Source organism: Pseudopipra pipra, chromosome 1 (genome assembly GCF_036250125.1).
Source record: "Pseudopipra pipra isolate bDixPip1 chromosome 1, bDixPip1.hap1, whole genome shotgun sequence".
NCBI classification, from domain to species: Eukaryota; Metazoa; Chordata; class Aves; order Passeriformes; family Pipridae; genus Pseudopipra; species Pseudopipra pipra.
Window position 1 is genome coordinate 117,359,271 of NC_087549.1, and position 576,716 is coordinate 117,935,986.

At 36.4% G+C, this 576,716-nt stretch overlaps 1 protein-coding gene and 1 long non-coding RNA gene across 5 annotated transcripts; one reads left to right on the top strand and one right to left on the bottom strand.

Moving 5' to 3' along the window:
- The first annotated feature begins 31,780 nt into the window (after positions 1-31,780).
- On the top strand, positions 31,781-436,239 carry ZNF385D (zinc finger protein 385D). Of its 4 annotated transcripts, none has more exons than XM_064673182.1 (9): positions 31,781-31,937; positions 116,070-116,348; positions 307,550-307,692; positions 345,221-345,331; positions 373,771-373,933; positions 425,192-425,425; positions 427,343-427,521; positions 428,873-428,974; positions 432,960-436,239. In XM_064673182.1, the coding sequence occupies exons 1-9, from the start codon at positions 31,796-31,798 to the stop codon at positions 433,191-433,193; spliced, it is 1,587 nt and encodes a 528-aa protein (XP_064529252.1). In that variant the 5' UTR covers positions 31,781-31,795; the 3' UTR covers positions 433,194-436,239. The 4 variants fall into 4 exon arrangements, with proteins under 4 accessions (XP_064529252.1, XP_064529260.1, XP_064529278.1 ...); XM_064673190.1 differs by lacking the exon at positions 31,781-31,937 and adding an exon at positions 32,175-32,317; XM_064673208.1 differs by lacking the exons at positions 31,781-31,937; positions 116,070-116,348 and adding an exon at positions 190,043-190,265.
- Positions 436,240-467,845: 31,606 nt separating this feature from the next.
- LOC135420239 (uncharacterized) lies at positions 467,846-470,612 on the bottom strand. The gene is made up of 2 exons (XR_010433432.1): positions 470,254-470,612; positions 467,846-467,967 (listed from the first exon to the last, which is right to left on the bottom strand). It is a non-coding gene; the product is annotated as an uncharacterized LOC135420239 (long non-coding RNA).
- Positions 470,613-576,716: the final 106,104 nt, after the last annotated feature.

Here is a 576,716-nt window from a genome sequence, read left to right on the forward strand (position 1 = left end):
CTTGTAGTTCCCTTCCAACTCAGCATATTCTGTGATTCTGTGACATAAACCCCAAAAATAACTCCATTTGTGTTTGCTTTTGGAAATGATAGCTTGATCAGAACTAGCTGCTGAGAGGTGGTGGTGTTAACAGGCCTGTGAAAAGACTCGAGTGGAAAGAATTGCAGCTGGAGTGCAGCAGTTATGTGCAATGCAGGCCTGGAAATTGTGCTGGTGTGCACTGGGCTATTTTGGAAGAAATCACAAGACTTAGGTCTGACATGGATGGATGAGTCCAGATATTATTCATAGATCCTGTTTAAAATAGGATTGAAATGTGCACACTATTTTTTTTTCCCTGTGACATATCACAAAGTGTGAAGGCAATCTGCATTTTCAGAGCAACTAAACCAAAATCCTACTTGATCTACCTCTTGGTTATGCAGATGAGGTTGAATATTGAAGCATTTTTGCATTTAATGTTATTTCACTTTCTTCACAGTTGTTAAATAAATATTGGGGGTTTTTTTGTTTAGAAATAATCATAACAGTATCATAATTGTAGGGTTTTTTCAATTCTTTTTAATGTTTTCCATTTACTTGCATATGAAGAACTAGATCTTTCTGCAGATGCTCTGTTTATACAGATGTATTTTTTTTAATTGTTTATTCACCAAATTTTGACATACATGTCATTATTTGACAATTATTTGTAATGTCTTGTATGAATATACATTTTCTAAGTTACCTGAATCATCTCACCTTACAAATAAAATAGCAAGTAGGCATTAAATTACAGTGCAGTCATGTAGATAAAACAAGTTCACACTTTAGCATAACAGAAAATCTTCAATCCCCTTCTGAAAGCTCCAGCTATAACTGAATAAACTTTTTGTTAAACTTTTATCATTTTCAGACAGTTTTTAATTCATTTTTAAAATTCTTTTTCAATTAAACACACACATGTATTTCTGTTTAATAAATAAAATAGCGTGGAGAGCATGTAAATGAGATACTTCTGTTTTTTTACCACGATCTTTACTTAAACCTTCTTCTCCAAAGATAACTACTAAAATAGGTCACAGTATAAAAATAGCATAGTAAGCAACTTAAGGACTGGATTCGTTTTGCAAACTGAGTGATCTAAATCTACCCTAAGTTCATTGATTTTGGTGGTTTAACTTAGATTAAATTGTGTTGTTGCAAATGAACATGCATCTGCTGCAGATGAAATACTAATTCCTCCAAAACCCTAACAGCAAGGAGCATGATTTGGCAGGCAAAAAAATAAGATAGTTGAAGGAAATGCCTACCTTCTTTCCTTCCATCTGCAAGTTTCACTTTAAATCCTGTACTGCAGGAGTATCTGACCTTTCAAACAGATGGATGCCTCATGGAGGTGCACAGGAGACATACTCAGCCTTCCTCTGCCAGATAACAAAAAGAGTGCCCATCATGGAGCTGCAGCCACACTCTTCGCCATGACTATCATACAACCTCCATATTCTGTTTAAATATACATATTCTTTAAGTTGTGTGGTGGATGAGCACTTATGCTGGGGATGCCCAGATTTCTGCAGCTGTATTGCATAGAGGTCTGGATATGTGCTGCGGGGAAAGGGGTTGATGAACCCTTGGGAAAATCAATGAGTGCTAGAGCAGTTGGAATTACTTATGCCTTGCTTTTTGATTGTGTCTCAGGTGTTCCTGAGGAGTAAATCACACAGTATATGAAATAATTTACAGAATGGATCAAACAAAAAGGCCATTACAGAAGGCAACATTCTTGGACTGCACTAAGCATAATTCTGCTGGAGCTCTTATTTGTTAATCAAACACTACTTCTTCCCTAGTAAGTCAGTAATGTAATACAAAATGACTTTTAAGGTTTTTTATTATTTGCAACTCACATCTTTTTCCAGGTTCAGTGCAAGTTTGATTACTACTGTAGCAGTAATAATTTTTTGTATTTATTAAATATAAAGAGCAAAAACTAAGCCAAAGGTTTCCATTTTAGTGATACTTTACAGCTGGAGAAAACCAGGGATAGTAACAGCCAAGCAGAGGCAGTTCTGAATAGAAGTTTAAAACAAAAAATAATTGATCTTTATCAACAAATCTTTCATAAATTATTTGGTTTGGGGCAGCTGAAGCAAAATATTTATTTCCATCAATTTTGCCAAAATATAGTCTATTATTTAGAATTGCTTCCTCCTTAGAAAATTAGAATTCTTAAGACTTATTACGTCTAGTTGGCCAAGAAATTAGAAAAAGAGGCCCAGTAGCTAATTAATCTAATTTTTGCAAAAACCTACCTCACTACAGAGCCTTATGAGTGACTTTAGAGAGAGCATAGGGCTTTCCCCAACCAAGGATGCATCCTGCTGCAGAGTGTAATTATTGAACTTCATCCTCATTGCATAGGTATTCATAGTGTTACAGTTTTCTATCACAGTTTTATGCAACATCACAGAATTCAATGTAGATGCAATACAGAACAATTAAGAAATAAGTCCACTGTGTACCTCTTATGTCCTTTAAGTACTACTGAAGAATCCCTCATAGAGTTTGTCATCAGCAGAAGCATTAATGCAAGTGGGCAAGTTTGAATGAATAGTCAAACCTTCTTGATACTAGTTCCAAAGTTCATGTGGAGGCAGCCAAAGCAGTAACAGGATGCATGCCAGACTAAGCAGAGCATTCAGAATATGTGTAGGCAGAAAAGCAAAATGATCATTACACAAGAAATGGCCAAAATATTTGAAAGGTTTTTGTAACAAGAAGGAGTGCTGAAGTATGTGATAACTCAGATAAGATTTTTCTTTTTTTTCCCCTGATAAAAAGAATCTTCCTGGTGCCTGCTTTCATTTATCCTTGTATTCTACCATTGTGTGTTTTTTACAATCTCTTTGTTGCTGTAATGCTGGTTGATTGAAATTCTCAATTTGTAGGTCTCCTTGAACATGTTTATTCAGGGGATGGGACTTGCACAAAACAATACACTTGTGTGAGGCAATCTCATCACATCACCCTTCATTATCATTTTTAGATTGTCTAACTGGAGTACTTGTCAGTGCTGTAGATCCTGTGCTCCAACAAAATGGCCTCAATTGTTGTGTGCTGATCTTTGATACCACATCGGCCTTAGCTTTACTGCGATGAAGCATCTGATGTGCTACAACTGCAACTTTGCTGTGCTAATACGATGGGATGTTTTGAGCACAGGGCTGAGGTCTTTCTTGATATGCGTTGTGGGCTTTTTTTCCCTCCATATATGCTTTGGTTTTTAAAATTAAAATACCGCCATTATTACCCTGCAAGGGCCATTCACTTAAGAGCTGGACTCGATAATCCTTCCAACTAAGAATATTATGTTACTCTGTGATTCTAAGTTTATGCATATGATGCAACTTACTGCATTGCTCTTCTTCTAGCAAGGATGAAGAGTGTCTGAGTTAGTTTCATATTTTCCACAGCTGGATGATGTGTCTATCCATTCACTTCACTGCCACATTGCATGCCTTTAAATCCATCATGAGACATTTTTCATATGCGGAAACTATTTAACATCTTGGGAACAAATTCCTTGCATTGTCTTGATATTTTTTGAAGTAACCAGATGCTGTAATTACTATGTATACTGTTCTTTTTGCCTGTTGGTTGTCGGATAGCACTCCCTATCACTTTAATTAACAGCATAAAGTTCATTTAAATAGTAAAAGATAAGTTTGTTTAAAAGTACTCGCATGTAATAGGAAGAAAGATTGGTCCTAGAGGTAAAAGCAAAATAAACTTAATTCAAATAATTCGTGCTAGAATACTTAATTCCTTTCCTTTTTAGTACTACTAATCTTTATTTGAAATTCTCCTACTTTTAATTATATTCCTTTTGTTTAATTATTAGCAGGTACATACCAGTGCTCTATGTTTATTTCTGTAAAACAGACCTAGTTCTTCAATAATTACATTCTTGGTGAAACTTGTATTTATTGGCTCTTCTTCTCTATCTTAGTGTCTACTTTGATTAGCTCATTACTAGTGCTTCATTGCTTCTTACTTTTCTCCAAAAGCTGAAAAAACTGGATTGCTATTAAGAAAAAAGATAGCTCATTGCTAATTACTTTTTAGGTGACAAGAGGCAATAAGTGTTCTGTGAGAGCTTGTTTAAAAGGGTCCATATAAAGAAGCAAAGAAAAGGAGAGACAAGGCATAGAAACATGGCATTTGTGAGGGATAAGTCAAATCAAATCACTCTCCTCCTAGCCACTATTAGTTGGTTTTTTATAGGCAGATTTACTTATGAACAGTGTCAGCTTGACTGCATTTTAATTGGTCCTGTATACAATGTCCTCTATAGTGTAACACAGAACCCTTTGGATGAGGAGTGACTGGTTATATCAAATTTTCATCAGAGGTTTTTTGAGATCCAAACACATTGTGTTATGTTTTAATCATCAGTCTTGACAATAGCATGTTCCAAACAGCTAAAACAGATTTTGTCATGAAAGGTATTAAAGAAAGATAAGGAAGAGAGAATTCAATGGAATGTGTCATCAGTTGAAATGCCAGACACATGCACAATGAAAGGGCTTGATTTGAGGATGGTACTTACATCAATTCCAAAAATAAGATTGTGATCTTCCTTCATGTTAATCCAATGCTTAACTCACGACATTTGTATGCAATTTGTAAGTTTTTATAAATTATATGATGATAAATATCATAATCTTCTGTCTTAACTTTCAGCTCAATATGTTGTGTGTTGCACAAATGTGACTGAAACTATAAAGTAATAGAAAAATATTACATCTGTAATATATATCTTGTTTGCTTATTGGTTTTTTTCATGCATTTTTACTAGTTGTGGTGGACCACTGAAAAATTAGAAGAGAATATCAATGAACTTTGAAGTTTAGGTGTACTGTTTATTAGTGTCAGGGGAACATAATAAAAAGGATATTTCCAGTAGGAAATCATGTTTTACACCCTGCTCTCCAAAATCAGGAGGAAGTGTAACATTAATGCCACACAGGAAATAAATGAAAAAATGGAATAGAAAGTGGAACCAACTTTGGGAACCATTGGAAATCCAGGTGTTATTAATAAGACTGGGTATGCAAGTGGGCTAGGAAATAAAATGGAATAAAAGAGAAGACAAGACAAGACCTGTGTCTTGTTTTGTGTATCTGGTTAGTTATTTTTCTGTATTTCAGGGTCCTTTTAAATGAAGAAGTTAAAACCATATTTTTTCCTCTTAAATATTTTCCCTTTATGGATGAACTTGTTTTTTAATGAGTAAAGTCAGTCCCTGCAATGTACTGTTAATGGAGTGATGAGCTGTGGAAAAGGATGCAGTTCCAAAAGCAGTCTCCACCTTTGGGATCAGTCAAACCGAAGACAGTTAAAGGTTTTCATTATTTTTTGAGATTGCTGATGAACTTGGTTAATTGTCAACACCAGAAGTTCCCAAACTGTGGTTGCCAGACCATATTAGTAGTCTGTGGATTAAACCACTAGACCATACAATTCTTAGGATGTCAGTTGCTAAGTTAGATGAGTTGGTGGTGTGAGGATTGAGACACGTGTACAAAACAATCTTTTTATTGTTGTGTATGGGAAAAAGGAGTAGGCCCCACTCAAAAGGGCAATCATGCAGTAGGAAATCATACTTAAAAACAGAGCAGCTTGAGGAAGCACCTGGAACAAAGAATCAAGAGGGAAATATGAGAGAGGACCACAAACCAGGTCTAAAGGCTGAGGAGATGGGAAACAAGTCCAGAATAGGTGCAGATTTTTCTGGCAAAGGAATAAATCCACTTAATATAGGAATGATTAAAGGAAATGGACACAAAGATCATAAACAGTTGAAGTGAGCTGTGTTGCCAAGGTGCTTGGCAAAGCGAGAACTACAGAGAAAAGGACCTTCATCCCATCTACAACCTCATTTGTTGTCTACTCGTGCTGAGTCATCACCTAGCTAGTTTTACCTCCTAAACTGACAGCCTTAATGGTAACTGAAATGCTGAATGGTTTTAATTTTACAATATCTCGAGATATCAGTAAGCAGAAACACAACTCACTCCACAGAACATTTTTATGAGGTTCAGTTTCATTAAAATTTTTATTTTTTTCCATAAAAGAGGTGGGAGATTTATCTGAAGGATATGCTAGATGGAAAGCAGCCAGCTGGAGACCTTGAGTTTTGCCAAATTCCAGGCACTCTGACTTTCTGCAAAGGAGCTGAGCAGGGACCATAAACAGCAAACCAAAGCTGTTTGAAATCTACCTCAGCTCTGAACAATCTTCATAGGAATCTCTCTAACTTTGTAGAACAATTTTGACAAATTAGCAATTTCCTAACAGTAATAAGCAGCCTTTCATCTCCTCAAGTCACACATCATGTTTAAAAGCAATTCTACATCCATGCAGCTTCTACTAGGCTGAAGTTGGTATCAGTCAAAAGGCTGTTGGACTTAAATTCAATAGTGCCACTGCTGGCAGCCATTACTGACTCAAGTGAAAATCCAAACTACTGTAAGGTATTGCTGGAGCGTGTTCTAAAGATGATAGGATTATTTCTCTTCTGCTAAACTCTACCAATTTAGCTGAGTGCAGTTTGATCGATTTGGATGGTGCATCCCTCACAAACAAAACCCAATACTTGTTATAAAACTGTTGTGTTCTGGGTGATGGCAGCCCTGTGTCTTGTTCCCTATATGGTATCACTCCAGAAGTTGAGATTACTGTTTTGGACAAACAGAATAGAGATGTTGTTATCTAATATTTGTATTCTGAAGGGCAGAGGGATGAATGAATGTCAGTCTAGGAGCACACCTTATTTCTCCGCTGCGAAGCAGACCAGTATGGAAAAGCTCATACTGCATTTCTTTTTTCCTATATGTCTGTCCTGAGTTGTAGCCTTATTTTTTACTGTCAGATTATTTTCTTCAATACTGACTTCAATTCAGTGATTATACACATATATATGTACATAAAAGTGAATTACGTGGAAATATTTTATAAATTAATAAGTATTTTACTGGTTTAGAAATTGAAAAATAAGAAGTCATTTGGAAAAGTAGACAGAACATAGCTCTTTATTACTCCATTATTCTTCTAAGAAAACAGTAGCTAGAAATATTATTTTGCTGGGTTTTACACATTTTAAATAACAGTAAAAGAAATGCCATATTTTTTTAATTTCATGAATGAGTGAATAAAATTGCTGTGTGTGGTACTCAGTCACAAGAACTAATTGATACAAACTGCAACAGGAAAAGCAAGGTCAGTCATTCTGCTTTTTCTCAAAATTATTCTGCTCTATCCTATGAATGGGCCACATCTAATATTCATATTCATAAAGATTTTATATATGTTTTCAACAGGTCTTAGGAAACAAAATATGGGAATGAAAAAAATCCCTGTGAGATTCTTGACATGCCCCATCCACTTGGTATTATCTCTGTGACACCTGCCCGTGAGTTGCCCCACTGCATCTCAGTTGAGTGCAAGATACATTCCTCCTTTTCCCAGTCTGAAATTATTGGTGGTGCTGCACAGTCATAAGCAACTGGTTTTGGTCCAGCTGAGAGGCAGCTGCTTTGAATGGTGGGTAAAGTTTTTGCTGTACTAAGTTTGATTGCTCAGTGTCTAGTGGGTTTGGGACAGAAGTCTCAAAAGCGAGAAGAAATGCCATGTGCTGTATTGAAAGAGTGCAGGCTTCCCTTTGGTTAACTGTATCCTGCCACTGACCCAGTGGGCTCCACTGGGCTGTAGGACTGGAGTGCACATTACCAGGTGTCATGTATGTTAAATGGGTGACCTTTAAGCTTATGGACCTCTGCCATCTGACTCTATGCTCTGCTGGACCTTTTCTGGATTTTAAAGCAGTCTGCAGATAAGTTAATGTACCCGTCATCTTGCCCCCAGTGAGATTTGTGCCTAGTCTTTCAGCAATCTCTCCAGTAATGCTGCTCACATTTTATAGTTTTGATTCCCTCATATTGTAGATTTAGTTTTATTTTTCTGTAGATGTTCCCTGGAGCCAAAACAGAAGGAAGGGGAAATCTTTGCTGTAAAAGTCTTATATTTATGAGGCTTATGATGATAGGAGGGGGAAGATCCTTAAAAAAAAAAAATAACTCAAGTTGGTTTTAAACCTCTGTTCACATTTTAAAATGATCTGTGGAACACAGTTTTGTGTCTATAAAACAACCCCAAAAAATCTTCTGATGTTGTTATTAATAAAGCAGGTGGCTCATCTTTCAAAATCCCATTTTAGCCAGGCAATGATTTTCAATGAAACCTGACATGTTCATTTTTGCGAGACTTAGCAGCCCCCAAGGCCTGTTGAAAGTCATCTGAAAAAAGCTTTCTTAATAGATCAGTTTTCTTTGCTGAAGCTATAGCATCTCCTGTATTTACAAAGACTTGGTTCTTTTACATCTGTATTAGTTGAGCAGCAAGCTATCTCTGGTGACACAGATTAACAAAGTAGGCTAGTTATACAACATTGAAGAAGAGTTTATTCTGGAAAACATTTAGTTGACACCTTTATATATTGGCAACTATATTTTCATTTTTCCATTTATTGTAGAGAATTAATTCTTAGGAATCTATTGGCATAATTGATGACAGCTGGGGAATTGGAGCCAGCCTGGCAAATATGTTAATTATTATAGCAAATGATAGAGAGCACTTGGACAAATCCAGATCCAGTTTGAATCCGTTGACTTCTCCATGAGCTCATAGAGAATTTCCCATGTTAATCACTTGATTTTGTTCAAAAGTGCCTCCCAGACACCTGGTTCACATTTTATTAATAAAGATGGTCTGCTAGCTGCCCATTAAGGTACTCTGCTTGACAGAGTGGATAAACAATCATACTTTCTGACCAAATGTGGCTATTTACTTACAACTATGTGAGCAGAATAATAATGAGTTAAAACATTTTGATGAAAGGCATTGTTCTTGTGATCTTGCTTCTAGCACAGAATGAGAAAAGGATGTTTTCATCTGAGCTCAGCTATGGTTTTTATCTCCAAAAAATAAACATGTATCTTTCTTTTCTCCTATATCTCTACAGCCTCATTTTAGTGAATTAACTTTTCAAGAACTGTACCAGCTCGCATCTTCTCCATCTCCCTCTAGATTTTGAAACTTGCAGTGGCATTAAGCTTTACCCATCACCGAGTTTCAACTATTCATCAGCATTCCTAGCTAACTGGAGAGCTCCCAATTGACTGGAGGTTAGCCAATGTGACACCCATCTACAAGTAGCACTGGAAGGAGGATCTGGGGAACTACATGCCTGTCAGCCTGACCTCAGTGCCAGGGAAGGTCATGGAGCAGATCCTCTTCAGTGCCATCATGCAACACATGCAGGGCAACCAGGGGATCAGGCCCAGCCAGCATGTCCTATTTGACTAACCTGACCTCCTTCTGTGGCAAAGTGAGCCATTTAATGGAAAAGACTGTGGATGTTGTTTACCTGGACTTTGGTAATGCCTTGGACACTGTGGAAATTGCATCTTTCCCCTGTGTGCTGCTCAAGCAGAAGCTGTGTGGAATGACTACAGTGCTGTTGTCAGCAGGAGGGCCAGAACTCTTCCCCTGCATCTTTCCAGGTCTGCAGATGTGGGCATGGTTTGAAGAGCTCAGAAAAGAGTCATCATACACCTCCTTAGATCTGTAGAGCATGACAGCTCTGACTTTTATGTTAAATGTTGGCATCTGGATTTCTCCTCAAACTCCTGGTAGTGCCAAAGGGAGTCTTTTTATGTATCCTAGATGGTGAGTGGGAGCTGACAATTTGCAAAAGCTCGTCTCATCAACCTTTTACTTGTAAGAGATGCTTAGTAAGCCATAGGATGAATATTGACTGAACTTGTGACAAGTTTCCTCAGTAGGAATTGGTCTCTACAAAAGCTGGTCAGGTGTTTGAAACGTTATGTATTTTCCACAGACAGCAAATAATTTTCCTTTTTCAGCTGTAAAATCAATGTCTCTGAGCTTTGCATAGTAGGAGAGGACTGAAATAAACTCCTGAGGGGTCACGTCTAGGACTTTCCACTTAACGTGTCTCACTCTTGATGTTGCTTCATCAAGAATAAATCTAGAAAATTACATAGGGACCTACTGTCTGAATTAAACATCCTAAATGGATCAAATAACACTTAAAGAGGTGGCATCTTCAGATAAGAATGGAGTGCAACATGAGGAACTGGAAACTAGAAAAAGTCTGGCAAGCTGTATTCTGAAGGAGAAATGAGTCATGGTGTCTCTTAGAACCTGCTTGAATTCACAAGTCACTTCTGTATCAAATATACAAAAAAACCCCAAAATTCAAAGTGACACTGTTTCTGCATCTGGCTTCTGAAATTCCTCATTTTGTGTCTAAACTTGGATGCTGAGTGCAGTGTGCATTGAGAATTTTCCTGCATATTTTTTAGAATAATTATCATAATGAATTCAGTAACTCTCTCTTAATGTGGCTATCATTCTTCCCTGGTTTCAACAGGAAATTGTAAGTTAATTTGAGCAGAACTTTTTTTTGTATGTTAACATTGTATGAGAGGGTCCATCTAAGGCTCATTACTTGAGCAGTTTTGCCATGATGTGATAATAAATGACAGAGCTATCATACCCATGTTGAGGAAGGAAATACTTCAATTCCACAACATAGCAATAATTTGCTTCTGCATGAATTAGGATGAATTCTCTTTTATAATGTTATTTAGCTTGTACCATGTCTGTTGGTTTCTCTGCAGATAAGTGTTCACATTCCTCTCCAATGTACAGAGGCCTTTTAGTTTGAAGTATCAATTTGTTGGGTTATTTTGTTTGGGTTTTGTTTTGTTTTGTTTTGGTTGGTTTGTTTTTTTGTTTTGTTTCTGATGGTATTTTCTTTAAAGTTATTATTACATGTCAGCAATTTTTATAACATGACAGACTGTCCCCTTTCCTGTTAATTAATATATAGCACTGAAAATTTTTCCATCTACAGATCTGTAAATTGTGAAAAATAGCCCCTTTCTACCAGGTATATATTTTAAAGTATTATTAAGTACAGTAAAGGTACCCTTTTTTCAGCACTTCTGAAGCCAGATCCGCAGTGCTGGATCCAGTTCCAATACAAGAGAGAGCTAGAATTTCTGGAGAAAATCTATCAAAGCATCACTAAGATGATGAAGGGATTGGAGTTTCTCTCCTATGAGGAAAGGGTAAGACACTGTGGCTGTTCAGACTGGAGAAGATAAGGCATAAGGGCATCTTATAAATGTGAAGGGAGAATACAAAGACAACAGAGCCAAGTTCTTTTCAGATGTGCCCATGATAGCACAAGAGGCAGTGGTCACAAACTGAAATATGAAGAGATTCCCTTTAAACATTAGATAAAACTTTTTCACTCTGAGGATGATGGAGCACAGCACAGACTGTCCAGGGAGTTTTTGGAGTCCCTGTTCTTGGAGATATTTAAAAGCAGTCCGGAGAGGGTCTTGGACTGCTCTGCTCTTGGTGGCCCTGCTTGATCGAGGGTTTTGAGCAAGATGACCTCCAGAGTCCCTTCCAACCTCAATCATTTTGTGGTTCTGTGATTCTGTGAAATGTCAGACTTCATGATTTTGGGTTGAAGTCATGAGGATATAAATTGCTTTGCATTTCCACTCAAAGTCCTGAGCAGGTGCTAGCTGGAACTTACTGAAGAGTAGGGGCAGATACTGCAGCAAACACAACAGCTTCTATGTATGTCTTTTGAAAAAGGAATTAACACCAACCACCTGTATACCAAGCTGTCAGTGTACTTGCATTCGGGCACAGGAAACAAAACCTACTCTTGTCCACTTCATTCAAGTCTTCTACCAGTGTCTCTCTGTTTAATTCTAAACAAGGCCGTGAATGGGCAGCTTCATGCTTGACCTTCCCAATTCACAGGGTTTGATCTGTAGTACTTGTCTTTGCTGGAGGGATTTAGTATGTCAGGCAGCTGCTATGGAATAACTTCAAGTTATAGATGTCTTGATTCAGTCTCCTAAGTCTAGACAGCTGGTGCCATTTGATATGCTTTACAGTGTCCCTTGTCTTCCAGCTGCGTGTCCTGCGAGTGTGGATTCCCATTGGCCTTGGCTCTTCCATGACTGTGCAGATATCTTTGGTAACAGAAATCTCAAAGGGTGCTAGACACTTGTGTAGGCAACCGAATTTGAGCAATAATCTCAGAAATACAGCCATGCTGGCCTTCTAATAAATTTAGCTTCACTGGAATGTTATGGTCCTTTGTTGTTCTGTTACCTGCTGGTTTCTCAGGGCACATATGTATCTATTGTAGTAAATTCTGGATTTTCCAATAGCTGCCTTTATATTCTTGATGATCGAACCAGAAGGATATTTTCTCCTTATTATTCTTTTCATCCAAATCAGTTTTGAGCATGATAAAGACACTTATCAGATTCTTGGAGGCAGATGTGAATTTATTGGAAGATGTGAAAGCTACAGCCTTCCCTCTCTTGAGGTGCCACTTGTTACAGCACACCTTAGCCTTTATGTGGAGGCTTTTTGCACCTCTCAAGTCCAAAACAGTTGAATCCATTACTTTACTGATCTCCAAAGTGCTGTCAGACACCTACAGCTTGCTATTTATTTATTTAGAGTTATAGTAGCTGCACAAGCAAATGTAGTTCTCGTCTAAGAGCCTTTGCTCATTACAAGTCCTGCTTACTCACAGAAAGGTAATTTACTGCCTGCAGGGCAGGACTTGGGTATACCTAGGCTTCCTGGACAGCTAAAGGGATCATTCCATTCCAGTGCTCATTCACTTGCTGGCCTCTCTTAGATTGCTTGCAAAAGCACTTATCCTGCAAATGCTTACTCATGTAAGCAATAATACTCTAATCAGAAAGTAAGTGGAGCTTGGAAACATTAAGTTTTTTTAAGTGAGTAAGCACTTGCAGGGCAAAACCCAAGGGCATCAGAAATGACGATAATTTTCTGCTTAGTACATTGTCTATTTTTATCTTGAAGTCTGGATCTTTACATAACTTTCTATTAAACTGTTTGAGATGTTCCCTTCCTAGACTAGTCAGGAAGCCCAATGGGTGGATATTCTTATGCTTCAGAGCGTTTTCTAATGACTCCCTTTAAAATGAAATGAAACATTAGCCTGAATTATAGCTGTGATCCGCTTCTAAGTTCCTTTTTAAGCACTAAATTATATCTGTGCAGTGACTGTGTCCTTTCTTCTGTCCCTCTGAATCTCACTTCAAGCTTATCAAATAACTGCTTTACCAGAAGTTGGCAATGAGGTTCATGACTTGTCCTTTTAAAATGAGATTGTTTACAAATGTCTTCCCAACACCTAACAACTTACATGAAAGTGCACTTTTTCATCTGCAAGGATGAATAAAACAATGAAGATGTGTCCATGAAGGAGCAGCTTTGCCACAAAGACTGAAAAATAGTCATCAAAGCAAAAAATTCACTAATTTGATGAATGGAGAACTGTGAGTTACCCAGGCAGACATTAACTGGTATGTGTATGCTTGACTTGCTGCTGCTGCTGCTGTTATTACCACACTTTTTAATAGTACTCTGACTGCCTTTAAAAACAATTCCCTTGTAAGAATGCTTTCATATCTCAAACAGTTCTGGTGATTTTACTCCTCAGCTATTTTCTTCCTTCAACGGTTTATAAAACTGTTTAACTCAAACTCCAGAAACATTAAAGCAAAGGGTGATGTTTTGCCAAGCCATATGTTCTTAAATGGTGTGTTTTATGAAATGGATAATAAATACTTTAAGGCATAGTAGCTAAAAAAATTTCCAACCTAATGTAAGAAGGCACAGTTCCAGTGATTTCAGCATTAACATTAGGGATGAATTTAACTGTCTGTCTTCACTCAGGAGTGGGTATAGTGTTCAAGCTGCATAGATTTCATTGACATTAGATGTTGGGCTGGAATCTAGAATAAAATTGCGTTTTTTCTCCTCTACTCATATTAAGAATAACTTCACTCAATTTCTAGCTTATTGCTTTGCAAGAGTATTAAAAAGCTCTAGTAAAATGTTCACTAGGTATAAAATCTTGCTTGGTATTTGATCATTTTCCTATCTCAACAGCTTTTTGAAGACATTGTTCAACTGCAAATATTTTAATCCTCTTTTAGATGAATAATAAAGGTAAACCTCTAATATATGCACTATTCTACATAAAAACACTAACTGTAGGCCATAAAATGTCTGTTCTATTGAATCATAAATTGCTGTGCTAGTTAATCTATTTAGTCTTGCCTACTTGGTATGTCAGGAAAACATAGATAATCTCATGATTGAAGTAGTGATGTTACCTTTATATCTGTAGAAACACACTGCCCAGAAGTTGCTTATCTAAGGTTTGGTGAAGAGAGAACAGATAGTTTGGACTGCCAGGCTGAGGGTTGGTCTTAGTGTGCAGTCATCACTTATTCTCCATCTAGAAAATTGGGGTTTTTTTTGGGGAGGCTTTCTTCTGCTTTCTCTTTTCTCAGATGTGAAACAAAAAGGTTTTGAATATTGGTGGATGGTAAGTTATTCAAAACTTCTTTTTGTTCTCATTTCTTCACTGGACATCTCTAATTCCTCTCTCCTAACCAGATTATATTCTATCCTGCACTCTGTTGCTTTAAATAGATATGTGAGGTGTGAGGCAATGACATGAGTGTAAAGCTCATCCTCAGAGCTTAAATACTCTTTTCACATAATTTGAAATTTTTTATTTGGAATTATAATAAAAAAATCTACTCATGTCATGAAACTATAATTCCATCATAGCCAGAATTGACTTTGCTTTTTGGTCTTCAGATGATGAGAAATTTCTGCGCAAATGGTAACCTTTAAGAAAAAATTTTAAAATCCTGGTAAAACTTTAGATTTTTATTTTCCATTCTTCCTGACAATGCCAACATGAATGAAGATGGAAGGAAATGGACCTTACTGGCATTTTGCTCTTTAAAATAATGCTGTATTAAACGGAGCAATGTGTTAAAATGCTGTAAACACACAAACTTAACTCACTGATCAAAGGACACATATTAATGAGTGGAGGGGAATTTACAGCATACTTGTCATTTTAACAGTATAAAAGAACTTACAGGAGCACGAAATCCTTAAGTAATTTGTCTTTAAAATAAAGTCTATTTTTTCCCCCTCAGATTCTTAAAAAATGAGACAGATTATAAGCATGTTACAGAATTAATAATGAATCATTAAATGTTAAGCTTTGATCAATCTCCTATGACTATATAATATTTTGTTTTCTTGTCTTATTATTGAATGTACTTCCTTGTGTTCACCTATGCCAAGTCATTTCATGATACCATGGATTCTGATAGGGAAAAACCGATAAGTTTTTGGGAAACAGAGTTTGGCTTCAATATTACAACTGTGTCTTTATTCTTCTCTTAAACCTATTGATGGATCCTTAGAAAATAGTTTTGGTCTAATTTTATCACTGGTGCAGAAATGAACAAGATATTAAGGAAGTAGACTACTGATACCTATGGACAGAAAGGACCAACAGGGCAGAAGAACATTATAAGTATTGCTTATAGGCAGCAGTTAATGATTACCTCCTTAACTAATCAAAACCATTATTTTGACATTTTTAAATATTGTCCTAATTTGATGTTATCCTCTGAATAATGAAACACAGAGTTTTTCCCAATGTCATTCAGTTTCTTAAATCCCCTGAACTATTAAACTATCCATACTCCTTTATGACTTCAAAATCCATTTGGAGTCAGAGAGGTTGAGAAAAGTTGTGTTATAAGAGATCAGAAAAGGTTTAGAGAGAAAAATAAATACAGAAAAACTAAGTAAAAATTAGTTGAAGTAACACTTACAGATAGCAAAATTTTTAAGAGTAAGAAAATAATTCTGAAACATGTCAGTTGCACTCAATGCCAGCAAAATCCACCCAGGAAGAAAGGAAGACAGCAATTACTTGGCTCTAGTCTTGCCCATGTAATGAATACAGTCTTGGTCCTCACTTGGCAGATGGTAAAAATCCCACTAACACTGATAGAGCTGATATTTTGCTCAATGTCTTTCTGATGAAAGCCTGATACAATAACCAACCAACTCACGTTGCACCCAGTAGGACTTTTGCCACTGATTTCATTGGCAACAGTGTTGAAACTTTTGCCTTTGGGCCATGAGGCTGAAATCAATGAGCTTTCTGCTTTAAATTAGGTCATGTATTGCAATGTTTGTTTTTTTTCCTTATGACTACCTCAGGGTCAGATCCATAATCTGGCACAGAAGTGGAACAATCAGCTTTCAGTGTACACATTAAGATATGCATAGATGTTATGTTGTGTTACAGATTCAATAAATCTGAGCTCAGTTCAGCTATGATGTAATTTCCGTTGGTCTCAGTGAAGCAAAAGTAGAAATAAATCTGGCCTATCTTTTCTATATCAGAGCAAAAGTAAGATTTTGTAGATTAAAAAATTAAAGAGGAACAATCACTTGATTTTGCTTTTCAAATTAACTTTGAAGTAGTTCAACTAATGCAGATTAGTAATCTGTAGTCAAAATTGGTTTAACAAAGCTAAACATTGTTTGCTATCTTAAATATTGAAATAAAAATGCTACAAGTTTAAGACCATCTAGTAATAGCATGTAATTTACATGAGCATATCTGTCTTGTTTAGAAGCAAAAACTTTGATGTAATAGAACTTCTTTTCAGAGGAGAATATAAATATATATATAGCCTAAAGAGTATGGACTACATTTCATTTTAAAAGCCTACGAGAACATTTCACTGAGATTCTTACAAATTATGTTCATTTTTTAGAATGCATCAATGGATAATGTGGTAAAATGTGGTAATATAAGAAAAATGTCAACATTTCTAATTATTATTCTTCTGTGCATGTGTGTGTACACACAGACTGTATGAATTCCAACAGCACATTTTTGAATAATGATAATTCTATATTAATTTGTGCAGTTGCAAGTGGAGCATATTTTATAGAAATAAGTAACATTCTAGTATTACTACTTTACTTTCAGTGCTATAATTGTCATTGCCATGTTATTTGAAGATCCATAGCATGCATTACCAAGTACTTAAGTGATGTATTTTGATATTGTATGTTAAGAAGAGAATATGTAGTCCAGTATGATAATTATGGGGTAAAAAACCAACCTAACTAAAGTAAACATCTGACTTGTAAATAAAGACCCACTGGGAAAAGATAGACTAAATTTGGATTTTCATAGAAAACTTTATAAAAATTGCTTTTTACATTTATTTCATTTGATTAATTTCTTTATTTTGATTAAACAGTCAGTGCTTGCAGATTGTTCTCCATTAGCACATATAATTTTCATTTTTCTCTCTCTACTCAACCATTGTGCTTTGGTCCTATGTGTTGTACTGGATGTAGATGACCTCTTCCACTTTATTTTTCAAGCAGTGAGAGAACAGATGAAATTATCTCTATTTTCCCCAGTAAGGATGTGACAACCCTGAGCACTGGAGCCTGGTGCAGATCTCCTTGAGCTGATGTAGGTTTGAACAGATAAAGATGTACAGCGTGGCATTTTACCATTGTACTTACTGGTACAAAATCTACTTGCACAGCACTGCTGCACCTCTTCCAGCCTTGATACAGCTTTATGTGCTGCTAGGCTGGGTCACACATTCCTTACTGCTCCTGGCTAGTGTATGTGACACCAGCTTAGCTCATCTGTAGCTCCTCTATCTGCACAGAATACGTGTAAAAAGTAGGAAGCTACCAAACCTATATAAAATCTTGTTTTCCATTGAATGAAGCCATGTCCAATATATGTCTTCCATATCCTACAGCAAAATTATCTTTGCAGAACACCACCTGTACTACACTGTGCAGTATAATATATTCTAAAACACATTCATGTCATACAGGCCTCATGTAAACCTATAAATACTTGAAATGAGAGGAATTCCTCCAAATCTATTAATAAAAAAATTCTCTGTCTCTGCCAGTGCATCCTAGAGGAGGTTTCTCTTTGTTGAAAAGCATGCTTTGGCTTGAAGAAATTGGGAAAGAGTGAAGGTAGGTGAGTTGAGGCTCATTGAAAATACCTTGTAAACAGAAAGATTAATGTATAGCCTTATTTAAGCCAAGGCTGGTTACCCATTTTAGGAATATCCCAAAAGAGCTGAGCAAGTTGTTATTCAGATGAAAGTGTCGGTACTTGCTGCTCAACTACACAAATGTTTTTGACGTGGTACCCACGGAAGATTTTGGATGGAAATCTCTCAACTTTTAGACCAGGGATGCCTGATAAAGAAAATACATTCCCTGGAATCTTACACTACACACAGTCCTAGGTGACTCAGTATTAAGCCAATGCAGAAATTACTGGATGCAAAAGGGAACACCAATTACTAGGCAAAAAGCATACAGAGCTCCAGTCTGGGTCACAGAAGAGTGCATTAAGCTGTGGAAAACTGTACAAGGTAAGATAAAGGCTAGCATAAGGAAAAGGGTAGAGGTATTGCAATGGATAACATTGTGGTGCAGGAATTTTAAAGATTTGATTGACACACATCATGAACAATGGCAGTATCCCTAGCTCTGGGGCATAATCCCCAGGAAGAATGGCTAATATTGAAATATATGTTTGGCTTAAACCCCTGAAGGCAAAAGATGCACGAAGGCAAAAGGTGCACGAAGGCAAAAGTCAGCTTTGCAATGAAAAATTATGTAATGAAAAAAGTAGCCTCAGTTCCTCTTTGCAATGAATATGTGTGCTTCAGTGGAATAAAAGGATACGTGATTTCTGAAAATGAAGAACAGTAGAGGGGAATTTATAAATTATTAATTTTATCTAGATTTTATCACCAACTCTCAAAGGATGCTACCACAGGAATCCCAAGTGACATGGCATGCAAAGTAGAGAAAGACTGGGAACTGAAAGGCCTGGTAAAACTCCACAGTTTTGAGGTACCGTGACAATGCAGAAAATTTGCACTCCTCAGTGTCTTTTGCATATTGCACATGAATGTATATATTATAAGGACACTACTTTATATAGGTTTTCATTGTTCATGAACATGGCAGAAAGCACAAGCAGAGTATATTTGTACCACACAACTGAAAAGATGAAGCACTTGTTTGTTTGGCCAAGAAGGGAGTTGGTTCCTTCCACAGGGATGTCCAAGGATAACAGTTTTTGCAATGACATTAGGGCATCCTATCAACAGATGTGAGAAGATGAGGGAAGATTTTTTTTTTTTCTTGGTGTAAGAAAATTTTCTTACAGCTTCTTCTGTAGGAATTCCTATTTCTACAGCTGGAAATGTCACAGTTACTGGCAGGTTGGATCTAAGACAACAAGTGCAGTAAAAAAAGCCTTATGTGCTCAAGGGAAATTTATGGGGAAACGTGTTAATGTAGTAATGAGATTCATCTGTAGTTGACATACCAAAGATAAATGTCAACTTATCTATTTGTTAATGGGTCTATTAAAAGCTGTGTTTATACTTTCTGTCTTTTTTTTTTCTTCTCTCAAGCACTTACACAGTTGGATTGTGCAAACAAATACTTCATTAAAAGCAGGACTAGGAGCCAAGTGAACACTTCTGAGTCCAGAATCATGTCAATTAACTCAGTTTAATTGCTTTCTTGATCCACCCCCACTTTTTAAACAGTTCTTTTTATTTTTTTGTATAAGACCAGAGGGACACTGATTCTATATGACTGAATGACTCTATACATCCCATTTTATTAATGAAAATACCATCTGTGCTCTCAAAATGACACAGCACCATGGAACATAAAAACAACACAAACACCAAATTCAAAAGCTTAGTTAGAATGAGTCACTGAGGCAAAGTTGGCATGAACAGCCTAAGACTCCTAAGCTCAAGTGAGATGGTGGGGGGAGAAGAATCCTGTATAAATATGACAACCATTTTGTTTAAAATTATTTCTAAGACACTTTTTTCCTACTACTAAACAGCTGCTTTTGTCAATATCAATAATTCAAATAAATTTGTCTTTAAGTTGAAATACTGATTCATTCTATGTGTAGTTACAGCATATACCCATAGGTTTGCCACTTAGACAGAAGAAAAATGTTTTGATTGGAGAGAGTTCTGGAGTTACATAATACAAAGCAGAATTTTTTCTAGACCTAGTTGTATAACATAGAAAGAACTATTTTGCTATTAAATATAACATGTGCAGTGCAAATGACCAACTTTATTTTTTTGCAGAGGAAACCAAAAATTTGCTTCCTTAGACAAGAAGCTAAATCTGAAAACAAACAGCAACAGAATCTTGTTATTTCCTAATGACTAAGAATAACAGTGTGAATTTTCAATTTGATCTTGTATGGTCTTTTCAATAAGTGAAAAACCAAAGGGTTTAAGAAGAAGCATTTAATCTTACATTTTTGAGAGCTGTATTGCTAGCATATGGTCAAATGTAGGACTTCTGAATGAAATTCTGTACAATAATTTCACAAATTGAAAACCAGTAAATTGTCACCTAACAAAACATAACTATGTAATATTTTCTATTATCTCACTGGTATAAGTCTCACTAGTTTTTTGCAGGTATATATAACATTTATTAATAATTAAATGAAAAGGTTTTGTTATACATGTGTTTCTGAGATGGTGTAGAGGATTGATCATGTGATGCCATATGACTTTGCAAACTGATAATTGATTTTCTTTTTCCCTAGAATGAAAAAAGAAGCCACACTTTAAATAATGTTTACTGGGTATTACTTATCGAATCTATGAAAAATTTAAGGCTACAAGGATTTTTATCCATCCTCTTAATTGTTCAAATGCTCCTACATAACAATGACGATTTTTAATAATAAAAACTTAAATGTGATGTTCATACATCAATAAGGTTTTTTTTTAATTTCAACTTTCTCGGGCCCTCAACAACTTCCTATAAATCTGTGTCATTTGAGCAATTCTAATATCTGTGAAAACCCCCAATTCGCCATCAATTAGATAGAATTCTCCTCTGCTGAAAAAAATATGTGATGGAAAACGTCTTCAATGTATCTCCAAAGAAATATTTAATAGTTCAGTCCTTCTGAACAATGTTAAAATAATAACTTAAGCCTAAACTCTCATTTGGTTTTCTCATTATGCTCACTGAAGGTAATGGGACTAAATGCATGCTTAAGCATATACTCTAGGGCTTCCTTTATAGGTTGTAGTTCAGAATGGCAAGGGGATAATATTTAATCAAGGAAGCAAGTTTTAGTTCAAACTTCCACCGCACTGTTATGTCTAATAGTGAAGGAAATTATTTAAAAACTTCTGGCACTAAGACCGTATTCAGCATGATTTCAAAACCACAGAATGGTCTATTACATTCTTCTGGCATGTGAATCTTGGAACAGGGAAAGTTGAGGGACTGTTCCCTTGCTTACAAGGCTGAGTTGAAAATTCTGAAGTTCTTTCTGAGTTTTCACTGGAAACCAGGCAAAATCAGGGACTTATGGTGCAGGCACGCAGCTTGGCACCTGGCTTGTATCTAAGCTCAGTCAGAATTCAGATCCAGTCAGTATGTCTGCTTAAAAAGCCTTGAGAAAAACAATTTACCATGATCTCTTGGGACCATGTCTAACAAGTAATAAAGAGGTGTCTGCCTCTCAAATGTAGCTTGGCCCACTATTTTAAATTTAATTTCAAATTAAAATATGTCTAAAAAATGGAATCTCCCTTTTAGTTGATAGCCTATTGCCTAAAATACTTATGTAGAAAATGACAAATTCTGGTTCAAATCCCTTTTCTACCATTTCACAATGAAATCTATGTCTGGTTTAGAAGTAGATATTAGACATTGGCTCTAAAGACTTTTCCAAGGAAGGAGCATGTTTTCAGTGTTTCAGCTGATTGTAGATCATAATTATTATAAGATATATAAATTCTTACATGATAAACACTTGACATATTTGTGTCATAGGAAAAAAAAGTCAGCATCACTTCATTAGGAAGACCTGTGGCAATCTTTTCTTCTGCTCCCTGCAGTATTTATGTATTTTACTTTTAGCAGTCTCTAAATAGCTTTGTGAACTGCCAGTTTTCTAATTCTCCATAGAGTTCCCTTTTAATCCACCCCTGAGAAGGTCTTCCCATAGACACCTAGCACAACATCACTAATTCTCTTTTGGGAGTGAAATGTTCATAATTTAGACATTGCATTCCCTAGTTTTAGGTAATTGTGCTTTATGTTAGATATGCTGTGTATGAATATTGCCTCCTTTGCCTTTTACTGAGGCAAGTTTCCTGTTGACAGACCCAAGAATAGAAATTAAATAAAGTAAATTGAGCTTTGATTGAGATTGAGCTTTTCTATATTTGATATTTAGATATAGAAAATATTAACCTGATCCAGAGAATGGGAACAGTACCTAATATTTCATGTGCCTTGGGTTTATCATATTCTTACTAGACCCCTTACATTTATTGTACCTAAAATTTCAGCCCTGTGTGATTTAGAAAATATAATTATGATATTCATTGTGGGAAAGTTCTATTCTCTGAAACATCATTAAATTTGATTCCGGAGTTTGTAGATCAATTTGGTGACCTTCCATCTTATCAGAACAAGTAGTTCTTCTAGCGCTGTGCTATTCAATCTCTGCATATGCTCAGTACTTCAGTTCACAGAGGAAGATGTATTAAAATCAGTATAATCTTTTAAGACAAAAATTTTACAGAATCAGGACAGTATTTTTGAAACTTTCATCTAAAGTTGATCTAACCTCAATATTATACTGTCCAAAATACTTTTGAAATATTCCCAAGTCCTTTGAAGTTGTTTGACTTTATCAGGTGCAGTGTTTCACATATCTTCTTTTTTCTTTTCTTTTCTATTGCAAGTTACATAAATGTAGATGGAAACATAATATGTTTTAGGAAACGTTTCCTTCTGTGTGAATGAGTACTTAATATAAGTATGAGTGAAAGAATGAACTGTAGTGCCAGATACACCTAAGTCTCAGAGGGTGTTACATTGTTCTCTTGAACTGCTGCAGCTTTTGATATTCAGGCTTTTTGTCTCAGGTCTCTTAGATCACTCCTGTACAGAGTTCTTCTAGAAGTGAAGAGGGTTTCTAGGTATGTAGACTTGAATTATCAATATTTTTGTTTGTTTGTTTTTGTAAGTGTGCAACTGTGCTGAAATGCATATTGAGTTTAAGTTCTGAAAACAAACATATAGTCTTGTATTCAGAAATAAAGCCTAGAGTATATGCTTTACATCTTTGGTTTTGGCAAAGCTAGCTTTTTATTCCTGTGCTGTATTTTGATGCTTAGAGTGACCTAGAATGACATCTTCTGCCATTACACCAAACTCATGCCACAGTATCCCATGGGATTAAAAAAACATGTTAGAACAAATATCTTAACAAATTTTAGCATTCTGGTTACTGATAGGAGTCATTGCTTGGTTTATTAGCATGAGCCAATGAATGACTAAAATGGAGATGAACTACCAACTATTTAAGAAACAAGTAACTTGTACATGATGAATATAACCCCGTATCTATACAGGGAATGCCTCTGAGAGATACAAGGTTATGAAATCCTGAAAGATCCAATGCATTCATCTTGAAAATTATGAGACAGAAATAAAAAAAGCAGAGGCAGATTTGAAGCATGTGTCTGTGTGTAGTGTTTTTTAATTTTACTGTAGCTAGACAGAAAAAAATAGGAAGACAGGCATCATTATTAACAAGTCTATTTGTGGTTTGTTGGTTTTTAAAAATCAAGTGGTTCCATGGTGTGTGTCTGACACGTCATGTATTTCCATATCCTGTAGTCCTGTGGCTATTAAAGCTGAACTAGAAAAAATGTATTGGGAACTCTAGAGGTGTCAAACATTAAATTATATTTTTATCTCTAGTCTGCAGGAAAGGCAGAATCTGGGTGTGACAGACTGAAGCAACCCTGGAGAGTAATGCTGCTTTCCTGTGGTCTGCAAGAGGGCGCTGGCTTCTGGGAGCAGTGTGTTATACAGCTCAGCTGTGCATTGGGTAAAATAGAAGCTGCTTCATGTCTCCTGTCCCCACTTCCTACATAGGACACAAATGCTGTTTTTCTTTTCTCTATTTATGCAGTATTGTAGAAATATTTATTTTGATCATGAAAGATTAAACAGGTAAGACAAAACGTGTATCCATCAGAACTGTGCCTAGTAGTAAAGCGCCTGCTGCTGCAGGTGCAGCAGTGAAGAAGTGCTGATGACAACTCCCATCTCGATTTCACACAGCTGTGAGATGTGCCAATCAACTAGACAGTACATGACCTGACAGGCATCGTAATTGTGATCATTACCAGTGTCTGCTTCTGACTCCAGGATGAGATTATTTTTTTGGTATGCATTTGAAGATAAAAGCCTTCACAGGGAAAAGGAACACATTGGTTAGCCCTCTGAGATTGGAAGTCATCCTTCCACCTCTGAACCCTTTCTTCTGCAGGCCAAAAGAGCAAAATTGCAAAAATTCTATTATTCAGAGCAAATAGGTTTTTTAAGAGACTAAATATTGTATCGTATTGTGATAGTTCTCTTTGTAGCTCATGAAAGAAGAAGGAAGCAGAGGTGTAATGCAGTAATATTGCAATAACCTAAGAACCTGTCAGCATGTTATGTTAGATGGTCAGGTCACCAGTGTTAATGTCCTGGAATTCAGCTACTGGATGTGACAGAGTTATGCCCATCCCTTTAACTCTGAATGATCCCTGAACACTGCATGGGCTAAAAATTAAAAGGAATAGAGAATAAGCTCTGAACAGTAATGGTTCTGTTAGGGCCCAATGAAAGTCCAAAAAAACCTTGAGAAATGATGAAGACAATTGAAAATTTAAAAAAATGTTTTATGGTGACTAGTGGGGAACCAGCCAAAGGAAATGAACTCGTGCTAGTGATCAGGGACCTCCTGTACACCTAATTCAAAAGAAATGTCCTTATTTTCATTCCATATTCTTCATTGCTGTTACATAAAAGCAGTGCACAGAATGTTTTCTTAAAGTGCTTGTTAGATATATATTTACACTCACTTTAAATATTAATGTAGCATTTCTTTCAGTCATTGGGTGGTTCTGGAAGTAGAGGAGGAAACATAGACCAAATTATGTAATTTTGAGACACATCTTTAAAAGTTACAAATCTGTCTTATATGTTCTCTTTACCCAAGGTAAAAGTTTTTGACTAAAAGCCAGGGAAATGCCATATAATGCAGTTATAGTGAATTTAATGGGTGATTAGACCTCTATAACTGTATGAGTTTAGTTACATTAATGTGCTACTCAGTGTAGGCTGTGTTTGATGTGCTTTTGGCCAGTGCAGTCAGGGCTCAATCCCAGACATCATGTTCAAGCTTAGCTCCCTTGGAATAGAGAGTGAAACTGGGAATTATGGTCACAGAAACAAAGAACACACGAACCATTTACAGTTGCTAGTATCATAAAACCTACATGAGTTTTTCTGCAAGCTCCTGCAACCTATGGTATGCCGGAGGGACACAACAGATATTGTGGCTGTTGGCAGGGAGATGCACAGCCAGGAGAGGTAATGCTTCGTTCAGCATGCTCCTCTTGCAGCCTCTGGCAATAGGTTTTCTGTAGTTTCCTACAGAGCTGCAAATAGAAACTAATGGTGTGTCTGACTCACCGAACCTTTAAGAAGAAGACAGGTGAAAAAGAGCTTGCCTTTTCTCTCCCCCTTCCATTGCCCACCCCCCCCCCCATCTCCCCCACCACCCTCGGGTGAGTTCCCACTGCAGGGCAAAGGTTTTATTCCAGTTAGGATAGGAAATGTACCTTTCTGCTCACATCTGTAAGGACTAAATTCTTAGTCCAGATTCTATTGTCAGTTATATTAAACTGACTTCAATTTCATTTTGGAAAGAAGTAGAAAGGAAGATCTCTTTAAACTTTCTTAGCATAGCTATTTCTTTCTTAAATTCTATGACTGTAGTAATTATAAGCTGAATTTAGCCTTTATGACTGACCTTCTAATTCTTCTCTCAAAGATCCCTGGGCATAATCTTGCTCTATATTTATCTAAAACCCTGTTCTTCAAAGCAAGACTGAAAGCACTAGTAAATACCTGAGACTAGTAAATACTTGAGAATAGTGTGACCTCTTGGGATTGTGTCTCTTGTGCATCTGAAAGGTTATCTGTCTTTTGCTCCAGCTCTTTAGTAGCATGTCTTTTTCATTAGCTAACCAAGGAAACAAGAGGCACCCCTACAAAAATTCCATAGCTTTGAGAACAGAATTTCTTATACATAACCTTTTATTGTCAGTCACTGAAACTTGACTGACTGGAAAGGGCAGCAAATGTTCAGCTTTTCTTAATGCTTTACATTTAATACTTTATACTCTCACAACTATTATTTCCTTCAGAAACCTCCTGGTTTATTTGTGAGCCACTAAGTGGTGGTGGCCGGAAATACTTATTTATATCTCTCTAAATGTTTGTTCATTGTATTAGTGATGTATTTGTACATGCAGTTTCCTCACCCTGCTCTAAGTTACATAGTGAAATATTGAAACACCTTAAGCATTAGTACTGCAATAAAGGAACTTGAGATTACAAGTCTTGTAGTTCTTCTGTATATTGGGCAAAAAACCAAAACTCTGTCCCACAACAACATTTCAGAGACAAGACTGTGATTCAAGTAGCCCCCTCTGATCAGATTTGAATAAAAATTTGAAAAAAATGGACTTTTGCAGGACATTTAACATGTAATAGGATCGTTTAAAATTTGAGCTTCTAGAATAATAACTGAAATGCTCTAAGGTCAAAGCTGTATTCTGTGGGCTTTCTAAATTTCCACATTTATCCCCCTGGTGCATCCACCCAGCACCCCTGATGCTTTGGGCAGGTGCTTGATTGCTTTTTGCAGTTACCTGGATCAAGCTCTGTGTGACATGAAAAGGGTATGTGCAGTTTATGAACTGTACCTTTTGTACTGCCCATTGGAAATGTATGCCTTCACTTCCTCTTGCTGGAAAACAAGTTTTCTGCTGTTAAGAGTAATAGAAGGAACAGAGGAGGGTTGAAGGAAGCACAGGCAAGGGCACAGAGAACAAAAAAGTTGCTTTCCAGTGTGACATTGTTTCAAAGTTACCCACTTTTCCCCCTAGTTTCTAGGAGTAGGAGAAACAATATTACACTTAAAAGAATGATTCTGGGACTTCAAATGTATGTTAATTTTGTGCATACATAACCTGAACATTAACATTTGTAGATAAAAGCTAAGTCACTATTTCTGCTTCATTCAATGTAAGATTATAGCAGCTGTCTTTTTTTTTTTTGGTCAGACTTCTAGTACTAAGACCTGTATCTGTACCTAGTCCTTTAAACCTACCCTCAACTCTGTAAAACAGTTACGGGCCCAAGAAGCAAAAAATGTGACTCTTTTAAGATTAGCTCTGAAGTTTGCCCCAAATAGCCCTGTCCAGCAGCAGTCTTATGGTTTTGGGCTGGTGGGGATCTCTGCTGCCCTTTGCGCAAGCAGCACAGTATCTTTGCTGGACTTGTGTGTGGATTGTGTGTGCATAGCTGCCCCTAGCACATGAAAGAAATACGACAGATTATACTGAGGATTATGAAGTTGTAGTAGGGGTGGACACTGCTATTGTCAAGGCAAGAGCCACCACAGCCTAACTCCTGCTCTATGCCATGTATTGTAACTGCAGCCAAAGACACACTGCTGTGCACCAGAAAGTACAAGAGGAGCCTACACTGGCTGACCCAAAACAACGCATGAAAACAGCTGAGGTTGCTGTGAAAGAGCAAGCTGGAGTACAAGTGCCAGTTCAGCTGCTTTATTGCAGCCTTGCACTTGCACAAAGCAGAGGAGGGCAGTTGCAAGCAGGTAAGTTAGCATGGAAAAAAACCCACAAAACAAATACTGCTTGTTGTTCTCCTTTATCTAGTTTGTACAAAATCTCTTGTAATGTGTTATAACCTGGAGGCATCTTCTGGAGAGGCACAGATTCCCATGCGGAATGTGAAGTGGTGCTCTGCAAGGAATCAGTGTAAATTTGTGAACTGTGTTTCTACTCAAATAGCTTTTCTCTCTTTGGCCAGGTGTGGCAGGAAAGCCTACCCCTGGTAAGACCTAAAATCCAACACAATGCAAGCTATCAAACTGCTGGTGCCAAGGGAGCTCTCTTGGTATTAAAATATGCTAAAACCATCCTGGTTCACCAGACCTTGAACACACATCTTGCTATTGAAACAGTATTTGACAGATAAGCTAGTCTGCTGGCTAGTAGATCTGTGAGTAGTAGTCAGTGACTTTATACCATTAAAGTCCAGCCCCCTTGCATACAATTAGGTTCTTCTAATACAACCCTTCTTGGGGTGTATGTGTGGAGATTCCTCCCTTGGCTGGGCACATCCTCCAATGTTACTCCTAGAGGTTGAGAGAAAAAGATCTCCCCATGAGCATTGGTATGGGCTAGTTACATCAGATCTCTACTTAATAATTCTTTCTTTCTGCTTGTTTTAATATAACTGCTTCAATAATTGCTTTGTTACAGTGCACTATACTCCTTTATGCTATTTTATACTCCACTAGTAGATTTTTAGTGTTTATATTGTGTAGTAAATAGTTCTGATTAAGATCTTTTGTCTGATTATTTGCATAAAATGAATTATTCATTTTATATAAATATTTTCATTTTGCCAATCTATAAATATTCTAATTTTGCCAAAATTAAAAATGCGGGACAAAACTTCTTCAATCATACCTCTATAATTCCTTAAGTTTAAACCATTAACATAATCTGAGGTTAAGACTGGGTTTAGCTGCACCTGGACTCCTCTCTGAGACGGGGTTTAGAAAGCAAGGAAGTCCTTTCTGTACCTCAAAACTCATTGGCAAGACTTTACTTTTTAATAACTTTGTGTAAGACTTCCACTCCCACCCATGACACCAGGCTAGGAGAAGGTAGATGTCTTCAGTACTAAAACACACTAAGAGAAAATTCATATTAATAGCAAATTGTCAGGATGTTGCCACCAAGTTTTGGACTGGAAGGTGAGAAGGGGCAGAACTGTCCAGGGCTTCTGGATTAGAGATGAACTACTGCCATGGTCTGAGCTGAAGCCTTACCAATTTGAGGTCATATCCTCAGATAGACCGACAAGGCAGCAGCTACTGTGTATTTCCCTTTCCAAAGGAAGAAAGTATAATAATTTCATCCCTAAGAACTGGTACTATTGGAAATGCTTCCATAATATTCTTAGGTAAAACAACAGATGCCTAAGTAAATAAGAAAGTATGGCAATGCTCCTGCTTGTGAGGGTCTGAATAAGTCAGTTCAGCATAAGCAAAATTTAGAACATGTATTCAAATCACCAGTCTGTTTAATGTTTATGTGCAAAGAACATGCTAAACAGAGAGATATGACATCCAAATACTCATTTGCCAGTGGAAAAATAGCCCCAAGTTAATACATGAAAACGATTGCACATCTTCAACGTTAAATGAGCAGGAAACATAAACAAGACTAAATAAAAATTAGCCTGAAACCTATGATGCCACACCAAAGGAATGACAGTATGATAGAAAGAGGTAACTTTTCAGTATTATCATTTTATATCTATACCTTGTCTTTTCAACAGAGGCTGCTCAGATTCTCAGTTACACCTGGCAAGTGATGAAGTGTGATGATCCTTTGAATCACAGGTAGTACACAGCACAATAATATTTAAGAAGACTCTTGTGTCTTTCACTCCTTTAAAAAAAAGAAAAGGAAAATTATTATATGTTGGTAATGGAAAAATCAGTCCTTTGAGAAGGGGTTTTTGCAGCTGTGGAAATTTCTGCAAAGTTGCCTCTTTGCACAAAGACAAATTAAGTATGTAAGGTTGGTACAAGTCTTTTTCTTTTTTTCCTCTTATTTATTAAACCTGTTCTGGAATAATAATTCTACATACAACTATTGCAGATTTTCCTCCTTACTAATACCTTCTTTTCTATGCAATATGTTTTTATATAACTTAAAAATTTATACAATTTATATAATTTAAAAATATTTAAAAACTTTTTTATGTCTTATTTTTGATTTGCATTCCAACTTATTGCTGAAGGATTTTCAGATTCGCAGCAAAAGGAGATATATCCCCAGATGTAGTATGTTTTTTTTTCTTTCTTTCTTCTCCCCTGTGTACATACTCTTCTAGAAGAACATTTAACAAAAAGACTATTCAGTATAAAAAACTTCCTCATGTAGAACTGCAGTAACATGATACACCACACACCCACTTGTGTAGTCTTTATCAATAACAACAGAAACAGCATCGTGATAAAAATGTATGTGATTTAACTCAGTCATTTGGGGAGTATATTTATTCAAGATCCTTCAAGCGGAGATGAATAGAAGGTTTCTAAATGTGATATTATGAGGGTAAGCAAATGAGTCATTGTTTGTATTCTAGTGAAATAGAGTTGGGCAAGAACAACACTAGGAGAGGGAATAAGCAGTCATATCTAACTGTTTATTCTATTACATTCATCACCACGGGGTGTATCTGTGCATGTCAGGTCAAGGTCAGTGATCCTTGTTCACATGAATCATTCTCAGTGCTAATGAAAAACACCCCTGATGCAGTGTGTTCAAACACCATCAGCTTCAGCAGACCACACTTCTGACTCACTTCTGCAAGTCGGAATTCACAGGTGAGGCAGAACGGCTGGAGCTTGGGGGTTCAGGGCTTAGGATGGATAAGAGTTCAAAAGGGGCTGTTGGAGGAGATTGGCATTGGAAAGAAAAAGGATAATTTGTAACTAGAGGACAAAACAGTGCCATTATGTGGCAGGCTAAGGCTCCTTTACACCTTGACTGTTTGAGTTTCAAAGCCAAAGAGTCTTTCAAAATGAAAAATTAATTAAAAAAGTGCAGCTTGGTTCTGAGTCAGTTTCCAAACAATAAGTTTTAAAGTTATGATAACAATAAACCCTAATTATCTTTCTCCACAAGTTTCTTGAAGTCAAGGAAAGAGAGATGGAATATAGTGGCACAGAGAGAAGGGCTTATTAGTTGACAAGGTGGTTAGGTCATAGATTGGACTTGATGATCTCAACGGTCTTTTCCAACCTACCTGATCCTGTGATTCTTCCCCCCCTGCCTACCTGCCCTTCCAATCAGTACAAGTTCTGCAAAATTTTCTTTGTATTTCAATGTCCAGACAGAAAGAAGGATACACCTTGTGAAAGTGTTGATTTCACATAGATATATATGTGTATGAAAAATTAAAAATTGACCATGGAAAAACTTTTTAGGGCTGTTGCAGTGACTACTATAGTTTGATATGCAAGTGGGTTTATTACTAAGATTGCTAACAAAAGCTATGTGCATTATTTGTACTTAGGAAACACCCTGTTCTGCCAAATCCTTACGACTAAAAATGCATTTCAAACTACGTTTTCTTGTCTGAAACTTGCTAAAATTGCATCTCTCTGCGCCTGTAACTTTTTAATCATTACATCTGATGTTAAGACAACAAATTTCAGAGAACATTCTGTATCTTGCATTGCAGTAATCGTTTTACAGAAATTTTGGCGGCCCCATACCGAAGCAAGGGGAGGAACTCGGCGGCGGGGGGAGTCCCCGGGACTCTAGCGAGGAAGAAGAGGGTACTCCGCGGAGGTAAAGGAGGGAGGCAGGCAGGCTTCTGTCTCACCACACATGGGCTTGTGGGAAGTGGGAATCTCAGGTTGAGTTACTCATCGGTATGGAGTCAGGAGTGTGCACAACCAATGATTTTGATGGCAGGAGGTAACGTACACATGTTTTTCAGAGAAGGTGCTGCAGGAGGACTAGCCAGCGGGCAGGAGGAGGTTTGTGCCGAGGGCTGTCATTTGCTAAGCGTGGAAGCCTTCTGGTCCCGGGAGCCCATCGCCGCCGCCTCTGATGCTCTCCCCCCAAACGGTACGAAGCGAGGGGGCGGCGCACGGACCCGGCGGGGCAGGGGGCCGGGGGCCGGGCGCCGTCCCCGGGGAGCGGGGCGGGGGGCGCGGGGCGGTGCTGCCCGGAGCTTGGTGCTGCCCGCCCGCCCGCGCTGATTGACACCGGCCCGGGCGGAGGCGGGTCCGCCGGGACAGCGCTGCTCCCGCCGCCCTTCGCCGCCGCCGGGCAGCGGGTCCCGCGCTCCAGCGCCGCCCCCGCGCTCTCCCGCTGGGAATCGCGGAGCGCGGCCGCCCGCGGCATGGCCGGCTGGCTGGGCAGGGGGGCGGCGTGCTGGCGGATGCGGAGCGCGGCGGGAGGCAGGAAGGAGAAGCCGGCGGGCGGCAAGCCCCAGCCCCGGCACGGTAAGCGGGCGGCCGCGGCGGGGCTCGGCAGGGCGCCCACCGGGGCGGGACGGGCAGTCCCGAGGTCCGCGCGGGGCAGCCCCGGGGCCAACTTGCCTGTGACTTGTTTTACCCTCTCGGCTCCTGTGGGGCAGGGGAATCCTTTTCTCCTTTCCCCTCCAGCGGGCGCGGACGGAGAGGAGCTCCCTGCTTCCAAATTCCGCGGACCTACGCCTCATGTCTTTTATTTGCCGAGGACAGGAGAGAGGAACAGTGTTCGCGTGCGTTTTGGCATCTTGCTTTGATAGCGGCTCTTTGATTGTTTTTGTAGAAAGCATTTGCAACCTGGCAAACGCCAGTGAACCTGGGAAGAGTCCCCGAAACCTCTTTTGGCTTTCATGCCCGGAAAGCACTGTTGAAAATATTGCCCTGTGTGGTCTTGTCTCCTCCTCCCTTCGGGGAGATAGATGCTCCCTTCCAAGGCTAGGCAGCACACAAACAGTTCTTCCAAAATCAGATCTTCACTTTGAAGACATAGAAGGGAGTGGTGTTGCACAAACTATTGAAAACAAGTGTTGAGGTTCATGACCCTTGTGTTCTGAACACTGAATGCAGTTTATCCAGAGCCAAATCTGCCATGTACGGTTTCCTTTCTGTAGTGCTTGGCTGTCACCGTTGTCTGCTTTGAGGAACAAACCCAACTGTTTGTGGATCTGATTGCAATATCTGGAAATCTCACTAGAATTTGTTCTAGCTGTGTGTTCCCCTTGGGTTTTAAGTCCTCTGTTCGGGTAAGTGGGTTTGCAGAAGCCTCTGACCTAACCCCTAAAGGGTAAAGTAACAGTTTAAGTTGTGCTTGAGTTCTGCGTTAATTTGTGTTGGTTTGTTGTTGGATATGTTAGTCCCCAAAGTAACTTTATGTCTTTTCCTGAGAAAATAATTAAAGGAGTAATTTGTACTCTTCACAAGTCCACAGGGCACTGTAGCTCATGCAGTAATCCTGATGAAAAAGATGTTGGGACGATGGGGAGCCTGGCATCTCAGGCGATGGCGTTTTGAGAAGATGCTTGTTATGAAAGTAATACCCCCAGTGCAGGTCTAAAATGAAAGAAAATTCAGCGTTTCTCTCACTGCCTGTCACCTGGATATTTCTGAGCCAGAGTGCTTTTACAGCAACACCTCCTTTTCTGTTTTGCTTCTTTGTAACTGCTTCACAAGCCAGAGGAAGCAGACTAAAAGTCTGAATAAAGATTATCTAGTTAAAGAATAAAAGTGGCTGTTTAAAAATAGTTGTAAATATTTATCCTATTAATTCTGAGTGTAATGCTGCTTGTGGGGGAATAACTCACATGAGAAAAATAGTTGATGGAATTCCTTTAAACTGTATACCTGTTATATGTGGGTATTATACAGTAGCTAGGCACACAGACCAAAACTGTGGATGTAGTGAAGGTGGTGGGATTTTGCCACTGACCTGAGCCAGAACTGAACCCACAGACGGTGTGGTGTAATGTGTTGGACCAAACTGTAAACATTTGACTGATTCAGCTATGCAATTGTGGCAAAGTTTATAATCCTGCATATGTTGCTGTGATTTATATATTATCAAAGTAGGTCTACCATAAATTAATTAAATTAGGGAGTAATTTTATAACTTAGTTCTAATTCACCTTAAGAAAAAAGGTGTGGTGTGTTTCAGTCTATCAGGGTTGTTTCTTATAAATGTTTTCTAAAGTATTATATGACACTAAATTCTCATTTAAGTAATTGCTGCAACAATGTGGAACACTAAATTACACTGCAGCCCATACAGTTTGCATTCCAATTAGTTTTCAACTGTGATTTAAAAATAAGCACTCTTTCTGCTATATTGTCTTTGCAGGGTGTCCTAGATTTAGTTACCTGATTATTTACTAACCTTTAACAACTCCAAATGTAAGGTAAAAAAGTGAAATTAGACCTCATTTGCATGTCCCTGATACTGCTTGTGTGCTATAAGGAAATTTTTGGGTAGAAAACCAAAAATCACTATTACTTTAGTATGCATCCAAAAATTTCGAAGTTACAGAAACAATCTGTTTTCCAAGAAGGGACTTTTAAGTAAATTTCAGCTTTTGTAAGCAGTATTCATCAATTCATGCAGGAATGGAAAATTTACTTCAAATGTTTAAGCCAAAGCATTAGAGTGGCTATAAGTAAGATATATGTAAAAGTAAAATTGTAGTATATGAGCTGTCAACACTTTTTAACTGGCAAACAGACTTACAGGTTTGAGTCATTCGTGTGTGCATGCACGCAATTATCAAAGTGAAGTGAGAACTATTCACAAGAGAACTGGCATGTATCAGAACTATGAATTACTTTCTATATTGGACAGTAATATTCTTTCCTACTCTCTGATTTTGCTGCAAAACCATTTCAATGGGCTACCAGCCTGTGTTGGTAAAAAGTGTCGTAGCTCTATGGATCTCAATGGCACTGTTATGATTGACACAAGCACAATATTTCTGTGTATATTTGGATTAAGATATGTTTATTTGGGCATCACTTAAGGGTCTAAATTGGTAGGGTGCATATTGGGTTGCACCTGAGCAAACCTGCCATTTAACTGAGCCAAGTTACAAATATTTTTCAGCTTTGACATTCTTCTCACTTGTTAGGTGAGGAATTATGGAGACTTTTTTATACTTTTCAAATACTTTAAAACACAAATATGAAAATTGCCCTGTGATCTCATGTGCAGAAGTTCTTGTTTTACACTTCTTGTAGTTTCATACCATGTAAAGCAATATAAAGTAGAACTAGCATTTCCACCCATTGTGGTCTAGACAGTAAATTAAGTTTTTGTCAAGACTCCAGCAAAAAGTTCAAGATCCTGTTAAAATTATTAAAATTAATGGTCTTGTAAAAAGCCTATTTTTAAATGATTTAATGTTGGGTTTGCATTGGCACCTTATCTGTAAAACTTCCCTAGAGCTTGAAAACTGAGCTGGACAGCTATAGCCAGAATTCTATTACAGACACTCTCTAAGCAGAAGATGTTAAGGAGTAGCATAATGAAAACCACAGTGCAAATCAAGTAATATTTTACTGTACTGCTTAAGAAAACTTTGAAATTCTTTTATGAAAAAATCTCCTCCCTTGAGGAGTAGATATGGAAAGTTTGTGACTAGAAGTTGTGAATCAGAAATATGTTTTAAATTACTTGATACCACCAGAAATAACTTATGGAGAAAAAGCAAGCCTTAAAAGGGATATAAAATATATGTGAAAGTATTAAAACAATTACCAGGGAAAACCAGCACAAGTAAATAGTGCTGGAGGAAGGTATAGGAGTGTGTTTGTGCACATAGGTGTAGTTTTGGGCAGAAAACGACTTCTTAATTTATTTGATTTTTTAAAAATCGCTCACAAAATGTGCCAAATTTAGACTGGGAAGTGGAAGTCCTCTGTGCTTCAACCAGCACAGTGAAATCAGTTTTCAATGCCAATATGCTGGATCATGCCAAGGTAGGATGGATGAATGAACATGAGATATAGCAACACAAACCTCTTTTTTACCTGGACCCACTGACTAATTTTAGTTTTCACCTCTTGAGCTGTCACAGAACAAGACAAAAACTGTTGTTACCTTTTTTGTTTGGTGTAATGGAAAGGTTGTGGTATGGCAAGGGTAGAAGTCAATATATTATCACTGCAGAGAAGTGGGCTCTTCTAAAGGTGTTGAACTGATGAGAGAATGGAGAGAGGGGGGAAAAAACCCCTACAAACCTGTCCATTGTTTTCTCCTTCTATAAACCCTGTTTTATGAACATATGCTAACAACTCCTGGACTGGACTAATTCCATGCTTGACACTAGGGTAATGAAGTTGTACTTGAGCTTTCCAGTTTCAGATGTTCTCATCTTTGCACATTTCTTCTTGAAATATTCAGCAGTGTGTTTCACTATTCTCTGTTGGCTTCTTCCTTTTTTTCCTTCTCTTTCTCCTGGGAAATAATGTTCTTTGTCATATTGAGGCAGTCATAACCAAATCTGCTTTGGTGGAGGTGTAGTTCTCCCTGCCTCACTTTTTACACGTGCCTTATTGTAGTAATTGTAAAAATAAATGTCTAAAATTCATATATATGTTTACATGTATACACTTAATATAAAGGAATAGAAATTTTCTTCTTGAAGCAAGTAAACAAATTCTTTGTGATCAGCGGGAATATTCTGCAGGTAGATTTTAAATATTAAAGTATTTTTCTAGCCTATATGTTGAAGAAGTGTGAATATTGATGTTATTTCTGTTTAGATCTACTGACGCTTTGATTCCTGAGACACTTTTGGGGTCTCACTAGTCAGTGTGTGTGTTTGCTGTGTGTAATGCAGACCTTGCTGTGAAGGTCAAATGGATGGATAAAGGGTTTGACCTTGAGAATAAGAAGGGTTGGTTTACCAAACATATTTTGACTTGCTTAGTCCTTCCCTCTTTTCCTTGATGTAAGTGCTAGCTGTTACCTCTTTCTGTTTTTTTTTTTTAAATTTTTATTTTTTATTTGCTTCTTTTGTTTTATTATGTTTTCAAATTAATTCACTGTAAAAAGGGGAATACCCTAGTGAGTGCCTAGTTCATAAAGGAGGATATTTATGATGCTGATAAAACTTAGCATTACAACTTGTATAATTAGATGTAGTCAGAGCTACACATCCATGTAATATTCTAAATTTGAATTTACAACAGAATGACAAACTCACCATCTAGATCTTAGAAGCAGACTCAGAATACAGTTCTATGATATTCATTTAGATCTTATTTTGGCACAAAAATGTAATTTAGAAACCAAAGATTTCCCCTTCATTCCATAACCAGATATATTTTTCTGACTTTTTTTTTTTTAGAGAGTATTTGAACAGACAGAGGTCAGAAATCACCTTGCTAGGAAATACAAGGTGTGATCTAAAAGGGGAAAAAAGGATCACTTTCCTTAATAATTTGGGTCTTGCTGTTTGAAATTCTGAAGCTAGGTGAAATGATGACTCTGATAGAACTATAGAAACTGTCTAATTTAGTACATTCTGAAGTACTTTATATTTTGAGTAACCCTGGTTCAGAGGCATTTTACACTTGCATCTGGAAGTTCCAATCCTAGTATTCAGTTTAGTGTCTCTGCCTTTGTCTTTCCATTTAGCCTTGCCATGTTAAAACAATGAATCATCTTGTCCATCAGCTATCGTTGGAATGTCTGTTTATGCACTGAATTCGTTTGGTCACATCGCCATAATAATTGATTGGAACCGTGGCCACACTTGACTGCTTTCCCATATGTATTTGGTCTGGACTTCAATCAGTGCTGTTCTGAGCAGTAGAAGCATAAGCCATCCCCAAACCTGGAATATCTTTATCCTTTCAGGTTTCAACTTCTCTTTCTCATGAAACTGTAAGGTAGCATTTTGATTTTTCTGTTTTCATATATATGACATTGTGTAGAGGCTGTAATATTTCCAGTCAAACAAAATCACAGCAGAATTGCAGTACACATATGTGTATAGCAGTTGAACCAGGAATGTTGTTATTGTAGGTTCACTTTGATATATTCTGTTTTGTTGATGGATTTTAAATTGGTGCTGATTAAAATTGGAAGCATTAAGTAACAAGTGAGACAAAATTATAATGGCATTCTTTGATTAATTTAGAGAAGTGACATGGTGAAAATGAAGGGGCCACGTGGCAGGGAGGCTGTGCCAGCAAATGAAAATTCACACCTCTTGCCATGTGAGTGGGCTTGAAGATAGCACTCTCGTTGCTATTTAAACAGAATGTTTTGAAAATAAATGTCCTTTTGTTAAAAAGGTACTACACTGGCAGTTCCTTGACTTGTTAAGTAGCATTTAGCCTTAACTTTATAGTAGTATCATTGAGATTATGTTCTTTATTTCCATTTGGAAGGTAAATACTGAAGGATCTACTTAATAAATAACCCCAAAATATTGTGCAAAACATGTTATTTTTAAGATGGATTTGTGATCCTGTGCACTGTAATGACTAAGAATATTTTTCATGTGCTCTCCATGACCAATTTTCATTGAGTTGTTGATCCCATATTCCCATGGAAAGTATCGAAAAGTAGAAATGAGGTGTAGGAATTAGTGGGTAGAACATTGTCCTGAAGGCAGATTGAAGTAGAACTGTTAGTTTGTGATAAGGAGCCCAGGAGCCTGTGGAAAGAAGTAAGAAAAAAGGCTTGTTACTGTCAATGACTGCATTGCGCTTTGCTGTACAAACCATTCTGGTATTTTGTTCAATACTTATCGCTCTGAAGCTCTGAAACTACAGAGCTGTCTAAACTGCTGGCACTTGTAGTGAGGGGGAGGAATGGGAGGTTGAGAAGATATACTCTTTCTCCAGAAGTTGGATTGAGTAAATTTGTGTAGTATAAACCAGATGTCCTCACCAGTTTCATCTTTTGGGCTGGTAGTCACTGTGGTTTCATGTGGGAGGTCATGGTTTCTGCTAGACAAGAAGTGGGTGTGAGTAAAACTTTTTAGGAGGTAAGTGAGAGGAGGTTCTGTAATGAGAAACTGTACACAGAAAGATCAAGGGGCCCCTGCAATGCATTCACATCAGCCAGGACCTCAAAGCAGATGAGAAGGTGTCTTCTGTGCTGGGCAGAATGTCTCAAGACTTCTGCATAATTTTTAAATATAAGACATCTTGATAATCAAGTCTTGACACCATTAATGTGTGGCTTATAATGTTCAAGCCTGAATTAAGAGGGAATGGGAACACAATCTTCAATTTTTATTTAACCTAGAGGTGTGAATTTTGACTTTCTAGCTATTTGGAGTTCTGAGAGATATTCAGATTTGTAAATCCATTTAAAAACTGGAGGGAAGTGCTCTTTAGAACATAACATATGCATTAGGGAAACACGGTCTATTCCAGTCTGGATGACATTGGAGTTCTGTAGATTCTCTACGGTAGGCTGCTCCCAGTCCAGGTATTGATTTCAGATATCATTGAAATAGCCTGAGGATTGGTCAGTTGTTTGTATTAATGGTAATGCTGGGTGCAGCCTAAATTGCTTCAAGCATTTGGCCTACAAAGGCAAGTTCTAATGAAGCAAAAAAGAATTTACCATTGGTTTTATTCATTGTGCAACAGGAGGATGTCCTATTATTTTTCACTGAGAAGTGGTAGTGACCTGATTAGAATAGGATCATTTTTGGGGTATTGTTTTTTGGTGTGTGAAATTTTTGTTTTCTTAGTGTCCAGGCTGGAAAGCTAGTCCCAGCTCAACTACCTTAATTTTTGGGAGGGGACTATGTTTCAAATGGGCAGGTGGGAAAAGAATCACCTTGCAGAAACTGTAGTGATTGGAGATTCTGATCTTGGAACGGTTTGACCTTGTGGACTGCAGCTCCTTGCTGTATGCATCAGATCAGTCAGTGAGCTTATTTTTTAGGCTTTCAGAATTCTTCCATTTTAGCATTTGTTCCAGGGAATCAACACACAAATGATCTCACAGAAATCATGATTAAGTGTCACCTGGGAGTTTTTCAGAGTTCTTAATACCTTTGAGCAGTTGCTCCATTGCAGCAAGGGTAAACTTGAAGGTGTATTCAGGGCTATTTTTTTTTCCTTCTTATTCCTGTACCACAATGATGCCAGTTTGATGGCAGATGGACATTTTTAGCTGAAAGCTTTTGTGTTCTGCAAACTCAAATAGCTTTTTATGACTTTCTCAGTGTAAAAAGAGGAAAGTGACAAAATTATATATGTTTTGACAATAGTATATGACTCTTTGGGGGGTTTGTGTTTTTTTTTTTTTTTTTAAGATCTCGTGAAAATATTTATATTCATTAAGTCTTGATTGTATTCAGTATATCTAGTGGAAACCTGAGGAATGCATAGGACAGTTCAGGTTGGAAGAATCCTAATAAAGATCTCTAGTCCAGTTTCTTGCCCTATGTCAGCTGTGAGATCAGATCAGGTTGCTCAAGGCTTTCTTCAGTCCAATCTGGAAAACATCAAGGAAGAAGAATGCACAAAATCTAGTTACTTTTTCGAAAGCTGGAACTCAAAATAGACCCTGATAACTTTGGAAAAGAGGGAATTTTAGAAAATTAACATCTTCCTAGAAATCAGTCCAAGAGTAAGTAGTGCAAAAATGATTCCACTGATGATCTGAGTACCACTTGCAAAACATAGTGCAAGATGCCTTATTTAAAAATGTTCCAGAAAAGATACCATGGAAAGCTAATCATTTGCTAAAATGCATGGCAATTTAGCAACTCCTCTGAATAAGAGGAGTGATAACTATTCCTAGGCTTGTAGTCCTTTATCTGAGTACATCTAGAAACTTAGTTAACTTTTTGAGAAATACAGAAGAGTATGCCAGTTATCTGGCCCTTCAATTATCTGTTGCATAAATCATAACTACATATAAGATTTTGTGATAAGAAGGGTCTTGGCAACCTGAGTAATTGAACTGTTCCAGTGTAGTTATAGCACAGAGGTCTCTGGTCACTGTGGAGTCTGAAAGATAATGCTTTGCTGTGTTGTTTTTGTTTACTTTTTTGGGGTAGGGGAAAGAGAGTGGGTGTATTTTTCTTGTTTTGTTTGGGTTTGTTTTGATTGGGGGTTTTTTTGGATCTCTCATAGGACTGAAGGATTAGTCTTCAAACCCCTCTGTATTGCTTTGTCTCTTCCTTAATCATGCTGCCTCTGTATCCTACATGCATTGGACTTAGAGGTGAAGACTCAATATTTATTTTTACCTTTCACTCTCTTCTAGAGTAAGACCACCAGTCTCTGGTGCGTACCTTTTCAAAAATGTTAAATGAAGACAGCTTATGTTGGATCTATTTCAGTGTTGTCTGCATGGATCCCGGCATTTGGTTCTGCTAGAGAAAGCTTGTGTGCCTCCTGTCCCTGTTCTTGCTGGGTGGACTTGCCTACAAATCTGTGGAAGTAAATACAAGGTCAGGGTATTCCTATGAATCACCCACTCCTCTAGTCCACATTAGATTTAAAAATAAATTTAAAAGAAAAAAGGGGATGAAAATGGTCCATGAACCAAATATTTTGCATTTCAGTGAACTCTAACTGCACCCCTTGAACTCTGCAGCCAAGAGCAAGGAAGTCGTAACCACACGGCAGCTCTGTAGCTACAGGCCCGATGTTCATTGAACGTATTTCTGAACACCAGGAGCCCTTCACAAACTTTCTGGGATCTCTGTCTGGCTTCTTTGGTGAGGACTCTGGAACTCTGCAGGTCCTGTTGGATTTGGGCTCTCAGTGCTCTCTTGGTCCCAGCCTTGAGGCAGTAGCATGGCAACCTGTTCTGATGTTCCACATGTCACCCGGCCCACAGGGTGAGTGGGTTTCTCTGGGTGTCCCCTGTGTCTGGCTTAAGGAATCTGATGAAGAAGCTGCAGCTCCATTGCATCTTTATGTCCTGGTATCTTCTTGTGCACAAGCCTAGTAGTGAATTTCACTATTTTCCAACAATATTCCTATGTAAAAATTGCCATGCAGCATAGCCTGCATGCTATAGTGCAACCTTGATAGTAACATATTTTCCTGGTATAAAAGAATACTGTTTTTCTTTACAAGAAAACACTTTAAAATTTTTGTTATTAAGTGCCATTGTCCAACATATCCTAATAAATTCAGCTATTTGGTATAGTATTTTGTTAATGCTTCTGCAAACATGCAATAAGATACATTGGGCCACCAGCACTTTCAAGGCAGTCATGTTAAAAGATTGTTGAGAGACTCACTTTCTTTGCTTAATAACATCTTGATAAGATCTTTCATTGAGCCCTGTGGCCATTAAAGTCTCAGTTTTGAAACTTTTCTCTTACTTGTGTTGTTCTCAACTGTTTGGGTTTTTCTTCTTTAAATCTGACATCTGATTTTATCTTTGTCCCACTGCCCTTTGCAGGTTTTGTTCTTAACAAATAGGTGGGTAAGCATTTTCTGTCAGTACAGATCTGATTCAGAAATCTTTGTTCAGTGGTTTTCCTTGGACCCTACACTCTCAGTAATACTTCAGGTGTCAAAGTTAGGGGCAAAAGGTGCTTGAGAAACTAATTCAGTAAATAGAACTAATTTATGATTTTCCTAATGCAGAGAAACAAATATGGACTGTATCTGCTACCAAAGTTGTGAAAATTTGGCAGTGGCTGACTTTGTGATGCAAATGGCAAGACAGATGTCTCCCATTCGTAATATTTAACATGTTTCTTGAGAATTAGCACTGTTACTTCAACAGCTGTTCTGTAAAATGTGTCTATGTTTGAGAAGGGGAGTATGAAGCCAATCCATGCAGTAGAAGGAATTGCAATGAACCAACAGCTTTTTCAAGAATGTTTTCTCTGCTCATAACTTACTGAGTCTTGAATCTAGTGTAGAGGAATGTGCTGTATGAAGGTCGACATGAAGTACTTTCACCGTCAGAGCAGCACTGCATAGTGCATGTCTGTGTTACCATGCTTTGTTGTTTGTATGTTTTTGCTACAGAAGACGACAGCAATCACAGCAGGCACTACTGAGCAGCGTGGCTGGGAACTCTGCTGCCTTCTGTGTTAGCACTGTCTGTTCATGTGCATGCTTGCTTCCATATGTACAGTTTAGCACTTAGTCTCAACAACCATTGGAGTAATATATCTGAAAGCAGTTGTGGTAATTAAAGTTAATGGAAAACAGTCATTTAAGAAGTTAATTAACTTGTTTACAATATATGTGTCCTTTTTTTTTTTTCCCTTTAATATCTCCTATTCCTTTAGACACATTTCATGAGATACTACTGCTTGTTCCAAATTTGAACTCATCATTTTTGGCTTTGTACATTGTAATAACCTCCACAGCAACCACTGTGATGCCGTAAACAGAGGGTTTGACTTCAGGTGAAGAATGTAGGCAGTAAAAGCAGAAAAACCCATAAAGGAAAATGTGGGAGGATGGGGAGGACAGGGAAAGTGATTACTCTGGCTTTCTGTGTAGTGATACACCATCTACCCCTCTGAACTTTTTTTGTTTTTAATCTTTACTGATAGCTGAAAGAAAATAAATTATTTTAGAATGTCAGAGTGGAACTTTCATTTTAGACAGTATAATTGAAAATATATACAAGCAATGGAGTTTTATTCTGTATAGGGTTTCCTTTTCTCTCTTTCCATTCATTTTTAAAAAATCACTTTAGTAAATCCACCGTGGGAGGATAGTTTTGCTGCTGTACTTTTCCCAGGATGCAGCAAAAGAAATTGCATTTGCAGTTCACAGAGAATGAAATTAGACTTGCTCTGTCCTGATGATCCACTACTCCTACACCCAGCACATTTCTGGGTGAGACTCTTGCATGCTATGGGAGACAGTGCCCTGAATGTGCTTGCACCTGCTCTTCTGCATGAAGGAACAGGCATGGATTGGGGCCCACGTAGCTCCCAAATTAGAATTAGGTACAGTGTGGAGTGCCTGTGTATGTGTCTGCCTCCTCTTTGTGGCGTCCTTCTTGAAAGGGGAGACTTCAAACATGTCACATTGTTTGCTTATAGAGGTTGAGACCACTTCCTGTTTTGTAATAAAATTACACATGTTAAAAAAGATCATGGTTTCAGAAAGCATCAAGCAGCTGAAGGATACCCATTTTCAACTTGCACCTTCTGATGTTCAAAACATTTGGGTTCTAAACTGTAAAATCAGTAAAAAGTAATTGGCAAAGGCAAGTCACATTGTGATAACTGTTATGCGTCAGTGAGAAACGCAGCTTAAACCCCACACATTCCTTTTTCTTTTTGAGTAATAAAATCTTATTCTTTAACCCTTCAACCATCCACCCAATAAAGATTATGTACATAGACCTCCATATCTAAGCTTTTGTAGCTGGCCAGAGACGTCTATTTCTAAGATTTCGTAGCTGGCTGTGGCTCCTCTAAAGTGGCTTCACTTAGACAAATACCCAAATGACCTTAGTGCTCATGTAGCACCTTAAGTACCTGTCTGCAAGACTGTACCACAATAAGTACTTCCTTTTCTTACAAAACAGAAAGTGAATGTGTATAGTGGCTATGGAGAAAAAATTCTCCAGTTAGAGCAGAGAAAACCCAAGGATTAACAAGGATCTCCATTTAATATAACACTGATCCGGTGCTCCACAAAGCTAGTTAACGTGAGGTTACTCCCACAGTATATATAACTCTAAAAAAAGTGGACACTTTCTGTTTGATGATTCCAGCAGTTTTCATTTACATTTCAAAGCCAGAGAGAGACTGAGAGTACTCATATCTGTAATTCCAATAGCCCCTCTGTCTGGATGGCTGTTCCTGTGAAGCTGACACAGTCTGAACAGTTTTCATCAATTTCATTTGTTCCATCTTCTCAGATGAGCCTTTAATCTCCTGCTTGCTGATCCCTGGTTTATAATCACATTTGACAGCAATAGGGTGGCAGTAAATATCTTGATGTGAAAGTCTATATCAAAGCAGAATTGTCGTTTCTCTCCTTACTTCTCAGTGAGGTAAAATTTTATTTGATAAGTATGAATAACTTTGAAGCATAAAGCTGCCCAGTTTCAGGCCATTTTTAGGTGCATCTGTTTACAAGTGAAATGGATATTTTTTCCCTCTGGAAAAGACCAGAAAAAGGCTTATTACTTCTTAATGTTTTGGATATCAATTTTATGTCAACTTGACTAATTATTCTATTTTTCCAGTAAGGTTTGAAATAAGAGATATTTGACATGTAGATAATAATTTTCATTCCTGAATAAAGCCATTCCTGAATGGTTTTAATGCTGTCAACAAAAACCTTACAGTTACGTGAATGAAAATGTGTTTAATACCTGGATTTAGCAAAGGCTGTTCATGGTTTGTTTGCATCTATTTTGCTTCCCATCAAAATGGAAAAATCCTTTCTCTTTTCTTTTCAAGCCATCATCTGCATAATCTTACAGCTCAAATTAATGGTAAGAATATTCAGAATAGAAGGCTGGAGATACACGCAGAATGAACCACATACCCAGGTTATGTTTTGTAACCTGTGCCTATGGAATAAAGCTATTTTATCCAAACTATGTTATTACTCATGTTTAATTGTAATTAAATTTTTTTCCTTGAATAATTTTATCTGGTTGTGTCTCTCCTTTACTTTTTATATTCTTATTTATAATCCTGGCATACAGTTGTAGCCTGCCTGCACAAATCTTTCTGTTACCAATCTTGTGAGAAAAAAGACTCTAAATACGCCACCATATTTTCTTTCTTTCTCTCACTCTTCTTTCCATGATACACTAATTTCCATGTCTTTACTGTTCCAGAAATTCTTCTCCCTTTATTCAGTTCCCATAACCTCGGTTAAATCTGAGTTTCACTGTCAAAATCAAGAATTTGAATATGGTTTCTCTTCTTGCTTAAGCCCTTCCCTTTCCTCTTTAGGATTTTGTGTTCTTGCCACCTGTGTATTCAAATTTCCATCTGGCACACTAAAGACTCTTTTATTTTATATCTATCTATCTATCTATCTATCTATCTATCTATCTATCTATCTATCTATCTATCTATCTATCTAATCTGCTGCTAAGATGTAGACCTTAATTTGCTTTTCATGTGTGTGAAATTCATGTTTTTTCTTCACAGTTGTAACAAGAGTCCAAATTGTCAGCTCAATGATCCCCGAGTTCCACACACATGCTTATATCACAACACTGTAATTTTCATTTATGCTTTCTCTGCTTTCTGTTGTTTTTATGCCAATAACTTCAGGAAGGTCAAAGATAGTAAACTTTCTTGGTATACCATTACAGATAGAACATAAGATTCTGAGGAAACTATACTCCTAAATATATACTTCAAAACCAAACTCAAATCATGAGAAGTACAGAGAAGTGCTAATGTTGATTGTCCTTTCTTCAAGCTGCTGTCTTCTCTGATGTTGCTGTAGGAAAATGTTGTTTTGGGTACATATGACTTAGAGAACTTTATGGAAATTTTGGATAGATAGGAAGAATCTGATTTGGGGGATTCCCATAGATTGTGTCGGGATAGGGAAGGACTGCAATAGTACTCATCACTGGCAAATGGTAAAAACCCTTTTTTGTTGTGTCATTGTTTCTGATAGTTTCATCCACCTGCCTTTTCAGTTCTGTCTGGATATGTTATTACAGAACTTAGAGAAAGATATTGAAAAGTTGAATGCAATAAATGAGCAATATCCTTATTAATGCTACTTTTCCCTTTGGCAAGCTTTTCAACTTCAGACGGTGTATTTCTTCCCCTGCACTTAGAATTAATTTTGTATGCCTTGACAGCCAAATTATTTGAAGTAGGAGTAAAATACCACATATGGCCCTCACTGAATGCTTGCACTGAGCTGGTCCTACCAGCATACAAATGGTCCATGAGCCAGAAGAGAACCTTTTGGTAGGAGGAAATTGTGGCGTGTATGTGGAAAGCAAAAGGTGACGTGGAGTTCAACAAATAGGGACAAGTTGCAAATAATTCAACTTTCAGGCAAAAGCAATAACCATCGTTGTTTGTACCAGCATGTAAGTTGACTTTTAATTAGCTTAGAGTTATACTTTTTGCATGTTTAGTGGAAAGATGGTAAAGACTGTATCAGTTGAAACTAAATTGTCTGAGATTTCTGGAGAGATTATTACTGAAAGAAATACAATTCCTATAAAAACTTGAATTCTATATAATACATAATTTATTTATTTTTAATATGTGTTATATCCATATATAAATATTGTTGTATAAGAATAGGGTGCCTCTCATGGAAAAGAATGTGCTCAACTCCATATGAGAGGGGTCACAGCATTGCCTGACTCAGCCAATTATAAGTGGATTTGTGGCATTCGTGGATAAGTGAAGAGCTGAATTTAATAACAAACATTAGGGCCGTATAGGCAATGTCTGCACAGTGGCTGTTTGCATTTGGGAAATGGGAACAGGTATCCAAGGAATTTACTGAGGTAAGTTAGCAGGTTTTTGAGTGCGGAAAAAGATGCATGTACTGGGGAAAGGTAGCATGGCCAAATCTGTATACATAGAGCTCGAACATTGTTGACACTTTTCAGAGTTGCTCATCAATAGCTTTTGAGTAAACAATTTCATTTCACAAGTGTGGAATAGTTTTAAATGATGAAATAAGAACTATTACAGCCATGATAAGGAGGGCAATAGCAAAGAGTATGATTAACAAGGAGACAAAACAGTAGAAGTAGGACAGCAAAGCCTCACACAGAAGGTTTCATTTCCACTTAAAGAACATTCTACAACTGAGCCGGCACAAGGGTGAGTGTAGAATATTTAAGAGATGTGGAGAAGATGAAATATTTAACTGGTCAAAGAAAGCAAAGAGTAGTATAATATACAGTGGTCAGCAATAATGATCATTCCAGTTCAGTAGTTGAAAAAGGCATTTGACAAATTTCCTAATCAAAGAATACAACAGCAGAGAGAAACTGTTCTAGTTTTCTTTTAATCAAAGCCAGGAAAAAAATGAGAGTCTTGAACTGAATGTTTTCTCGTACTTATGCACTGCCTATGGAAACTGACAGGTCTCCAAGAAGATTTGTGAAATACGTAATTCATACAGCGAAACTGTTGCAGGTTTGCATGTCTCTGCAATTTATCTGATTTGTGTTTACTTTGAGGAAAACTTGCCACATAAAGTTCAAATCACTATTAGAATGTCTAAATGAACTACTTATTTTAGTAATATCTGTAAGAGGATAGAAAACCATAGAAGACCTGCACCTTTCAATAAATCATTTAACATAGGGTGGGTAATGAATGGTGACTGCCAGTTCTCATGAAAGATGTAGCTACTAATCAGTCCAGGCTGAAAGGGAGGTGTGTGGATTTGGTATTTTTTAATTTTTTTTTCTCTTTTTCCCTTGTAAGTCTCGAAATATGATTCCAATACAGAGATGGTTGGGCTGCACCTAGAACTCTTTGTATCTATCAGAAGATATCACTAAATTAGATTGTCTTTGGAATTAGCCTGGCATTTGGGATGTTGCAGAGGAAATTGAACCAGGCACTAGGGGAACTCTTAGACGTTGAAATTGTTGCTGGTAATGTTCTTGTTTCATGGAAACGAAAAGTCAGGGAAGAGGCAGTAGAATATTTTGATGTTGGATTGTAGCAATTCTTTGGGGTGTGCCAGGCAGTGCTTGTGTCTAAATCAAAGGATGAAAGGGAAGGTAGCACCTGTGGGAAACCAAAGGAAGATCAAAGGAAATCGCAAGGGTGTCAGTGGTTCTAAAACTTGTGGAAACAGAGCAATGTTTGGTGTGCCGTGATACTTCTGGAAATTCCCCAAAACAGGCACTGGTGTAAATACTGTTTGCTAGCAGAGTCTTTAGAGATACAGGAAGCTGCTGCACAGTAATATTGGTAGCAGAGCTACCTAAGAGACCCATGTTCAAGCTTAAAATGGCAGATCTCTAGCTGACAGTGTGTGACTACTCACATTGCTTGAGAGCCAGATAGTAGTACAGCATAGGGACCTGCAGTGGGTTAGAGGTACTGGACCCTTTATTGCCTCTTGCAGTTTATAGCACTACCATACAACTGGCAACACCTGGAAGCAATTAATTCAAATATTTTATGCCTATGTCTCAGCCTCTTATTTCTGCTTTTCCTGATTCCCTGACAAAATTTCCTTCTCCAGGTAGTCCCAGGCTCATTAACACTTTCGGTTCCCCCCTGTATTTTCTTATCCCCCTCGCTGTCTTCTAAGCCCTTCACATCCAGTAATCTTTTCCAGATTTGTGGGCAAACAATATGTCTTCCTAGCCTAATTTTCCCAAAAAGTCTTTAGCCATATTTCCCCAAAAATTCCACCTGCTGCAGACATCGAACAGTAAGAAATGTCCTTGCAGTCAAAGTTTGGCAAAGTTCTAAGGTGATAATGGGGTTTTCCTCATAGGTAATGATGGCAGCCTTAACATGCAGTGCTATCAGTTCTCCCTGTAATTACATCTTTTCACATATATATTGACCTCAAAAAATGTCAAAAGCTTGAAGGATCAAAATATGCCAACCACTCAGAGTAATAGGAGGCATTTAAAGGAAAGGGATTTATGAAGATAGATGGAAATTAAACATATGTTTCTGCCTGACACTTGCCTAATGTTCTTAGATATGGAATTCAAAAAGGATGCAGATACAACACATGAACATGCATAGAATTTCCTTTTTGACCCTGACTATATTTAATTGCAGAATGATTCAGCATGTACTTGAAGATGCCCTATTTTTTAGCTTTTTTTGAACCTTTGTCTTTAACTGAAGGAACTAAATTTTCTTAAATTTCTTTGAAGAACAGTTTTTTTTTTCTGAATAATATTTTTTCTCATGGGTAAGGTATTTCAATTTCATACACATTGGACTCCTAATATATGTATATATTTATTACATTAGCTTTTTTTATTTCAAAACAATCCAACTCGAAGTTCCTACTTTGAGTAGAAAGTTTGTATCCAGATTAACTCTCCAATTTTAGGCTAAGTTGTGCTCTTAACCTGGACAAGATAACTTTATACCTGAATTAGTTTTTTTGTGCGCCCTCTATTTCTCCTGATGTCATCCACTATTTCAATGCGGGTAAGCAGCCACGTTTGCGCCCTTACTGTTGTAATTCATGTGACATTGTTGCACCTGGAGACACACAATTCTAGAATTGCCACGCTTTTTTACTTCTGAGTTCATATCTATAGTAGTCTTGGGGTCTAGACTCTCTTCAAAGTGAGGAAATGTGTCCTGGCAATGTTAACACTAAAATGCAAAATTATTGTCGTATCTGGAAGCATGAATGGAAAAATGCAGAAAAGGACCAGGGCTACTTCAAAACAAACAAGCAAGCAAGGGAGCAAGCAAAGAAAGGGTCGTGGGAGGACTGTCAGAATACAGCCTGCCTTGGTGCCTAAGTGTTTGATCAAGTTGAAGTCTAAAAGCAGGCTCCTATGATGTAAGCAGCATGCTCCCTGAAACATCTAGTCTCAGATGCATTGAGTTCATGGTGTCCTAAAGGAAGATTTAGGTCAAGCATCTTTCCATTGCCTGATGCTAGATATGCCACTATAAGGATCTCAGGCATGCCAGTTATGCATAGTTTCTGGCACTACTGTACGGCATTCCTGTAAAGATAGTAGGATGAATGGGCATCTGTAGTATCTATATGCAGAGGAGAGCAAGCTAAGAATTTGTTCCCTATTATTTTGTTCCCTGCACTTGCATTAAAAACTGAAGATTTCTGGGGAGGACTGAAACAATAACGTGGACTTGTTTGTGTGTCAGGGTTTTGTTAGCAGGAGTACTACAGGGGTGGATTCTGTGAGAAGCTGCTAGAATCTTCTCGTATGTCCATCAGAGCCAATTCCAGCTGGCTCCAAGAGGGACCTGCCGCTGGCCAAGGCCAAGTCAATCAGAGACAGGAGTGATGCCTCTGGAATAACAGATTTAACAAGGGGAAAAAAACTTGCTGTGCAATGGCAACAGCAGCCAAAGAGAGATGTGAGAATACGTGATAGAAACAACTCTGCAGACACCAAGGTCAGGGAAGAAGGAGGAGGAGGAGATGCTCCAGGCATCAAAAAAGAGATTCCCCTGCATCCCTTGGTGAAGACTATGGTGAGACAGGCTGTCCCTCTGCAGCCTGAGGAGGTCCACAAGGGAGAAGTTATCCACCTGCAGCCCGTGGTGGACTTCACACCAGAGCAGGGTCTGGATTTGGCTGTGGCTGTGTGGGAAACCCTCATTGGAGCACGCTCCTAGCAGGACCTGTGGACCCATGGAGAGAGAAGCCCACACTGGAGCCCACACTTGTGATCCACTCTGAAGCAGTTAGTAAAGAACTGCAGGTTGTGGGATGGACTCATGTTGGAGAAGTTAATGGAGGACTATCTCTCATGGGAGGGACCCTGTGCTGGAGTAGGGGAAGATTGTGAGAGGTCATCTCCTGTGGAGGAAGGAGCAGCAGAGAGCATGTGATGAACTGACCACAGCCCTCATTCCCCATCCTCCTGTGGTAAAGAAAATCTGGGGTGAAATTGAGCCTTGGAAGATGGGAAGGCTGGGGGGAAGGTGTTTTAAGACTTGGTTAATTTCTCTTTATCCTACTCTGATCAGATTGGTAATAAATTAGGTAATTTCCCTCAGATGATTCTGTTTTGACCATGACAGTAATCGTGAGTGATTTCTCGCTGTTCTTGTCTCAACCCACAATCCTTTTGACCTACTTTTTCTTCCATGTCCAGCTGAGGAGGGGAGTAACAGAGTAGCTTTGGTGGGTATCTGGCATCCAGCCAGCATCAGCCCATATCAGCTGAGATAATTTACAAAGTTTGAAGCTGGTGGGAACAAAACTGAAAATAGCCACAGTTAGACTCACTTGTACTGCTTCAGATGTACAACAGCAGGCAACAAATCACTGCCCTGTAGCAATGGCAATGGCACTAGGCAGTGTTTATGCCATGTTTTCCTTTTCCCATTGCCTTATCACCTTTTTCACTCCTTTGCAGTTCAAGTCTTTTGAAGGCATGCCTCAGGGCAATGTGCTGATTGTCTGTGGAGTTGTGTTTTATATTACGGACACTATTACCCGCTCTTCCTATCCAGAGCATGTCAGTTATTGTACCAGGGCTCTGTATGAAAATGCTTTATGACCACCCAGGTGCTCCTAAGATGAGATAGGAATGTCATCTGATACCAAAAGGGAGGATAAATACATGGACCATTTATTGATACTGGTATGAAGACTTGAATTGAAAAAATAATTTTGTGTAGAGTGTCTTTAGAGAGTTCATGATAGAACAGCCATTAAAGAGAAAAGTCTTAAATAGCTGCCAAGGATCTGAGAAACCTCTAAGAAGTGAAAAAGGGTAAAGAAGATGTGGTTTTGATTTCTAAAGTAAATTCCAGGAGAAGGTCAAGAAAGTGCATTAGCTGAGGGAAGTACCTTGAGAAGGAAGGGTTGTGCAGGAAGGACATTTGGGCAAACATAGAAATAACTCTTCAGGAGGCTGTAATGATGATGAACACTCCTAGAAAACTAAGCACTGTGGGCTGTAATGAGGACAGAAGGCCAAATAGAGACCACTGAAGTATCACATTTGTGATACTGCAGCATTTTAACACCTAGGAAAGGGAGACTCGACCTTTGTGATTTATAACCTATTGACATTAACATATGAACAGTTAGAAATTCAAGCATGTTTGGCTATAGCTCTATTGTAATTTTGTGTTTTGTTGTTTATATTCAATTAATAACTATCTTTGTTGTTAAAAACATGGTGAAGGTATCTCTCTGAAATGCAGCCTCCTCCTAATGACATCAATTTCTACTAATTTGTTTATGAAAAGACAGTGCATTAATTTTCTTACTGACAGTAAGGAATACTTTTTCCTGCCTTCTACACTCTAGATTCTGGCTGGGAACGTATGATACAGCTCTGACCCAGATTCACCTGCCATTTGGACTACTTTTTAGAAACACCCTCTTTCATTGTTTGTAGTGTCAACAAAATCTCTTTATCTTTGCCCCCCCCAGTCCATTAAAGGGGATCTCAGACATAACTGCACAGATTAAAGCAAAACACAGCAGACAGGTATGACAGAAACAGCTGTTGCTTGCATGCATCCAGCCTTGTCACCTTTAGTTTTTGTACAACCTTACAAGTAACTAATTCTCTTTCATAGGAGTAAGTGGAGCTGAGTTTCGAAAAAGCCTGGCCCAAGTGACCTCACTGCTCTCTTCCTTCATGTTAATACATGCTATTTAGCCAGGCCGTGAATGCCTTGGGGAAGACCAAGACCTCATTTCTGTTGTTGACCTCAGAAGTTCCATGGAGCAGGCTAATGAAAGCTGTTAGTGTTCAAGCAAATCTGGAAATCTCAAGTGGCTATATGGAACTTGGTGTATCAGAACAAAACTAGTTAACTGCGTATCAACAGGAAATGAAATAGTGAATTTTCAGATGACATTGACTACATTAAGCACAAAGTTAAGGAACAGCTCTCATGTTGATGGAGTATTTCAAATAAAGGCATTTTCTCTAGCAAGGTTTGTTTTTAAGTTGTGTTGCCATGGATGATCAAAGATCTAGGATGTTAATTTGACCAACAAACCCTTTCTAGTTTATCAAGCCTCAAACTGTTGATGACTGATGAAGTTTGTTTGCAAAAATTTGGAAAATACACTTTTTGATTTTTACCTCTTGTAGAGTTCCTTGTTGTTCTCATAACCATTTTCTAGGTCATGAAACACAATGCAACTGCGCTACAGTGAGGAGCAGAAACTAATTTACATCTTAATGATGGTCAGCATTGGGATGGACATTGAAAAGCTGGTGTATGTAGTAGTCTGCTGGTTTTGAAGAAGTCTGTGTTGTAAGAAAAAACAAAGTCTTTTACAAATATTTGATATATAACCCATGTCACTAAATGTCTTAGCATAAATTATTTAACTTCTACTGCTTTTGGATATTTTGCAATGCCTCTGAGACACATATGAATTTATGTGACTTTTTAAGTAAAATTATCCTTCTAAATTTTAAATGAACATGTGGTAATTTTCTGTCTGCTTTTTAGAAAAAATAGTGTATAGGTTTACTGTCATAAGTTGTCAGCAAGCTAACACCTTTGAGTTAACCTAGATAAAATTTTGAATTCAAGAGAAAATGTTTTCTTTACAGAGTCCATAATTCAAGAATTACTTGCTTTTAAATTTTTTTTCTTTTCCCACAGTCCTTCAAAATAATAACGTTAAAGACTATAATAATATCCCTGTGGAAAAACTTGAAAAAATAAAAGGCACTATACTAAATAAAAAAAAAAGCACTACACTAATAATAAGAATGCACTACACTATTTTACACTGTTTGACCTATTTTAGAGAACTAAGAACTTCAACAATTTGGACTAAATTCAATCAGGATTTGATGTCTATCAAGGAGTGTGCCAATTGTTACCAGTAAATATGGAACACCTAAGAGGTAGAGTGAAGTCGTTGAAGAGAAACCAAAGAATTACAGGTTCAGTTTGCTCACAATTAAAATGTGATTGTAGACATAAAATAAATCTCCTGTCATTAGTAATTGCCAGGGCTTTTCACGATCACGAGGCAGAAATCACTATTGTATGTTTTCCTGCTGTAAATTACATGATTAACATGTTCATGACAGTCTAACTGAGAGGAAAACAAAGTTAATGTCTGAGACCATCAGAAAAGAAATCATGTTGTGATTTGTGCCAGATGGGGGCTTGAAGTAATTACAATGTCAGTGCTTCCCAAGCAGGGTAACGATACGGACTTAATTCTGGTCTGTCCGGAGAAGTCTGTTTTGATGAATTTTCAACTCTATTTAGCTCAGACATATGTTGGAAGATAACCTAATGGGATGTTACTGCAATTGTTTGTATTTACCCAAGATATTGAATACACTACTGCCATAATTACACCAATGATGGTTTGTACAAGTACTGAGACAAAAGTCCTAAGGCCTATTATTTTTATACCTAGTATCAAATCTAAAGAAATAATCTTTGTCACTTTGGTGTTGTGGTTTATCATGAGCAAAACAGTCTTGATTTGGGAATATTCGTTGAATTTAATTTTTTACCAATTAGAAGAAACTTCTGATTATGGATTTGGGTCTTAAGGGGGAAGCAAAAGAAGAGCATAAACAGTTAAAAAAGTCACTGCTTTCCTTCCCCAGGCTCAGCTTAACTGAAACACCTATTGTAACCCCTCCCTAGTCTTGGCTTCCCGTCTTTTCACTTCAGATTAAATGTACTGTTCCTCACCTCCTTTGGGGAGCAGAAGTGTGGGAGGTGGTGTCATGTGCCACAATGGTATATTTTTGTTCTTCTTCATTTTACTGTTTTTCCTGCCATTCTCTTTCTTAATGTCCTGCTCTAGAGGGGCATCCAACAGGCCAAAGTTCCCTTGTGAGTGCCCGTGCCCTGGCATGGGTTCCTCACAGATGCAGTCCCTTGGTGGTGTTACTGCCTCAGCATGAGTCACCCGTGGTTGCAGTCCCTCAGGGTGCCTGCATTTAGCATGGAACACCTCCTCCCACAGTGTGTTCCCAGCCACATTTCCAGTGCCGCTTGTCCCACCTCTTGTGTCTGGCACAGGCACTCAAACCTCTTTTAAACCTGCCTGAGGGTTTTGGAGGTGATGGGCTGTTTATGCTTGTTTCAGAGGCATCTGTGACCATCTCAGGACCTTCCACACAGGACACCACTGCAACCCTCTGCTACTGAATCCCTGCCTTAATGCTCAGTGTGGAGTTGTGGTGCAGATTTTTCCAATCTTAAAATTTTACTCTGCAAAAGACAGTGCACAGACAGACTTGAAGGTGCAGCACTGCATTTTGTAAAGGTTTGGAGGAATTGGTTAACTTCAAGGAAGGGCTGTTTGATGAACAGCAGATAAAGAAACAGGACTTGCTGAGGAATTGCTTCTTAAATCTTAGTTGAGTGTCTTAGTCCTGGTGTTTCATTAACATTAGAGTTGTCTTTCACCTTAAAGAATATGACAGTTGTGTTTCCTCATGGACTCCTTTAAGATTACTTCTGGGAAGTAAGCAGAATGCTCAGTTACCTTAAGCCTCAGCATACTTCATGCCCTTATTCTTCCTTCGCTGTATTTTAATATATTATTTGTCATATTGCTGAAACAGTAATTTAGCTCATGGGGATGAAAGAATTTTTCGGTGAGCTGAGGCAACAGAAAGCCTAGGTGCTGGCTCAGGTGCTCTCTTGTGTGTGCTCTCACACCCCTGGTAGCTGACAGTCATCTCCCAGTCTCTGTAACCTGGGATTTCAGCAAGGGTATATGTCCAGTTTGCTGACTCGGGATACATGGCTCATTCGGTTTTTTTCCCGCTTCAGTCTCTACGGAAGTGTGTCACAGCTGTGTCATCTAAAGAGCTCTAGACTCAACCAGCTGATGATGGGCTTTTTAGTGTGTCTATGTGAGCTCAGTAGTGTTGGTTCAAGTTGCTGTTTGACAGCTCAGAAGTGGAATGCCTCTTGGTTAACGCTTCAAGCACTTTTGAAATGCTTTTATAGTTTGTTTTCTAGTCAGTCATCTTCTGAAACTTATCTTCACTTAAAAAGAGGAAAACTGGGATTTGTTGGAATTTGAATGTCTGTTTGGATCCCACGCACCAAGTTGAATTCTTCTAGACAGCAGATCTTCTGACCAACATATCCTATTCATTTGAACAGAGCAGTTCATTATAGAAATTGTCCAAGGCCTATTTTATACAAAATGATCTGTCACTCTGGCTTTACATAAGCTGAAGAAAATATCTTTTGCAAAACTGACTGAAAGTCAGTAGACCAATTTGTGTAAAAGAGTTTGCTATTTCAGTTTAAAATTATATTGAGTATGGAGAAGAAAAGGAGAAACCTTTTTGTGCTGAAAATTAAGATTAGGACAAAAATAATTCTAGCACAATGGTCTCACCCTGGAAAATGGTATTTCATTAAAATCAGCCTTCAGCTGAGTCTATCAGAACTGTCAGTCAAAAGAAGAGGCTGTTAGGCATGCAATTCTACAGAAAGATCGTAGGTGCACAAGCTGTCTGTTTATATCTTTCATTCAATAAATACCACAATGTTTTTTGATTTGAGAAATATGAGAAAAGTTTATTTAGTCAAAAAAATGAAACAATGAAATTCTGAATTTAGATTTCTTGTGGAGGGGAGTGTGCAACCTTATTCTGAATTCTGTGAGGACTTTAGATGTTATTTTTTTTTCTGCCTTGTAACTCATTTCTAGTGTTGTTGAGTTTTATTTTGGATGTGATATATATGTGTGATGTTGAATATTGCATAGTATTTAAGTGGTTTTGGAGGATCTGTGACTTGGCAAGACATTTGTTCTGATGAGGTTAGGAGGTTAGCTGCATGTGTTATCCCAAGAGTTTCTCAGGACTGAAATAGTAGGGTAAAACCTGACATCCAGAAGTCCATGGGCACTGGTGGGAACTGGTGGACACGGACATCATTGCTAGCCACTCTCAATCACTTAGAAAGGTCATGGCAGTCAGGAAAGGTGCTGGAGGACTGGAAGAAAGCAAATGTCACTCCAGTCTTCAAAAGGTGCAAGAGGGAGGACCCAGGCCTCCCTTCCATCCTTGGAGAAGGGATGGGATGGCTTATCCTGGAAGTGATCCCTAAGTATGTGGAAGACAAGAAGGTGCTTATGAGTTGTCAGCATGGATTCCCCAGAGGGAAATCATGCTTTACCGATCTGATTGCCTTCTACAATGGGACAGCTCTCTGGCTGTATGACGGGCGAGCGTGGATGTTTTCTACCTGGACATCAGCAAGGCTTTTGACACTTGCTTCCCATGATATCCTTAAAGGCAAACTCAGGAAGCGCACACTGGATGAGTGGACAGTGAGGTGCATTAAAAACTGGCTGAATGGCAGATCTCAGAGGGTCATAATCAGGGTTTAGTTGTCACTAGTGGTGTTCCCCAGGGTTCAGTACTGGGTCTAATATTGTCACCAATGACTTGGATGAAGGAGTGGAGTACCTCCTCAGGAAGCTTGCTGATGACACAAAACTGGGAGTGGCCCATACACCAGAGTGCTGTGCAGCCCTTCGGAAGGATGTCGACAGGCTGGAGAGATGGGCAGAGCAAAACCTTTTGAAATTCAACAAAGGCAAATGCAGGGTCCTGCACCTGGAGAGGAATAATTCCATGCACCAGTACAGGCTGGGGGACAACCTGCTGGGTTGAGAAGGACCTGGGGTTCCTGGGGGACAACAAACTGTCCATGAGCCAGCAGTGAACCCTTGTGGCCAAAAATACCAATGGTATCCTGGGGTGCATAAGGAAGAGCATTGCCAGCACGGTGAGGAATGTGATCCTGTCCCTCTACTTAGCTCTAATGAGGCCACGTCTGGAGTACTGTGTCCAGTTCTGGGTTCCTCAGTACAAGAGAGACACGGAGCTCCTGGAGCAGGTTCAGTGGAGGGCTATAATGTTTAGGGGACTGAAACATTTCTCTTACTGCCTCAGGCTGAGGCAGGTGGGCCTGTTTAAACTGGAGAAGACTGAGAGGGAACCTCATCAATGTGTGTAAGTGTCTGAAGGGAGAATGTCAAGAGGATGAAGCCAGGCTCTCCTTGATGGTACTGAGCAGACAGAAACTGAAACACAGAAATTTTACTTCAGCATAAGGAAGAACTTCTTTGTTGTGAGAGTGATGGAGCACTGGAACAGATTACCTAGAGAGGTTGTGGAGTCTCCCTCGCTGGAGATATTTGAGAACTGTCTGGGCACAATCCTGTGCAATGTGCTCTAGGATGACCCTGCTTGAGGATGGAGGTTAGACCAGATGACCCACTGTGGTCCCTTCCAACCTGACCCATTCTGTGATTCTGTGATCTTCATGAAAATAATTACAAATAATTGCCAAAACACTCATATCTATTATTGAAATAGTATATATCCTAAAATGATATTTTAAAAAGATAAATATCTCTCATATTTGTGATTTTTTTACATTAATTGAATCAAAGGACATTATGGCACTAATTGAAAAGAGCACAAACCTAAATGATAATATTAAAGAAATGTAAAATAACTCTTTTTGCTCTTTTACTACTGTTTCTAAATTGCTGGCTATGGTAATACTATATTTCTGAACTAAGTGTTAATGAAATTATGATTCCTATATAGAGGGAGAAAAAATACAAACTCAGAATACTTTTGTTGTCCATGATGAATACTTGACATGCAGTGATATATAGGAATAGATGGCAATTGCCACTTAGCCAGTTGATTTTATATGACATGCTATCAAACTTGATCTGGCTGCATGTAGCAAAATTTCCACAGAATGCAGTGACACCTTTTGGATTTAGCTTTTAGGTCTTTGGTATCAATAGCATTTTCTGATTTATTTTAGTACACATATTAAAGCCATTAGAAAGCTAAGGCTCTCAAAGTTTTCTCTGTATGATCTGAGGAGGCATAACACCTCATCAATCTAAGGATCGCCCTCAGCAAACAAAGGCTCTTTCTTCAAAAGAGGAGCATAAAGAGTATATGTACTCTGGTTACTAGGAAGAAGCAACTTCCTAGTAGTTGGTTTCTATTTGTTATTTTTTTTTCTTTCCCCAGATATGGAGATCTAGATGATCTTTAAGGTCCCTTCCAATGCAATTTTTTTTGTAATTCTATGATATTGCTATATGCTGTATTGCACACACAATATACAGGCTACTTCGTCTTCAACTAAGACAGATAATTTCTTCAAAGAAATTTTTCATCTGTTCCCTAACATGTGCAAAAACTGTTAGTTTCCTAACTGTTCTTCCTGTACCCTAACATCTGCAAACTTATCCTAAGATGAAAACCTACTTTGGACTAACAATCATAAGATGTCTCTCCATCTTCGATCTTGCATGGACTCTTTTGACAATCTATGTGCAAATTTCGACAGATGTTATGCTTTATCCCAGGCATTGAGTGCTATTGGAGTAGGCAAAATCTATATACACGAGGATAAACTTACACATGCAATGAGCAATGGACAAAATAACTGAGAAGAGGAACATTTTCCTCAAGAAAAAAAAAAACAACTCTCTGGTTTCATAGTCTTGGCTTTTAAGAGAAACTGCAAAAAACCCTTTAAAAATGAACATCAGTGCTAAAAGTAAAATGTCATTAGATACTAAGTGCAATGGAGACATTGGTGTTATGGTAGAATATTATTTTCCCTGAGCAACACCTCCTAACTCTCAGCTGTTTTCTAGGTGCTAAGTATTTATTCCTCATGCTTGGGAAACTTGTTATGTGTTATTGCTTCTAGCCCTGCCAAAACTTTTTTCTGCTCTATATATGTCTAGCTCCCCTTTTCTAAAATTTGTCTTAATTGTTCTGGAACAAAGCCAGAGTGTTTTCAATTTTGTACTTAGCTTGATGTTTGCCCTAGTTTTTCAAGTCCGATAAAGTCTTTCAGTGTCAAAAAGCTTTTGTTTCCTCCTTGATCTGCTGATGTAAGAAAGAAGATACTATCTCTGCAAATGCTACTTCAGCTGTTCTTAACACACTCTTATTTCTTGTCCTTGTCTTGCCTGGTCAGTAGTTGGAGGTTGTAAAGTTTTTTGAAGGTTGTAAAGACAGATGATTTGGGGAGCGATTGATTTCATCCACTCCTGATGCAGTTAAAACTTCTGCATGTGGGTCAAAGTAGCCCACTAGGCTCCTTCTGTAGAGGAAAACAGGCACAAGCAATAGACAGTGATGTTCTTTTATTGCTTATTCTGTTAAAGGAAAACAGGAACAAGATATGGGAAGAAAAACAAAACTTTAACCCTGTCAAAATCCATCTAGTTTCTGTTCCACTTTTTCCCTTCAGAAATGACGAATTCTGCATCAGGGTTTATGCCCAGATCTCCAGAATACAGTCAGGACCTGATGTCTTGCCAAAACCAAAATGCGGGGAAGGCCTGCTGACTTCTAAGATATAGTTCAGATGAGTAAATTTAAGTATAGGAAAGAGGGGAGTACGGAACTAAGTACTTTTAGGCATTTAGGATTAGGATGCTGGTATTTGGTAATCTGTATGCAGAATAAAATGTCATTAAAATAACAATTTTAGTGTCTGAATTAGTTGCACTTTGTATCTGACTTTAATACTCTATTACAGTGGATTTCACATAACAATATTGTTTGCTTTATGTAGCTGCTGACATACAATTTTGAATGAAAAATGCTGCACTTAACCTCCCATTATTAATCTTTTGAGACTTTTGCCTTCTTTTCAAAACTGAATTGCATTTGAGTTTCTGTACTGGAGTGTTTTAACTAACCTCTTCTTGGTCTGACATTTAAATGTGATAGTTCTTGGTTTTTTCTCTCTCTTAAAAACCAAACCAAACCAAAAACAAAAAATCCAAACTTTTGACACTAATATTAAAATATAGTTCAGAGAGCTTTTACAGAGTTCGTAATATATTTTGTAGTTATTGTGGCAGACAGAATTTTTTCTAATGCAGTAGTCTGGGGTATGTCGAGTTTCTAAACTCAATTAAATGAATTACAGTTCTGTTTTCATAGGTTTCAAAGAGAGACCTGTTCACTTTTCCCTGCATATGATATTTTTCCCGGAGTCTCAAGAAGACACTTGAGGAGATTAAAACTTGGATAAATTTATTTTGAAAGGGAAAGAAAAACTATACTAAAATAAATGTGTTGAAATTTACTACAACTGGTTATTGAAATTTCTGTACTGTGCATTAACATCTGTTTGCAAATGCTGTGCGTTTAAGCTGTGTGTTCTTCTGGAAAAAATGTGCCCATTTTCCTGGTTATTGTTGGAATGCACTTTCTTGTAATAACAAAACCAAGAGTAAAGATGTGGTAGGTAAGTGCCACCACAGAAGGAAAGACAGGCAAGCACTTAATCAAACTAAAGATGGTGTACTTTTGGAAATGCTGCAAAGATTTGAGATATTTTAGTTATAAGTTACTCAATTTCTAGACTTGCTTTCTTACTAATGCACGTTCACTCATATAGTAATAGTAAGAGGTCATAGCAATTTTAAGTATTTTTAGCGCATAAGTGCCATAAAACTATTATATCTTTTCTAAACATTATATCTGAGCTACATATAATTTTGAAATTGTTTTGTATACTTCTAAGTTCGTGAGGTTTTCAAGTATAGAAATTAAATGTTTTGACCTCCAAACCCACATCCTATCTCTGTATGCCTTGTGCAATTTGTACATAGTATGGACTTGATTAATGGTAAAATTTGAACTGCAAATTTAGTCACAAACAGAAATCTGTACAATTTAGAGACAGAGCTGCACATTTTCTTCTGTCTTGGTAAGAGGTAGAAAAGATTTAACTGATAAATTTGTGTATATGCTTAGCTGGTAAACTTTTAGAAACTGTAGAGATTTTATTCTCCAGAGCTATTGTATTTGGAAATAGACAGAATGCAAGACCAAATATTCTATTTCTTGTGACTCTACGATTCAATATAGGTTTATTTACATTGTCTGTTCAGCATATTTTTTCTCTGATTTACAGTAATGTATTATTTTGGTTTTGTGTATTTCTTTTGAAAAACTGTTGGTTTTTTGTTTCATATCTGATTTAAGACAGAAGAATCTTGTCACAAAAATGGTTGTTTTACCCACTTTTCTTATTTGCCAGTGTAATAGGTGTTACAGTTTGAATTACTCTTATTTTATAGAAATCCTTGGAAGGCAGGGTTTCAAATCTTACGGTCTCATATTTACTCTTTCATTGAAGCAAAAAGTGAATGATATAGGTCGCCTATTACTAGTGTTAACATTTGGAGTAAATGATCTAGAAAATGATTGTGCTAGAGATACAGTGTCCATAGGCAGTACAGCATGTGATTCTTTAAAATTGTCCATCTGTTTTTGTTTGTTATTTATTCACCTCCCCCAGGAAGGTCAAGCAAGACGAACTATCTTTGAGTCAGGAAATGCACTGGAAAGGGCAATGACAGTGTCTCTGTTAAACATAACTGGGTTTAAATTTATTGGAATTCCACACCCTACATAAAAGCATTTCATGGTAAACTGGGCTGTTGGTCATGGGTGTTTTGGAACTGTGAGCTTTGCAGTGCTGAAGGAAGCACTCAAAGATCCATAGCTAAAATTTTGCATATGCATTTCTTGGCAATTGTTTAGCAAAGTGAAGATAACCTGGTCCATTGGGACAATGTGAAGGCCCATGAAACTTTGGGTTAAAGGTCAAGTATTTTTTGGGCTGCACAAATTTTTGCTTTCATTACTCATTTGTGAGCACGGATTTTGTTCATTGCATATATGCCAGATTTCTGCTGTAGGTAATAGTGGACCAAATGTTTACAAACAGTGTTGTCCCTCTGGCATATTGCCCATTGCGAGTGTGTGATGTGAACTTCTCACACTGTTTATTTTCTCTTGGCAGAGCACTACTCTGATATCATCACATCCCATGATATTTCAAATGGAGAAAGAGGTTTACCTGAGTTTTTTTCATTTATCATAAATTGTTATTTATTATTATCATTATTATATTTATTCATTTTCTCTTGGAACAGTGAACATTTCCCCCAATTTTATTTTTATATACAAAGAGTTCAGAATCCGTTCTTCTTTATCTTCTGTGGTTTGTTCTTATTCTGTCTCTCTCATCTCAGACCGGCTTTGCTGGCAGCCTGCTACAGGACAGTGAGGCTGCAGCTGGTGCTAGCTGAAATCTTTGGGAAGTTGCAGCTCACTGAGGCTGTCACATAGTTATTCATGCTGCTGTGGCCTGTAGGCTTTCTCTTCTGGATGAGATCTCTGTGTGTGCTGCTGCCAGTGGGCACATGGACGTTCCCTGCTACTTGGTGTCTGTCTGTGTGTGTGAGAGCTTACTCCACCAGGAAGTTTTGGTGGTACTGTCGCTTGTCAGATTGCATGAATCTGTCAGTGACATTTGGACATGACAGTGGCTCAGGAAAGAAGGAAATAATCGTATCTTTCCTTCTTTACTTTTTAAAATTTATAATATCTTAGTAGACTTCATTTTATTTATTAACTTGAAACAGATAAACAATAAAACTTAACCATTTGATTTGGTAATACAAGATGAGGTCTTCACTCTTCAATTCAAACTTCAAGTTCTGTGAACAAAGCTGCCCTTGCAATCCTGCTCGGGTGATGTGGGAATCTTTAATTTACCCAAGAGCTGCAGATTTCAGCGATCTTTAGAAAGCATGATGAAAAATAGATTTTAAGTGAATATGAAATACTGCAGAACTTGTGATGGAGTCAGAATTTTCATAATGCATGGCAGTTCCAGTTCCCTGGAGTGGACAGACTGATATCTATTGTAGCTTTATTGTAGTGGGGTTTTGTTTGTTTGTTTGTTTTTAGTTTTTTTTTGAGAGTAAGTTGCTGATTGTTTGGTTTGGTTTTAGTTTTAATTAATTGATTACAATAAAATGAACTGGGGGTCTTCATTGTTTATTTTTAGGCAAATACTGTTGATTTAATTCGTGCCCAATTTGATGTTTTCCTTTTCTCTTAGAACTGTTCAAGCTCATTAATAAATGGTCATATTCAAACCTGAAAGTTGAACAAGGGATAACCAGAGCTTATTCTCCCAGTGAAGTCACTTAAGCCTTTCCTCTTACTTACTGTCTTTCCACTGAACTTTGGGATGAATTATTACTTCACTGGGTGACAGACAGGGGATAATCACATGAAGAGACTATTTGAGCTTTCTCTGTCATGAGCATTATAGTTTCAAGCTGAGTGACACTTGAGACATAATCTGAAGTTTTTTCCAGCGCCAGAAAATAGTAGCTACATATATTTATAATTATGCTGGTGATAAACAGGGATATACGGACATTAAGAAGTACTACTGTAACTTCTGTTGGGAGGCTTAACAGATAGAGGCTTAGACAGATTTTCAGAATGAGGAAATACTAATGAAATCTTAATTAGGTGTGGACTTGGCTGCTACTCCTGTAAACACACAAATAAAACCATATTTCTGTTCTGTAGTGTAGCTGTGATGATAACATATGGCCTCCAAGCTTTTAAGATTTTTTTTTCTGGAAACATTTATGCATCATTAATACTTAGCCCTTCTGGTAGGGAATAAAACTGCGTTCAGGAGCATTCCCTTTTCTCTCTGCCTCAGCACATAGGCATGTTGTTGGTTGGGGTGGGATGAAAAGCAAGCCAGAGCTATTTAGAACATCTGTTTCAAATACTGGACAATCACTATATTTTTCCTGGTATAAAGTGTCACTTTCAATCAGGGGGTTTTATGATATTCTAATACACAGTAAATGTATGAGTTTGCAAATTACCTAGGTTTTTTGCAGTGATCTTGATGCACAAATATGATTCTTTAGTATTAAATAGAGTTTGCATTTGGAATCCTGATACAGCAAAATCCTGATACAAATACCTGTGTGTATTTGTACCTAAAGGAAAAGATAATTTGTAGATGTATGGAAAAAAAGTGATAGCATTTGAATGAATGTAAATTTATACCTTGCACTATATGCTTTATAAGAAATACTTTTCCTTGAAAATTCTTTGCTTCCACAGATAATGAAGAATGAAAAAGCATTATTGTTTTCTATGTATGTTTTCTTTTTGTCTAAACAAAGGCTTCTTTAATCTTTGGATTCATGATTTGGTTTCATGATTGCAGAAACTGTGGAAGAGCTTATATTTTTTCTTAGGCCTTCCTTTGTATTTGAGAGCCTTATTTTCTAGGCTTATCTTCATTCTGGGGAAGGAGTGTTTGTGGAGGGTAAGTGGGATCCCAAATGAGGCTGTTCAGGGAAATTGCTGCCTATGCAGATGTACTTGGGGTCCTGGCAGTCACAGCAGTAAGAGCAGACCGTAACTGACATCAGTCTGCAACCTTTCATTCAGTGGACACTCCAATTAGATCTCTCTCTTCTATCCAGGTATTAATTTCCTTGTTAAAGCAATTAAAAATAGAACAATTTTTTTTTATATAATTGGACATTTCAGTTCTGATATTTCAGTTCTCTTGGTGTAGCTGAAATTCGATGGTTTTGATGATTTAACCAGCTTTGGGGTTTTTTTTTGGGTTGGGTTGAGTGGTGTTTTTTTGTTTAGTTCATTAGTTGTGGGGTTTTTTTTGGTTTGGTTTGGGTTTGGTTTTGTGTGTGTGTGTGTTTGTTTTTTTTTTCCCTTTATATCACCTGCAACTCTCCAGTAAATATTTGAGATGATTTGAAGTTGTGTGGCCCAGCAGAAATGTACTCTGGGGCTTGTAAGTTCCTGTAAGTTCCAGCAGGTATCCAGACTGGCTGTAACTGCTCTAAGTTTAACAATTTTGCTTATTAAGGGAGTGAAATGAGGCAGTAGGAGGTGCAGCTTCTCCCCACAGTGTGTTACTCTTTCCATTGGCAAGGAGGGAGTGGGGAAAAAATTGCCTTATCCAAAAAAGGTGATGTTCAAATCTACCAGGCAGAAGCTTCACAAAATTAAAACTGCTTTCAGAACGCATGCTAATTGTCTTCTAGTGCCCTATTGAAACGTTCTTACAGTAGCTTAAAATAACATAAACCAAGGCCCCTCAAAGACTTTTAAATGTGCAGTAGTAATTGTTTGAACTCCAAAAAACAGGAGAGAGCATAGCAAAAGCCAGCTTTATGTAGCACAGTTGGTTACCAAGGCTTTTCTCTTAGTCTTTTCTGGTCTTTCAGTCTGTTCAGAGAGTTAAGGTACTTGCACAACTGTGAAATAATTTCGAAGTGTACTTATTTAAAATCTTCTCTAAGGAGTAGCTTTCGGAGGTGAGAAATTTGTTTTCTTGAGACACCCAATGGGATACCAGTCATCCAGTGTTCCTTAAGCATCCTTTATCTCAATAGAGTGCAGTCTGTATAATATGCTGAAGTCTGTTCAACAGCAAAAAAGAACTCAGTTTTGAATTGAAACCACATCTGGCCTAGTTTACACGGCAGGGGCAGCTGATTTAAGAATGCTGAAGTTCACAGTTTTTAACAGAACACTTGGGAGGCACTGCATCAAATCCAGGCCAAGTACATTAAGTGTTTGGGAAGTATCAGTAAGTGTCTAACCTGCTGTGGACCTTCCTAGAGAGTGCAACATGTTTTCTGCTCTGCTACACTAAGTGAGGATGTCCTTGTGTTTTATGAGTGCAGATACTGAAATTCTATTTGATGGTTGTGTAATAGCACAAGATAGCAGAGAAATCTTGCATTTGCTGCTTCCCATAAACTTTTTTAATGTGTTCAGTCAATTTGAGTTGCAGTATCTTGCCAACTGTTCCAGTTTGCTTCAGTATTGTTATGTGCAGCACTTCAACAGCATTTTGTTTTAAGAGTGAAACTAATCCAGGCAAATTTTGTAAGGCACAAACGAGAAGGCTGTTACAGCTTTGTTAAATACCTTAGGAAAATCTGAAGAATTCCAGATTTGTGTCTCTGTGTAGCAGTGCATTTTTTTATGACAAACACATTAATTACATGTATGCCTTCTTGTTCTTCACTAGTGGATGATGAGACATTTATTCTGTCATAGTAGTAAGGACCTCTCTAATTTGGTGCTGAAAATTGTGGATTATTTTCCTTGAGTCACTGCTCAGGCTATATACAGTTTGTTATAGAGGTTTATATCACATACGTAACGTATTTGGCTGACAGACACCATTTGGATGCCACTGTGTCCTTTTTTCCCCCACTCTCTCCCTTTTTTATTTTTTGCTTTCAAAAGCAAAATGAAATAAGTCAGTGCCCAGAAAACCACCAAAATAATACATAGATGTTTGCGGTTCTGATAATTTAAGTGATTTTGACTAAAATTGTTCATTTTCCTCATGTATAAAATTGCATATGAGACACAATTCCCAACCCTGTATATTGTATCACTTGCAGGTCAATAGATTTGTGTTCAATTATTCATGTTATTGTCACAGTTGAATACAAATAAGGTGATTTTGTTATGGTAGCAGGTGAACATATTCTAGTCAATCTGTTGTTGTTTTTTTTTTTTTTTTTTTTTTTTTTTTTTTTTAATTCAAGATGGAAAGAACTGTACCACTCAATTTAGTACAGTCTACTCAAGATGTATTTTATTAAACCTATCACAGCAATGCATTGAGCCATTCAGAAACAAATGCATTTATGACAGCATGGGAAAATTTATGAGTGATCACATTTTAGCGGGTGAGGGTTTTCCTAGCAGAAAAAGGAAAGAAAATATAGAGAAAAACTGGAAAACAAAATGGTGTAATGGCACAGTTTTTAATACTGATGGTAACTGAAAGCAATTTTGAGGACTAACATTTGTTTTCTTAGATAATTCAGCTCATTAAAGGGGAGCTAAATGGAATCTTTCTCTCTCTTGGGCAGGTGAGATACATCAGCTGGGCAATGGCTAATGTGTTTTATCCAGTAGCTGATGCAGTGGATTATAAAACTGGTTGAAATATATTTGCTGTAGGCAAAGAAGAACTAATTAAGATTTTTAATTCTTATCTGAGTAAGAATTTATACCTCAGAATTTATTGCAGCTTAAAGTTAACTACAATTTTTTTGTAAGAAGCATATGGCAAGCAGGAAACTATTAGATTATGCTTACTTGGAAGCATTTAAGAAACAAATAGCCAAATTTCTTTGTTTATAGTTATCATAACATTAATAGAATGTTGCGATACTGCAGGAATAAGAAGATTTAATACAGGCAGGTACCAATTGCTCAAGATTAAATTAAAAAAACAACCAACCAACCAAACTCAAAACAATTAGACATACCCAACCTAGCCTTGCATTGGGATCAGTCTGGGCAGAATGTATTTTAAGTTTGTTTTTTATAAATCTAACTTGGAAACTAGCTTGAAGTAACTCCCAGTGACTATGATGACTCTTTAATTATGAGGGCACAGCTAATCAGCTGAACGTTGTTCTCTTGCTGAGTTCTGCCAAGAAATTGTCTTGACACCAACATATCCTTTTATGTTTTCTTTTTCATTTCCTTTTTTTCCTTTTTTTTTTTTTAATACATATTGTAAGCCACTGAAAACCTTATGAACTGTCATCTGTGGAACAAGCTCAGTGTTTGTACATGTCGTGAGTAATATATCAGTAAAGCAGTTGGCAGTTGTTGGAATAGAGTTTTGTAGTAGTAGGTCATCTTGCCAAAGTGGATATTAGGGAGCGAGAGGAGCAGTGAGGGAAGAGCGTTTATTGAGCACAAAAGTACCAGACCTGCTTTGTTGAATGCAGCATATATTTTCAAAGATTTATTGTATAATTATCTTGATTAGATGAGGAAAAAGTGCCTGGAACTAATCAAAGAACTACAATTCATTGGTTTTATTAATCATTATTTCCTCCTTCTGAATTGCAGGTGCTTGGTTTGAGTGTAAGGATGGTAGTGCTTATCTTCATGAGCTTTGATTAATATCTAATTCTTTGCATCATAGAAGGAGCTAATCAGATATTAAATTTGCTAATCAGATTCTCAATTTGATTAGTAATATACTAATCACTTAAGAAAATCAAATGTGACACGTTTAGGGTTTTTGACTTAAAGTTACAAGCATCTTCGAGGAGAGGGAGGTAGGATGGTCTGCTTGATACTACCAATCTAATGTAGTGTTAAGTATGAGGCAGCTGCAGACTCTCCAGGAGTACCAGGGAGGGAAAAAAGCTCAGAAACAGATGCCATAGGACTTGCTGTTACAGATTACACTTGAAGTGGTGTCCCTGGTGCCAGCTGCTTTACCTAGTCAAGAGTGAAAGTGAGAAAGCAATGTCCTTGCTGCTCAGCTGATTATTTCCATTTTCACTCTTATTATTTCAGTGGGATTTCCCTTTTGTAGGATTTTTCTTTTTTTAATGTGTCCTGACAGCAGAAAAATCTTATTGTTAGTGTTTAATTTTGCTTCGTGATAAGAGCCTCCGAGAAGGTGGTGACATGTAAAATATTGGGGGACTGTTTCTCTTTTCTTCACAGGAGAAGCCTTTTCTGGCCATTTTGTGTTTCCTTTTCCCGTTGATTGTAAAATGTTGTCTCCTAATGAATTTGTCAAAACTTGCTTCCTTTGTTGTAGTTTTCTCTTCATGTTTGTCTTTTTCCTGATCAGAAGTGGACAGTGCTTTGCCTCTGCTTTCATTGTACATATGTTGTTTCATTTATGTTTGCTTATTTGCTGTGTTCAAGGTGCATTGCTGAGCCTGGACTATATTAACAAAAGGAAATGGCTCTTGTAAACATATTAGAAGTTAGAATTATTTTCTTATCTGATGCTTTATTAATTAATAATGCTTTCTCCGTATTACAAATCTGTAGGGATATCTGCTAGGATGCAATGGTTGTGTTTAAATCCATATAGGGAAACAAACTAAGGAGTAAGCTAGGCTTTCTTTATGCTCCACATTTATAATGTATACATTAATGAAACCAAAGTCAGATGAGGCATCCACTGAGGACATAAGAGATCAAACCGTGCTTTTGTCAGAGAACTTGTTAAAATAGAGAATTCAATGGGCTTTATTACATTGAATGGTCTTTGGTACACCTCTAAAAGCATAAAGTAGCATTTTAATTATTGTTTAATCAATATTTAATTTCCACTTAAACAATTTTGTGCCTTCAGCTCTTAGGTGGTTCCATCTCTTCACTTGTCTGTTGCTTGGCAATATTTGCAGTGGTAACTGGCTGAATACTGGTCCAAGTAAAAATAAGGTGTTTCTAGTTGGAGTCTGAAGGCATAATTAGGATGGCAGTGATATCTAACCATGAATGTGTTCCCTTTGTTTATCTAATGAGTAGGGAAGTGGATGCATTCCCATCTGCTTCAAGTAGGTTTAATATCAGGTGTAGCAGAAAATGTGCTTTGAATTTGTATTTGACTAAAAAACCAACATTTGCTGACCATATATTTATCAAAATAATAAAAACCCTAGGACCTGAATGCTAAATATTGTGGTTATTGCTTTTTGAATGCCATCCTCTAAAAACCAGTATGAGTTTGGCCTGTGGATGATGGAAAACCATAATTTTAAAAGGTAAGAACTTCAGTTCTGAAGTAGTGGTAGTCTTCACCTGCCTCTGCCTGAAGTAGTTCAGGTTAAATATTATAGTGCTTGCAGACCTTCTCTAGGGAATGAGCATGCAAAATACAAGGACACATTTTAATATTTGATGATTGCTGAACAGCCCTAATTTTTTCTCCCACTTTTTGGTGGTGTGTGTCTAGAGAGAAAGGTGAGCTTAAATTTAACCTTGAACTCAGATTCAAAAAGTCTGGGAGTATTTTTATTTTGTTCTTTAATTTAGAGTCAGTTGAATCTCCTAAGTTGAATAGGACAGAGATAGAAATGCATTACAAAGCTATTAATGGAATTTCAGAAGGAAAATAATCTTGTTCTGCTCTCTGACTGAGGAAGACTTTGCTAAATATGTTGTTCAGATTTATGAACTTCGATTATTTTTTGCCTCAATGTCCAAAAAGGATTACATTTTATGTTAGAACAAAGTTTGGATGCTTTAGTTTTATGACAGAGTTAGGCCAAAGGGTTTTTGAGTTCAGTCTGTGTCAAGACAAACCTAGGGAGAGAGTGGAGAACGACTGCTGCGAAGCCAAGGCTGCGTCAAGGACAGGTTGAGTGCTTTTTTGCTTGCAGAAAAAGTATATTGCCAAGCAGTGAAAACAAATCCCCCTTTGCTATGAATCCATAAGAGGATATTTCTCTAGAAGTATTTGTTTCCCTTCATGAATATTTAGTTTGCAATGTGTTTTGAATGCATTGGTGCAATATTTCCATCATAAATATCACCACTAACAAAGACACAGAAAAGAGGATGGCACTAGTTAAGACAGAGACAGGGGAGTGCATGTCTTTATATATGCTCAATTAAGCTCTAGAAACTAGTAATTTATGTCCACATTGTGACACTAATACTCAGATGGAGCAGGATATTCTGGAAAGATTCTGCCCAAATGGCTGAGGCTGCAAGCACTTGCTCCTTGGAAGGAAAGACACGGAGGGGATATATCCAGTGGGATTTGTTAGTGCCTGCAGTGTGGCAAGTCCGTACCTTTTAACTCCAGCATCACTAACCATGAAAAACAATCAATCCTGTGGTTCAGTCCACATATTTCTTTAGCCTATTCTGCCTGTCAGTGGGAGTGTAGAGTGCTGATGCTTCTGGTATCTGTCCAAAGAGCAGAACAGCTGGGATTCAGACTTGTGTAGTGTCTTGTGACTCTCTTCATTGGTATTTCTTAAAAAAAAAAAAAAAAAAAAAAAAAAGGGAATTAAAACCCCCACCACCCTTAATACCAGATCTGGGCATGTGTCACATGGCTCTTTGGCAAACACTCAAAACTGTATTCTGCTTTCTGGCACTACCCTCACAGTAAATAAGCACACTTGCCTACTGGTGCTCAAACAGTATGTGGTAATGAATTTTCCCATAGACATGGGAATGTTATAGCAACCTTCTTAATAAAAGGATACCTTTTAATAATACTAATATACTCCTGGTAATATAGAATAAGAAGGAGATTTTCTGTGGTGTCATGCTCAAAGAAATGTGAGACACTGGGTTGTAAATAAATCTGCCTGCTCCTTCTAAAAAGCCAGAGAATGTGATAATGGCATTCAAAATGATGCTGACATCAGCCCAGTAGCTCTTGCCATGAGTGAAAGAGCAAATAGTTGCCATTTAATTCTAATGCAGCGAGATAGCCTGGAGCTAAATAATACATTTTTGTTAGTAATTATTTAGCACAATCCCAAGCTGCAAAATAAATTTGCATATGACTTGTCCCTTGTGGAGTATCTTGCTTAGAGGTTATATGGGAACACAGGAAGGCAAATGACTCCAAGATGATGGTTTGTTTGCATTATTTCAACTGTTAACATTATCAGAAGCCTTTAAATAAAAATGAAATCTAAATAAGTTACTGGTTTTAAACATTAAGAACTCCTGTATGCAATATTTAACAATATTCCATCAAAGATATTACCTTTTTATGTGAAAAGGAACGTATGAATACAAAACACTTTCCTGGGTCCTTAGGTATGGAACCCCTGTGGTTGTTTTTATTAACATTCAAGTACTTGAACATATACAATAGAGGCTGTATGAAATTCCTCCTCACCTCATTCAGTAAATGGAAAAAAATCGATTAATTACTTACAAATCTTTGTGGATTGATTTTGACATAGCTTTAAAACGCAGCATTGGTTATGTTGACCTTGAGATCTCAGGCGGTCAGAGCATCGTTCTAATAACACCAAGGTCGAGGGTGTGACCCCCGTACGGGCCATTCACTTAAGAGTTGAACTTGGTGATCCTTGTGTGTCCCTTCCCACTCAGAATATTCTGTGATTTTGTGTTGAACTTCACTGTATTCAGTGAAGGTTCGTTCATAGGCAGTGATGTGAGCCTTGGTTTTTGTGCTTAGTTGTGATCTTTAAACCTCTGTAGTCTGAATGAGCTGAGTGTGACCAGCGGGACTGCGATGGGCTGTGAGAAACCTGGCTCTGTTGGAACACTCTCCCTCCTTACCTGTCCCTTGCTGGGCTATTGAAAACACTCCTGCCACATTACCATTTCCAGTGGAAACAAGCTGAAGATCAGTATGCAGTGTGGCTCCAGCAAATCCTTAAAATGACTGTACGGATGACTAAAGAATAACATTTACCTTCAGCAAACTCCCTCAGTGGAAAGGGCTGTTCCAAATTTACACAGTATTGCTCTTTTTTATTTTACTTTTACATCTCTGTGGTTTGGTTCCTCAAAGGCAGCATTGGTTGCACCAGAATTGCAATGCTTCTCCTATTGTCCAAGTATCATGGTCCTGCATTGTCAAATGTTGATGCCACAGTATACATTAAACAGGATAGTACAAGGTCACTTTGTTTGGGCACCCTTCTTGGACATGGGGCATTTTACTGGCTGACAAGTATCTCTCCTATGAGGAAAGGCTAGGAGAACTGGAACTGTTCAGCATGAAGAAGAGCAAGCTCAGGGGTATCTTACCAATGCGTAAATACACAGAAGGTGTAAAGAAGGCGAAGCCATGCTCTTTTCAGATGTGCCCAGCGGTAGGATGAGAGACAGTGGGCACAAACTGATACACAGGAGACTATGTCTGAACATCAGAAAACACTTCACTATGAGAGTGATAAGCTCCAGAAAAGGTTGCTCAGGGAGGCTGTGGATTCTCCATCCTTGGAGATATTCAGAAGTTATCCGGACAGGGGCCTGGGCAACTTGCTGTAAGTGTTCTTGCTTGAGAAGGAATTTGTACTAGATGACCTCCAGAGGACCTTTCCAACCTCAGCCATTCTGAGATTCTATGAAATCCTTGATCTGCCGTGTTATGAACTTTGATTTATAGTAATTTTTCATTGACATGTGACTTTCAGGCAAAAAACCAAGAATTAAAAAACCCCCAGCATTAAAACAAATCTAGCAGGCCTTGTTTAAACAGATGAGTTGAAAAAGGAGGGAAACACAGTCCTCTGGGTTAGGTGGAGCTGTAGATCTGATTCCTGTGAGGGTGGTGATAAATCTGGGGCTGCCAAATCAGCTCATGGCCTAGTTTGTTGGGTCTAGGCATAACTAGCGGTCACTTCATGGTACTGGAGAGGCTGCACAGGGTTCTTGGATTGGGATTACACACTGCCTGATCAGGACTGAGAGCTGCTGAAGCTGCTTCGGTCACCTGCAGTCCTTCCTCAGCAAGTAGACTAACTGCAGTTAAATGGGTGGACTAATTGTGCTTTTTTAGAGAGAAGGAAAAGAATTTTAAAAAAAGGCTGAGATGGTTCATCAGCCAAGAAAGATGAATGTGGAAATATCTGCCCCTCTCTTTCTGATACTTCAGGTTTCAGTGATTACTGGTGTTCACAGATTGGGATAGAAGAAGCAGGATGCTACATGGTCAGATAGGTCTTCTCAGACTAATAGGTAGGGGCTCATGAATTTATAAAGTGCATCTTGACAGAGCTGCTGGAAATCTGGGAGTTTCTTATCCACCCCTGCCTAAAGCTAGAGGAGTTTGTGCCTGAAGCTGCTGCCGGTGATAATTTCTCTCCAAATCAAGTGTATTTTATTTAAACAGGAATAAGACTAATAGTGGCTTTTCTGAGATGAATTAACCTTCATGGTAGTGTTGTGTAGGCTATGCTGTATCTAATCAGGGTGTAAGCTATAGATTCCACCATTTCCTCTGTCACCTGAAGCAAGACTGCCTGTTGTGGTTGAGTTATAGCCCTTGAATTTGAAACAAGGCCTACAAGAATGTTTTGTAGGCTGCTTAGTTCTAGTGTAAGTGACCTTTTTTTTGAAGAGACCTGTTTTTGTTCTTGGGTGCCTTAGTATGCAGCTTTGGTTGCTGCATTTTCCATTGGGAGAGGTGATGGCGATGCTTTTATCTTGCTGGGGCATTCTAATATAAAACAGATGAGAAGAAAGGCAGCAGTTATAAATGCTTCCTTTGATTAGCATTATTTTTATTGGTGATGCTTAAAATTTACAAGTGGAATAATGTTTCTGTGATTTGTGTGTTAAGACTTTTAAGCTGAGTTTCATTAATAGAAATTTTATATCTGGGAGAAGAGCTTTAATATGCATTTGCTGATTTTTAACAAGCTTAACTGTAGCATTAAAATATTCTGTTTACAGTGACAAGTGAATGCAAATCAGGTTTTAAAGGTTGCCAAGCTGAAAATTTTGATTTTAAATATTAACTCAGAGACTTTCATTCTGAGGGAAGTGTATACGAGTGAGATGTTGGATTCGACCACAATTTGAATCTATTCCTGAGCTGGGATTCACAGTAATTAGATTATTAACATTTGCTATTAAAATATGTACAATTGTATGCAGCTGCTTTCACTCTTAATATGGCCCACTAGCAAGCAGGCTGATCTCAGGAAGCTCCTGGCGGTTTCAGAAAAGAGAAGGACTTTTATTGTAGCACAGAGAAAAGGGGAAGCACAGCATGCTTCAGGTGCCTGTATCATCATGGCAGTGGAAACTTTCTTTTAATTGGGTAACCTGGAATTCAAGTGTTTTTCAAGAGAGTCACATTTGGGTAATAAGGGATCTAGATCATCCTCATATTGTGACCCTAAGCATAGAGTGAACACCTGGAGCTGTTCTCCACTTTGTGGGGACAAGGCAACCATGTGGAGAAAAGTTGGGAGACCTTTAGGGCTGTCTTGCAGTTGCTTTACCAGTCAGCCACAGTACTTGCCAGATGTAGGGCAAGGGAATTATTTTTTTTCAACTGAAAAACCTAGACAACTCATCTTTCCATAGAATAAAGACAAGAAACAATTTACTCTGCTTTGGTCTTCTATAGTGTGACTGCATGTTATTGCTGACTCAAAGTATATTCTTGTTGATGGTGTGCAATCATAAGATTGAGATATTTTGGCCTCGCTTTTAGCAAAAGCCAGAAAGATCTGAAAATGGTTGTTCTTTATGATGGGTTAATTATACATTGATAAATGTTTTTTTTTGCACAGAATTCTTGGAGTTTATTGCTATAGATATTTTGCCTTCTTGAGTTGTAACCATTTAAAACCTGTTTTTTTTTTCTGAGATAGGCTTACAATTCATGGATTAATAAGCTTTTTTTAAATGCCATGCTACTAGGTCACCATCTAAGGCATGCTTCCTAAGTACATTATTTATGGAGAAGTATGTTGTTTCTATTCGATTACATGCCTTTGTGCATGCTAGTAATGACCTCATAATTAGAGCAAAGTGCATTAAATTTCAACATGCAGTGAATAGTGCTATAGCATTAATGTTGACTTACATCAAAGGTGTTAAACCTCTCTAAGGAGTGGAACGAGGAGCTAAATTACTGAGATCTTTAGTGACATGCAGTAACCTGAGAAACTGAAATCTGAAAATAGACCCAAGTGACGAACACAATTATGATTTTTACCCATGATACTCTGCTAAAAGTCAAGGAGCTATCAGAAAAAAAATTAACTTCTGTAGGGCGGCCTTCTTTCAAACTTTTCAATACCTTTGGTGAGCTCTCTGTGTCTAGGCTGAGGTGGAGACTAACTGTATGAAAGCACTCAGTGGCCAGCCTCTAGAGGTACAGAAAGATGGCATCATTTATCACAGTCTGTACCATAGGTCATAGTTATGCTGTATAAAGTGGTGACCAGTTGCCTCCTCTGGCTGAAGAGTATAATCTCTTAAATGTCTCTGCACTGCACAGGGCAGGGATCACCAAGCTGTATGCAGTTGGATTGATTATTCAGTTCATTGGCTACTAGGAAAAAAAATGAAGCACTGGAATTGAGTTAAATGACAAAAAGAAAATGTTATTACTAATATTATAAACAACCTTGCTTTTTTTATAGATGCCACCAATAGAATCGTGTGGAAATAGAAATATGAATGTTAATGGCTCTTCTACGCTTCTGCTATTCAGCATTTCTGTGCTGTTGTCATTTGAAGACTGATGCTGAAATATGGGGGAAAGAAAAATATTTCTTAGGCTAATTTTCTTCTTTTTTTTAATCCTCCCTCTGCCTGCCAAATCTACCCAAAATTTTAGCAGTTGGTGTTTTAGGATAGTGCAACCGGAATCAGATCAAGACAGCATTCTTTAAGTGCATGATATATCTCTCAACCTACCAAAACAAGAGGAATTCTTCAAACTTCTAATTTCAGAGTTTGGTTTCAGGAGATGTTAATTAGAGATATCTACATGAATTTGTATCACTGATAAATTCAGCAGATATATTTACAACATATTTCCAAGTAACTGCTTTGGAAAATTCTGTCACTTCCAGCTATTTGTCTGCCCTCTTTTCTTGCCTGAGCCTGTGGGAAAATACAATCATGGTTACATGGTAGTTTTACTTTGTTTATTTAGTTCTAACTGAAAAAAAAAAAAAGTGTAGGTCTCCTGCAGGCCTTTCTCCCTGTAGAATGTTGGTTTCTGGCCATGCAGCTTGATCATGCAAGGGATTCAGAGGTGTCCAGGGTAGCCCACAGGATGATCTTGCCAATGCAGCATAACTCCTGTTTTACTTGGGCTCTCTTGGCTTGTTTCAGGCTGGGTGTTTCCTTTTTCCAGTTGAGAAAAGAGCTTGGAAATACAGCAATAGGCCTGTCAAGTTATGTCCATATAATTGAATGGCTCTTCTCTCTTGATGGGCAATCCAGTGACCCCTCTGGAAGCCCATGCCAACCTGTATAGGGACTGAGGGACCTGGGTGCTGCTGGAGGTTTTACACTGAGCTGCTGCCCACTTTTATGGCCATTTCGCTCCCCAGTACCCTCTCGTATCTGTCTTCTGCCTATTGCCTACTCTGCTCCACTGTGGTACATTGGTGCAGGAGGTAAATTTAAGAAGTCTGATGAAAACTGGAGCCTGAAGATGAAAGCAACAGATGACATCTTCCAGAGCACTCTTTCCAGTTGTTGCTTGGGAATGGGAGAGTGTTGCTTAAATAATGTGCTACCTCTTTTCTGTTCAAGGGCCCCCCAAGAAAAGAAGGTTGTGAGTGTTCTTGAACTATGGTTTGAAGCAGGATTATTGTGTTAAAGATTTACTTTCTTTCAATATCTCAGCTGTTTCCTGCTCCAACACTCTCTCTGGGCAGCTTTCAGTAATTTTTAAACACATTTCATCAAGATGCCTTTAGGATGCTTTCTGAGGTTCCCTGGGAATTTCATTAAATAACTCTGCTATTAGTTATCCCCAAATTTAATTTTGATTGACTTTATGAAATGGGCTTTGACTTTCTTGATATTTGAGTAAAAAAACTTCTCCTGGCCTTTGTAAATGTTCAGGGTTTGTCGATTTTTTGGTTTTTTTGTTTGTTTGTTTATTTTTCCCTTTTCTATAATTAAATTTTATGACAACACTTGGAATTGTTTCCCTGCTTATTTGAGTATGTGTGCCTGGACCTCCTACCCCTGTTTCCTTTTTTATCTCCATTGTGTTTTTTTCTGTACTTAAAAGTCTTTGAAAGTTTTCTCAGACATCCTGAATATAGCTGTTTTAAGAGGCTTTGGTAAAACTGAATTATTTTTGAAGGGCGTGTATGGATTTGCATGATCAAATCTCTGCATCGTGTCTAACCTTTTGCGTTGTTTGTGAACAGCACCTCATTCAATTTCGCCTTCTATTCTGACTTGGAAAGTTTAGACAAATAATTTAAATGTCAGACTTGCAATTATTAATTGTATAAGTTAAAAAAAAAAGTAAGCTTTGTGTGCCTGATGATAAACCTGACAGTTTTGAACTGTGTTCTCAACAAATCCCAAATTTAGTGAGCAGCCATGGTGAAAGTGGCAAGCCATTTCTAATAAAATTAAGAAAAAGTTAGCCTGCTTCAGGAAGCTGATTATGTGGGCTATTTTAATGGCTATTTTAGGGTAGGGATGTATTTCATTTTCCTGGCAAAATGTTGCAGGTAGTAATAGAACCTGGAGTGCCTTGATTTTTAGTGCCAAAAATTAACTTATGTAGAAAGAAATGAAACGAAGGTAGGTAAATAGAAATAAAGAAATAAATCTTTAAAGGAAAAAAGATGATGTAATGATTAAAATGTTCTTAATAGTGGTGAACTGTTGTAGAAGGAAACTGGAGAACAGTAGATATGAATAGTAGTGACAAACAGTGACTTCTTTTTCCCCTCAGTGCTAGATGGAATAACCTTATGCATCACAGCAGGATGGGAAATGCATATAGGGAAAAAAAGCATCTGACTACAGTAGGAGCTGAGTCTGGGAAAATTAGGAGAAACTAAGGACTATGTCATAGTTGCAGTTAGTGTGAAGATAAGAGTTGTAGGCTACATCTATTTTAGAAAAATAAGGGAAATCAAATACCTTCCTGCATTTTGTAAATCCAGTCTTGCAAATGTCCATACAAGACTTTTGAGGTTTCCTAGGTTTTCAGAAGGAAAATAGATTTTATTTACTTATGGCTTTACATTTTTTTTTCTCAGCTGCTCTGGTCTTATTCCTGTAGAATAGTTGTTCCCAAAGACAGACCTTTGGTTGGCCTTATGTATACATATGTCTACCTTTTGAGAGCAATTCCAGAATTTTCTTATCTTTCTCTCCATGTATATCTTGCATCTAAAAAATTTTCTAAAATTTATTTATATGATAAATACTTAAGAATTCTTTACCTAAAATTCAAGGTAGACTTCTAATTGCTTTCAACATTTTATCAAATAACAGAGGAATGCTTTTGAAATTAATGATTGTTTACTATTCAGGCCTTTTTATCTTGAGACATGCAATTTGTTTGGACAGCAAGCAGAATGATATATCTATTTTTTTTTCCCCTTTTCTCTTAGTTATAACAATATAACCTGCTTTCCCCAGGACTACCCCTATTCAATATATTTTTTATTATCTTTTTCAGTGCTACATTCAGGAAAAATGTTAGATTTTAAATCAGTTGAAAAGCAAGACAGTATTTTTTTCTCTTTGTGTTTATTTGTTAAATATAAATATTTTAATTCCACTAATAAAGGCTAGAATTAAGAAGGATGCTGGAAATTTGGAGAAGGATAGCAATGACAAGAACTGTAGTTTAGTAATAAAATTTATTTTAAGAAATAGGTTTGACTGTCTATAACATGTAACTGAGTGTATATTGATTATAGGAACTTAGTACTTTTGGATTCCTATGTGGCATGGTACCATCTTGGAGTCTCTTGGTTGCCTATCCATTGTTTTGAAGTACTGTTTTTCTATTAAAACCTTGCTCTGCCATTGTCCTTACCCCATTTTTCTTTGTTCACACTTCTGCTGAAAACATCTCACTGTGTAGTACTAACTTAACTGTTGACAATGCACAGATACAGTAAGCTGCAGTGCAATATTTTAGTATTTCAGTAATATATTATTTATACATCACTGACAAAAATAGTGCATGGAAATTCCTTACTGGCAGCTATGCAGCAACACCCTTTCACTCTTTTTACATTAATGCTGTTGGGTTATTGCATATTTACATAGTGTCATTGTGATGTGAGTCAGAGATACTTTATGTTGCAGTGCATTGTCCCTGTATAGTTAAACTGCTTGTATTTTTTGAGTCTTTCTCTGCATATGTCCACCACTTCCCTCTAATTTTTGCAGAAAAATTTCTTCTTGTAGAATAATTACATTTTTCAAGAAAGCATCTTGGGATATTCTTGTATTATCTTTGTACAAATCATCTCTTCCAACTTATTAATTACTGGTATTTACTACATTATTCCATGAAACTCTGCCAATAAAAAGAAATTATGCATGTCTTGATAACCAATATCATAATGAATTAAATCAAGATTTTTCACATGAATGAGAAAAGGCAATATTTGGCCTGTGTTACTCCATAAGAAAATGACAATCAGCTGTCAAATTTTCCTCCAGAAGCATGAAGGTTCATTCTTGGGGTATTCTCTAGAGCTTACCAAGTATCTCATCCTTTTGCAGCTGAATGCCCAGTATTGGTATTTTTTTTAAATCCAATGCAATGTTAGGATATTTTTAGGAAGAAGTAGAAAATAGAGCATCATCACGACACTGAATGATTCTACGGTGTGTCTGTGTGTTCAGAATTTGCGGCAATTCTGGTCTCCATCTTTCAAAAAACATGAAGTAAAAATGGAGTAGATTCTATAAAGGGCAGAAAGTATGATCAAGGGTATGCAATGACTTCTGTGCAAGGAAGGACTAAATTGCCTGGGACTCTTTATCCCGAAAAAAGGGGAGCTTATTTTAGAAAGCTATAAAATCATAAGTGGCATGGAGAAAATTAATAGGGAAGAAATGTTCACTTTCTCATCTGAGAAGAGAACAAGAGTTCAGTGCATAAACTGAACTCCTGCAGGAAGTTGCAGATAATAAAAGTTGACACGGGCTTAAGGTATGTTTGGAGAATTTCAAAGAAAAGAAATTTGTGAAGCGCTATTTTAAAAGAAAAATAAAACCCACAAAAACAAACAAACAAAAAAACAAACAAAAAAACCCCACAAAAAACCTCAACAAAACTAAAAAAAAGCCCAAAAAATGAAGCAAACTAAAAACTAGTCTCCAAAGAAAACCTCAGTGCTCTGGTCTTGGAAACCCACAAACTGCTGGAGACAGAGGATATTATAGGCGTTCATGCTATATATTTGTTCTATTTTGAAACCCTTCCACACCTCCAAATGACCATTGTTGTAGACATCCTAAGTGGACTTGTGTTGTCTCCTCTACTCTTGCGGTCTACCAGTAGATTAGGAGGTAGAAAAGAGTGATTTTTAAATATGTTTTATTTTACAAAAATACTTTGTGAAGTGTTTCTGTATGTACCTATCTAAAGATACCTAAAGATATGTTCATCACAACCAAATTTTCTTCACCGTAGTTCAGTTTAAAGTAGTATGCTGGGATAGGGAGCTGGTTTCCCCCAGGTGCAATTCTGCACTTTTAGCAGTGATAAAATTCCTGCTACTCATACGAAAATATCCAGAAATCTGTTTGGGGCTTTATGGCATTTGTTTTAAGGCTTTATGGTTTTATTTCCTGTATATATATTTGGAAGTAAAACCTATGAATTTAGTGGTGCAAAGCAAGTATATTACAAAGAGTACATGTTTTTTTGAGAACACAAGTGGTTCCATATACTCCATTTGTATAACCCTTGCTTTTAAATAACGCTTGGTGGAGGAGTTTAATAGTGCCATTTTTCTTCCCCTTTTTCTAGCATGCTCTGTCACTATGTACTAATCTCTTTAGTAGCACTTACATTTTTACTGGGAAAAAGAAAGCCTTGTCTTTCAGTTTCCCCCAGCAAAGTCATACAGGCATGTAGCAAGGAAGCCCTAAAGATCTCAAGGATGTTTTGTTAAGCGAGATGCTTAGAAAATCATTTTGACAATGTTGCAAATATCCAGGTGTGACCAACACAATTCATGGCATTGTTGAAACTGGCCTCCTTGCAAAGCTCCGGAGCAAGGACCATTTATCAGGGAGGCAGCCCAGCACATTGTGCTAAAGAGACAGTCTCACGGTCACCTTCTAGTGATAATAAAAGGACATAAAGGTATTCTGTACTTTGCCCAGGAAAAGCATTAGGATCCTGCAAGATTTATTGAAACAGTTTACTTAGATCAGCATTGCAAGTTTTAAAAAAACAACGGTAGTTATATTTTAAGATAAAAATTCGACAGTGGGTCCTGTTTTGTGTTTTAGTTATTTATAGTTTCCTACTGAGTGCCTTGAGCTATGCATATAGAAATCATCTTTGCTATAAAAAGGACCAACTGGTTCCTTCCCAAGAGGCTTTTGCACAGTACAAAGCAAAATAAAAAATTGCTTATAGAGCACATCTGTGATATTTTGTAACTTAAACTTCTCCTACCTCTTGACATTTACTTACCCAGAGTGTAGCTCAGAGAATGGTTTGTCATTGTGGTGACTTTTTTTTCTTTAATAAACATGAGTGTGTTAAATTCGAATAACTACATTACTGTGACATTATTGCTGGAATTTACACACGTAAAGTGAAGAAATTCCGAATAATTATTCCCACAACTCTCATATCTTGTCCCCTTTCTCATATGAGGTGTACCGTAATCCATTACTCTCAGTAAGCTGTTGTGTCTTGTTAAAGACAGAATGTTACTTCTCTGGTTGAATCAGTGCCTTTCTCATATACAATTTTGGATTTTATTAAGTTTGTAATCGTGTTATAATTTCCTCAGCAGTAGTTTAATGTCAGTGAAATATATATGGTGAGAAGCCAATACCTTTTAGTCTGAAATCTCTCTCTTCCCTCAAAGATTATTTTAATTCAAATGAGGACAGTGGCAGGGACTGAATCGTGCAGTTCTGGCCAAGGGAAGGTCAGTCATCAGACCTTCATGCAAGCCAAGCAGAATGAAGCAATTTTGGTTTTTTACCTCCAGGGCATGTTTTGACTTGACATAGTTCACCTTAATATAACTATAAAATATCTCTGCTATAGGTATTTTGCATCTCCACAGTGTTAGGCTGTTGCAACATATTCAAGTAATGGCTTATAGCTGGCACAGCGACATTATTTTCTTAGGTGAGACTATTTTCCACAACATGCAAATTCTCTGGATTTAATTTAGTTGAATCTAAATGAACAGTTATGCCAGATTATCTGTTTTGGCAGGAGGGTATGAATCTTTTCTTGAGAAAAGCTGTATCAAAAATCTTTTCAGCCAGAGTTATCTATAAAATTTTGGAAATAACAGTTTAAGTCTATACTTAGCTTGCTTGAGAGAGAACTGCAGGTTTGGGAAGACAGGTGTTGGCATATTCAAAACTTATTCTCAGAACAATGTGAACTCTTTGGAAATAGGATTTAGTCAGCACAAAGCGAGTGACTGAAGGAACAGCAGCTTCTTTTGTTTATGTGTGCGATATGTGTTTTTACTTACTTGGATAAAATAAAGCAAAAAATGCATTACATGCAAGAAACATGGTCTGTTTTCACTGTTGAAAGCTTTGCTTGCTCTATTTCATAAATAAACATCCTTCTAACTGACAAAGGACACAGTGGGGCTCGGTAGTAAGAACGTAATTTCAAGGGCAGATCCTACAAGACAAAAAATCCTTAATTCTATTATCAGTAAGTCTTTTAGCCAGTAGCAAAGGGCACGACTGTCAGGCAGTCAGCAAGTGTCCACAGGTGAATCGTTACAGTGTATACCCACAGACCCAGCATTAACTGTGTGTGGTTTAGCCCTACACCCTGCAGCATTTAAGCTGGCCTTCCCCCTTAAGGTGACATCTCCACAGGATTCTTTGCAGATCAGCAAGCAAAGAAATATTTTGTTTTCCTGCTTGAAACAAGGCATTTTTCATTGTTCCAGTTTTTCTATTTTTTTTCTTTTTTATTATCTATAGATACTGTACATTTATGTTTATGGCCTTGAAGTCAAAGTTTGTTCAATTAATCAAATGTTTTGCTAATTGCTTGGTGTTCAGTTTGGCTGAGATTTGGCAAAACCCACTGTGATGCTTCTGGTTTCACAGTGTGTATTTGGAGCTATCTGTGTACATAGATTCCTGAAAAATAATCCACTGCATGGTGAAAAATGCTTTATGATGTATTTCACATATGTCAAAAACAAACAGAAGGGTGCTTTGTCAGGCATCCTCCAAGTAATTCTTGAGCTAAGATGTTTTATCCTAAGAGTAATTTCTTTTAACAATTTAAGGAAGAGACTCATTTGAAAGTTCTTTCACCTTAATGACTTCTGTTGGTAGCACAAAACTCTAGTGTTATCAGCATTCTGCACCTAAACCTGCTATTTACTGAGGAGCTGCCAGGTACATTAACTCTTATCAACTTAACAGAGATTTGTTTTAAGAGAAGCTGCCTTCTTCATAAGAAGTTCAGATTGAGCTTTGGCACTTAATCTAAGTACTGCAGCTACAGGGATTTTCCTGGAGGTAATTTTGAGTGATTATTAGTTGATTAAAGTAGTTCTCTGTGTCAGTTTCAATCACAAATTGGTCTTATATGTGTCAGAGTCAGGACTTTGTCATGCTGATGGATATTGGTGTGCAACTGAGAGTTTTTCACATAAATTGGAAAGAACAGTTTGGTAATCCCCTTTTGCAAGCTGTAACAGATCCCTCAGAGTAGCTCTGCATACATGTCCATATAATGCAGTAGCACAAAGCAGCTAAAAGTTAAATACCCTTTTCACCTCCTGTTTTTATACAGTAGATTTTTTATGTGTGTCAAATCTGTTGTGTGTGACACCAGCCTATGTAAAAATAAATAGGTATTTGCAGATAATGAAATTTTAAATATGTTAAAAATGTAATATAACTGAATTGGATATTCATCTTATTGACTATAAACAGGAGAGGTGATTGGTGCAAATACTAAGTTATTTTGAATTTTTTTGGATTGAAATGAGAGGTATATTTCATTTTAAACTCTATAATTACAGCAATAATGAGTTCCTATGCCATGCTCCAAGTACACTGTGCTTGTTTTTGTAGCAAAAGACAGGTCTGACTGTGGCTTTCTGCCAGCTTTGCAAGAAGGTGCACTCAGTTCAGAGGTAAATAAAACTTTTTTTGTTCTCACTCCACTTTTGTAAAATTAGTAACATTATGATGAAATAACTAATTTAAATAAAAGAATAATCTCATTTGCAAATCGTGTGAAAATTTTTTTTTAAATTTCAGGCTTAACATTAATTAGGAATTCTAATTTCCAGCAGTTTTTCTACAGGTTTCTTTTATGAGCAGTTGCCATTAAATTACAACCTGGAAAAGTGACCGCGTAGTTATCACAATTCCATCTGTATTAATTTCATCAGCAGGCTTACCTGACAGTTCTTGTTTAGTTAGTTTTATTGAGGTTTGCATATATTTTGGTATGGCTAATTTGGATAATTTACGAGTTTTCCTCCTTTTAGTCTTGGGAAGCTGGCATTTGGAAGGGCATGTCAGAAAATATTTCTTCAGTATATAGCTGCGTGGGTCTACAAGTTGCGAAACCAGTAAGTGAGGAGGCTGCTGGGGTTGTCACATCATTATGAAGAGATCTGGCATAGGAAGGAGTCTTGTCTGTGAGTCCCTGCATGAGGGAGAAGAGCCAGCAGGCCTTCCTGGGCCAGCCATCTGGCACGTTGACTTGGACTTGAGTGCATAGCCTGTCCCATGATATAAAGAGGGAGGTTTCTGGAAAATCACTGCTGGCTACTGCATCTCTCTGGAATTTCCCATTTTCTGGCTCACCTGGGGTTGCAGTGTATGTTTTGTGGTTTCACAGTTGTGTGCAAGTTCTGATGTACAGTGTATAGAATCAGGAGAGGTGGTCATCCATGATGAAGAAGGCATACAGGTCTTCTTCAGGGAAGCCTTGAATTTATATTTTTTTAAATAAGTGAACATTATTGCAGCATTTCTATGCTCTTACTTTTCCCAATTTCTTGGTTTTAACTTCCTTCAAATTTCTCTCTGGCATTGTTTCTCCAGGGTTCTGTGAATTCCAGATAACTTCATTGATAGCTCCAGAGATACATGATAAAGATTCTGCTTATCATATAAGGATGGAAAAGAAAACAATTTAGTTCTTCCATTGTTCTTGTTGACTAACAGAGATTTAATTATTTTTACACTGTGTTAAAGGTTGTATTAATTCTTTTTTTAAAATGTCTCTTTTCTCTTTATGTTTTGTCATTTGTAGTGTCTGTAGCTCTTTAGATTTTTTTTTTTGCCCTGCAGTTTCTTTGGAATTGAGTAGCAGGATTGTGATCCAGGTTTTACACTAGTGAGTTGGGCATCTGCACTCTCTTTTTTTTGTACACTTCTGTTATTAATGTTACTTTTCTTCTTTTTATGTCACTGCTCTTTCCAGTAAATTGTTCTTATCTCAACCTGCAATCCTCAACTTCACCCCAGGAGCAAGTGAGTGGCATCTAGTTTGGGAGAGTCTTGGTATGGGGACACTAAACCGGGGAATTGTCATTCCTAAACCATGACAATTGCTTGGTAAAAACTGACAAACCGGATTCATGGTGTTTATGAAGCTTCTTTATATTTCTGTGATGAATTGCCCTCCAGCTCATATTGTAGATCTGAATCTTCTACTGACTAAAACTTTCACCAGCTGTATCTTGTTCATTGAATATTTGGGAATAGATATCCGTTCAGTGAAGTTCCAAAGATTAATTTCATTTAAAGAGAGTTAAGTATTGCATTCTTTCTGAAATTAATGTTGTCTTGAACAACAGAAGAAAATGTGGGGTACATTTATGGGTTAAAACATAAATTTTTATGTATCTGCACTCACACTGTTATTTTTGTCTCCTTAGCCTTCTATCCCCTGCATAATCCCTGCACTAATGTGTTCAATTGCAGTGCTGTGGAAGAATACTGTTGTGTGGCTATAGTTTACTTATTTTTGTTCTTTTATTTAAATGAATGGTGTCTATATATGAAGAAAGCAATTATTCTTTTGCAAGTATTGGGTTTCTTTATTGTCAAATGGTGATGGAGACATATAGAGAGATATATTTTGAAGGACACTGATCCAGGGAGGTGCCTTTGAAGCAGCTGTGCTGGTTCTGTTTCGTGGCAGCTTTGGGGTTGCTGACCACCGAAGGATGCCACAGTTCTTCTGAATCCTTGAATTAATGATTATTTGAAATAGGACTAGGAAGAGGAAGGAAAGGGTCAAATTGAAAACTACATCAATTTATGTAACTTCATTCTTAAAATAAGACGAAGCATAAGGTCATGTTGTGTGTGAGGCTAATGTTTATCTGTTTCTGCTCTTCCATTCTGGCGGTGTTGCGTTCCCCTCAGAATGGTAATTTGTGGCCATTGCATGACCACACTTGGCAGTTTCATGTGGAGTGGAGAACTGTATACAGCATTCTGCTCAGGCATAAAAGGGATTTCAAAATTGCCTTGAAAATTCAACCAAATTGAATAAGTGATTGTATTGGTTAGACAAATAACAGTGAAGTCACTTTAATAAATCAGCTCTTTTTTATCTTCCCCACATGGCCCTGATACTTTTTAGGATAAAGAGAGGATATGCCATTCAGTCAATCTGGAACACTTTCAGTTGTGAGATAATACAGTGGGATCTTCAGTTTTTTCTTTTAGTCAGTATTGTACTTGGAGATGTGATTTTCCTGCTTGTATCACTCAAGTGGTATGTGAGTGAAGAGGGATGTAATTAATTTAGCAGTGATGCCCTTTCAAATACAGATATATATTTTTCATTAACAATAACTAAGTAGAAAAGGAAATTACTTTTATTTTGTAATGTATCATTCTCTTTAGCATTATAAGATTACTTTCAGGTATTTATTTCTGAGTGTGTACATTTTTTCAGCAAAATAACCTGTTGGGAAGTTACTCAATTTGAATGTACCTCTAGGAAACAGGTCTTTAAGAGTTTATTTAAAATAAAATTAATGAACTTTTGCCATGATTTTAAAAGGTTTGATGTAATTCACTTTTATTTACTAGACTTATATTTAGATGTTCCCAGTGATTGCATTCTGAAACTATAGTAGTTTATCACAAAAATCTGTCTTGCTCTCAACACAAGGTTGTTCCAAATTGCTTTTCTGACTTGCCAATATGTGAGCAGTTTGAAAATGTTTTCATACAGCATATCTGCTGCTATTGATGTTGTAAGACAGAAATCTTGAGCTGTTGACCAGAGAAACAGTAAATGCTTAACACATGCTAGTCTTGCAAGCTGTTGTTGTGACCACCTTGCTGTACTCCTCCCCACATCCGCCCAGGCCCTGAAGAAATGTGTAGAAATAATTACAGAGATTAATCCTTCAAAGACTGGGCCTGCTTCTTGGACATATTAATTGCACTAATTCGTTAGAATTTAGTTGGTTTATTTTTTCATGAATGTAATATTGGAGCAGCGTACCATGAACGTGGTATTGGACAAATCTCTTGCATAGATTGTGACATTTGTCTGCCAAACTGAAGGGATTTGCTTATTCTCCTTTTTAAAGAAAAAAAACCCAGAAACTTGCAACTGATCCAAACTCCAAATACAATGATTTTTCTTGTATCTTTGTGTGTAATACTTAGACTTGTAGATCTCATGGAATTCATAAATAATTTAGCCTTTCTTCTTTAATTGTTTCAATTGGGGATACATAAAAGAAGGATAATACTACAGATATGAATTTGTTTTTAGGACATGAGGAAATGGAATGAAGTAATTCTAGAGGAAGTTCATCCTGGACGTTAGGAAAAAGCTCTTTACCCAGAGAGTGGTTTGTCACTGGAACAGACTCCCCAGGGAAGTGGTCATGCCATCAAACCTATCAGTTCAAGGAGGGTGTTGATGATTCACTTAGTCACACGGTTTAAGTAGTTCTGTGAGGAACAAGAAGTCAGACTTGATGATCCTTATGGGTCACTTTCAACTTGAAATACACTATGATTCTAGATAGCAAAGAAATGTAGAGTGACAGCAGTCATTAATATTCTTCTAATAAGAAAATGTCAAGACTCAGCATAGTCTAATATAACATTTGCAAACTGAGAATCTAAATACATTTGAAACATATTTTTGAGCAAAAAGGTTCATAACAAAAAAAAGTACATTTGATATAATAGCTTTTTTAGCTGTAAACTAACATTTAAGTCAACAAAAACTGTTCAATATTAGCTTTTCTGTAAGAAGACAAGTATAAAGCACAAATGTAAAATAACTAAATTAAATATTTTCAGTGAGTGCTTCTTACCTTGTTCATTTAATCTGAAGAGAATATTTATGCATTTTAATTTAAATGATCTAGCTACTCGGAGACATATTTTGACAGGAATTCTACTCCATGGTTGTTTATCATTTTCACTGCAGAACTTCTGTTTGTCTTGAATCTACTGAATTTGATGTGGGAAATGTCATTGCAGATGAATCCTTGTAAATGGCTAGAATACCTGTAATTACTGTATCCAGCTTTAATATAAATGGTTTGCATATTCCATGTGTCTTCTGCAAAGTAACGTGATTCATTAAAATTAACCAGTGTCTAAATACAGGATTGAAAGTACATTTTACTCCATTTTCAAATTATCTTATTTCCTAGTTGTCCTTAATTACACTAATTTTTCTGTGATAAGTCCTTCATAAAACCAGTGTAGGAGCAGAATAAAATAATTTTGAAACACTGAAAATTATTCAGTTATAGTGATTTAAATTCTGCTAACCAAACATACTACTATGTATCTGCAAAGTGTTCTGCAGCTTACAGAATCACAGGATGTCTGAGGCTGGAAGGCTGCCCCAACCCCACTCCAGTCAGGTGTTTATACAGATTGATGAGATCTCTTCTGAGCCTTCTCTTCTCAATTTCCTTTGTTCCTCTGTGGCCACTTTTCCTACAGTTACATTTTGGTACCTTGTGACACTATATCTTGGGCATGTGGAGATCTCAAGGGATAGTTCTGGAAAATTTCTTATGGGATATGTCATGTAAATTTAAATCCTGAATTACAAGTGACAACATGTCCAGGTTCCTTTATGCATAGATCAATGAATAATAACAACATGGGTAAAAATACTGAAATTGTTCTAACTGAAAAAAAATTTGAAGGAGATGTCTATTTGTCAGAGTTTGATCTTTAATCCTGTAAGTCACTTCAAAACCACTATGTTTTTGTTGTATTTGTATGAATGATGCTGCATAAACCATATGATGGGCTCCCTCTAAATTACCAGGTCAGTGCTAGCCTTGTCCATTTCCCATTGGATCACTCTCTTATTTGAGCTACAAAGATTTGAAGTGAAACATTTTGATCAATGCCTAGGAAAAAGATTTCTTAACAGTTATTTTTGAAATGATCAAATGCAATTCAAGTTTGTACTACCTCTTCATCAGAATCCCATTCTCCCAAACTTAGAACTTTTCCATACAGAAGGCAAAAGTAATAATAAAGTGGATGTTTGTTTCTTGCATGAAAAGGATGTTTATCTGCTTGCATTGCCAAGAGCACCAGGAGTAGTTTCAAGGTCCCACCTTTAAAAATACTGGCAAATGTTGGACAGTAAGAGGTGAAAAATAAAATCATAATACATGATGTTGTTAAAAAAATCCATGAAAAAGGAATTGCAAAGGCTAAGGAGTATGAACTCTTTAGAATCCAAGAGTCATTATTGTTGCTTCTGCTTTGGATTCACTGGAGCTTCATTGGAAGAGACTTAAACCTCCAACTAGTGCACTAACGCATAATGACTCCTTAGCCTTTTTGCAGGCATTTTAATTAGTCCTGCAGAAATGTATGAATATAGTTCTTGCCTTAGAGAATTTGTCAGCAAGCAAAATTGTTATTATAACTGCGTACTATAGCAAGTACATTATGAATCTCCAGCTAAAACAAAATACGTGTTTTAACTTGATGCACTGCTTCAGTGCTGCTTCCTTATGGAGGTTGATAAGATATGTATACCTGCTAGCTATAACATTTTTTTTCAGTAGTCTGGTTTTGCTGTTTGTCTCATGGGTTTTTTTTGTTGGTTGTTTGTTTGTTTGTTTGTTTTAGCTTTGTTTTTTTTTATTTTCCCAAATAAATTTTCACTCCATCCGTTGATCATTTTTCTAGGGATGTTTGTACATCACAAAACTGATCAGAGTTGTTGCTTTCTGCAGAAAATCATGATCAGTTTCTACAGAAAATCATGACCCGTGAGACTTGGCTTTACATGACATCCAAGCTCAGCCTCAGTTGTATTGGATTCACTACCCTGATGAGGAGTAGCTGATTTATTCATATGCTGCAGAATGCTTCTGTCAGATTTCCTCTGCACTCACTGTTTGGGTGTGCAGCATCTGTAAGTTAAGACCAGTGCAGCTTCAGTTCATAGAATTTAAAGCATAGGTGCTTCATGGCTGATGCATTAATGGATTTATATAATCCAGTGTGTATGTGTATTGTACTCCACACTTTTATTAATTAGTTTATGTGAAAATGCATTTCATTTATTTTTTGCTTAGCTCTCTTCATATTCAGAATGTGAAGTAGTTTGAAATCTCTTTTTTTCATGGGTTGGAAATTACATTGAAAGTTTGGTCTTGAGTAACACAAACCAAACCACCTTTAGTTTCTAAATTTTTTATCTTTGGTGTTAATTATATTTACAACATTAAAACTTCTGGGCAAGTATACCAGTAGTCAACAAAGATATGACCCAGAAAATCTACAAGAAAGTACCACCCCCCCTCCAAAGTGTTATGTTTTAAAACAATTAACCACTAACTCAGCTGTCAATTTAAATTTAAACATAATCCCTGGTTCTTACTATAATGTCCTTTTGTGTAGTTCAAACATGGTGCTCCATGCACAGAGTACTGTAACACACAGGGAAGAAAAGGGAATTCTCCATGCCTGGTGTGCAGTGGCCCACAGTACCTGTCACTCTCGTGTCTCGTATTGATTTTTTTCTTTTTTTTTTTCTTATTCTTTTCTCCTCTGTTTTTCATCCCATCCTGCTGCTGAAGTTGTCATGCTGAGACTTTGTGCTTTCCAACGCCTTTATCACTGCTGAATGCCTGCATAATTTTTGTATCCAACTGTGGTGAAAGCATGCGCTATTAAGATACAGAAGAAAGGTGAGACTTCCTTGCTGGGGCAAGCCCTTGAAAAAACAGAAACATTATATAAAAAGAAATACCTTTTTGCAGTTATTAACAACATTTTAGATGGGTGGAGGGTTTTGGTTTTTGTTGTGGTTTTGGTGGGTTTTTTTTGCGTTTTTTTGTGTTCTTTTTAATTTTATTTTCTTATTTTTATTTTATTTGACCCTCATTGTCAAATTTATCTTCCTTCACAAATCTGTTTCAGTTTCACAGTCCCAAGTTGGATATAGGTGTTGGGAGAGATTTTACTTCCATGCATTCTGTGAATGAGCTCTTGTTTTCCAAATCCTGTCTGTTTTCAGTGCAAGGCTAAGCTCATTTTTCAAAAAGCATAGCAAGGAAATATGAAAGATTTTTTGACTGATGCTGTATATTTTTTGAGTGACTGATGACAAAAGAGAAAAGGGACGTGAAACTATTCTGGAGGTATCAAAAATGAATGCATAGTTCTAATAGTATGGTAGGAAGCATTTATAAAACTGTATGTATTCAGATATAGCCCATAATACAGGCCAGTTTTAGTGATCTCTGACAGAAATTTGTGGAAAGGGGACTTAAGTGACCCTGAGCTGGAACAGAAATAGAAGAAAAAGTGCTTGCACTGTGATGTGAGGTAGTCCTACAAATATAGTCTCTGTTCCTAAAGAAAGACAAAATACTCTTTCTTAGCAGATGGAAAAAAAAAAGTTTTCTACTTGACTATGGTTTTCAGACTTTGGTACAGTCTGAAATACTATTGTTCTTTCATTTAGTGAGCTAATTACATGCTCAACTTGTGATCTATTTCAGCATTTCTATTCTTTACTATAAAACTTCAGCCTAACCAGTTTTTCCCCATCTTGTATTTGTATGGGTGATGATTTCTAATACTGTCTTATGGAATTTCTTAACAGGACTTTTCTCCAATTTAAGAGAAGAAATTATCAATTTAATTTTGAATTTAATCTTTACCTCTAATGTGCTTTCCATCCCTTCATTCTTGATGTAATCAGCCATTTTATACTGCATTATATCATATATATTTGCCTTTTTCTAAGTTTCTGACAATTTATCTGTCCCTTAGAATTCTCCAAGAAGACTAACACAACTCAGACTGTTGGGTTTTTTTGGGTTATTTGTTTTCATTTTGTTGTTGTTGGTTTTGTTTTTCGGTTTTTATTTGTTGTTGTTGTGGGGGGTTGTTTGTTTGGCTTTTTTAACCATTGCAGAGCTTTGTTGTCAACAGACAAGTCTTGTGGCATTTTTACCCTAACAAATTCTTATTGGTCAAATTCATTCTGGACACAATATTTTTTTTCCTGCTGCTACTTATGGTCATAATAGTGAAGAGTCGAAATGAAAGTGCAGAAATGTATTTCCTTCTAATTGTTAGAGGAACAAGTGCTGTGATAAGTAGAGCTAATGGGGTTTAGACAAGTTTGTTTAGTGGAAGAGCTCAGCCTCTGACAATCCTTTCATAGTTGTTCAGCAACTGAAGGAGGATTCTGTTGTGCTCTTGCTAACAAGGAGTTCTCAGATCAAGTCAGAGACACTAGATTGTTGTGGTGTTATGAACATTATTAATTATATTTTCACTGTACAAATATTCTCCATATAGACTGAGGCTGATTAAAGCTTATTTGTGCCTCCTATGTGATAGCAATGCAAATCACTATAGAGAACTCCCCACAGGTCTATTTATTTCCTTTCAAGTCTGCTTTGATTTTTAGTGCAGGGACGTGCTGGAGATCCTGCAGGGCCAAGGAAGGGTTGGCTGGGCTCAGACCCACAACACTTTCCATACATTGAGGGCTCAGAGCAAGTGAATATGTGTCTTATAAACTAAGTAGTATCAGTATGTAAACTGCTCTAAGCACCTCTGCAGTTCATACTTGTAAGTTTTTGCTGTGCTTGGACTGTCTGTTCTAGCTGAAAATGATTCCTTGCTTCAGGCAAGGACCTGTTTCAAAAACCCCTGTCCTATCATAGGCTTTCAGACTGCACTAAGTACTCTGGGAGCAAGCTCTGGTGTTTTCGAAGTCCTCATTAGAATGTTCCACTGTGAAAAGGACACTTGAAATTCAGCTTGCAAAGCACATTAGGTTATTCCTTTCTCTCCAGCTGTTAATTTTTCCCATGTGAAGTAGGTCAATTATTAATGCAAATAAGCAGACTGTTTGTTGAACTGGGGAGATTCATGCAGTGTCTAGTTCCACAATTCTTTGAATTTTTTCTGTCTATTTCCCCTTTTTGGGACTGTTTTTATTAGTTTCTGTAAAAAATAAGTATATATTTATGCTCAGTATTTAAATTTTTCTTGCCAAGTAAGTTCACAAGAAGCAGTTCAGTTTCTTGCAAGGTAAAGGTGAGGTACTAAGGTGAGTCAAATCTCCATGATTGGTGTAATTTTTTTGGTAAACTGCCCAAATTGCATGAACACAGGAACGTACCATTGCGTAAGGCCATGAAGAATGTGGGCAACTTCAACAAGCATCTGAGTGTTCTCTGCTCCAAATATGAGCTGAATTTATGAATACTCTGCTGAAACAGATGTGCTACACTATTCCCTATACATAGTGACAAGTTGAACATTGTCTATGCCATTAAAAATCACCTTTGGACACCTCACTTCTGTTCAAGACTTACATGAATGAATGCAGAAGATATGGAAATTACTAAAAAATCCTTCATAAGGATGAAAAAGAAAAAAGAAGTAATATATTAAAATGTTAGAAGTTTTGTACAAAATTTTGGATTTGTATGTTGTTCCTTCAAATAAAACAATAGACATTGAAACCACCATTATTTAATATAAATATCCAGTTCTTCTATTAGATATAATCTTTGTGATCCGTTGCTCAACAGCACAAAATAATAAAAACCTTGATTATGAATATGCCTTTGATTGGCATACATGAGAATGTGTATATGAGCAATAATTGTTTTGTGCAAAAACGTGGACATAATTTTTCTTTCTCTTCATGTCTTAAACCATTTACTGTGCTAAGGTTGAAAAAGGATTGAGATACTGCACGAAATCTGATGAATAAGCTGATTTAGAATGGAATAGAACATATTATAAAGTTTAAAAAGCTACTCCCAGACACCTACCTGTATTTTATTACAGGCAACTCCATTTTGCCAATGTATCTTCCTCTTGCAGTTCTGTTTAGAGAATTTCCACTTTCTTATTTGCTTATGTATGTTCTTGGCTTTTCTTTCTACATCTTAATGAATGTGAACATTTCTCAGTGAGCTGCTCTCCTTAGGACTATGACAGTACTTCATGCTGCCCATTGAGAAATCCCTCTCCAAAAATTGAAATGAAGGAAACTAGGAAATTGTGGTAAATTATAATCACATTGTAATTAAGAATAGGGCTGAAAAAAAAGCTGCTTTTTCTGATGGAGGACGAACTCAATATTCCTTAGAGGCACCAAGTTATTAATATGCTAATGATTTTTTTTTTTTTTAATTCTGACCAAGTTGTAGCCAGCACAAAAATTACCAGCATTGACATTCAAAAGAGTTTTTGAATTACTAAGTGGAAAATTGAAGAGAAATTGATGTTTTACAGTAGAGTGAATCTTTGATTAAATGTTACATGCAATCACCAGTTTTCCCAAAAAAGTGTGGAGTGCAACACATTTTAGAAAGTATTGTGTTAGTACAAACTTTATACTCCTTACGTGAATGTGTTTTATGGGAACATGGCTCTGGGTCACTATTCCCACTTTAATATCACTTCATGTTCTCTCAAAAAAGGAAGAATTGTGAATAATTGCCAGAAAGAGGAACAATGCAACCTAGACCTATGTTTCAAGTGACTCTATTATTTTCAGTAAAATAGTAGGGAACTTGAGTAATGAAACAACCAAACAAACTCTTGGTTGCAGGAGAACTCATGTTGCATCTGCAGCTACAAGATTATATTGTGACATACAGGTAAATACTCCCAAAGTTTAATAATTTTCTCTATTTTTATAGCTTACTTTTGTCACAGATTTAACATGATTTGAGAGAAGAGCTGTTTTTTTGATTGGTTAGTAAATAATTAATGGAAATGCATTCTAAAAAGGCAGAAGGGGGCCCCTTGCTTTTCGCTATCCTTCAATCTACAATGCCAAGGCAGAGGGTGAAAGTCCTGTCCTTGATACTACCTGCTGGAATACTCTTTGTCTTCAATGAAGATGCATAAAATGAGTGTTATTATTGTTGTTAAGTGCTGACACAGAAGAATTGATGTGTACTGAGGCATGGTGGATGTCTCTAGTATCTGAACAATACAAATTAAATTTCTTTTCTTCCTTTTTGAGAGCCTCTAGCATGGATTTAATGTTTTAAATCAAGTTGCTGGATTCCGAGCAAGTTCATTAAAGACTTTTATAATGAAATATTAGAGCAAGTGAATTGTGTTTCGACACATAACAAAGCAAGCCCAAGTTTAACAAGGTTGGTGAACTGGACAGAATTTAATATGCTCTCCTTATCTTCTCTGTTATGTTTTTGATTTGGAAAGAATTTGTAAATCAAACAAAAACTCTGAATATGTGAACCCATAGAAATTAAAGATAAATGTATGCTGGACCCCAAAGTCCTGAGTTTTGATTTCTAAAGAGGGTTGATATTCATCATTTCTGGGCTTTTCCCCAGTGATTTGGTTGGAGATTTTAACATATCCAATAACATTTGGTTACTGAATTCTAAGTGAAGGATTAAATAGACTTTTGGTGTTAGAAAAGTGTCTTTACTCCTCAGTCCTTGTCTCTGACCTGTACTTCTGTTATAAAAAAGCAAGAGTTAGGAATAGGAAGTTGGCATGTCAGACTATTGACTTTCTGATGTAAATCCTCTTCTTGCCCTTTCCCAGTAGATTTGGACTTGGTGCTTGTGTTGGGAAACATGCATGTCATCCTCTTCTGTTAAGTACCCATACTTGAGACCATCTCTCTAGAAGTGAGCAGAGTTGTTGTTTTTTTTGTAGAAGATGATGTTAAGCGCAATGGGAGTATTGATTTATGCAAAGTTCAGGCAACACACAATGGAAATACTGCATACAAATACAATTAAGATAAGCCTAATTTAACTTCTTTACTAGAGTACAAACAATAAGCAATCATTTATAAAAATAACTTTATTTCAATTCAGGTGATTCAGACTGAGGGAACTCCTGATTGTGATGTTATTGCTGGGATATACTCTGTGTATGTGTGTGGGTATGTGTTGGGCTTTGGTAGCTGATATTGACAGCATTGTGAGTGGTGTTTAGTGTACCATGGAAATGACTGAGAGGAGGTCAGGGAATGATTCATCTGCTAACCCAACCGCTCAGCTCCTGTCCTGGGGCGGCACAGGGCATGGTGGGTAAGGAGAGAAATGAGTGCGTGGGCACCATAGATTGTGATTCCTGTTGTGCAGCTAATCACCTCTTTGTTCCAGCAGAAGTTTTGGTTAGTCTCTCTGTGCATTGGTTTTAGTTTTCAAATGTTAGGTATGTTTTCCTTCTTGTAGGGCTGCCTGAGCTTGCAAAATCCTGACCTTATCTCTGGTCCCTGTGCAGGCAACTCAGGTTTTCTGTGTTTTCTGAGCTTGCCAAGACGGATACAGTTGTCCCTCAGATGGGTTGAGAAACATCTTCTGGAATATTTTCCTGAATTTAACCAGTGAAACAAAGTCCCGGGAAACAGTGTGGAAGAAATAAATAAATAAATTAGTTTGCTAATTTTGAACTCATGGAAAAACATTTCCTGTGAAGTACCTATACTCAACCTATTACTCAGATATAACTAACTTCTCAGTTGTTAGATACTTCTTAAATGTCTGCAAAGACACAAAAGTCTGTCTCACTCTGTTTTGGTAATAGCTCTCAGCTGTTTTGAAGAATTTTACATGTTCAAAGCACTAAACAAATATTGGCTAATTAATTGAATAATTTAAAGAACAAAGTATACTTCCAGCGATACAGAAGACTCTGCTTAGCACGTTACAGTAGCAATAAATGGATTTCAAATGTCTTTAACAGATTTAGAAGACACGTTGTATTGTTGTATGGCGAATACATTTGGATAAATGTCTTAATCCAATAATTTCATATTTATAATGACTCTGTACTTTGTGCCACAAAATGGCCAGCTGTTACATAATTTTTTTAAAAGTCCATGTGACTACTGAAATGTATTTGCACTTTTCCCTTAATTAATGTTTTTTTAATTATATAGTGATTGTTTTTTTAGAAATTACAGAAACACCTGTATAAGTTAGACTAAAACAATCAACAGAGCATACTAATTACAGGTCTTCTGTTTTGTTTTTAGGCTCAGTTTGGGCATCATTTTGAAAATCTTATCCCTTAAGAAGACATGGTACAAAAAATACAACCATCTTGTCAAAACTTTATTAATGGCCTAAAACATATCTCTTTAGTAGATACAAACACTGTACAGAATAATATTAGTCATAGCAATTATTCAGTAGTTTCTTGGGAAAGACCACTGAGACTGAGGAGTAAATCACCTTTTCAGAAGAGTTTCTTTCTCTGTCATAATTTCAATTTTTAAAATATTATATCCAAAGTTAACTTTTATCTAACCATCTGCCTTTTGTGTTTAAGGCATTTCTAGGATTTGTTGTTCTTCTTAGATATCAAGCACTTAGATAGGAGGCAATGATCATGAACTTATCTGCCCTTTATCTGGGCTATTTGTAGTATCTTTTCCTACTGAATTCCAAAGGGGCAGAAGATCGAATAGTCTTGTGATGTATTTTGTCCTTAAATAGCAAACAAAAGGGAACAAGAGACTGTGAAATATGCTTCTGAACTTCCCTTCCTGCTAGACATAATATCATGCTAATAAATATCCCTATGATATTCAAACAACAGAAGTTTTATTTTTCAGTTTTCCTTTACACCACAATAACTGCTGAAAAATAAAGTTGTGTAGAAAAGAAAGAGAAGCTGAGCAGAGGAAAATTGGAAAGAAAGTAGAGAAATTGTCCATTAGTGTTAAAAACTGCACTAAGTTAGGAAACCTAAAAGCATGAATTCCAGTTTCAGTTGGCAACTGCATGATTGACTAAAGTGTTTTTATCTTGATGCAACCAGGAATTATACAAGATTTACAGATACAGTAAAAGGCTTTCAACAAGGTCACTGCTGGCAGCACTGAGTGTTGTTCTGAGGTATTTTCCTTAAGTTCCTACAAGTAATAAAGAAAATTTAATAGTGCGTGCATCTAATTTTCCCAATTTCACTGCTGTTTCCAATGCTAAAATATTATATTGCTTCATGTTATCCAGATCTTGGTCTTATATTCTAATAATGTATTTAAATTAAAGATACTTCTGCTATATTTATGAATTCAGAAAGATTTGGTCTCTGTTGTGTCTCTGTAGGAACTCTCTTCAACCCATTTCCTTTTTTTAGGTGGTGTATGTTTCCTTCAGTATATTCTAAGAAAATAATAGCTTTTGCAATGGCAATGAAAGATCTTCAGGCTTCGTAATAATGCAATTCTAAGCTGAATATTCTTTTTCTGCTTCTTTTTTCTGTCTATGGTGCTGATACAATATTTAAAGTTATGAATATAATAAGACTGTCCATCTTTATAAGAGGATCCTTCTTTGTGTGATGAAGAGTTTCTGTGGTGCATAGTTCTGTGTAATGAATCAACTTGGAGAAGGGAGATTGTATCTCACAGTATGGAAGCAGTTGGGGCTGTTGGAATAATTGGAAGCATGGTGGGACAGGACTTTTCTGCAGCCTAATGTAAATAGTTCCAGATGAGAAACTGGCAGGATGAAACTAGTGCTCCAGGAATAAAGATGTCTTTGTAGTATTTTCAGGGGAAACTTATGTGAGTGATTACCAACACTGAGTTGGGACAAACAAATCAGCTTAGTGGAAATGATGTAAAAGTAGAGTGAGGAACAAATGTGAATTTGAGTGTGGAAAAAACATGAGAAACTAGTGGGTTTCGGTGGGTTGCATGGCTTTGTTAAAAATGTGGACTAAATGTTGCAGCCATTTAATGCAGAGCTAATCATAAAGAAGAAATCAGAATCAAATTGAGTATCTGCAGGGAGACAGCCCATGAGTCTCAAGAAAATGAGTTTGGACTTCATGAGTTTCCTAAAGCTCAGCCTTATGATGCTCTCCTTTCTGTCTGTTCCTTGGCATAATCCTGACGTGTGGTTCAAAGATCTCAATGTCCCACAATTTGAAGTTACTGTTATTAAAATGGACACCAAACCTCTTACCAGTATAAAACCTATGATAGCAAAGTGAATTTCCTGTAACTGCATTTCTTTATTTATATGTGTGTGTGTATATATATTCATATATATACATATACATACACACCGTTTTTTTTTTCTTCATCTTCTCTAATGAACTGTTAGTAGAGTCGGTTCTTGTTCCACATGATGAAAGCAAAAAGCCCTTGAGTACGTGCTCAGAAATGTAACTGGTTACGGAGATAGGTAACATTTATAAAGTGGCTGCCTCTGGGTCCTCTGTTTCTTTCATTACTTCTGCAAGTTGGTGGAGCCCAAAAGTTCACGTCTGAAGGATCAACTCTGCAAAGCTGGCATGAGAGGAAAACTCAGGGTTGGAAGAGCTTGGATTCGTTGTGTTATTTTATGCCAGAATTTACCATGTTTGATTGTATATTTTGTCAAGGTTGCTGCTTTTTATCTCTGTGGTGAGCAAAAGGCTCCTGCAGGCAGAAATAAAAGGATCTTGGGTCATCATTTGCCAGCTAATCCCTTTGTTGACAAAATGCTCTCTCAGGAGAAGAAAATCCGTGTCACAGTTGTGACAAAATACATGTCACTGTGAAACTTACACATATCTTGGGTGTTGGCTGCTCTGTTTCATTTTGTACTTTGTCACTGAAGCACTTATGATTCTAGTAGTCTTGCCCCCAGAGGAGGTCCACACACCGTCTGATGTCTTTCTTGATGGTCAAAGTGACAACAGCAGAGGAAGACTGGTGGCTGCTTCATTTCCCACCATAACACCTGTTAGTAGGTGATTGTGATACTAGCAGTGATAAGTGGCTGTAATCAGGCACCCACCAGGTGGCAATCACATGGCATTCAGGTGTCCAGCGCATGGCAATCACGTGGCAAACGTGCGTCAGGCGTGCACCTGGCACACGCCATTCACACGTCCATCATGCAGCAATCATGAGCCCAACACTTTCGTACAAAACAAAATTTGAAATTTACTGACTTAGTGTTGCTTGGGCTGGAGGACTCAGAGGCTGCTGCTCTTCTTTTTCATTAAAATTTAAGTTCGTGCAAGGAAATTTGGAAAACCATTGTCACTTCATTTGTGCCAAAAATGTTGATTTTCGGTCAAGTTCTTTGAGAGAAAATTTCTAGTGTTTTTGACTCCAAATGATTTGCTTCAATGACCCTATCGATACCTCTTTCAAAAGCCTTGGCTATACAGTGTATCTGTATACACAGCGTATCTGTATATCTATATGAATATATGTGTGATTTGATCTATATAAAAGTGCATGCAATAATTGAAACTTTCCTGTCCTGGAAGTTATTTATCCCACACAAGAGTTAAAGTTAGTTGGCAAGACAGAAAATGTGCTTTGTGGCAGACGATATTTCATGAAAAGTTCTTGCAGACACCCAAGTGGTTGGTGGCCATTCAGAACAGTTACCTTCCTGTTACTTATTTGTCTTATAGGTCTTTAAGTCTTCAATATTGAAAAAGTGTGTCTGTTATAAAATAGTAAACATATAAATCATAATGTGATACAAAACAGACCTTCTTTCTGTTTATTTCTGGGTAAAGACTTTGCAACTGTAATGGACAAATGAATTTTTCTTAAATAAATGCAGACCCCTGCAACAGGCTTGATATAATAAGTATCCAGTGTGAATGATCACTGCTTTGGTCTGTATGTGAATTCTCCTTGCAATAGAAGTTTCAGAATTTGCTGCAGCAGCAAGAAACCAGTAATGCAGAATGAGGTCCAGTCAATGAAGAGTGATAATTGTAGTGATCAATAACCGAGTGATTTGTGAAAAGCAGTTGATGACAGTGAGTGTGTGTTGATTCCAGATGTGTTTGTACAGTAGGAGCAAGGCATGCTATAGTGGATAACACTGCTATAGTGCATGGTAAGCCATTCCCATTTGCTTTCTGACAGTGAGTGTTCATTGCAAATGGCATTATTGGGCCAGATTTAAATAGTTTAAATAGTGCTAAGTAGAATAATGAAGATTGTGTCTAAACTAGGGAAATGAGGGTTGGAAGGAGTAGTCTGGAGAGTGTGCAGTGGCTTAGGGAAAGGTCACATGTTCAGTTTGGTTTTAGGCTGTGCTTTTAATAGCATTGCTTATATGCAGTGTTTACTCTTCACGTGACTCTGTGACAAAGATTTCAAATGGATTGCCATAAAAAGGAAGCAAAAGTAAATGAATGTGTATTGAGAGATGTACTTTTTTAACTTGGTTGCCCATAATTTGACAATTTTTCTTCTATTGAAGAAGAAACTTCAGGGAAGAAACATACCTTTCAATATAGAGGTTTACAATTGAAGCAGTAAGCTGATATTTTTTGGTTTTTATTACCTTATAGATCTTCTCTGATATCTTAAACAAACTGATTGGTCACATATGCATTGACTATTCATTTAATGAATTGCAGCTTTGTGAGTCATACACTCAACAATGAAGTTTTAGCTATTGTGTCTTTGTACTTTTTAATCATTAAAGGTTTCCCTTTTCTGATTTTTGTCATATAAGAAGTTCTTACTCATGCAGGTAATCCCATTAAAATTCTCTGAGACTGCTAGTGTGAATAGCCTGGTAGTCTGAGTCTAAATTAATAAAGGAATCTCATTTCTATTCTTCTAGAGTAGAGGTATATCAAACACTGGAAGTGCTTTAAGTGTTCTTTAACCCAAGCTGTAAAAGATACCATAAATTTAAAAAGTGACAGTTTCTATAATACATAGCAAGAACGGCAGAAATTATGGTGACTGCTGAGATGCTGAAATCACTGTATGAATTTCCTTTAGTTGAAAGGAAAATGGAAATCTGGTTCTGCTTTTCTTGCACTGTTTTTATGCCAATGTAATGCCATAGACTTCAGTGTCTGTCCATCAATCTGTACTTCTGACAATGTACTCCCATACGTGTAGGAGTATATTTATCTTACTATTTCAGGAAAACCGATCCAGTTAGATGTCTGGGGTTTTTAGTGCAAAGAGCACCATATTGTAAAGCTCTGTCAATATCTAAGGGTCACTACTATTACTGTATTTAACACTTCTCTAACTTCTCAAAGAAAGCTCATTTAAATCAGTTATGTACATGTAATGAGACCTGCAGTGTTTTAAATGATGGAGTAAATAATTTAAAAAAGCCTTGAAATATTGGTCAATTTAATATTTTGTGGAGTATCCTTTTGTCATAAAATTATGTTTCAAAAAAATCCTGAAAATATCATATATATATTATTCAGCAGTCTTAAATTACTTTTAGTGCTAACAAACATTTTAATGCAAAGTTGAGTTATCATTCTGAAAAATGAAGTAGTTAGGCAAATCCCAGGGATTTTATAAACTTGTTCTACCTTTAATAGAGTTTATAAGCTGCTTCACCTGAATCAGCATGCCTGAAGGAAGAAGCTTCACAAGTCTTCCAGAGCTTTGAATTCTACCATGCATGACTTCTCAGAGGTTTTCAGCATTTTCAGCCTACCCTGTCAGGTTGAGAGACGTTGCAGATGGCCAGTGAAGCTGGAAAGGTTTTATACACTCAGCAGCAGTAGTTTTTGCAGATCACAGTGGTGGAGCTCAGGCTTTCCAAGAGCAGCAGTTCTGGGTCTGCACTATGAGTACTTGCTGCAGAGAAGTGCTGCGGTGAAGGTCTTCCAGAGAAGGTTGGAGTGCATCAGCTATTTTATTTTCTCTGTGCACATGGTATTATTCCCATATTATTTCCTATGATTCATTTTCAGACATACATTCAATCATGGGAGAATGTTTCAGAAATAAGCACTGATGCCTTTTATTTATAAGCAATACATGCTATATAAAGCCTAGTAGAAAAATAACGTGCTGGAATCCTGAAGGTGGACAACATTGCACAGAAAAGATGTATAAAAATATACATATTTCTGCAAAACTGGAAAAAAATCTTTCTTATTTTAGATGACTTTTTTTTTTTTTTAGCATTAATAGGGCACCATCAATGATTGATGTGTTCGATAAGCTCCTGGGCCTCTTTGGAAGTTTTTTAGATTCTGGAAGAGACTCCTGGAATACCTTATACAATCAGTAATTTCAAACAGGGGTTGATTTTTATAAGAAAAGTGAAGTAGCAGTGTCTGCTCTGTAGGGGAGGTATGAGTTCGCAGTCTCTACGTTGTCCATGTTTTCCTATATTTTCATATTTTTATTGCTGAACTGTATATGTCCACATCGCTAATAGCTGACATATCAGAGATCATAGATCAATAAGCACTTACAGAAATAATTTCAAACCTCCCCTTATACTTACCTTAAAAGCTATTTTCATGTGTGTAACTTATAAGAAATATAAGCAAATTTTCCCTGATATGCCCTACCTTCATTTTCCACACAATTCAGCAGAGCAGTGAATTACACTCATGGGAAAGTAATGCAAGGAAAAAGTTAGTGCAATAAATATCTCATTAACCAATAGGTCCTCTTAGGTCCTGATATTTTATGATAGATTTTCCTGGATTTACACATACCCTGGGATGTACACATATCCTGGCACATACACATACCCTGTGGGATTATAGCAATCATGCCTTGAAAATATATTTGCATTCACTAATAGTGAATCACCTGAATTTATCCCAAATAAAAAATAAATCATGCCAGTTTCTCTATTCAGTAATTAGATTCCTTTTGCACATTTTTATTTTTGATGCATAAGCATTTCTATAAATGCATTACAATCTGGGTACTGTGATGAAAAGGTTATTAGAAATGTGACACAGACCGATAGTCTTTGTGTTAAAATAATTCCCCAGCTGCATAAGTAAGGCTCTGCATTGTCCTTGTGTGACTGTAACAAAAGATTTTAGCTGCTGATCTAGGACACTGTGTCATCCCAAGGAAACATGAATAGGTCCAGATCTCCCAATTTGTCTTTCAGATTTTTTTACCAGTATATGTCCAGGATAGTTTGATTTGCTAGGCATTATTTTTAGATCCCTAATATTGATGAAGAGATTGAGGTAAATTTACAGTTGACATGTAAAAATATTATATCAGCCTTGGAGACAATAATAAACACATTGTTTGTCAAGCCATGAGAGAGAATATATTAAGTTCTATATAGTATGTTTATATTTCTCAACTAAAACTGTAAAAGCTACCCCAAAAAAACACATGCTGTAAACTAGCAGAAATTATATTCATATTGCCATGAATATACTACCAAATGCATCCTCTTTTTTAAAGAAAGGGCAATCCAAATGTTGAAGATTAAGATCAATGACAATAACTTTCACATAAATGTGCAAAAACATCTGCTAACCTTTCCAATCACAACAGACTTTCACCTTGATATGTTTGTATTGCTTGGAAAATGATCTCCTCTCCATTAAATTCAACATTAAATGGCCCAGTGGGTGTAATGAAGCAATAACATAGCAAAAAAATAAAAGCCCTAAAAAAGCGCTTTAGCCGTAAATGCTACCAGAGCTACCTGAATGTTTTATAATGAGAAGATAATATGAAAAAAAGTTTCCTTTTGTGAAAATACGACATAGGTGCTAATTCCTCAAGTTAGGTTTTTTTTTTGTTTGTTTTGTTTTGTTTTTTTTTAACAAAAGTGTTTGTAGAAGTGCACTTACAGGAAGGCAAAAGTAAAATCATTTGTTTGATCTGGAAATTTCTTCCTCAAGATAACTGTTTGAAGCACTAACATTGCTCTTTGGGTCTTCTAAGTTTCTTGTGTTTTAAATGTCTTTTGTTTAAAAATATCCACACAATAGTTCCCTGAAACTGAAGTATAACCAAAAGGAGGGGGAGACTTCTAACTTTTGGCATCTAATTGTTTTTTTATGTGGTAAACATTGGTGTTTCCTCGGACCACAGAGGGTTTTGAGAAATCTAATCATAGAAATCTGGAAATACTTAGAAATTTTCTTTCAAACTACAAGAAAATAATAATTTCTAAAATTTCTTATATTAAAAAAAAAAAAAGGAAAAGAAACACAGACTTCTGACACTCCTGCTGAATTGAAAAGAAAAAAAAATCAGAATTTTGATTATCCCTGGATTTTAGCCTTTAATTTCTTCTTCCTCAGCATCACTACATTTATTGCCAATTTATTTTATTTCATGTCTGATGGCTGCATTTTTTTGTGCATAGCAAAGATTTTAGGGCTTGAACTGCTTTTCTGAAAATAATCGTTCTTTATTCTGTATTGTTAGTTTTTTTGGGGGAAGTGGTGGTTGGTTTTTTGTTTGTTTGTTTGTTTAAAAAAAAAAAGGAATTCCCACAGAATTTATTCATGTGGCTTGCCTTTTAATTCTTTTTCTGTTTCATTTTGTAGATTTATTTTCATCAGCATATTGCTAAAATACTTAACCTCAAAAGAAAATAAAAAGTGACTGTGTGTCTACAGAGATAACCTGTCAACAAACTAGTCACAAACACTGACTGAAACTTAATTTTAAAAATTGTCTACTTGGATCCAGTGGTAGTTAGTGATTGTGTTGGAGTGTTAAAAATGGAACTTACTTGTCTGCAAAAACGAGTTGCTCATTTTGCCCAAACAGCTGTTCATGCTCTTGCTTTTTGCTGAGGTAAAAATTTGACTGAATATTTAGAAAAACTAAAGATATTTAAGGTGGAAAATGGCACTTATAGAATATCTGGGTGACAGGTTGTAGGCTGATTTCACACCTGGGAGTTAATCCAGAGAGACTGAAAGAAGTGATTTTTGTCTATGAAATCAAAAGTGATATTCTTGTATCAGAAACAGTGAGGCCAGCAGGAGTAGGGAAGTGATCATCCCCCTGTACTCAGTACTGGTGAGGCCACACCTCGAATCCTGTGTTCACGTTGGGTTCCCTCCGCTATAAAAAAGGCATTAAGGTGCTGGAGTGTGTCCAGAGAAGGTCAACAAAGCTGGTGAAGGAGCATGTCTGTTGAGGAGCAGCTGAGGGAGCTGAGATTATTCAGTTTGGAGAAAAGGAGAATAAGGGGGGACCTTATTGCTCTCTACAATTATCTGTAAGGAGGATGTAGCGAGGTGAGGATCCTTCTCTTCTCCCAAGTGACAAGTGACAGATGTCCTCAAGTTGTGCCAGCAGAGGTTTAAACTGGATATTAGGAAAAATTTCTTCACTGAAAGGGCTGTCCAGCATTGGAACAGGCTGCCCAGGGAAGTGGTGGAGTCACTGTCCTTGGAGTTATTTAAAAGATTTGTGGATTTGGCAACTAGGGACGTGGTTTAGTGGTGGCTTGGCAGTGCAGGGTTAATGCTTGGACTTGATGGTCTTAACAATCTTTTCCAACCTAAATTATTTTGTGATTCTAATTCCCTATTCTATTTTTCTCCTTCCCTTTAAAATTTGTACTGACCGCCTATTTTCTCAGAAGTATTGCTAAAAACAAGGTTTTTTCTAGCAGAGGCAGTCTGAATTACAATCGGATGCTTCTGTCCCTTCTTTTTGAGCCCAGTCAACTCTGAATGCTGTTGACAGGAGTTTTGAGGCTGTGAGTACAATTTCCAAATGTGGAAATGAAGAATATGGAAAAAATAATGCACTTCAGGTTGCTTGACAACAACAAATTTTCTTGGTAAGCAGAGCCCTTATAGCTTTGCTAGCTATGCCATTTACCAGGTTAATTACTGCCTCATGTACAAGGTCTGTACCATAAAATACTGTTGGTGGAGAGGGAGATGATGAAACTCAAACTGCTCCCCTTACCTGCATGGGAAGAGTATCCCTTCGGACCTGGGTACCAGACATGCAGCTGAACCCGTGTATTTATTTGGCCCTATTTTATGCAAAAATCTTTGTTTTCACAAGGACCATTTCTGAAAACAGATTGAATGCAAAGTAAATGAGGGAGTTTTCATGGCTTTTAAGTCATCACAGTAGCGCTTCTCAGATTTTAGAAGCTAATGTTTGCAAATTAATTATTTGTCCTTTAAATAGTTCCAAACCACCCGAAGTGCTCCATTATGTTAGCACAGGCTTGAGAAATAGATATGTATTACTAGCTAATTGAATAACATATGGTGTTGATTAGTGCTTAGTTCTTTTTATAGAACTCAATTAAAAAACTGACTGCAGTATATTCTGAGACTATGAGATGTCTGTTGGTTGCTTCTGGCACAAGGGAACTGCTGAACCAAGAAATTATGAACTTTTTCTGTTTAGTCCATCTATAAGTTCTTTTAGGATCTCGTGGTGCATGTGGCTGTGATGGGATATAGGCCAGGGTTTGCTCATTTGCTGCAGTATTGAAATGCAGCCTTTCCCGAAAGATTTAAGTGCTCTCCCAGCAGAGCAAAACAAAAGCCCAGGCTTTTATTTTCTGTGCTATTGCTCAAGATATACAAATATAAAATGAGCCTCTTTCAAATGGATAAATATCTATTCTTATAGAATTCAGTTTGCAGAGATGTATTTCTTAGGAAGAGTCTCAGGACATAGACTCAATCTCATTTTACCTTATTCCAACATGTGAGGAAAACCTGACTTTATTTCTTTCACTTGATGCACTTTTTCTTTAAGAGATTATTTTCCTCTTAAACTTCACAAAAATCACCTGAGATGATGATGATTATGATTTTCTTATTACTCACACGGATGATTGAAATGGTATAACAGCTAGCAGCAGCCATCAGACTGGGAGGAGCTGGAAGGATATGGAGAAACAATAAACAAGAAAATAAGATGTTTCTCTCCCTGACTTATCTTTTTTTTTTCCTCCTAAGATACCTCTTCCACTGTATATTGTGTGGAATTTTTATAGAGAAAATTTGGTAAATAGTTGCTTCAAATGTGATGTCATCTGCACTGTATGAGGCAGATAGCAAGAAAAAATACTGACTTTTATCTACAGTTTTGTCACTGACTAGTAATTTAGCTCTTGGGTGTATGACCTGACAAACTCTTCCTTGCTTTTTAAAAGCAAGTGATTATTCTTGCAGTCCAAAAACTCATAGTAGAAAAGCCTCCCAACAGTGTAAAATTACCTAATGCATATATTCTCCAGATTTTCACATCAAATTTTATTATATACCATTTTGTATTTAAATTTAATCTAAAAGGCTCAGAATAAAGGAGGTGCTGAAAAATCAATTGTTTTCTAAAAAGCATTTCAGATCCCAGTAGATTCCCATTCCACAGTAGCTCTTCCACTGAAATGACGTTCGTTCATCCATCCAGAGAAAACAGATGAGTCCTGCAGCGTATCCTGAAGGTTACTCGGGTCATTTGGGAGGGAGCTGTGTTTCAGAGATGCAGTGCTTTCACCGTGAGTGACCTTTCAAGGCTTTGCTGTTGTTAGTCCTTCTCGTTGTATGTTTGTAACTGCCACAGCAGTGATGTGCAGAATAGACCATTCATGACCTAAATCGCTCTGGGCTCAAAAACAGGAGCAGGTACAACCGTGATCAAAAACAGAACCTACAGAGTTGGGATCACATCATCCAGTGATAATGGGGGTTGAAGCAGCAAAAGCTACTTTATTTTTGTATTGACGATCCTTCCCCCAGGCTGCCCTGCTCCCCTCCCCCTCCATATATAAAATAGATGGCAATATGATCATTTTAAACCTCTCCCAGGAACAAATTTCTAGAGCCAACATTTTGTCCAGTGAGGTCAATTAAAGGTTGCAAAGGCAAGTTAGCTGTCACTGTCTTTTTGGTAAAGATATCACGAGTACCCAATGCAGCAGGGAGTTTCAAGTAGCATACTGGGTAAATAGGAAGACCTTAGCATAGAGATACCAGTTTTTGGAAGGCTCCTGTCACAAAGATTGGCTCACAGTGTGAAAGAGATTCTTAAATGCTGATGCAAAGATGACCCTGCTACCATGGCTTTCATCAGCTGGTAATGTCCCATCACCTGAAAGACAGAGCACCAAATTTATGATGTTTGAAAAGATATGAAGAGTCCAGTTATTACCGGAGGTGCTTTTTTGTGTAGCATGCCAGTAACGTTCCCCTAATATGTGAAAACTGACTAGATGATGACTGGAGAGAGGATGTTGATAAGTGATCAATCTTTCTCTCTTTTTCTCTTTTTTTTTTTTCTTTTTCTTTTTTAAACATTGCACTAACAGCATTTTCTTCAAAGCAGCTGATATCTGTTGTTATCAGTTGATATCTCAAAACTGAGTATTATCATTATTACCTGCAAAATTCAGTCCGTTTAACGTTTGGAGAGCTGTTATGACAGGCAGAGCAAGATTCATCCTGTCTAACTTTACATCTACAGCACAGACATCTGCAAAGGAAGAGGAATAAATGTTTCTGAGAAAAAACACTCGAGTTTATGATTTAGTCTGTGTCGTAGTGAGATGACTCTCCATAGGCCTTCTTGGTGGCTCTGCAGTAACTGCAGAGTCTAGGGATGAGTAGCTGAAATGCAAACATCTGCATATTTGATGATTGCTACTTAAATGTTTTTCACAGTTTTGAAAAGAAATATTAAAAATTCCTGAATATTGTAATTAGTGAACTTTTGTCCTTAATACCCTGTCCATATTTTCTATCCTTCATCTTGTACAGGAATGTATTTGTTGTAGCAGCCTGTTGGGAAGTAGACAAGGAGATGTTCTTTAAGATCTGCAGAATCATAGGAAGATTTGGGTTGGAAGGAATCCTAAGGATCACCTAGTTGCAACCCTCCTGCCATAGGCAGGAAACCTTTCATTAGACCAAGTTAAGCAAAGCCCCAACCAGCCTGGCCTTGAACGTCTCCAGGGATGGGGAGTCCACAGTCTTTCTGGGCAACCTGTTCCAGTGCCTCACCACACTTGTAATAAGGAAATCTTCCCCAATATCTAATTTAAAAGTATGCTACTTCAGTTTAAGGCCATTCCTCCCTTTCCTGTCACTACAGGCTCTTGTGAAAAGTCCCTCTTGAGCCTCCTTGTAAGCTCCCCTTCAGGTACTGGAAGTTTTCTCCAAGGTTCCCCTGAAACCTTCTCTTCTCCAGGCTGAACTGGGTCATTCATCCATGACAAGAGGTCTGCATTCAATGCAGCTGACTTAAGTACATTGTGGTCTCTTATTCTGGGATTCATATCCTCTTTTGGCCTCCTGAATGTACCCAACACATTTGAGTATTACGTACAGAGAGTCAAAGTCACAGTGACTGGTATAGTTCTATGATGGTAAGATAGTTTGGTAACAGAACAATTAGTTGTAATACAAATGAGCAAATTTTCCTTTCAATACTCTTGAATAGAAAGCAGCTAAAAAGGTAAGGATTGTTTCATGGGAAGGATGTGATTTCTAATCCCTTACATTCAAGCACATTTAAGAAGAGAAATCCCCAGGCAGTAGCTTTGTTATCTAAGCCAGCAAACACCACGAATTATAGCTGTGTTGGTTTTCCACATGGGACAGTTTTCTACTTCACAAAGCTATAATGTCGTGCAAAGTTCATTTTACTGGTAAGCAACATTGAGCCAAAATTGAGTTCAGAGCCCCAGGGAAAATAAATGTAGGCATTTATCCAGAGTGCTATTTAAATTGGCTTGGAATTTTGATATCTTGGTCGCATTTCTAGTTCACTGCAGGCTTCATTAGGGCCCCTAAAATTGAGAAGCTATCTTTCTTTTAGGGGAGGGAAAAGGTTATCTGCAAAACTTATGATTTTAAAAGATACATAGCCAGTACAGTCAAGATGAACTCTATAATACGATGGCTGGGAAAGAGGGTTTTCATTTAAAGCCTATCTATTTTCATGTAGGATCAAACCAATAAGACACTGACAGCAATTAAAAATTGCTTTTGAAATGAAGATTATAATGTTTTCTTTTAAACATATTCAGTGCAATTTTCCAGTAGGATAAACTAAGCATTTTTTCCCTTGTCTTCATCAATCAAAATTGCCGCCTAAACATTTCATTCCAGAAAACAGAAGTATGCAATGATGCATTCATGAGCTGAACACCTGCTGCTCTCATGAAGTAGACTGTATCCATGTTGGTTTAAACAGTGGTGGATCTTTAGAAGATTTTATGAATTTGATTTATTTTTTCCCGCATTTCTTTAAAAATAATAGTTGGAGTGCTAAATTGTATTTTAAAAGTATGTCAGCAAATTATACTCAGATATCTCCCCCTTCTTTATCCCTTGATATCTTTATGTACTTGTCCATTAAGAAATATTGTAAAAATTACTCAGGATGTTTTAATCCTAAACTATTTCTGTTTTTACAAATTTTTTTTGTCTTCACGTTTGGAATTTTTTTTTCTCAAACCAATCAATTTGTGTCCAATCAAGATACTTATTACTGCTGTGTAATGCTAAATTTACAGCAAGTGGTTTGCACAGGTGTGTAATATTTCACCCTAGTCCTTTAGCAGTTCCATCATATATTCAGAAATCACTGTATATCTGTAAAGGAAATGGACTGTAGTATAAAATGTATTTCTAAAACTTCTGTTTTCCTAATTGTTACTTAGACTCAGTTTTGCAGCTTTAATGCCATCACAGCTTTCTAATGAAAGCACGTGGTAGATGCTCAAATCACTTTTTTCCACAGTAGAATTTCTGTTATCATTTTATTGTGCCTTTGTCAAGTGTGCATTTTGTGATTCGTTTTCTGGAATGAGATTAGAATGCAAGACAGATGCTATATGCCAAAAATAAGATTCTCATGGATTAGGCTGTGTTGACTGGAATATTAGAGGGATGTAATAACATGCTAATTCGCTTTATTAAGCTCCCAGCCTATCTGTGTAGACGTTTCAAAAGGAATTAGACATATGTGCAGATAGTGTACACTGTTTACTTTACTAGATTATATTTGCTTACAAAGTTTTATGTCTTGGTTGGAAAATCTGTTTTATTACAGTAATCTCATGTCTATATGGTTAGCACTATATGTCTAGAGATATATTGTAATTTTTAATTCATACTGCTCTCTAGTGGGGAATGCTTTCAATGCAAAAGATTATATATATATTAATGTACAGCATGTATATAAACTGGGATTACTGAAAAGTTACTGTCATCTAGAGCAATTCAGTAAAACTAGTGCTATTGTGTTAGCATTTTAATTCTTGTACTGCTTTGATTAAAGACTGAATTTATTAATTTAAAAATATTTTAGACAGATGAATCTTTGGCGTGAACAGTATCCCCAGCAAACTCCAGAAGGCTGAGAGGTTGGTAGACTGATGATACTTCCTCAGGAGAAACCTCCTCCTTCCATTAGGAAAAATATGTTATAAATCTGCTATTGAAAAAACTCAGGTTTTCTGCTAAGCTTCCACAGTCTCATAGGGGACAGTTTTGATTTGTCTGTAAAAGTTCCTGTCATCACTGTTGGTATAATAACCCTGCTTTTAATAAATAACTACTTTTATGCTGATTTTCTTTTCCTCTTTAATTTTGCTTTGGAAAGAATTATTTAGCCTGCTTTCTCACCGCTTGCTTTCAACAGCTACAATCCTAGATAAGAGTTGACTATACACAAAAGCTGAAATAATACTGACAGAACTAGTGGAGTGAGTTTTAATCTACAGCAAATGCAGAGCTCCTCTCAGACCTGTGTCTGTACTTTCTTAAATGAAATGGGATTTAGTTAGCATAAAAGAGCACAATGTTAATTAGATAGCAAACAAATCAGAAAACTGAAATTGAAACTGATTTGAGCATTGGAAGATTTTATATTTGAATCTTTAGATAAAGTTGTCTTTATGACTTGATCAGAAAGCAATAAGTGTCTTTAAATCCTTGTAAGGTCTGGCAAAAAGTTTAGTTGATGAAATTTAAAACATTTAAAGCTATCTGAAGAATGATTTGCAGTATTTTGGTGTTATCAGACCCAAATCTGAAGGCTTGTTTAGACTCGTTTTTTTATGCTGAACCTTGTTTGGATCTGGTATTTAAAAGACATCTGTAGCCCATTTTCTTGCATTGCTTTAATAATCTTTTTTGTTTCTAGGTTGACTGATTTGTCAGTTAGACACCAAATAGTATCATCCTATTTAAGGCTGCAGTAATTTTTTCACTCGAAGTGTAGATTAGATTCTTCGTCTAGACCTTCATTTATTCACTAAGTCTAGGAGAACAAGCACTTTAAACATTTATATGGTATAGAAAGGTCTCATCAAAATGCTAAGTTGGTATAACATTTTGCACTTCTTGAATAGTAAATTAGGTTTGCAATGTGCAGAGCATTCCTTCCCCTGTGCCATTTCTGCTCATTTTTAATCACAGAAGCTCTTGTTTACATTGGTTTCACTTGAAGTTCTGCAGATGGGATTATCTTCTCAATTCTGTAGTCGTTACTGTCTGGTATTAGCTGAATCTAAGTTAACTATCCTTCAATTATAGCCCTGGGAGGCTAAGATAAGAAACTAATAGAACATGTTTATTTGTCTTTGAACTACTTTAAATGAGAAAAATTATGAAATTATTAGATTTGTGCTTGAAAGCATTCAAAGGAAGTGGAGAGGAGATGACTGGGGTTGCTAAATAATAAACTCAAGGGTGAGGTCTGTGCATTTAAGCTTACTGAACTAATATATAAGGGAGGGTATTTTTTCTTCTGTTAATTGTACCTCCTCCCCCTTTTTTTTTCCACTGGCTGCAGGACTGTTTCTGTCACATTTTTTCAGCTACTGCACCGTGTTTTTAGCCTTTCTTAAATGATTTATCACAGAGGGGCCACACCCATGCCTGATGGGCTCAGCTTTGTGCACGTGGCTGTGAAGTTAAGTTACATAGCAGAACTAAAAAACATGTACAGAAAGCAAAATATGTGAGTGGAAATATAGTGTTGTAATATAAAATGCAAAAAAATATTTTCTGCCTTTTAGTGGTTTGCAGATTATAGCTATCTTGTGTGTATTATTTTGTATTACTCATCAATTTTCTCTCTTATGTTTTTTCCCATCCCAGAAAATATGAAGAAGCCATGGAGCCCCGATTTACCAGTTGATAACCAGTCATACAATTCAGATTTCTCATCTATCCCAGACAGGGAAGGTGAGAAAGATTTAGCACCTGAGGGCACCGAAGAAAAGAAGGAGAGAGAAAAGAAACACACCAATTTCACTTTGTGTAGTGTTTGTAACATTCAGCTGAACTCTGCTGCTCAGGCACAAATCCACTACAATGGCAAATCCCATCAGAAGAGGTTAAAACAGCTAAGCAACGGAAATCTCAAAAGTGATAATGGTAAGCATTATAATATATGTACCTTTGCCATGTTTTAACCTGAGAATTGCAGCAATGTGCACTAACATTAAATGCTTTTTATTCAGATAACAAATTCTTTGAAGTTAAGGCAAAGGCTTTTGGTGACTTCAGAGTGCTTGAGGTCATCCCTAGCATGAGCATCTGGCAAATAGCTAAATGTGTGCTATCTGTGTTCTGTTTTATATTTTGTTTACATGATGATGTTTATTCATATTCTTTCTCATTTCATTTGCATTTTGATGGTTTTCAGCATAATCAGTGATATTTCATATTTCAGTCTACTAGAAAGGTTATACTTGTTAGGGGTGTGTTTGCTTTTAATGAATGTAAGGTGGCTGTGAAATAAATTGAAACAAATACATTACACAGAACAAATACATTCCCAAATTCATTTCACTTTAGCTTGACCGAAGTCAAACAGAGATGGAACAAAGGTTATTTTGATTGTAATTGACTTCATTGGCAGCTTTGAGCATTTTGCAGTAGGTGACATTATTTTCCTATCATCAGAATGAATTGTGCACCTCAAAGAAAAACACATTTGTGGTTTTGTGTATTAAAGCAGATTAGATAGTAGAAGCAAATGATGGTCCCTGACAAGAAAATACAGATTACTATGTTGTAATTTTCTTAGTTTCATAACAGGTAGTACTCAACGTTGCTGTACCATGTGTAGAGCTGTACTGCATTGTTCTGTCTGTTTCTGTCAGAGAAATGATTGTCTTAATATTATGTATTTAGGACTTTCAGACTTACTTTCTCCAGATCACACATGTTGCTCAATACTTTGTGCCATGAGTTGCTTCCTGCCCCACCTGCAGAAGGATATGCAAAACAATAATCCTTAGATAGAACTTCATATTATTATTATAGTAATCTGTGCTTTGTCCTGGGTTTAAGAGTGGGGAATAACATTGATATGTTGCCAAAGTATGTTGGATGTGAGTGCTTTTCTGTTTTTGAGATGTTGCTCATTTTCATAAAAATAAAACAATAAAACAAACAACGTCCCCATAACATTGAATAACATAATTAATTTTGTCTTTAAGTGGCAGGTTTTGGCACTGTTTGGTATTCAGGTTTAGGGAAAAATACTACTACTGTCAGTAGGAGCTGTGGAAATGCATAAAGAAAGATTGATTTCCTAATTGATTAAAGGTGCAATATGGTTATCCAAAAATGCATTCTTTATAAAATCAAATAAACACAATCTAATGTCATTGCTATCTATGGTTAAGGAGAAATTGTGTTATCGTTATTATTAGCACAACAAGTTTGCTAATGATAGAAAGTGTTTTTCTGCAGTTCATTTTTCCACTTTAATCCATGATAATGAAAGCATTAGTAATTAAGCAATGCTGAAATTAGTATCAAAGAGCTTCAATTACGCTTCAGCATTTATATTCTGGAGAGGCTCAAACTAGCAGTATAGCAGCATATTTCTTATTTCCTCCTTAAAAGTATCCCTGTGTCATGTGTAGCTGCACCCATTTGCAGTCAGAAAATAGCTGATTGACTATCTTGTTCTTTCTTTCAAAGTGCAACTATTTTGGGGGATTATCTGAAACTCGAGGATTTTCAAATCTGGTAGATCTTCGAGTATCATCAAAAGTAGCTCTCCACTGAGCGGATAATGTAGGGTAGAGCACAAGGAAGTGATTTTTCCCATGTGACCAAGTTTAGATCTTTTAAACTGAATATTATAAAGGAAAGGGAGACCAATATTAAATATTTCTTGCTAAAAGTTAGAACTGAATTAGAACTGAATGTCTGAGTAACCATCCTCCCTGCACTTTGAACTGAGACCCTGTTTGAGATCCCTTTTCTAAGTCAAGTAGAAATGAGAACCTGAAAGTCCTTCCACAATAATAGGTTTTGTCATAACTTCTATATTTGAAATATGGGCAGTGTTTTTCAGACAAATGATTGTTTTGTTGATGAGACCCCAGTAAGCTCTAGTAACATAACATATGACCATGACTGAATAAATTATGACTTGACTCTTTCAGTTTATCATGTGCATGCAAATGATGCTTTTTGAAGGTCATTGAATAAACAGTACTGTTAAACACAGTACTGTTTATTCAATGTATGTCAGTAGGATACTTTATGAGAATTGTATTTCTTGTGTAGAAGTCTGATTGCCACAGAAGACAGATGTTACGCTCAGTGTCTAGGTTAATGACATTCCTGAGACTAAATTCTGCTGTAAATTATACCTATGTAAATGTTCTGCTTTGTGGGGTTATCTTCTAATGTTTTGTCATCATAGTTATTCGTTATATCTCATGGCATACGAGTGATGTGTTTGCACTATGCACAAGAAAACTCCATTTCCAAATACAGTGTTTCACAGACTGTACTCTGAGTTGTATATGCCTTTGCAATGTTGAGTGCTCCTTTGGAACTAACATATGTGGAAAGCCTGGGAAAAATTTTAAAGTTGTGACTTCTCACTTTGTTTCATCTCCCACAAAGCAGGACAGCTTGTGTATTCTGTATCACAAGGGGGTAATAGAAATGTAGGATTGATTCATATGAAACAAAAACCCATGTCCTGTTCCAAAATAATTTGCAATGGACTACTGAAGAGAGGTAGGGCTCAGCTGTATTAGCTTTGGACTTTGTAATTAGAACTGTTATGCTGGAGTCATCATCTTCCAACAGTGTGAAGTAGCTTTTATCTGCTGGACGTGAATAACAGAGCATTTGCTATACCTGAATATCTCTGCCTAATTTCAGAAGGTAAATTGCATACACACAAAGCTTATTAACGTCTGCAAATATATAATTAATAAATAATGTGCATTGTGGGTTTAAATGCAGTGTTTCTTTGCTGTTCTTTTAGTATCTGGACTGAATTTGAATAACTCACCAGATGTACTCTAAAAAGTTCTGCTAGTTGATTATCTGCTTGGCAGCTTTACTGTACAATACCCGCATGGTTCTTTCCTGGGGCAGAGCAGCCTGAGAACAGCATACTGCAGTCACAAAAGTGAGGTGAACCCAATGTTTCTTGTGTTGTTACTCGGTACAGTGATTTGTGATGACTTAATAAGACATAGTGAGACATCAGCACTTCTGTTACCGGACTGTATGTACTTGGGAGTAGCACAATTTTCTGTGTCCCTTCCTCCTAATAATTGCCTTTTATGTCACTTAAAAAGACTTCTCATGCTTCCCTGATTACACCCTACAGTATATTCTTCTTACTGATGATTTTTTTTCCTTTCTGCTCTCATGCATACAGTGGCAAAGTGACAAGGAAGTCAGTGGAGATTTTAAATCTGAGTATGTTTTGAGATTAACAGAGGACAAAATACAGTTTCTGTCTGGTCTGCTGACATTGCACCACTTTTTGTATAACCAGCCTGGACATTGTGGAAAGAGGTGATCTCTTGTGGAAAGTCATTTATTCTGACCAGTAGGAGCAAAACTCATTCCTCTACTGACAGAATGGAAAAATAACTGCGGATGCAAATGTGTCACAGTACCAGTGACAAAGATGATATTTCTAAAATTTTATATAAACCAGAATTTCTCCTCTACTTCCTTTTGTGCAAATTGCTGAATTGTCATGGTTGAACAAGGCACGATCAGGACAAAACCTAAAATTGCTTTCCTCTGCAGTACTTTCTACAATACATTAGATAACAAGTGGGAAAATAATGAAGGAGATGAGCAATGTCACCAAGTTCATTCGACTCCTTTCACTTTAAAAATTGATTTCTGAACGGTTAATCTTTTGAAACACAGGAGCCAGTGAGGCATTTGGTAGTAGTTTCTTTATCTAGCTCTCTGAATCCATAACCTAGACAAAAGACTATCCAGTTTAGTAAATTTACCTATAACTCTTTTTTCAGTGAAATTTCATTGAAGTAAAATTTTTTTGTATTATGAACAAGGACATTGACTGCATGGAAGAAAGAAGCAAAAAGTATCAGAATTTTTTTCCCTTGCTGATTGCAAAAAGCAAATCTCTTAATTCACCACTAGATATTAATTAAGAATGAATGACAATTTGATTGTTATGGTTATGCTGAAATATGCACTAAAATATTAGCAAAGTTTATTTCCCACATTTTATTCTTTTTTCGGCTTCATACAGTGGTTGAATGTAATTACCCACAACAACTCTTGAGATGGCAATTTCAATGATATCTAGGCAGTAAATTTTTTGCACATTTATCAGAGAAAATATTTAATCTTTTACAACTTTTCTTTTATATTAAATCCTGAGTTTTTGTCGTTCTGCAGGTAGGAAATCCAGATGATTTACCTAAATCACTTGCAGAGTCTCCTTCCTTGTACTTTTTTGTTGTTGGTTCTTTTCTGGCTCTGTGCTGCTGCTACAGTTTACACCTCTGCTGTCATGTTGGCTTTGGGGCAGTCACACTCTTAAGTGGTAAACTACCAAGTTATGACTTTCAGGGAAATGGTGTCACCTGCTCTTTTCATTGTGTTAGCCCTTCTTTCAGAGGAAGAGGATTGGATGGGGCACTGAGGATAGGAGGAAATCTTCAGACAAAGTATATTTTCCTTCAGAAGAGGGGATTTTCCATTAATTTCCTGGCAAGTACGAATTGTCAGATCAACTTGAGATGTCTCTGGATGTCACATCTCTTGCAACTTTCTTTTTTTTTGTCATGTTCTGATGCAGAGCCTCTCGGCCCATTAACAATAAAACCAATACGGATTATGCTCTGCATATTTAAGCCTCTGATTTGTGGGTCATAGATGCCTGTCTTGTAAAGCAGCACGGCATGTTCCTTCTGGGTATTCTGTAATACCTCCCAAATGTCAAAGCTGGAGATCTTTGAACAAGTAGAAGTGGCTGAGGGCAGTGTGTCATCACTTCTGCTGCTTCCAAATGTAAATCTTCCTCCTTATTCCTAAGTACTTGTCTGTTTTCATCATGTTCCTATGCCAATTAGTGAACTATTAACAAGTTCTGCTTTCAAGAGCACTTTTGCAAGCAAGGTATGCTGTTAAAGCACCACTTGTATTTGCAGAAATTTTTTTTATTATATTCAGAAAGGTTATATCATCATATATGACATCATAGTTCAGCACAAAGTTTTATCACAAGGTGAACGAAAGAAGCTCAAGAAAGAGCCAGCTCACACCAACCCCATGCATGGTGTTCATATTTCCTCTAATTAGCACAGTAGGATCCACTTAGCTTTGTGAGTATACCAAAAGGATGGATGGATGGTAAATGTGGACAAACTCTTTACATGTGTGCAAATATCCATGTGGACTTGCTGTAGTTAGCTGTCTGCTATTACAAATAAACACAAATGGACATTACTAAATTTTCATACAGACCAGTCATAGGTAAAGCTTAGTATTGTAACAAGTTGTGGGAAGGCTCTGGATAAAGTTTACTGAGTGCACCTGAAGAAACTTCAATAATGCCATGCAGCCACATCGGTAAAATATATTTTAACAATTTCAAAAACATTCTTTTGGATTTGGAGGGAGAAATCCATAGCAGTTAAAAAAGTTTTTGTGTAGTGTATCTGATAATTGGACCACTGAATAGCATGACAAAATTAAAAAAAAAATCATAGGAGCCTTGAGAACTGTGATTACTAATTATGCATAATTCTTCTGAGGCTGGGATATAAGTAGAAATTTATGTCTAAATATGCTTATAGTATTTTTAAAGTTCCTTATTGTTCATCAGATGTGCTTAAGAATGTGCTTATATCTTTTATTGAGGTATGGTTTTGGTCTCCTTTGTTTTCTACCATCTTAGGTGACAACTGAATAAAACATGCTGTGGCAGCTTATTATGAATCAAATTGTTTAAGCTGTATGAAGAGTCTCAACTATCAAGAACATCTGCCCAGGGTCTAAAGAAGTCTCTAACTTCAGGTTGAAAAGGTTACGAAGAATTCAGTTTTCTGCCTGAATATAAGACTGCACACGTTCTCTTTTAATACCCCCAGCTGTATAGAGTGCCTTCCTTTTGGTACCACCTCGAAGCAAGATGCTTAATAAGCTGTCTTCATCCAAAGGACATGGATGTTTGTCCATGAGAAATTCAGCAGTGTCAGACAGCTGAAACAAGTTTAGAAGTCCTTACTTTGCTGCCTTTTAGCAAACCTGGATAGGGTTTCTGAGAGCTATGTGAAGACAGTGAGGATGAGGTACTTAAAGATGTCTTCAACAGCACAAAGAGGCTGCTGTTATATATGCAGATTAGAGGGTGAAAATCTTTCACTGTGTGCCTCTTTCTACATTTAGTCTTCCATACTCAGAGTTCTTACTCTGCATGTTCCAGACATTGTTCTGTCACAGTTGGCTTGTCCTTTTTAGGCATTTATGACCTCATGTGTTTAGGACTTTATGTTGCTCTTAGTTGTGCAACATTTTCTTCCATGTTGAAAAATAACTGCCCTTTTGGTCCTCAAATCCATGCTTAAAATATACTTGCAAAAAGCAGGAAAACTGTCATCTTTCTCTTTGCACTTCTGCTTAGCATTAACATAGCCTCTTTAAAATATCTTTTTTTTTTTTGTCCTTTTTTTTTTTTTTTTAGGCTAGAACCTGCCATACACCCTATTTATCTCAAATGGTTTGTCACTCCATTTAAAGGTTAATAATGTTTTAGGCAAATGATGTCTTCATGTTTTATCTGTAGCAGCAATATTGATAATCAATGTTAAATTATCTGGATAAGGTTCATTTACTCTGGAAGCAGTCTGTGTCCATCTGTGTTGTTTCTGAACTGTGTGAGGTGTTGGTCTGCCATTCTTTGCTTCTCCCTGAGTGTGGCACCAGTCTCATTTCTCAGAACACTGGCATTTGATCTCATCTGTACAGCTAATAAACTGTTGAAACCTGTTTTGCAGGCTCTCCATTTAGTTCTGCTTATATCACTAGATCCAATATAGATTATGATGACCATGGCTTCCTTCCAGACCTTCTCAGTAACTTGTCTTCTTTTAATATGATGGGTTTTTTTTTCCTGCACTAGCATCTGGTAGGCAACAAATCTTCTATGAGTCATGACGACGCACTAAGTTTATCAACATTTCCTGGTATTAATTTCCTATGAGCTAGCTTTTCCCATATTGAGTTGTTTTCTTACTTCAAATATAGGTCTACAGTCCTCAATGAGGCTGTAAAATGATAATTTTGTATCTCTCATGTAGCATTATTTTTTTTATTTTTTAGGATACTACAGAATTGAAGCAGAATTTTTGAATGATATCTGAGTAGGAGATAAAAAAAGTAAATATCAAATGTAAGACATTTTCAGCTGACTTTTTCTTATTTATGGCTTTTTATTCCTCTGATTCAAAATACACTGTCTTTCTGACAGTCATGTCACTGCAATCTTCAGTTAATTTTTTATCCTCTGACATGTTTCTCAGTAGAGGAAATATATTTCAAGATCAGAGTTTTAAGACTATCTCCAATTAAATTAATTAAGAAGTACTGTTGATTTCAAGAGAAGAAAGCAAGTTCCTTGCTCTATTGAGGAAATTAATTAGTGATAGCACACACTTATGCTAGTTCAGTATAAGTCATCGAGGTAGCCCCAGTCCTAATCTACAGTTCTGCTCCAGTGGGAACGAGTTAGTCTGTATGATGTCTTTCCTTTGTTTCTCTCATTAATGCTTATAGGTCAGCCTGGCTGGATTCCCCATGCAGACAGCATTGTCTGCATTATCAGACAGCAGATATATAAGCATAATCAAGATTTCCCCCCAATTTTTCAATAAATATGAAATTAGAGAGCTGGAAAGATACTTGTAAGCAAAGCAGCTCCCTTCCTAAACTAATACTTTGTTCTGTAATCAAAATCCATATTTTAAAAATATTTCTCTAGAAACTTTATGTTAGGGTAATATGTGCTTAAATACAAGCCTCTCTAGTGGGGATGGTATAATTTCTTACATGGAATATAGTGGCTTTTTGACTATAAAAAAAATATTTAATGTTTCTTTTTACAGGCTATAGCAGCATAATTACTATTAAACTAAAACCAAAACCAAGATGTAGTGTTGCTCTGGTGAATTCTACAATGTTATAATGGAAAAAGAAAGTTAACGAAGAATAATTTTGTGATCAAACATTTTGTGAGCTTTAAGCAATTTCATTCATAGTGAAATACAGTGAAAGTAAAACCAGAAATGTAAGAAGTACTCACTTTGGTATTTTGAGTGCAACTGGTTAGTAATTTTGTCAAACATTATTCAGAACTAGTGAACTTGACCTTATCTAGCCTTGAAGTTAGTTCTGCTTTTAGTAAGAGGTTGAGTAAAGTAAATACCAGAAATACCTTTCCACCTGAATTATTCTAAGGTTCTTTAGAAAATGCGCTGGGAAAACTTCAGTTTTAAAGATTCAGTGGCCTACTTGCTTGATTTACATCAGCCAAGAGCAAGTTAAATACAGCCAAAGGCTTGGTTTTTTCTTCATAGCTGTGTGTTTCAAAAGAAAAAATCACCAAGAAAATTTTACTTTGAATGTCATATTGCTGATGTTATTTGACAGAAGCAAAGCAAATACAGGAAAATCTATATTCTTTGAAAGGCTCTGAGATGTAAAACAAAGTGTTGAAGCCTTTTTTAGTATCTTTATTTTTTTCAGCAAATTGCCTGTAGCATATAGTCAGAACTGCTGTTGATCCATGTTACAGTCTATCTAGTTAAAGATTATAAAAATAAGATTCCTGTCCTCTAAAAGAAGGAGTTTAGGAACAAGGCTACTAGTATGCATGGATTGTTGTTAGACCTTTATTTCTGTCATTAGTGGTGACGGAGGGAAGAACAGATGGTGCCAGATGCAGTAAAGAACAACAGATACCACGTCATTCAATGATGTATTAAGCCAGACTTTGTCGTCATGGCAGACCAATATTAATAACCATTCAAACTTTTTTTTTTAAATAAATTAACTTTTAATGTAAACCACTGAAGATTTAAAAAATAGACTCTGTCATGTAAACACTGGAGTGATAAAACAGCTCCTAAAAAAAAATTATCCAGTAATTGATATTGAACATGTTTGTGATTTTTTTTTGGTTCTGTGTGGTGTTTTATTCTCTCACTGATCACATCTCATCATTAAATTAAATTATGATTAATTAAAACTAATGTGGGCATGTTGAGGAAAGCATATTTTTCTACTTAAAATTGTCAATAAAATCTAATATTAAAAGTATCACACATCAGTAACAGAGTATTCCTCATGTTTTAAAATCTTGAAATGTTCAAGAAAAAACCATTGCCATACTAATTCACTGTATTGTATTTGATTTTATCACTAACTCTTTTGATGTCAGTGACCCTTTTCACAAATAGATGAAATATGCTTGAGAAAGCCAAAGAAAAGATCCTGGAATGGCCAAGCTTTAAAAAATATGTATTATTGAGAATCACAGCATTGGAATTGAAACACTTACTACTGTGAAATAAATTCTTTCAAGAACAGTGACAAGCCTCTCTGATCTTAGGAACACTCCAAATTAAAAGATTTTGCAAACCAACAATGTTATAACTAAAGAAAGAACAATTAAATAAGCTTATAGAGGACACAGAAGTTTCAGTACTATTCAGGAAAGAAATATTTTAATTTTACCAACACTATATTTTTTTTTGCAAGCCAGAAGAGTTTATTTCAACAGATTGACTCTCTTAATTGTATCTCTGTGGGGTTGTATGTATGTTATAAATGACATACATAAATATTTTGTTACGGGCTAAAATTTGTAGTGTAGGCTAGTTTACTCTGTTATATGCCTGTAAATCGGTTCTAAGGGAAATAATATGCTTTTTTTGTGATTCCTTTGCTACAGCACACAGCCCATCCTACAAAATCCACTGACCACATTAATAGGTGTACTAGAGGGTCAGGTTAAATTTGAATGTGTGTTCTTCTGAGTACAGCGATTTGTCTTGCATGTTGAAGTAATTGACAAAACCTTCATACACGCATATACGTTCACAAACGAAAAGCAGTTTATTCTTAGTCTGCATAGAAATTTGTTAGCTCTTTGCTAGTTTGGCAGAAAATTCCAGTGCTGTGCTTTGTAGGGAGTGCGCTTGCATACCATCTGCTGATTAGCCCAGAGACCTGTATGGTAGTCAGCAGTTAGTTAGCTTTTAATCTTGGAAAATTGTAAGGGTTGCTTGTTTTTTCTTTTTCCTAAAGATCTGCAGTAAATTATTATTTAAAGGAATTCTCCAAACAGTATGTGTTTATTTTGTCAAATCAGAAGTCATATTTGCGATGATTTCAAGTGAACAAATGGCTCCAGAAAGCTGAATTGCATGTCTTCTAATTCAGTTTTTTTCATGGCTGTTGCAGATTTCATAGTCCAGAGAACCTGCTCTTTCACAGTGTAATGTAAGGTTTTTTCTTTTCTTAAATCTTTATGTTTTTCTATTCAATAAAGTCAAGAAAGCCTTGCACACAACACTAGGCACGAATAGGTGTTATTACTTTTGACAGATCTCTAGGATTATGTTAGCTGTTGATAGGGTTAATGAAACATCATACCTATATGCAAGAATATATTTTTTCCACTGGGAATATGGGGTGGTATGATTACTATTCAGTGCTCTTAGGATATCCCTGGTATATTTTGATAAAAACATGTATTTCTTTCTGTATCTACTATTTTTTAATTTCTTTGGAGAATAATCATCATAATAGTGCTTTCTTCCTTTGCTAACTATTTTATGAAGTGTCATCACAGAAAGTTTGAGTACTCAAGCTTAGCCTGTCCCCAAAGTAACCGAGAAAGAGACTTGTCACCCTGACTTACTCTTTGTGGATATCCAAAGGATTTCTGGTTAATGTGTTCTGACAGAACTCTCCATGCTCTGCAGTTCACCTGTTATAGATGTTATGCCATTAAAACATGCCGGCTGAAGCATCACACAAAATGGCAGAACTGGCAAGTTTATCGAACGGTTTCTTCAGAAAGGCAAGGAGGGGAAAAAAAATAAACAAAATCTGCTTCATCCTTTCTATTCTTTTTGATAATAAAGCATTTTACAGCATTCTTGAGACCAAAGCTGACAGAAATGTATGCACAGAGCACAGCGGGATTTTGAAATGTGCTCAGTTTGTTTATTTTATGTACAAAATGAGGTGCCTAAAGGTCCTTTTCTCTTGACATTGTGTAAGGTGGAAAACCACCCACTGTGACCCAAAGACGCCCTATGGAAAAGGCGGCATATTACCCATACCGAGGGCAGTAATCAGGCCAACAGCAGCTTCCTACTAGATCATTTTGCCATAACAATATGTGAGGTTAGACTCATACTGTTTAATCTCATGGAAAACTTTAGAAGGCCTTGGTTCCTGTTGAGAAGCACTCTCTCTGGTAGTACAATGCCCTTCACAACCTCCTGTGAACAGTGGCACAAACCTCTGAACAAACTTTCATTTATGAAGGATGAAAGGGGATCAGTGCTGTGGCATGAGGAGACTGGCTAATGAGGGGATAGTAGGATTTGGATGGGGCTAGATCAGTGCTTTTTCATGATTTGGTGGGAAAATCAGACGTGAAAATTCATTTTTATAGGATAGGATTAACTTGCAGAGGTAAAAAGAAGTATAGAAAATTATTACAATGAGTAACTGAACAACTGTGGGGATGACTTCAGGATAGGGGAGGGAACTGTTTGTCTTGCATGTTGAATTAATTGCAAACCTGACAAAACATAAGATGTATTTTGCTTCCTGACCATCTTGAAGTCATTAAGGGAATTAGCATAACTTTCCATAGAATTCATATGTCACATTCATTTGAATGCCTGGTGCATACATTTCCTACTCAGATGGTGGGCTCCTTCTGCCAGACGCTGACAAGTTGGTGTAAATTACCCAGCAGAAGTTAAAATGTTCTTTCATTGCAAGCTGACAAAGTGAAAGAAATATGCACAAAACCAACACTCTTTCCAGACCTGCCACCCTTTCATTTCTTCCTCCTTCTTCTTCAAGGAACCACAGGAAAAGAATTCCTAATCCTTATCTGAGGAAAACTAAAATGAAATGCTTATCTGAGAACTGCTTGATTTTAAGCAGGTAAAAGACTTCAAAGTTAAACTGTGGCACTTGTCAACTTTTTGAACTTATGTGATACTTTAATTTTCTGCTGCTTGTAATCCAGAGTTTAAAAATAATGTTTCCAATTCTTAATAACTAGAATTATGTTTCAAGAAAAGGCACTTCTGCATTATATTTTTTACCCCATATAAATACTAACAAGATGATACAATGCAGAAAAAGCCTTTCTGCCTGGCTCAGCACAAGAAGGATTTATCCCAATTTAGTTAGCATATTGTCTGAACACTAAAGTAATGAGCAATGAATCACACATTCCCTCTGATGAATCTAGGTTTCCTTGCATAGAATGTTAGGTGAGTCTTGGAAATTTTCTCCTGGAAATACAAAATATACCTAATTCTTTGTACTCTTCTAGACGAAAAATCCCTAAGGATGTAAAAAAAGATCCATAGCATATTTGTTGTGTTGCAGTATCATCAGTTGTTCTTCTATCACTAGTTTAATTGGATCATGATGTGTGTGGAATTATTTAATACCATATGGTAAGGTTATATTTGCTATGTTAGCAGTCCTCAGAATGGGGGTTCTGTTACCCTTATTGCTATGTAAGGCAGGAGGAATGTGAAGACTCTAGAGTAATACTATGAATAGCACAAAATACTGATAGCATCAAAAATTAAAATTGAAGTTTTTAGGGGGTTTTTTTGGTCTAAATTCACCTTATGCTATGTAGTAATTTTTCCTCCTTGCTTTTCTTTTTTGGTGAACCTTACTATTCAGACATTACTTTCTATCAAATTAAATTGCAAAGAAATTATTCCTTCAGAAGCTGCCTTTCAGCTTCATTCCTAAGTCCCCCAATGAATACTGAAAGTGTTGGAAGCTGTATTTTCATGATGTTTACAGAATTGCTCAGAAGTTTACAGCTTTTTTTTTTTTTTTTTTACCTTTTCTTCTTTGTGAAGATCAAAGTAACAAGTTTTCATTGTTCAGCAGTTGTTAACATACAAGACCTAATATTCCCACAGGTAGAGCAGATCCTAACATCCTTGGTGTTTTGCAATTAGAAAAAAAGCCCTAGTGGATATTTAGTTTACCCATAGGTTCATTAGTGTTTGAAGCAGCTACTACCAAATTCTGGAAGGGTTTGTTCAGAGTAAATGCTTGGGGGCTTGATCTGTGATTTTTTAAATGCCTTTGGGAGGTGAGATCAGATGTGTAAGAATGTGATTGTGTTTATTTTTTTACATGAATCCCACTGCTAGAAACCTTAGGGATTTGCTGTATCAAAGATATTTATGAGAATATCGCCCTTGGCTACAGTTTGAAAGGGAGCAATGTAGGACAGGGACAGATGAAGGATAGGCAAGCTGGTGACTCTGGTCATAGAGAATGTTGAGTGTCCTAGATCTGCATAACCTTTCTGATGCATAGCAGTCAAGCAAAATAGGTGAGTGTGCAGTATTCTGTAGTCACATGTCCACTTCAGAGTTTGCTTGTGTATTACTGCTCCTGAATGTTCATAATTTCAGAAACAGCAAAGCATGACCAGGACTAATCACCCAGTGGATGGATTCAGAATATGCTGTTGTCTGTGCATGGTGTGATCGTATTTGGACAACAAGTTCTTCAGGCATGTGACTGTTATATTTAGCCTTTGGTGTGAAAAAATTATTTGTTGTTTAGACACTTGAGCTTCTGTGTTCTTTCAATTTTCCTGCTTTAAAGGGAAGAATAGGGCAAGAAGATGGTTATAACATCTGGGAGGTTTTTCATAGCAGTTCCTCAACATGTCGAGGTTAAGATTTCCCACAGGTAGTAGATAGTAAAGATGATGAAGCAAGAAGAAAAAGAGGAGAGTTATAAAATCAAGTTGTGTTTGAATTTTCTTTCACTGCAGATGTATTGTTCTTGTAAGAAGAAGGAATTATTTGCCCTCAGTTCAGCAAGAGATCTTGAGCATTACAGAGAACTGCTGGACTTGATGATCTGAAAGGTCTTTTCCAACCGTAATAATTCTATGAACTAGCCAAAGGACCATTTAAACAAATTAAGAAATCTAACATTTATATTATTTTGCGAACCAGAATAGTCCCATAATCTGTTAGTAATACACATCTGCTGACTTATAAAAATAAGTATATGCATGAACATGTGCACATGCATACAGAGGGTTTTAATTAGTTGCTGAGATAATGTATGATTCTCTGCCCTTCTAAATTTGCTGATTGAAAAATTAAGAATTCCTGCCCTTTAAATGCTCAGCTTTCACAGAGGTTACAGTAAATCTCTTAATCTCCCAAGCACTTATTCTCTTCTGTGTTCTTCACAGACATTTATCCATGGGATATTCATTTCCAATCTGTATTTAAATCCAGGAATTACTGTGTGGGCTTTGAGCTATCTGCTTTCATGCACTGCTAATGGGCTCTACCACAGTAACTCTGGATGAGCTGGGAAAAAAAAAATGAAAAAATATTCAAGCCCAGTCATATTTGGCTTCTGTTTCAGCATAGGCTAAGCTCTATTTTTTCTTGGTGAAGAGAGCATTAAAAAAAGCAATTATTTGGGAGTGAGGGAAGGGCAGGAAGAATCCACAGTAAAGGATTTATTCTGGCTTATAAGAGAACACTGTATCAGATTTTCAGTCTTATAATGGGACATAGTTGAACTTACCTGCTGAATGGGGCGTGAGGATTTGAAGAATATCCTGGATTTTTGTCAAATATCCTCAGCACTTTACTTCATGTTCCTTAGAGAATTTGTAGTCCAGAATCTTGGATGTAAATGGCCATGGTTAGAGCATAGTGTTAATAACAAGATTGTATGGGCCAATCCCTATATGGGCCATTCACTTACCATTTGGACTTGATGATCCTTGTGGGTCCCTTTCAACTCAGAATATTTGTGATTCTGCATGATTCTGTAGAATTTTATGTTGTTTTGTAAATACACAGTAACTCACAGTGGCATGTTTTCCCATTAATAAGTAGATACTTTCAGTCATTATGCTCAACGGCCCATTTCTGTAAGAGAAACTTAATATTAAATAAATATTATGTTGTAAAATAAAACAGAGTAACATGGTGTTCTTTTAAGTAGTTACAATGAAGCTTCCTCTTGACCTTCTGGCATTTTCTCTCCTGCACATCAAAGAATTCATTTCAGTTTCATCAAGAGCATACTTAGAGGGTAAAGCGAAGGAAATTGAAAGAAAATGTGCTGAGGAGACCTTTAGTTCTGTATTTCCAGCCTCTGTAAAATAACCCAAATTTGAAAACTATGCTAAGATGTATCCAGAAAAAAATATGTAGTATTACCAATGAACATAAATCCTTTAAATAATTTTTTTCATCTTCTGTTGTTCTCTTCCTATCCTCTTTTCCTTTCCAGCGTTGTTCTCTTAATTATTTCTCTTCTCTGTCCCCATTCTGTGAGCCTTTCCCCAGAGTACAAATCATTCCTCTTGCAGTGCACTGTATTTTCTGACTGTTCTTTACTAATTCAGCTTTGGTTTGCTGTTTTGGTATTATAAATGTACTGTGTAATCAAAGATGACTAAATACTTTTGGCCAATAATCACAAGATGCATTTCTTCTTTCCTGATTATAATATTATATATACTTTCAGTATTATTATTACAAGGGTTTCGAGCAATGCTCTTTATTTTCTGTTAAATGTGCTTAAAGTTTTAAGTTTTGCCTCTGAAAATACTCTTACTAGGAAGTGATGATGAATTTTTTGGGAAAAGAAAGATTTTTGTATTTGTTTTTTAATTGTGTGTCTTGATCTCTTGTGGAACGATAAGTGCAAATAAATGGACTAATTAAACTGTGATGCTTATTAGGCTCTTGACAAACACAGTTATACTCTCTTTCCTGGTGCTGGAAGAGTCTGACTCAAATCATCATTCATAGCATGTGAAAACTTCTGAGTAGATAGAGATTAGGAAAAAGTTCAGGTCAAATCTTGTGAGATGCTGCTTACCTCTTTCAGTTCAGATTAAAGAGCTTGGGCCAAAGAGTACCTTGAAGGGAAGTGATGGACTCACACCAGTATCTTAGGCTCTCATGATAGCACAAAACAGGCATTGGAAAGGAGTTGCTGACTTGTACCAGCTTGAGGTTGGACTTCTTAATTTATTGATATGCATAACCTAAAGAACAGATCATAATATGATCTAATTAGGTGTTATTCAGCTATTTAGTAAATGATTGCCTGAGCACATTTACTTAAAACCCTCTGGTGCTAGGAAAACAATAGCAATGAATCTGAAGCTTGGTTTTTATTTATGTACTTATTTTCCCTCCTTAAGGGACCAAAGCTCTATCCAACAATTCTTAATATGTCTCTGCCTCAGTAAATTTATACACTAGGGGTTTTCTAACTCTTTTTTCCTACCAAGTCAAGCACTTGTAAGAGAATGTCCAATGTTTCTGTAACCAAAAAAGTATTACATAAAATCACTGTTTTTATTATATTATTTAAACACGAAGCTAATATAATGGTCTGTGTGCAACAACCTGTCCCCACATTGCATATTCCTAGCTGAAACTAAAAAAGACAACCAAACAAACAATGGAAATGTTCAAGGAGGAATAAAGAGAAAACCTGAAAAAAAGTAATTTAAAATTTGGATAAATTTGAAGTGCGGGTTTTCTAAATCTGCAAATCTGTTCAATTAGTATTCAATGGCTTCTTTTCAAAAACAATAAGTTTTTGGTCACACAGTGTTCTTGTTTGCGGTAGATTGCTGCATGTTGCTGATGAATTGCATGCTTCTTAGCAATAACATTTCTAATAGAATTGACCACAGCAATGAAGAGAAATTGTCTCTGAGAGAAACTTGTTTGAACTGGCATTTAACTTGCAAATCATAGAGGTTTATGCTGATGAATGGCCCATTTAAAAACCAGGTGGACTAAAGTGGGGAGAAGTCTCCTTCACAACTTATTGAATTTATTCTTAATATCTCAGGTCCCTGGATGTTACAGCCTTTCCTTTACTTTTCATTTTTGCAAAGTAAATTTAAGGAAGTGGGATATAGCTCTGCTCTTCAGGATTTGAAACCTTCACAAAACCTCATTTCTGTCTCCCTTTTTGCAAAACTTACAGATTGAAACATAAGTTTCTATTTGTCAATTAGTTTTAATATTTGGCATTTGAGCTTAATTAATTTTCCCAACATTTAATAACTGCACTTAACTGAAGCCTGTTTTGATGACTAATTACTGTGAATTTATTGCTGTCTTGACATTTCTATTACACCAATGATTACAGTAAAATCACTTAAAAAACTTTAGTACATTTCAAGTTGTTTGCTTATGAACTGTTTATTCATCCCCTTTATGGGAAAGCACTGTGGCAGTAGGGACTGCAGGTACTGAGTGGGCTGCTGTAAGAAATTACTTACATCAGCTTCTCATCTGGCAAATTATCTGATAGTCCAGCAGGCATTTTCACCTACTTGTAATACCAATGGGGATATTTAGTATCTAAATAAAACTTCTCAGCCAGCCCAAATGCAGGTGTGGAATATGAGACATGCACACTTCCTGACTTGCTCAAAACCTTGCAATGAGTTTCTGGCAACCAGAACTAGAATGAAGGATATCTGATTCAAGTTCCAGTCATCATGGCATGCCTCTCTTCTGATTTTTACGCCCCAAATCTGACAGGTAATTCACTTACCAGTCTAAGTGTTTTCATCAAAAACTGTGGTGCCTCTTTTTCTTTATCCACAGCTGCCTGACAAGAATCAAATATATATTTAATAAATCTTTTGAAAAGCAATATTGAAAAACTTACTTTTGTTCAAATATTTTTATCCTTTAGTAAGTTTCCTCTGGTAATAATTTCTGATTCTTTGGCTGGTAATATATATTAAACTTTGTCTTCTTAGCAGACCTGCTGTCATCGGATTCCTAAAAGAGCTATGCTTATTTTGATATATTTCTAGAATTGCAAATGGAATAGTCAGCTATGTTTTTTTCCTCCAAAGCTTGACACAGGAATGGTTTGTGAAAATACCTGCATGTTTTCTTAAGCTTGTTTTTCTGTGAATTTTAGTTTGAAGATTTTCTTATTAATTTGTTAAAAATACCTGAATAAACAAAACCCAAGCAAACAATCAACCCTAAAAAACCAAACACACATCTCCCCCTCCAAACTGAAAAAAACCCAAACTAAACTTCAGGACACTTTTGTAGCTGGAAAAAATAAAACATTTTAATCCTCTTAGCACATCGGAATAATTTACAGCATACATGTAATTATATGCTATGTACATTGTGTTAAGGATCATAAAAAAAAAATAACAAGTAGTTCCACTGAGAACAAGAATGGAAATTTGTTGTTAAATCATTTCTTAGAGTGCCTAATTTAAAAGATTTAAAGATAGGGTTATGAACTGGAAGTTACACAAGTTTTCAATACCAGCCAAACTCATAAATTATTTTATTCCTCTGAAATGTAGCTGAACTCATCAGAGTTTGAAGCATACATGCCAAGAAATCATCAGGCTCATGCCAGTGACCTGCGGTTCCACTTGTTTCCATCAGCCACTGGGAGCTTTGTTCCCTGAGGATCTTCCGAGGTTGCAGTAGGCTTCTCTGACTGCTAGTGTCTTTTTGCTGTTTGTTTTTATCATCACTTTTACGTAGCCTCTTTAGCTCTAATGGATGAATGGATTTTAAGACCATCTGCAGTTGCTATTAATATCACTCTTCAGTGTGTATATTTCCACAAGCATTTGGTAACAGCTGTTTGAGCAAAACACTTTTTGATTTACTTCCTTTCTATCTAATTTTGCAGTACCACTTCCTTTTTTTTGCTCATTTTAGTAATATTTGTCTATCAGAAAGTGTCAATCATAAAATTTTAAGAAAGTCCTTTGCAAATGTCCAGTGAGGTGTTTGAATTTAAAAATGAATATTTAGTGTACATTTTGTGTCAGCAATTTAAAATTAACAGTCTATTTTAGTGGTATTTATGGCAATAGTTTATCAGAAGTTTGAGTGTTACTATAAAACTTCCTTGGTTTACTCTAATTATATGTAAGTATGTTCTTCTGGCAAATAAGAGAAATTATTAACGTTAAAATTTGTACTCAGCATATATTTATTTGAAAGATTTAAAAATACTGTTGTATTGTAATGACTTCCTCAACAGTGTGTTCTTTCTCCTTGATTACTGTTTGATGTGTGATGTGTATATGTAGGTAGTAGAAAAGCTTTCTAATTAATTAAAAGATTATACAAACTTAAGAGATATATAGGTTTTAATGATTGGAGAATCTTGCTGCCATTATACATCCATGGAGAAATATTTTGCCTGACATGAATTCCTCTTCTGTTCTGAAGGAGAAACGTTCATTTGGTCTCGTTAAAACATAGGATATAAAGGAAATATCAGTGGCCACTTTAAAAACAGTTGACTGAAAATAATGGTGGTGCTTATGTTTGGAGCAATGGACTATATTTGCCCCTCTTTACTTTCTAGAATGCCTTTTGATAGTTTTCCTTGAAGTGACTGATTTTCTAGGCATTTATGGCACAGTGGTGTCAATGAGCTTTTCACCAGAGGTGGGAGTCTACAAGAGAAAAAATAGGTTTCATTGTAGTCTTCAGAACCACAGTACACAAGAAAAGGAAAAGTCTCTGAAAGTTTAAAAATTTTCAGCAACTGCTTTGGTTCCACAAGCCTCGTTCATCTTGCTTGACTGAAACAGGATTCCTGTGCTCTAGTAGATGTAAAAGTGCTTGGCTACCATTATGAGCAGGGGACAAAGATGTTTTTTCTTCTTTTTTATCACGTAATATCTTTAGACAGTTTCATCAACCTATTTTCCATTTGTGTTGTGGTAAGGAATAATATAAAATTTTCAATTAAAAACCTTCATCATTTAGTGATGATTATGCCAGTTAAATTAGTTCTTGATGTTACAAATCCAAATGATAGTAATAAGAGCACTTAGGAAACAAAGTGAAATCCATCTTTTCTCGACTCTGTAAGGAGATTTGGCAGCTCTGCCAATAGGGTTTTACTGATTCTTCTTCCATTGTGTCTCACCACTTGGTTAGGCTGTTGTTTACTGATTATCTGATGTTCCTAGTATTTTTCTTTTGACATTCAGGAATTTCTAAATAGTTCACTGCTTGGAAAAGTCGTCCTCTGGAAAGGCAAGAAATGTGGGGAGATCACTTTCTGAATAGGATTTACAGCTATGTTTTTAGAGCAGGGCTCTGCTTCTAGATTGTGATCTAAGGTAAACTTCCAACTTGGAAACAAACCCTTTTTAAAGCATATGATACTTTTAATGGAGATTCTGTTTTGAGAGCAAAATATAGGTTTTTCTTCTGCTACCTTCAGTGTGCTCACTGGGTAAGATTAATTCTAAGTCAATCTTAGGGATGTGGCTTTACAAATCCAAAAAACCTTCAAAAAATAAGACATTTCTGTGATGGGTCAGTGAGTTCCAAAATAAATAGTCTGGGCTGTGCATTCTGGTAAGTAAATGGTTTAAATGGCAGCACTACAGAGTTTGTATTTTACAGTCAAGCTTTGTAAGATGCAGCTATGACTCTTGACAGGCATTGTACTGCTTCAGTGGAGGAAACTGCCCCTGCTGCTTTACCATTACCATTGATAATGAAGTTTCTGGATCTAGTACTCTTAATTTTATTTTTAATGCTGGTCAGAAGACAAAGAAATGCAAGTTCTTATTCTGAAGCCGTATTGTCTGTTCACATCACAGGAGAGCTTGTATCTCTCTGAAAACCAAACAGCTATTGTGGCAGGTAATCTTTTTGAACATACTATCAGATGTTGCCACTTTTCTTACAGTAATAATAATAGCTACAGCTAGTGAACACCAACACTGAACCAAGAGTTTATTGTTTTCCTAAATGTGACTTTTAGCACTGCTTGTGTTAGATGCTAACTTGTAGCGTTTCTTCTAGCCTGACCTGAATTTCTTGGGGATTTACAGATGTATTATATTAAGGTACCAGCCAGACTGCATTAAAATGAAATACAAGTCTAACTTTTTTTGACAGGTGAAGTGCTTAACTGTTCTACTTTCTAGTCCTATCATTTGAAAGGATCAAAAGAAGCTTGATAGTCTAAAATTTAGCACTATGTTGCTTTGAGGAGAAAGTCATCTGTTTTCACGTCATCTAAAGCCAAATAATCTATGACAAAACTGGAGGGAATAGATAATTTTTTTTTCCCTTTATATAGAACATACAGAAGGGAAGAAGCATTGCTGAAATATTATTTGAAGGGCAGATTGTAGAACAGGAGATGTATTTCTGGAGTAAAAGATAGCAGCTTTAAAATGCTGTCTTGGCTAGCTTTGGCTTATATAGCAAAAATGTTAAGCCCCTCCAAAGACAACCTTGGATGACCCATATGCTAATACTTCCTGGCCAGCATTACTCCTGCTTAGAAAGGAATCTAATAACCTTCCTTGGCAGAGACTGCCATTGTCTCACGTCACCAGTGATCTCTAGCAGCAGTACTGAGTGGGTACCTTCATGGGAGTCTTGCACAGTTTTGCGCTATTCCACAAAGGTCTGCCCTGTGTGAATGTGACATTATTTCTTGCCTCACCAAACTTCAAAATAATGTAAGAAAAAATATCATGATTTAAGTGTTTTATTTCACCCACTAACAGTGACTTTTGTGGGACAGCTGCTCTAAGAGTTGTGGAAATGGATGCATAGACAGAAAGGAGAATTTGTCCCTGTGTAGTCATACTTTATTCTTGTGGCAGGATCCATTGACATTTTATACTTTGTTATTCCTGCTAAATGTCTATAGTCTTTCATTAATATTCTTGTACCATTGTTTTAAGAAAAGGCTTTTCTGAAATATATGCTATACTTATGTTTTTGATAAGCTGTGATATCCCCGTTAGTACATTTGAGAACTGCCTTCTCAAAAGTATTGCATTCAAGAACTACTTGAATTGTGTATATCAAAACTACCATAGACAGCACTTTTACTTTAGGAAAAAAACTCCCACACCCTCACCCCAAAAACCACCAACAAAAAAACCCCCCAAACCCAACAAAGGCTCCTTATTTGGGGAATTTAAACTAGTTACCTGTGACATTTCCAGAATATTTCTTCATCTACCACAGTTATTCCTACAAGATGCACCACAGGAAAGGGAACAGGCTAAAGAATTGAGCTCATAGTCAGATTTTGAAAGGTAAGAGGAACTCCCTGCTGAACTGCCTTGCCTGGTTTGTTTTTCAGAACATTTTCAGTATGAGGAACATGTGAAGGCTAGGTCATCGTTTATGAGAAGTCACCTGATACTTTTTTTCCATGGAATACTTGAAAGGTTTTGCTGGAGTATCACTTGCTCAGTACACTTGAAGGTGTTTTCAAAGTTATTTTTTATGCCATAGGATAACATTTACCTTGAATGCTTCCACTAGGAGGTGATGATGTTAATTTTGTGAGAATATGTTTTTCTGTGAAATTCAGTTTTAAGTAACATCAGGGAGACATTAAGGGGATTTGTATTAAATCTGAAGAGTTTACAAATTTTTTACAGTCTCCTGATGAGTCTACTGGATATAGTTTTTTTGTGACTTAGAAGTCAACTTCTGTTTCTCAATTAAGTTTCACACTTAATAAGTCCAGATTGACCAACATTTGACATAAATGTTGCTGTTCTCTTTAGCTTCAAATCAAAATTTAATTAAATGCAGATGCAAGATTGAGTAATGTCTTTAGTGCTCTGTTTCCACACAGCAGACCCTCATGTCACTTATAAGACATTTGATGTCTGATGTGGTTTCCTGTCTGTTTGTGGGAAATGTTTTCCTGAGGAATTAATGTCTTATGGAGAACCAGCTGAACTCCAATATCTGCCACAACTTTCAATCTGTTGTCCATTGCTAGAAATCTGATCTCTCTGTAAGTGCCACCTCTGAGTAAATACTGTAAGTGGCAGGTACTTAAAGAGAAGAATTCATACCTACTTGGGCTGTAAAACATTATTTACTCTTTCCCTTTCGTAATTTTCTAGCTGTTCCCCGAAAATCTGCAGTCTTTCAAATCTCTTGAGATTCCTCTTGCAGTTCATTGGGACTTCCTTGAATTAGTTTTGAAGAGCAAATCAAAGATCCTCAGATCAAAAGAATGAAAGCTCAGGCATGCACTGAGGTTTTTATGTATGTAAAAATTAGTTGAACCTACATTGCTTTCCATAATTTTGTATGAACATTTCTATTTTTGATATATGAAAAGGAGAACTTTGCCTAGTGTTTTATCTTGTAAGCATGTGTATGGGAGAAAATTGTCTTAATAGTTTTTCAATTAATTAGAAATATTTCTACTCAACTTGGCTACTCTTACTGTACTTTTCACTAGACTAAAAAGTTTTATTTTTCTTATCTGAACTTTTGCCACCTTCCCTGAGCCTGTTTCCAAGAATGGTTAATTTCCATGCAAAGTAGAAAGAGATCTTGTAATTGCAGTTAGTAAGTCTGGTTTTGACACCTGAATATAGAATTAAACAAAAGACTGCATTTTAACTTCTTCACTACATTTTACTTATTTTTTATTTAACTGCCTGCTGTAGGAAACAGTATCAGTGCATAAAAAGATTCCTGGAAATAGTAATGCCTGACCACTAGTTGTAATTTCCTCACCTTAAGCTTGAGACAATAAATTTTTTACTAAAATTAAAATTCTTTTCCTTAGAATAATAATACTTCAAATTGTTACACAGGACACTTTTTAATATGAACTTTTTGCTAGAAAGTTATAGTTCAGTTTCCTTATCTCTGATAAACTTGCAAAATGTACACTGAAAGGAAGCATAACATCAAGAGCATCTTGTCTACAAGAAAACAAGTTTAAAGGTGAGATTTACCCACCCTGTTTTCATTTGAGTCTAGAAGTGAAGACAATTGATCTTTTGGTTCAAACTGTGAATATGGTCTTCCTGATTCTGAAAAATTTTGCTAAATGTTACAATATTTCACACATTATATGCATGTACAAACACGCATACACACATATACATGTACAAATGGAGTACATCTATATATATATGTGTTACTCTAACTGCACAATATACCAAAATACAAAATGGAAATTAGCACACTGTGCCTGATTTTGCATGTGCTACACACTAAGAGTAGCCTATGTTGTGATCAAAATATCCTGTACCTTTGCAGCTGTTTGTCATTTCACAGCCTGCTAAAATGGCTTAAATGTAGGAAGTCAAGTGCCAGATGTTCTGTCTTTAATTAGTGGAGTATTTTTATCTATTTCTGCTATCATGTCAGAAAATTTTAGTTTCCAAAAAAAACTCTTTTAAAAATGCTTCCAGTTCTGAATATAATGAGAGTTGCTTTAAATATTCTTCATTGAAAATATGATCCAAATAATTGACTTGCAATTGAACAGATCTACCTGTAGTGGCACCCAATTGTTCATGTTTTTATAATAATACAGATCACGAGAAAAATTATGAATTACAGAAAACTACTTTATCACTTGTACTTCTATTAAAGGCTTGTCACTTTGCTCAAGATCTGTAATAGTTGGTTCATAAAGCATTTTGCTTGATTTTCAGTGAACAATTATGTTAGTGCTCTCCCTTTGTTTTGTTAAATGCTTTAGTGGTTTTAAACTTTTTGTACATAAATTTAATTTTTTGAAGAAACTGATTGCTTTCAAGTTCTAAACTCTTAACAAAACTGTTATTACATTATAGCCAAAATTGCAATTAAACACTTCAATGTTTATAAAACATGTTTATAAAAGGCGACCCCATTCTGTTGATATCTTGTTGGTTCATGACAGGTACAACATATGCAGTCTAGGGAAGGGCCCAAACCAGTGTTTGTCTGCTACTTTAAGTTTGCAAGCTTTTATGCAAATACAACATTGTTATGTTTTAGACTTACTATTAAATTTTAAATTTTATTTAAAGGGATTAGCCCTTTACTTGAATATTTTGGCTATGTTTGGTCATTTGTAGATTATTGTTTATTTTTCTCATATACAGATTTAAAAATTTCTACTTAAACAGATTTTCTTCTCTGGATAAAGTACTATTTAGGCAACTGGATATATTGATTATCCATCATAAATATTTGCACAGTTTTGATTAATATTATGGTTTCCTATTGAGTTTGTTAGTTCTTTTATTGCTTTGAGAAGCTGAATATTAAAAAGACAAATTTATTTAATTCTCTAAAGTAGCTGTAGCTATATAATGTGCTGAAAGAGTTACTGTAGTGTGTCCCTGGAAAGAACACAGCCTGTGGTATTACACTGCCTATGAGTATGAAATGGTAGAGCCTGGAATAGCTGTGACTTGATTTGAAAAAACTTCTGACAGAGGGTAAAATAGCTTAAGAAATCTGTGATGATGAATTCAAACCTGAAATATCTGAGAGGAAGATTTGGCCATGAATCACTACCCCAGAACGGTTTTGAAACATTACCTTTATCTAAATTCTGTGGATTCAGTAATAACTGTGGGTAGAAAGTTGAACATGTATAGTAGTAACTGATGTCAGCAGTTAGCTGCCTTTATGGAATCTTTCCTTCTTGTGGCTTTCTAGCTAACCTGCTAGGTCTTGGATGAAATGATGTGTTCACAGGTTTGGTGGTGTCACTCGTTGTTCTGTTAAGTTTTAGTGTCCATGTGAGGGCACTGTAGCATGTATCACGGATGTGAATGAGGCGAGTCTGAGAGAAGGAGCAGGGCTTTAAAGACATAGATGAAGAAATCTACTGTGTCTTATGTTATTAAATTCCAAAACCAAGGCAAGCTACTTTTATTTCTTTAGAAATATGAACAAGTTAAGGTAAGGAGAGACTTCACAGTACTTTAATGCTAATACACACTTTGCAACAATTAACAAGAAAAGATAATACAGGTTTGAAATATTGTCTTTTTTGCATTGCTGGACACTGAAATTATATAGGCACATATATTTAAATAGTTTATCTTGTCATATCAAGATTGGGCAAGGTGTAAATTTATGGGAGTGAAAGTGAAATTAATGCATTAAATGCCCTCCATCCCCACCACTTCATTCTCCCCCCACTCACTGACAGGCAGAATAAAATAGTGATTTTTACTCTTCCTTATTCTTCCTGAATCCAAGGAAACAATCTTAAAATGCAAAAGCTAAAATTCAGACACTGTAAGTTTAAATTATAGCAGCAGCTTCAGAACTAGTTTTTCCGGATGGGTAAATTTAACCTAATAACGTGTCCCAAACCCCTGAGGGGCTGCTGTAGCAGCACCAGACACAAGCAATTTCCATAATGTGGGGCTTTAAAGAGTTCTGCTGAGGTGCAATTGAAGTCAGTACCCAAATTTTTTCCTGGTGCTTTCCTATATTAGCTCTCCAGAGAGTATGTTAAAGTGCTGAAGCTTAAAGTCTTCCGTTTTTTCAAGAGCTGGGAGGCTATCTAACCTGAGAGTGTTATTTGAGTGCCAACCCAACTGTTTCAATAACCAATTTATCACTGGGGAACAGAAATGGATTTTTAAAATTTGAAGACAGATCAGCGCTCTTACTGTCTAAAAGAAAATTCATGATTCCATTAGGAAGATGGTGTAGATACTGAATAGTTACAGGATTTAACCCTACTGTTTGGGGTAACATTTATTAATATGCTTTCATAAATCCTATTAAAGTTGTAATAGTACCTGTTCTGCTGTACTCTGCAGCATGAAACTGAAATCTGTGTAAAAATACTGGAAATTGTGTTATCACTCTTATTAGTTTAATGTAATAAAATTGTCTTATCCCTACCTCATACTCACAGCCCTTTGGCAGACTTAGCAAACTGCCATGAAAGCCCAAAAATCACATTATTGTCTCTCAAGAGGTGAAACAATATCTCTGTTTGTAGTGTGTGGTGCCACTCTTACTCTATCCCAGCCGGTTAATTTTCTGTGTGTGTTTATATTAATTTGGGCAGAGCAGAAAGTATTTAAGGTAATTGTCTGAAAAATCTGAAATATTATGTTACTGCATATCAGTGTAATGGGATATTATTTTGGAATTTCTTTTGGTAAAATAGCTAATCTGTTTTAACTGCAATAAGGAAATGTACTCTTCTAGAGCTGTTTTTCTTACCCTGAGAACTAGGAATTCATAGCCTGTTTCAAAGGCATCTAAAATATGCCAATCAGAAGAATTTAGTGCATTGTGTTGAAACTGAAATTTTATAATCCCATATGGAGTGATCACAGCAAGCTAGCAGCATTTATACCCAGTACAATGTGCATGTCACAGCTGGGACCACCATCCCCACAAGAAGGGTATGAGGCTGCTTCTAGATTTCCCCCACATGGGTTTGTTCAGTCACCTTCTTGTAGATCTGAACTTCTTTTTGTTTCTTCTTTCTTTGTTCTGGGTATAGGTTAATGAAGTCTGGAGAGGTGGGTTTTCTTTTATTTTCTCTTTTTTTTTTTTTTTTTTAATTTGATGCCTTATTTTTTGTGGGCTTTGAGCATACAAAGGACTCTTTTAGAGGGAAAGAATTGGCTGCAGTTCTACAATTTACAACGTTACAAAAAAAATTGGAAGGCTTTGTATCATATTAGAATATTAACATATTCTAAAAAAGTAGATTAGAATAGTTTATGAAGCTATCAATTACAGCATGCCAGTAATTAGGGGAAGGGAAGTAGGGTGAATTCTTCAATATGTCTCTAATACTTAGCATGGATTACTTTGTTGAGTGTGTCATCCAGAACACAGGCTATAGAGCAGCCTGCTGACAACAGTTCATATGGGGAGCCATGTGGCTCAGCAGAACTTGCCAGAGAGAAAAAAAATAAAAGGTGAAGGATATTTTCTGTTTGTTTATTTTCATTTTAAGCATGAAGGGATTTAATGCCATAACTGCTTTATTCTGGTTAAGAGAAAATGGAGTGAGTGCCCTTAATGGGACATGGGGAATTTATGGTATGGTGTTGAAACCAAGATCGTGACAAGCAGCACTTCGCACTGTGTTTGTGGAAGCAGTTATGTTTTCAAAAAGGACGTTATGTGGAAGGTCACGTCTTTGCATCCCATCTAGATTGTTGTACAATAAAGAATGCAATTTGTATTTTTAAAATTAGTATCAAATGTTGACTGTCCTTAAAGTGTGATAGCTGCTTAAAAAATGATTACTTCAGTTCCTGTTTTAGAAACAATTTTTTTCCATAGTTGCAGACTCCTTGAGTCATACTGTCCAGACATAAAAAATGTTATGCTCACACTTCCAGTTGGTTGAACTGGGAATATTTCATAATACTATACAATGTATACTGTCATAGTCTGCAGTGTGCATCCTCATTGCATCCTACGTACAGTTAGGAGGTATTGGTAAAATAATGTCCTGAATTCAGTATTGCATCCAATCAGTTATGCTACATGATGAAGTCACTAATTTCCCCCAGTTAAATGGCTGTAGTGGTTTAATCCAAGCCAGCAATCAAGTACCATGCAGCAGCTTGTTCTCTCCCCCACCAGTGGGACCAGGAAGAGAATCAGAAGGGTAAAAGCTAGGAAACTCATGAGTTGAAATAAAGACAATTTAATATGGAAAGCAAAAGCCATGCATGCAAGCAAAGCAAAGCAAGGAATTAATTCCCTGCTTCCCATGAACAGACACATGTTCATCCATCTCCAGGAGAGCAGGGCCACATCACGCATAACAGTTATTTGGGAAGACAAATACCATCAATCAAAATGTCCTCCTCTTACTCCTCCTTGCTCCTAGTTTATAGATTGAGCATGACACATTAAGGTATAGAATATCCCTTTGGTCAGTTGGGTCAGCTGTCCAGGCTGTGTCCCTTCCCAGATTCATTCCCAGTCTCCTTGCCAGTGTGGGAGTATGACAAGCAGAAAAGGCCTTGGCTCTGTGTAAGCCCTGCTCAGCAATAACAAAAACATCTCTATATTATCAACACTATGTTCAGCACAAATCCAAAACATAGCCCCATAACAGCTACCATGAAGAGAATTAACTCTATCCCAGCCCAAACCAGCACAATGGCTTCATAAATATTTTGATGAAAATGTGAACCAAAAGACCCCTAGAGATGAAATCATATCTTCATTAAACAAAATTTCACTTTATTCACATTTGAGTTCCTACACTCATGTCTAGACTGGGTAAATATGTTATTTTTACAGATTCCAACCCCTTTGTTCTCACTAGTTTTGAGGTAGATATATAAATTCTTTGCATCTTTGAGAAATAGTCCAGTTTGATTTTTTGACCTTCAATATTAACACCAAATTCTGACTACTTTAGTGCTTGACAAAGAGGCTTTGATTCAGTGGGTAAGTTTCCTCCTGTCACAGGGCTGTATAAACCTTTCAGTTCTCAAGTCCAAATTCAGGAGATATTTTCCTAGTATGCTATAATTTATACCTTATATCATTGATATTGAATATATAATGGACTCTATATTACTGAAAAAATGAACTTGCGTGAGATAATTCTTCACCTTATTCACCCTTTCCTTTCCTGTTTGATCCTCATAATTTCTACTTCAATATATGGAAATGTGTTTATGTGTAGTAACAGTTACATTTCCATGTTAGATGTGTAGATTCTATACTTAGAGAAGTCTTTCAGGGTGCTCGCTGCACATCTACTGTTTATTTATAGTAATAGACCTTTTCTGAGATAACCACTGATTAAGCTTAGGAATTTCTTAGTACAACTGACAAACATGTGGACCTTTCCCTTCCTTTGTATTCTAGTAAAATGATTGAGAAAATATTTTCCACAAGAATGCTATAGAAAATTTGGTATAGGTTTTTCCATTTTTCCTTTGTCAAATGGCTCGATTTCTTAAATTTGAGGAATAACCACGTGCTTATGCTAAGTATCAAAGGCCCTTTGTATTCAAGTGAAATAAATTTCCTTCTCTCTTCTGCTAGGAAGTGAAAGGAAATCAAGTTGTCAGTGGTCACCAAGCACTCTGAATTTACCAGTAGGTCTGTATCACAATTTAGAGAAATTAACATGTAGTTTCAGCATGATTATAGAGTGCTGTATGTCCTTCTTGAATTTGTCTATTCCTGTATGTGCTATGATAGTTTCATTTATTATTTGATCCAGTTACAGGCTATTGGATATCATAAGATCTCTAGTTCAGTATTTTGTTAATTGTAGCTGTGGTCTGCTTTTTGCTCTGACACCTGATATTATTCTGCATCCATTGCAGTTGTACCGTTGTGCTCCTGTTCTTCTGTGGTGTTTGATGTGCTGGGGTGCTTATCTGAGATCACTCTTATTAATTTTGGAACAACATCATTCTTTTCTATTAAAAAAACCAACAAACAAAAACACACACAAAAAAAACCCTCAAAAAAACCCAACCCCCAAAAAACAAACCCAAAAACATATTTGAGAGAATTTATATTAGGTTTTCCTAGGACCCAGATGGTCCTGCAGCGCCCTGGGATTTAGCAGCAACAGCAAGTTGAAACTGCTCTATGGGCTGGCAGAAATAAAGCCGTGAGACCGCTGGTGAAGTGCAGTGTGCTGTGATCTGGAGGTCTTACCATCACCCAGTGGTGAGTCCAACAGCTGAAGAGATACAGAGGACAAAAGCATTATATCTTGCTGTGAGAGGGTAGTTGAATTTATTTAGGTGCTTTCCGAGCAGTTCAGTCTTTAAAGAAAACTCCAGAGAATGAACATAACAACTCCCAAACCTCAAGCAAACTAGGATACAGAAGAAGAATTCTTTTTTTACTGCAATGTTCATTTTTTTTTCTAGAAAATGAAACCAAAATATTCCATAACTGATTTTCATGTATGTAATTGCTGGTGTATTTTTTTATTATGCTTTGTTCTTCCTGATTTGTTTGAATCTGTTACATGGTCTTTGCATTAACATTTGTCAAATAGAATACAGCTAGAAAGAACTGTTGTAACCAAATATATGATAAATGAAAATCATTTAGAGGGGAACAAATCCATGTATTTTAACCTGTAGACAGAAACTGTTCAACTCCTTTAATTTTGTGATAAGGCAATCTACTCTTAAGGGGAAGCTAATACACTAAAAGAAGGTGTCTCACTGTTTCTTGTCATATTGACTTGAATAAGTGATTATTAGTTTACGTATTTTTTTTCAATTTGACTGTTATTTGTGAGATTTTTGGTTTGAAGCTTTCATTTCTCATAGTAACATGTCAGAGCATAACTGGCTTTTCACTTAACTCTCGTACCAGAAACAAACTGATCAACTAAAGTCAGACATAAATTCAATAGTCTAATTTTTCATTTGGTTCTAGTATTTCTTTTTAACTCAATGTACGCCTGTCCATAAATCCTAATTTCCAGTTACTAATGCTGTAAAAACTTTGGAGTCAATCAATAAACATAGAATTAATCAATACAAAACCATGGCAGTTGATCTGTTCTAAAAATATCTTCAAAGTTATCACTTATACATATATATCTGAATTTGCATGACTTTTTTGGGGGGGAGTGGGGTGGTGAAGCTAGTTGTAAAGCAGAGAAGAGGGTAACTTACAACCAGTGCTGCAACAATAGTGGTAGCTCACTTTTACAACAATTTTCAGTGTAAAAAAGTGCATAGATTTGATCAAAAGGACCAAATGCAAGTGTATGCAGGATGTGTAGGAATCAAGTTAATGCAGCCCTTTGATGCACTGTAAAAATATAGATTCATGACAAGTACGAGCTCCTACGTCATCCTTAGAAGTTCATAAAAGCCAGCTGCTGACAGCTTGTACCTTGTGCTTGTGCCTCATTGTCATGCATTGTATGACACTAACTCTTAATTTCGTGGGAATGTGTATTGTTGTCTTTCCACAGGGCCCTTGCCTCCTTCAGAGCGGCATAAACAGTGCTCAAATTTAAAAAGGAACTAAAACCTCTTACTATGTTCTTCCCTTTTTACATGACAATATTTTAAAATTTACGTGTTTAGCAATATAGTTCAGACATTTTCAAATTTCAAACCTAATGACAATACTAAGATCAAAACATCTAGTTCTTACCTTTAACTAATTTCAACACATATCATAATATATTTTGTTGTATCTGTAAGCTTACAGTAGAAATGAAGAATTTATGAATTATGGGCTCAATTAATTTCACTGGCTTCTGAGAGATAAATTACATTTTACTGTGGTCAATTTGCAGTGTAAAAATATTAAGGGTGTCTTTGATGCAAACATTTTCCAACTATTATGATGACAAAACTATGTTAATGTTAACTCAGACTTAGAACTAGCTTAGGAATTGAAGATGTCATGCGGAAGGCATAAGGGGCTTGACTGGGCAGCAGATACCCTTCTGATGATTTCTGTAAGTTTTGTTGCAATTTCTGCTTGCAGTTGATAGTGTGGGAGGTTATTTATGACTACTTTTACTTGAGAAGCAAGTGAAAGGTACCAATAGTAATCAGAGCTGGTTGAGCAGAGAACATTTTTATGTTTGTAGCACCTTGTGCGGCTGTAGAGGTGGAGGCTTCTGTATTCTTTCCCATGTGTCTACATTGAAGAAACCACAGGAAGCTGATGAGAGTTGCTTCTCTTCCATGGAGAGCTAGGGACAGCTAAGTAGGCTCCAAACACATTTGTGTTCATTACAGGTCTATGCTGACATCCTAGTTTGGATGCTACTTTTGGTCTACCCCCCTGCATTGGCTGGCTTCAATTACCCATGCTATAAATAAGATGTGACCCCTTATTAGTAAGCTGCAATAATCTTAAAGAAGAGGTGGAATCTAGGGGCTCATAAAGTACATCATATTTTGGAGTTGTTAATCTCTCTTTCATTTCTGTTTCTCACCATGCTTCTCTGTCTTATATCCCTGCGCTTTCTTTGAAGCGTGACACTTTTGCTTTTTGATGCTGAAACAAGAAAGAGAGGCGGGAAAGGGATCAAAAATGTTAAGATCCAAAGCAAAATAGTTGAAGGATTTTCAAAAAAATCTGAAGAGTTTTGCGGGGAAATTAATGTTTAATTTATTTCCCATGGGTTACATTTTCTACTTGGCGAGAAATGTGAAAAAAAAATATAGTTAGTAGAATTAGACTGACTGCAGTACAGTGTAAAAGACCTGATTCAGGCCTGATTATTCATGTACCTGTAAGGTTGTTCTCATTTGGAGTTAAAGGGTTAAAAGTCTAGTTACATAACCAGCTATCTGGTAACAGCTTAGCATGTGAACAACAGGAGCCAAAAATATGAATGATTGATTTAATACCTGATTACATTACATTTGTTATAACCTTCCTACAAACTAAATTCCTTGCTGGCAAGACGACCTAGATTGACAGCTCTGGAATCTGATTAATCTATCAAAAGAGTATGTTTCTGACAGCAGGAGTCTGAAATCTCTGTTACTGCCCCAAACCTCAACCTAGCAGGACTCACTGCAGAATATAAGGATGCAATTTTGTCCTCAAACCATTTAAGGCTCGTGTCTCTGCAGAGGTTAGAAGGTTTTTGCACTGCATAGGGAATGCACGCCTGCATGAAAGTTGTTGAAGTCGTGTGATGGAAGAGCACCAGATTGTTATTGTGCACGTGATTTAGGGCTGTGAAGCAGAGTAAGAGACAGTCCAGAGCTGTGCCTTCTTGTAGATGAAGAATCTTTTCAAAAAGTGCTGAAACATTGTCTTGGTTCGATCAGTGTCTGTGGAGCATCGAGGAGTTGTGCTTTGAGTAGTCTTTGCATAGCCTGCTGCTGTACTTTTGGAGTTGACTACTGGCTTTCCTATCCAAGCAGGATAATGCAGAAAAGTGAAGGAAGGAAATAACATTTCCATCAGTGATTTTATCTGTGCAGCTAAAGCTTGAAAGAAGTTCAGAAGAGCCTTTAAGATATTATTTTCAAACGTGAATGATGGAGATAAGCAGGCAATGTGCACTTCAGATAAAGTTCAGATGGACTGAAATGTATTTAGTTCTGTGAGAGTAACTAGAGGAAATAGATGGAAAATATTTAGATTAGATAAGGATTAGATAAAACTGCAGAATACATTAAGGCACTGATCTTGAATTGGTTGAATGGAATAGACGACTACTGCTGATAAGTTACTTTTTGGGTCTACATATCTAAAATATGCAGAGAGTTTTATAAAACTTAATTTTGCATTTTTACAGAAGGATTTTTAGTGAGTCCTCATTTCTACTGGAATAGAGTCTTACCAAGTACATCCCAGAATCCTTGGCATTTCAACCTGAGCTTTACTAGCGCTGCAGTGGTGACCAAGGTTTTCTGTAATGAAAACTTGGTGTTTGAGGCAGTAGAGAAGAACCAGCAGATTTAAATAAAAAATCTGTTTTGCAATTTGGCTCCAATAAAGAAATTTTTTTTTTTTAAATGCGTGCTTTTCTATAAAGACCGTCTGTCTCTTCCAGAGCTAGAGTAACTTCAAAGGGTTTTCCAACATTAGCACAGCTTGGTTAGAAACAGTCAGCCAACAGGATATGGAATGTTTGTACAGCCTTTCTAATTCCACAAGGGACTAAACACATTTGCTGTTGTATATTGAAATACAAGCGGTAATGATATAAGATAAAAAGGAAGAATAACCCAAAATATATTCTTCACATCTTCTGCACCATGTCAAAGAATTGCTAGTCATAATTGAATGTAAGTGCACAAGTCTTTCGTTAGTTAAAGTCAAAGTTCAATGGAAGCCAATCAGACTAAGTTTCTTTAAAACCTTGTTCTGTAGTTTTTTTTAGCTTTTTTGCATTGTAAGGCAGCATGCTGTATTGTCATAATGTAATACAGAAATTGTTAATGATGGATATTGCTTGTAACATATAAGAATTATATACACATAAAAATTTAGTTTGTATAGCATGGGGTCAAGAGTAAGATTATTCAGTGTGTGAAAAAATCCCTCAAGGCAGCCTTAAAAGCTACTTAAGTAGGTTTTTGAAAGGGGGAATACCGTAACAGGAGTTTTTCTATATTTTTTTACTGTATTCTGCTGAAGTTCATTAAAACTGGCTTCTTTTTTGAATTTATGAGCAGGGGAAAAAATGAATCACTTTTCCAAATCAAAAAAGGGAAAGTGTCTTTTTTTAAACACTTTTTTCCCCAGTCATTTTCAAGAGGATGCCTTGACTGTGCAAAAATCTGTTGTTTCTACTAAGTAAATGTTTGAGCACTAGGTCATTTCAATTCTGGCCAGTGTTCTTAAATATCATTCAGTTATACTCAAAGGTGTTTTGTGTGATTTCTTTGCAAATGATTTCTCAATTTGTCGAATATGTTTTTAATTTTTTTCTGTGTGTGAAAGGAGAGATATTTGGTTCAATATATTAACTATTTTGTTGGGTTTATTAGATGTAGCATATCTGATCTCTTTGCAGACCACAAATAGTCAAACTCACAACATGTGAGTGAGGTTTTACAGGTTAGGAAATGAGGAACAAAGAAATTGAGAACTCGGTGTTAAGGAAACTTCCTTATCTGCTCATTCACGAGACTCTCTGGCAGTCGCACTTCCAGCTCCAGAGAATTTAACTGCTGGAACTGAAGCCCCTTCACCGAGAGTAGCTACAATGACCCCACGTGTGCTCCACTTGACTCCCTGCAAACACCACTCACACAGTCAGGTTTCCTTACCGGTTCGACTCCAGGTTTCTCCTAGCAGAGTCTCAGATAACTTGTTCCATAAAGCCTTTTATTCATGGTGCAGCAACACAGAAACAGAGGAATCCCTGGCCTTTTACACTTTCTCAGTCTACCCCCCCTTCTCTGTGACAATCCACTGGTCTTCATCTCCTTTGTCATCCAAAAGGTCAGCAATTCCTGGCTGCTGGTGTGTCTCTCAGTGTTCATTCACCTGGCTGGCATCACCCATCTTCACACCCTTTTTTAGCCCGGAGGTTAGCAGTTCATGGCTTCTTGTCTCGAGCTCCCACACAGTGCTAGATCTGCATTTCAATCTGCATCTCAATCTGGAGTTTGCTAGCCCAGATACCTGGACCAGATGTATTCCTCAACATAGCTCCTCAAAGGGATCCTGCTACCCAGATCACATTGATTTCGCAGGGAGATAGGCACTTAAATATCTCTTTGAAAATGATCATCTGGCTTACTGTGAGTAACTCACGAGAGGTCTATGGTAGACTACTGAGTTACAAACCTCAGACTTCTAAATCCTGTCCCATTTCCCTGACTGCTGCCTTGCTTTTCTTCTAGGGAAGTTTTAATGCTTTTCTTTTGTCTCATCTTTCTCAGAGGCATAGACAAAAGGAAGGCTTTAGTGGTATCTCTCCTGCAGGTTGTTGAGGGGCAAGGCGGGATAGGAGGAGCAGGGAGAAAGAAATTCTTTCATATTCCCGTTTTAAGTTTATTTTAATTCTGACACAGAAGTTGAACTGGTAGTTTTCTGCAGACATGTATGCCTGAATTCTTCACACCTCTTTTTGTCAGAGTTCATTTGACATAAGCATCAGGGTAATGCTTTGCCAGCGGTTAGTATACTTACTGTTTCTGCGGCCATGAAGCAACCTTCTATAAATATGTTACAGCAGTTGTACATGGCTGTCTGAAGAAGTCTGTCTATGAAGATTTATTTGCAAATGTCCTTTTACCCTTTTCTTAACAAGCAGCTTTCAAAGGCTGTTTATATTTTTGGCAGAGCTGTGAGCTTTCTGTGAGCGCTCACATTTCAGTGGACAGGTGCCTTGAATACTTTTTCTTTATAAATTATGAGAAAATTACATTGCCAGTTCAATATAGAGCAATCATACTTGACTGTTTAATATGCTTTGAATTTCTGGTTGGTGTTTGCATGTTTTTTGTTTGGTTTGACGGTGGGGGTTTTTTTTGTTCATTTGTTTTGTGTGGTTTTTTCTCCACTTGGAGACCTCAAGAGTGATTTTAGCATGTTTAAAATGTTGTTTTCAAATACAGCTTCTTTCTTCACGTCTTTTTTTGTATTTCATATGTGTTCTCTGAAGGGGATAATTCTCCTGTGTTTGCTTAAAATAATGTTTGCTAATTATTCCCTGTTTCTAAAGGAGAACACACAAAGTTTGCCAACAAATGATAGATGCAGGAACACACAGGAAATCACAAATCATCTTATCAATCCAAGAAAATGAACTAATTTCTCAGAAGATTGAATGCTGTACAACTGATTATTTGTAGGATAGTATTTATTTTGTATTAAATTCTGAGTTATTTGGATAGAAGTTTTGGGAGCCAATATTAACAGTATGCACTGGTTTGTGGCTCACAAGAACTTGCCTTGTGGAGCCCATGGCTTAATTCCCTGTTGGAATCATCTGCTTGACTTTGTTGAAATTATGCCAGTGGATAATTTGGCCCCCTGGTATTCCAAGAAACATAAAAATGGAAGCTAAAACCTGCTAGTAACACTGGACTTTGACCAAATATCTTTTGCTATGGGAGTGGAGGATGACAATATTTTTTAAAGGAATGGTGTGTCTAACTAAAAGGTGAGGCAAACTGTGTCTTTTTATATTCGTGTACCAGTCAAAACTTTCATAGAAGGATTAAGGCACTGTGTCATTTCTGTAACAGTAAGTATTAGAAATCAGAAAGCCGAACAACACAATTAAATAGAAATAAAATAGAGATAGATGCTAACACTGGAGCAAACTTGAAAAATGACACTTCATACAGTCACCTGAGAATTCAGATGCTTGCTGCAGGCTCTCCAGCTCTAGCACTTTTGCATTTCCCTTTCACTGTCCAGATATATATCTTTTTTAATCCTTGCTCAACCCCTGACCTCTCTCTGAAGGTGTCAGCTCCTTTCCATACTGTGATTAACTGCACTGCTTCTGATCTGATCATGCACAAGTCATGTTCTACACAGGAAACGTGACAGTGCCTGTGATGAAAATCTCTGTGCATGGCATGGGTGTCCAGGAGAAAGCCCTCTACAGTCACTTCCTCTTTCCATTTTTTGGGGTCCTCGGGCCTAGCACAGTGGGATTCCCTATCTCCCTTATCCTTTATTGTGGTGGTAGCAACAGAAGCCAAAATAGGCAGGAGCTAGTTCAGCAGCCCTGGCAGTTTCTTCTCTGGATGGCTGGGATCCTTCTCAGCAGATGCCTCTGCCTGAGAGGTTTCAGTGCACTCTCAAGCCTGTTTTATAGCTCTTCTCCCTTTCTACAGTTTCAGAGGATGAGAGGAGGTGAGAACACAAATTGCGTCTGAGATTGTCAAAAGGGCATGGGGTGCTCAGGCCATTAACAGCATTCAGGATTATAATCTTAAAGTAGAAACACACAGTGATTCTGTGTATGCTAATATTAGCCATGGTATGGTCATGAGAGATCAGTTATCAGAGATCCCCAGACTATTAGTTTGCTCAGAATTGCTTTTGTTTCCTGTTCAGAGCTGGAGTTCCTTATAACATGAAGATAATAGCTGTTATCTTGCTATTAATACGGTAGCTGAGATACCAATGCCTAATGGAAAACAGTCAGCATGCTGGCAGCACTAGATTTTAAGATGAAGTTATCAGTGTCTTCAGAAACATGGAAGGGAAAAAATAGAATTATTTTTATGAAGAAAATTTTTAATTTGTACACTATCAAAATGCCCAAAATGGCATCAACATTTTCAGTATTCAAGTTTAGAATACATGTAGCAAACATATTGATGCATCAGCTGATAATACATAAAAAGTCCCTAATTAGCCACTGACAGTGTACATCATAACAGTTTGGGCATTTTAAAATTGCATTTCTTGATAGCACACGAATACATCTGGTAGAATGGAATGGCTCTGAAGGTCTTTATGCAGAGAAGCATGAATAAAGCATGTGTTTTTAAAAGTGTGCAAATAGTGTATGTCCGCAAAAGATAAACCACAGTAAAGGTAAAAGTAATTTTCAAATATCTCTGGGCACAGTCTGCTCACAATAAATAAATAAATGCATCAAACTGGTTAATAGGTAACAAATCCCAGTGCTGGAAGGCAAATCCAAACATCACTAAATTCTGTTTTGAACTTTGTTTTTACATGGGTGTGTTGTAGAGTAGCTAGTAAACAACTGCATGAACAGGTTTAGAGCAACTCAGTAAGGTTAATGTTTTGTTCTATCCCCTGAGCACCTATGTGCCTGGTTCCTTCTGTGCATTAACCTTGGAATTTGCTGTCAAAGACCATGTGCAAGTGCTTTGTGTTTGACTCGTTGAGATTGAATCCAATAGTTGATTGGTGAGCAAGTGCAAAACAACAGCTCTTCCTGACATCATAAGCAAATCTTGTATTTCTTCCATCCATATACAGTCATAGGATTATGGGACCTCTCACATTATCTTGAGGCCATAACATATCTCATAATTTTTCCCTGCTGTCTGTCACATATTTACCTGTCTGTTAGGTCAGCCATTTAGACTGTCAATTCCTTAAGTGTGTACCACTGTATTTTGCTGTATGTGTACAAATTTGTAGTGCAAAGGCACCTTGATTCAGCTGGAATCTGTAGTCTAAATAGCTATTATGCAAATTTTAGCCTTTAATATCCTTGAATAATTGGTTTTCAGTAATATTGATTGGCAGCAGTTTTCTGTGATGTAGTAGGTTTTTATCCTGTGGGAAGGAGGAGAGCAATGTGTAGACAAATCCTTGAAAGTGCCTTTTTGATTTGTGGAATATATACACACAGCAAATCCAACATATTGTTGAAATGCACAAAAACCCCTATGCATCTTCTTTGGATGACTTGCCATCACTCCCCTGCTGTTTGCTTGGCCAGGGATGGCAATCTGAAGTGTTCTCAAATTTGTGTGATTAATATTGTAGGTCTTATTTTAACCTGTAGTGTATTTATAACTTTAATGGAAGTAAAATTTTGTTAAAGTTTTAGCAGAGATTTCAAAATATAGAGGAAAGGATCTGAATTTAACTGCAGCTTAAATATCTCTTGACTTACTCAGTGCAAATAAAATCCTATAAAAGTAGTTTTCCCCTTCTATGTGCTAGGGTCATCTTGCACTGGCCTGTGCTTAACTCTGTTATACTGCTGCATAGCTTTATAGCTCAATTTTTATTTCAAAGCTTATGTGCTGTATGACTGAGCTGTTGAAAAGGACAAAAGTGTTATGAAACTGCTCAGGAGGTGAATCCAGACTGTGCCACTTTCCAGCGACTGCTTATTTCAGCACAGTGTTTAACATAGCCTCCAAGAGTTCCCCTGAGCCTTAAATCAGCATCAAACTGAAAAGAAGCATGGTCAGAGTAGCACATAATGTTTCCCACAGCTTCAGAATACTTATTTTCTTTTCAACTTATCCTCCAAGCAATTGAGTCTCTAAATTGACATCATGCTCGGTGAAATGCTTAGGAGCATACATCACTAATAGCATTAAATTGCTGATTTCTCTTAAAAGAGAAATACAAAATAAAAAGAAACTAGACAAAAATAGAAAAATTTTCTGATGTTAGTGGAATCTACAGATGAGAAATGTGGAAATAACTGCTTGTGCAGTCATTATCAGCTTTGACTTTCCTTTACCTGCTGCCATTTTTTGGAAGCAGTTGGAGCTTGTGGTTTCTTGAGAAGTTGTCTATATGTTTTGGAAGCAAAAGGATAGAAATGGTCTGGTTGAAAGTCTCCTCATGCAGTACCCCTAAACAGTTTCAGTTTCAGCCCTTCAGCCCCTCTCATGGCTGTGGTTTATCTTAGAGACCTTAGTCCAGCAGCAGAGGGTAGACACAAGGTCTTCTGTCAGAATTGTTACATGCAGAGACTGCCCTAGCTCAGACCCCAGGGACTCAATTTCATTTTCATTGTCCAGTACTTTAAGATAAGGGTGTGATACTTTCTTGCACCTTAACCTCAAAGATATGTTTACTTCAAGGTCTCATTTCCCAGTTCTCTTTGCCATTCTTTTCTTCCCATAGGAAATAAATGGAGAATTGGTTTCAGCTTCACTTCAGGTATAAATAACAAGGATAATCTGGCACTAAAAGCTGAAATGAAGAAATGTCTTCTAACAGAATTGTGCAGTCAAAGTGTTGGAATAGGAATTGTAACCCACAAGAGATGGGTTAAACTTGCTTGAGATAGTATTCTTTGGAAAGAAAAGTTATCTGAAAGATGGAATACAAGAAAATTTTGTTTAAATAACTTAGAAAAAATGTTGACTTAGCAATGTTTCTGAAACGATTTTTTTCCCATGAGTTTTAGTGGGCTTTGGAAAAGTACCCATATGAGTTAGGACCTTGCCAATATCTTATTGAGAATTATAGAACCAGAGACTTATCTGTTTAGCTTTTCATTGTGTTCCTCTATTATATGTACACAGTTTTCACTACATTAAAATCTCTCCCAGTTATATTTTGTTATTTTACCGGTGTGATAATTTCCACTAGTGACAACTCATAACAGTTTTGGTTCAAGTTCCTTGAGTTTAAAATACAAGTAGCATTCATGGAGAAGTAGCAAAATATGAGTGGCAATTTCATTGGGAAGACCTTCCAAAAGAACTAAAATAATCCTATTTGACCTTTGGAACCTGAATATCTATTACTTTTATGCTACAGTGAGTGTATCTGAATCCTTAAAGTCAAACTAAAGCTGTAAAAATTAATCATCTAAGTTATGTTTTAATTTCCTTTCCTGGATTTCATTGGGGTTTTTTTCACTCTTATCTTTCGTGGGTTTGATAAATGGTTGTACAAAGGGTTTTGTAATGGTATGGGTAGATGGGATTCTGCATTCCTAATATTCCTTTTTTTTTTTTTCCTTAATATTCCTCTCTTTGTCAGTTATTTTACTTATTTGTGTACTGTAAAGGTACTCTGTGTCACAGTAAAGGTACTCTAACCGTTGTATTTTGAGACACAACAGAAGATGCTCTGCGTGCAGACAGCTGCTTGTACTTTTGTGAACTCAATTGCAAGCATTTCACACTGTTTCTTCCTGCTGTGTCCATTGCTGGCAATGAATTCAGTGCTGAGATAATCTAACTTCAATTGCCAAAGTGCTTAATTTTATCTGGTATCCTAATTTTAGTGTGTTTATTGCAGCCATGCCAAGAAATGGATGTCGCAGCCCTTGGAATTGTCCAAATAATAAGAGTCAATAAATATTTTTATTTGGAATATTGAAGTAGAATGTTAAAGGGGAAGATGAATTGGCCCTATTTTGTTAATGATTCTGTAGAGATATATAGAAGTTGCTATTGTACATGGGACTGAAGTATTGTTTGACTGAATGAAAACAAATGCATAGGAAAACATAGCAAGTGTACATACCCTTTCATCCTCTGATACTTGGCAGCTCAGAGATTGTCAAAGCCAGAGTTCTAGCATGTTTCAGAGGGTTTTTTTCTCTTTTTCCCTGTTGTTCTTTTCAGTCCCTCTTTGAACCTGTGGAATCCTTAAGCACCCACAACATTTCTAGGCCAGGAATTTCAACTGCTTAACTATGCATTGTATGAGGTTCTTTTCTTCCATCTTGCTGCTTGCTTCCTTTGAAATATCTTAATACTTGTGTTGGAAGAAGCAGTCAAACATCTAGCACAATATTTTAAGAAGGACAAGCTTTCCTCATATTGTTTCATTAGTTTACCTTGGATACCTGGGATGGCAAGAGAGATAAATAACCTACTCATTTATAAATATAGATGTCCTTGCAATACCTTTATGAATTACGGTACTATTAAGAAGAAGAAGAAGAAGACGAAGAAGAAGCAGAGAGAGGCTGTGTCAGAGCTTTTAAGATGGCTAGAGACACCGATAATAATAATGCAATATGACTTCCAAAAGCACACCACTGTTTAATTTTATCATCATCTCATTTTGGTTTTCTAAATGCTGATGTCTTAGTTGTCAGTAAAGTATCTTGCTGAAATTTAACAGGCATTTTGTACTACAGCAGAAAGTTAACACCAACTCTAGGATGTCAGAGTAGCATCTGCAATAGTGGCTCATCTGTCTTGGATTTAGAAAGATGTTTTTTTGATTTCTGTAAGATCCAGTGCCATCTGGAAACAATGTCCTGCATTTGTAACCCTCAGGACTGCTTTCTCAGGGTACCTACAGTGTAACTGAAGCAACATCAGTATCCTGCAATAGATAAGGAGTACTCAGAGATAATACTTTATTGCATTTCCATGTGCTTTTACTTGTCTGTACCACAACTTGCATAGCAAGTCATAAGATGTTCTACTGGCCACTGTGAGCATGAAATAGCAAGAGGAGGAGCTAGAAGTGTTCAGGTGCTCTTGGTTGGAGAGGAAGGAACACACAGTGTGCATGTTGGGAAAATTACACTGGTATTTTGCAGGGCCAGGGCATCATCTCCTGTCTGGGGCAATAAACTGTCTGTCTATTCCTAGTTAGTTGTTCAGTGCAATGCTGTTAGGGAGCAGTAACAGCTGGGAAACAGCAACTGGGCCACAGTGCTTCTGAGATAGTCATGCTTTTCAAACTTCAAATCTCCACAAATGCACAGGAGAAAGTATCTCTGCATATGTAATTTTCCTTCTGTCCCTGATAGGACTGATGCTCCTATAGTTTGATGCATTCAATTATTACAAAATTCTGTAATAAAAGGGCTGTTTCCTGGTATAATCCTGTGGCATGAAATAAACTAACAGCGGAGTGAGTCAGATCTAAGCTGTTGTAATAAAAAAAAATTCTTATGTGCTTAAGTTTAAATGAGTACAATTTGGAGTACATTTTGCGGTCCCCATGGTTTGTCTTGTAATGACAATTCTGTCAGTCCTTTGAAGTGTTTCCTTAAAACTCTGTCCAGTTTCTATAATGGTGATGACATGTTATTGATTTTAATGAAAACTGGAATAATCTACCTCTGTGTATTACAGTGAGGCTAAAGGCACCCTTTTTGAATAGAAAAAAATGTTGATATTCTTATAATCAGAAACAAGTTCTATGTACAGCTCATCTCTTCCACTGATTCTATAGGATTATCTAATTTTTTAAATACTTTTAAAATGTCCCAAGTATCTGGCCTATTAATTAGGTAGTCTGATCATTATATGTTATTATACACTTGGGGACCATTTTTTTAAGTTCACAAGGATTTTGACTCCTAAATTACTTATGTGGCATTGATGATATAGTCCTGTATTCAGCTATCTTTATTCAACATCAGATTCACTAGAAGTAACAGGAGCTACTGTAGTTAACATAGTTGCTTTACAGCTATAGTTGTCTATTCCTTTTTCAGTATAGTTCTGAACTTTGTTTCTGGAGAAAGTATTTTAAATTCAAGTGGCTCATCCTTTTAATTTTGGCACCTTAGTAAAATGCTAAATTATATCTTTTGTTTAGGTGCTAGCATGCAAATGGATTCATTCAGAATATCCAATAGAGCAGAAACTAAGAGAGAGATTTCATGAGCTAGTATAGGGAAAAGTGCTTACAATGTTCCTAAGCTTTACAGACCAGAGAAGGACAGTGAAATTGTACCAACCACACAGAAAGAAGCTTTCTTCTGCTGCTCTACTCATCTTTCTGTAGAAGCTGTCAAATGGCAAAACGAGATTTATTTTGGATTAAAGAGCAGTTTCAAAAGGGGAGACTGGAAGAAAATGTAATGGCAGACATAAAGAAGGAATGTTATTTGGGCCTGTTACAATTGTTGGCTAGAATAGGCTTATCCAGGAATTTTTATTAAGATGAACATATACTTCTCTTTTTAAAATGATCTACCATTATTTCATCAGTGTCATTTTCAAATGGTATGGAAGTATCAGAATTCTGTTGTTTGTTTCTGTGCCACTGCTGGTCATGGACTCTTTAAAAGAAATACCAAAAATACATTTCAGTCTGTTTTGCAAGGACAGCGTAGCATACTGGAAGCTGAGATCTCAAAGGTAAAGGCACATGATTATTTATCTCCCAAAAGCTGACACTGTAGTTTTGAGGATTGGTGAAGAGTATGAGTTTTCTAAGACTGGAAGAAATATATCTTAGAGATTAGAGGAAGAATATAGTAACCAGCCCTGCAGCTACAATCCACAGCAATTTAAATTTGTAGAACAAGCACTTCCTCATGCATGCAAGGATATTCTTCACATAGAAATGAAAATGTCCATGAAAAGTTCCAAAGAAGGAAATAATTAGAAAATACTCTGAGGTAATGCTAGTACGTTTTTTTGTGAAGACAACAGTCACACTTTCTAATAAATGCTAAATCAATGAAGAGACTCTATTTAACAGAATTTGAACTATTTTAATGCTCTTTGTGTGTGGGTAACATTAGGCATTTGATGGTGTCCTTGATCTTCAGCAGTCTAAAGCCATAAAAATCAGGAGATATTTCCCCCTGACAGCTACACCACGAATGCTTTTCTTTGCTTCCTCCAAGGCATTTCAGCCTCGGTGGCTGGTCCTTCAAACTCAGTTTCTGTAATTTGTCAGAGTATGCTGCTGAAAGAAAATGTCAACCACATTCTTTGTTGAGGTTCATGACTGTCATATAATATTAAGTTTTCAACAGTACATAAGGACATTACAGTTGAATTTAAAGGATAATCATTTTGATATAACATCCTTCTGTCATAGCCAACAAACCTTAAGGTCTTTTCTTCTCTTCCCAGGAAAAAGAATGACTTGGACTTTCTCTGGTGAACCACCACTTTAAATGCAATATTACCATAGGGCACTATACTGTGTTTTAAAAGCAACTTTTGTTTATCGTACAATCATGTAAGTTGGAAAGACCTTTGGAATAATCAAGTCCAGCCACGTATCTAACACTGCAAAGTCTACCACTAAACCATGTTCCTAAGTGCCACATTTTATTAGGTTTGCGTGACAAGGTTTTGGAAGTGGGGGCTGCAGGGATGGCTTCTGTGAGAATCTGTTGGAGCTTCCTCGTATCTGACAGACCCATTTCCTATTTTTTCTTTCCCCTGTCCATCCAAGTAGGGGAATGATAGACCAGAGCACCGGGCATCCAGCCAAGGTCAACCCACCACACACACGTACATTATTTCAAAATTCATATTTACAGTGCATTCCATATTAGTTTTTAGAAAATTTTATGAGGATTAGCTTCAAAATTCACTCAGCTATGTAAAAAGTTTCCTATTAAGAATAATTATCATCTGTGTTGGACTATTTTACCTAATTTCAATTTAGTTGGTTATGTGAAAAATTGTAGAAAAACTTGTCTTCATTTCAAAAGAGAATCTGAAAAATATTTTGGAATTTTGTGGGGTTTTTAATCTCACTTCAGTAATTTTCTTGTCCAGAGAAAAATTCCGTAGCCTGGTGGTAAGGTCACTCACTCTCATGTTCCAGTCACTCTATTCTGAAACCTTTTTAACAAGTTTGTATAGTGGTCTGGGCTGAGAGGAATACCTCTCTCACAATGGACTATGTAGTTCAATGGTTATGAAACTTTTCTGGCAATCTTGATTGACAACTCAATATCAGTATTTCTCTGAACTACTGTTCCTGACAACCCCAAACACTATCGTAGGTTTTTGGAGATGTGTCTGAACCAGATATCAGGTGTGGGCATTATTTGTATTGCTCTATTTTATGGTGATTGTCAGCTAAGTCTATGAAGCCAATACCAGAACTTCAGAATGTCATATCCTGGATAAAATGAAATGACTCCTTTATCCTTCAGATATTAATTTTTACCTTTGTATCCATCTGAACTATTCAAAAAATGTTGTTTTGATGTAAATTGTTCATTAAAAAAAATTGTGTGGCTGTGAAGTTGTGTTCCACAACATTTTAGAAAAGTTGTGGCACACAACTTTCTATGTATCCTTTTCTTTCTATCTGACATATGCTGGATATCTAGAAGCTGAGTACCCCCCAACCACTAATAGTTCTTGAAAATTGTTTCGTTCATGCTTGACATACCTCGGAATTCTTCAGTGTTGAAACAGGTATTAACAGCTCTGTATCTGTGCAGAAATATGTGACACATTACTTTGAGATTAAATTGTTCAGCCCAACCCTTAGTTCATTCCTTGAACAAATTATGAAAGAGAGCTTTCATCAGGTTTGGAAAGTTTTTTCCTTTCCTAAGATTCAGCAGGTTTTTCATTTTTTTAATTGTCATTGAGAATTCATGCACCTTGAAAGAAATACTTGCATCCATGGCTGGTGTGTCATTTGGAATCATCAATCTCTATTTTGATCAGGGAAATTGAATTTAAGATTACTGGTTACTGGCTGTTTGCAGCCTGAATGAATTCGAAATTACCCACCTGACAATAGCTAGCATTAGGTTGGTCAATTTGTAACACCATTCATTGGTCAATACAGGGGAACTGGGTTTGAAGATTTTTATCCATCTCAAAAAGATCCAGCTCAAAACTGCATGGGTTTAGCAAATGGTCTGTACTCTGTTTCAACTCAAGTAAATTACTGAGTATAACTAGAGTGACACAATAATAGGTTTTCTTAAATATAAATTCTCTTACGATTATTGTTAACAACAGATTTTAGATTATAACTAAACTAAAAGGGGTTTTTTGTTTCATAACAGTTTCCTTGAAATTTAGTTTACTACTAGGTCACTGATTTCCTCCAAACCATGACAAATGAGGATATTTTTGTGTGACTTGGTGAAGATCCTTTTAGTCCACTTGTTTTAGAGCTGCTATGAAAATACTTGCTTAATCAATAGTTTTCTGTGCCTTTGGGTGCAATATGTCATGAGTTGCCTTTCATTCCTAATGTACAGAGTGCTGGAACATCTGGTGTGTATTTGGAGAGGTGTAGAAAAATTCACTATCCAGTAATTGGATAATAAAGCTACCAAGCTTGAGATAATTGCTTGTGCTAAACTCTAAATTTCTTTCGCTGCAGGCCAAATCCTCATTCAAATCCTTGACCCATCTTTCTGATTAATTGAATCACTTTGATTTTTACCACCACTATATTGCATGTTAGTAAATGTTGCATTTTGTTTTGATAATTTGCTAATAGGTGATAATTTGTGTTGGCCTGATTTGTTGTTATTGTTTCCTACTTAAATGTAAATTGAACTACATTTACATTTGCTTCATACAGCCAATACTCTTACGTACTCTCAGTGTATAGAGTAGTTCTGTTTGGTCTTCAGCGATTTTTTTCCATGAATTTTACACAGATAGGTGCCAATTCTCTAAATTTTTATTTATTGTTCATTAAAAAATCTGTAAATTTTCAGAGCAAAGACTAGGTTTTATTAGCAAGATTTTTACTTTTGCTCTATGCATGAGTTAAAAATTATTTTATTGGTCTTATGGCAACTGAAACACTTTTGGAATAACAAATAAAATTATTTAAAATGAGGGATAAAGTTAGTAGTATTTAGTGCACTTCCTAGGTATTTTCAGGAATACCAAACAACATTATTGTGATTGAAGAATGTCTTAAACCCCTGTAGAGCAAATTCAGTTCAACAGATTGATTTTGGAGGAGGATTTGTTAATTTTTCACTAAATGGTCTATGCTAGCAATGAATACTGTGGTAATACAAAGTTTGCAGTATCAAAGTTTGTTTTAAATAGACTTCAGTGTTGCTTCCTGCAGGGCTTCTGAGAAGGTTTCTGAGAAAAGGGGGAAAGCAAGAACAGAGCAATCCTGTGGGGAAGAATAAGCATTCACTAGAAAAAAGTACACTTTATTAGAACAGGACTCCTTGTTGTAGCTCACAGCAATATTATACAAATTACTTTGTTCACTGGAATATTTTGAATTGTTCTGAGCATTTTTGTCTCCATTTCTTCCCTGGGATGTCTAACTGATGTTTCTGCTTTCATCAAGATTGTCCATCCCTATGTGCTGCAACACTTTCTTTTGCTTATGGTGACTCACTGACCCTGCCACAGATTTCCCTGCTTTATCTGCCAAGGCTGATAATTATTTTAGTAACAAGGGCTAACTCAATAATATTTAGTCACTAGGGCCTCCTCCCTCATTATTTTTCTTCCCTAGGGGCAACTGATCTAAAAACTGTGTCTGTTCTCACCTGGGGTTTCAAGGTATGAAAATTCATCCAGATCACAGTTACTTTTCCTGCTATCTTCCTTGATTAACAGTATGGTGAGCTGAACTGAAGTTTACAGGAGCAGTTGGCATAAATGGGTTTCCCACTTGCAGTCTACTTTGAAGCCAGCTTGTTATCCTGCTTTCATGAGGCAAACAGAAGAATGGAGCAGGAGTTTTAATTACATGTACACTTTAATATCGTGTTCTAAATATTGTTAGTAAGCTTCATTGCTTACCTTATTCTAAGGAATGTGCTGCCAGAACTGCTCACTTTTGTATTTTCTCATCTCTCACCAGGAGGCTTTCAAACCTAGCCCAGGAGCCCTGGAGCATGGAGGATATTCCCAGTTGATGGTTCTTACTGTCATAGCCATTAGGGAAGGCAGCTATGGACTACATTAGTCTTTGCCCCAAGAAACTTAAAGAGAAGTGGTGAAATTGCCTTAGAGTAGTCCATTATTAATTAAAATCTCAGAGGATAGGGAAAAGTTGAGACTTCTCAAGATCTCAGTGTCACTGCTTCGGTAAACCAAATAGGCTGTTCTTCAGCCATCACTCAGGGTCAAACAGTCTGATCAGCTAAACATTGCAGACACCCATGGTACATAACATAGCTAATTTCAGGGGCTCATGAGAGGGACATTTTCTGATATAATTTTATTAGTTAATATGCTTATATTTGAATGGAAAAAATAATTTGAAAATGCAGCATTACAACCCCCCCCTTCTCTGTGTAGCAGATATCCTGAAGTATTAGTGTCAGCAACAGCAGTTTTGATACTGGAATTAGATAACTGTTGTAATGAAGTGTAGTAGATCCCACAAATAATGCATTGGACAGGAGGGAGGAAACTGTTCTTACCCTCTCTGAAATGACAAATTCCCACAGACAATTTTGGTAGTACCAGCTCATTGCAGAGGGGTTGGACTAGATGACCTTTAAAGGTCCCTTCCAAAACAAACTATTCTGTAATTCTAAGAAGAAAGTGTTGGAAGATGAATGGGAATGCTATTGGTACTAATCTGTAGTTAGAAAAACTATACATGTCTGAGACTGCTTATTTTTTCTGTAATAATTTTAATATCTTGATAACATTTCCTAGGAGTCCCTTAGGGTGAGAAAAATGGGTGCTTGTGAAAAAATATCTAAAAATCTACTTCAGGGAAAATAATTTAAACCTATGCCTACTAAGGAGTGGCTCACTACTGGAAACTTGTTTCAGGTAGGTACACGTGGTGAAATTTTCCTGGCTAGATATACAGTGAAGAAATCGGTCCTTGAGGACCTATGGTCCACCATTATCCTTTTGAAGGTGGAGCCCTGATCAATACAGTCAGCAGAGCCAAAGGCAGAATTCACCTCTGTCAAAAGACCATAACATAAATCAGATTAATAAGCTAAGTAGATCCTCCTTGGCAATGGAAGGGACCCATGGTGGCAGTTGTGTGTATATATATATATATATATGTATTAGATGTCCAAAGCTAGTGAAATGTGTACAAGACTAATAATGAAAGAAAATTGTACTCTACATTGCCATTTAATAAGAAAACCTTAAATCAGGGAGGACATAAGAACTTAAGTATGAAGCTACAGATCCTGCTTGTATATTTTGCCTCAGATGTATTTTTTTGTTTGGTTGGTTTGGGTTTTTTGCATTTTTTTGTAGTATCAGCATAAACTCTTTTACTTGACTTAACATTTGGAAAAACCCGACATGTCTGTTGTCAGAAGAAATGGGTGGCAGAAAAATTGCTGGTCAGACCCCAGCTGGCTATGGCAGTTCACTTATACTTGTTTTTAGATGACCTGGACTTCGTGTAAACAAAGATATGAAACTTTATTCAGTGGGTTGAAAGAACAAAATGCTTCCTTTATACAAACATATTGGCATGAAGTTTGGGGCAGTGCCTCTTCTGTGTGAATAGGTTTGGCTCCCAAGGTTTGGCATTTGTAAGAGGTGACAAAAGTTTCTCCAGAAACATATATATTAATTTTTCATGTGCTTATTGTTATAGTGCTGAAGACATGAACCTGAGGCTGCTTGGTTATCTCTTCATAATATTGTATTGAAATACTTTCTTGTGATCAAAATTAGGCTTATGTCTGTAAGCTTTTGCCATTGCAGAGAACCTTCATATTTCTCATTTTCTTTGATTATACTTCTCATTCTTGCTATAATCTACCTTAACCCTGCTGTTATAATGTCTTTCTCAGATTGAGCTCTTTCACACAAATTTGTCTTTTTATGTGTAGTTTTTTCAGCACCTCTGATTCTTTTTAAAGGTCTCTAAATATATGGCTGTGTTGTCCTAATATCTTCCCAGACAAAATATCTTTAGATATTAAATCTCTTTAGGCCTTAAATTTGTACATCCTCAGACAAGTCTCTTTGGTTATTTTTGGCTCCAAAGTGAGCATGAAAAATAATATTGTTTTTCTGTTACAGTGGGATATATAATTAGGTATGTTTTATATTTCTCACGGTGCAAGCCAGAACCAAAAATTGTTATTTTATTAAAAAAATGATGCGTTAGTTTTCTCCACAAGGATATCTCTCTTGATAGTGAAAAATGTTCCACTTTTATTACTTGATCAGTCTTTCTACAACTCCACAGAAGTGAAAGGTTCTATGTTTTCCTATTATCAGTGTACCTTACGTATGTTGTTGTTTTGTGTACTCCAGAGAAATTAACATATCTTCCTATTTTCCTTCTCAAAGTTCATCAATGGTAGGACTTGGGGCTATCAGCTCTGTTCTGAATTAGGGACTTAATTTTGAACAAAGTTGAAGTAGTACCCGTTGCAGGTTGAAAACTGTAGAAGGAGACAGGACTCAAGTTTTAATTAAAATAGAAAACACAGATATTATACATCTATCTTTGGATTCTTCCTAAGATTTTCTTCCTCACTGGTATACAGAACTAATGATTGAATATACTTTTGCCTAAAAGGGAAGATTTTCTCTTTCTGAGAAGTTATGTCTTTATATTTTATTATTTGTCAATATTCTTAGTTCACTTACGCCTCTATTGTGAAAAAAATCAATTTGCCCTCTACTACCTATAGCTTTCCTTTTTTTAATTTTATTGTTTACATAATTACATTTATTTGAATATCTGTGACCAAAATATATATGAGTGCTCATTGGCTTCTAGGCTGATAGGACTATATATCTGTCATCAAGGCTTTTTCATTGTTCCTATGAGGAATTTCTTTGAGCATATGGTGTTGGTGTTGTTTTTTGTCTCTAGTTACTTAGCAGTAGATATAATTCATTCAAGGTTTTATCTCTTTTCCAAAATGTTAGGAGTTATTTTGGCTGGTGTAATTTTCCATAGTGTGAGCAACTTTACTGAGTACCTGTCCTGTGGAGCACGACTTTAGGTTTGAAGTGACCTTTTTGCCCAACTTCACTTTCTAGAAGTATTTTGGCCTTTATATATATCTGTCCTTCTCACTTCCATATCACAGCAACATCTGATTTCCGGCACTGGATGTTTAGTGTGGGCTATTTGATCTTCTTTGATGAGCTGTAATGATGAATGCTTGGTTTTTCAGTGATCTTTTTCTGATGTTCTATCCCTAGTGTTGGTCACCATTTAGTTTATAATTAGAAACTCAGGTATAAAAATTACAAAGTTGGATTTCCCATCATAAGTCAGGCAAAGATTTCTGTATTGATTTGCATGGCCATTTGGTGGTGGGGAGGATGTTACAGGGTTGAGAGGGTGCCAGAAGCTTTCCCCATTTCTGGCAGATGCCAACCAGCTCCAGGATGGACCCACTGCTGGCCAAGGCCAAGCCAATCAGGAATGATAGTAACACCTCTGTGATAACATATTTAAGAAATTAAAAAAAAGTTATTGAACAGATGTAATGGCAGTCAGAGAAGAGCAGAGTGAGAATATGTGAGAGGAAGAACTCTGCAGACACCAAGGTCAGTGGAGAAGGAGGGGGAAGAGGTGCTCCAGGCGCCAGAGCTGAGATTCCCCTGCAGCTTGTGGTGAAGTCCACGGTGAAGCAGGCTGTACTTCTGCAGCCCATGGAGGTCAAAGGAAGTGCAGAGATCCACCTGCAGCCCATGGAGGAGACCCATGTTGGAGCAGATGGATGCCTAAAATGAGGCTGTGAGCCCTTGGGAAACCTGTGCTGGAGCGGCCTTCTGGCAGAGACCTGCAGAGCTGCGGAGAGAGGACCCCACACTGGAGCAGGTTTGCTGGTAGGACTTGTGATCCTGTGGGGGACCTGTAACTGAAGCTTCAGGCTGTAACATGCACTGCACCATGTGGAAGAGTGACCCAAGTTGGAGCAATTTGTGGAGAACTCTCCTATGGGAAGGACCCCACACATATGCTTTTTCTTCAGTCCACCATGTAATGAGGTTGTTACATTGTAAGTCTTTTATAATGAGCTATCAAAGCATGTTTCTGTTGCTAACAGATTGCTACTAAATTGAAACAGGAACCAGAGTAAATTAAAACTGCTAATCTTATTTACCTGCTGTTTGAGGTCTCAAGAGTTCAGAGATGTTTAAGGTTATTAAAAATTAAGATCCGAGAGTAGAAAAAAGTATTATTGGATATCAGCCAATGAAACTGCACAAAATCATAAATTGGGTATCTCCACCTAACTCCAGAGGCTGCACAGCCTTTTTCTGCATAGAACTTTATCTTTCAGTAGTAGTTTTATTTCATATAGTGCTGAGTATGGACAGACTCACGTCAGATTTTAAATGATCCAAACAGTTTTCAACTGAGTTATAATGAGGAAAATGTTTATTTTTCTAAGGTTTTAGGCTGAACTTGGCAGATATTAGAAAGAAAGAAAACAAATGCTCTTAGCTTCTGTATGGAGATAGGAAGAGCTTTACATGTGAAAATGACTGGCCAGGACGTAAGCATTAGAATCTAAACTTAACTGATATCTGCATGGTTATCATATATTAAAAAATGAATATATTAATTCAATTTTATATATTTGATATACTAACATGTATTCAGATAAATGAACTTATGAATTCATATTCACATGCACATGTGAATGTACATGTTTCTCAGGGTTTATTCTAGGACTTGTTCTGTTCAATACATTTATCAACAATCTGGATGCAGGACCTGAATGCACCATTAGTAATTTGCTGATGACACCAAACTGTGAGGTTCTATTTAGTCTCTTGAGGGACAAGATGCCTTACAGAGGAATATAGTTAGATTGAAGCACTGGGCAGTGATTAATGGGATGAAATTTAACCTTTTCAAATGCTGGATTCTGCACCTAGGACAGAGTAACATGGGGCACAAGTAGAAATTGGGAGAGCAACCTTGCAGAAAAGGATCTGGGGGCGCTGGTTAGCAGGGGGCTTAACAGGAGCCAACAGTGAGCCCCGGCAGCCCAGAGGGCAAACCCCATCCTGGGGTGCATCTGACACATCATCACCAGCCAGTCAAAAGAGATGATTATCCCACTGTATTCAGCATTGGTGCAGCCTCACTTGGAGTACCACGTGTGGTTCTGGGCCCCATAATTTAAGAAATTTGTGAAAGTTCTTGAATGTGTCCAGAGGATGGCAACAAAGCTGGCGAAAAGGCTGAAAGGAATGTCTTGTAAGGAGCACCTGACTACTTTTGGATTGTCTAGTTTGGAGAGTCACAGGCTGAGGAGTGACCTCATGAGTCTCTACAGCTTCCTGGGCATAGGAAGTGGAGAGCGAGGTCCTGATTCCTTCTCCTTGGGATGCATTGGTAGGATGCATGGAAATGGTGAAGGATGCAACTCTGTGCTAGGAGACCTTCAGAATAGACATGAAGAAGCATTCCTTTACTAACAGGATGGCCAAACACTGGAAAAGCCTTTCTAGAGAGGTGATTAATGCCCCAAACCTGGCCTGTTCTGTTCTGTTCTGTTCTGTTCTATTCTATTCTATTCTATTCTATTCTATTCTATTCTATTCGATTCTATTCTATTCGATTCGATTCGATTCTATTCGATTCTATTCTATTCGATTCTATTCGATTCTATTCGATTCTATTCGATTCTCATTCTCATTCTCATTCTCATTCTCATTCTAGCTGGTTTTCATGTTTTTGGATTTATTTTTAAAATATAATAATAAGTCCAGAAGCACAGTGCTATAGCAGATATCTCTACAGGATCAAAATGAGTGGTTGTCAGGATTCTAGTTTCTTCGCTGAGTGATGTGTTAGATGTCAAGTTGTAAGTTGCTTTATTGAGTTTCCCAGCAGAGAAATAAATCAGCAAGGTTTTTATAGCATTTGCAATGATTGAACTTGAGCGGCTTTCAGCAGAAGAAAATGCAAACAGATTGTAGAAGGATTAAGATAACCTGAAATATTTTGATTGGACTGTTTGTAATACAGTACCATTGGGATCTCCACAATTTACTTACAATGCACAAAACTTGTTGGATTTACTTTGGATGTATTTGGATCAGAGATAAGAAACTAAGTAAATATTTTCTAGGTATATAAACTTTAACCATTCTATGTATATTGTGTAATTGCACAAAACTCCCATTTGTTTCACCATGGATTTTATATAAGACTATATAAAAGATGCATATATTATAATAAAAATATGTTCCTCCAAGTCCAGAGCCCTGAGGAAGATGACTGCTCTGAATTACTCTGCTTCATCTTGGAATTCAAAGCTTTTTCTGTTTATGAGAATACATTGGTTTGGTTTATAAAACACTCAGAAGTTCATACATTTGCAAAGATGAATCATGCCAGGAGAGTGAATAAATATATTTTCATTTTGTCAGCTCTTTGGAAATATGGTTGCTATAGTGCATTGATTTTATTTCAGTCCTTCTTGAGTATTGAATATAATGTCTTTAGAAGTGTAATCTATGTATTTCTTTTGCAATGTGATTTGTGCCATCTTTGGCATGCAATTTATCCGTGACTTGATAGAAAAATGATTCAAAGTTGAGTCATGGACGTACACATACATAATTATTTGCAATTCTCTTTCTTAACAAGTTTTTGTTAATCATTCTACTTAAAAAGGAATTGGAATAAAAGTTGCCTATTGTCCTCTTCCAAGCTAGCAGCCAACGAAAAATACTGACAAAACTGTATAGAAAGTAGTTTTCAAAGAATCCGACACAAATCCTCTGACCCCCTTAAAAATAGGTGGGTCTTTTTGCTGTGGCATGAAAAAAAGCTATCTAAAATAAAAGTGTGTCATCCTCTCATGGCTCTGCATTGAGGAAGGATAAAATGTGATATACAATGATGTTCTGTTTTTCTTCTGTTGTTCTAGAGATCACACTTCCAATCGAGGCATAACAGCTTTCAGTTAAAGCTGAAAGTTAAAAAATTGAGAACAACCTGCGTCATATCTTTTGATAGAGGTAGAGGAGATGGTCTCCTTCTAGCAATAATGTGAATTTATTCCTCTATTTCCTTTGTTCGTAATACAGGTGTCTAGAATGAAATGTTACATTCTAGGTCAAATAAGTAATCTGATCTGATACACTTTTTTCTTGCCAAAATGAATGTATGAAGGACTTGTGTTTTAGATTGATGTGTAACTGAAGCTTTCTTATTTTTGTCAGATAACTTAAAAAGCCCCATGTATTTTGGTCAACTCTTTACATACCCATAAACACAATTATAGGTGTCTTTTTTCCCATATTTAGATTAATTATTGGACTGTATTAAGATAGTTTTATCAGGTTGCTGAATAAATGTATATAATCATCTTGATTATAGCTGGCCAATACTTCCTCTCTTGTTCTGGTATTTTCTCCTTCCTGGAGCACCATATCCACTTGGAGGGTTATTGCATGAGTATTCTCCCTGGTTGGTCCTTCACTTTTTGATTTTCTTTTATCATGTTATTATTGTTGTGCTTGATTTACTCCTTTTGTTATGCCACAGGCTTCTGTCGTAAGATATAAAAGAAAACCTAAAAGGCTTCAAGTGGAGAAATCTCTTAGTCTGAGTTCAGATGTATTGTTGTAAGTTTATAATTAATGTTTCTCAAGTGTTTGCTCCAAAAGGTTCTTCCAAATTAAAGAGATACAATTACTCTCACTTTTTTTTGTTGTTTTTCCACCTCAAGTAAAGATTTATTTGTTTCTGAGGTAGAAATATTGATGTGTTCTAGATAAATTTTCTGTGTAGGACTTTTGAAGATACTTCTTGTAAAATTCCTACTAGTAAGTCACTTACTATAATTTCTTGGGCAAGAGCAGAAGAAAGCTGATAATGCTGGGAACTTGTGAGTCCCTTTGCATATTTAATTTTTTTAAAGGTGCTGTATGATAGTGCTTCAGAGGTAATGTTTTACTTTTGGTGTAGTGAATTATAGCTGAACAGAAATTGTGATCAAAATTCTAAAAGCAAATGTAAAAAAAATCACCAAGGAAAAATTGGTGGTTATAATAAACCAAATTATGATCATTTAAATGCAGGTGAATGAATTTGAAAGGCACGAGTAGGTATGAGTCTCTTTCCCCTGACAACACTCTCACTGATCAACTGGTACAGTTCCAACAGAAAATACAATGAAGTGGGTACAAATATAAAGTGCAACTTGTCATCTAAATGCACTTTTGAAAAATAGGCCTTTAGGTTTTAATGTTTTATTTATAATCAGAATCAGTTTCTTTGTTGGTAAGGTACTTTCTAACAAAAAAAAAAAGGACATCAGTAAAGAATGGAGTATTCCATTTTTCTCTGAGTTTTCTCGTTATTGCAAACATTCAGCATCAATGCAGTCTCATTAACAGCTAAATTAAAATCTCCACAAAAAATTTTGATTAGGTCTGTTGAAGGAGCTATAGGAGCCTAGACAAAGATGAACGATAGTTGTCTTTTAGAATTGAAGGATCACAACTGTAACAAACCTTGTCTTTTCTCATTTGAATTGCATCAGAAATGAAAAATTGAATATTCTGGGTAATGCTGGACTACAGTAGTTCAACAAGAAACCTCTTCTTTTAAAGCTGGAGAGAACCTTAATCCTGTAACTTATACATCTGCAATGCTCACTTCAGGGTTCATCTTCATTTTAGAAGATTCAGTGTCTCATCTATGGGGAAGCAGACAAATCCTAAAAGTGATGGGCTCTAAAAGGATGATAATTTTGCAATAGTCATTCTTGCATTGCCATTATTGTTTTATTGCTTATCTTCTACCACTGTAAACCAATTGTCAGAATTTCAGTCTTCACATGCCTGCTGCTTTTGGAAAATTCCACTACCATAAATGCCAGTCATTATATTAGTACATACATTAGAAAAATGAATCACAAACATGTCTCGTCAGTAGAATTTTTCAGTTGTTGTAGTTGTAATTATCCAACTATACTAGTTATTATAGTAACATTAATTTTTGGTGCCACTTATCAGTGTCATCTACTGCAGCACAATGGGATCAAACTGAAGAAAATTTCCTCTAGCTGCTGTCACTAGACCGTATGACAGTAAGGCAAAAACTGAGAACTTGAATAGTAACTGTAATACTTGTATATTTCTTTTTCTTGTTGTAATATTGCTTCATCCATTCCTTCACAAAGTTTAGCCTTTATAAAGTAACTGTCTTTTCCAAATTGTTTTCCCACTGTGATGCTCTGTCTTTTTGAATGTTATTTTGCTTACGTGTGCTTGTTTTATAAGCACAGATAGACAAAATGGAATCTATCATAAATTATAGCAGTTACCAGTGAGAGTAAATCAAAACTTGAAAAATATTCAGTGTGCTCCTGGGAACAGTTTGGATGTAATTCACTGTTGAAACCTGTGGAAAACAAAGTATCGTGAGTGCACTGGAGATTAAATCTTTGTTTAGTACAAGTTGGAAACAGAAATATTCTATTTAATATTTTTGTCTTTTTTTACCTTTTATAAAGGGACAAATATTTTTCTCTTAAAAAGAAAAACAAACAAAAACCAGTGATTCATTGGAAATAGATGTCATATGTTAAAACCAAAGTCATTCATTGGTGACTACCTTGTTTGTAATGTGTCCAGGGAATATGCTTTTAACATGCTGTCTTCTCTCCAGTTCTTGGCTGTTACTCCCTTTTGGGCTAGAAAGCGTTATAGTCTTTAAGTCTTAATGTATTTTCTAACCCCCAAAGACAAAAGGTCAGATCTGGGCTGGTACTCACTTGGAATCAGTGGAATTAAAACAGTTTGCAGGATTTAACATGAAGGTTATGACAGATGCAATACTGAGGTTGTGAAACAAAACACTCTAAAGACTAGGAAACAACTGAACTAAAAGGCTTCGATGTTACTGGAACGATATTTGAATTCCTGCACTCGGTTAAGGGATGTGCTTAATATGGTCTTGAATAGGAAAACTTTTCTCAAACTGTAAGCTTTGTATTTTTTTTTTTGGAGCTAGACATGAAGAAATCATCACTAGATGCAATTCAGAATGATACATAAGGAGGTTCTTAGTGCTAAGCAGGCAGCACTGCTGGAGCAGGTGTTCTCAGGAAACTAATGAAACAAGCTGGAATGTAGTGATATTTCACTAACATATGAAAAACAGGGCAGGAAAGAGATATAAGATTTTTCCTTCACACTATGAATTAACATTCATGCTGGTACTTTGGGATTCATATTTTCACCATTATGCCTACCTCAGTCAGGGCTTGTAGTGAATTATCCATAGATATTAATTTATTTCATCTTTGTTTTTAATAAAGATCTGTGCTTTTTCTATAAAAGTCTAAAGTAAAAACTAAACAAGTATTTCAACCTGAAAAAATATTAATACTTTAGAACAATTACTATATTTTAGAAATTTGCTTTCCTGTTTTGCTTATACTGCCTCAGAGAGGCTTTCACAGTTAGGAGTGCAGAAATAATTGAAGATGCCCAATTTACACAGAGGATGTCGAAAGAGTAGCACTTTCTGCCATAATCCTTGTGTGTCTTTGGCTCATACAGCTACATTCCTTTTAGATGTTGTCATAGTAACTACTATATGTAAATCTGTATATTTACTAAATCTTTTTATGTACTGGTGGCCCATAGTATGTGTGATGTGAATGTCAGTTCTTTGTTTAAAGTCTACATGATGAGATGTATGTATCATACCATATTTTTTGGTATATGTATGTACCTTTTAGTTTATGTACATGCATACATCCCATTTTCATTTTGTAATGAAAAACTTGAAACTTCGTTCCTGTGGCATGTAATAAGGACTATTGTGATAATATTTCCAAGTTAAAAAAACCCCAAACCTCTGTGCACTTGTTACTATGACAACCTCTTAAAAATACTGTTTGAGAAAGGACAAAGCACTCACCAAAACGAAGAAATTGTAGTATATGATTGAAGTTTTAATAAAAATATCATGCTTTAAATAAGTAATTGTCTGCATTTTAATGACATGTCAAAATTGTATGTATTTGACATGCAGAAAACATGGGAGACATTGATAAGCATAACATGACGTTTTACTTGCAAGAAGTCAGGCAGGATCAGGAATCATAGAATCATAGAATCAGATGGGTTGGAAGGGACCTCCGAGATCATCAAGTCCAACCCTTGATCCACAACCGCTGCGGTTGCTAGACCATGGCACTGAGTGCCACATCCAGTCTCATCTTAAAAACCTCCAGGGACGGAGAATCCACCACTTCCCTGGGCAGCCCATTCCAATGTCTGATTACCCTCTCTGTAAAGAAATTCTTTCTAATATCTAACCTAAACCTCCCCTGGCACAGCTTAAGACCATGCCCTCTTGTCTTGCTGATAGTTGCATGGGAAAAGAGAAAAAGGTCAACAAGGTGTTTGGTGAAGCTGAATGTGCACCACACTAGTCCAGTGTTGTCTATGGAAGAAGGGAGGCAAAAAATACAACTGGTCCTGTCTCAAATATCTTCCTACACTTTAACTGAGCTTAGTTTTCAGTCTAGATCTTGGAAAGGATAGACAATGACAATTTTCATATTTATTTACTGACAAAAGAGTCAGAAAGGTATTAAAGTATTTGATCTGAAAGCCATAACTGATCCATGTTTAAGCAAAACCAGAGCCTTGCCCTGGAAGTCAGTGTATTTTTGTATTGAGTCGACAGTCAGACACCTTTGGAAAGGTTTTCGTTACTGTTCAGAGACTGGAAACACTAAAACCATTTTCAAAAGACATGGAGACGTTGGTGGAGTTGAATGAATGACTCAAAGGTTCAGGATAACTCACATTAATCAAACTGATTTGCTATTTGTCCACACTGCTGTTGCATATTAATGTGATCACAGATCTTGGGAAAATAATTTTTTCTGTGGCTACTGAGGTCACTGTTAGGCTTATTTGTAAGTCATATCCCTTCTATGAAAATGAGTCAAACACTAGGAAGATTTTTCAGGAGAATTCAATAAATATGCATTTGAAAGTGCACTCATTGGAGCACATTAGGAAGTGATAAAAAATGAGTGCTCACAGAAGGTAAACACAGTAGTTTTATCCATGGTGAGAAAAGATCTGAGCATACTTTTCCATCATAATTTAAAGAGAATTTATTTTCTTTCCTTTATGATTGAAAATACATAATATTGCCATTATAATTCATACCACCCAAATGATATTTTCTTGTCATCAGATTACCAGACAATTACCTAACTATACTGATTAGGAAGTGGAATACATGCCATTTGTTTTTTTCAGTTGTGCAACTAAAATAACAAACCCTCAGCAATATGATAGAAGGGGGGAATGAGTTGAGTGAGTGAACTAAATGCCTCTTCTATTTTTAGAAACAGTTTGAAAGAGATCCTAATTTCTTATCATGGTGGGCTAAATCTCTGAAAAAAGTTTAATATTTCTTTAAGCTTTTGTGGTTTTCATTTGCTTCAGGGAGAATACAACGTGCCTTTTTTTTTGCTGTGCCTCTTTATTTAAGAAGTGGTGGCCTAATCTTATTAAAATTTACAGCCCACGTTTGGAAAACCAGGGGGAAATGTAGAAGGAAAACAGAACAAGAACAAAACTAGAGATGCGACATCCCTGACAATTTCTTGTTCAGAGAAGGCTTTAGACATGAGAGAATGATTTTCTGGCAAGGCTAAGATAGTTTATTTAGCTCTGAAAACTTCCAGCTACTAATATACAAAAGTTAAAGCAAGACTTTCTTGTAGTCACTTCAGCTTCAGTATCTCAGGATTGCAAATTATTTTGCATGCAAATCTTTTGAGAGTAAAATTAGTAATACAAATGTATTCTTAGTAAAACAAGGCAGATCAGGAGTCACAATCAGCGTAGTTAGGAGAATATTCCAAGATCAAAAAAAAAGCTCACAGAGATATGGAAAATCTGCACATTAGAGACTGTGTCAAAAAAAAAAAAAAAAAGATGTTTAAAGCCATTTAGTGGCAGAGGCTCATGTTTCACTTGTGAATACTCACAGTTTCAAAATTTATGGCAGTATAGTATTACAATGGTCATGTTGACAATTCCATTGTAAAGGCAAACCTAAGTATTTTCTCTGAAATTATTGCAGTAATTTTTCCTGTCATTTTGTGGTGGGTGAAAAGTGATATTTATTGTGACTAAAATGACAGTTTTAATAATCTACAAAAATCAATAGTTAATATATGCAGCCTCTTATTTCTTTCAAATGTAGGGAAATAATTTCTTTCAAAACCAGGGTTGATTTACAATCTTCTTTGAAATATTTTTAAAGATTATATTGATGCTGACGCCTTGCACAACCTCAAATCGTACAGTCTGTTTGAGTAATGAAAGAAGAGGAGGTCCCCTTGTGCAATCATGAGAAGTGGTGCATAGTGTTGTTCCTTTTAAAAAAAGACAGTCCTTGATGGACCTCTCCAGCGTGAGTCCATCCCTCAGGCAGCAGTTCTTCCCAAACTGCTGCTGTCCCATGGGTCACTTCTCCATGGGGTGTAGTCCTCATGAATGAGCTGTACCGACGTGGGTCCCCCACAGGGGCCACAAGTCCCACAAGTCCGGGAAAAACCTGCTCCAGAGTGGGCTTCTCTCTCCATGGGCTGCAGGTCTCCAGCTCCATCCTGGGCTTTTCATGAGGTCACATCTTCTTTCCTGCATCCACCTGCTCCAGCAACGGCTCCTCCGTGGGCTGCAGGTGGGTCTCTGCACCCCTGCAGTGCTGGGGGGGAGAAGGGAGAACATGGAAGGAAGGAGGGTTTGGGGGGAAGGTGTTTTTTTAAGAATGTTTTATTTCTCACTCTTTGGCTCTTATCCTGTTAGTAATGAACATAAGTATTATCCCCACTTTGAGTCTTATTTTGCCTGTGAAGGTAATCAGTCACTGACCTCTCCCAGCTCTTATCTCTACTCATGAATTCTTAGCCCTTTTTTTTCCTCACTCCTCTGTTCAGTTGCAGAGGGAGAGAGTGAGTGAGCGACTTTAGTGGGTACCTGGTATCTGGCCAGGGTCAACCCACTACTGAATCATCTTGAATTAGAAATGAAAATGAAAATATAAAAATCTGAAGATAATTTCATCAGATACCTCAAAGGTCATTTGTGATGTTCTAACTAAACCAGCAAATGCTTTTCCTGGTATCAGTGGCAGCAAAAACATGTTCCTGTTAGAAGAGTTTGACAGATTTCATTGCAAGAAGTGACAAGAGCCGAGGCAGAAAAGGGAGAGATACTTGTTATTTAAGCAATAATAGTGAAGGCAATGTAGTGGAAGGCAAGAAGGAAAGCACTTTAATGTACAATAAATTTGCAACACTGATTTCATGTCATGTTTTTGCCAACTTGGCAGAGAATATTAGACTCATATTTGAAGGAAAATAATCCTAAATATGGTTATTTCTTAAATGTTCCTTGGGATAGAATAATTTTAAAATCTAGAAATGTTGTTTTGATGCATTTGCAGGATTTTCATTTTGTCTAAATAGGATTTGCATAATCATAGCAACATAAAAAGATAGAACACATAAAATTGCACCTTTTATAAGTAAACACATCTGGTAGAGGAGAGAAAAATACAAGATGGCCTAATGTTTCTGTTAGCTTACCAAGTGCTAGAATGTGCCAGTGTTACTGGCAAAATTCATAGCTTATGTCTATTGATCGAATCCTAAGAGTACTTTTTCTTCAGATTATGTACACTTTTCCATTTACATTAAAAGCATAAAAGTAATTTTACATTATGTGAACTCACATTCAGATTGAATCTAGCTGGAGGATGAAATGGGCTGAATTAGACAGACTGCTATTAACCTTGTGGACCAGATGAGGTTATGAAACAGTACAGATGACCACAGATAATATAGTAGAAAGGACCTCTGATATAATTCTAGGTATTGTTATTGCCAGAACAAGAGGTCGCCTCCTCTGCCATGTTCCTCCTGTGTTAAAATGAAGAAAATTTACTTCGATGTTTACTAGGAGAAAGAAGAATTTTGCTTATATTCTTTGGTTTTGTTTGCATTTGGACCAGATGTTACTTGTGTTCTTGTATTATGTGCTACCTCATTTTCTTCCTTATATATTGAGAACTTAAACACTTGCAGTGATTAAAAGAAAAACTTTCATTCGCAGAAATAAATGTACCACTGTTGAAGCTGTCGTGTACCTTGTAGCTAGGGCATGCATTACAAAGGGCTTTACTTTGGCTTGTAAACATCACAGAATGTAATTTTTCATGAGTAACAGAAAAGGCCACACGAGAGTAACTGACCAGTGTAAATATTTTTTTTCTACATGTGCAGCGTAATTCATATACTGTGCTGTCTTACTGTTATAGAATCAGAATCTTTAAGGTTGGAAAATACCACCAAGATCAAGTCCAGCCATTAACCCAGCAATGCCATGTCCACTAGTAAACCATGTCCCTAAGTGCTACATCCACATGTTTTTGAACACTTCCAGGGATGGTGACTCAACCACGTCCCTGGGCAGCCTGTTCCAAAGCTTGACAGAGGAATGAAGTCCCCGCTAAGCCTTCTTTTGTCCGGGCTAAACAACCCCAGGTCCCTCAGCCACTCCTCATAGGACTTGTGCTCCAGACCCTTCACCAGCTGCGTCGCCCTTCTTTGGACACTCCAGTACCACAATGTCTTTCTTGTAGTGAAGGGCCCAAAACTGAACATAAATTTTCTCTCTTTGTGTGTAGTTACCACAGCAGTAGTAAGATTTTGTCCCAAAATATTTCAAAATTATGACATTTTTTCAATTCTTTTAAGTGTTCTTTTAAGTATCGTCCCGACAAACAGATTTTATCTTGTCTAAGGGTTTTTAACTGTACCAGAATGGCTCTTTAACAACTGAAACTATTTTATCTGTGATATTAGTCAACTTCTGACACTGTATGCCAAATGGATTCTAAGCAAACATACAAATCCTTCTTTTTCTAAGTAATAAAGTTCAAAATTATTACCGAGAGTCTATTCCTTATGTAATAGGATGTGTAGGATATCTAGTGAAAACTGGTTTGAGAGATTGAAAACAAGTTTTATTCTGTTTCTGCTTGATGTCAGACAGTCTTTAAATCATATTTTCACTAGAAAACTAGTTGAAGCTTAAGACATAGAGAGAAGTGCATGAAGGCTGTGTTGTATCTTGCAGAAACTCTGCACAAGTGGTGTTTTAAGCATAAATAGTCAGCATGGTAAATAGTTCCTTTTTTGAGAAACTTAAGACATGACAAATTATAACTGCAGCTGGCGCAAGTGAAGCTGATAAATAGATTTCCTGTTTAAAAAAAAAACCACAAACCAACCAAAACTTTTTCTTTTTTCCATTTTAAACCTCAATAAGTACTTGACTATTTCAGCAAGTTAAATATGTATAAGCATTTAAATCAAAAGACTACCAGTTTAACTTGACTTTCAGGCACTTCACTCTTCCATGATGAACTCATTCTGTCCCAAGGCAAGCAGAGCCATGTAAGAGCTGAATGAAAAACACAAATTCTATTTCATAGAAAAAAATCAAAATGTAAATATTTGGCTCTAAATTAGAATGAAATTAGAGTTCAAAATACATTCTATAGAAAATCAATGAGTATTCCAACTCCACTGTAGTCATAAATTTTAGTAATGTTTCAGCTGGAGAAGAGATACTCACCTGGAAATTAACATAAATACCTTTGGAATGTTCTACCATTTGGTTATACTCTGCACATGGGTCAGGACCTTCTGCCTTCATTTTCAATGATTGGTAAGGCATGGGATGGTTATTAAATATTGTTGATGACCCCACCTTCAAACCTGCTAAAGCTTCTTTCAAATTCAGAAGTGGGATTCTATACCTGGGAGGGGACAACCCTGGATGTTCCTACAGACTGAAGAATGAGATGCTGAAAAGCAGTGACACAGAAAGGGACCTGGGGCTCCTGATCGATGGCAAGCTGAATATGAGTCAGCAGTGCCCTGGCAGCCAGGAGGGCCAACTGTGTCCTGAGGGGCATCAGGCAAAGCATCGTCAACCAGTCAAGGAAGGGGATTGTCCTGCTCTGCTCTGCACTGGGGCGGCCTCACCTTGAATATTGTGTGCAGTTTTGGGCACTATAATATAAGAAAGATATTAAGCTGTTAGAGAGAGTCCAAAGGAGGGCAACGAAGATCGTGAAGGGCCTTGAGAAGAAACTGTATGAGGAACGACTGAGGTCACTTTGTGTGTTCAGCCTGGAGAAGAGGAGACTGAGGGGAGACCTCATTGCAGTTACAACTTACTTGTGAGGGGAAGAGGAGGGGCAGGCACTGATCTATTCTCTGTGGTGGCCGGTGACAGAACCTGAGAGGATGGCCTGAAGTTGTGTCAGGGAAGGTTTAGGTTGGATATCAGGAAAAAGTTCTTCCCCCAGAGGGTGGTTGGGCACTGATACAGGCTCCCCAGAGAAGCGGTCACATCACCAAGCCTGACAGAGTTCAAGAAGCATTTGGACAATACTTTCAACCACATGGTGTGACTTCTGGGGATGGTCCTGTGCAGAGTCAGGAGCTGGACTCAATGATCCCTGTGAGTTGCTTCCAGCTATGCATATTCTGTGATACTGTGATTCTCCTAAGATGATATGTATTTAAATTAAGCTGTAATTTCTAGCTCTACATTCATAATCAGAAAACTTTGAATTTAATCTCAGACATTTCTCCTCAGTTTATGAAGGTTCGTGTCAGTATTTCATCTGGACTTACTGCTCACCATGAGTGTAAGCAGACATATTTTTTGCTGCTAGGATGGATGTATCTGTGTGCTGTGATATTAAGCTAAAAAGTTCTTGCACATTTGTCAGTGTTCATGTCTCTGGGGAATAATAGATTGTGCTTCTTCTTAGTTCTGAAAGCAGAATATCTCATAAAACCAGGAATATGTTTTTCATTAGTTTTATCTTAAAAGTGGTAATATTTATAACACTCTTAGATTTCAGTTTGGATGTTCTCCCTGTGAAATGATGTGGCTACCACGCGTTTGGAAACAGTTACCACAGTACTCTAGATTGCCATGGTGTTTCCCTATAAACAGTGCTCCTAATCCTTATGGTTTGATATGAAAATGCTCACTTTCGAACATTTTCAAATGTTAATGTTGTTTGTCACTGTATATACCGGGAACTAGTTGTAAAATTTCCAGGACACCTAGAGTTGTGAATCTGGATGTTTTATCAGCTTGTTCCCTGTAGGCATCAACACTGGTATTAATATTCAGGGTTTTCTACTTATTTCTTCCATCATTTTATCAAACAATCTGTCTAATAGTTTTAATGTATGTTTAGGATAATGCTCAATTAAACACGTTGCACAAATATGTGATGTTATTTATGCTTCAGTAAAATATTTGCACTCAAAGGAGTTTGGGATTTTTGTCAAATTCATATAGATGCCCAATACCAAAATGATATTGCTTTTAACTTCCAGTTGGTATCTATGTTTGTGACAAAAACTGGTGACAACTGACAGAATAGCTTAGAGATATTTTTTCTACTAGATAGAAATAACAAGTAAATTGGTACCACATGGTTTTATATATTCTGCTGAAAATATAGTGTAAGTCAGCACAGTTTGATTGTTGCTTTGGGCCAGTTAGGTATCTGATTTGCAAAGAGTAAAGAAAGTGAAGGAAGAGATATATTAATCTTTCTGTTAAAGTCATTGGCAAAGTCTACATAAGTTTTGGACCTGAAGGATTCCTCAGATGTATTTAAAGTATTCTTCTTTAGAGACTTTTAATTTTTTTGTTTGTTTTCGTTAAGATAATCAGGATTAGGAGGGGCTAAGCTATGTTCTGTTCTTTCATGTACACTAGTGGTTATTGTGCAGGCATCATGGTGGTTATCCTTTGTTACTGAGAGCCTGAACTTAGAGTTCTTCTAATAGAGTCTTCTAATTGAGCACGGAAATCCTCTTTTTATGTTCTGTTTTGGGTTTTCTTTCACCTGTTATTTTTCCCATTTTTCATCTTCTAAAGCTTTTATATTTTTGAGGAATAAGAAAGTTTGGATGGAATTACGGATAACGACTTTAAAATTCTGAACCACAGGTCAAATCAGAGCCCTAGAACATGTTTGTGACATTTGCATATTGGAGGAAAATTACATATTCACAGAGCAGTTACTGAAAAATATCCCAGAGTGATTGTGCAGATCCTTGCTCTTTGATTGGCTAATGATAGGTTTTAGGCAATCACAGTAAAAGGAATAGTACATTATGCAGTTATTTAAAAATTAACTTGTGCAAATCAGACATATAGTCAACCAGAATGCAAGGAAGTAGACACAATTTGAGGAAAGAAATAGTCAAATTATTTCAGTAAAGTAACTACCCTTCTGATTGGAAATGATTGATGTGTCTTTTTTGAGACTAAAAAAATCATCTTCCAAGAATGAGAAAGCATGGAGATTATCAGTGTAAATTTTAGACCAAACTATACATAAGATTTTTTGGGATTTAGAAAAAGATATGCCATCTTTACCAGCTCCATCTACATGGCCACTTGAACAAGCAAACAGGTTTTAGTTTTGCTGTTAATTCAGAGTATAAGATGTAAGCTGAAAGGCTTGGACATTACTTTTTGAGATGAGATGTTCTCACAGTGAAGAAACCATTTCCCTTTGTCTCTGTTTCTTTGACTTTGATTTTATTTTTCCTGAAAAATAAAACTGGGACAAAAAATCCAAATAGCAACTTGAGCTAGCCAATATACAAATATTTTAAAGGTGAATTTGATACTGCTACTTTTTGTTCATTGGCCTTGTGTGTGTGGACAAGATCAAAGAAATGGTGGGTCCTAACAGCTGCTCTACAACAGTTTCAGGTTGCTAAAAACTGTGAGGACCTCCTTATCTAGTCTATTGCTAGAGAGCAGGCTGATTTTCTCAAGGATCTTATAGATTAAAAAAACATTGTTTAGTAGGTGCATTCGAAGAAATGTAAAGCAAATGTAATTTGAAGGTTAATACCCACACAGGAATTGACTAGAGACTGGTTTTATTCATATTGTGTTTGTCCCATGAAAGGTGATTTAAAATTACAAAAGAATGTTATTTGTTATTTCCTTTAAATCTTCACTAGAGAACAAATATTGGTTTGTTGCCAGACCTTTCTCTGTCATTTTCTTGTTCACACTCTTCCTTAATTTTGTTAAATACATACTGAAAATAAAATGCTGACTGTTCAATCCATACAAAAGCATTTATTTAATTCATCCCCTCTGAGATTCATCTTGGAAAAACAGTCTTCCAGCTCTAACTGCTGGTAAATAGTTTGAACTTTTAAATGCAAAAGCTTTAGAGGCTTGCTTTTATAGGTCCCATCAACTTCCTGTTAAGTGGTGCTGCCTATGAAGGGATTCCTGTGTTATTTTGGATAAATGGGCTCAAAGAGAATAGCACCTATTTTAATCAGTTAAACATCTGGCCCTCTGACTTTTCATTTGATGATTTTGTTTAACTTTTTGTTTTTGAGATATAGTTGTACCAGAAAATTCTGCCTAGATCTAAAAATATAAATAATGGTTGAATAACGGAGACCTACTTGTATGTAGACTAGAGACAGTGAATCTCACCATGTTATCAAAAGCATTATTCCAATCATGGTGTGCACTATGCTAAATGTAGCTGCTGGACCCAATATCCTTTCAGAGTTTTCTGTGGGACAAACTGCTTCAATAGTTAGACTCCAGAAGTCTTATCCAATTTTAAATGTAATACTTGAGGAACGTTGTGTTCCTCCTTAAGAGTTACAGAAAGACTGTGTAACTGATCCAAAAATTCAAAGATCTGAAAGGTAAATCTAAGCATGTGGTATCATCTGCTGACAAGAATAATGAATTTCCAGTATATGGATTTAAGTCAAATAAATTCTGCATGTTTATACTGAAATAATGTTCATAGATGTGCAAATAAAAATTACACACAATGGCTAATTACCTGTTAACTGTTACCTTTATTATACTACAAACATCTTGCAAAATATTATGGTTTAACCCCAGGGGCCAACTAAGCACCACACAGCTGCTTGCTCACTCCCCTGTAGTATGATGGGAGATAATCAGAAGAATATCAGTGAGAAAACTCATAAGTTGAGATAAAGACAGTTTAGTAGATAAAGCAAAAGCCATGCACATAAGCAAAACAAAATGACGAATTAATTCACCACTTCCCATGGGCAGGGAGGTGTTCAGCCATCTCCAGGAGAGCCTGGCTCCATCACACGTAATGTCTACTTCGGAAGACAAATGCAATTACTCTGAATGTCCCTCCTGTTCTTTTCTTCCCCAGCTTTTATACTCTGAGCATGATGCCATGTGGTATGGAATGTTCCCTGGGTCAGCTGGGGGTCAGATGTTCTGGCCATGTCCCCTCCCAACTTCTTGTGCACCCCCAGCCTACTCATTAGTGGGGTGGTGTGAGTAGCAGAAAAGGCCTTGATGCTGTGCAAATCCTGCTCAGCAATAATGAAAATAATAATAATGAAAAGCATTTTAGCTATTTTCTACTATTTTTTGTTCTTGTCCTTTCTTTTTTGTTTCTCCCTTTATGGGAGGGTCTTTATGGGTTCTTTCCCAAACAGCAAAACTGCTGGAATTTAGTGCTAACATTCACAGAAGGCTCTAAATCTTCGTACTGTTGAGGGAAGTAGCATGGCTGCTAAGCACATGGAGCTTTAGGTTTTCAAGAACGAGTCCTCCTTGGAGTGTCACTGTGTTACTCTGGGGAAGCTAGCAGCCAGAATGAATTATCTACAGGAAGATTGCACAGAAAAGCTGTATGAATTTGTTCATTCTTTCATCAGGCTGTCTTTAGGACTGGGTTAGGAAACATAAGATTCATAGATAATTTATTTAAGTCCTAGTAAAGACATCCTCTTATTTTTCTTTCAAGCCCTGTTCCACCAGGTGGAATATTCTTAGAAGGACTCCACACTCCTCCCAGTATGTCCTATATTGCTGTTGATTATACTAAGGAAGAATAAAATCTAAAACTTCCTTAATTTCCAAACTCAAACCGCATCCAAATTAAGTCCAGTTCAGTGGCATAAATTGGTGACAGAATTTTTATTTTTACATATTCTTTCTCTGCATTTTAGATTTATGTTTTATTCACTTAAAAATATTTGGACTACAATATGTTGTACATTAATTATTAACTTATTAGAATAGTGTGATTATTTTCTATATTCCTTTCAATGTGTTTATTATCTCCAGTGAACACGTGTTCTGTAGATAGATTGCCCATCACAAGGGGTTATGTTGAAAGTAACAGAAAGGGCAAATTGTGTTATTCTAGCACCAAGGAGATATGATCACAAGTGACATTCTTTGAAGGGCTTAAGTGACTGGTATAGCTTAGAGTAAATTGCTATTTTAACAGTGCAAAGGTGCTGGAATCTGCTCCCTAACGCGTTGTGCTATAGTACAGCATAGTTCAATTCCCTTTGCAATGAGCTCTGCCAGTCATGCTCTTCTATGAAGGCATTAAATAATGACTGAAATTTAATTACTATTTGACTGGCAGTCAATTGGCTGTGATTTATGATGGACGGGTTTCCTATTTGTAGTCCATCAGTTGTCATCATAAAATATTGCTGCACTAATTGGCATTTTGACCAACATTTGGGTAAGTATTAATCCTGTGTCTTGCCACAGTATTCTTGTGGGCCACACTGGTAGTCCTCTTCTTCATTGTGGCTAGCAACTAGGTGATTCTCTTGCTTTCGTGTATTGGAGAAACTCATTCCTCTCTATTTCTGAGTTTTGCCGTATGTAACATAATTGACTGAAAATGAACCATTCAGGAATGACATCAAAATTTTGCAAGATGAGACTTATTGTAAAGAACCCTACAGAGAGATCAGTTCTAAATTGGAGAAATATCCATGCATGACCCAATTTCTGCTCCTGATCTTTTTCTAAATATTCATGACATGGTTTTATGATAAGACAGTGTGGCAGGTAAAGGCACATGACTGTTTTATAGAAATGTCAAAGAATGAACAGAAATGGAAATAATGAATAGTGCCATGATTATTTGCACAGAAAAATAAAGTTAGTATCAACAGAAAGGGATGAAAATATTGCATGAATAGCTGAGAGTCATGCAAAGCAGGATAAAGGAGGATGAATAGGAAGGGTGGGTGTCTCACTTAACACTGAGTCATTTTCGATGTATTTTATGATAAATTGGGGGAAAAGAAATGCACTGTTCTTGTCAATATTGCCTTTGGTTCAGGTGATATCATGTTGGAATACAATCAAAATATAAGTGCCTTTGAAAAGAAAAAATGAAAGTCCGTGACTAGACTAGGTTGCATTATTACCAAGACTTGTTAATAATACATAGGCTGTACTTTAATTCATTTTCATAGTTACTCATACTTACTTTGTTTTTGAGTACACAGAGCTTTTATTTCAATGAATAGTAAGTAAAGTCCTGTTATTGACAAAGGAAATTCTCGTGCACTGCACCTCATGTTTAAGCTTTTAAAAAAAGTTGTCATTGCATAGTTCAAGAGAACATAAGATGCTCAATATTTCTATGCAGTAAATTGTCAAAGACAAATGCCAATTCCATACATCAGGTTTTTTTATCAGCTTTCAACAGTGAATTCAAGGTTATGGGAAAAATAATAAAAGAAATATGTATTTACCACCATTCTTCTTGCTTATTTCATAAAGTAGTCATTAAAATCCAATGTTGCCTACTTATTGTCATGTTCTCTCCCTACTATTTGTGATAGCTTTAGAATAAAATCTTCTATATTTTGTCATTTGAAACTCCTTTATATGTAAGTTTTCTACAACAAAGGCAAGGAGAGTAATTTTATTAAAATGTGCCATATTAGATGTCAATTACAGTTCATAATAAAGCTTGAGAACCCCCCACCCATCATTTACCACGTGGTTTTTTAGATGCTAAATGTGCATTTTAATGTAAAAGGCAAGAGCAGAGAGCTCTCCTGTTCTTCAGTGACACCAAACCCAGGGGCTCCAATACGCGGCAGCCAAACGCCTTATAGAACGCAACACGAAAAGCTTCAGATTAACTGTATTTAGATGCACTAGTTTGATGTAACAGCAGCTTGCTTGAATTAATGTCCTGTGACAAGCCCTTCCTTGCAAACCTTTAGAAGCAAACTGTTTCTTTGTCTACATTTTAAGCTTGGCTACAGCCTCGATAGATTCTGCATTGTTTCTCACATACTGTTTTTTGGACAAAGTCGAATTATCATCTATGAAGGACTAACTACCCAAAGGGTATAAACCCAATTGCTAGTGGTTTATTCAGCTTTGACACTTCGCAGTGTGATCCTTACTGCCTTTTGTAAAACAAGCAGACAAGGGAAAGGCTCCAGAGACTTTCTTCTATTTATTCTGTAATAGTTTTCTTGCCACGGGAGGCTTAAGAAGATTTGTACTGCCTGCTTTCTTTTCATTAGCAGTGAGTGCAATGCTGTTGGGTAAGTTAATGTGTGAGACTATAAAAAGAAAAGCACAAGAATTTGGAAAAAAGGTGTATTTTCTCATTAATCCATTTTTAATGTTATTTTTTCTTTATTTATTCTGGGGTGCAGAGAAAAATAAAGTAACATGTAGCAGTTTAGATATTTTCAGTTGTTCTCCGGCAGACTGAGAATTAGAATCTAGCTGTTTCTTGAATGCAATACTATGCTTCACTGGTTTTTGGCAGCAGCATGTTAAAATTCTTGTTATTAGACTGACAAAGAAACCTGATTGAATTTTCAGTACAATCATACTTCCTTGTCATGAAATGTAATAATATTTAATGATGTCTTTGTATTTCTGTATGCAAAAAAAAATGCATCAAGCTTTGAGCCTTACTTTGACCACTATATTGCACTAACCTTCTATACTTAAATTACCGTTAAATGATTTACTCTGTATTTCATTCTGAATGTTTACTTTAAAGAAAATTGAGCACGTTTGTTAAAAAAAACCCAAGTTTGGCAAATGGATTTGTACTTTTCTTAGTACACTAGCTGTTTGCGTCAGATTAAAATTTGACTCTCAGCATTTTGATGGTTAGTTTTGTGTGTTGTGACAGTTAACATGTAAATATTGTTATGCATACAGAGAATAGAATTTTTTAAAAAATATAGGACCATACCATGACTATTTTTATCATTTTTCCAAAAACTCTGGGCTCATAACATTTGCTAGGAACACTGCAGAATAAGTGGCAAATAAAAATTAGACTTAGAGATTAATCCTTTTAGAAGGTTAGTAATTTGTGTCTGATGGATTGATGGGTGGTAACTCATGTAGGACATACATGTTTTCTTCATATATGAAGAATGAAGCTGATGATAAATGTTAACAGTCGTTAAAGGATTACTGTTTTCTACATCTCTGAACTTTTTAATCATTGCTGCTCATCAGCAGCAAATGTAATCTACTTTAATTTTTTTGTTGTCTGGTCTATTATGCGTGTTTGTGATCTTCTCCTTTGTCCTCAAACACACATATAAACTACTCTTCTGGGATATAAGGAATACAATAGTGACTTAAGAAAAATGCTGGTAACTCAGCTAAAGGAATTATATTTTTTTTCCTTTTTTTAAAAGTGAGTAAGCATAACAACTGTTCTCTGCCTGGTAGACAAGCAGTTCAAGATTTCTAAAGCAAATCTTAGTCAAATGTATACAGGCAGGGTGTGGTTTTTTTTAAATAACAAGTTTTATCGTTGAGTTTTTTTTCCAGGCAGTTACTAGTATACTCTTTGACATTTTGAAATATTCATACAGAGATAACTGTTGATAGATGTAACTCAGCACTATTTCATATTTATAGAAATCACATTAACTCCAGCCACACTTGTCAACAACTTTGCTCTTTTGATTCCCAGTTGCGCAAGAACTGTAGCTTGAAGCATTATCAGTATGTGATATAATTAATCAAGAAAACATTTATACTCTGTTTTATTTTTATTTGCATGCCCATTACTACATATTACCAGACCCAGTTGTTCAGCCCTCAGAAAACGACAGCCACTGCTTGGTGGTTTAATTATATTCTATTTCTGCTGTTTTAATAAGACAGAGACATGATTCACTGGAGGCTAGCATAGATCATATCCTAAAAATGGCCTTTAGTCATTAGAAGTTGTATAGGGAAATGAATCTCCTTTCTTAGACAAACAGTTGGTTCTGAAATAGAATTTATTATAATTTTGTACGATGCAGGGGTTTTTTGTCCAGAAGGTATTTCTTTTCCCATATTTGATCATGCTGGTGTTTTATTTTTGTTGCCTACAATAGCCTAGTTATTTGGAAAAGAGAGTTTCTTGCTAAATCTGCAAATCTGCTTGGTGGTGGTACAGGGGCACTTACAGTTTGTTGATCAAATTCTACCAGATAACTCCAAGATCTTTCCTAGCATAATAATCAGAACATCTCTGTATAGCAGAGTGAGCAAACATATGTACAAACAGCACATGATCTCATTTTAAAAAGTTTAATATGATTAATCTGTTGCCCTCCTTTCTTTATGAAACATGTGTTAGGGCTCTCACAGCTATTGACTTTCCTATTCCACTTCCTTGTCTTGCTTGCATAGACCTATCTTCGTTAAAAGTTTTATCCCATTCTAAGCATGGGATAAAATTCTTGCACCACTGAAGTCAATATCGACATTTAGCACCTGAATAGAGTCAATTTATCACAGCACTAACTTTATGAAATAGTCCAGCTTGCAGTGTGGAAGTCAGAGGAAGAAGGGAAATTTGCTACAGTGATCCAAGCCTAAAGTTTTGGAGCCATACCCTACAGGAGTGGGCAGTGACACAGAGGTGTTATACTTGAAAGGAATTCAGCGTAATTCTGATGTAGTTCACTATACTCTACATTTCAAATATTTCTGAAAATAATTCACTTAAAAAATGCAATGAGCACCTTGAGAATGCCATTCATAAACTGATAAATACAGTAGTTGTATTTCTGCTGTTGCAAACAGTTAAGTAGCATTTTCTTTTTTCCATTTAAAGGTCCTAGCTACATACATTTTTTATAAGACATGTTATATTTATAGAAAAAAAAATCTTTTGCATGGCCTGAATATAACCTGTAATAATCTTTTTGTAGAGACTATTTTAACTGTCTCCAAGGACTCTGATCAGCATTCTTCACTCAAACTCCTGTTGAGTTCAATAGGCATTTTCATGATTAAATGGACCAGTAAGGAATGTTGAACAGAGTTAGCTCATTCAAATGCAAGCAAATCTTTTAGACTATATTTTCATTGGGGAATTAACGATCTAGATATTACACACAGAAGAAGCTTAAGCTTTTATATGGTATTTGGGTGCCAAAAAGATGGCATCTATGATTTTAGAACTATTTGTTATTTTGACAGTGTTTCTCCAGGCTACACTACACTGGATAAAACCTTAATTTTACATAACAAATAATGAAATATTGCTGCTTCACTGTCTCTCTTCACATGATTAAAAGAGATTAAATTTGCTTAACATCACTTTGCATTAGTTCCTGATGCTATATCTGCTATTTAATCCTACTGTTGATTTTTGAAATATGTGTATAGAATTTATCTTCTTCCTATAACAGTCTCCAGTTGGACAATGAACTGAGAGGTTCATTGATAAGATAACATCTTATCAAATGTTATCCCATCATTTAAGTGAAAGAATAATCAAGAAATTGACAAATAGCCTGGGAAAGAGTTCCTAGTGTTCAACTAAAATATTCAACTACAACACGAACATACCAATACTCAGATTTCAAATTTGCTTCTATCAAGAACTGCTTACCCATCTATTGGATACTCTTGCAAGAGCTGCCTTTCTTGACTTGCATAATTCAATTAGGAAACTGTTTTGTAAAGAAGAGTAGATGATAAATGGTAATCAGGTGATTGCTCTGTTAATAAGGATATTATGTGGGTTGATGAAAGGTAAGTAGATAGGTTACTGAAAGGTGGGTAAATAGGATGCTGAGGAGGAATGCTAGTTAAGGGTACAATATATTTCCATTGTTCAAAAACATAAAATTTGCTAGGTTAGGAAAATTCACAAATGAGAGTTTTTAATAAATGTGACAGGATTCATTGCCTTTGGAGGTGCCAAATGTATGAAAGGAATTTGCTGTTTAAAGAGAACTTTCATCGAGGAATAAATTTTCCAGACCATATGAGACGGATTTAATGGAAACCTCTATAATTAAAAACATTACATCTATGATGCTTTTATTTAACAATATTGTATTGAAGAGGAAAGAGTTCTTTCAGATGAATTGATTTACTTTGGGGCATTCTACACCATTGTGATTAGAAGATAATACTGCAAAAACTGCAATTACTCCATCATATTATTGGGATGCTAACTTGACCTTTGAGTATAAGAAAGTTCTTTACGCAACTCCTTTTTGTATAATTTCAGATCTCCACAGTAATGGTGTAATCAGCTCTTTATCCACACTGAGATTTCTGTTTCAGAGCTCCTCCTGGCCCACTCCTTGAAGTAGTGTAAGATAGAGAATGTTTATTGTTTTTATGAACAGACCTCTACTTTCCAGGATTTATTTATAACTCCAGTGGGAGACTACTCTTTCTACACATATTCTGCTTATCTTTTTCTGTTTCTGTATCCTAGATGCTTCCTCAAACATTTATTCTCAGCCAGTTGTTCCTGTCTTCTTTTCGTTCCTCTGCTGCATCTAAGAGCAGTTGCTGTCGCACATTCTTTTTGTGTACTGTCATGTGCTGTGGGTAAATAAATAACTTAGAAATAGTTTATGGACTTAACATCTGTGATCAGGCTCTGATAATTCTGTACCACATGACAGAAGGAGTGCAAATAGAAGTGGGAATGCAAGGGAGTAATATGTGTTTCAAACAAAAGTGAATATTAATTAGCACCAAAATCAAAGCTGAAATGTATCTTTCATGAACCTGAGTTCTTTACATGAGATGAAAACATGACATATATTCACGTACATATATGTATCTCATATAAAGAATATGTATGTCTCATACATTTTAGATAAATACTAAACAGGAACAATTGCTGTCTGAGAGTAACTGTTCTCACATGAATAAAGTTCTGTAGAGAACTTCACTTTTTAGAAAACCATTTCAGTTTGGTCTGACAGGTCTTGATAGCTGGTTTCATGGGAACTGTTGAGAACTTTAATTCAAAGCACTATTGTGTTGAGCTGTGTTACAGCTCTAGCTCCATTCCCAGATCAACAAACACTTCTCTCACAGGCTTACTTGAAAGATTTTAGCAAGGTGTTTATCTGTGATAAGTCGTTATTGCTTCTGATATGGGAGGTCCTTGGTGGCCAGCCAGAGAATCTTTGTCTAAGTCATTTGTCTTATTCAAGCATCTTTCACAATAGCTCTCTTGAATCCAGCAGATTTATATTGTTCAGGCTTGATAAGTGGTTCATTGATTAGTTTTCTTTCTATGAAGAGAGAATGTGGTAAAAAAGCTTAATCTCTGCTACTTTTACTTATCCTGACTGAGAGTAATGCAATATGATACACCTATTTTTTGTGAAGTTTCTTAGGCTAGACCTGAATGGGTACGTTTTATGGTCCATTTGACATAGTCTGTATATCCGTTCATACTAGAACTGATATCCTTTTTATCAAAGTCCATCTTTCATGTCACTATATAGAGATTTATTTTATGATTTTTCTAAGGCAGAGAACTGGAATGGTACTATTAACACAAAAGAGAGTTCAGTCTCCCTGTCATTAGACTGACTTGGTTCAGCACCTCTTGCATGATACAGCTGTATAAATCTTTAACCTCTGTAGAAGTACCCTTTAAATCAAAAACAATAATTGAAAAAAGGATAAATGTGCTGGAATCACTTGAGAATGCTTCTGTTCATGATGTTGATACTTCTGTTCATGTGTCTATGAAGAGCCAAGCCGTTAATAAAATCTATGGTAATTCACATATTTAATAAACATTTACCTAATTTTAACTAGTCTCTCTTCACTGGCTTTTCAACACACAAAAAAATAACTGTTTCCCCTGCTCCATGAGGTAGCACAAATTTTTTGTATTATATTCTTGTGGGTTGATCTTTTAAAAGCTAGGTATCTTAACTGAAGAAGTCTATAAGGTACAGGAGATGATCAAAATTACTAGCATTCCCATGGCTTAACTTAGTTACTGGTGGGATTTAGTAAATGGTGATGTGCATGTTCTTCCCCAGCTGTTCACTGAAATTTAGCATCTTAAATAACATTCATAAATTTGGACAAGAATTTTCTGTATCTGCCATATTAAGCACCTGTCTTCCTATACAGCAAAACAGATTTGTAATAGTTGGATTTGGAATTCCAGATTAGCATCAAGAAACTGAATTCTCTTACACTTTACTTCTTGGCTTTAAACAGTGACCTGTGCTAGGAAAGAATGACTTTGTTTCTATCGATTTCACTGCCCAAGTTCCTTGGGGCTACAGAGGATAAGGCTGATAGGTTGGAGGGAAAGCTGTTACCTTCTCACAGTTCTGAGATAGATAAAGTTCAAAAATATCTTGCAGCTGTAACAAAGAAGAATTTCTTTGCATGTTCTGAAATTTATTCCAAGTTTTACTTTGAAGTATAAATTAGTCCCCTAAAAATAATTATATGAGTGCTTTCTTGGCTGGGAGAAGGATGACCTATATATATATATATATATATATATGGCTTACTGGGCATGGGAATGAATGGCAGCTAGAGAATCTGCTCCAAAGAAAACTAAGACTGCAGTTAGCTTTTCATCAGGACAGGTTTCTGGCACTGTTACCACTCTTGAATGAATCTGGTTTTACTTGCTGTTAGGTATATTAATTAGCATTCATTTTTTCTTTAATCAGGCCATTTTCTTCTTGATATATCAGAAGTACTTTTACTACATAGACATCTTGTTGTTATAGTCTCCTAGCAACAGAAACTTTTCCTAAACTGACATTTGCAATCTCAGGAGTTCTCTGTGCAAATTACTTTGAATAGCCTTAATTTTCCACAGAATTTCTAAAACTTAATCAATCTTTTCTTTTGTTAGTTTGATTTTCTAACAAAAGCATATGATTAAGTTTTTTCCTGAGCCTTGATTAGAGTATCATCCCAAATGTGAATATTTCAGATCATGGCACCAATAAAATATCTCAACCCATTCTGCCTACATCTTGAATTAGTCAAGTTACTAAGATATACTAGTTCTCAAGCATCCTCAGAATCAGTGATCTTCAAGAGAACTCCAGTTATTCTTTTAACTGACAGAGAACCTCTGCAGTTACTGTTAATCAAAGCCATTGATCATTGTTAACAAATTTTGTACCAGGTGGTCTCACTGCCTGACATTTGGAAGTGGAAACAGAAGGAAAGTTGAAATATCTATTTGCAAACTTCAGAATACTTTATGTGGTCATAAGAGTGCTCTGTTACATGTCTAAGTAGATAAATTAAGAGGCAAAATCTGGAAGCAGAAAAGACATGAAGTATTTGTTTATGCAAAACCAAAGCGTATCAGTAGAGAATGGTGACAGTTACAGATCCAGGTCATACACAGTGGTCCACTGAATACTCTGCAGACATTGACAGTTTTTATGCTCTGAGGCTCCCTCCCATATAGCTGCCTGGGATTACAAATAGACCTGAAACTGTTGGCATCATCATTAATGTGTATGCAGCAAGTACCTGTACAGTACATACAACAGAGTTGTCTTGAACTGTAAGGTCCCTAGTCATGTGTGCTGTAGTCATGAACAAAATTGATTGTCATGTGGCATTCAGATTACAGCAGCAGTTTTGCAAGGGTATCTGATGTTTGGATACTCTGGAAAAAAGGTTTTTTCAAAATATTCTAGGGTCAGTATTTCAGGAAGAAAAGTTATTAAGTATGGGAAAATTTAGAGGCATGTTAACACTTGGATTGGACATCCTCGTGGTGATCTCTGAGTTCACCTCAATTCATTGTGATCAATAAAGCCGTTCAATGGCTGAATTGCTATGTTGGTTGCTTGCTTCTTCTGGTCTCTAATGGTCTTTATGCAGTCATAAACCTTCCATTATTTCTACAGGATTTCTGTTGCGTTTGCCTCTGGATCAGCCAGTATATTATTAAAGAGTATGTACTTCTAAGAGCGCAGAACCATTAGTTCCTATCTATCATTTTATACACATATATAAACGAGTATTTAATGTAGTACTGGATAGGGAGGGATTGTGCTTCTGCAAATAGGTTCCTAGGTTTTCATACATTTTTATTACCGTGGTGTAGACAGCAGTGAATTTTTCTCCGTCCCCTGTTAAACTTCTAACTCCCCAATTAAAAAAAAAAAATCAATTCCTCACTCTATACAATTTTATCAGGAAGCAGTTGCTGGCACTAAATTAGGTGTTTCCTCCTCAAGGATTGATACAAAACAATAGATATTTTCAGGCAAGTGGATGTAATGCATGTAGTAATATGACAGTATTGGGTTTTTTTCTAGGCATTCTACCTGCTTCATGTCTGGGTTCTTCTTATTTTTTAATTTAAGTGCCATTTGGTCTACTACTTCCCTGGAATTCTGACACCACTTTTGGTCTGCCTAGTCCTGGTTATAATCCATGCAGCTCAATTTATTTTAACATATACTGCAATCACAGTAACAGTCTGTCTCTTTGTTATATACATTGCATAAATACCATTATTATATATGAAGATACATTATGTTCTGTATGTAATAGGGTTGTGGTAATACTCTATGGCTTTTAGAGTCAAAATGTTTTAATTTAAATTGGGAGCCAGCTATCTGTGAAAATGTGAACTTGGGGGTGACCTGGTTCCAGGAGAGTAAACAATTATTTTTCTCTGATGTCTCTTTGGAATGGGCTTAGAACCACATAGGGATGAAATGCAGTTATTGCCATGTGAGAAAACCTGCACAGTTTATGTGTGCTTCTTAATTCCTTCTTGGAAGAAAAGGGGTAGAAATGTGTTGTTGCAGACCTTATACTTCCATGGGAAAGTGTAGAAGGAACAGAAACTAGTGAAATTCGCACTCATGTAGCAATCATAAGCTCCAAGTTCTTGTTACATTCTTCTGCAGTTCAGAAATTCTGTGATGCTGAAACCAGAAAGCCCTGTTTAATAAATAAGTGTTTAATAAGGAGATTGCTACTACAGATGAAAGTAGATGAAATATTACAGGAGATTGTTCCATGAACCAATTCCCTCAGGCCTACTCCTAGCTCACAGCCTTTCATTCCTCGTGGTTTCTTGCAGCATCTCATCTCTTGAAATCTTCTTTCTCTCTGACCAAATGACTACTTCACTTCTAATTAATTCTGAGATAACAGCCCTAGATTCCATCCTCATACTCATGTAGGTCCTCTTAGGACAAACTATGTTCCTGGTAACTGTTTCAAATGTGGACAGGAGACTTACAGATCATGTTTATAGTACTTAGGAAAGAACTCCATATTTCTGAGAGAACTCCAAATTTATTGCCTGTTCTGTCTGTAGTACCTTTATATTGTTAAACCACATGGCCAGGATTGCAGTGTCCTCTAGACATGTCCAGTCATCATCAGACCTCCACTTGATATTTGCCTCTTCAAAAAGTCCTTGGCATAAGTAGAATGCACATATGCCAGCACAAAACTTCCCTCTGTAAATGTTCAGATACTCCTAACATTTAGAATTTATTAAATCATCATCTCTGGGATTGATAGGGTTTTTTTCATATTAATTACAGAGAATCTGGCAATACTAATTTGACCATTGTTCATATGAAAAAGATGATCTTTATAATATAAAGCTTTGAGGTCTGTGCCTGTAGAAGTATGAAAAAAGACACCAGTGGTGTTTCTATAAATTCAGGAAAGAATGGTTACCTAGGAATTAAGGCTTATATTTAAATACATATTTTTCCATTTTGCTGTAGAAAATAAATTAAATATTGGTTTCTGATCCAGATGTGTGTTTTCTTTCGGTCTTTCTTTTTGAAAGTACACTGTGTATATTGGGAGTTATTCTAAGACTAGGAATTCACAAAGGACTCTCACATTATCATCTGTGTAAGGAATAATAATGTAGTCCTTGCAAAGATTAGTAATTAACTTATTGAAAGATAATCTTTCGCATGGAAATGAACTGCTGAAAAAGTTATCTGATAAAATTAACCATTAGTTCCTGAAATATATGGTTATCTCTTTTTGCTTGGCTCCTGTTTCTGCCATGATACTTCATTTCCTTTTGAAGCCATATAAAATAAAGAAAAAAACCCCCCTCATCTGTTTGACATTTTTCTGAAGATGTTTTTCTGAGAAGCTTAATTGTTTTTATTGTGAATACTGTTTTAAAATATTTTTTTTTTCTATTTTTGAACATCTCTTTTTAAGCATAGAGATACTGCAGCTTAGCAGTTTAGGTGTTGTTTTGGCCACAAGTATCTTCTTGGTGTTTTCAGTTCCAAACAGAACATTGTAGCTGATCTGTTATTTATGTTGAAAACTAGCTGCAAGATGAAGCTGTCAGTCTGAATTTGCCTTTAGAAGTCATGGGATTTGGTCAAATATCCATGATTAACTACTGACTTTTTTTTTTAGTATGCAATCTAATTGCTACTTATATTTGATATAGATTACAGATAATGATGAATTCTGAGATCATTATTTGGTTATTGTTGACCTTTATAATGATGATGGACCATACAATAAAGTGATTTAAGGCAGAGAAGTTTAATACAACCAATAATATTTAGAATAATAATTTCAGCTAATTTAAAAGAGGCTTGGCAGTTACAAATATTTTGGGATGTTGCTTTTTATAGTAAAGTTGTTTATAACTAATTTTGCATGATGTGTTTAGAAGCACTGCTTTAAGCCAGAGTTTTAAGAACTCTAGCTTAAAGTTAAAAATCAGGACTCCTCCTCTTCCAGTATTTAAAAATTAAGTTTTAATCCAACAAAGCTATAAACTGAGCTACAACTGTTATTTTTGTGAGTAATCCCATTCATTTCAACAGGATATTTTTTATGAATAAACATATGTATTTATAATAAGCCCATATGTAATGTGTGTATCTCAATATGGCATATGGGGTAAAGTAATAGTTGAGTCACTCTCAGTGATAACTTTTGTAATGTTAATCATAAGACATTATTTGGAATTCTTGACTGCATCAACAGAATTCTGTCTGTACACAAAGCATCTTTTGAAAAGTATTACTGTTTGGTGGTGTAGGAGCTCACATGCCATAAATCTGACTTTTGGCAAGTTCATAGAATCATAAAATCACAAAATGGTATGCGTTGGAAGGCACCTTAAAGATCATCTCATTCCAATGCTCCTGGGAAGCAGGGAGACCTTTCACTAGACCGGGTTGCTCAGAGAATCATCCAACCTGGTCTTGAACACTTCCAGGGATTGGGCACACACAGTTTCTCTGGGCAACCTGTTCCAGGGCAACCTGTTCCAGTGCCTCACCCCACTCAAAGAATTCTTTCCTCATATGTAGTCTAAACCTGCTCTCTGTCAGTTTGAAAACATTCCCCCTTGTTCTGTCACTACATGCCCTAGTAAATAGAGTTCTTCCATCTTTCTTATAGGCTCCCTTCAGGTATTGGAAAGCTGCAATAAGATGACCACAAAACCTTCACTTCCGCAGGCTGAGCAAGCCCAATTCTGTTAGCCTTTCCTCACAAGAGAGGTGTTTCATCCCTCTAATCAACTTGGTGGCCCTTCTCAATAGGTCGATGTCCTTCCTCTGCTGGGGACCCCAGAACTGGATGCAGCACTGCAGGTGGGGTCTCACCAGAGCAGAGTAGGGGGATAGAATCACCTCCTGGCCACACTGCTTTTGATGTGGTCCAGGAGAGGGTTGGCTTTCTGGGCTGCAAACCCACGTTGCCACCTCATGCCCAGCCTCTCATCCACCAGCACCCCCAAGTCCTTCTCAGCAGGGCTGCTCTCGATCTGCTCATCCAGCAGCCTGTGTTGACACTGGGGGTTGCCCCAACCAAGGTGCAGCACCTTGCGTTTGGTTTTGTTAAACCACGTGAGATACCCATGGGCTCATTTCTAGAGCTTGTCCAGGTCCCTCTGGATGCCATTCTGTCCTTCAGATGTGTTAACAGCATGACTCAGCATGGTGTCATCTGCAAATTTGCTGAGGGTGTACTCAATCCCTTTATCTATGTCATTAATGAAGATATTAAATAACACTTGTCCCAGTACAAACCCCTGAGGGACACCACTTGTTGCTGATGTCCAGAGGGACTCTGAGCCATTGACCACCACCCTCTGGATGTGACCCTATTCCTTATCCATTTAACAGTCCATCCATCGAATCCATCTCTCTCCAATTTAGAAAGAAGGGTATTGTGGGAGAGCGTGTCAAAGACTGTTGCTTAAACTGTTAAAAGACTTTTTGCTTAGGCTGAAGGTGCAGTTAAGCAGTTCAGTAAGGCAGAATATGGTATTGACTTATACTTTTCACAGCGTGCTTGAAAGGCGTATTTTTATTCCTTAAGAAATAAATTCCCACCCAAACACCAGACTGTGACAAGTTTTGATTTATCCAGGCTTGGCACAGTTAGGGAGGTGGTAAAATATCTAATGAAATATACCTTCTTCATCACAGAGTCATTGACTGCATTCTGTGGTGCAAACTATAAAATTGTTCAAAGCAGTGATGTACTTTATTCATTGAGAACACGACATTAGCAGGTGCTGTTGATGAAAATTAGCATCCCTGATATTTTTCTCCTTTTCACAATACTATAACTGATTATCAAATTGCCAAAATGTCGGTAAGGCTCTGGATACATAAAATGTAAATATCTTCTGAATAAAATGTTTTAAAATTAAACCACCCTTTTTGCTATGAGGACACACAGATCTGGAACAGCTGTAAAATTTTTTTTTAAATCTGACTCGCTGATTCTTATGTCACTTTTTGAATTGATCTGCTTATGTGACCCTTTATATTAAGATCATGCCTTTCAACTTGTAGAGATTATTCTATTACCCAATTAAAGAAAAAATCATAAATTCTAAAGCTTAAAAATACCAAGGAATAGTCATAATTAAAGTTATGGAAACTTAGCAAAATCCTCCCCAAAAACAGGACAGTGAGATTGGTGGTTTTTTTGTGTTCTTTTTCCTTTTAAAATCTGTAGTTTTTTTGACCAGAGGAGCACTGTTCAAACTTACTGTAAAGAATACCATACTGTCAAATCTTCAGTTTCTCTGAAACATGGCATGAAGTGTGGACATTTCCCTGTATCTTTATATAAATGCATGGTGAATCAATCACTTTGTCACTTCTTCTACTATAAAAATATCATTGTAATTCACAGTGAAGATACTACTGGTAGAGCTGTGATATTCCTGTGTTTGTACAGTTCTTGTACCTTTGAACTTCACACCTTAAAAAAAATTAATTCACATAAAACTTCTTGTCAAATGCATGAAACTCTGAATGTTTGTGGAAGAAAAACTGTTTTTAATTCAGAAGAGGTTTTGATTGAAAAAAATAGATTCTCAAAATGAAACTTCTTTATTGTGTTTTGTAAAATTGGATTTTATTTGTGTATTAGCACTCCTAGTACTTACCTCTGTAGCAATATTCTTCATGAGAGTATCAGAAAAGAAGGTCATTTTATGCACATGAGCATTCTGACTGTTCATGGGAAAAAATGCCTTGTGCTTCCATATTTTTATTTCATATTTAAAATATTGGGTTAATATTTCTGTTGTTATCAATGGCAGATATGTACATTACCAATAAAGTAAAAGCATTCCTTTTACTCCTGTGATAACACAAAAAACTTGAATAGCATTACCAATTTGCAGGCATATGATTTGCTTAAATTTAGTGCCCCAAATTTTGTATTCTGCTGATTAAGCAGCAGACCTACAATTATCTGACAGAGGCTGCCTTCTTGACATTTTCCAGCTTATTTTTTCCACAAGTAGCAGTGTATTTTGCATAAGATTTAGATAATCATGTAAACTAGTTGCATCACTGAAGTATTTTTATTTCAAATTCAAATACATTGAGGGTTGCGTACATGAGCTTAAAATAGATTTTGCAAATCTTCTCATCTAATATCTATCTTCATCTGATTTAAATTGTTCTTGAATCTCTTTCCTTCACCTTCCTTATCAAGGCAAAATCTATTTAAATTTAAATATACAAACATATGTGAGCCATTTAGAATATATCTGCAGAAAAATAAGTATTGACATAGTGTATGATATTTAATCCACACTTTCTTTTCTTCCTTTTGACATATGTACTGCATCCTCACTCTCATGTTATGTTTAGCATTAGGCAGAAATATTTGGAACAGCTCTGCTAGGGTAAAGCAACAGGACTCTTCCAAACAGCTAATTATTTGTACAAATGTTGAAAGGTTTGGTGTCCTTGGTGGTTAGACTTTCTGGTACATTTTTCTCTGAAAACACCAAGTACACTCTAAAATGACTTATAGTCCTTTCTAAGGGTTAATGTTTACTAGTGAAAACTCCATTTTCCTAAGATTCTGGTGCAGGATCTTAGAAACAAATCTCTATTTTCTTATAGGACTAAAATACAGATTTACTGAGCTGTCAGGTACTATAAATGCTAGTTGTATATCATTCTTAATTCAGCTCAGGCCAAAGCATTTGATATCTAATGTAGTGCCATAGGTTGTGTATGCACAGAAAATTTTACAGATGAGTATTTGTCTCTCTTCTTCAGCTGTCAGCCCAGATACATCATCATATATCCTTATCACTTCTAGCAATGACATTGGAACATCTTGAGCAGTAGTATACTTACTGTGTAGATATAAAATATGGTAGTAACCTCCCTATGGAGAGATTCAAAGGTATAACCACCTCATTTAAGGATTAAAATAGGTTACTTTCTTCTTACGTCACAAAAAAGCCAAGTTTTTATTCGTGCTTAACATGAACTCTCCTTGTGAGAATACAAAGGTGTCTTCATACTGCACTGAGAGCAGTATGAGAGCCTATAAATAGCCTTTAGAAAAGGTTCTGCTAAATTAGTAACAAAAGGAACTTCTACCCAGGGAATTTAAGTTCTCGGATTAAGACAATTTCATATCTAATAAACTGAGGAAAAGAAAAAACAACATTTTCTAAACCACAAACTTTTTAATTTTTTGAAAGAGTACCAGACTAAAAGCCAGGTTTTGGAAGCTATTTGGATGCCCAAAGATCCCCCTTGGGGTTACAAAGGACACCTAGCTGCTTTGACAGGTACGGAAGAAGCTGGCTTTCAGTTTGTGCCAGACACCTAACTTAGCTCCTTTTGTTAATTACACAAAGCATTTATCTGTATTTTGGAGCACCTATTAAAATGTATTTTTAAAATTTTGCTTTTAATCTCTCCATTTGAAATCGCTGTGCGACCTCCTAATGTGTTTGAAAATCTGGTCCCTGTTACAGTCATTGAACTGTCAGGAAAATTGTATTCCATTTGTTAGAGACTCCTAAGTGTACTCTAGTGCACTCCAGTGTAATGTTCTCTGCACTTGAGCTGTCTTTGTGCAAATGGAGGTTTGAATGAATTTTGTGATTTTTGAAATGATTGGTGCTAATTGTTGGTACTACAAGAAAGAGAATCTTGTAGAGCAGGTAAAGCTGTCACTAGACGTGTGAACTATTCAGTATTCATAGGTTAATTGTTCTTGGTTACTGCAAGGTGCAGAGGGTTGTTGGATTTGGTTTAAAGATAATTTTGTTGCTTGTCCAACAGATACCCAAGTAAAAGCATCAAACTGATTTCCCATGAAATACTGAGGAGCAGTTAAATGGCAAAGACTTTGCAACGGTTTGTCCAACACACTACTGTAATAGTAATTATAACAAAATTATATACAAAAACTTAATCATAAAAATGCATGTATGTTAATTGTTGCTATTCAAATATTGATAAACAGCTGCAATTTTAATTTCTAGGGTTTTTTCCATGACTGAAAAAAACTAAGGTTTATAATCTGTAAACATTTTAGAAATCAGAAATTTTATAATATCTAGTAAAAGATATGCCTGTTTTTCCATAATACCCTTTATTATCCATATAATATTTTCTGATGAATACAATATGAGCTGAACAGGAGAGAACGAAGAGAAGAGTGTATTGTATTGGAGTGAAAATGTAGTTTCTTAGGTCTTTTCTTTATCTGTGTTTTTGTCCAGTCAAAGAATAAAGACTGGAACCGGTAAACAACTTTTTAAAGTATGGTTCTAAATAAATAAAGACAATAAAGAAGAAATATTTTACTTTTAAGATAGTATAGAAATTAGATGTAATTTATATGTAAGTGTAGTAACACTTAGAACATAATTTATTAAAAATCTAATTCCTCAGTGATTTTGTTAAACCCTTAATTGACCCTCTGAAAAATCAGAAGGATGAAACCTTTTCCCTGCCATGATGGTGGATATTCACATCTGCATTACATAATACAAAATAACTGTGTAAGCTCAGAAAAAAAAGTCAATTCTTTCAATTGTTCTTCTTAAAATTATTTTTGTGATGTTCTAGTGCTCAGACTGACAAACTGATATAAAACCTGTTCTTCATCTGTTCATGTTCCTGGGGGACAGTATGCCCACATCTTTCCAAACAAAAGGGGGAAAAAACCCTTTATAGAACTAAATGAAGTGAAAGATACCAGAATACATCTCATGCATAATAAGCCAAAGATTTTGATATTTCATTTGCTTGACAATTGAAAATTCATAATGTTGCCTTAGAGACTGAGTAAAACTTGAAAGTTTATGAGAAAAACACTTAATTTGATGGAGTCTTGAAAGATAATCACTGAAAACTAAGAGTAAAGAAAATGCTGAAGCAATCTTAACAGTAACATTTATTTGTTCGGTTCTATTCCTATAGATGTATTTCAGATCCAAGGTACACAGGAAATGAAAATCAATGTAAATTTTGAAAAGGAAGCTAAACAGCTCCATCTTTTTATTGAAATAATTGGAAATCCAAGCTCTACCAAGACAAAGATGAGTTAAATGGCTAAGCAGGTGTTACCTTAAGCAGGCATTGGGAATTCACACCTGCAAAAACGAAAGCAGTTAATCAGCTCTTGTGTGGAGATCTCTGACATTGGTTAGCTATAGAGTTACAAATTTGATTGATTGAATTAATTTTATTAAAATAACTAATCAGCTAAGATTTTTGTGGAAGACACTATCCTTGGGAGAAAGATATGTTTTCTGTATTATTTAACAAATGTGAAGGTCCAAGATTAAAGCTCATCTGAATGACATCTATGTGTCCATTTTTGAAAATAAGATTCAACATTTTGTATGGAAATCTCTGGCTTTCTCCTAATTCAAGTATTTTGGCAGTATAAAAGGGGAACCTAGAACTAAGATTAAATGTTTTAAATGGCCGAAGTAATACTCATGCTGGCCTACTTTGAAAATTATTTTGATGGCTTTACCTCATTTTATCTTTGCCTGAATAAAAGCAGCAGAGTAAACTGGTAAATAACAATCTAGTACAAACAATATCCAGCTGATCTCAGAATGGTAAGTAATCCTGCAAAGCAGCTGTAATGTAATTTGTAAGGAAATAAATCAAGAACAGGATGGGAAGACTTATTTACTTTTCTTTGAGTATTCTTGCTTACGGGGTGTATACTTGACCTTAATATTAGTTTGTCACAGCCACCTTGTATTTCATGGAATGCTAATGTTTAGAGATGGAAAGTGTACTCATTTTAAGCTGTGAGAATTTCAGGACAGATGGATATACAGAGAACATCACTGACTGAGTAAAACTTGAACATTCCTTGAACACCATCTGGTTAACAAATACTAGTAGGACAGAAGTAACATATGTTGCTTGGATGTCCCTGTGTCTTGCTAGCAAATACATTAGACTGGAATGGTCCAAGGATGCGCACATTCAGTGTTTCAGGAATAGAGAAGATTTCACAGATGTGAGAAATTCTCACTAATAGTGGAGGCAGCTATAGGGATATTTAACAGTGTTACCAAAATCTCAAGCAGCTTTTGATCTCTGAAGCTCATATATCTGGAAAATGCAGAGTGTGATTTCTGAATTCATCTTGCCAACACTGAGTGCATCCAGATTCTTGTTTAACTAACTGAAGGTCAATTATTTTTCCCACCTGTGTTTGAAAGTAGGAAGAAGCTTTTGTCTGAATTGGTAGAAGGAAAAACATGGATTAGACTGTTTAAGGCAAACTTTGTTCTAAGTTACTGCTGCTCTGCACATCGTGGAGTCTGGTTCCCTGACAAACTGGAGCTGAAAATAAAAACATGTCCCTGTGGGAAAGAGATGGATAAAGTTTGTGCTTCTCCTGCCTACTTTATGCTTTTTCCTCATTCTCTTAAACCTTTTTCCAAAGGTCAAATCAGCACAGACTTGTTGTGCTCCCACAGCACAGACATGGCTCAATGTCCAAAGCCCAATGGCACAAAGTGGGGTGAAATCACCCTCTCTCTAACAGCTTGCTGGTAAATTCATGCTCAAAGGTAAACAAGTCTTAGCAAAGGTGTAGAACAAGTGTACTCATTTTAAGAGTCTCTCCCTAATTAGTGAGGCACTAATGTCAACCTTTACTAGGCACATTGGATTACAAAGAAAAGATGTGTGAGGTCAGCTCAAGACAACTATTTCATAAGAGTGTGATTTGATTAAGGCCAGGCTATGACCTAGCTAGAGGGGTCCAGAGATGGTCTGGACAGTTTTACCATTAATTTAAGTGGGAGCACAGTCTTCTGCCAGCCTATAATCTTTATCATTTATAGTTTGTGATTTCATTATTATAGCAAGCTGTTTGCTGAAGCTTGGAGGCAGAATTTTTATTGATTATTATATAGCTAGTACTTTATCTTGGCTTCTTGTATAAATATAAGCTTGTTTATTAGCTGTCAAGCAGCCACGTACTCAAGTATATAAATAGCATTAGGAAAAAAAATGCATTTAACTTTTAAAAAACTTCCTATGTAAAAATACATTTGCTTTGAAGATTGTTAGTATTCCGTAAATTAAGCTGTTCCATTTTTGTCAGGCTTTCACTTTACTACTTTTTTAACAAGATAAAATATCCGTTGAAAGTACAATCATAATGAAATGGCACAGTACAAATAGATGACTTTCATCATAATGCACTGTTTTTAGAAATGTTCATAATTTAAACAATTATGTTTCTTGACTTCTTGCCAATTAAGTTTAGTCATCTAGGGGCTGTGAATTTTAATGAGAAAGCTGAATGGTCTTTTGCAGATAAAATCTGTTGGCAGGAACACAGTCAAACAGGGAAAGGTATAATCTCTTCTTTTCCCCTTATTTCTTTAAGTATCATAAAAAAGATAAGAGAAAAAATGAAGTGGCAGGAGAAACAAAACAACTGTGCAGAAAGCGCATTATAGCTTTATGTAGATTGAATATATTTAAAAAATCTTTGCTTACTACCTCTTGAAATAAGCATGATAGGTTTAAAAGATACAAGAAATGTTAAACATACCCATGAGAAAATTAAACTGAGAAGCAAACCTTAGCCAATAACTGTTACACTCTGTTTATTCAGACAGTTCTAATGAACCTCTTCAGAAAAATTTTGGATCCAGAATCATAAAGAAAAGAATAAATGGGAGTGACATTAGATACTTCAGATGATAAACTGTGGTCCATGCATCTACCTTTCAATGGACAAACCAGAATCCCCCTGGGGATTAGAATTAGATTAGCTAAATGCCTAACAGCTGTCTCACAGGCATGAGACTAGATAAAGCAACCAAGCTGTAAATCTGTGCAAACTGCATGAAAGGCTACATAATGCAAATTGATTAGTTTAGGACTTGCATTAATGTGGATGTGAATAAAAATAACCCACCAACAAATCCTCTCCTAATTTTAACAGCTACTGAAGAGAAAAACTTAACAGATGGATCATTATGAGGTATGAGTCTACAATGAATTTACATTGTGATCAAAGAAAAAACCTGAATTACTAATCCCCATGAAGAAAGAGTTCTAATCTCTCTGCAGAAAAGCAAATATTTGAGGTTTTAACTTGGATTAATAGGCAGCTTTCATGGAATACCAATGCCCTCTGCATTTTTTAAAAATGAAAATATGAGCACCTATTGATTTATACTCAAGGATGAAATGTCTGATGTGGTACACATCTCAGTAGATAGATCATAAACTGCTGAAATGTGACCTACAGTAGCTATTAGGACTGATTAATTTTCTGCAGTTTCAAGATTATAATATTTAAAATTTAGAATGGTAAGAACATTGATTTAACTATTTTAATTTCTTAAATCTACAGAATCTGTTTCATAATATTTTTGTCTACTTAAAATTGTATGTCTTTTATTCAGTTGAATTTTATTACAGAAAAATAAATACCATTTAATGAGTGCTTTATTCGTAAGACATTTGTTAGCTGTAAAATTTTGTGTCATAAGCAGTAAAGAGATAATAACTGTGAGATGATAAAAATACAGTAAGATCTGTGACCTATATTCTTTCTTTAAATGTTCTCCCTTCATATCATCTTAAGCTTTATCTATGGACTACTACATTAATATTAATGTAGATTTGTTCTGTTTTATATACTGAAAGAAAGAGAAGTTTCATGAGATTATGGGTCTTTGGGCTTCAGTGAGACTAAAAGCAGCCTCCTTGTATGAAGCACTGAGTTCTCAAGGGTTTGGGAGCCGTGTAATATGCCTCTGTGATGTTTTTGAATGCATATAGATAGAAAAAGATTCCACTTATTTTTAGAGTCAGACAGAAGTTATATAGCCATAGTTTGCATAAAAGTAAAGCCCAAGGTAAGAGGTGAGATGTACTGAATCAGGTGTTAATGGGGCCACATAGCTTCTGTTTAGGGAGAGAACATGCAGAATAAATTTGTGTACAGGCTTTCTCTTCATAGTTCCCTAAGTGTCCACAGCCACAGGGCATGTAGTTACCTATCTCTCCTACATGCACTGAGAATTCACAGTCTAAGAGTTGCTCTGCTTTTAACCCTGAGAGACCTGATATTGTAATATGTTTTATGTCTTTTTAATATGGGGTACTGTTGTAATAAAGCACCTGTAATTCCAATTCTAAAGGCAGTCTGCTATGTATATGATACTTAAATGCTCATTTAATCAAATCAGATTTCCCTCAGTGATAACTGTAATCACTGGTCTATAGAGAGTGATTATAGAGACCTGCTGGTCTCTCTGTTCCAGCAGGCACTTTATTAATACAATATTTCAGATGTTTTCGTGTGAAGAAAAAAGTACAAAATTTTATTTCAACTTCATATTTCAAAATTTCTCTCAGTGCTTTTGTGACATAGGAAGAAGCTGTTAATTTTGAATTGTAACTCATGAATGAAAAAAGGTTACAACCTTATTGAGGATGACAGTTAACATTACTATACACAAACCTTATTCTAACCCGTTGGTTTGATTATTGTGTACTGTACTGCTCTTGAGGAAAAAATGTAGTTGTCTTCTTCTTAGAGGAGTGCTTAAGCCATCAGTATGTTAGGTAGTAACTGGGTATATGAATTCTTGTTTGCTGTATTTTGGAGAGTAATGGTAGTAATTCAAGAATTCAGTACAAATTAATGAAGATAGGTCATTCAGATAAAACTGAATTTTGGCACAGAGTTCACATAGTTTGGCATTCATTGCAAAAAACCCCAAACCAACCAACATCCCCTCCGCAAAAACCAGAACCAACCAAACAACCTCAAAGAAGAAAAAAGAAAAAATAATAGAGAATTTGTGCAAACGAAATAATGTGTTTTGTTTTGAAGCATAGATTGTGCATTTGTTATGTTATTTCAGCACATGCAACAAATAATGTTAAAGGCCATAAAGTGCTGTAGCTTTTTGCAATTTTACATTACTTGAGTCACTGATGTTCTGTAGCTATGAATTACACAGCTAAATATAGTTCATAGATTATTTTTCACCCATCTTCCCAAGAGTCAGTGATTTTTTTTTTCCTGTTCACAGAAGCTCACTGTCTGTTACAGCTGTATATCAACATTGCTTTCTTCCTGGTTAAGCTTTCTGATCAAGCTATAGGAAAATAACAGAAAACAACAGGAAACATAATCCCATTGCAGCTCTCCATGTCCTGAGCCCATAAAGCATGAAGCTTTCAGGCCATGCTACAAAGAAATTGAAAGTGGACTTACAGGAAGTTATTTCCTAAATACAAGGCCCCTTTACACCAGTCCTTCCTTCAAGGACATGCTGGTGGAGTCCCAGCAACAGACTGAGATTTATAAGTGATGGGTGGTATCTCATCCCTAGCAAAGGAAGCTAAAGAAAAAAGGAAAAGTCTATGTTATCACCAAGTATTTCACAAGTGAATGAATGCATTTGTGCTCTTATTAAGTCTATTATTGTGCTGAAGTCTAATGAGACTTGGTATTGGGAAATCAATCAAGGTATCATGTGGGAAGACCTGCAGCAAAATATAGATATGCTTATGCACTGCTTTTTAAAGTTCTTATTTTCTTAACCCAATACTACAGCAAAAAAAGTACTTTAATGATGAGCATATTGCTGCAGTGAAAAAGTGTGGTAAATGGCAAATGGAAGAGTAAAGTTTGTCCTGGGCTGAAAGTGAGGGAAGACATGCACAAATAAATCGAGTATGGAGTTTTTTACAGGAGCAGATACATTTGAAGCCATTCCTCCCTTTCTGTTCTTCCTTAGGTTTTATTCTTTATACAGTCTGCGACTTTCTTATACCTTCTTGTTATTTTCACAGCATGTGGGATATTTTACATACATCATATACAATATTTTTTTCTCTCTGTACTGTCCTAAAATCAATTCTAGCCAGCTGTCAAGCTTTAATTGTTTCAGTGACCCATACTGGACCATTTGTGAATTGTAGTCTGAGGGCTTTTGGTATCATCCTGTGTCTTTATTCTCTTAAGTTTCTGCCTTGGGCTTGTTCTCTTGAGTGCCTTTGCTACACTTCAATCTCCCGTATCTTGTCTGTCATGTGCAGGAGGAACGTAACTGTATCTTCGGTTAGTCCCTGGTATCAGATTTCTCTCTCCCAAGGCTTGTAGAAGCTTCCATATGCTTATTGTTCTACGGAAAGGTGGAAAACAACCTATACTTCTCACAAAGTTTCTGAGGACCTTTATCTTTTTACTTGATTGTGCATCACATAGCTGGTAACTTGGAGCTCCCTGACTTATTACCAGAAGGGATTATTCAGCCATTATATTTATGCCGCTGTTGCTGTGTGGCATTGGGTCTGCCACACAAAGTTTGAGAGGATGGTCTAAGAAATGCCAGCTCTTGTATCTGTCTCCTTTCTTGTTAAAGTCAGTGATATTCTAGCATTGACTTCAAAGTCTGATGAGTTTCATACTAGGCACACTCTGCTGAGCAAAGGCCGAGAAGGAATCTTAGTGAAAGAGGATATTATAAAAGGGGTTCCTGCTTGATGCTTGATACATTCATTCTATACACATTGACCACTTAAAACAGTGATTTCTGTGCCTCAGATGCTTGTTAGCTAATTGTGTACACTGCCACATCACACATACCTTAAAGTGACAACTTATAGTCAAAGAAGTAGCAGTTACAGCACCTCTGAGATCCCTTCCATCCGTGTACCATTTTGTGTTCTCAGTTAGAATGACCATGAATTCATCTCTGTGAGCTGCCTTCTACATGCGAGTATTAAAAATGGATAAACCTTTTAGGAGTAATGCTGAAGTTACGAAAGTATGATCCTGTGAAAGTAATCAATAGGAAATGGAGATTGTGACTATGTTCATCAAAACGTGTCATATGCTGATAGATCAGAAAAATTGTTCTAGAATATGTTGAAATATGATAGACTTAACATTGTTTCTTTGTGCATACCTGTCTGTAAAACTGAAGAAACTGCACAGATAAAACTCACATACTACTTTTATGACTGAGAAATTTATGTACTCTTTCCCCTTAGCAGATAGCTTAATTGTTTGAAATAATCCAAGGAAACAAGTCACAGTTGAGGTGACATTATTCTGCAAGGAATGCTGGAATGTTTGAATTTATGATTCCTGAGATTTCAGACAGATTAGCTCTAGTTGTATCTTGCTTTACTTGCCTATATTTACTTTATTCTCTTCTACAGATATTGCAACATGCCAATATGCCCTTGATTATTTTTTCCCAAGCTCATGGCTTTGCCTCTTATTTATTAATTTTTCTTTCATTTTTTTTTCCAGAACAGAAGTTATAAATATACTACTGATTTGTTTTATAGAAAAAAGGAAAACAAAACCAAAACAAAATTGTGATTAAATGTAGTTGTTTCTTCCACTGCTCTTTTTTTTTTTTTAACCTTGAATGCTGAATCAACATTTTGCTTCAAAGCAGCCAAAGAACAGACTATACGGTTAAAGGAAGTTGTGTGTTCAACCTTCCCGTTTCCTTGTGTGAAAAGTAAAACTTTCACTTCTGGTTCTCTTGCAGGAGGGAACTCCCTGGAGAGCCAACATAGCTGTGACAGGCTAGCATTACTCTTTATGACTTAGTGATGTCACTTACATGGGATTCTTAACATGAGTTTTAATGAGTATTTTTTCCAGTCTCTATTTTTAGAACAGTTTGGGTTAGAAGGGACCTTTGAAGTTTATCTAGTCCAACCCCCAATTATGAGGATCAAAATCTAGTAGTTCTGAGCCAAGGTTATCTTCAAGCAAAAAATAGTTCTACAAAGGGTAAACCAAATGTTTAAAATTAAGGATATATATATAAGTGATTTACTCACATGTGACTTAACTACTTTGTGGTTCCAAGCAGTCAGATATTCACCAAGATGGCTTATTTCATTCACTGTCTTTGCTAGGGATGCAATAGTAGTAGATAGTTTAGAGAGAATAGTAAGATAGTTTAGAGAGAATAGTAAGCACTGTAAAATAACATGGAAAGCAAAATGTAGTCACGTTGCAGTAAAGCTTGTAAATAGAAGTATTTCATAGTGAGCAAGTCAGGAGGTAAACATAGCCAAAGTTAGAAGTTTTGATGTAAGCTATATTGTCTCTGGAATTAGTCAAAGCCAAGAACATTCATGTAAAATAGTCACAGTATCTTGAATTGATACAGCTCCAAGAATGAAAGTGTCTTGTGCATTCTGGGATGGGCAGGAATAGAGCAAATCTTGGCCAAAATTAGAAGATATGTCTTCCTCTTCCCTTAAGAATTAATTTTATTAATTTGTAATGCACCCTTCTGAGGTGCCAAGAATTAATTTTATCCATTTGTAATGCACTCTTCTGAGGTGCCAATCATATTCTGTATAGTATAATGCCATGAAGATTTTTTTTGAAAATGTAACTGGTGAAATATAAGCTTCATAAACTTCACAAATTATGCGTTTTCTTGTTACAAAGGTCTACCTTGACTAAAAGCTAAGGTTTTTGGAGGCAGTAATTTTTTTTGAAACTAAAATATTGAAAAGTTTTATTTGGAACCTATAGAAGTTGCATGGCGTTTAATAAAGTGATTAATGATCCTGTCTATATCTGATATTATTGGAAAGAAAAAAAAATATAAAGAAAACCCCCATCCTACAAGATGTTTGAACTCCCAGCCTTCAGTGTGTGGCTGTTATTTTGTTTATTAGGCTATACAATTAAGCACATAAACAAGTGTGAAGATTTTTGAATATTAATTTTGCCACTGGAGGGAGCCCATATTCCATAAATGCTGTAGGAAAAAAAAAAAAGGATTATAATTTTTAAAGGAAAAAAATATGCTTTTACATTATAATGCATTTTTTCTTGCATTCACTTTGCATGTATGCAGAATTTCTGTCAAACTTACTATATTGTTAATTTTTATTACTTCCACATAATGTGGAATTCCGAAGTCAAAAGTCAGAAAAGCAGTTGCCTGCTTTGAATATAAGTTTTTCCAAAAAGGGATAGGTTGGAAGAAAACTAATTATTACTTTAGTTTTAACACTCACGTAAATAGATACATAAACAGACTGTTAGGTCAGTGTAGCTCCAGAGTTGGCAGAGTCTTTGACTTACTTGTTTTTGAAGTCTTTGACTATCATTAAGTTTCATTTTTCATAAAAATAATTACCTTCTAATCTAAGTGGACTTGCTAGAATGATTTTTCATCTTTTGACACCTCTGACTTTTTAAATATAATCTTGAGTTAATTTGTTCTAAAACAGGGTTCAAATGTCTAGCAAAGTTACCAGTGTAATGCTGTTTGTCATCATCTTATAATAACCAGTCGACAGGCAAGAAGCTATTAAAGCTTTCTTCTCCCTTGTGGGTTATTTGATTTGTCATTCTCCATTTTTGCAGGCTGTGTACTCAAGCCAATTTGTGATAACACAACCAGAAAGCTAAATTCAGTAAAGAGTTCATGCTGACATTGTTATTCCACACAAGAGGCCCAGCAGGGAGAGATAGTGCTATAATTCAGATAACATGATGAAATGAGATCCTGTATCACAAAGACTTTGGTGGATGAAGAAACATAAACATCTCCTCTTTTTATATAAATTAGAAGAAGATGTGGTTTCATACTGAAGTTGCATCTGCTATTTTTGTTTAACTTTTTAAGAAAATTCAGCTGAACTGAGGCTTAGGGAAATGGTTTAATTACAAGATATTCACTCAGCATATTTTAAGAATTTAGACTTACTTTGGTCGGTAGTTTTTATTTCAAATATTTGAAATAGGTCAGAAGAAAAACATCCAGTGAGCTATATCTATCACAGAGGATAATTTAAAAGTAAATTGCATAAGCCTGAAAGAGTTTTACGTTTCCATAATTAAATTAATATTGATTTGTTGAATATTTTAAAGCATGATTTTTTTGAGAACGTGGGTCAGCTCAGAATATCCCTACTTTTAGCAGTGAGATCATAGACTCTAATAATAGTTTATGGTGGAAAAGTTAATTTCCTACCTATTCTGCAGCATCTTAGTTCAAAAATTTTACATTTTCCATTACTTATATATAATTTTTCATCTTGATATTTGAAATGGAATGTTCCTTCCCAGTTTGTTCTTATTTTTATGTAAGTGCAGTGTAGCTTTGCTAGAATTGGCTCTGTGGCTTTGCAGGTGTGTACTGCACATCGGTAACTGAATTTAGCTCGCATATTATATTTTTCTGAATGTAATTCAAGAAAACCTGTATTTACGCAAAAGAAAATGTAGCAAAAGAAATGCAAATAAAACAAAGGTAGAATTTAGAGTATTGAAGAGATTAAAGAGGAATTATTATCTTGTCAAACCGCACTGAACTGAGGTTAGTGATATGTTTTAGATACTATCATTCTGTACTGTCAAATCTGAGATTTTTGTCTTGAAAGTTTGTTCTGACAAGTCATAAGCAAATAATTTCATTCATTCTTGAGAGTTTGTTCTGAAAAGCATGCACTGAGATGAATACCTGCAAATTTTAATTAAAAATTAGCAAAATAAGAGATAAAGAAAACTAAACTGTACCTCAATTAAAAACAAATGAAGTTAGTATAAGTATTGACATGGAGAGCATCTGAATGTATCGTTGGTTTCAGATAAACAATGGCTTTGGAGTGTTCTGTTTGCACAGTTAGAAGCCTTGCTCCTTAGAATGTGCTTTTAAACACAAAGGAATTCCATTTTCAAACAGCTCTCTGACCTCTTCTTCCTTTCAGGAACACTCATCCTCAGAACAGCTCTTCAATGAAATTTAAAGTGAAGTAAATAGAGTATTTGGCTTCTGTAGAGTTCCTTTGATGTAGGCATTTCAAGCAATTTATCTTAAGAGGTTTTTTTTTTGTTCATTAGGACCAGGGAGAGAAACTGAGTTGTAAAGATGAAGAAAGCCCAAATCAAAAGTAATATTTCTGAAAGCCTGATCCAGCTTAATTCATTAGCCTGTGTATCTTGGTCACCATCTCTGCATCCTCACATACTGTGGAAAATAACAACTTAAATCCTAGCAGCCTTAAGCAGGTTTTATATTTCTAAAAACTCATTTTTTTTATTAAAACAAATCATGTTACTCCTCTATTTCAATAGTGCTTTTAGTCTTCCTTCCTTATTGGATGTATAGAAAACCAGTACTGACAGTGTTTTCAGTATTGTTTATATTGGTGCTTCACAAGTATTTTATCAAAAGATCAGTTCCACATTGAAAAAATAGAGAGACAAGATAGGAAAAAGAAGATGGTGTACCAGAAACGGTCATTTTTCAAGCAGGAGATACAGGAGAGGCCTCTGTGACCTTGAGCCCAAACTAGGTGTTCCAGAGGATTTTCCTGATTGAGCTAATGACCATCTTTTTCTCCAGAAACTTGATGTAAAAGTCTTTCTCTATTTTCTAGAATAACTTTCAAGGTAGAGCATGGAAGAGAATTACACATGGTAATTCAAAAGAAAGCTCATATCAAAAGTATATTTCTAATGCACGAAGTGTTTAAAAAAGTAAATCCTTGCTTAACTCCTCATGTTGTTGCCAAACTGAACTTTCATCTTCTGGGCAGAAAGAGGAGAAAAACTGGAAAAAAAAAATCAAATGGATTGAATTGAAGAAAATTCCTTGTAGAGGAAAAGGAAAGGGGAAGACTGTAGGGACTGTGTATCCCAGATACCATGAAATGACAGTAAATATCTCCTAATTAATTAAATCTCTTGAACAGAAAGACTCTTTCAAATTTATTTCCTATCCCAAAAGAAATTCACTTTCATATTTGTCTTCACAGTTGATACATCCTTGAGAAATTGTGATCTCTTACATATTGCAAAAAATCAAAGAGTTTTCAACAGGTTTTTATCTACCAACTATTAATGCTTTCTTCTAGGCCCAGACATTTTTTGCTGCTCCCAAACATTCTTTGAAGATAAAAGAAAGATATCTGTTCCTTGTGCTCAAGATAGTACTGAGTTTCATTTTTGTTTCTGTTGTCTTTAGTTTGCAAGTATAGTTATAGCATTCAAAAAACCAAAATGCCAGACATTTCTAATTTGAAACATGGGAGATTTATTTGTAGTCCCAAATGTTTTAAAATAGATTAGGTTTTTAAAAAAATACAAAGCCACACAGATTTTCCTATTAAAACTAAAAATTTATGCATATAGCCTATCAATTCATTCATTTACAGTTGGGCACAGATGAAATGAGGTTTAGCTTGGCTGCACAAGAGAAGAGAGGAATGTATTTTTCAAAATTTCCTCACTATTTGTACTACCGTGACTTTATGAACCTTAGACATCTGCAAGGTCTAAGGGTCTCCATTGTTGAGACATAAGACACTTTTTTTTTTTCTCAGAAGATGTGCCCAACACAAGAGGACAAATGCACATGAAAACTTTTAGTCCATTGTAAATTGTATGTCACATGAAATTCAGATTTGAGCCCAGTATGTTTTTGAGACATTTTTTAAACCTTTAGAATAGCTGGTAACAGAGAAAGTATAAATTAATTATTCTAATTTGAATATAGCGTGTATTTTAAAAAAAAAATTGCCTAGGCCCTATACTAAGTGATATGCTGTGGGAAGCAGATCCCAAAGAGAAATTTGAAATAGAGGAGAATGAACTAATTTGTCATCTAAATGGCTGGAGGCTATTTAGTAGATTAAGTAAGTGGCAGGAAATTATCTTGAAATTATGATGAAAAAATTCTCTCATTTTGTTGCTGGCTATATCAGTGAGTCATAAACAGGCAGGTTTATTCTTGAGTTTTATAAATTATTAGAAATATCTATCTCATTCACAGATTAAGGTAAATTAGTATTTGGAAATATATTGAAGTGTTTTAACGGAACTGTTTGTAAAAATAGAAAGCATTAAAATAAATTATGTGAAAATGGTGATGTTTAAAAATAGTGTTGAGAATGTTGATGTGTTTTTTAAATTGCAAAAGAGGGAAAAAGTAAATAAATAAAAGTTATGTAACAAAAGGACAAAACGAAAATACAAATTATGCAGCCATCTGCAGGACGTATTTTAATGACTATCACTGAACTATTTTAATAGATTTTGAATCCTTTAGAAAACCAACTGTTATTTACAAGCTGGCCTTATTAAGTGATGAGGAATGGCTGTATCTTTGGTATCTAGATGATTGAACAAAACAAAGTCGATGTTGTTTAAAGGTTTAGGAAGTTGTATGAGCTTTGTGACACTGAAGTAAGTATTGTACAAAGGAAATTATTATGGCTGCTTTGCAAAGAACCAGAGCAAAGAGGGTTAGTACAGAAAGTTAAAGAAAGCGCACAGAGTTTCTCTGTGGAAAAACTGGGATTTTTTTTCCCCCTTGCATTTATTTAAAAAGAACTAAAGCAGTTAGTAAAGTGGGTTTACTTTCACTGCAAAAATGGTCTATTTGTAGCAAAACTGAAAAAAATCTTCACCAAAACTGAACCAACATTAAAACACACACATTTGAGCTTTATTTCACTGTGAACAGTTCAAACTGCTTCACTTTTAAGAATCATGTGATTTATTCTGCTGGAGTATAATTTTCTGTAGTTTATTTGTATTTTTAGAGTGTCCACACGATTAAACTTTGGTGGCTTTCCTCAGAATAAGGGTCCTTTCATGAAATTCTCCATTACTCCTTCAAACTTTTGCTATTAAAAACACACAGTAGAAAGCCAAGTGTTTACAGCCAGCAGTATAGTAACTATGAGGTCCTTTGGCACCCACTGTAGGCAGGAGTTCATAATTCCTTTGCTCCTATGGTAATTGAACTAGCAGTAGAAACAATAAATACTCAAGAAAAGTCCTATTGTGCCACAGCCATGACTCTTGAGATGTCAGGAGGATATATTTGCTGATGGGTTTGGTCTACCTAAGTGGCAACACGATGAAGAAACATTAAAAATGTGACAAGTAAGAACAAAACCACAAAATATGTCATTTTTTTAAAATGCAAAATAAATTTGTCTGCACTAAGAAGCATCAAAGGATTTAAAAGTGATTCAATATCTTTTCTCATAGCCCAGTCTTTTCAGTGTTGTATCGTTAAGCACTAAATAATGGAATTTTTTCAGGAAAGACATCTTATACTTTCAAATCAGTGTCATAAATCTAACCATATGGATTAGGAAGTCATCCTTATCTACTTACTGTCTAATCTGCTGAAGATACATCGTGTGTTCTGTTGTCATTTGTTAAATATTGTAGGAGATGAAGAACTCATCAGTCATTTCCAGATTACCTTCAATAAGGTTTTCAGAATGAGTTTTTAATGAGGTTTTTTTTTAATAGAAAATTGTGTACAAGTGTCTAACATGGGTGACAAAAGGCCAGTGAAGAAAAACACAAACACAACTATTGTAACAAGAGTTTGCTTGCTATCAATTACTCTTTGTTCCTCATGTTTAGTCCTTAGACTTCACATATCAGAAAAATCCGTATCTGCAATTTCTGCAGGTCAACAGAAGCATGCACATCTGAATAATAGTTATTGATAATGAATTCAAATATCAAATATAGACAAATTTTCATATTAACATGCTTGAAAAATATGACTGCCTGAATGGCTTACAAGTATGACTTGTATGACAGCAATAAATGCTGTTAATATTTGCGTAAGTTTTGGTCTTGTAAAATTTTCTTTCAAATATTTTAAAGTGATTAATGTGTCACTTGTGTGATGTCCCTTGATGTTCCTGCTGTAGTTGGTTTTTCATTGGCTTGTACATCTTAAACTTTGAATCATTCCACTGCCACACAGTGTGTTTTTAATAGAGCGAATCAATAGTACATATATTTGAGGAATTAATCCTTTATTATGGCTCTGAACAGTGTGACAACAGATTAGAGAAGGAAGAGAATGTGTTCCTTTTAGAAATTCTTCCCATTCATCTCCTCTGTAGGTTAAGTATGTTCAGATTGTGAAATCCTGTTTTACCTGATGAGTTACATGATGCTCAGGATTAAAAATTTAGCATGTCAAGGAATGGTTTATTAGGCTTGGTACTTTTTAGCAGTTGGTGTGATTGTCACAAAGTCACTTAAATAAAACAAAATTTGAAAAAATAGATACATTTTTCTTATATAAAGATGGTGTTTTTAAATTAAAACAGTGCTGCATTACAGTAATGGCTACTGAAGCATTTTTCAATGTAGAAGATAAAATCTGAGATATCTCTCTCTAACAAATAAATCCTATATAATGACTATATAACATTAACTAATTTCTATAATAATGTTGTGACTTAATTAGTCAAGATTCTTGAGTATTAAGTAAGAATAAAAAGCACACCCCTTCCCTTTCAACTTTGAACTATGTAATACACATTTTTAAACTTTTCAATGTAAACCAGCTGTATTAACTGTGAAGAAAATAGCAGCTGCAAAGGTAGCAGAGAGCTAGCAATAAAAACACAAAGATAGCAGTAAATTTATCCCTTGTGTTTCCTCATGAGTATACATTCTGTCACTTAGATAACTCTACATTCAATCAGTTATAATTTATGAAAATAAACTATTCTGTGTCAAAAGGAATGTATTCATTGAAGTGATAGGGCTTGGCAGACAGCAAAATGGTTTTTTTTTATTACATCTGTGATGATTGTTTTTAATCAGCTAAGGAGCAAATTATCTCATCAGATGACTGTCTTGTTAGTGTCACTTTTCATGAGCCAAATGTGAAGGTTTTGACATGTTTTAAAACTGATATATTTGTATGTAAAATGAAAGAAAGGGAAAAAAAATCTCCCAGAAAGAATGAAAACCTGGCACCCCAATTTTCAGACTTTATCAGTGTATTGATGGCATATCTAAATGCAGCTGGGAATGACAGTATAGATGACTGCACAGAGGATAATTAGTTTCTTGATTACTTTTTATTTAAAGACAGGCAAAACCAAGGGCTTTTTGACATTGTGAGATTGGGGTTTGTGCTGTGTTCTGACAAGTATGATGGTTACTTTGTTATATGCAAAATAACATTATTTATTATGTAATTATATTTACGCCCCCTGAAAATAAGTAAGTAAATAAACAAATAAATAAATGTAGTAGCTGCTTGGAAACATCCAGATCTGCACATCACTGAAGAGTTCACTCTTCTGGATTTTTTTGTATTGCTTTGGAGAGAAAGAAAGAGGCTCACACAAACTTATATCAGGAGAATCTGCATTGTAACCATATCATTTTAACTTCTCTCGTTTGTGTCTTCTCATCTACTGTCTGTTTACATTCTTAAGAAAAAATAACTGTTGGCAGAATATAAAAGTTTGCTGAGTTAGATTCACCATTCATAATGAGCACATCTATGAATAGCTTTATTAGCTACAATAGCCAGCTATAGAACCTGTTTAGTCTTACTGGAAGCTACTTTCTAGCATATATGGGGTTTACTTTCTCATGTAAGCATGTTTGATGCAGTAAAAGAACCTCAGCAATTTAACAAACCTCAGATGATGTCACAAGTCTCTTTTCCAGGCTGACCTGCAGGGCTGAGAGTTTGTACTTGGAACAGACATGGGGACCACCTAGCTTAACCCCTTGTACTCAGACTGAAGGAAGTATAATGAGACCATCTGTTTCAGGAGCTCGCTGTACTGTTCTTAAGAACCTATGGCTGAGTAGATTGCTGTACTTTGCCATGTTTCAGTTTTTAATTACCATAATAATTAGAAAGATTTTTCTGGTATTTGCCCTAGGTCTTTTTGCCATACACTTATATTATGATTCTTCTCCTGCTTCTGTAGACTGACATGGGGAAATGGGCCTGACATGAGGAAAGGGCTGATGACAGTTCTCTTAAGATTTTATGATGAGAAGATTAACGGCCATGTCTTTTCAAAATAATTTGATTGTTTGCAAATTCTAAGAATCCTAATTCCTTGCACTTCCTCCAGGAGATCCGCTGAAGATCCCTTTTTTGGTTAAAGAAGTCCATCGGTAACAAGCAAAGTTGACAGATTTCATTCTAGTCGTCATGAATTGCACACCTATTAATAAATCCAGAAATAAGGTTTTCTTTTTTTGGAGCAGCATTGCATTATTTTTTTGCATTCATATACTGCTCACTATAAAATTGCAGTGACTACTAATTTTTTCCCGTTTGGTACTTGTGCATTTGTCTTCCCCAGATTTACTGCTCTCCTCAGCCAAACTTTTGCTGAATGGTTTGTTGATTTCAGGACATGTCTTCAGCTTGCCAAAACAATTGGAATTCTGATCTTATCTTCCAGATGCCTATCCTATAGAAGAAGTTGCAGTTTCTTCTGTTTTGGATCTGCTGACATTGTGAATGTATCTATTTTCTTGTTCCCCTGATGAAGTTTCCCAGTGGGAGCTGTTTTGAGACATCTTTTATATATGGCTATTGGACACCAGTAATTAGCTTTTCAGTGTAATTTCATTTTTCAGCTTTTGCCTTTATAACAGCTAAGTGGCCTGTATACCTAATTTTCTTCCCTTGAATATGCTTATGGTGGAGGATACTGAAGCCTCACTGAAGTTTCTGATCAAATGCCACAGTATTCATTCAGCTGTTAGCTATTAGAGGCAGGGAAGGTTGTTATCCCAAGCTAATGGTGATAAAAGTACCACTGTCTCTGCCTCCCTTGTACATATCATATGTAATCTTTAGCACATCTTGCTGATGCGGTTCTCAGGCGTTCTGCTGTCATGGCAGTGCTAAAAGGTATTTTCACTGAATTAACATCTCGCAGATCAAAGCTTTATATATTAGCAGAGGTTCTTCATAATGGACTGCAATCGCTTTATACCATTAGTAGACATCTTGAGCTCCCTCAGGATTTGCCTTTCAGCTTTGTGTTGTGAATCACATTTCAGTTTCAGATGGAGGTTTTTCTTTGGTGGTCAGAGTGATGGCTAACGTGCTCATGTCCTGCAATTTGCTTTTGACATTGGTATTATAATTTATTGTGTAAGAACTCTTTCATGAATTCATTATAAACCCAGAGAACTAATCTTAGGAGGGATCTACATGCAGCTTTTATTATTTTTGTTATCTGATGAAGGAACTATGACATTTAATTAACATTTTAGAGAAAGTTGTTCACTTGAACCATTACAGTAGTTTCATCATGTTGGCACCCAAAAAACATTTACCAAATTGTTGAAGCGGAATTAGTGTTCCTTCTGATGGCACAGTAAGAGGGCTACAGTTGTAATGTATAAAGCTGCGTGTCATGGTGGCCAAAAGGCAGGAAAAAAATGCTGACATATGCCAAATTGCATTAATTGGGAAGTTTATTTAATAAAGTGGTAGTAAGACAAAAAGTTCGAACACCATCTTGGAATACATGTAAGAAGGTGTTTGGTAATCATAGGTGAATAAGATTAAGATTTACTTACTTTTCTGCGGGTTTCTTTGACCAAGGAAGTGCAATATGAGATGTATTCACTCAATATTGAAAGAAATATATTTATTGGGTTTTGTCTATTGTGTATTAAGTTCTGCAATTTTTACAATATTGAGGCACAGGGTGATTATTTGATCTGGGTTTTTTTGTTTGTTTTGCTTTTTCTTTGCTTCTCTTTTGGCCTGTAAATATATTTTCTCCAACATTTACCAGTTTAGGAAAAAGATACACTGCAGTATTTTCTCATAGAAATTGCAGAAAAATGGTTTCAGCACTGATTCTGATTCTCTGCCACGTGGAGGCAGTCAGCTGCCAGTTCCCCACCCCTTCAGCTGCCTCTAGAGCTGGGCTGGGTTTAGCAGAGGTGTGGTACTGTGGCTGAGAGAAGCAACCGATGGGGATGGCTTTGCAAATGCCTTCTGTGGTTTTGGAAAGCTGCACAAGAGCATTTCATTCCAAGACTAGCTTTTACACCTGGAAAAATTCTGACTAAAAGAGCATGTTCAGCAATTTATTTTTCTATTTTATGTTTGTTCTTACAAATCTCATTGCAAAGCTGAGTGTGACATTCAGAATACAGGAGGGAATGTAATAATTAATTAATTAACAGTGGAGATGACTCTGCTGCAAGCAAACTTGAAGCTTTTTAATTGAGCATTTTCTGTAAACAACCATAAAAGGCAATCAGATCTACAGTTGGCAGGATTGTTGGCCTGGAGTGATTGCGTGTTCTTTAGCAGAGAACACACCACATGTTTGGTTCTTGAGTGTTTTCCTTTTCAATGGGAGACGAATGATAATTTCTATTAAAAAGAATTGTATGCTTGTGACTGGAAATGAGGATATGGAATCAGCACAAAGGTACTTGTGTAAAAGTGTTTTAGAAAATGAGAAGGTGGAAGATAAGACTTGTTATTTGGATGTGATTTTGGGAGGTGTGTCTCTCATTTTGAAACTGGGGTCAGCTGAGGAGCCATAGAGTTTGCTAAATGAATAGGTGGAAGTGTTAGTTGAAGGAGACCAAGGAAGCCAAGGCCAAGGAAGCCAAGGCCAAGGAAGCCTTTGCTACTTATGTTTGGATAATGCCATTTTTTTGTGTATATGTAAGCTGTTCTTTGTAGTTTTATTATTGTTATAATATCAGGGTCCCTCAGATATATCTTTCTTCTTTTCCCTACCTTCCTGGCTGTGATGCATCAGTTCCATTCTGTTCATGAGTTGCTATTGAATAGTTTTTGATATGATTTTTTCAAATCTCTTTTTATCACCAGAAATCTTTTTGTCTGTAAAATTCCAGTCCACTGTAGCTACCTCTGCTTCCCCTGCATGTCTCTTTCTTCATCACCATCTTCTATTCACAGTCTGTCATTCACCTCGTCTTTCCAATGTATCCTGATGCAAACATTCAATGTAGAAATAAATAAAGTCTAAAAGGAATGAAAAAACTCTAATTAAGAAATGAAAACTGGCAGTGGGAGATGAGTGAGTAGAAGGAGTGATTGCCGAGAACCTTCTCACAGCTCTCCTCCTTAGCAGGTTTCACCCCAGCATCTTTTTAACGTTTCTTAGTGGGTTCATTTGGAGAAACACTGCTGAGATCTAGTAAGCAGGGGATAAAAAAAATCTAAGGTCAAAAATCACCGGCATAAGAGGTTCAGAGCTAAGAAGGAAGCATCGAATGATGGAAATAATTGGGTAGTTTCTCCTTAGAAAATGAAGCCCTTCTCTGTGTTTAAAAATTGCAAGAACCCTCTGCCTGCAAATATTTGTCTGGCTGTCTAGAGTTTGTAGACTGTAGTTAATTAGCTATTGAGACTGAGATGAACACTGAAATTCTAATGAAATGGTTTTTAAAGGTATATTTTCTTTTAATGCATTTCCTAAGAGTGAAAAGAAACACCTTAATAAGCAAGTGTTGTAGAAGATCGATCTGTGTTCTTTTGGATTGTGTTAAACTAAACCAAAATTCAGTCTTCAAAGTTTGAAAAATAAATATATAAGCCTCAATGTGACCTTAAATATGACACTGCCATCAGTGCCTTTATGATAAATTGCCAACAGCAATAATCTGTCTCTGTAATCAGATATGGCCTCAATATCCGTGGAGTTACATTTCTGCTTATGCAGAGGGCTCCATTCAATTCATCAAAAAAATGGATTTAAAAGCAAAATGCAATCTGTTAAGATGCAAGACCTGGCAAGTTTTGTGTTTCTTCAGTGGTATAAAATCTGAAGTGCTTTAGTTGTTGATGGAATTGAACTTTTCCCTAGATATCTGTGATATTACTTTTTCAAGAGGCACCAAAAGCTGGCAAGCAGATAAAAGAGGAAAATGTTTTTAAATATTTTACTTTAAAGTACAAAGGTGCTTGTGTGTTGATGTGTTAAATGGATGCCTGCATATTATTAACTACTGGAATTGGCTAGTACTCATCTCTGTGAGTTTCATGTTTTTAACCAGGTTTCTAAGCTTATGAATTAGTTACTGAAGGGAAGAGGGGGCATCTGCAGAGGAAACTTCAGAGCTGTCTTTTGTCTCAGTCTGAAAAGAAATCTGGGAGACATGGCTGCACCAATAATGTTTTCATTTGCCTGAGGAAGAAGCCAGATGACTATCCTGGTAAATAAATAAGCACATAGTCATTACGATAGTAAGGACAAGAGATATGCTATATAAATCTTAGAGAGTGTGGGATTGTTCTAGAGGTGAGTCAGGCAGGGCTGGTGAGATTGGGGGTTAGCCTGGCAGATCTGTTGTCTTTACTATCCTTACAAACAAGAAGGGTCAGCTCAAAATCTAAAATTATACATGTTTTTATTCATATGTTTAAATTTCTATTGAAGTTGGTAAAGAGACTATTTTATCTTGATGTCCTTGACTGAGACAAAAACTTTGGATCAGCTCTGTTAAAATGTATGAGGTATTTGCTATTGCAGATCTCTGATCTGCTTTTCTTTTAATTACTTTTTAAGCAGAAGTAATATTTTTATTGCTGCTTTGATTTGCTACAGGAACCTAGTAACAATTTGATATTGGAAGGTTTTGAACAAGTTTATCTCAGATCACACAACACTTCAAAATATGGATTTGTTTTTTATTAATTGCATTAATATTCATATTTTTTAAAAATGAGTGCTACTTTGTGTTCAGACTAGTACTTAATATTATTAATTAATTTACGAAGTACAAACTGGCATGAATTCTTGTTTTCCTCTGGTTTTAACACTATTTATGATGGATAATAAAATAAACAAACCTGCTGAACATTTAAAATCCTTCATTACAGGAGTAGTTATCTTCCTCTTTTGAAATGACACTGTGTTTTTTAACAATATTGATTAACTATGTTTCCGTTTAATGATGTATATGCAAGGTGGAGGATATCTGGCTGTATGAAGCACAAAGTACTCATTGAGGCTTGAGTTGAGTGCAGGTCTGTGCCCAAACAGCTTACAGATGTATTTAAACCCCTGTAAGTTCAGAGCCTTATGGGCAAAACCACAGACAGGAGAAGGTTGATGTTTCAAAGGTGGGGATGTGAGAGGGGGCTGACTTTTTTAGAAGCAGGTATTATCATTTTAAAAAACACCATCACCAAAACCCAAAGCAGGAGAAATGAGTTAGGGAAGGTGTGTGAAATTGCTTTGATCTTCTTGTATCTAATTCAAGAATAAATTACTTGACAATTTCTAAACAAATTTAGAAAGCTGTCTGAATTGTCTATCATGAACTGTAAATGATCTGCTTCTGAGAAGGTGGGCCTACCTTATTTTGTATATGTTAAAGCAATCTAGGATTTCATGGTGTGTGAAAGCATTTGTAGGGCACTGCAGTTAAGAAACCATGACATTCAAAAGCTATTTTGTGGTTGATATGTTTTAAATTGTTGGAACTGATTTTAGAACAGGGCTGTTGAAGGCTGTCTGAAGCTATCTGTGTACGTTACTATTTTTTGCACTGACCCTAGTCCTTGTAGAAATAGAATTACCCACAAAGAGTGGCAGGTCTTTATGTTAAATGGGCTATTCTATTTCTGTTGCCTTAATCTTCTTCTTATGAGTTTGTATAAGCCTGCTTCCTTAATTGTTATGCATCACACAAAAGGTACTAAAAATAACTCTTTAATTTTTTTTAGTGCATACTAAAACAGAGATAAAAAGATGAAGTATATTTTGTTTTATGTAACTCCTGGTGGGCTAATATTACTCCTTTTTAATGTCATTTTGTGCCAACATACCCAGCTAAAGCTGTAGTACCTTAAATACCACTCACACAAATAGTCTCTGATTCCTGCAAGGAGTCGTTTTCCTCTATCTGTCCAACACATGGATCACATTTTCCCTGTGTGGCAGAAACAATTAAAGTAGGATGGAGCCACTGGAACATTGTATTACAATGGAGTTTCAATTCATATAATTTGCTGTCTTTCTGTGACTTGCATTGCGTCTTGAGACACTAATAATCTTCCTTTTTTTTGGTAGCCATTAAAGTGTTCATACTGTGTTTTGTTTTCCTTTGTTTTAAACCCCTTTCCTGGCTTGGAAATTTAATACAAGGGATTTTGGTTTGCACAGCCATTCTTAAATTCAGATAAGAAGGGGAAAGGGTCCTATCACTGGACTGAATCATTGTTTTGGCAGAGAGTTCATGAAAAAAGAGTCATTCAAGCTTCTACTTTTAAATATGCGCAAGAAGCTATGATAATAGTGCATGAAAAAATGGAGAAGAGAGTTACTACTCTGTAACTTTGATAGGTGTATGCTTAAATAGATATTATGCTATTTGTATGGTATTTTTTGAGTAAAATTTAGTTGGATTTTTTTTCCCTGTCAGGATACCACTTATAAAGGATGACCAGACTAGCTGCATTCACTTACCTTTTTAGCCAGCAAAACTGCAAAGTCCTGATGTTGATAATGGCTAGTATGGTCTTAAAGACTAGACTGTGAAATAGGGTTTTTTATAAGAGAAATGGTGGGAACAAAGCTGAGCTGACAGTCATTGCATCATAAATGAAAAGGAAGTCTTGCTTTTTAATCTGTCTCATGGCTCTGTAATTCCTCTGTTTTCTTGCCAAAAAATAATTTACTGCTAATATAATTCCGAAGACCTTGGCAAACTTTGGCTTTTTTTTTTTTCTTTTTTGCAAATTCCCCCCAAAGATCACCACTGTTAATAGATTGACTGTATGTTCCTGCAGCTGCTTTGGGTATTTTAAACAAATTTCAAGTTTGGAGGTAGTGCATTTTAGTTAGTCATCCTCCACCATGTATTAACTCTGTACTGTTAAAACTGATTTTAGTTAAACATAAATTAGTCTATGGCCTGCCACTGTGGATCTTGTAAGCTAACATTTAATATATACACCAGTTAAATAGACAGGAGTTTCCCAAGACAGAAAGACTGTTTGCAACTAAATAATTGCCAGGGCTTGATACGTTGTATTGCTGCTTCTTGAGAGATAGGCCCAATTTAGACCTCATTCTGGTGAAATCCAGTTAGATCCATTATTAGTGATGTCCTCTGGTGAAAATAAGAGGAGATCTGAACTCTTGATCCTTGATTATGAAAGGAGGGCAGATGAAATATTGGAGGATGCTTGCTTTATGGGAAGATACAAAAAGCAGGAATAAAGTACTAAATGCTTACTTACATGGGATCAGAGCTGGGGCATGGCCAGCTGGAGAAGCAAAAGAAAGAGGATTGGAGAAAAAACTGAGAAAGCTCTGGAACGCAGCCATGAGGCAATAAGGATGTGGGGAGAGATTTCAATGGAAAATGATCAAATGGTGGGTTAAATATTTCCCCAAGTAATTATGTGTTAATGGATATTATGGATCAATGGAGCATGGATACCTGGAACACACCAGGGGTGTGGAGTCACTGCACGCTAACGAGGGATAAAATACTGCTCCACAGTCATGTGAGAGAGGGGAGCAACACTACTGAGAGGTTGTGTTTCTATCATCTTAGTACTTCAAAGAAGACTAGGAGATCTGTTTCTTTGGGTTTGGTTATGTGAGTTGGTTTCGGGTTTGCTGGTCTTTTGTTGTTTGTTTGTTATTTGTTTCTTCCCCCTCTGCCCCCGCCCCCCAAACTCTTAAATCTGTGAAAACACCTGAACTTCAGTGCAATTACTCCTTATATATCTGAAGTGAACAGTATCCATTTCCTATAGAAACACACAAAAAAAGTAGCAAGTTTGTTGCTTGGCTCTCTTCACTTTCAGTAATGCTTGAGACAATATTTCCACCCCCTGATGTTTTTTGGAAATGTCTTTTTAATAGATTTTACCTGGAAATAATTTTGTTAAAGGAACAAATATGAAGAGAAACTACTTCGAGATAATGGAAATTCATCTTTGAGAGTATAATATCCTCACTCAATATTCATTGAAGATTAGAGAACTAGGTTAAAAAACCTCTTCAGTTCATAAGCATCTTCCTATCATTGGCACTGGGACACCTTAGAGCCCTTTTCTTAGTGGCAAAACATAATCATCATGTTTTTTCTTTGCTCCTTGAAAAGTTACTTGGGGTTGAGATCTACTGTTCTGATGTTGGATGGCCACCACTGATATTTAGAATGTGAATTTAACATATTTTGCTCTACCACCATCTCATTTTTTTTATAATTACCTCCTCAATTTCCCTTGGGAAAAGGCAGAAGATGCACAGAAATTAAATGACAGTTAATCCAACTGTACTTTCACAAATGTCTTTCTAGAAAAAGTATGCTTCTTTTCTATTCTGCAGTTGTATATGGAATTATTCTCCCATCTTGGTAGCTCTTGAAGTGTAACAATGCAGTGTCCCACTGTAGCAGTCATGCATAATGCATGAGTTTTGCTTAAAAAAGTTCCCTTGCATTAGAAACAATACACAATTACACACTGCTTTACATGTTGTAACAGGGGAATGAGGGCAAAGAAAAGAATCTATTTGAAATAACTTCGTTTCATAAAATATTTGTTTACAGTACGAATTTTGATAATTAATGTATGGATTAAAACGTTTTGCTTATCTTCTTCTTCCAGCAGTAGTGTCAGCACCTATAGCTACACAGAAGGAAGACAGAAAAGCTTCCAGACACAAAGCTGACAAATACAGTGCTTCAGCTGCAATCTCAGCAGTGCTGCAAAACTCCATGCGTTACTGCACTAATGGGAGCATGTTCATTTTTTTTCTGTCCAGATCAGCCCCGTGCTCTTTAAGCTATCTTTTCCTTCTGAATGTCATTTTTTCCTTTTAGTATTATGGAATGTGTATGCCAAAACCTTTATGTAGCTTTTAATTTAGTAGGAATTGGGCCTGCTTCCTCTTCTGCTATAAAACTTGTTTACCTTCAGGAGTCAGACAAGCCATTTGTGAACCAAAATTTCCTTGTTTCTGTGTAGCACATTTCTTAGTAGCTCTGTTGGTTTTGCAGTATATTCACACTAAAACTCTGAGCTTTCAAGTGTAGACACTTGATAGGGCTGTTGTGCTACTTTTATTATTTAAACAAATATAAGTAGAAGTTGCAGGTGGGCACTGTTTTCTCTTGAAAATGTTTTTCTTAAGCTCTAGATTTTGAAGGCTTTGAAATGCATGATTTTTTCGCTTCTTCTGGGACAATAAAATAGGATGAGGCTGCTAGATTAACCTCTTTTATAGGTTATTGATGGAGGAATAAAATCCAATTCCTGATAAGGCATTGAAAAAGTTCTTCTTATGAATGAATCTTCTAAAATTTTGAACACACACGAAGGAGCAAACAAATGTTTTGAAAGTATATAAGTTTTAAATTTATATTACTTTTTCCTTCATTATTCACATTAATTTAAAAATAAGATCGTGGCAGATTTGCCATAAGTAGACTACATCATTTTTTTTTATATGACTAAACACTGAAGTGGCATAACTGCTTAGAGAAATGCAAAAAGCAGATAATTAAAATAATCTATTCCCCAAGAGAAAAACCAGATAAATATTTGTGCTAAAATAGAAAAGTCTAAAGGTGGGGATGGGGTGGAATATGATTATCTCGTAGTCACCTGCTCCTAAAGAAGGGTTGGTGATCACTGCATATATATTTAAAATTTGTTAGTACACAAAATATCAAACCAAACTTCTCTTTCCATAAATGTTTTGATAAAAAGGAAGTAACATGTAATAGAGACATTGTAAAGCAAAGAAATTTCACACTTTGACTTGCTCTGTTGTAACTGAACCGTTGTATTGGATTTATAACTGGAATTACTCAATTTCACTTTAAGCATCCCAATTTTCAATAGTAAAATGGATTAATAAATAGGAGAGAAATGAGACATTCAGAAACACATGAGGGACTTGCTCATTATAAGGTGTGGTTAGTACAAATAAATATAGATTTGGTAAAAATCTGATAAATTATTAAGGTAAAATGTGATAAATCCAAAAGCATATAAATAATTGAGACACAAACAGTCCGTAGTGAAAGGAAATTATGTTTATAAACAGCTAGAATGTTTTGAAAAACTAAATTTAAGTGAATAATCTTGTGTCATTGTTTGGGTGGATGTGTGTGTAGGCTTTTAAGATCTATCTATTAGTATTTTTATGCTAATTAAATACTCAGAGAACATAAATGTAAGCACACCTGTGGTCTACATATGGCCTCTGATGTTCTGTGTGTCCCAGGCAGTAAAAATATTTCTTAGTAAGATATGCATTGTTACCATCATTTTGTCTCCCAACTCAGAAGCCCTGAAAGGGCACAGGAAATGAGAAAACTACACCTGTAAGAAGCCTGATTTTATGTCTGCCGTATTTGTATTCTGTCCAGTAGGTTTGTGCTCTCTCTGGAGGCTTATATCTGAGTATCTTTTTAGTATGTATTAATATTTTTATCTATTTTTATGCTTCAAGAGACAGGAAAGAGAAGGGGTTTGCAATGCTAACAATAGAGTATCACCTTTACCCAAGTAGGCATAACAGATCAAAAAAAGCCTATTTCTTGCATCTGGTAGACCAAATATTGCATCCAATTGCATAAATATATGTCTGTACACCAAAGCAATGTGACCACTAAGGCACTGTGCACACAATGCATGTCAACAGAACTTTGGTGTAGTCAGGCAGTATAGATTCTGATAATTTATGCAAAAAATATTCCAGTCAATTGGCTTACTATGACTCTGTTTAGCATTTCTGAGAGAATTATGTGTTCTCTTGAGGACTGCTTTTGTATCTTTCAAGCAGACGTAAACTGAAACGATAATGCTCATGTTTCAATTGGGAAACTGCATGCTGTCAGGATCTGACATGGCTTTTAATTGTGCCGCAATTTCGTGAATTCATGACAAGATTGGGAAATCAACAGAATTAAAATAAAGCTTGGGCATTTTTTTTCCTTGAGGGCTTAAGGTTGGTGTGGTCATTCTTATTTTGGAGAGTTTTATCATCATTATCTGCAGTATTGAATATATCATTATGATGACAATTAAATGTATTTGCTAGCTATGATGTGCTATACTGTTAGAGGATAGCTTTTTTCCTTTCTTTCAAAACATTACGATACATTATAGTTAAAGACTTCTATAGGTTTATTGGAATATGCTTTCTAGAGAGAAAAAACTATCAGCCCACAGAAGCTGAGGTGTCATCTTCAGGTGAACAGATAAATCTGAGCATGTTTGCAGGGATAATTAGTGGTTGCAGTTGCCACTTCAGAGAATCACAGAACATGCTGACTTGGAAGGGACCCACAAGGATCATTGAGTTCAACTGCTAGCCCTGCCTTCAGTAGAGATTTTAAGCACTGGAAAAATTTAAAACACCGTCTAATTAATTCCTGCCACACTGCTGTGTGGCAGATAACAGTTGCCATACTGTACTACCGTGGTAGACATGATAAACTAAGGCACAAGTGTGCTAAGTGTGTCAGTAAGCTAGGATCATCATCCAGCAGACCTGAATTCTAGTCAGCCCTGTGCTTTAACACTAACACTCATCTGAACTAGAAGAATTAGCAGAGAGGAAAATTTTCCTTATTATCAGAGAATTTCACAATTTTCGAGTTCAGTGTCTTGATATCATCAGGATTTTCTGTGGCTTGGGTCATTCCCCTATCTTTTTCATGCATATATATGCATTAAAATGTAGTTAGAGACAGACATAAAACTGCTGTGGCACATGTAGATTTGTTCATTTAATTTTATTACAATGTGATCCCAATACCATGCAAACTTACATTTACTTAATGACTTTATCCATTAGGCAGTGGGGTTTTTGAGCTGATAGAATAATATTTAAAATAATAATAATAAAAGAATAAAATAGTAGCCCTAGATAGATATACTTTTGGGGGCTTTTATGTCTGAGTTCATGACACATCAGAACAATTATGCTTATTATCTCCCATTACCCAAGAAGTACTGTCTTTGCATAGAGTCTGTCAGGCACAGCTTAAATCTCTGCACACTTATTTTTCATCACAGATAGCTAAATTCAATTCCAGCTAGAGACTTTTCCAATCAAAAAACCCCAATACCTAGAAATTATGCCAAGATAACCAAAGAATAAGTGTGTAGCTGTATTTCATTCTTCAGATCAGCATATAGGTTGGATGTGAATAACCTTAGTGAATTAAAGATGATTATATGTCATGGGTAAATATTAACAAGTGTAAATAAAAATCAGAAGATATTTCATACAGTTTAAGACAAATTTTCTTAAAGAATCATATCTTGTTTAACAGTTAGAAGTACTAATTAAAAAGGTGTTAAAATTTTTAGTTTAAGCTTTTCAGACTGAACAATTCTGTGATTATTTCAGGATAATTTTGTAATCTTTCAAAGCAAAATTACAAAAAAATTGCAACATTTTTGCAAAAAGTGAATGTCTAAATGTAAAGTTTGGGATTTCTGCCTCAATATCCTCATATAAAATGTATTAAAATGAAGTTATAGAAGTCACCATTAATTTCTGCTATGGTTTTGAAAAAAAGAAATCCTCTTTCCACCGGGGAAAATGACATAGAAGTAAATAAGCTATTGCAACTTGAAATAGAAGACTGTATGATATTATTTTTTCTATATACTTCATGTTGGCAAATTGTGCTGGCAATTAATGTGCTGAGAAGGCAGTGAACATTCGTCCTGACTAGGAGCTTGGTCTCAATAATCGAGGAAAAGGGTTTAGCTTTCATAGTGATATACTACTTTATTTTTCTCTGAAATTACCAAGTGGGCTGGCAATTTTCATGATAAAATTTTGAGGAGTTATGTGGCCACTAATACAATATCTCTCCAAGGATGAATGAACTTGAGAGTATCACTGGTTTCACAAGATCTGTCTCTTCACTGTGAAAAATTATAAGGAATCCATATCTTGGAGGTAACAAAACCATAGTTTTTAAACTATAGAAGCTTAAATTAGTTCATACTTCATAGTTACAGAATTTGTAGGGCACAGTGCCTCAGACTGTGCAACTAAAAATACTTTTAGTTGCTCACTTTTCTGATCATTGATCTTGATATATAGATTAGAGTCAATATTTTAACCAATAGTGTTCCTATCTTCAGCATTTTTAGTGCAATAAAAATAGTAACAATTCCTAACTTTCTAATATCTAATTCAAGTATTTTGAAGGTATTGTAGAGCTTTCTATCTCTGTACTAATCTATAGTTGTACTGCTTCTATTTTTTCAAATTGGACTTCTTTAAGTGCAATAACCAGGAATTTTTATTTAAGACTTTTTTGTTTTCAACTTATGAACAAATCTTCACCATTTTGTATGATAATGCAGTGAAAAAAATAAGTTGTTCTGACTGGTACAAGAAGTCAACAGCTGCTTGGCAGTACAGTAAGAGTCTTTTTTTTGTGTGTGTGCATGCAAAAAATACATACATACACATCCATAGATACGTATATAAAAACAATTCTGAACAATGGTCAGGGTATCACAGGAAAATAAATTGGTATTTAATAAAGCCTACAGGTGTTTAAGTATGAAAATGCTCTAATACGTAAATGACTGAAACAGTGGTGTAGTAAATATTCACAGCCTTGTGAATACTTAGTCATATCCTTCTGTTAAACCTGCAAGTGATACTTCATTTTAGATAGGGATCACAGTGACATTAGAAAATATGTGTGAATGATAATCAGTGTTCCTTCTTGGCTGGAAAAATAATCTATTACTTTCAGATTTATATTGGAGAAGAACCCTATTCCACCTTTACCCAAAGATGAAGGGAAAGAATTCATGCTGGGCTTGAAAAGGACTTTGTTTTTTATATTCTAGCTACTTAAAACGGTAATGTAAAAGTCTCTGTGGGAAGTACAAGTAACTGGTAAGCTTTGCCCTTAAGCAAGTTCAGTCCTGTCAAGCCAGCTATTTCCCACTATTGTTAACAGATTTAATCAGTCAGGTTTGTTTAATCTTTGAATATTAAATTTCAGATAGGGTTTTCTATTGATTTTATGCATACACACACGTAAAATATCTGTATGTGTGTTTAGGGACATACATTTCTGAAACATTATGGGCTGCAAGATGTTCTGTGCTGCAGTGTGTTAACTTTAAAGGTAGTATTGTTTGCACTTTTCAAATTGTTTTTAGAAAGAGATACAAAGATGCTGTGCTGAAAAGTGGAAACGTGATTTAATGTTCTGTATACTTGCGTCATTAAGATCATTTCTGCATGCTTGACATTTTAGTTCTCGTTACTCTGAAGTCCTTACTACATGTCCTGCCTAATGGGACATGGGATCTGGTTGGACTAAATTGCTCTCTGTTTTGAAAATCTGTAATTTCCTTAGCAGTAAGCTCCATTTCGTAGTGGGAAGAGGACTGAGACTCTCTGCTTTTATGTCTAGAGAGTGTGTATAAATAAAATTCTAGCTTTTTATTTGGAAAAGGAAAAAGTTATCTCAAAATGTTATTTATTTTAAAAAATAGTTTATTTAAATTAACTTGTATTTTTTGAAAATGTGCTTTCTCTGTGTTCAGTATTGCATGCTGCAATTCAGTCAAAATGCAATTGTTTAAAAGATTTCATTTTCTGCACTCTCTGTTTCTCTTTCTTTTTTTTCTTTTTCTCCTAAATACATTCTTCCAGAAACACACAAAAACGTTCTTTTGCATATTTTTGTGCATTAACATAATGGCTGAACTGGACCAGTTTTCTGCATAATAAAGAAAAAAAGCCCCAAACTCTGTCATTAACTTCACAAATATTAAATATTAAATATTGATATATTTAGCTTTTTATGAATAATTATATTCCTGCTGTTTGTTACTGTATTTTTTATAATATGGCTTTAAAAAACTCTCCCAATGATTCATGCCCACCTGCTTTATTTGTTTTTTTAATTATGCAAAATTGTTTGTGTCATCAGGGTTAATCTAAGGGGTCTTAACTTTGCTTAGTAATTATTTTATTTATCTGTAATACTGATCTATACTTAGTTAAATAAGATTTATCAGTTACCGAGGAGCTTTTACACTAAAGATCTATTTGGTGCAGATCTGCTAAAAGTAAATGTTGATATTTTTATCACTAGCTTAGAGGGAACACAGTTTCTTTGAAGTTTGAAAGCAGAAATCTTGGAATGAACAAAATGTCTTTAGAGGGGAGAGGGGAGGGGAGGAGAGTGGAGTGGAGGGGAGGAAACACCTTCATAAAATCTGAGAAGTACATTCCTGTTCTCTGATAGTAGGTACCATAGCACAATGTTTGGAGATTTTAGCTAAGCTAATAAGGATGTTGGAATGGGGGAAAAAAGTTAGCAACTCAGTCAAATACTGACTATCAATGATTTAACTATCACATTTATAAGGGAAGAATTTTACAGTTGTGAGTGAAATTCGAACAAGGAAAAACAGTGAATATTTTGTCCAAGTGATGTAATGGCAGATCAACATAGCTGTCCTGAAGGTCGTTTTAACATTAAATAGCTAGCATTTTTTTATTCAGGAGGGGCAGGCATTTAATCCCTGACAAGAACAGTGCAGATTTTGTGTGAGAAAGTGATTGCAGCACTGATTTCCAGCTTTTTTTTCTCCAAGAAAATGTATTGAAAATAAATTTGGCTTTTTTACTTGGTAAATTACAAGATTAACAGACGAAAGCTCTATTATCATAGACAGGAAAAGAATCCTGTAGACAGATGTCACAGGCTTTGAGAACAACAAGAAAAAAGTTATCAATATATGCATATGCATATATGTATATAAAGATAACATCAGTACATACGTACACACAATTAGATGTGATTGCTTCTGCCTGGTGCATAACTAGTAATTGCCTAATCAAAAAGATTTCTAAGCTTTCAGTTCAGTAAAGATTACCTGGATGTTAATTATCTTTCATTCTTTTCTTGCTTTGAACAATTTAGTTTTAAATGCAAGAAAAAAATAAAAGAAAAAAAAAGTGTGGGTTTTTTTCCCATGAAATTGCCAGAACTTCTTAATTTAGCTAGTTTATATCTGTATGTCATTAACAAGTCAGAATATAGCAGAAAGTAATTAGGAAAAAGAATTAGTATTTTAAAAGATAAAGACTAGATGAACACTTAGGTACTGTTAAAATCATATTTAGGGCAGAATGCCTAAAGAATTCCTAGTTTTATTTAAACCAGTTTTCTAATCCCCTGCTAGGCCAATTCCTCCATAATACGGTAAAAGGACATGGGTTCTATTTTTAGGTCTGCAATCATATTTTAAATGAATCACATTATTCCCCTGTCTCATTTTCCCCATTTCTAAATAGGGATAATAAGATTTATTTGCCTTGGCAGTACATTAAAGACAGCATAAAGCTCGAAATGTTGAATTCTTATTAGCATAAGAGCATGCACACCTAAGCAATGGAGATCACACTCTGCCAATGAACTTGAAGTAGGAGTCTGCCCAAGTGTCAAATAACTAAAATATTAATCTTTGGGGGAAAAAGGAATTAAAAATAATGGATTTGCACATATTCGTGATATATTTGCGAGAGAGAAAATAATTTATTTCAAGGTAGCATTCTTCTGACGCTCTGAGGAAACAGAACACAAAAAGAGTAATAGCATGCTCATGAAAACCCTTACTTGCGAAAGCTGATGTTTTAAGCAGCTGCGTTACTGGATGAGTCCAGTTGGGAAGACCCAGAAGTGTTTCCAACTCTTGGATCTTGCTGTGGGCAGCAGCTGTCTTCTGACACCTCATTTTCTTTAACATGGACACAGACTAGTGTTCTCTCTATGTGTTTGGTTCTCATAAGAAGGAAATCCACATACTTTACCCAAAGAGATGCTGCAGGCATGGGCCCAATCTCAACAGTCCAGGAGCACAAGCATTTACACATGCCAGCAGTTGACAGCCTAGAAAAGTACCACTTGGGTTACAATCATTTCCCTTGTTTATCTTAGTGATGAGTATAACAACTCAAAGAAGATGTAATTCTGTAATATGATTATTGACAAAGAAGTATTTGCAATATTAAGCAGAATAAAGTTTTAGACTTATTTTAACTTTTTTTTTTTTTTTTTAATAGTGAAAGCTAACAGGAATAAGATAGAGGGATTACTTTGAATTGCTTGCATTTCTATAGTGTTTCATAACTCAACCATTTATGTATTGTGCAAATACATGGGAACTGGAAAATGAAAAGGAGGAAAGCCATTAATCAGCTTGCTAATGTGTTTTCCTTATCAGGCTGAAAGAAGTGGGAAGAACAAGCAGGTAGCATACATTATGAAAAAGAGATGGAGTGTCAGATATGGCTTTGTGAGCTAAATCTGTGCAGTGAGAGAGATTCAACACTACTGTTAATAAAAAAATCCCAATTCTAAAAATAACATGATAAGGAAATACTCATGTGTGTATAAAGACCTGGTATACACTTATGAATCTAATGCATGTGTCCCAGGTGACATTAGGCAGGTAGCTCAAATCTGTATCGTCAGTTTGCATGTAGCTCAGCAGTAACCTATAATCTCACTTCTCAGCCAGTTCATTACCCATATAAAAAATACAGGATTCCATCATCCCTTAAAATATCGTGTCATCTGCCTCCAAACAATTACAACTGCTTGCTGTAAGCATCCAGGCAATTTTTAAAGCAATCCTGAACCTTAGTACAGTGGTGTCTAGTATGAGGAACCCAATCTTTCTGTGACTGAACCACTACCTAGTCTTATGTGGTGTCTTTAAACACTACTGTAACATAAATAACATTAATTATATTTGTAAACTTGTCCTTTTTATTGTAATTCCTAATTTGACCATTTTTAGGTTGATTTAATGTTAACAGCTACTTAACATTGTTTGATCGCTGTATATTTTTGGGAAATGATTTTGGATCTGGTTAGCTTCAGCCTTAATTTGGAGTGCAGATCAATCTCAAGTGCCAGAAAGGGATTTTGTCCCAATATAATAAAAAAGCTGGGATTTAATTGGTCACCTTTTATCGTTGACTTTCTACTTCATGATTTGCACTGATGCATTGTAAGAGTAGAAAAGATGTGATTTGATAATGACTGGGATGCAATATATACAGAGAATACTTGGTTAAAATTGCACCTTTTTGTGCCATGAATCATTAGGTATTTAAGTAATTAAAGATTGCACAATAGAATGACAAGTTCGCTCCAGGTTTGATGTACAGTTCTATTGAGTCTATTTACGTAAGTTGATTTTCAATAAATAAAAGCAACAGTGTTCCATAGGGGACTGACAAAGCTGATTACTGCAGCAACTCTGGGCTATGTAGTGAGATAATCTGCTTTATATCATATATAGGTGTTGTTTTCTTCATATGCATTTTGCAACATGTTTGGAAAGAAGACATCTGTGGATCTGAGCTTTCTGTTGTGATACCACATGTAAAGTCTTTTGGTTCACCACAGGAATATTGTTATTGATTGTACAAACTGATCTCCTTGGGCCAGAAAATTCATCTTTATACATCAGTACTGGAGCTGATCTCTAGAGAAGGTCTGCTGTAAAAGCAAGTGAATTAAAACAAAGTGCATACTGACAAATTCAACATACAAAATACAGAACTGGAACCAGAGAATTTATTGTAACATATATCTTGCTTTCTCTGGTTTATTTATGCTTTATAAAAGTAGTAAAGATTGTATTTATGGTTTCTGTTTTGTTAGCTTGGATCATTGTTGCATAGAGATGCTTCTATACAACAGACATGTAGATTCCATAGACTGTGAGGCTCTTGTAATTTATTATGGTGGACAGACTGTCTTCCATCTGACATGTAGTATGTGTATGCTCTTGTATCTTGTTTACCTGAAAAACATATAAACATATAAATTAAAGGGACATTCTATTAAATAAAAAAAAGTTTATTTAATGATTGCCCAAATAAGATTTAGTTTCTTCAAAAGTTAATAAATTAAAAGAGGTATGGCTTGAATAAATTTAATTCAGCACTTATCTTGAATTCCTAAGAATCTATTAATTTGTTTCAAAGCAAATGTATACATGAATACCTTAAATGTCTGCACGGAAAACCCAAGTCATTGCCACTCTGTTGGAAATTGTAATTTTGTTAATAATTGCTTTGAAGCTGTACAATCATTTTAATTTTAGTGCTGTAGAAGAATTTGTTAATCACCGATGTTATTTTACACCATAAGCTAACCTTTGCTGGTTTGTTAGAAATGGGAAACACAGTGATGATATGAAGTTCTTTGCAAATATGAGTGTCCTTGAGCCAAATGTTTAAACTGCCCAAAGCATTAGACATGCTTATAGAAGTACCCAACTACTGCATTAAAACCCTGAGGTGAGATTTTCAAATTATTTGCTATCTGCAGCTTATTTCCAGGTGATATCTTGTGAAGACCTGGTGAAGTAGTAGATTTGATTACTGAATGGAAATTAGAATATGTAATAAATCTTATTCTTAACTGCGCCTTATACCTACTAGGAACACTTGGCAAGGATGTGAGGGAGGAACAGATTAAAGGTACTTATTTCTTCTGCCTTGACCCCTTGTATAGTTCAGAGCACACTAAGGCGTGCCTTGAACATTGCCTGGGTCTGCTTCCTTGTTGGTTGGCCCCTGACATGAAGAAGAAATATGTGAGTGAGTCATCATCTACTGGGTGACATTGTGGAATGGTGGTGGGAAAAAGAGCTCTGCTGGTCTTTCATGCCCGAGGAATTTTCTTTTTGCTGCTGCCAAGCTATTGATGTTATGGTTGGTGCCTTCAGCTAGAGCAGAGTAACAATAGGCGTGAGGGAAAATTTGGTCCCATGTCCGAGCAAACAATTAGTTATAATCTCCACTCTTGAGTACAAGCCAGGAGAAGATGTGAAGACATGCAACAAACGAGTCTCAGAGCTTATCCCAAGCAAGCACATGGCAGTAAGCTTCCAGACTCCCACTGATATTAACAGCTGAGCTATAAAAATGACTTTCAGTTTAAATCCAGGCTCCCCTATTGATTTCCAGCTTGATTTTTACATGAATGTTCTATCTCTCGCTTATCAGCTTCATGCAGCTTTGGTTGGTTTGGCACTTTGTGATGTTCTTGACATTGTTCAGAGAGATATTAAGTTAAAGCTGAACAGCTTCCTTGACCTGAAGTTTAAACAGGAATGTGACAGTCCTGGAATTTTACTTAAGACTCAGAAACATTTCTTTAAAAGTACATGAAAACTGCCTTTCAACAAGCATTTCAGAGAAGCCTATTGCTAGCAGTGGCTATTTAATTATTTGGGAGCAAATATTAAGTCATCTATATTTTCATAGACACCAAACAACTTAAGAACAAAAATAATTTAGGAAGGTGATTTTTATGCTAATCTGAAGCCTGTGGGATGCTTTTCTTCCCCTACCACACCCCAGATGTTTTTTGTTTCACAGAAACACGTGAGTTGGTGGTGGGTGCCTTTTACACATGATGGAATGAATAAACCTGTAAGTTTATTGACCTGTGGTCATTCTGTCTGGATTAGCATCAACTGTGTGGTTTATCAGTTGTTAAAATAAATAGTGACGATAGGGCTAGAAGAGATACCAGATAATGAAAGTTTGGTGTGGTCTTGTTAAAAAGAAAAATATATATATATATATTAAGGCAAGAGCATCTGAAAAAAATTCTGGCAGGTTATATAGGGACTGGTAATGGTTGGGGATGTTACAGATAGCATGGGATGAATGATAAAACTATTAATTTTAGTCATAATTGAAGTGCCTTGCTCCAAGTCACCATAGAAATGTTGTAGTTACTTTGGTTGGTTTGTATCCTCTTTTTGTTAAGGACTGTTGCATGTTGTCCAAGTGACAGCTAAAATTGGCCTGGAAATAAAAACTAAAAATAGGAAAATGTATTGAGAAAATGCAAGCTTTTAAGACCTTTGAAATAGCAACATAGGGGAGTTTTCTGAGGAATGGACTGAGGAAATTACTGCAAATTGGAAATAACTGGATTGTGTTGTATTGTCTTCTTTCTCTGCAATCCCTATTTTGAAGTGGTATATGAACGCCCTATAGACTCCTTTCTAATCATTTGGTCCATGGTAACTGTTTTTAGTTAGGAATTTGCTGTTAGGAAAATATAAAGAGGTTTCATTGTTCTATTTTCAGGTCTTGTAAATTATTGCCTTGTGATCTTATTTCCTACTGAATAGGGATGAAGACTTCCATATTCATGGTTGGAAGGTGTCAAATCAGATGAAGATGTGTATTAAGTTTCATAGATTGTAAACAGTGCTTTATGCATATGCAAAGACAAAAAGGTCTTCTGACCTTAATGGTGATTTATTTATGGTGTTGTGTTTTTTTTTATTTCCCTTGGAATTTAAAAGTAGATTGCCAGGACATGGAAAGTGGAGATGGGAATTTTACACCTGAGTTAAATATATGGAGAATTTGGAAAAAAACCCCTATTTTGCTTTGATGAGTAATTGCTCTTATTTGGCTTGCAAGAACGCTTTTTGGGGGAGGGAGTAAGGTGTGGATAAAGGTGATGTAACGATTTCATAACTGTTTACAGCAATTTCACACCATGCTGTAATCAGGTACTGACTGATACCAAGAAGTCTGATGCCCTGTTACAATATTGCACAATTTACAAAAAAACCCTATGAGAGAGCTATGTGCAAATGAAGTGAATTTATCACACTAAATACGTGCAAAGAATTTATTGTCTGTGGAAAACAGCATAATCCATCAGGCCATACACAATACAAGTGTTAAGGTTTTTTTTACTTGGATATAATTTGTTTTTGTAGTCGATAATATGATCTCATCAGCTTACACAAGTGTGTGTTAGTGCCTATATAGCAGCAAATACTCCATAATAGAAATGTTGTATTTTCTTTCTATAATAGAAGCAGTTCACAGTTATGCTTTGGAGAATTTTGTTTGTATCTATTTGCTGATTTATAGGTGGGCATCTTTTGTATACATAAATAAAGTACATAATTAAGGTTAATTCAAATAACAGTGGGTGTAGGTGGTAAGGAATTCTTAAGTAGCTTTTATGCCTTGGGAAAAAGTATCACATGGCTCCAGCTCTTGTGGCAGTTACAGTCTCTGGAGAGTCTTTGCACAAATAAGCAGACTGGATTCTTAATTCAGTAGAGAGCACGCGCAGAAAGAGTAGCACTCAGATGATCCAGTTCATTGTATCCCTGTTGCTAAGCAGACAGGCTTTTGTACCAGTTGGAACGTTTTCGGGCTATGTGGCTGCATTCCTAGATGGATTGCAATAATTAAATGTGAAAGCAGTGATTGCCAGCGTTGCTTGCCAATTCCAGTTTTATAATAAGGGGCAAAACCATCTGAACAGCCCCAGACAGAAACAGAAATTTGTTTTACCTATAACTATGTGCCAAATGAATGGCAGTGTGAGTTTAAAGAAACAAAAACATAAAAATCCTCTTAGCTATGGACTGCCTTACTATTCTGAGAGGAGATACTCCATTTTGGTAGGGAATATTCTGGAGGTGGAGGAGGAAATTCCCTTTAAGTGATTCTCTTTCTACTGGTAAGAGGGTTTTTTTGATTGTTTTGATGTTTGTTTATTTGTTTGTTTTTAAAAACCTATTTCAAGGCTCCTTTAGCTTCTGATTTTGCTAGGCGCTGAGTAAATTCTTTTTATGTAATAGATAAGTCTAGATATTATCTGTAATCTGCTGGTTTTCCAGTTGTGTTGTATCATCAGCTTTTTCAGCCACCTCTGCTAGGGACTCAATAATAAGGGAAAGAGAGCTGAACTTTTTGTTTCTTCTGAGTTGACAACTGTGGGGATGGATAACTGGCAAATAAAAACTTTTGGGTTTTATGTGACTGAAAGGGGCCTATACAGTCATATTCTACCCTTTTGGATGGACTCTGGATCTGACTAAGGGCTACTGTTGATTCTTGCTGTTAAATCTGGGTGAAAGTCTGATAATACAAGTATTGATACCACCCAGAAAATGAAACCAGGTAATAAAACCAGAATGAAAACTTGGAGAGTTGATTACTTTTTTCTTTTGCAAATTTATCAAAAAAAGGCAAATATGTTTCTCCAATATAAAAAGATTACCAGGAGTAAAACCAAGATAATTAAATGGACTTTTTTTTTTTTTTATCAGGTGTTACTAGAATTTTTATTCATGCATTTTTAAGTTTTTGACATTTGATGATTTCTATATAATTTTTCTGATCTTCTGACCTGCACATAAGCTTTTTTTCACATACAGCAGAAGATGAAGTGAGAAAAGAGGTGGGACAACCTGCCTCCTAATTAACTCCTAACTCAGTTAGAGCTCCTTGCTACCTTGCCCACAAGAGAAGACATATTGCATTTTATATTTTTTTTTTTGCAGGCTTTTTTTTACTGTGTTGGCATGAACCTCCTATGTGGGTAGGAAGTATCTGAGATTTAAGTTTCTCCCATCATGAAACGAGACTTGTCTTTCTGAAACCAGTGGCTTTACAGAAATGATTTTTCTTTCCACTGGAAAATAACTTTGCATTAAACCTTCCAGACAGTTTTTGTGTATGTAGACACATTTTCTTATCCTATGGGTAAGAGAAAAAAAAGGATCAAAGTTCAAGCCGTAATTCAGTACTGGCACTGGAGGCTTGCCTTGAAATATTAAGAATTCTTAGCGTGGAAACTATTTTTTCCTCTGTGCTTTCACAACAACTATATAAAGGTAATTTGTGAGGTCTCTAATATCCACTTTCCTTTAACAGGTCCGGCATTGTAAGTTTTAGGGCACATAGAAAATCGTGATGTAAGTTTAAGGTTGTTCTTTTTGTTCTATTTTTGGTTTTATTATTTGTATAGTTAAAATTATAAAGCTTTGACTGTCAGACTGAGTCAAGTAAAAATTGAAGGACTTGCACTGGGCATGGTAGTCAGGGAGCAGGCATCAAAACAATACTTGGTAACTTTGATGAACAGTATAGGAAAATTTCCTGCTTATTCTTCCTTTGGTTGGTAATAAAGAAAACTTCAACTTTTACTTTGAATTTACCAATAGTGCTAAGTTATTTCCCCTTAATAGCTAGCTAATTTTTCACCTGATTGATTTTTTGCTGAACCATTACCCTTCACTGATAGCTGTCATCGCTAAAAATTCTGCTCGTTTTAATTATGGCTTATACCAAGAATTACTTTTTTGTCTTAGTTCAAGCTGTAAGTCACATTTTATCATGTAAACAAAACAATTAAAATGCATGGAGAGGAGTAACTGTGAATAATGTGTCTCTATAAATAGCTTATATTAGGCAGAATGGTATATAATCCTTATGGCACAAATGTGTTGTCTCCCATCCTGCTGCTATTGTATTACCTCACTGTAGAGTAAATGTACAATGTGACATTAATTATTTATTTTCCTGGGTTTCTGGGGCTAACATTTCGCTCTACAATAGCTCCCCTTTCTTCTTGAATTTTTCCTGTTAGGTGAACTGATGTGAAATCCCCATAATGTTTCAGCTGCCCTAGAGTTATCTAACTACTAAACCAAACTTAATGAAGAATCAGAATAGTTTTACTGTGTATCAGGGAATGCAAAGTGATCAATGCTAACAAGGAAGGATGGAAGATGGGAGAGCATTTCCAGATATAATTTAGATAGATCCAGAACGCTCTGTGGTTGACAGTTCCTTAGAGGAGGATACTTGATCATTTATCCACTGAACCTATCCCAAGAACTTTGCTATTCATTGTTACTATTTTGAGTAAAATATCACTACTTTTTATGGAAAAAACTTTCAGGTAATGCACTTCTGTGTGAGAATGTAGAGCATGTTCTTCCTTTGTTGAGCTGCCCGACTTGTTATTTTCAAGGCTGAATTAGTAAACCAACAGCTGTCTGCCTAAGCAGGAAGAAACTGTGTCTCAGCTCTGTTTGACTGTTAAGCAGATCATCTTTTACCTGCATTTTAGGCCTGGCTGTTTGACTTTGCAGTGCAAACACATGCACAAGTGTGCATACTCAGGTGTGCTAGAGAGGCTCTTTAGCTCAGGTACAGAAGGGCACTGACTCTCCCTTGGCTCCCAGGCTCCACTGGAGGAGTTGAAAACAGTGGGAGAAAGTAGTGCTTGGGGCATGCATGAGTTGGCAATGGTCCTTGGATGGGAAGATGGGCCTTGTCTGGGATATACTCTGAGGATACCCACTCAGTCCCGCTGCTTTAGAAGTGGGCAAAGATTAAGCTCCAGACATGCATCCTGTTTGACTGTTAAGCAGACCATCTTTTACCTGCATTTTAGGCCTGGCTGTTTGACTTTGCAGTGCAATATTTGGCACAACAGTTACTATGTAGTGAAAGCAATAACAGTATTTTGCAATACCTCCTCTATGGAGGCAGGTCCTGCTACTGCCTTAACAAGCAGTGCATTACAAACAAGTGTTGAGTCTCAGATATTTCAGAACTTTAGTAGGTGGGGGGGCTTCTGAAACTCACCTTGGGAAAAAAATATTTGTGAAGAGTCGCTTCAGAAATACATTCATAATGAATATTCATCTGGTGTACAGAGGAGTTCTGACTGGGATTTGACTTGCATGCATGTACTAGGACAAATTTTCTATCACAGGCAATTACAATAATTTTAAGCAAGACATGATGAGAATAAAGACTAGAAAGAACAGTTGTAGTTGCCTTGATTATGTTTCATCTAAAAAATGGTTCATTTAATTTCCAAGAACATCTGCCATATTCAGTTTTAATTATTTTCTGATTTCAAGAAAAATAATATGGAAAGTGATAATATTTCATTGAGAAAAAAGAATCCATTATATCTATTCAGTTTTAAGGATAATTCGGGTTGGAAAGGACCTTAAAAGGTCTCTAGTCCAACCTCTGTCTGAAAGCAGAGAGAGGTTGAAAAGACAGAAAGCTGGGAGATCTAAAAGCTCGGGGCTTTTAGACCTTGAAAACCCCCAAGGAGGGACACAACACATATTTGTTATGAACGTCTGTTTTCCTCAACTAAAGAAAACATTTAATCTTGGGCTGAAACTAATGAGACTTTGAAGTTACTGTGAGATGAATCTGAATCAGTTTTCAGGGGCAGAATATTAACTTCCAGCATGTGGTTTCACCCTGGTTTAAGTGGGAGGCAGCCTAAGTCACAGCAGAGAGGGCAGTGCTCCCTTGCTGCTAATGCAGTCAAAAGTGTGAGTTGTGGGCACCTACCATCAAAGAGTAACTCATGTTTACAGTAGTCTATTTTATTATGATTTGACTGTATTTTTGTATCAGTTCTCAGTGGAATTTCTCCCCTTACAGTCAGTAGGAGTTAAGCAGTTGAAACTTACTGCAAATGTTCATCTCAGTACTAATCTAAGTGAATTTTGATGCTTTCAGTACTTCCACAAAGTGAGATAGTGAAGATAAAGGATTTCTCTGCAAAATTGTGGTAGTTTCTGTTGATGTTTCCTTTTATGGCAACATGCCTTTGACCTGATCTGTCTCATCCTTGTGTGATAAAAGTTTACCGAGGATAGATAGCTACTTAGGCCAGAATCATACCAAAGCATTGCAGGAAGTAGATTTGATTAGATTAGACTTCATGTTCCTTTTCCATTTCAGCTGTGCTTTCAGAGAAGTAATTATTCTGTTCAGCTATGACATGAACATCAGCGAAGTAAAAAGGCAGATTTTTCTGCCTTTAGGAAATGTGTTAACTTACACAATCCTTGCTTGATATTAACAGAACTATAATCACCTTCCTCAAAGTCATGCCCTGTGGTACAATTCCAGTCCTACAAAGTGGCTGTTCTGATCATCTTGTGCTACATCCACACCACAGTCACAGTACAAAAGCTACAATTGTGGGAAATGCACTTACTCTTCCTCTGTTTCCATTCTCATACAGGCATATTCTTCCCTAATTTAATTAAATGTCAGGGGAAACTCTGATCTGTGTCATCCAGGAGGACAGTTTTGAGTCTCACAAGGGTTGGAAATGTAGGAAGAAAACTTGGTTATAGGCAAATGAATTTTTAATCCATTTCACTTTTGAAATATGGAGCAAGAAATCTAAATTTAAATGTGTTATCCTGCGTGCATAACTTTTGTTGACTCAACCAAATTTATGTATTGTCTAGAGAAACTTGGAACTTATGCCTCCTGGGCAATTAGCAAGATGTTATGCCACCTTTTATTGTGCACACATTTTTATCTTGAATAATTCACATGCTATTTAGAGTTCCTGTCTGTTACACCATTGTTGCTCACTAATACTAGTTGATGCTTACTTGTGGTTTTATTTTTCCTTCCACATTTCAGCCACATACGTTAAAAAAGAGCAAACTCTATTAGATCTAGTAGGATAGACACTAATGTTTTATGAACTTGAATTGACCACAGGCATAAAAATCTTTGTGGTTACATACTAAAAAAAAGTTAAAATATTAACTACAATGATATTTATTTTGGGCCTGTATGTTATTACTTGTGTTATTTCATCCTTCTGTATTTGCAGCTGCATTTGTCTTAGCATTATGAACATAAGCATATAATATTAAAGACACAAGTGACTTTTTAAAGAAGCTTACCTGTAGTATTTGCAGGCAAGAAGGTAAGTTTCTACATTGATTGTGTAAACTGCCTCTCTGTCAGGATAGCATGTGAGGTACTAAGCAAAGAGAGTCTGCTGTGTTTTCTCAAAAGTGACTAAGCTTCTAATGGTAATCATTGCAATACCTGAAAGTTACAACAACAGTTTTATCATAAAAGTGTTGGTTTGGTTCAGTTTAGAGAATCATAGAATCACAAAATATCCTACCTTGGAAGGGATCCACAAGGATCATCGAAGTCCAACTCCTGGCCCTGCCAGCCCCAGGGATCACACTATGTGCCTGAGAGCATTGCCCAAATGCTTCTTGAACTCTGGCAGGTTTGGTGTTATGACTACTTCCCTGGGGAGCCTGTTCCAGTGCCCAACTGCCCTTCGGGTGAAGAACGTTCCCCTAATATCCAACCTAAACCTTCCCTGACACAGCATCATGCCATTCCCTTGGGTTCTGTCACTGGTCATCACAGAGAAGAAATCTCCCTGCCCCTCTGCTTCCCTTTGTAAGGAAGTTGTAACTACAATGAGGTCTCCCCTCAGTCTCCTCTTTTGCAGCCTGAACAAGGCAAGTGACCTTACCCCAGTCCCCTCAAGGCCCTTCACCACCTTTGTAGCCCTCCTTTGCATGCTCTCTAGTAGTCTTATATCATATTGTGGCGCCCAAAACTGCACATAGTACTTGAGGTTAGGCCACAGCAATGCAAAGTAGAATGGGACAATCACCTCTGATTTTGCTAGGAGAGCAGTCTTAAGAGAGAGAGTGATATCAGCCCAAATAATCATCACCATAAGCTTAACTAATTCAAAGTTAACTTTATCTTGTCTTCATTGTTTAATGAGATATAGGATGTAAATATCAAAGCAATAAAAACTGCAAAATATTAGGGGTATTTCCATAAGAATAGTTTTCATAATGTATGGCTGTAATTTCGTGTGATCTTTATTTGTAAGCCTAAGATATTCACTGAGTCAGGCCAGACAGGATATATAAACAATATGCTGTCTCTGGTAACTACATTGGTAACTACATTTACGTTATTTATTTGAAGGTGTCTATTGCTTAAACATTGCCTTTGACTATATGCTTTTTAAGTGATGGGAAGTCTACCATTTTGGGTCCATTTAGTGAAAAGTGAAAGCTCCTTCCCCTACATTTTGAGCTGCAACAATAGGAAACAGTGTCAGAAAGGGTAGTGAATCAAGTTCTGTACGAAAATGATAATTGAATCTTCTAAACAAATGGTTGAAAGGCTGTGCTTTGACTTTCATTTCTTACCACTGCCATTTATACAGTGAGCATCTAACATGATTACACCATCCTTGGTTGTTTAGGCAATATAAAGGACTCATAAAAAAGGATTGACAGCTAATATTTATAAATTAAAACACATGATTCTCTATTTGGATAAAATAGCCTTGAACATCCAATACAGATTATTCCATGTGTTATTTAATGAGAGGCTCCAGCAGACCAATTGAGATGCAGATTTCAAAAGCCTTGCAGATCTTGTAAGTTTGTTTTAGTGGGATTTATACTTGTATTAGATTTCTTAAGGAGCCCTGTCAGAATGCTAAGAACTGTAGAGACACAAAAAGTCTTCAAGCAGTTCCTCTCTGGATCCTACCCTGAGTTCTCATGATAGTATGGGGGATGTCTGTTTGTGGTTCCTGATTCTGCAAATCCCAGGTATGGATTCCACATTAGTTAGATGATAGTTGATAAAATCACTACCCTAGGGTAGGAAATGTGAAATACTTCCATCAAAGGTTCCCTAAAATTGCCATGGTCTGGGTTTTACTGAAATTTCATGATTGTTGATATTTTTTTACAAGCATAATGTGTAAGCATACTTTTCCTCACAATAAGTAATTTTTTTTACAATACGCTCAGTATTTCGCTGAGGCCATTTCAGAAGAAAAGTCATGATCCTTAATCATATAAAGTATGGACTTGAGAACCTACAAGACACCTGGAACACATTGTTTCCTCAAAAGAATTTCTTGATATTAATTTGAATTACTGAAACAGATAATGATAGGCTTAGAAAATTAATTGTAAAAAATTTTCTTGAAAAATGCTTGGAAAGACTTTCTGCTTGTTTCATAATGGAAAGGCTAAATGTTTTGTTTTGAAAGTGTCCAAATGATTTTTAACTTGAGAATAGTAAGTTATTTTGATGTTTTTAAAGGTATTTGCAGAGTTCACTAAAAAATTGTTTTGTTTTTTTTTTTTATTTATTTTGTCATTTCAAAATGGTTTGTGTTATTTAGAAGTCATACTGTATGGAAAATAAACTCTTAATCCTAGCAAAAGAAGTAGATCATTATGCTGTAGAAATAAGGTGACTTTTTCCAAAGTAGACTATTAGAAAGGGACAAGCCTTTCAAATTGTACAAGTCTTTATCTTTCTAAATTTATTTTATGTGAGTTTATGGCATCATTCTTCATAAAATACAGCAAAATACTTCAGTATTGATAATACTTAACACATGTACAAGATAAAGATAGCAATTTCAGAGTACTCCTTTATCTCTTAATTGATTTGCTTTTTAGTAAATAAATATACTAAAATGCAATGCCAAGGTGATCACAGATGTGAGGGTAGAGGGGAAGGAGAAAAAAATGATGTGGTTATTTAGGAGTAAATAACTTCTGAGTGCAGTATTGTTGGAATTGTTGAACTAAATACTGTCATATTTTAGGAGCAGTAAAGCTTGAGAATGGATGAAAGCAGGATTACAATTTTAGGTGCTATTTTCTCTTTAAGGTTGCCCATCTGTTTTAAGTACTGTTATGTCAACCAAAGAAATCCTTATTACATGATTTGTACTGGAAAACTTCAGTGTTATGAGAGTGCTAACCTTAGATTACTGGCAGGGTTTCCTGGAATATCGAATCTAAATAATTATCCAAAAATTATACTGGCTTTATTTCAAATATTATTTTATTTATTTATTTATTTATTTTATTATTCAAATATTATTTTATCTGGAACTCGAAAATAGGATAATGAAGTTACTTTGTCCCACATCCATGATTTAGAATAATTCAAGTCCACTAAGCTTTCATTAGTTTTTATAGCCAAGTTTTATAGCGAAAATATAACGTGGTTACAAAATGCACGTGTCATTGGTCTGAGTCACTGTTGGTTGGGAGTAAAGGTTTTATTCTTTTTACGTTTTGAGATATAAATCTATTCACTTTTGCACTAACTTTTTCATTTAGTTTCTTATCTTCAGTTTATGTCCACATGATATTTAACGGTATTTCAAAATATATTATGTATATCTTACTACAAAAATGGAAGTTTTCACATTGATTCAATATGAAAAAAGCACAGAATTTAGAATCTTCCCTGGGGTCCTATCCTATTCCCATTTAGATTGACAGATATCTTCCTGTTGTTCCGTGTTAAAATAGATTCAGGGTCACAATATAAATTTGAGAGAACTAAAGGGCTTTTTCCTTCTCTTTAAAATTACTTCCACTGCACCCTAAAATGTCCTTGATGTTTAAGTGATTCTTTTTTGCAGATGAGAATTTCTGCTCCTGATAGCTGATAGTTTGATAGAGAAGAGCAAGTTACCATTCAGTTATAACACATCAAATACAGGCAGACTTCTGTTTCTATTTTTAACGTTAAGAAATATTCTATAGATGTCCAAAGGCAGGTGACAAATTAAGGAAAGAGAAAGAATGAAATAGAAAGTATAGACAACCTTTGGAATCTAATATCAGGGTTCCAGTTGACACACACTTATGACTATTTTATGACCTAAATTATAAAACAATTTTCCTCCCAATGGACTCGTATGAGGAATAATTTATGTAAGACTTGTTATTATATTTGGTCGTTAACTTTTTCTCTCTTTTTTTTCTTTTTTTCTCTTCATTCTACTTTGTGATAGTTAAAGATCTAGGGATGTTTTGAGTATCCTGCAGAAATACTGTCTCCAGCTACCATTAGAGAAATGCACTTTTAAAACTCTGCATTCCTAAGATTAACCTAAATAAGCTCAGACCAGGTGGTTGTCAAGTTCATTGATTTAGTGCATAACATGTAAAATTTTCCTCATACAAACCAAATTATCAGACCTAAAAATAATCACTAGGAGCAAGATTTAAATATCCTTTGGTCCTTTGTGTGGATGGGGATAAAAAAAAAAAAAAGAGAGAGGATTGAGAATACATGAGAGAAACAACTCTGCGGACATCAAGGTCAGTGAAGAAGAAAAGGGAGGAGATGTTGCAGGTGCTGGAGCAGAGATTTCCCTGCAGAAGAGTGTGAGGAGTCCTTCTCCTGAGGAGGAAGGAGCGGCAGAGACAACCTGTGATGAACTGACCACCATCCCTATTCCCTGTCCCTGTGTGCCACACAGGGTAGAGGAGTTAGAGAAATTTTGGAGTAAAGTTAAGGCTGGGAAGGTGTTTTATGATTTGGTTTTGTTTCTCATTATCCTACTGTGGTTTGATTGGTAATAAATTAAACTAATTTGCCCAGGACAGTATTTGGTGAGTGATCTCTCCCTGTTCTTATCTTGACCCACAAGCCTTTCACTGTATTTTCTCTCCTCTGTCCAGTTGAGGAGGGGAGTGATAGAGTGGCTTTGGTGGGCGTCTGGCATCCAGCCAGCATCAGCCTGCCACAGAGGGTAAGTCAAGACATTTTGATCATGCCTTGAATCATTGCACAGTTTTTCTGCACTCATCAAAGTCAGAGGTAAAGTCAAAGCATAGTATGTCCAGCCTTGTTACCCTAACATACATTTTAAGGAATAGCAACAGGGGACATAGGAAGAGGTTAGCTGGGACAAGAAATAGAATATATCTGTGAAGGAACTGTAGAAAATCCTAAATCTCTTCCCTACTGAGCAAAGGAAGTAAAGTAACGGTGTTACGAGTCCCCTCATTGCAAGTTTTTCTATATGGCATGTCTGGTTCACCTCATTTTAAGGTTATCAAAGGGATGAAGCTACAACTGGTAGGGAAGATTTTCTTCAGGGCCTGATAAATCCATCCTCAAGCTGATTCTTGCAGCTTGTTGGGAAACATATTGCAGTTCCTGAGACTTTCAGGCTCATTTACTGGCTGTTGTGGGTTTACCTGTTCCAAGCATTCTACCTCTTGGGAAAGAGTGGACCCAGTTAATGTGTCTTGTAGTCATCAGCTGAGCAGCATCCGTTTTTCACACTAATCAAGTTTTACGGGTTAAAAAAGCATATACTGTGAATTCAGGTAAAGCAGAAGTTTACAGCCTTGATTGCCAAATTTTGAAAAACCTGTAACATGAAGAAGTAAAATAATCAGTGTAGCCTTAAGGTTTACCTGAGAGGAAATAATTACCTTTGTGTTGCTTAGGATTGTTGAGGCAAATCTTGCCCTTAGACCAAGGGGGGCAATACAGCTGGTAGACACCCCTCTGTGGGATGCTGACCTCACAGTAGGAACATGAAGCGCTCATGTTGTCCCAAGCTGCTCTGAGCAGCAGGCATAGTAAGCATTTTCTATGAATTTGCCAGGGATGAGACTTTCCCTGCCCTTGCCTTTTGGCACTTGTAACCTGTCTCATGTTGCTTATCAGAGGATGCACGACCCTTTCCTTTTGCTGGCTTCTCTCAGATTATTACAGTGACTCATTAGTCCATTTCTCTGGCTTCAGTGGCTTCCCTCTTGTCAGCTTTCCAAGACTGCTATCAGTCTTCTAAAATCAATAAGAGGGTCGATTGTACAACTGTTCTCTTAATTCTACAGTCTGTACCATGTCCACAGCTTTCCATAGAAATCATGCAGGGTATGAATAATCCAGGCATCAAACTTGTCATTAGCTGTGGATTTAAACTCCATAACTTTTGTTAGTTGCCTACTTGTAAACATTTATAGGAAACACTGATTTTTCTAATGTAAGGGGCCAGTTTCTGATGCCATTACTCACCTTGCCTTGTATCTCTTAACTGTGAGAGCTAACACAGTTAGTCTCTTTGGACTTATGAGTAAAATGCCAGAAGTTATTTTAAAAAAAAAAGTCTATATAGATGTGAGAAAATCATCAACTTTCAGTTTTCGTAAGTGATAATACCTAAAGAAAACTCTTCATGAATGTCTGGAATGAAGCAGTTTCAAGTGCAGCTCAGGGAGTCATGGCAACGACTCACCTGGTGTCTGAGGATCAAAATACCCAAATTAATATTTTTCTTCAAACTAACCCTTTTGCATAACTCCTTCAGCAATTATTTCTGCTATGTATTTTCTCTATGTTCATATTTGAAATATATGCTGCAGTGGAGGATTGTGACCAATATGTGCTTTATTTTCCTGTTTCATAGAGGTGTATTAAACCCATTCCTGATGTTCTTAAGGCATTTAGGCATTTTTCTGGTTTGAGCCTGTTGCTAAATGCCTGGTAGCTTGGAAAGGTAGAAATTAAGAAAGGAATTTGTCCCAGTGATAGAGAAAATAATACTTGTTAATGATACTAATGAACCTGTGAGCCTTAACCTGTGTGCATCTGAGGATAATAACTTTTTTGTCTTTAAAAAGTAATAAATGGAAAACTTGGTTAAAAGTTTTGCTTGTTGAAGATTCAAGAGTAATAGTACGTGGAGTTCAATTTACATTTTACAGTTGTTCTTAGAGCTAATTTTAAAAATATAACTAAGTAAACAAAACCTCATCTGTAAAAAAATGACAAATGAGACTATTTTCTGATAATGAATGTCAGCAAAGCATAGCCTGATTCCTTGTGATAGGGATAAATATATTTGTACTAATGTGCTTAAAAGGCAACTATTAGTTTTTAATGAATGTAAGAGATTTATTTTTTAGCAGAGCTACTAAAATAATAATCATACATAAAGGAGTACTTTACACAAGCTCAGGAAATTATATTCAGAGATTTAGCTTGGGAATTTGGTTCTGGTTTGAAAGATAACGTTCATTTTTATATACAAAAAATTGTTTAATTCATTATCATACTTTTATTCTGCAGACACTGAAAAGCTTTAATGCCCCCCAAATTACTTAGATGTGACTTAGTTTTATGAGTTATCAAGCACTAAAGATATAAATAGCCTTATTAATCTCTTAGAGCTGGTGCAATACTGTTCCAGAACGCCACTATTGCATAATAGGAAGCATTTATAGGGTGGGTTTGTTCCCCACGTTAGTGTACCAATTTAGCTTGATTCTAAGATAATATACTGACTGAAAGTGATGTATGATTTTAAGGCACCGGGTAAAATGCAGACTTTCACATTAAACAATAAAATGTGTCTAATAGGCAGGCACTATGTTTTTTTTGAAATTAGACTTTTGATTAATAGTCTAATGCAGCACCAATGTAAGATTAGTGGTCATTTTAAGGAATAAGAAAAGGGATCAGACCTCAGTGTTCTATCTTCGTGTTGGATGCAACTGTCACTTGCTCACATCTGTGAATAGATGTGCATGTATATATACAGAAAATATAGTGCCATTTGTGATGGAAACTGATGGAGCTGAAGCTATGAAAACCTGGATTAGGAAGCAGACATTTGGGCTCTTACTTTAATTCGTAGGAACTCAACTGGTTGTCACTAGCAGGTATCAATAGTAAGAGTCATGTGGCTACGCGTGCATAGCACTTTGAGAATTTCTCATAAATTGGAATTAACTTCTCCTGGTTCTCCAAAGAAACACGACATGCTGTACGGAATACAGCATAATATCAGATAGCGAGATAAATATCAGTGCATCATCATTAGCATGGATTATTAATGTTACCACAAAGAACTTTGTTCTCTGTGAAGCACTGATTTCTTCTCTCTGGTGACCAGTGACAGGACCTGAGGGAATGGCCTGAAGTTGTTTAAGGGAGGTTTAGGTTGGATATTAGAAAAAGGTTCTTCCCCCAGAGGGTGGTTGGGCACTCTTAACAGGCTCCCCAGAGAAGCACCAAGCCTGACAGAGTTCAAGTGCTTGGATGATACTGTCAGGCACATGGTGTGATCCTTGGGGCTGTCCTGTGAGGGACCAAGAGTTTGACTCAATGTTCCTTATGAGTCCCTTCTGACTTAGAATATTCAGTGATTCTGTGAAATTCATAAACTTGGCCGAATTAGGCACTAAGAAATCCACTGTTAACTTTGGTTTAGCTCTGCATGTCTATTTCTTGAAACTTAATCAGGGTGAGTGTATCAGATAAGAAGCAGAAACTAGAGAAACAATGTTAAAAATAATTGCTATGCTCTGGGAAGCTGATTCAAGGGAACTTAGTGGCAACTTTATAGTTGAGAAATTTGTACTAAAAGTGATATCTTTTGTCTTTACTTAATGATGCAAAAATGAAAACCAACCTGGTTGTAAAAATAAACTCTAAAGAGCTGCTAGCTGTTAATACCGAAAATGTACTAAGTGATAATACTCTTATGCCAGACTGATAAGCACCTGTACAAAAGATATAGATTGCCAACTAAATTAGTCTGGTAATCCTGATAAGTCCATAGTGAGGTCTATAACATCTGCTAGAGGCAAAAATGTATTCTGTAAGACTTGCCTTACACCTATATTTTCAGTCTGTGCATGTCAATCAAATTATTTCAGGAATGGCTTTAGCTTCTCAGATAGAGAAAATGGCCTTGAAAAATTCCTTCAAATCCATGTCCCTATATCTAACTTTCAGCAGGGTAAGAGATGATGCTTCCTAGGTTGTGGCTTTGAAGCTATGGGCTTTCATGGTGGCCCGAGGTTAGAAGTGAAATTTAAAAAAGTGTTTGGTCTAATACTTCTTTTTCTTATTTTTATTTTTCTTCTTTCCATCTAAAGAAAGAGGGTGTTTAAAAGTAATGGTGGTTGTATATATGGAACAACTTAGGAGTTGTCAGAAGTTACTGTTTCTTGTCATGTAGCAGCCTCTTTGGATTATATCCATTAATCATTATCACGTGGTTAAAACACACTCTTAAGACTGCTCTAAAATGGTTTTCATACTCTGGCTCAGTGATGTCACACGGGAATACAAAGGTGATTTTTAAATTCAGGGTGGGTTACAGATGGCTTAGACTTACACACAAACTGTATTTGTATTGAATTATTTCATGGCTTTATGAATAGGAGTAAGAGCATTACATATAAAGCTAAGGAACTCTCAATGTGCGGTCAGGTGGGCAGAATACAAGTGATTATATACTTACATGAGAAATTCCAGCAGAGGGAAAAATTATTTCTTTTGGTGGCCACATATTTTATCCACGGTACCTTGTTCTGTTTGAAGATTATACATTAAATCTTTTTTAAGAATATAGGATGTAGTTGATGTGCGTGAGGCATCAAATGAATCTATCAGATAGCTGACTTGATAATGTACAACAACCAAGGACTTGGCATCTCTCTACTCACAAAATTCTTTGCAATCAATATTGTATTAATAATTTAGTTTCTGCTAATTTAAACTAAATATTCTTTCAGGAACTACATCCAGCACAGTAAAATGTAATCTAGCATCAGTGTTACTGTTGTTTTGGGAATGGGAGGTAAAACCAGGAAATTTCAATTTGGCCTCCTAGAGTGAGTATGGCATTTGTCTCCCTGAGTATAATTTATGCATGGTAAACTGAAGATATTTTGTGACACACTTTTCCTGGGAGACACCTTTCCTCAGACAGAAGACTAGAGGCCAGAAAAAAAAGATCATTCCAATAGCAGCACATAGCCAATGCAGTTCTTACTAAATACTACCAAATAGGTGGTGACAGGAAGCAAGGATAACAAAAACAAGCTGTTTCATTTTTCTGTACAGTATTTCACTTGCTTTTCCCAGGCATTTGGTTTGTGGGGGTTTGGGTTTTTTGGGTTTTTTTTTTCACATGAACACAAAACAAAAATTCACATAAATGAAATAGTTGAAGAAACCATGGTGAGCCTGAAAGTCGGGGAAATAAATGAGCACACTTTTTCAGTATGATTCATGTTAACAGAGCATATTTTGGGAACTGAAGTCCATTGCTTTGCAATGTATTGTGAGAAATTATTTTATCATAGAAATAGAGGACAGCCTTTTGGATGACAAATGTTTTCTTGTGTGTGACCTTCTCCCACATTCTTTTCTTCAATGTTTAAAAGGCAAGAAGGTGTCAGTAGAGGTAGTAATTATTATAAATCTGGTCTCTGAAGGCTCTCTCATCTGTGCTTCATCTTTTCTGCCTCTTCCAAAACAATATTTGAAAGTCTTTTGAGCTTCTTTTTGCCTTCTTTTTTTTTTCTTTTTTATCTCTCTTTGTCTCATCCTATTGCAAGGCACATCCATGGATTGCTCTGTTGGCTCCCCATGTTCTGCAAAAAAGCAGAAGAACTGTGATGGATGTTAATCCCACTCTGTGGTCATGTATAAACAGACATGCCATGTAATTGTTGATTTCACTGTTTACTTTGAAGTCCTCTATGTTTGGATCCATACAGCACAACTTATATCTGTAAACTCTCCCATATCTTTTGACTAAGTGACTTGCTGACACAAACAGCAGTTTTAGTAGCTACTTGTCACTACTTTATCATTCTCCAGTTAATAAAATTTGTATTTTTAGAGAATCAGGATAAAAGCCATCTATGTGACCCTTCCTGACTACTTTGAAAAATTAGTTCTGGGAACTTTTTGATCATAGATTGTGCTCCATTCTGGTTTCTTTTGTTACATACTTAAATTACTTTTTTCATACTATGCTCTTGGAGAGCACTTGTGAAGTAGAGGTAGAGATCATGCAATGGCATGACTTCAGCTGTTCTGGAAATTTAAAAGGGCAGCAGGCCCAGCATTTCTCTCCTCACCGTGAAGAACACTATAAAAATTTGTACCAAACTGATGCTTTTTGGAAAAGCTATAGATCCAGTGACAGAGAAGGTGAATAATCTCCTTTTTTGTTCCCCTTTTGATAGAGGATGGCAAAAATACTTGCCTACAGAGATAATTAGAGGGGGTAGATTAAAAAAAAACATGAGTTAATCCATGCATTTGAGCAAGTTTAAATTAAGGGCTTTGCTTCTGTAAGTTTGGCTTGATGGATGATTTTCATGCATAGATCCAATATTAACAGGAAGAGCAAGATGATTTGTAAGGAAATTTAGGCTTCTACATTTCAGATCCACACCCAACCTAACTGTTTATTCTTTCTTTACCATAGGAGGGGGAACAAAATCAACCTGAACACTTCCAAGAAATGATTCATCATATGGTCTACCATAGGCTGAGTTGGTGGAGTTTGAGTGCCTGTTCTGTCTATTGGCAATAAGGGAAGTCTGGAGGGTAGATGTAGTCAGTGTGAACACCTAAGGCTGGCCATTGGTATTCAAATGTACCTTCTGGAGGTCATGAACCTGCTAGTATAGCCTTTCCTATGTTCCTATGTTCACAGGTCAGGTGTGTTCCAGGCAAATGAAACTATTGCATTGCTTTGAAAGAAAGCTAAATGCACACTCAGCAACTATGTCTATCCATTTTATGGGCTGTTGTTTTATAGGTAAGATTGAATAACAAAATAGATATTACTTATGAGGTGTTTGTTCCAAGTCTGGCACCTTTTTTTCCTGTTTTTTTTTTTTTTGTTTGTTGGTGTTTTTTTTTTTTTTTCTGTAGGATTATCATCATTGGAGCTGACATAGCCATGTGTCAGCTCATCACCACTGTAATGGTCAGTTGTAGCACCTGACATGAGATGATCCAATAAAGGCAACAGGAGTTCTTCAGAGGGTTTTGTCTGATCCAGACTTACAAAGACTATTTTGCTGAAGTTATATAAACCTCACTCACATACAAAGATCCTGGTCATTATTGAAAATCTATAATGCAGTGCCATGACTAGCTCCCAAATGTGTTAGTTAGTCAACATAAAAGTGTAGATATTACATGTTATTTTACATTTGCTATCAGCTCCCTCTCTGTACAGATTACAAGTAAGGATTGAGGTCAACATTACCAATGAATTTCATGGTTATTTAGATGGCAACTATCTAGATACAAAGAATGTGGCTCAGCTGACATAAGCTACATGGATATTTTTTGTGGCTGTTGACAAAAATTAAGTGGTCAAGCTTTTGAAGAAAGCTAGGGTCTTTCATGTCTTCATATGCAAATACATGTTATATACACTTAAAATTATATACCCTTGCTTATTGTTGAGACTATTTTTAGACAGACAGTTGGCCAAAAGCAAGCCTGTGGCATATTTTTCTACAGCATATTCTGACAGCAAACTGTTAAATTTTTAGGTCTTATTGAAATAATAGATATTGCATATCTTCTGTCAGAGGACCTACTTCAAACAATTAAACAAAAAAAAGCATAATTCAGAATTTAATATAATTTATAAGTACAAAACTTGAAGAAATAAAAAGGCAAGTTTATTCTTATTGAATCTGTTTTGCATGACTTTTTGGTTTTAATGCCGTGGAAACTGAAGGCTTTTCCTTTAAATTGTTTGAAACCTATGAAAGTGAGGATTTTCTTTTAAATCATCAGACGCTTAATGGAATAACTCAAATCCCCAAAGTGTATAGAATACTTGAATGTCAATATTTGCAGTGAGATCTGTTTATTAGACATACTGATATGTTTGCTCATCTGTATGCTCCACTTCTTAGGAAGCTTCCAAAACTGTTTGGGCTATACTTTAACCATTGGAAATGTAGTAGAATCCAGAACTGTGCAAAAAGTGCCCTTTTTGGCCAAACTCATATCCCTTTTTGGACATGTTTATGCCAGAGCAGATGTGGTGTGCAGCTGAACACTATTTACTGCATGGGAACTTCCAGCTGATCAAAATATTCACACTGTGAATACAATAATCCTCCATTTCTGTTGCTTAGCTGAGATCCACCCTACTAGTGAATCTGGTTGGGGGATTTAGTGGGAGTATTGAAGAGGAGTTTCATTATCTTTAGAAAAATTACAAGATATTAGCAGGATGATATTACTTGCAATAATACACTTCAGAGGCAGACCTTCATAAGTGGTGGTATTAAGAAAGACTTCTCATGGCAGTGTTAGATAGAGTCCCTGGATTTTTACAGAAGAGTTGGCCATGGATACTGTCTGCTGGAAACTGTCTTACGCATTTGTAACATAAGCTGTGAAGTGAGATTTTTCTTTTTTTTTTTAAACTAATCTGGTTTTCTGAACTTCAAGAATTACAAAGGATGTGAAAATCTGTCTGCCATTATCAGATGCATATATTTTATTAGATGATGAAATTCTATGTAATACTTGGTTGCAATCCTCCCCTCCAAATTAGAATTGGTCTTTCATGCATTTCAAGAGCTTCATTCAAGTGCAGGTGAAAGGGAGTCTTGGTTTGATTGGCAATAAAATGCTTCCACATTTATAGATATGTTCTGTGAAGTAAATATGAAAGGAAAAAAAGTATACTTTGATTGTGTCTGAAAATGCAGTTATCACTGCCATAAGTCTCAGTGTGAGAGAGAAGGGAGAATGATGGGAGGGAGGAAGATTCAGAAGAAGAGAGAAATCAAGAAATCAGTGACAAAGAGAGCTCCAGAAAATACTTTAAGTTACTTTCCACATCCCTACAAAATAAAACCACCCACAAGAACAAAACATATCCTGAATGAGTCAAATTAGGTAGTCAGTGAATCATAGTACGGAAAGAAAAAGTTTCTGTATGCAGATAGCATGCAAAATGACCATACTTTTGCTGTTTTAACAAAGGTAGTATTGCTGTGTTCCAGGGTGTGGACTAAAGTACTGTATCCAGAGGAAAGAAAAAATGCGTATAAGAATGCATTTCCCTGTCTTATAATTGCTATAAAACAAAATATTGATGCTCTCAAAATCCTGTAATTTATTTTTTCCTTAAAAGCTATGTAAGAATATGCTCTAACATAGTTAAGGGTTTATGGGAAATAAATACAATGCACTATATTGAAAATGGATTCCCAAGAAAGATCAATAAATGCTGAATACAGCAGAATGAAGTTATCAAAATGTAAATATTTTAAACAAAACAGAATTTAACAGTTGCCAAGATAAGCTACTCCCTCAAAGCACACTGAAGACATTTTCTAGTTTACATAATGTAATTAAATTCAAGCCTGAAGAATTCAAATTCATCCCAAAGACATTATTGGCAATGTGATTTAATGTGTGATAAAGATGAAAATGTAGCATGTGAGAAGACCACAGGAGTTTTATAAAATTACATTTGAAAGCTGCCAATTGTTTACAAGCATTTTTTAAAAACTACTCAGTAGTGTCATAATGAACCTTTTCCATTATTAGCAGCATGACCCTCTTCCTGACACAACTGGTGACAAGTTCACCCCAGTGTAACTTCCACAGTCTTACAAAAGCTGTACCAGGAGAAGATTACTCATTTTTGCCTTGTGAACACAGTGTAAGGAAAACGTAAGTCACTCTTGTCTTACAAAGTAAACCACTTTGTGTATATTTTTTCCACATTAAGAGAGACTAGTATAGGCCTTATATACATTTTCTCACAGTTGGATTTTTGCTCATACAGTGGAGGACATTGTGAGCTGAATGCTGCCCTAGAGCCAAGAGCTTCAGGGATTCAGCCTTTTTTCTGTCTCTAACTAATCTCTCTTATAATATTTTAAACCTAAATTTCATCTGCAAAACAGGGATATACTATTTACAATCTTATAAGATCATCCAGTTGAAACTGCAACAGCTCTTGCGAAAATATTAATATTGTATCATAAATGCTAATGTCCTTTAATCCTTTTGTATTATGAGAGCCTCAAGTCTGGTAAATTAGGGCTTTATCAGCCAGGGTACAGAAAGATTAATTCTGTGAAGCATATCTTGGCACTAGTGGCGGGACATCTCAAAAGATGCCAATATTTTGCTTTTAATGGGTGAGGGTCATTTACCTCTGCTGAACAGAAAGGGTCTCTAACTAGGATTAAAAAGGGAGAGAACTATTTGTATAGTGATGCTTCTTACTGGAGAGGCTTTGCAGTCAAACTGCCCCTCTTTAAAGGATTTATTTGTGCTATAAGAATGTCATGGTGTGACCCCAGAATGACAGTGAAGTGGTATTTATAGTATTTATCCAGTCATCAGAAATGACTAATTATCCCTCTCTTGGAATGTACAGGCTTTGATGACTCATGTAATATGCTTTCATTATCTCACAATTTTGTTTCTCTGATCCTTTCAAAAATATGTACCTATCTGTAGTAATACTTAACGTTTTCCTTCTTTAAAGTTCCAGAAATTACAAAGCTTGCAATTTTTTGGTAAAAACTCTTGCAACTCCTGTGGTGTCCCCCTCCAAAGTAGTAGGTGTTTTTTGTTCAGTCAGTCACTCTTGCATTTGTCATTTTACAAAACCTTCTGACAGACTTGAGTCAAGGAAGAAAGATCAAAGGCAAATCCATTAGTAGCCTCTCAGGTCTGACCTTCCCTTAGAAAATATTCAGTGAAAAGTTTAAAATTACTCTTTATAAAAGGGCAAAAGACTGTAGCAGAAAAATTATGAAATACATAGTATGAGCAACAGCAGGACCAAAGCACCAGTTCATCTGTTTCTCAACTGGAAAATAAGATTAAGTAGTCACCATAATATGTAAAGAAAAATCTGTTCCTTTGAACTTGTTATTTGTCTGTTGCTAGGTATTACTTTTTGTAACTTTTTTTCTATAGAAACCCTGAAAGTACTCATGACAAAATAACACCTTAAAGCCTCTAAACTGTGCTCTTCTGTGATTATTGTTACTTCAAACTTGGCTCTAATTTTCTGAATTTTATATTAAAAATTATCTCAATCCAATGAAAAGTCAATAACTAATAAGTTTTTTATATGAGTAACAGTATATTTTGATTCCCATTACTGAGGCACCTAAGAAAAAGTCACACACACCATTTTATTACTTATCCAAAAACATTCAAGTAGCAGGAACCTATCCACCACCTTTGTGATAAACATTCTCCATCAGGAATTTTATTTTTATTCCCAGAAAAAAACCAAAACAGTAACTTAATTAGTACGTTACGTGGATGTTAGCAACAATTTTAATTATCTTGATTCAGACTAAGATGCTTTGGTCTTCCCTATCCTTGGTGACCCATTGACATAAGAGAGCTATCCTGAAGATGGTCTTTTGTTGTTTGCTCTGGGAGAATCTTAATGCAAAAGATTCATAGCATCAGACAGAAGTTGATAAAATCACGAGATTATTAAAGTACTCATTAGGTGTCTAGGAGACAGTAATCTTTTTCCTGTAATTTCCTGTAAATCTTTTTCCTGTAAATATTTTCCCTAGAGTCCTTTAATGAATGGATGAGGACAGGTGACAAAAGGTAAAGCATGTACTGTGGGACTGTAGATAGTAATCCTTGCATAAGGGAGAAAAGACCTATGTAGCCTGCAGAATTGCTGGCTAACTTCCAGCTGGAGCTAATCTTCTCATCTCTCAGGTGGCTCCAGTGGACTTCTACCCAGTGGAGAACCATCTCTAAAGACCCCGACCACAACCACGATTCACTTTTATTCTCACCCTGTGCATTGGTTGGGATATTAATTGAAAATGTGGAAAATGGGTTTGTAACCTGACTAGAACAGTTGTGAGGCCCAGAAGACAGAGTAGCCACTCATGACATTCTTTATGCCCAGCAGTAATGAGCATGAGCTCACTGGTACTTTACTAAGAGCAATTCATAACACTTATATTGCAACCAGCTAAAATGTTAAGCGTTATAATTTAGCTTCTTCCTCTTTCTAATCAAATGTCTCTGTCATACTGAATAGCAAGTAAAAAGTAACACAATAGAGTGCAAATTTTATCACTCCTAATTCTGCCCTTTGATTGGTTTCATATCCAATGATGAAAAAAATATCGCCTTGTTGAGCAGGAATGAGAAAGTAAAAAGGGGGAACTGGAATCCTAATGTGGCTTTTGACCTGTGCAGCAAGTTAATTATACACTTGAGAAAGCATCTAGCATTGTCATGTTGCACTGTATGGATCTGTGTGTGCACAAGGCTGAATATAAATATGTGTGTACATGAGCATGCGTATATACTTTATGCAACATTGCACTACTTGTACTCAGTACTTCCTGAATTTGTTCTTAAAGTCATTGGTTTTAAAGGATTTAAATGAAGATGAAGTATGGCCCAGTGGATTTTAATGTATAGACAGTTACTCTTGGCAAAAATAATTACTTAATTAAATGCTCTGGTGGACAGTGATTAAGGAAGGAAGTGGTAGATAAGTAATGAAAAGTGTATCAGTACAAAAAGTATCAGCAACTTAGAAGATGATAAAGTATCTTTAGTGGGATAAAATAGGCACTGCAGACTTCTGCAGTAAATGGTTTTACCAAGGCATGCTATTTCTTACACTATTTTCCATGAAAGCTTTTCTGTCACTGATGCAGTTTTCCATTGCACAAAACTAAACTGCCAAATCAATGCAATCCACAGATGAACTAGAAGTCACTTTTACATTGCAGTCAACTCTGTCTGAGCAGTCAGAACAGAAATGTTCATGAAATGACAATTACTTTCTTTATAAACAGAGAAAGTGGATGATCTACAGAAGAAGTGAATGTAGAAGTCCATTATTACCATCATGCATCTTCTGCTCTGCTGTCTGCAGGACCCTTCCTCAGGGCTAGACAGACACACAGACCCCTACAATCCTACAGCCAGCTTTTCCTCCTTTAGCACTTCCAGGCTGTTATGGTATTGTTATACTGTAGTCCTTCTGTACAAGATGAAACCTTAGACAGTCAGTACGCTTGGAACAGTTGTGTCAAATCTACAGAGTCTGAAGAGATATGGCTGGGGCTTTCAAACCTAGATGAAATTCTTTCAGTTGTAATGCTTTGTAGGAATATGAAGTGAAGCTATTAGGTATGTCTTCATCTGTTGTATACTGTTTATCTATATAGTTCAGAGAAGAAAAAATTCTGTGAGGTAGGGACCGAGTCCAGTATTTTCTGTCTCTATATACCATATTTAGGCACCTCAAGTAACTAGGCTTATTTTAAGAGGTCCTGAGTGGAAAAATCAGTAAAAATCAAGCCAGTGAATTATCTAAAAATAGCCACAGCACTCTATTTAGACTGTTACATTTCAAAATTATTAACTTCCTAATTATATTGGCATAAATAAGTTGCAAAGTATTTGTATTGAGTTGGACTCTGAAAACTGTGTTTTGAAGAGGAGGTTTGACTCTGGGATGCAGTCTTTTTGGATAGCTATGGGAAACAGAATTACTTATAGTCTGCTATTACGGCTGGGTGTTTTCAAACCTGGTAATTAAATTCAAAGGTATGGAAGATCAAAGGGAATCTGTACAGGAAAAAGATGTAACAAGAAAGTCAGGAACAGATACAGACAGGAGTTTTTTGCTGTACATGTCATTCTGAATTAGAATGGCAGAAGTCTCTGTCAATAAGATCAAAAGTTGGGAACAGAGATGAAAACTCCTTTTACTGTTAATTATTATAAACTAGCTAAGAATGTATTTGAACACTATTGGAAGAATGTTAAAAAGCAGTTACACTCCTTGCTCCCCCTGGGAGAAGAGTACTGGAGCATCTGAAATTTAAAAGAAATAAATGGTTTCTAGGTGATTTTAACATTTTTTGCTGTTCACTATTAACTCTAAATGGCTATATCGTCTAACAGCCACTTTGTGACATGCTCCCATTTTTTTTCTTAAAGGTAGCTATGAATGGCATAAATTAATCTACAGGGATCTTAGTAGACCATGGTTTTTGTAGGATGCCAGCTTGGTAATTCAAGAGTGGTGCTTTCCTCTATGTCTGTTATTTTTGAGGCAGATGTTTTTGATCTTTGATTTTTTTCATAGAGTGAAATGTTGAGGCACTGTGGGGTCATTTAAGAGCCCAGAAAATTTCCCCAAACAGTGAGAAAGCTAATTTATAGTTAATGCCTTTGGAGAAAATTAAATTCTTCTTGTATAAATTTAATGCTGTTTTCACTTGCAGGTGTTTCTCATGTTCTGTTCTAAAGTGCTACTTAGTGTTGCTGAGCACAGTTGATAGTTGCTGTGATGATCCCAGATGGAGCTGAATTTCAATGGGTATGAGAGATCTTCAGGGGTCCCAGATCTTTTAGGAGATTGGAAGCCTTGGCTGGGATTCAGCTTGCAATTTTCAGAGTATGTATGTGTACACACGTGTGTGTGTGTATGTGTGTGTGCGTACAGGTATCTACGAGTGAATTAAGTGTCTAAGCTCCCCTTTTGATTGGTGAAATTCTAGTCAATATAGTTAATGGAGCTTAGAGAGCTACTTGGCCAACCAAAGTGGGAGTCTACTGCTAGATGTAATAAATAACTCTTCTAGCTTTGTTGACTACATCAATTTGATCTTTGACTGTGTTGGGAAATTAGACATCCAGATCACAGGTAGGCACCCAAATAAACACATAAAAACTTAAGTGTCAATCTCCGAGTCAAATCCTACCTACAGCGAGATATTGCTGATATTTTCACTTCATGACAATTTGTTTCTTACACTCTGTGGTGAAACTTGCATGTGTGGAATTGCAAAATGTTTACACATGGTCAGGGCAATCAAATACAATGCTAGTGTGAATAAAACCAATCTAAAATTTTTATAACAATCTCATAAAATGTTGAAAACTGCTGTAACTTGTATCCTTTTATGCCCTCAAAGTAGTGCCTTGTCTGCGGCTATTTTGTCTCCTTCCTTTTTTTCATGGCAGTTTCTGAGAGATTGCAGCTTACTCACCTTTGACTAGTGTTTCCTTGGTAGTTTTGACCAAAATAACTTTTCCTTGGATTTGAAAGAGGAATTCAAACACATAAATTGTGTTTTCTATGAGATTAACTGTTTTATAGCCATTTGAGATGCAATTTCTTCTGCTGAACTGTAACAGACTGAAAGTTTTTCATCTAACCTAAGATAAATGTTGATACCCTTCTGCGAGTCAGCAGAAAGAGAGAAGTATCCGCAGAGAGGGACCTATGTTCTTCCACTCAGATTACAATTTACTGTGGGATGAGTTGCCCCAGGAGGCACCTTTAGCACTGGCTACTTTAGTTGAGGTGCTGTCTTTTTAGGTAGTTAAAGCTGGATATACTTTAAACTCCTTCCCATTCTTAGTTCCAAACGTGGTGCTGGAACCTCACAATCCCTTTGGGTCCTGCTGCAAATTATCTCAGCTCTACAAAGCAGGAGAGAAGTTGTAGTGCTGTGCAGCTGGCAGTGTTTATGTGCATTCCAGGCTGTAGGTCTATGATCCAGCCTCGCTCCCATTGATTGGTCTGGTATAAAAAACAAACTGCTTTGCACTCATTCACATTGAGACTTCATGTGCTGGCATTTTTCTCTTCCAGTTATGTATTTAAAACACGGCTCATTGGGAAACATAAAATCATACTGCATTGCTAATTTTTTTCCTTTTCTTTTTTGAACAGCTTTGTACAGTATCAAGAAAATGAAGGAATGTTGTTTCATGCTTGTATCTTGAAATTTTTCCATTTAGGTGCTTTAGGGATGTGGAAATAGATTTTTTTGTATTCTCTAGGAGCAAACAGAATACAAATAAAAGCTAGATATTTTGTGTTTCAAAATGTTTTATTTCTTAAAGGAAAATTAGAAGCAGAACTGTTTGGGAAGAAAAGAGCTAGAAAGGCTTGGGAGGAAAATTGATGCTTCTTTAAATAACTACAGGTCACCAGATGAGTAAAAAAAATAATTTCATGTTCAGAAAATGGCAAACTTTAGCTGGAAGTCTTTACTGGCTCACCCACAAAATTAGAACAGCAACTAGAAATTAAAAATTGGAACAAAATTGTAAAAGAGGAAACAGATACTAATCAGTATAAAATTGAAGTAAGAAGTGTGGAAAATTTATAGCGAAAGACAGAAACAGAAAATGAAAAATCTGTGATTGGTAAGGCAAAGGACAATAAAAAGCTTTTAATGTATTAATGGCAAAAGTCCTAATCATATAAACCACTAGATGGAGATAGTAAGATTGTTACGAGAGATTTGAAAGCACCATAAGTGATAAAAATTTTTTTATTCTCTATTTTGAAAAATGCTTGATGCATTCTCCATGTTATGAGTGTGCTGAAACACTTTCCAAAAGGCCTGGAAGAAAGAAAGGAAGATGTAAAGCAACAACTTCTTGGACTAAAGACTATTTAAAACCAATAATTCTGGATAACTTTTGCATTAGAGTCCTAAATGATTTGTTGAGGAAATCTCTACCTCATTGATGCTACTTGTGGAAGGTAAAAAATACCCCCACAACTCACAACCAACCAAACAAAAGAAAAAGACCCACAAACCCAGCCTTTTTCCCCACAAAAAAGCAAAAAAACAAAAGCCAACCAAACACTCCCACTCTAAAGCATAACAGATACCTATGCAATAATTGCTTTATCATTTCAAACAAAATGAAATGGTCTCTAATTAATAATGCAATAAATTGTAGTTATTTTATTTTAATCAAACAGTTAAAACAGACAGTATAAATAGATGATTTTACTATAAAATATCTGGTTTTGTTACTTATCATTTGGCTGATAAAAATGATTATAGAAATAATAGAAGTGTGTAGTTTTGGCCATTTAATGGTACAATCAGAAATGCAAAATGCAGCCATTCATAAGTGAACAGATGCATCCTGTAAATCAGAGTGCAAAAATAAAAGAATCCTGAGTGTGAAATCTGTATAAAATTTTTCAGTACAACATCTGGATTTATAAAATTAAATTTATAACTTTATAAATTGTGAGAATACAATGCCTGGATTTGGTGATAAATCTTAGAGGGTATGTTGCAAAATTGTAGAGAATGTCAGAAAGACGAACAAAAAAAGTGAGGCACTGGTTCATTCACCTCACAGAAGGTAGTGCTGGATTGTCTACATGTGATATGCTCTAAACTGACACATTAGATAAATTGTACTGAAAACAGTACAGAAATAAAATTACAAAAGAAAGAGAGAGAAAGGAAGGACTATGCATCCTGAACTTGCTGTTGCCATCGGTTCCAGTTTTCATTCTTTGACCGAAAAAAAGAGATTTTGTGTGTGTGTGTGTGTGTGTGTGTGTGTGTGTGTGTGTGTGTGTGTGTGTGTGTGTGTATGTGTTTGAAAACATATTTGACATGGACTTAGACAAGCTTCCCAGTCTTGTTATTTGCTTTTAAACCATACTTCTCTTTAAAATTTTATCAATATACATAGTCAAAGAAGCTTCTGTACCAGTTGAATATTTATTCATATTCATTACCTCAAATCTTGTCCCATGCTTAGGAGCAAAGGGTGACAGGAATGGGCATTTAGTAAACAATTAGCAGCAATATTGCCTAAAATACGGGTCTGGCTTTATGCTGGCAACATTCTGTTTGTTTGTTTAGTAACTATGCATATCTATGCGAAGGAAATTCAGAAAAATATGACCTTTCAATTGCCACATGTTGTCTGTGTTCAAAATACAAAATACCAGAAGTACTAGCTGCAAGCTTAGAAAAATGCGTATTGTTCTATTTATATTCCTTAAGCTATGTAGAAATTCCCAGTTGCTTAAAAAGAACAGTGCTGTAAGTGCTCTTTTTGAACTGATAAAGTCTGCATGGTAAAGATTTGTAAAGGCTCTCAGGATCAAAAGTGAGTCTGTTTACCTCTTGAAAACGCTTTTATAGGAGGTTCTGGTTAGCCATTTCCAATAGAGAATGGAGCAGTTGATCAGATAGCAGCTAAACTAATGAAAAGCATCATGGAAGTGACAGGAAGATTAATTAAGTTCCTCCAGTTGTATTCACGTGTGGTTGTACAGAGTTCCTTCGGGTACTGCTGCAGTTAAATGGTATTCATAGTGACAAATATTGCACATTTCCAGAACTGACACTTCTGAGTCAAGGGTAAAAAAACACATTTGGTAGTTCTTGCCAGTGGAGAATGTGTAAAACCAAAGATGAACCTCTGTGGCTGTTTAAAATATACAAATGTAACTTGCTTCTTCCCTTTCTATCCTTTAGGGTAACCTCAGGAGATTAGTAATGAATCACCAAATCTGCATTATTGTGTAGTATGTCTTAAATTACTCCAGATGGCTTCAAAATAAAAACAAACCAAACTTCTAGCTGATGTACTTACTATATTTTATTTGAGGCACAAAAATATGTGCACTTGGAAACACTTTCAATTTCTTTTGGAGACTTAAAATACTGTGACTTGTTTGCTGTTCTTTCTTTCTTTCTGCACTGTGGTAACTGTAGTACTAATAGGAATGAAATTTCGACTCATAAGTTTCCAAATTTTGTGGAAGTTCTAGTCCCATTTTACCTTTAAGAATCCTTTAGTTTTGGGGTGTATTTGGTTAACTAGTAGGTCTGGTGTGATTCGGATTTTTTCTCCCATTTTATTTTCAGAAACTAATGTTTCTACAATAAATTTTTGTTCTTAACAGCTGTGTCTGTACAATAGACAAAATTTATTTTAGGAAAATCTGGAAACCTCTCAAATGTATGAGATTTTTTAACCTACTACACATGATGTATAGATTTAAAATGTTGTGTCACTAGTGTATTTTGTTGCCTACTGTTACACTTTTGCCAGCAAAGAGTTCCTCGATGTGCTTCTGCACTTGCAAGGAAAGGTTTGTGGTCAGCCTCACTTATTGAAATTCATCAAAGGCAATTGGTAAGAGTCTGAGTATAAATCTAATATTAGTTGCCTCCTGGGAGAGTTCAAGACTGGAAGAGAGATTTCCAGGAATCCTAGGGAATTAACTGGGTGCATTAATATTAAATATTAATTGGTCTCTGCAAAAGACATGCCTACGAGTGGCCTTGATACTTACTATGGCGGCATTGTGTAAATCAGTGGATAGATAAAAATCAGTAGAAAGCACAAATTAGTGGAGCTAGTTCATGAAGTGCCCCTCTGGCTCTAGACCAAGTCAGGCGTGAGGAGTAACCTGTAGCTTTCCCAGCTCTGGAGAAATATAAGGTACGTGCTGTACTTCCAGGTTATGTGTACTATCTGCTTTTTGTTTATTCCGAGGAGGTAACATCTTGTGGGGTGTTCTGCATTTTGAAAATCTGCCCTTTGTGGCGAAGCCTTTACCAAGGTAAGGAAGGGCGGAAGAACTCAAGGTGGAGATGCTATTTTGTTGGAAAAGAGGATTTCAGGGAGTAGAAGTTGCTTCTATTTTTAAGAATAAGGGTGAGGGGTAGCTGGTTTAGGAATAGGTACATTTTTTTCTTGCTATGTTTGTGCGATTGCTGAATAACAAGGATTTGGGAGATTTGCTTTTATAAGTGAACCATGCATGAAAATATGATAATTTTGCAGTTAACCTGCATCTGTAGCAAAGTTAAATGCTGGTTAGCCTGTGTCGGCTTGTTGATGGTTGGGAGTTTGCACCACGGGCTGACATCATGGACTAATTTGCTCATTCATTCTGCATGCTTCTGCATGCCCAGGCTGGGTCTACTCAAATCTCCAGACACACATAAGTGTTTGCTGCTCCTGTCTGTGCTTCCCTACAGCTGTTTTCCACAGAATCCTCAATGCTTGCATTAAAACACCAGCCATTTGGGATTGCAATTACTAAACTAAACCTTGCTTTCACTGACAGTGACAATATCCCACCCAGGGAATAAAATTTATTCTTTGTTCCTTGCTTGAAACTCTATTTCTTTTTGCAGCTTATTAATGTTGAATGTGTAAATGAAAGCAGAGTTTGTCATGCACTATGTGAATTTGAGCTGTGAAAGCTTTCCAGGAGAGGCCACCAGTGATTTTTCTCTCCTACTTTGCATTTCTGTAGTTGAAATGCAAAGAAATTAAAGTTCTTGTTTTAATTGCTTTGATTACTTTAATTGTATACTTACTGTCAGAACACAAATAAGGTGCATTAAGGTGGAAGGTGATCCTGCTTGTGTTGCATCCTATAGGGCAAAGCAAAATTGGAGGCAACATTCAGAACCAAATAGTGGAGAACATGTCAATCTACGTGGCACTTTGTTGTTCACATTTCCTGAAGATCTGACCTGCCATCTGAATTGGTGCAGCTATTGTAACACAAAAGCCATTTCAAGAAGGTGTGTTTAAAGGCATCATGGTTGTTACCTGACCATTAATAGTACACCTACACAGACATGAGCATTCTCAGATGACCAGCTGATGGCACAAATCAGCAAGGCATCTTTGCTTGTTGAAGCACCAAGACTAGAGTTAGCCTGCATCTCACAGGTTTTGACTCCTGGCAGAATGACCCCGAGCTTTTTTTCTGTGATAAGGTAAATGCAGTTTAACAGGCAAATGCTCTGCCTGGGTGCAGACTGTCTTAAAGGACGTCACGCAGTGCCTCTGCAAAAGCACTTCAGAGCTGGAAAAGGAGCTGAAGGATTTCACAGTGAATTGATTCTCTGAGCTTTTACCCTCAGTGAAGGGAGAGGAGGGAATGGTTGTGCTGCAGAAGGCTCCTAATAGTAGCTTATATCTACTGCTCAGAGAACATTAGAGTGGCTCAGCTGAGATATTTTAAACCAGTCTTTGAAGATGGTATTTTCCCCTACAGCGAGGTGTCCTTCCCTGCATGATAGAAGAGAATGAGCATTGTAATGATGAAATAAAGGAAAGAAATGTGCTGTGAATACCCTCTGTTACTTGCTTTCTGCACCTTCTAGTTAAAATACAGGCCATGATTTCTAGATAGCTTCGTTTTTCTGTTTTTGATTTAGGATTTGCTCAACTTATGTTGCTCTCAATCAGTTTGAACTGTGCAAAAAGTCTTGATCTTCCTCCCTCATGTACTGTGGCCTCAAAGTGCACTCCTTAACTGTATGCTTTTTAGTTGTGAAGCAAAGCTTATTTTGGAGTTTATCAGTGTACCATGTATCTCTCATTTCAGGCTTGCCTCTTCCCAGGGGAAGCTGGAATAAGAACAGGCACTGAGAAAGGCTAGGTATCAGAAGTGGATAGCTGTGGGACTGCCAGCAAGGGACAGGACTGAAATTCGTGCCCCAGTTCTCCCCAGCAGTGTTTAATCTCTGTAACATTCATACAGGTAGCATGAAACCTCGTGAGAGCAATGCTGCGGAGGGCTCTTGCTGAGAGATGCATAGTGGCAGTGTGCACCAGGGCTCTGAACTCTGCCGCTGCAATTGGAGCATTCCTTGGCTGCTGTGCTGGTGCGATAATTTTGCCCGAAGTGATTGGACCTCATGAAATAGTAGTTATTGTGCGGTGGTTTTACAAATAAGAAGTGGAGCTTTAAATGAATTATACCTGTCATCCTCTTTCCTGTAGAATTAAAGCATTCATCCCATTAGATCCTATTATAAAGAAAAAAAAGCTTCGGCATACTGTCCATTATTTTTTACCTTTATTTAGTGTAAGTGTATTATCAGTGATACACGCCAGACTGACAGCAGGAAACCAATGTCCTCTATCGATTCATAGAAGAGACATATGTGCCTAAATACAGACCACATTGCCTTCACCACACTGCCACACTGGTGTGTGTCAGATCCATCCCGAGGCACTATAGGTATATGGTGGAGAGTATTTCAGTATTTCTTTGGTCTTTCTTCTTCTGAAGCTGTTACTAGTTCATACAGCAGCAGGGGCTGTGTGGGGCCCTATTTACAACAAACTTAGAACCACTTCATTTGCCACAGAACAATAAAATAGCTACCAGCTGCTAACAACTTATCAACCTGGGCCAGAAATCAACCAGGGACCTGAAGGGTGAAAGGTTGTAAACTCCATTACAAATCATCATTGTTGTATGTCTCCTGTCCTCACACTTTTTATTCATGTGAAGATATTGTAGTTTAAAAAATCAGTTCAGCTATATTGAAAATGAACTACCTATTTGTCAATTGCTTTTTAAAAATAGAAACAGATTGAGCTTTCTTCAACATTCAGATTGAAATTTTTTATTGAAATGGAACTATTGATTAAAAAAAAAAAAGGCTTGGGGGGACATGATCTTGCAAAATGTCAAGAATCATTATCTTCTATTGAAGTTGGGGTATCAAGGCACTCAGGGCTTCTCCTGGAGCCTGCCCTTCAAAGAAAAGTACGCTCACAATATACGCTTTGTCTTTCCCCTCTATTATGTAATTGAGCACGTTATGTCACTACACGCATTTACTGCCAAAAAAAAAAAAAAGTCCAATTTTAGAAGGGCTTTTTTTTTTTGTCCAAACCGGAGTTAGGTTAACCAGCATATTAGACCACATCGCGAGCCTGTTAAAGAAAAGATCTGTTTGTAGTACTCTTAGTCCTGATGTCACAGGCACAGCAAGGACATCAGAAGGAGGAGTCAGATTACAGTAAGAATGGGCAGTGCAGCATGCAGCCGGAGTAAACGCTAAATCAGACAGGGATTGTATCAGGGATAAGACTGCCTGCAAAGAGCTCATCCTGAGGCGGCACACTGCTCTCTCACGCTTCTCGTGCTGGGAAATTTCCACATAATGTAGGATGAAAAAGCTCTGTTTTACATGTCAGCCCTGTGCAGGAGCTAATGCTGAATACACAGCGGTGGGATCCTGACTGCATGATTAATGAGAAACATAATGTATTTTGGTAAGTGTTAACCGTGATGTAATTCTGCTTCTGCTCACATTATCAATAGGAGTGATTATTACAGATTTGGGATTCAAGAACATTTCGTGCTGGCACGCACCTAAAACTGACAACTGGGGAATCCTGTCGGCTGTGCAGTTTGAAAGGATTCCATTGTCTGGGAAATTTTCTGTTTGAGTGGGCTACTGCGTAGTTTTAGCGGTTTGAAAAACAAGCTAGATAAGATGAACTCATCCTAGGTTTGTTTTAAATGAACTTTTGTTTCATCTGCCAAGAGAGGATGAGAAATGCCTATGAGACATGGGAAGTTTTAGACAAACTTAATGTAATGGACGAGCTGCTACTGCACTGTCTGTGCTGGGGAGGCACAGTGAACCTCAGTATTTCATTCAGCTTTTAGTTTGAAGAATTTAAAGGTACAAAGGTGAAACAATATTTTATTTGCAGCGGTGCAATTGCTGAGTAGTCTGCACTGTGCAGATCACCGGTGTGGTGTTGGCTCTGAGCATGCCACAAAATACATATAATTTTAAGCCTTTAGGGGTCTTGGAGGTGTTAAATATCTGTGCAGAGTTTTGTTGCTTGATGAAAATCTTCCTTATGCTTACAGCTGAGCTGGCTGCATACCCTAAAAACATGCTGGAGCGTAGAGCTATGTCTAAGCAATGTAGTGCTGCAGTACTGGGCTGGAATGTATGATTGCAATATAATGCTGCAAGTTAGTGCTGTAAAAGAGCATAAAAAATAAAATAGAGAATTTGGTGATGTGATGGGAAAAATGCTATTCTTAACTGCTTGAAATTTTATGTAGCCTCAGTGTTAATTTATAGCTGCATAATACTTAGGATGAACACAGAGCAGGGAGTTGTAGAATTTCTGGGACATTCAGCAGCTTTCTCAGTTTCATTAAATATTGAATCAGGAGTTCACTTCAAGCTTTAAGAGAAGAACTTTTGTAACGTTCTCAGCCCTGTCACAAAAGTGCTGTGTTTTTTGCCATGCTAGGCATTATTTTCCTATTTTCATAAAATTAAATATATGGGGGGGGTGTGTGATTTGTCTTTAGCAGTGAAACATATCAACTATGAAAGCAGATTGATTTTGATGTAAACTGTCCTAAAAAAAAATAAAAAGAATTGGCTGAGTTGTCAGAACTGTTCAGTGTCCATTTCAAAGATAAATTTACAATGTTTTAGCTTTACTACATTTTCCAGAGACTGAGAATGGACAAGCATTAGGGTTTTAGGTTTGAGTAGTTTAGTTTCAGTCTCTTCACCATTAAAAGTATCAGTTGGGTTAATTTGCTGTTCCTTTCTTTCGGGTTGTTTTTCTACCTTTAACAGCATTGCAAGTGCAAGATGATGGTTTTTCGTTTATTTTTTTTTTTTAACAGTCAGTTTTGCCTGTGTGACTAGGATAGTTTCCTGAAGTTATACAGTTAGAATATTAGGTGTATGTTAGTTGCATTGTACTTAATTTTATCTTTTTTTCCTGTCTATAATTTTCAGAAACATGTAACGGTGATCAAACTTATTCTAGTGTTACTTTGAAAAAAAATTCGCTGTTTCACATGCTTGTTTGTTTTCTGGTGCAACACCAGTTTTTAAATGGAACAAACCTGATTGTGCTTTCTGCTTTGCAGGAAATTTCACTTCTGAGAGCAGAGCTGAAAGTTTGTACTAGGCAGGTTCTTCGTCTGCCGTATTCAGTCTGAAGTTTCCTGTAATATTATGTTTTAAATGAATGTTCTTATTTCTGTTTTGTTTTCATAAAAAAGGGTAAGCTGATGGGGGATAATGTTTACCTGTGGTTATTCTGTGTATTTTCTTGCTCTGTCTGTGAGAAGCCAGAACATCTGTAATCTCACCTGCCCCTTTTACTGCACAAAGCAGAATTGCACAGAGCCAGATGAAAGCTTCACTGCGTACATCGCACACCTATTTTGACTTCAAATTGCTACAGTCATCACTTAGACAATAATGGATTTTTTTTTTCTGAGGGGAAAAAAATATATATTTTCCTTTTCATATTAATAAAGAATTCTGTGGGGTATTTTTTTTATCTATGCATGCTACTATTGGGCCACATAAGTATAGGGAGGGGAAAAAAAGAAAATATTTCTGTATATTTGTATGCACTTTGCTTGCTTTCCTGGGCCTTGTTGTCTAATAGCTGCTGATGTAAGGTGGCACAGTGGAAATGCGTGTGTACAGCATTAAGGTTGAAATAAATGCTGAAAATAATTACTGTGGAAAGTAAGACCTAACCATCTGAAAGTATCCTTCTTATAGAGCAATTGTTGATGGGTGAAGTGAGTTTCTTAACCATCAGAGAGAAAAGTTAGTAAATTCAGGAACTGGTCATCATGTTTCTCTCTCTCTTGAAAGACTGAGCCTCTGAGGAGATATTCTACCTTTCTATTACATTCTACTATGTATATTTTACTATTTCAGTTAAGCCTTCAAATAGTTAAACCTGTTGTAACCCTTGTAATTGCATGAGCCTTTCTCTTACATTGCAACAGAATTTTAATGGAGTTGTTTCAAGAACTGCTAATTTTCACTCACCATGCCGTGCTTTTTAGTTTATTGTTCGGTCACTGTGGATACATTTGTTACTTATTGTATTGATTTTGCATTCATCATTTTGAGTTGAATAGAAATACGGAATTGTAATAATAATAGTAATAAAAATCCTAAAAAATGATGTAGTATGTTTATAGAGTAAGCCAAAAGCCAATGAAAATAATAGATTCCTGTTAAGTGTTATCATAGGGAGATGTTTTGTACTTAAGGACATACATACCTACCCCAAAGCAACTTTCGTCTGTATTTATCACCAAGTTAATAATTTAGCATAGGATAGAAGTCTGCTGTGACCATTCTCAGCAGTTCCGGGAGGAGAAATGGTGGGTGGCTGTCAGTGCCACAGCCCCAGTGTGGCATATCAATAAAGGGTGCAACAAACCTCCCCTAGTTCTGCTCAGTGTGAGGGCTCTTCTGTGGCTAATGAGGTGCTGCATGCTGCATCTCTGGCTTAAAAGGTTGCACTGGCCACTGTTGCCTTGACTCGGCCACCTTGCCGTGACTGCGCCTTCCTTGGCCTGGCAGTGCCGGCTTATCCCGTGAGCGCGGTGGCCCCTGTGGCCGCCCCTCGGGCTGGGTGGCCACTCTGTTCAGGTCAGATGGAAAGTGCTCTTGACAAGGGGCAGGAGGAGAGCTTTTGTTGTGTATCATGCACTGTACGTCACAGTTGTCGAACTGGAGGAAACACTGCAGTGATATTGCAGTTATGGGATGGTGAGCATGGGTCCTGCGGGCTCGGTAAACACTGACTGGAATTAAGAGCAAAGAGAATCCTCCACCCCCACCACCCAAAAATCACTGCCCCACACGCCCCCATACTTCGCCCCTTGCTGAAGAAGCACAACCCAAAAAAGAACTAAAATTAAAATTTATGAAGGAAAGGAAGGAGAAAAAAGGAAAACCTTGTACTTTGCCTTTTTTCTTTTTTTTTTTCTTCCCCAAGCCTCCTCTGAAAACAATACTGTTTTAAGCAACTTCTAAGTTTTTCTGTTTACATTATACAGGAAATTAATATATTGGGATGGAAATTAATATACTATGGGGTAAAACATAACATTAAGGGGAACAAACAAACAAGTTTTGCCTGAAAATGCCATCACATTTCTGTTTGTATGGTGGCTGTTTTCATTTTCAATGGGTTTCTTTCAGTCAATATTGTAGAGTGTAGTAATTCATCTGCATACATGCTACTATTCTGAATATGACTTTTTATTTCTGGAACACTTTCTTGTAGAAGAGATTCATGTTGGATGAGTCATGGAATAAAAAATACCCCCCACGCCCCAAATCTCACCACATCTTTAAGGAAAACACACACTGTACAAACCAACCAATCAACTGCTGAAACAGGGGGGCTTTTTGTTTCAATGAAAATATTTAGTTGTTACTGGTTTGTTTTTAGAAGGTTGTATTTCCTTCTAGGTTAGACACTGCGGAGGCCTTTAGTACCATTTTTGTTTGTCTTCATTTAAGGCAGGATGAATTGGTGTTGATAAGGCTGTGCTTTTAAAATGTTTTGAAAAGCACAGATACTGGATTACTAACTATGTTTTATCGCCAGCCTTCTGCAATAAGAAATGTAGTTAATATATAATGGATGCTCTGTGTGACAGAAGAATTTAGCTGAGCAAGCCAATGTATAGGATCTTGAAAATTGCAGGAGTCTGATGTTTATATTTGGAACATTACAGCCTCCAGGGCAGTGAAGTTCATATCTTGAAGCACTGAATAATCATTAATGCATGTATACATAATAACAGCTAAAAAAAACCCAAACCTGTTTAAACTTATAGAAACTACTCTGTGCTAGATGGCACCCTTTTAGTTTCTGTTACAGAAACTCTTCATTTAAAATGCCTCTAAGTGTATCCAGTATGTTGCCATAAATAAAAGGTGCTTTTGCCATTTCACAGACCAAAAAAAGTCATTCCAACTGTTACCTTTTTTGTGGGTGGCAGAATTGCTCCAAAAACAAAATCAGAATCAATGGCTTCCTGCTTCATTAGAGAAGATTAGATCACAGTTGCTTCAGCTGAAGGTCCTTTAACAGAAAGTGTGTGTGCGCTCGTGTGCTCACATGAATCTGTGTCTGTACATATTTTAACTGGGATGACTGTTGAATCTAATCCTGCATGCCTTCCTAACAAATATCTTTCTTCTGTTAAGAAATTAAATATAAGAAGAAACCAGATTTTTAAAATTTTCATCGTGATGCCATGCTTCTGTCCATTTTCATTTTTCTTTTCTAGCAGGCTACTCATATAAATTATTTTTATAAAATATTTTAAAATAATAAGAGCCTTTGACTGTAAAAATATAACAAAGTCATATGGCTTCTACCTCTCTGTGCCTGTGTGCAAATATCCTTCCATGTTATTTTGATTTTGTTTCATAAGCTAATGGCATTTCTATAAATTCTTGCAATTACAAAAATGTTAATCAGGATACAGGAATCCTTTTAAAGATTTTGCCTTTCATGGCACTAAAGAAGATGGTGGTACTTGAAAAAGAAGAAACATATTTGGACTGGAAAAAGGAAATATTTCAATTTGCTATTAGATCATGAAAAGTTCTTGAAATACAATAGAGGTCATAAGGGCTTCAGTTTTTAAAAAGCGAATATTACATGTAATATACTGCAAAGATTAGTTTTGCAGCTGAAATTGCATAGATGATTGGTAACATTCAGAGAAAATGTGGCTAAAGAGGTTGGCTAGAAATACCAAAGCCTGAAGTGTCACAGATTGCACTTGAATTGAATTGCTGGGGATGAAAATGCTCTATTGTAGGCCTAAGTCATTATATGGCAAAGCCACATTCTGTAGGTCAGCCCGTATGCTCAGTTATTTTAGCAACACATTTTTGTGAAATCTACTTAGGGGTGAAAAATCTAATACATGAAGCTGCATTATTGGCATGCTCATATATTTAGTTCTCTTTGACCATTTTGTTGACCACTTCTTTCAGTTCATCAGTTTGATGCTCATGAATATGTTCCTCTTATAAATTTTTTTCTTTATGCGTAAGCACAATAAAGAGCTACTGCAATCTTAAGCGTGGTATGACTGCTTAAAGTGGTTGGCAAGGGTCTGAATCAAATATGAAATAAGAAAATGCAACTATAATTTCAAATTAGAATTATAAGGATGGCTCATGTTAAAGTTCAATGATTATACACCCTTGCCTCTTGTTAACATCTATGATAATACAGTTCTGTTCTCTTTGGATGTTTAAAATGATATCCATTTAAATTTCTTTAGGTTTGAAAAATTGGTAAGACATCTTGAGTCCCTATCTAGTGTTTAAACAAAAACACTTGTTCTTTCTCCTAATTTTTTCTCCTTTTTTATTTATTTCCAACCCTCTCGCCCCCACACATTTCTGCTTTGGCAAGGGTTACATCTGTTTTTAAAAGGTGAGATTAAATCAATCTATTTCTCTTTTTAATAGCTCTGCTAGCTGGCTGAACCAGTTGTTTGGAAATCATGAGAAATTCTTTCATCACTATGAGATCAGGTTCTGGCTCTATTACCAAGCCAACTAATTTACTCTGTTTTATAGTCCCTGCAGATATCAAAATTTAAAACCATAATGTACAACTTGCTTTTCAAGTAAAGCTTGAAAAGCTCCTGGGGTTTGATAATGTATAGTATCTTCATCTCTGAAGCAGTTACAGGAGATACAAAGATGAGATTGACCAGGAGTATCTGCTAACTCTGGGTATGTCTGTTTGAAATTTTAGCATATACTTAGGATCTGAGAGGGCTTTGGCTCATATTGGTAATTTTTATTCTATGTGTTGTTTAGGTATTCTGTTTATTACAATGCAAACCAGCAGCCCCTTGTCCAATTCTCTCCATCAGAAAACAAGATAGAAACTAAAAAGTGGATTTATGTTATAAAACCCCGTCTGAATGTTAAAACTGATTTCTTAAGAACAAAGGAAAAAAACTAGGCTTAATTTACTCTTTGATTTTTACTTCATAGTGGCTGTCGTATGTATTTACTTTTATGCTATAATTGAAAAAGCCGATGGACAATTCATTCAAATGAAAGCCATGAAAATTTCCTCAGCTTCTTTTGTTCTTATTGACCTTGTTTACTCTGTTTATTATGGAATGTAGTAAGTTATGAAGATAGAGGGAGATAATTGCTGTGTTTCCCAATACAGTTACCCATCGTTGCAGGAGGGATCAATATTAAATGAAAAAAAAAGTGAAAAAAACCAAGTCAAAAAACACAGAAGCTTGACAAGATCTGTGATTCTGAATACAAAAGGAAGGAGCAGGTAGAGGGGAAGCCAGTCTTGGCGCTGCCAGGAATATTAGTGCTCTTCTTGCTAAGCCAAGTAATTTTTCAGTAGTGACCTGAGGGTCCACTGTCTCTATAGTGCAATGTTTAACAAATTAGTTTTTGTTTGCTGGTATTTACCTGTGATAGCAGATCCACTCACCTCCTGTCAAAACCAGCAATGTAACAGGTGCATGCAGTTTACCAGATATGTGACTATTATGCAGCAAGCACACTGTTGCTCTGTTTTATTACTGGTAAGTTGTGCTGCTGTGAGTAGCAAATTTTTCAACAGTGGTAGTTTCATGGCTCATCTGCTTTTAGATGGCACAGAAAAAAGCAATAACTTTCACTTTAACTACGTAAAACTTTACATAGTCTCCTATTTAACTTTGCAATTCCTGTGTTTGTATAGGACAAATTCTAACAAGTGTGTGCATATGTAATGGCATCTTTAGATCCTTTCACTTTTTGTCTCCTTCTGACTGAGGGCACGACAGCCACATGAATATGGGTACTGTAAAGCCAAGACAGTGTATTGTTTCTGGTATCCTTACGTACTTTTAGCACTCAAGACATGATGTAGTCATTTACAAACATTTGTCTCGCCAGTCCTGACCACAGTCTGTCTACCTTGTAAAATTGGTTGTTTAGTCCTCTTCTCCACATACAGGGCTAGGGCAGTTGCACTAGCCTCCTACTAACAAATTTACATTCTGTTCACTTAAATCTTAGTAGCCCTGAGTAGCTGGAAATTGCATTGGTCAATATGGTATGATTTTTCCCTCCCCACTCTTTCTTTATTAAGGAAGGTTCTGAAATAACTCTTTTTCTTTTCAATTGGGTTGAGGTAAAAATTTTCATCACATTTATAAATTCCCAATGGTTTTCACTTTTACTTTCTTTCTTCATTATTTCCCCAATCCTTTGCTGTATTTTACAGAATGTAAAAGATATAGGTATAGCTGACAAACCTACTCAGTGCTAATTAGCAGCCCACCATTTGGGTTCCTATGGACATCTGGAATCTTTTTGGATATGCCTATAGAAAGTACAGAGCCTTGCATAAATGCCTATCTATGGCAGATCCATGTATATGAGGCGAGTATCCTTCATATTAGCATTTAGCTCTACACACTCTAACATCACATGCAATAGGTTACCTTCCCAAAATATGCAGGTTTTCAAGGTTGAAAGAGTCAATGGCCTTAAAGAGGGACATTACTACACTTATGCCCACACAGATATGCTCCTTCGCATGAATGACCTTACCAAATACAATTAATCAAACACTGAAAGGCTGAAAACACATTAAAAAAAATAAAAGCAGCACTGGAAATCTCTCCAGCAATGTAGATACAATCAAAATCTGATTGTGGAAAGCCTTAGAGTGCATGAAATGTATATAAACTCTGCTGGCAGAGAAAGGCAGGCAGGCAGCAAGTGAAGTGCGGTGGAATGCTGGTGCTGCAGCAAAATGGTACTGACAGCACCACCCTTCACAAGCACCCCAAGGTGACTGAACAAAACTGCTCTGTTTTGCCATAGTGACTAACTTGAAGCAGAATTATTATCACATGCTATCATCAACACGCAGGGAAAAAAAAATTACTTAAATAGTCTGAAATTAACATTGTGAATACCATGAATGATGATGCTATATGTCGCTCTGGACACCCAGACAACTCTACTGATTTTAGGAAGAAAACATATATGTGTAGGACATTAAGCTGTGTAGAACATTAAGCTATTTTTACTGCTTGTTATTCCACGCCCTGATTTATTTTTTTTTTTTTTTTAGAAAAAGCTAAATATATCAAAAATATTCAATGTAGTGATGAAAACCAAAACAGAACTGTCTCAGGTAGGCAGTCTTAGGCACTTGTCATTGAAAAATTATTAAGAAACCTTTAGCCTAATAAACCTTAGCCTAACTTCTAAAATATCCCTCAGGTTTTTTTCTAACAATGTTCATTTGATTTCTATAAGCTTTCTGTGCATTTCCGGTAGGCAGGTTTCTTCACAGGAATATTCACAAAGATAACATTTGCACAATATTTTATTGTAATTTATTAAGGCAGTTTTTATGTTAAAAACTATACTAGCACATTTTCAGAAATACAAAACTCACTTTAGATTCATCTGGAAACAGAAATATTGCCATCTGACCTTAATATATAATCAAACGAATTATGAATATTTTGTATCAAATATCTGTTTGAGAGACTCCAGCTGAGCTAATATCTTCCAAATCACAAATATGAGAAGAAATAACGGTAATTCTAGATTATTAGACCTTTCTAGAAGCTCACAGCAACAGATGACTAATGCTGTTAGAGAATATTTAAAATAATAAATAAGTTAATCCTTTAAGAAATCTTTGCAAGGTGCCTGTGATGTGCATATTTCCAGTTTTACAGGTTTGTCTATCTATGTAGCCAAGTTCTGTTCTACTAAATAATGTAGAGAGCTTATTTTGATAGTATATTAGTTGAAGTAATATTGATGGTTTGTCTGAAAGAAGTTGGGCACCTTTTGAAATCTGTTGATATACTGGATGTATGGCAACTGCTAACAGGTACAAAAAAAAAAGCTCTTGCTAGTTCAAGAATCTTTCATCCAAAATTGAGCTTTCCTCATTGATACTGTTTCTACTGAGTCAGATCTGTTCTTCAGAGTGAAGGAGGAAGTTTTCAGAAAGTAATTATTATTTGTAATGAGCTGTGGAAAGTGTTGGACTGTGCTAATAGATTTGCTTGAACTCAATTTCATTTACTGGACCTAACATACTGAGAAACTTCCATATCCCCCAGTAAAGAAGGTGTTTCATCTGTGCTGGAAATATTAAACTAGACCTATTCTAATTAAGGTAACTGTCAAATAATTTGTAACAGTTATATTTAATATCTCCAATAATTTCAAATGTGAGTTAAATGCTCTTTAAAATCTTAAATTGATCATAGACAGTGCAGTCAAACTTTGGCAGCCAGCTGGGCAGCAGGTCTGGCGGTGGAGGGCACTGATATGCCCAGCAGCATGGTCACCATGCTTGGAAGTATGGGAGGAAGCATTTATCCATTTGGGTTGCAGATCCTGTTCAACAGTTGTTCTGTGTATCTTTGCAAGAAGGGGCAAATGTGATGGAAATATGAGTTTGGGCAGTTGGATAAGTTGAATAATTTGAATTGCATTGGCCTTGTGTGAAGCGTCCCACTTATGGGAAGATGCATCTGCAGGAGGGAATGCTGCAGGTCTGCAGGTGCTGCAGGTCTTGCCATGCCAGAGGAGCTCTGCACACCAGCCAGAGAAGAATCCATCAGTTGCCTTGTCACCTGAGCTTTGATGGTTTCTGTAGAACGGCTCAGGAATCAATAGGCAATGAAAGTTACTCTCTTTTTTTTTTGTTGTTTTTCAGGAAGTGGTTTAAAATTATAAACTTCTTTTCTATAAACTGACAAACAGCTCTCCACTGCAAATATAGTCATTACTGCTCTTATTAATTTCCATTACCAAATCGTCTATGCCGAATAATGAGTCTTAAGTCAACAGAGCTTTTTTGTTCCATGCACTCCATAGCCCATAGCAATTCTCATTCCTTTTTAAAAATACAAAACCAAACTACCCCCTCTAAGCAGCAACACCAACAACAATCAACTAAAAAAAACACAACAAAAAAACCTTAAAGCTGCCATGACTGTCCTTGTAAGGTTTGCATTAGCAAGAAATTCATCTATGCATATAGGATGGTGGCTTGCAAGCGTTTGTGGTTATGTACAAGTTATGTAGAGTATCTCTTAATTCACAGTACTCCTATTTAAGTTTATTTAGTTTCCAGAGGGCAACCTCTCCAGTGACTTGTTGGACTGGGAGGACGTTTTTATCTCATTAAGGCACATTTTTGGCAATATCATTAAAAAGATCGGGACAATTCAATGAATAGTTCAGTAGTTTACGGTGATTCTCCTTCAGTTAACAGATTCTGCACTAGTTAAGCACAAGAACAGCAGTAAGGAAAATCTGAGGTTCCTTCTCCACCTCCCCCACCTCTGCCCCACCCCATCCTCCCCCGCTAGCAGAGGAGGCTTAACATTTTTCTTAGAGCATCATCTCATACAGCTCTGTTAAAGTTTGTGACCACAAATCATACCAAACTATCGTTTCTGTGGGTTTGTAGCTCAGCCAGAAAAAGCTGCATGTGGGAGAAGCTCATTTCTAGTCTGCAAGATTTTAACATTTGCAGTTGTGTGTCTGGAGCTACTGAATGGGCATGTATTAAAATTGTATATGGATAATAGTTTCTAGTGACAAGGAAACTGTAATTTGTAATTAGAATGTCAGTTTGGCTTTTGAATGTGTCATTTTGGAAAGGCCAAAAAACATTATATTGTAATAATAAATAGCAAATTTGAAATTTACAGTGAATTTTAGGTGGAAAGAGACAAAATCTTACACTAAATCATGTCTGATAAGAGGCCATAAGAGGCCATGCTGTTAGAGCAAGAGCAATAATTTAAAAAATATCCTCAAACATAGATTTCCATGAAAAAAAAGATTAAAGAGTTTCTACTCCCCTTGGGTGTGTATGCACATCTACTGCTTTACGTGTTTTTTTTTCAGGGTGTGGTAGCCCTCCAAGAAGTAGCTTATGCCACCTTTTCCTAGCTTTCAAAGAGCAGGAAGAATCCTGAAATCATGGGAGGTGACAAACCTAACACAAGGGGCTTTCTAGTCATAATCTTTTTTGTTTGTTTGCTTGTTTTTATTTTATTGGGTTTTGTTTGGTTTTTGTTGGGTTTTTGTTGTCCGTTTGTTTGTTTTTAAATGGGCTAAAACCAACTTGCATCTTCAGAGGAAGTTGTAGGGAAACACTGAAGGGTCTTATTGATTCAAGAAAGGCATATTCTGATGGGAGCCAAATTCTCAGCTTATACTTGCAAGAGCAAGTGGTCTATTCACTGAATTATATTTTCTCAGTCTCATTTTGTTCTTGGGTTTCCATCAGTCTTGATAGTCTGAGTTTACCAATTCAGTAACGTGGCCATCCTTGGTCCTGGCAAAGCTCTACAAAAATATGTCAAACAATAGGGCTACCTGAATGTGAACTCTTCATTGCTTTCATGTTCCTGCTGCAATGTTCTTCTACATGCAACTTTAAGAACTTTGTAAGAGTTAATACACTGGAGGATTAACCTTGGACATAGAGATTCATTTTACTTTTAGTACTTTTGGAACTGCAAATACTCATGTAGCTGAACACCTGAGTAATTTGATGCTTTCTGTGAACTTAAATGGTCAGTTAAGCGAGAAATAGAATGTGATTTTTTTTCACATGTGGTAGCAACAGAATCTACATAGCAACATGAAACAGCTGTGTACTTCTCAGTGTATCTTAAGTATAATTTAGCTGTCTAAAGAGTGTAACAAAGAAATCCTATCACTCCCCATTTAAATTTTATCTATATTTAGACAAGATTACCACATATTCTCCCCAAGTCCAAGTGAAACAGAGTAGCCAGAAATACAGGTTTGCAGAGTCTTTTCTCAGATGATAAATCAAATCTTCCTGCAATGCATAAGCAAAGGCAACAGATCTGTGAAGCTACAGATATCTTGTGTATGACTTAGAGGAGCAGAAACTGTAAGGTCCCAGACTAATGCAGATACATAAGACACAAGGACTGTGCTGGCATCAGGGGACTGAGGCTGAAGAAGGATGTGCATATCTTAAATTTTGTCATGGTTTGGCCCACATTGCTGAAATTTTCTCAGTGTTTCAGATTAACACACCCAAAACACTCTGCTGTGAATCAGGTGATCTCTGCTTAGTTGCAACTCTAGATCTGGAAAATTGGCTTGAGGTTAAGCTTTGGAATGCAACCCTTATACAGGCAAGCTGTGTTTGGTTTCAGGTTTCTTAGAAGCTTGCATGCAAAATTGCCTCATTACTTGAATTGATACGTCTAATTAAACAGATTCTGTGCACTGCAATAGTTGTCCTTTAGTATTACAGCTCAAACTAATACCCAGTGTAACTCACCTTAAGCCACTGGAATTATATGGGGAGATAGACCTCTTTTCTCAGCACACCGTCTTTTTTCAGTAAGATTATGAGAGTTTTTTAATGCAATTTCTAGATGCAAGAAATATGTTCTTGTTGCTGGAATCATCCTAATTTTTTTAATGATGTGATATCAGAGAGAAAAGATGGAAGTCTTTGTCCGTCTTTGACAATATGCTTAGAGTATCTTCATTTTCATCTGATGTTTATAGTTTCCTCATGCATTTCTCATGTGATGTATCTTGGTATTTTGTGGGGTTGTTTTGTTTTTAAAGAAAGTAGTGCCAAATCCTGGATTATGCAAATTAATTCTCCTGTATATGGTAATGTGGGTCAAGTATTTGGAGTTTTGATTCATCCTTCAAATTGAACACCCTTGGTAAATTTTTTATTCCTTTTGAATAGAATAGCAATTCTCTTTGTTTAAAAACCATTGTTATGGAACATTTAGAAAGTTTAATCAGATAGAATTATGTAAGTAAGAGATGGACCCCAATTCTCCATGCATAAATTAAAAAATAATTAACTTTTCCTCATATTGTTTCACTGATGTGAGGAATTGGAATAGGCAAATATGTGCAAAAGTATTTGTAGGACTGAGATTTGTCTGTGGTTTAGCAAATCCTTGCATTTCTATAGCAATATGACAATTGGTTGGCTCACTTCACTGGTTTAATATAGTTTCATTTGCTTGGAAATGTATTGTAAGATTACCTTTTATGGAAAGCAAAGATGATTACAGTATCTGAGGTTTCCTTCACTCCTTAGCAGTAGAGTGGGAGGATGGGAGGAGGGATTCAACTTGTCAACACATAGTTCCATAGAAGGCTCTCTACACTTGCATTGTCCTCCTAGCTTGTCAGATTTTGTAAGGTTCTTCTGATCAGATTAATATACCATAATTAATTAAAATTCGAAGTGTTAGGTTTTGTAGAGGGAATGACTTACTCAACTTGAGTAATAAAAGCATACTGAGAAATTACTTGAAGCACTTGTTGTGCAATTCAATTAGATAAATGTCTGTTGCCTAAATTGAGGGGATTACTTTTCTATTTTAGTGTGAAAAAGTAATAAAAATATTAGGAACATATAAAATAATGTGATGCAAAGAAGTCAAATGATGATTAGGTCTTCACTCTGAATAATTCAAGCAAGGAAATACAATGACTTAACATGGGTCAGAACAAATATATGTAGCATACCCAATAACATCTGGAATTATAATAGATAGACTTAGCATTATGAAGATACATGATCCTGATCCTTCTGATCTACATGGATTATCAGAAAAGTCTGCACAGGAATTTTTCTCTTCTTGGTCCTCTATTCTATTGTGTCATGGTTACAAGGCCTGGTAGAAATGCCTTTCAAAAACCACATTTCCTTTAGTGTCTCTCAAATAACTGTGTAATGCAACAGAATCAAAGTTATTTCTTCCATTTTATTTTGCCTTTCTATCAGAGAAAGCCTTAAAAAGAAAATAAAATATGTCAACTGAGGCTTTTTTTTTCATGTAGAGTGAGTTTTAGTGTATTGTGCCCAAGGCTTGATTTTTTTGAGCACCTTAGGAAGGAGGTAGATAAAAATTAGTCTTTGAATAGAATGAATTGAAATTTTTGAGTATGTTGTTTTTAAACTAGGCCTGTTTCTAGATTTACATTTAGTTCAAGAAATGCTGAATATTAATATTAATGCTGACCATTAATAATTGTGAAGGCAAAATCAGTGAATGTCTAACCTGAGTTTGTGATACACACAAAGTGAAATATTAATAGCTATGTAGGGTTATAAGTAAATATTTCGAGCAGGGTGAGATTGTATGAGCAAGAATGGAGCTACCTAAAGAGTTACTTAAATGTTTTATATCACTTTCCTGGGTGTGATTCCTGGGACGGGGGCTGTAAAATTTTGAGATACCTTGATAGAGGACCAGAACGTAGCTAGGCTGACTGATGAGCAGGCCAGGAAAGGTACTACTACTTGGGTTTTTATCATATTTCTTTTTCTTTAGAGATGGTTTCAGGCTGTTCCTGACCTCTGTAAAATTGCAGATGAATAGTATTTGTCCCTTCAACCATGACTTGCTATCCCTAGCCAGCAGTGAAATCTGCACATTAGTATGCGGACCATTCCTTGCCACCTTCTATACTCCTCCAGGGGGTGGTTTTCACTGGGAAGTTTTTGTTAGTTTGTTTTGTTTTGTTTTTTCTTTTAGAAATTTGCCCATATCAAATGGTAACCAAGATACAGAGGACACCAGCCTGAACTTTCTGTTTACAGCTACAAACTCTATGGTCGACACGGGAAATCTTGTAGCAAAATCTGTGTCAGAACATATAAAAACTTCTTTGCTTTTTGCATGAGCAAAAAGCTTTGAGTAGAGTGAATAAGAATGTGGATTTATCATTAAATAATTTTATGTCACATGGAAGTAAGAAGGAACACCTGGATAGGATACTCAAAAGCTGAAAATCATAACTATCTTCATACAGCTTAAAGAAATATGAACATATTATTGGGTTAAGTTTGCATTTTTTAGCCAATAGTTTGTACTGCTTTACAGAAAACTCTTATATGTACTTGTGTAAATGTAATGGGATTGTAATCAATAGAATTATCCACGAACAAGCACAGTTTATATTAGCCAGGGGCAGGGATTCCCATTCATTAAATCTGTGGAGGACAAGCCTTTATCTATTTCCGTAGATGCAGCCTGAAGCATCCAACATGTCATGGATTAGATAAATTGGGCTTGACGTGCCTGTGTTTCTGGAAAATAGGAGAAAAATTTCTTTTGTCCTTTGTGTATTGTCTGCAAAGGCAGTAGTGTTTTTCACCTATAGAGAGTAACAGGAGAAAATTTTACTTCCTTGAAAAACTTTTTTAAAATTATAGGCGTGTTCTACATAGAGATTTAAAAAATGGAACTGCCAGCATTTTCACAAGTGTCAAGAGGACAGTCAACCTACTAACTGCCATGTATTCCAGCTCTCAGAGCATTTGCCTAAATCAGCTCCATCAGGTGTAAGCTTGCCAAAATTGAAGTTTCCATAGCCCTTTTTTATAAATAGCCATTTTGTTAGAACTTCTCCACAGTAAAAGAATGTATTCACTTCCCCAGAAAAACACTAGCCCTGAGGTCAAGGGATTTTTGTAGCGTCTGGAAACCCAAGCTAAATTCCTTCGTGAAGTGAATACATATTTACAAAAATCTAAACTGCTCCAAAATGGGATTATTGTGCAAGTGTCCTCAGTCAGTCAACAGCCAAACTACTGGGACATTTCCCTGAGGCACTGAGGACTTACAAAGCAGGCTTCAGTACCGGCCTTTGATTAAAATACAAACTTTTAAAAAGATTTTTTTACACATATATAGGTGAGATCTACATATAGATCTGCACAGAAGATAAATTGTGACAGAACTTTGCTACACAGAAAAACCCTTAAATTTTTACTGTGTTTTCTCTCCTTCTCCACAAACAATTGCATCTTAGCAAAGCATCAGCCAAAATTGCATAGAAAAATAGTTATGATTAGTTATTCCTAACTTTGTGATTGCAGTGGCATGTGCAACCCCAAAGCCTGATTCAAAGGAGACAGGATTATTATTTCTTACTGGCATAAAATATGACTTCAAATTGGTCCTTTATGACAGAGAACAAAGAAACAGTTTTATATAAGTGAATTCAATATAGTCTCTTTTGTCATGTTTCCTGTGTTGCAGAAGGGTCATGGCTGGGATCTGTTTGTGAGAATGAAGGTAGCCTGTTTGTGCAGTGGAGCATGTAGATCTTCAGGGAGCCAGTTGAACTCTATTATTTCATGCCTTTGGAATTTGTATTTTTTTTTTCTTTTTATCCGCCTAAAATATTAATCAAATATGATTTCTTTTGGAGTCTCACCAAGAACCAGATATTGATGTTTCTGCACTTTGATGCTTCAGTGTGCCACCATAGACACTGGGAGGAGCTCATTGTGCTATACAATTTTGCAGGACCACAGTCTTCCTTACTCTGATTTGTAGGGAGTTCAACTCCACAACATTATTATATGTGGGGCAATGCTCTTACAGAACACTATACAAAATATATTCATGTGATCTTTGTCATAGATAGAAAAAGCAGTATTTACTTCACTAGTACTAATGAAATGTTCTTATGTACCTTTATAATTAATATTGCATAATGTTGTGGTTTGGGATTTTTTGTTTGTTTGTTTTTGTTGTTTGTTTGTTTCCTTGCTTTTCACTTACACTTCTTGCATATAGAGACTTACTGGTTTATAGAGTAGCTATTTTCTTGTTTGCAACTGTGCATATGGAAGCACAATCCCACAGCATATTAATGGAAATAAAAACATTTATTCATTAGGTGTGAATTATTACCTAGAAACTTTTTTTCCAGTGTATCATGTGACACATATTTATCTCTGCTTAAAAAGAAAAAAAAAATTGAATTGCACAAGAGCAGCATGTGATTGCACTAAATAATGTTTGGCAAATATGTATTTTGTAGATACAATAGAGTTGCATAACTATTACTATTCAAGAATGTTATAATAAGTCCTATTTAAATGTTATTAAAAATAAATTTGTGACTGGATATAGAATTTCTGTAGGACAACAGTTTAATTGATTCTGACCAATGTTCAAATTTCTCCCACTGATTTCCAGCATCCCATTCTTTTATTTCCATTCTTTTTCTTAGCATCATCTTCCGGGTTTTATACTCTATCAACACCCACTCTCCTTTCATTGTTGATCCCTTGCTGAACTCAAAACTCTGCACTACAGTCCAGAACTGCTAAATATTTGCATCCCTAGTTTTTGTCAGACAGGTGAAGAATGGCCAAACAGTTGATCAGTACAGCAAAAAGGTTCTAAGCAAGTCAGTGAGGATCTTCAAATTCCTGGTGAATTCCTCACCTCTTCATGCTGGAAGCCTGTTATTTTGTTAGTGTGCATGCTTTTGTCTGCAGCAATAGCTGTAATTAATCTGAAATTTTCAGCAATGGGGCAAGAAAACAACATCTGATTTCACATCTCCACTAAGACAGTGATGTAAGCTGATCTCCGCTGCTTAATGCTGAAGGGACTGAGTCTAATCTAATCATCAAGTACTCAGGTAGTACTTAACAGAAGATAGAGAGATTTTTCTGTCTGCAGACTATAAATAGTGCTCTTTTTTACTTATGTTTTTTTAATTGCCTGCTGATGCAAATCCAGACTATAGTCATTTCTGTACACAGTGCATGTGTGCTTTGAGATGGTATAAAATTCTGTTCTAGTAAGGTTCAAACTTAACAGTTAACTAAACATTTTATCTCTCTCTTTCACTGTCTCTGTGGGGACAGCAGACTGCCAAACATTGTCTATTTTTTCTTTGCTTCTCAATACAAAGCATGGGTTGCCTGCTAGGATAACTTCAGGTTTGCACAAACTTCTTTTTCCAGAAAGTCTTGGTCACAAAGCCTCAGGCTCTTGCATTTTGCACAAACAGCTCTGCCTCCTGAGACTGAGCTGGTTTCATTTCATTAAAGTACAGTAGAAGTTTTATGAAAAGTAATAAGTTGGGGTTTAGAGACACTTGGGCCACATGATCAAATAGATTTTTTTCTGGTTTTACCTCCTGAGAAAGAATGATTTTTGTTTTGGTTTAATTTTCTTTAAGAACTTCAGATATTTCATTCAAAGTGGGAATTAAGATTTTTCACTGGTGGGAAAAGTTCCTGATCCAAATAAGTTGATGTGTTTTTAATTTAGGAATGCATACAGGAAAAATGATGATACGATGTATAATTTGTCTTAACAAGTATCATTCAAACCACCATGAACTGAAAAGTGCTTTATGTCCAGGGCATTTTGTGAATCAAAATTTTTGAGACTGTGATACTTTCTGATGTATTGTGCAAGCATTTATGTCTTTACACATAGGAAAGAAAAATGAAAAATATGGTTTTATTTTAATAATATGCATTTTTGTCATATACATGTACATAGTCTGGCCCATGTATGCATTTCTGTGTGGTTAATCCAGAAGGGGATCATGGTCCAGACTATGCAATGCTGGCATAGATTGACAGGTATTTTCATGTCCATCATTGTGTGCTACCTGTAAGTCCAACAGCCAAGTGTAGCTCAATGCACTTCTCTCCTTCCTTCCTTCCCTTGCACTCTCTCTGTGGAGCTAACTTTGACCAGGGCAGACCTTGCTCCTTTTGCTTGGATTCTGCCGTCCTTGTCCTAACTCAATCACTTTCCAAAGTTGTTCTACCTGTTATTCAGTAAAGCAACAGAGGTTTGACAGCTACCAGAGAAGTGAAGTGATACTCTGGAAATGTGCAATAACTGTCGGCATTAAGTTCCACTTACTCTTGCACTATACAATTACAAATGTGTAAAAACACTTTCCAGTGAATTATTAATGCTAAATGGCATTATTAGTGCTAAAGAAGATGCATCGTTGCACAGCACTATCTTTATAGAGTTTATTAGTGGAGTGTGTCCATTTCATGATATTAGTTATATATTTGTCTCAGTTGTATGCTTGTTTCATTTAAAGTGAAGACATGAGAAGTTAATTGTTATTTCTTTCCCAGGCATGCTTTTGAAAAATGGCACTTCTAAAACTGCTAATATATTCCTCATAAAACCTAAAAATTCTTTGCAAATCTGTTTGCAATACAATGTTCTTCTGATTAATAACCCTTGGAAATCTGTGCTCATTATACCATAAACATGACCTTTATAAAAACATCAGAAAAATCCAACTATAGAATATGCCAGGTCAAAGACTTTTTAAATGTCAAAAAGTGTAAAGCTTTAAAATTTATGTGATTTTTATAATACTTGGCTGAGGCTTGTATTTTTGCTTAATTTATTTGTTTATGGTGGAGTTTTTTTAAGTCTTTGTGGTCAGAATCTGCTGAGAGACTGTAACCTTGGGAGAGAACACTGGGATAGGTCTTAATGCCTTTCAGCAGCTTCCTCCCAGTCATTCAATGTTTAGATCCATTTGGTTTGTAGAAACATTTCTGCTGGACCTGATCTAATAAGATCTAATATGTCTCCAGTAGAGGCTACAACCCACCCAACCTCCCTGCCCAAGCAGGGTCATCCTAGAGCACATCACACAGGATTGCATCCAGATGGTTCTTGAATATCTCTACTGAGGGAGACTCCACAACCTCTCTAAATCTGTTCCAGTGCTCGATCACCTGCACAGTGAAGAAGTTCTTCCTCACATTCAGGTGGCACTTCCTGTGCATCAGTTTCTGCCCATTACCTCTTGTCCTATTTCTTGGCACCACTGAGCACAAGAGGCTCCGTCCTCTTGACACCGTCCCTTCAGGCACTTGTATACATTGATGAGGTCCCCTTTCAGCTGTCTCTTATTTTCTGGCCTGGCATTACTGCATAGTGGTAGGAATGTTTCTATCCATTTCTAGCTCACTCTAGGCAAGGCAGGATTTTCTCTTCCTTGGATTCACTTTCTGACTAAAGAAAGTAGGAAGTAGCATAGAACATGAGCAGCGTGGGAAGGAACTGTAGAATAGAGCTGGGAGTACATAGTTTGCCAAAAGAAAATAGTGCAGATGTGGACTCACTGGTCAACTCATCTTCCCTCTAGCATTTATGGCAGGGAAGAAAAAACAGGTTTTGACATTGTCTTTGCTTACTGTGAGATCACTCAAGTCTAAGTGAAAGTACGTTCAGTTCACTATGATCTTACAAGCAGAGAAGGATACCGTAGCACTCAGAGCACTAAATTTGGGGACCTAGAGCTCAGGTCCTTGGCCTGCCATAGATTCCTGTGTAAGCTTTGCACAGGAGAATTATGCTGTCTGTCCCAGGTTCCTAGCGGAAAAATGCAGATAATCTCTTGCCATGTAGAAGTGTCCTGAGAATTAATACTGGAATTGCATGGATAGAAATAAGGCTGCTGGGTATTTAATATTTGATTTTGTTTTGTAAGACAAATGGAAATTAAAAGCTCCTCCATTCTCAAGAGGGAGAAGAGCTAAGGTTCGTGGGCATTCTACTTTGTGTTCTCTGAAGCCATGGCTGTCAGTCTCAGGTTGATACTCGATATGGGCAGCTGGTAATAAGCATGGTGGCCAAGTTGGACAATTTCTCATTGCTTCCTTCTACCAGAAACAGCCAGAACTTTACAGAAAGTTGAACATTCATTTTGGATCATTTTATTTTCAGTGATCCAACAGCTTCCAATAGTGGAAAAAAAAAAAGATCCAAATTTGTCTGACCAACTGCAGTAAAAGCCCAAAGGATTCTGAAGAGCTCAATTAGGTAGGTCATGTTTCTGAAATAAAAAGCTTAGTTGCTGCCCTTGTGCAATTTAAAATCCATATAAGATGTGGCCAATAGTGAGTTAGAGGAATTCCTTGCTTGACAGTATTAAGTACTGAAGTTTGGATCATTGTCTTTCAGTAGGTGTTATGTAAAAAAAATAAATATTTTATTTCGTACAGTGTTTTCTTCGGTCCATAGCATATTCTAGATATGGGGTGAAAGAAGTGATATTGTTGACATTATTGTCCCTGTGGCCTGAGGTGGGTAAGGTCTGCACAGTGCTGAGCAGTGCTAATCCTATTCCAACAGGCTGGACTTCATTGTAAGCTGGGCCCACCTGTCTGTAATGCACATGAATAACAGTAAAGGAACAGGAGGGAATAAGGTAGAAAAAAGGGAGCATATACCTGACCTTGTTTAGCAAAATAAAGAAAATAATGGCAGGAAATAATGGATATCAGAGTATTCATGAAAATTTGTCTCTGCATTTTCCTGGTCCAGCATCATGATAACAGTTTCACAGGATTCTATATAATGAAAAGAGAAATATACTCCCCTGTACATCTAGAGGAGTACATTTTCCAATCAAAATTCTTGTATTGGGATATATGATTTTATGTTTTCAAAACTCTAGTATCTGTGAAAGAAGACTTTAAAAAAACCCTATGATGCAGAGGGTTCTAAAACTAATAATAATAATAATAATAATAATTCTTTTTCCAAACTAGCTCAGTTTGGAGGAATCACAGAAAAAATACTGTCTCTAGACAAAATAATACTTTGAATAGCAGCAAATGACCAGAACTAATTCAAACTTTCCAGGCGAATATTGGATATATTGAAAAATGTTGCCTAAAAATAAACAGTGGGTACTTACTGGTGCCAAACTGGAAGAGGTTTACTTTAAAAAAAAAAAAAAAAAGGAAGGGAAGAAAAGATGGAAAGAGATTTGAAAGTATTTTTGTAATGAGTCATTTTGAACTGTTTGGGTTTGGATGTTTGAAATTTGCCAATATTTAAATAACAAAAATGGTTAAGTATCCAAATAGGAACTATAGGATATCATTTTGGTTGAAAGAAAAGTTTCATCTGACACAATGGTGGTTTTTTCCTCCCTAATTGTCTTTATTTTTTGGTTTGGCCAGTGAACTGAAAAAATCAATTACTCACAGATCTCCACAGCTGAGACAGTGTTGCATTCATCCTCTTCAAAGTGACTAGCCACTGTTAGCATTGCTAACAGCAAAACCTCTGAAAAGAAAACTTGTTTGACCACGCAGCACACTTTACCCTCAAACTGTCTCAGGAGAGTCAGCAGCATCAAAACTGGTGTGGTTGGAACCCCCTTTTGAGGGCTCTTCTTTTCTAGTGGGTTTCAAATATTTAATACAGTCTTTTTTTCTTTTTTTTTTTTCCTGAAACTAAGAGGGATTATATGTAACAGTATTGTGTTTAAATGGGGATATCCAAATTTTTAAAATATTTTTGAGATTATTATATAATGAAAGCACTCTCCAAAAAGTCTGTGAACAATGCAGAAACCAAAAAACACCTTAAAATCCTGATTTCCCCTTCTAAAAAAAAAACAACCCAAAAAAGAAAGAAACAAACCCCAAATACGCACAAAACAAAAGCCAGTACAAGGATCTAAGTTCTAACACTATAAATGTTCAGAACTTAGATTTTCTGAGCAATAAATTCTCCAGAGGCACAATGTCATTTGTTTACACCTAATCTCCTTTCAGTCTATATGGAATAATATGTAACCTATTAAAATAAGTAGTTTAGTGATTAGGTGAGGCTCATTTTGCCATGTCAGGTTAGATCATTAGTACTACTTTTTATGGAACTGAATTTACCTTTAAAGGGACAATACAGCAGTTTTTAAGAAAAGTATCTGTTAAAAAAGATGAAGACTACCATACAGTGATAAAAGGGAGTACCCTATGACAGATTATGTTAAACTAATTCCTAAAAGCCAGATTTACAATTCATGTTGCATTGTCTCTGTTATATTTCAAAGAATGTTATTCTTTTGGTTTTGGATGTCTTAAAATTTCCTATTTTATCAAATTCTCTGAAGACATAAATGTTATGTCTTCATAGTTTACATCAAGAGCATTATTCAGCATCACTAGCCTACTATTCTTAAATGCCTGTGACTTTATTGTCTTTTTGAAGAAAATCCTTCCAAATATACCTTTTCTTTGGCCCACTGACAAACTTAATTCATAATGAATTAAAAATTCCAGCTGATGTTGAGTTATCCAAATGTAGGTTTATGTACATTTATAAGCTAGAACATGAGCTCTCCACATATCTCTTCCCTTTTATGTTTTAAAATAACCTGAGTCAGTGTTCTTGAAAATTTTCTAGGAAAAACTCCTGGTTTGGCTTGGGCTCTCGAGGATACATTTTAATGCTTATTGCATGTGAACTGTCAGGTATTAGGATCCTATACAAAAAATATTAATGATATCTTTTGAAGTCATCTTTTAAAACTACCTAAAAGTTAACTTTTAAGTGGTGCTTTCCTGGGTTCTCCACTGAGTCATACCAGCTGAAAGGTTCTCTGAGCTTCTGCCAAGGTAAAATGTGAGTATTGTTTTGAACTCAAATAAGTTATCATGGAAATATTGAGAGAGGTGTGGGATGGGGTGGAAAACATGGAAATATCCATATCTTGGAGAAACCATATTATGATCTTACAAACCAACTCAGACTCCAGGAAGAAAGGGCAATTGTAGTTTAGTGCCTTTGCAGTATTCAAAATGGCTGTACACATGGCCAGAAGGAAAAAAATGCAAAGTAACGAGGAATGAAAATGGAATTCTGCAGAGATTTGCTTTTTCACTCAGTGTTTATGGTGGTAATAGTGATAGAAGAACTGCAAAGGATTTAGATTAATGGGGTATTAGTTTAGGAGTTCCTGCCCAGTTTACATACCTCTAAGTTCCAAATGCATTGCAAAAAATTATCTACATTTTTGTGTCTGCAAAATCTGGGCTAGCTTCTTCCTTAGGAGAGACTATTTGATAATAGATCTTGTGATTACTTTTCTGGAAACTAGACCTGCAGTTGAGTTTAAAAGGATTGGAAATGAGAGTGTGCATGAGATAAAACTATGCAGGAAAAGATGTAACATATCTTACTCTATAGCCAAGTTACAAAATATAGCAATATGCAGTAGCCAAATTGTTGAGCTGTTTATTAGGGAACTTGAGGAACAGGGATCTTGATCTCCTTGAGAAAAATTAAGGAAACTTGCTATTTATTTTCCTGTATGTAAAAACCTCCCTGCTCTATCATGTCTGTTTACTCTAACACCATTTTCTTTTGTTTCCTTTGTGCATATTCAGTCTTTGTGGTTCCCTTAATCCAGATTTCAGAGTCAGTACTTACAGCTGTTTATACTCGTTACCTAAAACTGATCCAAGGAATATTTCTGGTGAACTGGGCACAAATATTTGCATGGGAAGGTTTTTTATCAGTAAATGCTATTTCACTGAAAGCAAAATTTCTGCCAGAAGGTGTTAAATTTTCGTAAAGAACTGTGATCTCAAAAAAAATCTCTGAGATCAAAACTTTAGCATTTTTAAGATACATGGTTTCTCTGTTTTTGATATGACTTCTCATTTTAAAATCTATTTTCAATTCCATAGTGAAACATGGTTTTTAAAGTCACAATGGGGGGGAGGGACAGGATGGACGCAAGTATTCATACACATTCTGACTCAAAACAAATAAAATATGGCAATTTCTTGTGAAATGCACAGTTTGAGGTGGAACTTGCAGGAATCATCTGTCCATCTGTTTTCGTCATATTCCCTTGGTTTAGGCAAGAAAGGTGTTGTGGTGATGAAGTTCATATCACCAGTGGTTTCAGAAGGAGAACCACTTGACTGAGGTCTGCTAGCAAGAGCATGAACCTCATGCTGGACACATGGCTTTGTACCATGTAGGCTGTCTGTGCCTAGAACATAACATATTGTATTGCAACCCAGATTACCCAGGGTAGGGAAAAATGTCTAGTCCCAGCTGGAGACACAGAACTGCATCCATATATAAAAATACACAGTTTGGTTGATGCTGGGGAAGTTCTCAAAAACTGTCTCAATGTGATATAGGAAGTTGCAAAGATTTGTGGTGAGCTTTTCTTCAAACTTGTGTGCTCACACCTTGGATGTATTGCTGCTGCCTTTGTCCAAGAGATTATCTTGCCTGTGTTTTAAATTGCCTGAAAATTGAAGAAACGAATAATTGCTTCAAATTTGGTCAAAATGCTGAGCTAATTAATCTTCTAAGTTGTGTTATGCTTGTGCTTCCTACAAAGAAAATTAAGGTAAAATTATTAACATAAACTTCTCAAATGTCTGAACATTCACCTCCCATTTAAAATCTGATGCCCTTTTCTCTTTAGAGTTTAGTGTTTAGACTATGGCATCAGTAACTTGTAACATTGGAATTAGAACATACATTAGTAACCTCCCATTTTAAGTAATTGTAGCACCCTACTTATAAAATGTAATTACATTTTGGGGGGACTATCTTGAGTCAGGCCATGCATGCACCTAGTTTTTGACAAGGTTGTCTATGTGAACTTCAGGTAGTAATAACACAGAGCATCAAGCACAGGCTGTGGAAAAAAAACATCAGTGTTGTGGGATGTTATCCTAATTTTGTTGGTCAGTGTTACCCAAACCTTTCTGGAAGGAAGTTTGTGAAAAGGCTGACATTGAACCTTCATCTTCATTTTGTTGATCGGCAGTGTTCCTTGTGCATAGGGAAATCTATAGAGGTCTTTGTGTAGAAGCTTATCATACAGAACACCAAAGGGGTCTTAAGTAATCGTTATGGTTCCTCACTGAGATCCAATGTTCAGTAACACTTGGAATTTATCTGTATATGCTCTTCAAGAACTCTTCCCAGTGGGCTTCTACCCCTCTCCATTGCTCTGCTAATTGATTAGGTTGGAAATAGTCAACGTTGGTATTCTCAAAGGTTGTCCAAAGGTTCATCAGTTAAGCTGAGTCACAAAAATGGTTTCCATTGCTTCAGCTTTTCTGCTGTGGATTCTAGACTACAACTCTGTGCATGTTAAATGGAAATAAAAGCTAATTTTTACAGCCATAAACATTAGAGAATTTCTTGCAAGCAAAACCTCAAATTTCATGATGCCTCTCACATGCTCCATCATTAAGGGACATGTCTGACACTATTGAAAAAACAGAGAGCAGCTGTGCTCCTGAACATACTAATTTTCTGTGCCACTGTAGCCAGGACTGTGGTAGATTTTAAACTGTGTTCCAGAGGCTCTGAGTCCCAGCCAAGGTCCTGCAGAGCTGGCTGAATTTTTCCATTTAAAGCATGTTCTCGTCCCCAGATGACTTTGCGCTGCACTGGCTGGCAGCAGCAGGTGCGTGAGTGCCGAGTCATGCCAGAGGGAAGGATCACAGAATAGAAATATTTCATCCTTCATGGCTTGGTATCCTAGAAAATATGGGATACCACTGCTGTTGCTCTACGTAATCTGAACCTATGAGGCCCTCCTCCATAGCACTGAGATAATACACCCAGTGAGCTGTATCCCCAAGCAGAGCTGATATTTCTCAGTTCAGTTTCAGTTTGCATTTGTGAGTTATAAAGTGTTTAATCAACTCCAAATTCTTTGCTATTGCCAGGAAAATGCTCACCTTGAAATTTGTATGTGATTCTGTACAATCTCAGGTGCAATCTGGACATTTCTTATTCTTTTTTTTTTGATGGGAGTGACTTCTTCACTTCATGATCTGTAAAAGCTTTACATGAGAAAAAATAAGTATTTCCAGCGCGTAAAAAATAATACCTTTATGGGTCTTTTCTATTCAGGAAGGGTGTGACTGGCATATTCAACATTACCTCATCACCATTCTGACCTGTTAAATTTATTTTTACTGTGTTTTTGTAATAATGCCATGGGAATGTAGCAATTGTGAAACCAATGGCAACCATGAAATACCTTGACGATTCTATGCTAGTGAGCTGTGGAAATCAGAGCTGCTTGCCCTCTGTTTTTCTGTTGCCTATATTCTCAGCTACTGCATTAAAAGAATGATTTCTTATATACCTGCATTCAGGTAAATGTAGAAATTACTCCAAAAATGTCAGTTACTCTAGGGGAAAAAACCTATCATGAGACTTGAGTGAACCCTAATCCAATACCTTTAATTTACTAGTGGGTAAGGTTTTTCTTCCAGTGATTCTTAGTGAAATGCTTCACGAAGGCATTGAAAGTTGGCGAAAAATACAGTCTTTCAGAATTTGGCTCCAGCTGATTTTATACCTAGAAGCACAACTTTGAATGATCTTCTGCACTGGTTAATTAAATCCTCTGTTGTTAGCCACCAATTAGATGCATAAAATGACAAACCTTGTTAGCAGATTTTCTGGCCAAATACAGAGAGATCCCATATATCATTTTGACTACTTTGTATTTGGGCTCTTAAAGAATGTATGCAACTTGTCTAATGAAGTGTCTGTGTGTATGAGAGGAAAAAAAGAAACAGATTTTGGATCTCTCCCTTCTGTTGATCTGTCTGATTGTGTCTCTGTTAAAGGAGTGGGGTAAAATTCCCCTTTGTATTTTTTTTACTGTTTCTTGGACTCTTACCAGAAAGTTTTTACAGTCTGTTGCCTGCCTCTCAGATTAGAAGAACACTGGCATATTTTAACAGTTTCCTAGGATTCAAATAGTCTTTAATTAACAGGGAATTGATGTTTTGGACTGCCACCAAAACATAGGAGACATTGAAAGGAGAGAATGAGCTTGGATCCTTCCAGCTTGTGGCAAGGGGCAAACAAATAAGCAAAAAGGTCCACTGCAAGCAGGTAGCACCTTATTAGTATGCAAGGGGATTTCTTCATTTGCATTAGGTTCCCACAGAGCTGGTGGTGAGCTGGGAGGAGCTTTCTGCTGCACAGAGTCTGAATGAGCTCCACCCCTTGCAAAGAGCAAAAAGTGTTCATCGGTACCTTCCCACAAACAGAATTTTGGTGGCTGTTGGAATTGTCTGGATTTTTAGATTCATATCGATCAACTGTTGAGGTGACAAGGTATGTCATGTTTGTGAGGTTTATGTTGAAAGTGGAGCTGTTGGCTTTATGAGCGAGCATTTCATTAAAAAATCAGAAGTCTGCAAATGACATGACTTTTGCTGAGCTGAAGTTGTTGTTTTTCTTTTGGAGTAGTCTGCCTTTGTAGGGTTGAGCAACAGAGTAGGGATGAAGCACTGAAGTTATATATAGGAGAATGAGACTAGCTGAAGCTCTAAAGGGACATCAGATGTATGCTGGACTATTGTTCTAGACAATCCATGGAAATAAATGATCTGTGAGCTAATTTTTAAAATGATAGACTGACACCTGAAGCAATTACTGACAAAGAATTGTAACCAATAGTCACTGAGTCAGCTATGCTTTTTTCAGTAATGCAGTAATTTGTGGACTAATAAAAATGTATTTGTTTGATCCAATATTGGCTTTTCGACGTTGTTTTTTTTGTACTGGCTCCCCTCCCCCCAATCACAGTACTTGCTGAATGCCTTCTGTCTCTTTGTGCATGCAGGTGGCACATGCCAGAGCCCTGCTCTTCCAGCCCTAGTGCGTCCTCCTGCACCACCTTTGCAGCCATCGCTGGATATTAAACCGTTTCTTCCATTTCCTCTGGACACTGCTGCAGCAGTCAATCTCTTCCCCAACTTCAATGCAGTAAGTACACTCCTAACAGTTATGGTCCACCTCAGTGAGCCACAGCTTCCATGGAAGACTCAAGAGGGCACAAAGTAGAATTTTATGTACCCTATTAAAGCTGGAATATCCTCTCCCTTACTGAGGGCCAAATAGCTCTTTCAGGCACACTGCTAGGCCATAAATTAAAGCCTACCTGAGTGTTAGTCAGTAGTAATGTAGGAGGAAAAAATTATATGATCCCAAGTGACACACAAAAAAGTTTCAGGCCGTATTCATTCCCAGGGCTTGTGAGTTTCCCACTGTAATTTAGGACGTGAAGAGTTTTGCTAACGTACAGTTTGCTGCAACTCTCAGAGAGAGAAAGTTTCAGAGCGATGGTATTCTACATCTCATCTCCAACAGCATTCCTGAGAAATACTAAGAATTTATAGGGGCTACAAAAGCAAATGCTGTCAGGGCATTTAAAGTAAGAATGAGAACAGTGTTAGCTGGTATTTGAGGTATTCAATGAGAAACAATCCAGGGTATTTTTTTCAAGTCAAGATAGGTTATTTCTCAAGTCCTAGGTTTAAATCTATCTTAGAATATATTTCTCTTTAATATTTTTTTTTTACTTAGTCATGCTAGGTATGATGATAGGAATCTTGTTCATCCTTAAGTATTTTAATTATGCTGCTGACATATGTCATGAATGTTTCAATTTTCCTGTTTCTGTCTGAGATAATTAATACTCTAAAAGAAAAAAAAAACCTAGGTTGGTTTTATGTAAATTTTTACTTTATAGAATTATGCCCCTTTTTAATTTTATGTACTCTTAGAATTTTTTTTCCTTATTTACAAATACTAGATATAGAAAAAAAACCCTTAATAACATGTGTGCTTACCTACTTTGAGAGACACAGAGGTATTGGAATTTGCCATACCAAAACAATTCTAACTGATGTGCAGAAATCTTAATCACAGTAATTAAGAGTAGTAAAAGAACTAGAATGGGTATTCTAGTAGCAATTTGTCATAATCAATAGCAGATTTCCATAACTAATTGCTCATTTTTTGCCTTTCATGTATGTTCACTTTTCTTTCAACTAGTTAAAATTAACTAATTGTCAAAACTATACAGTCTTGAATTCAAGTAATTCACAGCATTAATAAGGATCAGAGAAACTATTACTTCAACTCTTAAAATGCAGAGAAACAATGTTTCAAAGAATTGCTACTATAAAAGAATCTTTTCAAATTTTATAAAGTGTGTAGGTATGCAGCAAGGTTTTAAAAAGTGCTGGTTTTAACCAGGTTACTGATAACTCATAATGAAATGGATAAAACTTTAGACTTGTTTAGTGTGCTTTAGGGTTGGGGTCTTTTAACCAGTCAAGCTTTGTGATCACTGTTTGTACTTAATGCGACAGGTTGAATTTTTAGAAGATGTCTACTAGAATTTCTGGTATTTTTTTCTCAGGATTTTCCATAGTTCACAGTCTTCAGATTGTTTAGCTCATTGTTTAACTCTACATAATTGAAATGGAATGTAATGATAAATTTTAATAATTGTTAATCTTTTGTTCTTCCATAAATTTCCACTGTCTTTCTTGTACAGACTGCTTGGCTACTCTAATTATTTTGAAGGAGGAGTGGAGAAGTCATGTTTGTATTAATTTGGAAGTAAGAAAGTAAAAATAGACTTGTATCTAAACCCTGTTATTCCTGAACATCATCTTAGTATCATATAACTTGGTATAAGCACTATTGTTGGACTTCATAGACTCACAATCTCTTCAGTTTTTCAGTAAAGTGAGCCTAGGTTTGAGGAGTGAGACTCACAGCCCTTTTAACAGCACTCTGAAGTCTGTTCCCATGCAAAGTATTGCTTCCTGTGATGTGTGGCCATCTGCCAAGTCCACCTTTGGCAAATAGGTTGATCCTGAGTGTGAGGATGCTGTTAACAGAACTGCCTTGCTGCTCATAGTCTTCACATTGCAAAGTGACTTTTGCCTTCTCATATGTGCTGACATGCAGCATCATCCTCAGTGTTCCCATTTTCTTTGTGAACAGTACATTATTGAATGCTGCTATGTTTAGCTCATATGCCAGAGCTGGTAAACGACAATCTACAAATGGATAGACTAGCTGAGTAGTTTTGTGTATTTCCAGAAATTCTTTCCAAGCTGATGAAATTTTTGGGGACACATCAGCTCCTGAGCATTATCAGCCCAAGGAGAAGGTAAACCAGGCGTCATATTAAACTTTAAACAGAATGTGTGACGGGGGTTTCAGTATGTGAATGTGAGACAGAAAACAAGTGTTTAATCAAAAAACGATCTTTGTAAATATGCTGGTTCATGAACAATTGCAGCTGTTGGTAATGCTTTATCTTTATTGACTTCACTGACAATCCTACGCAGTACCAGTGGAGAATCATTTTTGCTTTATGGCTAAAACAAGATCAAGCAGGTGATCAGTAAAAGAATACCTGAACTGGAGGTTCTCTCTTGTATATTCAATAAATTAGCTTTACCCTTGATTGAGACATCGGGGTCATAGATTGCGTCATAGGAAATGGATTTCTAAAGACCTCTTCACCCTAGTGCAATTTCACGGGAACTAATGAGTTTGGCAGCATGTCCAGACTACTTGCCAAGAGGCTAGAGTGCAGTCCAAAGTTCTGGCCATTTACTGGCCACTTTTCAACAACCTTCTTATGAAAACAACATGATCAAAATGAAACATGTGTAAAAATTGAGACATGTTTCAGAGACAATAAGCGTTCTCTCAGCTTGAGAGTTTGGTTGTTATAGACATAGGCATCTCAGCTAATCAGCCTAAGTTTCCTCATAAAATATAATGGAGAAAAATAATAAATTTCTCCAACATTTTACATGGAGAAAAATGCATAAAGGCATCTTGCAGTACAATCACCCTATATGTATACTTTGTGTGTGAGATGAAGTGAGCCCTGAAAGTCCTCATTCATCTCTTCTGACTATAATGAGGAATTGGCTCCATTGCATCTGCATTAATATGAATCCCACATTATGGACAGGTCACAAGCTATTCACAGCTCATATATTAAATTCTAGTCAGAAATCAGATGACAGAAGTGCTGACATTCTATTGTATGTTTACAGAGGAATGCTCTCATTTCAGTTATGGTTCTAATTTTATCTAAAGACAATCTTAAGGGAATTTGAGGATTCAGATGAACTGGATAAAAATATTAGGAGAGGTGAAAGCAAAAGTAACTTACCAGTGGTGAATCTCAGACACATACATAGGAACTAATAGATAAAACCAAATAGTGATTTTAAGAATTGCAAATAATAATAGTAAGGTGTATTTTATAACATTTTTACTCTATTTCAGTTCATTTTAAACATAAGATTACTTTCTTTGTTACTGATGATTTTGCTCTAAAACTAGCTCAGTTTTTGCTGGCTGCCTCTGAAGAAAACATTCAGCACTGATTTCCACAAAGACAAAAGCTTTCATCAAAGAAGAGACTAGAAGAGATAACATGGGGTATGCAAGCTTTTATCAGGAATATCTCCAGACACTGAGTAGAAGGAAAAGTAAAAAGTGAGTAACCTGAGAAATGTCAGGAAGATAACATGAACCTTTGAACCATTCAGTTTCAGGAGGAATATTTTCTATTTATACAAGGAAGTATAAAGCAAACGTAGCAATTAACAATCTGGTTAACTGAACGTTTGTAGGTGCTATGCTCTTAATTGTGAAGCAAATGGATACCCTTAAGTCACAAGTAAAAAGAAATCGTAACAACACAGCTGTTTAAACTGAAAACAGCCCACTGCTGCAGACCCTGAAGAATCACAAGTTCATTGCAAGTTTATCTGATCTAAAAAGATGAATCGACTGTATGGGATTTAAATGGCTAAATTTTGTTGAAGGAGAGAAACTATGACTATAAACAATGCTTATGTAGCTTTTTAAAATGTAATTTGAAGATTGTTGAGGAATGGAAAAATAATTAAATTGTTGTTCTGAAAAATATTTGAGATTGTTTAGCAAACACTTTTTATACTTCTGCATTTTCATCTGCAGAGGGAGAAGCTGTAAACCTCTGTGTTTCTAGGAATTAGTTCTTGGAGATACAAAACTTTAGCATTTGTATTAAATATGGGTGAGTGCATGTGAAAGTGCATATGTGGTGTTTCTGTTCATTGCAAAGAAATTTCACAAAGCATCAAAGTATAGAAGTTAATTAACTTGTAGGAAAATTCTGGTATAAGGCTCTGGTCTAAAATGAAGTGTTTAATTTTGCAACACATCAACCTCAACCCTAAGCTGATGGACCCTCCAATGGAAAAAAATCTCATGTAGATCTTTTTTGTAGTCTCCAAAGCACAGATACATCAGAAACCAGGTTTTGTTTATTTCTGAAGCTCTCAGAGTTATATATTTCAACCTCCCGAGAGATAGAATTTAAAGTTTAGAAATCCAAGACATTTGCCATTACAAGGTGGAAAATCAGACAACGCATTGCACTCCTTGTTTGTTTGTTCTTTAAAGTATATGCTGACCGTTTTCCTGAAAAATTTCTAAAAGATATTTTATCACACTTTGTAGACTGTAGTATGAGCATAATCAGTAATGGAAGAGGCATACAATGTAGAAGATCTGAATAAATGCTTATAAGCAGAAAGAGTAATGTTGCTTGAAAAACTCCATCCCTAACTCTAAATTAAAGCCTTGTTGCCAGTGGAAAGGTTCCCAAATAAGCATCCTTTGGAAAGAAACATGTTTACAGTTTTGACTAGAAATGTATGACTTGGAAGAGCAGAGACAATGTCAGAGCTGTATTAAACATGGAGGGAAAATGATCCATGATCCATCTGTAGTAATCCTGGTTCAGTTCCCTGATTTTCCTGTTTGTTTGTTCTATGCCAATAGCACCAGGTGTAATATTAAGAGCTTCATATTTCACCTTCCTCTGGTAAAGGTTTACCATATGGGAAAGGAGGAGAAGTAAAGGGCGTCCACTGTGCATAGGTTATGGCACCAGTGGTAACTGATTATAGTGCTAATGTGGTACTCCTTGCTTCCTGAAAACCAGCCTGTGTAACATCCTAGCAGCTTTGAGGGCAGCACAAAGGCTGCACTCCCTGTTTATAGAGGTGAAGCTTGTGTATTTAGGTATAGTTTTCTCCTATTGTGGCCAGACAGCTGATAGAAATGGACAATGTAGAAAACCTGCTTGCTGAGAAGTATTTCTGGGAAGAGTTATGCCAGGAAATGTGGAAAAAACCTGTCAGAAAGCTGCCAGAAGAGATTTTAAAAATCTTTTCCTTAGGCTCTTGTCCTGGATAGTTATTTTATCTAGAAGAGAGATATGTGCTGCAGAAATGATGTGCCAATTTTATGGATGTTATGAATAAGATGTAGCGTTTGGATAGTGAAGAGCGGAGGAGGACTCTGAAATACGTTAGCTTTTTTAGACGTTATCAGCCTTAAATTTACAAAATAAACCCAAGTATTTTGTATATCACTACATAGTGGTTCTGTTTTGTGCTTTCTGAGTTAATTGAGCAGAGGAGCATAACATTACTATTTTTCCTCATCATATAAAATCCTTTTAAGTTCAGTGCTGATGACATGCTGTCAGAATGCTTTGTTTGCAGAAGAGGGGAGGACAACATAGTGGCCGAAGTCTGATGTGAATCAAAAAGGAATACTGCCTATATAGAAGAACTTGGCAGTAAAAGTATAGTCTGTGCTGATTTTTAATGTTATTTCCATGAAAAGGTCCTTTATCAGGTGAAGAACTGCAGTGCACCAAATTTTTAATTTGTCAGAAAGAGGAGATTATTGCTTCTGGGGTTATTCTTTGCATGACTGCTCATTTACAGGTATCTAGAAACAGGGGGATTGATTTGCTCGTGTCCTTGCATAGCACTGCAATTGTAAGTTAGCTAAGTAAGGTAGGTGTACTCTTTTCTTATGGTCTGTATCTCTATTGCTATTTAGCTGAATGTTTTTCAAAATAGGGAAGAATAGAAAAATAATGAATGGGTTGAGGAATTCTTTATTATAATAACATTTTCATCACTGTCCAGAATATTTAACTAAGTCTGCAGGAGAAGAAGAGGATTAGGGAGTGATCCAACACAAGAAAATCCTGGCAATTCAGATGTTTTTATTTGGTGCTTGCAAAACAGGAATGAATCAACATCAGTATGAAATATTTGATTATTTTAATAGGCCAGAATTATTTCCTGTACACTTAAATCCTTAATCTACACTCTGGGTTTTATTTGAAATATCAGTAAAACACTGATTCTCTGATGCAGACAAAAAAGATTTACAGCTCAGGAGACATGATAAAATTAAACTCTTTTGTCTTTTTCTAGTTTTGAATTAGATTAGGCTAGATCCAGATCGCCAGGAATACTGTGTCTGTCTAGATCACTCTGGATGCCATCCTGTCCTTCAGGTGTGTTAACAGCATGACTCAGCTTGGTGTCATCTGCAAATTTGTTGAGGGTGCACTCAATTCCTCTGTCTATGTCATTAATGAAGATATTAAAGGTATTAAGTTGTATTATATTAAAATATTATTAAAGATATTACATTGTGGATGCCCCACCACTAAAAGTGTTCAGGATCAGGTTGGATGGGACTTTGAAGAACCTGATCTGGTGAAGGATGTTCCTGTCAATGGCAGGCGATTCAGCTTGATCATCTTTATAGGTCCCTTTCAACACAACCCATTCTCTGATTCCTCAGAACTTATTTGAACACTTTTAGGATTATGTTTCAGTTAGGGAATTAGCAGTCTCCTATGCTTATAATGAGCAGCTGTCACCTCTCATCACATAGAATACAGTAGTCTTGAGAGCTTCAAGGAGTTAGTTGAATACAAATGGGTAGACACCATAAAAAGTATCAATTAAAATTTTTTATTTTTATTAAAGTTAAATTTGTACCAAGGGTACTCTGACTTTCTGTGATTGCTTTCAGAACAAATTCAGGTTTCTAGGATGTGTATTCTCCTGGGAAGCAAATATTTAGGGTATCTTAAGATAGCCTGTGTTTGTATCATTTCACCTTGCTGAACATTATAATACCTATTGTTGAATTCCTTTCTGTAACTGTAATGTGGATGTAAATTATTTGACCATACCTGTTTCCTGGTTGCTGTCCAATTTTTGGTGTGTAATGTGTGCCTTTGGTTAATCTGTTTTGATTTATCTGGAAGACTTATTTTGTGTAAGTGTGTAAGTATGTGCGTAACAGCATTGCCTGTGTTTGGCCTTCACCATCTACCATCTCTTTTGGTGTTCAGTTCTGTGGCCTTGTTCAAGATCCTTATGGATTTCTCAATGCTGGTGGTCACTTGGCCCCCAGCAGATTGTATTTACATTGTGGGTAGGGTGTCGCTCTTCATGCAGGCTGAGCATCTAGTATGTCTATTTTCATCATCTCTTTGATAGCTCACAGTTTTCTAGGATTTTTCAGGCCGTGTATCACTCTCTAGTCACTCATCACCTGGTGTCTGAGGAAGAGATGTTTGTGCTGATCCTTTTTGCCGTGTGAGAGTGGGTGAACTTCTAACTATTCTCCACCAATTCTCTTGTCCATAATTAAATGTAAAGGTCTGAGACAGAAGTATCCTGTTCTTACAAGCTCACAACTGTACTATTAAATAAATGGCCATACGGTAGGCCACGAAGTATAAACTTGAAGGTGTTTTCATGGACAGTGTTGTAGGCTGGAAGTGATCTCTGGACAAAGGACTCCACATACCTAGAAATGACACACAGCAAGCTTTGTTTTCAGTGTATTTTTAAAAATTTATTTAAGTGGGTTTTTGTTGTTGTTAAAACAGTCATTAGGATCTAAATATCTCACATGCTTGTTTGTTTAACTGATGAGTAGTAATAGCAAAAGAATAGGCTTTCTGAGTTATCTCATTCTGCCTTACACATTTGCTGCAGGGCACTGTGAGTCGACTTAACTGTGAGTCAAGATAACTTGTTGAAAAGTCATAGTATCCAAGGCATAGCCTTTTATGGGGATTGAAGGTCCCTCAGGCTTTTGCTTTGCATGCAAAACATTCTCATAAAGGAAATTAAATGAAGTACTCTTCAGATTTGTCAAGTCTTGATGAGTAAAATTACTTAAAACTAAATTTTATAAAACATTTTGTAAAGCATTTAAAATGATGTTTTAATCAGTTGATGTTTACATCCTTTGTCTTAATAGCACTCAAATGAAAAAGATCAATGATTATTTCATCCTGCAAAGACTATAAAACTTTAACGGTTTATGTACTAAGTATAACCCATAAAATCTACAGTTTAAATATGGATGTTTATTAACCTCTTCTAAAAAAACTGCAATTAAAGTGAAAGGGAATCACTTAGAGCAATGATTTTATTCCTGTAGTCTGAGGATGAAAAAAAGTGATACAATTCTAAAACCACTATTATTTCTGTTGATGAGACAGACATTTGGAAAGATTTGAAACAAGGCATGAATTTTTCTAGCCTAAGGTGTGTTTGTGTTGCTAACATAGATAAATAACCATTTACAGAATTATTTATTTTTTATTTTTTTTGCAACTTGTAGTTTGTTCTTCTTAGAAATTTCAAAGGTATCTTAAAAAAAACCATGAGTTTAAATGACAGGTAATTTCACACACAGTAAATACATTCCTAAGCACAATTACGCATTAATTTCTTATTCATAGCATGCAGTAACAGTACTGCTGTTATTCAAGAATGTGTCTTAAGATGCATACACACTTTTATCCTTTATGATTATGAAGAGATTTGGGGCTCTTTCCTACTACTTTACTTAGAGTAGTTTGAGCTGGTAAATGGCACATGCTGAAGAACTCATTTTTATCAAGTCTTTGCATGTTGCACTCTCTGATGGAATATTTCTTTAATGTCCATGTCCTGTCCGATTTACTTTTTCCTAATATTTTTTGATAAGGGAAGAAAATCCCCAGAGGTTATACGTTGGACTTGTACAGTAACACTGGATATAGGATTCCAGATCCTCATGCAACTACTGGTTTTTTTCCAACATCTTTCATTTGGCTTTACTGAATGCTAAAAGTAATACTATGTAAATATTCATATAGATTAAATTAGTAATCAAAATAATTCATTGAAGAATAGTACATAAGCTCATGTCTCTCAGGAAATCAGTTTCAATATGCGTTGGTTTATATAAAATTTTACTCTTTCAAAGTTTTCTGTCAAAAATTATATTTTGTTCATATTTTATCCAGAATTGAATGTTTTGTGATGTGACAAGTAAAAAGTTTTAGATGATACATTACATTTACCTAATATTTTTTATAAGAAAGAATAAAAATTTTTAAGTAAATTGCGTAGTTTTCTGCCACAACAAAAGCAGTCATAAAATCACAGAATCACAGAATATTCTGAATTGGAAGGGACTCACAAGGATCATCAAGTGAAGAAACTGTGATCTTGTCATTATTAGCACCAAGTTTTAATCATGTTTAGAACAAAATGTAAAAACTGTCTTAATGACTCATGACAAGGTTAAATAGTGAATGAAAATGGCAGATAAAAGAATAAATATATATATAGTAGACGCTCCTAATTACAGTTAGAGGTGGTGTAAACCTGCTGCAAAGCTGACTAGCGGAAGTTTCTTTCCATAGTTTGCTACTGTGAAACTGTTAGGATGTTTGAATGTCAGAGAGGTTGATACTAATGAATGGAGGCCATGGCAAGAGTTTCTGAAGTTGAACAAAATAGGCCTGTGAAAGGAATACTTGATGACAATTTTAGAGGGGTGGTATAGATTTAAGTTATTTCTGGGACATTTGTCAAGAAAACAGAGAAGCTGTAAATCTGCATCCTTTACTTTCTTTATTCCTGTGTAGTTTTCATTAAACTTATCTGTAGTCCACCATGTCCATGATGGTTAAAAATTAAAATGCCAGGACCAAGCCAAAGCATGATCTCTGCCTATAGCCTTTCTCTGACAACTTAGGGAGAGCAGGACAGTAGAGAACGCAAGTAGCAATACTTGCCAGACTGTGCCTTCAGTGAGGTATATTTTAGGAAGTTCTTGAGCCAAATGTGTTGTCTTGGCATGTGGTTTCCCCCCATGAGGTAACATACTTAACTGAATGGAATTGGCAGGAGAGTTTTTTTATTTTAAATATTAATGTGATAATTTGAGTTTTCTCATTCCCTTCCTTAGACAGTGTCTAATATGTCCAAGCAGAGACATACATAGGAAAATTTCCTTGGGTAACCTAACTAGTAGGAGGAGATAAGAATATATGAACTTTGACTTGCTATAAACAGTAGAAGTCTAAGTACTATTTTTAAGGTGCTATCTTGTGGGAGCTGGAAGTGGATGAAGAAATATCCATCACCCTACTCATATTTTGTGTTTGTAATGGACTGATTTGCTAATGGACCCAGCCCATTACATTATTGGTGTTGCTAGGACTCAGATGACAAAGATAAATCACTGGGGTGATGCCTGAGTTAATTATAGTACTGCCCTCCCAAATGGCACTATCAGCTCTGGGAAGCAGCAAAAGCTATTGTTGGTCTTTGAGAAGTAACATGAGAGAGTGGTGTCTAGGAGAGGAGAGGCAGTGCAGAGACTGCCAGTGAAAGGGTTGGAAAATACTGGATATATGGCGTTTGGCAAGGAAGAGAGGTGAGAGGAAGAACAGAAGGTTTTCGAGAAGAGATACTTGAAAATATTTCAGTACTTATTACAGGTACTTGAAAGATGTATTTGCTTAGTGCACATACGTATAAAAGCAATGGTGGAAACATTGCAAAGCAAGTTAAAATATCCATTTTCCACTTAAGGAGTTCTTCTGTCTTTGTTCCTGGCAGGAACAGTTCCTTTCCTCTTCCCAGGAATTTAATATCTTCTGAAACTTTTTGAATCAAGTTTGTTCTCTCTAAATCTCTTACTAATTTTCCTTTTAGAGAACTGTATCTGTTTGAAACCTAAATATGTTTTTCTTCTAAATTCAAAAGAAAAGATTAAAATAACCTTAGTACTCACTGAAAATATGTCTCATGTTGAACTAAAACAAATGAAAAAGGATCTATGCTTTTGAAATGAGAGAAAATCCTTCTTTAAGAACAAACACTCAGATACTATAAAATATCAAAGTTCTACAAGTGTTCACCCTCCGTTCTTCAGTAAAGATCCCCTGATGAAGGGGGATTGTTCATAAATTTCTGTGCACAGAGAAGATAACATATATTTTGGATCTGAAGTGCCTTTCTTTTCCGTTAAACCAAGTAATAAATAAAAGTAAAGTCTACCTCAGCAAATGCTGTGTATTCAAGTCTGCTATGTAGTGTCATAAAAACAATATCTCCTATTCTCTTCAGATAGGCTGAGTTTCTAGAACCTGAAGAAATGTGTTTCAGATTACACTGAATTGCACAAAAGCAATTGATCTGAAGATCAATTTATATTTTCTTCATTTGCTAGAACCCCAACATTCAGTTGATTGGGAAAACTTTTATTTCATTTAGAATTATTTCCTTTTGCTCTTTCTTCAAAAACCTCTTCAACTTTTTAAAAAGACCTTCAATTTTATATTTTTTTTGGAAGCTGCTGTGGTATGTCAAGAGATTTGGCACATAAATTCATGCTGTCCCTGAGGGTAAAGGGTTTCTCTCTGATATGCTAAATTTAGCCTCCCTTGAACAACTCAGGTGAAAGCACAAACAAACAAAATTCTGCAGTTAATGGCATTTGTGCTAATACAAGAAAAACATTAACTTTGAATATGAACAATTAAGAAAAGGAATTATGAATTTTGATAAAATTAAAACTTTCTTGTCTTCTAGTTCAATGAGAAAAAGGTAGAACATAACCAACTCAAAACTCAAAAATACAGAACATGGCATGTATAAAATATGTTAAGATTCTCATCCTTACTTATTCATTTGGTGATTTGATTAATAGCTCTGCTTCATACTAGTTTGACTCGCAGTAAAACACTGTAATATTTTATCTATGTTTCTTAAAACATCATTTCTGCAGACAAAAACATGCCAGGAGAAAGTTTGTGAAGAACAACTTTAGGTTCAGTAGTTAAACATCTAAAACATTTGTTAAGCTTTTCACTAAGACACAAAATTAATCAGTAAAACAAAAAGCCACTTAATACTGCAATAATGTATTCTTTAGCCTATAACAACTTCTAAATAAGAGGAGGGTTAACGATCATCTGCTTTGGTCTTTAGCTATCATTGACAACATTTAATTCTTCAACCTATGCAGGGTTTTAAGATTATTATATAATCAGCAGACTTTTTAGATGGCTACAGCTGGCGATAAACATGTATTATTCCAGGCTTCTGAGCTATGCTAAGGATTTACTGTCTTGCTAGGCTTTTGTCATGTAATAATAATAAAAAAAAAATCATTGATTTCACTTAGTTGTTCCTGATCATTCAAAGTGTAGAAGGAGAGAGAAATCCCAGTCTTAAAGTTTTGTTGAGGAACCACATTCTGACTGATAGTGATGATTCTTAAAAGTCTTGGCGATTTTATTGGATAAAAGTTGCCAATCTTACATATAGCACCAATCAGGCAGTTTTTGATCTTGGAGAAGTTTTGTACAGTAACAGGAGCTTGTGGGGTCTCATTGTGAGTTTGGGAATTAATTTGGATGTTGTTTGTAGCCAGTTCCAACTCTAGATGATAAGATAGCCATGCATTATTTTTGGTTTTTTTCTCTCCTTGTGTTGTCTGAGCCTGAAGTAGCCTCTTTGACGCGCTTCTTCCTCAAGCTAGTAATATCAAAGCACATAGAACAAAAGGAAATCTATTCAAGTTACTCTAACGAGTTTCAACCTCAAAGGTTCAGGTTGTCATTATAGTCTTTTAAAACACATCTTTAGGCTTTATTTTATTTCATCTAATTTGTCCATCATTAATTTTACACAAAATATGTCAATTCTGAGTAATTTTAATTTGGTTTTAGCATCCATCCTTTTTCTTATAATGTAATTACTATCAGCTCCTCTTTCACTTCTGCTTATTCAAATCATTGCTAGCTGGAACTTTCTTTTAAGTCTCTGTGAAGAATTTTATAAAATAAGTACTGCTAAGATATCAATAAGTTGCATTCCTTTCAAATGGTTAAATGGCAGGATGAGGCAGTGTGCTTAGGCTGCTGTTCTATGTCCAGCAACCTCTTATATTGTCATTCTAAAGAGATTACTGAGAAGGTCTGTGGCTATTGGCCACTTGTTTAATGTTCAGTTGAGTCCCTCATCTGGAGCAAGCCCAGCATGCTGCTGCACCCTTTGGTGTGAACAACGTAGGCAGGTTGTCAGAGATCAGTAACTTCAGCAAAATGGTTCATGACTAGTTCTGCAGATTGCTCTTCCCCATTAGCTAATGACAATTCCTAGGGCCTAGTTAAGTTTCTTCTTACTTCAGGAAAGTAATTTCTCCCTTTTAGTGTTCTGATTTACTTCCCATTTCTGTAACAGGGAGTGATAGTGCATTCATGCCCTCAAGGCTCTGTTTTCATGCTCTGGTTGGTGTTTTGAAAACAAGACAAATATTCACAGAAGGCTTGGAAACATAATGTGCCTGACGAGTGATAAAGGTTTACAGATATCTGCCCTATAAAAGTTTTTATGCCTCTATCCTATGTGCATAAGAGTAACTACTCCCTGACTTTTCCTGCCAAGTGCTAAGAAATGTTTAACAGTGTTGGGTAATCAGGGTTTGACAGTGATGACTGCTTGCTACCATCACCTAATTTCTGTTTTCATGTGAACATCTGTCACAGTTATGCTTAAGGCGAAAGTATGCCTTAATACCTAAAGGCATGTTTTCGTTTCTTTATCCAGATTTTAAAAAAATAAAAATTAGAGGTAAATCCTACTGTTGTTCTTTAATCTGTACTTGCACAGTCTCACAGGTCCATCTCTACATAAGCACATGAAAGTAACCTTTTTAGGTTTTTATTCTGTTTGTCTGGAATTGATTTATTGAAGCAATCTACAGGTCTTTCTAGTGATGTTGAATAGTTCTCCTTCCCTATACCTTCCACCTCTAGTACACTGAGATTTTCTTAACTTAGTATTCATATCTGACTTCTATTGTGATCACTGGTTCTTCCTTAGACAAATGGTTAAATGAACTATTTTAAATATTCAGATTTGGCCTTCTAATCAATATTAAGGAACTGAATTAAACAGAGAAGCAGATTAGTATATCTGATCTATGAAGACAAGTAGCTTAACCCAATAGTGTATTACACCTCAAATACATACTCATGTAATGATTTAAAAAGTAAGGTGGTAGACCTCATTAAACTTAATGGTAGAAAGAACAAGCAATCAGACTGCCATATGCTGTCTGGCATTTACTTGGAAAGAATAGACAGAGTGGGAAAAGTATGTTGAAATAAATTACCAAAATTTTCTTTACTTTCATCTAGAAATTTACAGTTATTAACTAAAATTATTTGCCAAAATGATAATACCACTTAAAAGTTCTGTGCTTCAAATTAATATATTTAAATATATTTGTAAGGTCTGAGGTATTCAACTCGAGACCATTCCAGTATAAAGACAAAAAAAGGCCTGGTTTGGTTCTTTCATCTGTACATGCTTGACAGTTCAAACATGTCAAAGTGTGCTTCTAAACCCCTATTGTAGGAAGATATAACCAAATCATTCTATGACATTTTGTGCAGAAATTTAAGTTAGAGTGAATGACAGGTATCTGACCTAAATTTGTGTCTAAAAGCAAAATGTCCAATCTGAACCAACCATTCAGCTCTTTCCAGAGTAATGTGGAAAGATGGGTAGCCACAGAAACCAACTGATCCCATCCCAGATGCTTAATTGGGATGGCATTAATCATTTACAGGAGGCATTTCTCTCCAATAAATTCTGTACCAACTGTGCTGTCTTAAAATGCTATACTTGAGGTAACCAGCCGACACAAGAAAATTTTTTTCACAGTAAGTGAGGTCAAGCACCATACTGATTTTCCCAGGGAAGCTGTGGACTCTCCATTCCAGGAGATACTCAGAACTTCACTGGGCAAAACCACGTGTGAGAACCTGGACAAGGCTGCTGGTTAGCACTGCACTGAGAACCAGGGAGGGGGAGCAGATGACATCCAGAAAAGTTTTCTCAAACTAAATCATCTTGTGAATTCTAAAGACCTTTAAACAAAACAGAGACTAAGAGTATTGTGTTTAGAGGAGATAAGAAACCATGAAAGGAATGAAGAAACCAAATTAGAAGAATTTTGTCCAACCTGAAATGCTGAATATTGCAGTTCAAGCAATACAATTTTAATAGGGAGAGGTAATATACTGTTAGATCAAAAAGCTTCAAGTGCCCCCTCCCCTCTCTGCCTCCCCTTCCCTCTCCCCTTCCACCTTCAGCTCTTGCTGGAATACAGGAATCAAACAAAAAGAGATTAGAAGTAAAGAAGGTATGTGAAAGATATATTGTGATGTTCTAAGATCTGTTTAAGACGTGCTTTTCCTAAGTTTGTGATCATTGCATTATTGCTATTTTACTTCAGAGAGCTAAAATATGATTTCCAGTGCTCGTAGTCTTGGTTCGTCTCTGCTAAATTTTTTTAAATGAATGTGAGAGGATAAAGAGTAGGGGTAAAGAAAGATATCAAACATATGAGTTAAACTGTCACAGACTATACTACCTCCAGTCCAAAGGATGACTCTCAGGTAAAGTTATGAATCTTGGGACTTGAAATGTAGAAACACTCATTAGAATCTGTCCAGACTTGGAAGTATGAGTGGCTTAGTGATGGAAACTCTTCAAAACCTGTTAGTGTCTCTGTATGGTGATAGAACATGAGAAGCAATATAGTAGGGATGAAAATCTGTGGTTTGTGTTAAGCTGTGACATCATTCCCTGCTGGATATTTAAAAATTGTCTTTTCATCACGAGGAGGCTGCTTCTTAGTAATTGAAGTTACATTTCAGCATTAAATTAAGGAAAAGTATTTCCAAGGGTTTGATGCCTTGAAAGCAAAAGAAGGTAATACTGCTTATATACAGTATTTCAAACTTCACACAGTTTCTTGAGTAGAACATATGCTGGTTGAGCGCTTCAATTAGATTGTGAGACTTTCAATTTGGAAAATTCACACTGTGAGGGAGAAGCTCACAATTAGAGCTTAGAATTTGGTCTGCATTCTGCTTGCCAAAACATCTGCTGCAAAATGAAGTCTTCTTTTGACATTGCTTGAAATTAAATTTCTTTGATTAACTTTTTTTCACTGGAGTTTAAAAACATTATTATTATTAAGATTCAGGAGTTTTGGCTTCTACATATTGGTATGGGTATGCATTCTTGTTATTTTCCTTTAGTATTAAAATCAAGATGTGTTGTCCTAATCACTGATAGAGTATTCCCTTCTGACAATGTGAAGGGCTGCTGTGTTTGTAACATGCTAAAAGATAGGGTTTTTTTATTGGATTGCTTAAAGATTAATGCACAGGGGTAGGAAATAGAAACCACTGAAGTGGGCAATGCATACACCCTCCTTTTTTAGGTATCCATACACATAGAAAATTTAAATTTATCACAGTGTGAGTTTGGCATGAACACATAAATTCAAGCAACAAACTGTGTTCTGTCTTTTGATAGATTTGCTCTCCCTTTTTTTCCTAAATACAATGACAAAAATAGCCAAGGACTCCAGGACAATCACGTTATTGTAATATGTTGTTCTGCGAAGAGATGGGAATACACTCTCCATGCTGGTCTGCAAAACTTGTTGTTAATTGTTGTAGTTTCTGAAAATCTCAGTCTTCAATGATTTTATGCTTCAGCATCCTGTACACATAATTCTCTCTTTGATGGCTTAAATGAAGTGCAAAGACATTGGCATTTACTTCAGGTCCTACAGGAGATAAGTGGTTGAGCAAGAGATTGACCTAAATTCCTCTAGACTGTGTGGTATCTGCTTTCTGCAGACTCATCTCTGCAGAGGGTAGATGGTAGATGGCATTTCCTTTCATGCACAAGACTATGATATGGACATGTCAAAAAAGGCCATTGTTAGATCTTCAAATGTAGCGCCCATTATTTTAAACTGATTTAAATTAGTGATCTCCATTATTCAGAGATATCAAATATTCTTACATAGTCTGGAAATAGGTTAATGGTATAGATACGCAACCTATGTCTTTCCTAGTAATTTCTAATTAGTGATGTTGGCTGTAACTGATTAGATTCTTTTTGATTTTTTTGTCTTAAAATATTAGCAAAGTCTTTTACAAATGGTATATTTTTGAGTACTTGTGGGGAGGGACTAAATGAGGATATGATATTATATTTAACTGTACATATTAGCTTTACTCTGTAGTGGTTATAACATTTTAGGACTGTACATGTGTCCATTATAGCTTCCTAGTATTGTTGTAGCCTCAAATAGAAGTCATACATCCTTTCTGAAACAAGGATTTGTTAAATGCTGTTAATGGTTATGCCAAGCAAGGACAGATTCAAATGAAAACAATCAAATAGCTTATCAATCCATTTTTCTCTGAATAAATAGTGAATTGACAGCAAATAAATTCTGCAAGAACTAGTTCATATTTCCCACTCTAAAATATGCCTGGATTTAAGTTTAGGTTGTCATCAGTTAGGCATATTCTAGCTGAGTCTCAAATTAAATCATTTCAATGAAACACATTACAAGAAGATTCTTGCATTTAGAGAGAATTACTATAAAATTATAAGATAGATATTTTAACTTTGTATCATTCTGAAGTGGGACCTTCAGCAAACTGTATTTTGCATTTGAACTACCATGATGCATTTGATGTAGCATGTTAGTCCTTGAGGCAAGTACCTGCTGTTACATGAAATGGCTGAATACATCTACTTTTCTTAGAGAATACGAGTTGGAACATAAACCTATCAGACCAAAAAAGTTTGATGACTTCTTCTTCTTAACTCAGACATATCATCCAGCAGTTCATATGGAATGAATACTGATTTAAGATTTATGTATCTTGATTTATTTGATATCCATTTTACTTTTCTGTAAAAAAAAAAAAATTCCTCAACTTGATCTGTATTGAAATAAATGCAGGCATTGATGGATGACAAAACAGCATGCGAGTTATGTAATCACTGAGGTTCCCCCCTCCTAATCAGGTCACCTAACTGAGAAAAGATGAAGTAATGTGTATCTCTTAAATTTTTCATTAGGAGTAAACTAGACAAGGTGATTGTGATAAAAGCCTGTTTGGAAAAGGAGTGCATTGCAAGTAACTGTATAGAGAACATCAGACAGAAGAATGTAGGAACAGGCACTTCTGACCCTCAGGCACTTTTTCCACTTCCTCCAAGAGCATTAAGAATAAAAACTTAATTGTCTTCTCTCAGCCTGGGCATTTGTTACTGTGAATGTGAAGTACTGAACCTCTGAGCTACTGGTTTCCTATGGTTTTGCATAGTAGTTTAGGAGCTCTAGTGTTATGCCTTCCTGCTTATGAATCTCACAGTAGAATCTCCATTTACCTTCTTACTAATTTCATTAATATATCATCATATGCCATCATTCAGTTCTGAATCTTCAAAATAAGTTCCTCGTCTTCCAGGTCTTCCTCAAGGTTTCTCTTCATCAGTGTCAATGATGTGACAGTGCCACAGTCCCACTCTCTATGTAATTAAAATGTATCTAGTAGGAACAAGCTCAGAATGTGTAAAGTCCTCTGAATTCTGGCTGATTTTGGTATCTTAGCTGACAAACAGGAGGAAGAGTGATGAAATAGATATTCAAATTATTACAGGTGGTGAGTTAGAAGGGATAGAGAGATCTCCACATCTCTCAAAATTGAATTGTGTGTTTGTACTGACATACCCTAGGATCTTTTCAGTCATATTTTTTCCTGTGAATCTATGGGCTAAAGTGCTACCTGCTGCTGAAAAATAGAAAGTCTCAATTTTTATAGGAATGATTGATCTCCCACAGTAGCAAAACTGGACTTCTGTCATTCAGTAGTGTAAATACTGGATGGTAAAAAAGAGCAACTATCAGCAGGAAATGTGACTAAAACAGATTTTAAACACAGGATACAGTATGTTGATGCCACTTCTTTCTAAGTAACCCTTCAATGATATAGTAGCATTGGTAAATTGTTTGATCTGTTGTCCCTTAAACATAGATATGAACTCTTCCCTGTTTATGAAAAAATGCTTAAGAAAAAAAAGAAGAGGAAGATGAAAAGGCACCACTAGAAATCAAACACAGATGCTTTGGAAAAGGAATTTTTATATGTGCCTGTGGAGAAGCAATGTTATTTTGTTTGAGTATGATATTGGCATTAGATTACCTGTTTGGTATTATTCTGGTTGCTTGATAATGGAATCAGATGAGGGTTCAAGGGAAGAATAGGCTTTGAAGAAAACAGTGAAGGATATACTCTTTATCTCTGAAAAGTATATTGAGGCTCCTTACAGAAAAAATGAGCTTGTCACCAGAAAATATTGATGTTCCTGTGGCCATCTCAGTTAACAAGCCTGTGTTTTGCAGGCCAGAGTCTAAGAGAAAAAAAACATTTAAGACATTAAAAATTCCTGCCTAGAGAGAAAAAGTGAGGGAAGAGAGCAACAACAGACACATTGTCTTGGAAAGTTTAGGAAGAAAAAGTGTAGGAAGTAAGCTTTTCTCTTTTGGTTAGTGGTCTGGTTTCAACTGGGATAGAGTTAATTTTCTTTCTAGTAGATGGTACAGTGCTACATTTTTTATTTAGAATGAGAATAATCTTTATAACACACTGATGTTTTAGTTGTTGCTGAGCAGTGCTCAGCAGTACACTAAGTTAAAGACTTTTCAATTTCTCACACCACCAAGGAGGCTGGGGATGCATGAGAAGTTAGTAGGGGACACAACTGAGATAGCTGACCACAGCTGGCCAAAGGGATATTCCATACCATATGGTGTCATGCTGAACAAAAAAACTGGGGGGAGTTTGCTGGGACATGGCAGCTCGCTGCTTGGGGACTGACTGGGCGTTGGTCAGCGGGTGCAGAGCAATTGCACTGTGCGTAATTTATTTTGTATACTCTTTTACCATTATTATTGTTTTGCCTTCCTTTTCTATAGTGTTAAACTGTACCTATCTCAACCCACAAGTCTTTTTTCTGATCCTCTCCCCCATCTCACTGGGAGATAGTGAGCAAACAGCTGTGTGGTGTTTAGCTGCCTGCCAGTTTATACCACCACACTGAGGGTTAGATGTTGCTTACAAATAGGTAACTGGATTCTCTAAGAAGCACCACGATAAACCTAAAAGTCAAATCTACAGACCTTGGGTAGGCTTAATCTTTCTCTTTACTTGTGTGCACTTTTTGGCAAAAGGTGTCCCTTTGCCTGTGAGAAACTGTTTGGGGCCTCTTGTCAGCTTCTGTCATGGGCACCTGAAAGCAGTTTCTCGAGATGTTCAGATTCTATATGTGTAGTGAAATGGAAGCAACCGGTGCAGTTTTTTGTTTGGGTCATTGGCACCTACCTCGAGAAAAAGGAAAAACAAGGTGTTTGTCACCTCAGAGGTGCATTTATGGAGTAGCTTTCCCCAAGGAATGAGCAACGACAGGGGGTGTTGTAGAGGTCTGAGGTGGAGTGAACTGCAGAAAACAGAGTGAGTCTTATCTCCTGTGAAAATTGCTTACTCTTAAGAGGCAGGGGAGATAGGCCACAGGCATACCCTTGTGCCCTGCATTGGCTGTTAACACATGTATTGTGGAAATAATTTTTCAGACGGCTTTTCAAAGAGGCAAACTTAGAAGAGAAGCTTCATAGCATAACAGCTTCCGTGGTTCATTAAAAACTGAGGCAAAGCTTAATATACATGAATAGTAGTAGATGCAAAAACAGTAAGTCTGAGATGAAACCTCATTTATATCCTGAGGAATTGCATCCTTTACAAGACTTCGTTTGGGCTTGTTGACCATAAGAAGTTCTTTCACCCATCCATTCCAGTGCTTAGCTTTCACAACCCTGAGTTACTGTCCTAACAGAATAGAATTGTTTTATTTAACAATTATTTAATAATACCTTACTTAATTACTTAAGATTATTAAGTTTAAAAATTATATATTTGTAACCACATTTGTAGGACTGTGAAACCTTTGGAAATTCAAAAGTCTGACTGTTTCACATTGGTTAAAATGTGGCTTACAAACTAGATAAAAGGAATAATGTGTATTTTTAAGAACAGTGTGGCAACAAGCACATAATGTAAGTAAGAATGATGAGTACTCTTTTTAGCATATCAATTTGCTAAAACCTTGCTTTTCACACTGAAGAATGAGCACCACTTTGTCCAGTTCTTGGTAGAGTTCTCTGTAAGGCAGCATTCAGATAAAGCACCAAAGGATAGGATGTTATAGTGCTGTGGATGCAGTATGGACTTTAGGCCTTAGTTTTTCAAAGCATTTAGCATGAATTTGCACATCAAAGGTATGCACAATGACCTGCTACCCAGCAACTTCTAGTGAATTAGCACATTGCATTATGGATGACTAAAAGACAGAACTCCACTGTGCAGAACAATCAGTCCAGCTCTCTTGCTAACATAATATTCTTTATTAAAAGCAAATTACTAAAGAGATTGAACCATATTATCATGTAATTGTGTTACTTATCTTCCTTTTGTATTACAAAAATATTTGTCTTTAACATGGTTTTTGAAGATGATTTTATATGATGCTTCCATTTGGTTTGATTTTAGGTCAATAAATATTCCCCTAGGAAAGAGCTTCTTTTCCTTTTTACAAAGTTCAGAGCAAAAGCATATTGTTCAATATGTTAATAAATTCATAAACAAAGAGGTTGTAGTGAGGAGGCCTGCCAAAACCTTCAATATAGAAGCACCACTAGGCCCTGCAATAACATACCTGACACTAGCAGAGAGAGAGACAGAGAAAAGCTCTCAAATGTGTGATGGTGATTTGTTTGGATTTTTTTGTGTGTTTTGTTTTTCTTTTTAACTCAATATGCTTTGCAATCAGGAGCATTAAAATATTTTTTTTAAAAGTATTGATTTGAATATAAATTATATCTGATATTTTTAGTTATATTGCAAATGTGCCAGCCTGTATAATGAAAATATTGGACACCTACTTTATCATTTACTGCAATGCAGTCAGATTCATCCTGACAGGATTTATCTATTATCTCACTCAATTGCCTCAGAAAAATGAAATTATGTATTTCTCTTTGTGCTCTTGACACAGCAAATTCACTCAGACTGTTGTATTTTCCAGTACTGGGTTTATAGAGTTTTCCTTCTTTTCTCTGTAAGTTTATCAACGTTTGTAAATCAGTATTTTTTTCTAACAAACTTCTCTTGCTCTACTACTTAAAATTCTACTGTCCAGGTAATTTGGAATTTTGGGGGGTCACCGTGGAGTGACAAAGGGAAGAGATGATGTACACAAGAGAGAGCATGTTTGAATGCTTAGTGCTTATTCCTATAGCATTAGAATGGAATTTTTACCAATGTAAAACATATTTTTATACCAGTATAATTAATAATCTCAAGGGTTCAGTGTTTTTTTCCCCCCTTATGTGGTCAATAATGCTAAGTCTTTGTGAGTTAATTAAGTTCTTATCTGATAATTATCTACAGTATGTTCAAAATTGCTGTTCATATAAGTTCTGAAGTTAGGATTTTTTTTTATCATTGGCATCTTACTGACTAAGTTATAATAACATGCAAATATCCTAAATGTTCCTTTACAGCTTCAATTGGAAGGCATTAAATTGTGATTAGTGTGAATTGTCATGTTGATATTATAAAATTAAGATTATTGTGATTGACACAGGGAATAAGTATGAAATGTAGGGAATGCCATTACTATGTAGTGAATATCACTTATATAAATACCAGTAATATTATTACTACCATTTTTGGTGGTCATATAGCTTGTTATGGTTATGTACCATTTTTGATCGGGGTCTGGGAAGATTAAAATCAGCCTAATTTGATGATGTTTACTTGGAATAATACTGTTATCAGGGATTTGAAGGATTAACCCTAAGCTGGATTTTTGTAAGTAGAAGTTCAGAATGATTAACATTTTTATTCCCATGCTGTAAGTAAACCTAAATATCTGGATATTCCTTTAAAACCACTAACTACTACCTTTCATATGGGGAATATTTTTCAGATGCAACAGTCACCATTTTATTTTGATTCATGCCACTACCTGCTTCTGTGTGTGACTGTTTCCAGGGACATTTTTACAGGCAAGGGGTGAGTGTTTTGAGAGCGTTGGGGCATTTTTCTGTTGGCATACTGTGAGGTTTTTTTATTTGTTGTTTTCCAAAAAGATGCATAAAATAGTCTCAGAAACTCTAGTGTTCACTGTAAGATTTATTATCTACTATTACTTCCTGGTATGTGAAATGATGGTGCACAAGTTCATAGGCAAGAAGATAAGGAGGATTTCAAAAAGCACCCTAAAGAATTATGCAGTGCTTTTTGTGTCATAAAGTCAAAAATGCAAGGGAGCTACAATAAGGTTATGGTAAAGGTTTTACAGGAATACTTTTAAAACTAATGCAAGTACTAAATGCATAAAATCAGAAATCCAGCTGCAAGCAGCAAATGTGCTATGTTATCTACAGAGATAACACACTGTTCATTTTTCTTAGCAGCCAATTTAACTACCAAGCTTTTATTGTTTCTTCTGTTCAATCCTTCCATTATTAGCTGAAGTTGAGATTTCTCACAAAAGTTCATCCCTGGCAATAATAATTTGCTGCAATATAAAATAAATTACTTAACATAAAAGATTTTATTGATTGCAGTGCCAGTTGGTGCTTTCTTGTTCTCTGTTGAAATGAGGGCAACACATTGTCTATTACAGCTGCACAGCTACCTTGTGACCACAGTGTTTTGCAAGTTTTAACATTATTGCTTCTGTACATATTTTTCCCCCATAAATTATTCTTTGCAGAAGAATGTTAATTAGTAACTGATAGATATAAAGATTGCTAGGGACAGCCCATTAATTCCATTTACCTTAATGGCACTTAGATCATAGCTTGCAGTACAGCTGTATTCAGACTGGATTATAAATGCAATTTTTTGCATCATTAACTACCCTGATTAATCTTAGAAAGCAAAAGCATAATTATAGAAAAACAGGACTTGCAATGTGTCAGTTTAAAGTTGTAGCTTTGCTCTTTTATATTTACATCATTGTAAACAACATAGGTTTTGAAACAGTTTTTCTCTCTTTCTTATTAATTAACTTGTGCCTTATACTAGTAATTTCTCATTTCTGCTTTTACCTGGGGGTTTTGAGGGTTTATTTTGTTTGTGGTTTGTGTTTGTTTTTGTTTTTTTAAAGTACCTTTTGTAACATATTTTGCTTTTGACTGGTGTTATTACTGGATATTTGCATAGTAATTGACCACTATTAACAGTGGGTTCATTCTGATCAAAGAGTATTAAGGAAAGCACATATAGTTACTGTCTGATTTCTTTGGAGGCCAGAAGATGTCACTGTGATTTTCACATTATAGTCATGGACCAAACAAGAGTACTAATTCAGATAGTAGTCTCAGAAGGGAGCAGATTTGATGAGGTGCTGATTTTTGAGAGAGCAGTCAGGAAATGGCATGTTCTACTTGAGTTCATGTTTCATGCTAACAGTTGAGAAACCTGACCAACCTGGTATCATGAAAGCTTTTACCATGTGGGGTATTTTGACTTGTTTATCTTTGGGTTTGATCATTAGAAGACAATGCAACCCTATGCTGATTGTGTGTCTTTGGTGTAGTGTTCTCTTATCAATATAAAACTGATGTGACAAATCTCCACCCCTATAAATGCATTATGTTACTTACTGTTAAACTTCCAGTTGTATTTAACAATGAGAAAGACAAGAAATGACAGAGAGAATTTGTACTGATAATGCCATTTCTATAATCATAGATCTGAAAGGAAAACTTGATGATGGTTCCGAAGTGCCATTTGTAAACAGTTAATGGGTGGTTCTCAAGAACATACTGGATTTTTCAGGATCAGTCAACATTGCTGCGTGCTGCAAATGTGCTGTGTGTCTCCTCACGTGGAGTGTGATCTGAAGAATTTTTCAAGGGGGAAAGAAGAAAAAATTTTCAGTCATTAATTCAAATGGATGATCACATTTATGCCTTTTATAATACCATGGATTTCTCATATGTGTAAGGAAGAAGAGACAAAAGTCCATTTCAATATAACAAACAACATTGTTGTTTTTAATTTTGTATTTGAGTGTCTTGGCTTTCTCTTCTTTCAAACTACAGGCACAGCCATTGCAGAGGCAATCTGCTATGCAAATTACAAGGAGATTACAATAAAGGAGAGTTTTCTCTAGTGCCTGAAAAGGCAGCAGCACTTCTAAGATGACACAGGAAAAGAAGGGTTGGAGCACAGTAGTTTGCAGCTGCTTCTAAAGGAAAACTGCTTTTTTAGTTACCTTATCCCATAGCAGACTTGTTTGCACCTGCAGCTGTTCATGTGAGCTTCTGGGGTTTTAAACAAGATCCAAAAGCCACAAGAAGCATGGTGAGGGGTTGCCCAAGGGAGTTGCTCTGAGCTAGGAGGATGATGTTGGAGGAAGAGGTGGTGGGTTCAACTCTGCATTCAGGCACAGACCTCCACAGTGACCTTGAACCACTACTTACTCTCAGTTCCTGTCTGCAAGATGAGGATAATATTTCCTGACCTTTTAAGTGTGTCAAGAAGATTGTGATCTTTAATGATTAATTCCGGCATATGAATGTGTGCAGTGTGTATTAAGATCTAAGCATTATTGTCAAAGCTGAGATCCAAGGTCAAGTCTTGGTTTGAACTTTTTTCATCAAAGTGTCATGATAAGCAGGAATAAGTCATGGGGGATAGGATTCATCTTTAATATTACATCAATATAAAGAAGTTTACATTAGCAGGAGGAATGATGTTGTAATTGGTGATGTTATTTTTATAATCACAGATAATTAAATGAGTAGAAAACAGAACCAGTCATGGGGCTGACAGCCCTGAAGGCATCTAAGAAGACAGAAGTAAACCCTCTGGGATTTATAACGTTACGTTTTTGATTGCACTTTTTGTGTTTTCTTCATTTTTTCGGAATTCTTTCATTAGCTACTGCTATCTTATCAGGTCCCTCTTACCTATTCTGTGTTTTAGATATCTCCAGTGTGGAGCTTTTACTATAAAAGCAGAGACAATGCACCCACGTGATATCCATAGGCCACAAATTATGCATAAAAAGTGAAATCTTCAAAATAGCCAGAGCTGGGATGCTTGTGCATCATGGAATTTCTTTTCTGAAAAGGTATGCTAGCAGTAGAGATATCTTCAAGTACTTGAGCTACAGGCAACAACTATACAGTTCACAGGCAATGAAATTGCCAGTCTTCACATCCATAGGTACTTGTGTGAGGTGCTCCAAACACAGATGATTTTGAATCAATTATGTCTGTGCTGTCTAGTGCAAAGACATAAGACTGTGAATGAGAAGAAGTGGATTTGCCGAAAGTTCTAGTACAGCTCAGTTTTCATATGTTAATTACCTGTCTGTAAGTGGTCTCTGTAAAGCACTGTGAAATACTCAGATGGGACTTCCTATGTGTTTAGGTTCATAATATACACAAAATCCTTTTCAGCCTCACTAGTTCATAAGACTCAGTGGCACCCTCACTGAACTAAGTGATACTGTCCTTCTGACAGGGGTCAGCTGAGGAGATGGAAGATGGAGGCTACTTGCCTGCAGTAGCTCAGTGTCTAACTGCTTCATCCATTCGTGTTTGCCTAAATTCTGATTTCCAACCACATGTATTAGTTCATTTGGATTTTCACCCTGAAGGGACACAGAGCAACAGTACGCACAGTCCTCACCTGGTCAATGAACCTCTGACTACCTTTTGTGTGTGTCAGGATCTATATATCACCAATGTAGTCAGAGCTGATTTGGCATCCAGTTTGAGTCTGCTTGACCTAAAATCATTTAAAGATCAAAATCAATGTGAAGTAACTTTAAACAATCAGAGAATTCAAGAAAATAAGTGAATTGGTTCAAAGTCAAAGCACTAGTATAGAAAGAAACCATGTCACAATCTGTCGTGATAGTGAAGAAGTGAATGTGTTTCACCTTGTAATATTGTCCTTTCACAAAACCCTAAAGTAATCAAAGTTTTGCCAGAAACCAAAGGCTCTTACTAAATCCACATTTGGGGCTTTGTAGATATATTAGAATTTATTTATGGTAGTGGACTCTTGGAAGGAGTGGGGATTACTGTTTTAAGCCTTTTTCAAGGTGTCTTAAACTTGTAGGATAGTATTTCCATATGCACACATGCAATAATAGGTTTCTTTCCTTCCTTTCTCTCATTTAGTTCTGTTTTGATCTACAAAAAGCTCAGATGTCAGGGTCAGACTGGTACTTCCCTGGCAATACCTTTTTCTAAATTTTAATTTCGACATATCATTCAGATAAAACTTCAAAGATGAAATTGCATGGAAAAGTACACTGTTACCGTTTCATCTTTTTCCAAATGATATAAAAACACGCTGAGAATTATTTAATGCATCACATTTCAGAGATGGGTAGGAAGGGATTAGAGCACTTCAAGTAGTGAATGAGCCATAACTATATTCTCCACAGCTGTTCAGTGCACTCAGGATTGCACTAATGATTTAGTCACTAAGACTGACAGGAGATTTGGAATGAATCTCAGTGGCAATCTGTAAAGAATTACTGGAAAAGTACAGTCACAATGTGGTACCCAGTGCAGGTATAAGTGTGTTCTTTTCATAAAAAGGGAATATATTCCTCGTTTTGTACCATGAAGAAAATGAGACATTTCAACTAGTGGGGACTTGAGTGAGTAGTGTTATAATCTCCATTTTTCGAAATTGTTCTTTTTCTGGTTTTTCCTATTTTCTGCTTCCTAGAGAGTCTGAAAAAAGAAATGAAGTTGATCTTAATTTTGCAGTTAGAAATACCTTAATAAAATGCAAGTCACCTTGGACCACCTATTTCCCTCACCTTCTTGGGATCTTCTTCAGCTTAGTACCAAATTCTAATGTTGTTTATGCATACATAGTTGCTAAGAATAGGAAGGTTTATTTCCACTATTATGTAAGTTCTCAAACTCTATTTTTTTTCCATTTTCCAATTGCATATTCCTCTGTCTCTTAGTGGAAGTGAATTTTCTGAACACACAGTCTCATCCAGGTTCAAAGAATCAGGCAGGTTTTAGAACTAATCGTGTTATGGAGGAAGTAAGCAGGTTAATGACTTCTCCTGTGGTCCATAATCCATGAGCCAAGCAAAGTCAAAGTATTATTTGCATGCAAGGAGATATAATGCTCTTAAGTGATCTGTATGAGGGCTATGAATATAGCCACACACATAATTTACCCTTATACTGAACCATTACCTATTAAAAGGGTATATTCAACTGCGTGTGCAAACTACAGCACTTCAGTTCCCATATGTAAAGAGTCTGAGGACTATTATTTTTCTGTGTTGACTGCTGGTGGTACAATTAATTTAACTAAAACTAATTGAATCTCAAGATGTGAGGCACAATCATGACAGTTTGTCACATGATTTTATATCTTGGAATTTTCATTAAAAGGACAGTAGAACTCCCTTCTGAGAGAAGCAGGTGGGGGAAAAAAGAAAAAAAGAGCTGCTGTAGTCAAATAATTATACCAGTAAATATGTATACTTACACCTGATTTTGAAGAAAGACAGACATCCATTAAGAACCGAGAGAAAAATTCAATAATTTTCTAATTACTCTGTTTTGAGGGGTTGTCAGAAATCTAGTGGCTGAACAAGCAGAGCAGCTTTCTAAAATGTTTCAATTGAAATGTTGAAGTGAAAATTTCTTCCTCTCCAACCTCCAACTGCTATATTTTAACCTTTTCTTTTTGAAAATATTTGCTCGCTTGCATACTCCCCTCCAGAACCTGTGATAAAATTATTCTATTGCCATAACAATTTTTTACTTTTCATGATGGGATGTATGAATTAAATTATGTGTTGGGGTTCCTTTTAGTCTCTAGTTCTACTAGTATAGCTTAAGAATTGTAAGCTCTCCCAGTGTTAAATCTTAACACAGTAGACAGATTTTGAAATGTGTTGAAATTCTATAAAAGTATAGATTTGATAGAGAATTTAATAATGCCTGAAGCATCCCATGATCTTTTTCAGGCAAGAATATATGTTTTTAAACATTCAAATTATGCTTTCTTCCTTAATTATTAATGATTTCTTTGGAGTCACCAGGATAAAAATGGTAAATAAGAAGATTTGTTTATGTAGGGTAAAAAAGTGTAGGAGCATGATCAGGAACATTGCATCACACGATTATTTTCTCTGTCCTTAAACATGTACATAATTCCCTGAAAAACATGTAGTAGTTTGCAGAGACCACTTTGCACTCTGGTACTTGTAAGCAATCCACTTGTATGAGTGAATCAAGTGCCTCTCTGCCAGTTCTCTGTCTGGCACACATCCTGCTTTTATTGTTGTTGTGATTAGGAAGACTCACTATTATTAAATACCAATTATAACACTCAGTCCAGTTTTCTAAGATACATTCACACATGAATGATACTATTGGGAATTTGTTGTGTAACCCCCATTAGGCCTGCCAACCTTTTATTCCAAACTCTTAAGCACAAAACATGAACATTCCCTTAACTTTTTTTAATTTGTTCTTTTTCTCATGAACTCATTTTTGCTTTGGTCTTGGTTGAAGCTGAGAAAACAAATGGTGTTTGTAAACCTTAGGTTTTTATTTTATTGGTATCTTTAGAGATATCTTTAGGGAGAGTATAACATTTACCTCCTTTTGTTTTAAACAATTGCTTTGTGTTCAATCATATTTTTGCCATCTGCCACTGTTCATTTAAGTGAGTAGATAAAAGAAGCAATCCACCCCTTCTTTCCACACCACTTTGGTAATGCCTACTAGAAGTGGAGTGAGTAATTCTCCCACTTTCAAGGTGATTTGTTTCATGTTAGTCTGTTCTTTTGCTGCAATTGTTGTATTGAGCATTGTTCACTGGATAATTGAACAATATGACAAACATGCCACATTTGATTGCTTTCATCTTCTCTTCTTTGGGAGAATCTTTTAGGTCTGTCAGAATTTTGTGTTTCCTTTGGATAACCATGGGGCATCAATCATAGTTTTGTAATTCCTAAGATTATTATCCATGGTATTTGTTTGTTGAAGAAACCAGAAATCATGTTTTCAATGAGATAGGACTGAAGAAAAAGTAAGGGCTATCCAGTTTGAATACCACTCTGGTCAGTTATTCTGAGGGATGTGAGACAAGTCACTTAAATCAAACTTTTCTCAGACAACTTTACGGGTTGGAACTCCAACTTGCAGTTGTAAAACTGCTTTTAGTTTGTGTAGCCCTTTCACAGATGAATCTGAAGTCAGGAACTGTGTGGGCAACTTACTATAGTAAGTACTACCAGGTATATTAAATTTGGTAACTGGAACTGGTGTACAAATTTTGTCCTTTATTTTTGAGATAATAAAATCTTTTATCTAAAAAAGAAGTTTTCAAAATAACTTAATTATACTTGTGAACTACTCACATCCTGTGTCCATGAAGACCGTAGGAGAGCCAACGAATAGGCTGATAAGTTCTGTTGGGAGAGAGGTTTCGGCTTTATATAGTAAATGAGATTTAGGGCTATTCATTGAACTTCTTGGACAAAACACAACATTGAACAGTTTCTCATTAGGTGAACATTGTCCATCTTCTGAACAGACAAAAAGCCGAATTTTTGGGGAAAAATATGTGAACATATTTCAAAAATATAAATTCAGAAAGGTGTCAAATTAAGACTTATAGGCATTTCATGTTTTTAAGGGCTCAATCTGCAACCTTAATATTCTTTTAGTACTACGTGTTTCTATATTTAGCATACATTACACATACACAGATTTGTTCCAGTTTGACAGTCCTTCACATGTTGTTTAGTGTGTTTGATTAGCATAATCACTGTGTGATTATTTCTCACTAGCCTTAGCATATGCAAATTCTTATCTTTTGACTGACAACCATTATTAGACAATCGGAGTATAAGGATTTGCATAATCTCTCTGTGGTTACAGTATGTGTGTGTAATACCACTGTGAATGCAAATCCTTTTGCTCTGACTGGTTTCTGTACATTCAAGCAATTTGCCAGAAATACTGCTGCTGCCTCAGCATCTCATTGCCAAGTGGAAAAATCTACAAGGAAAAAAAATAACAAGAAAGAAGGGAAGAGAGAAATACTAGAGTCACGTCAGGAAGGTGATTAGACAACTGCTACAATTAAATAGCTCCAATAAAAAATAAAAAAAAAAGGAAAAAAGGAAGAGAGACACACTCATATAATTTGAATAACAGAATAAAAAGTTTGCCTTGGGAATTAATTCTGAAGTTACAGAATTCAAGTTACATAAACTGGTTGCATTGTTTGGGAAGTGACTGTGATTTTCTTTTTGATAGATACAGCTTTTTAAAAGAGAAGTAATTATTCTGTAAATATTGCACATTATTGTACCTGATGTAGGTATCTTATATTAATTATGTTATATTTAACAAGGTGAGTAACATTTCTTTTTATGTACGTAGAAAGCATCAGGTTAATTCTACTCTCATTGATAAGAGCAGAAATGCTAGACACTTATAAAAGGTGTACAATGTTGAGTTCAATTCACTACATACTTATTCACCATAATTATTAAAGCAATACTGAATAAATTAGCTATAAAAAGATAAACCATGCATGGTACCACATCTAGAATATGTATTTTAACTGTTTGACATCATACTGTTCTATTTGTACATGAAACCAAAATATTGTTAAACATTCTTTTTGTATGTGTGTGTGTTTAATTATGCTTGCCAAACTCCTCCCATCATTCCTTTTGAATTGTGTTCTTTAGTTACTTTATAAGATTCTTATTCAAAGATTAATGTGGTTTTGGGAAAAAAAACCCAATCCTTTAGTGCTAACCTTAACAACAGGACTTATTTCTCATGAATAATATCAAATATGCTTAGGATCAAATTACTGAGCTGTTGTTGAACTGTTCTGTTTCTGACCTGGTCACAAGTATATTAAGAATGTGTCAGGTAGATTGTAAGTTATAGATCTGACACTTCTGGAAAACATCATATTCTGCACAGATAATTTTTTTTAATGTGCATAGTTGATAAATACTTTTAAGAGTGTTGAGATGGCTGTACACACACAGAAATGAACTACAATGTGTGACACCCACTAGTTCCTGTACTTCCTGCAAGTTTTACACCTGTAGCACTTCCCTTGTCCAGCTTGAAAATGCAGCTGCAGTGGATGTCAAGTATCTCTTGGAGAAGAAGTAGCTAGGACTCAGTTTCACAATGCCTATGATATGGGCAATGTAAGTCTGAAAGTCCAGCAGTTCTCCAAAATAAAACAATTTCTGCATGAGTAATAATATAACAATGTGATATATCTAATATAATATCACTGCATCTGTACAATTGACCACATGATTGGAGGGGAAATGACTGTGAATTCTTGGTGCCACTGAGATCACAGAGGAACTACTCAGTTTTCAGTCGGAAATAGATAAATTATTCCATGAGAAAATTTCTGATTCTAAAAGTCCCCAGGCTATAAATGACGGTGACTTTATGCCATTGAGGAACATCCCTATAGCTTAACCTTTTTGTGTTTCTACAAGTATGGCAGAATTATAATCAAGCAGGCAGTTTTATGTTTGAACTGGTTCGTGTTAAAACTGCATCTATTGGGCAGTTTTAGAAATGGATCAAGTTCACCAATAATTATGAACTATGGAGGACATGATAATATTTTAGAGTTTTTGCTTGGTAATGGTAAAGTTTGGTGCAGGATTTACACTGTGTCCAATGCTCTTACAAGTTTCACTGTTTGTTGTAATGAAAGAGAATGAATGAAAGGAGCTCCCACTGACTTATCTTTATCTTTTTATCAACATTACAATGCTAACACAATGCAATGTTAGTGTTACAATGAAAATAACATTAAGGGAATTATATTATGAGCAATTATATATAATTATTATATTTATATATATATATAATTATTTATATTCTGAGTATGGTTTCTTGCCATAGGTTTGCATTTCTACAAACATATTTGAGAGTAAGTACAAAATTAAGTCAAATAAGTACATTGTAATATTATTATTGAATATGTTAGCATCTGAATTTTAAGAAGATCTGAGAGGTGTCGGTACCTGGGTCACTAAATTGACTTAGCTGTTCAAGTAATGGAAGTCATTCCTTATGTGGGTAGTATTTTTTTAATTACCACTAAAATGGTCTACAGCAATTTTTTCCTGAGATCTTCAATGACCTGACATGGTTTTCTACTCACTTAGTGTAAGACCATAGTGATCTGAGACAATCTTTTCCAGCTAATTTTTTTGGTTTTGAGGTAAAAATACTTTCTCTACTTTTTTGATTGCTTTAGGCCTACCATATGTTCTGAACAGGCTCTGGGAATCCGTGTTATCTTCATCCTTTGACCTGGATGCTTTTATTTATAGACATTAGTGCATTTCCATTAATTTACTGCAAACTGTAAACATTTGAAATGCTCATGTCATGCCTCTTGGTTTTAATACATAATTTAAAAAAAAATCCCTTGGATTTATATCTTTTTGCGATCTGAACCTTTGCGGGTCAAACTTGCATGTTTTCCTTTCCTATTGGCTTGTTATTGTTTTTAACTTAGGCATATTCTTATGCCTCTGGGATAAGAAATCACAGAAAAACAACCACGAAAAATTAGACATATTAAAAATTACTTGAAATTCGGGAAGAGCTATGTGTTTGAATTTCAGTTTCAGTGTAAAACAATTCTTCACACACACTCAAAAAAAGGGAACACTGAGAAATTATTTGTGGAAAATATGAAAATTTACCTTTCCAAAGGATCAGATTTCTCTGTAGGCAAAATATACCATCCCAGGTTCTGCACTATACAAATAGGCCTTCAAGGATAGCAGCTGTTGTGTTGTAACTGCCAGTGCAAATACATTATGGAGAGGAAGTAAAGGGACATCTTGCCAGCCTTGGTCTTCTGCACAGCTTTGAAAGTTGAATGATAATCTCTCATGTGAATTGCAAATCTCTCTGTCCGTCACTGTAAATGAGAGTAAATTAAATCAGTTTCATCTAAGAAATAAAATCCAGCTATTGTAATATAGCACTAGCAATGAGTAAAAAGCAAATTTTATCAAAGTTTATCATGATAATTTTTATTTTGAAATTGAATACCACTTACAGAATTTGAAATATAATTTATATGTGTAATTAGCAATGTTCAGTGAGACTAGAAGTGCCTGGAGATTATGTTAAGTATCTCACCACTTGCTGATTATCTCAGCTATATGATATTATTTCCCCCTTTATACTTCCCTGCAATCCTTGCTCTCTATTTTCTGCAATCAGCTACCTCTCTTTATTCCTCTGACTCTCAGCAGGTCTTCTCTCTGTCTTCAATACCTGTGAGATCTTAATCCTTATCATGCTGCAACAAAGTATCCTGTTACCTCTCTAAGATTTCCTGCATAAAACTTCTGGAGGCTTATCTGGTGCTTTTTTGATGTTTATTTAGAACTTATGGAATGGCGATGTTTCCCAAGCAAAATCTTCAAGGAAAAATAATAATGTAAAATACCCCAGAAGTATTCTGCCCCAACTTTATTAGAATCTGGGGTTAAGTTTTTAAGTTTAACTGTGCTTTGCAGTATCAAACAACAATTCTCCCATCCTTGAAAATGTTCAAGGCTGGGCTGGATGGGACTGTGAGCAACCTGCTCTAGTGGAATGTGTCCCTGCCAATGACATGGGGGTTGGAAAGAGATGATCTTTCTCTTCCAATCCAAACAGTTTTATGTTTTTATGAACTGGCAGAGAAAGGTTTATTATTTTGAAGCAGCTTTTCTTAATCAGCTTGAAAGCTATCCAGAACACTTCTTCATTTAGAGACACAAACACAAATCATCCTATTCACAGTAACACTATGTACCTTTATATCTAGAAGTCTATATCTTTAGAAACTGAAAAGGAAAGGTACAGATGGGTTTCCGTATAAGCAGATAAATAAGAGAAAATCTGTGGAGTGATTAAGAAAGAAACTCCACAGTTTTCCATGAGGCCAAAATAAAAGTAAGTATAAAATAGAACAAGTATTCTACACATTCATGGTTTTTTTTTAATTCTAAAAAATTGTTTGTCTCATTCACAATATGTAAGCATCAGTCGCCCAAGAAATCTGATCTCATTTGTAGGTGAAATTCTTACTTTGAAGATGGGTAAATCCGATTAAAAGAAAATCAGTTGTTCCATCTTATTAACCATGGTGGAACCTTTCATTTAACCCTTGGAGTGTTACTTTGTTTGCTTTCTGAAGTTATGGCACTTGTGAGATAATGTGAAAGACATGTATTAACACTAAAGGCTATTACCTCACATTATCTCACAAGTGCCATAAATTAAGAAAGTCAACAAAGATGTTCTTTAAAGCATCTCACAGCTCTGGTTAATGTGAAGTCAAACAGTTACACTTGATCAAAGAATGCACAATTTCTTGTTACTGTGTGCTAACTTTTTCATATATTTGAACTTGAGGGTTCCCCAAGTATTTTAGACCTGCAGTGGCAAAAGGAACAGAATTTCTCCAAACTTCAGCAGTAGTGAAATTTAACACCACATCATGCTTTAGTATTGAAAATAGTGAGATACAGGTCTATTCATTCAGCTGGCAAAAAAAAAAAAAAAGGAAGAGCTTTTACTATTTATTTACTTTGCTATGTAGTGGTCTTCTTCCTGGTCTATATAATAGTATTTTTGGACTGTGGGCTTTTTCAAGATCATGCTACTCAGTAAAATGAATGTTCCTAGCACATGATTTCATCACTGCAGGAAGTCTTACACAGCATGTTGCAGTGTTTCAGCACTTGATATACTCTCACCTTAGCTATCAGTGTTATTTTGGGGTTATGTTACAGTGGCATCCCTATATTCTAGGTGGGATTGTCGTTCTTTTATGCGGGTGGTTGCATAAATGTATGAGGTGTTTCACTTTCACTTCAAATGGAAGAGGACGCTCAAACTGAGCATGTCTTCCAGACTGTCCTATAAAGCTCTCCTTTTTTCCTTGGTTCATTTGGGCTTTTTGTGTGTGTGTGTTGGGGAGGTTGTTTTTTTTTTTTTTTTAAACCAATCTGATTTTCTTTTCAACAGGAATTAATTTAAAGACCTATTTCATATCTGACACTGAACAGCTGTCAGGTGATGCAGAAATTCCGTAGTGATCTGTTGTGGATTCACTGCAATAGAGGCCATGACTGTCTACTATTACAGCTTTCATGAATAATTGATTACTCTAAGGAAAAGCTCTGATTCTTTATTTATCAAATAACCCTTTGCTAACAGACTAGAATATAGGGAATCATGGAGACATGAGCATGGAAAAAGATGGGGTTTTTTTCAGGACACATACAGATTATGCTGCGTGAATACTGGTTATCAGAATTAGGCAAAATCTGTGAATTTTTAACTATTTAAAGATAAAAACTATCAGTGGCTTAACAAAGTTGTTGTACAGCTATTACAAGATTTTTAAATTAGCTTTCAAATGCTTCTTGTGAAGCAGAAATATGAATAATTTTGATCAATACATTTGGGGAAGTTGACTTCAATCATCCACGTAAAACAGTCTCTTGAGTAGATTTTGTAAAATTCTCTGCCAAAATGGTACACTTTTTCATAAGGACCCTTACTTGCAGACACTATCAGATCAGTGTTTTGGTAGAAATTAGCTCAGAAAAACCTTTTTCATAAAAGTCCAAATTCATCCTTAAATTAGATTTTATTTACAATAGTTTCCTCTAAGTGATAGTGAAAATAATCTTTGGAGGATTTGGATTTTTTCATAAGTTGTGTAGATGTTGTTTCATGGAAGAGATTAATTTATTAGTTCATGGGAAATTATTATTATTTTCATAATACTGAGCTATTGCGTGCTATTCTGGAATTATTTGAATATTATATTCCTTCACATTTCCATTAATCCTTTTGATAGTAATTTTATTTTAAATGTTCTTGTTTCATTTATTAAGCTAGATTTTCTATGATATAAAAATCTTAAATTGGTGTTTTGATAGGTAAACTTTTTCAGCGTTTACAGCTTTTACCTTTCTTCAGTAAAGGGAGACTGGTACATATAAAATTGAATCAAGGATATCTATTTCAAGACAGCTAATGACACTTTTCTTTGTTCCTTTTTGCATTACCTCTTTGTAAAACTGTACGAAGAAGAAATATTCATTTTCAAAGAAAAATAATAGTTTTTCTGTAGTGTGAGGCATGGTATGGCATGATGCAAATCTGTTTTGAAATTATAGATAATATAGCACACAGTGGAACAGCAAAAGCTTTCATTTTTCTTCTTTTCTCTTTACAGATGGACCCAATTCAAAAAGCTGTAATAAATCATACATTTGGAGTTCCTCTTCCTCATCGAAGAAAGCAAATCATATCATGCAACATTTGCCAGCTGAGATTTAATTCTGATGTAAGTCGATCGTTTTGTATCAGATTAGAAATATGTACTTATCTTCTAGTATGTGCCATAATTTTCATAAATTGAACCTAAATGAAACGTTGTGAATTCAGTTTGTCGCTCAGCAGATGAAAAGGTTGTAGGATGTTTCAAATAAACACAATTGCTTGGCAGTGTTTATACACCCGGCCAGATTTTCTCTGCCAATGTATCTCTGCAAGCTCATCAACTTCAGTTGTGCTGCACAGAGCATAAACAGGAAAAATTGACTGATCCATTACTGCTAATAAGGTTGATATATTTGCTGGATCCTAATTCTTCTACCAGTACCTATGTACCTTCAATTGGCTCCTTCTTTACCTCCTCTCACTCCTGCAGCAGTGAAACAGAGCAAGCTGAACTAGAAATGGTCCCTAATACAAAGAGGAAACCTGTCTCCAATAATTACCCAAGGAAGCTGTGCTGTGATGTTCCTTAACATCACAAGTAACACCTGTTATGTCAGAGAAAAGCCTGAGATTTTAACTCTTCTATTTCCTTCTCAGTGTCATTGTGTGTGCAGGCAAAACCTGACATAGTACAATATATTTCCTTCTGCTATTCCAATCTCTTCAGGAAGTTTCTTGACACGGACATGGCTAGTGGAAATTAATCTTCCCCACTCACTACTTGTTTTACTAATTTAAATATGGAAGTTACTTCTGTCAGAATAAAAATATTTGAATTTAGAGCACGGTCAAACCCAAAAGTGTCCACTAGGGTCCTTCCTCATACCAGTCATAGGAAGAAGTGAAATAATTCTTGTGTGCTCCTGCTTCTTTGTAGGCAGATATTTATGTACAGTTTGTACTATTTTTAGTTTATTGGTTATTTATTAAAGCCATGATCTTGTCAAAAACTTAAACTGAACTTTGAAGCCTAATTTTAAAGATTGCCCTCCTAAGGGAGAAAATAATACAGCTCTTTTCATCCCACTCAGCTTTTTATTCCTCAGAAATAATTTAAACAAGATCTCAGTCACAATTTCCAGACCAGTCAGCATCACATATTTAATTTTACTGATGACTCCAGATTTTCTAATTCACCTACTGAATGGACACCTTCCTCTTATAACATTGACATAATTTTCAAAGAGTGGTGCAAGGAAGGATAATACCCTCTCTGGAGTTGTCATGTCCCTCACAGATAGAAATAGAGGAGTCAAATTAGGCTCTTCCATTTAGAAGCCAGATGCCAGAATTAGGACTGTGGATACTGAGTCATTCATGAGGAGGGGATGATGGAGGCTTCTGGGCTGCAGTGGATCTCACCGACTGAGCAGCCCAACTTATCACAATTTTCAGCTTTGTCTTAGGAAAAAGCATGTCACACTGAATCATACACAGTATATAGCTACAAGAGATATCAAACGCTTTTGTGTAACATACCAGAGTGAAACATCTCCTTTCGAAGAGGGTATACCGTTTGTTAGTCTGCAAAAACATCCAAACAAAAGAAAGGATGAACACATCATTAAAATGACTTAGTCATTAGCAGTTACACAACTCGGATTGATATATGGAGTGGAAAATTTTCCAGCTGACAGGCGTTAGACCTTTTCCAGAATAAAATGTCTGAAATAAAAATGCTTCTACAGAGAAACAAACAAGATATCAGTGCATACTGATACTTTTTACTCAGAGGACTGCTATGGTCCCATACTGTTCCTTTTCTGGCTCTCTTAGGAAGTATTCCAAAAAAGAGAGGGGAAAGAAGCAGTGGCCATTTTCAGAGTCATCCATGGTGTCCAAAAAACTGGTTTCAGAAGAAATTTATTAATTTAAGCTGTTCACAGAAAACTCTTGGAAGACAAGCTGTTAAGCAGATACCTAACTGTTCCTTCACACTTTCAGGTGTTAGAGGCCTGAACTCCAAATAACCGACACTACTCAGAAGAAGGTTGTTTTAATGCCCTCCTCTCAGAGTAGATCAATATTAACTTTATGGAAGGGGGAGACCTTCTTGATGAGTATGTTTCACTTTCCACTTCTAATATTCACCTAATTTTTAAAGCAATTCCAGTGTTGCTGATTGATGGAGAGCTTATGATCCGAAAGCTGTCCATTGATTAACCTGGGATGATATCTCTTCCCCTTTTCCCTACCACACAGAAGCGATTTGTGGATATCTTTATGATGGTCTCTTCTCATTCCAGTGCTTATAGTTATTACTACTGAAAATCACAAAGTGCTCTGCTGAGGTTTTTCAATACATGAGATGTAGTCACAGTTCCATTTCAGTTTAAGAATGTTTTTTTTCAATGTGAGAGGAGTAGGCAGAGCTATTTCCTCCATTGCTTAGGTAATTCAAAAAGGTCCACCAGTGTATGAAGCAAAAATGTGCTAAACTAAAGATTTAATATTGAGACTCAAAGGAAAGATTGCTTTGAAGAAAAAGAGCTGTTAGCTATCATTTTTTGATTACTATATGAATGGCAAGCACACACATTGTATGTTTTTCTCCTACTATCATAAAAAATTTTTCATTCACTCAATATTCATACCTTTCATTTTCATCATATTTTATTGAATATGATTTAAATCCATAACAACAATAAATACCTTTTCTGTCTAGAAACCTAGGCTTTGTGTCTATTCTACCAATATGTCTCTATTTTTAGATGCTGGAGATAGGATTTATCAGAAAGTAATGAATAGAAATTCCATTTATCTGCTGCACAGCAATATTATGAAAATGTTTACAATAAAACTGGTCTGTGAGACTTTTCATTTTTGCAGAGAATACAGAATTTTCTCCCTTTTGATATGGATTTCTTTAGCAGCAGCAGAGCTTTTTTTCAGGTTACATGGTATAAAAATTACATTTCAAAAAAAATGAGAAAAGGCAACACAATAGTCTAAAAACATTTAGCTTCTTTGTAAAGGAGTTTTCTATAAATCTTCATGACAGCTTTGTGTTCAGTGTTTCTTTTTAAAATAAATCTTTTCACAAAAGGGAAGGGAGGAAAGAGCAAATAACCAAAGCCTCTCCATGCTGAGAAAAGACATTAGAACAGCAAAGGTAGGTTCTGTGGAGTCCATTTTTTTTTTTCATTCAGGGAAATCTATATACAACATCTACAATCACATTGTGCATCCAGTACAGAGCAAAACCTTTACATATGTGCTTGGGTGTAAGTGCCTGTATTGTCATTTAGATGTTGGCAGCTGCTGAGAGGTATTGCACCAGGTCAGAAGAACTGTTAAATGCATGCTTCACATTAAATATCTGCTAAAAGTACCCTGTGAAGTACAGCTGACTTCAGTAGGATAACTCATGTGCCTATAGGTAGCCGTAGAAGTAAATTTTCTGCTAATGGCTTGGGAAAAAGAGAAAAAGAAAGCACTTACTAAATTTTCCTGTCTTGACTATTTCATCTTCTTTTGCCCACATTTCTGATTTCAATATTTGATGAAGTTATCAAGTTATCGGTATCTATCAACAAGGTCAATTCTTCCAAAGGGGTTATCTATTTTTCTTCCCTCTTGTTAATGCAGATGGCTGAGTGATGATTCAGTTTGCCTTTAAAAAAAGGTTGGACAGAGTTCTGAGGTGTTCACAGGATTTGAATTTCATTCTGATACACTGTAAAAATATTTCCAATTATGTTAGCCAGAAATTATTGTTTTACTTAAATAGCAACTACAATAATATTTCTCTGAAAATCAGGAGCTGAATTCTCATCAGTCTTTATTTGTTGTTTTTTACCTTGTTTTTCTCCATCTCTATAAAACAAAGTATCACTGAATTGATATATAGTTCAACTCTATGAAGCCATCAGAGTTCAAAAAGTGCTCTTGCAGTTAAACAACAGTGACGAATTTTTTTGAGGATAAGGATGCAATATAGCTCTGCAGTATTTTACCATGGTTCTAAATTTTGTGGGGAAAGAAGCAGGATCAAAGGACTTATATCCTATTTAGGCTATGCTTGACATCTAGAACGAATGATTAAAGTATCAATTTGTAAGCACCTAGGGTATAATAAGGCAATAAGAAACAGTCAACATGAATTTGTCAAGAACAAATCATGTCAAACCAATCTAATTTTTTTCCTTTGACAGGGTAATTGGCCTAATGGATAATAGGGAATAAATAACTGTGATGTATTTTGGCTTTAACAAGGGTTTGTAAAGTCCTATGTGACAGTCTTGTAAAGCAAGTAGGGGAATATGGTCCAAGTGAAATTATTAAAAGTTGGTTGCACAACAGATTGAAGAACTGTAGTGAAAATAGTTGCTGATGGTTTCCTGTCAAAACAAAAGATCACAACAAGTCAGGATCTGTAAGAGTCTGTTCCATTCTTATTGCTACCCTAAATTTTCATTAGCACTGTGCCTGATAGAATAGAGTATACATATACCAAGTTTTTGGATGACACCTAGGTGGAGAGTGGCAGGCTCCTGATGGAAGCTGGTAAGTTCAGGATTGGAGTCCAAAATTATCTTCAGCAGCTGGAGAAAATAATCTGGAATTCTGACAAGTGCAGTAAATAAAAGCACAGACTATTGTGCTTAGACTGGAAAAAGTAAATGCACAAGCAGTAAAATGAGTACATGTCTAGCTTAATGGCAAAAAAGAAATTATACTGAATCATAATCCAAATATGCATTAAGGACGGATACTGAGGGGGGGAAGAAAAAAAAAAAGAAAAAGGAAACCACTCAACTAATCCTGTGTAATTTTTCCCCAAAAATGTAACATTTCTCAGTAGGTAAGTATTCCACCACAAATATTCAAGAGCAGCCCTGATCAGAAGGACTGGGTGTGCTTGTGGATGAGAGACTGGACATGACCCAACAATATGCACTTGCAGCCCAGAAAGCCAACCCTGTCCCGAGCTTCATCAAAAGCAACATGGCCATCAAATTGAGAGATGATTCTTCTCCTCTGCTCTGCTCTTGTGAGACCCTATCTGGGGTACTGTATGCAAATCTTGGGTCCTGAGTACAGGAAAGACATGGATCTGTTGGAGCAGGTCCAGAGGAGGGCCACCAAGATGATCAGTGAGATCAAACACCTATCCTATGAGAAAAGGCTGAGGAAGTTGAGGTTCTGTAGAAGGGAATGCAGTGGGGAGACCTCGTGGCCTTTCAGTAGAGGAGGCCTATAAGAAAGACAGGAGCAAACTTTTTAACAGGGCCTATTTTGGTAGAAGGGATAATGGTTTTGAACTGAAGGAGAGTCAGTTTAATACAGATATAAGAAATACGTTTTTTAAAATGAGAGTGGTACAACACTGCAATGGATTTCCCAGAAAGATGGTAGATGCCCCATATCTGGAAACTTTCAAGGTCAAGTTGGACTGGGTTCTGAGAAACCTGATGTAATTGAAGATGTCCCTGCTTATTTCAGGGGTGCAAAACTAGATAACCTTTAGAAGGTCTCTTCCAACTCAAACTATTCTATGATTCTATGATTTGAAATTGACAATGCCTCAGGTGAAGAATTATTTATAGCAATGGTCATCATACTTCCACAGAAGCATAACTGGTTTCAGAATTTAGAACACATCCACTAGTATGACAAGATGTGAAAAGAACTTGACTCAGCTAGGGAAAACATAAAGAACTGGATAGATGTACAGTAGAAAATACCAGGAAAATATAGTAGGTTTTCCATATCTGAAAGGAGGTGGATAAGAGTTTAGTGACCAATTGATTTTTGCGTTCCTTGGTTTTGATAGAAGAATAAATTTGATTAGCTCTTCAGATTAATTTTAATGAAGAAATTTTTTGTTGAACTGCTTGGTGAAACAATTCTTGCTATAACAGTAGTGAAGTTCTGGAAGAAGATACATAGGGACAGTTGAGGCAGAGAGTATTCGCAAATTAGACACCTGTTCCTGAAGATGGACAGGAAATGCTGGATGTAGTCCCAGACCTGAGAGAGGGATTATATGACCTACTGCTTGACTACTTTGCAAACCTGTTTGTGTGATTTGGAAGATATAACAGAGATTTCATTCCTCGTCCATGCCAAATGATGGTCACACCTGTAGCTTCTATTTCAACAAAAGAGGGGAACTTTAAAATGTTGGTCCATTAAGAATCAGGAAAGGCTGGTGCAGATAACTGCTAGACGTTATTTAGCATTTCACCCTTCTGATTGCAAATCTGTTATTTTTCAACTTACAGAGATATCCTTAAATGGTGTTTGAAGCAGTCTGTACTATTTGCCTCGACCACTGTTCTATGTGTGGCAATAACAACAGGGTCTTATTTTTTACATGTTCTGTTGTATTTCCAATTATGGGTTAGATTTAGATTTACAGTTGATCTGGAGTCCTGGGTCCTGGTTTGGTATAAACAAAACAATTTCTACTTGAATTGTAATGCACAGCTCTTTTAATCAATGTCACTTGTTGCAGGTATTGCCAGTCAACAAGCACATTTATTTATTTGTTATCCTAGGACATTTTACTTTTGTTTTTCCAAACTAATGTGCCTGTGTTCTATAAATTCATCAGCCTGATTCTTTAAGAAGGTTCTCTTCTGCACACATTTAGAGATACTCAGCATCCCCTTAAAATCAGCGTTACTCTATTAGGGTATAGTATTGATTGCAGCACTTATACCTTAACAGGAATAAAACTTCATCCAAAATTAACTTATATATATGTGTGTGTGTGTGTGTGTAATTCCATATATATATATATATGTGTGGAAATACACTCATAAGTTGACACTTTCCCAGAGGTACTGGTTCATGGTATTCACTAGAAAATGTAGCAAGTAATCATAGAAAGTGTGGAGATTTCCATGGGATATCTGGCATTTACACCAACACATTATAGAAACCCTAAAGAATTACTAAAAAATATTTCAAGATATTTGACTTTTTGGCATTCCAAAAGTCTAATCAAATAGCACAGAATATTTTGCATTTACGTTGCACACATAAAAAATTTTGAAAACAACCTACTATAATTTACTCAGTACAATGTTCAGTGGAGTCTGTTTTTATAGGCATAGCCTGCACATTTTAGAAGCATTAACTCCTCTTTTCTATACCACAGTTTTAAAAACCATAATATGAATTGCAGTCAGACCCTGTGCAGGTCTGGTCTTTCCCTGTGTTTTATTGTTTTATTATTATTAAAATTGTGTTCTATTTTGAAAGAAAATAATCTTAATTTGGTTATAAGTAACCTTTTTCATGTAGGAAATAAATAACTTAATTTATAAGTTATAAAATCCAGAATAATCTGTTGAAAAGTAGTAATAAATTTTCACATAACCTAAAGTTTCTTAAATGTTTAATAGAAAGTATAAATAATTTCCTTTTGTTGTATAAAGGACTTTTCTCATAATTTTCACTTTCTATATAGTACTTCTATGAATCTATACAAGCTAGAAGTAGAAATTATTCATATCTTGTTGTTTATCTTCGGAGTACTTTTGGAGGTGTTGAACTGGGTCCACTGACTGATATCCTAAGCTCGTGACTATTTCCTTGCCTCTTAAGCACTGGCTGCAAACTAAATATTTTGGGTGACCCTCAGTAGCTGCTGTGAGTGGTCTCTAAGTTGTATGCAAGCTGTGGAACTCTCTGCACAAACTCTTCTCTAATCCTTGCACCTACCTCCTCTCTTGTAATGGAAGTAACCTATTCTGTCTAGGAAATCTGTACTGTTTCAGAACATGGACCAACCCAGAGGTATCAGGCTCACAGAGGCATTGCCTGAGGTCAAGAAGACAGTAGGAAAGAAGGAAAGTTTTGAACATAAGGAAGGACATTCATTACTCAGACTGTTGCTGACGGGGAGAGAATGGAGTGCCTTGTTATCCACTGTATTTGTATTACAAGACTTACACTTTCCTCTCAAAATTCACTCTCCAGCCACATTCAGCAGTGATAGTTGAAGAGAGAGCGTCTAAATCAAGCACTGGAACACACAGCTCAGGGAAGTGGTTGGTTGACCATCCCTGGAGGTATCTAAAATTTGGGTAGAGGTTGCATTTAGTTACATAGTTTAGTGGTGGATTTGGCAATTCTGTGTTAATGGTTGGACTTGAGGATCTTAAAGGTCTTTTACAACCTAAACTATATATCCAGGAGAAAGGAAAGTCTAATGTTTCCAGCTACCTAGTCTCTGGACAAGTGGAGGTTGAGGTTTGAGGAGGACAAAATCTATGTCAGCTGAATTTCAGAGTCGGTATAGAAACATGATGCTAGAGAGATTAAAACATTCAGATGATCATCAGATGTTGCTGTGTAGGACTTAGATTATGTGAAACTTAGACATTTTTATTTTGTCAATGCTTTCTTCCTACCTCTGTTCATCCTGTGAGGTTTTTTAATTTTCAAAGCATTCACTTATTTTGACAAAACAAGTCCATTGTGCAGGAGGTTTTGACATCTCTTTTAAATTACTTGCATTTGATAGAAATTATATGTTAATAGGCAATGGCTCTCTACAATAGTCCTGTTTATAATTTGCAAAAGATTAATAACCAGTATTCTGACTGAAATATAAAAGGTTTCTGCTTCTGGCACTGGAGTGAATGGTTGCAGTATTTGCCCTTTTGGGGCCAACTTAACTTCTGCTGAGGCATGGATCACAGAATTGAAAAGAGCAGAAGGAAAGGCAGAGGTGATAGTAGTTAGTAAGACAGAAAGTTGGAAATAAAAGCAACCTCTCTCCTGTGTTTGAACACATCCATGTGTTTTACTATCAGAAGTTTCCTTTCTCTCAGAAAAGGTTAAATTAATATAGAAGAATGTACCAGAAAACGTTATACTGGGAGGCAGGATGCAGATCTAAATGGTCTCATAGGTTCTAGAATTTCCAAAATCTGCTTTCAGTGTCGGGAGCATGCTTAATATGGATTATCTGTCATGCACTAAGATGACTTCCAGGCAAATTACATATTTGTTTCCAGCTGTTTTAATGAATTTGGTCTTGTACCTACATTCTTTGGGTTACAACAGAGTCAGAAAGATTTTGAGCCTGAAAGAGGGTGGAGGAACATGAGAATGAAAATCAGATGCTGAAGTTGGGCAGGTAGTGGCTAACTAGAGTTTCTTTGAAGTCTTTGGCTGGAATTGTGGGAAAAGAAGACAATGCTTAGTATTTTTTATTTGTATATAGAAAAATACCATTTTATACATGGGGAATGGGTATAGACAGGGGAAAACACAGACAGTATAAAAGAGGGGATAGGAGGTCTCTCTTCTAGTTCTCATGCCATTCTAGTTCTCTAGTGCCATTCATGGAAAAGACTGCCTGTTTAAACTTCAAGGAGACAATTCTCTGCTTTTCAGTTCTTGCTATTCACTTGTATTTGAAGCAATTTTTGCTGTCAGCTTCTTCAGTCAATGTGGGAAGTAAATCAGTCAACTCTAATAAGCAATTGAAATCTATGCACAACTGTGCTGGGGACTCTTTACAGAAACCACTTTCCATGAGCAAGTCATCGCCTAAAAGGAAAGATAGACTTTAAACTCCTTGTTGTGCAATCTTCATCTACCCTTTTATTTTGTTCTAAGTTCTTCCTTACAGATTTATTTTTAAAAATGAGAATTTATACAGTAGAGAATCTGAAATTCTGGATTATTAATAGCAGGTGCAGATAAAAGATTTCACTGTAATAATGGCAAAATGCTGTCTACTTTTGGTTACCAATTAGTGACTCCTTCTTGCTCACTTTCTTAGGCAGTGTTAAGGACATAAAGAAGAACTTGCAGAAGAGAAACAGACAGGGGTATATGCCAGTCTGGTTCATAGAAAGAGTACAGAGTGAAGAAAATGTGCAGCAAATTGTATTTTTTAGAAAACACACACATGCCCACACACTAATTTCTTCTAAAAATGCATTAAGAGAAACGTTGTGCTTTTACTTGGCTTTGGTTGTTTATATACTTTTCCAACATGCATAAAATCTTTCCAAATAATCTTACACTAACTCTGGACACCTCTTGCTTTTCTCTTTATGGTCAGTAAAATTGCACTCCCTGGGGTAACTGTGATATATTTTTTTCCACTGTATCTGTGCAGCCCCCTCTCATAGCAAATGTAATATTTACTTTTGTGAGAATTACTACTAAACGTAACTGCCCCTGATGTAAACAAATTCCACTTCAGAACTTCCAGGCCTGACTTTTTCAGTCCTTTGTTCTTTTGTCACTCCTCTCATGTCTTTTACAGTCTCTGGAGATATTCCTCTTCTGTGTACTTACTTACTCACATCACAGCTAACAGCTGGGAGCCTTATCCTCTGAGGGAGTGGATGCACAAGCCAGTATCTCTTTTTAAAAGCTTTATATTGGAATAAAAAAGCATATATTTGAACTATACTTTTGAGGGTGTATTGCCCACACGCGTGCATTTTTTTTAAGCTCAATTGAAAATGAAGTCTTTTAAGGTTTTAAATGGCTGAAGGGGACTGACTTCTTTTCAGCAAAGAATTCAATATAGCACTTACACCTAACTCCCCCATGGCCTTTATAAGCTGGATTATGAATTCAAAACGTATTCAAACTTAAGTAATGGTCTACTTGTAGATGATGCAGGTACTTTCACATATATAATTGTTTGATGAGGTGATCAAAAATTATGATTTTAAAAATAAAAGGGTTTATTCTGTTTGTTGTTTATATAAGTCTCATTGTGTCATGGTGAGATAAGTTTAGATATAGATGCATGGCAAATGTACTGAATTAATTTATGTTAGCAATTTTTGATGGGCATAAATGTTTCTTTTTTATTCCTTAGAAAGGAAACTTTATAAGGTAATCTCTGAACAGGTTTTATCCATTCCCCATCATAGCATGCTTTCTCTGCATCAGTGGACTTGTCATGATAATCAACTTTTTTGTCCCAACCATCAATCGCTCCTGATTACAGCTGGGGAGAAGTTCTGTTCTGTTGATCAGCTCATCAGTGCACATAATGTTACACCTGTAGACAAGTGAAAATCATCCCTTGGTGGGAGAATCACTTGTCTTCAAGCCTTTTGTCTGATGTATTTTAATTTACGTTTAGAGTCTTGATGAAATTGTCAGTGCTTGCTTTGATTTTATTATTTCTTGGACAAAAATAATAAGTTTAGTTGATCATTCCCTACATGATTAGAAGAAGAATGCTTTTCTATTTCAAATAGGTTGAAACTTTTTCATTTCATTGTACAAATATTATAATAATTATAATTATATAAATTAAAAATCAAATTGTTATGGGGTACTTCACTAGAAGAACATATATGCTCACACAGAATTTTTGCAAAAGCTATTTTGTTGGTTTTTAATTGGATATTTAGCTAGGGCTATATTTATCTTCAGTGTTCAGCGTATATGATGTGGCTGTGTAGCAAATTTCATAGCAATTAAATAGTTAAAATAAAAGGCATTGTTTCTTTCTTTAAGGGAAATATGTTTTAAATTGTGATCCTTACTGAATAATGATTTCCTTGTAATAAAGATGGTTTTCAGATGTCACAAGAAAGATGAAATTTCAGCTTGAGGAAGTACTTTCTATTTTGTTAGTAACTTAAATATGACTTGTAATTAGCTATCAGAAAGACCAGATGTAGTTTAACTGTACCATTCTTTTTCCTCCTATGGTCACTTTTTTATTTTAGGTATCTTTTCTAAATTATCATTGTCTCTATCCTCTCACAGCATCAAAAAACCACAACATATATGTCTACCATAAATCTCATACCTCAAGGTCTACAGAACAAAGTGTAAATGAAGAAGAAAGAATATGAGAGTATGGGATAATAAAGATTTGATTAGTAATCATGTTTTTACATAAAAGGTTTAATTAGCTGTAGCTCTTTTTCCTATTCCTGCTGGTCATTTTCAGGACAGTGATATATTGCTTTTCTACAGTGAGCCATGCCACCAAATAGAAGGTGTTATGTTTTCATTAGCTGCAGACACCTCAGCACTATTATCTCTCACAGAGCAACACAAAACATGTCCAAATATCATAATTCAATAGGGCAGTTATATATACAGTAATTTTAAAACTATGGGGTATTTGCTCAGATGTTTTGTTTCTTTTTAAATTGATGATAAAAGCACTAAATTGCAAATCAAATAATCGCTGAGCCTCAGTCCTTATGTTCTGCCTGCTTGAATACCTTGTTTGCCAAATACAAAATTCCATCACTTGTGTAGTAATTGTTCTTCCAAAATGACAATCTGTTTATTTTTATGGTTTAGTAATTAATGTGAGCATATGGCATAATTTTTATTTTACAGGTACATCGATCTGCATTACCTTTTCAAAGACTCCTACTACTTATTGCAATGACATAAGGAAAACTTTTTTTTGTTATTGAATAGATATTTTTAATGACTCTTGCTAATACAATTCCAGTTAAATAGCCCATCATAAGTTACCTGTCATGGCTTTAATTTATTCTCTAACATACATTTCATATCAGAATTATATGTAGTGATAAATGGTTGCAATAAAGTAAATTTCTAATGTAAATACATTTTGAGAAGCAGGAATAAATGAGCAAAAAAGTCTGAAGATGTCAGAAAACATGGAATATATAGAAATAATTAACACCTTGGACACTGGAGGAATGAAGATTTTTTTTTACCGAATTTAACAGTTGTTTTTTTTTTTTTCATAATTCCCAGTGACAAGGAATTTTTATTCTAAAATTATTGCACATGACTAATTTGTATCTCTTTAGTTCTTGAGAAGATTGTAAGAATGCAGCTTCCTTCAGAGAAGAGCTATGAAAATGTACATCATATATATGTAAAAATGGTGTAGTACTATTTTGGCTTTTCTTCTAGAATCTGAGCCCTGTGTCTTGATTGGTGAGACAGGCCTGCCCAACAAGGTGAGCCAACAAGACATGAGATGCAGAGAGAAGCCCATCATCTTTGTAGGTTTCTTAGCTTGACCTATGCTAACTTAGTGCTGTTGGAGGTGATCTTTCTACAAAAAAGCTTGGCAAGAAATAAGGAGAGGACAGTTATTCAGAAGAAGAAAGGGGCAGATGTAATGATATTCAGCAGCAGGGATCATGAGGAGTGGAGACAGCAGTGAGAAAACAAATGTTCTAGTACAGACTGCTGGCTAAAATAGGTTGTGTTGTATTAATGGTCACCACTTAGTCATTTCTCTCTCATAGGATTGCAGAGCTTAAGGAAGAAGTAGAGAGGCTAAGGAGTATTAGGGAAGGTGAAAGGGAAATAGGCTGATGGAATCACACCCTTTCAACCCCAAAAGAAGTCCAGCAGGAATCAGAGAAGCCCTGCCTCTCCTGCCATCAGGCAGATGGAACAGACCAAGTAGATGGGGGGGAATGGAAACAGGTCCCTGGTCAGAAAGGTAAAATAGTCCCCTCCCGCCCCATCACCTTCCCAGGTACCCTTAAAGAGCAGGTGTGAGGCCCTGGACCCAGAGAGACAGGCAGATGACACTCAAGAAAAAGATCTGTCTGGAGGATCTCCCAGTTGCACCCCATCTAATAGATGGATCACAACCGCAGCTATTAAGAAAAAGGAAGGGAAGTTGTACTTGCTGATTCCCTTCTGAGGGGAACTGAGGGCCCTGTATGCTGACCAGACCCATCCCACAGGGATGTCTGCTGCCTTCCTGGGGCCGGGGTGAGTGATATTAGCAGGAGACTCCCTGAGCTAATTCAGCCCTCTGATTATTACCCACTGCTGGTAGTACAGGTTGGCAGTGATGAGATTGATAAAAGAGGTACCAGGGCAATTAAAAAGGACTTTAAGGTCAATTAGTTGATGGGACAGGAGCACAGGTGGTATTTGCCTCAATTCCTGCAGTAGCAGGGATGAAGAGCAAGAGAGGAGTAGGAAAACCCATCTTATCAATAGGTGGCTAAAGGATTAGTGCCACCAGTGGAATTTTGTTTTTTTTTTGATCATGGGGCAAAATTTATGGTACCAAGCCTGCTAGAGTCATATGGGCTTCATCTATCTAGCAAGGGCAAAAGAACTCTAGCATATAAATTGGCAGGGCGGATCAAGAGGGCTTTAAACTAGGTTTGAAGGGGGAAGGGGTTGAAACCAGGCTCTGCAGAGAAGAGCCTAAGGGTGGAAAGCCAGGGTTAGGAATGATAGCAGCAGCCCAGCAGAAGTACATGTACACTAATGCACACAATTTGGGAAAGAAAAAAAAAGCCATCGTGCAGCAGGGAAGCTATGAGATAGTCGCCATCACGGAGAGGTGGTGGGATGATTCACATGACTGGAGTGCTGCCATGGATGGCTACAGTGGCCACAAAATGATAGTGTTTTCAATTCTCGGTGAAGTAAGGAAGGGTATCAACAAAACCTCTACCCCGGACTCCTGTAGGGCAGACTTTAACCTATTCAGTAGGCTGGTTCAGAGAACACCTTGGGAAACAGCCCTTAAAAACAAAGGGGTCCAGGAAGGAAGGACTCACTTCAAGGAAGAAATCTTGAAGGAGCAGGCTGTCCCTATGTGCTGAAAGGCGAGCTGGTGGGGAAGAAAACTGGCCTGGCCGAATAGGGATATTTTGCAGGAAATTAGGGAAAAAGAGTCTATTGCCTTTGGAAAAAAGGGCAGGCAACTCATGAAGTGTTTAGGAATGTAGTTAGGTCATGTAGAAAGAAAATCAGAGAGGCAGAAGCACAACTTGAACTTAATCTGACCACTTCTGTTAAAGACAACAAAAAGTGATTTTATAAATGCATCAGTAGCAAAAGGAGGGGCAGGGAAAACCTCCATTTTTTGCTGGACATGGAGGGGAACAGAGTTACCGAAGATGAGGAAAAGACTGACTTAACACCTTCTTTGCCTCAGTTTTCAACAAGAAGACAGGTTGTCCTGAGAACATCTGGCTTCCTGGGCTGGTAGACAGTGACAGGGAGCCGAATAGCTCCCCTGTTATGCAGGAGCAAGAAGTTAGGGACCTGCTGAGCCACTTGGATCCTCACAAGTCTATGGGACCAGATGGGATCCACCCACAGGTGATGAGGGAGCTGGCAGAAGAGCTTGCCAAGCCACTCTCTGTCACTTATCACCAGTCCTGGCTCACCAGGGAGGTCCCAGATGATTGGAAACTGGATGATGTGATGCCCATACACAAGAAGGGCTGGAAGGAAGACCTGGGAAACTACAGGCCTGTCAACCTGACCTCGGTGCCCAGCAAAGTTATGGAACAGATTATCTGAAGTGCGATCACACGGCACCTACAGGATGGACAAGGGATCAGACCCAGCCAGCACAGGTTTAGGAGGGGCAAGTCCTGCCTGACCAACCTGATCTCCTTTTATGATCAGGTGACCCGCCTGGTGGATGTGGATGTGGAAGGCTGTGGATGTGTCTACCTGGACTTCAGCAAAGCCTTTGACATCGTCTCCCACAGCATACTCCTGGAAAAGCTGGCAGCCATGGCTTGGACAGGGGCACTCTCTGCTGGGTTAGGAACTGGCTGGAAGGCCAGGCCCAGAGAGTGGTGGTGAACGGTGCTACACCCAGTAGGCGGCCAGTCACTAGTGGTGTCCCCCAGGGATCAGTGTTGGGCCCAGACCTGTTTAATATCTTTATCGATGATCTGGACGAGAGAATTGTCTACCATCAGCAAATTTGCAGATGACACTAAGTTGGGGGGCAGGGTCAATTTGCTGGAGGGTAAGAGGAACCTGGACAGGCTGGAGAGTTGGGCTGAATCCAAAGGTATGATGTTTAACAAGACCAAGTACTGGGTCCTGTACTTTGGCTACAACAGCCTCCTGCAGTGCTACAGGTTGGGCACAGAGTGGCTGGAGAGCGACCAGGAGGAAAGGGACCTAGGAGTTCTAATCAACAGGAAGCTGAACATGAGCCAGCAGTGTGCCCAGGTGGCCAAGAAGGCCAATGGCATCCTGGCCTATATCAGGGATAGTGTGTCCAGTAGGACCAGGGAAGTGATTCTGCCCCTGTACTTGGCACTAGTTAGGCCATACCTTGAGTACTGGGCCCCTCAGTTCAGGAAGGATATTGAGGTGCTAGAGAATGTCCAAAGAAGGGCAATGAAACTGGCGAAGGGACTCAAGCACAAGTCCTATGAGGAGAGGCTGAGGGAGCTGGGGTTGTTTAACCTGAAGAAGAGGAGGCTCAGGGGAGACCTCAACTCTCTACAACTCCCTGAAAGGAAGATGGAGTGAGGTGGGGGTCAGTCTCTTCTCCCAGGCCACCAGCAGTAGGACAAGAGGGCTCAATCTTAAGCTGAGCCAGGGAAGGTTTAGTTTAGAGATTAGAACAGAATTCTTTACAGAGAGAATGATCAGACATTAGAATGGGCTGCTGAGGGAGGTGGTGGAGTCACCGTCTCTGGAGGTATTTGAGACTGGATGTGGCACTTAGTGCCATGGTCTAGTGTACAGGGTGGTGTTGGGTCATGAGTTGGACTCAGTGATCTCAGAGGTCTTTTCCAACCTGTTTGATTCTGTGTGATTCTGTGAAGTGTTCAAGGACAGGCAGGATAGGGCTTTGCGTAGTCTGGTTTAGTGGAAGATGTCCCTGCCCGTGGCAGGGGTGTTGGAATTAAATAGTTAAGATTCCTTCCAACCCATCTGTTTCTATGATTTGGCTGGTGGAGTAGATGAGAGACAGAGGCATGTCAGTGGGAGACAGGAGTGGAGGCCTCTCAGGGCTCTGAGGAGAATGACATGTACGGGCACAGGGATGACCTGGTTCCAGCCATTAGGGCCACTGCGAACTCTGAAAGCCAGGAAGATGCCCTGGGAATATTAACTTGTCTCAGGCAAATTAATTTGCCTCAGACAGAGTTACATGACTCACTGGCAATATTTGTCATAATTCGGCAGATCATAGGAACCTACATGTACAACTACTTGCTTTTACAATCACAACATTTACTGTCTGCTATTACCCTTCCATGGTTTGAACTCACACCCTTAGTATTCTTTTAAGGTGACATCCTTGTTTTTTTAGTCTGTCTAAGATTTATTCATGTTGGAATAACTGTGGTTCTTGAAATTACTTATACTTTAAAGCATGGTCTTTGGGAGGTAAATTGAGTTATTCTATTTCTTTTATTGCATTTTGGTTGTATTTTTATTATGAGATGGGTGAAATAAATGTCAACATTTCTGTTGACTTAAGTGGTGCCAGGATTTCACCCGCACAATATAAACTTAACATGCTTGCTATCTGTTTTGTGGTTTGTTTTTTTTTTTCTCTCTCTCTCTCAGCGAGGAGGTCCTTGCAATTTTCAAAGGGCAATGAAAACATCATGGTTCATTGTTTATAGATTTTGGTGTATAATGACTTCATATGAATGAATGTTGAAATAGTTGTAAAGCTCATGCCCAAGTGTTGTTTTGTTACAAGAAAAGTAATGAACTATATTAGCTACACTCAAAAAATAACTTTTGGATCAATATGGTGGATAACATGCATGTTAAGAAGGTTACAGAACACAATCAGGATTTGAATAAATGAGCTAAAGTTCCTCTTTTGCAACAAGGCTTCTAGTAATTTGCTAACTTCCTATCATGGTTGATTTCAACATAAATTTCAAAGAAGCTTGGACTATTGAAGCAAATAGCTCATTCTTGAAGATCTTTTGTTGTTTTTAACACATTGAATTAGCTCATTACTGCTGAATACCTGCTGGAAAATAGCATCTGTTTACGCTGCAGTAATATAAAAATTACTTACCAGTAACAGAATAAGGAGCAATTTGCAAAAGCAAATCATATTTGTGCACTTATCTTCAAAAAGTAAATTGTTAATACGTACCCAAGGAAAAAAGAACTTACTGGTTTATGCAATTTAATAGTAATATTAAGCATAACATATTAAAGAAATTTTTTTTAGGATTCAGTTTTTAAGGTCATAAAAGTATGAACATAAAAAGCATAGCTCTCCAATATTGCTGCTTCACCTGTACTTACTGATGTTTTAACTCCAGAAAGCATCCTGAAGCTCATTATGCCCAAATCGGTTCAAATTGTCCATACACCCCAAATGTATACCACCAGCTTAGAAACCTACTAAGAGATTTCCTTAATGAGAGTTCTGTCTCCATTTAGGTATAAGTTTTCAGTAGGGTGTCCTTCATCATGTAACTTTGGGGTGCTGCAAAGCATACTGAGACATACTATTTATCACAGCAATGAGATGTCATTGATGTAAACTGAGAGCTATTCACAATTTCAGTTCATCATTGGAGGTGAAGCTAGATTCCTTTTTTTCATTTTATTCAAAGAAGATTCAGAAATCTCTATGTCTTTTTACTAAAGGAATCAGTTTTCCAACAGTAATTTTGTAGGGACCTGGGTAGACATCTTAACTTTTCCTTAGCCCTGAAATAACGAAAGGAAGAACAGCATAAAACAATAAAGGACAATACATAGTGTAAATTTGTTAACAAATGTTCTTGATAGGTATGAAAGAATTTGCCTGCTCCAAAGATTTTGGAGTCTCAGCATTAAATTTCAGTACCATTTGGAAATTTCACTCTTTTAAAAATCCTTGCCCAAACAAAGCTAAACCATGAAGTATCTTAGGTTTTAAAATCAGAAGGGCTTTTATAGCTGTCTAGTTTGATCTTTTTTTTATATTATATACCGTACAATTTCATATAGCTGTTGCAGCTTTGAACCTGATAACCTTCTCATCTTCTTGACTAGAGAAGATGAGAAACATAAAAGCCAATGTGACTGAACCTGAAGCATAGAGCATCTCTGAGACACTTGTCCTATAACTTGAGCACCTAAAATGTCCTGTTGATTTCAGAGGAACTATTCTTATCCAGTAAAGTTTGTAGAATTGCGACCAGTTTCTTTTAGCTTCAGTAAGTATTTAGGTTTTGTTGATGGAAATACAAAAACAAGATTTGCAGATTTCAGTGTAACATCAGATAGAGGGAAGGAAGGTTTGTGGAAAGGAGACGAGATATAGCTGCAATGTGAACAGTAAGTGATGTCAGAACATGTGATTAAGTTTTGTATACTATTTTGTGTCCCTAACCATGGCTTCCTACATAGAAGTTGACAGATAGCTTAAAGAAGTGAAAGAAGCTGAGCCGTCAGCTTTGTTCTGGAAGATACTGTACCAGGTTCTGTACTGATGATAGTGCAACAACCTACTTTTGTCAGTAAATAAAACCCATTTTTCAATCTTCACTACTTTTGGAACAACTAAATCTATCCACATATATGCATTACTTTAAGAACCAACAATTGATTTAATAACTAACTTGCCCTACAAGCAGGTCTGTGTGCACTATGTATCTCTAAAGGAGATGATTTGAAGTACTAAGGCTCTGACCCTATAATAGTTGGTAGAAGTGTGCTGGCAAACCTTGTAGGAATATACAGCATCTTGTGGACTTCACTGAGGCTCTGAATGGACTTAATTGAGGCTATGAATGAATTCACAGAATCACCCAAGGGTAATTGAAAGCAAGGCCAAAGGTATAAAATTATGTAAAGTAATAAATATAACTTTGTTGTAGACTGACTGATCTTCAAGTTTTCCTATGCCTTATAAGCTGTTGTTCCTTCTGGATATTTTGATTGTTTTTCTCAAAATATTTTCTTCTTGGCTAATTGTTTAGAGAAAACAATTTGTTTTTAATGCAAATTTGCTTCCATGGTATGCCACTAACTGTTATCATAATTTAGGTATTTCTGTTCTATTTATGTTGATATATTACATTAAAAAAATTACTTTTTTTTGAGGTAGGAAACAGTATTTATTCATTTTACTTTTTTCCTCTTTTTCATGTAATATATATTTTCTCCCAACGAGAAAAGTCAAGTGGATAAACCTGTAGTGGGACTTTTTAAACAAACTATTGGCATAGGACTATTTTAGAGATACAAAATCTGTCTAAATAAGAAAAGAAATAGTGGGCTGAGAGTTCTTTTTTTTCAAGAAAACACATTGCCCTCCATGGATGTTTCTGCACCCGGAGGGCTTGGATTCCTCTTGAAATATGAAGACAATGAAAGAATAAACTCATCCAGGGAAGTGGTCACAGCACCAAGTCTGTCTGACTTCAGGAAGTGTTTGGACAATGCTCTCAGGCACGTGGTGTGATTCTTGGGATGTCCTGTGCAGGGCCAGGAGCTGGACTCGATGATCCTGATGAGTGCCTTCCAACTCATCATATTCTGTGATTAGTCCTAGCTTTAAACTATCAGTCTTTGTGCAGCTGTGCAAACTTCTCACAGGAAAATTTCACATAATATTTTAAAAACATTTACAGCCTTCTGCAAGAAGGCTGGACATTTAACCTGGGAAGGATCTAATTGCAACCAAGTCTACATAAAATAGAGCTGGAATCAGGAAATTTGAGCATTCATGTTTCTTCTTGTGGGTTTTGAATTTCTTCTTATGGTTAGGAGTTGATCTAAAGGATACTGGAAAAATTTGCATTAAAATAACTATTGAAATATAAATTGAAAATTCAAAATGAAAAAATTATGTAACTGCGTATTTGAGTGAAAGAAACAGAAAGCTGAATCAACATTTTTCTGAAGGCAAACCTGAAATTTGAAAAACTTGTAATAATTACAGTATTAAAACCAGTAATTCCAATAAAAGTATTAACACTATGCTTAAGAGCAGTGAAAATATCTCCATGAATTCTCTTTTGTGATTTTGTATGTACAAGTTATATTAACTTGTTTGCAATTTCAAATATAAAGTTCAAATCATAGTGAATAATTAAATATGCACTTTTTGAGCTTTTTTTGTTTTCTGTGAAATTTCTTGTAGTATCTTTGTGTCTCACTGCTATTCTTCCATGATGCTTTGATTCAATCAAAAAGCACCAGAAACTCAGAATTCAATGAGATTGCTATTATGAATGTAAACACACAAAAACAGTTTCCTTGGCAACAGAAACCAGGTGAAAACACTCAGATGAGCTACACTAAACCCGCCCACTTAACTTTCTTTAGTTATAAGTTCTCAAGCTGGATGCAGAAGGAATCAAGTATTTTTCGCTCAGACAGTGAAAAGTTTCTAAATTAAATGAGTCTCTGGGCAGGTAAGTGTATGTGTATATCCTTGACTCCAATTAGCTGAACAGTGACAACTCAGATTCAAACAGGTGTTGGCTACCACTGTCATCCTTTTTCAGATGGCACTAGAAAAGACCGAACTTTTCAACACTCTTCAGAAAATTGCAGTTATTTTAAATTCAACAACATCTGTTGTTTTTAAGTAAATATTGTTTGTGTACAACCTGAACATGAAATTGCATTTACATTATTAATTTCATTGACACAATGAATAAAGGTATGTGGGTATGTCTACTGCTAGTGCAGAGACACTGAGGTACATTTATGTTAAATTTAATTTCATTGAGGATACCAGTTTTCAAAAGAGTGTATTTCATCTCCCCACCAAAGAGCTTCCCCAGAAACAACTATTAGTATGGAAGTCAGTATATATAAAATTCCACACACCAGAACAAAATGTTTAAAACTGCTCTGCCTTAACAAAAAAAAAAGATTAAATAGATGGTAAAGCACAGTCTGTTTATCGAACTTCAACATATAATGTAATTTTGTTGTGCTGCATAAAGTACTGGTGTCCTTAAAGGAAAAGTACCAGGTATGGGAAGTGATTGATTACTTGAGTTATCTTCAATTCAGTATATATATTTTGATACTGTGTATATTGCCTCAAAATGCTGTGCAAAGTGTATAATATATCTAGAAAATCTTCTGTATCTTGATTAAATCATTTCAAGTATTGCCACACACAACAGCAGCTTACAGTACAGGTAGATAGATGGTCATAAAGATACTGTGTGATGGGGCAAATGATGTTAAGTAGAAAATTTTGACCTTCTTCATCTGACCAAGATAAAATAGCTTTTCCTTTCCATAACGAAAGTATGATATTCCTTTCCATAATGAAAATGAAATTGATTTGACTATAGGATGGATGATTTTACCATAAGAATGGGGTCAATGCCAATCTGTCACAATGTGATGCAGACTCTTGCCAGATGCAGTCTCTCATCATTATAGAAATGGTTTTGGAAGGAGCCCAAATACAGGAAGTGTGATAAAGCAGCTTTATTACTGCAAAGGAGCTAGTGAGCTCAGAAAGCACCCATTCTCTCTGATCCTTGAGTCTCAGGGTACATTCATGAGTATATTGAATAAATGTTTGGGAAGGAGAAGAGGGAATAGAAAGCTTTTCTTACCATGGAAAGATAAAATTTATACCTGGGGAGTAATGTGCTGGGACATTTATTTTATTCTGGAGAAATTTATTACTTTTTTTTTCTACAGAAAAAACCTTTTTGGTATTTACCCTGCTATTGTTTTTTTGACTCTAGGGAAAGGAGCTAATTGATTGATAATAGTTTAGGAGGCAAAAGTCCTCTCTCAGAACATATCTGAAAGAAGTTATATTACACATCTCCTGTTTTATACCACAGTTACATCTGAGTGCATAATTAGATTACAGAGTGGTGGTGATGATAGAGTGTACAAAAAAGTAAAATGACACATTTCAGAAAATAGAGGTAAGCTTAGCAAAAGGAAGAAATAAGGATAGACAAAGTTTATCTGCACTGTAATTGACTGCAGATTGTATTTATATGTATCAGGCAGAAATTAGGATACTCCTTCAATATGAAACACGTCATTGTGTTGACATCATCTTTAAAAATTACATTATATGTCTTCACTTAATCTCCTATTCTGCAAAGACTTGCACAGGTACTTAGTTGTTTCTTGTACGGTGTCTGTGAAACTGTTGAAGTCCGTGGAGTTCCTCTCTTTTAGAAAGTAAGCACAGGATTTGTGAGTAGTCCTGAATTTCCTGCATGTACTCACTGGGCAAACAAAAGAGTAGGCCTTATAAGAAATTATTTTGTAAGATTTAAAATAACCTCAAATAAAAGCTTACCTACTAAATAGAGTAAATACATCTCTGTGAAAAAGACTGCACTATCCTGTACTCAATTTTTAAAGTGTTGCTCACAGTTAAAGCCCTGCCCTAGGCTGAACAAAGTGTTGGGCACCTCAGGGCTGTTAGATTTTCTCTCTGTAGACTTTTCCAGTTTACTTAGTGGAGAAGTTCTGTAGAGATCAACTCAGGTTATGTAAATGGCACGTATCTGGAAGAATACAGCTGTCTCAGTTGCATACTACAACCTTCCCTGAGCAATGCTATCATCACTGACTGGCCAGGCTTTAGAGTCATTAGGAAAAAATGTCATGCTTGTTCCAAAATTAAAAAGGTCATTTGAATTTTATCTCTTCCTTGTGAGCATAGAACATCAGTAAAATTATATTTGAAATGCTTATTGTCTGCCCAACTATAGGAAAATATTTATACTCAAAGATTACAATGATTTGTAGTATAGGCATCTCATAAACAATTTCCCTGACTTCATCAAGGACAGAAGCCTTCTTGGCTTATGCAGTTGTGTATTATTCCTTTCTGTGGGTGCCTAGCTCACTGACAGTATTAATTTGAACCAGGAATCTAATTTTTTTTGTTTCAGAGCTTTTTATTGTGGAGAATCCCAACATCAGCTGCCGATGTAGTAGCTAAAATTACTACTGTCATAGAGGGAATAACAGCAGAGGGGGTGGTAGCATCTAGTTGCTGATAAAAGAAAGACATGATATGATCTTCTCAAGTCTCAGACAGATAAAAATGACTTTTCAGCACTCTCAGCCCTTGTTTGGTGTCTTCTAAGGGTGCAGACAGACTGCAGCCTTGCTACTAATTGGCCAGATGAAAGCATGGAGCAGAGCGCTCTCCACAATGGACATCTTTCAAAATGCACTGTAAAATGAGAAAGTCATAATACGAGATAGTTGGATTTAATTTTCTAGAGGAAGAATCAGTGGAACATATTCACCACATTTTTTGAAAACAAATTTCTTTTCTTTGAACTGACTTTAATTATGAAGGCGTTGCCTAGGGAGAATGATTAAGGCAGGAAAAAAATCTGTAAGAAGAGTGGCAATGTGGGGTGGACCAGGAGGGATATAAAAAGGGTAGAAGATGCAATGTTGCTAAGTTGAAAACTCTCTAAGAATAAGAGGAGACCTGCTTTTTGTCTCAATGAACAAAATTAAGTAGAATGTTTTTGTTGGACCAATGCCTAAAGAACATAAGTGAGAAGACATGATTCACCGAGTCAGGCAGACAAACTTATTTTGAAGACTTCCATGTAGATATCTTGACTGTAATTGTAAGAGAATACTGTCTGGATTGTTTAAAATATTTCATCTTTCTCAGTGTATTTTACACATTGCAATTTGCTTGCTAGTATGATGTCCTTATGGTGATTGTGGTACAATATTGCACTTCTGCAAAGAAAATACAGCTGGGTTTTTACACTATGATTGTATTTTCTAACTACTCACAACTGCATATAGAACTTTTCATTCTGTTATGATATGTTTATGTCTGTGCACTTACAACACACACACACACATACACATATATATATATAACAAATGTTTATATAGACAAATACTTTTTTTTTATATTCTAGCAACTTGTGAAGGCCACAAAAGATATGGATTAGAAAGGTCCCTAATTATTCAACACAGATGCCTGGAACAAGAGGAAGAGATTTGTTTTACAAAAGAGATGCTTAAATTAGCTTGTACTGCTCAAATAGGCAAGAAGTCATTAAAAAATAACATTGAAAAGTGACTTGCTATTTAGACATTTTTCTATTTCATTGAAGTAGTTCCCACAGACCAAAGTTTTTCTACACGTAATTTGCAGGATCAGAGCCCTCAAAATTTAGTAAAGTATCCTTGAGTTTTCAGCTTCAAATAGAAAGTAATAATCTACTTTTTACTCTCATGTTAGACATCTTCTTCAAGAATGGATGTAAGTTCACCATAATTTTGCAACAGCAATATTTGACATATTTCTCATGCTTCATCACCGACTGGGTTACACATTAGCTGACAGTGACTTGTCTTCGCAGTGCTAGGGTTAATTCTGTGTATCAAATGTGGAAACTATGATGAAGGAAGAAAGTAAGCTCTTTCTTAAGGTATTCTTCTAATGTATTCTTTTGTAATAATAAAAAGAAACAGAATTTAATATTAGAGGGTTTTTGGTATAGCTGATTGACTATGATTATGAAGTGTTCTAACTTAATAGGAAATATTTTTCTTAAACAATGAGGGAATTTTAGATCAGTTTTTTCTCAAGGGAAACTGGTTTCCACAAAGGTGAGCAATTATAAAAGTACCCCTTTACAAAACATGGAAAGGGAAATCCTCCCTTGATTCCCATTGGCTTCTCTAGATGTAAGGTTTCACCTGTAACCTCTGCTCATATCTCATTTGAGCACAACTGCTTAAGGTAATTTGAAAACATATATAATTTGGTTTTTGCAACTCTTGGAGTCTGAAGAGTTCCAGAAGGAGACTCCTTGTCAGCTTTCTGATGGAGTACAGTCTCTTCATTCAGTTAAGCATCATGTTTGGCACCAAAAACTGGGACTAACTTGTCTTTGACTCTTCTGCTCTCTCTTAGTATTTCTTAATTCTGCATGAAAGTTGGGAATAATTCCATTTTATGATCTATCTTATTTTTGTATTCAACCTACAAGTAAATACCATTTAAGGAATGAGGCTACAAGTAAAAGCCATTTAAGCAGGGAGGATTATTTTAGTCCTGTTACAGCTGCAAGGAATGATTCATTGAGGTACCATATTTTGTGTTGCTGTGCTGAAAAAGATATTTATGGATATTTTCCCATTTCCTACATCTTACTCATGCAAGGAAAGATAATGACAGATTTTTCTTTCTTTCTTTTTTTTCTTCTTCTTCTTTTTTTTTTTTTTTTTAATTAGGGTTCCAGTTTGGTTTTAAAAGTTCAGCATAAGCTAATTTGGAGCTGGTTAAATGCTTAGGAGCAATCTGTTTGCTCTCACATAGAACTCCCATTAACATGCCAGCTACAGTTCTATTGAAACAAGCTCAGATGGCTTTGTGTCCCCACAGCGGAAGGAGATTTAAACTTTGAAATAAAAAAGTCATGAAGATCTTATTTAAGTAGAAGCTGGGTAAACTGGAAGCACTCTGTGGGAAGTGAGTTATGGACAACTCTAAGTAACAGCCATCGTACTTGTAAATTTGAGCAATGTGTTTCTACTTTAGAGCAATTTCATTCATATATTTCAGAGCACTGAAAAGATCACTGATTTCTACATGGGCTGTCATTGTATATTCCTTGTGAATCCAATATGCAACTTGAGATGAGGTTTGTGGAACTATAGCTGTGAGAATTTGGAGAGACCTATGGATGCAAGAGTCTTAAACCTGGGGTTCTCTGCCAACAATTCTGTGAATAAAGTTGAGCTGTGTATGAAATAATATCGACATTTATAATTCGGTATTAAGGACCATGTTCTGACTACATTTCTGATGTTTGACGAGTGACATTGTTAGTCAGGGAAAACAAGTTCAATCAGAATCTGAAGCTGACTGGTGATTAAATTTGGCTAGAAACTGTAAAAATAGTTGACATGATAGCAACACAAGGGTGTACAGTATAATGTCATTTTTAATGTGTCATCATAATTTAACACTGGTCTTTCGGTTTGATTATAATTAACATTCCTTGACTGTTTGTATTTGGCTTACAATATGTCTCAATGTTATGTGTTGAGAGTTGTAAAAGGTGCATGATTGTGCTGTTTCTGTTCAAGTTGTTTCTAACTAAAAACTTCACTGTCCAGTGTTCTTTCAATAAGGGTACCTATTACAATATTTACATTATTTTAGGTATAGAGAAACTGGCTTTTCAACCAAACTGAATGATGCATCTCAATATTCAAGAGCGTATGTGTGTGTGTATCTATATATGCATACACATACACATGTATGTGTTTATTGGTTTAAACAAGATCTCTCACTTCTTTCCTACCCACCTCACGCTTCTCAAATCTCAGGCATCTGGAAGGAATCAAGACTTTTCATGTAAGCTGAAAGTCATGAGTCTCAGGAATAATATACTCTCTTACAGTGATATTCACTAGAACTTCTCTCCCCAAAATTCAGCAGATCAAATAGTATTAAATAAAGGTCTAATGACTAATAGATTCCAGATAATGCAGGATGCTTCTACCTGCATGAGTAGCTTAGTGATTCAAATGACTGTGTCTTCTTATCCCTTTGATGCTCTGGGTTTATAGCCACTAAATTCCATATATGTTGGAATATTCCATTTTGATTCTTCTGATTCCACAATAGAAAACTTTTACCTTTCTTTTGTGTTCTAAGTATCTTCTATTGTTTCATGCCCAAAAGAAAATACTGACCTTTGTGGGTCCTTGAGCTGACCCAGAATAGTTGCTTTTCATTTGTTCAATTCTGTAGTAGTTAAATTTTTATTATATTTCTAGTCTTCTCTTTCAAGTAATAAAGGAGATACTTTCAATAAAGTTTGAAGATCAGCAACAAAACTATAGGCAATTTTTCAGTTTGTTAACATCAACTGAAAGACTATCTTTCTTATAAAACTTAAATAATTAGTGAAGAAATAAACTCTGAATATTCATATTGATTCCAGTGTTTCTTTTGTAAAGTTTAATCTTATAGTTCAAATACGATTCTTATAATATACTTGCACATAAATTAAATGAAGGAATTTGGTTATAGCTCTTGAAATAATGAAAAAACATACAGTGTAATGCATAAATCTTAATAGTCATGCACATGCAAATCTATTTTAGCTTAACAATATGAAATAGCCAAAATATATTTGGGACTGTGATAGGATTTGTGTGAGCTTTCTCCTTTGAAAGGATGCTCCTGGCTTTGAATTTCAAACACTACCTTCTGTAGCAGATGAACAAAAGTAATCCTCTTTTTTTTTAGGAAAGCCAGCTAATTGCATGTCTGCCTCACATTCAATTAAGTCTTTGGTGATTGGGCTTTGAAGGGTGTGTTTTATATTTTCCTTTCTTTCGTTTGGGCTGGTTTTGGGTTGGGGTGTTTTTGGTTTGTTTTTTTATTGTCAATATTTGCTGAGAAGTTCCTGATACCACTGTTAAACTGTTCTTTGAAGGAAGCTTTGACAAAATCTCTAGTTTGAAATAGGAACTGGAAAAGTACAAAGCTGATGGGAGGAGAGTGCCACCCTCCCTGTTGCCTGAGAATTATTTTTTTTGTGTGAAGGCAACATAAGTCTTAATAGAAAAACTAATGGTAGCAGGGTAGACTAAAACAACCTAATTTTGGTCTGAAAGTAATATACCGTTATACAGTAATATACTGTATTTATTAAATTTGGGTTGCTTGAGTACTTTTTCCATTGTTTTCCAAGCATCATTCTAAATATAATATCCTGTTTGGTCACTACTTGGATAATGTGAATGGTACCCATTATTGAAAGGTAGTCTGTATTTGTACTAATACAGAGAATGCCAGTTTAGAAATGAGCCTGATTGCATGGTTCATTTTGTTCTCCTTTGTAGAGCCAGGCTGCGGCCCACTACAAAGGCACTAAACATGCCAAGAAGCTCAAAGCACTGGAAGCCATGAAAAATAAGCAGAAATCTGTTACTACCAAGGACAGCGCAAAGACTACCTTCACTTCCATCACTACCAATACCATCAATACCAGCTCTGACAAAACAGGTTAAGCGACAATCTTTGTTGGTTCCATTTGTTTTGGTTTTGGTTTGCTCTGTGTTTAGTTTGGTTTGTTTTTTTTTTCTTGTTTAATTCCATGTCTGTTTGTTTATGTGCTTGCCACATTTATTCATGCTCGATCCATCTTTCTGTGTGATATTGATTTCTTTTAGTCCTTTCAGTAGGCTGGTGAGAGTTTGACAGTCATGTAGCCAATTTCTCTTAGTGAAAAGAGGCTTGACATTCTTTTACGATGGAATGCAATACTCATGACTTGATTAACATATCAACTGATCTAAACCTCCTGGTCTGTATGCAGTATCTCTCTATAAATTATTATATATAGTACATTACTTTTAACCACAATGTAATAAATTTCACTATTTGTGTCTAAAGCCTCTTAAAAAGCCTTTTCAGTAAAAACCTAATTTTCATAAATTTCAAACATTACATTATCGTTTTAAAATGGATATTGCATGGTTTTTAATTGGGAAGAGCTGTATAACCTCTATTCCACACAATCAGGTAAGTGCTATTGATACCAATTATTCTGCTTAAATGAGTCTTCAGACTGAAATAATAGCTTTTAAATTATTGTATGGGTAAAAGTTGCTTCTTTGCAAATAAAATCTATGTGAGTATTTGTGAATTCAACAGGATTTGGTTATGATTGCATTTGAATTATGTAGCTATTGCTGGAAATATCAATGGAAGGTTGGAAGATCACTGAGGTGTAGTCTAGTGTCTCATAAGGTGTGACTGCTCTTGTGTATAAAGGGATACAGTTTGCATATTTAGTCATAACCAACCCCGCCTCTCCAAACAAGACAAAAGTAAGCATACCAAAAAAAAGCTAAAGCTCTGAAACATCAGAGACCTACCTACTGATGCTGAAAACTGTTCATTTGGAACCAGTCCTGATGCAGTAAGTTAAGCATTGTAAATGGATTTGCACTAACCAAATAATATAACAGAAAAGTACCTTGCAGACATGTGTGGTACCTTTCTTAAGATACATCTTCACTATATTTGTTATAGACAGATATCTTTTTGTCTATCTCTCTCTATATCTCTCTCTCTCTATATATATATCTATATATATCTTTGTTATACCCTTTATTATAGACAGCATATGTTTTATGGAGATTTATAACCTAATTATAATGCGATGACTTTAGAAAACATTTGCTACATTATTTTTGTGTTTGTTAAAAAAAAAAAAGGACACATTTTGAGAACTTTTATATCATAAAAGAAACGAAGCGTGGGAGAATAGGAACAATGTTTCACAAAACATTATTTGTGAAAATATGTGTTTCTAAACATACAAGTACCTTTCAAAGTTTTTCCTGCTGTTACTTGTTGGCATATTCAGAACAGGAAGGAGGATGTTTTGTGAAAAGAGTGAATAATTTTTTTCCAATATGGTCTAGTGGTTGAAGAAAATAACTGAAGAGAGATCTTTTAAAGCTTTAAAATGTATTATTCAAAAGCTTTTATCTTATGCTGTGTAAGTTTGAAGGATTTTCCAAGGCGCCTTAAAACCAGTGTGTCTTTCCATCAAGCTTTGAATTAGATCCCTGACAAGATATATGAACTGTCTTATATCCAAGGTCAATAGTACAAATCAGTTTTTATATTGGCATAAGTAAGAAAATATCAGAAATATAGTTGCACACACAAGTAATGGCCTATGCAGGAGTTTTCTCAGCTTTACACATTGTTTCTAAATTAATTTCATAGAATGTGTGTATACATACGTGTATGTACATGTATAAATATATGTATTCTATTTAAGAAATACTGACCTTTATGGTATTTTAAAAGACATATATTGAGGTTAATTGACAAATTTCTTAAAATATTGAGACCCTGATTCAACTATTGGCAAAAGCCCTGTTCAATCAGTGGTATTCAAAGGAAGGCGGCAAGTTCTACCCAGATGCAGTTATTACAGGTCAGCATTGACGTGACTGGCAACAGAATAACACCCTTGGTGTAAATTATCCTTTGTCAAACATGTATATTTATACACATGAAAAAAAATAATTGGGTAACCAAAAGGATGAAATTTTTCTGTCTACTATGACAAGTTAAACATTTCATAAATTGAATTTTCTTTTCTTTCCAGTTGTTTTTATATCTTATATTTGCTTGATAAAAATTTTAAGGGCAAAATTATTTCAGAAAGCCAGAATAACCTCAGAATATACTGTACTGTGAGTTTGCACATATTTAAATGATTACTGTGAAAGTCAAATAGTCTGATAGTACTATGCAGTTCTTAGGTAGTAGTTGTACTAATGAATATAATTCATTAATTAATCCTTCATAACTAGAAATATGTTTTGTTACTAAGGCCATGTACTTGTGATCATTTGGAACAAAAGATTTTTCTACGCTATTTTTAAGCTGTCTGCTGAAGATTAATACTTGAACCTAAATACACTGAGGATAGGGTCATGTTCATATCACCTCTTATATATCATCTGCAGCAGTGGTTAAATGGTGAATTGCATGTCAGTCACAGCACATTGGTCAGCACAGGGTACACTGGTTCCGTGTACCCTTAGCAGCTCCAGTAAACAAAATGTCATCAGGAAATCTGCAGTGCTATGCAATGAGGATTATGAAAAAGATCACACAGTATACAAACTGATTCAAGGGCTAAAGCAGCAATTTGTTATGTTGCTTATTCTGGAAGTGTTTGGTTAGATGTGGCGCCAGCATGTGTTATTGGCATTGTGCAGCTCACAATGTAAGCAAATTCCTTAAAACCTCTCATACGTGATTCCTGGTGTTTAAATTACGTGTTAAGGAGAAAACATAAAATATGGGGTCATTTTGCTCATTCTGTGAAAGTTGCTAATTTATTGGTTTTCCCTTTAAACAAACTTTTAGTATTATTAGAAGGCTTGAACTTGAAAAATCTTTGGGGGAATAAAATATCGTGAATAGTTATGTTGACAGCCACAGCGACCAGAAACAACGGGCCATGCCATTCTCAAAATGTGGGAACTTTGTTATCAGTTCTATCATTTAACATCTTTCTTTTATCTGTATTTACCATTTTTTGTGTTATACTTGCAGTCACTTAGGACAGAAAACCGGACCATTCCAAGGCAAAATCTACTTTATGGTATCATACAAGCCAGATTTCAGTATTTCTTGATTTTCCAAGGAGTGACAATGAAAATTAATATTTTTATTTTTGTTATATATTAACACACATGCCTTTATTGTTGCTTTTGAATGTTACACACTATGTCTTAAATCCTTTGTACTTAAATGCAATGAACAGCTCTTAAAAACAGAGAAAAATGTTATGAGCAGAAATAGTGTGTACCTGAGCCAAGGCACAGACAGACAAGATCATCTATCACTAGTACAGTCTTAACAGCTAAGAGGTCCCTGTGGTGTCAGAGAACCAAATATTGGCACCCATCCCGAAAAGTTTACAGTTCTACATAAGATGAAAGACAGCTTAGGGAGATAGGCACTGTAAATGTAACAGGCAGGTGTTTTAAAGGAGTGGTAACATAAACATGTTCAAATAATAAAGGCATCACAAGAAATGAAAACACTGAGGTATAGATGAGAAGAAAAAGGAAGAGATTTGTTTTCTTCTCAGATACTGAATGTATGTGTGGGTAACAGCATGAAGGAAAGCATAAGTTCTCTTATTTTTTCTTCACTGAGACATGAAAATTCTTCTGTGGAAAAAAATTTAGTTTCACTACCTCTTTACAATCTTTTTTTTTTTTCCCTTTTTTTTTTTATCTAAGAAGTGATAAGATATTTCTAGTCAACAGATGAAACTTGTTCCTGAAATACCAATTTCAGTCCAACTGGACTTGTGGATGTCAGGTTTGCCTAGCAGTTCTCTAACCAAATCCTCCTGGGAAGGTTTGAGGAAAGTTGTCTTTCTGACATACCTTTACCCTGGTCTCCTAGGTCAGAGATTCCTGATTTTGTTTGTTTGTTTGTTTAGAAAAACATGGACCCTTTTCTCATCTAATATTTTAGGCATGGAAAGAAAATTATTGCCTAATAAAGGTAAATTGCTAGAGTATGTATGATATAGTAATAAAATATTACCTTCATCTTTCTCATATTATCTTCAACCACAGGCGTCCTAGTGAGCACATCCTATTAGAACATTGTGTCTCTCAGGTCTCTAGTAAGAAATCAAGGGACTTTGCTATCAGTCAGCATGTAATGCTTTAGTCAAGATTCAAAACTTCTGTTCTAAACTGTAGGGAAAACTTCAAACATAGTACTTAAATGAATACTTGTTTGTGTGAATACTTATAGTTGGCAACATATAACTGAGTAGTATGACACCAGTTTCATTTAGAAATATAAAGAAATATACTTTGATTGTATTTATATTAATATATTATTGCATGTTTAATTGCAATATATGCTCTTCTTTGTTCAAGACCAGTTGTTTACTATTGTTTCCTTCAATATCACAGATTAGCACAACTTGCTTACTTTCTTTTATCACTTAAGTGGTCAAAGCCATGTGTTACATCAATCCTGTACGCAGATGTATTTGTGCAGTTCCTGCTTCAGGTCCAGAACCTGTAATGGAAAGAAAGTCCCATTTTAAAATGAAAATCAGTTTCTTCATATCTCCGCTTTCCTTTTATTTACACTTTAATTTTATCTCCCTCACATTCAGCTATTTATAATAAACATACATTTTGGCAATGGCTAGACTTAAATGTTTATGAGGGCTTCCACATATTAAGAATTACTGGATTTTTTCTGGTATTGCTTGGTGTAGCTACCTTTTTTTTTCACTTATTCTTCACATTATTTGTTTAATCTTTTGTTCTTCTTGGCAAACTACCCTAATTTTTCCTTTCCTAAGGAAAGCTAAAGAAGACATACTGCTGTATTTTTGATACTAACATATATATAATGTTAATATGTTAGAGATATATATATATTATACATTACATATATACACATATTTATGTACATATATATGATATATATGACACATATATTAATTTATATTTAATTAAAAGTGTCACTGTCTATTTATTAGGATTTTTATAGGCAGCAGATTTACTTGTAATCTTTTGTAACTAAAAGAAATTCTATTTTGAATAATAATACTAATGTTAACTGTATTTAAAATTCAAAATATTATTTAATAATATTTAAAATCTACTGATGTATGCAGAAACAACTTACTGTGTGATCCCAATGTACAATTCATTGGCACAGCTTAGGCTGGGGATACCTTTTTATATGTAATTATTATATTAAGGATGTTTAATTTAGGAACACAATTCAGTGCAGTCTGTTTGTTTAACTTAGCTGTTGTGTTTCCATATACTTTATAATATCATAGAGTGTACTTTTGTTTTGGCAAATGATTTCTTCAGATCATTTCAGCATTGCTTAGGGCACAACAAAATTAACAGGCTACCTCTCGGTTCAGCTTGTGAGATGATGGATGTAAATTGATTTCCCTTAGAAGTCAATGTTTTACTACACATCAAAAATGAACAATGACCTTGAAGTTTGAATTTACTGCATATTAACTTGTTTGAGTTATTTTGCATGAATCATTCAAAAGTCGCAAATGTGAAATAATAAATGAGGAGTAATTGCACGGTCATTAGCACAACACGGATGAATTTCAGAGCAAGCTATAAGTCTTCACGGACCACCCAATTCCTAAAGTTGAACTTTTTCTTTTTTAATTTTATTTGAATGAAAAATCCTTAAAAGCAACTATAGTCTGAAAGAGATGCTCTTATTTTCTGATTCTCATGTCATTTGCTTGGAAATTAGAAACTACTGTTTCACAGTTATCGGTTTTCTTAATCACATGCTTGGAAAAATCCGCCCAAACCAGCAAAATTAAACCCTGCAACACCATCTTTCACTTTAAATCATCTCTGCTTGGCCTTACTATACTTCAGACAATGTGTAGCTAACTGCGGCACTTACTGTTATCAGCATTCTGCAGACTGTTGTACCAATTTTGTATTAGAGCTTGATGGCAATTTGGAAGACAATAGCTTCTCTTTTGATCTCTTTGTAGAACTAGGGCTTTTTCTTTCTTTCTTTCAGAGTGTAGCTAAATGGCGATATAAAAATTACAGTAATTTATGTGTGCCTCAATTGATCATGAATGTAAAATAAAATCCTTCTTTTCTTGCATCTATGTATGCTGAGAGCTCCATCATATGAACACCATGTATTTTTTGTGGGCCTGGCTGCCTTGACAACAATTTTATGCTTGAATAATCCTGCAGATAGAAACCACTGTCAGTCACAACATTTGTATCAGCCTATTGAACCAGTATGAAAAGTCCAATACTAGCAATAGTGTTGTTCATATTTCTGAAAAGACTTTTCTGTTGAAATATTGAGTCTTTCATAGTATGTCAGGGAAATGTCTGCATGCCCATAGTAGTAACAACTAGAAATCTTGGGAGTAATATTCTTTTTATTAGGTGTCTGTTTATCAGTTATTCATCAGTATTGCTCTAAATCAAGCACCACAGCAAACATCTGCTTGATGACTACTCATTCTTCATGGTGCATTTTGTTGTTATGTAGGCAATGGCATTGACACTAGCTAGTAGGACAGGTCTGAAGGCACTGCAGTTGTAGCCATTCGGACTGCAAAATAATCATAGCATTGCAGTCCTAGATCTTCTTTCAAGTTTTTATTGATTCAGAAGCATGTTACTGTTGAGTAATTGTTTATGGACTAATTTAGAATAGAGTAGATCCAATGCTTTCAGACAGATGGTCAGATTTTTCAAGTATGGAATTTTTCAAATCAAAAGGGTCTTTCGAGGGCAACAAAAGAGTAGGTAGGTCTTCATTTAAGTGACCCATCTTTTTTCAAGCCGACATCATATTGAAATAGGAAGTAGTCTGTTATCTATTGAGGATTGGTCTTCTTTTGTGGGGGACATTTCTAAGTTAAAACCAACCTCATCTCCAAAGATGCTTTATAGCTCGCTTAGGTTATTTTCTTTTGTGTTTTCATGTCACATCCTTGCCATCGCTAAATCAAGAAAGATGAGGAGTGTGGTTGAGAATATGAGTAAATGTACTGTGCTAAATGTTGGAGCCATTGCTGTATGATGCCCTTAGAGCACCATTCAGAGAGATCTAAAGACAGTCTTAGCTGAAATAGTTGTATTAATAAACACAGGGGAATGTGCTTTACCCAGTCATTGACCATTTCATTTGACGTTCATGTTACAAAAACTCAGGACAGCAGAAATCATTATTTCTAGAGACAGAGTATTCTATGTGCATATAGTAAGTGTTTTCAGAAATAGGCCAAAACAGAGTAATATTAAAAACTACTGTAACAATGTGAAGAACAATTTTATTTTGCAACAGTTGTAATTATTCTGTCTTCCATTTGGTATTCCACAACTTTCAGTAATGTATTGAAATTCTTTGCAGATCAATGATTTCTTTCCTCAGCTAGAGAAGTCTTATAGGTGAAATTCTTCCCTAATGTGTCATTCTTTTGCTAGAATATGTCTTCCACTTACTGTATTAATGGAGTTAGACTTCAGAAATATTCATTTTATATTTGGTCCCCATCAAAGATTTAATAAATTGAAATATCAGACAGGACCAAAGACTTTCTCAGTTCCTGCCATTGTTCCCCTTCCTTACCCCTAAAGAAAAAAAAGTATTGTGTTTTGAATTAGTGAATATATGGGAAAATACAAAAATCCATCTAACATGTAGTTGTTTTAAGGTTTACTAGCATTGCAGTTGCAATTTATCTAAATAAGCCTAAACTAAATTTAAGCTAAGCTTAGGTTTTGTAAGGTATATTCAGCAGCAGCAATCATCAAATTATCTTGAGACAAAGCAATATCTGTTTGAGGAGGAATTGTCTTCATGCACCTGAATTCTATGCTTCTTAGAGTTAATGCAGTTTCTCACATACTAAATGGCTTGCTTGAAGGTAGTTTGGGCAGGCCACACCTATAACCTCAGAATAGATATGTTCAGAGTCTCTTATTCTCAAGATTCATATAGTGTTTCAAACATTTTGAAGAATTATTGTGTATTTCTTATTTTATTTTATGTGAATTTTATACTCTTCTGTGATATATCAAACAGTGGTATTAAAACTCTTGTTTTATGGCATGTCCATAGCATAATTAGTACCAAAGGAGCTAGAACAATTTATGTAAATTAGAAATTAAGAACTAGAGAATAATATTATAGGAAACAAATGGATACAAAAATAAATATAGGCTCATCAAGGGAAATAAGAAGGTGCTTTTAAGAGTAACAGGAACCAAGGAACTGTCTTAATAGATTTAGTCTGAGAAGGGAAGAAACCAGTTTACTCATGTAAACTTGATGATAACGTTGATGTTTAAATGTTTTCCATGCTAATGGCAAGATTAAGTGTATTTAACTACAAGTGGTAAATTAGACAACAGATCAAGAAAACTTGCATAAGAAAGTTTTAAAAGAAGCAGATAAAGAATGTTCTGGATAACTGTTATGTTTTTCTCTTCATTGTTGACACTGTAGAAAATCCAGAGAGCTAGAAAAAAGTTAACGTTGTGTCAATATTCACAAAAGGTAAACAGGATGAGTCAAGTACTTACAGGTCTATTAACCTGACACTAAACTTGTGAAAACTAAAGCAGCAGCTGGCAGAGTACTAGAGTACTGAAGTGAGATCAATTATATAATGATAATGAATACAAATTGATAGAAAGTTAGACTTCACTGCCTAAAATTGTTTTTATGAGGTTAAATATTTGGTTGACAAAGGGTAAGCATCCTGATGTTTTGTGTTTGCACGGCTCTAGAATGTGCAGAGGTTCAAAATTAACTAAGATACCAGAATGCTACAGAATGAAGATGGAACACATTAAGCAGCTTTAAGCCTGCTAATTATAGGCCTTGGAATGCAATCTCGAGGTACAAATTGGTGTAGAAATATTCCAATAAAATCCTTTTGGATAAGGTTTTAATTCTAATATAATCTTCCATCATCTGGTACCTGCAACTATTAAGTCTTTGGCATAAAAATTAGAGTTCTGAGCAAGTAATAAAGACGAGCTGTAGATTCAGTGCATCAAATGTTTTTAATATAAAAAAGACCCATATGGAATTTATTGAAAAGTTGGGGGATTTGATGTAAAGATGAGGTCCGCTTGGGAGTACAGGGCTAAATATCTGCTACACGAGAACCACTGGTATAGTGACGCTTCCAGAAAGCCTTGTGAAAAAACCTTCTTTGAGAATGATGGAAGGATGTAAAAATTTTGGTTTATCTTATTACTATAAATGACATATATTATTTTTATTTCTTTATTCAAAGAATGTCATCAAATGGAAACTTAAGGAAGTTCTAATACAATTACTTAAGAATGAAATAAGACCTAATACTGAAAGACCTAATGCGATAGATCCATTCAACTTGAGTATTTACTTTATCAGAAAGAATGTAAACACTATTTTGATTACAGTCTATAAAAATTTGCATGAAAACAACAATCTAATAGGAAAACAACTCCTAGTATTTGGAAGATGTGCCATTACTAAAGACTGAAATGGAAAATATTCCACAATCAAGACCAAAGTTCTTAACACTGAAAAGGACTATAAGATATACAAAATCTCATGTGAAATTCCAGACTCATTTGACCAAAGCTATTAGGTTTGACTCAGGAATTAATAATGGAAGTCATTTGGAAAATGTTCTGTTTTATGTCAGAGTAAACTGTGGACACGTGTATTTCTTCTGGGTTCAAATGAATAATTTTTCTTCCTGACTCCTCCCAGAAAAAAAGTTTTTATTGCTTGGAGAATGCAGATCTTGTGAATTATACATTTGAGATATTCTGTAATGAAGTCCTCCAAGTGGCAAATATTATAAAACCTAAATTGAAATATGAGACCAATTTATTTGACTTCAGTCAAACAACATGCATTTTGAAAGCTCAATAACTGATTCTTGAAGTATGTCCTACCTAGGTCATAAGACTTTATCTTTCTGTGTTTTGTACAGAACTGGACAAATAAATAGAGCTTGATTAAATAAAACCTTAGATAATTATAGTTGCTGGTGTAGGTTTGTCTGGATAGACAAAAGCTTTATGGTGAAAACTGACTGTATCCTGTCTCAGTGTCCTTATTATGTCAAAAAATTGTCTCTGAAAATTGAAAATATTTTATTTCTCCGGAAGACTAATTTCTTTCTATAATTACACCTGCTTTAGTATTTTCTTTTTCTGTCATTACTAGAATTTAAATTAAATGAGAATTAAATCTGTTTTAATTCACAAGCCGTATACTGTCAAACATTCTTCCTACTTCTTTCAATTAGAATTTAGTACCATTTCCCCTTCCTTGTTCTACTTCCTTATTCCACCTCTGATTAGTTTTAAGACTTATATTAATCATTTTAGAAGATTCAGAAGGATTTATTTATTTAATCCAGAAGATCTGCACTGATCAAAGCATAGGTAGGTACATTAACTCATGTTTCCAGATAAGTATTAGAGAGAATGCAAATTAAAAAAATCAGACTTTTTATCATACTTTTCAAATGATCTCACATCTGCTGGCAAATAACCATTTTCTTACATTAGAGCACTGAAATGAACTCTTTAGTTCATTTACCTTATCAGAGGAGTCCTGAGACAGCTGCCATGAAGTTTTAATCTCTTCCTTTGCTACATTTTACTTTTTACTGTTTCTGGTTCATTTTCTGCTCTGCTGATTTAATAGCTGCAACTTTCTAGCATGTCTTAACAGATCCTTCTGAAAGTTGCATTAACCGATTACCCACTACAGCTATCTAGTTGAATTTGCTTGAAGTAGTTACCCTTAATAAACCAATATTTCCCAGTAGGGAAAGATGCTTCACTTTTTCTTCCTTTCAGGTACTGGAAAATATCAGCAGCTACTGATGGCAGTACATAGGGAGCTTGAAATATGTGACAGATATTGCCAAACAACCTTGTTATGCTTCTCCTGCACGTGCTTCGTATCTGCTAGATCCCTGTTATGCCACCAGACACAGGGCAAGGGCAATGGTTTGGAGAAGGATTAGTGTGCTATCTCCCTCTCAGAGTATGACTAGTGTAAGTGAACTTCAGCAGAGACTTGATACTTCAGTAGAGGGGACACTTTTAGTGTGTGTGTGCCAGGGAGAGACAATGCTCACAGCCTTGGCGAGCATGCTACTTGGGGAACGCTTCTGAACAAAATCAGTAGCATGGCTTGCAGGAGCCAAAATGTGAATCAGTTCTCCTGTTTCAAACTGCTAAGATTTGGGAACTTTTAACCCGATAACAGTTGCCTTTGTGGCTATAAACTTATGACTGATGCTCCCCTCATGAAAATTCATACACAATTTGTCTAGAAAATGGATCCGTTGCAAGTCAGGTGGATGTTTTCGTTTAAATGTAGATAAATTCCTGCATGATATCTGGGTGGTCAGATGCTGATTTACCAAGATGAAGAGAGGAAATAAAAGGGCTTTCGTTCCTGCTGCTTTTTTCCTACTGTAGTTTGCCAGGCTGAGGTACATGTTGTGTCGTGGGTCCTGAAGCTCCTGCTTCAGTGAGAGTGGTAATCACACTACTGAGTGGAGAAGATGAATTATGCCTGTGATGAACAGAAGAACACTATGGAAACTAATGGAGTAGATGTAAAGTTCACACTGACAAAACCACTACCATATCAGATTTGGAGCACCAACCTCCACTTGCACAGGGGCTCCATCTCTTTTTCATGTTTTTAGCAGATATTTGAATACTTTCTGGATTCAGATTCAAGGTACCCATTTAAGGTTAGCTGAATTATTTAAAAGGCAAACAACCATCTATCTGAATATATAATTACTTATATATAGTTACTTAACTAGTGTGTTTGGGTAAATTTAACGGAAAATTTCCAAACCTCCTACTGCAAATTTAAGCCTTTAATCATCACTCTTTATTGTTGGTAATTTTTCACTTTTAACATTTGTTTCACTGTGCAAAAGTTTGAGATTTTCATTCTGTTTTTCCTGTGCCAGGGGATTCTTCATGCTGTCCACTGTGACGGCTGTTCACAAATGCCAAGTTGTTACTGGATTGTCTTTTAATTATCCAATTGTCTGTCTAGCTCCAAGTCAAGGTCCTTGGTTGTCTTCTATCACAACTGTGAAGCTTGCTTCATGGCTGTCATCTACTGTCATTTTGGTTTAAGCTTTTCACAATTCCTAGCTCACTGTAAAGAAAGAAAGAAAATTAATGGGATTTTGAATTAGCCCACTCCTACTAATTAGCACTAGCAGTGTGATTGTCAACTGCTACATTTTTGTTGATCAGTAATAGTCTCGAAGAACCATCTGTAACTGGGAATCTGTCTCATTGTTTCCTTCAGGTAATATTCTTTCTACTACTTTAAAGAGATTTTTAGAAATGCAAAACTTCACTTTTTAGGACACTTCAAAGTAGACCTTTGAAATAGGAATACTCAGGGGAAACACAAAGATGCAGAGGAAAAAAAAATAATCTAGGTGTTGTGGATACTAATCTGGTTCATTCATTTTGCATTATCCTCAGCCTCTGCCTGTACTACTTAACAGTAGTAATTAACAGTCAGTTAATTACTGACTGCTGTTTATGCAAAAACAAACAAAAAAAATCCAACCAACAAACAAACAAACAGCCAATCCCCAAAAAACAAACTCAAACAGACCCAAAACCCAAACCAGAGAATTGGAAAGAACAATTTGTCTCTTTTCTGCACTTGCATACAACTGTGCTACTTACGACTTAGTATTTTTCTCCTCCTCATGTGCTGTAGACAGGACACTGTATTGAGTCAAGGTACCTGTCATTATGGAACTCATGAGATATATTGCTGACATTTCCAGCCTTACATATTTGGGAGTTCATTTATCTTTCTTTAGCAGTGTGTCATCCTAGTCTGAGCGGCAGCTATTGTGTGTACACTTGCTTTATGGTTGGCAGGGAGTGCAGAAAGGCCCTCCTTTCTGCCTACTGAGTCCTTCAGTATCGCTTTGAAGAACATGCTCATCTTTTTCGAGGTCACTATATACTTGGGCAGTGTCTGAAGCAAGGGACAGGATTTGATATCTTATCAAAGGATGGAAACTCTGTACATTTGATGTGTTTTGGTTTTTTGTTTTTGGTTTGGTTTAGTTTGGTTTGGTTTTTTTTAATATATCTCTGATTATGTGAACTGAGCAAAGACATTTATTTTTATTATTCATAGTTAACCAAATATATTACTAACTGCTTCAACACCTGATCTGAAGAATTCATTATTATTTATTTTATTTAAATGGATTTTTGAGCATCTGACCTGAATATCTGAAGTACTGAAATGTAGTATTTGAAGTATTGGCAATAAAGTTAATAAATTGATGAGAAGAAGCCTTAGGAGACTGAAGTATTCATTTCACAGACAGTTTAAGACATTTCTTAATTTAATTTAACCTCAGTGTGATCATCACCCGAGAGGCTTACAGAAATCGAATTTGGTTTGAAGTTTTACAGTGTAGATGGGGAAAGAAGATGCATCTGTGTGGTACTGAATGGTTGACTGATGTCAGAATAATGAAACTGATACCCCAAATTCTTCCTTCAGATATGAACAATAGTGCTTTCTTGAAAAAGCTCTACTTTGCCAATCTATTGGGGTTTTTTTTACTCAGAAAGAAATTTTCATATGAGAAATAACAACCCATAGCGGTGGAGTTGAAACTAGATGATCTTTAAGAGCCCTTCCAATCCAACCATTCTATGATTCTATAATTTAAATAACAATTATTATTTGAAATACTTCTTTACCCTGGCTTAGCTATAGGCTAGTGAAGCAACAGTGTGATCTACTTCTTCTTCTTCTTCTGGGTCTCTAAGGAAATGGATTATTCTGATAGAGAAACACAGGATGTTATTAGCAATGCAGTCATGTACAGTTTCTTTTATTGGTTTCCCACTTCAATTATGCCAAAAAGTTGCCTGCTTTCCAGATCAGACATACTTATGATGTCAAACACATAGTTTCCAACTTTAAAAGAAGTGCTGAAGCTCATCATAGTAGCATTATTTATAGACTATTTGTGAAGTTTTGTAAACGCACAGAGCAAGTACCCTGAAAAAGAATCCTTAAACAGCTACTACTGAAATGTATTTCATCGAAAGCTTCTGTATGTAATGTGTATTTTAAGTACATCTAAAAGTTTTGACTATCATTGATAGAATTTTACAAAGAGCCAGGGAGAGGTTTAAAGAGAATTTCCCCAGTGTCCATTGCATAAATTTATATTTACCATTCATCACTGGTTGATATAGTGTTATGAGTTGAATAATAATAACAATAAATTAAAAATAATAAATAAAATAAAAAATTCCTAAGCTAATAGCATGACTTATCCAATTTCAATTCAAATGAGTTATGTCAAAGTTATATTGATTGGCACTAGGATTATCAAAGGAGAAAAAAAAAGAAACAGAAAGCTGGGATAGTTTTACATATGGAAAAATGGGAATAAAACCCAGTGGAATTGAGGGAGGAATTCCAGAAGCTCCAGCTATGAATTAGATCATGCTAATTGCAACATTACCTATTTGGTAGATATGTTGTTCAGAGCCCCAGAAACCACCAAAAAAAAACCCCTAGGAAGAGTTCAGGATTTAACTAGAGTACATTAACTGCCTGTCTGTCTGGTATTTATATTTCTCTTTTTTTGTATATTCCTCAATGGATTCTAGTCCAAAATGGATTTGGGGCTCTTGGTTTGTGCCACATCCTCTGCCAAGCCATAGGCATTTCTGTCTCCATAGAGATCCCAACAGTGGCAACTTTCATACAAAGAACATAACTGAGGTGGGAGAGGGTTGCAGAATGAATTATCTGCTTTAAAATGATGATACAAAACCTCTCTGTTTTCCTCTGTTCAGTCTATATGTGTAAATTTTTGTGAGGTTCTCAAGGAGCTTTGCTGTGCACCATGAACATATTACTCCTACAATAGGTATACCTTCTGTACTATAGGTAAACAGACTTACTGCTTGAATTAATTACCTATATGCCATTGATACCAGGAAAGAGAAACATTTTCCCTGAATATTTGTTGTGAAGATGACTTGGTATTTGGTTTTGTAGAAAGTAGAGTCTCAGACTATGCCTCTTTTTATATATGAGCATGACAAATATTCATCTGGACAACTCTGGCTTCTCAGACTATAAAAAAATGTCATATTAATGTCTTAGAAAACACAAGAAATCAAGAGTTGATTCTACTGTACTTGGTATAAATTTTTGGCAATTCTGCCTAAGGACAAGGTAGACTCATAGCTATTATAGAAAAAAAGACTGGCAGCACTATTCTACAGCAACTCATTTCTCAGCGTTTTGTTCTGAGTGAATTAACATATTTATGAACCTGAACTATGATTGTGATATAATTTCTGATAAATGCTGAGTCATGTATTCTACCCAGTGTACATCAGGGTGCTGTAAATTTTTTTTTTTTTTAGAATGGGTATGTTGGCTCTATGACCTTACAGGCTAATTTTATTATCTATTTATGTTGGAATATTTGAATGCAATTTATGGTAGTACGTTACTTATGTAGCCTCTGAAACTTCAGGTCTTATTTCTCTGCAGGCAAGAACTCTGTAGAGCAGTAGTAAACGTGGCAGCCAGATTTATTCTACTTTATGCTTGCAAACATTCTGATTGTTATCTTAGATTACATGTGGATAAGGAACTTCCATGAACAAGTCATCTCCTAAGGAGGAAGAATTTGTTTACTGTTACATAAAATAGCAAAGGAAAAAGATTTTCTTTTACTTGAAACATCCATTATGATAAATAATATCATAACAATTTTTGTACATTAAAATTTTTTAAAGGACTGATTTGGTTCAGTTTTTCACGCGGTCTTACACTCCAGGCTGAGCTTAGGAATGATTCTCACTGACGTACAGTTATCAAAACTTGTGTTAGTGAAAGGTTGGAAGAAGAAAGGAAAAGTAAATTCAAATTTAAAAGAAAATCTTTGTATTTAAGGAACAGCAATTATCAGAAATTCTGCTTGTATTAATATTGTCTGAGCACATTATAAAGCATTTGTCATAGCTAATGCTTTCCTGTCAAATCAAGTAATATTAGAAGAGGACTTTTACAATGAGTATTAATATAAGAGACAGCCATAAGTGAAGTAAATTATAGAGGCATATAAATTTAGTATTAAGTGCTACAGCAAATAGTCTTGCAGAATAAATTTCTTTTTCTAATGTTATTACAAAATTAGGCCACTTGATAGTCATCTGAAAGTTGCTGAACATTGTTACAAGTTTTCAAGTACTTTACTCACGTGTCTAACTCTAAATTAAAAGTCATATTCAGGAAAATGAGTTTACAGTCTGTGCACTCATCAATTGTGCTATAGTTTCCACACAGCTCTCAAATCCTGTTAACACATCAAAACACCTATCTGCTGTTCAGCCATCTACGACAATTTAGGCAAGTTAAGAAATAACTACAAGAATTATCCCTCTAAATCAGAAATAAGATGCATGAACTTAAATTTTGACTGCTCATTTTGATACAGTTTTTTAAAGTGCTAGATTGTTGATTGTTTGCTTACTTTTTTAATTCAAGATTCTTTACTTTTGACTGTCATTATAAAATTATGCATCTGGATTTGTGTTAGAATTTTTACATTTATCTCAGTTTTGGATTAGGAAGTGAAAGAAAGACATCGGCACATTATGTATTATGCATGAAGTTAGGCTTCATAATTTTACCAATATATTGGTTTTGGGGCGGGGTTTTTTCGTAGTTGGTGGTTTTGGGTTTTTAGTAGCATTAATTAGCTACTAACATCCCAAGGATACCCTTCCAGGAAAATTCTTTTACAGGGAAATTGTGGCTGTTGTGTGTAGATATCATTTGGAACTTCTTTCCTTAATACCAAAACTCATTTAGAATCTTAATAAGTACATGAAAACTACAAAGACTGTTTCCACTAAGGTATACCAAAGCTAAAATCTTATTTGTAATAGTTTAAGTTGAAAAACAAGTGTATTATTCTTATTTGCTTTTGATAGGTGATCACATTCAAACTTCTGAAGTTTTGAAAGCAGCTGCCACGTTATTTTTGTTGCCCTTATTGTTGTCATAGTGCTTTGAAGACTAATGATTAATCTTCTACAATGAAAACAAAAATTTGCAAATCTTTACTTATGATAAATGTTATTAATTAGCTTCAAATGGCAGTATTATTTTGATTCCATTCAGGGATATGCCTGAGAAGCACTGAATAGAAACAAATCCGTAAACTCTTTTTCAAATGAGCAAGTATGGAACAAAGACACCACAGAATTTGGTAATATAATGAATTTCTGTCTAGTTAAAGGTCTTAGATATTTGAAGTGTGGAATTTAAGGACCTGGGTCTGAACTTAACCATTTTTAAAGCTTTTGCTCATATTTTATCTGTATTGCAGAGACACCTTAGTTTTTACCGTATAAGGTCCTCCTGCTGGCATTCACAGAATCACCCTTTCTCTTTCTTGTGTTTCACAGAATTAAGCAATTAAGGATTCATCAGACCTCTTGTAATTAGCATAGATATATTCTTTTATATTGCATCTGATTTTTAGCTTAAGTGAGGATCAGCATGTAACAGTCAAATAACCTACTTGGAAATAAGTTGGCTACCATTTATGACTTTGCAACTGTCTCAATTTATCTACAATTACAATCCAATCATAATTTTCAAGTCACTTCCTTTTCAAGATTACCTAAGTCCATATATTATTACCTTTCAGATGTGAAATATAATTGAAAACTGAACAAAGCTTTCAAATATGAAGTTTTTACAATAAGCTTCTTGCATCTTTCAATCCTTCATCAACAGAGAGGTCTTCAACATAATCTGGGGGACAAAAAAGCTTCTTTTATAAGTGAGGTGAAGAAACTATAAGCATGGTTTACCTTTTACATGAAGTTACACTCAATACGCAAACAGCTGAGTCTGAAGAGAATTATTAATCAGAATAATACATTAATCTCATAATACCTATTTTAAGTAAACTGAAAACCTCCAGAAAAAAAAGTCTTATTCTGTAGAAATTCTTATTGATTTCAGTTCAATCAGCTTTTCATGGTTTTTAATGTGTTTTTTCTCAGATTTTTAGATTTTCCAATTTTAAAGAGAAGTTAATAGAAGGAAAATTCAGCCTTTAAGATATGTTGTTATAGTTGTTGGAAATATTACTTTTGAATAATTTTCAAAGGTTTTTATAAAATATAAAGAGGAAGAATAGATATGTCAAGATTTTAACAGTTTTTCTTACTTTAATTTTTTTTCTTACTGCTCTGAGGAATGTGAAGCAAAAAGCTTTGAAAAAGTAGTTCAGAGTTTTCTAGGTAAGACTCTACTCTCTCTCTCAACTTTTAATTATCTAACATTACTTAAGAGCTAAAACTTGTTAATAGCAAATCTATGAGCTTCACTAGCAACACAGGAAAGTATTGTCAGATCTTTTGGATGTTTTTGAAATACAGTATATTGCATGGACTGTATTTGTTCTGTGAAGCAAATAATTTCTGCTAAACTACTCTTTGCCCAGCATGTCATCAAGTAGTCAGTGAATTTTGAGTGAAAGTGATTTTCCAACCATTTAAATCACGGAAGTTGATAATGTTATTTTTGTCTGAATGGAGTTTATAGTTTGAGAGAGAGATGTACTTGTATTTATAAGCTTCCTCAATAGTAAGTATATAAATGGGATTTTATGCTTGGAGGAGGGAGGAGGAGTGAAGGGCAAATAATTGTCGAGTGACAATAGTCGATGTCCTAATTATCTAAGGTTCTTCTAAGTTGAAACTTGCATGTTTAATGCTCCCTTCAATTCAATCTTCTACTTTTCCAAAATAAATGAAGGAGAAAAAAAATAATGAACAGAAAAAACCCAAGTAAGTTAAATACTTGGGTTTGAAGTCAGCTCACCTAGCATGATTTTGAGCTTCCTTTATGGAAGCATTACAGAATCACAGAATATGTCAAGTTGGAAGGGACCTATGTTTTTGTAGTAGATGGAATGAAATCATGTCTTCTAGTGAGCATTTGATCTCACTCTATTATAATTCCCCAAAGTAGGTCACATCAATCTGCAATCTCTTCCCAGATCCTGAGAGTATTCAGGTATAGACATCTGGGGATGAACAAGCTCAACATATCCAGTTGTGGCTTTTGTTGCTTTTGTTGTTGTTGTTTCTTTATTTGTTTGCAGGTTTTGTTTTTTTCTTTTAACTTCAGTGACCATTAGTGACATTGAAAGACTCTTTCATCTGTTAGTTTAACTACTTACTGTAGTGTAAATTTGCACTTTTACTGTAGCTTTAATAAATGTGTTACTTTAGGTTGTGATATGAATGAGAACCAAATCTGAGGTTTTGTCTTTATAATTCCTGCCTCTTTCTTATTCCTGAAATATGTAATTCATTTCTGATGTCTACACCCCCTACCTGCCAAGAGCTTTTGTGACGAAAGCACAGTGCTTTCGGAGTGTCAGCCAAGACACCAGATTCAGGGTGTGCTATCCGTCTGTTGCAATAGGCTATTTGCAGCTATATTTTCCTGTAAGATTTTTCCTAAGCATGTTTTATTAACCCTGGGTGTGCTAATGTTCATCCCAACTGAATCACCAAACAAGTTAGCCCTTAACTGACCCCTGTTTTGTTCAGACGAGAGATAGTAAAAGTAATATAATGGCCATGTTTTAATAGTGTATTTCCCATCTGCACTCAGTGCTTCACAGAGACCAATTTAAAGCATCTGTTTCCTTCCCAAGTTCCTCATATACATATGTAACATTTTCATCTATTATCTTTAGCTTGACATAAGAAGTACAGGGAACTCTCAGTTATGCCAAAAGCAATAGTTTTTCTTGTAAACTCTGTAGAAGAGTAATCTTTGAATAGCTGCAGGAAGTTTCAGATTCTTAATTTTATTAATACTGTTCCTGTTTATCATTTGGTGGCTTAAACTGTTAAAAGTGGAAATCTATAATTTAGTATTTGCTAAAAACTTTAACTGCTCAGGGCCAAGAAGTTGTTTATGATTTTTACTATACATCTTCCAAGGAAAAAATATCACGGAAGAGTGAGAGAAAAACATGTAGGTAGAATGTTTGGTTTTAAGACTCTGTATCTAGTGTGTATCTTTGAGTGTGGACATATACAAATGAAGGTGGCAGTTCCCTGAGAGCTCATATTAACTTAGTTGTCTTAATGAAAACTTTTCCGTGCATTAACTAGACTTACTCCAGTGCTATGGAAATGTTTATGGATACTGTCACTCTCCACTGCATTTTCTTTTTTGTTACAGGAAAAAAAGAGGTTACTTTAATATATTTTTCAACAACAGAAAGTAATTTTTTACTGCGAGATATATAAATAATGACTCCTGAAATAACCTCTTTCCCCTCCCCCTATTTTTTTCTCTTGGAGTGGTTCCATGGGAATTATAATAGTTCTAACACTTCTATATTAGAGATATTTAAAGATATTCACTTCAGATCTTGATCATTTTTATATACACTTATTTTCTAGTTATTGTTGATACTGATTTTCTTTTTCTTGATTATTAGTACTTTTAACTTATTTTAATGAGTTATATGTTCTTATATTCCTTGACTGATTTTGATTTCATATTTCAAGATAAAAATAGCATGAAAACTATCCAGACAAAAAGAGTTTAAGGGTCTTTCGATTGTTTGTTTTGTTGTGTTGGCTTTTTTTTCCTGTCAGCAAATGATTCATTTACTTCAGTGAAAGTGGAACTACTCTCAACAAAATGCTCTCAAGGGAATGGGAGTGATTTTCCTTCAGAAAAGTGTTGCTTCCTTAAAAACTGCAACGAAATGAGAGATCCCTAAGCATATTAACTTCTGTGTTCCTGTCATTGAAAAGTAAGTTAGTCCACTCAGGTCCAAGATTTGGGATTTTTTCTGTTGCAAATTTATTCATTAGTGCTGTTCTAATTGCTACTTACAGGCTTGAGATTAACTGAATCAGTTTACTGTTGTTTCTGACTATTATCAGTGTATTCTTAATGTCCATGTTTATTTTTCCTTGTATAAGTTTTCAAGACCATAAGCTGTTCCATGTTTCAACTAAGTCATTAGGAGGCTGGTGAAGGGACTTGAGCACAAGTCCTGTGAGAGACTAAGGGAGCTGGGGTTGTTCAGCCTGGAGAAGAGGAGGCTCAGGGGGGACCTCATCACTCTCTACAACTCCCTGAAAGGAGGTTGGAGCCAGGTGGGGGTTGGTCGGGTTGGTCTCTTCTCCCAGGCAGCTATCAGTAAGACAAGAGGGGATGGTCTTAAGCTGTGCCAGGGGAGGTTTAGGTTGGATATTAAGAAAAAAATTTTTACAGAGTAATCAAACATTGGAATGGGCTGCCCAGGGAGGTGGTAAATCCACCATCCCTGGAGGTTTTTAAGATGAGACTGGACGTGGCGCTCAGTGCCATGGTCTAGTAAACACGACGGTGTTGGATCAAGGGTTGGACTCAATGACCTCGGGAGTCTTTTCCAACCCAGTTGATTCTATGATTCTATGATTCTATAATTCTATGATTCCAGAAACAAGGGTACTCCATTTAAGTATTCTTCTGTAACCCAGTAAAGCAAAAAAACTATTTTAGAAAATAGCAAGAGAAACCAAATAATAAATAGAAAATTATGAAAAGTCCTTAAAAATGAAAATTCTGATGCAATGTTTAGTTTTCACTTATTGACGTAAAGCTGTTTTCCATAAGATAGTAACTGAGATGTCATATTTGCATTTTATCCTAAGAACAGAATAAGACTGCAGTATCTCACAGTCCTGCCTGCCATCAAATATAGAGTTTTCTATAGGTTATTACTGGAAATTATCAAAATCTTATTTAAGAGGTTCAAGAGGCTTAAGTTTTGTGGGCTAAGAATGACAACAAACTATTGTTTGTTAAAATATATATGAAATTAATGCTGCTTTCTGCCACATTTCTGTCTCTTTTGTTCCTTTTCTGGAGGATTGCTTTGGCTGTGATTTCCTCAGCTAAAAAATACCACCTTCTGAATATCTCTTCTTCACTTAAATTCAGAAATCATCCTTTTGTGTGTTCAAAACCAAGGAGGCTGCCATTAATATTCATTCAAATGAATAACTTATATACACACTCAGTGTAAAGGAATGAAGAACATTTAAAAAAAGATAGAAATAGGAATTTATCCATTTTGCATCTCACCTGCCTAAAGACATACAAAAATAGAAATGTTGACATTTGAAGAAATACACTTCTTACTCCAATATTCTTCTTCTGGAGTCCTCTAAATGAAAGTATCTACTATTGACCTGTAGGTTTTTTTGGTTTGTTTTTCTCCTCAAGATGCATTAAATTGATATCACTTTCATTCCATTTGAAATTTATTTTATATAACTGTGTATATTGACTTTAACATTCTAACCTATTAGTGCTCATTCAAAGGACAGTGTAATTCAAAATGTCACCAGTAATGGGTGGTTATGACATTCATAATGATTTTTACCTAAAATGGCCAAAAATGACTTGACAAATTGAATACATTCTCTCTGTGCGTTTGCATTTAGTAAATATAATATTTAGAATATGGTCAAATAATGATTCAGCTTTGATCTCCTAGCAAAAGGAGAAAGAGCATTCCTAGCAAGTACTAATTGATTATTCTTCTCTCTCTATAACTTTCATGCTGAAAGTTTCCTGGCAGACTATGTAAATATTGCTAAGGATAAGCTATTTCACTAATTCTACCAGGACTAAGGAGTCTGAGGGGAAAATTAGCCATGTAGATTTTAGGCCATGGGAGGAAAATTCTTTTAATGTTAATTAAATCTCTTGATGTTTAAACTTGTATGGTGAAAAAAGAACAAACAAAACTAACAGTTCTTGGGAGGTCTCTAGTCATTGAGAAGATTATGCATTAGAGATCAATAGAGAGTATGAAAATATACCTTTTTGTTTAGAGGTTATCGGGAAAGTTAAAATGACCCACCATCTGGAAAGGAAAGAAAAAACCCAAAACCCACAAACAAAGCCAAGCAGCTGTACTAGGAATAATACAGTGTGGTCTTTTGCCAAAAGGTTATTATTGGGAGCACAGTAATAGATATTTAATTTACAACTGAAGTTTGCTGTTTCACATATTTTAAGCATCTCATTTGATACTCTCTGTCTAAGGTAAGAATGAGATTCCTTAAAAAAAATCCGTATTATTTTATTTTTCCCTTTAATTAAATATTCATATAGGGGCCTATAATACCTGCTTGTCTTCTAAGAACCACAGACAAAAAATCACTGCATTCTGAAGGTAAATCTGCACACACACACACACATACAAAAAAAAAAGTTTTCAACAGAAATGCACCTAGTAAAACTAAATTCTAGACTGTGCCTCTTTTGTTGAAGTAAAGGCTTGTCTCTAGAGGTCAGAATTCTGGACAATATTTTACACTGTATTTGTTAATACTGTGTTCACTATTATCTCATAAGGCAGCCAGTTTAAAAGTGAATATTTATTTCACTGGTACACCAGGGACACCAGTCCCTTGTTAGGCTTTTTTTAGTGAAAGCTGCAGATTTAGAAGTTATTGACAGTGTGTTGTCTCTTAAGCTGGCAGGGCACTGGAGAGCAAAGATCCTAGAGAGTAAAAGTCTGATGTCCTTTTCCATTCCCCACCAAGCAATTTGAATAGAAGGAATTAAGTCTTCTTAATGTGACTACATATCACGCATTGTAGAGCCCACAGGGCAAGTCAACAGGTCTCAGTAGTTAGTTTTGAGAGACAAATTATTAAAAAGGAGTAGTATAATTTATCAGCAGCTGAAGGAAGTGATCCAGCAAAAACCAGAAACATTCATTAAGGATCATATTTTAGTCCCTTGTCTGAGCAGCATTGGGTCTGGAGTACAGAGAGAACTCAAAGGGTGCTCAGATCTTCCTGCTCTTCTGCTTTCTCTTTTTCCTTTTTTTCTGAAGATATGATATTGCTTATGGTCTCATATGCATCACGGTAACCTTATTACCTATCACTAGACAATTGAAAATTCTTTTTGGAGAAGGATATTCATGTTGACAACTAACAGTGGATCCATTCGTGCTACTTATCACACTTTAAAAAAGGAGCCGTGAACACTGCTTTTCTCCTCCTTTTAAAGGTGATTTTGGTCAGAGGTGTCAAAGAAAGGCTACAGGAAACATTTCTGTCAGAGCTTTTATTCACTCTGCTCTCATGCACTTTTGCTACATCCTAGCCCCTTTTGCATTCTCTGCTGCAGCTCTTGCTTCTGTCATGCCCTATTCTTGTCCTCAATCTGTCAGTCAGAGACAAATCTCTTCAGATTGCAGCACAATATTAACTCTGTATAGTTAAAAATTAAATTTTAGAAAGCTAAATACAGAAAATATGAAAAGTTACTTCTAGGACATAAATTAAAATCCTGTACTGTTGTCTATAAGCCTCTAGAAACCTGTATCCAGATGGAAAATTAGAGTTATCTTTTAATAAACTATCTTTTATTGTGTGTATGGTGTGTTACTAGTTTTGACAACTCCTGGTTTCATATTTATGTTTCCAAGGAAATCAAAATAAGAATGAAATTTATAGTTATGAAGAAGAAAGTAATTGTACCAATGCAAGAGGAATGGATTACTTAATATTATACTTTCTTTTTGACAAATAACTTCTATGGTTCTGTGATTTACTCTGTGCTTTCATAAAAAAACCGGTACGTCATTCAGCCTGACTTAAGGCAATATTTGTTGTTCGTGATTTTTCAACTTTTATGATTAAACTAAACAGATGATTAAAATGAAACTTGGTATCATGGAATGCATTTATTCTAATAAGCATTGCTACAGTCTTGCACAGTGGCCTTTTTACGTATCAGAATTTTCATTCCTCAAATGAGATAGGCCTATTTATGTTCCAAATGCCATCATCACAAAAATTAAATCCTGTACCAGCTTTTAAGACTAATCTCTAGTCATTTCTATGTCCCTGCTCTGCCTTTGAAAGTGCAAAATTACATAATTAGTTAGATTTGGGAGAGAGAAAAACAACCAACCAAACAAAAACACAAGCCTTCATTGAATTGAATGATTGAGCTCATTGCATCTATGTTTACTCAAATGCTAGGTCACTTACATAGCCTAAAATATTTTTTAGAAGCATGAGGGAACCTGTTCTAGGAAGACAGTTGTTAGGTCAGCTGTGCACCAAAATAATAACTTTTTGATTTGCACCTTGGCAAAACATGCAAATAAAACAAGTAGTCGTGGACAACCCTATAACAGTAAAGAGATTTCCTTTTGTTTAAAAAGAATTTATATCAGGTCTTAATATAGAAGAAGAAGAAAAACTAAATTTAATTTTGAATAATCATTTGATTATGAAACTGAAGTGGGCAAATTTAATCTCTGTCTTCAAGCAGGTTATTGTGAAACAGTGGAGCAGTAGATTTAAAACAGTGATAATATACACAATAGCCACATCCTGTCAAACACAAATGAGTAGTAATATCTGCATGTGATAGTAAACAATCAAGGAATCAAACTCAGTATCACACATAAGTGAAGATAAAAAAGCAAACAGAACGCTGTTAGTGTTAAAGAGAAGGATAGAGTGCAGTTCAGGAAAAATTGTTTTAATGCTCCAAGGGGCTTTTAAGATTGTGTTTGGACAGCTGTATGCAATTTTAAGCACATGTATAATCAGAGGCCTTAAAAAGACAGAGAGATTTAAAAGGTTCACAGAAAGCCAAACTAGAATGAGTCATGTTCAGAGAGCTCACATATGCAGAAGGCCTGGTGAAACTGAGACTAAACTATGAAAGCTGTTTAGGCAAAGTTATTTTTCATGTTTCTAAGGTGTTGTAGATGGTGAGAATGAATGCACACCAAATCTTGTGATAGGGTTGTGGTAAAAGGGCTAGAGACCAGATGATGAGTGTTAAAATGTAATGTCTGGTCATCTTATGCCATCAGAATATTTTAAATAGTGGTAAATATGGCTAGATTTGGGTTCCAAGTTACTTCATGCAGAATATTTCAACTATAAAGCTGTATAAATGATTTCATTTTTTCTTTGGGTGAGAAAAATGGTTTGAAATTGTAAGAAACCTTTTTGTATACATGTGTGTGTATAAAAAATCTTATTTATATTTTCCATAAAAAGCTAAAGACTGGTTGAGGTGATCGTCATTATTGAGTGGGTTATACAAAGTCAGACAGAGTTACCACTGTGAAAAGCCTATAGAAAGTGCCAGTCTGCATTGCTAATCTATGCAGGTGCAGCAGTATATTTAACAGATGCATATGTGAGACAAAGTTGAGTTGATGTAGCTGATTTCCTTCAGGAAACACATATCAGGTCTAGGGATTTATGCTGCTACTCTCAAAGGGACTTTGAGATGGAGGTCTCATACTAGCTGGGGAGCTGAAAGGAAGTGACCAATTTTGGCTGAGCTGTTGGGGTGTGTGTGTAAGGCTTGCTCTGAGCATGTACCTCTGAACAAACTCTCAGAATGACTATTTTGGGATGGAAATGTCCAATTTGAGACTTCCAAAGGACTATAAGTTGAGAAATGGATTCACCACAATAGTAGGCAAACCCAATTTGGCATGTGTAACACCAGAACTTCCTTCACCTAAATAGTTTTAACAATAAAATTCAACTCTGTCAGGAAAAGTTATTATTTTTGCCATATGCTTGCTTTCATACCCAAATTGCGGCTGAATTATCATTTCAGTGGTCAGACCCCACTGATGTGTCATTTTTCAGTATTCTCATTATTCAGTATTCTCAACATTTCATCAGGACCATCCACTGTGTAAAATCAGGGGATACGCACACAGCCAGGAACTCAAGGAACTCATCTGTTGTTGGATCAGAAGATATGGACATCCAGTGTCACTCTGTTAATGTTCAGTCTTTACAATCCAATAAATTTTTTACTGAGTTGATGGAAAATGCCCTTACATTAGGATACAATGGAACATAATAGCAACAGCTGACATAAGATGTAAGGGGATAAGCAGTAAATGCAGGGAAGAATTCTTTTATTGTTGCTTAGGTTTTAGTTGGTATTTTGACATACAAAGAAATTTTCTGTTCTGGACAGGCTCATTCTTATTTCTATTAGCTTGCAATACACATCCTTCCTTGCTCCTTGCAAGTTCTCTATCCCTCCCTATGCATCCTGACATTATAAAATTCTGCCAATGCCTCGTTTCTCATTGGTATTAGACAAGTTTAAAAACTACACTGCTTCTGGAGTCTGTCCTGTTTAATGGCCTTTTTTTGTCTTGCTGATGGTGTCACATAGGATTACTTGGTCTATTTTCTGTCTGTGATCGTAAATGAAACACTGTGTTAAAGACTAAAACAATTTTTGTCCTGCTCTGACTAGTATAAAGCTACAGTCTTGAGCTTGGCTTGTTGGTTGTTTTTTTTTTTTAATTTTATTTGAACAATGTTTTTAAATATTTATGCAGGCAAATCTTTATACAACTGGCTGTACCTCAAGGGACCAGGGGTAAAAATGATGTGACTAGACCTAAGACTTCTTTGAAAGAGCTTTAAAAAGTACAGTTTTGATGTTTTAAAAACTATTTGTCTAGCAATTTAACTAGTTTCAAAGCAAAACTGTGTCTCCTTTTGTACAACTTCGAACATAAACCAGCCTCTAGGCACAATATCATGATCTTCCCTAGGGATACTCCATTCCAAAATGGTGGTGGTTTGAGATTGTTTTGTTTTTATTTGGTCTTTTGTTTTCTTTTCAAACTGATAGTGTCAGCTATACTCAAAACAGAAGATTGACCTACATGGACCACTGTTTCCTCTGAAATGATATGAAATCTCTGTTTATACCACAGCAGTGATGCAAGGATGTTGAATGCATTATTGCTTGACTGTTCTGCATTTTAGACTGGATATTTCTGTGGAGAAATTTCATTATTTCACATTTGAAAGAATGGAATTAGGTATCTCTGGCTGTGTGTCTTTGGGGATTATTTTGGCAAACTGTTCTTCTTTTGAGATCTGAAGAGGTTTGAATGGTGTACACAGATCTGGGTGAGAAAGATAAGCAGACAGAGAAAGGGATGAGACAATCAAAAGTGCATGATGAATGCCTGGTTTTGAAATTAATTATATGGGTCCCATTCACGTAATAGTCTTTATCTGGAAAACCCACAAAATGCTTAAATTGCAGGACTGTCCTTCCTTTGCAAACTTTATTGCAATTGGTTGACAAGTTTTCTGACAACCCATTTCCTGTTTATTTCAGACTGACTATATTTTTTGCTTAGTCTGAGGTTCATATGAGCTGTGGGATTTTTAATTTCAATACTGATCTAATGTGTAGAACAGCCCAGTTCTCAGTTCCTAGTTCCTGAATTCCAGGAAAAGTATTTGGAAACTCAGTCATACATTGCAGTCCAAGTATTAAAAAGTCTATTTTTATTTCTCTTCTCTATTGCACTACTTTTTCATCAACTTCATACTCTTACACATTTACATGCTTCAATCTACATCTTTTAATATCTTTTGGGCAAATCTAATTTACCATTTCCTCTTATTTTATAGACATTTTTCTCAGTATTTGCTGGACATTTCAAGTAAAAGTCTATGTTTTAGAGAAATCATTACTTATCCATGACGAAGATGATGTTTATCTGTGTAAAGTTTCACTAAGCACATAATTTTATTCAAGTTTTAATCAGAAACTAAAAATCCGTGAAACAACCAGACTCAAGGGAAGGCACAGTTATCCATCAAAAAGTGACTTCACTGTTGTTGTTTAGTGCTTTCAAAACTATTAAATTATACAAAGACTGAGGGGGAGTAAATATGTTTCAGCTATATAGTAATTTTTAACCATAGTGCACCAATAAGCATATCAATAAGAAGTAACCAGTAGTGAAATAATTGTGTTAATGTCTCCAAAAACCTAGTGATTTAACAGTCAAAAATGTTTAAAACACCATTCTTATAGAACAATCACGATTAGAAAATAGTAATAATGAAGATCATAATTAGAAAATAAGGGAAGGCTTTGAAGAATTATAAATGTCAAGTTGTGGGCATCAAAGACAAAAAGAAATTGAAAATTTAATGAGTAATTAAGAGATGTTCATTAGGCCTCTCTCCTGTCAAACTGGATACAGTTGGGCAGTGCTGTTCCTCTCATCTGAAAACATATGGATAAATTCTCATTTGTGCACCTCAGTGAAATAGTGAAGCTTGACTGTGTGACATTAGCAGAAGGCTGGTGCTGAGCAGTGCTGGTGGCTCTCTGGTAAGTGGTTGCCCTGCACATGGTCTCTTCCTCCTAGAGGGCTCCACCATCAAATCCTTAATATCTTTAGGGGGCTCTTCTTCATTTAACAAATATGCACTGTGAAATTACTGCTGCATGCCGGATCTGCTACCTGCTGTAAACATTTGTATGTTGCTTATGGATGACATCCAAGAAAGGATTAACTTTTACATTCATAATCAAGTTGTTTAAACAGCCATAGTGAGCTAACTTATAAGTAGTTCAGCCAGCCAGATACCACACTAAACGACATTTGGGAAGAGTTTGTCAAGAAAAGGTTTATGTGCTGACCACTTTACCCCCTTACTCTTTGTACTCCATCAATATTGACATTATCTTTCATTTGCACAGTTTGGAGAGAGACAAATTTCACACACATAAAGTAAATCTTAACAATGTGTAAAATGAAGGAACAGCATATATCTCCATTGTTTTAATTTTGTAGGAAATAGTATTGATTGCTAACATAACTGTGGACTGTGTGTTCAGCAAATTAGAATGCATAAAAATATGTCTTCTCCAGAGATATCTGAAGGCTATCTCAACTTAGAGCAGGTTTTTCAAATGTGGGAAAGAAAGAATATAATAGATGTGATTTTTGACAAAATGATAGCTGACTGCACAGTGAAAAGTTCATGGGAATTAATGCCAAGTCTTCCATAAAATCATCTAAGAGAAATGAGGTAAAACATTCTATTCAGTGTGCTTCTTCTATTATTTCAGAACTCTGAAAGTGCTGACGCAGGATTTAATTATCCGTATATACATGTGCAAAGTATAATTTTTATTTTATTACAAAGTTGGTTTAATTTTAATTTAACTATGTCCTTTTAATATACTCAGTGTGATCCTTCCTTGCAACAAAATAAAATAAATATTTGAATAATTTTATTTTTATTAAAAATGTATACTCTTTAATCTTCTTTTTAGCTATTTGTTTTAGTATTTTTCATCTCAGACCCCAAACATTTAATGATGTCATGAAAAAATCATGGAGCCTAAATTCCGGGCTGATCCTCCAGTTGTTGATACACCTCCTGCTGGGAATATGAGATAATCAATATCAGAAATGTGTAAAACTTTCAGGAAACACAGGTTATCTCAGAAAGTTTAAAATATAGTTTGGATTTTATATGCTTATTGAGGCAGTCTTGTTTTAGTCTAGGAAAGATATTGTAGTCTCTTTACGCTGAAGAGATGGTGCTTTGTTTTAAAGTGACAGGAACAGTTCTGCAATACTATTTGTATTATTATAGGAACAGGTGTAGTATGGACAAGTAATAAAAACAAATACTTCACTCCACAGGCTTCCCTAGGCAACTGCCAGATTTTTCAGAAATGTATTTTTAATAAGAAATTATTTTGTTTCATTGACATCTTTATTTTTACATGAGTTTATATTGTTTTATATCACTTGTATTATAAGAAGTGTATGTAAACTGCCTTACCTTCTGAGTTTCAGCTTCCTTGGCCATGATTGTCCAAACTTATGAAGAAAGCAAGTTCTAAACAGTTCTGCCTTCACAATTGCTGGAAAGTACAACGTTCAGTTAAACATTTCCAGGCTAAGAACATGGCTATGTTACGTACGCCAGATTAACATTTTGATTCCTATATCCACCATTAAAATCCTGCACTCTGCAAGCCAGATTGTAACACATATGTAGGAGTTAAATGTATTTTTTATTTTAAACTGAGCGATTTGATTTTTAAGACCCCCTCACAGTTTGACAGTTCTTGCAACTCAGTGTAAAATCCGACCACTCTGTCTGCCAAAAGTGCACAGAGTTAATTAATGACTTTACCTCTCTGTGAGTTGTAAATACTTATGTGTGTGTAACGTAGGGTAAGTAACATCATGCATAATGCTGAGACTGGATGAGAGCAGGGTTTTAACATGAGAGTTAGCTTGGCCATTTCAGGCAATCAGTAATGCAGATGGGTTGAAACTGTAATGAAATGTTATCTGCTTCTGAAATTAAAATCATTTTGCCAGGAGATGAAAGTAACTGGTAAATCCTTCTGGTATGAAAGAAGAGATGCTACCCTCTTCAACCCCCACTGTCTCCAATGAAAGCATGCTCTCCAAGTATGTATAAGGCATGCTCTTTATTACTAGTATGCTCTAAATCTCTTTAATGCTGATTAGTTTATGTTCTCTTGTCCAGATGTTTGTAAGACCATAATGAACCTCAAAGTATGATTTATGTAAATGTATTGGATTGAAAAGACTTACTGTTCATAGGACTTTACAATATATTCAATAAAAAGCAAGTTGACATGTGCAAGTCATTATTTGTAGTGTTCTCGAATGATCCATGAAATCCCTTCACTGGATCCGTAGGAGAAGTGTGGTCACTATCTTAAGAGTTGCAGTCTATAGAGAAGAGCTTGACATCTGTTATCCATTAAAGTGGAAGTGGAAAGGGCAGCTGGAACTGCATGCATAAGGGGTAAAGATTTCAGTTGGACAACATGCTAACCAAAAGATACTGAAATATTTGCTTCCAAGGGTCTGGAGTGTGGAATGGATATGATTAGTGCTGTATTATTTGTATTTTAAAAATAAATCCATTAAATGTTTTAGCCATCCATGTAAAAAATGAACAAAATTATTAATCTGCTTGTTGTGTGAGACTAATCTTTTGGCAGAATAAAGCAGAGAAAACAGAAAAACAAATGAACAAACCTAACTCTGAAACCAAAACCAGCTTTACATTAAAAACAAGACTTCTTTGAAAACTTCTCATGCATTTGTCTTTCTTTCTATTTTCTTTTTAAAGGTTTAGTGACATCTACCCATGAGTGTGAAAAAAATCATCCTGTGAGGCAAGAAAAAATTGTGAAAGATCATGTGCAATATACAGCCCTATATCAGTAAATTTTAATTGGAATTTTATTTTGGGTGTTTCTAATCACTCTACAATAGCTCTTAATCTTTCCTTTCCCAAGATAAACATAATTTATTAGCTAAATTAAAAGACCTCCTGAATATCCTTGTCAGAATGATACTATGAGTCTTACTCAGGCATATGTCCTTTTCATTCACTGAAATACTCTTGCAGGATTTCGATAATCCTTGCTTAGATGAATTCTCCATACTGCTTGTATTTAAGTAGATTTGGTTTTCACCTAATTTCAAAATGGAATAGCTTAAACAAAAGAATAGGTCATTTCTCTGGATTGCCAAATTCTATCTGTATGACTAAATTAATAACATTTGTCAGCAGTTTTCACTTCTTAAAATATCTATGAACTGTCATTATATGCATGATTTCATCTTTGTAGTTTTCTGCAATTAAGAGATTATTTAAATATTTTGGATCTCATTCCAAAATGTTTAACTTTTTTTTTCCAGTCATGGAGTAAAGTTCTCTGTTTCAATGACTTAAATCTGTGTCAACAAATCCACTAGGTTGCTTCTTAGGAAACAAAGGAGTAAGTTTTTCCCTTTTCTAAACAGAGTAAAATCAGTGTTTGATAGAAAAGCTGGTGAATAAACCAGATTTTCTGCCTAGATGGAATAACTGATGTATTCAGTGATGAAGAAGTGTGATCTCAAGTAAAATTGTTTCAGACAGTTGCTACAATAAAAAAAACTTCTGTTTTTTTAATGATCCATTAATGACCGTTTTTTATTCTAGCTTCAGACACTTGAGAAATATATTTATAGACCACTAAACTAGTTGTGGCTTTTTTTTTTTCTTTTTGGTACTGACACAGGACAGAAGTTTTTTATACTGTGATGGACTAATTCTAAACTCCCTTTACAGCATTTGTTACCTCTCGGAAAATGTTTTGCTCAGTTATTGTTTGAAACAACTGTTATTTTGGGGTTTTTTTAAATAATTTAAATTATCAACTGAGATCTTAATTTAAAGAAAAATAAATAGGTGTTCCAAAATGGTGGCATATTCCTGTGTGGGTTTTCAAGGAAACATGATCTTTGTGAAAGAAATTATCATGTTGTACCTGATATTCCATATCAAATACTTCTAATTTCTTTATATTATCCATGAAAGATCTTTATAGAAAAATGTCTGTATATTCACAGGTGAAGGTTGTTAATAATATTGATATCTTCTTGGTCAGACAAATCATTTTGGCACTGCATGAAATATGTATTGATATAGAATCATCAAAGAACATACTCCGTTCCTTGAGAAATACTCAAAAAGGAAGTGAAAATGTGACAACTTTTGTATTTGAAACTCAGGAACATACAGGAAACGTTTGGGGAAGGGTTGTTTTTTTTTTTAGATTAATGACAACCTTAATGTTTTCTTAAAATGGAGTTCCTGTATTTTACATTGGTCGGTGAACACAATAGTGAGCAGCATTTTCGACTCTGCCACTCTGTGATATTCCTCCCCTGAACAGTGAAGATAAACATGTGATGCAAATATCTTCTGTCATACAAATGTATGTATTTTTTAAATCTGTGATCAAAAGCTTCCATCAAAAATAGAAAACTGTTCTTTAGTCTTTGTTTTCCTGCCTACTGAATGCTTGCAGCCCTAGGCTTCTGTGCCTAAGATTGCTTTCTAGGAGATTTCTTTGTCTCGTTCCATGCCCTTTTGGTGTCTGTTTTTTTATTTAACTTTTATTCTTGAAACAGCTGTCTCTTCACATGTACTAGATAACCCTCATAATCTTTGCTTCTTAAAAATCTCTCCGTAAAGCCACCTTCTCTTTAATAGCCTTCCAGATTTTTTCTTCTGTGCACTCACAGCACACCTACTTCCACATTTTGTTAATATTCTCAGGTGGCAGCATAAGTTCTACAAAGAATTGTAAACAAGCTTGGTAGTATAAACTAAGTTGTGTGACTTAAGGTCTAAACTTGTTAGAACAATGGTTTCTTTTTTTTTACTGCCATGCTGCAGACATAGATGTATGTAAAGTATTAGTATTTTCATAATTTTGATTGTGTCGTGTATACATGCAAGGAAAGTCTTTGAGTAAAAAGGCTATCTTTTCTTAGCCTTTGAAGTGTTTATTCAGACTTCATACTATTTGAGAGTAGGTACAGTTGCAGACTTTGTGCTTCAGCAACTGAGATTAGCTCAGTGGGTTAGAGCACGGTGCTAATAATGCCAAGGTCATGGATTGGATCCCTGTGTGGGCCATTCACTTAAGAGTTGAACTCGATGATCCTTGTGGGTCCCTATGAACTCAGAATATTCTGTGATTCTGTGATCCGTGAGAAGCCTGTCTGTTGCCTACCATCTCTCAACAAACAGAAAAAGAAAACCTTACAGGAAGTAAGTTTGACATATTTCTGTGAAGAAACTCAGAGTCCAGTGAGTATGAGCCTTAAAATAAGCAATGATAACCCTCTGTCATCGAAAGCTGAAGTGAGGCACCACCTCTGGAGCACTGGGAAGGAAAAACAAATTTGTTTGACAACCAGTATAGAAAGAGGCTGATGTTGCAAACTGCGCTATACCTGTGTGCTAGTTTTGTCAGAACAGTTTACAATATCATAGTCTATATTTCAGTCTAAAAAATCCAGAAATAAATGTTGTGGGTATTATTACTACTGCTATTTTGGCAATTTGAAACTTTGTCCTAGGCGTGGTTAAAAGGTCAGCGGTATTCAAATAACAAAGGGTTAAGTCTTGCTGTCGTATGAGTGGATAGGAGTGCTCAAAGTAAAACAGACAGTTAAACTGGCAAGCTGATCCATTAATGTAAAGCCAGACAAAAATATAGTTATTCAAAACAACAATAAATGGTATTTTCTTCACGCAGGTAAACAATTTAATATTTCACAGAGTAAGAAGTGAGGTGTGACCTTGACAGACAGATTCACAAGTCGAGCTGCTGTACACTATTTGCTGTCATATTTTATGACAGAGGTTTTAGCAACATACAGTACATATTCAAAATGTTAAAAGAGGTGAAAATCACTGTCTGTTATTAAAAGCTGTCTTCCTTGTGCAACAAACTGCACTAGGGAGGCAATAAATTCTTTTGTAATATTAAAACATCGTAGTGTGTGTGCATGCACATGTGTATACTTTTAACTGTGTATAAAATAATGCAGCATCCTTGGTTGTGCAGCTGGAGAGGGCATTCTTAAAACAAATGACTTGATTCTAAGAACCTCTTTGTCATAGGAATTTACTAAAGTGAAATCAGAGCTAATCAATTTTTCTGTGAACATCTCTATGGGATTTATATTCAGAACTCATAGTAGTAATTGCAAACCAAACCTGGGGCTTTTCACCTTAAATTTCATGGAACTGATGTGGTCTGGCAGATCTGGATTTCAATCCAGTCATGTTTGAAGGGAGAGGAAGAATGAACAGAGGAAATGATGAAGGGATTTCAGTTTTCAGTTCCCGTTAGTGCCAGGGCACCCAAGAAGAACATTCTTGGTTATGTGATTTAAGCATGATTATGCAACTCTTCTTAATATGTGGTAAAAAAATCTCTGACCCAAAGTATTCCTGTACTCCTATAACTCTATTATTGTGCAGGCCTGTTCCAAAAATGTAAGAGATCTCATGTATAACTGCCATAACTGATGAAAATAGTTTTCAAAAGGTCTCATTGACTCTCTAGACATTTTGGTCTGGAGTACATGTTGCATTACAAACCATTATTTTTGTTTGAAATTCTGTAATCAAAATTTGCAAGATTTACTATCATAATGAAGGATTTTTTGCAGAAATTGGCATATTGCTTATGGAAGCCAATTTATGTTCCACATGTGCAAAGTGATAAAATTATTTCCAAAACAGACAAGTATATTGCAAATTAATTAATGAATTTGTAAGATATCTGCTCAATAGGTTAAACTGTTGGCTTTCCAATACAATATTCCAGATTCAAATCTGTCTACTTCATATATGAAGCTATGGTTCATACAACACAGTACATAAGACATCCACCTACATTTGAATTTTGCTCTGTTTTCTTTTCACAAGTAGAGAGGCAGTTGGTATCAAAGGATCATCTGTGCATCGAACTCAAGCTAGTCAGACATTGGTGCTAGCAGAACCCTTATGTAAACAACATGAACAGAAACATGGACAAAAAAGTGCAATTCTGGAATTCAGGGTAAATTGAGTGAGAATTTTGCAAATTTGACAGGTGATTTAACAGCAGCTGCTGATACTGGTGATACAAGCCAGTGCAGTGCAAGACTGGTCATAAAGCAGCAGCCTGTGAATTACTGAGCTGTTAGACTGGGGAAAAAGAAGAGAATGCAAAAGGAAAAAACATTAAAGACCTTAAAGTTCAAAGGGAAAAAAAAGCAATGTATATATAGACAAGATTAATGGAATTTTTTTAAAGGTTGAGTAGATAAACTTTTGAGCTAGATATGTTTCCAGTTAATAATAACATTCCTGAGGCATTTTTCATAATTTCCAAACTCATTTGATTTACTGTACCTAGTGCAAACATTACCTCTTGGAAGCTTAAAAGAGCAAAAAAATATTTACCATTTGTTCCCCTCCATCATGCATGCAGATTGTTTTTTTTACTGTATGGATGCTGGCATTATTTATTTTCTTTTTTTAGAAAAAAAACATCGTTGAAGTATTTGTTTTGGAAAAAAACACATGTAAAGAACTGCATGGACTTTGCTAACAGGTATGAGAAACTATATTTAAGAAAAGTTTGGTCACAATTTAGGCCTAAGGATATTGCTATCCTCCCTTAAATTCAACTGGTTAGTTCCAGTAATTATAATCTGACATACAAGAATATATCAAAAGATAAAAAATACACTATTTTTATGGACGGAATCTATTGCAAAATCCCATTTTGAGACTTTTTCGTAGATATGGTATTGCAAGAACAATTTATCTTCTTCTATTTTTGGTGCTACTTATTGAAAAATTCTCTTTTGTGGTCTTAATCTGCATTTGAAAAAACAAGCAGAGTGACCAGGACTCTGGTATTGCAAATGCAGCTTCTAGTGATTGGGGAGTGCTATCACTCCTAGTGATTGCTTTGGAGAGAAGCTGATTATGTTATGTCTTAGACCAGTATTACCAGAGACAAACTTAGCAGAATCACTGCAGTAACCTATCATACTTCATTAGCAAAAGTGAGATCATAAGAAATACTTGTCTACTTTTAGTGATTACTGTTAAGAATTAAGGAATGGTTTAGGTCATGACATGCATTCAGAGGATAACTTGGCAGTCAGAGATATGATGTAATCAATTCACAAGAGATTTTCACCTATGCAATGGAATGAGTAGCCTAGTATTTTTATTTATAAACTATATATCTGAGAGAAATATTCTAGATGTATGTACTCTATATAGCCTAGCAAGATTAATTTCAGAAATACTTTTTAAAAACACTGATTATCCAAATGTTTGTTGAAACTTGCTCTTTCTGGGATTTCAATTGTTATATATGACATTTTTTCTGTATCCCTGTAGAGCAAAGAGGAGAGCTTTGCTAGACTCATTTGGTGCTGTGGCAGTTGCATGTTCGGAATGATTAAAAGTATTAATAAATTCAGATGAAAAAATTGATAAACAGCTATCCATCTGCAGATTTCTTGGCAGTTGGCACAGATAGGTTATATCTGCAATTCCCTTGTCCACATTGTCTATCCCTTTTAATTCTGTCCTATCTGCTGACATTTGAAACAGCTGTTACAGCCTGAAGTCACAAAAAGAAAGACATTACCAAGCATGGATGCTTTCCAGTCCAATCATATATATTTTTGTAGAATTAGTGAAAAACTTAGTCAACTGATCAATGATCTCTCTGCAGACTTAACTTGTGATTAAAGTGTTAGAAAAACCTGCTTGCTAGCCCTCAAGTTCATGCACTGAATGATTTAAAGCTCTGACTGTTTCCTCAGAGGGAAAAGTTCTATTCACAAGTTTACAACGAAGCTAGAAATGTAAACTGTGATGTGTACTATTTAAAAGAAGTAATTGGAAGGTTGAAATCAGTATTCAAAATTTTCCTAAAGCTGGCTGACTTTTCTGAGATTCCACCTAGGGCAACTTGTTAGAAGAAATTCTATGTAAAGTGACAATCTTACCTAATATGGGGCTGGGATGTCAGTTATTGTGGTCTATGTCTTTAGATTTTGAAAGTGTAAAGTCTAGAAAGCATTTCAGTCCAGATCATCTTTTCTGGCATCACTAAGTCCTGCTGTCAATTAAGTATAAGAGGTTACAGCCTGATGAAGACAAAGAAAATTACATATTAAAATAGATAGTAAGTGAATTTTGAGTGGTTGGTTGCTTGCTTATTATATGAGGATTTTTATTGGCTTTTCCCATTAGTAGAAAAGTAGACAGACAAGACATAAAAGGACATCAAAAAATATACAACAAATTTTGGGGGAAAAGACCCAACATCTAGAATTTTTTTCCCTTAAGAAAAAAAATAAATTAGAATTATAGTTAAAAAGAATGATAAGTAAATAGGTAGCCATGCTAGTTGTTTACTGTGAGAATTCCATTTTGACTTTTCTACCTTTACTTAGTTTCAAGCTGTCTTTGCAAATGCAATGGAAGGTTAGCAACTCAAAACAATATTTAAAATACATCCCTATAAGGTGAAGGGCTTAAGAGGCAGTTATATCTTTGAGTTCTGTTTCGATTAAAAAGGACTTTATACTTTTCTTTCATAGCTAGTAGCAGCTCTACCTAAATGAAATTTTAGACTCACCATGTAAAATTGGAAAGTCTATTCTTCATACTGTATTTCTAAGGGTTTTCTTAACATCTCAAAGCTGCATCTTCAACTGCATGCTGTAGCATTTGATATTTTGAAATATAATCTCTACCATACTTTACTAACAAGTGTAAACTAAGGATAGAAGAACTAAAGGGTTTTGTTTTGATATGAATTGAGTCACTGCTTATCTGCTGGAACTTCCCCTTAATTTCTCATAAAAAATGTCTGAAAGTTATATGAACAAGTTCATAAAAACATGCCTTTAGAGCACTGCTTGTCACCTCCAAGTTGTGATGTTTATGACTGACTTATGGACTCTATTCCTGCAGAATTTTGCTGATGATAAAAAGCACATTTTCTACATTGAATGAGTTGTCATGTCTACCCTGATCTTCAGTTATTTTGTCAGCACAATTCATTTTAGGAGTAGTGAATATTCAAGTGTTTATCCAGAGGGATTTCCTGCCATGGAAGTGAAAGATGAAAGTGTCTTCTGTTCTATATGTGTGTGAACAATGTGCAGCCATTAAAATCTTTCACTATTACCTGGACAAGTAAGATGTCAGATATCTGTGTGCTATATGGTAAAAAGACTTGGGAAGCACGGTGTGTACGAGCTTTCAGGGAAAACTGATGGAAGGCTTATTTTGAAGTGCAACTGGTTTTCTCTGAAAAATTTGAAAAACTTCATTGCAATTTTTTTATTATATTCTACATATTAAGCAGAAGTAAGCAAGAGAAGGTAAAATAAACTCTACATCTAAAAAAACTGAAAACAAACAAACAAAAACAAATGAAGCAAAACAAAGAACAGTTCTCCAGCAATCCTCCGGACCTTACACAGGATTATTCTGAATTATTGTTTTTAATTGTATTATCCAATTGCTACTGTTTTTCCCTGTTCTGCTCCTCAGTAGAGTTTTGAACTAGAAGTCTTGAGATAAGATCTGATGGCATTATAGAAATTCTAAAAATACTATTTTTTATGAAGAAAAAGTGGATTTTGAAGAAAAGTCATGATGCTAAACTGTGAAGGTATGACTGTGGAGTGATCTGATTGTTGCAGTTGTGTGATATTTCAAACTTACATGCTCATTAACAAATCATATATGCCTAAAGGCTGCTGAGGCAACCAAATTGTGCCTATTCACCTAGACACTGTGTAAACATGAATATGAAAAATACATTCAGTTATTCATAAAATAGCTACAAAGGAGGGCAGTTTTCAAATATCTGGGTTTGTATTCTTGCTTTCATGGACTCATTCATGCATTTTTCTCTGTTGTAGTGTACATGGGAGAGAGATATGACAGAATGAAAAATAAGGAACCAGCACAATAGTATATTACACTTCTAAAGAGAATTTTTATTTTCTCTCATTCTCTTTTCTAAGAGCTAATACTGGGTCTGAATGATGTCCGATCTAGTGATGTCTGAATAACTGTCATGTACAAGAAAGGAAAAAATTTAACAGATAGAGCAGGGCTATGATCTTGTAAGCTGTGTAGTATTCCAAGCCACATTTAGGAGGGAATATGAAACCGCCTTTGTTGCTAATGTTGGGGAAAGAACTGCATGCAAAAGAAAATGTGGCATTTGTAGGGAATGATGATTTGAGTTTACCATTGAAATTAATAAAAAACCATAATTATGCTCAATAATACCCTGACTTACTGAAAAAAATATATGAAAAGAGTGACCATTACAGAACATTATTTGCCATTATTATCAGCCCTACTTCTATTGCATAGGAATGTTTTCTTCAAATGTTCCTCCATGACATTTCTTCTGAACAGATTGTAGCTCTATGACTAATTGCCTAAGAATCACACCATTTTCAACGTGGTTACCTTCACTCAACATGACTACTTTGTCTTTGCAAGTACTAGACAAGCCATCCAACAAATTAACTATGTCTCTAGGAGTGTTAATGTATGTCACTTTTAGTTTTCCAGATAACATAGGCCTTTAATATTAGCCTTACAAGAGGATTTATAAGAAAAAGCCAAAGCGTAGCAAGTATTAAGTACCTCATTTAGATCCTGCAAATGTTTACTACAGCTATTCTAGTGCTGCCACTTTGATGCTAATTTTTATTAATATGCAGATACTCTCTTCTACTGTCACTGCAAACTAAGGGCAGTCCTTATTAAGGACTTATTAATTTCCTTATTAAGGTCTATTCTGCTAGCTTTGTGTCCTAAAATGCAAACCCATCATTGCTTTGTTTGTAATTGGTTAAATCAAATAATATATTTGGTTCTGTAAGTTTTTAAACTAGGAGTGATATCTATGAATGGTGTCACTATGAAATACTTTTTTTACTTTCACTGTTCTCTTGTGTGCAAAAGACTTTACATAATTCACGAGAAAAGCTTTGGGCTAGAAAAACATCACTTCTTACATTTTGCTTCTGTGGAGAGCTTGCCTGACAAAATTATTGATAGATAAATATCCCAAACAGCAAAGCACTGTTGGGTCTGTGTGGATTGAACCAGGAAGAACTACTGGAACAGACAAAAAGACATGTTTCAGACTCTTTTGACAGAGAGAAAATTTGATGAGAAGGAACTCATTAAATTGCTGAAGTAGACAAGTTTCTGTTGGTCTTTGCCCAATTCCAGCCTCACAGTGGTTTACTAAAAATGTTTCTTCTGCCAGCTAATGTAATTAGACTAATGGTTCAGTTGGTAGCAGTCTGCCTGAAGGCAGAGGAAAGATTGACACATGATAGCCAACAGAGATGGTTAGTATTTCACAAAGTAATTGTTTTATTAAAAAGTAAGAAAAGGCAAAACAAAACCTGTAAATCAGGCCAAGATCTATGTTGACAACAAGTTATTTGGAAATTGTTGGTCTCTATTGTCTGTGAAACTCTCTGTAAACATCATTCAATGTCTTGAGCTGCAATGATGACACGATGTGTTTCATAAGCCCTTTGTTTAGGTCCTAGGCCCTGAAGCAATCTGTGGTGGGTTTGAGATGTGAAGAAGTAGGGGGGATATAGGCAATAGTAGAATCATTTATTTTAGATTATGGAACGTGCTGGAGATGTAAGAACAAGTTAAATAGATGGTCATAGTAACTGGAGCTGTGAGTAATAAAAGATCCTTTCACAGATACTCTCGAAATTGCAAAGATTTGCTTTCCCTGGCACTCGCTTGGATGCTATTCTTGGTGCCTGTCAATTTATGAAACGTTGCCAAAAGTATATGATCAGTCAAAGGAAAAATTCCTTGTAAAAGTATTGGACTGAAGAAAGCTAATAAAAATCTAAATGGGACACCAGAAAAAATGAAAACAATTATTTACTCCAAATGTTAAGGATAATAACACTACCAGTTCCTGTTCTGTTCTCTCATAAATTCCTTGTGAAATTTGTTACTCCAAATGTAGACATTTGGTATCTCAGCTACTTACGGAAGAGCAGGTGGTTGTAGGAAAGTCATTGCTGATCAGTTCACAGAACACATCCACTACAGTATCTACTTACGATGCACTCCCAGACAGATGTCTAAAAGAACGTGTTCTGACTGCTTTCCCTGCCTTCTCTCCACTGAGAAAAGTTATACAGTTACAGCAGATGCTGGTATAGCATGTGACAATTTCTGTATTAGACACAACATTAGTTTATTGCCAAAACCAGATTTACTAGTTCAATGCTCTCCAGTAAAGGAAGTAAGCTGCTGTAAAGGGAATAGCTTTAATTATTCCTGGATTCAAGACAGGAGAATACCATGAGGTATTACACTTACGAGGCAGTAGAAGACAGACTTCTCAGAAATTCTGAGTTAGATTCCAGTTATTTTAATTTACTGCTAGATTCTCTGACTATAAATCTGTTTTGAAACTTAGTGTTTACATGAAGCTTTTAAAAAGGACATTCGACTTGCCTAAAATGCAAAAAAAAATCAACTGCCTGCTTAAAATGAAGAGCAATACTATGTAATCTGCAGTGCAGTTCACTCATTCTTTCCTTGTTCCATTTGATTAATGAAAGCAATGTATTTTCTCACCCTCTGCCAGTGATTAATACTTCTCAATGCTTCTTTGTTTTTGGTGGCAGATTTCTAGGGAGAGGTTCCACAGTAAATTGTTTTTGATATCAAGTTTTTAATAGGCTTTGCCAGCCTGCTCATTTTGTGAGAAATACTTATCAGTCTCCATCAGTGTATAGCCTGAACTGTGTCTGCTCTATGTCTCTGTGAAAGAGAAGAGGAGTTTAGGAAAGACCCTTTAAAAGCTTGCTTCCACCCCTATAGCTCACAGTGCAAGGTGAAAGAGAACAGATTGGCTGCTGCTTCCTTCCCCATGTCTGCAGAGTAGGTATGTGGGGCAGCAGGAGTAGCAGTTGGAGATTGAATTGTAGTTTTGTACCGGTCTTGGACAGAACACTTTGTTCTCTCACATACATGGCTTGAGTTAAAGCTCTAATGGGTGTTTAGGTGGAGAACTAATACTTTGAAGCCATTGCTATTAGTGACACAGACAAAAGTTGCTCCCTGAATTCACCTTGGGGAAGTACTACCTCCAGTACTGACTACGTGTAATTCGTACCACCTAGACCTTGGTGGTGATTCAGGCCTTATTTTTAAACAGTATTTTGGACCACTGCCTATGCTGGTGATTCACACAGTGCCAAGAATATTGCTGGACACAAGAATGTAATCATCAATTTCCACTGCTGTAGCTGTCTCTGGATGACTTCTGGACAAAGTTGAATTTCCCAGATATCCCTGGGCAGCCTGGAGTTCAATACCATCCAAGGAGCAACAGGCAGTTCATATGCAGCTGACCTGCTTTGGAGGAACAGAAAGTTTAATAATACAGATGGGGTCTGCTATGCACATGTTGGCCTCCATTTTGCATTTGAGGCAAATTCATTTTCCTGTAGGATATCTTACAAAACCTTTGCCAAACTGGGCTTTCAGCTTTTTCAGTTTTTTTCAATTCCTTGGTTTTTACTGGTCATAAACTCATCTGATGCTCAGTTTCTGCTCATGCACTAAGATGAGCTACAGATATATTTTTGATGGTGTTTGCTTTTACTTAAAAGTTGGGAAATGCATACTGAAGCATATGCAGATGTAAAACTGGTGGCAGTTTGTCAGTGTCTCCTTTGACGTTGTCAAGCATGAGAGACCTATGTATAGGATAATACAGCTTTCCTTCTATATATGTGATCAAACCACCACATGCATGCTTTATTCCTTATCTTAAAAGCTGCCTCCAAAATAAAAATGCAACTATCGAAATTAAGTCTAACACTGTGTCTTATGTATAACCTTCAAATTAGAGTAAAAATAGGAAGTGTGTTATTTCACAGGGACCATAATCTGCAAAAATGCTCTTTGCACTTGACTGTGAGCTCCACCCTTTAAAAAATGCTTTGTCCTGGTTTCAAATCAAATTTTCACTACACACTTCCTATTAATTAAATGGCAATAGTAGTTTCAGTCAGCAGCTCCTTGTGTGGGGACCCTTTCACCTGTAGCTGGTGAAAGGCATTTTCCTTCTGCCTGTCTGAGGAAAAACCTATACAATGGAAAGAACAGCCCAGTGTCCAAACCCAGTCATCAGCAAGAGTCACTTAACTTGAAAAATAAATGGTTTCTCCTCACCATCTCCTTACCTTTTAGTCATATTTTTCTTAGCTACATTTGCCTGAGAACCCAAAACTCAGAGACTGTGTGACATTTCCCCTCCTTCCCCCTTTCCTTTCCATAGGCCTTTTACCCCCAGCTGTTGCTATTGCTGCCATCTCCGTTCAATTAACCTCAACAGGAATGCAGTCATCCCTCTGTGGCTCATCCTGTTCAGGATTAATGAACTGTGCTTTAAACCAAGGGAACTGCTAGTAAAAATTAGATCTAATTTCATTAGAAAATTGTGTACCGCTAATTAATGAAGGAGGTCATCTGAGGACTTGACAGAATTGAGTTTAACTGGAGGAAAAAATCCACAGAGCAAACATGTGACATTTGCTACTTTCTTTTCACTGTTGCTCCATTTGTGGACACCTTTTGTCACCAAACTTCCTGTTTTCTGTCTTCCTCTCATCAGATCACCTCCAAGGCATGTTGGTAGGAAGCATGGAGTAGAGACGGCAGTAAAATGAAGCCACTTGTTGTGGAGCCAGTTGTTGCTTCATCTTTTGTTTCTGAATGATGAATACTCGGTATAGTGTGATTTATTAAAGTGTTAAAAAACAGGAACTGGTCAAAATACTACCTCTCCAGTTACAATCCAAGAAAATTCTTGGTATTTTCCTTTTGTCCTGGTCCTGGAAAAGTTTGCAGTTCTTCAGTTTTTCAGCAATGCTTGTTTGGTACCTTTGTGAAAAGGCTTGGGAAATACCTTACATATGTTCAGCCATTCACTTTGTGGATATTAAAAGCAATTATGATGGACACCAAGACAAAGCAAATTAACAAGGAACTTGAGCAAAAAAGTGACTGACAAGCCAAGACACTGACAGGGAAAGTGAGACAAAAAGAGGAATAGCTGTTTAAAAAACAGGTTCAAAAAAGACAGATCGTCAAAATTTTTCAAATATCTGTTTGGTCATACACGATTTTGTTTATTACTTCAGAGCTCTTGGCTCTTCCATTTTGGTATAACAATTACTACCCATACTGTAGAAGACCAGGTAGATACCATAATTTCCAATATTTCATATCATTTCATTGAAGGACATCTTATCATAAAGTAATGAATTACATGACTGTCAATCAGATATTTTGATATTTTATGCCAAAAAAACCTTGTGATGTATGGTCCTTGAGTTTCCAAATAATGTTGCTGAAATCGTTTTTTCTTAGGAAAAATTTACATGGGTTCTTCTAAGTTCTAAAAATATACTCCTGACTCTTCAAGTAAAAGATATCCAGTGTGGGAAAGCTATATCTATAAAAATTAGATTGAATCAGGGTTTTGAATGTACACCTAAGTCTAATGACTGGATTTTTCATAATACGATACCATAAGAATTTTCTGTACAATACATTGTAACGGGCCAAAGGTTCACCAACCACAAAATATGTAAGTTTGTATTCTGCACTTATAAAGGAGGAGAAGTTGATATGTTGAGTCAAACTTCCTCAAAGTGTTTTGTTTGAGTGCCAGAGCCAGCCAATGTGCTAGCACACATGCTTATGTTTCAGCATATGAATACAGAAAGTCAGCCAAGCACATAAAAAACAACGTCAGCTGCAGTTATTTTGGGGATGGTACTTTGGTTTTGGTATACTCCACTGTTACATTTATAGATTCTAAAGAAATTAAGTCTTATTTTCAAATGTAATTACCACAGAAGGCATGGAAAATGGAATTTTCAAAGCAGCTCAAGGAAATTGAGGACCCCGGCTTTAAGTAGGCAGGAAAATATGCCAAGTCTCTTTTGAATGTGCCAGTATCAAGCATGTGTATGTGAGCATTCTGTTACTTGACACAGGTTCGTTATAAGCTAACCAGCTGATAATGTTTTTTCAATACTAAGTGATCTTATATACAGAAATATTTCAAATTATGTTCTGTTTGTCATGAGAAAGAATGTGTTTCCTAGTTTCTGCAGGGGGGAGGTTGTTTGGTTTTGTTTGGTTGTTCATTTTTTGATTTTTTTTTTTCCTGGACAGTATTACGGGCCAAATGATCAATCATTTTATGTAAAAGGCAAAGTTTGGTGTAAATGAGACCAGAATACATAGGTATGTGCTAAATCAGATATTTTTAAATGCATGCCACTTGAGATTGTGGAAGAAAAAACACATTCATAAATATTAGTGATTTGTTTGAAGTCAGAGCGCATTTCTCTCTGTGGATCTATTTATAGTCTCAGGATAAGAAATTCCTATGCTAAGTAGCAGGAACTGATGTGTGAGACTTTCACATACTTAGAAGAAAAACATGAGTTGTAATTTTCTGTTTCTCAGACTAAAGAAAATTCATGAGTCTTGTAGCTGGGATATAAAACTAATGCTGCTTACTTAGAAGAACATTAATCACACATGCAGTTTTCCACTTGAACTGTGGTATCTGTAGTACTCAAAGGAGTCAGTTCTCACAGAATATTTTTCATCTGGTTTTGTCCTCTTGTTAAAATAAATCTATCATATAACCACTGACCAAGCTGAGATTTTAATGTAATATTTTTGCATTTTTAATTTTTATTTTGTTGCTGTATTAAGACCAGAAACACGAACGGATTATTGTGAGACCTGAAGAGTTCCCTTTTTTTGCTTCTGGAGTTCAGTTCCATACAATATTAGCAATCCACTTCTGTACTAAAGCCAAGCAGTGACAGTTGCAATAATGAATATTTGCTGCAGGCCACTGGTATGAAAATAGCACAGTGCTGCAAGCCTGCGTCACCAGAAACAAATCTTCCATTTGACTGTGACTGGATTTCCAGCTCAATTTTAGATCATTTATTATTGAAATAGTTCTTAAAGCACTGTCATAATAAAAGGTTAAGAAATGCTGATTCAGTCTACAAGACATCAATTCAAATGCTTTCCTACTCCTTTTTGGTGTTTAGTTTGTTTGGTTTTTTAATCCCTTATACCTTTAATACTGTACCCTGTATTTAGGGCACTGAACTGTGGACAGCAGCAACACTGTAATATATTCAAAGGGACACATGCTGATTAGGTTAGAAGTTCTGGTGAAAAATGGATTTGAAATCCCTCTTTGTCAGCTTACTTGACAGTTTTTAGAATATTTTATCCTTAATTCCTGCTGAAAATTCTAAGCTTTATATGTAGAGGAGCAGCTTTGCGTCTTTAAATGTGTCATGGCTTTTACATGGTGAACTGGAATGGTTTCTATTTATGTTTCGATGTCATTAAAGTATTTGTATTAGTGAAATATAAAGTGTATTAATATAAGGCACATTTTGGAAGTAGAAAATATATGTCATCATGACCTTTGATTATCTTTTTTAGGTGAAGAATATGCGGATGATATTTATAATTTTTAGTTTAATTTTTATATGTTATGTTGCTTTCACGCATGCATCTCAAAATAATCTAAAAATACCCAAAATAACTAGCATAATTGATTGTATTTTCTTTTCACTTTAAAATAATTACATAGTGAAATGTTAGATCAACACAGGTATAGAATTTTAGATACTTGAAGCAGAATAAAATCTGCTGTTATTTAAGCTTCTTTTTGTTTCTTTTTTCTTCGTTTCCTCAGGTTTTCCCATGGAAAGTAAAGAAATTATGATCTATATTTTGCTTAGGGCTAAATAGTGACCCTTGCACTGCAAAGCTGGTAATGGTGATTGAGGTACATATATAATTTCCTGAAAGAGCACCAACTTTGCCATCAATTTTGAGAGAATGTTAATGTCTTCTTTTTCTTTTCTTTCCCTCTCCCTTGTGTGATCTGCCCTTTGCCTTCCATTTCACCAAGACAGTACATTGGCCAGACCTACTACTGTACAGTAGTACTAGGATGGAGAAACTGATGTTTTAAAAACAATGCCATGTGCTGCTGGGATTGGGCTTTTGAGGACAATAATTTTACTCCAGCAATTTTCAACTAACTGAAAGACAGCAAACATTTAATGGATTCTCTGGGATGGTGAAGAAGTGACTAGTTAATTCTAATATTTTGAGAACAGAACTTCAAAAGCTTTGTTTTCTCATCAGTTTTCCAAAAACAGGCTTAATATTTCAAAATATTTTTTTTAAAATTATTGTTGGTCTTTTAAAATTATAAAATAGAAGGGAATTTTCAACAAGGTAACATCATTCCTTCTGCGTCAGTATTTAACATCTTCAATACGTTCGGGATACAACCACCTTCAGGCTCACTTTCAGGAAAAAAAAGCAGACTGTGATTTGACCTTACATGCTTTGTTATATGCTTTAATGTCTGGCAGTACATAGAATAAGACACACTCTGCTTTCTTTGGTTTATGAACAATAATTTTTAAAGACCCTTTGGGAGAATATGTAGAAACATTATAAAACACACAATGTATAGAAATTATTATAGCTTCAGTCAGTGGCCTTATTCCCACTGACTGAAAGGGGATCAAATTTGTGTAGATATCTGTTCAGTCAACTTCAAGTCCTCCAGTAGGAAATATTTCTGGATCTGTGTAGGTGGGGTATTCCCAGGTTTCATAAACTTTAATATTAGAAAGAATTTCCTGATGTTTAATCTCAGTCTCTCTTGATGTAATCCAGTAGGTCTTCTTCTACTTGGAGGGATCAGGGAGAAGAGTATATTTTCTTATTTTTAGCTACCTTCTAGAGGTATGAAAAATGTTGTCAGCATTTGGTCTTCATGTTCCATATTCACAGTCCATCCATATTTTCTAAACATCTGATTTGTTTTGGCTTCCCCTCTCACATCTCCTCTCTTGTTGTTTTGCATTTGTATTGCTGCTGGATTAACAACAAAGCAAGTAATTGTTATTTTTTTTGACATTGCTGTCCCCAGGCTGGACACAGTGCCTCTAGAGCTGATTAGAGGATGAAAAAAATATCTCATAAACCTTTTGCTTTGTACTTTCAATATGGTGGGGACCAGTGGTGGTCATAACATAATGACATAAGAACCTCAATATGGTGGTCATAACATAATGATATACGAGATCTGTGTTCATCTTGTCTTCTACTGAAAGATTTTTCTGAAAAACAAGAAAATAATCAGGATGAAATAAACAATAAAAACTCCCCAAAAAGTGCTACTAGGGCTGTTGTCATCAACTTCCTTTAATAGATCAGATTAATCCTACTGAGTGTGGATTCCTGCAATTGTCTTTACTGAAAGCCATCTAATTTTCTAGACTGCTTCTTCAATGCATTAAAATTGTTTTGAATCATGTCTCAGTGTTTGTTTGCTTGCTTCCAGTTTGATATTGTCTGCTAAGTTATTAGGCATGTTCCTCATTAACAAAGTTGTTGAACAGTATTAATCTGCAAGACACCTCTATGGCATCAGTTAGTTGTGTCCCTTCTGCATCAGAGCACATATTTAGATCAATAAATAAAATAATTGTTATTTTGTCTATTCTAATAGGTAGTGATAAATAAAGCATCAGTAACACCAATGGAAACTAAAATGAGCTGGAAAGTCCCCAGATTGAGACATACCTCAATAAAGTAACTAAGGTTTCTTGTGAGGAAAGGAAAACTATTACTCAGTAGGCTTAATATGATAAAATACAATGGTGCAAAGGCAGAAGAGTTCCTGTCCTTTCTCTCCTTCATGTCCCTTACCTGCCATCATCTTCACTGCCTCAGCGCTGGATCTTACTGTCCTCTACCTTTCTAAATACTTAACTACCACATGATACTGCTGTATCCAAATATCATGTATATATTATTCAAAATACAGTACCATTGTGTATTTTCTCTCTCTACAATTCGAGAACTATAGAAAAAGAACGAGTTCTGAGGTGAAAGAGCTAGGCTTCCAAACAGATTAAAGTATATATACCATGCTTATAGTTTTTCCAAAAAAAACCCACTGATATGCACAATGAAAATCTTATTACTGTTTGTGTAAGTCTCAGATACAGCATGTTGTATATTTAATTACTGTATGTATCATTGTTATGCAATTAAAGGATAATAATATATACTGTGTATTAATAATTGCCTTCATCTTTTTAATGTTAGTTTTGGGTACAATCGAGTGAAGTATCAATTTAACTAATTTTCTTTTTTTACGAGATATAAAGGAAGACAATTATTTTCATTTTATTTTTATTAGTATGAGATGTTAAAACTTCAGCTTGGCTACTCAATCAGTATAAGTATTATGTGGTACCATGGCAGTTTATGCATCTGAAGTGCTGCATATGAATTTTGGCTGCCTATTGTACAGGTCATTTACACCACCTCTTTTAGCGGATTATTCTTCAATTCTTCAGTACAATCTTAAAGATGTTTCTTTTCAGTTTATGAATTCTGTGTTAGCAGAATGCAGGAGTCAACACGTGGCATTTCAATACATGGGAGTACTGTGTTTTGTAACCACACAAAATACACAGAATAAGGCCAGATTAGGTCATTACCGTTAGTCGAACCATCACCGGCACAATCTGCCTCTCTGTGATTGCAGCATTGGGATGCAAACAACCAAGCATCAAAGGTCACAGGATTTTTTTTTTTGTTGTTTTGTTTTGTTTCGTTCATCTTCTCTCTTTGCCCACAGACGCTACCACAGGGACACCAGCAATATCAACAACGACAACCGTGGAAATCCGGAAGAGCAGTGTTATGACAACTGAGATCACCTCTAAAGTGGAGAAAATCCCCACGACAGCCACTAGCAGCACCGCTTGCCCTTCCATTGAAACTGAGGAAGAAAAAGCAAAAAGACTGCTGTACTGTTCACTATGCAAAGTCGCTGTCAACTCTGCCTCACAGCTGGAGGCGCACAACAGTGGTGAGATGGAGCAGTGCTTGCTTTCTTCCTTTTTTTTTCCTTCTGTCTCAAGAGCGCTGCAATTATCTTCCCCTGAATAGATTAGATCTCTTGCAGCAGGGGACAAAGAGGTGGCAGAAAACTGGCAATTACATGGAATTCATTAACTATTAAAGGATAAAAATGACAGGCAAAGAGGCTTTCATAAAGGGAGAAGAAAGGAATTTTATTGCATGCAAGTTGCATATTTTCTTACATTTTAGCTTTTGCAGCTTCGAAACCTTATAGAGCTAAATGACAGCTCTGCTTCATTACCTTTGGTGTTCAGAGTTTGCATAGTTTAGCTTGTGCCAGCTAGCAAACTGAGTATGAATGCCATTAGCTTTGTCTGAAATCTAACAAATTAAGGCTCAAAGAGGGAGCGCCAGTCAGTCAGAGTTCAATGATAGGAGTTAGAGTTCTTAGCTCCATATTGTGTGCTAATAAATAACTTGTTAAAATTATGTATATTTCCCTTTGTTTTCATCAACTGATAGCAGCTTTTGCATGAGAGTTGAAAGGGTAATTGCCTACCTCCATCTTTCTTAATTTTTAAACCTCTTCTTCTTATTAGAGCTAGTAGCATTAATAAGTTCCAGTAGAAGAGAGCCATCATTCACAATCACTATTTTTAGCACCTTATTGATTGACTGCGTAGCGAGCAGGGTTAAAAGATCTAGGGATTCAATATGGTGGCATCAAGGGTAAATAGACTTAAGAAACAGACATAACCTTAGGTTTGAAATACAGGGACAGTGAGGGTATACCTAGAGCAAAATGATCAATGGTTTTGTGATGTAATGAAAAAAAAGAAATAACTTTGGCGTGTCTACGGAATTCACTTAAATTAAAAAGGAAATTATAATTTGTTGGTAATCGTGAGAATCAAAGCCTAATCAGTTTTGAATGCTGTTTGCTGTATGCCAGATCTTCAAATGGTGAAAGTTCAACTTCATAAATCTGTACCCTTTAAACTATTTAATTTCATATGAGGGTCAGACTATAAACATTATTCTGATCAGGCTGTGAGCCAAAATGTTATTCTGAATGTTTAAACACAACCCTCCAAGTTTTAGCTGCCTATGCTATAAATTGTGATTGTGCTCACACACATACATGCTAGTAAAATTGTCTGTGTGGATGCATATAGCAATTATCAGTGGAACGGCAGTTCTGTACACAGTAGTAGTCCATTATCATCACAGACTACCTGCGTGGAAGTAAATAGTGTAAGCAATTGTTCAGTCTGAATAAAGGTACAGCAACTGAACACTGTTGTTTTCTATCTAACCTTTATTTAAAAAAAAAAAAAAAAAAAAAACGGAAAAATAAAAAAGCAAGTGCATTTTTTTCACATGCATGCTTCTCACATGTTTTAGTTTCTGTCCAGGCCATTAAGGATCCATAGGTTGCTGCCAGAAGCTTCTGCCCCTTTCTGGTTTGGAGACTAATTAGTTGATTACAGATTTAATTATAAACTATCTAAGACATACTGTTTATCAATCTGTTCAGGAGAACTACAAATCAAAGCCAACTACACCTTTAATAGATAAATTACTCTTCTTTTGCAACTACAATTCAGGTCTTATTAGCAGCAGGAGTTAACGAGAAAAGTCACACCCATTTAACTTCACATCAGGATACTTGATTGTGCTACTACTTTCTGGTGTGGCTGCTTTGTTCTAGTGCATTACCTATAGGTATGTAATTTAGTAAGTATCAGATGTAAAATACTGTTACATTAGTATGAATCTGATACAGACCAACACAGCCATATTCCAAGGCTAGAATGTGGCACCAAGAGGAGGTTCATATGATTTTATTTTAAAAAGGAAATAAAACAATGAATGCAACCCAATTGCCAAAGTTGTTTCTGTTTCCCATTTCTAATGTCTCCAGGGACTAAGCACAAAACTATGCTGGAAGCTCGGAATGGAAGTGGAACCATAAAAGCCTTTCCCCGGGCAGGCGTAAAAGGCAAAGGACCTGTGAATAAAGGAAACACAGGCCTTCAGAACAAAACATTTCACTGTGAAATATGTGATGTGCACGTAAACTCTGAGACACAACTGAAACAGGTACTCAGCTTGCAGATTGAGAATCCTTGGCTGTTTTTTTGTTTTCATAGTGGTAAAGTACCAACACAGTCAGCACGTGCCAATATAACAGTTTGTGTCCGAACGGAGCTTACAGATTTTGTCCTTTGTACTTGGCTGTCATGCTGTATGTTTTGTTTCAGATATGGTTTCCCCTTGCATGGAATATGTTTTCTCAAAAGCTCTCGATTATACATATTTCTTAGAGAGCTGCAACATATTACAAATGTCTTTAGAGTACTAGAATTGTCATGAGCTAATAAACCCTGCCATTTAGTGTACTGCATGATATTTGCCTTGACAAAGATGTGAAGATGGGTAAGTGAAAGCCAGTACTTTCACGGAGCACTGAATAACTTGCTTAGAAATGTATATGGAAAGAATTTCTAATATTTTTTATCTATGTTTCTTTCTAACTGAGAAGCAGTACAATTACACTAAGTTATGTTCAGTCATTCTTCAGATGATCAAAGCCTTCCAAAAAATACTTAGTCTAATTCCATATGCCTTTTGGAATTAAATGCTTGTTAAAGAACTTTACAAGAATGAAGATAAATTCAGTAATGGACAATAGCAATACCCTTTTTCTAGTTTCAGGGAAAAAAAAGTCTAGTTTGGTTTTTTTTTTTTGGTGACATCTCTCTTGAGAATGAAAATCAAAGTAAAAATAGTTTTTTGTTTGGAAAAGGTCCTTCAGAAAAGGGTCTCTTCTAATACTGCAATAAAGTCTGTGTAGAAGGATACTTACAAAATCTCACAGATCTTAGCAAGAAGATAGTGGATTTTGTGTTTTGTTTTTTTTTTTTTTTCTCTGTCACTTAGTTTGATATATAACCATCTTAAAAGTATCTCCAGGCTTCTCAGGGATTTAAACAATTTTGTGACCTTATTTTTTTCCTGAATAGGGGATGCTCTACTATCTAATATTCTTTGAAAACTTTCTATCAGCAGTGGATTGAATTTGATGGGTGCTTTACAGAAATAGGGAGGAGTTTTTCAAAGGCTTCTGTCTTTAACTTGATTCAGGTTCTGTTGAAGTTAGAAGAGATGAGAAAATCTATGATTTTCTCATCTCAGTGCTCAGTGGAAGCAAAGCTGAACTGAGCACTGTTGAAAATCATGGTCCCAATATGTGATGCACAAAGGATCATTCAAATTCCAACAGACCCTATTCCCTTTCATTATTGAATTAGTCAAAGTAATGCTGTTGTGGAGAGCAGAAGTCTTTAGTACTGGAGCAGTAACCTTGTGTAAACAGCACCTGAAAAGATCTGTTAAGGAACTATCACTCTTTGTTTTCTTTTTTATTCCCACCCCAAATATATTTTAACAGCACATAAGCAGTAGAAGGCACAAAGACAGAGCTGCTGGGAAGCCACCTAAACCTAAATACAGCCCTTACAACAAGCTCCAAAAGGGAACACATCCTCTAGGGGTAAGTTAATCCACTTTTTATTTCAATTTTATTTTAACCCCGATGAGCAGGACTTTCAGAAAACGTAAGTGGAAAAATGTGTAAAATGATAGGAATAGTGTAAGCCATGGCAGTGTACAAGTACATGAATGACCCAATGGAAGTTCATAAATTACTTTTCTATATACTTTGGTGGGTGTTCACTACAGCCTGTGGGCCCTTGTTTTTGTAGCTACTCTGAATTAACTCAGAAAAGAAGCTTGCTGCAAAGGTCATTAGAGAGCAAGAGACAAAAAAACCTCCAGATGTTAAACAGGACTTTTCCAGTTTTCATCAAGGACAATAGTGTTGAAATAACTAAGTAAAACTCTATAAAACATAAAACCTTCATTCTATCCTTATTTAGAAAATTGTTCAGTGTGAACAATTGTTCAGTGTGAACGAGTGAAACAATTAAAAAAATCTGTCCCTTAATTCCGCTCAGTTTCAGGATGGTTCTGGTCACATTTTCCACTGCCAGAATAAACTATCTGAAACACAATTTTTACTAACTTCAAAAGCTGAGAAAAAGGTTTACTTTTTAATAAAAAAAAACCTCTAGGATTCTGCCTTTAGTGAAGAATTAGCTTATATTGTGGGTGGGATAATGAAACATTTGACATTTATCTCCTCCATCAGATAAACTGCATGAATGTTTTATCTGCTTTTTTGTAAGGGTTTATGGATGGTTTTGGCAGAGGGAGGATGTTGATTCATTGGCCTCATAGAGATTAGCACCTTTATGTCTTGCCGTCTTCTCTAATGCAGGCAGAATATGGAGCTTTTTTTCCTGTGGAAACCCATTTCTCTTTAAACCGAGTGAAAGCTCTTTTCTTGGAACTGTGTCCTTGTTGGGGCAACCCTTATGAGTGGTATATTAATGCATGATTCAATTGTGGAATAATGTAGTGCACCACACTGGTAGATCTAACAGTAGGGAAATAGCCCCATAGGGTTTTTCAGTAATCCACCAGAAAGATCAAGGTCTCCAATACACATAAACTGTAGTGAAAGGAAAATATGAGATAAGTAGAATATGAAGTCATTAAAGCCTTTCTATCAGGATTATTATTCCTTTAGGAAATTCATTGTTTCCCAGGGGATGAAACAACTATTACGTTACTGTTGTTGTTGTACACAGTTCCCTATTTACCAGTTTATGTAATGGTAATTTCTGAGAACTCCAGCCAAGGTTCAAGGCCATTTAGTTGTTGCATAGGTAAATAAAGGCAACATGTCGTTTTCCTGCTCCCTCCCAGTTGCTCACAATATACAAATCAGACCAGAGGGAATCAAAGAGGCAAAAGGGATTTAAGAAAGAGAGAACGAGTTAGCAATAAATGAACAGATATGTGTAGTAAAATGTAGGTTGCACTAAGAAAGGAGAGACCAATTCTCCATTTAGTCTTTTTGGGTTTGAGTATAAAAACTATCAAAATTGCTGTCACTTGAAGTGCAGAATGGCACAGCAACATACCAAAGGTATGATAATTTCAATTGTAATGTAAATGGTTTTGAAGAGCTATTTCTTTACTTTTTCTTTACCCTCTGCCCCTTACTGAAACCAAGACGCTCCCCATTATTTTTTTAAGTCATTTGCTGTCACTTAGTTTACTTCATTGGAAATGGAACAAATAATGACTACTTTACTCTGAATGCTGACCTGTGTGTTAATTGGAGGTTTGAAATGAAGGTGTAAGGTACTGTATATGTTAAATATTACTAGTTTTGCAGCTACCTCGAAATCAGAAACATGTTGGTAAATTAACTGAAAAACTATCTAACTTCATTAGAAGTGCTGGATTCCTTCAGGAATGATAGGAAAGTTCTAGTCATCTAATAGAAACAGACACAGAAGATCTTTTTTTGTTCTTCATGACAAAAACTGTATAAGCATCACTCAATTGTCTAAAAAAGAAATCAAATTGAACATAGTACATTTTCTAAGCTCTTCTAGACCAAAAATTTTCCTTTGCCATGTTTTCAGTATCATTTGTACTGCTTTGTCTATTCTAGATTTGTATGCTTCAGAGATAGAAGCTTTATAAATTCCTACCATGCTATTTCAGAGTTTAAGAAGTCTTGTAATGTTGGGACATACTTGATATTTCTTTAAGCCACAAGTGTCCAGCATCCATAAAATACTACACAGGAAAAAAAAAGGTTATCAGGTGTTTCTGAAATAAAATAGCTCTTACAAAAAACATCCTTCATTGGGACTTTTAGAGCACAAAGTACTTTGTACTCAGGATTAATTTTTTTAAAATCCTTTTTCCCCTGAGATTTTTTTTTTTTCCTGTTCTAAATAAGGCTGAAGAAGGTATTTACTAAAAAATGTAAGGAAGGAGGAAAAAGTCAAATGCTCAGCAAGAGAAGAAGACAGCTTGGATCAGTGGGTGTAACAGTGATCAAGGAAAAGATCAGATCATTGCTTTTCACAGGCACCATGGGGATTTTTATATCTAACATCTATTATATCCTCTGTTAAGATAATTACAGAATTTAATTCCATCTGAGTATTTCTTCCAGAGCCTTAAAGGACCTGGAAGCCAACAGAGTTGCCAATGGGTGTTGTGAAAAGTAAAAATCCTCTATCCATCTGGATAGTAAAGAATGAACAGACTATTTGGAATATGGTGATAGTATAACGATGCAACTCACTTGTGGCTCATGCCAGAGTGCTCCTGTCCTTACTTTCTGATTATTCACTCACAAGGTACTGTTGAGTTGAAAATGTCAGTGATGTTGTGCAACTAATTATTTGAAAACCCCTTTCAATTCAAGGATGAAAAATTGTGTTTCCCTGTAAGAAGTGTCTATACTTACAGTGAGGTGTATCATGGAATGGTACATATATTCATATTCTGTATATTCAATACTATATATTCAGTTTTATGTTCTTTGGAAAAGGCCTTAGGTCATGCTAGGACACAAACCCACCAAAAGTCCATCAGAGCCAATGGGAAATTTTCTTTGCTGGTAAATGAGGTTTCTATTCTTATCTGAGAGTTATAAAATCAGAACAACAAAGATATTCAGTCTCCTGGCATCTTACTAGAAACTTGAAATCCCACTGAAAACTGCAGAAATCTATAGAGACTACTCTGATGTTCATTAGCATGCATATCAAACATAAATTCTCCTAAATAATATGAATCTCTATGAGTATTTTCCAGCAGTCTGGGAAAAACTTGAGGGTTTTGGGTTTTTTCCTTTTTTAAAAATTCTGAATGAGGGGTTTTCTTGATTGGATTTGGTAGTGCTATAGGCAAGAATGTTTTCGTAACACTTTAAAATATCTGCCATGTTTTCACAGTCCTTTGTTAGAATGAACATTATCTTAGTGAAAAACATTTGAAGACACAGTGAGATTACATGGGGCAGCACCCATTTAAACACATGAAACATGGGAGATTTTCATAACCCATGCAAGATAAGATTGCTCATTATTTGAAGCAGGAGCTAATGAAGAGGAGCTATCTGGAGATCGTAGTTTTAAGTAGAACTTGCATCTTAATGATTGAAACAAAAATATCTTCTTAGTCAGATCAGAGAATAGGATATATTTTCATTCTACTCTGGTCTCTATCATAAAGCTGTTCAGATGGAGGTCTTTTAATTGATATCTAATTCTTCCTTATTTAATTCTTGCCGAGTACATGCAGCTTTACTTCGGTGCAGATTGCCCTGCCCCTTTTTAGATTTGCCTTGATTTCTAATCTAATATTAGTTTATAAGTGTCAGTGATAAAGAGTGAATGCTGAAACTCTTTGTCCTCAATCAAATCCTTGTCCAGTGGGCGAGATTGTATCTCTTGTCACACGCCTGCAGCTCATAGAGTCAGTAGCCACCACAAGGCCTCTCTTGCTTGATTTTGCATGTATAATCTTAAGTCAACCTCCCTGTCGCGTAGCTAATATGAACAAATTATGTCTCTCTGTTTGTTTGTTTTCTCTCTTCCCCACAGGTAAAATTAGTATTTTCAAAGGAAGCTTCAAAGCCGATGGCTCCACGAATCTTACCAAATCCGCTAGCAGCTGCAGCAGCAGCTGCTGCTGTGGCTGTGAATTCCCCCTTCAGTCTTCGCACAGCCCCAGCAGCCACCCTTTTCCAGACTTCAGCACTTCCTCCAGCACTCCTACGACCAGCTCCTGGGCCTATACGGACCACCCATACTCCTGTGCTGTTTGCTCCTTACTGAACTCCAAACAGGAAATAATTGTACTGCAATAATTTTTCAAAACAAAACAAACAAAAAAATGAAAATCAAGAACATTGAACTATGCAGTGTTTATTTATAGTTTAAAGTATATATGAAGAGCCAGAACTTTTGATAGAGAACTGAACAAATTCTGAAAGGGGGAATGGGCAGTATTTTCTCCAGATGAGAACATTCCTCTTGAGCATTGATCGTTTTAGAACTGATCTCCAGCATTGACTTGTAGTGACATATAAAGCCTTTTGACTGTGCATTTTGCCACATATTTCCCTGCAATGTCTTTCCTGCTTTATGAAGCAACTTACAAATTTGTCTAAAGGGCATTAACTGGTTCCAATGTATATAAAATACTTTATTCTGTAGATTAAAGAAGAAGGAAAAAAAAGAAACACTGTGAATAGTAGTACCCTTACCAATCCTCCTGCCAAGTCAGCAGGTACTGGGTATTTATCTGAACAACAGTAGATACAATAGACGTCTTGTAAAACAGTAGTATTGTGTCTCTATCTATGCCACTAGGTTTCTAACTGAGTTGCAAAAGATAAAATGAACAAATTATGTCACTTTGGTAAGTAGTCAAAAATGATGACAATGATGTGGAGCTGTTCCTGGTGAGCAAAAATCGTTTTCCTTGCCTGTAGCAGAATGGGCAAGAAGATAATCTAGGTTAGGTAAAAGAAAGTGATAAAGAAGATCTAGTGGGGGAAAAATAATTAGGATACTGTACACAGAATGGATCGAACATTTATTTAACTGAGAACGTATGTGTACAGTGTGTGTTTATTCAAAAAGTGTAATACATACAGAATAGATCAATGCTTAAGACATGCCAGTGGACAGCAAAAAATACACTCTTGTCATGAAACAGGCCTGACACTTCAGTGTTGAGCAGAGGGAAGACACAAATGGGTTACTCATAGTCATAACTAACTAATGAAAAACAGGAGAGAAACTCTGGCCTCGTTTAAGTCAGTATGAAGTTCTTTCTGACTGCAATGTAGCCAGAATTTCATCACAAGAATGGTACATATTCTTTTTATATCACACCAGTGGGAGTGTCTGTAGATACAGGTAATATTTTTTGCAATAGGCTTAGTCTTAGAAACAGATTTATTCTCTTGTATTATTTCCTACTGATGTGATATAAAATGTTTAATATACCTATAAAATGTAAACAGTGACACATGAGATACATATTACGAGATAACTGCACATCATGGGTTTGGAACAAATGCAACCTTTAGGATCTGAAGGGACCCTTGAATTCTGTAGCTGACCGTTATGTATGGACAGCTTAAAGCCTTATATATTTACTGTGAGGCTTAAAGGGGTTGACTGTGTCCCTTTAAAGTAAGATTTATCAGGGGTATATATAGATATATTGTATATATGTTAGAGTAAGAAAAATAACTTATAAACAGAAAATCTACTATATAAAATAATTATATAACCATTGAGTTTCACATGTGGGTCATTAAGTGGTAAGTAACAAACAGCAGAGAAAAAAATAGACTTCTTGAATCTGATTCTTGCTGCCTGCTTTTTCCCATAGGGAGCTGAAAAGTATCTATTAATATTATGGAGTGCGCTGCTGAGTCACGTGCGACCACTCTGATGTGTAGCTAAGTGAAATGCCTACCATACATTTAGGCAGAATAAAATTTAAAAACATAATTTAAGTTTAAATGTGGAAATTATTCGAAAGACTTTATTAAAAGGCAGTAATGCAAAATATTGACCGTGTGGTTGCTGTATAATGCTGCCTGTGGTTAATATGGACAGGTGGGAGTATAGAGGATGGGAATATACAGCACTTTTGACTTGCAGTTCATCAGTGAGCCTTCCATATACATTCGTATTTGCCATTTTTTAAACCTCTCCGCATTTAGATTTTATAAAAAAATATATAAAGAGAGAGAAAGAAGAGGTTCCATGGATGTCTGTGTCCAAAGAATTCCAAAGAGATGCATTTATTTATCTAGAAGTATTAAAATAAGTTCTATATTATGTATTTGTATTTCATCCAGTTTGTTTGCAAACGTTTGTGCCTTGAAATGAAATGGGCTTTTGTTTATATTTAATTCACAACTATGTAGCCATGAAAAAGATGTGATGGTGTTTTCAGGGCTGATTACCAGCTGGATTGCTTTGGCCCAACTTCCAAAACAACAGTATGAGTAAGTTCCTGAAGCCAAGTTTAGACATCTAAAAAACTAGGGGCTGACATTTAAAAGGGCTCTCTACTCTACAGCTCCCAGTAAAGACATAGTAAATAAGCCAGCCTTCTAGACCTGCTCCTAACACTCAATTTAGAAAATGTTTCATTTTATTTGGGTGCATAATATATTAAGATTGGACTCCATTTTGCAAAATCTGGGACTAGGTCTTTTAAGCCTGCTTTCAAACTTCCATCTTTTTGCAGAAGCTGTAGTGCCAATGCCAGCTGTGTTCAGATTCCTCCTTGAATAGGGAACCAGTTTCCAAGGTGTGCTCCATGAACCACCATTTATCTCCAGAGGCTTTTGTAAGAGCCTGTGTAAGAGCTTGCTAAAGGAGCAGAGGAGGACTCATATTTTGGGAAAGGAGAAGATCGGGTCAGGCTATCTTTTCCCCATGAGAAAGCATGCAGATGGGAAAACAGGAGATCTACAAATATCCTGTAGGCTCTTCTATGCATAGCCTTCTGGTGCATGGACAGCTGCTGTACATTCTGCGATGTTGTTGTGATGCCATCAAAATCAACAGGCTGATCCTTGCCAAAATGTGGCCTGTGGCATGTATGGAGGCACAGTACTAGGGGCAGAGTTAATACAAATTTTGCTAGAAATAAAAGAGTGTCATTCCAACTACTTACATCAGCTAATTTGCAATGACACCTTCAGTATTCTTGGACCTCTTTTGTCACAGTGCTCTATGGAACAAGTTTTTGTTCACACAAATCTCTTTTAAATTTCAGCTGTAAACAAACTCAATTCTTTTTATGTCTCTTACTCACTACCTAATAAAGGATAAAGCCTAAATGTTAGAATGTATAGTGGATTTTCTATGCCTTGCTGTTCCACCCTTGTCTTGGTCAGTAACAATCCAATGTCCCCAGACATCAGCACAACAGTTTTATTAAATATATCTGTCAAGGAAAATACCGGCACAGCAATCTGATGGGACAAGGAGAGCTTCTGGTCAAGGGTATGTCCAGAGCAGATGACAGTGGAGGTAGCAAACAGAAGACACTTTACACCTACTTGTCAATACACCCAATATGGAGAGCATTATAAAAGAACAAAAAAAGACATCATATTTCATATTACAGTAACACTCCAGGGCCAAGAGGAAGCCTAAAGAACAAGGAAACAGATCATTTCATCGAAGACACAGTCACTCACTGGAATTACAGTTTGAAATCAGCCTGCGGGGAAATGCCTGGGTATGAACTCAGAAAAACAAACAGGTTCAGGGATGTTTTCTTAAATTCTATTCAAAGTGTTAAAGAATGACTATTCTGTTCTGATCCAAAGAGATGGTATTTTTGTGGGAGGGATATATATATATTTATATTTTTATGCTATCTGAATTTTTCCAACTATCTCTGGCTTCAAACTTCTGTTCTGAAGGATCATTATTGCTCTGAACCATGAAATTAGTTACCTTCTTGAAAGCTGCTGTAAAAGCTGATGTGAGAGGACAGTAAGCAAATGGTATAAATATGATGATCTAAAATGAAAAAAAAATGAACTGGCCATGTCAAGGAATATTGTATTTGAAAAGTATACATCTTTATTTTAGAATAAATTATATAAAATTATTAAAAAGAAGAATAGCTAAATAAAGTTAATATAATTAGAAGAATTACATCTGTCATTTTAGTACTGAAATATTGCAATTGGCTCTGTATTTTAAAGGATGGAAAGACTTTTTAGATGCTGAATCAATGCAAGGATGCTGTTGGTAAATTTAATGTCTCACATTCTTTATCTTTCATTTATATCAGGAATATCATAACTGAATGGACCTTCATTTAGTCATTTCTATTCTAATCCCCAAAAATACAGTAGAGTATTGGCCCAACATTCCCTGAACTGAAGTCATGCTCTGTTTCTGTTTTCTACTACAAGCAAACACATAGTTTTTAGAGTCTCTTCAAAGCATCCCGGGGAATTGGACATAATTTTTTTTTTCAAAAATAAACATGATTTTATGAATGTAAGACTGACACTGAAGAACAAGACCTGAAAATATTTCTTCACAATTACAATATTCTTATGGCTAAATATAAAGCACCAATACCCAAATTGTTTGGTTGCTCAAATCTTTTTGAGAACATGTGAAGTCGGAAACCTAAACAACTTTATAAGTGTCCTGGTTTCAGGATTAACCCACAACAATAAGTAATCTGGTTTTTTTATTAACAGGTGTCTGAATTTTCATCTTTAATTTACTTCAGTACAGTTTAGGCTTCAGGAATCTAAGCACCTAAATCTCCCAAGAAAATAACAGGGGGGTTCCTGTTTATCAAGATGCACATGAAAATGTGAGCCTATGCTATAAAATATTACTTTTTTTTTTGACATCACACTCACTGTTTATCTGTAAGTGCCATTCCTTCAGTGCCAATCAATCATACAGAAAATTCTGAGCTGAAATTCAGTATGTGACTAAAAGAAATAGTAGTATTATCTTAAACTAGCTGAAATCTCAGACACACAGTTAAAGGTTTAGCCAAGGACAAGAGCTTTATGCCCTCTCACTCCTACAGGTTTATTAAAATTCAGGACCATTTAGGAGTAAATGTAACTATCTCGAGGATGGTTATTACATAGCCTGATCTGAAATGTCAGCAGCTGACAGAGTCTGTGTTCCAGGTTGAAATAAAGAATACTGTGAAAACCATAATGTTCTTAACCCTGGGACTCCTGAAAGCAGCTGCAAAAATCTTTGACTTCGGTAGAGGTAATTTTTTGCTCTTAGTGGCCGAGGCCTTTTGCAGTCGTGCTGTGTACTGCAATTAGGTGTCATTCAACTCTGATTTAATATTGATACTTTGATAGAGAAATTCGGCTAAACTTGAAACATAATTAGTGGCTGTCTAGTTCCTGTGATCAGCTTCATGCCGAGACAACGCTTGGGCGGTGAAATAAGAAGAAACAAAAGGGTCAATGCAAAGAAACAGGTGGACTTATTTGATCCTTTTTCCTCGTGCAGTGTTCTTACATGGAACTTGTGAGGCAATAACAATCTGGGACATTGGAGAGTTCCCGGATAAAATAGTAGGGACCTTGAAGGTCATAAAATAATTTGATGAGAAAGATGATGAGAAAAAACCTAAAAGATTTTCTTCAGCTTAGATACCACAGTGACATTGTAGCAATGGTCTTCACACTAGTCACACTCTCAGCCACACTGACATTTTTACTGTTCACAACACAAACTGAGTATTTGACATCCATGATTAGAAACAAGCATAGTTAATGATACTCATAGTATATGTATTGGACACTCAATTGCAGGACACAATAATTTTCCTTGGAAATCCATGTATTCATGTCTGTTCATACTAGCCAAGCTATCACTGCATCTTGTCAACACCTGGGTCTCCAGGGAGGATGTCCATATTTTTTATTTGTTTCCATTCCTATTCAATTTTTCTTCTTTGTTTTTTTGTTCATAATCTTATCTGTCATATGAATTAACAGAATACATAAAATTAAATATGCATTTAAGAAGTAGGTAACCATCAAAGCCCCTGTTGGCTCATTTGATCAGAGTAAATAAACTGAATAAAAAATTTAGAGCAGCAATACCGTAATAATAGTAACATATTGTGAACAGAGAACCTGTGTATACTACAGTGTTCATTACCTGATCTAGTCAGAGTTTTATGACATAGTCAGCATTTTAGTCTTTCATAGTTTTCTGAAATGTTCATCTTTTGGGATTCTTCAAAGGTTTAATTAAATATAAACATTATTTCTTATGTTCAGTAACAACACCTATGTATTTCTGAACACAAAGACAACAGAAAAAGGGATAAACCCCACATACAAATGCCTGCAGCATTTGTAAACAACTTCAGCCCTTTCTCTGCTTGTAGCATTTACCATGGGAACAGTTCTCATTCTCCCACTCCCCCCTTTCAAAGTATGATCTTTTGTTTAGACATACTTGCAATGTAGTCTTGCCATGACATTATTGCCAGTCAAACTACTGCCTGAACCTGATTTGCCCATTGGAATAAAACCAAAACAACCACTTATGGGCTGCATAATATGGATATGTAACATAGTACCCTTTTATTCTCTTCAGTGGCATAATCTAACGAAGCCTTGTGTCTGGAATCCTGCGTTAAGCCTTTCATTACAGTATTGACTGCTTTAAATGGTGAGCGCTGAAGCCAATCTTGTTGTCTGTGCTACAATTAAGCCTGTAAGGTTCTCAGTTCTCCACTGGGGTATTTTTCATGGCAAGCAAATCCTTAAAATAAAAGCTAGAGCTTTTTTAATCTCCTTATAAAGTTATAAAAAGCAGTAGAAAAAAAAAAGAAACTAACATTTCATGTTTTATCGATACCTACATTCCACCTAACTCTTAGGAACTTCACAGAGGTGGTAAATACTCTAGAAACTCTTCAGTTCTGCTCCATAAGACAGGATGCAATGGATCACTATTCCATGAAACAGACATTTAATCTACAACAGTATGCAAACCATCTACTCTACACCACTGACTCATTAAACTCCTTAAAGTTGGATAAAAAAAATCTTCAAAATCTACCAGGACCCACTGAAAGCACTGGAGGTAAAGACCACACATGTGAAATGATGTGTCAACGAACTGTCAGGAGGACATCCAGGTTAGTCCAACAGCAAGGGCAAAAGGCAACGGTTTTAGAGATTAATTGTGGGAAACTTCCTTCTGAACCCAAGTGTGAAACAAGTTTAACCCTGCCAAGTACACTGCAACAATTGTGAACTGAAGAAGTTTGTTGGTTATCCTTGAGCAATGCATTTCCAGATATGGACAATCTCCAACATTGCAGCAAAAGACTTCAAACCTGAGACCAAGTTATTCAACAGGATAATGAAATATTCTTCCTAGGGTTTAGAGATAACCAGTTTAAGCCCCTCTTTTAGTAATGTGAGGCACAGTTGAATTAGTGGGTTCTGAGAGTACTGATGGTTTCACAAACACTGGCCCTGATTCATTCACGTTTCAAAAACACTGTAAATTTAGATGACATTTTTATAAGTCCAATAGTAAAATTTCATGGTCTGATAGTTTGTAACAGTAGTTTTGACTGATAACTTGGCAATATAATGTCTCTAATTAAAAAAGGGTGGAGAGAGGTGACTGGAGCAATTATACCTTACTATTTAAGACCTCTGATACCTGCCTGAGGGTTTTTTAAATGCTGGATTTATCAACCACGTTGAAAAGGCAGTGGGCTAGTAAATAACTGTGTCTTCTCAAAGGTAAGTTAGGTGAGACAAAATTATCAAACTTTTAGTAATTTCTTCATTAGGTAAGTGTAGATTAGTTGCTCCAGACAAGATTAAGTATTTGAGACTGTGACCCATTAAACCAATTTAATTGGCACTATGAGAATTCATATAATTTTGAAAGTAACTAACTGAAATGCAGCATGGGTTAGAGTGTTAGGTTAGGGAAAGAAAGTAGAAGGCTGTTCCTAGGAGCAATTTCAAGTTATATTTGGCTTCACTGGTGATTTTGCACACATAAAGAAGCATATGCTCTTAAAATTCTTTGATAACACATATTAAGAGCTATCATCAATAGAGAGAGGAACATGATATTTTCCAGAAAGACTAGAATGACTTTGAGAACTGATATTATAAAACAGAGCTGTAACTCAATAGGTAAGAAACGGGCAATCATGTAATTTGAATCTAATAACAACTAACTCTAAGATCTCAGCAGCTGGAACCAGCTCAAGACGAGCACAACCCACAGGTATTATCATTTGTGGCAGTGAGTTACAAATTTGATATAGCTGTTAAAGAAAACCCTAAAAAATGTTCACTGAGGTATATTCTAAATTATACCACCACAGAATAAAAACTTTGCAGTTTGATTACTTCAGTGAGTCATAATCAAGAGCAATTAAGTCTTTTTAGAAAAGATATGAGGATGAGAAAATAATATAATAAAATTTTTATGGTTAGAATAAGGTATAGAAGGCCGAGAAAAATTGCTCCATGTGCCTGAGAGTATTATCCAGACGTCTATAACTCTGGAAATTATAATATACTTGTAAGTGTTAAAACACAGAAAAGGTGTCAAGCAACCAAAAACTGAGGTGATCCTCAGGTGGGCTTGGTTACAAATGGAGTTATGTACTGCATTCGCTGTGGCAACAACTAACAGGTCACAATGGGCTAGTCAGCAGGTCTGTTCCCTTTTCTCTCTGTGTATATACTTTAGTATGTTGCTCCAAAATATGTCAGTGACTTTTCTCATGACTTGATGAGTTAGGGAGAGAAATATAAGAAATAAGGGGGTTGGTATTTCATAGGAAAGACTTCTGAATGTTGCCCAGGGTGTATTTCACCTATCTATTCACATAACAACAGTTAGTAAGAAAATTGTTCCAAATCTGAGTGTAAGTACATATGTTTGGTGCTGGCTTTTTGGACACTACATGTCAGCTGGAACAGTCTGTCACAGTCTTGCTGAAATAGGATTCAATATAGTCTTCCTAGACAATCTCATGTCAAAATACATCTGTCACGATCGATTGCTAAGCATAGTTCATGCTTTTAAAAAATCAGACAGATGAGTGAAAATATTTAACAGTTCTGAAAGCAAAAATTATGTCTCTAGTTCACTAAATTCATGAAAATATGCAGAGTTCAGCAACTACTTAAGAGTTGCTTGTCTTTTATCTCGGTCAAGAACTGACTTGGGACTTTAGGGTAGAGCAATCTACAGAGACAGATACCTGTGGCAGAGTGTCTGCAACTGAATAAGAGGCGGAAGTCAAAATGCAAGGCCTCTTAGCTCTTCCTTCATTTTAGACTCTGAGGTTGCTGAATCCTGTGAGTTGTGTTCTGCAGTGTATGAGTGCCTATATGTTGTACGACTGTGCTAGTGGCTAAGAAGCCATTCAGCTAAGCTGTGGAGTTCCAAAGCTCAGCACCTTATTGAAGTAACTGCACTGATCTGTGCAGGTAAATAAATTTACTGTTAGGTAAATAAATTGCCACTTAACGCCTGCCTGTCTTTATCTTTTAAACTTTTCTCCTCCCGGAAGTCACAGATTTGCTCCATTCAAGGATGGACTGGATATAAACTTTGTGTTTTAGCACACTGCAGATACACTTTTACTCTCCACCCAATCCCATATTTTGCTATCAACCAAAAGGAAAATAAACTCAAAGACATACCAACCAAAAACCTCAAAATACTCAAAACCTGTGAGTCAAAGCTAAGCAAAATGTTCAGTATGTTATCAGTTGATTTGGAATATTCTTCCAAATGAAGTGTGTTCCAAAATATTTTACAGAATTAAAAGCTTTGTGTGACTACAGCACAAAAACATAATCCAAAGTGTTTTGGCTAAAAAAGGAAGCCTTCTGTTTTCCTTACAACTGAAGCCAAACCAATTTTAATTTCTGGTTTCTTAATTAATGTTAAATACAGTTTAGACTGAGTTTCTCATCAAACAAATATTGCAACATTTGTAGATTTGCAGTTATTTAGTCCACTGTTTTATCTTTAATTTGAGCATCCTGAGTATAAGAACAGTTAAGTTCAAAGTCTTCATACATTATGCCATCTGTTAATGGAAATCTATATTTCAGAGCTATGCATGGTTGATAATTTTGGTTTTTTACTACAGCTTGGCCATTTTCTATTTATTTTTTTTTCTGTATTAGTGCCTAAAGGCTCTCTGATTTTGCTCATAAAATAAGAATTTCGTTTTATGGCAAAAGACAAGTCTTAAAAGTTGTTTTCATTACAGCCTAGCACAGACTGAGAACCATTTGCAATTTTGCATGAGAAGGAAAGAGACTGGCCATCTGAGATATGAAATTCAGGTTCACCTGACTCTGTCTGGAGACTTGAACTTGTTTTAGGTCCTCAGTAAAGCTGTTAGATACTAAAGCAGCTCCTCAGTTTATTGGTAGGTGAGTTGATTCCTTCATTACTATCCATAGTAGTGTAGATGTGTACACCTCAGCAGTTACCTTTGACTAAACATAGATTTAGGGACTTGATGCAACTGTCTACTGTAGGGTGAGATGGCTTGTGGACTGGAAGTGCTTATTTTCTCCACAGCCTGCACAGGAAACATTGGATGATAAATGAGAGGTGGACATCTGTGTTATATGACTCTGAAATTGATAAAAAATTGAGGCAAAGGTTAGATATTATAAATTAAGCATGACTAAGCAAGTTACTCTTTAGTTCAGGATGAAAGCCAACCAACATGAAGCCCAGAATGTGGTAAAACTGATGAAACTTAGTTTCCCATATAAAAGATGAGTGTGAAAAAAAATCATCCTTGTTAGCAATTTTGGTTTCAGTCTTAAAAGGAGACATTTTTCTGCAGTGAAGGTTTTACTACATCAAGCATATTAATGTAAAATTTTTGAATTAGGGTATTTTTTGTGAAGTTTGGGGGAGTAAGTACTGTTTTTGATTTTTTTGGGTGAGGTGTTCGTTTGTTTGTCTAGTTGGTTGTGGGGGGTTTTGTTTCATTTTTTGTTTGGTTGGTTGGTTGGTTTGTTTTGTTTTTAATTTTAAGTAAAAATTAACATATTGGAAGCTCTCCAGGAAACCACTATGTTTTTCAGAGAGCAGCAAGAGTGGACTGCTTCCAAGGTCAGGGGTGCTGGGAGCCAAGGGTGGCAGCAAGGCAGCCAGGAAGCCAGGCAGGGGCCTCTCCAAAAGTGGTTGGTCCCATAGCAAGGGAAGCAGAGCAGGTCTGGTAACAGTGACTAGGTATACTGAGAGTCGAGGACTATCCAGGCCAGTCTGTAGTGACAAGGCAGGTACTAAGTCAGGATCACCAAAGCAGGCAGGAGGAGCCAGGTGCAATGCCAGGCACACCTACAGTATAGCTTGGGCATCCTCCGAGGGAGGAGTCTGAGTTTAAACGCAGCTCTCAAGCTAAGGTGTCCTAACAAAGACAAGGTGTCCCTCAGCTCCTTTTCTCATCTTAGCTGTTCTCTGCAGTCTGATCCCATATTATATGGCCATGCTATGTCCAGAGATGGCCTTCAGCACAGGTAACTGTACCCCCGGGAAGTGAAACAGAGGGATGTGCATGGGGCTCTGGTAGTGTAACTGCATACTTTGTAGAGAATAAAAGAGATAATTTTAACTCTAGAAGTTACAGACTTTAAACGAATCAAAGGGCAGGAAAGGAAATGGAGACACAACTTTACATAAGAGCACACAGAATGATGGAGCAAAGGTGGTTGAGTCGTTCTCCTCCTAATCAACATTTCAGTGAAACACCACTATTTGCAGCATGGGATCATCATGCTAAACTAAAGGAGCTGAAGTTTGCAGCAAGTTTGCAGAAGCTTTTTCAGGACAGTAGGGATAAATAGTAAGTATAAATTATGTTGGGGTTATAAAAGCTTTCTGAGAAGAATGGTATGCCTTCCTTATTTCCAACTCCACTCAATCCAAACTAAGAAAGAGAGTTTACCCTAACTGTTAGTCTCTAAAAACTTCCTGAGTTGAGAAACCACAATTGTCTAGCACTTTATCAGAAGTTAGGTGTTTCCTTTCACTACACAGGGCTCTTTGTTGGATGGAAATATTAAATTTTCACTTTTTTCAGGGGACTTTTGCATTTTTTTATGAAAGCTGATGCTGTTTGATTTGAAAGTTCAGAGCTAGATTCTCAGTCTAAGTCAACATAGCCTTGTTTTTCTAGGCCCATGGCAATTTTTGGTGGCTGATGTCTGGCACATTGTCAAATCATAGTCAGGGAGATGGCTCCTGTTAAAAATGGTCATATTTCACTGTAAATATCTCTTATCTTAACAGAGAGACAAGAACTGTGGAAGTTTCCTGCTAGAACTGCTATTTTCATCAAGCTACTCTAGATTAAATACTTAGCTTATGCAAAAACTCCTCTTATTTTCTAAACTATATAGCTGTTGACAGTTTTGTGTCATTCTGAAAGAAATCATAAACAGCTTATTATTACTTTATAGAATCAGAATGTACCAATTGTCTTGGGCTTTCTCTTAGTTGAGGTGTGTTGGTTGGAGCTTCCACCTGTGGACACTAACAGCCTAAATATTTTTGCATGGCCAAAGTACAAACTTGTGTGTCCCAGGACTGTTGAGTAAGAAACTATTCTGGTAGCATAAACATTCTCTTGTAGCTATGTAAGATCTGAAGTGCTATGTCTGTGCACACTTACCTCCACCTTGTTCCAGTCTCTGTTACAGTGATATGTTATGGGTTAACACCAGCAGCAGGTTTTGGTGGAGAAATCCTAGGCTAGTGAAAGCAACATGCATATCCAGCTTTGTATGTTGACCGTTCCTGTGTTAAGCAAATGCTCAAGAGTCTTCTGCTACTCAAAAGGGGACTCTGGGCAAGTTCTATGGTGAAAAAGGTCTGGTCTAAGGTCCTATGTAGTGATGAAACTGTCTTGAAACTGGTGAGTGACCACCAGTTACTGGGCTTAAATAATACACGCTCAGCCCAATATGGATGGTAGTATTGCCCAAATACTATTTCCCATACAAATTACATGGGAGTAAAATGTTTACGTTTATGTAATCATATATCTCCCTGCCCACTGAAGAATTTATTGCAGGTTTCTGACTGCTCCTACAATTCCTCACTGTCTTCCTAAGTCATATTTTCCTAGTCTTATGTACATGTCTTCCTCTACCCTCTCCCAAAATCACAGAGCTAAAGAATCCATGCTGGTGACAACACCGCTTAGGTTACATTTGTTGCTGGCATTGTCCTTGGTCTGGGGAAAGATTCAAGTCAATAGGAGGAAAAATTTCATTGTAGGACAGACCTGCCTGTAGAGACAGGCTGTCTAGAGAAAAGTGTCTAAAATGGGAGTATCTCTGCTCTCAGCAAGAAATCATTTGGGATACACTTTCTGATTCCCAAGACAGACACTAGGCTCTAAAATTTAGATGCTATAACACTTTCATTGTAGATATGTGGCCTGGAGTGGAGGTCAACTCCCTGTGCAAAACACCCCTCTTGTCCGGTAGACAGACACCTGAACAGGCTGCTGAGCAAAAAGCCCCTAACATACATGTGAAGGTTAGGATGTGCTGAGTTCACCAGCGTATGGATACGGTTTCTTCCTTCTCTGACTTTGAACCTATATTCTTTTTAATTAGCATTTTTAAATCTGGAAAAACATTAGGCGTAGATTACCATAAGACCAGACATCAGCATTGTCAATAGGTCTGTTATAGGGCAAGATGTCTTACAGGAGGGAAATGCAGGCAGTTGTATCATTCAAGCATTTGTTGAGCTAGAGAGAAGGAATTTTGCAGATCAAAAATATATATTAAAAGGTTGCCAAAATTTTGCTCAAATCTCTTGTTAAATATTTAGCTCCTTTTTTGTATCCCACTATTATGGCCTAGCTGTTAACATCTCTAGAGGCTTTGACAGTGGTACAGGTTGTGCTCTGTAAATACTGTTAGAGAGCAGAGGGAGTGACCACAGTGCAAATGATCACAGATCTTCTTCCCAAGGGTGTTCAAACATGAGCCTTGAGGGAGTGGCATGTGTGGATACGTAATTTGTCTCTGTGTGTGCACAGGGGCAGAGAAAAGATTGGAGAACTCTTGCTTTCATTCTATTTGGCTCACAAATCACTAAACTCTTAACAATATAGAGATTTAAAACAAAGATAAGATAAGCAAGATAATAAATTATTTGATACAGATTAAATAAACTCAAGAAGGTACATATATAGTAGCTGGGAAAAATATTCTTGCTATTTCCCCATTTATTTAAAAGTATGTCCTTATGCCCAGTGTTGACCTATCTTAACCACATCAGACAGTGGTGGTTGTCTTCCTGGAATTAATATATTTTCTTAGTTTCCTTTCCTCATTATTTATTTTCCACATTAATTCTATGTTCTCTGGTTTAGCTGTGTTACCAGAAGCTTGTCTAGTTCCGCATGTGTCTGGAAACTACATTTGGTCCATCACTAAAAACGTGTCAGCACTGCCTTAGTAAAATCCTGGGGAAGAGAAAGATATCTGGATATGTAGTCAGGTCTGTTTATATCAGATCTTCTTTGAAACAGTGATGTGGGATTTTTAAGGTATAAGGGTATTTTTGAAAATAAAAATGTTCTAATTAGTCAGAGAAATTAGACCCTGCCATGGGCCTCATCATCTTAGTTACAGTTGTATCAGACTATTGCAATGGTTTTCAGAGAAGACATAAAAGGCAGCACAATTGCTGTTATCCCTTAAGGATAGCTAACAACAGGTATAACATAGTTATGCTTTTCCCACCCATACACATAACCACTGCAAACTTAAACCCTGCCTCAACTACCACTTAACTCTAAAGATGCCAAAGGCTTATCTATGCTGCAGTTGCCAATATTCAATCATTAAATCATAGAATGATTTATATTGGACCACTGGTGATCATCATGTCCAACTCAAAGCAGGGCTATCTTCAAAGCTAGATTAGGTTGTTTGGGGCCTTGTCCAGCTGAGGTTTAAAAATCTCCAGCATTGGAACATCCCTGCCTTCTCTAGGCAGCCTGTTCAGAGCTTAACCATTTGGATTTTTTCTTTATGCCTATTTAAAATATTTTACTGTCAGGATATATTGCTTCCTGATATTTTACTATGCTCTTCTGAAAACAGTCTTACCTACTTTGCCTTTAAGTGGACAGCACTGAATGTCCCCCATTACGCTTTTCTCCAAGTCAAGCAAACTCACTTTTTTTGTGTGTCATGTTTTCTATACCCTACACAGAAATCCTTATGGTATGTCTATATTTGTCTTTACTGGGGACCAAAATGGGATGAAGTGTTCCAGGTATGGTTGCACAATGACAAAGGAAGGAGGAAAATTGCCTCCCTAAATCTCCTGGCTTTTGCCTTGTCAATGATAGGCCCTTGTTCTTGCAATGGTGCAGTGCTGACTCATTTAATTTGATGTTCACTGGGACGTCAAATAATTCTTCAAAACTATTTTCTAGGCAATTTGCCCCAAACTCATACTGACGCAGAAGGTATTATATCTTCATACCTACATGACTTTGCATTTGGTTTTGCTGAAATTTGTGAGGTACCTGTCAGCCCATTTCTTCCGTCTCTCAAAGTCTTCTGGTGGGATGGCCTTGCCCTCCAGTTTATTAGTCATTGACCCTTTTCCAACCCCACAAGGTTCAGGAAATTGCTTTAAGTGCAATTATCCATTTCATTGATGAAGGTGATAAACTTTATTGATCGCAGTATTGACACCTAAGGAACATCATTTCTCGTAGGCTGTTGGTTAGATTTTTGAAATAGTGACTTAGAGCATGGCAGTCCAGCCAAGATTTCACCTACCTTGTAGTTCACCTCTAAACTCCACTACTGAGCTAGGAGATGTGCAAGGCATGAAGGAAGATGGTAGCAAGCAGTCATAAAGTACCTCAAAGTCTGACATATCATTTGTCACTTTCCCGTGTCTCTTGTCCCTTTCAGCAATGGAGCAACATTTTTTCCTGTTTGTTTGTTTTTTGGGTTTTTTTCCCTAGAGAAATATTTCATCTTGCACTTCACCTCTCTGTAGTTTCAGCTCCAGCTTTAGGCCTCCTGATTTCACCCACTTATGCTCAGGCAATGGTTTTGTGATACAGAGAAATTTAGAATCATAAAATTGTTTGGGTTGCAAAAGACATCTAAGATGATCAGGTCCAACTCCTAACCCAACACTGCCAAGTCCAATGTTAAAATATGTCACTATGTGCCACTTCTACACATTTTTTGAATGCTTCCAGGGATAGTGACTCCACCACTTCACTGGGCAGCCTGTTCCAATGCCTGACAACCCTTTCAGTGAAGACATGTTTTCTAATACCCAATCTAAACCTACCATGGTAAAACTTGAGGCAGTTTCCTGTTGTCCTGTCACTTTTTACCTGGGCAAAGAGACTGACTCCCACTTCACTACAACCTCCTTTTATGTAGTTGTAGAGAGTGATAAGGTCCCCTTCTTGAGCTTTCTTTTCTATAGGCTAAACACTCTCAGCTTCCTCAGCCACTCCTCATAAGACTTATGTTCCAGACTCTTCACTGGCTTCGTTGCCATTCTCTGGACTCACTTCAGCACCTCAATGTCTTTCTCATAAGGGATCCAGAACTGAACACGGGATTCGAGGTGTGGCCTCACCGGTGCTGAGTACAGGGGCAGAATCACTGCCCTGGTCCTGTTGGCCACACTATTGCTGATACAAGCCAGGATGCCATTGACCTTCTTGGCTACCTGGGCACCTGCTGGCTCATGTTCATCTGGCTGTCCACTAGCCCTACAAGTCCTTTTTCTCCAAGGAGCTTTCCAATCTCTTCCTCTAGCTTGTAGCATTGCATGGGGTTGTCGAGGCCCAAGGGCAGGACCCTGAACTTCACCTTTCTGAACCTCATACAACTGGCCCATTGATCCAGTCCATCCAGATGCCTCTGCAGAACCTTCCTGCTCTTCAGCAGATCAACACTCCCATCTAACTTGGTGTTGTCTGCAAACTGTCCAACAGTGTACTAGATCCCCTCATCAGATGTTGCACTGATAGAATTAAACACTACTGAGCCCTGGGGGACACCACTTGTGACTGGCTGGCAACTCGATGTAACTCCATTCACCACCACTCTCTGGGCTCAGCCAGCCAGATTTTACCCAGTGAACAGTATGCCTGTCCAAGGCATGAGCAGCCAGTTTATTTTAGGAGAATGCTGTGTGAAATGCTTCCATTCCTTCATTGCTCTTTTTTCTTTTTATCCTCTTTTTTTCTTTTCTCTGTTGAACATTAGTTACTGTACAACTTGCAGACAGCTGGTAGAAACCTGTTTTCAAATTCTTATCAGTATCACTTGCCAGTATCTCTTCCCAAACTATGAAGACATTCCTTTTGTCATCTTTATTCTTCACTTAGAAACTCTGGTGGGTTTTTGTTTGTTTTGGGTTTTTTTAAATATTACTCCCTCGAAAAAAAAAAAAAAAGAAAAAACCATGTCAGAATTGTGTAGTGGTGTTAATGAACTTGTTGTCAGACTTTGGGAACCCATCTGTGTCCACATAAAAAGATTTTGTCTTTGTTGACATACATACACAAATAAAATGAATCAGAATAAGATATGTCTAATTAATAACATCATTCTAGGAAGAGCTGACATCATTCAGTTGTGAGATTTTATTAGTATATAAAATGACTACTTTTAAATGTTTAGTCTGGAGTTAATTTTGGAGTGAATGCTGGAAGGTCCTTCATGTACTCCTGCATGTCACGACCATGCTATGAAATGAAAGTATGCAATAGTGAGCAGCATAAATTTGTGACTCTAGTTATTATGTCACTAATGTGTCCATTAAGTTTTCATGTTATGTTTTATTACACTGTCATTACAGCACTTTTGTTTTTGATGTGTCAAATCACTACTACAGTACATATTTGTTGACATTTCATCTGTTTTAGAAAGGCAAATGATTACAAGTTACCAAGGAAACTAATAAGCAGTATGCAAGAAATGAGTTGTGCCATTTGTTTGGCTAGATAGCAACTCACTGCTGTTTTAATGTCAATTAAATTACACCTACTTCTCACACTGATAAAAGAAAAACAAACCATGTACCATTTTAAAAAAAAATTGCATAGCCATATCCATTTAGTAAATGGGAATGATCATTGTGTTGTAGTTTATACAGATGGAAGATAAAGAGGGATGTAATTTGCTGAAGATTTTGTGTGCTTTATATACAAAGTGCTTTATTTTATGACTTTGCAGAAAACCTTCTTTTCCATTAAGTCCATAAGACTACATGACCACAAACCTTAACACCTGAAGCAATTTTTAAGACTGGGATATACAAATTTGTTTTCTTACTTGAAATTGCCTGCACAGTTTGATAAAAAAACTTTCATTCAGAGCTGCTGTTGAGCTGTAGTGTGGAAGGAGAAGCTTGGAGTACTGGAGTATGTCAGATCTGTGGGGTTGAAATCAATTTAGGCTGGCAACTCAGATAAAACAGTTTACCTACTCCAACTCTTGAGCAGGTTACATTTATGAACTGCATGAATGAAAACCAAATAATTTAATTTTTTTTGAAAAAAAGATCCTCAGGGGACTGTACCTTTTGAAGCCATAATAGCTGTTTTTAAGTATTGTTGTGTCTATATAATGTGGAGGGAAACATTGGGGACTGTCTGGAGGCCTAGAGAACATTTTTTCATGGTTCTGACCCTTGGGTGGAGGACCATGAAATTTTAAAGTAATGCTGGATATTTTTGGAGTTTTTTTGTTTCCTCTTTTTTTTTCTTCCTTGTTCACCTCAGCCTCACATATTCTGAATGGTTTGGTTTAATGGGCTATACCACATCCCCTAAATTTTCCCATGTTTATAAGCTTTCACTCCCAGTAAGTCCACCATAATACTTGCAAAACAGATGGAAAATAAAGCAAATGCTGCTGCTGCCTATGCACTGCTTAAATTGACTGCCAGTAGCTGTGACAGTGTGCTCAGCTGAGTTCCAGGGGAGATAGGGAGCTGAGCAGGACACGCCCACAGCTGATGGAATTGAAAGTGGAAAAAGCTCAGCATTTTGAAGGTATAATACTGTGGGGCATTGCTACTACAATGAATTTGTTAGATGAAATTATTTTCTCACTTTTGGATTTGCTCTCAGTGATAGTAGGGCTGTCTTCACTATAACACTTACAGCTTATGCAGAACAGATTCATGTGTGCTATAACCAGGACCAGACCACCCCACGCTGTTTTCTTTGTGTTCACTATAGAAGGTAAACATGAGTGCTACTTGATACTGATAACTTTAAAATCTGTGGAATCATGGGAAATGTCAGAGGATCAGCCGAAAGCCTTTTTAGCTTCTTTCTCTGTTTAGATAGCACTTCTTCAAAAGTCTTTTTGGTAGTGGGGTTAGTGGAGATTGACCAGTTCTATAATGAAATCCAATAACTGCCTGTGGCAAAATTAGATCAACAAGCTGACTAAACTGCAGGTGGAAATGATGAGTTATCCACCTATTGTCAGAAGCTACCGAATTCTCAATGTAATGATTGTTGATAGAAATACACCATGGTGGTGTGTCCCCCCATCTTTTGGGCGATATGCTGACATTAACTCCCCACGCTCCTACTGCAAGGAGCACAGTAGTAATTGCACAAGAAAGTCCAAGTGCATTCTGGATAGGGAGTGGAAGAAGTGGATTCAAATGAATAGGCGGAAAGAAAAAGATAAGATTGATATGTAGAAAACCATAATAATATAATCTTTCTGGGTTCTCTGAACTCTAGTTCTACCTTACAATTCATATGATGAAAATAAAGTTTTTACTGATCCTATTTATAGTCCATATTTCTCAAATGTTTGACTTGAATACCTGGGGCTGGTTTTGCAAAAGTCCTCATGGAAAACAGTGAAAGAAATCTTGGTGCCTATTTTTTTCAACATATTTCCCCCAAAAGATGCAAACTTGCTGAAACTTGGCTGCACAGAAAAGTTAGAAAATCCCTTTGTGAAGTGAGTGTTAGATACAATAATATTTATTTCACTGGGTGTATACAAACATGAAACCTTCATTTTGTTTTGCCATAATTGAAAAGACTGAAAATTTAAATACATTATAAGATCACTTATCAAATATTCTATAAATTTGGAACGTAGATTACAACCACACTTATCAGTTTGGTGTTTTAGTTAATAACATATGCAAATAGACCAGTAATGTGGAAGCACACACCGCAAGATTTACAAAGCTGGAATAAGTATTAAATTCATGGAAGTACTTTCTGCAGAGGAAAATGTATCATCAGAAATGAGAAATTGTTGCAACAAATGCAACTGTTGAGTGTTTAAGGAATTAGAAATGAAGTTGAAGTTTATGAGACTGAACAAAAAAAATCATTCCTTAGCATCTTGTAAAGAGTAACCAGAATTAAAATTAACACACATGGTGTATTCAGAAAACAATTATGAAAAGACAAAATGGAAATGCATTCTCTAAAAGTATTAATCAAAAACAATAGTTACAGAATGATTTTGTACCAGTCAATCAAACTTCAGACAAAGGAGGAAAGCAGTGTTTAGATTCAAATTAAAGAATTAAATTATATAGTAACTCAGACAACTGTTTCTAGGTTTGTATAAGTAGAAGCCAGTCCATAATTTTCCCCTGTGGAATAAAGATGAGAATTTCAAAGGATTTCTTCTGGCTAAATACATTTTACATAAATGCATAATGCAAAAGTATAAGCTGCAGGGAGAAACATTCTGGTTATATACAAAGTTAAAAATATGTGACATTTAAAGTATAGCTCAGAATATGTATGTATGGATCACAGTGTGTTTATTTCTTGGACTCATATCAACAACAAATTGCTTCCATGGCAGCTGCTTTCACAAAAATTCCTTAAGGGTCAAGGGGGTTGGGTTTGGGGAGGGGGTCTACACTAGTGGAGCTGAATTGTTCTCTAGCTGTCAAACATACAAGCCAGTCAATTAAAGACAGGAGGGGAAAAAAAAGAAAACAAAGCACCTAAACATGTTGATAGAATGTTTAAACTAAATGAATTGTGATTGAAGGCATGAAACTCTTCAGTATGCCATGGGAAAATGGAATGAGAATCATTGATAACTTGCCTCAAATGGCTGGATTGGGCAGTGCTTGGAGCAGAACTGGTGCAAGGTTTCACATGAGTTTCTACCATACTTCCAGAAAAGTGCTAAGGGCATGTTGAGGAGAATAAATTAAATATTCATGTTTTCCTAATGAGCATCAAGAGTTTCTATATTTTCTGTTTGATATTATTCTGTCCAGATGACTTTAAATTAAATCACAGGTGGGAAAGCTACAGGGAATAACAGGATGATAAGGTGATATCAGAGACTGGCAGGAGCCTGTAGGAAACAGCAACAGGGAAGCTATGGACTGACAGACTAGCTGCTAGCAGCAGACTACACTTACTTGTCCCATACTGTAGCATAGGATCAAAAGGGATTTTAAAATTTGAAAATTTCAAGTCTAGGGGAAGGCCTGAGGGGATTTTAGAAATTATTGAGGTGGTGTTGGGAGATGACACAATTAGAGATGTTAAAGGATGAAGAAGAAGAAATGACAGAAAAGCAGTGTGTTTCTTATTCATAAGTAAGGGTAATTTTCCCTCATAGAAAACATTAACATTCAGGAAAAATAAATATTATTTTAGACACTTAGGGCTAAACCTTTAGAAGGTGCAGCTACACCGAACTGGAAAATTCCCTGGCGGCCTTGCAGAGCCACCTTTGAGTCAACAGAGGCTCACGTGAAGTACTCCAGGTTTCTGAAATAGGCTCCTGCAACAGGCTCCTGCATGGCACTTCTCACCTGCCTGAGAGGTGGAAGGGCAGGGTCAAAGACCCTCTAAAGCTAAGGAGGTAAAGCTCTTGTTCCACTGCTCTAGGCTCAGGATTGCATAAACCTACTATAATTTTTTTACATTTTCAAGAGAAGACACATGTGAAAATGTTTGTTAAACCACAATACAAGTGCTAAGGTTATTTATTTAGGCAAGGTGAGGGATGATGGTCTGCTCTGTGATTCTGCATCAGGCAAATGCACAGTGGCAGGTTCTACACTGGAATTTGGTGTAGGTGTGGCATATTTGTTAGACACAGAACTTTTTCCTGTCATACTGTTGAGCAGTCACTAACCTGCCTAGACATGAACTGTCTCTGTGGCTTTAATCCTTTGAATAATGAACTTTCCTCTGCATGTTCTAGTTTTGGAACGTGTAATAAGCAATCATGAAGGAGTCTTGATCAGCCATTTTGCATTTTCTTTTAAGGGAGGGAACATACTATCAGCCTCCAAGTTTGGTTACCGAAAACCAGTCTTTGAAGTGCAGTTTTGCAGTCTAATCTGGGAAGGCAAGATCATGTTGTAGGCAGAGGCCAAGATTTCACCTCCCACCTCCCCAACCACTGTTAAAGCAAATTTTACAGCTTTAGTAACAAAAATACATGTTACATTACAAATGAACTAAAAAGGAGAAGACGACAGAAGAATGAATTTGTTGGATAGCACAGGAAGCAAAAAATAAACCCTTTCAAGAAATACTAGGTAATAACTATGGTCTGCTACTCTGACTTGTAAGAGAGTAGATACTGAGTCTTGAAAATCTCTTTGATAGGCCCTATGGTAGACACAACCAGACTTTTAAAAATCTTTCCCAATAGCTTGTGCAATTGAAAACATGTATTCAAACAATGATACTACAGAGCACCAACTGCTACTCTGCAGTATAAATGATTAGAACAAAATCCTTAAAGAAATATTATCCTGTCATAAAGTCACCCTTGATTTTCCTGAAGCAGTGCTAGTTGTACATACTGTCTTATAGAGTCAAGTCTTCCAGTCAAATTCATTGACATGTATTTGGGTGGCAAACTACTTTTAAGTAATGAAAGACTAGTGATAAATCACTATCATTAATGCAGAAACCAAGGTCTGGTTTGGGACTGTGCGCTTGATCCATGCTCAGTACAAAGTTAATAATCTCTAAGTTTTCTGTATTCAGCTTCATTAATCTAGATAAGGTGGCAGAATGAATAAGATGAATTCAAATCCCTGAAACTGAAGGAAAAGGATCAGTGCACTAACTGGTTCTCATTGCAGAAATATATTATTTTAAAAACATACTTTGGGTAGAATTTCAATGCTTGTAAAAGGTTGAGATATACAGATTGAGGCACTGACCTTTCTTTTTCCTCCTTGGATGAAACAGAACACAAGCAATGCCCATGCGGTCATCCAGAGACAAGAGAAAAAGAAGGTGAAGCATACAAATGTTTCAGTGCTGTAAGGATAAAAGCCACTCTTGCATTTCTCTGAGAGGAGAAGAGGTCATGTATGGGACTTCAGTCAAACCACCCTGGGAATTTCCTAAAAGACCACGAATTACTCTTTTTGACAAAGCAATTAAAATATGAAAAGTAGAAGAAGTCCCCCAGTACATACGAAAATATATAGAGAATGGAAGGCACTTTTACCCTGTCAGTATGATTGAGAATTGAACAAAATCCTCAGGAGGACTTGTAGCAGAAACAATGGCAGAGTTCAGATCAGCATTTAGTGAGCCACTTCCAATACAGAGCAGCACAAGTCCTGAGCACAATCCTGGGTCATCCTTCCAAACTTGTTGCTCTGCCCACAATACCAATGCTGCCTTTCTTTGTTTCACTTAATCTTGCACCAAGGGTGCAAGGAAGGCCTTAGGACTGTTGTCGTCAGTATTTGTTTGCACCTCATTACCCTGGAGGTCTGCCTCCTCTCTTCTGTGCAATGTTGGAAGGATAAGCTGTTATAAAAGAGCTAAGTAGTAAGAAATCATAACCCAGATGTGTTGTACAAGATTATTGCTATCACTTTCTATACTGGGATTATATTTGATTATGGCAGCATGGATTAAATGTAATCTGAAAATCTTTCCTGGACCAAGTAGAAGAAAAGGCAGGTTCTAGATTCTGATTAAGCTTGTAGGGGTTAAGCAGTTGCAAGCTGCTTGGAGGGAGGCTGCATACAGCCAGAAACACAGCTCTGTCTCTAGAGAGCATCTGAAGCAGGTCAAGATGCTTCTGCAGGAAAAGGACAGCTGAATGCTGACTGTTTGAGCATCAGACCATGTGTTGGACTGCGTGCATATGACTTTTGTCCAAGTCCAGTTTCAGAACAGCTGAATAGCTGATGTAGATGATCTAATAGCTTTTTAATAGACATGGATCTGTGTGTCAATTTACGACCTTCTTGGTCATAATTGGTTATGACCAGCCAAGGGCTTCCAGTGCTTATGCACATGGTGCCTTTAAGACCTGGGAACATACGGGGTTACAATGACGTTCACGAGAATTATACACGCGTATTGATTGGTAATTTTATCACCAAAAGTCTATGTGTATAAAATGTGTTCTCACTGGCCCAATAAATAACAGTGTGAAGCATTTACAATACTCTCGGGCACATGGTGTGGCTCTTGGGAATAGTCCTGTGCAGGGCCAGGGGTTGGACTTGATGATCCCTGTGGGTCCCTTCCAGCTCAACATAATCCGTGATTCTGTGATTTATTAGCAGACATAGAGAGAGGTTGTCTCACTCATTTTTTGGTCAGCAGCAAAACACTCAATGTATCAGTTGCTGTTAACTATTTTTTTTTAAAATATGTTATAATATATAAAGCTCTAGCAATTTCCCTTCACTTCTCCTGCACTCTTTTGCATCTCTGTGCTGTGGACTGTGTTCTTGGGAGCAGCATGGCAGACTGCCCTCCAGGGCAGGGAAGTGGGGAACCAAGCGTAATCCTGCAGGCCTGGGGGTGGCTGCCAGGCTCAGCTGAGAGCCCTTGTTGCAGTGACAAGACAGGTCTATGGCTAGGCTAGACTGGTCTGTAGTTAAAGGACCCGGTCTAGATGGTCACATTGCAGCCCAGCTGAGATGCTGCTGCACCACAGCTCAGGTAGGATCTGTGTGCAAGAAAGTCTTCATTTACAAGTGGACTCCAAGAAAGTTGTATAGGGATATCCTTTGCTGTGGCTCACTCTGTCTTTCCTCATTACAGCTTCCACCAGCTGGGCATTTTGAATGCTGGCCTCAAGCCCAAGCAGCTGAAGCCTTGGGTGTGGGGAATGGCTGGTGTCCTGCTTGCCTCCCCACTGTAGCAAAAGCTGATGGTAGGCTCCTGCCCACACACTCTATTTCTAGTCACATGAGGAAAGTTCTTTGCAAACTTGAGAAGTGTAATTTGTTGGGGTTTGTTTTCTTTTATTCTGTTGAGCCCTGTTGGTACTTCATGAGGTAATGCAGTGTTAGCAGATCTGAGTACACATGCAGGACACATTACATGGCTAAAGAATTATATAGGAAAAAATGCTTAGGCTATACCAGGAACACATGACTTCAGAACTCTCAAAGTGCTAAATTGCCAGACCCACAAAGCATGCATGTACAAACACCTGTCACTATATGGACAACATGAGCTCTGCCAGACACAGAATCACAGAATGGATAAGGTTGGAAGAGACCACAGTGGGTCATCTGGTCCAACATCCCTGCTCAAGCAGTTTCATCCTAGAGCACATGGCACAGGATTGCATTCAAATGGTTATTGAATATCCCCAGTGTGGGAAACTCCCCAGCCTCCCTGGGCAATCTGTTCCAGTGCTTGATAACTTGCACAATATAGAAGATACCCCTCTGTGGTGCACAAGTAGGGAGAGTGGCTCAATGATGCACCCCTGCAGCACCATCTTTTGGTGCTATAAAGTGTGAAGCATCAATGATTCCTATTAAGTTGAGGCACTTCTGTACCTGTTTTTGGACTTTGTATAAATTCAAGTAGTGACCACAATGCAATCTAATACCATTAGATGAAGTCACTGTGTCAATAAACCTGATATCAACAGGTTTATCTGAAATCAACATTTTTATTCAAGGATTCAGCTAGCTTATAATGGGACAGGTACAACTGGAATAGACTTAGATACACGTGCTGAGCTCTCCCATAATTGCATAAAGACTTTGCAAATACCCTTTTATCCCATTTGGTTTATGGTAAGTCGTAAAAATCCAGAGATGAATGAAGACTGCCTTTGGTCAAAAGAGCTAAATCTATCTTTGTACCAATAGACTTCTAAGAGTTGTAGATATCTGTGGTCCCCTCAACAGTCAGCAAGAGAATGCGCAGGTTTAGTTTTGAGACCATCCTAACAAGGATTTTCCTGACAAATGATTCTCCCGTGAGAGTTTTGATATGTAATTCAAACCATACCTATGGCTTGTATACTGCACCCTGATGTGCTGTATCCTGGTGAGCAGGTTTGGAAAAAGAGACAGCTGCAGGAAGAAGAGCAGGTGGCATTCCCACAGCGGGGACAAAAATGAATAGAGAAGAGAAATTTGTATTACCAATTTATGCACTTTCATTAAAGAGGGAGGACAGGAAAATCCTGCTTAAATCAGTCACATGGAAATACTCAGCTCAAAAAGGGGAAAGAAGCTCTTTAAACTACAGCTCAGGTTGAAGGTCTTCAGTTTGTGAGCAGGAAAGTGTATTTTTATGGGATTTGACAAGAACCCTGATTACTAGAGATTGTGACAATCACTTATTTCCTAGAGGGTCTAAATGTGGTCCTGAGGACTGTTGTTTATCATGTCTGAGTGTTGCTATGCTGTGCACTGGGGGAATTAGACTGAGCATCTAACTGAGTATTACAAAAGTGTATGTTTAAGAGGTGCTGGTTTGCATCAGTTAGGACCAGTCTGTGTTTTATCCAGCACCCTAAGGCAGGTAAAACCAAGACACTGAAGGAGACCTCTGTCAGGTGTTCTGAGTGATTCTGAATAACCCAGGACCTGGCCAAGGAGTGTGTAAATGTCTCCTTTTTCTGCAAGTTGCTTCCTCAATAATGCATATATCACAGTAATTCTTTTCTTGGGATTCATCCCGAAACTAAAAAGCTTAACAACTGATCTACCCTAGAAAGCTGCAGAAATAAAAGAGCAAGGACACAAGAAAGGGATTTACTTATCTTGTGTATTTCAACTAGTTCCGAGTCTGGTTTAAATAAGTTTAATATAACAGGAAGGCCTTTCAAATGTTGTATGCGCATCAAAACCCCTAGCATGGCTAAAACTCATTAAAGACACAAAAGTGTGTTAAGCCACAGTATGCTGAGGTGCCTTAATTAGAAAACAAATATGAACATAGAGAGTAGTGGTAAACATGCTTCAGAAACCAAACTAGTCACATGTCAAACACTTGCCTTTAGTGTGTTTCTAGATAAACATTCTGCTTTTTTGTAGTCACTTGTTATGCTGCGTCTTGTCCATGGATTTTGTTCTGGGCTTCACCTTGCAGTTTCTGTTTTCACACACTTGGCCCACAAGTGAACAGCTTCGAGAGTTGTGTGAAAAGTAATACCAAGGCTGCATCCCCAGAATATAAATAAATAAATACCTCTGTGGGTATTCCTTAACGTCTTAGTTGGAGCTGCTGCCAATTTTGTATTTTTGTCTAAAGTATGGTTTGTCATCTATTTACTTACTTACTGGTTAACTTGTGAATATTAAAATAAGGCAGCTGATTTTTAAATAAATATAAATAAAATATTTTATAAATAAAATTATAATTATATATAAATATATAAATTTATAAAATATTTTTATAAATCAAAATAGAAGCTTGGCCCTAGATATAGTAGACTTGACCCTATAGACTTTGTGTTAATGTTTTGTTGCTTTTATGTTTCCTGCTGCTTCATAAGAAGAAAGTAGGCATAAAAACTAATAATAATCCTGTATAGTGTTTTGTTTGGTTTGTGGGGTTTTTTGCATATAAGCAGATATTGTGACGTTAACCTTTTCTTTTTGAGCATTTTTTTTTCTATGAGGACAATTTTAGGAAAGGTGAGGAGTTGAGCAGTTAGTGTAAACCGAAGCCAGAAACCGAGGAGAACTGAATGCAGAGCCTTGCCAAGATTTCTGCTTTCCCACTGGGAAGAACTGCACTTTACAAGTCTCAGGCATCCAGAGGGGAACGTTATGGCTCTTTAAAGCAACTATAATGATGACACAGTGCCTTTTCCCCCTCATTTCTCTTTCATGTAAGCTGCAAATGAAACCAGACTGTGCCTTTCTCTGAAGCCGTTAAGACTGTATTAAAAAGGCAGAAAAGAAGTTCACAGAATTTAGAGGAAACCTGTGCAAGAGAAATGTCAGTGACTGCAAAGCAGCAACACAAACAAGAAAAGAAAACTTATCTAATTGCACCCTACAGCTCTTAACATCTCTTACTGAAAAATAAAAGTTTTAAGAACCCTAAAGTTTATGATATTTTATCATACATTGCCTAGTTTACTTGTATCTCCAGATATGCACCTGAATCATTGTGAAATTCATTCTTTTCCAAAAACTCATTTTTTTTGCAGACGTTTGGTGTCTCCTGTCAGATACGTAGATCCCTTAAATTGATAACGTGATGGAAGTTATCATGTTCTTTTGTGTTTCACTAAACTCCATATAATAAATGAAAAACACTCTTCATATTGGTTCTATTCAAGAGAAAAAAATTAAGGAAAAGCTGGTGGAAAATTATGCATCTTATCAAATATCTGAGAATCCCTGAATATTTAATTATGAAGAGTTGTAGTGAAATGTGTCAGCTAAGTGAAGGGTAATGGAAAATTATCCATTTCTCAGAGTGTGTCATGGGAAGGACCTTGGGAAGCACTATAAAGCAAAACATAATCAAAAGTCTAGTCCATGGGTTTTCTAGTAGATCCTTATGGAATTGATATAAATATCCATTGATATTTATGTGTGTGCATTTTATACGTGCACTGGATAACAAGTCACATTCATAGCAATGAATCTGAATTATATATTTAAATTTATATGGTAGGAAATCGGTCTGAGGTCCTCCTCTGATCTTTGCATATTGAGCTGAGACAATGAAAGCAGCGTCATTAATAACTCTGTTAGGAGACAGACAGACATTTTATTACTATGCGTCTTATGTGGAATTTTAATTCTGTGAAGTCTCATCAGGGCACCACGAGCACCAGTTATTTCCTCCCTATCTGTAGTTGACTGGAGCAATAGTGTAGCAAGAAGGAGCCTCAGCATTCTGCAGAGTGCTAACTAATATGCAGAAAAATTATGAGGGTTTGATATCAATAGTTTCTCTTCTCTACATGTCGTGATAAGAGTGGGAGGAGAGGAAAGACATGGTGTGGCAATCTGGAAAGTAAGAAAGGAACTAAGCCTCCAAAATTAGGTCCAGTCTGAAAAGGCAGAAAACAGCAATGCTGACGAGAGGTTGTGCTGATCATCAAGAGCTGGAGAAATCACCTTGTGTGTATATACAAAAAACTGGATGAAAACAAATTGCATTCTCTGCCACAGTTTATGGAAGAAACAAGGAAAGTTGCACTGCACTCTGAAGAAGTGACAGATCACAAGGGACATGTGACAGCTTGTGGTGTGTGAGGTGTTTTCACTGGGCTTTATTCTCACAGATGCTCACCAGCAGAAGGATGAAAGACGTAGTATCCCTAAAGCAATCTTTGTTATTTTCTCTTCTCACAAATCATTGCAAAGCAAAGCTGCATGAATGGTAAAGGCCAATAGATTATTTCAGCACAAACTCATGAAAAGCTTTCTCAAGAAGGAATCATATAATAAAGCAAACTGTTAGTAGTCACTAGAATTTGGAAACTGAAGGTAAATTAGCAGGGAAGCCTAGATAAACTCAAAAGTATTAAATAATTGTTTGGAAAATTTACATTTCATGTTGTTGAGGTTTATTAATTGCATTCGTTGGTGAAGTTAAAAATAGAAGTGAGGGAAGGACTAACAATGCTGTCAGCAAATATTTAGACCTACTCATAGAGCACAAAAAAAAATAAAACCAAATTAAAAGCAGTGTTGGTATAGTGGCTGGATAATTAAAGAGGTGTTCTTGCAAGTAAAAACAGTAGACTTCTCAGTGTTTGGAAAACTCAAACACAGGAAAAAGGTCTGCAATGAGCCCTTATGTTGTTATTAAACAGGGATATAGAAATAACCTCTTCAAATTTGCTATAAGGTGGATAAAACATATTTGTGTTCAACTACATTATTTACTAAAGGCACAACTAATAAATTCTCCTTACTTCAAATTTTGTTCTTTCATGCAGTTTGAAAAAAACTTATTTTGAAAAAGTTTGCTGAGTTTATGCTGCCTTTTGAAGGTCCTCAATCTTGCCAATATGTGGGTCAAGGAAAGGAATTTGTGGAACCTGAAAATTTAGAAATTGGAAAACATTATTCTCACTACTGTTGTTCTTCTAAAAAGTTAATTTTTTTTAAAAGCTCAAGAATACTGAAAGGTTTTTTGGAGCAGAATTAACAGAGTAAACTACAAAAGATCAGGTGGTCTGCACAGATCACTGGCATTCTTTAGGATTAAGGTCTATTCCCAGTAGATTTGAGGTACAGAGATTCCATTTAGATATGTGATCAATATGCTCTTTTTTTAGCAGAATCATAGAATCAGTTTTTATACCTTAACCTATTAAGAATCAGAATTTAAAATGACATATTGGGATTTCTAGCATTTTCGTGGGAATGTACTAATACTCTATGTTGTGAATGGTCAAATTGCTACCAAAAGCAAACTGTGATTACTACAGATATCTAATAGCACTGAGTAGCAACTATTGAGAGAAAAAAAATCGCTTTCCAGCAGGGAAAAAATCCTTGATAAATCTAAATTAAAAGCAAAACCAATTAAACACCCTGTTTTCCTGCACATGACAGACAGGCAAAATTCCCCTTGAATGGATGAGAAATAACATAGTCTTAACTCTAAAATGCCCCCCACATTCATGTCTTTAGCCCATTTTAACCAGAACTCCGTATCAGCAAGGACAAAAAACACAATTACCACCTCAAATCAAGTTTGGACCTGACTTCTGGCTGAATACTGGTCACACACTTTGTAGTGGCCCTCTCTCAGACCAGATATTGTAGAACAGGTTTCACACCATTTAAAAATAGGTTTTACTGTCCCTCTTTAGTTCTAATCATGATCCATGATTCCAAAAATACTTTTCTTTAGGTTATATCCTTTCTCCCAATATCGTATTTAAAGCCTGGCATAAATAAATAGATATTTTTAAAAGTTAACAGATTTCAAGTGTAGCTCCAAGCCACAGTAACAGAAATCTATAGTAAATTGCTTAGAAATATCAGACAAAATAAAGTCACTGCTTTGTTCACAGTGAATTTACAGTTGAAAGGTCAGCTAGAGATAGCCCTAACATATGGACAGAAAAAAGAATGAAAACATCAGCATATGTTTGTTGTGGCTCAGGTATTAATTGCTAGGTTTAAAAAGTCATCAATATTTGTACAAATGTTGGAGGAGTCATTTTTTAACGCTGAAAGGAGAAATTTTCATAAATAAATACGTATACTTCTGCCTAGAGCTAAGGGGAAAACTGGGAGTAGCATGAAGCTGCTACAGTGGAAATCTGATAAATGTAAAAGCTGGGTCTGCAGAGGAGTGGGAACAGAGGTTGACATTTCATGATAAGTGGGACATGATACAACTTTTGGTGGAATAGAAGAGAGGTATGTGGAAAAATACAAAGGGAGAATGGTATAATCCGGTCACAGTTACCTCTTGCTGTTCAGTCAAAACATATGCAGGGCATGCGCTTAGACTCCAGATCTTCTGGGTCCTGCAGAATTGGTATAGCTAGTGAGATTCTTCCAATTAAAAATATCCTCTATGGTCAGAGTACTCAAACAGAACAATAGAGGGCCACTTCCAAGGCTTATCAGAGCAGGAAATTGATGAGTTGGGTATTATTTTGAACAAGTATGGACAGACTAATGCTGAAGAGATACAGATATTTCATCTATAAGTTCTTAACCATGGAAAGAGAAACAAAAAGGCCTATTATCTTGGTGATGGTTGGCAGAAAGATATCCTTCTGGATGTGAGAACTGAAAAAAATCTGACTCGATGGTGATGTTGATGTTATAGGCCTGAAGAAATGATTAGGAAGAAGCTGTTGACACCAACCGGAGAAAAAAAACAAAAGCTGGGAAAGAAAAAAATTAAGGGTAGAGTAGGTGGGAAAAAAGAATATAAAAAAAATTCATGAGAACTTGCAATCTCATTGTCTCAGGATAAGATTTTGCCTTTGTAGAACTTTAGAACACAGCCAGGGCTTCAGTATTTCCCAGTAAGATCCAGGCAAAAAATCTTTATGATATCTACCAATTTTCCCTTTTAATTTCAGTGTGGTTGGCCAGTGAACAATCTCAGCCTACAGTGGTGGAAGCCACTGTGTATAATGGGCTACAACTGGATTTGCAACTATTTGTACCTCTTTTATCAATTTGCTCCATTGCATTTCTTTCCCAATTTTGTTTTAAGTATATTTTGTAAAGCAAGAAGAAATGATTTATGAACAATTAGACAAACCATTCCAACTGTGTTGGAGGAGGTAAGAATAGGGAGGGAATTAGATAAATAAAAGTGTTTATGAAACACTTCAGTATATTATACTGTATTCTTCAGTAATATTAGATGTCACAATTTCTTTGAAATCTATGACAAACCTGGGCATAGGATAGCAAGATTAAAACTAAAGTTGAGCTTTAAATATTTCCTCTAACACTTTTTCAGTCTTATTTTTTACTACTTTTAATTGAGACCTCAAGGGAAGAAAGCATCTTATAATTTATGGTAATGAGTTTCAGTTCATGGCCATGTTTTCTCTCTTCTGGTGTCATAGTAGCATGACTTATTTTGATAGTTTATGAAGAAGGGAAAAGATCTATTAAATCTGCTGTGTCAGGAAGAAGCAACATCAGCAACAAACAAACAAACAAACAGAATAAAAAAATTTTGCAGGTAAAATCCATCGTAAAATGCATAACGAGATAGTTGGTGGTTTCCCTATGCCTAAGGCCTTTGCAGCACTTCAAATAGACCCTGTCAGAGGAACCATGACTCTTTAAAGACTCTGAAAGTGAAGATCATGAGTGGGAGTTCTCTGCAGTATGCCCCCTAGATCTGCTCTGCCAAAGATCTGGCATGTGGGTGTTCACAGGGGACCAGAACATGTTTGAATGCATGTTTAGGACACAGAGGTCACCCCATGTGAGAGTGTGTGTCTCATGGGAATATTCTTTAAATTAGAATACTTTAGGGATCACAGTCCTGGTCTTGAATAGTGGAGGATCAGTTTCAAGGCAAGTGAAGAGCTCAGGCTTGCCCCCTTGACATTACACAAGCTAGAAGAGGTCCCAATATGTCTTTTTTTGGACCAAAAATGTTACTGATGAATTAGGAAGTCTTTCCTGATGCGGATATTGCTGAACTGGATCTAGCTCCTGAGTCAAAAGGACAGCTGGTCTTGATATATCATCTGCAAGTAAAAATGAACGTTTTATTAATTGAAAAAAAGCATTTATTTCCCTTGGTACTTGTGGATTTGAAGGCCTATTTACATAGATTTCTTCTCAATCTGGTTACAGTGGTGACATTTAATTATTTCAATTCCTTCTGCTTTCTATTCAAAAGTATTTTTCAGTCTGCAGGTCACATAGCCTTGAATGTCCACAGGTTATTTTTGAGTGTGCTGTAAAAAGTAAATTAAGAACAACAAAACAGTTCTTGGAATTATAGTAATTTTATATTCACTATATACATTCTGCTCCATCCTATCATCTTTTAAGTGCCCACTAAAAAAAAAAAAATTGCTTCTCTGGGGAAGAGTGACAGTTAATGCCAGTTCAGTTTCTTGGCTCTTGTTTTTTCTTGCTTTACAACCTCAGCGTCATACAGGAAGAGAACAATAGCTTATTGCTAGACAGTGATAGATCATAATAATTCAAGTTTAAAACTTTCTGGCATATAAAACAATAATATGGCTGCATTATTCTCTGGTGTTGAAGTCTTAGGACAAAAGCTATAACATGAACGAGCAAAAGGATTATGCTGATCTTTCATTTATGTAAAAATATTAGGAAAAAGTATTAATTTCCTGTTGGTTGTGTTTCCATAAAATAATCTTTCCATTTCCTCCTGATCCTTTCTTGAAAATCATTTTGAGCTTTCTATACACCAAACAAATGTTAGTAAGAGACTACCATGATTTACCTGGTCAAATTAAAGTCTATGTTACTACTCAGTATCCTAGTTCTGATTCAGTTCTGAAAATAAACTTGTGCTGCGTGCAATCAGTTACAGAGGTAAAGACTTTATATGCTGGAATATATTCAAGGCAGGGACCAAATTGTTTTGTATTGTCAGTATTGTATAAATAATTTTTTAAAAAATCTATTTGTGACTTTAAATATATTTAATTCAGTTCTTTAATACAGGCAAGTCAAGAGTTTATTAATTTGTAAAATGTATTTCTATGTTTTTAATTTTCATTTTTATTAAATTCATAACAGTTTTTTTGTCCAGTACCACTTAAAAATATGTGGTCTTGATCTGATTTGTATGGTGGCTTTCATTCTCATATTCCAGAGCCATAAAACTAATTTTAATATTTAATTAAAAAAACCTGCTAAGTGAACTGATTATTAAATAGATGTGTTTGTACTAGTAACAATATTGAACATATTATGCCAATGAGCTGCAGTAATTACAGCTTCTGCTTTTATCAGACCTGAGCAGAAAAGTTGAGTTACTTACCTTAGATCTGGCTATGGCTGATGAAAATTACATGGCTTCAACAAGATTATTTTTTGTGAAAAAGAAGAAATAGTGGATACCTGATTTGTTATCTTATGTTTTCTGCTGTTGTCTTCAAAGAAGAGATTAATTTGAATCATGGATTCATTTTAAATAAATACATATAACTGTTTATAATATCACACAAATATACTTGTATAATTATTTAATATAAATCTCTCTCTCTTGTAACTTCATTTGCTTCCAGCTGTAGGCTCCACAACCGTTGTGACTTGTGCTTTTGTCATTTTCAAGCAGCAACATTTAAGCTCACTGTAGAGAAGAAAACATCAGAGCTGGGGTCCACAGAGCTGTTTCCCAGTCCGTCGCATCATGATCCAGCTCTGCTGGGTGCACTTACAGCTGTATTACTTCCCAAAGAAGACTAAGGTTTGATGTTTGCTCTGTGAAGCCCTACATGTCCTTAGCAGTAGCAATCAGTCCTCTGAGGAGCCCAGAGTGCCTGGAGAAAACAGAATTTCCCTTTTCTATGCTTTTTGAAAATGTGCTCGACACTGTGAAAATCCAATTTTGGTAAATATTTCTAGGGAATTATCAAAGATGTAACAGCTGAAATAAGTCAAATTCCTATGGTTGCTTTAAGATTAGAAGGTAAAATCTTTCTGGATTGGATGCTCAGGAGCAGAGGGGTTTGCTAATTAGATTTAATTTTGTCAGCCTGCAGTGCCCGATAAAATTCAAATCAAATACTTTGTTGACATTATGAGCTATGTAAAGCAGTGTCAAACTGTAAAGAAAAAAAAAAAGAAACAGATACTCTTCTTCTGGCTGGAGGTACTTCCTGCCCAGCATTAATCTACTCGTGACTAGGGATTTTATTCTTTTCTCTGTTTAGCTCCCTTGTTACAACCTCATTTGACTCTGGTTTTCTTTACAGCAGACTGCTGTTGCTACTTTGCATGCCTATCTCAAAGAGGGTGACTGTTCATAGAATCATAGCATCATAGCATCATAGAATCATAAAATCATAGAATCATAAAATCAATCAGGTTGGAAGGGACCTCTGAGGTCATCAAGTCCAACGCCACTGCAGTTACCAGACCATGGCACTAAGTGCCACATCCAGTTTCATCTTAAAAACCTCCAGGGATGGAGAATCCACCACCTTCCTGGGCAGCCCATTCCAATGTCTGATCACTCTCTCTGTAAAAAATTTCTTCCTAATATTCAACGTAAACTTCTCCTGGCAGAGCTTAAGACCACGCCCTCTTGTGCTACTGCTGGTTGCCTGGGAGAAGAGACTGACACCCACCCGGCTACAACCTCCTTTCAGGGAGTTGTAGAGAGTGATGAGGTTTCCCCTGAGCCTCCTCTTCTCCAGGCTAAACAACCCCAGCTCCCTCAGCCTCTCCTCATAGGGCCTGTACTCGAGTCCCTTCACCAGCCTCGTTGCTCTTCTCTGGACCTGCTCCAGCACCTCAATATCCTTCCTCAACTGAGGGGCCCAGAACTGGACACAGCACTCCAGGTGCGGCCTCACCAGCACTGAGTACAGGGGAAGAATCACTTCCCTGGACCTGCTGGCCCCACTGTTCCTGATCCAGGTCAGGATGCCATTGGCCTTCTTGGCCACCTGGGCACACTGCTGGCTCATGTTCAGCTTCCTGTCAATCCAAACTCCCAGGTCCCTTTCTGCCTGACTGCTCTCCAGCCACTCTGTCCACAGCCTGTAGCGCTGCAGGGGGTTGTTGCAGCCGGCACTTGGCCTTGTTGAACCTCATCCCACTGGAATCAGCCCAACTCTCCAGCTTGTCCAGGTCCCTGTGCAGAGCCCTCCTGTCTTACAACAGATCAACGCTCCCCCCCTAGCTTGGTGTCATCTGCAAATTTGCTGATGGTACACTCAATCCCCTCATCCAGGAGGATGTTGCTACAAGAAGGAATGTTGCTGGCTGTACGTGATTGGAATCAGACAAATGAAAGGCACCGAAGAGACACTATGACAGGAAAAATGTGCCTGAAGTAGACAGGCATTTGAGCTGAAGAAAGGGTAGATACTAAGGACTGTTAGGAACAGAACGTTTTTTTTGTTGTGGTTTTTTTTTTCTTTTGTCATTTTAAAAAAGAGAGGTGGATAGTTTGGATGGCCTCAGACAGAGGAAATAGTTTTCAATAGTGGGGAAGCACAGGGGCTGGTGACAAGAAGGCAGTCTCGAGTGATGAAGTTTGATGAAATAGAAGGTATTCTGCATAATCAGTACCTCGTACAAAACACCAGTGTTTCAGTGTAACATTGCTGGAGATCAGCCTGCTGGAGAGAGGTGAGATAATGTGAGGAGTCCAAAGAATGTTAATTACCTGTCTGACAAAGTATATGAGTATAGTGTTCATAAATATTCTAGTGTATTACCAATGCAGGTGCTAACCTGTGTCTGCTTGAGGAGGAGAATGAACCCCCTCTTTACCTGACAGGATTTCCTACCGAGGAAATTATGGTGGCTTCTCTACTGAGATCAGACCTATTAAATATCAGTTTCTCCTTCATATAAGCTGTCTGTAACAAGTCCTGAGGCAGGATACTGAAAAGCTGGGATGTACCTTTGACTGTGTCCTAAACATGCAGTTTGGCTTTGTGTACTTCAGTTGTCTGTTCTTCTTTTTCCCTTCCTCAGTCTCTTCTGAAAATATCTGAGGGCACAGGTAACCCTCTGCTCTTCCTGGGTACTCTGACACTATGTTTGTGAACTAGGGCTTTGAAGATCTGCTATAGTTAACATATGTTACTTCATTATTTTTTTGCCGGGCTTTGGTTAAGAAGTTATGGGATTTTTTATTAATTTGACTTGTTTTTTCCTCCCTGTAAGGATAGAAAGAAGCACTTGAGCACACCCTTACAAGAGTATATACTGGGGACAGGAGAGTTGCAGAGGAGTACTGAAGATGGATGAAGATGGATGGCTCTGACAGTCTGAGTTACTGCAAATTCCCTAGATCTGTTGTATCATAGTGACTGACTGTGCACATGTCCTTGCCTACCAGGGACAGACAGCAAGACAAAATATTTTAGCTTCAAGCCTCTTCCAGCATGATAATGCTGTTGTGTGTCCAAGTCACTTGCTGTTTTTCCATTACAGATTTGTTTTTTCCTTCTTGCTTAGAAGAAAACAAAATAAAATATTACAGAATGTCCTGATGGACTGAATATTCTATAAACGAACTACGTTTTTCACTGCCCTGCTCATTAATGGCTTTGCTCTTGGCAAAAATATTTAGTACTTATATGTTGACCAGCAGTGTCTTAGGGAGAGATGAGAAAGGGATCATCATCAACATGAGAAAAGAGAGCAAATCTGAGAAGGTAAGAGGAGTTGCTGTTAGGGAGAGAATTAGAAGTGAGACTGCTAATATCCAAAAGAAATCCACTTAAGGGGAGAGGATAAGGCAGTAGAAATTGGAGAGCAAGGAAACTGCAAGGAAAGAGAGTCTGAAAGAGTGTGAAAGACTTTGTAGAGCAGGGGGACCGAGGTTGTAGAATGAAAAAGAAAATTATCCATGTGCTGTGGTAAGGTTAAAACTAATTTTCACATTGTTTTTCCGATAACTTAATTTAGGAACGTGGAGAGCACACCGGAGGTTATTGTCAGTAGAAGAGGTGACCTCAGTTCCAAGGTGTGATGCTTGTAAGTAGCAGACTGCTTGTAATTTTCAGCAGTAATTAAGGGACAGCCCATTTACTAATAACAATTTAATTGCAGCCCAAAAACTTTATAGGCTTCTTTGCCAAACCTGCATTGCATCTTGCCATAGCTAGATAGCTATTAGTGCTTCAGATTCCTGATAAAAAGCTGCCTGACTATTGTGAAAGTCAGACATACTGCTGGCTTTCATGGAATTTATTATACGCCCACCTCTTTTTTAGAAAATGTGTGTAAAGTTTTAAGTCATTTAAGTGCTTTGAAAAATCTACTCAATCTCAGTGCTGTGAAATTGTGAGTGGAAAGATGCTTATGAGGTTACATTGGGTAAAGCTCTTGGCACTGTTCACTACAGCCATAAAAATTCAATGAGGAAATGTTGAAATTGTGTCAGAGGAAATTGTTCCAGCAGGGAACTCAAAACCATAAAATTAAATAAATATTCCTGTCATGTGTAATCTTAATGACAATTTGAAAAAAAAAAAAAAGAAAGAAAAAGGTGTTGGGTCTTGTAGTCCAGATGCTGGAAAAAAAATATTGCAAAATGCTGTTTAAACTATTTTCCTTGCGATAAACTCCAGGGTGGGGCAAAAACCTCAGCATCCATTCAGTCTCACTGACTTTAAAATGACTGGAATAAATCTCTGTGTAGCAGGACAGAGTTCACTCATGAATCTCCCTTTTTGGTTTAGTAGAAATATAAAAACAGTACAGTATGGAAAGGAGACCATAAGAAAGTCCTACATTTGGTACAACTCATGAAAGCAGTGCTAAAGGGATTTGGGTAATTATTCCACATTACAACTAAAATGACTAGGGAAAAAAAAAAGTTATATGTCATAAAACAGCAGACACTCTAAAGTCCAGGCAAGTTCCCTCAAACAAAAATCATTTGCCAGGTCTTGCAAAAATAAGTGTTCTTTACACGGAGAGTTGTTCTAGGAACCAGCTACCAGTGTTTCTCAAGCAGTGTCTCCTCAGTGTACTGAAAAACACAGCAAAAGAAAAGCATATCCTAATATAAATGTTTCTTTTTGCTTGGATCATTTGGATGTTATTTATGCAGATCTGTGGCTCTCTTTGGGTGAAATTTCTCTCTACAGAGCAGAAACACTTATGTTACAATTAAAACCCTATTTTCAGTACTCAAGTGGGACTTCCATGGTACATAGGGTCTGTGTTGAAGTAATCGCCTTATTATTATTGTTTCAGTACTTTGTGTCTGCAGTAGATTGTACCATGTTCTCAGCAAGTATTTACATGAGTAACATGGCTTAAAGCAGCATATAATTTTCCAAATAGGCAGAGGGTAAAAGAAAGATATATGGAATTTCATGTGGCTATTATTATTGTTCAACATTGCAATATAGTTCTCTCTTGCACAAAACAATATCCTACTAATGAAAAACACAGGTTTAAAAAAAAAATTTTTTTTCTTAATTCTGACATTCTTCCAAGTCAGAAAAAGGGTGGTTGAGTGAGCTTTAATGCATTAAATGGTTAATCCATAATTGCCTCTTCTGAATAATCTTTTGTGTTTCCTGCTGTTTTCTTTAAATACTTCCAGCAGCATAACTACTGTAATAACTATCCTAATTTTCAACCAATGGCCAAGACAACATGAAACTTCACTCCGAGACAGTTTGATTCTTAGTTTTCCATTTGATTTCACTGGAAGCTAAACCACATGTTTAAAATTCTGGTAGAATATAAAGGTTTCTGAGAACCACAGTGGTGTTAATTTATAATCCCTACTAAAATTTTCTGTCCTTTTCTGGCAAGTACCACAAATGAACATAATGTTTCTTACAAATTGTTTTGAATTGTGCATGTATGACAAGAAAGAACAGAAAAGGCAGCCTTTTGAAATGATAGTGTAATTTTGTGTCCAAAATCATGTTGCAGTTGCTGGCAAGCTGAACACCACATATTTGGTTCAGGAGGTGTATACATGTTGAAATTAGGTTCATATTCTTAGTCATTATGGGAGAGGATGAAAATAAAAAAACCTCACTGTTTTTTTAGTGAGAGTGATACAATGTATACATCAGAATCAATAACATGGAGAGTAATGGTGTGAGCCTACCTGCATCATTACTTTGCAGATATTACTTTTGCTCATCCCTCCCACTGCTCCCAGGATCTAATTTTAGTAGTTCATTCCTTGTGTCACTTCTTCAAAAAGATGATTTTGCAAAAATACCTTTTCCCAGCAGGCATGATGTTGTGAGGTTTCTTTTCAAGGAGCTGGAGGGTACCAGCTCAAGGGGAAAAAAAATCTAAAGCACTGTTAAATTTTTAATATTGGGCTAAAATGAGAGTGACAGCTGTTCCTTAAAGGCCTGGGAGCCTTTAAGGAAACTCCAAACTCCATCCAAACTCCATTCCTAGCTGGGTCAAGGCTCTGATCAAGCTGCTTTTTCTTTTCCTACCTTCTGATCATTGCATTACTTGGACTCTAAATCTACTGTGCACTGCTTGTGCAGTGCAAGGTGTGCACAGTGCAACGGGATCATCAGTCCACTGGCTACTTTGAAGTCCTAAGCCCGGACTTTATGTGATGCTCAGGGCATTACGTAATGTCACCTGCATGGGCAAAAGCCTGCATCTCATGATGCAACACCTAGCCGAATAACTATGTGTTCTATAAAAAACAACCAATCAACCAAACCAACAAACCAAAATATATCCAGTCTTTCATTGCTCACAGTCTGAGGTATAATGACTGCATTAAAGAGAAGGAGAATGGAATGAATACCATCAGAGATAACTAAGTTATGGGTCTCACTTCTCTCTGGAGAGTTCAGCTAAGCACCTCCAGAGAGTAACCCAACTTTCTCCATAGCTCATCACCTTATTTTACACTGGCCTACTTAGATTGCAATGTATTCCCCTGAGAAACTCTTCCAGGTACAGTTAGGACTGTGGAAAGTGCATCTGTCAGTATTACCTGCTTTGGCAAATATTATAAGTTTTATGGTACAGTAAAGGCTTTGTAGCAGTGCCCGCACCCTGATCATCTATAGTCAGAGTGTAAACTATATTTCTACTGTCAGATGCCATGGGAAGTGTAGTCCGATTTTTGTTCCTTATCCTAAGTGGAAAGGGGCAATACATCTGTTAGAAAATCCCAGAATAGGCACAAAGAAGTATTTGGAACAAATGAATGTCAAAGGATATCTTTAACTAGTGCAATGCAGCCAGAGTGAGTATTTCAAATGGCCAGTTCAGCCCAGAATAGTTACACTGGCTGTTTGGGATATATTGAATTCAATTATTTTCAGTGTGTTTCCTTCAACTAAAATATTGATCTTAAACTAAATACCTATTACTAAAGGTGACTATAAATCCAAAGTTATGCATTTAGGAAGGGATTTAAACATGGTCAGAGAGTCATGCCTTATTACTGAGGCTTAATTAGAAACAGAATAAGGATGTCACAAGTTTAAAAATTTAAATACACACTTACTGTCAGAAACCCTTAACAATGTAAATAAGGAAAATGAAGTTGTTTTAAATTCAAAAAAACACTCAAATAAATATTTTACCAAAATAAATTACTTCCAAAGAGGCAGGCAGTCAAATTATTGGTTACTTTTAGTGGCATGTGGATTCCAGATTATGTATTTGAATTGATAATTAATACAGATTGGTGAGAAAGCAAAAGTAGCCTCTGCTTGCACATACATCTCTGTCACAGGGCCTATGTAGTTTTTGCTTTTATTTTATTGTCTCATGAAATACATGATGCAGTCCATGATGCAGGATCAAAATACCCGGGAAAAGCATAGTAGGACACCATTAAAGACCCAAAGAGCCTTTAGCTAAAGAGTTAAGTGCACTGCCAGTGCTCAGTGCAGAACTGTGCCCAGTTCTCCTCACAGAACAAACTGAACTCAATTAAAATAATTAATTACTTGTACAGGACTTTTTTTTATAAAACTATGTCTGCCCTAATCAATTAGCGACATTCTGATGAATTAATAGACTGACTAGTTCAGTAGTTCTTCTCTAGTTAAAAGAAGTGGTGAGAGTTGAATTTATTGCATACAGGGCTCTGTATGTGCTGGCTTGCTGACTGCATGGGTAAGGATGAAGTGGGTAATAGTCCTAGAAATGCTAGTATGTGATGGTCCTTTTTTCTCAATGCTCAATTAAATGAGGTTGGGTGGCACCCAACCTGAACTTGGTCTTCCTTTTCTTTTACCTTGGCAAGACAGCTCTTACCTACCAGTGCCATACATCTGGGATGTGAGGTAATGAGTTCTTACTGCAATGTTGTGGTCCACCAGAGCTTCTTATGCAGCAGGACAGAAAAGATTTTTGGAAGAGCTGGATAGATGAGGACCCTTTGACAGGATCTCACAGCATAGTGCTTCTCTCCTGGTGCTCAGTCTGGAGGTGCGTAGTGACAGCAGCTGAAAGAGGCATAATCCAGAGTAAACCGAAATTACCATGAAGCCATTGAAGTCATGATTTTTGACACAAAGCTTTTCAGATACAGTAATTTATATCAAGTCCCTGCAATAACTAAAACTAATTTAAAAATAAATAGATATAATGAGTAATGGGGCTGTTGCAGTCATTTTGAACTAAAAAAAATAAAATTAAAAGCTAATAATGATGTATAAGGGATGTTAGGTGCTACATGAGACTCAGAAAAGATGTGGATAAATGATGTGAAATACATAGATGTGGGTAAATGATATGTGGGTAAACGATATCATCCAGTTCCAGCTGGGGGAGACCTGAAGTCACGTCACTGCCCCTGGAGTCTTGGGCAGAGGATTGTTCTTGGAGGCAGATATCTTTGGCACTGTTGTTATAGCCATAAGATCCACAACTTGGCTCTGTGAGATCCAAATTTACAATGACTGACAGTGCATTTGATCTGTGTATGGGAGGAAACAGACTCAGAGAGTTCACAGAGCTGTCTTTTTTCCAACACCCTGCCCTGGGGTGCTGGATTTCTGTACACAGGCTTTTCATGGGTTGGAAAAAAAAAAGGATAATCTGTATTAATGAAGCCAGTAAAGCCTTTCTGTACTTTTACTAGCAGCAAGTTTTTTTGAGCTTTCTGGCTTCTGTGTCATCAATTGTTACAGCAACTCTGTTTAGTCTGCTTCAGGACCTTTTCTTGAACTATCCATTTTGGGGGAGGGAAGGGAGGTGCTTTGGGAGTAGAAGGGCAGTGATTCTTAACAAAAGGACATAAAATGGAGCAGTAAGAAATTCTAAGCCAACTTCTTTGTTTGATTTCTCTTGTGAAATGAGGCAAAAGAAAGCAAGATATTGAAAAAGCAAGATACTGAAAAATCTAGACTAGGGGAGTGAATACTCTGACACAGTGCACTTTTTCAATACATTTCAGTGGAAAAGAGGCTCTTTGCTGCTACCACTTTTCATAAGATATCTCTATGTTCTTTGACATCAGTTGGGAATGCTTGTGTTTACCCCTTTGGACTATAATGCACAGTATGAAATCAGCTAAGGAAATACAAGAAGCTTCACACTATGAGCTGAGTTTCTTCTGTCTTCTCTTCTTGTTCCTGGCAGTTCTGTTGATTGTTTCCTATTTCACTTCATCTTCAGATTTCCAGAATCTCCTGTTTCTTCTCTCTTTACCAGCTCTCACAGCAGACAGAGAAATACGTGACATTGGACAGATAAATTTCACAGATAGATAAATGAAAAAAGGGAAAGTCCAGCAAAGGGGTGAGTTTATGGAGACTTGTGTTCCAGTCTCTGCTTTGTTGGTGACTTCCTGGATCACCCACATTTAGCTTACCTTTAGCTTACCTGAGTTTTATGAAAATACATCTATACTTTTCAGAGATCTTCTGAGTTTAAACAAGAGCATGTGGTATTAAGTACTTTGAGGAATTATATATATAAGTACTTCCGATTGGTATATTATAAAGGTATCTCTGGTTGCATCTGCTGAACAGTCTCACCAGAACTACCCTGATATCAAGCAGCTTTTAACATCCATCACACTAAATACAAAACCCAAGCACTACATATCTGTTTTGTTTGAGAAATTTTTGAGAAACAGATGTTATGGCCTTGCCTTATGGTCAAAATGCAGTATTTTAGTGTCAACAAAAATTGAATGGGCCCAACTGCAATGAAAAATATAAGTGTTCTACAATTCAGATCCAAATGTGAGAAACGACAGCACCTTCTGTTTTAATCAGGCAGGTGGATGGAAAATTTATTATTGAGCTCTGTGGATTATTATAGTCATAAGATACTATTGATTGTCCTTATTTATTGTGGTGTGCAGTCCATGGTAAAGGTGTCTACAGAATTACATTTAAGCAAGATAGATTTGAGAACAATTTCCCATGTTTAATACAGAAAGGTCAGCAAAACTGACTTCAAAAAGTACCCAGTCTTGCTTTAATTCTAGCAGTTTCCTGTTTAATTCCCATCACCATTATTTTCCTAGACTTTGTGTTATCAGGTGGGCTTAGTGCTATACGTAATTTACTGAGTGCTGCACTATCAAAATATTTTGTTTACCTTTTAAAAATAGTCTTGTAATTTCTTTTAATTTGCATCTTATTGTACACAAGCACAGATGCAGCATACACAGTGCACTGTAATTAACAGAGAAAAGACTGAGGAAGGCTGAACATATTCTTATTACCTAAATCTATCCTGACTGCCTCTGGAGGCAAATGTGGGTAGTGCTCTGCCCTTTGGGAAAAATTTTTCTTTGGTTAGCCTTATTGGTCACTGAAGGTCATTTTTTATTCTAATGAAATACAGCTGCAGGTGTCTTTTATCTGTATATAAATAAGAAGCTTGTTAATGCTGAAAATTCCTGAGAGACTGCTTTGTGTATTCAGTGTTTCTCTTTAATACCTAAAGCAATGGTAAATAATTGTTTATGTCCAATGTGCAGAAACAGGAGAGGATGTCTGCACTCATTGAATATATCCAACATAAATTTCCATTTTGAAAATGTCTTTTTTGCATCCATTTCCTTAATATGAACTAGTTAAATTCATGAGCCAAACTTTGCCTTTTTAAAAGCCTTGTTATGTCATATAAGTCCCTGTACTATATTTTCCAATGGTTTCTCACACAAATTAAAACACCCCATTTTGAACTGCTGACTAAACATTACAGTGGGTTTTTGGAGGAATAAACTTCAGATTCAATTACTGGAAATTTCACCTGTAACTACTTTTATGTCCTCATCTCCAGCAAAAGAAAATTGATAGAGCACTAAAATTTTCCAACGAGTTTCAGAAAAAGAGTGTAAAACTTCTGATGAATTTAACTCCTTTCTCTTTTGAATGATTTATCTGGTGCTTTTCTGGCTCATATTTCCACAGAGAACTCCTATTTAACAGAATTGGCCACTACAGGTCTTGAGCAGATAAATGAACATAATGGAATTGTGGTTGTTATGCAGCAATACAAGAACACCTACACTGTATCAAACATCATGATCACATAATCATAAATGCATTCTGCAGTGTATAGACTTGTTAACTATTTTCCAGTCTATCAGATATAGCTTATAACTGGAAATAACTTTGCTACACCCATTATTCTGTCATAAATCAGCCATACCACATTCTGAAACTCTTTTAAGGAGATATTTGCAAAAGTGAAAATGTGGTGATTTCATATGCCATTTCAAACTGTAACAACTGGATAAGTGGCACTGCTGTGTATGTAGCTTCAGATTATTCAAATAAATAGGAAAATATTATTCTATGTGGTCTAAGGATTATTTCAGGAAACAAAGGCTGTTAATTTTTATTCCCCGTACCTTATGGATTCATAAACTGGGATTATATGCTATAGTCAGAAGAGATATTACTTCATAAATTTTATTAAAGAAGTTAAGGAAAAAGACAGGAATATTTGAAGGATATGCTTTCATAAGTAAAGTTACAATTCTTTTCACTGAAAAACCCTTTTATTCAGGCTGTGTAAAAGTTTTAGAGCTGTAAATTTTTACAGGAAAATCTCAATTTCAACAAAAATGAGAAGACACAAAGAAAGACTCTTATTGTAATACAGAGAGGACACCAACCTCGATGTGGAAGACATTCTTAATATCCCCAAGATTAATCATGAGGGAATTAAATTATGTTCCTCAAGACTTTCAGTTAAGCACCATGTCTGACAGGCTTTTGCTATTCCAATATTCTTCTTTGTGATTTAAGTGAATAACTCTGAAAGAGATTGTTTTCTTCCTCTTGAAAAAGAATAGACACATGACAAATCTGGAAGTGTTACAAAACAAAAATATGAGTACTACTTTTTTTAACTTCAGTGGTTTGAAGAGGGTGGGCAAAATATTTTCAAATACTGGTTCATTACTAAATGCAATTGATTCTATATCTTTCTTTGAGATAAAAGTAAAATTCTGGGAAAGAAGATTTTGTATCAGTACATATAGTCAGTTAATAATGTGTTCTTTCATTAAAAACACACTAAACTTTTCTAATCACGTGTGAATAAAGTCCTTGGATGGGCAAGGGAAAAAGGATAGGGAACACTATTCCACAGTCTTCCAAATTAACCAGATCATCTGAACTGCTGTACTTTGTGCTCCAGCCCTGCTTGCCTGCTCAACTGGCCCTCTATGAAGTGGCAGCTATTACACGTTTAGTTTTAAGTGTGCCTTGAGTTCTGTATACTTCAATGACAATTGTGCATGGTTCTGACATTCCACTTGTCCACAACTAGTTTCATAAACTGTGGCCTAAGGTTATGTCATAGGAAATAGAGTGTGTGCAAGCAAACCCATAAAAAGCAAAATTGTTCTCTTTGACCTGTGTTTTCTGATTTAGTTTCTTTGATGCTAACTAAAACCAATAAAGGTGTCACTTCAACACCAACTATACCGTTATGCCTAAGAAGGTAATTGAAAACGTCTTAGACAAATTGAACTTCATGAGCTGAAAACACTGCCTCCTTAAATACGGGTCTACTTCAAGAAATGGCTATTTAAATGTCACTTTCAAATGAAAGATTTTTTTCCTGTGTACTTTCAAGTCATAAGTGACAGCAATAAGTCAACTGCTGTTTGTTTCAGTTAGAGTTGCAGAGACAATGCAGCAAAGAAAAGTGAGAGCTGATAAATCTTTTTTCCTGTGCATTGCAAAAAGAAATTTGTATGTTGCTGCAGATGGATGCAGTAGCATGAACCCTTCCCCTTCCAAGTTCCAGACACAGCGTAAGGGCTTAATTCAGGCTACAGAGTACTTCTTAGGTGCAGGGGAAGGAAGAGGAAATACCTTACAGATTTGGAAGTGTAGGGATAATCCTCCATACTAACAGATGTTGAAGGGCAACTCTGTAGAGTAATCCTATAGAGGAACAGAATTTCTACAGCATTAGTTAAAAAATCCCAGGTTTTGATATAATATATAATGATATGAATACAGATAAAAGGGTCTTGTGACAAAAACTCAAATGCATTCTTTTAGCAACAAAAATAAAACAGCTTTCTGTAATCAGATGAGAGAGGATTATTTTGCCATTCACTGGAATTTCATACATAAATACAAAAACAGGTGTAAGTGGCCTGAAATATATGGGATCTTGATATTTCTTGCTAATTTTATCTTATGTTATTGAAGTTCTGGCTCTTCTTAACTGAATAAGAATAAAGATTCATCCAGGCATCATTTTTTGTCCTGCTTCTGCCATCTTGCAGTCCATTACAAGGCATTCTTTTTAAATTCAAGGATTTTAATTTTTGTTTAGAAGCCTTTATGATACTGTATTAAGCAAAGCTGAAATTCAAGAGAATTTTTGTTTGACTTTAAATACATATCTAAACCTTAATGACCTCAAGAGTTGAAATGGAGGTTCGTGGTACACAGGGAACACAAATGCGGAAGACATACTAAGTAAATGAAATGCAAAGTTCAGAAGAGAATGAAACCAAAAAACTGAAGAAAATAATGAATAAGAGTGGAACTGATTTGCCAAGGTTCATAAATGTGATTTAATCATATTTTGTGTAGCAAAAGTGTGGCAAAGTGCTGCATAGGAAGCCTAATTTTATTTCTAGAAAGGGCAGAGTGCGGCACTGACCTCTTCAATATCCCAAACTTTTCACATGTCTAACACTAATCTAAGGAAAACCTCTTGAGAAATATCTTTTTTTTTATATATAGTTGCTGGATTTTTGTTGGATGTTAAGAGTTTCATAGAAGAAGAAACAATGCCTATTTCATCCTTCTACTCCAAGACAGCAGTAACACCTGCTTTTTTCTTGATGCTTGTTGAACCCAGTCTTAGTGACCTACAATGGTAAAGTTACCACACTTCTCCCAGTCAGTGTTTCAGGATTTCACTTCCCCTTACCATTCAGAAACTCTTTGATAATGACTAAACTGGACTTTCCTCAGTGCAATTTAAGTCCATTACTTCTTGTTTATCTGTGAAGAACAGATTATTATCAGCTTCTTGCAGGAGCTTTTAAAGCATTTGAAGTTTGCTCATCAAGTCCTCTCTTCTCAAAACCAAACACTCTCAATTGAGGAGTCCGAAGTGGATTAGTGCTAAAATCAACCATCAAAATTAATAATCCACTGAAAACCTAAAAAGCTGTTTATAAAGCTACCTCATATCATAAAAAGAACTGATTACAAGCTACTAAAAATAAATTCTTTTGATGTTTTTCCTGAAATGAGAGCCTTTCTGAACTGTTCAGATTAAATGTCTTTGTCATGGAGAAATGTTTGTTCTTCAAACTTAAAACTTTTCTTCCAAATCATATCTGATTTGAACATTGTCGAACAGGAAGTACAGCCTCAGTGAGAAACTACATGCCACCCAGCCCTGAAGAGTGAATGGCATAATATCGTTATTTCTCTGACAAGAAATTTCATTAAATGTTCAGCTGAAACACTAAATTAAAGCGTCTCTGCCAGAATATGAATCACTCATAGCAATGGAATAAAAAGACATTAAGGAGATGCGAGTGGTGAGCTTTTTATGCTCACTAAATCTTTTCTCCCACTGCTGATATGAGGCTGCCCTAAAGCAATTATCTTTGCTTCTTTTTCCTTGTTTTCTCAGTTGTCTTTTGTAGTCCCACTCTATTTTCAGACAGGCCTTTTTAAGTAACACTGGAGATAAAAAATAGCAAGTGTTACATACACATCCTCCACAAGAGAAACTTGGCAGGTTTTTCTTTTTGACAGAGCAGTTCAAAAACAAACACTTGTGTGTGAATGACTCAGGGATTTACAGTCCTCCTAACTTTTAATTTTGTTTTTTGGGTTTTGCTGTGTTCAGGACAAGGTTCTGGTGCTCATAGATCTTGTGTCCAGCAACCCTGGTCCACAGGTAAGCAAAGGAGAATTGATGGTCTGTGCACCTCCTTGCAGACATAGGTTTTGCAGGAAATTTATTGAATTCTTCACTGATTCAGCCCATGGAAAATCTCTGAACCGACTGTGTCTCATTGAATGTTCTGTCAACATGATAAGAGGGAAGAAATCTGCAAGAGGGAAAAATGTCTTTGATTTCATGCTGCATAAGCTTCCAAACCCAACTTAGAGCAGAGAGGTGTAACCAGATAGGCAGTTTCTGTTTTGCCAAAGCTGTGGCAAGATGGGGGTTGCCCTATACCCCACAGTATTAAAATAGTTACAAAAATTAGCAGTGAAACACATTGTTTGGAGTCACTTAATATCTTAATTTTCATTTTGTAGCAAGAAGAAGGACAGCATTGTGTGTTTGCTGAAAATATTTCAAACTGTTGAGAAGTCTAGGAATCCTTTAGCAAGAGGAAATACAGAAAGTTTAAGTGCTTAATTAGTTTACCTGAGGGTTGAATTGGATATTATAGCAGATGTTTCTAAAAATTTTAAAAAAAAATTATGAGGACTGTGATAAATGTCCATTGAAAGAAGTAGCTAAAGAGTGTGGCATACAGCCACGACTTGCTGCTTTCATCAGCATGTGCATTTTGCTTGCAGCATGTTAACTTGTGGATGTATGCTAAGTCTGTTGGTAATAATACTCATATTTGCATGCCACTCAAGGACAACTGAGACATCATAATTCGAGAATTATCTGTATCAAACACACTGTCAGTTTTTGGTTAAATAGTACTACAATGAGGAGATTTAAAAAATAACACAGAAGTTATTTAGATTTGCTCACTGTCCATAGCACAAGAGAGAGAGGCATCTCTCAAGGCATCCTGCTTCAGTGATTGAAGGTGAATAGACATTTCACAGTCAGCCATATTCACAGGCGATTTGTAAGAAGGAAAATTCTGGTTCTCTGTTGAAGCCATCCTGCTTGAAAGGACAAGATTTTTGAGTCATCTTTTAGTACTGACAATTATTTCATTGTTTTGCTTATGACTGTTTTCTTTCCTTTCTGTTAAAAAGAAGCCACTACAAGAAGTGGAGCGGGAGTCATTTATCAATACTTTTTTCGCTTTCACTTCAAGATAGAAAAATCTACTTTGCATTTTAAAAGATATAACATATCCCTCCTTTTTTTGATTCATTTGTGATGTCAATTACTATGTGTGTACATAGATATACAGAGAGATACATACATAAAAAAATCTCGGCATTAAATCAATTGCCATCTGCATTGTAAACAGAAGCATATGTAAAAATAGTAGCACAACAAAACAATGATCTTCTATCAAAGTCACAGGGAAAATGAGTAAGAGAAAAGCCATGACAGAAAAAGAGGGCCATGATTTTTTATGAGGTCCTATACAAGGTAGACTGTCTGATCTAAAATATGACTCTTTAGCAAGAGCAAAAACTTTGTGATTCCAAATTACGACTGTAAAGCAGCTGGTCTGGTGTTATACCATGCCTCCAGCAATGACCTGTGTTGGACTGGAAAACTAAACAAGCAACCTTGTCAATTCTGCAGCATGCTAGACATGAGTCCACAAGGACTTTTTTCCTTCAAGGACCAGCAGATGTTTTATTGCTGGTTGCTGCTGCTACTCTACTGCAGCTTGAGGTCTGCAACAAGACTGAGCATCATTTTACCAGTTTCCTTGTGCAAATCTCTATGAGAACCTAACCAACCCATTTTTATAAGTTGTTTTCACATATAATTGTTTTTTCTTTTTCTGAGGGCAGACTTGTTAGCACGTTGAAATATTGTTGTGGGTGGGATTTTTTGACACATAAGACATCTGACTTGTAATCACTCAGGTTTTGCATAATTCTGTCTTCATTTAAATGATATGAAAATTAAATATTGAATGAATGGCTACTTCACACTTTAAACCATCTATTTGACCTTTGTTTTGTTTTTTCATGGGAAGGGGACACCAAGAAAAGAAAGGCTACAGTTGAAAACTGACTTGAGAGCGTGATGAAAAAACGATCAAAGGGAAATAGAACAGTTCACATTTAGCATGCTGGAATTTGTCTCTGCAATATTTAGGCTACTGTCTATGTAGGTGTCCACATATTTTTAAGAGCTGTGTATTTGTCCTTGAATGTTTGTCTATGAGTGCTGTATTAACTGTACTACTCAAAGTCATTGCAATGAATTTGATGAGAACAATACAGCAGCTAAAATTCCATTTAGGAGTCTTTTTTTACTGCATGTGCTTGCTGTTAGTTTTAAGTGGAAGGCTTCAAAAGTATCACAAGCAGGGATTTCTATTCTTCCTGTAAAGGCCCTTCTCTCTAGCTGGTGTGAAAAGTAAGTTGACTGCTGGTATACTCCATTGAAAGTGAGTGAATAAAAAGAAGTCTTGCAATAGAAGAGCGAAAGTTTCTTTCTTCTTCTCTTCCCATTGATTAAAAAAGCTAGTGCAAAGCCCAGGCCTCTGTAGATGTCTCTATTTGGAGTTGTTGAGTGCAGTTCTGCACTTGACATTGCAAGAGTAATAATAATACCAAGTGGAAGAGCAGACTGCAGCCATCAACTGCTTTTTTTTTCTTTCTCAGAAATTTTGTCACAAATGACATAATTTGCCTTTAAAGAGTTGTTTTTTTCCAATGAAACTCCATTTTCCGAAGTGTACAAGACACATTTTGTAAGTGCATTAATCAACTTTCCAACTAAACAACAGATGTATCACTTGTTAATGAAGACCAGAGGGCAAAAAGAATAAAGCTTACACATTCCTTTTCAGGCTCAATTTATACTAAGGTCCCCACTGAAAATGCTGTACCATGTTATTATTTCTTTTTCCCAATATAAAATGCTAATATAATGAGTGAAGGTTTTACAAGTTAATTTTTTATTGTACAATTTCTTTGTCTTATGGAAAATAAGAGGCTTTATGTCGATAGACTTATGTGCATCAGGATTAATTATTTTGTTAGGTCTTACCCTCTGTATTCTGAGTCTTGTTATATATAAGCAACAAGTAAGAGGCCAAGAAAAATAAATGGCCATATTTAAACAAAGTCCTTCAGTGATTTATGGGTCTTGGCTGTGACTTGGAGCTGTCATCACTACAAGATGCCAAAAAGAGGCAATATAAACCGCTGAGTCTAATCAAAGACTTTAGGGCTAATAAACAGGTTTCTGAGTAGGTTGCCAAACCTTTGGAAATGAACTTTCATTACATATTTCAAGGGGGGAAAAAAGAAAAGGAGACAAGAAAATGATGGTAACTCATGGGCTTTCAGAGTTATGGTAAATAAGAAGTACAAAGAGAAGGAGGCTTACTGAATTTTCATGTTTTGTTTTTTTTCTAAATATCTCTGAGTACAAATCACAGAGAAGACAGATGTTCTCTACAGTTGTGATGTGAGGCTTTACCTCATATGTATGTATGTATTATTGTGCTATACAGACCTCCTATTAGAAATAGAGCATTCTCTGAGAAAAATTGCAGAGAAACCTGGAATAAGTTCTTGAAGAAGTCATGGCTTATAAGGGATTTTTTACATCATACGCTACCAGAAATATATAATTTTTGGGGGACTTCCATGTAATTTCTTTTCCCTCTGCACATACATATCTTTGAATACTTACTGAAGACAGCAGAATTGCACCCATCTACATCTAAGATAGTGTTCTTTGTATTTAAGCAACAAATAAATCTATTCACTGTCGTGCCTCTCCTCCCCTTCCCAAAATAATGAACGTTGGAAAGCTTCAGGAAATGAACAGAATATCAAAGTTATATCTCATAAAATCAGAACTAGGACTGAAATAGGATTAGAATGTAGTATTTTTTCTCAGTTGTGCTCTGATTCCCACCCCTACCTCCGCTACATGGTCTCTATTTACTGTTTTGTCCACTGTTCCAGAAAATTATCATATTTCAAAGACATAAACAGATATCTCCATTTGCTCCTTCTCAAGCTCACCTAAACTGCTCATTTTCTGTGGGGAAAAATTTGTTTAATGTACAAAATTTGTTTAAATTCGTATTGCAACACTACTAGAAGTTTCATGTAAAATGAGCTGAATAAACAGCACTCTTTTACAGCAACTTGTGGAGGATTGATTCTTGCAGACATAGTTTTCAGAAGTCTTGGTTTTAACTTCTGTTTAATGGAAGAAAATGCATTCTTACTAGACGCAACAATTGTGCAGAGACTTGTCAAAAGTTGTTGAAAATATCTGGCAGTGTCTGCAGAAAGTCTGAAATGAGAAGTCTGGGTGCGAACTACTGCAATGGTTCCAAGTTGCCAGCGATACTGCTTTAAATATTTAAACTATTGTGACAAATTTGAAGCTGCTTGTAAATATTTTATGAATGCTGTGGCTTAACAGGATTGTTGTGGTGTTTACTTCATGCATCTACAGAGCATGTTTGTCAGGAAATTGGCTCTGTAAATAGTGTATATTACAATTCTGATATTCATTTCTTAGAAACATTTCAGAATATTGCAGGTCCATCAGTCTATACATGAACTTGTGACATTCTTGCAGGCTGACTCACTTGGTTTAAGCAGGATCAGGAAACAGAGCAGAGAACAGAAAACTTGGATTAAAATAAAAGCAGAAGCCTTCATCAAAAAAGGCTGAAGTGCAAGTTTGGGGATGTACACTGGAATCCAGACTCCAGAGATAAGCAAGAGCTGTAACTTGGGAAATATTTAATGTAACATAGATATTTATAGTGTCAGTAAATCTGTAGGTAAGATAGTCGCCCTTGGCTGCATTTCCTTCCAATGGAGAGGCAGTTTTTGAAAACAATATATACAACTAATCCTGGCTCTCTGCTTTTATTTGAAACTGTGTCCTAAGATTAAAAAGATCTTGGATACATTTTCTCAGACATAAACAATGTGTATGTTCACATCTCATTAACTGAATCTCACTTATACACAGATATAGTTTTATAAAACAATCTTTTACTCTACCTTCTTCCTATCATTAAGCTTAAACAATATTTTGTTTCTAAGATATTTTTTAGATCCCTGAATCCACCATTTCTCACAACTCTCAAAGGAAAGATCCTCAGATACTAATTATGGTCAGGCCTGTTGAGTGATTAAGGTTTGCAATCAGGCACTTGGAATAAGATTAAACAAATTGCGACTTTCTTGCTGAGCGAGGTGAATACCTCAGAAGCAACACATCGTGATCCAAAGGAGTAGATAAGAAAGACACCAAAGAAGCAGCTTGCTCTGCAGCTATGACAAGTATTTAACTATTTCATTTCTCATTGACCCCCTGCATATGGCTGCATTAATTCATGGAATAAAATGATAATTTAGGTGGGAAGCTACTGCTGGGCATCATCTGGTTTAGGCCCCTCTCAAAGAGATGCCAACTTGGAGGAGGTTTCTAAGGGCCCTGATCAGTTTCATTCTGAATATTTCTCAGGATTGAGAAGCCATATCCTCTCAGGGAAACTGCTGCAATATTTTATCATCCTCACCATAAAAAATATATCCCTTTATCTAATCAGAATTCTCCTTTTTGCATCTTTGTTATTGCCTTTGATCAAATCACTATGCGATGGCACCCGTATTGGTCTTTTTTCAAAATGAGATCCCTGCAAGAACCTAATGTGTTTCGTGGCTAAGTGCTATGCAGAAATAGATCATACAAGTTTCCTCCCTTTTTTTTCCAAGTATGCAACTATTTGGTGGTAAAGAATACTTCTGTGGAAGAAAATTTTTTTATCCTCCATGTTGTCAGTCTGCAGCATATCTGATCAGAATAACATTTCTTTTTCTTTCTGCTTTATGGTCCTTGTGTATCATATGAAACTACTAAATGCCATCACCAAATTAGACAAAATGGGTAGATCTGTGCCTGGATATTCTTCCTTCTGTGTGTGGATCCATCTTTTTGAAACCAATATGTGTCTGTGACAGGTTTCAGCTTGGGAGAAAACCAATATCCTTATGAGGGGCAAGTACTGATCTCTATACTCTCATGACCAGTGATGGGACCCAAGAAAAGGGCGTGAAGCTGAGTTGGGGGAGATTTAGGTTAGATATCAGGAAAAAAAGTGTTTCACTTGGAGGGTGCTTGGACCCTGCGACAGGCTCCCCAGGGAAGAGGTCACAGCACCAAACCTGTCTGAGTTCTAGAAGCATTTGGACAACACTCTCAGGCACATGGTGTGACTCTTGGGGTGTCCTGAGCAGAGTCAGGAGTTGGACTTGATGATCCTGATGGGTCTCTTCCAACTCAGCATATTCTATGATTCTGCGATTCTATGAATATTCTACTGAAAATATGCTCATCCACTCTGTTAAAGAGGGAGGGTAGACATGTCCTCCACAGGAACTGCTGTTTCTCTTCTCTCTGTTAACTTTGGGGATGACTCATCAGCAAACACTTGGATTGGAGTTTGGACAGGATGACTGCAATGTTTTATAAAGTCTGACAGACATTTGTAATACAGAGACTGTGTAATTACTATATGACTTCATGCAACCAAGGGTTTGTATATGTATAGCTCATGAGACAGTTGGCTTCCTCTTTGCTTCTTACAAACAGTATGATAAAAGTGCCAGGTCAGTAATGTAAAGAAGTAGATCAATCCCACTTAGCTTTGCTTTTTACTCCAAGTCAAGGTAATATCTTACTCTTTTGATGCCATTCAGCAGATGTCAAGTAATTCTAGCTGTGACCACACGATACAAAAAATAAGTGGAAATTAGGATGAAAAGGTAATTACATGACCTCTCTGCTATAATCCATTTTTATACATCTAGTATACCCAGCAATTAAGGCGGAAGAGACCAGAACTGTACTGAGTCTCAGAGTGAGAGGAAATACACTGACATGTCACCAGGGCACATGCTACTGACTTGTAGCCTCTCATAAAATGGCAAGGAACAAAAAGTGCATATGGAAAGAAAGTCTCAGTGACCAAGTCCTACTTAGAATTCACAAGCTGTCAAAAAAAAAGTTTCTCACTCTACAGATATAGATATCTTTTAACACTTTTTACAAAAGCACAACCCAAATTATATGGTTTAGTAGTGAATCATTTTAACTGGAAGACTGTTCCTAGAAATTTGCTTGCCAACTTCACAAAATAAATGAAAGTATAGGAGATTATATATTCTGTCATGGAAAGTCAGACCAACTCTTTACAGCCCTGCCTAGTAATACCTGCTGAAAGTGTTTAAACAGTCTTAAACTCTAAAAATATTTTGAGATTTTTTTCTTCTGTATTTACCAGGAACATTTTTCCAAATATTTTTTCTTCTTTTACTTTGTCCAACTATGTTTTTTGTCTGCTCTTTTTATTTTATTCAGAATAGATAAATCTAGATACACAAAAGACAGAGGAGAACATTAGGAGCTGGAGAGAGATATGATTGCTAAGACCAGAGTAAATACAACTTAAGACTCACCTCCAAAAATCTTTTAGAGTGGGTTGCCTGATGGAAATAACTGTTAGTGTTTCTATCCCTCTCATCATCTGTTACGAATCTGTTGCAGATTGCAAAGAACTTAAAGTGGTGATCATACAACTTAGACTTTCTGTCCAGTATAATAGACCTGGAATTTGACTGTGTCCTTTCAATGCTACTAGAGGACAAGAAATTTCATTATTCACTTTCATTATGGTTCTTTAAGTTCAGAAAATAATGACATGAGAGGAAGTGACAAAAAAAAATTTCAAATTTTCTCCCAAAAAATACACTTAACTGAAGAAGGAGATTGATGAACTCTCTTTTCTGATATGACTTATTCTGGGTTTTTTAGTTGTATAAATTAAGAATTAAATGGATAGAAAAATGCATTGGGTTTTTTTGGTGGGTTTTTATTTTTGGATGGTTTTTAGTTTTTCCCTGCTGTTTTTCAAATATCTGCCTAATTGAGCACAGCTGTGCAGTGGTACAAAACTAACCAGGAAATAAGCATTTTGATAATTTCACATTTCTAAAGCACCTCTTAAACATCTCATGTGAGAATAGCAGCCGCAATACCTTTAGAGATCAACAGCATTGAACCAGATTTATCATATGGAGCTGTCTCCTGAAAGCATATAAAAAAACATCCACTTTCAAGACAGATTTTTAAAGGTTCCCTCAACTGTGACTGTCTTGTAATATAAACAAAATGTGTGTGGAACAGAGACAAACTTTTCCAGGCTGCTTCAAGAATGAATTCTTGTCTTTTCACTAGTCCACTGCCAATGAAGACTTCATATTCCTTATTTCATAACAATCATTGCTACATCAGTTTTCCATTTTGGATTAGAGCCAATGGAAAAGTGTATAGACTTATGAAATACTCAAATAATTCATTATGTGTTGCTTTTTGTGAACATCCTGTTTGTGATTTCAGGCTTGATGTTTGCATGTTAAAGGGTTGATTCCTCACTGAGCCATATCCTCATAGGATATAACATAGTCTGACTAAGTGCACTGATATAAGTTGGTTGAGTCATTCTTTTCTACAATAAAAAATGAATTTAGAAATTGCTTTCCTTTCTGATTCAGATTCAAAACCAGAAATGAGGACATAAATTCCTGAATGTCAATCTTAAGCAGGGTCAGAAATCTCACACGAATAACTTGTATGTGCCCAAACTTTGTATACCTGGTTCTTGCCTGAACCCAAGCCCTGAGCTGAACCTCACCTGTCTGCTACAGAAAAACCATTCCTGCCTTTGAATTTGATCTTGATGTGAGCAGGCTCATCCAAACATCTTGATCCCCTCTATTCTAATTTTGTAGTTCAGTAGTGTTTCTCTCATGTCATTATCTTTCATAGCACTGTCATAGAAAGTAGGCACTGGAATACAAAGACACCTCTTCATGCTTTCATTGAGTGTTAAATGTCTCCTTTGGAATTCTGATTTTCCTTCTCCCCAAGTAAAGTTAGATATAACTGGAATAAATTCAGGCTTCCATAACCTGACTTCTGCAGAGATTTAAATCACATTATGTCTTTCACTAACCTGTCATATTTACATGTATCTTGTTTACTTCAGTTGAAGTTGTACCAATAAAAATTGTCTTTCTGGACTGATTTTGAGAATTATAGAGATAAATCAGATCAAGTGTTTCTTTAACTACCCACTGACACATGCATTGCTCTGGGTAGGCCACTAAATGCATTGCTGCCTTATTAATCTGTCTATTCCAAAACAAATACAGCTCTGGAATTTGAATGTGCTTTTCACATCATCTAAGAAACAAGAATAATGTCACTGATGTGGAAAAGAATGTGCTTTCAGTACAGCATGTTTTAGCTTACATCTCTGTATGCCAAACTACAATTGATTTTTAAATAGTCTTTGTGCTTTATTTGTTGTATTTCTGGTTCAGTGGTCTGAATAAGATATTTCTTTTATTTTGATTAAGAAGAGTATGATGCCATTATAGAAAGGCTTGATTTTTGAAGCCTTTCAGCTCTTTGAACTTGGTTGGCATGACTCAGTCTGTATAACTATTTTAAGATAGTATTTAGGGTCTGGAGATGACTATGATTAGCACCTTCCTGGGATGGTCATGGAGGGCACTCATTTATGTTTTTAATCAAAAGTAGAAAGGTTGGGTTAAAAGTAACATGTGAATGTAAAGTGAACTGTTACAATAATTTTCCCCATGTAAGACACCAAGTTTTATCCTATGACCTCATATCCTACAACTGTTAGGAGGCCTGTGACAGTGATTTAGAAATATATCTTATTTTTCTGCTATCCTTATAACTCCTTTATTCTTTTCTTTACTTCTTCCTCAGTCTTATTTCTGAGACACAAACCAAACAAACTACAGTTCATAAATAAATAAATAAAACCATGTGAGAATTTAAATACAATAAAAAAAAATCTTTGCTAATGTTGACACTTGTCAAGGAAACAAGTTTTTCTTCTTTCTAATGTTTCCTATGAGAAAATTTCAGTTGTGTACAGTGTCAGCTAAGTATCAAATTATTATAAACTTTCATTACTTTTACAACCTCAAAATTAAGATTTCATTTTTCAGTTACTGAAACAGTATAAAATTTTGAATCAATGCATCTATATTTGACCCAATGACCCTCCAAACTCTCTCCAAAGACCATTAGGCTTTTCATGATGACCATCTTTAGACTCATTTTGGATTGAATTGGGCAATAACTTTCACTGTTGCATGACCTTGCTAGCAGCATTTATTGCCTGAGTAGCAACTGACTGAATCTTTCTCTGGATATTTCAAGACTCATAAGATGCTCCAACTTTAATTAACAAATTTAATTAATGTACCACAGTTTGAATTTCTTCTATTTCCTCTTATCTTTTTCATGGGATATCTTAAAAACTTGTTACATGGGCCTAAGAGAGGTCCCCTGCAGAGGAGCTATGGGGCCAGGCAAACAATTATGATTATGGAAGGTCTCAGTACTTCTCAAGGCCAAATCCAAATTAATTATTACCTTTTTAATATAGTTTGCTCTTCTGCTGTGAATACTTTATATTGTAGACTTTCAGTCACGTCCCGTGGTGCTTATACAGCCTAGTGATTAGGAAATATACTTGCTCAAGATTTTGATTTGGATTTTTTTTTTGTTCTTTTTTATGCATATGTATGTTTTTATTAGTCTAGATATTATTAGCTGTCTTCTTTACACCTAAAACAGTGCATTCTTTCTCAATTTTTTGTCAATTGTAAAGAACACTTTTGCCCTCAAAAATGTCCCTCCTTCATTTACGGTACATTGATCTGAGTGCTACAATAAAGGTTTCTCACACCCTAAACTTTAAGAGTGTGATGCGTAGTATTGCACACCAGATGGAAAAAAAATAGTGGGATAATAAAATGAACTTTAAGAGAAACATTATTTTGGACAATGAAATAGGGAGTTATGGCATTATAAAATGTTTCTTAGAGCAGGAAAGACAGATTAAGAACTTATTTTTAATTATTAGAGGTTTTGTGATGGCTGTCAAATAATTAAACAAATCAAAGGAGAGGTAGCAGTTGAATTAATACAGCTTAACATTATTGTAGCACTTCAAAGATTTAGAAAAGTAAATTACTTGAGTTCAGCGTGTAACTCTCAAGAAATTACTTCCTCAGCATGTAGAGACTTTTTTTTTCTGCTCTCAAACTATTCATAGACAACTTTTAGTTCTCTTAATGCATGTCCTTGTGATAATTTTTGTACCAATGGCATTGAAATATATCTTTATTTCAAATACCCTGTGACAGAAATCAGCAATGTAGATCACAGAGTTGTGTTTTTATTCTACCTTTATTCTACAACAGGTAGACTTTGAGGAAATCATTGTAGCTGTGAATCCATGAAGAAAAACATCAAACAAACAGACCTATGTTTTCTTTTTTTTTTTTTCTTTTCATGAGAAGGTTTTATTTGTCGTTTATGTGTTTTTCCTCCCATCTTCTTCTTTTCCTTATCGTGAGTTTTCACAAACAGTAATTCTGATTTGTGTGCTTCTGGTGACCAGGAGGTATGGATTTTTTTGTCAGTTCATGCTTAGTTATTTGTTGGTGTTTTGGATAGATGGTGCCAAATAAATACATGGAGATGTATGTTTGCTGTTTTGGCAGTAGACAGGCTGCCTGGACTTCCAGGCAGCCACATGTCCAGCCCTGTGCTCTTTTTTACCTGGTTCAATCTGAGCTATCGCCCACATGACTTTGCAGACACAACTAGAGTGCTTCCCTGATTTTCTTTTTTAAAGTCAGCTACCATATTAGCTAACAGCCTTATAAAAACTGAGGCTTTGTGCCCCTTCTAGGCCAGCCTGATATTGGGACTGAAGGAGCAACACACAATCACTGTCTCTCCAGAACAGTCATGGTGATACAGCAGGATGGACAGGCAGTGAAGTGCCTTCATTAGGACTCCTTGAGCTCAGAGGGAATTTGCAGGTTCAGCACAAACTCCATAAAATCGGAAGTGGAATGGAGGGGAAAGGGAGGTGAAAAAGCACAAGCTGCAGAACTTGGAAATCCAAGCGGTGAATGAATCCTCACAATAATTCTTATTGATCTGAGTGGCCTCTCTGGTGTTGCAAATGTGACAGGATAACTGATGAACAGAGACATTAATCACAGGAAAGACAATGTTTATGGAGATCTGTACTAAGAAGTAAAGTCAATAATTATTTAGGTGATTATTTGGCCTTACCTGCCTTTAACTTATGCTAGTTTCAATTTGCTTTCCTAATGTAAAAAAGAGTAGAAATGCCAGGATTGGCGTATTCCTGATTAAATTATTGGCCCAAGCTCATACAAAGTCCTGAAAGAAAATACATTACTGGAAACAACAGAGATCTTGGTTTTACCACACAGGTTAAACAACCTAGTTTGGCAGTAAAGGATATGGCTGTTAAACTAATCCCAACACCGTTCTTTAAACAGTCTTAGTGTTTGGAAGCGATCAAAGTTAGTAATTCATGATATAAAGGTTTTCAAAACACTATGCACTGGATTTGTGTGGCCAGGTTTTGGTAGCAGGGAGGTTATGGGTGTGGCTTCCATGAGAAGCTGCCAGAAGCTTCCCCCATGTCCAACAGAGCCAATGCCATCCAGCTCCAGGACAGACCTGCTGCTGGCCAAAGTCAAGCCAATCAAGAATGATAGTAATACCTCTGTGATAAAATATTTAAGAAGGAAAAGTGTTATTGTGAAGATGTAATTGTGGCCAGAGAAGAGCGGAGTGAGACGAACAACTCCACAGACACCAAGGCCAGTGGAAAAGGAGAGGGGAGGAGATGCTTCAGGTTTCAGAGCTGAGATTCCCCTGCAGCTCATGGTGCAGACCATGGTGAAGCAGATGTGCCCCTGAAGCCCGTGGAGGTCAACGGGAGTGTAGAGATCCATCTGTAGCCTGTGGAGGAGACCCACACTGGAGTAGGTGGATGGCTGAAAGAAGCTGTGAACCCATGGGAAACCCATGCTGGAGCAGGCTCCCAGAAGGGATCTGCAGACCCATAGAGGAAGGAGCCCACGCTGGAGTAGGTTTGCTGGTAAGACTTGTGACCCTGTGGGAGACCCATGTTGGAAAAATTGTGCCTGAACTACTGCACACTGTGGAAAACTGACCCACATTGCAGTAGTTCATGAAGAACAGTTGCCCATGGGATGAACTCATGTTGGAGAAGTTTGTGGAGGACTGTCTCCCATGGGAAGAATACCACGCTGAAACAGGGGAAGGACTTCTCTCCCTGAGAAGCAACAGGAGAAACTTGTGATGAACTGCCCTTAGCCCTCATTAGCCCTCTCTCTGGGTCGCTGGCGGGAGGAGGTAGGACCACGAAGGAGGAAGGGGTGGGGCTAATGTTTTTGAGATTTATTTTACTTCTCATTATCCTGCTCTAATAGTAATAAATTCAATTAATATCCCTAAATTGAGTCTGTTTTGCCTGAGACAGTAATCGGTGAGTGATCTTTCCCTGTCCTTAACTCAACTCACGAACCTTTCGTTATATTTTCTCTCCCTTGTCCAGTTGAGGAGGGGAGTAATAGAAGGGCTGAGTACCTGGCATCCAGCCAGGGTCAACTCACTACACACTCATTATGCAAGTGACTGTGACAACCTTGAGGCGGAGCAAAACAGATCTCAGCATTTTTCAGAGTTATGTGAAGGAGCATCAGGAGGTGTCATGGTGTAAATTTCAAGATAATGGGATGTGGCTATAATAGGGAAATATGCAGAAATTATCAGAGATTTATTTTTCTAAAGGATAAATGAATCAGTAAATTGCTGTGTAAAGTTCAACCCTTTGATATGGCTTACAAACAAGGCTAAGGCTGAGAATTAATTGAATGTGTTCCAATAAAACATACCTCTCTTTTTTTTTAAGATTGTGAGTAATAAAAGTTAATGTCTTAAAAACACACTTGATTTTGTCCTTGATTTCTGACTAATTGCAAATTCTATTTAATCCAGTCACAACAGTAGTAACATTTACAGTCTGAACTACCTAATTTTTATAGGAGTTGTTAACAACACAGCTAAAATTGTTAGATACACACATTCCTGATCCCTTCGAGCATGTAATACCTATCCCTTTTACTCTTGTTATATTCACCACTGTTCCCCTTGGCGGTGAGGTTAATTGTGCCAGTGTGATCTGCCTTGAGAAGGAGGAAGAGGAGGGTGAAAGGGAGAGGATTTCTGGGGAGTTGTAATGTTCTGTGTTCTCTGGGAAGAGTATTACACAGACAGTGAGGATTGCTTCCTCCCCACTCCAGGTCTGCTATTTTTAGACACTGACACACACTGCACTGTGCTCTTCTCTCCGTTAGTCCTCAGATGGTGTTATGGGTGAATTTACTATCTATGGCATGTTTTGTACGAGTTAGGCACTTGTTCTTTGTTCTCTTTTTTCTATTTAAAACCATTTGAACATTAACAATTTTCCAAGGTTTCAATCTTTTAATGATTAATAATTGAGAACTGATTAATTATTTACCATGCCAGGGCCTCTGAATTTGTACTGTTTCCACACTTGCAAGGACTCTGCTCTCATCCTATGCCTACTCTCTGCTACAACAAATCATTATTCCAGGACCACAGAATAATATTTTTATGTACTGAATAACTGCTGCTGGTTACCACTGATTACTTACACAAATATATCAGAACTATTACAGCAATGGACGTTGCAGCACACAATCATAAAAAGCTAAACTAAAGCTAAAAACATAGGTAGCAGTTGCCTAGTAGCTAGAAAATTGCTGTTAGCTAAACAAGCTGAACCAGAGATCCAGGCAGGCCAAGACAAAGCAAGCTTGGCAAGTCATACTTCTGAGGCTTTGCAGCATTAGTATAAAGCCTGTGGCCTGTCACAAGCGATGGTAATGCTGTTATTTGGATCATGAGGTTACAACACCCAAACATGTAGATAAACACTCAGACACAAACACATCCTCATACCTTGGCTTCATATATTTCCTGCATTTGTACCTCAAATGCAGGAAATAAATGAAGCTGTGAAGCATTCTTATATTCCACATTGCCAGTTGACTGCAATCAGCAAATAAAGTACAAGGATGTCCATCCAGTCAGAATTTTCAGTTGGAGAAGATTACAGAAATTGGGTTTTATTACACATGTTCAGATTGCAATGAAAACAACCCACATTTGGATTTGTGGGTCTCCTGTATCTAGCAGGTATTAGCCAGCAAACCTTCTTAAATCAGCTGCAAGTCTTGCACTGAACTATTTGAGATTTTTTTATCAAAAGAGCTTTTATCTTTTTTCCCCACACATGAGTAAAGTGGTTATTTTCTGGTACAATCTAAAATCAAATCGTCTCATAGTAACGAGATTGAATAGATATGCAATTATATTTTTTAAGAGGAAGAATTAAACCTCATCTTAAATTTTTAATGTCTATAGATTACATCGTATATAGCAAAAAAAATGGTCATAATTTAGGCTCATCATAAACGAAGTTTTATGGTATATGAAAAAGGAATATCTCTCTCAGAAAAGGAACACTTCCAATCAGTTAAGCCAGAAATTAATGGACCCATTAGATGGAAGAGGATGGAGAAGATTTGTCGTCTTCAACCAATGGCAAGAACAAAAATAAACATCTGCCAAAACCAGCTTTAAGAAACCAAGAGTTAATGTACTTTCTGGCTTGAAAGGACAGTTTATTGGGCATTATTGGGCATTTTTCCACCCATATTAATTTTTATCTGAAGAAATATAAATGTAAATCTGATTTTCCTCAGTTTTGCTGGCAAGGTTTAAGGAATGAATGCTAGATCTTTGAGTATCTCAACTGAAGTTGTAAGTTTGGCTGATAAAAGTAACAGTAATGTTACAATATAGTTGAAGTTATGCATGGGCATAATACCAGACAATGTTTTTATTTAAGTAGAAAGATATATAATCAGCATAGTGCATGGATTGAAAGCTTGCTGTCAGTTTTTAAGATATAGTTAGTTGTAGGATAGGAATCTCAATCGGATGAGTGTGTTTCTTTTGGGGCATCTTAGATACCAGTCCTGGGCCTCACCGATTTAATTTCAAAATCAGAAATCTTGAAGAAAAACTAGCATAAGTATAATGAAGTGTATAAATTACAGAGATATTTGTGGACACAGTAAATAATAATAAATAATTGCAGAAGGGTCCCGACCCCCCCGTCGGAATTGTGCGGCCCAGGGCTGCCCCCGGGCCTGCACAGGGCCACCCCCCGGTGTGGGAAAGGAGAAGGGGAGCCTCGCTGGTGTGGCATTGTGCCCTCGTGGGAGAGGAGAGGGGAAGCCTCGGAACACATAGAGGTTTGCTGGCCCAGTCTGTGGGAGGGGAAGGGTGCTGGGCAGGCTGTGGGTGGGCAGTGGGGGTCCTCTGGACTGGCAGGCGGGCAGGAGGGCCGGTGGGGCAGTCCTGCATGAAGTGTTCATACCTATCCCTTTTACTCTTGTTATATTCACCACTGTTACACTCGGCGGTGAGGTCTATGGCAGATTTTGGAACGTTTAGGATGTTCCCCCATGTTCCTTAAAGTGATCATCTCACTTCATGAGGATCAGCACGGCCAAGTCAGATATGACGATGCACTTTCTGAGCCCTTTCTAATTACCAGTGGTGTGAAAGAAGGCTGCGTTCTTGCATCAACTCTATTCACAATCTTTTTCAGCATGATGGATGCTCCAAAGGGCCATGGCAGACCTCGATGATCAGGACAGTATCTACATTCGATATCATACTGATGGAAGTCTATTCAACATAAGGTGACTGAAGGGCCACACTAAGACCTTAAATTATCTTGTCCGGGAGCTGCTTTATGATGATGACACCGCCCTTGTTGCACACACAGAAGCAGCTCTGCAGCGTTTAACATCCTGCTTTACAGACGCTGCTGAGCTCTTTGGGCTGGAAGTCAGCTTAGAGAAGACAGAAGTTCTCAATCAACCTGCACCTCAGGAAGTCTTCCATCATCCCCATATCATCATTGGCCAATCAGAGCTCAAATCAGTCCAGTACTTTAATTACCTAGGCAGCCTCATCTCCTCGGATGGTAAGACTGACGGAGTCTTAGACAATAGGTTAGCAAAGGCATATAGTGCTTTCGAAAAACTCCATAAAAGAGTATGGTGAAATAAACACTTGAAGAAAAGTACAAAGATCAGTGTTTACAGAGCCATTGTGCTGTCTACTCTTTTGTATGGTTCCAAATCATGGGTCATCCACCGCCACCATCTGCAACTCTCAGAATGCTTCCATCAACGCTGCCTCCGTACGATTCTAAACATCCACTGGTCAGATTATGTGACCAATACATCTGTTCTAGAACGAGCAGCAGTCACAAGTATTGAGGCCATGTTGATGAGAACACAGCTGCGTTGGGCAGGACACATCTTAAGGATGAAGGACCACCGCCTCCCTAAGATCTTGCTTTATGGTGAACTTGCCACCGGCTGCCGCAAGAGAGGAGCCCCAAAGAAAAGATACAAGGACTCCCTGAAGCAACATCTCAGCCTTGACCATATTGATCAACATAACTGGTCTACTCTGGCCTCCAATCGGGAGGCCTGGAGACACACCATCTATAACGCTGCTGATGCCTTTGAGAACACACACAGGATCAGTCTCGAGGAGAAAAGACAATGCAGAAAGAATCGTGCCTTGCAGAATATACCACCTAAGGAGTCTTTCTGCTGTGCCTTTTGCAATCGGACATGTCTATCTTGTATTGGCCTTATTAGCCACCAGTGTGCTTGTAACAAACGTGGATAGAGCCTTTTCCAAATCTTCATTCGCGAAGCCTAGCCATGATGATGAAATAATAATAAATAATAGTGTAGTTGTCTGAACAGAAGTGTTACATGACAATGAAGTGTAAAGTCACACACAGAAATGAGAAACATAATCTATAACTAGAGAAAAGAATTGTACACTTCAAAGAAAGAATGATGCAAAAGATAATAAGGGGGGGGTAATAGTTCATCAGATAATCGGAAAAGTCTAATGAGGAATTATAGTCAGTGAGGTGAATACACTAGGGAATATCACATTAGGAGGAAATTATATCACCATCCCATGCTGTGAAGTCCCCAAGTCTGACATCTAGAGTGAAAAAGAGGCTGGTAAATTAGTGAAAGATGAAGAAAAAAGCTGAAGGATTATAGAGGGGGAAACAGGTAGAGACACTCCTCAGGTGCTTCATCAATTTAACATATCAAAGGAAAGGCTAAGGGTTTACTTCTCCAAAGCTTTAAGTGCCTTGAATTCTAGGAAGTGGAAATGCGACAACAGAGACACCTTCCACCTGACCAGCAGAGATGTGACAAGATTTAATGGCTGGTAGCAGAAACCAGAGAGAGGTAGAAAAAAAAAAAGCACATTTCTAACAGTAAAGATAATGAATCCTCAAACGTGCACATTGGGAAGGTGTTATCTTACCTGGGGCTCAGACTAGCTGATCACCATGCTCCACTTTGGCCATTTGTTCTATAACTCTTCAGAAGTAACAGAAATGGTAATTTACTTAACAGAAGTTTCCCTTCAAAGCATTTATAAATCACCAAAGGTAAATTTCTGCAAAGAAAATATATAAAATCTAAATAATTCTTTTGAAACAACCTTACATTTTGCATTCACAGAAACTCTGCACAAGCATAACTCTGTATTTCATTTAGACAAAAAAGCTAAATACATTTATGTATTGTTTGTTATTCCTGAAAATTTAGTCATGGACAGAAACAAAAGATTTTGTTTCTTTTTTTTTTTCTTTTCAATGTCTTGTAGCAATCTGCCTCTATTGTAGCAAGCTCTTGTAACAAGCTGTCCTCTACTTTGTGATTTGCAATTAGTCCCACTCAGTGGGACAAATAGATGATGATTTCGCACCGTTAGAGAATGTAGTTCCACCAAGTAACAGTATTTGGTGACAGGAAGAATAAAATACCTAAAAGCATAACGCTGAGGGGGGTAAACGAATGTGAGAACAGATTTCACATATCTGCATTGAGGTCACTGAACTCAGGAGGAAAGTCTTTGTTTTAGAGTGTGTGCAGGAATAATCTAGTTAAGGTATTCAAACCCAGACTGTTGCAATGGGAGGTTGAACATTATGTATAAAGCAAACCCCTAATCTGTGCTAAGGAGAAGTGTGGGAAACTTAATAAAGACACAAATACTAAATGTACTCTTTGAATAAAAATATAAGCATGAACTGAGGACTCATGGGTTTTGTCCATCCATAACTCTTCAAAATCCTATCCATTGATTTTACATTTTTAAATAGAAGTAGATTGGAATAAGTTTTGAACCCACGGGCTCTCCTAAAAAAACCAACCTACTTCTTAAGTCTGAAGCACATTAACTGTTCTTCTCTGTGACTCTTTCCTTGAATAAATGGGAAAATTTCATTTCGTGTTACATCCCTGAATTTTTTTTTTTTACTAGATGACAGTGATTTCACCTAGAGGATGGTATGAACTCCAAAAGCTGGCTTTGAGAATAAGATAATTTCTTCTTTTAAAATAAATTGTGTTTTATTCTTAATTTCCAAATGACAGTAACAGACATATTCCAAAAATTTCATAGTTTTGGCCAGAAAAGCATCCAAAATCCCTTCACAGAGAGGGTCACAAGCCTATCCCTCACATTTGGACATTAACTCTGCCTTTTTATTTTTTTTCATGATATGTTATGTGACTTTCAAATAAGGATATGTCTTGCCTACCAACATCTCCTACTAGACCTAGTGATTCACAGCTAATTTGATGTCTGAAGTATCTTTCTTACTGCTTGTATTAAAGAATGAAGAATAGTCTTATGACTAAAAGTTATAAAGTTTATGAATTCTCTTGCCTGATGGCATCCTGTTTGGTATTGTTTCTGTTTTGGAGAGTGTGTATCCATGCACATAAGCATAGGTACATATATGTGGTAGTGGAGAATTTTTCTATTTTTAAAATGTATATAATATATAAGAAATTATATTGTACATATTACTGCACATATTTTATAGTTTAAGCAATAAGAATTGTTCAGTACCTGGTAGAAATATCCTGTACCTTGTCTTGCCTACAATCTTGTAACAGCATGGCTAATACATTCCTATGCTTTTCAAAGCCCTGGGAAATACACTTCATATTTCAGAAATAGTAGAACATTAAAGATGGAGTTGGGAAGCTGACAAAAAAATGCAGAATCTCAATATGAGCTGGAGAACTAGACATGAAGGTCGATAGGCAGGACAAAGAATGTTGGTTACATATGAGACATGAAGGACTGTATTTTAAAAAGCAATAAGTAGCTCATAAAATTGTTTAAAATGGTGAATAATCAGTTTAACTTACTTTCATGATACACTGCAGAAGCTTAAAGAGAAATTATGTACTTGAACCAGTAAGAAAAGTACCAAAGGACTTTTCCATGATTCCACAAAAATTTTGGATCTATGATCATTTGAATATGATCAAGTAAAGTAGCAATATTGTTTTCCTTTATTTGTATATTGCAGTGACCTTTGATGAAGTAATACTGATCTAGTGGAAATAAATACAATAAGAAATTGGAGATGATTTGGACAACAACTAGACTGATATAAGTATTGTGAAAACCATGAAATATAGATTAAGCAATAAAAAGGTTGAACCTAGCCAGTATCATTAAAATAAATTAGTTTAAAATAGATAAGGATGTGGACAAAAGTTCTTATTCTCAGTCCTTTTTCTGAAGTCAGAGACAATTGAACAACAGTTAAATAGGAGAGGCCCTTGCACTTCTTCCAGTAATGACTTGTAAATTTTTTCCAGTGTCAGACTCTTTCCTGTTCTTATTGTGTCTACATCATCAACTCAAGATACTCACAAACAAATATGTGTAATGTTGAATATTGTCTAAACTGGACCTCAAAGACATAAGATGATCTAACTGAAATGCTTGTCCCTACCAGCTCAGGAACCTAACGCACTTGCTGTACTTTCCTGGCACATTTCCTACCAGAGCTGTGTACTGACATGTTAAAAAAGACTTGGCTCAAACAGTGGATGTTTGGACATTTCTGCATGTTTTCATAACATACTGCCCTGACATATTCTCCACTGAAATGTCTTAAAATAAAAAGGGTAGTTTCTTGCAAATACAGATACTAGCATTTATACTCCAGTGGTTGAGTTCTATTAGCTCTGATGTAATTCCTTAAATCTCTGTAACTTTGCATTAATTTCAGGCTAAATTTCTGGAAGTTTTCAATAGGCATATGCCAGTCAAGACAAATTGGGGTGATGGTACTCCCTTAGTGAGCAGCTTTCTGCGTAAATTTATTCATAGTAAGAGATAATGTCTGGACCAAGGTCAGGAAATCTAAATCTCTACAGGAATAGCTGTGTGGAGACAGCTGAGGAAATAATTATATCTGAATTTTTTTTTCAAATAAAATGGACTGAGGTCAATAATTATTTCAAGTCTTTAACCCTAGAGAATTATTGTAGGTCCAGATAATGCTGGAAACTCATTAAAGGCCTAAAGGATTTCAATCCCTTCTGAATTTCTGTTTGAAAATAACAACAGCGATGTTTTGGCAAATATGGTCTGGAGTTCACTAGTCTGTACATACTAAATTCAAGATTATTGTAACTATGTGAGGCAGAAAGGTAAAAACTGCCAATAGACCAGACAGAAACGTGGGTTCCAACCAGCTGGGCCTGCCTAGGAAGCTGAAGGAGAGCACAGAGTTGAAACATGTGGGTTCAATGGGCATGGATCATATCAGGAATTCATTTTATATACATGCACACAGAGAGCAATTATTACACAAGAATTTCTGAATGCTTAGCAAAAGCAGAGCTTTCCTCAGCAGTTTGCACAGAGTCCAGGAACTGTGGTCACCAGGATTTCTAACAACAGCAGAAGGTCTTTGTAGGACTCCCTGAACTTCAGAGAAAGAGGTTTCTGCTGCCTCTGCTCTTGCAAACCAACAAACAAAACCCCAAAACACAGCCTAGAAGGATTTGGGTTTGAAACATTTTCAGAGCCCAAACAATAAAGAAACTGACATGCAGTCAGTAAACGTACAGCTCTAATTTGTAAAGGAAGTAATCAGTACAAATAAAGAGCAGATAAAAAGAAATTACCATTACAAAAGAGCAGGCAGAAATGAAGAAATGAAAATTCCTGGAATGTCTCCAACAGAGTTTAGTTCTCATGTTACTTTACTTATTGGAGACAATTAGGAAAGATTTGTGTGTTGCTGTGAGTCCCTTAGATTAGACCAGAAGACTAAAAAGTTTCAATGTGTTGGCCTTTTCCTGCCCTTGGGAAAAAAATCCAAACCCATAGGAATCCTGATGAGGGGTGCAGTCTCGGAAAGGTTTCAGAGGAGTGCTGTCCACTCTCCTCTACTTTCTCTTTGTTAGTGTCTCCAGCAAGTTTGCATCTCTAGTTGTGCAATATCACCCAGGAGACTGGCAGGAAATCTATGAGAAATCATGAATTCTTGTGAGATGCTTTGAATTGTTTGATTGCTGATAATATTCATACCTCTGTTTGCAACAGAAGGTGGAAGTAGGTAGTTTGCAAAGGAAATGGAAATGAGGCCCTTTTAACAGCAACTAAATCATGTTGACTGCCCTGTTCCACCCACACATCATTAAGTGCTCTCAAAGGCTGTAATCCGCAATGACAAAGATGGAAAATAAACCATTCACTGGAAGATTTGAAGAGGCCTTGACTTATTTGGCAATGTTTTCTTGACAGTCTGCTAAATTAACAACAGCAAATCAGTATCAAAGATAGAGGCAGCTATATCCTGCATCTGTTTCACACAGTTAAATTTCCTGTGGGGACCTTCACTGAAGGCACCAAGGGTTTGTGAACACCCAGGTGTTACCCATTGCAGAAAATGTTGCCAAAGGGCAAGCTACCAGTTGTCAGTTATCATTTATCTTGGAAGTGGAAGCCAAGAGTCTACAACAGGGAGAAAGTAGAGGTTTATGGAAAAGCAGGACCCAGGAATTGTCAGAATTAGATGAAAGGTCTTCCTAATGTAGCAAGAACACCTTGAAACTAAAATGAGCTCAGATTAACAACCAGCAGTGTAGGAGAGCCAGGTCCGGAGTTATGAGCTGTAGCTATTCAATGCCAGCAGAGACCAGGCAAGGGAATTCTGCATCAGCTGTTAATTGTGCATGCAGAAGCATTAGTGAGGAATGAATCTCTGCAGTAGCTCAGCCAGGACAAAAGGAAGGGATGGCAAGGACTTCTGCATTAGCAGAACTATGGCGTTCTCAGGTAAAGTTATTAAATTTAAGCGTGGAGAAGGAGAGAAAAGATAACTCATGATGTATTAAAAACAACAATGAAGTCTTTCTCCACTTCAAGACATTTTACATTTCTTTTGTATTTTCTTAGGGGGTGTTTTCTTTTAATGTTAGGCTAATGGAGAAGCTGTTTATAGTTTAACAGCAACGTATTATCTTAATATACTGAAAAAATAACAGTCACGAAGGCTCCTGGCCTCACTGCAGTGATAGCTTCACCAATAGAGTTTAGTGCTCCAGATGTGACCTGAGCAGCAGAGAGTTGTCCGTCTGACCCCAGTCTATTCCTCAGAGCTGCCCCAGCACCTCTTACCCTGCCCTGCTTGAGACCTACTGTACTCTGCAGGCTCCAGTGTTCAGTGAGGCATCAGACTTGACTGAATCACACAACGTCCAGGGGAGAGACCTTTCTGTGTGCAACCAGGATATTTTCAACAAAACCTGAGTTATATAGGCAAAATATCACCATTTTTTACTTAGCTATGGATAATCCAGGCTCAGACTTGGCTGTTTTCCTCTGAAAGTATAAATTCCATCCAACTAATTTACAAAAGCTTTGTGAAATAACATGGACTGACATCAACACGTTTACCCTTAAGGAGCTCTGGAAGATCAGAATTTCAGCAAAACAATAAGAACTATCTTTTTATTCTTTCTATTCATCAAGCTAGAGGAACTATTTTTGCTCTTCTGTAAGCATGCAGTAGCTTTGTTCAGTTACCTATAATAAAATGCTGCTTTTTTCTGTTCTATCTGTTTTTGTTGGTTGGTGGGTTTGGGGTTTTTTTTATATATATGGCAAGGTAAGAGGTAAGCATCATTGAAAGATTTGTTTAGAACACAAAGACAAGAGGAAGTTATATAGTGTTTGGGATGTAACATGCCTTCCGTTTTACTCAAAATCTGCCTTGTTCTACTCTTCCAGAGAGAATTTTGAGAGCTGTTTGTGCAGTTGTTAAGAGTCATGCTTCTCTTGTGGCTTCCAATCTGAAATGCTAGCAAAATTCTGATAAAATTACTCTGTTGTCATATGATATCAACATACACATAGGAGGGAGAGAGAATGTATAAGGTAGGAAAAAACAAAATTGGTATTTTCAGATGAAGGGTTGAGTCTTGGTTCCTATCTTGTGTGTTATGTCCTTGTCAGTTGGCACAAAGGAGCAGAGGAAATATCGTAAGATCTAGTTGCCAGGACTATTTGAAATTGCAACCTGCAGATGCACTAAGCAGCAATACATCATACATGTTTTCTGAGATCTCCTTTAGTCCCAGGTTGGAAGCTGGGGTACAGTACATTCATTTGCTTCTTCTCTCTTGACAGCTAGTGTCACCTTTACATGTCATTTCAAGTTGAACAAGGTTTTAGCTGTATGACAATTTACAACTTAGTTGCCAACATGTAAGGAAAGTTAAAATATGGTGACAATCTCACTGAATTAGTTCTCTGATTGCATTTGGAGTTTTGTATTCCTCTGCTGCTACTTCACATTTCTGATTCTTTGTGAAGTTGCAAAGGAGTTGATACTGATGTGATTTTCTCTTCCACAATTTTTTTAGCAACAGAAAACTGTAAGGAAAAAAACCATATACTAAGAAACACTACATATAACTAAAAATAGATGAATATACTGTTTTAGCTTCTGTAGGGTTGACAGTGCATATTGTATAGCTGTGCATGTTTCCATGCAAAATGGCCAACTGAATGTAATCTAATACAGCAAATGTGTCTAGTTGCAGAACAAGTCCTGCTGTCCTAATAGCATACAGAGATACTAATAGAGTTTCCACTTGTGAAATTGCTTTTTCAAAAAGCATATGGTTCAATTTGACTTGACAGCTTTTATTCCTTTAAGTGTCAGCAATTTGCTGAAAATATTATTATTAGTTATAATTTACTTATTATCTCCCTCAAAAATTCCTAACAATATTTTTTGATCTCTGCCATTACATCTAGAAACACTACTGAGCCTAACAATGGACAAAACTGTGTCATAATAAGTTGGATGCATGCTACCTGTGGTTTTAATATAGCAACAATGTCATTATTTTGTCTTATAACTTTAAGGGAAAATTAGCTTCTTTGTTAAATCACAAAGTACACGTTGTTATGCAGACAATACATTTTATGCAAAAGTACATATAGAAATTATGATTAAAAAGTGTCCAAATTGCAGTGGCTAATCAGCAAATGTTAGGAGCTGCCAAAATTAAGCTGTCCAAATGAAGAAATGATTTGGCAGAGAACGTTCCCGTGTCCTGGTCTAATCTGATGCTTACACACCAGAAAGCAAATTATCATTTCTTTTCTTGAAGCTTTCTGCTCTGCTTGATCTATACCCTGGACACTTTTCATGATCACATAGTTAAATGTTGAATAATAATTTGAAATTTGGGAAAAGAATTTTGATCATAATGGATGTATTTTTGTTTGTGCTACTTGCCAGGACTGATTCCCTTTTTTTTTTTAGGAAGAAGCTGCCTACATTAAAATTCTTACACCCTTAACAGCTGCAATAATGACTCAGACTGAGGACTTAACAGTAGTAGGAATTATTTTCTACAAGCATGCCTCTGTGGGCAGGTACAGCATGCTGAGGAATTCCATTGAGCCCGGAGGCTGACTGAAAGCCACCTCACTTTCCCTCCTGAAACTCAACACCTGTGTGGGAATACTGCTAAACTCATTTGCTCAGCTGTTCAGACCAGTCCAGAAGCTCCCAGCACACAAGGGTGCACTATGTGCCTCAAGGACACCTCCTGACCCCTGGGAACCTGGGAGAGGGAGATGGTCTAAATGTCCAGGCAGTGGGAAACACAGCCATGACAGAGCCAGATAGTAAATTTGGGGAATCAGGAAATTCGTGTTGAATTGTAGGCTTTGAGGGAAGCAGTTTGAGAATTTTACAGTCAGCAAATATTGTGTGTATATCTTCCATAATGTCTAACTATGGTATAGGGCCATTAATTAAAATGGTAGAATTGTTAATAATGAAGCAGAAGTCACAAGTGTTTTATATATCATCTGCATTTTGAACAGGCAGACTATGTGTGCATTGTCGTAAAACTTGAAAGTAGGATTCCTGGTCCTCAGATCTCCCATCACTTTTAAAACACTGCAACAAAAGGAGAAACTAACCTTGTCAGTCAAGAAGAAGATTGAGGAGATGGAAGGGAGCTGGGCCTTGCTGGAACAGCACCAAAACCCCCTTTCCCAATGCCTCACAAACTTAAAGCTCTTGTTATAAAAAGGTAAAGCATTTTACAACTTTTACAAATCAATCATAATTACTATGTGTGAAGAAAATGGAGCTGCTATATGCTGAATCTGATCTCAGTGTGACTCTGAGCTGGGAAAGAGCCTGCTGCAGCTGTTCCACTGCATTAGAGCCATCAGCTTCACCTCATTAGGAGAAGCATTCACCTTCCTATGAAATCCCTGCTGCATAACCTCCTGCCCTGCCACTGAGACAGACTTGGTACGAGCAGCGTCACTTTAACCCCTTCTGTTCCCAGCTGCACTGAAACGTAGGCAACAGAAAGCCACAGGAACAGCTTTTTGGAAGTACTGATGTCTGGGTGCAAGAAAACTCTAGCTTTATGTACTATTATTCATAATGCCACAGTTTACCTCACTTTCTGACAGACCAGCATCCTGCAGAGCACCATGTGGTGCACCAGCAAACACTGAGCAGTCATCCTGGCAGAGACAATGCATTAAGAAAAGAAAATGATAATGTAAAAGAAAGAACAACTTTGGTTTTTTAGTCAACTTAGAGGAAGCTAACATAGCCAAATGTTCCTCTCAGACTAAAATGTATTTTGTATTTTGTGAGGGAGCAGGACAGCATGCAGGTTATTTGATTTTCTTTATTGTAGAGAGGTTTTGTTAGGAATTTTCCTTTCCAAAAAAACGTAAAAACATAGTGTGTATATAGTAGCAACATAAGATGTATGCGTTGCTTTGAACTTGAAAACATTCACCTAGAAATCTTCAAGAATTGTGGTCAGAAAGGTGTGTCCATACTTATTCATAGAGCTGAGTTCTGATGTACATCTCAGGACTGTTAAAACCACAAATTATGTCTTTAAATTTCTGGAGATTGTATAAAGTAAGGCTGAATTACAATAAAGGTGAAATCCTATTTTATGGAATTCAGTGGTTGGGGGGGTGTGAGTTTTCTATTATTTTTTTAAAGCATTTTTGTCCTCTTTTATAAACTTTACTAGGCTAGGGTTTACAGAATGGTATAACTGTCTTTACTCTCAATTACTTTATTACTGTTAGGACTTTTTGTGGGAAAAGAGTGTATAATCAGATCCTGACTCTTCTTTCATATTATACAAACATTTGTTAAGGAACAATCTCCTGGAATTCAAAGTCACTCTGTTAAGGAAATGAGATTCTTCAAAAGACTCTGAGTTTCCCTGACATTCAGTTCATTCGCCGCCTTTGAATGTGAACATGTTTCAACACAAAAAAATATGTTTTGGTGTCCCTTCTTTACAAAAAGACAGAGAAAGAGGGTTGTGGAGGAAATCAGGCAATGGACTTCTTTAGGCTCTTTGAACATGCACCACACACATTAGGTCTGAGAGCAACAAAAGTAGAGCGATGTCCTCTTTCTCCACTGGGCATTGCCAACTCCAGGTATGGGCAAGCTTTGATCCTTTGCCCATAAATGTCTGGAACTGGGGACCACACCTCACTAAAACTCTTTGCTGCTGCAAACACAGCAGGAAATCTTGTTCCTCTTCCCAAGCCTTCCCCTTTTAAGGAATGAGGGTGCCTTTGGAAAAGGGAGTACTGTAGATTGCAAGAGGTATCTCCCACTCTGTTACTGGGAGACAGCAGACCCAAATGCAGACAGAACACAGGACTGAGTTTCTCCAGGTGCATAACTTCTATAAAGCATTTTCCAAACCATGTAGAAGGGTGAGATAGTGGTCTGTATGTATATCTTGTCGGGTAGTGAAAAAAAATGTGTATCTCAGTTCATGACTTAGAAGGAAAAGCTAAAGGAAAAGCTGGAACTGTGAGAAAGAAAAGTGGTTTCAAGCAATCTTATCAGATGGAAAATCCTATTCTAAAAGTTTTGATTTAAGCATCTGTCATTTCAGGTCTTTGCCTAATGATCATAAACTTTGCCTACATTCTCAGATCTATGTTTTTGGAATGGAACATTCTTCCTTCTCACTTATCCCAGAAGAATGGACAGTGAAGCGGAAATAGGGTGGCTGCTGGAACAAATCCCAAAGAAGAAAGGTTGGATGAATTTGGTGCAGCCTTCTCTGAGCTCTGAGAAGGGATCTATTGACAGTAATCAGTCTGAGAATCATAGAATCAGCCGGGTTGGAAGGGACCTCTGAGACCATCGAGTCCAACCCTTGACCCACTACCACTGTGGTTATTCGACCATGGCACTAAGTGCCACATCCAGTCTCTTCTTAATAACCTCCAGGGACAGAGAATCCACCACCTCCCCGGGCAGCCCATTCCAGTGCCTGATTACCCCTTCTGTAAAGAATTTCTTCCCAACATCTAACCTAAACCTCCCCTGGTAGAGCTTAAGACCATGCACTCCTGTCTTACTGATAGCTGCCTGGGAGAAGAGACCGACCACCCCCAGCTACAACCTCCTTTCAGGGAGTTGTAGAGAGTGATGAGGTCTCCCTTGGGCCTCCTCTTCTCCAGGCTGAACAACCCCAGCTCCCTCAGCCTCTCCTCACAGGACTTGTGCTCGAGTCCCTTCACCAGCCTCGTTGCTCTTCTCTGGACCTGCTCCAGCACCTCAATATCCTTCCTCAACTGAGGGGCCCAGAACTGGACACAGCACTCCAGGTGTGGCCTCACCGGCGCTGAGTACAGGGGAAGAATCACTTCCCTGGTCCTGCTGACCACACTGTTCCTGATCCAGGCCAGGATGTCACTGGCCTTCTTGGCCACCTGGGCACACTGCTGGCTCATGTTCAGCTTCCTGTCAATCCAAACTCCCAGGTCCCTTTCTGCCTGACTGCTCTCCAGCCACTCTGTCCCCAGCCTGCAGCGCTGCATGGGGTTGTTGTGGCCAAAGTGCAGGACCCGGCACTTGGCCTTGTTGAACCTCATCTCGCTGGAATCAGCCCAAATCTCTATCCTGTCCAGGTCCCTCTGCAGAGCCCTCCTGTCTTCCAGCTGATCAACACTCCCCCCCAGCTTAGTGTCATTTGCAAATTCGCTAATGGTCGACTCAATCCCTTCATTTAAATCATCAATAAAGATATTAAACAGGACTGGGTCCAACACTGATCCCTGAGAGACACCACTAGTGACCGGCCACCAACGTGCAGCCCCGTTCACCACCACTCTCTGGGCCCGACCCTCCAGCCAGTTCCTAACCCAGCACAGAGTGCCCCTGTCCAAGCCCTGGGGTGCCAGCTTTTTCAGGAGTATGCTGTGGGAGACGGTGTCAAAGGCTTTGCTGAAGTCCAGGTAGACTACATCCACAGCCTCCCCCTCATCCACCGGGTGGGTCACCTGATCATAAAATGAGATCAGGTTGGTCAGGTAGGACCTGCCCTTCCTAAACCCATGCTGGCTGGGTCTGATAATCTGTTCCATAACCTTGCCAGGCACTGAGGTCAGGCTGATGGGCCTGTAGTTTCCCGAGTCTTCCTTGCAGCCCTTTTTGTGGATGGGCATGATATTTGCCAACTTCCAAATCATCTGGGACCTCCCCAGTGAGCCAGGACTGTTGGTAGATGATGGAGAGCAGCTTGGTGAGCTCTTCTGCCAGTTCCCTCATCACCCTAGGGTGGATCCCATCTGATCCCATAGGCTTGTGGGGATCCAAGTGACTCAGCAGGTCGCTAACTGTTTTCTCCTGGATTACAGGGGGCCTATTCAGATTCTTATCTCTTTCTACAAGCTCCGGAAGCCAGCTGTCCTCAGGACAACCTGTCTTACTCTTGAAAACAGGTAAAGAAAGTGTTAAATACCTCAGCCTTTTCCTCATCTTTGATAACTATATTCCTGCCCATGTCCAACAAAGAATGGAGGTTTTCCTTGTCCCTCCTTTTGCTATTGATGTATCTGTAGAAGGACTTTTTGTTATACTTCGCAGAAGTGGCAAGATTAAGTTCAAGTTGTGCCTTCATCTCTCTAATTTTCTTTCTACATGACCTAACTATATTCCTAAACTCCTCCTGAGCAGCCAGCCCTTTTTTCCATAATCAGTAGGCTCTCTTTTTTACCCTAATTTCCTTCAAAATCTCCCTGTTCAGCCAGACCGGTCGTCTTCCCCACCGGTTTGCCTTTCGGCAGACTGGAACAGCCTGCTCCTGTGTTTCCAGACTTCATTCTTGAAGCATGTCCATCCCTCCTGGACCCCTTTGTTTTCAAGGGTTGTTTCTCAGGATACACTCCGAACTAGTCTTCTGAATAGGCCAAAATCTGCCCTCTGGAAGTCCAGCGTAGAGAAGCACAGCCCAACCCAAATGTGGGACTGTTTTGTAGGATAAGTTGGACTTTCTAAAAGCTTTCTCTTCCTTTCATTTAATGGTTTTATGAAAATCAGACGGTATCCAAAAAGCACTTTCCATAGTGAAGCTGTGTCTGGTAAGATGGAGCAAATCAGAAAACACAAGAAAGGTAGTCAGGTATGAACTTGGAAATGAAGACTACATCTCCAGGCATGTTTTGATCTGGAGCAGCAGGATAGAGATGCTCCATGTCAAATTCCTTTGCAAACCTATTTTGGTGTGTAATAGGTAGATTCCTTCTAAATCAACCCAAACTGGACATTCCACTCTGTACAAAATGCTTTCCAACTCAGAACAGGTTACTTAGTTTACTTAGTATCCAAGCTAAAGGGCATTCTGACAGCTTTGATGATGCAAGTAGAGGGATTTTTTTTCTAGACAGTGCAGTTTTCCAGAACTATGCTGAACAAAAATACAGCAGCAGTCTTCTCACATGCAGATCTTAGCAGCAGAATTTGATGTTATTAATGTTTATATTGCCCTTCTTACACAATTTTTTCCATAGTCATGGCTAATGAAATAGACCATTCCTGACAGCAAGAATGCATGCGAACATGCTGGAAAACAGCATATGCTCTTTATGCTACATGAGAGGATACAGAACAAGGTCACATTTTTGGAAACTGAGCCTTAAAGGATGTGGGAATAACACAGACCATCTGTGTAGTCACTCCTTTTTCTGTTGAAAACATGGAATTTACAAACAGGAAAAAAGTTATCTGACCAGCATGTCTGCTTTTTTTGGTTTACCTTAATCCCATTTTCCTGTCTTTTCACTCTATGATTTGACTGCTTTTGCGCTGAAGAAGGAAATATGAGGCTCTTTTGAATTCATTTACACTTCTTAGCCTCAGTCTTCTTTTTGATTATTTATTCCATATTTTCAGAGCCCTTCCAATGTAACACCTCCTCCTGAGTTTTCATGGATCAGTTTTATTTTGCCACCAGATTTTGACTTCTCTATGTGAGTAATTTGCAGATTAAAAATGGTGGGTTTTGCAAATATAAAATATTTCATATCAACACCATGTGATTTTTTTTTTATTTAAGCAGGGAATATGGTAATAGAATTAATGTGGAATCTTAACATTTTCAATTAATCTTTTTTTTTTTTTTCAAAAGCAGTCAGTGAAGAACTAGAAACAGAAAGTCTGACATTTTTACAAATTCCAAACTTTTCCTGAATTACCATGTATCAGAGTCATCATGAGGAAATTTAGATTTCCAGAAATCCGATGTCTAAGTCTGGGCTGACCACAGTGGGTTCCCTTTGCTGATGAACAGAACAGTTTATTGGATCCATTGTAGACATAATTTACTAGGAAATGAATTGTCCTCCAGGTGCTTATGTGCCTCTGTTGGTTGCTAAAGAAACCTATGGATTCTTATCCAGAGTCAGATACATAATTCTAGGTGACTTAATTACAGCTAATGAATTCCATACCATGTGTCCACTGCTCCACAAAAAATATAAGGTAATTTGAAATAATAGGATTCAGACATGTAGGTTTTCACTGTGACTTCCAATTCATTACCTTATCCACTGCACTACTAAGTCAGAAAATGTCACTGTTGCTGTAAAAGCAACAACAACTGAAGAAGCTTCAGTTTCACTTTCATTAAATATTGCTGAAGAAGTCAGGCATGTGACTTCTCCCTGCTGGGTAATTTGGTGAATCTAAATCTGAAGATAGTTAGCCAGTGACTGAGAAATGTGGCTGATAAGAAGAGCAAACAGCTCTCAGGTCACAAACATTTTGAGGCCACTGCAAAAAGAAGGTATAAATCCTCAGAAAATTCTACAGCTGCTTGAGGGGCTAAGATACTGAGCTCTGTGTGTGATGAAGGGTTTGGTTAGGAATGGCAAACTTAGAGCAACTCAGGATTTGGAAGACATGAAAAACAAAAAGACAGACTGTTCTTTATATACTGATGTAGCTAGTGACCTGGGGACCCAAACTTACACTGCAAAGTAAGAACTGTTGAAATATCACTCACATAACAAGTAATGTCATTGACCTTTTTCTGGGTAGGGAACCCCTAGATGCAGAAGAGAAGTAGCAGGAGAAGAAATATTTTGCAGTCACATAAAGAATTGAACACATCTCAGGTTTGTATACAGTATTTTGTTCAAATATTTCTGCATTTGTCCTTTTCTGTCCTTAACATTGTTCCATTAGTCCTAATAGTGTTTGCTCATTTATGACTGTATATTGGGAAACATTTGATAAAGAAAAACCTTTATGTAACCATTGGAGAGGGTCTTTTTACAAGGGCAGGTAGTGAAAAAACAAGGGATAATGGCATTAAACTGGAAGAGGGTAGGTTTAGATTAGACATTAGGAAGAAATTCTTTACTGTGTGGGTGGTGAGGCATTGGGACATCTTGGCCAGAAAATTGTTGAATGCCCCATGCTGGGAAGTGTTCAAGGCCAAGTTAGGTGGGACTTTGAATAACACAGTTTAGTGAAAAATATCCCTGCCTGTGGCAGGGAGGTTGGGCTAGATGATCTTTGAGGTGCTTGCTGACACCAACGAATCTATCACTCTATGATTTTGTGATTTCCACTGAATTCAATAACTTTGTTTTTGAAAAGGATTTATAAATGTACTTACCATGACTACACAGACTTATGGGTGCATAGGGTATCCTGTATCTCTGCTATTCCAGGAGAATGATCAATTCATTTATAATGAGTGGTGGGAGGCTGGAGGTAGACCAATTGTTCAGATTGTTCCTGGGCTGCCACTCAGTCACACTGGAAAAATACTTCACTGGGTCAGGATGAAGCCTTGTCTAGGTCTAATTCTTCTTTGTCATTACATTTTGCACAGTTGTCTTCTGAGAAGAGCTTTGTCCTCTCCCCCTGCTCAGCACTGTAACCTAGAAAGGTCCTAGAAAAACATATCATCCTTAGAAGTGTGATCCAACTCTTCTTTATGCTCTGCAGTGTCATTTAGGTCCCAAATAGGCAGAAATTAGACTGTGCTGGAGAAATATTTCCAGGATTTGCTCAAAATTTATGTAAGTAATGTATTATAAAATATGTATTTTAATATTTAGTCTATTTACCACTCAGGCCAAGAAACATACCAAAAAATCCTGACTCATTTAAACATTTGTAGCTTGCCAAAATATCAGACTATTTCATGTCCAAAAGTATGGAGGGAGCTAGGTAAATGTACATAAATCAATATGAGAGGCCATTAGTGCAGAGAAAGCAGTGGTGAGAAACACTGTGCATCTAACTGGGACAGTTCTAGGCAGGTATTATATTTAACAACAAAGCTTTCAGTAGAGAAATGTAAGTTTTAGCCTTTTGGCCCTGCACATTATATCTAAGTGATATATTATTAAACCACACTTTGCTATATTGGACTGTAAATTTCATTCAAACTGAGCATGCTTCCTTTCCTTGCTTGTGACTGACTACCTTTAGGTACATATGCCAGTACAGTCATGGGGGCCAGTGTTTAATGTGTCATTTTGATACTTTTATAGAGAGAGGAAACTATATATAATTTGCACGAGTTCATGATTTCTACTTCAAGCTGTTAAAAAAAAATATTCTGGGTTGTATAAGATTTTTTCTTTTTCTGGTGGGTATGTTTGCCAGATTGCAGCAAGGCATATGTGCTATGGAGAAAAAAAATTCACGGCTTGAAAAGAGTAAGCATCTGAGTGGGTTTTATTTCCCCCCCTCAAAAGTAAACAGTTTTCACAATTAACCTCACTGCTCTGTTTATACATCAGCTAAAATGTGGAGAGTACACACAGTTGTTCTCATTAATTTGTGGTAGCAGTAGTGACTTAAAAAAATTACTGCATGGTTTATGCATTACCAGGTCCTGAATTTGATGGGAAACATATGCAGAAACAGATTTTGAGTCTTGCTCAGTGACAAAAGAGGTGGGAAGCCATGGAACAAATACATTCAGATTTATCTGTTATATTGGAGTTACTTCCTCTCTTTCTCAGTGTTTCTTGACAGTACAGTCCCATGAAACATATCATGCTTTTAAGTTGCCTCTTCCACTTGTTTCTAATTAACATATATGCTAGAAGGTGGAGAAACCTTGTAGAAAAAAAATGTACATAAAAAATTTCACCACTATCTCATGGATATAGAAACAAATGAGCTCTCACAACATATCTTGACACTTGATATGTTATTATAGCTAAGAATTTGCAAACATTAATGACTTTTCTAGGAAATGCCTTGCCTGCAACCCCTTGTCAAATATATATGGCGTTAGGTTTAATGTCAAGCAATGAACACAGGAATTTAAATGATTTTTTAACGAGGCATTCTGTATTTTCCATTTTCATTTCAGAAGAAGGGAGAAACATATCACTTGGTTGCTCTGATTAGGTGATTTTAAAGTACTGAAATTCACAGCTATTGTCTTTTAAAGAAGTGACATTGATGCCATAAAAAACCTATGAGTAATAAGGTAACGTACAGGTAACAAGCTGGAGCCTGCTCTTTATATCTTTATTTTATTACCAAGTAAGTGAGATAATTTTCAAAAATAAGACCTGATGTACTCAGTGGTCATGAAAATCAGCCCAGTTATTTGTCGCTTTGGTGCTCTGAAGCTTATATCAGGTTACATGTTTCTAAAAATGAGACCAATGGAAAAATTACAAGTCACCTGAAAGTCTGAAGGAGGAAGATTGAGAATTTTATCTAGACGTGTGTTGTTCCTGCATCCCCACCACTAAACTGGATCTATTAATTACCAGAACTTCATCACTATTCATTAACCCTACAGAAGTGAAACTTATTTAGCAGTAAATAGTGACTTACTTCCACCCCACTCTTCTTCAGAGTATATACACAGTATTGCCCTCTGCAAAGCTGGCATTTGCCAAAAGCTGCCACATACAGCATCTGAGAAACAATCCAGCTCTTTCTTTCAGATTATCAGAGTCTGAATAGAAATTATGGAGTAGCAATTATGGTTAAACCATGTTTTTTCCAAGCATGCTGGCCTAACAAGTGCTGTCCCTTGACTGTGCTCTTCCCCTCATGCCTGTTAATATAATATGCCCTCAGTGCAGATCAAGTGTGTGTATAATCCTCACAGGGAATTGCCTTCCAAGGTTTGTACCCTTGGATCTACCCAGCATCTGCTGGTATGAGTGGCAAAACAGTCTTTGACTGTAATGAGATGATACCAGACTTGAAGTTTAAGCATTAAGAGCTGAGAACAGAGAGGTACATATGGATGAAAAATTCTTGAGTAACAAGTAACGTGGTGATACTTTCCCTGCCTTCTCTCATCTCAAGCAACGCAGCCAAAGTTCCCAGCCAGCATGAGGCCTTAGTATGAGCCAGATTGCTCACCTTGCACAGAGCTCACACCAGGCAAAGCTGCAGTGAAGTAGAATTGCAATAGATGGCTTGGCTCTGAGTGATAGCTGTACTAAATGAAGATCAAGTCAATCATATTTTTAGTTCAACTGTAACAGTTAAGAGATCTACTGTAAATTAAACTCTCCAGAAACACAAATGGAGGTAAAAGCAGCACCAGTTATAATGATGAAGAAAGTTTTCCATCAAAACCAAAATTAACCAGAAATTTATTTCTCATAATAGCAGTTTTTTTAGTGATAGAGGTTTTTCATTTTTTTCAGTGAAGTTTAGGCAAAAGACACAGTGCAGCTATTGCAGTCCCCAGAAAAGTACCAAAGACCACACAAAAACGAAAAATGAGTAGCATGTTTTAAAAACAGACTTCAGGAAGATATAAATCTATAGAAGAGTTACTGGTGAAAGGAAAAACCATCTTACAGTTTGAGAAACTGAGACTCTGATAAGAGCCCTAAGCAGGATCTGAAATCAAAACTTGGGTAAAGACTCTTTGGAGAGTAAAAGCTAGACCTTGATAAAACAATTAAAATTTGCTAATATGTGTGTCAGCACAGACTCTCCTTAACATAGGTTGATAGTGCTCTGATACACTGCACACAACGGAAAATTCAGAAGACCGCAACAGGACAGAGGCAGAAAGATCTGAGAAGTTCAGAGATGGCATCCAGAACATCTATCCAAAGAGCTCCATGAACAAACCAAATATTTAGGAAACAATGCAAAATTACATCACTGTGCTGAAACAAGTGAGCAGCCAAGACAAAGACATTGGCACTGGCATTACTACCTCGGAGAATTTACCAATAGTGAAAGCAAGCAGTGTTGCAGTGAGTGATGACTGATGTCTCAGCCTAAAGCAAGTCACATGTCCATAACTTTAAGTTGTAAATCACGTAAAAGCTAACACATTTCACAAAATGGGACCCTAATATTGTAAGAAAAGTAATGGGTAACAGTAAAGGAAACTAATACACCCTAAAAAAAATTTGATAAAACATAGTGTATTTTAATTTTTCCTTTTTTCTTTTTCTTTTCTTCTTTAATCCATATAAAAATGTAACATTTGAAAATAGATTTTTGGAAGAGATATAGAGACTTCAGATATGCATTCCAGTGCCTGGACAGGGAATCAAAGTTAAAAGATAGAACACCAATATCGGTACAGTAAAAATCTTTTTTGATCGCAAATGAAATCTGGATAATGATTTCCAGATATAAAGTTGAATGTCAGATGTACCTAAATGTCAGAATGTCAGAAAACACCTAAAGTGACCAGTGAAGATGTTAGGGACAACACATTCTGAAACCTTATTACCACTGTAAGCCGTTGTTCTTAGAAATGGGTGAGATTTTTGTGTAGAAAAACAGGTTTTAATGGAAAATCTGTGGAAAAGGGCAAATGAAACTTAGATGGAAGTAAAGGAAATGTAAGAGAAGATTCAGAGATATTTTAGAGTGTCCTCAGAAGAACATGAGGAAAAATTTTGATTCATATACAAAATTACATGTCAAGAGAAAAAGCACATTTTGGTAGTGAATTTGGAAAAGATTAATTTATTTTGCCTGTGAAAAATTGTCCTGGACAATGATATTAATTTTTTTCTATGATGTTACTAAAAATTAACATCTTAATGCAAACTTATGTATAACACTAACTTTTCCAAAAGTGACAGACTTTACATAATAATAAAAAATTTTCAGTGGTTTTAAGCAGTTTGCAAGGAAGTGCATATGTAAAATGTTGCAACTTCATAAAATGACAACTGATAAAATTTTTTGAATCAGATTCTAATCCGCCATTCAGTTAAAATACAAAATTACTGCTGCCCGGATGGCATGTACCCTTGACACTTAGTTTCAGTTAAAAGAGCTGCTGCACTGCTGGATACTGATGTCAGAATTATCACGTCCTTCTGACAGACAAAAAAACAAAATAAGAAGAAAGTCAATGCGATTCGATGTCTCATCCCGGTGTGTCTACCATTGCCTCCAGAAAATTATGCAATGCCTATATAGGACAGCAAATATGTGGCAAGATATTACTCATGCTCTTTTTAGGTTGACTCTCCTAGCAGAAACAAGTTATGGTCTCATTTGCAAACCTTAGACAGCAGGAATATAAATATAAAATGTCACTATGTGTGTCATTTGCCCAGGAATGGCTGAGATGACAAGAGCTTCAACAGACAGAGAGGGATGGTCACTCTTCTCAAGTGGGATAACACATTGATTGTTTTATGACGACAAAGGTGCCTGTATTTCAGGATATATCAGGTATACCTGATAACAACACTTTCCTCAGAGTCTAACTGAACACCTTTAGGCAGAGTTAACACATTAATCAGAAATATTTGCAATACTGTGTGAGACTAACAGTGTTAATCCTTACAAGTAGCCCATCTCACAGAATGAGATGCAATAAGGAAAAAGATTCTCCATTAAAAAAATTACTACTAGCAGCTTCTGCTAGTAGAGGAACATTGTTGGCCCTAACTTCAGCCATTTGAACTTCACTCCTTATGATTTTTAATTTAAATAAAACCCAGTCATCCACTGTCATCTTGTTTACAGCAAGACCTTGCTAAGTTTCTATATAACAACACAGTAATAGATCCTTCTGTTAAACGTACTTTATATACACATGGGTAGGTCTCCTTTGAGTTCCACATTTTAATTTACTCCACACTACAGTAATACAATCTGACTCCTATTCAATTACAGTGCTTGTCAGTGTAACACTGACAGTATTTCCATGTTTGTGAGAATCCCTGATAATCTATTCACATAATGCCTCACGATTTACTGAGGCTGCCTTTTCAATACGACTTGCGTGATTGCACCTTTAGGAATGCTTAAAAAAATTATAAAATGCACTTTTTTCTGTAATTCAAATTGGATTTGTGCATAGTGTTCTTTACCTATAATTCTCAATTCCTAAGGTATTTGGAAGTTTAAGATTTATTTTAGGATCACATCTTTGTAATGGTGAAGCTGTTAGTCTTTTTTTACAAAAGCTGTGAAGAGTCATTTGGGCAGTCACTAGAATTGTTTATGTGCTTATCTTTGATCCGTTACCTTATTCGTAAAAATTGAGTTGTTAATTAGTACTTATAAATCATAGGAATACCCATAATTTCAGATAAAAAAATAGATAGAATAGGACCCAATGTAACCATTAATCTAACCTTTATGCTTAGTTTTTCAAGGATTTGGTATATCTCAGCCTGTCACTAAAGCAGCATGTGTGGGTCTTGGAAGTGGATTTGCTTCAACTGTCCTGTCATCTTCATCAGTCCTCTAAGTACATCCAGTCCACAAAACACTGCTGCAATATTTGTAAAGCTCTCCAGATTCATGAAATCTATTTTCTGCAACTGTGCATGTAATTATGAAGTTCAAAGAGTGCACTAGTCTTACTAACAAAATTCTTTTAAGCTGTGACAATGATGTCCTTTTGCTAATTTTTTGTTAAGTCAATAGATTACATGTAACAGAGGAAGCATATGGCTAAGCTCTGCAACCTCCCAGGGTGCAGAGACAAAAAAACCCGCCACTGTTAAGCAAAACGTGTTGTATGTATGCTTTTGGAGAAGCTGCATTAATCTTATGTTTGAATCATGGATATGATGTATGGGTGTGAGTGGGAGGGGAACTAAATTAAGGTAAAATTCAACAGCTGTGCTTTGTCAACTCAGAACCACTGAATCAGGAAAAGTGGAAATACTATGATCTAGGAAGATGGCACATACTGTAACCGCATGGTTAAAGAACATGAGCTAAAAGTTCCTAAGCACTTTTTTTGGAGAGCTTGTTCTCTTTTTGAACACCTCATGGTTCTTTCACCCCCTTTTGGATTGGGAAAGACTTTAGGGACTGAATAACATTGGTAGTCAAATTAGTGGTTGTCTGTCTGGTGAGAATTTCTAAGATCTAAACATCTTTCAAAAAGTCAAGACTTGAAATTTCAAGCTGGGACAAATAAACAATAAAATTTTTTTATTTTGTCATAATTTTTTCTTTTTTTTTTTTTTTTTTTTGTATTTTAGAAGAATATATATACATTTTGGAACAGCTACCCAAATTCATTGATATGAAACTATAAGGCTTTTTAAAACTATAAATATCAAAAGTAGAAAAAAAAGGAACATTTTTTTAACTTTAATTTTATTTTTTTTAGTGTGTTTGATTTTAGATATCCTGTGAGTACAATCGCAGATGATAAATAGAAAAACTATGGATAAATATATTACAAAGAAATAGGTCGTCCAAAGAATTGCAAAATTAACATAGCCCCCTACCTTGAAAAAATTAGCAAAGCAATTGAAGTCCTGAAGAATCCTAAGGTTTCTGGATCCAGTAGACACATTTAATTTTGGATACATGAATCATATTTAAATATGGAGTTAATTATACAAATTCTTTAGCAACATATGGAAAGCTGAATGGTAATTATAGTTCATTACTATCTACATCAGTAAAGGCAACAATTCAGATTTGGCAGTTACCTCTCACATCAGCATGCATGGTGTCTGGCAGCCTAAGCAAACATAAGATTTCATCACTGGCTGCACAACTCTATCAGCTGTAAACTATCTAAGTGATTGTGTGATCTGAGGCACAAATAAAGTACAGCGCATGGCATATCTGTAGTTAGCAGTTGCAGGGCAAGCACTGGATTCCTAATACTGTCCTCAATACATGAGGGAAAACATTAAATGTTGTCAGGAGAACTGGAATCTGGATATTGTCATTGAATCCATAATTCTAAATCAATCCCTAATTTAATACAATCATAAATGACATTCACTTGACCAAATGCAAAACTCTATGGTGTAGAATCAGTCAACATGGAACTGTTAGAGCAAGAGTTGGATATCCAAGAGTTTGATAGGAGGTCTAGACCACCTCCCTTACGAAGACAGGCTGTGAAAATTGTGGCTGTTCAGGATGGAGAAGAGAAGTTTGTGTGGAGACCTCATAGCAACCTTCCAGTATCTTAAAGGGACCTACAGAGAAGCCAGGGAGGGTCTCTTCATCAGGAACTGTAGTGATAGGACAAGGAATAATGGATAAAAATTGAAAGAGAGGAAATTTAGGAAAATTAGGGTGAAATTCTTTACTTTGAGGGTTGTGAGATACTGGAACAGGTTGCCCAGGGAGGTTGTGAGTGCTGCAACCCTGGCAGTGTTGGATGGGGCTTCGAGCAACCTGGCCTAGTGGGAGGTGTCCCTGCCCATGGCAAGGGGGTTGGAAGTAGATGACCTTTAACGTCCCTTTCAACCCTTAACATTCTATGATTCTCTGAATATAGTCATTGCAGGGCAGAGTGATGTCTACCTAACCTGCTACAGACATAGCTTAAAGATATGATGAATATTTCAGCTTCACTGACTACCTTTATTAGACAAAATTTTACTATTAAGGGAACATAATGTGCTTTTGTGATGTGTATCTTTGGTCATCATACACATATTTTTGCACGCTTCTCCTTTTATCTGTGATAAGAAACAGAATTGTGAGACAGTTCAACAGCTATGCCCTGTTAATGGGATCCCAACATGAGATCTCAGTCCTGGAATGCAGATACACTTGTAGTTATCTGGAAACCTGATGGACTTAGCAGTTGCATCAAAAAAAACCATTAGGTATGAATCTGCAATGTGCAGAGGAATACTTTTAAAAGATCATGCAAGGGGAAACATGCCATTGATTAAAGCACTTAAGCTGGGGAACAGATATTCACAAAACCATGATGACAGAAGAGCAAACCAAGGCTGCATATTCTAAACTGCAAGACGAATCAAGAAGTAAATGTGGCAGCATACTATTTCCAGCTATCAACTCATTTTGTATATTGACAGCAAACTTTTGAAAGATGCTTATTTATCCGGTAGCTGACAGATGGCATTAGCAGAGCTTGTATATCTTTCAGATTTAGAAGCAAATCAGAATCAAGCTTCAGACCAGATTAAACACTTTAAAAACTCTTGCTGTTGGGGTGCATACAATAGGTTTGCTATCAATAATATATATGGATACCAGAAAAATTTGACCTGTAGCTTTTTTGTATTCCCTATTACATATTAGATGGTAGCATAACATAGAGATAACAGTTTTACAGGAAAACTGAATTCATGCTTACTGTAGAACAGCCATGGTGGGACAGTCATACACATAGAGCACCAAAATGCACTATTGCTGCATGATCCACTGAGAAATAGAACATAGAATTAAAGGGAACATATCAAGACTTCTGCTTTAAAACGCAAACCTTAACAAAAGTAATATAAAATGGGAATCAGAACCTGGGAAATGGCATCATGCAGACCCCACCAACACAGATAAGACAAACTTGAAGGAGCTCATATTGAAAATTAAAATCAAGGAAGAGTGGTGAAACTTGTTTTTCATCTGCTAAGGATCTCAAAGGAAAACAATCCCAGTAGCTTTTGTGTATGTTTTCCTGTGTTTGCATGCTAACTCAACAGAAGGTTAAAGGACTGGTATAATATGAACAACAACATTATAGATTAGTCACTATTAAGACAATACAAGGTGAGGGAATTTTGTGATTGTATGTCTGATTACAGAAAAAAAATGGCCATTATCTTGTAAAGGTTTTTTTAACTTTCCCCAATTCACCCTTTTTTTGTGTAGCGCAAGTCAGTGTATGCCTACCTCTGAAAGCTTCAGGCTCACCAGTGAAATTACCACTGCAGACTGCACAAAACCACATGTACCCTTAACAGTATTTAGATTACTAGTTCAAATAAAATGTCTACCAAGTATGTTACTTGTTGTAACAAATTTTTGCATGTTGTAATAAGTTTATATGAGAGCTGCTGTTGCATACATCATACAATCTTTGATGCCTGCATGTTGTCATCAATACAGAATCACAAAAAAAAAAAAAAATCAGTAAGGTTTACAGAATTTTTGGTGGGATGCACAATTGCCAAAGTGTGATCTGTCCCTTTCAGGAGAAACTGAAGTAAAGAGAGCTTTAAAAAGGGGCAAAGGTTTCATCAGCTTCAGAGGTCCCAGTGTCCTCTGATTACATATGTGGCTGATGAGAAAAAGACTTTTTTTATTAATTAGCTATTTTTAGTCATATATTAAAAGTCACAGTTACCATGCTACCACTAATTGCAGCAAATAATGTAAATGGCAAGTTTGGTTTTCAGTAAATCCTACTTTTCTAGGGAGAAGGATAAGTATTTGAAAAATTTCTGACCTATTCAGTTTAGTCAATGCTTTTGGATTCACATCATATATTTCTTGTTCTTCAAGCAGTATATTTTTCTGCATGTTGACATTCTATGTTATGGATGATTATTAATAACAAATCACTAATCTCTGGAGTTCAACAATTACTTCAACCCAGAACATCCACTTTGCCCTTCAAAAGCCACACTTTCTCTCAATAATAAACACCCAAAATAACAGCATAATTGAATGAAATGCAAAGGAATTATTTATGTAATGGAGACATCTTGTTCTCATAAATTATTGAATAAGAAATAGCTGACAACCTGTTGAATTTTCCCAGGGCAGTGCTGACTTTCTCTTTATCAACTTGATATATGATTTATGAAAGCAAAAGCATCAGGGTAAAAATGATAAAAGAACATGACTTGCATACTAATAAAGAAACTTCAGTGAAACCAATACTTAGAAGTTATAAATTAGGTCAAACAATTCTCAGTTTTGTTGTTGATGTTCATTTTTTCAGTGTTTCAGACATAAAATTGCAGGTAATTTTTTCCCCAAGCTGGTACTAAGAAACCCCCCCGACTCCAAAAAAAGAACTGCTGAAAGCCAGTTCTATACTTTCTTGGTGGTTCAGGATGCCAGAGTTATGCTGGTCTCCATGTGAATGTTTCCCTTTCATTCCTATTTCTCCTCAATTTCATCTCTAGAAATGCTGTCTGTAAGCTATCACAATACTATTTTTGAGCCCAAAATAATGATCTGATAAAAAGTTCCAGGCTAAGCAAACCCAAATGTAGCTCTTAAAATACATGACCATTGGGACATCAGCATTTGGAACTGTTCAAATAAAATTTAAAACACTACAGTATTAGAAGAATACTGTTCAGAAGACCTGTAAAATTTAATGTATTTAATATTTATAAACCCTCTTGTCTTATAAACCCTTTGGTTTTCAGAACACTGTATTTCAGTGCATATTTTACCAATATCCTTCCATGCGCTTGCTTATCTGGTTTGGGAGGAAAGTCCCTGCACTAATGCACAACATAAAATATTTTTGTTCAGGAATTTATACCGCAGTAACCAACAATCTTCATGATTTAAAAGCAAGCTCTAAAGAAAAAAACCAAAACCTCCTAATTTTAGAAGAAACTTCAGATTATATGAGTAGAACTTTGTGACCTCAGGCCAGTTATCTTCTGTTGACAAAAACAATTTGGAGGTAAGGGAGTGATATTGACTGGTCTTTTCAACAGTTCTTGCTGGACATCTATTTGGTACTCTGTGTTTCTATATGTTACTGTAAGAAGAAATGTATTTTTTTAAAGAGAAGTAATATACAAGTCAAATACCATTTGTGCTTTCAGGGTTTTGTAGGTAAGAAAATAAGAGAATAGGTAGTTCATCCTGTTGTTCCACTTATAGTTGGAGCTCAGTGGCTATGTTTTGGCTGAAGCTTAGAGTGGACATAAACCCAGTAGAATGATGGTGAAGTGGAGGAAACAAAGACTGATGAAGACGATGGATTTCCTAGGACCTTTTGTTTGAGAAATTCCCTATGATTAATAACAAAAGCTCACATCGTAGCTTCTGCTGTGAACAATCACTTGCTATTAGATGATTGAAGAAAAGCAGAATATTTTTTTCCTAGCCAGGCATTTTCAAGAGGTAGCACTTGTTTCTTACAGCTGTGAACTTTGGTACTCGCTGCGATACACTCTAGCAACAGATTTCAAAACCCACATGGGGCTCAGTAGGACACCATTGTTGTCCTACGCCCCTCGAGTAGAGCACCTGGGAAAACAGAAAAGGTATTGATGTAGAATGGTACTGGAGAGTTCAGTTTTACCTGTCAATAAAGGCAATAATTCCTTGTATAAAAGGGGGCTTTTCTTACTGATACAGTAGCATTTGATAGAGGTGTTTGAAGGAGACTGCTGCTATGTACAAAACCAAAATCTGTGAGCAAGTTACTCTCAGTAAAAGTTTTTTGGTTCTTCAATTTGCTCTGTCTACAGACATGTCTACAGACAGCCTTTTAAGAGCCACAAATGGTCTGAGACTCCTTAAGGGGAAAACAGAAGCCATATTTCTAGTTGTTGGTAAAATGTCTTCCATTGAAATTTTTTTGTTACATGTAATAAATTGCTGAGCTTTTAATTTATGTGGATGGTCTGTCTGCAAGAAATAAAATGAATTACCATGGCATGACTCACTATCATTTTCATGAACAAACTTTTGGGATACCTTTTCTGAGTAGAGCAACACAAACTAATAAAATAATTGCATCTGCTACTTGCAACCCATCTTGGATTTACCACTGAATAATTTTGCAAAGTGGTAACAGAGTAAATACTGGGACATTTCAAACTGAGTCACTAATTGCCCACGTTATGCTCACAATTTCCATGTAGTGTGCATGAAACTATATAGCTTGGATAAAGGGACTCAAAGACATTCAGACACACATTTCATGACTATGTTATAAGTATATTACTTTCTAATAAGCAAATGAAAAATAAATATTTAAGGCTTTGAATATAGATATTTTTATAGAGCAAGACAAACAATTAACTGAATCAATCAAAGCCCTACACACACTGCAGCAGCAGTGGGGTAAAGAGAAATGAAATTCTTCTGCATCAACAAAGGAGAACCCTGTCTTTTCTTGTGCCCCAGCTCTTCCCCGCTTTACTGTCCGTGTGACAGCCTGTAACACTGCCAGGTATCTAGAATATTTCACAAGCCTTAGGAACGGGTGGAACTTGATATTGACCTCTTTACCAAGTGAGAAGGACAGCATTCCTGAGGAAGGAGCTCCATTTAATGGTAGCTTTTCATCTGGAGCAAAGAAAACAAAGGGAGGGATTGTGAAGCGTTACAGGTAGCAAACACAGAAGCCATGATAAAACAAAATGTATGAGAAATTTATCAAAGAAAGAGTTGAAGTCAGTAGCTGCCGGTATTCACTAACATGTACAAAAACCCCCCAAAAAACCCAACAACAAAAACAGTTGAAACAGAGAAAGAAAGAGGACCTGATGGTACATAAAGTGCTCTGAGCTTCTTGGGAGGGCTGGGATGGTGAAGTTGGTGTATTTCGTTTCTGTCTTACCTATTTGTGGCAACTAAACCATGAAGAGGCATGAGATAATAGGAACTACTTGCAGTGCTAAATTGAGCAAAAGCTGAGCCAGATCTCAAACATGAAATGAAACAAATCAGTTTCTGTGGCTCATACTGATTGCTGAACAGGAGCAAAACGGGACCCTGAGGGGAAAAATGGAGCAGCTTGATAACTTACTATTTCAGTCTTAAGCTTATAGACAGTAAATAGCATCCTGACATCCAGGTCACAGCAGGGGACAAAAATCCCACAAGAAATCAAGCTTCCTATAGCAAGGCATGTTAAATCAGAGTCCACAAACCAGCAATGAGCTGTGTGGGATGTGGTTTGCAACACAAGTCAAAGCAATGTCAACATCTGAAAAACAGGCTGTGCTACCTCACCTTGGAAGTTTGCAGTGCCATGCAGAAAGTCTTGTAAAGAAGGAACCTCTGTTAGGGAAGTCCCAAGTAAAAGCAATTGTAAAAAGGTTTGGCATCTTCTAAGGAAGCGGGATGGTCCTGACAGAATCTCGGACAGTCAGAGAAGCACTGATCTCTTGGATTTACACACCCTGAATGCTGAGCTGGAAAATAAATGAGCAACTGGGTAGAGTAGTTGCTCTACCCAAAGACCTGGAGTCTTTGATCAGTTTCATAAAGAAGACACTCAGCCCTATGCTTTTCTGTAGGTTCATGCTGTTCTCCAGAACGAGGATCCTACTTGACCTAGGTCAAAGGGTTTCTATTTCCATGGAGCAAAATGGACATCCTAAAGGACGTAGCTAAGCACTATAGTTTTCCTAAAGAAAATGCTCTTTCTTTCAGTGATGACTTCCTTGCTTTCTTGAATCTTTACCACCTAACAATGTAATAAAATAATAGTAAGTATAGCATCTAGCCACGAATGGGGCTTTTCCACGCTACAGTGATGAATGCAAATACCTGCACAACATTTACTGCTGTTGAGCTAAGCCCAGAAGCAGGAGTGGTTGACTGATTGATTAAAAGGATAGATTAATTGATAGATTAAAATTAATGTTCTATTTGGTGATTGTGTTATGGACCTAATAGAAAAATACTCATCAGTTCATTATTTCTTGATTTTCTATAGGTCTGGTTTTTGATCATGTAATTCTCTCCTATGAATGAAATGAGAACCTAAAAAGTGCATAATATTCATATTTCTGTTGTCCACCCTATGTTTAAGTTTGTGTAGAAAATTCATACATTGCACTGACTCCTAAAGAGAGCTTTTCATGAGGTGTAATAAGTATATAAAAGATAAACCACTTGCAGAATAATTTTACTATATTAGCAATAAATGATTAGTTGCACTTTTCTAGTCCTTAGTAGTTGCTTTGTTTAATTTACTTGTAAGTCAGAGCTGGTATAAAATATAGCAAGATAGTGCAGTGAAGCTATGGCATGTTGGTTTTTAATTAATAATCTTATAAAATAAGAATTAACATGGTTAATAAATAACTTGAAATCTAATTAACTTGCCTTAGCTATCTTGTTAAGTGCCTGTAATACTAAAATATTTTTACAAGGTTAACATATTAATAAGGCTGTGATTATGCATTTCTGCTCATTTAATTATATTGCAAAACTTATTTTGTCCTTAGATGAGCATTAAACATAATTCAAAGAGCTGTCCTTTAGCAAATCATTTGATTGCTGACATACAAAATCTGATTTAATTACAAATTCATTATTAAGTACTTTTAGACTTAATGCTAATTTCATATTTTACTGTCATGACATATAAAGACTTAAATACCTAAGATGTTTTTAGAGAAGGAGGCAAATGGTTGAGGAAGAAAGGATAGTTGGTTAGCTTTCTTATCTTGGAGAGAAAACAGAAATTTTCTCTTCTAGCTCCACACATTTTGTGACTTTCAGGTCTGAAGATACAGGTGGAGTGAATCTCTCATTATTAAGGAGAGGCTTGTACTCCAAGCATGAGCAGTAATAATGTGTCTTGTTCATGGTAATCTTTTTCCATAGACTTTGTACAAACCAGCAAGCATAATTGTACTGTACTTGTCAGACAGCTGGAATGCTTTTTAAGACATGAAACATGTTCTTATGCGAATACTTGGGGTCTTCATATGAGATATATGATTCTGAAATAGTTAAGTATCATATGTGTGACCTTCCTAAAGTAATCATCTTAAGGAGTTAAATGAGCAAGAACTGTGTAATAAGGTGAAGAGTTGTGTAATAAGGTGATTGTTACTTCCTCCTTCTCCCACTGTGAGACTGATTACAATGGGTATTCTACTGTCTCACTAAAATTTGACAGGGTTTGTGTAGCTCCAAGATTAGAAATAGTAGACCTCATAAATCAAAATTTTACCTTTCCTTGGAATTCCAACAGTAGAATTGTTCGTACATTAGAAAGAGGTACCTCACAGTATAGGTACTGATGTCTTAAAAAAGGGGGACCTGATGCCTTAAGGTCCACCTAGTTTTTTGAATTTTCTAATTTTTATAACCTTTATAAGTAGTTATATAGCAGAAGTAGATTTAGAAGCAGCAGCCCTTATTCCCTTACCCTTAGCACAGAAGCAACATAGATTTTCAACCCTATTATCTCATTCCATGCTCCCCATATCCATTCTACCTCCTGAATTCCAGTAGAAATGTTTAGTCTCTCTTTAAGACAGGCCTGTTCTGTTTAGAGAATGCTTGTATCTTGACCTAAACCGCAGAGTGCAGTCAAACTCTAGGTGACTGAGCACCATTTGTGCTCTGAAGAAGATGAAGATTGATGAAAAAAGGGTCTCGAAAAGCCCCCAACCCCAATTCCCCGGGGGCAGGACAGGGGTGGATCAGGGTAAAAGCCACAGGGTGGGAAAACCTCAGATTGGACAGGCAGTATTATAAATTGTAACATCTGAGACACGGGGGGTGAGCGCGTCTTGTAATCTTATGCCTAGGCACAAATTGAAACCCTTTCCTTATCTCACCTTCGAAACTAAATTGCCTCGGAGTTTTTTTTCTCCCTGAATTTTCTTTTAGGCATCAGCACTTCTCATATTTGTGTGATTAGTTGTTTCGGGGACATCCGGAACATTACTACAAACAAAAGTATGGCCTAGAACTTATATTCTATAGTCATTAACTATATTAAATCAACGAGAAGATAGACCTAAAAGAACTTATCTTTATGTGTTAATGAAGCCGAAGAAGGGGATCCTTTATTATTTTTGTAATAGATGAACCTCATCCTCTGACATACATATGTTCTTTGATATCAGTGTAGCTATACCAATTTATATCATGGATCATTCACTACTAATTTTTCGGATTTGTATTTCCTATGATGATTTTGCCCCCAATTACACCGTTAAAATTTACACTTACAAATGTATGCCCAACAAGTGTTAATATATGACTATGTGTACGAACAAAAAATCAATGAATGAATGGGAAAATTGTTCCATACTTTTGTTTTTTACATACTTACTTTTAGGTTTTCAGTAAGTAAACATCTTGAGCTTTTTCTATTCTAATGAAGGATGCTATTATGTGAGTGGTCCCAAAGTAAGTATTTAATAATCATCTAAAGTTGAATGAATTTTTCGTTAAAAAGTATATGTTTTCTGAAATTCCTCATGATGGTTATTTCTGTTTTCAATATAAATCCAAAGTATTTCTGTTTCTTACAGGGAAAACTTATATACACCTAAAGAATAACATTAATCTCAATTCTTTTTTAAGGGCCAGCAAAATTAAAGTGCACAGAAAATTATTGCAGTTACGTGTGCATTTATATAAGTAACTGTAGGTTGTGAGGGACAAGATAAAAGTAAGCTCATAAACTATAAATCTGCAGTATTACTGCATAGTAATATTGCTATACATAATTCTTGTAGTTTATCTGGAAAACCTGATTGAGACATACTGCAAAATGAAATGGCTGATGTCTAAAATTTTATGGGATTTTATGGAGACACACAACCTAAATTCCTCTGCAGAACTGATTTCCACACAGAAATAAATGGGTGCTGATTGACTCTGTCATTGCCATAGTTCTGTGAAGACAAGTCACATGAGTCTATGTTGCAGTTAATATTCATGCTTGCAGTCATGCATGGCATACAAGTGCAGGTACTAATTTCACTAGGAGAAAGGCTTGACCTTTTAAAAACTAGGTTTAGCCCTAAACCAACTAAATTTTAATATAAGCCATGGGGGAAAATCTGTATGACAGCTGTAACTGATGACTGGATCCTCTCTATCTTCCAAACACCATGGTGTGTCAGTTCAATACAGTGGTGCCATGCTGATCATATTGATGACTCTAGGGATATTATTTTAGTAGAAACAGATGGAACTATTTTCCTACACAAAGACTGTCAACTCTAAGGATTTCTCATTCTGCTTTTCAGAATCAGGGAACTGAAAAGAGGCATTCCTCAGTATGTAGAACCCACTCATGAGTCATGCAAAACTAGCATGAGTATCCATATTTTCCTTCCACAGTGGTAAATAAAAGGCATAAAGAAGACAATTCAGTAAATGAAAAGTGGAGAAAGAAGCATACCAAAATACAGAAAATCTTAGTCCAAGACAATCTTAATTCAGTCCCAAAAGTGCAGTTTATTTCACATGATCAACTTTATTTACAAAGAATTCTCTACTTCAACATGTTTTCCATCTGAAAAGGAAGGCCACACATATCAAGCAGAGAAAGACATGGAGTAGAAGTGGCACAAAGTATGGGAGAACAAATGAAGGCTGCATAGGGAATCAAGTCAGGATATTGAATGTACCCTCTGTACTTGATGAGCCAAAAGATGGCTTAGATATGTGTTCAGATCAGCAAAATATAATTTCCTCTGGCTTCATTTCATTTACCAATGTGTTGACAGTTATCTTTTGACTTTTTACCATAGGTGAGCACAATTAACACATTGCAGTCTTAACGTGCGCCCTGAGCTGGATTTGTGTGTTTTGTTGCAATTCCTGTAAGATACAACAATTAAATAAATTTATCCCATAGATGCATAGGTATGTTCCAAGTCCAAAAGTTATCTATGATTCCATTAAAGTATAAACAATCTGTAAACATATCTTTCATATGTGCTCATATCTGTTTCTATTTAGAACTAAATATGCTTCCAACAAAAGAATTTTAAATATGCATTTAGTTTTCATTATGTAGGTCTAAGAAACTTGGTTCTAATTATAGAAAAAGAATGGACATGTGAATCCTAGAGAATAATGGGTGTCTCTACCCTCTTTGAGCATAACTTTTATAGTGATGATATAAAGGACATTTCATTGTCTCTTCCTTAATTAAGAGAAGGTAACATTTGTAAGTGATATGAAATTTAACTTTACCACCTCTCTTTAGTCATCCTTTTATGTTTGCCTCATGGTACATGTCATGTTTCTCATTCATTCGTTTTTTGTTATTTTTTCAAGTCCATAAATTAAAATAGACATCTTTATTTCATTATTTTTCTAGAGACTATCATGTGATCAGAGGATTTCAAAATGCAGCAAGTACTTATATTTATGCTGAACAGATTTTCAGCATTTTTTTTCAGAAAGGAGAGAAAGAAAATAATAATAAGAAAATATTGCCTCCTCACCAATCAAAATCCCATCCGATTTAAGAAGGAAAAAGGCAATTGCTTTGTAAACAGTCTTCAGATCTTCCCCTTTTGATCCAAACTGTGCTGGTTTTGGAACATGCTCTTAAAATGAAATTAATTTTAAAAAAAAGTTTTCTCTGGTCTACTTAGCTCTAAAAATAAAAGAAGCCAATTATTAATTACTGAGTACATTGTCCTCCACTTGTTCAAGAATTATTCTTTGCAAGTGGCATTACCTAAGGATAGAAGTACACATCCTATTCGGTTTGAGAGAAAGGGTAAAATCCTTATTTTAGAGATACTGTGGGATAATATATATGTATATTCAATGTAAGCTAGAATCTATCCTTCTGGTGCTGATGGGTAACATTTATACAAGCTCATTTAATTTCATTAAGGCTGATGTCGAAAGTAAGTGGTCACAGGCAGATGACAGTGTATACAATGATTCATAAGACAGCCTGTCTATCTCTCTGGAACTTGACTTCGAGTCCTAATTTTTGCACATTCTCAAAATATCTACCCTTAGCAATTATAACTGTCAAAATTGATGAGTAAAAAATGCCATGAAAGCTATGCGTAGGAATTGGTCCTTTTGGGTAAGCAATAATCTTTATAATTATTTATTAAGCAATTGCAGTGCAGAGCTGTTGGTCTGAAAAGAAATTCAATTCTAAAAGAAAAAAAATTTTAAGGAAGGCTGGTGCTTAAAAAGGCTTGCTAATTGCATAAACACAACATGTCACAGCACAGGGAAAGCTTGAGAAACACAATAGGTGTTCATCTTGTTTCAGCTGTAAATTCTTCAATGACCTTCTCATGGGAGCAAACAGCAGAAATTAGGTCACATCATTGCAAGGATTGTAAAGGAATATTTCAAGCTGGTAGACAAAAAATCAAAAGGGCAAATTCAAAACCAGAGGCATTTAGCAAGCCATGTCAGGAATAGCAAGGACTGCTTTAGTAGTTTATTATTAGTGTAAAGTGAGAAGTGTGAACAAAGTGCTGGCCTACTCCTTCCATGAAATAAGGAAGCTAATTGCAGATGATAGTCAAAATAATAAAATGTCACAGTCTTTTTTGAGACAATCTTCCCTAAAAAGGTCAATTTTTAGAGGATAAGTGCAGTTCGTAGAGAGGAAAATCAGCAAGATCTTCAATAAGAACAGGGAAGACAAATTTAGAGATTATTGGGATAGTTAGGGATTTGCCAGATCTCTGAGTGCAACCCTTTCCCACTAGGGAAAAGGACTTGGGACTGCTCCTGGCTGCCCCTCAGCCTGCCCTGCTCCCCACTGTGGAACAACTAGAATATGAGAATTGCTAGAGGAAGAATGAACTTCAAACAAACAAACAAAAAAAACTCCAACCCAGTTTCAAGAAAAATAGGAAATATTTTCCTTTAACTTGGAAAGCAGAGTAGCATGGGAATTACAGATTAGTCACATTGTAATTCTTTTCCCAGAAAAAACATGAAGCAAAGAGATGCTTATCTTTAAACTTGAAAAACAACACATAAATAAATAAGGTATAGGATGGATTTGTCATGAGTAATCATATCAAATAATATAATTTTCTTCTCTATCAGATCTTGCTGATGGGAAAGGAGTAGAAAAGTTCTTGAGGTTTGTTACTGTCAGTAAGGCTTTGATACCACCTTGACAAGCTAAGAAAACAGCTTTAAAAAAGCCTGTGAAATTTGTGCAATGCAGGTTAGACAATCGTATGCAAGAAGTAGTTATTTACCAATTCTCTATGAAAATAAAAGAAAGTTATTATATGGGGCTCTGCAGAATCAAGCTGCATCCACTCCTATCCCATACTTTGACTAATGAAGTGCATGTTGTAACAGAAAATAGTATTGTTAAATTTTTAAATTTCAAAACAACATCAGACCCAGACTGTAAGTCTATTGGAGGATAAGGTTAGAATGCAAAAGGACGGTTCTTGATATATTGAAGAAATAGGCTGAAAATCAATAAGAAACTGTGCAATGAAAATCAGTATCACAATAAAGGACATGGGAACAACCAGTTAGGCATCATTTATGAAAATTATCTAGATTTAGAGGAGAGTACAAGCTGAATAAATGTATTGCTATTATAAAAATAAGCTTATCTACAAGAAACCTGAACAAATCTTAGGTTTTAACTTCTCTTTGGGAAGGCCTCAGTTAGAGGGTCATGCAATTTGGGGCAATTCACTCCCAAAGAAGATGTTCACTTGTTAGGACAAGCCCTCAAAAGACCAGTAAGAATGTTATGATATTAAAAAAAAAAAAAGATACCTAGAAAAAGTACTCTGGTATGCCAAGAATGAAGAATAGAAAAATAATTGTATGTTTTTCAAGTGTTTGAAAGGCTACTACTCCAAAGAAGGCAACATCTGTTTTCAACATCCCTTACGAACAGAAGAAGAAATAATGGATTTAAAGTGTAACATAAAACACAAAGCCAGACTGCAGAAAATGTAGCTGCAACAAGAGTAGTGAGGAACTGGAATGGATTGATGGAGGTCTTGAGGAGTTTCATTGTTGAACCTCACTGGTTAGACAGCTACCAGTAAGGAATAACCCAGATACTCACTATCCTGCCAGAAGATGGACTGGTGGTTGCCATGAGTTTGATTTGCATTTCTCTGTGATTTCACCATAGTCAAATGATTTCATATTGGCTTCTGCTAGTACAAGGCATGAGGAAAACTAAAGCTTCCAAAGCTTTTTTCTGGACTCAAAGCAGCGCTAAAAGTAAATCAAAGATTTGTTCCTACATGTTCACCTAAAAATGTCTGTCCTAATTAAAGTTTGTGTCAGTGAGAACAATGAAATCACCTAGGACTTCTAACATCAGATCACCAAGTCATTAAATCTCCTTCCACTCTACCTACAGTAGGTACTGTCATATATATATATTGTATATATACCAAGGCAGAGATACATATATATACAGTCAGCATTGTCCAAAACAAAATTCAAAGCAATTAAATTATCTCCAGTGATTATAAAGGGTACATAAAGAACATCACTTTTAACTTTGACAACTGCAAATTTTTCAGTAAAATTATCTGCAAGAAGAGAAAACATGAACATACATTAGGAAATGAACAGTTTATAATAAAAAATATCATATAAATATTTTTTATTAACAGTAGAATAAAGCTATTCAGCATTCATTAATGTTTTTCAGACCGATGTGGTAGGTCTTTCCTCTGTAGTAAGCAAATTCAATGGGAAATCACAGGTGCCTATACCACAAGTGAATTAATCACAGGAAAATTCAAAGATAAATTGGCTCTGAAATCTGTCACAATTGCTAATGTCAATAGTTCTTCTGCTTCTTCAGATGAAGTCTATTTTTCCATTAAAATTATTTTTTATCAGTTAGCACACACTTTAGTAGATTAATTGCTGTTATAGCAAATATAATGCCTTTTTTTCATGTTCAATACACAGAACCAATCATATTTAGTGAGACTAGTGCATCTGTCTTTGTAATCAGTACGTACGTGAGTGTTTATCTCAAATTTCCAATGACTTAAAATTTTATGAGCTTCCTTTTCTGGTCATATACATTCATGATAGTTGACTCATTGACCTACAAGTCATTGAGGAATTCAAACTTAATGTGTACAAAGACAATTTAACTCCGCTATTTTGTTATACAACTGCATTGTCCAGAAAAATCATCATTTCTGGCAGTCAAATGTATTAGACTAGGTCACTGTTATGTTATTTAAGTGTTTTAAAGCAACAAGGAAATAATGATTAGCCTGGGGAACAAGAGTGAATGTACATTCCTTCTGTGTAGCTTAGGAGAATTCTCCATTGTGCCTGTGTGGTTTATGTGTAAACATACCCAAAATCAAATCAAAAGTTGCAATTCACAGTTTCTGCCAAAAGAAAGAATGACTCTACAACATTTATTTTCCACATTACTGAAAGTTTTCTCAAACACAAAGATCAGAGGAAGAAATCTTTAGAAAAGTTTGAAAGTTTCATTTCAAACTGCTAACGATCATTCATGTCGTTGTGTTTCCTAGGAAATGTAATTCAGTGCTACAAATTCAGCCATACACTCAAACCACCATAAACAAACTCTTAAGACAGAGGGAAAATGACATTGTTGCAAGGAAGATGTAGTCCAGGAAAACCTCGCCGTAGAAGGAAAGAGGGTTTGATGCAACACAGCAGTTTATGTAGATAAACATTAAATTCAGACTAAATCAAAACTAGATGTATTTGCCAAATAAAATTTTGAAGTATTAAATTAAATTTTGAAGTATCATTGGAGTCTACATTTCTCTAGAAAATTTCCATTCATAAATTTATTAACAAGATTTTGGTGGGAAATTTTAATTTCACAATAATTGAATTATGTTTTTGGAAAAAAATTATTCCAAGCAATTGTTCAGTGATTTTGAAGGGAAAAAAAAAGATGATTATTCCTGTATTTTTTCTAAGTGCACTGCTGACGGAACTCCTCAGGTTTAGTTGGTAAACACCCTATTACGCCTGCTACACTGTAGCTGGTAACCTACTTTGCAATTATCAATGTTTTCATGCACAGACAGATGATCAGTACAGGAAGTAAAGCTGACCCAGGAATTTTACAAATAAAAAGACTATCTGAGGTGTGCTGACATTCTTCAATTTTAGTGATTTGTGCTGTGATATGCAAAGCAATTACCTCTGTTACCTAGGCCACTCTTTTGAGTGGGCATTCCTTGGGCAACATTTACATCTGCTTCTAGATAGAATTAAAGTTTCAAATGACAATTTTAGAAGTGAAGTTTTGCAGAAGAAATAAACCCATAGGTTTTCAGTGGAATAGTTAAAATGCACTTCTCATTTAAGGGCTTCTATTTCTAGAAAAGCCAAGGTCCCAAAAGCTTGATAGAAAAGTTATTTCTTATTTTACCAGACAGACAAGCACCATATGCTGAATCAGTTAAGTAATCCTGAAAGTAAATCCTGAAAGATAACTCTGTCACCAGGCTGAATCTGCCTCAAGGCAGTTTGCCTTTTTTATCTAGTGGAAAGGTTTCATTTCACAACAGTACTTACTCCTCTCTCTTATTTTATTTTTGGATCCTTTATTTTGTTTCTGCATATGGGGTCATTCAGTTGCTTCATGTAAGCAAGGAAGTTGTGGGCCAGAAGACTGTATTCTTAGCTTTAATCATGAAGGGAAATTGCTCCATCTTTTTAAGAGTGTACCTTTTCAACTTCTAAAAAATTTCAGTACAGTATGAGATAAACAGAGAATATAAAATTAATCCTCTTGTTAAGGAAACTTCCCTGTCTGACCATCCAGGAGCCACACTCACAGTCACACTCAGGCCACCTGAGCTGTGACCAAAGCCCTTTTGCATCTACACACACCGTGCTCACACAGCCAGACCAGATTTCCTTACTGTCTTGATCCCAGGTTTCCCATAGTCAAAACATCCTGCCTCAGATGTGCAGATCCATAAAATAATTTAATCATGGTGAAATAACTACATAAAAAAATAACAGCTCCATCTGGGTGCTTCCAAATAGGGACCCAGGACAAAGGAAACCCTGGGCTTTTATCGCCTTACAGGTTGTGGACTCCTGCTGTGTCTGTGAGTGCCCGGCCCCCCTGGCTGGGCCACAGGTCCTGTGCCCTTTGTTATACAAAAGGGTCAGCAGTTCCTGACCTTCTGCCTGGGGCTTGGGGTCCTGCCCAGCAGAGTTCAGCCTGCAGCTCAGACTGCAACCACGCACTGAGCACTGAGTGCATTCCCCAACACTCTCTGTTGTGAGACCTCCTTTTATAAAAGGGTTATGTTGTGCTGTTTTACAAGCTATTATCCCGCATAGACAAGAAGAGATTATTAGCAACAAAATCTTGATATAAGTAAAGAGTGACCACATTATCATTAAAATTTTTTCAAGATCTAGCAAAGTAAATGTCTTCACATCCTGTGATAGCTGTCAGGCAAACTGAAGGAACTAGGTTAGAATGGAGTGAGACATGGTGGGCATGAGATCTAGCAAAAATACATCAATAAATACTGACATGTTTTCATCCATGAGACATTTGTGGTTTCAGTATTGTTTGTTTTTAAGCTCTTCTCCAAACACTGGAAACTGACATTTTTTCACCTTTTACAGAATCCCAGAACCATAGCACAGTAAAGGTTTGCAGAGACCACTGTATTTTTTCTAGTCCAAGACCTCTTCCATGAAGAGTAAGTCTTCCTTGCTCCAAACTTTCCCCAGGCAGAGGCCTGGGATTCCTGAGGGTCAGTCTTAGTGGCAAAGATTCAGGCAAAAAGGACATTAAGTACCTCAGCCTTTCCCCTGTACCATATGACCAGGGCCCCAAACCCATTCAGTAGCAGGCACACTTTTCCCCTTGTCTTCTGCTGTTGATGTAAAAGTGCTTCTAGTTGCTCTTCACATTCCTCATCACACTCAGCTCCAGCTGGACTTTGGGTCTGCTGAACCCATCACTGAGAACATGAAAGTCACTTTCCTTTTGAGCTGATTTCAAGACCTGAGACCTTGTGCCATCAGCTAAATCGTATCATCCGAGTTTCAGATCCAGCTAGGCACAGACAACATTGAACTTTGTTACACAAACACATAGGCTGTTAAGGAAAAAAAGTGAAAAGAGAACTCATGGAAAACACCAAAAACGTAAATTTACTGCTCAGGCTGCTGCTACCAGAGGAACAGGAGGGTTGCACATCAGCTACCCTAACCCTAACCCTGGCCCCCTATGGTAATGATGGTCTATTCAGTTCCTCCATCAGTGCTAGCATTGGAGCAGTAGCCAGTGAGACTACACAAGGTTTTGATACAGTCAAACAAAGTCATTTTTCTGTTTCTATGAGTCTACTGCTATGGGTAACTCTAACTTACAGGCAGTCAACGCCAGCTAAAAACAGGGACGAGCACTCAACCATGGAGACAAAATAAGTATGTGTGCAAGGAGGATTTAAATGTTTATAACACAGAAACTAGAAATCTGGGTATCATCAGAGTCTTTTGATACCTACAAACAATCTGAGTATGCTCCTGGACTCTGATGCAGTGGGGAATCTCACACTGAGCAAAGGACTGTAAAAGAGAGAACACAAAAACTTGGGATTCACATTGCCTTTCAAGAGAGTGAATCTTTTGCCCACAGGGATGGGGAGAGTCTTATTCCAGCAGAGGGGAACACTGCTGTTCTTGCAAATAGCATAAGTTCATTGCCCCAGTCTTTCCTGTAAAGGCAAATAGAGAAGTATGCATTTAGTCATGTTCTGATCTACTTCAAGCATGTATTAACACATAACATATATATAACCTGTGGAACAAGTTACCATAAGACTTCTAGCCTGAATTTATTTTGAAGGTTTTCACATTGCAATCTAAACCCAAAGACATTAAGTTTTTTTTCATTTATCTGAAACACTAAAAGGCATGATTTCAGGGGGGAAAAAATCAATCACACCTCAAAAGACCTAATTTAATTTCTAGTTTTATCTCCCAAGCAGGTAGTTTTCTGCAGAAACTCAGTTCTTGATTAATATGCATCATTAATCATTTAAACAAAAGTGGACCCCATAAATTTAAAGAACAAACCATGCCATTTGACTGCTAATTCAGCATCATAATTTGAAGACTTCAGACATACCAGTTGGCAGAAAATGTTTAATAAAAATGAATAAACCTTGTTTGCAGGGTCATTTAATAATGAATATTACTAGTTCTCCTTTGTTCTTGTGTGTACATACATGTATGTGTACACTGAAATTCAGATAAGGATAATCTTAGAATAAGAGAAGTTAATAATGGTTCTTACAATTAGGGTTTGAAGCAGCTAAGATTTAAAAAGCAACAAGACAACATGTCAGTGCATGTCTAGCTGTTCTACTCATCAATGAATATTTTTGCTCTGGATCTTTCACTCTCAGATATCTTATTCAAAAAGCATGTCTCTAAGTTCTGTTCAGTCCTTATGCAGATATGCTACTGGGCAGTGTCACTACATTAACACAATGTAAAATGAAATAGAAAAGTACAGAAATATGAAGATTTCAAGACAGTCGAACAGGTTATTACATGTCACATGTCCTAATCTAAAGGGTCACATTTGCTGCAGGAGCACATTTCTCCATGTTCAAGTCACTCATATTTCATTTCATCCTTTGCTCATAATTGTGCTGAATATTGTGCACCACAGTAGATTAGCTGTGATGTAAGTCCTAAATTCAGAGGGCTAGATCGATGAATTGATTACACATCCCTTAGTACGTACAAATGACTCCAAGGTGAATATCAACAGCTGAAAACATTAAGAATAGGAAAGTTAGGCCAGAACTTCTGGACTAAATGGAGGTTATTCTGTTCAGACTGTGTTTTGAATGAGATGTCTTTAAATTAAATGGATTACTCATCAAGCTGGATTCATTGTAATTAGAAAGTACCAAAAGTCCCTGACCTCATATAAAAACAAGATATATTGGTGGAACAGCTTTTAATAATATATAAAGAACCAAAGTTTATACGGAGGTCACTTGTAACTATGTCTGTACCATTCCTACACTTTTGTCAATCACTCCCTCAATTCCTCATAAAAAGCTTCTGTGTTCTCATTTGCAGGTCTGATAATTGGGACATAAATCTGGTGAGTAGGAAGAGTAGAGTAAAATGTAACAAAATGGTGTGTTCGCTTGTTGGACTGTATCTCAGCACAGTATTTTCCTGTTGTCTACTGACAGATGTGCTGTGTTCTCAGGCAAGATCAAAAATAGCTAGTGCAATAACGTCTGGTTTTCAAAAGCTTTTTGCACTAGATTTGTGATATTCAAGTAATTTATATTTTTCCCCAAATGTGGTTTGAATACAATGATATGTTTCACTGAAGTTCTTTTCTTTTTACCAGTAAGTAAAACTTGCAGTGCTAAAACAGATACTGTAAGAAACAACAGAATTACTTTTTTTTTAATATAGATGACGTTTAAAATTAATCTCTTATTCTGTAATTAGAATTTACCAGAAATGTTACACTAGGGGTTAAGAAAAAAATGGTGTTCTAGAGGTGCATTTTAATAAATTAAGCAGGAGATGTAGAAAGACTCTTTGGAAAGCCTCCTGGACTTGTTTATTACCCAGTGCATTCTGCCTGGCAGCTCATTATCTGTCTTTACGTTTTCTCTTGAGAAAAATGGAACTGACAATATTTTCCTAGATTCAATGAAACATACACCCAACAAAAAAGGTGGAGTGTTTTATTCTCTTGTTAATAGACATTAATATGAAAAGTAGTAGTAAGATCATTGCACATTAAGATGTGTAAGGCTTTTTGTTGTTAAAAAGCAACATGATAATTCACCCCTTCAGCAGAAGTACTGACTGATGGTTCTAAAGAAGACTGTGAACTTCCAAAAACTTGAAATCCATTCACTTGCCATGAACCAGGAAATTATGGCAAATCTACAGTCCAAAATAAGATTAATGAATTGTGGGCCAGTAAAGGAACATACTTTCAGATTAGCTGGTATCACATAAATACAACTATTATTGATCTATTTCACGGAAAGTAAAATTGCTCAAGTTTGGCTCCAGTTCTGTGGAGAGATCTAAGCTCAATAGTAGCACAGGAAAAATAATTGATTTCTTGTAGTTTGAAAGACTGGACTTAAAACAACTGTATATTTTGCCTGTGGGCACAATCTGCTGAAAATTCAACTTCTCTAGTTCTGTCAGCAAAAAACATGGTTTTTTTTTCCTCTTCTGCAAAATGCTATATGCCCCAGGCTATGAAAGACTGTAACGATGTTTTTCTTAAACTGTCCTAAGAATGGAATGCTTTGGAAGACTGGAACACTAAACTAGCGATCAATATAAGTTTGGACTGAAGAAAGATGCCAGTGAAAGAACAGAAATAATACTCATAAAATGAAAGAAGTTCAGTGAAATGAACATAGGCAATAGTGGAAATTCCTGAAATCCTTACTCTACCCTTATTTGTTCTGAAAGTAAAATTTCCAGCCAGAATGAAAATGGAAAAGGATTTCAGGGTTGGCCTTGAGATGCGAAAGTGAAGTTACACATATATGTGACTGAATGCCTTCTTTCAGAAAAAAAAAACAACCAAAAAAACCCACAAAACCACAAAAAAACCCCAGAAGTGAGTCTCTTGAATAAATGCCATAATTTGCTGTAAGACTAAGAAGCCAAGAGTTCCCTTTGACCTTGAAGTGTGTATTTCAGGGGTGCACGAGAACATCTGTAGTGAAACTCACATTCAAGTTGCCTAATTAATTAACAAGGTTCCATTTCTTTGTCCTGTGAAACTCCATCCCAGTTTTGCCAATATCTAATGGGCTGAAGATTGCTGTTCCCATCCCTTATTGCTTGCAGGCAGCACAAGGAACATACCTGTATGCAGCCTTTTGTATGGGATTTCTTGCAATTTTAATACAGTTTTTGTTTTGTTTGTCTTGGTAAGATACACAGTTTTGATCCATTAAGTGGCTGGAAAATTTAAGAGGAATCAATACAACTAATGTGTATTTCACTGAATTTGGCCTCTCGAGAAAAACAAGCAATGTCTTTTTTGCCAGAAAATTCTGCCAAAACACAGATGTGCAGATATATCAGGAAAGGCCAACTGTGGGACCACTCTCCATCTTTTTGGAAAAAGCAACAAAGAGAGACCATGTGCATTGTCTGGTGCTCCAGACTCAAAAAATGCTTGTCAACCCAAGAATCTGACTGTGGGATATTGTTTTCCCAACAGATCATCTGCTTTCATAAAACTTATTACCTTTCCCCATAAACTTTGCATTCATTTTCTTCTTTTTCTACTTTTATGAGTATATGACTTCCAGTAACCATTCCTAATACTGGGGTTTTCCCCAGCACATGTCAATCTTTTGAATACTCCATTACTTGCTAATCTAGTTAAAATGGACTCAGCTTTACAGTATGTCAGACCTCAACAACTGGGCAACTGTCTTCTTATTAAGACTCTGAAAAGATGAAGAAAAGACCTACTGAAATTCAAACTTATTTTCAAAAAGATATTTGAAGATAATTCAAAGGAAATACTCCTCCAGATTTTTTTCCTAGATTACCAATATTTGGGTTTTGAGTGGAGTGTTTCATTCTGTGCAGTTTGTTTGTTTTTTAATGTTATATCTTCAGGGATATTTGGTCTGAAGTGATAAGCACCCTTCTCCCAGACTTTAATGAAATGAAATGTTAATATATGCAGTAGTGGTATCTAATTGACTACAACAGGATCTTCAGCCAGAATGGTCACACTGCCTTGGCTGAGTCGCCTCTCCTGAAAAGTCCATGGCTTATGATCCTTCATTATTTAGTTATAGATGGTTGGAATGAATTCTGTGCATGCGAAAAACATTGAGTCAACTAGCTTTGGTGCCCAAAGACTGCTGCGCAAGCAATGAGCAGTATAAGCACTGACTAAGCAGCAACAAGGCCTTTGTGATTGAAGAGGGCAAAAATCAAAGGCGTGTCCATTTACTTCCATTAAGCAGTTGATCTGCTGGAATGACTCCCAAAGAATAAGAATTTAATTCAGTATGTAACCCTTCTCTTGGTGTCCCTGGTAAGAAAGCAAATTTAGGGCTTTGTGTCTATTCAAGGTAATGGCAAAAAAAAAAAGTAAAAAAAAAAAGCAACACCAAACCCAAAACAAACCCTATTCATAAAAATTAATATGCTTTCCTTAAAAGGATATCTGCAGTAGAGACAAGACAGGTTTTATTGCACTATATAACAATTCTGCATCACTCTTTCAAAAAAATTAACTGGAGATGAAAGATCCTTTGCAGCTATCAACCAAGTCAGTCTTTACCATCAATTTTATTTGATTTGATCCTTAGGTTTGAAAATCTGATTCAACACAGTCTGTTAAAAAAAAGTCCATTTTCCTCAGAAAGCATTTTTTTCTCTCAAACTGCTTTTCCTCTCTAGCCTTCCTGCTGAAGATTTGCTCTCTCTCCCTCTCTGAGTCCTTCATCTCTCTGGAGGCTGCCTTTTAATTAAAGAGTTACTTTGTTTTGGATCATTTTTTATTATTTGTTTAAATGTTATTGTTTGTGCTTTGAATTGATTGTCCCTGTACAATCTGAGCGTTTGTTGTGGCACTGAATAAATTTCTTCTGCTATTGCCTAAGGACATTGCTGCAAACATAGTGTTGCGTTTGATAAAGATTCTCATGATAAAAAAATTTACAACAAAGGATAAATTAATTTTTCCTAAAGCTCAATGGCATCAAGATCAGATACTGCCTCTCTTATTCTCACTTCCAATTTCTATTTGCTTAGAAAGTAGGTTTCTATTTATCTGGACTAATATGAAAAGTACATTGTCATACAGACAACTGCAACACTCAACAGAACAAATGTGCCTTTGTCACCAGTGTTTCTTTGTAGCTTTTCCTTCCAGCTGTTAACCAACCGGTACTATTTTAGTCCCAGTGCAATTTTCGTGTTCCTGCAAAGAAACACCTTTTACTGTTCAGTTAAAAGTAAATTGACACTTCCAGACATTCTGTGTTGTAAGTTTCTTTCCTTTCATGGTCTTTTAGCATGTTTTTCTCATTGAGTTTCCAAAGTAAGAATTTTTTTTGTTTCTTTTATATTACATATAGTTTTGCTGATGCTATTATTTCAGTTCTATAGAACACTAAAAGAAGATAGAAATATTCTATTCTCAGCAGAAGAGAAAGTGAGCAGGAAATTCCAGGCACAGAAATACTTCAGAAGCAGTAGAGAACTTTGCTACACTCAGACCAGAATAGTCAATGATAATGACTTCTGATACCTCTAATGATAGTGCATGGCTCTCTCTTATTTCTGCTGAGTGTTCTTCTGAACCTTGATGCGCATTGAAGCCCTTTTTCCTTTTCAAATGGGGCTTTTAGCACATGGCAATGGACTGTGGTTTATTCAGAACTTCCTCAGCTCATTAAATGATTTTGGATTAAAATCTGCTCCCTTCTGCCACATGTTTTCCATCCTGATATAAAATAGGACAAAACTTCCTTATTTATTTTCTATGTAGTCATTTTTGTTCCATTACCTGATGGATGTTATCAACAGAACTGTGAAGCTAGTTATTACCACAACAATATCACAGAAATATAGATTTTCAGAGAGAAAAGAAATAGTGAGTCACTTCTTGGTCACACCATATTGTGGTGTTTTGCACAACAGTGTATTTACTGTTACTTTATCTAGTCTAGTTTTAGACATCAAGCATTGCTATTTCCCTGAGGAGATCATTCCACAGTCTATTACATTTCATTGTTAGCAAGTTATTGCCTGATGTGCAGTCCAAATGTCCTTATACCGGCTCATCCCAGACCACTCACTGAGCTGAGTAACTTTTAAAGTCAGAAAAATTCAGGTCCCTTAGGGGACTTTTAATCTGTGATTTAATAACCTGTAGGGTTTGGGGGTTATTTTATTGTGGGTTTGGGTTTGTTTTGGGTTTTTTTTAAGACAAAGAAAGAAAGTAAAATGGACATTCATTTCTAAACTTACCTGTGCAAATTGTTTTGAATAGTCACTTGAATGTTAGGTCCAAAGTCAGGTATGGAAGAAGGGCATGTTATAATCTTTAGTTAATGTTTTACTTTTAGTTAGAGCTTTTGTTAGAGAGTCAGGTTTTAGTTTTGCTTTCTCAAATGTTATTTAAATGTTTTCTTTTCTGAAACACTGGCTCTAGATTTTGCCTGAAATCACTTTCTCTCAATGCGAACAAGCAAGCTGGTTTAGCCATCTTCTGGATGTGGAGCACTTATTCATTTGTATATTTTCATTAAGTCTGAATCTTCATCACAATGACTGTTTAGGTTGTTCTAAGTATTAACTTTGTGTACTGAAATCAGGCAGTATTTCCACCAGATCTGCCAGAGCAGTACATATGCTCAGCATCTTCTAGACCTTCCACATAGCCAAGTACTTCACAGTAAGCAGTTTTCAGAGACCTTCTTCAGTTACTTGGTGCCATTTGGGGCTGCAATTCACATTTCTTTTTCCTCCTTGTCTTACAATTTCTTTATTAGTCCCTTCTAAGCAATTTATACTCCTTTGATTCTAAAACAGAACAATTTTCATATCTTGGTTCTGAAAAGACTCTGTATATGGCTGAATTCTTCATATGACCTTGATGTTTGCTGTCTAATGTATCATTGTAAATGACATACCACATGAGACTGCAGCACCTACAGACCATTTTAAAAGTGAACATCAAGGTCTGGAAACAGATGAGCAAAGAATTATTTCTTCCAGCAGTCTATAGATATCCCTTAACCTGGCCACTTGTATGTGGGGAGAAAAGATTTTAGAATGTCTGGACACCCAAACTTACATTTGGCTCTTTTCTAGCCAAAGGAATCTCTATCATTGTGAGGACAGGCTGTAAAAATTGCCCAGCTGGGATCTTTCCTCTCAGACTTGCTGTCACATACAAACTACCTAGATTGTTCTGTGTTTGTGTAGTAAACTGGGCATGAGTTTAGTGGTATTTTGGTGAGCTCTGTGGACACACCAAGAAAACATTAAATGTGACTGAACATAGCTGATGTTACTTTCATCAAAGTACTTCTAAAAGTGGATGCAATATATGTTTATTTTAAAGCAGGTTTAGAAATGCACAGTTCAGACTAAAAGCTATTATCAACAAGAAGTGAAATAATTGATATTTGAATCTCATCTGTATATTCCCTTTCAATGTTATATCTGTACCTATGCACAAAGAGTAATTCTCTTCCTTTCTTGATTATTACAGTATTACATAGCAGGGCATAAAGACTATTGATAAATTACTCCTTTGGCAGCTTTGCCCTTGCTAAAACAAGTGCAGATGAGGCAAGCCCTGATTCCTGCTGTCACCACAGCCTCTGGGGATTTGCTGGGGCTAAGGAGGAAGCACTGCTGCGTGCTGGGTCAAGGGCAGCCCTGACTGGGTGGACTGGACCATCTAGTGCTGTTTCCTGCTTCTATCCAAAATATTTCCAGGACTAGGTTGTACTTTTCAGGTACAGACAGTTGCCTGAACCTCAGCTATTAGCCAGCAGCAGCCGAAATCGCACTGCTATCTGGCAATTACCTCTTCATGTGTAAAGTGTGTGAAGTCCAGCAGACTTTTGGCCTTTTGTACCAATGAGTGTATTCTGCAGCAGTTTCTTTGGGAAGGCTGAGGAATGCAAACCACTAAATCTGCCCTCGAGTTATAATAAAAAGAAAGTGAAACCATTCTAAAAATCACTAATGAAGTAATATAGTAATTAAATTCTAATTAACCAAAGAAATAGTTATTACTTACTTTTGTATGCAGATGTATAACTTATGCTGTCACTCCTAGTTCAGTTATAAAAGCTTTAGTAATGCCACTTCCACATCATTCCATATTTAGAAAATGTTATTACTAGCAAAAATTTAGGGGTTTCTTGGGGGAAAACAGCAATTAGTCTCTGAAACAAAGACATTGAAACAGGTCAGAAACCATACAGAGATAATTTAATAATGTAATAAATTCAAAATATTTGCCCATTAAGTCATGGCCATACTTTGCAACTATGATACAACTGGATATCTGGGTGGTGAGAGGGTTAGACAGTCCTGTGTGAGCTCCTGCACCTGGCACTGGGAGTAAAATTTCCAGATTACAGTGTGGGATTAAAGTAGAACTAGACTTGATTATTTGCATCATAAGGAAACTCCAGTGAAGTTTGCAAGTCCTTTGAACTTGCAAAAGATGGGAATGAGAGATTCTTTTTAAGCTGGAATGTGTCCCATGAGACTCCTTTAGGACACAATTTCAGAAGAGGACAACAAGAGGGAAAGAAGAAGATGAACTTAATCTTCTATTCCTTCCAGAGTCTCTCAAGGTAATAAGACTTATTCCTTATACGGTTATGAGAATAATGTGATTAATAAGAAGAACTGATATTCTGACCTCTTCTAAAACTGGTTAAGTAGCAAATGAGGGATTCTATGATTTTTAGGCAAACTACCTAACTCTTTTGTAAACTGGGATTGGCCAAGCTATAATCAAAATATACCATGTCAAAATTTGCATCTCTGAAAGGGTTTATTTGGAAAAAGTATGAAAATATGAAAAAAAATCATATTAGTTTATTTTCAAAACCTCTCACATATCACTTCATGCTTAATCTTTTCTTTAATTGTATATTACATATTTAAAATTTAGGGCAAGTTATTGAAAATCAATAAGGCTATAAATGTAGAATTGGTAATTACTGCATGACTTGTGCAATATCTTATTTACATAATTCATTTACTGGCAACTTGCATTTTAATTAACCTAGAATGAGTGCTTCAATGAAATTGTAATTTAGTGTGCTAAATTGAAAAAGTTGTCAAATCTTACACTTAGTCATGCAACTGTGAGTTTCATTGTCTATTCAGAAAGATTAAGAATTGTGCAATTAAGAAGATGAATTTAATCCTTGATTCCCAATGTATTATATAAATCTTTTTTTTCCCTGGTAAATTGCATTTAAAACATGGTAATGATCAGAAGCACTGACAAATTAATAAGTTTTGTTGACCAAATTTTCCTCTACAGTATTCTCATTCAATAGATAAAGATATCATAAAATAGAATTACAAGGAAAAACTTGACAAAAAAGTAGTCACTTTATCACCTCTCCAGGTGCTCCATGATGACACCAGAAATACAGACAGAGGTAACAGAATCTTGTCCTTATACTGGTTAAACTGTGAATATGAACTGCTTGCTTCTTTTTATAATGTAAGCAAAAAGGTTAATTCCAGCCTAGGAATATAGCTCTGGTAAACTCAGTATCAAGATTTTCCATAACTATGGAAAGATCATATGGAATTATGCAAGAAATAGTTAGTCCTAATAAGGACTTTGTTCTTGCAGTAGCAGGAAACTTGAGTTAGATTTTTACTGACCTGCTTACAGTGTAGTAATTTATATGTAAAATCAAATATGCAAAATTCCCTCACCTGTCTCCCACTGTCAGTCCTTTGTATATTGAAAGAATTTTCCCTAATCTTTGATTTGATTCCAATGTCCATATTCTTGGAAAGAAATTCCTTAGTGGCTTTTTCTCCAAATTTGCATTATAATGTTGCTCAGAATACATTTTTAGTATTCATCTGGAAAATACCAAAAAGATTGTGTTATTGTATTCTGGTTATCAGTGCTCTGACATAATCAGTTCTTTCTGAAACTCCATAAAAATGCAATGGCTTTTAAAAGGCCAATCATAGTGGAGGTCATATCATCTTATTTATAGCCTTTCAGAGCTTATGAATATATTGACATAAATATTTAGGTAAAGTTAATTAAAAGAAAGCAGTTGCTTTGCAACACGAGATAGGAGTTTTTTCTCACTGGAGGAAAAGGGACAGAAAAATATCTTCCATTTCACCTGATTTCCAATGTGGTAGGTGAGATTTAGGCAAAAGATATAATTTAGTTGTTTCAAGGCATTTCTATGTTAGTATATATTCCCCAAGACTTAATATAATTTGTCTGCTACACTATTTATGCAGCATGTTGTCTGGTACAACATCCCTGCTAGACAGAAGGTGCTGACATATTAAAGCAAGCAACAAGCATTTGATCTTCTGTTTATATTGCTTTTCTCAGAAAAACAGGAGAGCAAATTCAACAGAGATTTGGTTGCCACTGTGAGAACACAGCTCCTGACCTGGGGGGTAAACTGGAATTTCATAGCTTTAGAATCTCAATAAATTTAAATACAGTACAATTTTTTAAAAGAATTTTTTTCCAGAATATATCTTTTCCCATTTTCTGTTCAGATGCATGTCAATGTTGCTGTTTTATAAGCAGATATGGCACATGTCATTTTAACCTAGCAAATTTGAGGTAGAACTTTTCAGAAAGGAAAAAAACGTAAATATTTCCCCATTGTTTTTCCTTCTTATCATCCAGAAAATGTTGCTTGAAGCATCAGAGCTAAGAGAGCTCTTAATATCAAGCTTACTTACTATGGGAGCATATATCTGACTGTCATAGATTGTGCTGAGAGTGAGAAAGAATATTAAGTATTTATGCAACAAGCATCATGAAGTTCTTTTTCCCTCTACCTTACCAGATTTTACCAAAATGTTATAGTGTCATTAATCTCTTGTCTCCAGACTTAAATACTTACACTGGAAATGGAAGTTCTAACTAAATCTATTTTCCCAATGAGATACAGTGACTATAATGCACTTGATATATTTTACTGACTTCAATATTGGCCTCGATCACTTGGGGTGAAAAATAGGATAAATAGAGACAAATTAAAAAAAAAATAAAATTGTTAGCTACCATTTTAACCCTGGGAAAAACCCTCATTTCTGTCCCAAGATTCAGAGTTGTGCAGTGAAGTGTTCACGAGTACTTGAACAAGTTAATTGAAAAGGGTCTTTGACATCTTTGTGATTGCTGCTGTGAGTGGAAGGATGGCGTGCACTCGGCAAATCTACATAACTTCCAAATGAAAAAAGGGGGCTGATGTAGATCACAACTGGAGGCTGACACATAACCACAATTAGTATCACTGAACAATTTAGCCCCTCCATGCTGAAGCACAGTAACTGCTCCCAGGTTCCTAAACGTTCCTAAACGTTAAAGACCCTGTTGAATTACCGCCCAGTGAGAAAGTTAAGCTGTGGTATTACCTATATGTGTATACAAAGCCACCTGGATTAGTGAACAAAAGACTATAGCTCAACTAAGGCTACATGACTGCATTGGAGCCTCCCATGCTACAGACTTTTACAAACTGTTAAAATGAGCTTAAACATTTAGCCTTTTTTTCAGGAATAGCTACAAAAAGAAAACTCTATAAGCACATAATCTCTTTTCCCAATGTGCCTTGAGACATCTCTTTTAATGGAGATCATAAATTCGCAGCAACGGTTCAGTCCCTTGCACCTCTGAGAATCATAAAAGTATATGTATTCATATAAGAAGGCCATCCATTTCTCTCAGATCTGCAAAAATCCTTCAGACAACAATGTCTTCTGATAATCTAGATTGTATACAGAATATTGTAGTGATGAAGGGGGTGTCTGTAGTCTATTCTCTATTAATGTAGTTTCTCAATATATGACTTCATATTTGTGTCTAAATTTAAGTAAAATTAGATTTCTTATTTCTTTTGAAGTTTACTGCAGCAAGAATCATTTGTATTGCTCTGTGTAACATCTCTTTCTTGTCTCTACTTATTTCTTAATGGCTCAATATTTGTATTATACTTCTATTCTAACTTTCCTGTTACTTTACACTGATCCATGTGTAAAATGTGTTGCAGACAAACATGGACTCATGATTCTTCTATTTTAACATGGCATTCTGTTTGTAGAATTACTTTAATATCCATGTATATACAGATATTACCTTTAGGCTACACTCAGCAATTATGATGGAATTGTGCTGCACTGAAGCAATGGAAATTTTTATCTTTATTGACCATGCTTTTAGTAAAAAAAACTAACACATGAACAAAAAGTATTTTAAAGTTTTAGCAGATACGTATAGATTTACATAGGAAATATGAAAATTTAGTGAGAATAAAAAATACAGTATTTAGTTGTCTGCTATATCAGAAGAGAAAGGTGCAAATAAACACGATGGAAAGAAAAATTAAGAGTTTTCTCTGCTATGTAGGATCATTGGGACCATGGAGTGTGGACAACTCTTCTAGTAGAACCTTTCCAAATTAGTTGATTTTTTGGCTCAGTAGCGTCACTAGCACTGGTTATTACAGCTGTGAGAAATACAGATCCACTTAAACTAATAGCTCAAAAACCATTTTCAGATGGAGATTTCTGCTTTTCAAATATATGCCTAGGTGCACATCTTTCATAAGCAAAAAGTAAAATCGAAAAACTAAATCTTCTGAACCATCACCCTACTTCTGAGTGAAATCAGTTTTTGTCACCTGTGAAAGCACAGTTAATCACCAGGTGAAAGCTCTAAGCACATGTTTGCAAAATGTAGTAAAGAGTTCATATAAATAATTATTCTTTTCTGAATGACAGTCTTCTTCCCCCAGTATGTTGAATACTAAAGCTAGTGCTCAGGCACAATTACAAATTTACTGTCGGAAGTAAAGCTGGAAAAGATTCATGATAATTAAACTAAACACAGGTGTATTGTGTTTTTTTTTTGAGGAGGGGGGAATGCTTGTCACCAGTGGAATAGAATAGACCACACCTGGATTTCAGAATTTCTTTGGTGTTACTACACCACAGCTAGAAATCTTTCATGGGGCTGAGCAAGTCATAAACTTGTTTAAGATAATGTTAGTTGCTTTGGGGATTTGAAAGGAAATCTGTAAAAACCAAAAACGCCTGAAATATAAAGAATAATTAAACTCCACGACTGTCAATATTTCAAATCTATGTAAAATCTCTTAAAAGTTAAGGAACTGTTCTTAGATTAGAAGTCAAGACTTTGCTCACAGTCAAGTCCTGCATATTTGTCAAAAAGTAAAGTCAATTTGCAATAGCAACATCTGGGATAAAGTTTGTACAAAATCAGCTGATCTATTGGATTTTTTTTTGTTGGAAAGAGATTGCTTGTTTCAATGGTTACTATCCGTTTTCAATTGCTTCCTAAAATGAGCAGATTAATATCTCCTTGGAAAGTAGAAAAGCTTATTATATTTTGGTTTGCAAGTATAGTATTAAAGAATTTGAACCATTGTCAATTTTTGTTGGTTTTTTTTTTTTTTTAATTTTTATTTATATGAGAACAACGGATGACAAGGATTCTTTTACCTCTCTGACCAGGGACCTGTTTCCATTCCCCCCCATCTACTTGATCTGTTCCATCTGCCTGATGGCAGGAGAGGCAGGGCTTCTCTGACTCCTACTGGACTTCTTTTGGGGTTGAAAGGGTGCAATTCCACCAGTCTATTTCGTTTTCACTTACCCTAATTCTCCTTAGCCTCTCTACTTCTTCCTTAGGCTCTGCCACGAAACAGAGCAAACCATTCACCTCATTGCACCACATGCAGGTGCCTTTCACACTGTTCTCTGGTACTAATGCCAATTATCATAATTTAGAGAAGGTTTAGGTTGAATAAGAAAGCATTTAGTAAAATTTATTATTTAAAAAATATTGCAAGGCTCCAAGGAACACTGTCTTATAGGCAAAGTGATTTTTTTTGTTGTTTTAACTAGTACCCTTACAGATACCTTTCATTAAGTTTCATTAACTTTAAATCATCCCCAGGATAAACAGCAAGAAATGAAATCAGGCTAAACATTATAAGTAGTATATTCTTCAGCTTTAATCCTTGATACACATGAATTCATTGCATTCATTAATTTTAAAATGCTCTATTTTTGGATATTTTCTTAGGAATAAAGAATTGTGGATTTATAAGCAACTGACTCATCTGAATACCACCAGGGGAATTAATTTAGTTAATCTACAGCTGTCTCTGTGTAAAACATCTACTACTGTGTACAAACAGTAAATGATAGAGGCTTTCTGGGGAACAGTATGCAAGAATGGAATCTTTATTGAGTTTCAAGATGGGTTAAATAAAAAGGCACTGGGAAACAGTTCATGTAATTCTGGAGAATACCTTCACCTATGTCCTTTAGCACATAAATGCTCCAACAAGTTTAGAAGTAGTTTTTTACAAATAAGGGAAATGTTCTTTGTTTTCTACTGCTTTTTAAGAACTCATAGCAGCACAATTTATTCCATTATGGGGAAATCAGAATGATGAGTAGTTTTCACACACAGCACATTCAACACAGTAATTTAAAAGGGCACATTGACCAATTTAGGGACTGTATGGATGTTTACAAGGAAAACATGCAGACCAGTCACCACATAATGCAGTCCAGGCTATGTACTCTCCCACCAAACTCCTTGAATAGCTTTGCAAGAGAGTTTCTGTTAGTGAAGGACCTGGAATTTAAAAGGCGTTCAAGTTCCATCCTCAAGGTGTTAGCCAGAACCTTCCTAATCCAGAGTAAAGGATTTATTAACTCTGGTGCTGTTGCAAGGCTAGATCAGGAGAACCATTGTGAGTCTGAATCAAAACCTCTTGCCTCTGTACCACAACCATTTTTAAAGAAATTAAGTTTTAATAAGTCTATCCCTGATACCGCATAAATGTCCCTCCTAAATATATGTTCTTTCTGTGACAAAACTAAAAAATATATCACAAAGTTCCTAAGGTAAGGCTTAAAAGCATGTGTCAGCATGCATTAAACACCTCAGTGTACCATGGTTTGTTTTTTCTCAGCAGGGTGTTATTGGCTTTTTTTTTGAGGGTTACTGGGAATAGAGAAAACTGAATTATCCCCACAACCATCATGGGTAATGTCTCAATTTCTGACCCATGGAAAGGCAAGGGGCAAAGTATAGAAATGAGTTTCCTTGGGCAGTTAAAATCTTATTCTAAGGTAGGATATCATTATGCTTATGAAGAACAGACATAATGATAAAACAAGTAGAATGGTAATGAGTGGAGGCATCGTCTCTCCTTGCCTCGGCTAGAGGAGCACTGACAAGATAAGCACTGACAAGATAAGAAAAGTTGCATTTTTAATACCCAGAAAATGTTATGTCAGCCAGGTCACAACTCTGCCTTTAATTAGATGAAATGCCTTCAATTGGAAGCCACCTGCATAGAGGTTTGCATATATATGCAGCCTGCTCAGTTCCCAGCAGGTAATCTATTCTGTGAAAAGTACATTTCTGTTATAAAGAAAACCCCCTACAATGACTCTATTGTGAAGTGTAGCTGATGTGTCATTCATATACAATAATAAACAGCTTTAAAAGCACATTGATTCTGTTTATTTTCATTTGAATGATACTTGTATATTTGAACATATAGTTATTTCTTGAAATAACTGGGAAACAGCAATCAAGAGAAAGCAGTTGATTAGCAATTTAAAGCAAAACAGAATGGAAAAAATTTTCATATACTGTCATGATTTATTTTCAGTGCCTCCTGTTAAAACAGTATTGCTTACAGTAGCAGGCTGCAGTGATTCACTGCCATATTAATATGCATTGCTGAGTACAAGTGAAATCTATATTCAGTTACATAAGATTACAGCGTTTTATTGTTGATAGCCTTTTCTTTGAACATAAGCTTTTTGTTGCACATGACATCATAGCCCATTAAAACATGAAACTTCTTGGACCAATGTCAAAAATAATTCAGTGGTATTATTCTAACTTGAAGTCAGAAAGAAGGCAGGGGAAAAAGCACTCAAGAGTTTAAGATATGTTGAGGACTTGGACCATAGCATCTTATCCTACTGATTAATGACTTTCTAGATTGTGGTTTATCATTTATGAAATTTAAAAGTTTTATTTTAAACAACTCATGTATGTGGTTTGTGTATATATATATATAGAGAGAGAGAGAGATAAATATAGATACATGTGAGAGTGGAACAAAAAGGAAATATATAGAAATGTACTCATTTAAAAGGCTCTGTCATAAGAAGTTTCTGGGTGGCCATTGCAGAGTTTGATATGTATTTGTTGAATAAATGGCAATTTTTGATAATGGTAATTTTTTTAAATCTAGAAATTCTATAATATTTCTGTAACATATACGGGCCCTTATAAGTAGAAAGATAATTGAAAATATATTTACTGTGTAACAAATTGGTTTTATTTTTGAAATTGATGGTTATTTTTCAGGCACAGCCTCTAGTCAAACTATCTTCAGATGTGTGCTAGCTCTCATGAGCCAGTTTAAAATCTGGGTTGCATTTTCCCAAAATCTGGTGTGTACTGCAAAAAGTGACATTGAGGATGATTTAGGAAGCACCATTCTCAAATCATAACAGATAATTACACTCCGAGGACAGTGTGATATCTTCAATTCTGTGAGTGATATATGAAAAAAAGGCTTTGCTATGTTTCTTGATTAAATATTTTACAGAGTAAATTGAAGACATCTCGGTATATTGTTAGACAAATATCTTTTTACTATCCATACTTTATGTTGATAAATGCCTTTAAAACTATTCCTTAGAAAGAACTTCATTTCTATCCTAACTGTAGCCATCTGTCTCTTTGGAAAGGATTACCACAGTTGGTCAATGGATCTTCACATACAGCTGTTATATTAGCTAGAATCTAGGTCCTTCATATGCTCATAAATATTTGCAATTCTAAATATACACAGTTCCCCTTACTTTCATGCTTGGAGCTGACAGAATAGTAAAAGCTTCACTGTGTGGGACTTATTTATGATCCTAATGTGCTTTCTTTCATCTGAAATAATAAGGTAGAATTATCTGTTCAACATTATGGTAGATGATAAAAAAAGAAGCGCCAGAAACACTAAGTATCAAAGAGCTAAATACTGTACTAGTGTATATCACTAGCTGTATCAAAGAAAAAATGAACAAACAAACCAACAAAAAACTCCATCTCAGTCAAATAATCCCCTCAAAATCACCAGTGAAATTATAAATACTTATTCTATGTATTTATGTAGAAATTATTTGCAATAGAAGTGAAGAGCACCAAGTCAAATTGTGTCAAATACCCAAGCTCACATCATTGTTATATGGGGTTAGAAACACACATCTCCCCCTCTAAAATTAATTAAATACTGAAACAAACAATAACAGAACTTACTAGAACTAATCAACATGTTTTGAGTCTGGTTTGTGACTGGTCCTCCTCAATTTTCTGAGAAGACATATAAATAGTTGCTCATATTCTCTCTGACCAAAATGAAGTTGTGACAAAGCTGATAGTGTCTGAAACCGGCACTGAAATGTGATCCTGAGTGACTAAGTAAAACTATTTGTTGGTCTGTCAGATTTTGTGTATTGTAGACTACGAAGCAACTAGAGGAAGATCATCTTGTCAAATAGGTAGCATTCATTCTTTTATGTTATCAAAGTAAATGAGATAATGGGTCTGAAAAGTTTAAAATAGAAAGTGACAAAAATATGATTCCACTGAAGTTGTTCATGTATGTATAGCAACAAAGAGGTATGAAAACTTACTCACCCTTCCTCCATAGAGAAGGGATCATAATTTTTGCTGACACATGCTGGTATATAAGGATACTTACTTGTATTGATACAAAGACCATTTTCTTGAGAAGATATATTTACACTCAAGAAAAAGAAGAAAACCTAGAAAAGGGTATGCAGATGGTTTCACTCAAGGGAATCTAATGTGGGCTCAAAGCATCTGTTCTGAGAAAACAACTGCTGAAGAGAATGGGATTATACGGGATTTGGACCGTTGCCATAGGTGACACACTCTGATTCGAGTTACTGCAAAACATAAATGTGGTATCTCTGGAACACTGAGGACGCCTCTGGAGCTGACAATCAGTGCAGCTTTCTGGAGAGATTTTGGAAGAAGCTCTTGAAAAATCCAGAATATAGCAAGCTAAAGTCTCCACCAGTATAAACAAGTTTATTTGTTTTTCTATTTTGTAATTTTGTCTGATAAAGTTTACAGCCTGGATTTGCTCCATATTTTAAAGGCACTGAATAGTTTGCTTCAGCTTGTGACTTTTTCTGTCCATAAGGCTGATTTCAGACAACACTGAGTTTGGTAATTTGGTCTGTCACCCCTGAATACATGAAGCTCCAGGATTATGATGTCAGCATCCTTTCAAGAAATTGGTCAACCTAGAATGAAATGCAGATTTTCAGGTCATATCGACATTTATGGGAAGAGCAAGGCAGTAGAAGATCTAAACAGTAAAAAAAGATTGGACTGGATGCCTGTGATTACACAGCAGTGGTATGAGATGGGGCATGAGGAAGTGTTCCCTTGACTATTCTGGCCATGTGTAATGACTGCCCACTGGGTGATATTAAGTGGGCTCCTGGAGTGTATCTTTAGTTTATTTTATTCTGAGAATATAATTTGCATGCTCTGCAATGTAAACCAAAATATGGTAAGTGGCGGCACATGAGAGATCAGCTTCAAAAATTAATTCCTAATCTGAGCAAACACTGATATAGATACATCCTCAGACTTAAAGCACACAACTCACATTCAGTATTGGAGGCATGACATATCTTACAGCAAAGAGAACTACTTTCTTGTCATCCCCAAATCAAACTATTGGCTTCTCTGTCACACTTGACAGGGCATTTGGAGAACAGAAAAAAAAAGTTATGACCTGTTTCCACTATTTCTGTTGATGCCCCATTCAGTACAATCGATCACAGTTCAACTAGGCTGCTCTAAAATTTTCACATGTAAAGAAATCAAATTATTTAATTTCTCAGCTTTCCATCATGAGTAGTTTCAAGTACTGTGGGTATTTGATGACTGCAAGTCAGAATATGTAAAATTTAGGAAAATTTTAGTCAATGTGAACATGTAATAGTCTTCAAAAGAAACTCAAGCGACTTAAATTGGATGCCTCATGAGTAATCTTCGTATTTTTTTATGAATGTTAGTACATGAACTCTAAGTTGTAATAATAATGTAAAAGTAGAGAATTAATTTTTAAGCCTTTTTTCCAAATACAGACAAGCTTCTGGCTGCTAACATTGCTGCCAACAGGTCAAAGGCCAAAACTCAAAATTGACACTGAGAAATAATAAATGTTGAAAAAAAGTAAATGGGAGTATCAAATTATCATAGACCTTATGATTTTAAACAGAACAAGAGGTATAAAGCCAAGTTTGGTTGGTTGATTGGCTTGTTGTTTGTTTGTGGGTTTTGTGGGGTTTCTTGCAGTGTACTTGTTTATCCTGTTCCTTCCCTCAGCTGTACAGATATCTAATTATCTTCTTTTGCATCAGTATGAAGTTTATATATGAAACTTCCATTAAATTTTGCCACATCCCCTCTTTTCAGCCCCACCGAATTATTCATTTCTGCACTGTAGTCCAGTTCTAAGGGAAAATTACAAAGAACCAGGAGGACAAATGCTCTACTGGAATGCACTAGTTTTAGAGTATGTGAAATTTTGTTTCTAAACAACTTGGCAGTGTCCTTATTTTCCACCTCAGTGATCTCCTTTAATCACTCCTCCCATTTGTGTATCTAGTTGAATTTGGTTTTTTTCTCCCTCCTCCTCTTTTCCCTCCTTCAGCTTGTAGCGATGGTACAGAATGCTGATGAGCAAGACTCATCTCCAGCCAGGTAATCATTTTGGCCACGAAACACTGAATGCACTTCTGAAGAAAATTTGCAGTCTGAACAAACCTTTAAAGTACAGTAAAAGCATTTGATATGCACTTGTTGCAGGTGCATCCACTGAAAACTGTTCAGACAAGGACTTGCTGCAGCACTGATTGCACCAAAAAATGATACCCTACACTCTTTCTCTGTTTTAGTCAGTATTTTTGCCATATCAGTGGAACATTACAGTAACAAAACAGGCTTTAATGGACCTGTGGAATGGTACAGTGGTGATATGCAATGCTGAACAAAGTGCACTATTATTACCATATAATGTAAATCTTTGCACAGCCAGTCACAGGGTAAAATTCTCAGCCGGAGTACATGCATATAACTCCTGGGAGATCAAGGGATCTCATGCCAGTGGGAGTTCAAACTCAACATTACTTATGGAGAAGAATGACCCTTGGTTGGCATTTGCTTTTATGAAAAAAACCACATGCAAGGGTAAATGTTTGAAGAGGCTGGGTCTTGCAATCCTTTTGGCATTTGTAGTATGATTTAGGTGAACAGCTGATTATTCAAATCCTTAACTACCAGCTTATTTCTTGCAATCAAGTATTTAGTATTGTTAGCTTGGATTTGTACCTGCAGCTCAAGTGTAGGTGTGAACCGAACCCACAATAGACAAGCTCCTGTACAAAAACACATCCCTAAGTGTGAATATACCTGTCCTTGCTTAAGAGACTGGAAATGTTATTCTGACTTTCAGTGTTATTGTTCAAGAATCATACTGACAAAAAATTCGATGCCTTGTCTGTCCTAAGGTAGTTTACTTTTTTTATGATAGAAGCATTTGCCCATGTTTGTTGGGAAAAAAAAGAGTGGAATTTAATATATGTCTTTGCAGAAACACAAGAACTCTTTTGCCGCTGATAATTTTCCATTTTCCTAAATCTTAATTTTTTGTTTGTGTTCACTACCACAACACGAGTTATTTTGTATTAATAATTTCACTTTTTTTTGTTATTTTATATTAATCATTTAATTTTTTGTTTCACAAGTAAAAATATCATTTTGTTTTAGTAGTGCGTTGCAATGGAAAATCAATAATAAGGAAGAAGACTGCCAATATTATAAAGTGAGTGCTGAGACAAATTTGACAGAGGTTATCTGTATTTTGCTTTCAACATGCTTACATTAAGAATGAGGCACACAATGATTTGGAATTGGAATCTGCACCCAACAGAGGCTTCTAGTCTTAAAATCTTGCTGCTTGTCGGTTAGACTTACCCCCAGTAAATCAATATTATTCTCTCTTCTTCACCATCTTTCTAAATAGTTCAGGAGAATACATTTCAATTATGGGTCCCTTCCAACTTGAGGTAATCTGTGATTCATGAACAGATACTCTTCTGAACCTTGAGGTTTCCTTAACTACTGTTAGTAGTTAAGGAAAGACTGATGACAGTGTATATATTCATATTAATTTTATAGTCACACTCATATAGTGATGGAGGCTCTGGAAGTGTATTTCAAGACTTAGAGATGCTGCCAGATAAGAACATTGTTTTGGATATAAACATGGAATACAGGTATAATATATATATAATTCTTCATCCTTATGAAATGAAATTAAATTTTTGTTTAGGGACGATCTGAAAGAAAAGAAATACTCTTTATTTAAAATGTTCAATGTCATAACTTATTTTCTCAAATTGGCAGCCTGTAGCAGAACTACTCTTGATTAAGAGGTTCTTATTGACTAATGTTAATAGTGGGCATGGGAAAAAAAGATAGCTTTTGAATCATGGGGAAATGCAGATCCACTATGCTACTTTGTACTCCTCTTAGTTACAAACTACTAAAGAGGTAGAGGGTGAGCTGGGGAGCACAGGATTCTCCAAGTAAGAGGAAAGAAATGTGCAAAGTATGCTAAGGGTGTGAACAGGGAAGCTGAGCCTAGAAGTCTGTTTGCTGAAGGAATTGCATATAATCAAGTAAGGTATGCACACAGTGAGCTGAATTCAAACTGAGGTAGATGTACTGTTTGAAAATTTGTTCTATATTTTCAGTGTTGAAACCCAAGAAAAAGGGTTAGGGTTAGGGTTATAAGACCTTGCTGAGACAGAAAAAAAATATTACATTAGAGGAAAATACCAAAAGAAAATTCATCATTCAATGTTTTCCTTCTTTCCTTCCTTCCTTCCTCATAACTTTTTGTTCTAATATTCTCCGTCAGTAAATATATCTCAAAAACACATTGACACTGTCTCAAACTTCCAACAAATTTAGAAAGTATCAGCAAAGTATCTCTTTTGGTCTAGTGGTGAGTGTGCAGGGACATTCACGTTCAGAGTGTGCAGCAACTGCTCAGAAGCAGGTGTGATATGTCCAGCTTCTGAGGGAGATGAAATGCCTGCCTGGAACTGCAGGAAATGCAAGAGCCTCATATAATTGTATTGTGTTATCTACTGCAGTTGATTATTATGAAATAAGTTAAATCTAGCTAGGTGTGCAATTCCAACTTAAACATCTGATTCTTCCATTTGGTCTCACTTTATCGGTAATAACTGATGGATTTTTTTCTTATTCTGCAGCTTATGTATAGCAGAAACCTGCAGTGTGACCTGGTAGAGAAAACTGGAGCAGATCTCTCTCCCACATGTCATCTTCTGTCAGATCTTACAGCACTAGTCAGATATGGCCATTTCTTGTATCAGAAAAAGCCTTACAGAGCCTGGCGCTGCTGCTGAAAGATTACTGACCTATGAGTAAGTGGGATCCCAGTGCTAGAGTGTGTTTATTTCTTGCTGTTCTTTGTCAGGCTTGCCCTCTTTCAAGTTATATGTTCACATAGCCCCTTGTGTTCTCTCAGGCCACGCAGAAAGTTGTTTTCTTTCGACTCAATTTTCCTGGAGGAGCAGACAAAAGCACACTCCTTTGCCATAACATGCATCTCTCAGAATCCTCTTATAGTCCTTTTATGGACTGGTAAGAGCCTTTCAGTCTTTTGTTGATTGTGACTTCAGATTTTGTCACTTGGCTTCATTTTGTCATTTGTTGGATTCTTGATAGGAATATGGATTCTGCGTATTTTAGTGCTTCTAACCACAAATGGAATTTTACTTTCCTTGAACCTGATAATTTACATGAGTTCTTGTCATCAGGTTCCTTTCCAAATTAATGTTGTTTTTATCATATTATAAGTTGCTATTTCAACCATCCTTCCTAAGTTTCCAGTCTTCTCTTGTTGAAGTATTTTACTAGCTGGCATAATTTCAAAATGGGAAAGTTAGGGTTTGCATTTGTTTTTTGTTTTGTTGTGTTGTTTGGTTTTTTCCCCACAGTGAATTATACACTCTATGAATATTTCTTCCCTTCCTCTGATTCGCTGGGATTTTCTTCTCATCTAAACCAGTCAACATGTTTTCATCAGCTAGTCACTTTTAAATGTTCCTTAGTCGTGTAAATATATCCACTATAGATGAGGCTAATTCTGTCACTTATCTCTTCAGATTTGATCAATCACCCAAGCGGTAGAAAACCTCAAGCATGTTCAAGCTTAGCTCCAGTTCTGACAGTGTGATAGATGACTGATGTAGAGTGCTCTGCTTGGGATTTTTGTGTCTCCGGAGGTGCTTGCAAATTTTGTGCCTTTAGCACTGTTTTAGCACAATGTGCCTTAGCATGTACTGTGACTCTTTTACTTCTCTTGTTTCATAATTCATATTGTGAAACATTTTCTTCAATGCTAGCTTTCAGATTGAGCTTTTTGAAAGAATGCAGACTGTGAAGACTCTGACAAGTGTGGTAGATGATTTCTGTTATCCTTCAATACTGCCCAAATCACCCATGCTACTTCAGCAAGGAATTCGTGACTTTTTCTTGTTGTTGTTGGATAGGCTTGGTCACTTTGTACATAAAATAACAGTGTTTTAATTTTCTGGACCTTTGGCACTACCCTCAACTCTGGCAGATCCTAGGTGAAGATGTACTATCACAGAACAGGTACAGTCTTTCTGGTTAAACTATTGTCAGACTTTTTTTCTCAGATCTTCTGAAAACTTTTAGTCTATGGCATGCATATTATCTCTATTTGGGAAGCAAATGTTTTTTACTTTCCTGAAAGCCCAAATCAATATCCCACAGCAGCCTTTCATTTAGTTCTGTATTAAACATAGTTTGCCTCTACTCAAATATTTCTCAGTATTGCAAGAAATGCTGGATATAATTTTTTGCCTCAGATTTGTAATATACATATTTTCTCACTATATATAAATGACAGCAAAATACAGCATTCAAATACAGTGTTAGTTTTTTAGCATTACATTATTTCCTTAGCATTGTTACGACTAAATCTGTTTTCAGTTGGCTACATTATAAATATTCCAGGGTCTCCTCTCCCACAGTGCATAAATAGCTATTTTTGAGCACTTTCTTTTTTATCCTCTCGTAAGACTCTTGTATAACTGTGAAAGTGTTGCTTCCACTATCAGTTTTCAGCAGCATTGCAAAGATAAAATGGGGTTATGTTGCAGCCTTCCATGTGTAAGAAAAATTGTTCTCTTGCTTGGTTGCTTTACATTGGCCTCATTTTCCTGTACTTCATGTACTCATATGTCAGAAAAAACAACCATTCTTGCTTCACACAGACAGTGGATAGAGCCAATATCATGTTATGTTTTCTACCTTGTTCTACTTTTGCTTTGCTGGGAAACAAGAATAAGACCAACCACGTGAAGGTTGAAACAGAGGTCGATATGAGACACAAGACAACAGCGGCTCTTATGAAAAGTTTGACATACACAGACTTCAAACAAGTATTTGGGCCAAGTTGGATACATCTTCCAAAAAGTACACAACTGATTTTAAGAAGATAATGACATATCAATGACTTTGGACCCTTTTGGACTCGCACACCTTTAGATCAAGTGATATCTAAATTACTGTGTAAAAAAATATTTACCTGCTGACAATAATCTTCTTTTTCTCTACTGTCCCCAGCATACTGCCTGTATTCTACAGAACACAGCTTGACTGTCAAAGAAGGAAGCTTTTTTCGCTCATGAGCGACATCTATACCATAACATTCTTGTAAATGTTACTTCCATAAAATACTGTATAGAAGAGCCCTCCCTCTGCACTCCAGAAATGTCCAGTTGCTAGTCCACAGCACGAACATCCATGTAGACAGAATGACTCATATAATCTGATAGTGGAGTAGAGCAATCTATCTGCAGGCCTGTTGCAATATAGCTGCTGAGAATAGGGCTGTATGATTACATTTAATCTTGAGGACAAAGGAGTGTTTTCAAACTCCCAGGCACAGGTGTATTCCAGTTACACCCCAGCTGTCCTTTGGGCATGCACATGTATGAACCTGCCCCTTTAAGCCTTGACTTGCCTGAAGAAAAGATACTCTACATGCAGATGGCATGTAGCTTTAAGGTGTCCTTGATTTTGTGGAGACATGTTCCCAAGGTCTACCATTGGCTGGGACTCACAGAGCAGCTTAAAAGCCTTCTTAAGGTTTTGGGATACAATCTGACCAAAATATGGGACAAAATCCCTGAAACATAGGCTGATGGGGCCAAACCCAGGTATTGAGCATATTTACATACTAAAGCAAACGAAAAAATAACATTTCAAAATGTTATTCTATATTCAGAATCTATACTCTTCCCTAACACATTCACAAGGAAATGAAAAGCAAGATATCTCACTAGAGCCAGACAAAGCAAATATAATAACAAGAGTTGGTCTTTGCCTGAAAAGAGTATACTTTTTTTCTATAACAATTGGAGTTGTTTAATTTTTGTAATGAAGTATTGGCTATAATAGATGACTGCAACTCAGATTATTTGCTATGAGGGAATATTTCACTGAATATTTTTCAAGGTGAAAGTTCCTATAAAAATTTTGTCTGAAAAGCAAAGACAATACCTCCCTTTTGCTATTCTTCTGGGTTTTTTATACTTTATAATATATTTAACCCATCTTTTACTGCAGAAGAAGAGAAAAAATGCCTTCAGGAGTTTGATATAAATTTCCAGATGAATGCCCAGTTGAGCTACAAACTTTATGAGTCTTTGAAATTTCCAGTTGGTTTTATAGTACAGAGATTTTTTTTAAGTCTCCCTAATGATTTCTTTCAGATAGTATGATAAACTTTGGTGTGTGATTTTTTTTTTATTTTGTTGAGTTTTTTCTTCACTTGAGCAGTCATCCAGAAATAAAAGCTTTCTTCAGAAATAATCAAAATATTCAGCTGATCATGTTCAGAAAGAGCCTCATTCTTCTATGGTATGCAATTATGGAGCATCTTGAATGATTGTCACTTAAAAGGGTTGTAACTTTCCTGGTTTATTAGAAACAGCTGGCAGATACATCAGCGGCATCAATGGAATTATTACTTTGAAGCAGATGTTAAACAGAATGGGGCAATAACAGCTGTTGCAATTAGAGGCATTGTGGGCGCATTTCGGCACATCTCTGGCTCAACATGACAATGATCCAACCAAAGACCAGTTAGTAAAACGTTATTTTTTTCATATATTAAAAAAAATTACTTCCACATAAGCACTGGAAAGAATGTGCTTTTCTTATGGCTTGTGTCATTTCTGAGGTAACTCAGGCAACAGAAAGGGTTGAATGAGATCTTCAGTGCCAGCTGTTTGTTTGTTTTTTTTTTTCTTACTTTAGGTTCTGATAAAATGTCACCCATAAAAATAATTCCTAAGTATATATACTATGTATTGTTGAGTGGTTTGGGGTGTGGACAGAAAAGTCTTGTTTAGGTAGAACAAGTGGCTCACTCAGCTCCTTGCAAGAGGAAGGCTGAGAGACGAGAGACTAACATAATTCCCAGCTGCATGGGAACACTGTTCCCATGGGTTACACTTAGTTCTCAAAGTGGATCTGCCATTACATGAATACCTCCAAACAATTCGTACAAATCCACTAATCCTGCATCATCATCACAAGTATTTTCTTATTATTCAGCAACATTTTAAATTCACAGAGTCTTGTTACTGAGTCACAGTTAGAAAATGAAGGTAGATGACAAGTTTTGTTCTCCAGAAGCTCTGCAGTCTCTTGTATAAAGGAGATGCTGAAAACCAGTTAGACTCTGAGAAACACAGACTCAAAAAATGATGTTTTTAGCTACTAACCAAACTCATAATGGAAGTCCCACAGATTGACAAAAAGACCAGGAAGTGGACAGGAAAGAGGCAGAAATAAGGAAAATCTGATTCATAATTTCACTCCTGTGTGCCTTTTTCCCCTAAGGGCTTAGAAGTCCTTCACCGGCTGTGACTGAGATTTCAATTCACATGTACCCCACATTCTGAGTTGAGTGTATTTCAGACAGCTGCCATTTGCAGATATTTCGTTTAACCACATCAGTGGCTATGTCAGTCTATGTGAGGTGAAACAAGAGTTTAGATGTTAAGGGAGGGGTTAGGACAACTTGACTACACCCAGAGGCATTCTCCTTGAACTGAACACCCTCATACAGAATTGCTGTATGAAAGTACATAAGCCAATGGTAGTTACCATGACAAATTACATGTATTCCTCACTAGGTGTGAAGCTCAGAGCCTACCATTCTAAGTCAAACTTTGTAACTGCCAGATTTTCTTTTATTTCTTTTTATTTTCTTAATTTTTGTTTGGCTTCTGAATCAAGTTGCTGGGAGAACTAGGGTGACACAGAAAAGGTTGAAGCGCTTGACGTTTCTTGCTTTCGTCTGCAGAAACAAAGTTTGGTCTCAAATCTGTCAGTCACCAACACACTGTGGGAGGAAAGGCAACCAGAAACTGGAAAGCACCAGGTTTGGGAACATTTGGAGAAGCCGGATATAGTCTAATTCATAGAGACAAAATGAGTCAGCAGAGGTTGCTCTAAGTGTTGGAATGACAGCAAGGCAAAACTTAAAGTGTCTGTGGAAAACCCATAGAGTGACTAGGGAAGGTCACCGGCAGCTTGGAAACAGGCTACATTTTCACCTCTCCTTAAGAAAGAAAAGAAGGAGAACACAGGTAAACCAACCATAGGTTGGTCAGCCTCCTCTCAGTCCCTAGAAAGATTACAAAGTCCTTTCTTTGAGAATATATTCACAGGCTCATAAGGAAAAGAAGGTTAATTGGAATGGCCAGTACACCTTCACAGAGGGCAACTTGTGGCTGACCAACTCGATGTGTTCTATGTATTTTCTTTGTCACACACTTCAAAGAGCTGCAAAAAGTAGGCTTTCATGAAAAAGCATAAGCTAATGTCACTGTTGTGCAGCTTCACAGCTCTTCCCTCAAATCCCAGAAAGACTCACTTTGGAAACTCTTTGGCTGATGTTTCAGTTCAGATCAGGTGCTCTCCACCCTCGTGCCTGAGGGCTGATGTGACTGTTTCAGACAGCTGTACTTTGGAGATATTAGGGTTAGCCACTCAAATGACTATATTAGTCTATCCAATGCCAAGCAAGGTGTAAACAGTGATAGGGGAATTGGTGTGCAACCCTGGTAGCCTGAGGGCATTCTGTCTTTGGTGGACTGGGGTACAGATAATGTCTCCACAAGAAGAGAAAATGTTACATACAAAGCAAAGGAGATCAGTAGTTGGTTAGAAACTTTCAGTTTCCTTGCCCTTGATACTGAATCTCAACCTCCATCTCTCATGACCCATGATTTTCTAGATGTGCTGTAGGTTCCTCAGCTTTATCAGATAATGTAAAAATTCATTCCGTGTTAAAAAGTTAAAACTGATTTAAAATAAACATAGGTATTCTGTATATCCTTAATATTCCAGAAGTATTAGAGTAGATTCCCATCCTTTCGGTGAGGTTTACACTGAGGTCAGCCAAAGAAACTGTGTAGATTTCTTGGGGATTGTGGAGAAATATGAAACAAGCCATTTTGGCTAGAAAAACATCACTTTTAATGGTCTGTTTACAATGAAAGAAGTGAACTGGCTGAAATACTAAATAATAAATGTGTTTCTTATCTATTGAGCAGGAATGGCTGTCACTTTTATTTATTTATTTATTGTTTCTGTTGAAGGAATAGATAATGAAATGAAGATAATGAGATGAAAAAGATAATGGGACAAAAAAGTCAGCTTTCATTTTCTTCTTCCTCGGGTAATGTTGTACGTAACACTAGTGCATAATATTTACTGAAGATGTGCAATTGCTACTGACACATGTTTATTGGGTTTTTTTGTTACCTGGACATGAGAGAGAAAAAACCCATGTCTTATGTTTAATCTATAATTCATACTGTGATCATCCCTGTAAAACTTCGGGAAAATTAGGACTTTTTTTTTTTTAGCATGAAATGTTCTTACTTTAAGAAACTATTTAAACAACACCTTTTACTCCATGAGTAAAACTCCTGACCTACATGTCACTTCATCTACATGGGCTCTGGATAAACTATTTTTTTGTCTACCCTGGGTGTTCTTCATTTCCCAACTAAGTGCCAGTCAGAGAGTCATCCTCTGGTTACTGTGCGAGGGCTGTCATATGCTGATCTCTGACAGTGCTCCGGGACAGACAACCTCAGCCACCAGGCTGCACTGTAGAGGCAATTGGGACACATCTTGTGCCTCATCATGCTCTCTGGTTGTCCTGATGATGCCTGTTTTCGTGAATCTCATGAAAAGAAAAACAAAACAGGGTGAGTAATTTTTAAAATGTTGGCATTAGAAAAGAGCTTCTCCTGAGTGAAAGCTGGTGACCCCATATTTTTTTGATAACCTTCCAGCATTACCTGACAGAGCAACAATCCTGCAATATGTTCCTGTATCGCCATATCCCCTCATTCTCCCACATGATTGACAACATTACACAGGGACTGCCTCTTCTGTTATCTACTGATCATATCAACAGTTATTAATGATATTATGCAATCTTCCTAAGTACATATGAGTTGCTGCCATTCAACAAATGTCTTACTGTTGTTGTCAGCTGTAAATTGTTTCCACAGTTCACATAATTCATGCCTTGCAGACCACAACTGACCAGCAAAAAAGTATATCTGGGTCATGTCTGTCACAGATCAGTATATATTAGAGAATATGGATATTTTTAGGGAAAGGAGTGCCCAGTTCAACTGCCATTTGACTCTGAAAATCAGCTTGTTCATCCATCACCAGTAACTTGTGCTCAAGCTCTGTCTTGAAACACTTCTCAGCGGGCAACAAACTGCACAGCAGGATAGAAACCATCTAAAGTAAAAATAAGTGTGTAAATCTACAATCTTATATGCATATCCACAGCAAAAATAAGAAACAGTATTTCACCACAAGCCACTTTCTGTTCTTGCTTTTCCATACAAGATACAGGTGACAATACAGAGTTTCCATCTTCATTTCAAGTGAACTGTGTGCTCACGAACTATTTCTAACCTAAGAGAAAGAAGGCCTATCTTTATTGCCAGAACAGTCAAATCCAATTCAAGTTTCACTTATTACACTTCCAGCAGCCTGCAGCTCCTGGTGAAGTAACCTTCATATATGAGAGGGTACATTTTCTTTTATACAGTTTTCTTATCTCCAGATTGTAGTCTTTTTACTGGGAATACGGGAGAACGCCAATTACTGACAATTGCAGTATCCTCTTTTGCTATGCTAGTAAATCCTCACAGTAGTAAATCTGTCCAGAGAATAGATACACTTTGTTTTTGTACCTACTATCCTCATTTCCAGCCTGTCTTAAAGAATACATTTATTCTTTCAGATGTCTTTACTTTCATTGCAACCTTTGTTATTATACCCTGGAAATAAGATCCTCCCTGTGTTGCTGTGCCAGCACATTACCTTGTTATTTAGAATGTCTTGAAAATACAGAAAAGTTGGTGATACCATAAGCATATTTTTAGGACAACAAATGTAAAATAAATGGGAAAATGAGGCAAATTGTGTTCTTTGTCAAGATAACACTACTAACATGAACGAGAAATAACATGCAGTCAGCTTTGCTGACATCACAAGATTTTCTAGCTTTTTTTAATGTTCTTCAAAGTTGTTATCAACTGATATAGTTACAAAAATGAATTTATCAGCTCAGCTGCAGTTTTATCAAACATCACAGCTATCCACGTGTTGATCAGTAATTACCTGAGAAAAAATTAAATGTTCCAATGATTCATATTCATATATTTAAAAAATAACCTTACACAGGTCTGTCTAGAAAAAGAGACCAACTCCAAATTTTTAATTCAATCTCTGACTTAAATAAGACCTAAAATGCAGAGACTTGTATGTCCACTGCAAAGGGCAAACCTTATGTGTCCTTTTTCTAACTTCTATTTCTGAGCCTTATGGTGGGTCACCGACCTGCTTCTGCTCCTACACCCACATAGTGCTGTAGCATTGTGCACAACCAATGACAAATTGTCCTATTGGCAGGAGAAAGAGAAGGTCAGTGCAAACCTTAGACATTGGAAACACCTCTTCAGCATAAATCCGTGCAGTTATGTAATGAGGAAGATGTATTTAAAAGTACATGACTTGCTCTCAAGGTTCATCCAAGGATCATGCAGCTGCTTAATTATTAAGCAGTAAGAGTACTCTCACTGATGTCAGTATGGCTATTTATAATGCAGAAATTCAAGAGCAGCATAATTCACAGGATAAGGTTATCATGTTAAAATGATCATGGGGAAAGGTAACTTTGTGTCCAATTATATTTCTTTAGGTGTCCATCTTCAAATATTGTTATAGTTTAACAAGTTAATACACCCTTAAAAGATAATTTTAACTTTGAGTTTCCTCTTTTATAACACTTGGGATCTGGGGTTAGAGACTCCTTGTAATGCGTTTTATCTTAAATTATTGATGTACACTATCGACCTTAGTTCTATCATCTAATGTGGTATCACATCTGCATAATTGTGCAAGTTAATGAAACTCACGAGCAGGTATTCTGGACATTTAAATTAATTTGTATGTGTATTATATGCAGAGGAAGATATTGTATGGAGAATTGAAAAGTAATAGCAATTCATATAGAAGTTCAAAGATGATATTTATTAGAAGAATATTAAAACAGCAGAATGAGATTAACATAGAATTCACAGTTTTTAAGCCACTGGTTAGAATATTCAAAAGAACTGGTGTTTTTTGTCCCATACTATGTATTACATAGATATTTAAGCTTGAAAGATGGGCTCAGTAGCCTCTCAGGATAATTAAAGAGAATTATTAAAAATATACATATTTCAATTCCTTTTTGCAAATACATTATTTTTGTTAGGGTTTTGTGGGTACTTTCCTAAGGAAAAAGTTCTCCTGATTCCCCTTCTGTTTTGTTCCCTTTTTCCCTGCTTAATAGGAAAAAGAATATTGTCAGCAATTTGAACTATTTCAGTCAGTTCCAAAAAAACATATATTTTTTTGAACAAACATCTTTCAACCTTATTTGAGTTACAATAATTATAATGTACCATTTTCTCCACAAAGAATTCCTACAGAATGCCAGTTCACTTTCACCTGCTCTGCAGTGTTGGTAGAGTGATGCATTGAGCCAAAAGACTTTTCAGAGTTACTTAAAGGACATTGGCATCACGGGCACAGAATAGCTGCTGTACACAACCCACTGCAAGGGATGGGGCAATCAGCTCAAGCAGATCTTAGTGAGGGTGGCAATAGGAAGACTATACCTGTTGCAGACTTTCTCTTGGAAAAATGCCAAACATGAGACAGAAACACCCAGTTGCTAAAGGCTATAAGCCACAGCCAGAACTACAATAGCAGAAAACCTCTATTAGACAGCTAGCTATTAACACCTGATAGCCTTTAAAAAGTTAGCTGCTAGTGGGTGGTTTTTGTTTGGTTTGGTTTGGCTTTTTCCCCTCCAGAACAGAAGTTAAAAAGGATTTCTAAGTGCATTCTACAGATTCCTGCTTTCAAGTCAGTAAGTCATAGTAACTGAGATTGGTGAGGCCTCCCAAACAAGGTGCTGAATTTAAAACTGGTCATCACTTGCACTCTGTAATTCACATGTCGTTAATTAGTACCAAGCGTTTCTCTGTAGACATACTGATTAAAGGATGATTTTAAACTATTGCATTGCTATACAATTTATGTTTGGAATATAGCTTTATCTTTTTGTAGTCTGAACTCTGAGAAAATAAAGTGCGTGATGTCTGGGACACATATGAGAATTCTGAAATACTTTTCCCATTAGATGATCACAAAGACTAGAAATTTTTTGAGGAGGCAGTTAAAACTGGCACTGCAGACTGAAATATTGCAAGTTTTTCTCAGTAAAATTTCCTAGGTTAATACCTACAAAGAAGCTCTGCTTAGAGAGTGATCAAATCCAAAATTTGATCATAACAGCTAATACAGCAACTGAATCTGCCCTACCTTCAATTTATATTTTGAATAACCAAGTCTGGTGGAAAATCCCAAAACTCAGGATGTGTTCTACATACAACATGTCAGGTCTTTTCATGTGTCCAAGATAATTAACAGAGACAGATCCACTTAATAACCAAATAATGCTTCACATTTCATTTTCCCTGTGATGTGCAGCTGAAGATTTCACTTTAAGTATATGACTTTTTCCCTAGCTTCTCCTGAGCCACAAAACCAACTTGAACTTTTTCACAGAGCAGAACTATGACATTACCCCATTCACTATTAGCCGCTGTGCTCGACCCATGAGCCAATTAACTGGGAGTTGATCATTCTGTCAGTCATGGTCCTCCAGCTTAGGGCACTGAGACCCCCTTGGTCTGTCATTCCTATTGGAGACAGAGGCAAAGATTAAACAAGGCCTTGTCTCTGTCTCTGTTTATGAGGTGACCATCCTCATCCTGTAAAAGGCTGATAATGTTTCTATACTGCCTAATGTCATTAATGTATTTGAAAAAACTCTTTCTATTGTCCCCCACATTTCTGTCCAGCTTCAACTCCAGCAGAGCTATGGCCACATGAATTTTTTCCCTAGAGCAGCAAGGAGTATCTCTGAATTCTTCCCATGTCACCTGACCTTGCTTCCACTGGGCATGCACCATCCTTTTTTGCCTTATTTCCAAGATAAGATCCCTGTTCAGCCAAGCCCTTCTCCCTCACCTGCTTGACTTCTGACATTTGGGAATTGCTGCTCCTGTGCCCTTAGGAGGTGATGCTTGAAAAGTGACCAGCACTGATGGACCCCAGCACCTGCGAAAAGATTTTGCCAGAGGACCTTACTAGTTCCCTGAGCAGCCTGAAGTCTGCTCTCCTCATGTCTGGAGTTGAGGTTTGGCTGGTACTTTTCCTCCTGTCAACAGAGATTTTAAACTTGATCACCTCATGGTTGCTGTGGCCAAGACGGCCACCAATCTCCACTTTGCTCATGAAATCCACTCTGTTGACATGCAGCAGATCAAGGAGGGCACCTTTCTGAGTCAACTCCCTTAGGACCTGTTCCGTAAAGCTGTCATCCAGGTTTCTTAGGAATGCTCTGGCCTGGGTTGTACCAGCTGTGTGATGCTCCCAGTTAATTTCTGGCAAGTTAAAAGTCCCCCATAAGGACAAGGAAGTTAACTTAGAAGTGTCTCTCAGTTCCTCAAAGAATAATTCATTGGCATCATCGTCCCAGCTGGGTGGTCTGTAGTAGACTCCCATGATATCATCTGCATTATTTGTTTGCCCCTTGATTCTTACTCAGAGGCTATGCAAACCTTGAGGGGCAACTGTCCATACAATGAGAAAAATCTAGAGAGGAGTCTGGACTGTAGGGTGTTTGTAATTGGGTTATTTTTATGCATTAGACTGACTGCTTCTAAAACTTGGTCACCTGACATTACAGCAAGGCTGCTAT

What these genes read in the sequence shown, in the direction of transcription:
- ZNF385D (XM_064673182.1), top strand. Translation starts at nt 31,796, where the DNA reads ATGTTTTTCAGAGAAGGTGCTGCAGGAGGACTAGCCAGCGGGCAGGAG. An exon ending in AGCTGAGATTTAATTCTGAT is followed by an intron (nt 345,332 to 373,770) that starts GTAAGTCGATCG and finishes TCTCCTTTGTAG; the next exon opens with AGCCAGGCTGCGGCCCACTA. An exon ending in CTGAGACACAACTGAAACAG is followed by an intron (nt 427,522 to 428,872) that starts GTACTCAGCTTG and finishes ATATTTTAACAG; the next exon opens with CACATAAGCAGTAGAAGGCA.